The sequence below is a fragment of the Pleurodeles waltl genome, chromosome 4_2 (assembly GCF_031143425.1).
Source record: "Pleurodeles waltl isolate 20211129_DDA chromosome 4_2, aPleWal1.hap1.20221129, whole genome shotgun sequence".
NCBI classification, from domain to species: Eukaryota; Metazoa; Chordata; class Amphibia; order Caudata; family Salamandridae; genus Pleurodeles; species Pleurodeles waltl.
The window spans coordinates 343310173-343872610 of NC_090443.1; the positions used below are offsets into that span (position 1 = coordinate 343310173).

The following is a 562438-nucleotide window of genomic DNA, read 5'->3' on the forward strand; positions in this document are numbered from 1 at the left end:
GTGGCTACCCGTAGTTTGGCTGGAAATAGCACAGCTGTAGAAAGGTAGCCTCTTTCTAGCCTTGTTACCCCGACTTTTGGCCTGTTTGTGAGTATATGTCAGGGTGTTTTTACTGTCTCACTGGGATCCTGCTAGCCAGAACCCCAGTGCTAATAGTGAAAAACATATTTGTCAGTGTGTTTTATATGTCTCACTGGGACACTGCTAGCCAGGGCCCTAGTGCTCATAGGTGGTGGCCTGAATGTTTCCCTGCGTGGTGCCTAACTGTGTCACCGAGGCTCTGCTAACCAGAACCTCACTGCTCATGCTCTCTCTGTCTTTAGAAATTGTCACTGCAGCCTAGTGACCATTTTATCCAATTCTAATTGGCACACTGGAACACCCTTATAATTCCCTAGTATATGGTACCGAGGTACCCAGGGTATTGGGGTTACAGGAGATCCCTATGAGCTGCAGCATTTCTTTTGCCACCCATAGGGAGCTCAGACAATTCTTACACAGGACTGCCACTGCAGCCTGAGTGAAATAACGTCCACGTTATTTCACAGCCATTTTACACTGCACTTAAGTAACTTATAAGTCACCTATATGTCTAACCCTCACTTGATGAAGGTTAGGTGCAAAGTTACTAAGTGTGAGGGCACCCTGGCACTAGCCAAGCTGCCCACACATTGTTTCTGGTCCAGGGAGGACCTGGCCTGGCAGTTAGGGCTGGACTGTTCCCATGGGGAACAGGGTCAAGAATGATTTGCATATGACTGGGTAAAAACTGGAATGGCATGGCAAGCAAAACAACTGATGGATTAAACCCAGATCTGTGACTGGGGGGTGAATGTTTGATTTGCTCTGCATTCCGTCCATCATCTGTTGTTTTGCATTTGTTGCCCCGAGTGGGAAGGGTATGCCCAGACGTAGGTCCCGTGCTTGCTATCCCACCAGAATCAAGCTAGCCTGGCTGATGAAGGGTGATACTGTAAAACCGGTCCCAGGATGCTTGTTTCTGGTCCAGGGAGGACCTGGCCTGGCAGTTCGGGCTGGACTGTTCCCATGGGGAACAGGGTCAAGACTGATTTGCATATGGCTGGGTCCAAACTGGAATGACATGGCAAGCAAAAAAAAACTGATGGATTAAACCTAGATCTGTGACTGGGGTGAATGTTTGATTTGCTCTGCATTCTGTCCATCATCTGTTTTTACATTTGTTGCCCCACATGGTTCAGGGCAATTTCCCTGGACTTTGTGAGTGCGGGGCACCATTACACGTGTGCACTACATATAGGTCAATACCTATATGTAGCTTCACATTGGTAACTCCGAATATGGCCATGTAACATGTCTAAGATCATGGAATTACCCCCCATGCCCAATCTGGTATTGGGGTGCCAATCACATGCATCCCCCGGGCTCCAGTATGGACCCCAGGTACTGCCAAACTAGCTCTCTGGGGTTTTCACTGCAGCTACCGCTGCTGCCAACCCTCAGACAGGTTTCTGCCCTCCTGGGGTCTGGGCAGCCCAGTCCAAGGAAGGCAGAACAAAGAATTTCCTCTGAGAGGGGGTGTTACACCCTCTCCCTTTGGAAATAGGTGTTAAGGGCTGGGGAGGAGTAGCCTCCCCCAGCACCTGGAAATGCTTTGAAGGGCACAGATGGTTCCTTCCTTGCATAAGCCAGTCTACTCCGGTTCAGGAATCCCCCAGCCCCTGCTCTGGCGCGAAACTGGACAAACAAAATGGGAGTGACCACACTCCTGTCCATCACCACCCCAGAGGTGGTGCCCAGAGCTCCTCCAGTGTGTCCCAGACCTCTGCCATCTTGAATGCAGAGGTGTGAGGGCACAATGGAGGCCTCTGAGCAGCCAGTGCCAGCAGGTGACGTCAGAGACCCCTCCTGATAGGTGCTTACCTGGTTAGGTGGCCAATCCTCCTCTGAGGGCTATTTAGGGTCTCTCCTGTGGGTTTCTCATCAGATAACAAATGCAAGAGCTCACCAGAGTTCCTCTGCATCTCCCTCTTTGACTTCTGCCAAGGATCAACCGCTGACTGCTCCAGGACGCCTGCAAAACCGCAACAAAGTAGAAAGACTACTGCTAGCAACATTGAAGCACCTAATCCTGACGGCTTTCTCTGCTGTTTCCTGGTGGTGCATGCTCCGAGGGCTGTCTGGCTTGACCCTGCACTGGAAACCAAGAAGAAATCTCCTGTGGGTCGACGGAATCTTCCCCCTGCTAACGGAGGCACCAAACTTCTGCATCACCGGTCCACTGGGTACCCTCTCATCTTGATGGGCGTGGTCCCTGGAAAACAGGAGCTGGAATCAAATGACCCCGACCATCCAGATGTCCTTCTGTCCAAATTTGGTGGAGGTAAGTCCTTGCCTCACCACGCCAGACAGTAATCCTGTTTACTACGTGAACTGCAGCTGCTATTGCTTCTGTGCACTTTTGCAAGGAATCCTTCGTGCACAGCATAGCCCAGATCCCCAATACTCAGTCCTGCATTGCTCAACTCATGGAGTTGACCACCAACTTCGTGGGACCCTCCTTTGTAGTGTTGAGACGACTGCCATGCTCAGATTTCTTGAACACTTGTTCAAGTGCTTCTGCGGGTGCTGCCTGCTTCTGCGTGGGCTCTCTGTACTACTGTGCGCCCCCTCTGTCTCCTCCTCCAAGGGGCGACCTCCTGGTCCTTCCTGGGCCCGGGCAGCACCCATTTTCTTCAACCGCGACCTTTGCAGCTAGCAAGGCTTGTTTGCGGTCTTTCTGCATGGAAACTACTCTGCACCCTCCAGCACGCCGTGGAACATCTTCTGTGGAAATGAGAAGTTCCTGGCATCTTCCATTGTTGCAGAATCTTCAGCTTCTTCCACCCGGAGGCATCCATTTTGCACCTTCATCCGGGGTTTAGTGGGCTCCTGCCCCCCCCAGACACTTCCGTGACTCTTGGACTTGGTCCCCTTCCTTTGCAGGTCCTCGGGTCCAGGAATCCGTCTTCAGTGCTTTGCAGTCAGTTGTTGTCTTTGCAGAATAACCTACTGTTGTGTAGCCATTTTAGGTATCGCTTCATGCACGTTAGTTTAATACACTAGGCCGCTGTGCACCTTGACCTAGATATATTTTATTCAGCTTCACATTGTTATTTTTTTACAATAACCAGTTTTACGGTTTTGTTTTAATTTCTTCCAACTGTTTTGCTTAGTTCAGCACTGTGTTCTCAAACAATACATTCTTGATCACTTTGTGCTTCAGTCAAGGCTACAGTCTGGTACATTGCCAGTAAACGTGGTAGAAGTTTAGTCTCCAACATTCGTAGAAAATACACTTCCTTACGTAGGGAATTTTCTTAGAACATCAGTTGTGTTAATTATAAAAACACTTCCTAGTCCCATTACCCATCAAGAGGGCGATTCCAGCCAGGGAACCACAACTGTATGCTGAATGCCTCGCTGCTGATGCAGATCACAGGCCTTTGCTCAGGTATGAGGGTTGATGTCCTCCCAAGGGAACTTGAAAGACAGGATTAGAGCTTAACATGCTGTGCTGAAAATACGATTTAGATAGGAAATAGTCCATCAATTCTAGTGGCAATATGATAGCATTATTCTTATGCTTCACTCCCATCATCACCATTTTAATATTGCTGTGTTGTGTCGTTCTGGTTATTGCAGCTCACGCTTTGCTATCTAAAATGCAGTTGTTTTATTAAACCAATCTTTAAAACTTATACTGCATTCATTGTCATGTGTATATGAGACCGAATTGTGAATGAGAGAACCGGATGCGACCTGAGTGACCACGACTTCCCTGAGAAGTACGATATGTCATGCGGTTGGCTGCCCAATCATCTCTACCTTTCGGGAGAGATGAGACACTGCTAGTTAGCCGGAGTAAAACCCAGATTTGGAGCGACAAGTGTCACCCGCTGTGGGTCAGACTCAGTCCCCCACACTGTGGACGATCTTGCTGTTCAAAATCCAGTAGTCTCTTTAGAATAATGAGAGCCTACGCAACACTAACACGACTTTAGTGTGTTTCTGGGGAATTACGGTAACTCTACTACTACTTTTCAGGGTCTTGGGGTGTGATATCTTGGAAACCCTTAGTGTTTTCTTACACTCCCAGCGACCCTCTACACACTACACTAGGCCTGGGGTCCCTTAGTGGTTTGCATTCCACTTTTTTAGTATATGGTTTGTGTTGCCCCTAGGCCTATCGCATCCTATTGTATTCTACCGTGTTTGCACTACTTTTCTAACTGTTTACTTACCCGATTTTGGTTTGAGTGTATATTTTGTGTATTTTACTTACCTCCTAATGGAGTATATCCTCTGAGACATTTCTGACACATTGTCACTAAAATAAAGTACCTTTATTTTTAGTAACCCTGAGTATTGTGATTCTTATGATATAGTGCTATATGATATAAGTGGTATAGTAGGAGCTCTGCATGTCTCCTAGTTCAGCCTAAGCTGCTCTACTATAACAACCTCTATCAGCCTAAGATGCTAGAACACTACTAATTTACTAATAAGGGATAACTGGACCTGGCACAAGGTGGAAGTACCATCAGGTACCCACTATAAGCCAGGCCAGCCTCCTACAATAGCATATTGAATTCCTCGTTCCCAGAGCTGTTTCTTGGCATAAGCAAAAGTAGCCCTATGTCTCTGAGTGTCTCTGGTGAAGTCCGGGAAGATCATTATATGGTGGCCCCCTATTTTAATCTTTCCTCTCAGTCTCGCCTGGTTAAGGATGTGATCTCTGTCCTTGAAGTGGGGCAGCTTGGTGACTACTGGTTGTGGTCTTGCCCCTGGCGGCGGGGGCCTCACTGGCACTCTGTGGGCACGCTCAATCGCGAAATATGGAGACAATCGTTCGAGAGCCACTTCCTTGCATATCCAGTGTGCTAAAAACGTTGTCATATTTGTCGGCCCCTGTTCCATTTTTTCTGGAAGCCCCACTAATCTCAGATTACTTTTTCGTGCCCTGTTTTCCGCGTCTTCTGCTCGTGTCTCTGGGGTTTTAATACGTGACATTATTTCGGACATATTCTTTGTTAGCATTTGACAGTTCAGAGCGAGCTGTTTGAGAGATCTTTCGTTCGTGGAGACTCTGTCCGTCAGGCGGTGATGGTCATCCCTGAGAAGGGCCAGGTCCAAGGCCAACGTATCTATCTCCAGCTTCAGGGCTTCTAGGGACACCATTACAGCCTGAAGTATAGTGTTCAGTGGTCTCCTGGGTCAGGTCCCGACTCAGTTCAGCCCGGTCAATCTCACCCTTCTTTCCAGGCCATCCCGTTTTTTTTTTTCTTGCCCATTATGGATATCTCCGCACCTATGCCATTTGCAAGTGTACCTTACAGAGGTTAGGTCATGTTTTCTAAGGGTCGTCCTTGTATTTGTGCTTATGAGGGGAGGGCGGCTAGGGCCCCCCAGGTGCAAGCCAGACATTCTGATTGATTGTTCACCCCAGAGCTCCGCAGCACTGGACCTTGGTGCTCAAGTCCGCCATTCGCCCACAAACACTGTTTCTGCTCTCGTGGACCACGTGGGTCCTCAGGGGTCATCAGGATGGGCCCCTCAGTTTAATCTGCCGGCAGCGTTCTGAATTCTTCTTTGTTGAGTGTGGGCCCCTTTTTCCCCCTTACCTCTCGTCGATTTCAGCCTCTTTGTTCTCCCCTCTAGATCGGAGCCCCTTTGGAGCTAGTAGCAGGCCTTCAGCACAGCAGCCATCGATTCGCTTTCGCACTGTTCCCTCAGCACCACCACCCAGTCATCAGCAGCTGCTCACCTCGGTCACCATCTCCGGTACCGCTGATGAGAGAGAGACCCCAACGCCACAGCCGCATTGTTAGGTCTCAGAGGGCCACTCCGTACTCGGCCCTACGAGCGCACCGGGCAGCCCCAGCTCAGCTACCAGGTCCCAGCTCCGCATCCCTTCCTGTCTCAGGCGCCATTTTGTGCTGGGGATGTCCGTTACACATTGCCCGTTCAGGCTCACCAGGGGCCCACCAGCCCCTGAACTACTACATCATGGTGCCCACTGGACGCGCCCTGTGTTCCGGTCTGGGTTTCAGTCGGCCGGGGGTACAGGATAATCGTAGATATCTGGAGGCCACCGGGAGCTCCACTCGAAGCGTGCTATTGCATCGGCCTCAAGCCATGCCCCCCCCTTCCTTGGTGATTATGTAAGTCTACTTTCCACCAAATGTGAGGGGTGTGTTGCCTGAAAAACATAGGTCAAGGACAACACTTTTCTATTTATTGTACATAAAGTGATGGTCAAAGCAATTTTCATGACTGTTCGTAGACATACAAGTTGCCAGAATTTCCGTCCATTTTTTCTTTAAATTGCTCCGTTTAGATTGGCCCATGCTTGATCTAATTTTCTAAACTCAAGTAAGCTTTAGGGACCTCTTTATCTAGTGAAAAATAAACTGGCCTCAATTTTTTCCCTACAAATTGTCTTTCCTGTTTGGATAAGTGTCACAGTTTTGTACCTTTGATTGGTGCTAATGTCTATAGATCAGTAATCAAATATATTGTTGATGAGGCTCTGCCAGTTGCGAGTACAGCAACTGGATTGTTACCTGTTGTTCTTCCATTAAACATTGAATTCAAGGTTTATTTTCGCAGTCATTTAGGGCGCTGTTCCAACTTAATTTTCTTTTATAATCACTATACATTTTCCACACTGTAGCAGACAACTTATTCAATATGAAGTTCCAAAGTATACTAAAGTGCCGAGTGTGATGACCACTTTCAGGTCTTGTGATTATTCTGAATTCTGTACGGTTCCCAAATGCTATGGCGTGGAAAAGAGGATAATCAATGGTAGTTTTGAAACCATTGGCACAAAAACTATATTGAGCTGGACAATCGTTTTTCACTTTGCCCTTGAGATATCTTTATCTTAAATTGAATAGGGCATCACTTATAGACTTTCCAACAGACTTTAGTCCGAGCCTATCATACAAAGGTACCTGAACCGAAAACATGTAATCAACAGAGTCTTCTGCCAAGTCACCTTTCTCATTCTGCAGAAGGTTAACATTAACATCTTCAGCTGTTCCTATTATGGCATTGTTTACAGATTCAAGTAACAACTGTGGTTCATCTAAGAAGGGAGAAATAGTGAATTTGTCTCTAGTAGTCAGAGGAGGTAAATATTTGGATTATTACAACGTTTCTTCTTTTTTTTAATTTTTTTATATTAGTGACAATTGTAGAGAATATTTAGTTTTAAAGATAACTTCAATTTCCACTCTCTGGTCATTTATACTAGTAGGCCGCTGCTAGATCATCCCTTGTGTCTTTTTAGGTCGAGAACAAGTGCTTTCTGACCTTTGTAAGCATTGTGGACTTTTAACCATGCTCATCACTTTCACTCGTTTGTGGGCTTGCCTTTCAAAAATCCCTTGATGTCATTGGTAAATGCTTTGTTTGTCTCGCCTTGGGGTGGTTTTGTTACCGCCTTGCAGACTTACCCTGTTACATGGATTCTTGCAGGACTGCCAGTATAATTCAGAGTAGGCAAACTACTTTTTCCTTTTGTCTCTCTGCTTCACGCTCATAGCAGCCTTGGATCTCAAAGCGCAGAAAGCGTGCTGATCACATTGCTCCCACTTACCTAATTAGTCATTTCTTTTGGCTATCCCCTACGTATGTCCTCTCTCCAGTAAGAACATTAATCATCAGAGTTGTATTGACATTCTTACATTATATGCACTAAAATCTGCTTAGTACACATTCTTTGCAGCAGGAATATCAACCCTGTTCGCTACCTTATAACTCCAAGCTTCCACTAGGCCAGGGGTCTTCAAACTTGGGGGCCGAGCCCCCTTAGGAGGGCCTTAAGTGATTCCAGGATGGGGGCACCGGGCTCTGGCCAAAAGAAGCTTCATGCTGATAACAGGGCTTTGTTTTAAGCTGGAAGTATGTCAAAAGGGAAGGTCTCCAAATAATCATGAAAACCCCCACTTCTAATATTCACACTGTGGATATTTTGACACGTTAATAAGGCCTGTCTGACCAGAATAGTATGTTTGGTATCATATATTTGATGCATTTTTAAAACAGTATCAGAATTGCAATATTTAAATAAGTCTAGACATAAATAAGCATTGCCAATTTAATAGAATAATTGTGAACATTTAGAGGGGGGCCCGATTATTTTTTATTTCCATGGGGGGGGGGGGGGGGGGGGAGGAGTGGCATTAAAAACCTTGAAGACCACTGCTCTAGACTAAAGTACGTTCTCGCTCCAGAAAGAACATAAATCACCAATTATTTTGACATTTTAACTTTACATGAACTTTGTGATTTGCATAGTACACGCTCTTTGCAGCAGGTACAGTACCCCTCTGCACTACCTTACGAGTCCAAGCTTCCACTAGACAAAAGTATGTTGTCTCTCCAGAAAGAACATACATCGCCAGAGTTATTTTGACATTTTTACTTTAGATGCACTCTGTGATCCGCCTAATACACGTTCTTTGCACAAGGCACATTAACCCTCTGCTCTACCTTATAATGAGTCCAAGGATCGACTAGACAAAAGTACGCTCTTATTCCAGAAAGAACAAATTGCCAGAGTTATTTTGACATTTTTACATTAGATGCACTCTGATATGCCTAGAACATGTTCTTTGCACAAGGCACATTAAACCCAGCACTACCTTATGATGAGTCAAAGATTCCATTGGATAAGACTAAGTTCTCTCTCTAGAAAGAGCATGAATCCCCAGAGTTAGTTTGACATTTTTTTTTTTTTACATTAAATGCACTTTGTAATTTGCCTAGTACACCTTCTTCGAGCAGGCACATTAACACTCTGTGCTACCTTATAATGAGGCCAAACTTCCACTAGATAAAACTACACAACATTAATCACAAGTTATTTTTTACATTTTTAAATTATGTGCACTCTGTTGTCTGCCTAGTACACGTTCTTTGCAGCACGCACGTGAACCCTTTGTGCTGCCTTATCATATATCCCAGCTTCCACTAGACAAAAGTACGTTCCCTCTACACAAAGAGCATAAACCGCCAGAGTTAGTTTGACATTTTTACATTACATGCACTTTGATTTTCCTAGTACACATTCGTATCAGCAGGTATATTAACCCTCTGCGCTACCTTATTAGGAGTCCAAGCTGCCACTAGACAAAAGTAAGTTCTCTCCCCAGAAAGAAAATTAACACCCTGCACTACCTTATAAGTCCAAGCTTCCAGTAGACAAAACTACACATTAATCACAAGAGTTCAACAGAAAAATGTCAAAAAAGAAAAGAAAAAAAAAAAAACACCTGTAACAGTGAGCTGAAGGGGTCGGGAGCGGCTGAACATAGAATATGTAGGCCAATGTAGCTTTAAAACTACATTGCCTCAGAATTTAGTGCTTTAACATTTATATGCAGCAGCGGTGTTACTGCATAGCGCTTTAAAGCTATTTTCTACTTTGAAGATTTTTTTTTTGAGCCTCCAGGAATAATTACCATATTTTAACTTTACTGAACTCCTTAATAAATATCTTTGAAGTTTGTACACTGCGTTCCTTTCCAAACTCTGTGCAGGCAGCCAACCCCAGCTCATGAGCTGTAGGTGCAGCGTGATGAACAGTCAGTTAAGGTGCTGAAATCTTGGCTTTGCCATGTTTTTACTGTGATACACTACTTTTCAGGAGGGCATTTCAACTGAAATATTGTAAACGTGGACACCAGCCCTTGAAGTAGTATTCATAGAGTTGTCCAGCTCCCTAGCTCAAAATGTGATTTGTTCATTTAGTTTATGTATCTGCTCTGCATTCTGGGACTTGTAGTTTTATTTTTATAATGTGATACAAGCTGGAAACCAGCCCTTGGAGTAGTATTCAAGAGTTGTCCAGCTCCCTAGCTTAAAACTCGATTCACTCATTTAGTTTATGTTTCTGCTTTGATTGATTATCAATTTAGAAAGTGCATAGCTACCAAGCAGGTTTACCAGAGCTTGCTTAAAATTACAGTAGTCCTCAACCGAGACCCCCAGGAGAACTATAGACCTGTATGTTCAAACAGCCAAGTTTACAACAATTTGCAGAATCCCTGAAGGGAGTTACAGTCTTTCAAAAGATGACGGGAGGTTGATGATTTTGTGTCATGGGACCCAAACTTTGGAACAGACACCTTGGCAGACCCTTCGAGTTTTAGGGACCACAGCTAGATTCTGGTAGCCTGACCTGAGAGTATGCCTAGGCATGTAGCAGGTAACTTCAGAACTCAAATAAGGAGGTGCAGTATTGTGGACACATCTCTACATGAAACAAAATGCTTTAAAAATGCACAGTCTTGCCCGCAAGCAGACAGTGGAGAGATTTTAGCAAGTTGTCAAAACTAATAAGATGTGCGGGGTGAAGCAGGAAGTGCGCATCAGCATTCTGTACTGTTTGGATTACAGTGGGCTGGGAAAGGAATACAATAAAGGATTTTTTTTTTTAACCATTTCAAGATGCCAAAACAGGTGGCATCCACCTTAGTGAACTGTTGCCTCTGACAGCTCCTGATCCAACCACACTCCCAGACTTAACAGAGAAAGCCAGGAGCTGAGGAGCGCCCAAAGATACCTTCCACAGGTGCAGGCCCCATGGTATAGAAGAATTACCCACCAGTAGTACCTCAGCCTTTGCTACATTTAACTTTAATGAGTTCGCACACATCCAGTTTGCAACTTGCTGAAGACAATGAGGTGCAGCCACGGTTGAATGGTCCTTTGAAGACAGACCACAATTTGGGTGTCATATGCATAAGAAAAGAGAGTAAGGTTAATGTCCTTGACAATGTCAGCCAGTGGCCTCACAAAGATTAAAAAGTAAAGGGCTCTTAATGGAACCTTGAGGCACACAACACATGGCTAAGATCTACATTGATTGGAGTAAAACTGGATAAAAAAAGTTCTTCAGGAAGGATTCAATCCATACGAGTGCCTTACCCCATATGCCCAAGTTATCAAGTCTGAGTAAAATATCATGGTTAACCTGGTTTGTATTCTGGGATTTTTATTTTTATTATTAGAATGTGATACGAGCTGTGAATACGAAGCAGAAACCTGACTACATGAATTAGACACCCTTGAGTCTGAGATGCTTGAGCTGTGTGTGCGTGTATTTATAAAACCTCGAGGAGAGCTTACAGTTGAATATGCTGTACAATGGTCATTATTTTATAACTAATATTTCAGTTCAAGACTGACTGCGGATCATTAATATCATTTGAGATAGCTCTCCTCAAGCCCTAGGGCAAGGGCGCTGGGACATTCTGGGGTCAGGGTCCTACCAGCCACCAAAGCAGAGTGAGTTAGGTGGTGTGGAGATAATTACATTTTATGAGCCGAAGCCTTGAGGATATTGCCATTTCTCGAGGGGACAGTTGCACCCGGGCTCAGGCTGTGTTGTTGAGTCAGTCAGTCAAAATATCATTATTTGGCAATTGGCTTAAAATCCCATAAGTTAAACAATCAAAAATACATCAATTTTAAATTTTAAAATACTAAAACATTATTAAAAAAAAATCACAGTTAAATCATGTTTTAATGACACATACATCAATTTATACAGTTTCCTAATGGCTGAAGGTGATCCTACAAAATTTAATATAGAGTGGCAAATTTTAAACATAGAAAATATTTGAATTTATTCCAGTGCTTTCACAAAGTGTCTAACATTTGCAATACGCATCATGGACAATATGAAAGCAGATCTTGGAGCAGAATACAATGTGTAAAAACATAAAAAGTGACTTGTGCTCTACTTTGATATGGTGTCACAAAGACAAGCAGGTAAATCCTTCTTCCAAGTACATTGGATTAGAAGTGGCACTTTAAAATTAATTCAATTTAGCCTAACCAATGATAAGTAGGAACAATGCAATGAGTTTTCAAACCATAATAAGTAAGGCTCTATAAAATCTGTTGCTGAAATTTGAATAGAAGGCTGAACCGCTTTCCTTTTCTGGGCACCCAACAATCTATTTGAGAAAACAATCCCCCTGTGGAGTTGTTTCACAATCTCTTGAGTTTGCTGGAAGGTTTTGGGGATTTAAAAACATGTTACTTAGGCCCAAAATTTGTAAAGTCGTTTTTATATAAGTGAGCCCTGAAATCCTATTTAAATATGCCAAGTTTAAACAGTCAAACACTCTCTTACCAAGCTGGTCTCTGCATGTAGCTAAAAACAACAGATGATGGACAGAATTCAGAGCAAATCAAGCATTCACCCCCAGTCACAGATCTGGGTTTAATCCATCAGTTTTTTTGCTTGCCATGCCATTCCAGTTTGAACCCAGCCATATGCAAATCCGTCTTGACCCTGTTCCCCATGGGAACAGTCCAGCCCGAAAAGCCAGGCCAGGTCTTCGCTCGACCAGAGGCAAGCATCCTTTGACCGGTTTCAGAGTATCACCCTTCATCAGCCAGGCTATCTTGAATCCAGTGGCACAGTGAGTTAGACACCATGAGTGGGTTCGCACAGGAGATACAAAAAGAAGTTCGCTCGCAGTCAAACATATTGGCAAACATGCAGTATTCCATGCACAGGTTTGGTCCCCATGTCAGTAACAAAACCACCCCAAGGAGGGACAAACGTAAAGCATTTACCAACAGTAACAAAGGATTTTTGAAAGGCATGACCATGAATGAGCAATGACGAAGGGCGTGGTTAAAAGCCCAGAGAGAGCTACCAAGACGTCGGAAAAGCAGCGCTTGCGCGCTCTATGCTCCACCTAAAAACGGAGTACAGTTAGCTGGAACATGACCCTTCCTAGCAGTTGAGGTAAGTAAAATAATGTATTTACATTATATTGTGTGAATGCAGGCGAGTGCGTATGTGAAACTGTGTGTGTGAATGTGTGTACGCATGTGAGTGAATGTAAAGGTCAAATGGTGTGTAATGTCACTTCAACAACCCCTGGCCTTTCGGTGAATTAACCTTCATGGGTGACACGTAGGGAAGTTAGGTAAAATTTGAGTTGCAATCATCGGAATGGAGAGGAGCCACAATGTTTGAAAGATATTGCTTGAACGGATTTCACGCAAGTGCTGGCATGCGTCTATAGGAGGTGAGCGATGCTGTAGATTTTTTTTCAGGTCCACATCTTTGCTGTTTCTGGAATTACTCTAATCTTTCATTGCATTACTTTCTCAAAATTATACCTTAGAGTAATGTTTTCCAAACTGTGCCAGGTGAACCACTAGCGGGTCACCAGCCATTTTTAGTGGGTTGCGAACGTCCAAGCAATAAATAAAGATACTTTTGAATTCTGTATTGATCTGGTCAAGTTTGCTGCATTTCATAGATAAAGGTTAAATGTCAGTCTATATATAGTCAAATTGATGCATATTGGTTTAACATGAGGATTGATGTTTACAAACTCCTCTCACTTTGCACTGAGACAGAAGTAAAGTGAATCATGTGACAATTTTTCTGGGGTACAGGGAGCATGAAAAGAAAGGCTGTAGGATGTCATTTTTTTGTAACAAAATGTAAATACCTGTAAATGAACTGTACATATCCAGCAGTAAGGAAAGCAAAAATGGTAATTCTGAAGTGTGATAGAAAAACTCAAAACACAAATGACAAAAATTTGCTGAAGCCCTATTTCCACATGTTTGTTGTGCAGTATAGTTTTATCAGTAAAACTGTATGTCTGTGCACATTTAGTGGTCATCTCAATGGAAAACGCACAGTCTGTACATAGCAGTACGCTACCACAAAATGCTTAAGTTACAGCGGGGGGGGGGGGGGGGGAAGCCCACCTTTTATCCATTCAAGGTAGTTGAGTCGCAAAGGTTTGTTCTAAAAATTGCGTGGAGATTCTAAAACGTTTAGTAAGCGCTTCCATACAGTATAAATAAAATAAATAAAAAAAATTTACAAAAAAAATCGGTCCAGAGGGTTAGTATGTGTCTGAAATTGCAAGGCAAAAACCTGCCCTGAATGGGGTGAGCATTGCTCAGGTTCTGTTGCTAGATACATCAGACTTAGCAAGGTGTGTATTCCACATTGTTGCCACACTGCTACTTGGTCTTATAAGTACAGGTCATAGGTTCTGCTCCAATGATAGACTAAGCCACCAAGATCTTCACCCTGTCACAGGAACCTCCATTTTGTGTTGGTCGCCATATACTCCAAGAGAACGACATTCACACAGCATACCAGATTCAACATATACTGCACAGATCATATACACACAGCACAGTCAGGAGAGCAAAGAATTTAGGTTATAGGGGGAATGAAAGGATAAACAACAATGGTATCAGTAACCACCTCTCAGATGGGGCCTACGGCCCCACTATATCAAAATACAACCCACAAATATCAGATTCCCCATCTTCTGGTGACAGAGCAAAAACCTTCATCCTCAAATGAAGGGTAGACCGCTGTTACAGCAGACTATCTGCTTGGAGAGCAGGGTAAGCGGGAGGAGAACCTCCAGGGCATTTTAAAGATGAAAGGGTATTAGGACACAGTTGTGCCAACAGTGCAGGGCTCTTATTTAAATTCTCTACCCTTCCACGCCCATGCAGCTCTTTCTCTCCCACGTCATTCTTTCTGTAAACCTCGTTTCTCCTGCTTCTGTAGTTATTTCTTCAAACCATTTCTCTTGCACTGTTTGATTCCCAGTTCCTGAGAAGTTAGAGGGGCGTTTTTGATGCATGTGAGACATTCTGGTTCACTCTTAAGAACTTTGCTGCAGAATTCATCAAGCCAGCTCTCTGAGCACTCTCTGCGCAGACAACATGCCTGGGGCGAGTGGCTTCCCAATTACTGGTGTTATTGGCAAGGGTGTTGCTTATTCGAGCCCTATTATAAACATTAACTAACCTAATCTTTGGCTTTAATGAGTTCTCAGACCTGGTCTTTTTAAAAAGAAAAAAATATTTTGGGCAGTTTTATAGCAATTATACAGTTCAGAAGTCCAACAGTGATCTCAATTGTGTTCTTTCTACATGACCATTAGGTGATCCATCAGTACATGGCGATGATCCACAGTACTGACATTTCCCATTGCACTAGCAGTTAGTTAGCCAGCCCCCTTATCCACCTCCAGCACCCTCACATTTCAAACATACATATTGTGGGCCCGCACATTCAGTTCTCGCCCACCTGGTCTGCATCTACGTACCCCATATTGTGGCAGAGTAGGTAGGTTTTCAAAGGGTCCCAGATATTCCTGGGAATTTGAATTAGGGATATCATGGAATAAGGTTCTAACTGATTATTGCTAGATGTCATGTCCTGCAACAGTTTTAAACCCTAGGCCAGCGGTTACCGTAACACATACAGAAAATCAGTCTTTTAGTCAGCAGCAAAGCCATTGAAGAAAAGAGTCTGACTGTGCACGGCACCTCTCGTGTGGCCCTGAAGTACGATATTCAGGGTCAGTTCAAGTTCCTCTGTGATCATGCCTGACAGTACTCAGCCATGCCACCCCAGTATCTACCCACAGCCATGCAGGTTGCAATTGGAGTTCTCTCACAACCTATGTAAGATTAGTGTTAAGGGAGTGTGGTAGGCATGATGGGCATATTTGAAATGAATGAGCTGGAGCCACCCATTGGAGAACAGTTACACTATTTGGCCACATCAGTAGGACCATTCTTTGTCTGAGAGCCTATCCCCTAGATCTGTATTCCATTGTGTTCTAACGCTAGGGGGTGATGAGGTGGTCTCATTGTATAGAGGAACAGAGGTTGGTCACCAGGCGTCTAATCATGGGGGTTGCCAGGAAAGGCCTGAATGTGTTGGCCTCTGCGGGTGCCTGGGAGAAGGTCAGGTAATAGTGTTTGCATCTCCCTCAAAGGTGATTAGTGAATATGTCTTATGGGGAGGGCGTACCACCGTCCACCACAGATGGTCAAGTCAGGAAGCAATCTGAAGGGAATAGCTCCACAGGGCGTGTGGCCACTCATCCCCCACCACCTTTTGAAACAGTGTAGGAGAGTATAGTTCCAAGTGAGAGCTGCTAAGGGGAAAGGAGCCAGTGACTGTTTGGGGGAATAAGGTATTGGGCAGCCGAAACGATTATGGACCTTAGTCCAGCCCAGATGTGTGCTGGCTATTGTGCATCTCCATTCAGCTACAGAGTGAGGTTTGTCCCAGGAGCACTTCCATTGGGCTTGGGTATGCGTTGTGTGCCATCACCAGGAGTGCCATTTATATTGGGGGGGGGGGGGTCTATGCCAGAAGTATGAAAAATGTGCCTGTGTGAACAAATACTAAAGCTCAAAATAGGGGGCTGCTAGGCCTCCACGGCTATTTGGCAGTGCCAAAGTTTCCCACTGTACCAAAGGCTCCCTTCCTGCCCAGGACAGTGTGATCATGGTACCATTTAAATGTCTGGAAAAGGTGCTGGGTTAGAGGTATGGTAAATGTTAAAGGATATATAGAGCAGCTTGGGTAGAATAGCTATTTTGGTTAGTGCCATTCACCCCATTAGCAATAGAGGCAGTAATATCTAATGACAAATTTGCTCTTGTATTACGGTCATGGCAGTCTCATCAATTCTCAGATCACTGCCTCTTTGTTGCAGTTAATCCAGATCCCAATATATTTACTGGGTTCCGTGGTCCAGGACAGCAAAAATTCTGTCAGGGTTACTTCGCCTGTGTGAGTGGGAAAACAGTAAATGTATTAAAATTAATTGCAATACCTGAGAAGACCACACTAAATAGTGTAAACTTGCATATAACCAGACTCCGGTTCTGGGCCGGAACACAAAGGTACACTGTCACATCGTCTACACATCTAGAGATAGGGGCGAAGCTTCAAGGGGGGTATTTGGTGTTAAACACCCCCCACCCCCTTCTTAAAATAAATGCATTTCCTGAATAGTTGCGTACAGTCGCTTTCAACCGGGTAGGATAACGTGTCTGTCGGTTTCACATGGCATTTATCCACGCGCGCGCACGTTATGAAAGCCCTACATCATCCTGTTTGTCTCACTTACTACTCCTACCAATTCATCTCCCTTTCCACTGCCTCCTAATTCCCTCTCATACGCCCTGCTTGTCATGTAATCTATTTTAACATGTGTCAGAGTCATTGTCAGGAAATCTGAAGCGCACCCGTAACCCCTATCTTACTGACCAAGGTACGCCCCTGCATTGAGAGACTATCAAATTGCCTGGAGGGAACGTGAGCCCTCTGCAGTGAATTGCACACATCAGTGAATTGCACACCTCAGTGGTTCTGTGGTGAGGGTGCAGAGTACTGGGGACAAGGGGCATCTCTTTCTGGTGTCCTGGCCTATAGGGAATGACTGACATTAGACCTCCCATTCTTATCCGGGAGATGGTAGATGTATACAGAAATTGCACCGAACTGACAATGTTCTTTAAAATCCCCGAGCACATCAAGACCGCAAACCCACATCACCGGTCGATAGAATCAAAGGCTTTAGAAGCGTCTTGGAATTCCAGCGTTCGCCACTTGCTTGCGTTCCAGCAGTAGAGAAAAGCAAAAGGTCTCGGACCTGCTCTGTGACAAGTTATTCATATGTTCACTCTGAACCATACCAACGGGTTGATGTGGATTAGTCAGGACAAATGTGTTTGACGGAGCTGTGACTTGATCCCAACACCTAGAGAGAGGTGCTATAAATGAGAACTGAAGTCCACCAGACGGCATTTAGGTGAGGGGATTCGAATCTAATGACATTTATAGAAGTGTCTCAGAAACAGGCAAGCCTGGTGGTGTGGGTGAGAGCTATGTGATAATGGAAAATACCAAAATGAATAAATTGATTGAAGCATAGGTGGTGAAGAGCTCATTATGGCGAACATGAATTTTCCATAGCACTGAACAATTTGAAGGAACCATTGTGAAAAAAAAAGAAAAAAAAAAAAAACAGATGGAAGAAAATACCTAGCTATCCAAACCACTGCCCGAACCTCAGATTAACTAGAAGTTTATGTTTTGCCTCCCCTTTTTATAAACACCACCACAACCCTAAACTTAACATTTAATTATCAATTAAAATAAAAAAAAGTAACCAGAAAAAAAAATATTCAATTTTGACTTTTCCTAGGTGTACGTTGTTAAAGGTTTTTCTTTCTCCATATAATGCCAACCAGGATTGGTGTTCACTTGGAGAGCTGGGCATTGCTGCAGCATGTACGAATGCCGCTGCAACCCGATATGTACATAGTTTTCAGCACAGGAAACTAGGCTGTCAGTGTAGAAGTTTCTTCATTGGTAGTGCATAACAAGGAAATAAATTCTCACCAACATCTTTAATAACAGCTTTTTATTAATACTCTTTAATAAATACATCCTAACCAATTAAAACAACCGTTGTCCACTCTTGCTCTTTTCATTCCCCAATCCCATGCCCAAAAAACTCCTCATCAATCAGAAAATAAAATGATGTATCTGCACAAAATGTACTTAACGGCTGTGCCATTTAAATAAATAAGAGAATAAAATTGACACTTCCACCGCACAGTCCACTGCAGAAACTATTAAATGATCCACCTCATATATGACCATATGTCTTGCATCCAGGCTCACTGGATACCACCATCTGGCCACTATTCACCTCTACCACCTCCAAGCCAGCCCATGGCCTACCACCCTGAATGAACACTTACAACCGGCAAGCCCATCTCTACCCTACTGGTCACATATCACCATTAAAAGTGGTGGCGGGACAGAGGATAAGTGTCCTAACGGCCAGGGAGAGGAAATAAGGCTGGCAAAATCTGCTATTAAAAGGAAGGAATTGAAATATCAGTCCCTACAAGGGACGAGGCGCCAACATATGTCAACTGGAGAAGGGGAGTGACCTCACTAGCGAAGCAGAGGTTTTCTGTTTAGTGTTTATTAAGGAGAGCAGGGTTTAGTCTCCTCAGACAGGTAATCGCCTGTATTGGTCACGGCCATCTCTGAAAAAGGGAATTTTGAGAGGTGAGGAGCAGGCCGACAACTTCGGAGGAGAATTTGATACACACCACACTCCACCTTTTGCTGCAAGCTGAGCTATGTTCTCAACTCTGCTTTCTGGCATGCAGCCTATGTTGTCTCTCTGAAAACACCTCTCCTTGACTAGTCATTCCTCCGTGCAGACCCGAATGAATGTCAGGGAAAAGAAAAGAACGGCAAGACAGTAAACATTGTCACACATACATAGTGAAGTTCAAAACCTTCATGGGTGCAAGAAAGTCTTAAGTGCTAGGCTGAAGAGAACAGCAGTCTGGCGTTTTTTAAAGAAAAAAATGGTACTCATCCTGGTGTACCAAACAGTCCACTGTCCTACTCTCTTGTCTTATCTTAAATACCAGTACGGAGAACACCTGCCCACAAGAGTCAGCATTCCTCCATCAAGTGAAAAGAATGGAAAAATCCTCTGAGTGAAGGCTGCCCCGGTGAACGTGTAGAGATGATTGAAGCTCCAAAGATTGTAGAAAGACAGCTGACCACCCTCATAGTCCAGATATATTCCTATTTTCCAGGGGTAGTTCCTTAATGGCAGTCGCACTGGTTTATCTCCAAGAGCCCAGCACTCATTATCACCCCCCTTCACAGCCCAAACCCCCTCCTTAGGCGACCACGTGAACACCCCCTTCCGGTTCACGGATTCAGCTGCTACTCCCAAAACCCACTCCCTGGTATTCAGATCAATCCGCACCTCCCAGTAATGCTTCCCTGAAATGATCCCCGCACTTCCCATCACGCAGCGACTGGAAGTGAACCTCTTTGGATTGTCCGACAGGAGCTGTTTTTTATATGCTGCCATCACACCTCTCCGTTGATCAATCAGTGCAAGGTCAGGGTGCATTGTATCTATATCCAGGGACACTGCAAAGAGAAGAGACCAGAGTTAACACAGAACCCAACAACCTACTGGTGTAATGCACCAAGATCCAGTCACAAAGAGGAGACCACAGAGAGAGTTAAGAGTCCAAGAGTACAGAGAATTAGAAATCCAGAGCCATTGTCAATGCAGAGAGAGAAGACGACAGAGTGAACACAGTGCAAAAGGCCATAATGATGTAATGTGCGGCAACCAGTCACTAGCAGTGCAGGAAGAGGAAACCACAGATGTAACAGAGCTAGGGCCATAGGGATGATATATACAGAGATCCGGAGTGATCAATTACTGCAGAGAAAAGACCATAAATACTACACATGGAAATATTGCACATGAAAAACCATGACCAGAGACTGTCAACAAATGTTTCAGCTCCAACTTAGCTCCAGATGTAATTGTTACGTGTTGCTGCTTCCAGTATGCTAAAGATGTGGAACGTACCAGCACTTGGGTTTCTAAGGGCTCTAAAGTGGCCCCTCTTACTGTACACTAGTGTTTGGGCTAGCAGGCTCCGGCTTTTTGTCTTAAAGATCCAACACAGTCTGACTACCACAAAATGTGGTGCAATCAACTATTGCTTTGTGAACCTAGATGGCCCTATTCCATCTACTGCCTGAAGTTACACTGCAGTGAATCAGCAGAGGCAGATTTATTTGTGTACAAACCCTCTTGAAGAAAGCGGCACCACTTCTCACTGGGTTTACCTTCATCACTGTAAGTCTAACAGGCCTTTTGCAGATGTGGGGAAGCATTCACTAATTGGATAAATGGATAAAATACCCAAAAACCTAAATAAAATAAGACTGTTTACTGAGTTGGCAAGGAAGGAGGGGAATACTTGTGGCATGGTATTGCTACCCATTCAACTTCGGGGTTGGCACCAACCCACCTCACGCCCATCAAGTCTCATCTGTGATGAACGTCACCTAAAAGCTGGTTAAACATTTCTATCACTATTCCATGTGCTCCCTTTTACAGACTCCTGCAATTATCCAATCTTAAGCCTTTCAGTTCTATCTCAGCTCACTGTGACAATACAATTACATATTTCTGAACACACAGACCTAGTCAAAGCTGGGTCAACTATTCTGGTCAACCCTAACTCACATCTTTGATCAAACTGAGCTGTCCTGCCAGTCTGTTCCAACTTATGCAACACTGCATTTCAAAAATGGGCAATGCTCCTTAGGACCAGCTCACATGATAACAAGCATTTGCAATGCAATAGGTATCAATTTTGAGAGAGTTAGAGCTATTGGGGTTGTAAATGCCTTATTGAACTTTTCTTGCCACATCCATTGGTCACCCTGTCTTATAATTTGGTCTTTTCCTGCCACATAATTCCAGTGGCCCTGCATATAACTAAAGCACTTCCATTTACCTTCTTCCTCTATCTGCAGCAAAAAATGAAAATGTTGCCATTTAGCAACCTAATTTAAATCGGCCATGCTAATTACAATAGTATACGAATTTCACCACCACACCATCAGAGTTGCTAGCTGGCTAACATAATTCACCCCCCCACCCCAAAAAGGACACAAGACCGCCACAGAGGAGTAACGAGAGAAATAAACTAGAAGGGTCACCCAAACATATCAAAAGTGTTCACTCATAGTGCAATAAGGATGCGACACTGGCCTTAATCGTGGTCATAACTGCAATAAGGAGAGATTAATAAAACATAGGCAATCATCATGTAAGCCCATGCGTATAAAATGATACAAATTTATGTAATAGGGCAAATGAGCTATTGGAGAATTTTAGGTCTCTCAATACCACACCATAATGAAATGCAGGCTATTTGAACCACTAAAAAGTGAGGGAAAATAAAGAGTGAACAAAAATGATGTTCCTGTTGTATGAATAATGCCAGACAACTACAAATGTGGCTTCTTTCCTTTAAAATACCTGAAAATTGAGACCGAAGAAAAAGGAAAACTGAAGGCGGTATCTTGCAACAAGGAGAACTAAAAATTTGGAGAATCATGAGATGGAGCCTAATATCCTATTTTACAACTCATTTGCCCCTTTCAGGGAACCCCTTGAGCAAGGGAACCACTGAGAGAATACATACACATCTGAGGGAAATAAACGACTGACTGTTGCACGTTGTAAGGGATGACACAGATGTGGACAAACAAAATGTTTTAAACTCACTTGCAGGACTTATTGCATGTTATTACACAGCACTTTTTGGGCACCCGAGATCTTAAAGTATTACTTTAGGACATCAAACATTTTTAGTTTGTTAAAACCATATTTGTTTCAGAAAAACTGATATCCTTAGATACATTACCCCCTAGTCTCAGGTGACCAACCGATTTCTTATTTAATCATTTGCATTGCAATATTGTAACTGCTTTCTATTTTTTTTTAGGTTTGGGACAATCATTTACGATTACAATTTATAACCTAATTCTATCTCTGGATGCTTGGAAATAAGCCCAGTATTTTAGGTAAAAAATGTTGGACATTCCAATATTTGTTCCTTTTTATGTTTCGAAGGTCCTGCATTTGGTACTCAATGATTATTCCACCAGGTAACTTATACCACCAACTTCAATATTTTGTATCGTTATTGTAAATATCAGCAACATCACAAAACAAAATAAAATGGACGGACGGAGTGTTGAAACTTTTCAAACACTCACCCCCAGTCACAGATCTGGGTTTAATCCATCTTTAGTTTGAGAGCAGTCCAGCCCGAACTGCTAGGCCAGGCCCTCCATTGTAAATATCAGACCAAGAAAACAACGATTCAGAAATAAGATGCTAACTATTTGGCATTCGTCCTAGACACATGAATGGATTCACCTGTTTACGTTCTGAAAGTAACCCTTGGATGGGCCTGGAGGCTGAATGGCACTGCAGGAGAGACCGAAAAATACGTCAATATGCTCGTTTTGACAGTTCCAGCGTATTTCATCGGTCTGTGACATGCTGTAAGTTCCCTTGAAGCCAGTGCTTAATTTGTGCTTGTTTCCAGTGCTGAGCACCGGCACTTATTTTTGAGGGCCTCGACTTATTTTTCTGCCTCAAGCATTTGCTGTGAGCAAGAGACACATATGGGAAAGACAGTGTAGGAGGCTGGACTGGCTTGTAGTGAGTACCAAGGGGTACTTGCACCTTGCACCAGGCCCAGTTATCCCTTATTAGTGTATAGGGTGTCTAGCAGCATAGGCCGATAGATAATGGTAGCTTAGCAGAGCAGCTTAGGCTGAACTAGGAGACGAGTGAAGCTCCTACAGTACCACTAGTGTCACTTGCACAATATCATAAGAAAACAATACACTGTTATACTAAAAATAAAGGTACTTTATTTTTATGACAATATGCCAAAGTATCTTAGAGTGTACCCTCAGTGAGAGGATAGGAAATATACACAAGATATATGTACAGAATACCAAAAATATGCAGTATAGTCTTAGAAAACAGTGCAAACAATGTATAGTTACAATAGGATGCAATGGGGACACATAGGGATAGGGGCAACACAAACCATATACTCCAAAAGTGGAATGCGAACCACGAATGGACCCCAAACCTATGTGACCTTGTAGAGGGTCGCTGGGACTATTAGAAAATAGTGAGAGTTAGAAAAATAACCCTCCCCAAGACCCTGAAAAGTGAGTGCAAAGTGCACTAAAGTTCCCCAAAGGACAAAGAAGTCGTGATAGGGGAATAATGCAGGAAAGACACAAACCAACAATGCAACAACGATGGATTTCCAATCTAGGGTACCTGTGGAACAAGGGGACCAAGTCCAAAAGTCACAAGCAAGTCGGAGATGGGCATAAGCCCAGGAAATGCCAGCTGTGGGTGCAAAGAAGCTTCTACTGGACAGAAGAAGCTGAGGTTTCTGCAGGAACGAAAAGGGCTAGAGACTTCCCCTTTGGAGGACGGATCCCTCTCGCCGTGGAGAGTCGTGCAGAAGTGTTTTCCCGCCGAAAGACCGCCAACAAGCCTTGCTAGCTGCAAATCGTGCGGTAAGCGTTTTTGGATGCTGCTATGGCCCAGGAAGGACCAGGATGTCGCAAATTGCGTCAGGAGAGAGAGGGGACGTCGAGCAAGACAAAGAGCCCTCTCAGCAGCAGGTAGCACCCGGAGAAGTGCCAGAAACAGGCACTACGAGGATGCGTGAAACGGTGCTCACCCGAAGTTACACAAAGGAGTCCCACGTCGCCGGAGACCAACTTAGAAAGTCGTGCAATGCAGGTTAGAGTGCCGTGGACCCAGGCTTGGCTGTGCACAAAGGATTTCTGCCGGAAGTGCATGGGGGCCGGAGTAGCTGCAAAAGTCGCGGTTCCCAGCAATGCAGTCTAGCGAGGTGAGGCAAGGACTTACCTCCACCAAACTTGGACTGAAGAGTCACTGGACTGTGGAAGTCACTTGGACAGAGTTGCTGGATTCGAGGGACCTCGCTCGTCGTGCTGAGAGGAGACCCAAGGGACCGGTAATGCAGCTTTTTGGTGCCTGCGGTTGCAGGGAGAAGATTCCGTCGACCCACGGGAGATTTCGTCTGAGCTTCTAGTGCAGAGAGGAGGCAGACTACCCCCACAGCATGCACCACAAGGAAAACAGTCGAGAAGGCGGCAGGATCAGCGTTAGAGTTGCAGTAGTCTTAGCTACTTTGTTGCAGGTTTGCAGGCTTCCAGCGCGGTCAGCAGTCGATTCCTTGGCAGAAGGTGAAGAGAGATGCAGAGGAACTCTGATGAGCTCTTGCATTCGTTATCCAAAGTTTCCCCAGAGACAGAGACCCTAAATAGCCAGAAAAGAGGGTTTGGCTACTTAGGAGAGAGGATAGGCTAGCAACACCTGAAGGAGCCTATCAGAAGGAGTCTGACGTCACCTGGTGGCACTGGCCACTCAGAGCAGTCCAGTGTGCCAGCAGCACCTCTGTTTCCAAGATGGCAGAGGTCTGGAGCACACTGGAGGAGCTCTGGACACCTCCCAGGGGAGGTGCAGGTCAGGGGAGTGGTCACTCCCCTTTCCTTTGTCCAGTTTCACGCCAGAGCAGGGCTAAGGGGTCCCCTGAACCGGTGTAGACTGGCTTATGCAGAATTGGGCACATCTGTGCCCAAGAAAGCATTTCCAGAGGCTGGGAGAGGCTACTCCTCCCCTGCCTTCACACCATTTTCCAAAGGGAGAGGGTGTAACACCCTCTCTCGGAGGAAGTCCTTTGTTCTGCCATCCTGGGACAAGCCTGGCTTGACCCCAGGAGGGCAGAAACCTGTCTGAGGGGTTGGCAGCAGCAGCAGCTGCAGTGAAACCCCAGGAAAGGCAGTTTGGCAGTACCAGGGTCTGTGCTACAGACCACTGGGATCATGGGATTGTGCCAACTATGCCAGGATGGCATAGAGGGGGCAATTCCATGATCATAGACATGTTACATGGCCATATTCGGAGTTACCATTGTGAAGCTACATATAGGTAGTGACCTATATGTAGTGCACGCGTGTAATGGTGTCCCCGCACTCACAAAGTCCGGGGAATTGGCCCTGAACAATGTGGGGGCACCTTGGCTAATGCCAGGGTGCCCTCACACTAAGTAACTTTGCACCTAACCTTTACCAGGTAAAGGTTAGACATATAGGTGACTTATAAGTTACTTAAGTGCAGTGTAAAATGGCTGTGAAATAACGTGGACGTTATTTCACTCAGGCTGCAGTGGCAGGCCTGTGTAAGAATTGTCAGAGCTCCCTATGGGTGGCAAAAGAAATGCTGCAGCCCATAGGGATCTCCTGGAACCCCAATACCCTGGGTACCTCAGTACCATATACTAGGGAATTATAAGGGTGTTCCAGTAAGCCAATGTAAATTGGTAAAATTGGTCACTAGCCTGTTAGTGACAATTTCAAAGAAATGAGAGCATAACCACTGAGGTTCTGGTTAGCAGAGCCTCAGTGAGACAGTTAGGCACCACACAGGGAACACATACATATAGGCCACAACCTTATGAGCACTGGGGTCCTGACTAGCAGGGTCCCAGTGACGCATAACAAACATACTGAAAACATAGGGTTTTCACTATGAGCACTGGGCCCTGGCTAGCAGGATCCCATTGAGAGAGTGAAAACACCCTGACATACACTCACAAACAGGCCAAAAGTGGGGGTAACAAGGCTAGAAAGAGGCTACTTTCTCACAGACAGAGGAAGGGAAAAACGAAAAAGTCACAAAGGGAGAAAGTAGAAAGCTGCAAGAGTGAGCTGAAGGGGCCCAGAGTGGCTTTATATAAACTGAAGAGGCCCGAGATGGCTTCAGGATTACACCGCCTCAGTATTCGTGTTCCCACATTTAATTGCAGCAGCTGCGTGTTTAAGAGGAGGGCTTTGGGCACCGGCACCTTTTTATTTTCAAATTAAGCACTGCTTGAAGCCCGTTCTTCGTTAAGTAAACGCAGGATCATGTGCGTTAATAGCCACAGCTCTGAATAGACTGCTTAACTGGTGACCCCCCCCCCTGGGACACAGACATGGCTGGGTGAACGTCCACCCGTGAGTAGAGAAGGGGTCTTCAGCCTCCCAGATCCAGTGCCTTGGCTGGCAAGGGGCAGATAGTGCTAACTGGCTGCAAGTTCAGTGTCTGAACATCTCCATTTTATGCACAATCTCCAGGCCCCAAGGACATGGTAAGCACTGGTGGAAGGAAGATGATGATGCAGAGCTGTCAGCCTTGTGATTGTACGTAGAAGACAGGTGTTCAATCTCCAGGTAACAGCACCATGGTTGTCAACAGTGGCAGCCGTATGCCCGTGCCTAGACGCTGCGCTGCCTAATGCCGAGAAGCACTTTTTCGGAAGCGGTCTGTACTTTCAAGCAAGCGAGGCACAGTGCGCCCTCAATCCAAGTCTCCCCGGTAACATTTCTGTCCCCCTTTTTGTACTTCTACACTGGAGGATCACCCCACGAGACTCAATCGCCGTCTATGCAAGACGAAGAAAACTAAACTCAACAACGCTTGCTGCTTGAGCCGAAACATGCCAAATACATAGAGAAACATGCAGCAGTCAGGATGTCAGTCTGCTTGAAGTATGCACTGTAGGGCCGGTTGACAAACTATGCGTCCATGTTGAATGTAATGGAAGATAAATATATATTTTTTCAAAACATTCTCAAAAACGATACCGTTTACTAGTAGAGTATCATATTTTATTACTTAACAAGAAATAATGACCGATAATTATTCTCTTATGTTGTGAACTTTTTGTGCTTTGTTATGGTCATTAGCTCACACATTACAAAGTTGATTCAAACCGTCTAGTCCTAAACATGGACCAGGTCCTTTTGACTAACAGCACTACATTGGCTGCTAAGAGACGTCTAATTTCAAGATGGATGTTAAGGCTAACGAAATGAATGCAAAGAAAAGTGCAAATGTGTCCTGAACCATTTTCAAGAAAGTTACCACATGGCGGCCACATTGAATTGTGCACTTCTGATAAGGGATTATGGAGTCATACAGAGGATCAGCGTTGTCAAAAATGCTTTGGTGCCTCTTTTTTTTTTTTAGAGTAATAACTAAATATACTTTGTTTGGGGAAAATGTACTTTCTATATTAACATTCTAAATCGATTCACTTGCAGATTTGTGGCAGCTTCTAAGCATGAACGATGCCTAGTTGTGCCTACATTGATGCAGCATCTCCCAACAATGCATGATTTACTACTTCTTGCACAATAACCCCCAACCCTGAACCAATTTGTAGCTGGGTTGAATAACCAGATGTGAGCGCAAATACCATGTGTATTTATAAACAAAAACATGCCGTCATGAACTAAAAATGCCTACATCTGCGAAAAGCAGCAACACAGCGCAGGGAAGAGCGCGGTTTATCGGCAAGGGCTGCTGGCTGTGCATCTGAGAAACAGAATTCGAGTCTCCGCATCGACTGAACATCCTGTTATTGGCGAATCACTCCATTTACCAGGGGCGGCTGTGTTCAAGGGCTAAGAGGCTGCGCCCCTAGCCCTTTCTGGCCTCTCTAGTGAAGCATATATTACATGATGAAAGTAAAGCATTTTCTGCACATTTTCCGAGTGAAAGTTGTGCACTTTCAAAAGCCCCACTGCGCCTGCGTCAGTATGTGGCTGAAAGCTGCACAGTAGGGCTGACAGGGCTTGCCCACGCAAAGCAGAACGCAGTGACGTCCCTGGCTTATCTCCTCCTCCACCAGAAGCCCTGATAGTAAACAGCCTGGAGTGTTTTTTGTTCAGCCAGGGTTCTGAAAACTTCATGCCACTCCGATATTATTATCCACCCTTTCCTATATACTCAAATGGTGGGGTGTGATCAGAAGGTCTTACTGACCACACCCCACTCTAGCATGTTACGTACCTTCACTGCCTCCGTAGGTGATTTCGTCTCTCAAAGGCAGTAATGGTTCCAGTAATTTATCATGGCTAGTTATGCTCGTTTTATTTCTTCTGCAGACTAATGACATGATATGTCATATTAAACATGTAATCAAATAAACGTGTAGCTTTTGTCACTGAAACTGCTGGATACTGGATGGGTGAGGCACTGTGTTTGAATAAGTGTTTGCAGGGCTTGACTGAGTGGCTGAGAAAATGTGGGTGTCTGTGTATAAGAGTTTTGTGAATGGCAGTGAATGACAATGTGGATGAGTGAATGGGTAAGCGACCAAAGGCAGTGGGTGAGTAGGTGAATGGAAATAAGTGGTTAGTGAGGCTCACTCACAAGGTGCAATTCCGTCTTGTATTTGTGCCCCACCACTGCTTTCAGTCACCAGTCACCACTGCCATTTACCCGTTCCTAATGTAAATGAACAGTTTAAGTGGGCTCATGTAAAGTGCTGCAATAATTTCTAGTCCCTAGCTGTGAACTGCAAAAAAGTGGAAAGCAACAACAAAGTGAAACAAAATGTGTACTGCTGCACTCTGGACATAGTCAGTCGCAAAGTCAGTACGAAAGAAAGCCCCACCAGGCCTACACCCACACAATGATGAGGACAAAAGTAGTTTAAAAACACTGGCTATAACAAGAACCCAATGCTGCCTCTGCTGGTCACACTGTGGACTGTAAAATAAAACAAGCAAGACGACGGGAGTGGTGAGGAACGGGAGCACCAGGCACATGGGTGAGTGTGCGGGGCATGCAGCGACATAGGAGGAAGTGGGAGGCAGGAATACTATATTAAAATGCAAGCAGTAACAGGTGCCTAAGCTGAACACAGGCAAACAGTAAGAGGAAAAAAAATAGTCCACCAAAGAACAGATAAACCAAAGCGCAATCATACAGTCCTTGGTCCCTGCTCCCCGAGAGAAAGGAGGGACAAAGACGTAGTACTGGCCACCAGCAAGCAAGGATTTTTAAAAGACACTAAAACAAACAAATGAAATGGCTTTAAGCCCACGAGAAGTATATGAGAGGTTGTACGCTTACACTCGACCTAAAAATCAGCAAGTTCTTTCCTACATAGGGGGCACTCTACATTCTCACTCTGGGCTATCAGGCCTAATAAATAGTTGTCGATTCAAGTTTGCTCTATACAGGTAGAGTAACTGTTGGAGTCATTGTGGCATTCCTAGAAACCAGAGTTCGTTACTCCAGGACTTTGTTCTATTCAGTGTCAGTAAATTCCAGTCCTATCCAAGATCATGGGTTCACCTAGATCTTCAAGTTTTCCATCTAAGTTGGCGTGCAGTGTTCTGCATACCTGTGTGATGGTTTTATGGAGTCAAACCAATGTCAATGTGTTATTAAATTTACAACTTTATTCCGATTCCTTTATGATTGGAATAGTATCAGCTCACCAGATTCATACACGCCCCCTATGATATGGACTCCACATAATTACACATCTTCCTATTGGGTCACGGCTCAATGAGCAATGCCCTCAGTATATTAGGAGAGTACAGCTGTGCTGCATGGTGCACATGTAGGAAGTTCTTCTAACAGAAGGTCAATAAGGATACCAGTTGTGGAAAATCTCTAGGGGTAGAGATCTTTGAGGCTCGAAAATGGTGTAATATCTAGCTGGGATGCTTCTGGGGCCATTACCAAGTTGCTTTTCCCAGTGGGCTTTGTGTGCTATTCATTTTTCTAACCACTGGAACTGAGCCACCATATGTTAATAGTCAAAGCTGCAGGAACTCCCAACCCTCCTTTGTCCTGTGATAATCTCAGGGTGCTAAGTGACACTCTGCATCAAGGGTGGTGGGGGGGGGAGCAGGGGGAAAACAGGGAAAATAATAAAATACTTAGTTTTGTTACCGCTGCCAGCCATGTCCTGCCACCTCTCTTCTCTTCTGGTGTCCCAGCATTCACTGGGATACCAGCACAGGTTTCCCAGCAATTTGGGTGCTGCTTTCATGCTAAACTTACCCTGAAAGCAGCATCAGGATTTGTCCGAGTGGCAGTGACTGCCCTCAGACGAAGCCCTGGGATCTGCAGTTTCTCCGGGCCAGCTGTTAAACACAGCCAGGCTTAAGAAACCTAAGTGCACATATGTGTTTGGCTGACCAAATGCACACTTAGGTGCAATATCCCCCTCCTTCCATCTCCTGTGGCCCAGTCCCCGCCCCTCCCTGTACTGCTGGATGAGCCAGCAGTTAAAAATAAATAAAACTCTTGGCCGGGGGGGGGAGATACTCCTCCACCATTGCAGAGGAGCCGGCCCTGCATCTACTTTTGCTCTAAATCAGTGAAATCCCTTGTGTGTCCAGCTCTCTGCAGTGAGCCATGTGTGTTATGTGGGCCAGCAAATGGCTACACGGATAGTCAACATCCCAGTCTTGCACGCCTCAGAACCTGTATGGTTTCCTCTCTGTTTTCCCCATCTTGACCGTAGCTGTTGGCAAGTGTGTAGCTTCGGGGGATGGGTGTGTGTGGGTGTTACAGTTTCCCCCCCTCCCATCCCCCCCTACAAAATGCATTCTGTAGTAAATAGTTGGGCGCAAGTGCTTTCAGTCGGATATGGTGAGGAGTTTGTCAGATTACACAGAGGATTTTCTTTTTTTCTCTCGGTTTTGAAGGTTTTAAAAAATGTTGCTTGATGTTTAAAAAAAAAGAAAAGTTTCAAGTACTCCTAACAATACTCCCTGCACTGCCCCTTAAGACCTCCTCGCGTTCAGCTTCACTTGTAATGTATTTTCACAAGGATTGCCAGCATTATTGTCAAGAAATAACGAAGTTCACCCCCTTACACTCCTGCTGATCGTGTCAAATGCTTGAAGCAAATCTACTGAACGAATGAGAATGTGACCATCAAGATTTGTGCCTATATTATGCAACAATTGCCATATATGTCCAGTAAAACAGGGATGTACTAAGCCAGTCATTATTTCCAAAAGGCAAATTGCAAAAATGTAACTTATAGTCAGCATGTAACATTGGAAGAGGCCGAAGGTCCCAGTCATTTTAATCAACCAGGCTTAGAAGGGGTGCAATGTTTGCTTGCTTCATTGAATCAGTCAGTTGTCCCTGACCGTAAATAGTTTTATATACGTTTAGAAGCCAACTGTGCTCTACACTTTTTAGGCGTCAATGCCCAATGCCATGTGCATTATTGCTGCCCTCACTTGTATCATTTGGAGGGGAGAGGGGAGGTGGAGGGGAGAGGAGAGGGTGCGAGGGTGCGAGGGTGCGAGGGTGCGAGGGTGCGAGGGTGCGAGGGTGCGAGGGTGCGAGGGTGCGAGGGTGTGTGTGTGTGTGTGTGTGTGAGAGAGAGAGAGAGAGTGATGGTTGAGTCACATACAATGAGTACCGGCACTTCTCTGCTGCCAAGGAGAGTACCGGTACTCATGAAAGGTAGGCTTAATAGCTGCTGGTGAGCACTAGGCTGTCAGAGTTGAACCTGCCTCTGACAGCTAAGGTGCTGCTGTAGCTCTGAGCCGACCCCGCTGAGCTATTCAGCAGGGATTAAGTGGCTAATGTCTGGGTATTCGCAATCACCCTGTGTTTGACAGAACAGGGCACATTCAGGCCCTGTGCTGTCCATGACATTCACACTACTGTGTACATATGTGCAAATACAGGAATTGAGGCAGCCCCACTGACAGACAACCAAGAAAGCCATAGGAGGAAAGTTTAATATGGCTTTAATCCCTCCTGCTTCTTTTAGAACGAGGGTCTGTTTAGGTATGTGTTTGCCTTCTTGTCTGTGTGTGTGTTTTTCTGTGAGAGAAAGGCGAATGAAAGAGAGAGAGAGAGAATCAGGACACTTTAAGGAGGACAGTGTGCAATGCTTTGTGTCTGCTTGTTTCTGTCTGTATGCACGCTCAATAATATATAGTATTGTGCAAAACGACACCAAATAATACAGCATTAAGAAATTAAGAAGCTGCAAATATTACAAAATAAAAGAATTGTTAAAATAATTGTTTCGCTTTCATCTTGTGTAAACGAGTTAACCTGTTTTATTTAAACACACTTATGTGTTTTGGTATTGCTGCAACGGGTATTTAAGTCAAAGTATCCTCATGTCTTGCTCTTAGCCCCACCCCTAGCCCCACCCACCACTAGCTCATTTTAAGCAGTACCTGCACTTATTTTTTCCCTTTTAAAGCACTGGTCACAGATAACATCTTCTACATCCTCTAGGGAAGGAATTCCCTTCCTTTGGTAAAGTTACCCCATCAGCGTCCTAAATTTGAGTTGTCAGTTTGCATTCTTGGTCCCAATTGATAAGCTAGGACAACAGTTTTACGGCCCTGCCTCCATTAACATGCTCGGAAGTCCGATAGAAGCTCAGTTCATGTATCATGGGTGTGTTCTCCCAACTGGACATGGTTTTCCCTATCCGGGTCATTTGGTCTGGTTATTTTCTCATAGGGTTACTGGAGTTCTTCTGGGGAGGTAAGTTTAGAAGTGAGGGTGGAGCGATGCTTGTGAGGTTGCAATACATGTTCCCCCCCCCCCAAAAAAAAATCTTAAAGTCTTCCCATTCATTAAAGGCTGTGTTGCTGTTCCCTCATTTGTTTTGAAATAGTCATCTATTTCTCCATCGCCTTTTCTTCTAAAACCTCCGACGACACCCATGTGCGGTGCGCTTTAAGGGGGTTGTGAATGGCATATGTTCTGCCCAGGTACTTCATGTAAAGTATATGTGGGAGCAACTGCAGTAATATGTTTTATCCAACATGATGTGCATGTAATAAATAAATGTGAGCCACAGGATCATCTGTTAAGTCAGCATGTAATTGTTTCCAGGTGTCAGTCAAATCCCAATGTTGTCACAAGTTCAATTCCACTCCGCTTTATTTTGGTCTAAAATACCATAAAAGCACAATATACAAAACACTATTAATAATTATAAAAATTAAAAAAACAAGATTTAAAATATGCTTTACATAATAGTAGAATAAAACATCCAAGTTGGTAGTGTATATCATTAACAAGGTCCAAAAGTAAAAATAAAGGTTATAATGTATGTACACGATCACGAAGATGGTTAAAAACTAAATAGTAAAAAACAATCCCTCCGGGGGTAACAAATATCTCATCGTTACTACAATACCTCACATTCCAGAATTAACTTCTAATAAAAATAGGTAGTGGACTACAACTCGGGGGGTCAACACTCAAGTAAGACTACAGAAGTAAATATTCTGCATCGGTCCTCACAGTTTTTGCTCTAATACACCATATTGCCTCTAGGAATTTTGACAGAGCGCATGCCACATACCCTTGAGGGTTCGTTTTGTAGATCCTAATGGTCAAAAGAAGTTTCCTCAAGCCGAAGGATCGACATAATGGTAAAATTCAACAAGCCCTCTGCTTAGAGTAAGAGGGATAGTGAAATAAAACATGGTCAATGCACTCTGTTCTCACAACCCACTGGGCATAAATCTGTATGCCCTTCAGAATATTCAATTAGTAAGAAAATCACGTAAAGGTAAAGATCCTGTTCTAAATCTAATGTAAAGTGCACGTGCTAAGGGAGATGTAATCAAGTCCATATGGTGCTCAAATTCATAATGGCACTTTACTGATAAAAAAAAAAAAACTGTCATACTAAAAGAGAGGACCGCTGCTAACTTTTATACTTGCAAATTTAGCCAGTATGTGTCCTTTGTAATCTGAATAGCATTCTTGGAAAGACTGGTTGGGTGGCTATTGGTCAAATCCCTCCTGAGTTTAAAGAGTGTGCTTTTAACATAACTACACCACATATTTTTTTTTGATTGAGAGAGCATTTAACATGGCGCTCAACCATACTCTATATGGGATCAAGATATCCGTGGACCAAATCCTAATCCAGTACAACAATAGTTTTATAGCAGTTACGTTTGAGATTGAATATAAATTTAGGTCCATCCGAATAGGCAGTGTAGGGGAGCTAGCAGGTATTTTTTAATAACACTTTTATAAAATAATTCTCTAGACTTTTTAAATTGCCATGGCCCCATTATTCTGTGCTTGATACTAGTATTCCCCCCCTCTAACTTGACTTTTGTAAATTTCCATTGAGGAAGTGACGGGGAATCTAGGAGATCTGGCAGCAAATCTCAGGATGCCCCCTGACTTTTGTTTCAAAGTCAGGGAGCACTTCAGCAATTGGGCCGACCATTTATCTGCGTCCTCCAAACACCTAAATAATCAAAGTCTGGCACTCTTTCTAAAATTTTACCCTCCAACAATATCGGTTTCCTTACTTTATGTTTTATATCACCAAAAAACATATATTTGTTTTGATGGCATTTATTTGTAAACCATGCTCCCTGTAAAATTCCGTAAACTTATCAAGAAGTTTGGCAAGGCCAGATGCAGTTTGCGAAAACAATAAAGTGTCATACGCAAACAGTAAGCACGGGGTCTTAACCTCCTCTACTTTAGGTGCATCATTGACACAATCAAATAAGTAAGGAATACAAGCATTTATGAACAGTAAAAAAAAAAAAGTGGGAGCCAACACACATCCCTGTCTCACCCCCTTCAATATTGGAATCTCTTGTTAGTTCACCATTTATTCCTCACTAATTCTAGCATAGTTCTCTGTGTACAGTTCTTTGATCAAATTGCGCAGAGGTCCTGGAACTCCAGCTCTGTCCACGACCTCCCACAATTTGTGACGAAGGACCAAATCAAAGGCAGATTTAAGATCGACAAAGGCAACAAAAAGTTTCCCCAGATCCAGAGCCACCATCTTCCACTTGATCGTGAGGAGGCGGAAGGCCTGGTCGACTGGGCTTGTTTTCTGCCTGGAGCTTGCCAGCAAGTGGCTAAGGACTTCATTTTCCACTGTCCAGTCCTTTAGCCTACTCAAGACCTGAAATATGTTTTTGCAAATTGTCTAGCAGGCTAATTGGTCTATAGTTACCCGGAACTAGCCTATCCCCTTTTTTATAGAAGGGGACAATTATCGCTCCTTTTAAAGAGCGGGGATAGTTTCTACCCACCAGGACTGCATTCGACACGCTATTGACATAGGGACCCCAATAATTAAGATCAGATTTAAACAAATCAGACGGTATTCCATCTAAGCCAGGGGCCCTTCCCGATTTTTGGGCTTTAATAGTCAACTCAGTTTCCTTGAAATGGTGTAAGTCTATTTAGCACAGGCGAAGCACACATACTTTCTCTGCCATTTAGAAGGCCAGACTCCTGACCATATAGATCAGTAAAGTGTCCCATCCAATTTTCAGGAGGAATATGACAATCTGGTCTAGGATTCTCATTCCGCCCCTTTTGAGCCACAAATGACCAAAAGCTTTGGAATTGCTATCCTTTGCAGCTAGTAATAATTCCTGCCAAGTTTTCTCCTCCCAATGGATTTTGCTAGTCTACATTGCAGATGCATACTCTTGCCTAGCAGAAGTTATCATAGGTCTATCTTTTAGTTTTGCTTTTAAAAGAGTGTGCTTAGAATCTTTACACACTTTATTAAACCACCTGTGTTGCGTTCCTACTTTAAGTTGATTCTTCCCCTTGTTAAATCTAAAAAAAAAAAAAAAAAAAACTTTCAGGGAAGAAAAAAATACAAAAATATAAAGTGCATGGCTGCCCAGCACAGGGATTCCAAACACTAACCGAGCTTGCTCAAGTTAAATAGGTTGAAAATTTAAGGAAAGAGGTAAGTTTTTAGTTTCTTTCTAAAAAAAAAATCATGAAATAGTCTCATTTGCAGGCTAGAAGGCAAAGAATTCCAGCGCCTCAGGGCAGGAAATATAGAAGGGAGACTTCCAACTCTGGCTTTTTTGACTCTGGGAACAGCAAGGAGGTCGAGATTGGTGAACCTAAGAGCCCGGTTAGTGTGATATGCTGTAATCGGCTTCTGGAGAACATTTGGCCATCCTTTGTATATAGCCCATGGGTGATGCAGAGTGCTTTGAACTGTACTCTGCAAGTTATAGATAGGTAGCCATTAGAAGCTTTTCAGTGCTTTGCACGCCAATTGCATTTTGGGAATGCCTAACAGTATCCGGGCTGCGGAGTTCTGGATGACAGAGTTCTTTAATAACCGACAGAGGACTGCCTAGATGGTGAGTTGCTGTAGTCGAGGCAGGAAAGGTTTGTTGCTTGGATCACCATTCTTCTTGACTCCCTCGGGAGAAACTTCAACGCGAAGTGATCCATAGGCTCTTGACTTCCAGCTTAAAGGATGGATGTTCTCCCAGGGAGGGGGGGGCAGCTAATCTGTTCCCAGAGTATGGGGTTGTTGTCGACCACTATAACCTCCATTTTCCCCCTGTTCAAGTTTAAGCAGCCATCCAATTTGAGACCTTCTCCAAGCAGCTGTTAAGACTCTTTGATATTGAGTCTGAATCAGGCGATAGGGAGACAATCAGCTACGTAAGATACCACTGTGAAGCCAAATGAGCAAATATCAGATAACGGACAGACATACATTAAAAAGTGTGGGGCTCAGTGAAGAACCCCGAGGTACCCCACACTTCAGATGTCTCTGAAAGAAAAGATCCCTCACTAACTTGGAAGTTCTGCTTCTCCAAAAAATGACTGAAGCCATGTTAAGGTATTGCCCGTGATGCCTATTTTATCCAGCTGAAAGTAGGATTAGATGCGATATATCAATGCCGCACAGGTCAAGGAGAATAAGTACAGCTGAGTTACCCTGATCCAAGACCATTTTAAGATCTTCAGTGGCCCTTAGAAGCTCTGTTTCTGTACTACATACTGCAGGGAAGCCTGTTTGAGTAGGAAGAAGGATATTATTGACTTCCAAATATTTTGCTAGGTGTTTATTTTTTTTGTAATATTTTACTGATTCCAGGGAGTAATGATATAGGTCTGCAATTTGCTACTACCTCTGGATCCAAGGTGGGTTTTTTAAAGTAAGAAGTGGACAATGAAATGTTTCCTTTCATCCGGAACATAGCAGGTAGTCAAGGACAAGTTGCATACGTCTTATCCCTTTCAGTAGAGTGCCTATTGGGGCAAGATCAAATGGTGAGCCTGTTTTGATATATTTTGCTACAACAGCGACTTCCACATTGCCCAGTGGAGGAAATAAGTACAGTTTCACTGTCCGCTTATTCTTCATGGTCCTTTCATCTATGCTAGCCTGGTAATCTTCTGAGCCTGATAGAGCATCATAAATATTCTTAACTTTTACAGTTAAGTGGCTGTTTAATCGTTTGCAGTGTTCTGCTGAAGGAGGAGGGACCTGCTTCTGGTGTAACAGACTAAGTAGGAATCTACAATGTTTTAAGTCTCTTTAGAAGAGTTTGAGGATTGGGTGACTCCGTCTGCAAAGTTGTTAATCCAAGCTTTGCGGATGGAATGCTGATATTTTTTTCAGGGAAGTTTTATAAAGCTGTTTGCACATATAGCAGATTCTCTACTTTTTCACATTTTTTACTTTCCTTTGTTAGTTTTTAGTTCCCGAGGATAATGTTCCTGAATTCTATTCCTTTACTGGTTTTAATGGAATTAACTAAATCAACCTCTCTGTGGCATAAATAAGTATGCATATCATGCTGTTTATGTAACTATATGGGGCCTCTAACATTCCATGTTATAACTGCATATTTGGTTAGTCTGCTGGGGATTGGACGATTGTCAGCCATTATAAGTTATATAGATAAGCGTGTAGGAAGAGTATTCATTGTTCCCCTTTCGTCTGTGACGGTTCTCTAATCATCCCCAGTTTCCAGTGTACCGATATGGGTTTGAGTTGAGAAAAAAGCCCCTTTAACAGAACCAATGCAAATCCCCCAACCCCAGGACAATGCTATAACTTCCTCTTTCCAAAACAAATGAATCTGAACACAAAGATTTACGTAATGCATACATGCTCTTCCGGTAGTACAGGGGAGTGATGAGGGGGTGTTTAGCAGTGTAAATGGTATGATATTGCTATAGAAGTAACTGTTTGCATGTTGGCCTCCTTGTCAATGACGCCCCCTCAGATAGGGTTGATGATTAAGGCTGGTGCGTGGCCATCAGTCATATATTTGTCCATGGGGTGTTTAGTAGAAGGCAGGATTAAGGCGAGGTCAGTTGGGGGATTTCAAGGGCTGAAAGTCTTGTAAAACTCCACGTGAGGGGAACCTACCGTTTTATTTGATTTATTTATAATATTTACTGCCAGCTTGATGCATAGAGCACCCGACCCATGTTTGGTTGGGGGTATGAACCCCCAGTCATTTCGAGAATGCAAGCAAAATTACCATTCACTTCATGTTTCTACAATGCTTGAACATTCTGGTCATTAATGACTAGCTGCTTCTGCAAAAACGTCTTAAGTTTTAGTTTGTGTTTCCAAGCAAACTTCTTAAGCTTTAATTTGTGTTGCCAAGTCATCATGTTCAATTCAAGTGCACAGAAACTGGCAACAATCATGCATACAATTAGAACATTACATATATGTACAATAAAGTTAGCAAAACAATATACAACCCTTCTTAATAGTGCCCAACAAGAATCATCACAGTGAAAAGTCAGAGTGGGTGGCCAACACCAAAACCCTTGCCTACTGCAAAAATCTACGATTCCATGGAACAAAAAAAACATCTATAAATAGCAACCCAATGTGATAACTCGCTGTTAAAAGGCCTATTGGCTTTCAAAAAACTTTGTTCACAATAAATAAGCTAGGCCTACTGCCTTGTCATAACGTTTCATAATAAGTAGTTCAGACATATGCTTCGAATATAACTTTTCCTAGTGCACCATCCAGGCCTATTGCTCTTTGCCATAACCATATAAGGCAACAATTATTATACATTATAAAATTACAAAGGTATACAAAACTGCAGGCTTTCGCAAGGGGCAACAAAACCAAATCCCTTGCCTACTACTACTTGGTGAGAGTACATGCATCAAAGTCCTTCTCTGCAGGCTTTTATAAAGATTAACAACAATCCACCCTTAAAGGGATTGATGTTAGCATATGCTTCTCACAATAAATTTGTCAGGCCTAATGCCTTTATCGTAACATGAACAGATCAGGCCCATAGCCATGATTATTGGCATGCCACAATAAAAAAAAATCTCAGTCCTGCTGTACTGAGTAGAAGCTTTGCCACATGTACAATAAAACCCTTTTCTTCAGTGGAAGCACACAACTTTGCACAATCATATCCTGTGCACATGGAAATCAAGATGTGGGTGGAGAGTAAGCCCCAATCTAAATCAAAATGGTATTTAAGAACCTATCTTTTTCTGTTGATCACATAAGGTCTGGCACTGCTGCACTTTCAATCCAGACCTAACATCCCATACTAAAACACACAACTGCACTCAAGTCTAAAGTTAATGATGCAAATGGAAGAGGAACTATGCTTCTACCAAGCAAAACAAACACTAACCTAATTTGCTGTGTGTGCCCTTATAACACCAATATCATTCCATTGTAATCTTGATAAATTATGCCTGTTAATGAGCCTCAACGCAGCAGCCATTCTGCTGCATGTTCAGACAGGTGGATAAGCAAAATAGTCACAGCTGTCAGAAGAGGGAAAGCACTTTTATCTGTGAAAGCACCCAACTTCTGCTCGCACACAAAAGGTACTCTTGTGCATCTATATGGGGGTGAAGCCAAAACCCTTCTCTGTTCTACTCCTGAAAGTTCTTTTTTGGTTCATCACACTAAGTAAGGAGACAGCTTAATCCTTTGTAGGTCTAGCTTGACAGTGCAGATGAAAGTTTGTTTTGGTATCCATTTGGAAGAAGATTTACAAATACTACTTCCCTCCCTCTCAAAGCTCTTGAATGGTTTCTTTCGACCTACTAGTCTGTCCACTTTATTTTACAGGAACAACCTTCATCCTTCCTTCTCTGCAATTGAGAGCATTTTGCCAGTATGTATACTTTTCCTCTAATGATTTTTGCAAAGGATCACATAGTTAAACCACTAGACAGCTTATCCACAATACATCTCCCATCAAACAATGTACTTCGACCTTCTTTTGAGTAAGTATTGTTCAGGGCCAAGCAGTTACAGATCCTGCTACACCAACCTACACCGGATTCATTAAACTTCTCACCATAGGGGATAAAAACAAATGACATTTTCTCTTGCACCCTAACTATTGGAGAGGTCAGTAACAGAATCTTTGCCTAAAGAAGCTCCTCTTCTTTTGGCCTTCATATTGTCTCCTAAACTGTCAATCATGGTATACATAGTTTGTTGTTGGTTATCTCACCCTTCTTCAAACAAGTTATCAGTGTTGATCATTAAAACCCAAACAGCAGCACAGAGTCATAAATGGCACTGTATGTGCTCTGCTCCCCGCATATGTTGAGTGGGCAGAAGCACTAATGTACCGTATGGACTCAAAACCAGTATCATGTTCCCACAATACTGGAAGAGCAGAAAGCGGCTGTGCCACATGTATCTCTTAACAATTAACTTTTTGTAACGGCCCATCCTGCACAACCTTCAGCTGGAATCCATACAACAAATCTCTCTCAAAGCCAGCTTAAAACTTGATAACTCTACCAGTAACACTGTAAGCAAGCATATGTCATTAAACACACTCCATAATCCAAGGCAGTAGTTCTGGTAGGGCACTGGATCTCCCCAACAGCGCAGGGGGTCAACAACAACAGATGGAAGATTTTTTTAGTACATCCTTGACAAATATTAGGTATCTACCTGCATTGTCTAAGAAATCAAAGTTAACTCCCATACTGGTCAGTCATCCTTTGATGCGGGTGACATCAGTAGTGAGCTAACTAAAGGCTCAGTAATACAGCACCATTTCTGGCTCCATTTCTGCCTTAAGACCAGAGGCTCAGAGCAATAAATACATATTACTATTGAAGGGGAGGATATACCTTGTTGGTCCAGTGTGGTTGAGGAGCTGGAACATAAAGACTACAAAAAAGAACAGGGAGGTTCTTCAACCATGGCAGACTTGAACTAAACAATGCAGATTGCAAGACAGGCAGCAACAAAAACCTCCAGGGTATTAAAAGGCTCAATCACAGTATGCTTAATCAATCAGCAGTCACACGGGCAACACAAGTTCTATCAAGGCAGACATAAGGGCAAAAAAGCCTCAGAAGCCCTGCATATCTAAGTCTATGAAGAAACTTGAGCTTCACCAACCCCCCCCACCAGCCTTCTCCTGGCCAATCCAGAACAGGGGAGGCAGGGGTAAGGAGAGGCATTTGAGGCTCTTTCCAGAATGGCTGGAGGAATTACCCACAACAAAAGATGCAACAGGTTGTTACAGAAAGATGTATATGATTTATATTTAAAAAAAAAGCTACAGAACAAAGCAGATGATAGTAACAGAGGAGCATATACATAGGCACCTTCAGACTTAACACATGAGAACAAATGTCTGTTCAGCCAGTCAGACAGTCAAGATAGCGCTGCAATTTTCACTTTGGCAAAAAGGAAGTGATGAAGTACATACAAGTGTTAAAGATGGCTCTAGGGATAGGTACAGACCAATACAGAACATGTTTGTACTGATTACTACAATCCACTAGGGGAAAGAAGTGTCATTGACAACTCTGATAAAATAGTGTGGACTGGGTTAATGGAGTTCCCCTCCTGGATGAGTCCTGTCTGCTCAGAGGGTTCATTCTCAAATTGATTGACAAACCAAACCCCAAAATGTGACAACGTCGCTTCCAGGTACCATCATAAACTCGCATGGGAAACGCACAGATAGCTTGGTTATGAATTTCTGCATCTGAATTACACATTCTTTGGGTGGAGCATAGGACAGCAATACACGATTTATGGATAAGACTCACACTATGGTGCCACCAAAATTAACTATAGGGTTTTCACAGTATCTTGTAGCATTGTTGCTCAGCTAGGTTCTGAACCCTATCAGGAATATCTTTAGCTAAAATGATGAGCTCACAGCATCCATCACTCTTCGCAAACTTTTCTAGAGAGCACTTAATGTCTTTATGCACCACCGCATAAACATTAACCCGACATGGAATTTGAACACAGTCCTAATCAAATAAATGTCATCTTCGGTTGAGCTTAAGCTGAATGAATTTCGTGGTGGACATTTCATATGCAGGGCTAATGAAATTCAGGCACCAATGGCTAGACAAACCCATGATTGCAGGCCACCACATTGACTCAATGTACCTGTAAATATCTTGTTTTTTCCAAAATCCTAAATTTGCACCAGAAAGCTTTCCATACTTTGGATGTCCGATGGTCACTAGTGTATTACATTGACTAGACCGAACCCATAAGACATTTGTGTCACAAACGGCACACAAAGGAAGTCAGTGACAAAGAACAACTGATAAATGGACTATTTGCGCTATCCAGTTATGTTACTCATTAGCTAACAATGCTCTGCAGTCAAGGCAAGGTGAGACTCTACGAGGAAAAAAAAATGCTTCCCTGACATTTATGGAAATCTACTTAGTCGACGCATGAAATGCAGCTACATGGTGTTCTGTTCATAGTTGACTAAGCAGTACTCTGTAATTATTCAAATACCACATGGGCAGAACAGACCGTGTTTAAATATTTCTTTGTTACTCTTCATACTTCAAGACCACCTTCCTACCTGAAAGACTGCTTTAAAATCTAAGCACAGAAAATTAATTTCAAATGGAATCATGCCACATAAAGATACTGTTACTATATCAACAGTATTGAGGCTACTCCAGATTCACGTGAGCCTCCCTGTCTCCAGAGTGAAGAGTTGTGCATATGTGAATGTCTGTGATATAAATCATTCAAGTACACGCACTTTCACAGCAATCCTCTCAAGCAACCATTAGGGAAAATGGAATGTAAAGATGGAGTAAAATGTGGGTCAAACTGTCCTACCATTCGTAAGAAAACCTGGTACCGTTCAGATTGGTAAAGAATTGAGGGTACACACTGCCAATGCCCTAAAAAAGATTACCTTTTTACAGACAAATGCAATAATGAACGGAACTCTGCATGAAAGGTACAAATAGATTTGAGGATACCGCAGTAATGCTAAAAGCGACATGTCAGGTTATACTGCCACATAACTATATCCCAGAGCCCAGAACATACTCAAGTTGATCGATGGGGAGTACATAATCACAGCTAAAGTTGCCAGCGACACCAGGTTAGTCTTGGGTTCCTTTTGTAGATGATCGTTTACAGGTGGCCAAGTTTATTCTTTTGAAATGACAACCTACAAGTAACACAATACATGCATACTTTTAAGAAAAGCCCAGTACTGAAAAATGGTATACCTTATAACAGCCATGAGGTAAATTTAAAAGCAGCTTGCATTGGTCTACATCCATGTGGAGATTAGGTTAGCAACTGCAACAAATATTGATGCCAAATTTAAATGTATTCAATGTAGTGGGATGGAGAGGATATAGGGTTTGAGAGTTCAATAAGTAGCCTTGTGACATTTGAGACCTCACAGTCCTATGCCTTTTTATCTCCGCCAATCCCATTTTACTTCTTTGTATTCTTAGACCTGCATTTAAACAAGTATAAAATGCAAAGAACTAAAGGAGTACTTGAAATGCAGCTTATGCTGGACACTGAACTACTTGAGAGCTCCATGTCGAATTCAAAAAGTATTGCAGTTTGGTGGATTATAAAATTACTCAACAATTGAAATTCTAAGAATCCTTGATCTTTTTAAATCATTTATCTAGAAAGAGCTTCAGCAGGCATTCGTGTGATCAGTAGAGGGCTGCAACATTTCATTATAGAACCTAGAAAACCCCAGTCAGGACCGTGCACCCCCTAACTAGAGACAGCAATATAGACCGCATGTTGTGGGAAATGTCTTGTATTACAAGTAAGGGAAGCACACAAAATTACATTAACATTGTAAAAGGTCACTGCACTCTAGAGAAGATTATACAGCAAGCAATGAAGTACATATGTCAAACTGACAAACATGAATGAATCATTACAGGCCTAAGATCTAAGGGCAAGCATACAGTTTACATAAACAAGGCCTTCTCCCTGAATATTCCAACACCAGGGTCTTCCCCATTCCTTCATAACAATGGACCACACAGGTGGAACCACCTTTATCTGCAAGGTAAGGTTCCAACTCATTGTACCCCTATCCGCATCCCAGGGTCCGACTGCTCTACCAACAGGAAGCCTGAGGAGCTTCTATTAGTGTGACTAGGAACTACAGCCCCTTGCCCAACACAGGTAAAATGTTAACCCAAGGCCCTAAGCTGCTGTGTACATCGATCAAGACTAATCAGGATTGATGCACCCTACCCTCAGTGCTGTCCTATGAAGTATGAACTTCAGGACACCTCTGCTGATAAGTGAATTTTGATGAAGAGTTCTTGAAGTCAGTTTCCTTAGACCAAAACAAGGGGCAAGATGAAAAAGCCATTCAGCCCATTCACAGCCCACCTTAATCACTGCGATGCTCCAGTGAAAAGGCAGAGGCAGGTCAGCATATATACCCCTGGACATTGTGGTAGCAGAGGGCGGATATGACATGTAGGAAGCGTGACCATTCACTTCTTGTCGCTCCACCACCCCCATGCATCTCATGATGTAAGGTGACAAGAAGCCAAACCAGGTGAATGAGGGGCTATCCCTCCTGGTGCTTGGCCCAGTGCACTGAGAGAGCCAGAGGAGGCTCGGTCATGGTGGTCCTGGGTCCCAATTTAATGTCCCTCCTAGGGAGGAGCGCTCCGTTTACAGGACCTGAAAACCCCCAGTCTGGACCGTGCGGCCCCCAAACTCAGACACTGACCATACAGACCATATTTTGTGGGAAAAGTAATTTATTACATGTGAGTGGAGCACCGAAAATTACATTAACATCGTAAAGGGTAAAAGCACTCAAGAGATCATACAGCAAGCAATGAAGTACTTTTGTCAAATAAGGTGTAAAACGTGACAGGCATCACAGGGCTCAGATCTAAGGGCAAGAATACAGTTTGCATAAATGAGGCCTTCGTTCTGAACATTCCAACACCAGGGTCTTTGGCAATCCTCCATACCCATGGACCACACAGGTGGAACCATCTGCATCCGAGAGGGGCAGTAACCTATGCTGATTAGAAGTCAACTTTGGAGTAGGGTTCCTGCCACAAGGGTGACCAAGGAAATGAGGTCCTACACCCTCCCCACTACAGAACAGACAGTTAGGAAACACCCATACGTCATCTATAAACAGAACTGTTGCCACATCTGACAGATGCACATCATCTTGGTGAAACAGTCACCCCTCAGCAATTACTGCAAGATATTCCTTAGTTGGCCTGGGCACAGCTTGGACATTTGAGTTCAGTCACCTAACAGACATGTTAATTGTTCTCAACCTAATTCCTTACCCCAATTGTGACGCAGAGCCACGTAGGCGATGATTGCGTTAGGAAGACCCTACCAAGGTGCGCCAACACTTTTAGAATTGCTTCCTCAAGTGCCTTGTGGCCTGTTTGTACCAAGTCCAACCACCTTCAAGATGCATAATGACAAGCTCCCTCACGACCTCTGGTCTCTTCACCCAAATGTTGCAACTATGAAATCAGGAGATCCATTTTCCCCCACTCCTCTGACTTTCTGCCTCTCCTATAAAGGAGACTGCATCTATCCTAAAAGTGCGCAAAGAAAAAACAGTAGAACTGCCACCTTAAAGGTGCAAGACATGACTGCAATAAACTGGTGGTGTGAAAGGCAGTACCCGTTTTAAGATGGAAATAATGCTGGAGTCGTGAAATTAGGCCAGAGAGTGAGATAGGACTATGTGAAACAATGGACAAATAGGAGAGCTCATGGCTGATCTGAGTTCCACACGTCCCCTCTCCCTTCTTGATCTGACTTACCTCTCCTTATCCAGAAGCAGAGCCTATTGCGGTCCAAACAGACATCCGCCCACTGCAAGTCACCTGAATAATCCAACTTAGATGATTACACCAGTTTGCTAACTGCGACGGCATCGTAGAATGCCACGGTAAAAGAGGTACACAATGCCACCTAATAAAATGAATTATGCACTTTGTGCAAGTTGCCTAAAAGAATATGCACATTAAGGGCTCGTCTGCCATCTTTAACACTGCCATTCAGTCTAGCCCAACCGGACAATGCTTTAATAAAAAGCAACAACCCACATCCCTTCCACCTCTAAGTTTACTGAAGAAACCAATAGCTGTGAGGTGTGCCCTTATGTAAGAGACTGGCCTGCCCTGATCGCAGAGCACTGAGAAAGCGACAGATGGCATTAGCACTAAATGGGCCAGAAACAATAGGCTTGTGTAAAAGAGATCTATAATACGCAAAACATTTTTCATATGACAGCTGCATGCGCTTTGTTAGGGAGGCTGCGCTAGATCTGAAAGGGTGGGACTCTACTCTTCCACCAATGAGACGCAAACTAATCTTCTCTGCAGCCTGCGGGTAAAATGCACGAAATTCCTGTAAGTTGAAGCAAGACAAGACATCAGCAGTGTTATTATGGATCCCAGGCAAATGTTTAACTCTAAACAAAATGTTTAGACTTTAGACACATCAATAATTGATTCTTCAGTAATCTCAAAACCAACTTGCAAGAAGAACCCTCACTATTAATGGCTTCAACCACAGCTATGTTGAGGGACAAAAAGAGCACGCTTTTGATCTGAAAATCATCTGCCATTATGGGTACAGCTACCACAATGGGGAACAGTTCTGCTGACTCCGATATGCTAATTAAAAAGAATTTATAGGGAAGATTTGAGAAGGAGACAAAATACAGCTGAAACGGAACTGTGAAATGATGGGGAAAGAAAGGTGTGATGACAGTCAGAGGAGAGACTTGATGCAGATATGCTAATTAGAAAATATTAATAAATGTGTATATTATGATTTATAAAAGTTTATAGAGAAATATATTGTAGAGAAAAATTAATGCGCATGTTTGAAAATGTGCCCAAGGGGTATGTCAGCCACTTGTACGAACTTGCACTAAAAAGACAAAAAAATATGTGAAATAATGAAAGTGTATAATAATGTAGTAATATGTCATAATGAGATGTATTACCTATGTTTTGCATTATATCGTAGAAGCTAACTTAACCGAAGTCATGGCTTACTTGCCAGGCCTCATGCAGAAGCAGAATTAATAAACACACAATGTAGAAGTTGCTGATGCCTATGAATTGACCGTGAACTGTGTGCTTAGCTAGAATTTTCTGCAATGTACAGACAGGAGATGACTAAGTCAATTTGATACAATTATGTGTAGAGTAGGCTGAATGTACTTTCCCAGGACTTGAAAAATAGAGACACTGACTTAAGAGGAACCTCCAACATTTTCGATACCTGAAGAGCCGGATGATGAAGACATCGAACAGAGGACCAATCCATGAACTAAGAAAGACGAAAACTTAGAACTCTTAGATATGTAGAATAAAAAGTATTGGGTAATGTCACATATGGCGAACTGATTGACCAGTTAGGAATTAGGGGGGGGGAATGGACTGAAAAACTGATAAAAAGTCATGACAAGGGGCTAAAACTTGAGATGCGAGGGGTGAATTGATAAACCAGAAGACGCGATTCAAGACTGTCATTGGCCTCATGCTCTTGAGAGCCTGGTGCATTGCTGATCGATTGAGGGCCTGAAGATGAAGACTGACTGTTTCTGATCCATTTCGTGCATAGGTAGCTATGACAATGTGACTGATTAACGTTTATGCCTTTCTTTCTAGTTACCAACTGCGCGGTTTTTATTTTTTTTCCTCTTAGCTAGATGTTTTTCCAAATTTTAACTCTGCTATTAAAGCTGTTATATTCATCTTTATTGGCTTATGTGGAAGCATTCAAGCATTTGTTTTCTCAGGTTATGATTATATTATGTTATTGGTGGTCATTAATGAACTAATTCTGAGCCGACTGAATAAAAGTTTGATCTAATTTGCTGACCTAGTGATGTAACTAATAGGGAAATAAAATTTATAAAACATATAATTGAGTTGTGGTTATTCACGAATGTTGATTTATTGCCTCATGCATAATGATTCTTCTGTGGTTGTTGATTGACTACATTGATAATGTTCATTGATTAATACATAGCTAGGATACTTCATGCGATCCAAAAGGTTCATCGGCCTATACGCGTACCCTTGTAAATTTACTACAAAGGACCAGGAACGCTTGCAGTTTTTGGTAGCAGCTTGATGGTTAGTTTCCTTGGAGAACTAGTTATGTGGTGACCGATGGTTATGCTGGCAGTTTAAATTAGGGTTAGCTGTTCATTTTTATGAGGTTTGTTTTTCTGAAATGGCAATTGTAGCCAAGATGATGTCCAACTAAGCCCAGAAATTACTTTCCCAGATCCCGCTAGTAAAGATGGGTAGGTTCTCGGCGTATTTGTGTTAGTGTGAAAGTGGTAGGGTTGCGCTTGCAAAGGCTTATGAAAATCGCAGGTGAATTGTGAAGTATGTGAGGAAAGTAGGGAGCTTGTCTACTCCAGCTGAGGTTTAGTAGGAGTGTGCATACTCCACAGTTTGAGAGTAGGGAAGTCAAGCTTCATGTGTGTGGAGCTTTATGTTAAAAAAGTGCCCACATGGTTGTTGGTGATGTACAGACCCTGTGTGGTCTGAGACCCAGGAGTATATTGACAAGTGTAGGAGACACTTGGTTATATGTTGTAATCTGTCTGGTTTAGTAAGTTGATCGGGCATGGTCAACAAGTCGGTGTGTGAGTTAAGTGAGTAAGAAATTTGACTGAGATTTGGTGAGTCCTACGTGCACCAGGACAGACCCATTGATCAGTTGAGAGCAAAATGTGTGGGTTGAATTTTGCTTGCGAATGTGGGAGACTGAGAAAGGCATAGCTGCCTGAACGAAAGGACCATCAGTGAAAATCCATATGGTCTCCGAAGCGATTGTGTACCTTCCTGTAGTAAACCAGCAGGTTTGTTTTGGTTATTGGTTAGTGCTCGCAATATTTTGCATTAGTTCCGTGTGAGTTGAAGATTAGGAGGACAAGCCGCAAGACTTTGTCAGCCGCAGTGTGCCGCGCGGGGATAAGTTGGTTAGTGAGAAGAGTCGCAAGCGGATTGGCAGCCATCCGTAAGAGGCAATTGGTTGAGTAAGCGGGTGAAAGGAATCTTGGGAGTAAAAGTAATTTCCTTATTGAATCGAATACACGAGAGATAGCGAAAATGAAGTTTTTCAAAGCGTTCAAAAGTGCCATGAAGGGTGATTCTTACATTAAAGCAACAGTTGGGGAGCCGACCACACCAGAAAATTCTCCATCATTTATTGTGATGGAGGATTGAGGTGTCGCGCCATGTCTTTGGTTAAAACAGTGGTGCAAATTGACAAACAGGGAGCTTTAGAGTTTTCTGAGCATGGAACATTTAATTTGAGAATTTTGGATCAGTTGCGAATGACATTATAGGAGATTAAGTCACTTCCGAGACAAGCACAATTGGAGGCTTTAGCGGTTTGGGAACTCGTAGCCAGACAGCAGCAAGAGATAAAGTTACAAAGGAGAATAAGGAAGGTAGAAAAATCCTTGGCAGAAGAAAAGTAGGATTGGGAACAGAAGAAGTGCATAATGACAACGTTGCAGGGTGTTAGATTGTTTCCTGCTATTGCAGAGGAAGATGAGTCAGAAGAAAAAGAGGATGATGACTAGAGTGATAAGGGTTCAGGAGATAAAAAGAAAAAGACTTATGTACACAAAGAAGATTCAGATGTTGAGGATCTTTTCACTCAGACATTGAGGGATCGTCCTCTGCCATATGCAGCGCATGAAGGGGGTCCAAGTACCCGTTCTGTTCAGGCTGCTCCAGCACAAGTGACGGGAAGAGTGGGACCAGTGCATACAGATAATGGACAGATACAAGGGGTGGTGCAGAGTGCTCCTAATGCAGTGACTGCTTCGGTGGTCCAAGTGCAGATGCACCCACCCTTGATACAGAGGATTTATCCAGATGTACCAGTTCTTGAGACAACTTCAAACTTCGTGGTTCCATCGGAGCAAGTTATTCAGAGGCCAATGCTAGTTCAGACTGAGCCGACTCCAATGTTGTTGCCTCAGGCACAGACACAGGGTTTGCCGAAGTTCACACCAATGACCAGGACAGAGTCTGAAGTCCCACTAGTGATTAATCAGAACATGGGAGTAATCCTTCCTCAAAATGCAAGTGTCAGAGCAGCACCAGATACAATATCACTGCTGATTACTGTTGGTCCAGCGGTACCATTATTTTCACAAAAGAAGCCATTTGCAGGAGAACAGGGTGAAATGTCAGAGCCTCGTGAGGAGGGGAGTCAGTGATCATGTGCAGGTGGTGTCATCTATGAGACTTTTGATGGATCTAGACCATTAATGGATCTTAGTCCACTTGTTGCGCTTCCAGATGCCATAAATGGCCAGAGTGCAAATCAGAGCCTGAACCTTTTGAGACCAGACTCCAGGTGCAGCGGTACAACAGGTGCCATTGCCAAATGTGAGTAATCTCATTACAGGGATTGACAGCACAGCAACTGAATTAGTGGTTGGATAGTTTTAATACTCCGCGAAACACTAAGGGTGAAGAACAGATAAACAGGGTAAGGTTGGCTACAGAAATAACTGAGCTAGTTGAAGGGACGATGGAATTGAATAGGTTAGAATCCTATACAGAAGAGATGAGATACTTGCGCCCAAGAATTACGAGAGAAGTTGGCAAAATACATCAGAAATTGGCAGACCCAGCAGATAAGCATGACATAGAAATTGAGAAAACAAAGCATTTGAAACAAAGCTACAGGTTAGATTTTGAGACACAACATTTTGAGCACGAGGTCAGCAGGAATGAAGGCACATCTAAGAATTATTGCAGTGTTCTCAGATTTGGGGAGCATTAGAAAAGTGGGAAGGAAGATGGGCAAAGAAGAATAAACTGAAACGAGATTCACAAGAAGGGTCTGAAGGTGCTCAGAAAGAAAAGGACCCAGTAAAAATGTTACCAATGAGGGAAATTCCAGGAGGGCAGTTTGTTCATGTTCCATGGCACAGGAGTGATATTCTGTCATTCACAAATGATTATCCAAAACAGAGAGAAACCGGTTGAGTGGTATCAGCAGACAGATTTGTGAAGCTTTCTAAATGTCTGTGGGAAGACTTAAATGCCTTGTTGGAAATAGTGGTTCTAGCGGATTTGTGGGTTGAGTGCAAGAGAGCAGTGGACTGGCGGACGAGTGAACCGGCAAGGGATAGAGTTACAGGTGCATCATCACCTGAAGTGATGAAACATTACTATAAGGTGATTGAGTTCCTGAAGACGAGAATCTCGCCTAAAAATATTGACTGGCAGCAGATTGACAGGACAGTGCAGGAGGCGAAAGAGTCAATACAGACCTATTATGAGAGATTGTTGAAAGCGTTCAAGGAGTACAGTGGTAAAGAAGCAATTGAGCCGAAAGACATGTTGCACTTGTGTTCAGGTTCGTCGAAGGATTCAGACCTGAAATAGGGTAGATGATTAAAAATCATTTGATTTGCTGCCAAGCGAAGACGATTAATGAGGTATTGCAGTATGCAAAATACTGTAGTGATGAGACTGAGTTGAAGCAGAAAAAGCTGAAGAAGGCGATGACAGAAGTAATGACAGTGCACCAATTCCCATTACATAGTGAGAATGAAATAATCGATGAATGGATGAGTATTAGTTCGGATGAAGAGCCATGTATGCTTGCAACGTCCTTAGAGGTAGATCAGAAAGGACCTTTTGTGAAGGGAAACGTGAGGGGTCAGTCTCATTCTTAGTGGACACAGGAGCTACAAGCTCTACAGTGAGAAGTGCAGAAGTTCTTAACTTACCTCTTTCAGGCAGAACAGTTCAGGTTGTGGGAGTAGCAAACAGACAACTGACAAATTCGATCGCAGAGCCAGTACAGGTTGAGATTGGCAACTTCCAGGGACTGCATAAATTTGTAGTCTGTGACTCAAGTCCAGTATACCTAATGTTCAATTAGTTGTTCAAATTCAGGAATAGGAGGTCCAGGCTAATAGTGATGAGGAAGAACAGACATCTGAAACTGCAAATGATAATGTTAACGAAGAATACCTGTTGATTGAGTTTTTCCAGTAAGAATTACATGCAGACAACAGTACAGGAGATCTGACAGGTAAAGAAGTGGGCTTGATCAAGGGAGTGGAACAGATTAAGATTACTTTGAAGCTGAATGTAGTGTTTCCGCAGTTTCCACAGTATAACATGGCACAGGATGTTCCGATGAAGTGGCACAAATAATTGGAGATTTTCTAAAACAAGGGGTTTTAAAAGTGTTGAGCAGTCCATGTAATTCACCGATAATGGGCTTAAAGCATAAAAAAGCCTTGTGGGAAAGTGCGCATTGTGCAGGACTTGTGAAAAGTGAATGACATGGTGGTCAAGAGTGTCCTGTTGTGCAGAACCCACCAGTGATACTGTTTCAGATTCCTTGCAATGCTGAGTGGTTCACAGTGGTTGACTTGTCACAAGCTTTCTTTTCTGTGCCTCTTCATGAGGATAGTCTGTCTAGGAATTTGACACTAAAAAGAAACGGAGTCTATAGCTGGTGCAGGCTTCCACAAGGGTATACGGAGTCACTGTGTTTAATCAGATCCTGAAAAAGAATTTGGAGTCATTGCAACTACCGTACCAAAATGACTAGTGCAGTACATTGATAATTGCATTCAGGACGAGGGACAAGTGAAAGTATGACTCGATTGCTCTGTTAAATCATTTGGGAAAATCTGGACATAAGGTGTCACCTTTGAAATTGCAGTACTGTCAGAAGTCGAGGAAATACTTGGGACACCAGATTGAGAAAGGGTCAAGGAGAATCTCGACAGAGGGGATTACAATGATATTGCAGGGAAGTCCTTCGACTTCACAGAAAGATCTTAGGATGTTTCTGGGAATGGTAGGTTATTGTCATTAGTGGATTCCAAATTTTGCTGAGATTGCCATAACATTGCAGCAGCTGACACAAGGATGTTACAGATCCCATAACATTAGATGAGGATCAGATGAAAATGTTTACTGAGTTGAGAGAGAGTTTGTGCAGAGGACAAGCGTTGGGAATGCCTGATTACACAAAGCCTTTCACATTGTTTTGTCCTGAAAGTGATGCTTGTTTTTTGTTTTGACACAGGTCCATGGAGGTGCTTATCGCCCAGTTGCCTATTTTTTCAGCTACCATGGACCCATTCGCAGCAGCGTTACCAGGCTGTTTGCAGGCAGTTGCTCAAAGCCTTTCTCAATGTGAGGGAGTAGTGATGGGATACCCTTTGACGGTAATGGTTCCTCATTCTGTTGAGATTTTACTAAGAAGGACGAAAACGCAGTATTTGTCTTGTGCAAGACTGACAAGGCATGAGACAAGCATACTAGGTGCTCCAAATGTAACATTGAAAAGATGTACAGTGTTGAACCCGGCAACATTACTACCAAGTGATACTGTTGAAATTGAAAAAGAGGAAGATATTGAGCATGATTGTCTTGAGGTAACTGAACTGTGTACAAAGCCATGGCCTCAGAGATACTCAATTGGAAGAAAATGACCACATTGTCTTTGTTGCTGGCTCATGTCTCAGAGATGGTACAGGAACATTGTGCATACAGCATATCCTGTATTCACAATCACAGCTACATTAGAAGCTTCTTGGCTTCAAGGTGTATATACTGCACAAGTAGCAGAATTGGTGGCTCTTACTAGAGCATGCCATGTTTCTGCAAGACAGAGTCAATCTATACTGACAGCCAATATGGATATGGAATTGTTCACGATTTTGGTCAATTGTGGTCGCAAAGAGGTTTCCTGACCTCTAGTGGTACACCAGTAAGAAATGGCGACAAGATAAAGGAGCTGTTGTATGCGATACAGTTACCTGAAGAAATTGCTGTGGTAAAATACAGTGCCCATCAAAAGGCACAAGATTACATCTGACTGGGAAATGGATGTGCAGATCAAGTCACAAGGTTTTGCGCATTGAATTGTACATCGTTCAAAGACAAGTGGGAACCGATGTCAGAAGAAGACAGTACATGTAAAAGTTTTGCATTGAAAGTGATCGATACTCTGGAAGAGTTAAAACATTGCAAAGTAATGTTGACAAGGAAGAGAAGGGTCTTTGGGCGAAATTGAAATGTGTCCAACGACCTGATAAAATTTGGGTTGGAGTAGGGTCAGATGGTCCTGCCAAATACTTTATTGTCCCAAATGGCCAGGTATTATCACAGACAGGCACATATTGGGAGAGATGCCATGGTTAAACTGTTCAAGATTGACTGGTTTAACCCTAAGGTCAGATAGGCAGCAGAATGTCATCGCTGTATAATTTGTCAGCAGCTAAATGTGGGGAAAGGGACAGTGGTGAATTTGAGCCACATTGGAAGAGCAGGAGGTCCATTCAGCAGAATGCAAATGGATTTCATTGAGATGCCTGCGTGTGGAGGTTTGAAATACGTGTTGGTGATTGTGTGTGTTTTTGGTCACTGGATTGAAGCATATCCTACCAGAAGAAATGACAGTCTCACAGTAGCAAAGTTGTTACTTAGGGAATTGATACCATGTTTGAGGTTTCCGATCTCTTTACAATTAGATAGAACTCAATTTAATAACGAGGTGATTAAACTCTTATAAGCAGCACTAAACATCGAGCAAAAGTTGCATTGTAGTTACCGCCCTGAAGCATCAGGACTGGTGGAACAGATGAATGGTACTGTTAAATCAAGAATTGCAAAGATGTGTGCAGCTACGAAACTGAAATGGGCCGACGCATTGCCTTTGGTGTTGATGTCGATGAGAAACATACCTGACAGGAAGACAGGGCTGTCACCCCACAAAATCCTCATGGGCAGAGCAATGAGATTACCAGCAGTTCCAGCCAATGCACTTGTAAACATTACAGATGATATGGTGCTGGACTACTGCAAGGGTCTGGCTGATGTGGTTCTCTCTCTCAGCAGGTGCAGGCCTTCACCCTGCCACCCATCCATGATCCAGGGCACAACCTGAGAGCCGGTGACTGAGTCGTTGTCAGAAAGCATGTTTGCAAGACCTGTATGGAACCGCATTGGAGGGGTCCTTAACAGGTGGTGTTAACGACTATGACAGCTGTGAAGTGTGCAGGACTTCCAAACTGGATACACGCAAGCTGACCAAAGAGTGGTATGTCTACCAGATCATGAAGAAGCGTTGAAAGCACCAACAACAGTGAAACAGGTCGCTGCACCTGAGCCAGAAAAGGAGCCAATAGAGCCTGAAGTTGAACCAGAGCTCATGGAAGATGGTTCTATTACCCCTGTAAGAGACAAAGGTGAAGAATTACAGGAGGGTGTGCAAGAACCAATCTCAACGGATACAGGAGGAGAGCCTAGCTCAGCAGAGGTTCTCCCAGAAGCAGACAGCGCTGAAGAGCAAACGGAGCAAGTGCCAGACCAAGAGGGTGGAAGAGTTGAGACGGATCAAAGTCAATGGGATCTGACTCCTCTGGAACCCATTGCAGGTCCATCAAGAGAACACCATAGAAAAAGAGAAGAGCCCAATCCTAAGAAGAACATTAACAGAAGGAAAAAGAAAAGGAGATAATTGGCTTGAATCACAGATGGGGAAGAAAAAGGAACTGGTCATAAATGAAACAATAGAGGAGGAAGTGGGCACTACGAGAAATTAAGAATTGAGTGAAGGAGAATTAAGTGGTGATCGAAGGTTGAAAAGAAAGAATAGCAAGTCGACAATACGCAGGTCTTGAATGGGCATATGCAACTACCAACGAAGGGCAACACAAGCTTATGTCTTTTTGTTTTGATAGAGAAGTTCTGAGTCAGCACTGTGATGTAATCTGAAGGTGATCAAGAAAGCTGAATTGTTTAGCTAATTTGAAAAATACTAAAAGACTATTTGAAAAATAATACTGGAACAGACATTGATAACCTGATTTGACATAAAACAGGATGTGACAAGCTGCTAATTGATTTCAACAAAGGAAAAGGGTTCCTGGATGTGAAACTGAACTGAGAAGAATTTTTGATTTTTTAACTGCACTTTATAGGAGAGTTACTTCTGCTTTCTGATTCTTTACAGATCAGGGCTGAGCTAAATAATCAAGATAGAATTGCTAGGTGCTGTAGATAGGAGTATTGGATTGGTAGCTATGTGTGGAATAATGTTTATAATAATGATTGTGGGAATGTCTGTTCATGAAAAGAAAAGAGCTATTACTTCTGCTCCTGAAGCTACTACACTAACAGCTTTAGAGAGGTTTAAGAGAGATGAGAAATACTTGCATGACTATACTAATGCACAAGTTTTCTTTCGCTTATTGAATGAGTGTGTTGAAACGACGGATGCGAAGAATTGTCGTGTGCACGCAAATTCCTTCGTCAGTAGAGGAAGGAGTTACGTACCACAGTATACCTTTAACCTACGGAATAAGCTGTAGTTTGCTACTAACAAGGTTCTATAACCAAGAGTATATACAATATTTTTATTCTAACCATGATGTGCTGTTTGTTCCCATTATTAGATACCTGAGTAAAATAGCTAGAGCGCATGATATAGTACTAGTTAGAGGATTCTTTGAGCCTACATTAACATTCGGAACAGCTTATGTGCATCGCAATAACCTTACATGCTTGCTTACACCTTTGGAAAAGATTCATAGGGCATACTGATAGGAGAAAAACATTAAAAGAGAAATTAGAAAAATGTTTAGAGAAAAGGACTTAGAAAAATGATTATGCTTACACTGCTATTAAAATGCAAGGGAAATTAGCATTAGATGCACTACATGTAGGGAAGCTTTGTGTATATATAGGCCAAAATCATGCACTGACACTATTTGTGGGAAAAAGTGAGTGTAGGCATGTGTTTTTGTTCCAGAGTAAGTGGACATTTATGTTGAATGGTCAGGACCCTGCTATTTTCTGGGTTCTACTATATTTGTGGACTTAATGCTTATTACAGTCTCCCAAGAGGATGGTATGGGACGTGTTATTTGGGGATAGTTTTACCTAAAATTTACCAGATAGATGACTTAAAGACGTTGACTGAATTACATCGTAAGCAACAGAGGAGGGAAACCTCTTCTGCAATTGTGGGAGATCTTTGGTGCATTGATTCCTTCAGTGGGAGTCATTTTGAATTCGATCAAGATACAAAAGTTGTCTACTATTGTGGATAACATGCTGATTAATTTTACAGGGTAAATACTCCTGATAGATATGAATTAGCCACGGATAGAGCTATGATGCTTCAAAATAGGCTTGCTTTAGACATTCTTTTAGCGAAAGACGGCAGAGTCTGTAAGATGATTAACGCTAGGCACTGGTGCTTATTCATACCAAATAATGATAGGGAGATAGACTTAGTAATCTGACCAACTCAAGTAAGGATTTGAAGGAATTGAAGGAACCAGGTGTTTGGGAAAGGGTTGGAAAAGGATTTGCTTCAGTGGAAAATTGGCTTAATCAAATTTGGAATGGGGTATTAAAAATAATACAAGGGATATTAATAGTGATTGCATGCATATTAGGATAATGGGATTCATGTAAATTAACTCAAAAGATAAAATTGAAAAAAATCTAAAAATATTCAGAAGAGGGAAGAACAAAACAAAGAATTTATAGGGAAGATTTGAGAAGGAGACAAAATACAGCTGAAACGGAACTGTGAAATGATAGGGAAAGCAAGGTATGATACAGTCAGAGGAGGGACTTGACGCAGATATATGCATTAATTAATATTTTCTAATTCGCATATGTTATGATTTATAAAAAAGTTCATACAGAAATTAATTGTAGAGCAAAATTAATGCACATTTGAAAATGTGCCCATGGGATATGTCAGCCACTTATACGAACTTGTACTAAAAAGACAAAAAATATGTGAAATAATGAAAATGTATAATAATAATGTAGTAATATGTCATAATGAGATGTATAGCCTATGTCTTGCATTATATCGTAGAAGCTAACTTAGCCGAAGTCATGGCCTACTTGCCAGGCCCCATGCAGAAGCAGAATTAATAAACGCACGATTTAGAAGTTGCTGATGCCTATGAATTTACAGTGAACTGTGCTTAGCTAGAATTTTCTGCAGTGTACCGACACAGGAGATGAAGTCAATTTGATACAATTATGTGTAGAGTTGGCTGAATGTACTTTCCCAGGACCTGAACAATAGAGACACTGAAGAGGAGCATGCAACATTTTTGATACCTGAAGAGCCGGATGATGAAGACATCGAAAAGAGGACCAATCCATGAAGTGAGACAGACGAAATATTAGAACTCTTAGATATGTAGAATAAAAAGTATTGGGTAACGTCCCATATGGAGAACTGATTGACCAATTAGGAATTAGGGGGATGGACTGAAAAACTCTAATAAAAAGTCATGACAAGGGTTTAAAACTTCAGATGCGAGGGGTGAAGTGATGCCAGAAGACTCGATTCGAGACTGTCATTGGGCTCATGCCCCTGAGAGCCTGATGCACTGCTGACCGATTGATGACCTGAAGACGAAGACTGACTTTGTTTCTGATCCATTTCGTGGATAGGTAGCTATGACAATGTGACTGATTAACTTTTATGCCTTTCTTTCTAGGTACCAACTGCACTGTTTTTATAGTATTTCTCTTAGCTAGATGTTTTTCCAAATTTATGTTTTCTAAATTGTTTTGTATGAAGTCCCACATGTTTAATGCTAATCTGTGTTGGGAAAGGGCCCTTTTGATGACTTTGACAGTGACTAATGGTTGACGGACTAATTGCCGAACTCTGCTATTAATGCTGTTATAGTCCTCTTTATTGGCATATGCGGGAGCATTTGTTTTCTCAAGTTATGATTAGATTATCTTATTGGTGGTCATTAATGAACTAATTGAATAAAAGTTTGATCTAATTTGCTGACCTAGTTATGTAACTAATAGGGAAATAAAATGTATAAAACGTATAATTGAGTTGTGGTTATTTACGAATGTTGATTTATTGTCTCATGCATAATGATTCTCTTAGTGGTTGTTTGACTACATCGATAATTGATGTTCATCGATTACTACATAGCTAGGATACTTCATGCGGTCCAAAAGGTTCATCAACCTATACGCGTCCCCTTGTAAGTTTACTTACTAAGGACCAGGCATGCTTGCAGTTCCAAGATGTTTGGCACTTCCACAGCCCACATCGGCGATGGTCTGGTGAAAAGGCAGAGGATAGGGATAGGCCAGCATATATACCCCTGGCAATCGCAGCAGCGGAGGGGAGATATGACGCACAACCATTCACTTCCTGTTGTACCCCTCCTGGCGCTTGGCCAGCATGTCATGGGGAGGGGGAGACACTGTTTAAATGCCACAGCCCACTACTGATCACACAAACACATGGTAAAGCTTTTTAGACAGATAATTTATAAAGATCAAGGATTCTTAGAAATGCAATTGTTGAGTAATTTTATAACCCACCAAAGTGCAAGATATTTTAAACTACACATGGAGCTCTCAAGTAGTCCAGTGTCAAGCATAAGCCACATTTCAAATCCTCCTTTGATTCTTTTAATTTGATACTTGTTTAAATACAGGACTACAGGTCTAAGAATGCAAATAAGTAAAATGGGATTGGCAGAATTGCTCAGGCATAGGACTGTGAGCTCTCTAATGTAACGAGGCTATTCCCCATTGGACACAATACCTACATCCACTCCAGAGAACTACAAATAGATGTAAATTTGACATCAAAGTTTGTTGCCACACCTATACTCAACATGTAGGTATCCCAACACTTGTGCTGCGGTTAAGGTTACCTAATGGCTCAAAGTTATGATATATACCATTTTTTTTTTATACTGAGCTTTTCTTAAACATACATTTATTTGTTAATTGTAGGCTTAGTCAGTGATTACACTGTCACAGCAGCAGAAGCTTCTCCTTCTCTAGTCATGCCAAGGGCTTCACAACCGTTCCTTGCAGTACCACTAGCTGCATTTTTCAATCTTCCTTCCACTGAAAGCAGCTCAGAGCTCTTAACAGAGTGCATGCCAGATATATTGTTATTTTCAGTCTTTGTTAATTTTTGCCAGTAGTTAACAAATAAAGGTATAACAAATCCTGCTATCTGTAGTGTATAGATTTCATGCTGCATAACAGCTGTACATAAAAAAATCCATGCATTAGAGCCCTCTATCCGAGGTTAGAAAAGCAAAACCCACAGTGGATTTGCCATATTTAACAGGCACCCAGGATTGCTTTTTTCGCCAGGGTACCTGGAGAAATGCCCAAGTAAAAAAAAAAAAAAAAAAAAAAAAAAAAAAAGGTTTCAGACAAAACACTGTTCACTTCTATCCAATATAAACATGTGACATCTTCCTGTAGAGGGTAAATGACGTGCGACAAATTATACCAACAGTTATGATCCTGTATGAGAAGTATGAATGGAAAAACTTCCAGATGCAGAATGTGCCCCCACATGGTGAGTGACAGCTAAGGGTAAACTAGGATTCCAACTATATTTCAACACAACAAATGAGGAACACCGAACATTTTAATTCAATTTTTTTGCTTATTACTTTTGGAATTTTATTTCACAATCTAGTAGTATTTTTACATGATACACAAAATCATGCGATGTCACATTAAGTGTCCGCAATTTTTCTATAGCATTCAAATGCCAAAACCATTTACATAAAATGTCTCAAGAAAGTTAGTTACTTCTCTTAATAATGAGGCACATTTCTCAGAAGCATAAAAAGAGATGACGAAATGAAACAGTCCCTGATCTACTCTCATCAGCAGTCTTTCGATTAATGTTTTCACACTCATCAGTGCGCAACCCTGTTCCAGTGGCCTGCATAGATTGATTTGGTGGCAGGCTTCCCAGCCACCAAGCTGATTCTAACCTCACAAGGAAGCTATAAAAGGACTTTAAATAGACCCACTCAATCTCCATGCATGCATCAGAGTCACTAGGCTGGGGTGGAGGAACTGACCACCCTACTGCAAGAGCAGCTCAGTTCTCAGTGTGTTGGGAAGGGGCAACCAAGTACTGACTGCTAAAAGGGAAGCACAGAGATCCTCCTTGCTCAGTCTAGAGCGATCAGGAGCAACTGTACTGGGTCTTACCACTTCTTTCTAAAGCACTTGGTAAAGTTCAGTATCAGAGGGAACGCATTCAGCAAACCTAAAGCTACGCTAAAACCTGAAAGCATCCCATAGACACCATCTGGCAGGAAAACTATGGCACAAAAAAACAAAACACTTCTATTTCTAGGAGGTGGTGAAGAAATCCATGAATGGAAACCTCAATATGGAGAAGATTCCCACCACCTAGTGGGGTGGCTCCCACTCATTTTCTTCCAGCAAGAGCAAACTGAGGGAATCTGCTCTTACAATGAGGAAGTCTGTGAGATGGGTGTACTCAGTGACAGGAAGCCTTCCTAATAACAGCCTAAGGTTAAATAGCTATATTATATGTATTCACACACACACACACACACACACACACACATCTAGAAAACAGCCTTTCATGGGGTTTTAGAAATAGTAAATTTATATATAATGTTTTGATAAACATTATATAAAAGTACAAGATCGATAGTATTTTTTTTTTTTATTTGAAACTACTACATATGTAAACTAACCCCAAATACATGTGTTAAAATATATGTATTGCATTTAAATTAAAATGCGATTTATCATTTTAGTAAGATATGTTAGATTTCAATAATTTGTTGTTTCTGTTGGTGACACAGGGTTATACTTTTGTTGCCTACTTTATTGTGTATATCTATATCTATATATAGAAATGTCACTTACCCAGTGTACATCTGTTCGTAGCATGGGACGCTGCAGATTCACATGCTGTGCATTATCCTGCCATCTAGTGTTGGGCGCATGTGAATCTGCAGCGTCCCATGCCACGAACAGATGTACACTGGGTAAGTGACATTTTCCGTTCTATGGCATGTGTAGCTGCAGATACACATGCTTTGCATAGACTAGTAAGCAGTTATCTCCCCAAAAGCGGTGGTTTAGCCTGTAGGAGGTGAAGTTGTTTGAAATAATGTTCGTAATGCTGCCTGTCCTACTGTGGCTTGTGTTGTTAACACATCCACACAGTAATGTTTCGTAAATGTATAAGGCGTAGACCATGTGGCTGCCTTACAGATTTCTGTCATAGGTATATTTCCTCGAAAGGCCATTGTGGCGCCTTTTTTCCTAGTGGAGTGTGCCTTTGGTTTAATAGGCAGGTCTCTCTTTGCTTTAACATAGCAGGTTTGAATACATTTAACTATCCATCTGGCAATGCCTTGTTTGGATATAGGATTTCCTGCATGAGGTTTTTGGAAGGCTACAAACAATTGCTTTGTTTTACGAAATTGTTTTGTTCTATCAATGTAATACATTAGTGCCCTTTTGATGTCTAATGTATGTAACGCCCTTTCGGCTACAGAGTCTGGTTGTGGAAAAAAGACTGGGAGTTCCACAGTTTGATTTAGGTGGAACGGTGATATAACTTTTGGTAAAAATTTGGGATTTGTGCGGAGAACCACTTTATGTTTGTGTATTTGTATAAAGGGTTCTTGTATAATAAATGCTTGTATTTGACTTCCTCTTCTGAGAGATGTGATCGCTATTAGGAAGGCTACTTTCCAAGTTAAGTATTGTATCTCACAAGAGTGCATGGGTTCAAATGACTGGGATTCTAAAGAGTGATGTTGAATGTGTAATCTGCAGATAGGCAGATATTGCAGTAAGATGTATTTTAATGGACGAAAAAGCTAGTTTTGATTTTTGTAAGTGTAATAAGTAGCTTACAATGTTCTTTGTGGACTCATTTAGTGGTTGAATTTGATTAGTATGCAGTAATAAATAAATCTTTTCCATTTATTTGAGTAACAATGTCTTGTGGTAGGTTTTCTAGCTTGTTTAATGACCTCCATACACTCGTGTAAGGTGTAAATGTCCAAATTCTAAGACTTCAGGAGCCAAATCGCTAGATTGAGCGATGCTGGATTTGGGTGTCTGATCTGTTTGTGTTGAGTTAACAGATCTGGTCCGTTTGGTAGTTTGATATGTGGTACTACTGATAGATCTAGTAGTGTGTACCATGGTTGGCGAGCCCAAGTTGGTGCTATTAGTATCAGTTTGAGTTTGTTTTGACTTAATTTGTTTACTAGATATGGAAGGAGTGGGAGAGGGGGAAAGCGTAAGCAAATTTCCCTGACCAACTCATCCATAATGCATTGCCCTTGGTGTGAGGGTTTGGGTACCTGGATGCGCAGTTTTGGCATTTTGCGTTTTTTGTTGCGAATAGGTCTATTCGTGGTGTTCCCCAGATTTGAAAGTAAGTTTGTAGTATCTGTGGATGAATTTCCCATTCGTGGATTTGTTAGTGATCCCGACTGAGATTGTGGGCTAATTGGTTTTGAATTCCTGGGATGTACTGCGCTATTAGGCGAATGTGATTGTGAATCGCCCAATGCCAAATCTTTTGTGCTAAGAGACACAGCTGTGATGTGTGTCCCTCCCTGTTTGTTTATGTAATACATTGTTGTCATGTTGTCTGTTTTCACAAGAATGTGTTTGTGGGCTATTAACGGTTGAAATGCTTTCAATGCCAGAAACACTGCTAGTAGTTCTAGATGATTTATATGAAGCTGGCTTTGAGCATTCCATTGTCCCTGTATGCTGTGCTGGTTGAGGTGTGCTCCCCACCCTACCATGGAAGCATCTGTTGTGATCACGTATTGAGGCACAGGGTCTTAGAATGGCCGCCCTTGGTTTAAATTTATAGGATTCCACCATTGAAGCGAGGAGTGTGTTTGGCGGTCTATCAACACTAGATCTTGAAGTTGACCCTGTGCTTGTGTCCATTGTGTTGCTAGGCACTGTTGTAAGGGCCGCATGTGTAATCTTACGTTTGGGACTATGGCTATGCATGAAGACATCATGCCTAGTAGTTTCATCACGAACCTCACTTGATAGTGTTGGTTTGGGTGCATGTTTTGTATCACATTTTGGAATGCTTGTACCCTTTGTGGACTTGGAGTGGCAATCCCCTTTTGTGTGCTGATTGATGCTCCTAAGTGCTGTTGTATTTGGCACGGTTGTAAATGTGATTTTTGGTAGTTGATGGAGAACCCTAGTTTGTGAAGGGTTTCTATAATGTATTTTGTGTGTTGAAGACATTGTTGCGGAGTGCTGGTTTTTATTAACCAATCGTCTAGGTAAGGGAATACGTGTATGTGCTGTCTCCAGATATGTGCAGCTATTACCGCAAGGCATTTTGTGAATACTCTTGGTGCTGTTGTTATTCCAAAGGGTAACACTTTGATTTGGTAATGTACGCCTTGGATTACATACCTTAAGTATTTCCTGTGTGAAGGATGTATGGGTATGTGGAAGTAAGCATCCTTGAGATCTAATGTTGACATGTAGTCCTGTTTGAGCAAGGGAATCACGTCTTGGAGTGCCACCATGTGAAAGTGATCTGATGTAAAAATTTAGTGTTCCGAGGTCTAAGATGGGTCTCAGTGTTTTGTCCTTTTTTGGAATTAGGAAATACAGGGAGTAAACACCTGTTCCTTTCTGATGTTTGGGTACTAGCTCTATTGCTTCTTTCTGTAACAACGCTTGGACTTCTAGTTGTAACAGATCTAAGTGTTGTTTGGACATGTTGTGTGCTCTTGGAGGCACATCTGGTGGTAATTGTAGGAATTATATGCAATAACCATGTTGGATAATGGCTAGGACCCATGAGTCCGTAGTTATGTGTTTCGAATGTTGGTAATAATCTGAGAGTCTCCCCCCTCACTGGTGTTATGTTTTGGGGATCTGTGACGGAGTCACGGTTTAGTTTGTGGGGTTTTTGGGCTTTGGAATTTCCCTCTTGTTTTAGGGAACTGTCCACCCCTATATTGTCCCCGAAAACTTCCTCTTTGGTATTGGCCCTGGTATGTGGGTCTGGCCTGTGAGGTAGAAGGCTCTGTGCTTTGGGCCCGAAAACCCCCTCTAAAGTGTGGTTTCCTAAAGGTGCCTCTGCTGTGTGGGGAGTAGAGCGCGCCCATGACTTTGGCCGTGTCAGTGTCTTTCTTTAGCTTGTCTATAGCTGTATCCACTTCCGGCACAAACAATTGTTGTCCATTAAAAGGCATATTCAGCAAAGCCTGTTGTATCTCTGGCTTAAATCCAGGTGCATAGCCATGCGTGTCTCCGAATGGTGACCGTTGTGTTTACTGTTCTGGCGGCTGTGTCTGCTGAGTCCATAGCCGATCTCATCTGGTTGTTTGAGATACTTTGGCCCTCCTCTACAACCTGTTGGGCACGCTTCTGAAACTCTTTGGGAAGGTGTTCAATGAAATGCAGCATTGAATTTTCGACTTTGTCTGGTGGTGGTGCATCCCCAGAAGTTTGTGAATTTGCCCTTTTCCGGGCTGCTCCTACTACCACTGAGTCAGGAGTTAGCTGTTGTGTAATGTACACAGGGTCCGTAGGGGGAGGTTTGTACTTCTTCTCCACCCTAGGTGTGATGGCTCTGCCTTTGACTGGGTCTTGAAACACCTGTTTAACGTGTTTTAACATGCCTCGTAACATTGGCAAACTTTGGTACTGGCTATGTGTTGATGACAGGGTATTCAATAAAAAGTCATCCTCTATAGATTCTGAACGCAACGCTACGTTATGGAAGGTAGCTGCCCTGGAAACCTCCTGCATGTAAACAGTACTGTCTTCTGGTGGTGATGGTCTTGCTGTGTAGCAATCCGGACTATTATCAGATACTGGTGCATCGTACAGATCCCATGCATCTGGGTCATCTTGGCTCATCCCTTTGTGCGTTGGTGATTGCATCATTGGGGGTGTTGCAATTGGGGACAGTTGTGGTGAGTGCTGTGGTGAAAAATGTGGTGGTGTCTTTTCTTTAGCCACCTTTGCCTTTGGCTGCGTTTCGGTTTCATGGAAAGCGAGTTTCCGCTTCATTTTAATTGGGGGAAGAGTTTTTATTTTCCCAGTGTCTTTCTGTATATGGAGCCTCCTCTGTGTATGGTTTGGCTCTCCCATCTCTAATTCATGTCCAAACTTGTGGCCTTGTAGTTGTGTGGAAAAGCCTTGTTCTTCCGTATAGGAGCTTTGTTTCGGCTCCGAGGCTGGATGTTTCGGCACCGAAACCTTCTCAGCTGTTTTTTTCGGCTCCGATGAAACCTTTGTAGCTTTCGGAGTTCTGACCTCTCGGTGCCAAGTTTGTTCGGAGCTGGTATCTCGGTGCCGAGTATATTCTGTGCCAGTATCTCGACCGGAGTCTGATGTCTTCGGCTGCTGTGTGCCCTTTTTCGGTGCCGATGCTTGGTCACCGTGCTTACGGGTAAAGCCATGGCCTGTTGGCGGTGGCGTCCCCTGGGCTTTCAAAATTTTTGAGTGAGGTTTGGCCGGGGCAGGTTTACTCACGGTTTGCTGCCTCGCTGGCTGCTTACTCTCAGGCTCGTCCGAGTCAGGAATGGAGAAAGTCTCCTCTTCTTCGACGTCGGGGTGTCCAGCTGGCATCGACGCCATTTGAAGTCTTCAAGCTCTCTGGTCCCGTAGCGTCTTCTCGACCGAAATGCCCGACAAGCCTCGCAGGTATCCTCTGTGTTCGGGGGACAAACACAAATTACAGACCAAATGCTGGTCTGTATAGGGATACTTAGCGTGGCATTTGGGGCAGAAGCGGAATGGGGTCCGTTCCATGAGCTTTGAAGACGCAAGCAGTCGGGCTGACTAGGCCCTGCCGGGGAGTTGAAGCCCGAGGGGCTGCCGGAGCTTCGGTGTCGATGTGCTCTTACTAACCACCGAACGCAAACAATACAGTTGAATTTTCCTAATGTTATCTACTTTTCCGAACCGAAACACGGAGCGAAGAGGAACAAGTCCGAACCCGATGGCGGAAAGAAAACAATCTAAGATGGAGTCGACACCCATGCGCAATGGAGCCGAAAGGGGAGGAGTCCCTCGGTCTTGTGACTCGAAAAGACTTCATACATATACACACACACACAGTTTTAAACGTTAAGCTGTTTATAAGTTTATTTAGAAATGTGTGGGTTTTTTGGGGGGGCGGGGTTTGTTAGCCTTGATTGTTGTAAATCCAGAGTTTTTGCCAGTCCCGCAGTACTCGCTCAGTAATACCATGGTACATCGCAATTGCAAGAAAGCTTCTGATAGGCTCTAAACATTTCTTATTGAACCAATGAAAAGAAGCATTTGATTTTAGTTTGTTTTCATTGTGCTCCTCACTGTAGGAGAACCATACTAGTTTCATAAATGCTTTGACTGTTTTGGGTGTTCCTAAGAACAATGGCAGAAGTAGGGGTCTACTGGTGTTCCTGAGGTTACAATGGAGAGGAAGAGGAAGCCATTGTGCTGGAAGATCAAGAGCTGGAGCGAAGAAAGCAGCTAAAGGAGTTGGTGGCATGGCAGATTTTTTCATATTCTGCAGGGAGAAAACAGTAAAGTCACGCCGTGCATGTTATGTCAGAAAGGAATTTCCCCACGGAGTGGACAACAGTACTCATTAGGTACAACAGGAATGCGCAAACACCTTTGCGCTATACACTCCCCTGGATTGGCTTGGGCTGAATGGAAAAGGGGGTTACAGTTGGCTGAACTGGACGAGCCAACATCGACACCTGCTGCTGAAGGCACAACTGCAACATCGTCCGTGAACACTCCTGCAAGTACCACCATCTACTACCTCCGTGTCTCCCACAATTACACCACCTGGTTCAGGAGCCACAGTACACCACCTGAGGCATGACTGGCACATAATTTAATCTTATGCAAGTACAGCGACATACTGTTCATAGTGTCAAACAGTATTAGTGGCAGGAGACAGTGACTAATGTTCACAGGGAGCTAGTGATAACTCACTGCTGCCCTCCCTAATATCCTTAGGGGGATTTTATTTTTTTGGTTGCATGGTTTGTTGTGCGTTTTATGTTTTTGCTTATTCCTGTAATCCTTTCCAATACAGGTAGAGTAAATAATATATAAGAAAGAAAAGCAAAGGAGAAGGTAAGTCAGTGTTAAGTCAGTCATATTTAGGTACGTATATTAAAACAAGTTGTACTTTTTATTTTGCTAGTATTACATTTTTAGTTAAAACTAAGCTAGAGAAATATAACATTAACCTTTGTTCACGTACAAACTTAATAAATGCAACCTATTTTACTTAGTGTTGTTCAGATTGTAGTAACAATAAGGTTACTAATATCTGCTATCATGTAGTGTCTAACAAGGTGCAGATAAGCATCATATTGTGGTCAAACACTGGAGAAAAACCAAATTAAATGGATTGTGAAAAACCTGTGTGAATGCTGTGCTTGTTCAACTGCGAGTTCCACTAAAAGAATGGAAACATAGTAGGTAACTTAATTTCTTACCTAAAACATTAGATGTCTTCAAAAGTCATCAACCATGCTAGGCCATATAATGACACATCTACTATTTGCTATTATGTACTATATTCAGCCCTTATTTCCTAACTTTAGACAGCTGTACCCAAAATTAAAAATTTGAAGTTAGAATCAGGAGGTAAAAGTTGTTTAAATGGCTAGGCAATCTGTGTTTAAAGGTCAACTTGGTATCAATTACATTCAGTCGATCCTGTATTGTTTTTTAGATATATTGTAAAATGTCATGAAATCATGTTTTCTCCATAATGGAACATAATTGCAGGACAAGTAAAAGTGTGCCCAGAAATGGAAATTTGGCTAGCAGTGAATTCAGTAATTAAAGTATTAATGTTGACATTATCTCAAGCACTTCCTTCTATCATTAGCCATAATTATGGAGCATAGACAACCAAACTATCATCACAACCTTTGATCCACAGTTTGAACAAAAAACTTAGTGCGCACAGCTTGATACTTTTTTTAAATTTTTATAAATGATACCGATTTACAATCAGGAATAGGGAGCTATACACATCTTTCAAATTCTGTGACTGTTGAGAAACCAATGAAGCACTGGAAATGTGCATGTTCCCAATAGTACCTTAAAGCAAAAAGATCAGTATGTTGCAGAGTTTCATTAGCTACAATTTCAAGGATAGCCATACAACATTCTTGGGGATCTTGTTGCCGATATGTAGAGGAGTGAACTCTTCCTGTACAAACATCATTACCTCCAACACCACATAGAATGACAATTGTTTTTCTAATTGAAGTGGGGAATATAGATAAGTTAGTCTTAGAAAAAGGGTTTTGTATTTTCTAAAAGTAATTTTTACTTAACAAATACGGAATCAGGTTAACAATCATTACTATGGCAGTTAATACAGCTGGTAGTAATGAACCGAAAGCCTACAATTTTCAATGTGATTTTTTTTTTTTTTTTTTACACTGTTCTGTTTGTATTGTGTGTTCTTTTTCATATATATTTTAGGTTTATACACACAAGTGAATGTTCTCCAAGAGTATATACTTCTCAAAATTTATATTTGCATATACAAGAAGTTTTGTCATCAAAATGTATAACATTTAGTCCTTGTAGTGTTTTAACACATGATAAAACATGTGCCACACCCTCTTTAAAAACAGTAGAACCAATGGTAATGAATTCATTATTTAAGCTTAAACCTTGAGCGTCATGTATTGTCACGGAATAAGCTAAATATACAGAGAAGTGTTCTCTCCAAATTTGCAAGTCTTATTAGTAAAAATCTTGCAGTTGCTCTTGAAATTTATTTTGGTTCTTTTATATTTCAAATTGAAGTACAAAAAAATCAATATCATTACTTTTGTATTTAGCAAAATGTAGTGTATGTCCCATTGCTCCAATTATAAGTAAATGTTCCACATGGACATTTCAATGTAAAATGCAACTTTTTGGGCAAAGAAATAAATCTGTTTCTAATCCCGCAGTCGGTGACAGACTTTTCCATATTTTTTTCGATTTTGCAAATAATGATTTTGTTATAGGAATATTTAATTCAGGAATTTTAAAACAATCTTGTAAAGATACAATTCTTTAATTTTCCATGCATAACATTTCCATATTTAAATCACTGCATTATTTTAGCATTGCATCAAACAATGGTTAGGATCTCCAGAAGAAGATACTGCATACTGTCTGCAGCAATCTTCAAATGTGGGAATAAAAGATATATAGTTCTTCTCTGAAGCATATATTATGCTTTTTCGTTTTAATTCCTAGCCCAATATTTTGTAATATTTTGCCATATTCCATATTTGCTTGTCTCATTTCAACCATGATCACCATACAAGAAATGCAACCAAATATTATTACCTAGAATTCCTAAGGAGTTTTTAACTTTTTACTGTCACCATTTTAAAAATTGGCTCCCCTTTTATAGTAAGTTGAGGTCGATCAACATGTTTTCCACGGAACAGATCATAAGATGTCTTGAGTATTTCTGGTATATGCTGGTGAACAAAAGCCATCATTAGGTTGGAAATTATTACTAACCTGGTCGATCATCAACATTTTTTTTTTTATTTTTTTTTTAAGAACTCTACGAAGTACCTGAGAGGTATCACAATTACATTGTAGTATTCTAGTTTGTTGTGTTCCACTGGTTGTAGCAGAAGTCTGCATCATGTAGTTTCTTTAATATTATGTGCCGCTAATCCAGTTACAGCAGAAACACAATTTTGAATTAGTAACTTTTTGAAGGTGTGCAGTTATAACTTTTACCAGCCTGGTAGGTATATGTTCATGTGTGTGTGTGTATATATATATATATATATATATATATATATATATATATATATATATATATATATATATATACACACACATATACATACATATATATATACATATACATATATATACACACATACATACATATATATATATACACACATACATATACATACACATATACATACATATATATATACACACACATATATATATATATATACATATACATATACATACACACATATACATACATATATACATACATACACACACATACATATATATATATATATATATATATATATATATATCAAACCAAAACCCTTTCAAATCAAATCAAATCAAATCATTAACATTTATAAAGCGCGCTACTCACCCGTGCGGGTCTCAAGGCGCTAGGGGGGAAAGGGGGGGTTATCGCTGCTCGAACAGCCAAGTCTTTAGGAGTCTCCGGAAAGCGGAGTGGTCCTGGGTGGTCCTGAGGCTGGTGGGGAGGGAGTTCCAGGTCTTGGCCGCCAGGAAGGAGAAAGATCTCCCACCCGCCGTGGAGCGGCGGGTGCGAGGGACGGCAGCAAGTGCGAGGCCAGCGGAGCGGAGGGGGCGGGTGGGGACGTAGAAGCTGAGGCGTCTGTTGAGGTATTCCGGTCCCTTGTTGTGGAGGGCTTTGTGTGCGTGGGTGAGAAGACGGAAGGTGATCCTTTTGCTGACTGGGAGCCAATGCAGGTGTCTCAGGTGTGCGGAGATGTGGCTGTTGCGGGGTACGTCGAGGATGAGGCGGGCCGAGGCGTTTTGGATGCGTTGCAGGCGGTTTTGGAGTTTGGCGGTGGTCCCGGCGTAGAGGGTGTTGCCGTAGTCCAGGCGACTCGTGACAAGGGCGTGGGTCACGGTTTTTCTGGTGTCGGCGGGGATCCAGCGGAAGATCTTGCGGAGCATGCGGAGAGTGAGGAAGCAGGCGGAGGACACGGCGTTGACTTGCTTGGTCATGGTGAGAAGAGGGTCCAAGATGAAGCCAAGGTTGCGGGCGTGGTCTGCGGGGGTCGGTGCGGTGCCGAGGGCCGAAGGGATAGAGCGACGCATAAATTATGCAAAAAACAAAGGAGAACTCTGGGAAGTTCCCAATTTTAGGTGGAGAGCTGCTCTAGTAAGGAGCACCCTGCAACACCAGCGACAGGTTGCTTTACTCATTCCAGGTTGGCTTGGATGGTATTTGACCAGTCCAAAGCTGTAATATTGTGCCTGGAGTGGTAAATGGCTTTTGTCATTTTACAGCTCGGCAAGGATGACACTATGTCAATCCTATGCTTAAAGATTTTGCTGTACAAATGGCAAAAGACGTTGTCATTATCTAGCTCGGCGAGGATAGCACTGTGCTAATCCTATGCTTAAAGACTTTGCTAGATCAGCAGACATTTGAGGTGAGCAAATCTAGAGTGTCGCTGGTGTTGCAGGGTGCTCCTTACTAGAGCAGCTCTCCACCTAAAATTGGGAACTTCCCAGAGTTCTCCTTTGTTTTTTGCATATATATATATATATATATACATACACACACACACACACATATATATAGGCGGGAATATTGTAATTAAAGATAAAAACAGATATGTACAGGAGGCAATGCGACAACTATCAGATGCAACTTATTATCAACCCATAAATAGCAATCCTACGAAACATGTGGCAGTTCAGATTCAAACATATTTACAAAATTGGATAGAACATGGCCTCATTAATCAAGAGGAGGCTAAATACCTGACAGTTGAACATCCGGTCACTCCCACAATTTATTTTCTTCCCAAAATTCACAAAGATCTAAAAAAATCCACCTGGGAGGCCAATAGTTTCAGCGAATCAATCTCTATTGGAACCTATATCAAATTATATTGATTTCTTTTTAGCACCAGTGGCGTGTAACTTAAATTCATATTTGAAAGACACAGGGGATTTATTGAGACATTTGGATGGCATTCCGTGGCAGGACTCATATAAGTTGATAACAATGGATGTCATTTCACTATACACCAATATTGAACATCAGATTGGCATCCAGGCATGTAGGCACTTTCTGAGCCAAAGAAATATTCAATTTGCCCAACATAATGAAATGCTTTTAGAAATGATCCATCTCTGCCTTACCAATAATTTCTTTCAGTTTGACCAGCAGTTATTTTTACAGATAAAAGGAACAGCCATGGGCTTTTCCTTTTCTCCTAATTTTGCGAACTTAACAATGGGCTGGTTTGAACAGAGAATAGCATGGGCAGAAGAAAATGAAAGATTCCAGCAGAAAGTCATTAGCTGGTTAAGATTCATTGATGATTTATTTCTAATTTGGGATGGCACAAATTGAATTTAAAGAATATTTTAACGTTCTGAACAATACTGTTGCCAAACTGCAATTCACTTATGAAATCAGTGACACACGAGTGACGTTCCTGGACACAGAAATCTATATAAGAGAAGGAGAGATGCATACCACATTACACAGAAAATCTACTGCCACAAATTCAGTGTTACATGCCAATAGTTTTCACCCACCTAATACTAAATGGAACATACCATATGGTGAATTCTCACGGATAAAAAGAATTTGTTCAGAATCTGGAGAATTTGCTAAACACATAAAGGCCTCAGAAGAAAGATTTATCTCCAGACAATATCCCAGGAAATGTATTAATAAGTCAAAACAGCGAGTGGAAAAGATTTCGAGAACAGAATTAGTTCATAAAAAAACTTGTGTTGGAAGGTCAATCGGAGGATCCTATACGTTTCATCACAACATACTCCAATAATGTCTCCCAGTTACGGAAGATTCTAACCAAACACTGGTCTATTCTCCAATTGGATCCTACAGTAAAGGAGATTATGGGAGACTTTCCTCAAATGACTTTTAGAAGAGCACCAAATTTGCGGGACAGAATCACGAAAAGTCACTTTAGCTCTCAGAAAAGGGGCAACTGCCTCAAAAAAACAGGTTTTTGGAAATGTGGCAATTGCAAGGCTTGCAAAATTGCGAAAAACACCAAGGAATACACCATTGGTAATGGTGTTACAAAAAGCATTAAACATATCACTTGTAAGAGCAGGTTCACAGTATATGTTATTGAATGCCCCTGCGGTTTAAAGTATGTTGGGAGCACCATATGTGAAACAAAGAAAAGGATCCTTGAACATATTCGTGCCATCGTCAACACAGACAGAAGTTACGCCACGGCTAAGCATATGGAGTTGGCACATGATAGCCAATGGGAAACAATGACTTTCTATGCGATTGACCATGTCCCCATAAGTGAACGAGGAGGGGACAGAGAAAAGAGACTACGACAATTGGAGTCTAAACACATCTTGGAGATTCGAACCTTGACCCCTATGGGGATGAATCAGGATGAGGAGTTATTTGTACATTTGTAATTTTACATGGCAGCCATTGCAAATAATCATAAAACACTGTTTTTTCTATTTTCTATTCTGCAGCACTTGCAGCTAATATTCAGTTAGGTTAATATTTTAGTTTTTTTATTATGGGGGGAGACATGGACAGTAGGTCACATACGCACATTTATGAGGTGTATCAACAGATTGGTTAAATTGGTTTTGTTTTGCGGTAACTACAACTCCCAGAATGCAGCATTATAAGTTTATAGTGCACCAGTTAATAATTGGATTTATTTGGAAATTATGGGAGAGTTTTAGTTGTGTAGACCGCAGTTATTAAACTTAACAAGCAGAGAGAAGTATTTTCTAAGTGCATTTAGAAATATGTTGAGTCTTAATGAATTGTTATCTGTAGATATAAATGTGGAAACAGAAACCCCCTACCGGAAATGCCTGTGATCAAGGTCTCTCAGACCGAAACGCGTAGGGCAGGTGATTGTTGAGCTGTAGACGAAGTTAACTGAGCCTGAATAAATGAAATTTGTGAAACAAGAGATCCCGGAGTGCGGTCGTTCGTGAAGTATTTCATGAATGTTGTTGATAAATTACGGAGTGTCCTGCCGTCACCAGCACCACCGCTGAATTAAGTGCGCTAGTACATGCCAAAACAGGGACAATCTTTGAAATGCTTACATATATATATATATATATATATATATATATATATACATATATATATATATATACACACACACACACATATACATATATACACATACATATACACACACATATACATATATACACACACACACACAAAATATGAACATAAACCATGTTCATGCTTAACCCCTGTGGTGCCTTGGATGTAATGGTTACGCCCTGGGCAACACCGCTTGGGTCGAGGGAGGAATGGGAGTGTTTCTCTGCCGGCTTTTGGGGGGGGGGGGGGGGGTTGGAATTGCTACAAAAGAGGCATCAGAAGAAAGGAAAGGGTTTTCCTTTTCCCCCTCGATGCCTCTTTTAGCATTCCTGCTGCCCGATCACAATACGATTGGGCATCAACAATGCGCACTAGGCACCAGGGATTTTGTATGTGTTTTTTTTTTTGTGCAGGGGGTGGCCCCTTGGGCAAGGGCAGCTCCCCTAGGGGGGCATAATGTTTTAAGCCCTTGGGGGCAGATAGGCTTATTTTTAAGCCGTTTTGCCCCGGGGGGGTTGGTGGGGGGGCGTAGAAGCCACAACGGCACCAGGGATGTTGTGTGGGTTGTTTTTTTTTGTGGGGGTGGCCACTTGGGCAAGGGTCACCCCCCAAAGGGGGAGAAACTTTTGGGCAGTTCTGCCCCCCTTATGGGCCCCAGTGGATCGGCCTAGACCACTAAACACCAGGGAAAATTTCTAAATGTTTGGTGGCGGGGTGTCTGTCAACTGGCAAAGTATTTGCATTTGTGATTATAACAGTTTCTCTTTTTTGTTCTAGTTCAAAGCTTTTGCTTCCTTTGTTGGGGCTCGTTGCGGCTTTGTCACTGGTTGACCTGGGTTTGCATAGTTGCATGTTTTAGATAAGTAATTTACTCCAAAGGAGTATTGTTGCCATGCATGAATGACGTTTGTAGGTGGTGTACTAAATGCAGGATTGGGTGTGAAAATGTCCTTAGATTTGTGCACAATATTTGTGTTGTATTATGTCTAATTTGCTTTTCTTTTTAGTGGGACAGCATTGGTGATTGCTGTGTCTGTACAGAGTAGTTGCTTAAGAGTCTAGCTTTTTCCAGCAAGTGAGTGGTATAGTTTGAGTACACAACTTTGTGATAAAGCCACACTTTCTTTATTACTTATTTTAGAAAGTGCTGGTTGTTGTTGGGGCATTTGTCAAGTTACACTTCTTAGAAAGGATCATGGCTAGCCGCAGAGTAACAGCTCAGCGTGATGTTGGCATGCTTTTTGAGTCATCTTCAGACCATGATTATGAGACTGACTCTGCATCTAAGGCAGAGGAGGAGGAGAGATTCTGGCAGTGAGATTTCTGTCCGAGAGGAGTCTTCTGATGAAGCCACTCTCAGTGCAGATGAAGGGCCTGTTTTAGGGGATACTGATGTGCCAACGGGGCAGCAGCCAGCGGGCTTCCCATTGGAAGACCTGACACCTGGGTTGCACAAAACATGGAACAGCCACAGTTGCCTGCCTTTACTAGTCTCCCAGGGTGTAGAGTGAATACGGAAAACCTTTTGCCTGTCAATTTGGAAGAGATTGTTGAGGAGACTAATTTGTATGTGGAGCAGTATTTGAGGGACAATGCTGCCAGACTTAGGCCTCAGTCTAGAGCTACCCAGTGGATTCCGACAAATCTGGAAGAGATGAAAAAGTTCTTGGGTTTGACTTTTTCGATGGGGTTGATCAGGAAGCCGTCACTGGCTTCTTATTGGTCTACTAGTTCCTTGATGGCAACAGCTATATTTCCTGCAACCATGACTCGTAATCGGTATTTGCTTCTCCTTCGGATGCTGCATTTTGTTGATAATGCTTTAGCCTTACAATGAGATCACCCTGATTGTGACTAAGATTATGCCTGCCCTTGACCATTTTGTAGATTGGTTTTCAGAGGTCTATGTTCGAGGCAAAGAAATAAGTGTAAACAAGGCTTTGGCCCTGTTCAAGGGTCATTTGGTTTTTAGGCAGTACATTCCTAGCAAGAGGGCACTGGATGGAATTTAATTTTATATGCTCTCTGAAATTAAGTATTACAGGATATGTTTATAGTTTCCGGCTCTACACTGGTAGGGATTCCAGAATTGATCCCCCTCTGGTTGTCCGTCCACTTTTGGAGTTAGTGAGAAAATTGTGTGGGAACTTGGTAGACGACTGTTTAACAAAGGTCACCATTTGTATGTAGATAACTTCTACACTGGAGTTCAGTTGTTTAAGGAGTTGTTCAGAGTGGACAGTGTTGCTTGTGGCATAATCCACTGTAACCGGAAAGGCTATCCAAGGGAGCTCGTCTGTAAAAAAAAACAACAACAAAAAAACACACAACTTGAGGGGACAGTGCAGTGCCTTGCGGAATGATGTGCTGCTAGCTCTGAAATTTGTAGACAGGAGGGATGTGTACATGCTAACTACCATCCATGATGAGAGTACTTCACCTGTGGCTGGTTGGGGTCTGGTTGCTGAAGTGCACAAACCTGTGTGCATTTTAGATTACAATAAGCACATGGGAGTAGATCAGAGGTTTGAACCCTACACTGCTGTTCTCAAGTCTTACGTGTGGCATAAAAAGTTGGCTATTCTTTTTTTTAATCTAGCAACTTTTAATACTTGTGTTTAAGGATTGTTCCCTTGAGTCAAGGATGCATACATACATTTGTCAAGCCAAGTTTTGAATTTGGAAATAGGCATTAAGATGGATAATGTCTCCATTTTAATTTCCACTCCAACTAACTGTCCTATATCATTGCCACCACAGTGGATAACCATAAATCAGTCAGTCAGTATTTGTATAGTGTGGCTAATCATCCCGGGGGTATCCATGCACTGTGCTGCAGGTATCAGTTAAAGAGCCAGGTCTTGAGTCCCTTTCTGAAGTGGCTCAGTGAGGGTGAAATGCGGAGGGGGGGGTGGTGTTTCAGGCTTTGGCAACAAGGTAGGAGGAGTGTCCCCCAGAGCATCTGCGGCAGATATGAGGTGTCTGAGCGAAGGCCAGGTGTGTGGAGCAGAGGTTTCTGGTCAGCTAGTGGAAGATCAGGCAGTGGTTCAATTAGTCAGGTCATTGGCTGTGGAGGGCTTTGTAGGCTTGGGTAAAGAGCCTGGAAGGGCATCTCTTTTGGACAGTGAGCCAGTAGAGGTCTTTCAGGTGCTGGATGATTTGTGTCCTCGTGGGGAGGTTGAGGATCAGAAGATGTTCTGAGGGAAAGAAGTCTTTAGGGTTTTGACATGGCAAAGTCTGCATATGAGACTGGAGACTAGATCTACTCCTGGTGGTGAAGTCCTCTGTATCCACCCTAGTCTTGAAAGGGGGGAATTATACCAAAAGGAGCAATATAGTTGCTGTGACATTTGGATGGGCCATGATGGCTGATGCTGCTGGGACGGGACTGCGCTGCCCTCCGGTAACCACAAACCTTCTGCTCCTATTGATGAAGTTGCCATGCAGTGGAGGCCCGGGTCCGGAGCTAGTGTCATACCATGTTGTCCTCAATTTGTTCCAAGAAAGAATAGGCATTCTCTTCAAAAAGCCGCTCAAGAAGGTCCATAAGCATAGCATGCATATCTCTCAAAAATCAATTTGAACTGTTGTATCCACAGGCCACAAAACTGTCCATGTGTCATAACCACATTTCATAAAATGTTTCAATGCATGTAGGCCAACATTCACCAGGTGTGAAAATGGCTTCTTCATATAGGCCCGCAGGCTGACAAATATGAAGTTCACCATTTTCCATTAAGGATTGACATAACTGCCTAAAAGGCATGTAGCATTAGTCAGGCAAAAATCCAAACCATTTGTGAGCCAAGGCGTAAGATTTTTTGGAATTCTTATCCAGGTGAACCACATCAAATTCACTTTGAAGATTTGGGGCCTGATTTCGAGTTTCGAGGACAGATACTCCATAACATTGTCTGCTTTCCCATCCATCTTATTACAAATTCATTGGCATATTATGGACTTGCAATAAAAAGGGCAGGATACTCATGTTTATGATGGAGAAACCTGTGCACCAAAATATAAATAGGAACTAACTGCAGTAAATGACCAAAAAGGGGATCATTTACAGCAATAGTTGTGTAGATATATCTATAAATCATTTCATTATTCCAAAGACATGTAGAATTAATCTTAAGTAATCCAGGGAAAATTTAAAGCAATGGAACAAAACAAGGAAAGCAGGTGTACATGTATGCAAACATCTTTCAATTAATGCATGTTATATAGAGGACAATAGGTAAAAAAAAACCTCATTGGGGTACACAATCTGCAATAATCATGTGTTTATCTTATACACACAAGTCAATTGTAGAGAAACAGTATGTCAAATGCATGATTAATCAACTCTTAGTAAGGAGCTCTCCATAGACACACTTCGGGACTAGGTGTGTACCTGTAATGAAGCAACAAGTGGATTCTTCATCAGAATAATTTGAAACGCCTACTTAATTTCTAAATAAAATAAAATTAATTTTATATGTACCTCTACATAGAAATAAAATTGGTAAGGTTGTCACTGCAAACATGAGGCCACATGTTTATCACTCCACAGCAAGTGGGACTGTGTATAAAAATATACATTGTGAATTTTAACAATGCTGAACCGTCATGGATTAGGAAGGGAAACAGACGCCCTTCAGAGAGCTGGACAGGTGTCACACCAAGGGCCACTCTCACCTGAATTCCCAGGGGTTCTGTTGAAGCAAATATTCTCTACCACTTTTATTTGAGGTTAATCCTTAGTATTGGAAGAGATTATTTATACAGGTGACTAAACAGGGAAAGGGAATGTATTCTGGTATACCTGGAGCTCCCATGCAGAGGATGCAAAGGATGGCAGGGTATGTTAATCCATCTAAATTTGACCCTCCCCAAGAGCAACTGTATCCAAAGTACGAACATTGCTCATAAAATTGAAGTATCTATCAGATCAGACCTAACTGGGTGGGTGCATTTTGAAAAGTGATCAAACCGGAAGATAATTCAGAACCAACCACTGCCCTTATTAAATCAGGATGATCCTTACAAACCATGGGGGATACCAACACTTTTGGCTAGGGCGATACCAAAGACATTTCCAGCAGCACCTAAATGCAACATGTTTGAGGAGTGCTTTTTGCAACTGAGTGGAGATTAACAGTGTGACTATGACTGTAAAACACCAAGGAGTGCTAGAAAAGTTATTCTAAATATACTGCGAGATCCCCTGTCCCTAGGCACCTGAAAAGTGGATCTTGTTCCTCTCTGAATCTCTGTTTTCACCCTCCAGAAGGGGGCTATTGGCAATCACCAATACTTTACTGGAGAAAGCCCAGGGATTTTGCCCATGAATGCCCAGTCAAGCCCAAGAATCCTAGAAAAGGTAGAAGTTTCATTTTTGCCTTTTGTCACTCTTCTTTAGGCAGGAGGCCTGAGTTCCTCCACCTGCACTGTTTCTCCCACGTCAGATGACTTGACCTCAGCATTTTTTTTTGTACCCTATTGGTCTATCCTTGCTTTTGAATCAAACTTGGATTTTACCCCTTACACTCCCCATTTTAATGGTCCAACTTAACTACTAGGTCAATGAATGCGGCACAGTCCTCTAGGTAATCTCATTAACATTTGCAATAACATTTGAAGTCATCCTTCAGGCCCCTGTAGAACAAGGAAATTATTTTTTTCTTCTGGCTTGTTTGTTGGCAGTATTAAACTAGTTAGAATGTATTTTATAGGACAGTAAGCCTTCATTTCCCTGCTTAAGATTTAACAGCTCATTATTGATTACCTGCATGTACGTATGTTTGGCAATTAGCTTGTGTATTGCTTCTTTGAATGCAGCAATGCCGTATACATTGGATCTATAACTCAATAGAGACATGCTGTTACAGGAGAAAAGACTTTTACCAAATTGGATAGAAGTCTTCTTGGTCCCCTCTTTTCGCCTGGAACAGTACGTCTCTACTGAGTCACTGGTTTATAAAGGGAGACTGACACACTGGACTATATAATTCTCCCTGGATTTATATCCCGATTTAGTTTTGGGGGTATACATCAGATCATCATTTGCAACTAGGGGTACAGACCAATTTGCTGCGTTTTCCACTGAATAAGAGAAAATGAACGCCATTTTGGAAACATCAGGAAATACAGCAGATCTACAAAGGAACTCCAGTTGACAATGATTCATAAACATTTCAAACTGTCCCCATAGGAAGGTTCAGGAGGGGCTAGCGGTACAAGTAGTGGGATTGATTACAGTCACATTCACTGGGTGATGGTGTTCTTTGAAGTCCCTCCTTCATGATCTCCCTGCAGTATGGGACTTGTATTCATGAATGTGGCGGGTTTCAGAAAGGCAGGTATGACTTTAGTTATTGTTCCTGGATTCCCAGGGCAGAGGCTAATCCTAGGCTTGTGTCTTTGGAGTTCTGAATTCATGACCAGATTCTCCTTAAAGAAAAGTTTGCAATTCAGCTTGGACTCTAGCAAAGACTTAACCCATGTGGACGGTGGACGGGGTACCATCAGAAACTGCTTGGAACAAATCTCCACTGTCAATAGGGTCAAACTATCTTCGCTAGGGCAGTCTAATTTGGGGTGGGCTTGGCTTTCTGTCAAAGGCTACAAACCTGAATTCCCAGGGGTATTACAGAAGATGTTCTTTCATTACTTTCCCTGGAGGTTAATCCTTAGTATCAGAAGAGATAATCGATATGGGTGACTAACCCTGGGGGCGAAGGGATGCTGGTCAGAGACAGTGATGGTTCTAATATATCTGGATCAACTGTGAAAAGGATGGCAGATGAGTATATTAATCCTTCGGAGCCGGAAATCCTCAAGTTCAAGTGGCTAGGGTGCACCCTCTGTCAGGAGAAAGAAAACTCTCAAGAACACAATCACAACAGACAACCATACAGGAGTACTTCACAAACCGCCCGAGAAGCAAGTCCTTAATGAAACAACCCATATAACAATTACAGTAATAGTGCACAAGTCCCGTCACATGGACTATAATCTGATTCCCTCCCTCCCACCCCATGCTGAATCCTGAGCACATATTCTTTGCTCTCCGAGTGGAGGATTCTGAAATCTTTATCTGTCCCTAACATTGTGTTGCTTCACACAACTAGTCCTGTTCCTTTAGCCAAGGCTCTTTTACTGAAAATCTTATTGCTAGGTTGAGTCCCTGAGAAAAGAGTATATCAAAAACTAGAAGGTCACTGTTCCAGCACTAACCTGAGGTCCATGTAATGAGCCAGAATAGCTGCAGTGTGAATGGCAGCGACAGATTGATGGTCACAGTCAAGGTCATAAGGGCATGGTGGCTGAATGATCAGATTCCAGGGTGTAAGATAGTTTGGTGGGGTTAGAGTTCCAAGAGGGGTTGCTGATCCCCAGCTTCCAAGCAAAGGTATCCAGGTTACTCTAGTTGCATGTAGCAGGGCTTGAAACCAAACAACTGTGCTGACGGGAACATAGCTCTCTTCAGAGAAAACAACAAAACCAAGCATGGGGCTGTGTTTGAAAGCTAATTTTATTGCCTATCATTTGGTGGAGCCTTGTAGAGAATACTGAATGTTTCCTATCAATTGGAAGGCTGTCTCTGGCCAAGCAGAAGTGGAGGCTTTTAATCAGATGGCAGGACAGCTGAACAAATAAACAAGCAAGCATACCAGGCAGCCTTGAGGTCAGCAGGAAGCAAAAGCTTTCAACACCACTAAACACCACTACCTCTTAGGGCAGTTGAATAAATCGACAAGTTTATCAGCCAACCTTGAGGTCAGCAGGAAACAGAAGCCTTCATCTATTCAGCACCACCTGTTTGCATTACAACTTAGGTAAACAGGTCTTTCAACAGAGAATAGCAGAATAAACAACACCTACCTAACCGAAAAAAGGTGGTGATATAGGAGAACAAACAGCAGATGCAGATTGGGGTATGACATTGGGCTATGATAAGCTCTGTAAAAATGGAACATGAAAGCAATGGCAAGTTAAAAAAAAAAAAAAAAAAGCATTATGGATAAACTTAATCATAGTGTGGGCAAACCTCCTATGCTCACACAGATTGGCATGGACTACAAAGTCCCCCAATACCATTACAATTAATGCCAGACCATTACAAAATACATAAAACGTCAAGGAACTAGCCTAGTCATTGGGGAACTCATCTAGTATATGCTAATGGTGGTGGCAAACAGCTCACTGGGAGGGCAAAGCAGCATACAGCTTACTGGTGGAATATATCTGCGATGCTTACTGACCCCACTGAAACTTTTAAAGTTGCACAGCCTGGGCCACTATTGAAGGAGGAGGAGGAGGAATGGACTCAACTTCTGCAGCAGCCATTTTAGATATGTTGAAGTGGTGCGCCTTACGGTCTGACCAGAAAACAATTAAATAGTTATCAAAATAATGAGACATGTTGCATATTCACTCCAGTTAAATGCCTTGGAAGCATACATATTGCAATTACATTAATCCTCAATATTCGACTGAATCATACAAAGATTCTTCTTAAGGGAGCATCTCTCCTGTTATTGCTTTGAACAAAAAAAAAAAAACGCTTAAGTACCAGGTTTGAAGATGAAAATATAGCAGACATTTTGAAACATGCAATTTAAAGAAGTGGCACTTAATCTAAGATGCCAAACAAAGCACCTCAAGTTCAAGAAAGAGCTAGAAACCACCGTCTAAAGATGCTTTTGGTACAGCACTGCCCAAATCGGACTACCATCCGCCATCCATATCCAAAAACCAGACCACTGAAGGCCACAATTGCCCATCAAAACGTTCTACAAATTAACTTTCCTTAATGGAGGTACATGCTCTTGCTTGATCCGCATAAGCAAATATATTTTTCAGCATGCCATCAGCCCACCGGCCCCCAGTGAATAATTTGAGAGGACACTGCCTTCCATCATATGCTCTTAAGTAGCATCACAGTAAATTGTCTACTGACATACAAAATTACATAAAAAAATAAGGGGTCTAGTCTAGGGAACTGGTACATAAAGGGTTTACAACTCTTAAAAACAAGACTGAACCAACAGGTGGCCTCGATGAGAGCATATGAGTGAGACTAATGGGCATACACGTAATATTCATTCCAATCGATAAACAAACTATTTCACCTTCTGACCGATACAATTTTAAAAAGGCCTAGATTCATTAGTTAACTTAGTCACACCTAGATCCATTTTTACTAATTCAGTTGCTTCTTTAACAAATAGCATCACTGACAGGCAAAACGCAGGAGAAAGTGGATGGTGGCAATCTGGATGATTAGTTGTGCGATGCAGCATTTGAGTGATCCTTGATTTGACAAGCATTTTCCTCAATGTGAGAACCTCCTACCTACTTACGTCCTCAGACTGAGGAACGGGATATACTAAACCTTAAAGAAAAGGGTGATGTTGCAAGAGAACAACAAAAGTCGTAAGATTTTCATAGATACACTAGATAACAGCAAATTATGTGGTGTACCTTGACAATTCCTTACTGCAGGCCCAAGTTTCGGAAATGTATAATATCTTACACATTTCGCTTTTCCTTTGGGATTCTTCACTTCTTGTGCTGGTTTGTTCTTCACCTCTGGGTCTGGTTTCTGAAACCTCACCCCACTACACCTAGGACAATATACAATTCATGTTACCATAAATGTGGCATTCACAAAGTATACAAATCTCAGAAGGAATACATTAACAATCCTTATTGTCATTACTCTACACCTTGTAATTTCAGTAGTAAAGGCTCAAGAGTGAACACATGTCACCAAATAGTTTACAAAGCAACCACAATATCAAAAAAGGCAAACTGTGCTTAATACCAATTGGAGCACTCGGTTATCCCCACTTCCATTTCAATGTAAAAACAAATGCAAAATCCATGTTTACCATAGACATACTGCAATTACAAGTGAGATTCTACAAACTTTAGTTCGACAAACATGGTAATTCCCATCTACTACCTGTTACTATACTACACACAGTTATCACAGTGTATTGATAACTCCCAAAATAAATATATGAATATTTCCTACTACTATACAAGCACTCCTCCCAGGATCTCCACAGTAGAACAGCACGACCAACCCTTACTCATTGGTGGTCTAGTTAGGTTTTAGGATTGTGAAAAGGGGAGGGGCCTGTAGATATTCAAATTAATCTATGAAGTATTCTCTTGTTCCAAGTAATGGTACAAATCATATTTTGGCTCTTTAATACATGGCTATGACAGAAAACCCTCCCTCATCTTTCTGCATATATGTATCTCTCGAACACAAGGTTCACAATCACTGGCTACTATGAACAGTATAAGAAAAAATGACAGTCTGATACACCACTCATTTTGACTCCAGGATTCCTAGAACATGTACAGAGTAGCCAAACTCTGTAAGCAACCCTCAGTTTCAAAATCTTGAGTGACTATTTGGATCACTGAAAGCAACTTGTTTCTTTTGCATTGTGGTTCAGTAGTTCCACAGTTGTGTTAGTGCCAACTTAGGGCACAAATATTTGCAGTGCCTTGTAGTTATGGTATTCTGAAAGCAAGGTGAATTTCTAGTTTCTTAGGTGGGGGAACTTCTTCAGTTACTTATTATGAAAGTGCATTCTCTGCAGTGAAAGTTTCAGATGAGTGGCACTTTCAATTGTCAGTCAGCTGGTTCAGAAGATCTGTTAATGGATTAGAAAGTTTTGGCATAGAAATATTTGTCCAGTAATCAATATTTTAATACACAATGCTTTAAATGCCAGACTTTGGGCACTGGGTTCCTTTGAAGGCAAAAACTGGTGTGAGATGGATCCACAGTTTTAACTACAGATATATTTTGCCCAAATTTTAATTTCTTTAGAAATTATGTCCAGGCTCCCGGGTATAAACCTGGTTGTAAAACTGCAAAAGCATAGGTGTTGTTTAAATTGTGTTGTAAGCAGACCTTTGTGAAAACTGATCTTAATATTCTGATCATATTATTAGAGGATATCACCACAGTGTTTACAAATAAAGAGCAAGGTCTACATCTAGAATGACTCCTAGGCTTTTGTTGCGATTTGCTTGCTTGGATGCTTCTTCTCGGTCTGAAGGCCAGGATCCTTATTTAATGGTTTTGGTTAAAGTGATTAGTAGGGCTAACTGGATGATGTAGTGCAACTTTGTCTCCAATTTGTGGATGAAAGATATATCCCTAATCTAACTAATTGGACAGGCCGAATTATTACAGCTGCCCCAGCAAAAGACAGATGTTGAAAAGAAATGGAATAGTGGTTGAGTCCTGGGGAACACCAGCAACCAACTGGTAGGCATTGAAAGTAAATGGTGATAAGTGTGGGGATATTGAGCCTACTGGAAAGGAAGGCAATCCTGTCCAATGCTCTTCTAAAAGGGCCACAGTCTCCAGTCTGGCCAATTGTATTGTACAGTGTACAAAGTGGCAGAGAGGTGTATCAGGGTGGGGCTACATTACCATCCATCTGTGTATTGTGCTTAGTTCATCCACTGTAGGGACTAGGGAAGATTGTCCTTTTGGAAGGACAGAAGCTGGCCTGCACATTTGCATGCAAATTGCTATTCTGATTAGTTTTGCAAGTGAGTCTTTACTTTTGTTTTGCCTGAGAGTTATCAGTCTGTAGACCAGGTTTCTTTATAAGAGGTATGATAGATGAGCATTTGAGCTAGTTTGCAGTTTCTGCAATAAACTTGAAAGGATTTAGACAGCCCGCAGAGGGACACTAGACAGTTGGTAACCCAGCCTTTTTAATGTATGAAACCAGTTTAAAAGCAGAATCTGATGACGGAGGCGTGGGGCATTTGGAATGCTTTGAATGCAACAAGTAGTTGTGGCTGTATGCATCTGTTGGGTTTTCTGTGTTCTTCTTCTGTACATTTTCAGACGAAAGGTCGGAAATAAGGTTTGAAAGGCTTGTCAAACTAATGTACAAATGGAGTTTATTGGCACAATAGAATAGAGGTGTCAACAACATGTAATGCACTTTAGCACAGTCCAAAAAACAAAATATAACAATTGCCGTCCTCGTCCAGCCTCTTATTTGTCTTGTAAGGATGTAGGTTGTCTTTTGGGGTTCAGCTATTAATGTTTTTCTTTCTTCTTTCCTTATAGGTAAATGTAGGTGATGCCACCAACACCCATGGAAATAAAACTATACCCTTGTAGGTATCCATCTGAGAGACTAACTTCTCTGGGTTCTCTATTTTTGGAGCGACTCAGTCCGGAGTTGTGAGTTATCCTGATAAACTTACCTTTCCAAATAGTGAGCATGCCACAGTAAGTGCCATAATTGAAAGTGGGGAAAGAGGGGGGGAGAGGGGGAGAGGGGGGGGGGGGGAGAGAATGAGGTTCCTTGTATGGCTGCCCACTATGAGAGATCATGATATTTTTCACACCAGCTTGGACCTCTCCGTAGGAGTGCTTGGACCCTAAAACCTTTCTCCTACTTCTCTTTAAGTGCACCTTCTCAGTTTTAATACAATGGTGACCGCATACCCAAAGGCTCAAAGAAAATGTGAAGGGGAGATAACTAAAAATAAAAAAAATAAAAAAGCTAGTAATACTCTCACCACAATTGTTCACACCTACTCACCCAGGTAGCCACTACTCTAGTTGTGGTGGACTACTTCGCCTTGGCTGGTGGCAGAAACCAATCTTCAGTCCAGGTCTCTTCTCTATCCTCATGACTCTTTCATCTCCCTCACTCCTCTAGCTGTATGGGGTGTGCTTTTGTCCTACAAATCTCAATTTTTCTGGAGTCTGGCTCCTTAGGTTATGTCTTTCCCCTCCTCCTTGCACTCCCAATCAGCACCACTCGGCTCCACTCCGATTCCGTGTCCTTCCATCTTATTCCTTCCCTGTCTCTTCCTTGACGCCGCCCCCTTGCTTGGGTTTTTGTGGTCTTTTGAAAGGTTTACTCGGCCCTCCTCCTACGTGAGGGAATCAGACAGTAATAGGTCTTCCTCCTGTCTCCACACCTCTTCCTCCTCTATCCTTGTAACCTTCTATTTGGTCTATTTGGGATTGTAATTTCAGTTTTCAGGTGAGAACTATGTAGGTTTTTGGGTAGTTCTACAGAGTGAGCAGCTAGAGCATTACAAACCATTTGTGGGGCAGTCTATTCACTGGAGCAGGATGTAGGATATTTAAATTCACAGATGATTTTCAAGACTATCTGCAGTGTGCAATGCAACGGAGAGCCAAGGAGAATATTTTCTATTTTTAATGATGGCTCTGTAGATGTGGAGTTGACGATGTAATGGTTTCTGCAGGCTTGGGCTAGATTTTTTCTTTACATTCTTTATTACTGCAAACTCCTTGGTGAATCATTTCATTAATGAAGTTAACTATGACTTCAACCCTGTGAATGGACATATGAGAGGCTTATGACAGCCACTGAATGATTTTTGAACTTTTGATATCAAGAAAAAAGGTTTCAGAGAGTAGATTTGAAATTGTTACTAAGTTACCAAAGAGTCCAATTTCAGCTTTTTCCAGGCACACTCTAGTGTTCTTGGATGAAGTTGTCTTTTGTAATTAAATAATTCTGGAATTACCTTATTGAAGCGGGTGGCAAGATCTTTGCTACATTTTAGGGGTATTGGTTTAAAAGAGGCTAAATTGTCAGTGTCATGGAACATTCCATAACACGTGTGTAGAGCAGAGAACATTGGATTGATAATGAGCAGTGTTAGTTCCAAATCTTTATGGATTGATAGCAGTCCTGGTTAAAGCCATGTCCCGAATGATGACGTTTGGATAGAGTGGATTAAGAGTGGCAACAGAATCACAGAAGTTGGCTGCAATTAATGCATTTTGAGGGGAAGGTCATTAAATTATGGAGATAAATTAGCAGATGGGTGCTGTTCTACTAGGAGAGATTTACAATCTAGTGTAAAACAATTATGTATACGTATCTATTCCTGCTGCACAATTTCAACTCCAGTCTTTTTACTCTGGCATTTATTCATAATGATCTTATAAACTTGTCTTACCACCTCAAGCACTAAGGAGGCTGTGTCATCTGCTAACCATGTTGTGGTTATGAATACTCATCTACTTAGTAGTCTGTCATTAGATAATATGTGATGTTTATGCATTAATACAGATCTTGAATTGATGAGCATCCATCTGTGGACTTTTGCTCAATATGCCAGACTAGTTGGAATTGATTGAATGGTGGCGATCTGGTTAGTAAGAGCCGTCTGCGCACTTACAAATGTAACTATCTTTTCAAACACGGTTATCGTCTAGGGTAGCACTGGAAATGGGGGTCCAAAACCATGTTTCTTGTTGGGGCATCCAAATGGAGGACTTCAAATTCTCCCATGTTCTTCTGGTTTGGAGGGTGACATGACTACAGTGTTTAAGATAAGTCTGAGTGTTTCTATGAAATGATTGCCTAATAGTTTGCATGACTGACTGCGTTGGTAGATTAATTTTGATGTTTTGCAGTGCACGAATGGGGTGCTAGTTGACACAAGTGAGTTGTAGAATTGATCCTGGTAATTGTGGTGCTAGATAGTCAACAGGAACAAGCGATTTTCATTGATGAGTTTCAGCACTTTTTTTATATTGACATTGGATATCTGTTCAGTGACAAGATGCCAACTGGCATGTTTCAGTTAGTTGACCAATAGGGTTTATTGTGAGCATACCTTGATGACTAGCTTTTGATTAGTTCCCTGTCCCAGGCAGTCTGTTTGCATCTGTCTTGGAGAGTGGGTCTTTGGACATACAGATAAAGGAGTAGTAGATTGGAGGGGATATCTAGTATCCCTGTTTGGAGTGCAATTTGTAGATGACAGTCTGCTGTGTGTTAGGGTTGTGGGCCACACGAGGGAGCTTTTCTCGTGTTCTGGTGCACTGTGTGAGAGATATTCTGGGATATGGTATGCTGTGGTGTACTGGATAGATTCTTTCTCAGAGGCAGAGGTGAGCTAAATCTTAAGTAGTGGTGGTCTGGAACAAAGTAGGTAGGGAGGCTCTATTGGAGTGGCGGTTGATACAGGGTTGTAACAAGGACAATGTAAAAAGTACATCTGGATAAGTGAATATAGGGAGTAGCATGGAGATGTAGGAATCAAAGAGAGGAGGGTAGGAATGAAGGGTTGAGTGCGGATGGCCGTGAACGGACGGCTAGGTTGAAAAAACAAGAGGTTTGATTTGGTTGGAGGATTATGAAAATGTAGGAGCAATTTATTTGGTTAGTTGTACAGGCCGATAGGAAGGAAAGGAAGGGTGAGGAAGAGGGTTCAAATGTGGTTCTTTGGGTAGTTCTGTAGTCCTATATAAAACTCACCCAGAAGGTGGATAAGCTTGAACTATCTTTGGCGGAGTGGCAGAGGAGTGCTGGAAGAAGGGAGTGCGGCTGTCAAGGGCCAAGTGAGAGTTTACCTAATGATGTGGATAGTGGTCCAGAGGAATTTGATGTTGGAGTCTGAAAAGGGAAAATGCTGGTCATCCAGGTGCTCGGTGTGTATCTCTTTGCAAATTCTGTCTTTAGTGGTTGTGAAATCTTTTCTCTTTGTCATCTGCCATGGTTCACTGCAATTAACAAATGAGTCTTCAGTTTGTTGTAAATTATTCTCAGTCCTGGAGCCTAACCCCCTAAAAACACCTGAAAATACATTAGAGCAGGCAGGCTTCAATTTCTTTAGAATTATACATCCTCTCAACCGGTCTAAGAATGCTTCTAAGAACTTAAAACAAACATTTCTCAAATCCCACCCAGAAACTAATCTCTGACCCTTAGTTGAAAAAAAGAGCTATAATAAATGATCTTATAATCTACACCAAACAGAGCACAATGGAGGAAAGCCTTGCTCTCTAGGTTCCCAATCACTACTTCCAGCAAAATATCACATGGCCTCAGACTCTGTAGCTCCCTCACTCGCTTGCAGAGCAGATGCAACTATCTCATTATATAATAATGGGAATGTCTTCAACCAGTCCTCAGACTGCAACCTAGGTATTTTTGATGAAATCTTTTATATCATCAAAAACTCTTTAACCAGTGTTGAACATGCACCCCTGCAAGGCTACCTTGAGTCCCACAGAAGTGCCCTCTAATAACTTATCCTATAGTGCTTCACCACCACCCCCCCCATGCTTCCCAATGGCCCAATAGTACGCAATGCTCACTACACCAAGTCACCAACTTTTGAATTTGAGTTCATATTCTTACATACTAGATCATGTCCTTCCAACACCTCGAGAGAAAGGACAAGAGACAGCCACAGAAATAATCATATCACTCTAACGATCCCTTCAACTGATGAATACTCCCTTGGCGACACTTCGAATGGGCTCCGGGCCCTCCTGCACCCCAATTGAGGTCCCCCCTCTATGCTTGAAACCCCCAAACTGGACAGTACCATAAAACGTAAAACCTCAGTGCCCCTATCTAGACAGTTCAAAAGCTCTACATGTCCCACCCTCATGCCTCACTCTACCATTAGCTTGACTTCCACCCTGCTGACTCTCCTAGGCCAACCGCATGCTAAAACCAAAGTCCTGATCACCCTACTACCTCATGGTTCTCCAACGCAAAACACAACCACCTGTGCTCATTCTTCACTGGAATCCAAACTGGACTATTTCACACAACCTACACCTCCTCAAGACAGATCTAAAAAGCCTATTAAGCATCACCTCAGAATTGGCGAACAGATGGACCAAAAAACTTCTGTGAATAGACACATTATGTCCTAGATAATACCTATCGCTCTAAAGCACAGTCACACCCCCACAGCTGCGGCAACCTCATCTATCTCTACACCCTCCCAACTGAGATGGAAAATGATACCTTACCCAAACTGACACACTTGACCCTTCAGACTGAATGATCCTCTCTGATAGTGACATTCACTTCCTTCTACTTTCATACAATTCCAACGCCTCCGGTAACAGTCGATTTGGATCAAATTCAAACTATTCTTACCCATACAAAGAACCAAGATCCAATTAGAGCCGTAATCATATCTAACCTTCAACAAGTGCCCATCACTCAACATACCTTGTCTGACACTAAACCATTCTTGAAATACATGCTACTCCACTGCAGATCAGCAGTGAAACATGCGGCTGATATCGCGGACACCATCCTTTCACATGTGCTGGACCTTCTTATCTTGACTGAAACATGATAAATGACTCCTCCACACCTATCCTTCACTTACTAGTTTTACCTAACCATGACATCATAAGACTAGATAGAACCAGCAGACCAGGAAGTGGTATTGCTTGCATACATTGTAACAATTTCTCAGTGAAAGTCACATACCATTGCTCTATCCTCATGTAAATACTTATGCATTGATATTTTGAGGAACGATACATTATTGAAACTACACACGTTCTACCACCCACCAGGAGATAATACCACATTCACAGAACAAATCATGAAAACCATCTCAACAAATACTGGACATCACTGCATCCAGATCTTCCTTGGAGATTTCAACCTCCACTGGAACGACCCAGATGTTAACAGCCTTAAATCATTCATTGAGAACCTCAGAATGACTCAATTCTTTGATAGTCCTACCCACAAATTGGGTATGACTTTGGACCTTATCAACCATCCCTTGTGACTGGACAGATCATCACTGCATCACTGCATCACCTTCTGCACATCTCAAATCTAGGGAGGACAAAAAAAGCAGCAACTAAAGAAACCCAAACACTGGAAAAGGAGCATGTGTAACAAAACAGAATGATCCGTCAGCAATAACATTCTGCCACCGCCTGGATGACAGATGTCCATGCGCTCACTGATCATTACAATAATTCCATACAGCACCTTCTTGATTCAATAGCACCTCTGTAGCTAAAAACGATGTCCACCAGAGAATCCAAACCATGGCTCAATGATAACCTAAATTCAGAAAGACATAAGCTTAGACTAGCTTAACATTCATGGAGACTCTCTCAGTCCCTAGAACACCATAAGCATCTAAAATCTCAGAGGAACATCTACATCAAAAATACCAGATGTTGGAAAGCAAATTTCTTTAGAAACAAAGTAGATAATGCTAGAAAGCATCCAGAGAAATTGTTCGCACTTGCACAACCAAACTGCGAGGAGTTTGCCACCTTCTTCACTGAAGAAGTGAAGAAATATTGAATCTGATTTGTGGTCTGCTAGGGAGCACCTGCCTTTCACACCTCATAGCAGCACTTCTGACAACCCCCTTCCCCCGACTGGTCGCTCAGTGCACACCCACAAAACAATGAGTCATGGAACACATTCAAAACCTTTGATGACAGCACCATTCTCAAAATCCTTACAACACTAAAACCCTCAAACCAGTTTAGTAACCCTCTTCCAGCGAATATCTTCAGCAAGATCAAAGTGTCCTTACTCCCTCTTTGGACCAAGATTAATGGCTCACTACTTCATGGATTGATCCCTAACTGCTTTAAAAAAGGGCAGGTTACCACCATTCTGAAAAATCCCACGGCGGATCAATCAGACCAAAACAACTTCCACCCATCTCTAAGTCAAACACTGGCGAAGCTCCTCGAGAAACGTGTCCATGTGCAACTATGCAACCACATAACACATTTCAACATCCCAGACCAATTTTAATCTGGTTTCCATCAGGGACACAGTATTGAATCTGTACTCACACAGTTTATGATGCTCTAAAAAAATGGTGGATCATAATTAATCTTGCCTTCAAATTCTCCTTGGCCAGTCATCAGCCTTTGATATGATTAAACATGACAGGCTACTAGAACTACTTTATTCTAGGATGGATTTTTCTGGTGCCGTCCTCAACTGGTTTGCTTCTTCTCTCCACAACAGAACTCAATGATTCAGGGTAAATATTTCCTTATCTACCCACCGTGGTCACCTTAAGGGTCCCACAGGGGTCCACGCTCTCACCACTCTTTTCAATCTGTCCATGGAACCTCTAACCAAATTGTTGAATTTATCTAACATTCACTATCGTATGTATGCTTGTGACAACCCAATTGTGCCTGTAAAATGCCTTCCCTGAAAATTTTAGATCTCTCAACACACCCTTACAAAAACTCAGAACTGGCTTACCTATAACCAACTCAAACTTGGAATGGAATTCATCTTAACCGCCCCACCCAATCACTCCCTAGACTTTGCAGAATGAAAGAAACAACTAACAGCTCTTAAAATGTACCTCACATTATTGATTCAATGCGATCTCTGGGAATAAGATCAGACAAGAACTTAAACATGCAGGAGCACATCAGCCCTTCCAAACTTCCACATTAATATCTTAAGAAAAAATAAAACTCTTCCTACCACCTGATGACCTTATGCTGTTCAAGCCCTAGAGATCCCTAGGCTGGAGTACAGATGTGCAACCCTCAGTGGCCTTCCCAGGTCTTAGCTGGCTCCACCAAGGAACTCTTAACTCTGCCACTAGGCTCATCACAGGAACTAAAAGAAATAAATCACATCACACCTGATCTGAAATCTCTAAAATGGCTACCATATGAGGTGAGGATTCATTTAAAAATTGCCTGTATAACCCACAAAACTTTACACTTTGACACCTTGAGGTACCTTGCACAACCAATTGAGTTATCTGGTGGTTTGTGAGTATCCAGCGGCACTGGTACCTTACTGCTGAACCCACCTAAATTCCATAAAAAGACAAACCTACAACTATGCATTTTCAGGTATTGCTCCTAGAGTCTGGAACTCCCTAGTCCCTAAAATCAGAATTAACCCCTCAACGGCCTCTTTCAAGAAAGAAGTTAAAATGATACTGACTAACACATTTTTGCTGTAAATCGCATGTATTCTACTTGTCTGGACATGGAGGTGGTTTTATTTGTAGATTTGGTTTCACTTTTTCGCTCTTGATTATGCTTCTGTATGCTGAACATGTGTAAAGCTTTCCGATACTCGCAAGGGTCACGTTTGTGCTATATAAAACATTACAAATAAATAACTAAAATAACCTTCATCCTCAACTAGGACTGTCATTAAGTTACTTGATTGTTCCAGAAAAAGGAGATTATGGGCCAAGGAGATCAAGGAGGTCTTCCAGAGGTCAGTGAAATCTTGATGTGGGTTCCAGGAAGAGTAAACAGATCATACCATAATCAAACTATGGGTGTATTTTAGAGCAGTGGTGATGCTACCCAATAAGAAGATCAACGCTATGACTTGAACCTGATCTATGATCATCTCCCTAAGGAAAATGGGAGACAAAAAAGAAAAGCATGGAGTCTACCTAATTTGCACTTGTAGCATGTCTCGGGTTATTTTGTTTTTTAACCTTGGGGCACATCACAATCATGGCACACTAAGGGTCCACTCTGACATGGGATGCACCCGATAGTGGAGCTCAGTTGTTTTGAGGGGTACAATATGTGCATTCCTCATTTACTGAGCATAACTATAGGCCGCTCATAAGATGAACAGTGGTGGCATCAACTGAGTGTACCTGCTGGCCAAGACCTTTTGTATGCTGCTTACACAGGGAGAGCAGACTACTGGGTTTTCCTGTTCACAATGGTCTGCTAGTTCCCTAAAACCAGATCCTCCCCTTCATGTGATTAAACATGGAAGTCACACGTTTACTGTATGTAAGTGTAAAAGTATTGGCTTGGAGCATATGTTATGTGCCTTATTGGGGCAGCCCAGGAATCCATTCCTTAGTGTGAAGGATACATAAATCAGAGATTTAAAAAAGCTTTTATTATAGAAATGTAAATTGTAGGGACCTTCATTAGCATTTAGGTCCTATGAAGTATAGTAGAGACTAGTTTATGGAGGATAGGTGGTAGATAGTCTGTTTAAATTAGAGAAATCATCATCGTCCCCTTCGTGCTGTGTTCTTTACCAGATGTATAACACCTAACAATTTGTTAGGTAGCGGAGTGAGGAAGCATCTCCCTCTATTGTGCTTTAGTTTTGTTTCTCCTGGACGGAGTTCCAAACCCAAACGTCCTGCCTATCCATACTGTAAGACAGTGACCAAATTTATCTTCTTCTAAGAAAATGCATTTAACTGAAAGTGCAAAAAGTATATGAAAATAAACATATTTGAATGTGAATTTGTTATAGGTAATCATACATGGGCATCATAAGCATATAAAAGACATAATGCCTGGCTTGAGTTAGCTTAACTGTCTATGCGATATTAAGTGAAAATAATACATTAGCATTGAAAAGGTCTGTTCACGTTGAGTGAATATTTTGCACAAGAGGTTTTTTGTTTTGCTGAAAATGATGTAACTTTCAAGAAGCCCTGTGTCAAATAGTGAATAGGCACTTGTTTTGTGTTAGACAACTGATAGTGAGGTTCTCACCATAAGGAGGAATTAAAAGGAAGGATTATTCACAAGAACAAAACAGTCTGGACCCCAGAAGGTGGAAGATGTATCTGTTCAAGGACTAATGTCTAAAGACCATTGTACAGAAGTGAGAAGAAAGGGAGTTTACTATTCCCAGGAATATACTGCAATCCTACTGGATAATGTACAAGGAAAAAAAAAAAAAAAGGTTCCTTGTGCAGAGTTAGGCTTTCTCATTTGGCATTTTCCCTTGAACTTTCCTCTTAGAGAAGAGCTTCACTTATATTTGCTAGAGGTTCATCTTTCAGTTCTTCACATCTGTTTATGTGAGGCTGCTTAACCTATTTCTTTGATGTCTGCTGATTAGACAGTGGTGAATGCTTTCCAGCTTATTATTCAAAGGCTTCATGCATCGATTCTCTAATTAGTACTCTTTATTGGGTATCTAGCTGACACCTTATTCTATTTTATTTAGAGAAGGGAATTTCCTTTATGGAACACGCTTGCTGTATTACAATATACTGTAATTTTAACTATTATTCCATTTTATATTATATTTAAAAATCAGTTATTGGATTATGTTAATTTCTAAAGTTGGTGCTTAAAAGACTAATTGAATAACACACAAAATGATTGACTGTACTAAAAGTCATGAACAACCTGATGTACTATTGGATTGATGTAGATTGCTTCTTTTCACCTTTTCAAGACAAGGTCTATACAACCAGTGGCAAGGGTTATTTATTGATTACACCCAAGGTTTAAGGTGTAGAAAACCCCGCTCCATCATGAGTGGCCACTTCTTCCCTGAATATACACTTGTGTGCAGGCATTTGGAGCATCTCCCCCCAACTCTTCCACAAAGAACTGCTGAATGCACCTAGACAGTAAGATGGCCCTTGTGAACAAAAAGGGAAAGAGCAGACCATGAACCAACTTGGAAAGCTTGGGTCTGAGAATAATGGCAAAGGCTGATGATGGTTTTACAGAAGGGCAACAAAGCACAATGGCTTTGTACGATTAATGATCACAACCAGATTCAGCTAATACACTTCTACCTTCAACTTGACCACCACTGTGACAAAGGTTAGGCTCTGTTTTGGATGGGTGGCGGGCACGTGATTGGGCAAAAGTATGATTCTCAAAAGAAGTTCCCGTCTACCTGTGCCCATGCAGCCCTGGCTTCCCAGAGTTTGAGGCAGAATCAAGGCATGCTTTACGGAAGGACCATGCAGAGACATCTGTGTGAGCAAAGAAACCCTAGAGCTAAGCCGGTACTGGACTTACTAAAGGAAAAATAAATAACAGACAATGCAAGGACTACAGCAGGTGCTGGGTCAACTATATGTTCTACAAAAACATTTCACGTCCATCTTCTTGGGGTAGTTGGCTAACTTCAAGACCAACATGGTCATGAAATTACAACCTACAATTCCCCAACGGAAATTTGTCCTATTCTGAATCAACAGCATCAGCACAAACACCTCACCTTTAGGAGCCTGGAAATAACTTAACTTAATTCCAACTAGTTCAGAAAAGCAGGGATTACCATCCAAGTAGAACTGTGCACATTAGTATGTTGTCTATGTTATGTAGAGTATTTAGTTGTGTGTCACTATTAAAGTACATTTTATTTTCACGTAACAATATAGGTTGGACAATAGTTTATTTGTTGATTGATTTTTGATTCTTGATCTCATATCACCTCCCTGAGTAGGTATTTGACTGCTGCTCTGCCTAGTTACCCTGAGGGGAGCACTTGGTGATCAGTTTTGGGTCCAACAGAAAGGTAAGGTACAGGACACCAGAGGAAAAGGGTTCATTACAATTGGAGACCAGTAACTCAGACTGCCCAGGTACTCCCAAAAATGTTTCTGCACTGGACCTCCGAAATACAGTGAAGGAACACCTAAAGATTATTTCCATAGACCTCAGTAAAGTTGCTTTAGGATCTCCGATGTAGTGGGGCCACACAAGGGGGTTTCAGACAACTAAGAAGTTTGTTCAGTCCACCAGCTGTAGTCAAGTGGAATAGAAATGTAATCTCAAACAGCTTAGTAGAGGTCTATAGGTTTCACTTCGATGTGACTGGGGCGAAACGACTATTTTGAAGTTTCAGAAAAAAAGTTTGTCCAGGAAGGAAGTGTGGATGGGAGTGATTAGAAATGGCAGAGACTCTGGCCCAGGTCCAAACAGGAATGAGACTCAACTTTCCAACCTTTACCCTGATGGCCTAGAAGGGGTTTTTAAGTGGAAATGGTCAGAGGGCTGGGGACCGAACAGGGCAGCAGTAGAGAGGTGGCTGAATCACAGACAATTAAGCTCAGCTGGAATTCAGCCACAAAACCTGTGGGAAAGAAGCACTGGCACTGCCAACAGGTCTTGTATTTGTTACCTACTGGCTTAGTCAATGGTTTTTTTTTTAACAAAGATGTGCAGCATGGCTAATGAGTAAGCAAACAAAAAAGCGGTTATAAAGGTTTTTTTTTCCTTTTTTGGGGGGGCACAGATGGAGGAGACAAAGCAACACTTTGTAGCAGCAACCTGGAGGGGGGAGGCAGAAGCAATACTGAGGATGCAGGTGAGAAGCCATATGGAGGTCTATGGAGTGAAGCCTAACGGTGAAGAACATGGAGCTGTTGAGGGGAACAAATGAGTGAGAAAGCAATGCATGGGGAGAAGCACAAATCACACAGATGAAAGCGCAACAGAGTGGTGAGGGGGAAGCGCAGTACACAAGGGAGACAGCTGGAAAACACTTGTGCATTGCTTAAATAAAGAAAAATGAAGTGCTAAAAAAATGTATCATTGAAAGGACAAGTGCTGCATCCACGTTCTGGGTAGCTTACAGTGTCTGGTAGAGGAGACCTACAAATCGATAACGGCAGGGAAAGTTAAGAAATATCATGCGCAACAACAAAAATGTCAATGTAGAGACGAACTAAGGGGGAGATGGGGCAGGGAAGCATTTAAAATATAATATACTGAGTAGGCTGCACTGCTTTGCCCATTAATACAGAAGGCACTATGCACTTTCAAGTTTAAGAGTGTTCAGTCACACCTCAACTTTTTTTTTTTTTTATTAGACATTGACTACCTGTGAGAATGTGCAGGGCTGTGTGACAGTCACATACAATTCACTTTCCATTTGTCGCACTCTCTCCAGGTACATTTTGTAAACGTCACGTCAATAGTATTGTCACAGTTTAAAAAAAAAAAATCTCGAGATATAAAAATAGTCGTTTGCCAGTTATGGCACTATGACCGTGTTTTGTTTACAGGTACTTGACATTACTATTTCACGACATCAAATTTCACCCAAAGTTAATCCACGAGGTCACATCTTCCGGCTGATAGCACTGTTGAAGTAGTGTGATCATAAGCAGAAAAACGGTCAAACAAGCAGATTCAACTGAAAAACAATAGAGGTAAAAGCACCTGGCTTTGGACATTGACAATTATATCTGAGATCAGCCAACAGACTACTGCCTCCCTCACCTCTTGCTATTGGCTGTTTGGATAGTTCAGCCTCCTATGGAGTGCCTTGCTGTGCTTGATGGAAATTTTCCCCTCACCGGCAAACTTTATGGGTGAAAGCTTTAAGAATGCAATGAGTCCTAGCCGCTTTTCTAAAATATGTAATATTGGACTAGTAAATAAAAAATGCTAAAGATGCAGTTTGTGTCCCAATGCATGTAATGGATGATGGCCATCTTGGATTTACTCTTCAAGAAACAGAGGTCAGGGTGAAGGAGCCATCTTGACTAGATTATTTTACAAACACAATTCCTAATACTGGATGTTCTTTTATTGATCTGCGTTGGCTTCCTACTCCACTTCAGAACAAAGAAAAACTGCTTGTCCTCGACTTACGATGCTTTCAGTCCTATCTTGTATCTAATTTAGAAGTACAGGTTCTGGTAGGACAAGGTGGGGTGTAGGATCTAACGTGTACAGTGATGCTCTGCACACATTCTGGGCCAATATGCTCAACTGGCAAGACGTTCCTGCACAAGAATGAGTAGGTTTAGGTTTGCCATAAACAGCATTGTTCTGTGACCGCTTGTACATGCTTATGTTTGATAACTAACTACATATCAAAGTCCATTGCATGTTTAGCTTGTGTACATGCTCCTCTCAAGGCTGGTGCTGTGTTCACTAAAAGCAAACTGCCAACAATAATGTACTTCACACTACTAGTCTCTACAGAGCCATACCAACATGCTATATGATCCAGAAAAATGCACCAAAGCAGTCAAAGGACTGAGTGAGACTAGTAACACGTAGTTACTGAGACAAACCAACAAGCACAAAATACTCAGATGAGTAAGATTGAAAAATTAAACTGGAAAGGGAAGTAAGTAGGTGGTGGGGGGGTAAGCTTATTTAATAATGAAAAAAAAAAAAAACACAAAAAATATAGCAACAGGAAAATTCCCTGTGGCTTACTGTTAGACCTGACAGCCTTAGGGTGGTCACCCCTAACGTTTTGCCTGCCTCTCCACTTTTTAGATACTGTTTTTGCTGGTTTTAAGACTGCACACTTTACCACTGCTAACAAGTGCTAAAGTGCATATGCTCTCTCCCTTTAAAGACTTAACATTGGCTCATACCCAATTGGACTATTTAATTTACTTATAAGTCCCTAGTAAAGTGCACTGTATGCACCCAGGGCCTGTAGATTAAATGCTACTAGTGGGCCTGCAGCACTGATTGTGCCACCCGCTTCAGTAGCCCCTTAACCTTGTCTCAGGCCTGCCATTGCAAGGCCTGTGTGTGCAGTTTCACTGCCAATTCGACTCGGCATTTAAAAGTAATTGCCAAGCCTAAAATCCCCTTTTTCTACATATGCCACCCCTAAGGTATGCCCTAGGTAACTCATAGGGCAGGGTGCTGTGTAGGCAAAAGGTGGGACATGCTACCTATGTAGTCCTGGTGGTGTAAAACTCCTAAATTTGTTTTTACACTGCTGTGAAGCCTGCTCCCTTCATAGGCTAACATTGGGGCTGCCCTCATACATTGTTGAAGTGGTAGCTGCTGATCTGAAAGGAGTAGGAAGGTCATATTTAGTATGGCCAGAATGGTGATATAAAACCCTGCTGAATGGTGATGTTGGATTTAAAATTTCCATTTTAGAAATGCCACTTTTAGAAAGTGAGCATTTCTCTCCACTTACAAGCCACTTCTGGCTGGGTTTAGTTGAAAGCTCCTTGTGCATTCACTCAGACACACCCCAAACACAGGATACTCAGCCTCACTTGCATACATATCTGCATTTTGAATGGGGATTCCTGGGCTGGGAGGGTGGAGGGCCTGCCCTCACACAAAGGACTGCCACACCCCCTACTGGGACCCTGGCAGACAGGATTGAACTGAAAAGGGACCTGGTGCACTTCTAAGCCACTCTTTGAAGTCTCTCCCACTTCAAGGGCACATTTAGGTATATAAAAACAGGGCCTCTGCCCCTTCCAACTCACTTCCTGGAGACGAAACGTGTAACCAGAACCTGCATCCGGCCAAGATACTGCCTGGCTGCCCAAAGGACTCACATGACTGCTTTCTGTGAAGGACTGCTGCCTTGCTGTTGCCCTGCAGCCTTGCTGCTCTCTGGCTGAGGTGAAGAAGTGCTCTCCAAGGGCTTGGATACAGCTTGCCTCCTGGTCCCTGAAGTCTCAGGACCAAAAACACTTCATCTCTTCAAGAAGGACTCCGTGTGCTGTGAAATTCGACGCACAGCCTGCCAGAAACGACTCACAGCCTGCACCGTGCTGAAAATTTCACTGCACGCCGAACCAGAACGATGCCAGACAGACTTTGCAACGAGAAGATAGACGCAGCGTAGCAACCGGAAATTCAATGCATGGCCCACTGGATCGACACATAGCCAAACTATTCATTACGGAATCCTGGTTGGGAGACGACATGGCACCAGTGTTGCACGAAGCCCTTCCTCCAGGCTATCAAACCATCACACAAAACCGTATAGGCAAGAGAGGAGGTGGACTAGCTATTATATTCAAACAAGCAATAAACCTCAGTAAAACAGACAACATCTCCATGCAAGGTTGTTAAGCCCTCCTTACCGGATGCCACCCTACTCCAACTTCCTCCTGTAACTTTCTCCTCCTTTACAGACCTCCACCTAACAACTCCACTTTCCCTGATGCTTTTCTTGACACAGTCTCAAATCTTATTACACTATACTCCAATCTATGCATTCTTGGGGATCTAAACATTTGGTTTGACAAACCCAATATGCCCCATCCAAAAGCTATCACCACTGGCCTACTCGCATTGAACCTACATCAGATTGTACACAATCCCACACACATCACTGGTCACATCCTAGATGTCATTTTTGCTAAGCCTGAACTCGTTACTATTCATAGCATCACACCAACCACCTGGTCAGACCACCATATGACAACTTTCCGACAAACAACTCCACAAATCAACGCACCCCACAACTACTTACATACATACACCTATCGACCATGGAGCAAACTCAATTTGGATCACTTAGAAACACAACGAACAGCAAACACAGATCTAGATACAATTAATTCTGTACCAAAACTTTATGAGTGGCTACAGGAAGCTTTTGATGTCCTAATACCACTCAGAAAAACTAAACACGACAAAAGAAAACCAACACCTTGGAGAAACACAGAACTTAAAAAGATAAAGCAACAAATCAGAAAGTTGCAGCAGACCTGGCTCAAAACAGTCAAGACAAACCGCAGCTACACAAACTTAACAGAATATACAAATCAATCAAAAAAGCTAAAAAAAGATACTACTCCGACAGAATTCAAAATGCTCAATCTACAACCAAGGAATTTTATAAAATTCTCAATGAATTTCAAAAACCTACATGCATGGAAGGAAGTCATCCCACCACTCAAGATTTCACAAACAAATTGGCAACTCACTACACAACCAAGGCAGACACACTGGACTCCTATTTAAAACAGAACACCATCAGCACCAACCCCTTTACTAAAATACCCTCTAAGAATAAACCATCCTAACCTCTACAGTCCTTCAAACAAGTATCCCAGGATGAATTTATGGATTTGGTCAAAGCCAGCAGACCTTCTGGTTGCCCTTCTGACCCTTGCCCACCACAAATCTTCAAGAACATCCTGCTATCTACTTCTGCTGCCACACCTGTAAGAAGTATCATCAACAACTCTTTAAATTCAGGAACTTTTCCTGCAGACCTGAAAAAGGCATACATACGACCATTATTAAAGAAAACAAACCTAAACCCGCAAGAACCCAACAACTACAGACCAATCACAAATGGACCTTTCCTGGGCAAATTGATAGAAAGAGCAGCATTCACCCAGATGTCACAATTCATTGCAGAAAATTCTATACTTTCAGACGTCCAAACTGGATTCCGCCCAGGAAGAAGCACTCAATCAGCACTCATGGCCATCTGGGACGATCTTAAAAACACAGTCGACCGAAATGGAGTTGCTGCACTACTTCTCTTGGACCTCTCAGCTGCCTTTGATACGGTTGACCATGACACCCTAACTCAAAGACTCCACGAAGCCGGCATACAAGGGATTGCTCTCGACTGGATTACCTCGTATCTCCAAAAAAAAAAAAAGCGAATATCATCCACTCACCCCCCTTTTCGTCCGAACCCTACCTCACAAAAGCAGGGGTCCCCCAAGGATCAATCATCTCACCTTTGCTTTTCAACATCTACATGATATCTTTACCAGAACTGATCAATGATTTCCATCTCACATGCTACAACTATGCAGATGACACACAAATACTACTTAAATTAGAAGACCCCAAAAACATTGAAAACTCACAAATCTTCAGTTGCCTCAGAGCCGTTGATCAGTGGATGACCTGGAGCCATCTCAAACTAAATACCTCCAAAACAGAAATACTCATATGTGGTGACTGGAAACATTATGACCCTCTGTGCGTCTGGCCTGACGATCTCGGACCACCTCCTCAATTATCCAAGGAAGTGAAAAACCTACGAATCACCATGGATTCCAAGCTAACTATGAATGCCCAAGTAGACAAATTAGCACGCACAAGCTTCATCACCTTAAAGACTTTACGACGCATCTTCCCCCACCTCGGATTTCCACACAAGGTGCAAGCTACTATCTCCCTTGTACTATCCAAACTGGATTATGCCAATAGCCTCTACCATGGATCATCTCTATCTGTTATGAAAAAACTACAACGTATCCAGAATTCCGCAGCCAGACTACTACTACATATAAAGCTGCAAGCCCACATCTCCCCTGCCTTGAGAGCACTACACTGGTTACCCGTTGCCAGACGATGCACTTTCAAGCTGCTTTGTATCACCCAGAAAGCTATACATGGAAAAGGACCACTTTTTATCAGAAAGAAAATTACCAAATACATCCAAGAAAGAACCCTCCGCTCAAGACTGGCACCCCGCCTTAGAACACCTCCATACAAGAAAGACCATAGGTGGTACATCCTTCTCCGTCCAAGCAGCCAAACTATGGAATTCATTACCCCCAACTATAAGAGCCACAGATAACTATCTTGTCTTCAGAAAACTACTCAAGAGTTGGCTCTTTTCTTCATAACCACCTTTTTCAAACAACTATGAACTGCATATGTCTATGTGGATAAATATTTTTTCTGATTTGTATATTTCTATTTATTTATAGTTTCTTTGGAAAATATGTATTGCTACTGTCATAATAAAATACACACACACTCTTTAAACCTGTCTAAGTATTTTTTACCCATGATTCTAATTATGTATTGTATGTGCATATGTGTGTATATATATATATATATATATATATATATATATATGTGTGTGTGTGTATGTATGTATGTGTATATGTTTCTGTGCTTGGCATGTTCGTGGATCATTGCATGGCTCCTGGTTTTTTGGGTTGTTATACTAGATATCTATGAATTCCTGCTCTCATCTTATCACTCTTATCTACTCATCACTCTTATATCATGTCTCTATCAAACGATCCTCCATTCTCACTCTGACTCATCCCTTCTACCACTTTCATCTCCTAAATATCTCTGCCTAAGCTCTTCCCTCCACCTCCACATCTAACTCACCAAACCTCACTCTACCTCTGTGACCTCCCACACAACCCTACTAAATTCTCCTGCATTCATCTCACCCTGCTACTATGCTCTCCCTAACCCTTCCACATACTCTTCCCCCTCCATCCCCCTTTATTCATCCCAAGCCTTTGGGTTGAGTAAATGAAGGATATACTCCCAATTAACACTTCTAGATTTCTTTCCTCCTCCACCCCTCCATTACTCCAGTCAATCTAACTAACAAACTCTCATATCCGCGGCTCAAATTAACTCATAATACTAAAAATGTACTCATTATCAAACTATACTAATCCATCACTAATTCTTGTTGGGTTCCGGAGTAGCGTGCTACTCATCGAAAAGCGCTTTGACGCCTCGTCAGGGGTAGTAAGCGCTATATAAATACGATTACAATACAATAGCCAAGCCGGAACAACGCAGCCCGACTTCCAGAGAGGAATCGATGCAGCGCCTGCCGTGCAGTAGAAAATTCGACAAAACGCCCACTGGATCAACGCAGCTCTCCTGTGACTTTGTCCTGCCAGCACAGGAAGTCCGCGCACAGTCCGCGGGGCGTCTGAAAACCCCACAACCCAAAGAGGATCCATGACCGAGCGGCGGAAATCTACGCACAGCCGTCCCTGCGTGGAAACTAAACGCATCAGTGTGTGCAGATCGAGAAATCGACGCATACCCCTTTGTTTCCGTGCTTCTCCTCCTCTGCGACCCTTTGCGGAGATTTTTCATAGGAACCAGGCACTTTGTGCTTGAAAGAGACTTTGCTTTTAAAAGATTTAAGACACTTTATATCACTTTTCAGTGATCTCAATATTTACTTATTGCATCTTTGATCGTTTTGACCTGCATTTATCCAGATAAATATTATATATTTTTCTAAACAATTTGTGGTGTATTTTTGTGGTGCTATATGGTGATATTGTATGATTTATTGCACAAATACTTTACACATTGCCTTCTAAGTTAAGCCTGACTGATCAGTGCCAAGCTACCAGAGGGTGGGTACAGGATAATTTGGATTGTGTGTGAGTTACCCTGACTAGAGTGAGGGTCCTTACTTGGACAGGGGGTAACCTGACTGCCAACCAAAGACCCCACTTCTAACACTTACTAATGTTAATTCTTAGCAATAAAAATCCTGGCCCTACATCTTGGAAGATTGGTTCGATAGCACAGACGGTTGCACTACGTGGTGGCTAGGGATAATAGTGAAATATGCCATGACTGACCAAGGAAAGGTACTAAAAAATATTTAGTCATTAAAAAATGTATCAAATCATTCTCCCAAGTAAAATGGGATAAAGATACTTAAAACTGCTATGGTGGAGGGGAAACAGCCTTTATAATACTGTCTTTACCATGCAATGCCCAAACAAATGGTAAGAGATGTATATCTCTAGTAGCTAAACCCTTAACCCCTGTGGTTTTGTTAGTTTAAAATGTTATGTTTTAACTCATGCTTTGACCTTACTACAAAGTCCCTTTAACCTTTGGGCTTTTTTTAGTTCATTTCCATGTTTTGTTTTTCTTTTCAACTTATAATAAGATGTTCATCACCATGTGTGGTGTGAGGTCAAGCGCCCAACTCCCTGCTGCAGGCCGCACCCGAGGCCATTAAGGGTTGCTCCTTGCACAAATATCTTTTTAGCTCCTGGGAAGTGGGAGCACATTAGACTTCCCTGCCTGCAGTCTTGAGGGTGGTGAGACACAGAATTGCTCCTGCCTGGCAGGAACAGAAAGAAAAACTGCTTCCATCGGGTCAGAGCAATGCCAGCTCCTGCCACCCATGGGATGGGTTCTGGCAGAGAATCTGGTTGGCTGTGGGGCTCCAGCCCAGGTTGTAGCCCTGGTTTGCAAGGAGCCAACAGGGTCATGGGGACCCTGGGGCTCTCCTCACAGCCCCCCAACAAAAATGAAACACATGGGTGCCCTGAGGCACCCGACATCTTTCACATTGTGGTAAGCAGGGGGAGGCTCACGGACCCTGCAGCCCCACCTGCTCCCTTGCCTGCAACCAATTAGGTGCGCCTGCAGCACCTGGCAGAAGTAGCATTTCATACTGCTCCTGCCGGGCAGGAACAATTCTTTTTTCCTGCCCACAAGAATGCAGCCATGGAACTGTAATATGCTTCCACTTGACTAACAAATTTCTGCTCTTACCAGGTGGGAGCACTTTAGACTTCCTTTCCTACATTCTTGTAGTCAGGGAAACTCTGGTGTCCCAGGGAGTGGGGTCCCTGGGACACCGTTCAAGAGCCTGCCCTGGGTTCCCCGGGTCAATTCAATGGCATCAGGGATGGGGCAGGCCCACCACTTTCCCCTTTAAAGGGAAAGTGAGGCCCTGGGTGTTGGTGTTCCTGGGGCCTGAAAAGTCAGGGAAGGGGGGGGCCTTCATGCCCCCTCCCCTTTTACTAAAATACAGCCCTGGGGTTTGGGATTCCTGGGGCCAGAAGGCAGCTCAGAGACAGGAGTCACATGATGACCCCTCCCTGAAAAATTATGAAATTGGGGACTACCCTGCCCACATGTGTTTTCATAACCCTTTAAGGACATGGGAAAGTGCCTGTGCCCACCTACACCACACTCCAAGTCCTAAACTAAAACAGCTGCCGCCACATCTTTGCTGATCTGGTGGCAGCCAATCAGATTTTATCATAAGGGCGGTGCTGTGCGGTGAGAGCCTGGATTTCTTAAAAACTGCTGAACAGATCGACACCAAATGACAAGCACTGTTTCTGGACCAAGATCTAGCTTTCTGCCCAATTTTGTTTAATTCCATTCAGCTGTTTTTACTCTTCAATTTTCCTAGGGAAAAAGGAATGGGAAGGCAAGTTTTTGAACCAGCCGTTTTCTTGGATCACTCAAACTTTTCAGAAAATAGATTAATTGGATGAGACTTTTTTGGTAAGTTTTCTGAAGATTCAGCAAACCCAAAGTTACAAGCAAACCAAAAATGCTCTTCCTAGGCCTTATCTAGTATTTCCCCAATGGGTTTCACTTACCTTAAAATAATCACCATGTGTAATAAAAGCATCTACGTGTAATAAGAAAAAAGTGAAGCTGCATAATGAACGGACAGAAACATCTGTCCCTAACGGTTGTTAATGTAGAAATATTCTCAAATACTAACTCAAGCTTCTCATGAGACGGGAGTATAAACAAAAGAATGGTGCTTTTATTGGCACCTTCAGGTTCATATAGTGGGTTAAATAGTCAGAGAAAAGCCAGAGGTGAAGCCAAGCTGTGCAGACGTAAACAGGCCAGAAAGTTAACAAAGAAAGAGGAGGTATCAGAGAAAGGGGCAATATTGAGAATGAGAAACATGAGAGTGAGAAAGGACTTCAATAGATGGAAAACATAGATAAACCTGTGGGACCTGGGACACAGTTAGCTAAATATGAAGTGACTATTTAACAGTGAAATAAAATAGTTATCTCAGTCGGTGGCATGATAAAAGGTTCAATTATATTGGAACAAGTATTGTTTTTCATTAGGAATTTAAAACTTAAGCACGTGCTTTTAAGAATAAACCAACTAGACAGTTATAATCGAAAAGAATAAAGAGTTACAGGGAAGAGACCGACATCTTTATAGAATTTTCTAATTTGCATAGAGAGGTCATCTATTGAAGTCAATGAAATATTGGAAACAATGGATATAAATACAGGTGAGGCATGTGGAAGTGGATCTTAAACTAGGTCTTGGTTTATGTTCACTACTACTCCTAATGCTATAGATGTTTTCCAAGATTATGTAGTGAAAGATCTGAAAAAGATGCAGCCAAAGTCACAGTGACAGGCTTTTAATAGGTTTGCAGAATGACCATAACAATCAAATCCTCTGGTAAAGGTGGTAGTGTACAATTGTTTGGTACATTTGTCTACCGAGCGAAGCTTATGAACAGTTGAATGCTAGTGAATGTTAAATGGATTATTTTTTATGAATATAGAAATGTTATTGTGGTGGAGGGAGAAGAATTGCTAGATTGGTGGGTCAGAGGGCTCCTTGATGAAATTTAATATGTTTTTGAATGTATATTATCCAATAGTGCTGTATTTCTACATGCTCCTTATGTTTGGTTTTTAAATCCTAAAGATTTTTCGCTGATTGGGAGACAATTGGTTAAACATTCAGAATATGCAGCTTACTTTTGTTTTTCCTTTGTGGGAAATATATTCTCATACTAGGGACAGTTCAGACCGTATAGGTCAATTATATAATATACACTGAGACAAAAGAGATTCACTTAAAGGTCTTGTAGTTGCCGGTTTGAACATTGCAAGCTGACATTTCTTGAAGCCTAGACCACTTTCAGTTTATTTTTATTTGCATAATTACAAAAACAATGCAATAATAAAAACAATCAATATAACCATAAGTATAAACAGTAGATATAAAGTGGAAATTTGGTTCGTACAAAATAGTTTAAAGTCTGAGGGGCTCATTATGACTTTGGCGGTCTTTTTGTAAGACCGCCGAAGATGCTGCAGGCAACAGACCGGCAGGGGGCTTGGTTATGGGGTGCAGAGGGGGTGGGACGGAGTGGAATCTGGGTGTGAGTGCGTGCATGCGCGAGTTTGTGCATGCACGTGTGTTGTGTATGGGGTGTCTGAGTGCATGTGTGCGAGTGAGTGGGGGTGTGTCTGCATGTTTGCGAGTGAGGGTGTCTGTGTGGATGTATGCGTATGCCAAGGGGTGTGTATGTGAATGCATGTGTGCATGAAGGGGTGGGGAGGTATGTGTGCATGCATGTGTCACGGCGACAGGGGTGCATTTCCACCAGGGTTTTCGTGGCGGGTGACCGCCACAGAAAGCCCGGCGGTATGCAGCCTTTTAATCCGGCCAACAGGATTAAGCCTGCTGCCTGGTTGAAGGTGCTCACCGCCAGGCGCAGCAGTACGACTGCACCGGCGGGCCAGGCGGCGTTGTGGATGTTTGGCATCTGCCAAGCCCCACAGCTCGTGATGTGGCAGTTTTTACCACCAGTCCGCAGCGGTAGGACCGCCACAGTGAGGCAGTCTAATGACCGCCAGCCTCGCAATGAGGCCCTAAGCGGGAATTGAACAGCATTGCCAAAACCTCCACCCCTCACCGGATCTCAATGCTGAAATAAATTTTGGTTCCCTTGCTGACTAATAGGGCCAAGTTACCAATGGTGTTATTCAGCACCCCAGCCCCTTTTGTGGGACCAAGTACGATATTAGGTGCTATGGACAACACATAAAACTGCTTTGTACTGGATTACAAGCAGGGACCCTACACTAGTGGCCCATTTCTGGATCTCGGTACCAAAAATGCCAAATGCAGAGGTTTATAAAACCAAAGTGTTTTGTGTGTTACTTGGAGCTGCTCAACTTAATGGAAACCAAAGCTTCCCCCCTACCCTCTGAGTGCAGGAGTTCATAAAGGGATGACAACCCCATAGTCATTTCTTCAGTTTTAACACGAAATAAGACACATGACAATGCAGCTGGTTACCAGGAACGTCCTGATCAAGGAACTTGTGTCCACTTTCAGCATTTTCTTAAGCACCATGGCGAGGAATTTTACAAGTCGACAGTTCAATTGTGGGTCTTCAGGGGCAAAGCAAGGCCATCGCGGCCTGTCTCCGAGAACTGATCCCTCTTTAAAGTGAGTTTTTGGCAGCTGCCTTCTTTCCTTCAACAGTTCTATGCAGGTGCATAACAAATGCAACCAGTCTTCTGTATCTGTGCCACAGGCTGCAGACTTTCATTGTTGCTACTCTCTGCCAGAAATCGCTCTTTAGAGGATCTTGAAAAACCGAATCGAAGATATTTCTGGGGGTGCTGGTGTGGTACATGTGTACAGTATCTTGTGAGCTCTACCAGAGAAGGCTCCCTCGTCTTTCACTAGCGATTGAAATTATCGATTTCCGTAATGATTTTCTTCCTTTCTAGGGCATATTTTGTAGCTTCATCCGATGCCCTCTGCGCCAATCCAACAGCCCAGCTGCAACTGGAGGCCTGGTTTTATCAAAGGCTCCCAGAGCAAAATTTCAAGCCAGTTCCCTTGGCAATTAAGACATTACCTGCGGGCATCCTCCCATCTTGAAAGGTAATCCCTCGAGTAGAGCCGAGCATCGTAGCTCCATATTCAGCTCCTTTCTTCCACTCTGAATTCCTAGAGTATCTGCCCCCACTATAAACCCAGTAAAAGCTTTTCCAGCAGATGCTTTGATATCAGGATTGGTGTGAGCCAAAAGAAAATACCAGTTAGCTTTGCCACCATTGGTGATCCACATTTTCTGTCCATGAATGAAATATTCTTCTTCCTTCTTCTCTGCGCTTGTTTTTAAACTAGCGACAACAGATCCTGCCCCAGGCTCTGACAGCATGCACACAAGTTTTTTTCTTCTTTTATTCTCCTGAAATACTTTTCGCTGATTTTAGTTTCCAGCATAACTGTCATTTGCCTGAAAGAATCTGCTTAGATGGCAGTTTGAATATATCTAAATCCATAAGCTATTTTCATCAGTGATGAGGTAAGCATCAAAAGTACCAAGGCCACTGCAGCTTTCTGGAACGTGGCTATTCATCAGACTAAGCTCGTTTCATCAGAGGAACCGGATATTCTCCAGCTTTATCATATTGGGCTGCCACTGAAATGATCTCTACCCTTGCAAACTTTACAGGCAGTTGCTTGAAAGTCTTCCTGCTGCTTTGTTAACTCAAAACAAAAGCTGGTCCCAAAATGCTCTCTGAGAAGCTGCATCTAATTGTGCAGAAGTGGACTGCGCTCTCCAGCTACAAGGTGCAATGCCTTAAGAGCCCTGTCGCTCACTCCCAAAGCAATAGCAGCTGCACCCTCTCACTTTGCACCTTGAGATACTAGACCACTGAGAAATTGACAACACTCAGGGGGTGTTTTTGAAATGACCCACCTCTATCTTGAGATTAATATTTTATGTTCAATGAAGAACTGTTACTATAAAAGTGTAGATAGAGAGGAAGCAATTATTGCTTGCTTTGATCCAAGCTGTGAAAATTTAATTATGGACTCGTGAAAGGAGCAGGTACTCTGGAGAATAATGTATCACAGATACTACAACACTCTTTGGTTTCGATACATAGGTGACCTCTCAGAGATTGATGGGGTAAAGTATTTAGCAGTAGAATGTGTACAAGTTCAGAATGAGAAGGATCAGCACTTAAAGTTTACTTGCCAAGTAAGTGATGGCATGACTGAAAATAATGCAAGTGGTATACAGTGCCTTAGAGAATGCAGCAGGTAACATTCCACTACATACAAGGAGCAACCACCCTTTAAGTGGAGTGTCCAGTACGGCGAGCTCGAGTGTCTGCTGTAACTGCAGTACTTAAGATCTATTCTTGAATGGGAAAACAAAATGTATGCTACATGGATTTTGGAAGCACGAATCTCCTCACATGCAATCTGAAAGTCAAATGAACTATGAGTAGAGAGGTATTATCGGGTTCCAAAATGATAAAACCATGAAAAGTAAGAAGGTTACTGCATTTAATAATCAAGCAGGTCAGTTGACAGTAGGGAAAAAAAACAATAGTAATTTTTCTACACTCTGATGCAGTAGCAGGATAGATGACCGGAATCAAACCACTAATCACCTTTAGAAAGGCACCCTCTTTAATAGATAAACTAGCGGGACGACCTTTGAGAGAAAGACAAACGAAACATGGACATATCAGGAAGTAAGCTATAAGATGTACAAATTGCAAAGCATGTAAACAGAATGCTATGCAGGCAGCATGGCTGTCCCCACTTGGATCCAGAACATCTTTGATCAAAACAATGATGCAACCAAAAGAAAGGTTGGCATTACGTTTCATTGATTTTAATTTACTGTGAAGTAAAAACTGCCTGCCTATTGCAGTTATTATGAATTTACACGCGGCCTGCAAAGTATGAAGGACATAATTGAGTGTTTTCTATTGTAATCGAGGCCTCTAGTCGAAACACATTAACCTTTGCCATGGAAAAATAAGATTTCAATCATTCAGTCTAGGAAAGTGTGCACTGGGTTTTACTGGGACACAAGTAGTCTATCCATACACATTACACTATGGAAGTTACCACTGTGTAGTTACAGATAGGTCAGAGCTTACATAGGAAGAGCATCTTTTGCTTATAACTTTGGCGCTTTTTGACCAACCTGCACAAAATAGGTCATCCACCTCAGCTAATTCCTGGAAAGGAATACACCAACCCATCAAGCAGGGATCAAGATAAAGAGGGTCCCAAAACATTGATTTCCCATGTTAATTCCCAAAGGAAACTTTCAACTATGAAAAAACAAATGACAGAAGGGAACTGCACCAAGTTTGGCAAAAAGTAACAACTTTGCTCAGAAAGCATGCTTTTTGCGCTTTGGTGTAAATCTTTTCATCCTTTGGATAAGTTGCATTTAAAGGAGGTGCTCGGGTGGGCATGAAGTGGTTGAAAAAGTTAGATACATATGGATAAATAGTCCCATGGAACTGACAGCCAAATAAAAAAATAAAAAAAATAGGGTCCCCTGATTGGCTGAGGGAGCTTTTATTCTTCCTATTGGCCATTTTGGTACCCCTGTAAGGAGCAATCCAATTGGCTAGCTGCATTCTAGAAGAAAATGTTACAGCTACCAGTTCAGGGCTCACGGACTCGAACCCCTTGTCCTGAAGTACAAGTTACTTACCTTCGGTAACGATATATCTGGTAGAGATACTCTAGTTGCAGATTCCTTACTTTAGAATTTTCCCCAGACGTTAGATGGGATCCAGAGACTTTTCTTAGAGCAATACCCTTGCGTGTCGGTAGCTGACGTCGTAGTTGCATGATCACATCAGGAGTAGTACATAGACGCTGCTTCAGTGCAGTGGCAGTTTATATTCAATACTTTCCACACCAAGGCGCACGGATATTGGTGCACCACATTTAAGGCCCTGAATGGGGACGCTCTGTCCCTAGAAATCAGTTCAGAAGCGGGGAGGATGGGTGGGTCGGTAAGGAATCTGCAACTAGAATAGGTCTCTACCAGATATGTCTTTATCGAAGGTAAGTAACTTGTACATCTGATAGAGGCTTCTACTTGCAGACTCCTTACCTTAGAATAGATACTCAAACAATGCCATCCTCAGAGATGGGCTGCAAATCAAGATCATACTAGAAAGTCCTGCAGGACCAAACAACCAAAGTAGCCATCCTGATGGACCCTACTGTCCAGGCAGTAATGTTTAGTAAATGTGTGCAAGGATGCCCACTTAGCTGCCTGGCAGATATCCAGGACAGGAACTCGTGTTAACGCAGTGGAAGCAGCAGACGTTCTGGTGGAATGAGCGTGCAAGCCCTCAGGGGGTTGCTTCGTGGCCAAAGCGTAGCATATCTTGTTGCAAAAAAGTACCCATCGAGAGATGGTACGTTTTTGCACCGCCTTCCCTTTCTTCGCAACCACATATCCGACAAAGTTCATTGTCCACCCGGAAATCTTTAGCACGACTGAGATAGAACACCAACGCTCTTTTTGGGTCCAGACGGTGGAGTCTCTCCTCTTCATGAGAAGGATGTGGAGGTGCATACAAAAGTAGGCAAGGTGATGACTGGCCTACTTGAAAAGGTGTAACAGCCTTTGGAAGGAAGGAAGCCTTTGTGCGTAAGACCACTTTGTCAGGGCGCACAGACAAGTATGGGGGCTTTGAAGAAAGAGCCTGAAGCTCACTAACTCTGCGAGCAGAAGTGATGGTAACAAGAAAAACAGTCTTGAAATTAAGGCGCCGCAAGGGACAATTGTGCATCAGCTCAAAGGGAGTACACATTAAGAAAGTAAGCACAAGATTGAGGTCCCACTGAGGCATGATAAATGGAGTGGGAGTAAACAAATAGGTGAGACCCTTAAGCAATCTACAGACAATAGGAGAATTAAAGAGTTGAAGCTGATCAGGCAGCGTAAGAAAGTGCAAAATAGCTGATAAATAACCGATAAGGGTGCCCAAAGCAAAACCCTGCTGGGCTAAGGAAAGAATGAACAAAAGAACCTCCGAAAGAGGAGCGGGGGGGGGTCAACAGATGTGTTGGAACATCATGCACAAATATATGCCATCAACAGGCTTACACCGTTTTGGTGGAGGGACGCCTAGCTGCCAAGAGAACTTGACAGACTTTGGGGGGGAGAAGGTCAAAAGCCATCAATCAGCATACATGAAGGCAGATTGGACAGGTTCAGGTGGAGAACCGTCCCCCTGCTGCTGCCACAGAAGATCTTCCCAAAGAGGCAGCCTGAGTGGAGGCTCAGTGGCCATGCTTAATAGCTCTGGATACCATACTCCCCGTGCCCAGTACAGAGCCACCAAGATAACTTGGGGTCCGGTCGTTCCTGATCTTTGAGAACTCTGGGCAGAAGTGGTAACAGTGGAAAACCGTAAAGGAGGCCAGAGTACCAAGCATGCTAGAGCTACTGCTGGCTTGGAAACTCCAAGTAAAAAAGCTGACATTGCACGTTCTCTGCAGAGATGAACAGATCTAACCAAGGCTCTCCCCACTGCTGAAAGACCTTGCGCCACATCCGGATGGAGACACCATTTGTGATCGGCTATGCATCGACGGCCGAGTTAGTCTGCTCTGGCGTTCAGAGAGCCTGCCTGATGCTGAACCACCAGGGTATTGTGTTGATGTGCCAGCCATGTCCAGAGGCAGTGTCTTCTGACAAAGGGTCAAGGACCCTACTCCGCCCCGTTTGTTGCAGTACCATATGGTGGTAGTGATGTCCATGAACACTTGCACTACTTTCCTTTTGAGAGAGGAAAGAAATGCCTTCAGCGCAAGCCTCACTGTCCGGAGCTCCAGAAGATTGATGTGGAGCCCAGACTCCGCTTGAGACCAGTGGCCTCTGATCTCCAACTCTCTCATGTGGCCACCCCAGAAGTGACGCATCCGTCACTTTGGATAGATCTGGCTAAGGAATGGAGAGGGATCTACCATTGATCCAATGCAGATTTGAAAGCCACCTCTACAGGTCTTTCGCAGTCCCCTCTGAGATCTGGACCATGTCGGAGAGACTTCCCTGATGCTGCGGCAACTGGAACTTCAAGTCCCACTGCAGAGCCTGCATGTGTCATCTGGCATGTGTCATTGACAGGATGCAGGAGGCCATGAGGCCCAACAGCCTCAGTCAGTCTCACTAAAACCCAAGACAGATGCTGAAAGATCGGAATCCTAGCCTGAATATCTTGGACTCGCTTTTCCGGAGGATAGGCCCAAAACAGAACTGTGTCCAGACAGCACAGATGAAAGGGAGCATCTGAGAGGGAGTCAGGTGTGACTTCGGCATATTTATAGTAAATCCCAGCATGTACAGGAGGTTCACTGTAGTCTGAAGGTGGGAGATGACTTTCTGGGCTGTGTCCACCTTCAACAACCAGTCATCGAGGTGGGTTGGGGGCTGAAACTGAAGCCCCCATCCTCCGCAGATGAGCTGCAACCATCCATCACTTTCGCAAAAACACCCGAGGGGCACTGCTAAGACCGAAGGGGAGGACGGTAAATTGAAAGTGTGTGAATAGCACAAATCATAGGTAACGTCTGTGGGCAGTCAGGATGGGAATATGGAAATAAGCATCCTGCAAGTCCAACGCTACCATCTTGTCTCCTGGGTCCAAGGCAGACAGGACCTGAGCCAGGGTGAGCATTTTGTATTTCTCCTTCTTGAGGAAGAGATTGAGAGCCCGAAGGTCTACTATAGGATGTATGCTGTTCTCTTTGTTGGGCATCAGAAAGTAGCGTGAATAACCACCATGACCTACTTCTGGTGCAGGGACCTGCTCTATTGCTCCTTTGGCCTAGAGAGCCGCAACTTCCTGGCAGAGAATTGCCAAATGATCCTCTGGAATATGGCTGACTGATGGAGGCATGGCTGGAGGGGCAGATTCAACGGGGAGGAAGGAACCCCTTCAAACGACCTGCAAACCCCACCTGTCCGTAGTGATGGATTCCCAGTGGGGTAGGTGATGGTTAATCCTGCCTCCAACTGGACCGGAGTGAGGGGATGGACTAGGAGGATTTGGAGGCTGCTGCAGGGGTGGACTGGGCAGCACTCTGGTTCCCTGCCCCATGCCCACGCAGCAGCTGAACAGCATGGGTGGCACGGTGACTGGGACAGGACTCGACAGGGAGCCCCTTTCGTGGACTGTTGGGGGCGAGGGGCAGTGGAAAAGCATAGGGACAGAGCGGAGCCAGGGAGTCCTTGAACCTCTCCAAAGCAGAGTCTGGCTTGTCTCCAGAGAGACCGGAGCCATCGAAGGGCATGTCTAGAAGAGTCCCCCGAAAAAACAGATGTACGCAACCAGGCGTGGCACCTCTAGGCCACCATCGTCGCAACCGATCTACCTAGAGAGAAGGTAGTGCCCAGCCCACATTCGAATGTGAACTTTGTTGCATTTCTCCCATCAGTGACAGCATGGGAGACGATAGCACAGGCCTCCTCCGGCATCCGTGGGAGAAATTGAGCGACAGTATCCCACAGAGTGGGTACAATGGCCCAAACGTCATGCAGTGTTTGACTGCAGTGTGAGAATGAAGGAAGAAAACCTCTTGTTTCCAAATTGTTCCAGCCTTTCTGATTCCCTATCCGGCAGTGCGGAAGGGAATGCGCCAGAGGATGAGAATGTCTGGATGACAAGGCTCTCAGGCGTGGGGTGTTAGGGAAGGAATTTAGGGTCATTCAGGGCAGGCCAATGGCGGCGTGCGATAGTCCTGTTCATAGGAGCCCCCGTGTTGAGTCTGGATCAAGTAACCAAAAGGACATCGGTGAGGGCTTCATTGAACAGCAGAAGAGCCTCAGATGTGGAAGCACCTGGCTGAAGCACCTCCCTCAGGAGATTAGACCTGAAAGCTCATCGCAGAGGACCTCAGCAACCCTACTGATCACCATGGAATAAGTCGCCCTCGCCACCGTAGCCACGGTAGGAGGAGATAGCAAGTCAGCGTCTGGAGAGGTATACAGACCACTGGCCTTGCCCAGTTCCTGTGCAAGTTCAGGTCATCCTAGTATTCTTAAGAGTCCAGGGACCCAGCCAATCCTTCACCAAATTCGAACCCATAAGAAAGGGTCAGAATGCAACCTGGGATGAATAGGCCCCCCCAATCGCAGAAGGAGGCGGCGCCAGCTGACAGCAGTCCTACTCAGTCGTCAGGGATGAGGATTGGGTCAATGTCGATGGTGGGCACCACCGACGTCTGGAGCGTCGACAATCGGATCGGCGCCGGGGAAGGTCTCAATGGTACAACCAGCGAGGATCCGGAGAGGACCTCGGTGGCTGGAGCCGCCAGTGCGAAACCCCGAGGCCCTCCGACCAAACTCAAAAATGGCCTGGAGGGTCACCAGGAGGTACCTATACACATAGGACAGCCTGAGGAGATGTATACATTTGTAGTGATGCTCTTAGCCTTTAATGTTTTTGTCGACTACCTCTGGTGCTGCAGCTCCCCCTCACCACACCCCATTATGAGTGTGCTCCAAGACAAGGCTGTGTGAGGAGCAGAGCGCCAATGTGAAGATGCTCTGTTGCAAACATTTGGGACTGTGTAATACCCAGCTGACCCCTAGCGAGGGCACTTGTGGGTGATTTGGCATCCAGAGAGAGGCTGGAGCAGAGGCGCGTACATCAGCATGGGTTGGAATTTTACCTTCCCAGGGCTAATTGAGGATTCACCCCTAACTAGTAACCCAGGCTGGATAAAACTCGAAATACAGGTCCTCTGTAAGATAAATTTTTCTTTTTGAAAAAACAATATCTAAACAAATGAGTGCCACTGAAACAGACAATATAAACAATGTGGTGTATTCTGTGAATGATGAGCCTTTGTGTTACTAAGATGTGTACACCCCCTTGCCGTCAGATAATATGTAACCTCCACTTAACTTGTTTACAGCTTTCAGGTAAGCAGTCTAGCTGCTAATGTGTTTTTGTTTGGTGCAGTGTGGAAACATTTGTAACTTTGACAGTATTGGGTTTCAACAGCAGCTAGAACGGAGGTGTTGGCAGGAGGCTGGTGTTTGCAGGCAGAGCTTATCCTGGAGCTTATTTTTGGTGGCGCCATACATTCAGTTAGGCGCACACATAACAGATAAACATCAGATGTGAACCAAATCAATAACAAGAACTTACTTTACAATTTAGCTGCCAAAGGAGTATATTCTTAAATATGTTTAACTTCCTAGAGTGCTTGTGATCCAACCCAGCCAGGGATGAGCCTTTATCACTGGAGATATTTCAAGCTACAAATTCACATTACCTTCAACCAGCTCAACATGGTGCTTCTTCCAATGTCTCTTACTGTTTGCTCTAGATTCAGTGACTTGTTTTATTCTCCGCTGTGTCAGGCTATGTTTTGAGAGCCAATCAACCTATCAGTGTCAATACTGAATCTTGGAGATGGCAGAAAAAAACGAACTTAAAAGAGAAGGGTTAATTCCGCCAAGTGCAAGAGGAATTTATTGCTTTAATTCAATACCGGAGAAGGGCCAACAGGGTCAAGTGAGTGAGAGGGCACACAGAAATTAAAACTATTTCAGGTGGACTCTGTCCTAGTCTACCTAGAACACAGATATTCTAGATTCCGGCATGCCGCTCTGACTACGACTGGTATGGTTAAGCTAACCACAAACACCCTTCCCCTCAAGAGAAGATTAGAAGCGATGGAGCCTGTCCCTGATACACAAATTTAGATGAAAGGACTGGGTCATTAATTTTGACTAAGGCTTATCCGGAAAGGAACCTCACAGAGATAGCTGTCCAATCGCCTACAGATCACTTAATCCCCCACTTTAGACCTCCAAGTCATACAGGAGAAATCTGTAACCCCATAGTGAGAACCAAATCTCTGCAACCTCTAAGTCAATCACTAGCCTTGATGTAACCTACCCCACAGCTCCCAAACCATTTAGGCTATGCAGGCCCTATATGGCAGTAAACTGCTGATGAGTCACCTTCTGAGTATGACCATTTCAACCGAAGTCATTGCCACTGATTTACGAAAATCAGTCACAGTAGATCAGCTAGCACACTCACTATATGCTCAAAACTATGGATTATACTAAACATATCTGGGTACAAATACCATGATCAAACAGTTCAACACCATTATCAGAGTATACCGTGGTCAACAATCAAGATAAAATAACTCTTCAGCAGCCCAGGCCAGTATTGATTTAAAAAACTATGCTGAATCAGATAGCTTGCATGCTTCCTAACCATCCAGCTACTCAACCGAGCAAGTGTTCAAATGCATCTTGAAGTAAAGGCAGTTATAACAGACAAAAAAAAAAGTGGACCAAGCACCTAAAATTGAAGAGGTAGAGGCATTGGATGTAAATCTGATTAATTTTATGGTTGGCCAACAGGAGATGGATGCAGATTTCTTGTTTTGAGCTCAGGCCAAGTAAGATACTAGCTGAATTAAAAAATTTCTAGCTATCGCGTCAAGAATTTTATATTCTATTAAGGACACGGAGGCGAGGATTATGCTTCTCTTAACTTTACTGACAAACACAGCAGCCAATAGTATTGTAATAACTTGAAGAATTACAAGTCCCATGAGCCTTATACCACCAATCACGGCTCCGTAACCGTCCATAAATAGCACAAATGCTATAGTCCTTCCTCTTTCTTTGCGAAAAACAGTTCAAACATGCTTTAACTTGCAACGCTGGTAACAAACTCTCTCCGGTTCTCTGAACGATATCAAGCCGTTGGAGAAATAACTGTATCAGTGACCATCGGTTGGATCCCTTCACGAAGTCGTGTTGGATGTTCCTGAGTGAGAGAAAATTAAAACTAACATCGAGGTATACCAAGGGAGGGTACTTATTCACGCTTTATATCATAACAATTTAACGCTTGTAACATTTATAACTTTAAGCCATAAAGTGTGCATATTGGGTGGGATAATCCTCGCCTCCTTGTCCTTAATAGAATCTAAAATTCTTGACGCAATAGCTAGAAATTTTTTAATTCTATGTCAGGACCGGAGGCTTCGGATTATGCTAGTTCAAAGTCTATTTACCACTTCTGACACCACATCAACAATAGGCTTGTGATAGAACACCTTGAAAGTGGAATCATTTGACCAATCCGCTGCCGCCATGATGTCCTCTAGCCTAGCTCCAGTCGCAAAGGCTTTCGAGGCCATGGCTCCTCTGACCGAGTGTGCCCCAAAAACACTTATGTCAATACCAGCCTCGGCTAATAACCATTTGACCCAACGGGCCAAAGTTGCTGTAGCGACTGGGTTAAAAGGTTTTTGTAATGAAATCAATTGGCCAGAAACATTTTGTCTAAATTCTCTTGTGACGTCTTCATAACTTTTTAAACACTGAACAACACAGTTTTTTTATTGTGCGGAAAAGAGGGATATGAAATACATTTGGACGAAGTTTTTGTAAGTCTAGAAATGGAAAAGGATACTCCACTCGGAGTATATACTCTACCTGATAAATCCAGAGCTATAACATCTGAATCTCTTCTGCAGGAAAGCAGACATAGTAGCATTGTTAATTTTGCTAACAGTTGTTTGCGAGAAGCCCTCATTATCTGGCCAGTTTCTAAGGAAACGTAAAATGATATTAATGTCCCATAAGGAAGTATATTTCGGTAGAGGGGGTTTTACCATGCGAATACCTCTAAGCAGTTTGCAAACCAAAGGATGCTCCCCTACTGGTTTCCCCTGGATGTGAGGATGACCCGCAGACAGAGCTGATCGACAGTTATTAATTGTCCTATATGCCAAGCCCTGGGATGCCAAATCTGACAGAAAATTGGCTATGACATGAATCTCTGACCCCAGGGGATCCATACTTCTTGTACTGCACCAACATGCCCATTTCCTCCAGGCTTGTTCGTATCTTTTCTGAGTGGAGGGGGCCCAAGATTGGGATAAGAAAAACATTGCCGAGTCCGAAACTCCAGGCACTTGCCATCGTCGCCTGAAAGTCTCCAGGCCATCAGTGTTAGCAGTCCCTGCAGAATTAGAGGGTGAAAACTGTTAGACGGATCCACGAGAAGATCCACAGACCATGGAATCCTCACCGGAAAGTCGCATGATTGGTTCATTGCGGAGGGGAACCAGGGCTGAGCACTCCACAAGGGAGTCACTAGAATGATTCCCGAGCGTTGGCGTTGCACTTGTGCCAGGACGCGAGGAATCATCACAAAAGGGGGAAAGGCGTAAAGAAGTTCCTTCGGCCATATCTGTAGGAAGGCATCCGTCCCCCGAGCCTGAGGGTCCGGCCTCCAACTGAAGAAACAAGGAACTTGACTGTTCAATCGGGAGGCAAATAAATCCATCCGACATGTCCCCCAACGAAGTTGGAGAGCTTGAAAAATGTCTTGCTTGAGCTTCCAGTCGCTGCCATCCCGAAGGAATCGTGAGTTCCAATCCGCTGTTGTGTTGGTAATGCCCAGAATGTATTCCGCCACCACCGAAATCTTCTGACTGAGGCAGAAGTGCCAGAACTCTTTCGCTATCTCTGCTAGGAGACGAGACCTGGTCCCCCCCCAAGCGGTTGATGTACCCGACTGCAGAAATATTGTCCATTCGCAGTAGTATGCAACAGTGCGCCTGGCGGGGAGCCAGTGATTTGATGGCAAACGACCCTGCCAGGAGTTCCAGGCAATTGATGTGATGGGATAATTCCCCCTGGGACCAACGACCCCCGGTCTCCACATGGCCACACCGTGCCCCCCAGCCCCAGCGGCTGGCATCCGATTTCTATTACCACATCCGGATTGGAAGGAAAGATCGCTCTGCTGTTCCAAGCATCCATGTGGTCTAACCACCATGAGATCTCTGTCTTGGCTTCCTCCGATAGGGGGGATTAGTTCAGAGTATTGAAGACCTTTCTGAAGGTGAAGAATCTTCAATCTCTGAAGGGCCCTGTAATGAAGAGGCCCGGGGAAAATCGCTTGGATGGATGATGCTAGGAGACCGATGAGGCGTGCTAACGTCCTCAATGATATAGTCGGAGAGGCAAGCGCTCTCTTCAACTCTTTCTTTATCAAATTCCGTTTGCTGAAAGGAAGAACTAATAGAGATGTCACGGAATCTATCTGGAACCCCAGGAAATCTATCTTCTGTGACGGGGTTAGGCAGGACTTCTCGGCATTTATGATGAATCCGAGGTCTTGGAGTAACTGTATTGTCCAGTTCAGATGGGTCAGAACCAGATTTCTGTCTTGGGCCATGATAAGAATGTCGTCTAGGTAAATAATTAGACGCACTCCACGTTCCCTTAAAAACTGCACTACTGGGCGTAGGAGTTTGGAGAAACACCAGGGCGCTGAGGAGAGGCCGAAGGGAAGAACCTTGAATTCGAACCATTGGGACTCCCATTCGAATTGTAGGAAATGCCGGTGAGGCGCGAAAATTGGAACTGAGAGGTAAGCGTCCTTGAGGTCTAGACGTACCATCCAGTCCTGGTCTCTTAACAGATCTCTGAGGAGATGGATGCCCTCCATCTTGAAGTGGCGATACACCATCCAAGAATTGAAATGTTTGAGGTTTAGGACCAGTCTGGATCCGCCGCCTTTCTTTTGAACCAAAAAGATGGTGCTGGCGAAACCTCTGGGATGAGGAGAGGAGAGAATTACCGCTCCTTTTTGAATGAGGGAAAGAATCTCTTTTATGAATTTGTGATCTGCGAGGGAAAAAAGGAGAGGCATAGGAGGGTTTGTTTGCCTCAGGGTTGCGTAAAACTCTAATTGGAAGCCCTGGACCGATTGAAGAACCCAAGGATCCTGAGTAATTGATTTCCAGGCTGGGAGGAAATGCTGAATCCTGCCCCCCAATGTGACCTCTGAAGGGGAAATAATTCTCACCGGATTTTGCGTTGTCCTGATTGGAGTTACCTCCACGATATCCTCTGGAGGTTCGACCACGTCCCCTATAACGATTGGGGTAGAAATTACTTTGGTTCGAGTAATTCGCGCGGTTACCCTGAGAGTCATATCTGGGAGCCTGGTATCTTCGGCCTGGCGCTCGGCCCCTGAAACGTCCGGCCCGGATAAAAAGAGCGTTATTGAATACTTTCTTGATGTTGGATTGGGCCTGGTCAAGGGCAGTGAAAGTAGCAACGTATTTGTACAAGTTGGAAATAAACTTATCCCCAAAAAGCATGCCATTGGCCGATGACCCTGCTTCATTAGTGGCTAACTCAGCGAGTTTAGGGTCTAACCGAATGAGAAAGGATCGTCTGCGCTCCGTTGACATGGCGCAGTTCGCATTACCTAGGAGGCAGATTGCTCTCTGAGCCCATTGAAGTATCTCCTCCGTATCCAAAGGGGTCTCTGATTCTTTGGATTGTATGGCTAAGTCCAAAATTTTTGTTAGAGGACCGGAAACGTCTAATAACTTGTCCTGGCATCCCCTCCAGGCCCGGTCTAGACCCTTCTTGGGGTCTTTGGCGAATTTTCGGAGAAATTATGCCATGTTAGGGTCTAATTCAGGCGTATCTGCTACCTTGCCCAGGAGGGAGAGGCGAGGGCATTCTGATCTAAGAGTGTTTCGTACCTCTTTTTCAAAACTTTTGCGTAATCTGTCTTGGACATAATTAGCCACCTCTTGGTTAGGAACCCACACAGTAGAGCGGGGGTGGATAATATCCTCTGGTGAAAATAAGAGATTCTTGCCTTGAGAGGGGTTAGCTTCAGGCATTTGGTGTCGCGTCTTGCGTTGCTTTTTGCGCGGTTGGGGTTCACTCGAATCCTCTGAATCTGATTTTGATGAGGAAGGATCGTGGTAGCTGGAATGAGAGGATTGGATGATAAGTCTTGAGGAGGAGTGGGGGAACCTCCATATGCATGATCTCGCAACACAGAGGTTGCCATTTGTGACCATATTTCTGCGGAAGAGCTGCCAACTGAACGTTGTAGATTGAAACCCACCGTTTCGCCAGGATCCCCGGGCTGTAAGCGCGGTTGTTGGCTACTTTCGCCCAAAAATTCCCTTTTGGCGAAGTTGGATAGAGGTTGGGTAAAGGGTTTGAGGGCTTGAATCAGGGCCCAGTTCACGGAATCCTGCACATGGTACCCCAGTGCTTCCACCAATCTTTCCTCCATTTGATGATCTGAGGGTATTTCCTGCAGTTCGCCATACTGCTCATCATCATTGGCGTAGTACGCCATCATAAAGTAGTTTTAGAAGGAGGAGTTAGCAGGGTGGGGCAAAAACCCTGAGCAGGTGATTAAAGAGTTCAAATCAGTTGAATTATACCGGTAAGATTTATGTGGAGGGAGTCACCTGCTACTTAAATAGTTAGAACTTAAATTTGCAGAATTGGTATTAAAAAAAACAATAGTGCCCCCTGAGCCATGCTCTATTTAGTATTTTTGAGGGCCCCTACGGGCAATTTCAGGCCGTTTTAATAGAAGAAAATGCTCCTCCGTGTTCACGCGCTGAAAACTCGATCAGAAAGCTCCGAGCGGTTCTCTGCTCGTGCGCACGCATGGGCATGGAAAGAGGACTGAGTCCTCTTCGGACCGAGCGAAGCGCTCGTTCGGCGGCCTGCTCCCGCTCCACACCGGTCGCTAGGCAACAGTACACAAACGTTAGTAGCGGAGCCGAAACTCCGAAGCACATAGAAATTTAAACATTTGCTAATGCTGGGCGCGTTCGCTTAAAACAATCAAAAGACACAAGCATTCGCGCTTGACTTAACTGGCTGCTGGAGCAGCAAAGAAAGAGGAAGGACTATAGCGTTTGTGCTATTTATGGACGGTTACTGAGCCGTGATTGGTGGTATAAGGCTCATGGGACTTGTAGTTTTTCAAGTTATTACAATACTATTGGCTGCTATGTTTGTCAGTAAAGTTAAGAGAAGCATAATCCGAAGCCTCCGGTCCTGACATAGAATCAACCAGCAAATGAAATTGTATCCAAGTTAGAGGATCCTGATAATCTGTCCATATGTTTAACATAAGGATCATAGGAGTACTGGTGGGGGGGCTGGAGCAGGTCAAGCAGATATGATCATTTGGCTGCTACAAATGCTCTTGAACACAATGGGGGATGACAAAAAAAAAAAAAAGTTACTGTTCAACACTACTTAATTCCCTAGAGTCCTTAGAGTTCAAACAGACACCAACAATAGTGCTAAATCCTAAACAATGACTGCATGTTCAAGACTAATGTATACAAGAGACCAAACTATCTATTGCACAGTTACTACGGCACTTAACTTCCGACAAAGGATTTTCTGTTTTTTATCCTTCCTGGACTAGCATGGGAAGCTGCAAGGAAGGCAGAAAGAATTCAGAACTTTGATTCCTGATTTTAAAGAACTGTCCTTTTCCGCATCTCTTACAGGTTCAGATTTAAAAATTAATTGGTGGGCGCCTTTCAACATTTGTCCAATTTTGCAGATGCTCAGCACTTTATTACAGCATGTACAGCTTAAGGACCTGCAGTATGATGCTCAGAGATTAGGGACTTTGTTCATAGAGTGCTGGTGGGCCTTTTTTTTTATTTATTTATTTTTTTAAAAAAGGATGCACACTTTTGCATTGGCAAAGACAAGTGGAGGAAGCGCCTGTCAGACGACTGGCTAGGCTCGTGGGAGGAAAGGAACAATGTCAGGGAAAGTAATGAAAGATTATGGTCAGTTTAGGGATAATCTGTTGCAGAACAGTAGAAGTACACTCACAGTAAAATCTCTCATATGGCGAACACAAGAGTAGCCATCTAGGTTACCGATATTAATTACTTTATTAAGAATTATTTGAATGGTCAATCATATCAGGGTTATGTTATGGTTAAGGCCAAATGGCTTGAATCCAAAAGTAAGCAGGAAAGGGTTTGCCAGTGGCTAAACCAGTTAAAACCGGATATAGCTTGTTCATAGGAAATCTAAATATCAAGAAAGGATGAAAGTATACAAACAGGCTGCAGCTCAACTTCCATAAGATAGCTCTGTTAAGGCACCCATTTTTCATTTAAAATGCAGCTGCAGACATTGTGGTAAATAAATGATCAGGCCCAAAGATGCCTTTTAGTCTCCTTAAATACTGGAGAGTCTCTAATGTAAGGTCCATGTGTGAAGCCAAACAACCTAATCCCTCCCCTTTTAATGAAATACCCACAGCTTTGCCAAACAAGGTAGCAGACTTTATAATACATGGGGAGTTTAATTGCATACAATCCCCAGTACCGAACACTATACATATTAACACATGTCTATGAATAGGCAAGATGAAGAAAGCTATTTTGCTACTAAGGGCTAAATATGATCTAATAGATTCATAGAGGTGGCAGAACCCTAACCAGTGTGGGTCATTAGGGCTACCATAATCACCTCACCTGGTAGAGGGAGGAAGCTGCATTGGCAGGATGCAACAGACAGGCGTTTAAAAATCAAGAACAACTTCCACAGCGCAGGACATAACCAGCTTCCCTGGCAGCAGGGAAGGAAACCACATTTGCAGAATGTGACAGGTTGGCACTTGAAAAGTAGAGCACACCTCCCTCCTCCTTTCACTTAGGGCCCCCTTGTTAGACCTGGCATCCTTGGCACGGTTTCCCTGGTTTTGCCTCTGCTTCCTGTATTTGACTGTGTGCTGGATTTTGTTTTTTGCTAGTTTTTGGTACTCTGAGCACTTTACTACTGCTGGCCAGTGCTAAAGTGCAAGTGCTGCCTAAGTAAATCGTGAACATAATTGGTTGTCCATGATTGGCATATCTGTTGTATTAGTAAGTCCCTAGTATAGAGCACCACGTGTGTCCAAGGTCTGTAAATCAAAAGCTACTAGTGGGACTGTAGCACTGATTGTGCCAACCACATGAGTCGCCCTGTAAACATATCTTAGACCTGCCACTGCCGTGTCTGTGTACAACTTTAAACTGCCATGTCGACCTGGCAAGAGCACCCACTTGCCAGACCCAAACTTCCCCTTTCAGTACTGGTAAGGCACCCCCCCCTAAGGTAGGCCCGAGGTAGCCCCATAGGCAGGGTACAGTGTATTTAAAAGGCAGGGTATGTACTGTGTGTTTTACATGTACTGATAGTGAAATACTGCCAAATTAAGTTTTCTATATTGCAAGGCCGATCTCTCCCATAGGTTAACATGAGGATTGCCTTTAAATACCTTTTAAAGTATAGTTTCCCCCTTGGGAGCAGATAGAGATATGATGTTTTGGGTCTCTGAACTCACAATTTAAAAATACATCTTTTGGTAAAGTTGGTTTTTAGACTGTCTGTTTGAAAATGCATTTTCTTGCTTAACCATTCTGTGCCTCTGCTTGGCTGCTGAATCCACGTATGGGTCAGAATGACAGTCGGGCTGCTTGTGAACTCACTCTAGACAGTAACGCAAAGGGAGCTGAGGTATGCCCTGGATATCCTGATGGGTCTTCTTTGGCTAGAGTGGGAGAGAGGAGAAGACACCTGCACTTGAAGAGGGCTGTGACCTCACAGGCACAGTCTCAGACCCTCAAGAATGTAGCTGGGGCAGGGCAAGGAAGAGGTAGGGTCGTGTGCACTACAAAGACTTCCCTTTGAGGTTTTGCCCACCTAAAAAGGCAGAGATGAGTAAGTATTGGACTGTTGACCCCACAATTTTAGAATACTTCTGGATCAAGAGGAACCTCTGCCAAGGAGAAAAGACGAGGAGCTGTGAGAATGAGCACTGCCCCTTTGCTGTGTGTGCTTTGCTGGGTGGTCTACAGTTGCTGCTTCTACCTTAGAGAGGACAAAGACTGGACTTTGCTGTGTATCCTGCTTGTGAAGTTTTTCCAAGGGTTTGTACTGAGGTTGCTGCCTGTTAAGTCTCAGGGATATCAAAGACTTCACGGGCCAGCACCTGGGCTCTCTTGCTGTGACTCCCTGACTTGCCAAGTGGTGCCACATCCAAACCCTGTGCCCATGGAAGGAGACACTGGTTAAACCAGAGTGAATATCCCACACTGGAGCAGAGTGGCAGAAAAATCTATGCAGCACCAGACTCGCAGTGGTAAGTAAAAAAAAAAAAAAAAAAAAAAAAAATTATGATATATATAGATATAGATATATATATATATATATATATATATATATATATATATAAATTGATGCAGCACCTGCCTCCAACTGCAGAAATGTACATCACCAGTTCAGCACAACTTCATTATTACAGTGCATCTGGATTTCCCACGCATCTACCCTGTGTGTCAAAACTCCAACATCACCGCACAGACCAGAGGCTACCTGTCCTAAAATAGACGCAGTCCCTCCCTACGAGGAAAGAATCAACGCATTGCTTACCCTGTGGGGAAAAATACTCCCCACACGGCCTCAGTTGCGAGTAAGGATTCAACTCATCGCTTGCTTTTCTGATGCATCCTCGGCCCTGCGGCTTTATTTTTGATGCATACCAGGTACTATTGGCTAAGAACACATCCATTAATTCTTAAGGATTAAGACTAACTTTAGAAAGTACTCTTTTCCTGTGTATGTTGGACTTTTGTCATTTTGGTCTTATACGATTTTGATAAAAATTGGTTAAGTTTCTAAACTGGTGTGGCGCCCTTTTGTGGTGGTGTCACTGTTACTGCAAATACTTTACACATTGCCTCTGGGATACGCCTGACGGCTTGAGCCAAGCTTCCAAGGGGATGAGCAGAAGTTATCTGAACTGTGTATTTCCCTCACCCAGACTAGAGTGAGGGTTCCTACTTGGACAGGGTGTAAACTGACAGCTAACTAGAGACCCCATTTCCAGCACCCCTCCTTCTGTCTTTTTTGCTAACGCACTTCATTGCTCTTAACTTTATGAGGATAGGGGGGAACAGAAAATGTCTCAGGGAGATAAGACAAATGCACCTCATTTTCGCATGCAGGCACCCCACTTGACTCCTTTTTAGCAAGAGCTGCAGTAGTCATTGCCAAATAAATTGACCTGTCAGAGACTAATTTCCTTGGAACAAGGCGTTTCTCCCGCCAGTGGCTTAACTAAAGTGCCTGCTTTACCTATTGGGCAGAAGAATAAAGGCAGTACTGAAGCTAGCTAAGATTCACATAAGCATGGCCAGGATCCTAAGCTCTCATGTGAAGGAAGGCCACCTGCAAAAAGGAAACGTCAAGTTAAGGATACTGGATGCATTAAGGCTGGGACTATCGATAAGAAGGCAAAACTAAGGTAGCTGGAAGAGTCGCTGGCAACAGCAATTTATCTAGGCCTGTTTCTTGCATTTGCTCGGATAAACCCAGTGACTCTGTGCGCAGTCTGCTGTTAAGTCAAACTAGTATTGTTCCCTTAGTTGAAAAAAATAGACTAGAATTTGCAGTCTTAAACTTCCTGCATTAACAATCCAACGTGTAACTATACACTGGAGTCAGTCATACAAAGTGTAGCTATTACCTTTGAAAAGGAAGGTCACAGTAGGTGACACCCCCCCTGACCTGTGGGAGCCAAAGAGGATCCTCAATTGCGTTTATGTGGCAGGAGCCCCTGGTCTATTTGGTCCACTGACAACAGCGATTACTGACAGAGGAATGAGAACATGGAATCAAGAGAACCAGGTCACACAGATTATGCACCACAGCTGTAAACACCACTCGCCTGAATCTCCCACCTGAACGCAGCCCTTACATTGTGGCTTGATTCCAACTCTACCCACTTAACAGATCTAGCACTTTATTCAGCCTGGAGGATCTGGACTGACTAGGAAGTGGCAATGTGGACTAGTGTGGGGATGATGCAAATAATGACTTGCCTGTTTCAAAGGAGCAGCCTGATAATATGGGTCCAATTTCTGCTCCTCAGATGATTTAGTATGCTGTAATATTTCTGGGCTGAGCTCCAAACAGGAAGATCTGAAGTGGCTCAACTTTGTTAATAAATAAGACATTGCGATGTTGCATGAAACTTGGTTAATGGGGGAGCTTACTTGGGATGGGTATGAATGTTTTACTATTCCTGCAAGTAGTCCTACAGGAGAGAGACTCTGGGATGGCTGGTGACTTTGGTACAGATGTCTTAAGTTATTCATGATCCTTCCTATAATATGTAGCCACCTGGTGATCCAGATTGTGGATTGTTCAATCAAGGTGATCCAGATTGTGGACAGTTCAATCAAGCGCATTTAATTTGTCAAATCAAGGATTTAATGTTATTGAGACTCTGAAATACAGAGCTGAATGTAAATTAGGTGGATTCTCAGTGAGTGTAGGCGAGAACTTTAATGCCAGGCTTGACTCATACTTTATCTGACCCCTTTGTTGTGGAAACTGTCGATGTCTGGCCGATCATAGCGAGCTATTACTTTTAAAACATCTGTTGGTAATGAACGGTTGCAATTTGGCCAAAACTGGGGAAGTCCAGAACCACAAATCCCATTTTATAGGCTGTGGCAAGGAATTATCATTGACTTTTTATCTAGAGATTTGGTCAACTGTGTAGCCGCTGGGGGAATTATCACCAGTGGGTACAGTGAGTCACTAATTTGTGCACCAAGGATACTGGTTTTAGACTTCGATGGTAGTGGATAGATAATTATTCTGTTTCAGCCAATGTTGTTAAAGCAAATCTGGGTTTGATCTTAGATCATTTGTTAAGGGAAGATCACCATTTCTGCAGGTAATCACCTCTTTTGACATTCTAAATAACTATATTAAATCCCTTCTTATAATCACAATCAAACACACTGCTAACAATAGCCCAGGCTGGCTTGGCAAGGAATGCTGAGTGGCTAATCAAAAGCTAAGTGATGCTTTAAATTCTAGGACAGAGTTCAGAACAATATCTAAAGCACAACACTTTTATAAGCTCACTATTAAAAAGCGTAAGATAGTCCTTAAGGAGGAAGCTTGAAATGGACTCATTAGCTCTAGTAAAGAAAAAAAAAAAAGGGCTCCAAAACATTCTGGCGACCAATTGCCCTTCCTCAGACGAGCCTTAACCCTTCAACAGCTATTGGGTTTGACCTCAAACAGATCATAAAAGCCATCTCTTGTAATCCCTCAAACAAAACCCCTGGACCAGAAGGGGCTCCCATGGACCTGTACAAAGACAATTTTGACTTGTGCTACCCTCTACCTGCCCCAGTCATTACTAACACTGAATGCTGCAGCATCTTGTAAGATTCCAGCTTCCTGGCAGCAGGCCATTATTGTTCCTTTTTTTTTTTTTTTTTTTTAAAGGGACTTCGGCCTGTATCCGCAGGGATCCTGTCTATTTCACTCTTGGACTTTGATTAAGGTGGCAGACAGAGTGATTTTGCATAGGATGGAGGACTGGGTTAAGCAGAATGGGACACAAGCAGGGCTCAGTATGGATTTAGGGAAAGCCTGGAGACTCAGTAACAGTGCATCAACCTTAGCCTAACAGTTGCCAAATATACAATTGCCAAGAAAGTCTCACTTTATCTAGCCTTTATGGACCAGAGCAGTGCATTTGACAAGGGTCAACTGATCTAAATTGTGGCTTATTCTTCATCAGATTGTTATGTTTTAGGATCTGGTGGACTGCCTATGTGCACTGCGAGGTCTCAGCAAAGGTGAGGTTTGATATAGATGGAGAAGGTTCACCTCCGTTTCCTTTGGTTGGAGGTGTCCAACTAGGGTGTGTCTTGGCACAGATTTAGTTTCTCCAGTACATAAATGATCTAATCTCTTTTCTTATTGGAAACTGAATACCTACCCAGGATAAAGTCTAATCTAGTGCAGGCATTATTGTAGCCAAACAATGTGGTTCGGCTCTCACACACGCCCAATGGGCTACAGGCCCTAGCTGATAATTTTGTACATTTTCTGGACAATGTAGAGTAAGATACCAACATTGCCAAGTCCTATTATATAGTGTGCAGGTCACAGCGCAGTAAGGTCAGACCTATATCCATCAAGGAAAGTAATGTCACAAAGGTTAGAGAATTCTCTCATTTGGGAGTGCTTTTTGATTCCAATAATAGTTTGTTGCCCGTGCAGTTGGGGCATATTTGATGGATCCATCAGAGTTGGCAATAAACCCATAATGTTCTTATTGGAAAAATATCAATTAAAATGTCTAACTGTTCTCACAAATAGGGCTTTAGAGATTGTAGCAGCCTCCAAAGGGAAGCAAATAGTTTTTGCAGGTGGCTGCTAGCACTTGGTTCAGCAGCTCTCAGTATTTCATGCATAAAGAACTGGGTCTGGCCTACATGAGCGAGTTGGTGGGGCTTGCTCAACTCTTCAGGCCTCCATTTGGGATAACCTAGAGGCTTCTTTTAACCAAGAAGGCATTATGGATGATCTGTCTTGCGACCACTGGTTAAGAGTTATGTGGCTGAATTTTATATAGTAACAATAGAAGCCATGGGAAGGTCAGATTCATTTTTAAACTGTATGTTCTCTAGGGGGAATTTAAGTAATTTCAAAGATTTGCTCCTAAGTAGGGAAGGACTTAACATGGAAGGTAGAGAGGTTATGAAATACAACTCAAGGGAACTGATCTGTGTGCAAACGGTTAAAGCTGTTGAGCGATATCTCCTGTATGTTAACCCCACAAGGGAAAGAACATAGCTGACAAAATATAGTTTGGGCGACATAAGATCCTACCCAAGTTTTCCAGTTTCTCCGTTTGAACCTAAGTCTATTCTGTTCTGCCCTGTGACAAATCTTCCCACAAACCTTGGACAATGTTAATGTTTTGGCATATTTTATAAAGTATTTAGGTGAAAATTGTAATTACCCATCCTTAAAAACAGGGTTCTTAATGCACTACATCTTCGCATGCTCCCTAATCATGTTGTATGTCATTCTGTGGAAACCTTCCTGAAAAATGCACTGTATTGGGGGGAGTCTATTGCTTTTTAGTAACCGTGTATAAATAACTTGTTTTATTCTTCCCCTTCTGAATGTACTCTCACAGCATTTATCTGTTTATTATACTGCGATTTTGAGTGCTGTCTATTGAAGTGGGAATGTTCTTATGGAGTGCCATGTTTTTATTATAGATTTATCTATTCTTTTATGAAATATGTGTATATATAGTCAGTCAAGTGGGCTTATTCCTTCTACTCCCGTCCACCAACATTACAGGATTATTTTCTAGTTAGTAAAAGATTAACAAATCAATGCAGATTATCTAACCCTTTGATGGGTATTAGATCATTCCCTTATTTTGATGGAGCTACAATTATTTAATGGGCTAGCTCCAAACCAGATGTGGCCTTTCCTGAAATATGTAGTGTAAGAACAGCAGTATATTAATGAACTACAGGCACAACTACATGAATTTATAGATTTCAACCGAGTGTCAGGCAAAATTTATAGTCTGGGGTGCAATGAAGGCATCATTAAGAAGGTTCACCAAAGAATATGTCAAACATTCTAAGCGTTTAAAGATATCTGAGGAGAACCACCTTCGATCCAAACTAGCCGATTGAGAAGAATGTGTTCAACTAATATAGACATCATCAAATCCCCTTCTAAAGAAATATGGGAGGACATTAGAAATTGTCACTCATGAAGATATTATCCAATACTACAAACACACACCAAGTTAGGAAGTATAAACAGCTACAAATTGAACACGGTAATGAGATTGGCACCTTATTAGCAGCACAAACACAAATATCAACTTCCACAGGATATTTGCTCATTTAAGAAATGGAGACATCTCAGAGCAGCTTGGATACTTAAATCAACAGGTTTTTACAACCAACTTCAGACCTTGGAACACCTAGACCCTGGAGAAGGCTGGGAGATAAGAGGCAGGTATAAAAACATTACCTGATAGTAGGAATATGCCTACCCTTTGAGAGGCAGATCAAGCTGAATTAAATAGGGGAATCTCCTGATAGAAGATAATTTAAACTATTAAATCAACACCAGCAGGTAAGACTAGTGAAATGGATGCAACTTAGTCTAAAGTTTGCTAACTTTTAATACCAATAGTAACACCTCTATTTTTCAGCTATGCACTGCACTTTAAAGGGCAATGATCTCAATCGTCAAAAAAATGCTCACATAATAGCATTTTACAAACCTAATAAAATACCGGCTCTGATAAGATCATATTGCCCCATTTCACTATTTTGTTGAGACTGAAATACATGCCAGAATTATAGCTGGCAGGCTTTATAACAAAATTGTACCACTGGTTACCTCCTCACATCATGATTTTCCTCAGGAAAAGGCAACAGACATACAATATTAGCTGCAATCCTAAGTGACTGGGCTGAAAAACTGCAAAAGCCATTGGCCTTAATGGCCTAGGTGTGGAGTAGGCTTTTGATTGTCACTCTACCCAATTTCCACTTTCAAAAGTAGAGTTCATATAATCAAAACAATCATACTTCAAGATTCTGTTCCTATTTAGGTCAGTGCTAAGCTATCTTCCCTACAATTTCTTAAACAAAACTAGAAAAGCCCTGTGCAAGAATGTATATGGCCAATAGAGATCAGAGAAGAGCAATGCGTTTCCTAAAGTTACTGCAATATGAGGGGGCCGGGGGGGTGGGGGGGGGGGGGGAATCAGAGACTGGTCTACCATCGAATTCAGATTTTATCGCTGGGGCTGAACCAGTTAAAAAAAAATAAACAAATAAGGAAATTAAAAAACAAAAAAAACTATTAGTGATTCTCAACATTTTTACGCCTAAGGAAATATAAACAAAGTACACATCAAGCAAATATTCAAATTACTAAAGATATAATTATTTTATATTGAAAATTATGTAAAAATCGAAAAATGTCAATGTTTGGTTTTATTTAGGAAAGTTGAATCCTCAGGTCAGGTTCTACATTTCCAAAGCAATTGGCTGTTTTTATTTCCATAAGATCAGAGAAAGCTTTTTCACATAGACATGTGGTGGGGAAAGGAAATAAAACCATACAAGTCTTGCCTCTCAATAGCCTCTCTTTCCCATGTAATTCATCGGTTTTATAGCACCTCTCATACCAGTGTAGGGTGTTGGAGCACTTTACAGGGGGCTACAAGGTGTAATGTTTACATCATCCGCACTGGTAGGCATTGTCTATGAGTGCTTGGTCTGTAGAAACAAAGGATTCAGAACACAACACAGTGTCTAGCTTTGACTTTACTAAAAAGAATGTATTTCTACACAAGCAAACCTTTTTTAGCAGCATAAGGAAAAAAAAAAAAAAAAAAAGACTGGGAAAAAACGTTCTAATTAGTGCCTTGCAGTTTGGAAGCAGCTCTATAATGACAGTTTATAGCTCACTGTGCTAGATTACGATTGTAACTAATGAACTGCACACAAGAATGTGACAAAAACAGTAACCCACTGTGCTATGCACAAAACATACTGTTCTTTGCTGGATGCACATTCTTTGCGGCAGGCATATTAATTATCTGCGCTACCTTTGAGTAAAAACTGCCACTAGACAAAACTCCCATCTCTCTCTCTCTAGCAGGTACATTAATCACTAGAGTTCTCTCTTTTTTATTTGGCCGCAAGCTACTGGATGTACAAGGAACTTTGCAGTGCTTTTAAAACTTCTGCACAAAGGAAGTAATAAATATAAAAAACTGGCACATGTCAGAGACCACAGCTGGGTAAGTGCCTTCATAATATTTGATCTCCTTACCAATTTACTTCCCTCCCCCCAATATGCTAACCCCGAGCATCACCTAAAAAAGTGCAATACAAGAACCTTCAAGATCTATGCAAAAAAATGGCAAAACATCTGGATTGTTAGAAATGGGATCTTTAGCACTCAGGTTGCCCCCTGTCCTAGCAAGGACCCTCACTCTAGTTAGGATAAAGGAGAAACACACCCATTTATCCCCTACTCACCCACTTGGTAGCTTGGCACAAGCAGAAAGGCTTAACCCAGAGGCAATGTGTACAGTATTTGTACCAATACACACAGGAATACAGTGAAACACTACAAAATGGACAACGTGCAGGTTTAGAAAAATTGTAAATATTTATCTAAATAAAACAAGACCAAATACGATAAAAATCCACAATCAAAACTATGACTTTAGCAATTACAAATACAGAAATAGTGCCTAGAAGGAACGATTGCTGCAATCTGATGTTAAAGCGGTGCTGTGACAGTCGTTTCCCACAATGCAACGCCACTGGCGCAGTTTACGGAGTCATACGGACCCCCAGGTACAGTACCCTAGCGAAACGTGTGGAAAACAGGCCGGAGCACAGAGTCGGGGAGCGAGGCGTCGCTGGATCTGATGCGGCATCTGTTCCGGTGCTGCAGGCGAAGGAGCAGAGGCATCACAAAGAGGCGTCTGGTATTTGCTGCGGCGTGAGGTTGCGTGGAGTCAGTCCCTTGGTACCTCTGGCGAAGTTACGATGCTATGGGGCGTGCCTTACGGGGTTGTGACCACATCACAGGTGCTGCAACGGAGTTGGGTGTCATGAACTTCAGGCATGCAACACTCCAACTTACGACTTCATATGGACATCAGCGGCTGCAGTGACGTTGGGCCTACATTGATGGTGGGGTCATTGCGGCTCAGTAAGGTCCCCGGATCCAGTTGTAGGCATTGCAGGCTTTGTGCAGTGGCTTCCTTAGCGAAGTTGTCCCAGGATTTTCACCAGAAATTTACTTCCAGGGGTCCAGGAACTGGAATGGCACCCTCTGGCAAGAGTCTACAGCATGCAGACTCAGGGCATGGTTGGTTAAGTTGATGAAGTCCTTGCTGCTCCTGAGGCTTCAAAAAACCAGGAGGCAAGCTCAGCCCTTGGAGATACCTCTCAAGCTTGAATGCACAATAAAGTCTTGGCTTTGCCCCCTTTTCACAGGCAGAAGCAGCAACTGCAGGATAGCCCAACAAAGCACAGTCACAGGCAGAGGCAGCTCTTCTCCTGGCAGAGGTTCCCCTTGAATCAATCTAAAGTCTGGGGTTTTGGGTCCAATTATACCCCTTTTTGCCTTTAAAGTTGCCCAACTTCAAAGAAAAGTCTGTTTACATGAGCTTGCCTTGCCCAGGCCTGGCTCAAGACACAGCAGGGGGTTGGATACTAGTTTGTGTGAGAGCAGGCCCAGTCCTTTCAGGTGTAAGTGACCACTCCTCCCTCCAGCCTAGCACAGATGGCCCATCAGGATACGCATATTATATCCCAAAACCCTATGTGTCACTGTCTAGTGGAGATGAACAAACAGCCCAGCTATCAGTCTGACACAGACAAGGAAACCACAAACAGACAGTCACAGAATAGTTTAAGCAAGAAAATGCCCATTTGCTAAAAGTGGCATTTTTAAACTAACAATCTAAAATTCACCTTCACTAAAAGATGTATTTTTAAATTCTGATTTCAGAGACCCCAACCTCTATATTTCTATCTGCTCTCAAAGGGAAACTGCACTTTAAGGACAGTTAAAGGCAGCCCCGTGTTAACCTATGAGAGAGATGGGCCTTGCAGCAGTGAAAACCCAATTTGGCAGTATTTCACTGTCAGGCCATGTAAAACACATCAATACATGTCCTACCTCCAACATATACTGCACCTTGCCCATGGGATGCCTTAGGGGTGCCTTCCATGCAAAGAAAGGGAATGTTTAGCAAATGAGTGCACTTGTCAAGTCAAATTGGCAGTTTAAAAACTGAGCGCGCACACACACACTCTGCAGTGGCAGGTCTGAGCCATGTTTACAGGGCTACTCATGTGGGTGGCACAATCAGTGCTGCAGGCCCACGAATAGCATTTGACTCACAGAGCCCAGGCACCTCTAATGCACTTTATTGGGGACTTCCTAGTAAATCAAATATGCCAATTATGGAAAAACCAATTACACATACAACTTCAAATTGGGAGCACTTTAACACTGGTCACCAGTGATAAAGTGCCCAGAGTAACAAAAACAGTCCAAACACACAGCAACAACCAACCTGGGAAGTAGAGGCAAAAGGTTAGGGAAAACCACATCAAGGATGCCAGGTCTAACAGATATATGCTGATATCAAACGTTATACCACTTCCAATTCATTTTTGCAAGGACAATTAGAGGTACCCCAAACCTATTTGGGAGAACTTCCAGTTCATTTATCAATTTTATGATAAAGGTACTATAAAATAATTTACAACCATCTGGAAATAATTTATTATGCCACACAGGGAATTCTATCTAAACCTTCAAATCAGAGCATGATTACAGACTATAAAATCACAACATACAATCCAATATTCTCCCTAAACTAGACATTGCGATGTTAAATGAGAACCTCTTAAGTAGATCAAAATATTAATAGATATTTTAGAAGTCGCTCTGGATAAAAACTTTGGGCACTGAAATAGTTAGAATGGTTATTTACTGAGATCACAAAAAAGACATTCAATTAATGTGCAGGCCAATTCAACTAAAACTAATTGCAAAACTATGGTTAAAGCCCTACTGGAATCCATTTGATTTCTAAACTACGACAACAAAACTTTGTAAGTGGTATTTCCTACAAAATACCAGATACCCTACAAGTAAGTCAGAGGAAGTTGACAGACTGCACATACTTGTGACTTGCCTGGTTAATAAATAATATTGGGATAAAATAGTAACATAGCTACGGCTGTAGGAATACATGAGATATGACATGCTGTTGATCACACTGGGATCTGATAAGGTATCCAATCCTTTTGTTTTCTTAGCATTAATAATTGTACAGCTTCACATTGCAGAAGTAATATACCACCTAACTTTGCTGTTTGGAGTCATGGACATATATTATTTTGAATATTTAGATATGGGTGCATACCATCATTTATCTTGGTTTGGGATCATACTGAGATTGATGCAATCATGTAATGACAGCAGCTCTTTGTGGATCAGTTTACATCTGATATGTAATATATATTGATATATTAATTTGTGCATTCAGGTAATTATGTGAACTAATGGTAACCATATATAATCCCAGTTATAAGATTCTTTGTTGGAATATGTAAAAGTGTATTTATATGAAATGTACATTTAAGCTTGCTCCAGAAGATCATATCAAATAAATAAAAATAATTGGCAGAATAATGCGGGCAATGGTAGAACAAGCAACCGAATGCAATTAAAGACTTGGGTGCAAAATTTAATTTAAACTTTGCACCCCATAAATTTGCCACAGCTAGGGAATCCTGGAATTGCATGGATTGTTTCTGCACTACCTTTTGAAGCGGTCATGAGCTGCATTATGTAATTATCAGTAGGGCTTTGTGAAATGTGTTTATGTTCCATGAAGCCCTCAGCAGTCTTGCTATGTATAAATTTATGTGGTTAGTGTTGTTTATTCTTTTATGCCCTAGGATAGACATGCTTACTTGAAAGGTTGGCTACCACTGGTTGAGAGTATCCCGGTGCGGTTAGAAGATCGTAGTGTATTTTTCTCTTTCTGTCCAAAGTTTGATTTTCTGTCCCACCTACCAGTAGGCAGACATAGGCTTAGTTGTTTTAGTTTTCCATACTGTTTCAAGTATTTTTTAAATCAAATTTTGATTATTAGTATAGTATGTATTGTGAGCTAGGTTGAAATTACAAAGGGTGCACTTTTGAGTAAGTCTTTGATTCCTGCTAAAGGATGAGATGCTCTGCTCCAATTGGAACCCTACCTGCAAAATGCCTTTGGAAGATGGATTACATAATTTGTGGCCTAGAGTGGAATGGAATGGAATCACTGCTGACAAGAAAAAAGTTACAATTTTTCCGTTCATAGAAGATGCATTTGTAGTGGAGAAAGATTGAGGATTTGAAGCATGCTATGTTTGAGATGAAGCTGCAGCTTAGACATGCGGTTTGAAGCTTTCAATGAGTGGGGCTACATGGCAAATGAGAGCACATAAGAAAATGCTGAAAGGGCTAATTGGTACAGCTAGCATTAGAAGGATGCAAGAATGTCTTAACAGAAGGAGTCACTGAGACAGGAAATGCTAGAAACCACAGGTCTTGTCCTTGTGATAACTGATTAGTCGGACAAAAAGAACCAAGGATGAAAAAAATGATGAAAAAAGGAGAATGATTTTGAGGTAAAGGATGAGTTAAGGAACAGATTGGCTGAAGTGAGACCATCTCCCTAAAATGAGGATCAAGTGCAGGTGACGGAGATTGGAAGAGCTAGTTCACTTTCATGTATTGAGACCAAACTGGTGAAGATTAATACTTTTAAACTCAAGAGATTTTAGAAATGATGGCAGAAAGATGAACTTAAAGTAAAAATGTCAATGTATAATATAAATGAATTATTTTTGGGCGCAGAAGCAGGAAGACAATCTCATGGTGCATTTGAGAACCTTCAAGTATTGGCTAGAGAATTAAAAGTGGATTTAAAACAAGAGAACTGGTGAGTCCTAAGATAGGACTCACTGAAAATAAAGAAATAACCACCGGATATGCCCAGGGCATCAAAAAAAGAGCAGGAAAAAGAACAAATGTGAAAGTGATTCTGAATGCGAGGTGCTTGTTGAGTTTCCATTGACAGAAGTGCACGGAGCATGTGTGTGTATCTTGGTAAAGTAGTGATCTTTACACATTTACAAAGAATTTGCCAAAGGTCAGAGGACACTAAGGAGAGGTATACAGCTGTTGAAAGCATTCTCACCATTTTTAAAGTACTAAAGAAAGAATTAGGTGCTTTATTTTCAATTGCTGTGCTTCAAGATTTGCGGACTGAGTTTAAGGCCTTAGCACAGGGGCCAGTAGAACCAGAGAGATGCCCCTCATACTAAGCCTTCTCCAATTCCTAAGGAGTAATATAACTAGGTTATCAAGCACTGGAAAACAAAGATTCCTCAGAAACAAGTTAGTCACAGACTAAGAGAATGATGCCGAAATCAGGTGAATCAGTGCAGGCATGAGATTGATGAAAATATTAATAAAGCACAGATTAATAATGACTCATGCCACAAATGTGGGAAAAGTGGACACTGGAAACAGGAGTATAAGCTTAATCCAAATCAATTTAAAAATGAGTCACAAATTATTTCCTAAATGCAGCAGAATATAAATAAGGTGGCACAGAATGGGATGATAGTCAATTGTCCTAGCCCTATCAGCATCTATGCAAAACAAGGAAAATCCAAAGCTGTTCGTTGATAATATGCCTTCAGCTCCGCTCATACAACAGCCTATGCAAACTAATATGCAACGCTAATGTGCAGACTTTCAGATTTCCATAAAGTCTTCAGTAATTAATGATTATGATTTTCCACAATTCACAAGTACAAACCGAGGTTCCTACAGGACAGTGTTGGGAACAGTGATGGTGTTGGGGGGGTTATTACCTACTTACGGCAGTCCTAGTGGTCAACTAGAATTGTCCTTTTGTGGAGGGAGAATACAATGGCCATCTAGTATAATTTCTGATTGCTATAAGTGCTACCCCCTCCACAGGTAGACTAGTAGATGTTCCCAATCCACCACTCTGGAAAAGTAATTCAAGTTGCAAGCATCTCAAATAAACAAGTGTTTAATAAGTTGTCTGCTAATGCCTGGCTAAAAACTGGGTTACTCAAAAATGACCATGAATTCATAATCAGTAAGACCAGTTCATTTGTTGGGATGAGCTCTCCTGTGTAAATTTAATTGTGTAAATTACAGAACATCTGATGTTATTTTAAAATCTGAATTCTCATCCTTTGACTGAATACCAAGAACCGAAAATTAAAACGCTCCCAGTTCTCACTGGCAGACTACAGATTTAAGACCTACTATAAACAAAGAGGTCTAATTTTTCAGGAAAAGATATTGAATTGATCAGAGGTTCAGAGCCAGTGCAGATCACTTTAAAAACTTTACTCGTGAAGCAGGAGGTGATTTCACCTTAAATGACTGAACACGTTATCCTAAAATAACTAATGAGGAGCTCATGTTACTCAAAAGGAAAATGGAGAACAGTACAGGGCCTGCCCAAAATTAATGACAGTGATCCCTTGTTGGTCAGTGGTACTAAATTCTGCAATATTGTTTCAGACTCCTGCACAATCAAAGTGGTTTACTGTCATACATTTGTGTGAAGCATTTTTCTTTATTCCTCTTCACAAAGACAGCCCTTTTTGTGTTCAGATCTGAAATAGAATCCCACAAGTGTATGGCGAAAGTTCTTCTCAAAACCCCGAAAACTATACGAAAAATGTCAATTCGCCCTGGGACTCAGTGATAGCTCAATGTATTGATGACCAGTTAGTCACAGCCAAAACAAGAGGCGGAAGAATTGGCATTTGCTTAGCTGAATCAATAGACTGAAAATGGACAAAGTATCTTGTGTAAAATTACAGTACTGTCAGGAGGAAGTGTTCTGGGACACCAAATTGAGAAGGAAGAAAGAAATGATTCCAAAAAAATGCATATCTGATTCTGAAAACGAATCCAGCAAGAACTAGGAAAGAAGTGAGGATGTTTCTTGGAATGGTTGACTGCTTTTGTCAATGGATTCTACACTTTTCCATGACAGCAAAACCTTTACAGAGGCTGACTCAGTAATGTGAGCAGCCCCGTACCTTGGGACAATAAATGCATGTAAGCCTTCCTGGAGCTCAGTCTGTGTAGCGACCCTTCTCTAGGAAGGGCACATTACAAGAAAAGTTTATTTATTTATTGTCACGAAAGAGGAAGGTGCACACCTCCAGTCCTCACACAGACAAATGGGGGGGGGGGGGAGAGGGAGCAGGTAGGAGTGTCTGTGCAAAGCGACCCACTGCATACTTTCTGCCACACTATGCAGTGGCTGCCGCCCTGCTTCCAGGGTGTATGAAGAGCACTGCAACAAATTATTTCGCAATTTTTCTAAGTGACATGATTGTGCTGGATCCACTTTCAGTTGAGATACTGCTGACACACACTAAGAATCTTACAGATGCTCAACTAGGAGTAGTTTGTTCTGGTGGTAAAGAACGTTTCACTGAAATGCTGCAAAACCCTCAATCCTGCAACATCACTACTACAGCCCAAGAAGAACTTGATAACCAAATAGAAGTATGTAACCATGACAGCACTGGTGTGACTGGGTTGTGCACCAACCCAAGACTGGTTAGTCAAGCACCATCTACAAACTGAAGCCACATCAGAGAGTTTGAGTGAAACACCTAATCTGAGAAACCATTATGGAACTCCTCAAGCAGCATATTCAGTTTATGCAATGGCATAGGTTGTGGAAATACTGTTCTTGTGTAAAATAACTTCAGCACAACTAGCAGAACTAATGGCAATTACAAGGGCATACTGCACAGCCAATAGATTATTGAAATCTATACTGATAGTAAATACGATTTTGGGGTGGTCCATGTCAATTGTGGTCACAAGGGTGACATCCATTAGCACCCCTATTTGAAACGGACAACAAATTCTGGATTTTTTCAAAGTCCTACAGTACCTAAAGAAGATTGTTAATTGTGCTGCACATAAGAGTGGAGGTGCCTTAACTTCATTAGGCAATATGTTTGAAGTTGAGGGTGACACTCTTACCTCAGGTACATTGGGAAAAAAAATCAAAGTGAAATGGAGAAGGTCAATAGTTTGTCAATGTCAACTTTTTTTAAAAATTTAAAATCTGTTTATTAAACATAACTCACAAACAGCAGTACCTTTACCATGGATTAGTGAGAAAGTGAACATTCTCTTTTTGCGTACTTCTTCGCATATTTGTAATTACAATACAGTGTGATTATGTTTCAGTGTGCTAACATAAATCTTAAAGTAATACAATTTATAACAAAAAAAAGGGGGAAAGCATATCTTTATTTTGCTTAGGTACATATAAAGGCGACTTAGGTGATGACGTTAATATGCGGCTGTATAGCCATGTGGAGCATACACGTTTTGCTTGTGTATTATATGATAATTGGTAAGGTCGGGGCAGGGCCAGCGAGGTAACAGCATACTCCCTCGGGTCCCATGTTCACGCTTGGGGTGGGGGTCTTCATTTATTGTCAGCTTTTATATTTTAATCTGGTATAATGGGGACGACGGGGATGTTACGACAGGTTTAGTGAATGTCAAGAAGGCCCCAGGTTGCATAACTCCAGTATAAATAAGTTCTGCAAAGGTGTTTGCTTTAGAGCCCGAGAACAGGTCCCCCCGTGTTCAGTGTTCTGGTACCTCGGATATCGTGATGATGGGAAAAGGGCTTGGACGCCCAGCACCTGAATCAGCGGTATTACCGGCGAATAAGGCGGGTTAGGGGTTCTGCCCTGAATGTATCTCCGCCAGCAGTATCCGGCTGTATCCAGTAGTGGGGTTTTGTTAGGTGAGTAGGGGGGTCCAGCCATAAGAGCTGCCAGTATCGTTTGTGGTGATGTATAAGTTGATATCGCTATACGCTCTGGGGTGGACGATTCATTGAGCCACTTGGCTACCCATTGAAGCTGGGCTGCTGCATAGTATAATTCGAAGTTTGGCGTGCCGAGCCCACCCGCTTCTTGTGGGTATTGTGTGATGGTTAGTGCAACTCTGCGTCTGTCCCATAGCAGATCAGTTAGTGAGGAGTGCAGTTTGTCAAAGAACGAGCGTGGCAGGGATAGTGGGAGCGCAGTGAAATAATATAAAAATCCTGGCAGTATTAACATTTTGGCTATGGCAGTACGGCCCATAGGCGATAATGGAAGCGAGCTCCAGAATGACAAGGACCCGCGAGTTGAGCGTAGTAGCCTATCAAGGTTGCTCTCCCCTAAGTCTGTCATGGAGTGATACACATGTACCCCAAGATATTTAAAAGTCTGGTAAGCCGATGGCAACTGGTGTGTTGATAATGTCATTTGCTGTGCGCTAGGTATACATGTGCGAGGGAAAATACATGATTTTGCCCAGTTGACACGTAAGCCAGAAGAGAGGGCAAAGTTATCCAGTATTTGCATTACCCCTGTGAGGGCGAAGGTGTAGTTGCGCCAGTATGTTAGGGCATCATCTGCATATAAAGATATGATATATGTTTAATTCTTGGATGCCCCATTTGTGTGCGCAGCTGTAGAGCTTAATTGCCAATGGTTCCATAGCTATTGCAAATAATAAAGGAGAGAGGACAACCTTGTCTAGTGCCCCTGCCTATGGGGAAAGCCTCCGATATCACTTGTCCCGTTTTAACGCGGGCTGTTTGGTTGGAGTATAGTGTAACAATCCAGCCAATGAAGCCGTTCTGAAAGCCAAACGCTTTGAGTGTGCAGAAGAGATAGTCCCATCAGAGTGTATCAAATGCCTTCTCATGTCTAAGGAGACGGCCACTGACTCTGCTTCTGTGGTGTTATGAATTATGTGGATTAGGCGCCTTATATTTAGGAAAGTATTTCTCCCCGGGGTAAATCCCAACTGGTCAGGGTGAATCAGGTTTGGTAAATGAGGTAGCAATCTGTTTGCTAGAATCTTCCCTAGAAGTTTACAGTCGGAGTTTAGTAGGGAAAGTGGTCTGGAAGATTTAACACCCAGAGGGTCACGTCCTGGTTTTGGCAGTACCACTATCAATGCTTCACGCATGGAGTCTGGTAGCCATTTACTGTTGCGTGCTTCATTAAATACCTCGAGCAGGGGCTGCAGAAGGTGGGTGGATTGTGAGTTGTAATATTCCATTGGTAGTCCGTCTGCACCAGGGGTTTTGCCTCGTGCCATTTGAGAAAGGGCTAATCGTAGCACTTCAATAGTGATGGGGCCATCTAGTGTGTCTGCATTGCCAATAATATTTAGGTTTTGGGGGATCGGTGATAGGTCAGTCAGTTGTTGCTCATTTGGAGGGGAGGAAGATTGATATAAGGTGCTGTAATACGTGTGAAAAGTCTTATTAATTTCAGCTTGAGTGTTAACCACATCTCCTGATCGCGCCAATGGGCGAGGATTGTGGTGGCTGTCGTACTAGCCATGCTAACAGTTTGCACGCCCCGTCTCCTTCTGCATGCTGTCGCGCTCTAAAATGTCTGTAGTCGTGTCTGCAGAGTCTATTGTCAGCTTCTCTATATTTGGACTTCAGCGAATTTAGTGTTTGAAGCGAGACCGCATTTGTGGTGGACTCAGTCTCTGCCTTACGCATTTTAGTTTCTAACTCCAATAATTCCTTATTAAGACTTCTTCTGATCCCTACTGAGGCTCCTAGACAGTGGCCACGTATTACTACTTTGTGAGCGTCCCATTCCGTGGCACGCGCTGTTGTATTTTTAATTATGGCAAAATAGTCCGATAAACATTTAGCCATTTCAGTATGGAAAGGAGGGTCTATTAGGGCATCTGGTTGTAGGCGCCATATTGGGATACAGGTGTGTGTGCGGCCCCACATCAAGGTGACTTGAAGCGGGTTGTGGTCTGAGATGGTGCAGGCCAGATAGCTTGACGTGGAGATTTTTGGGATTATGTCATTTGATGCAAATAACATATCTATTCTGGTGTGTAGTTTGTGCACTGGGGAGTAGAAAGAGTATTTGCGGAGTGTGGGGTGGCCAGTTCTCCAGATTTCAGTTAGTCTATTGTTGGAGGCCCATTCTACGAGTTCGAGTGAGGCACGTTTAGCTGAAGTGTTATCTAGTGGGGGGGTTGAACGATCTGTTTGGGTGTCTAATACGCAATTGAAGTCGCCTCCCCATATGGCATTTATCTCCGAGTCACTGAGTTTGCTATTGTTGATTGACCATAGGAAATCCCATTGGTACGAGTTGGGGGTGTATATCGCTACCAATGCAAGGGGGTTGCCATCTAGGGCGCCCTCTAGAAGCATGTAAAGTCCATTTGGGTCGCACTGCCCACGAGACATAGCGTAGGCAACCCCTGGGGCTATCCATATTGCTGCTCCTCGAGCGTATGTTGAGAAGGTGGTCCCATATAATTGTCCATTCCATTTTGCTTTTGTGTTCTCCAGAGAGGACTTAACTAGATGTGTCTCTTGTAGCATGGTGAAATGCATTTGATGTCTCCTGAGGTATGTATAGATCTGTTATCGTTTGCGTGATGATGCCATGTCTCTTATGTTCCATTTGAATATTTTGTATTGTGGGTTATGTTGTTGTCTTTGAGAAGCCATGGGATGTTTGTGATTGTGTGATTTTGCATTGTAGGTTTGCGGGTCTGCCCCTGATTGTGCGTATAATACTCTCCATGGCTATCGCGCCTAGCCAGTTTGTATTGTGATTGCCTAGTATGTACCCACTACTAACATGACATTTACTATGAATATTGTAAGCTAAGATATGCATCGAAATTGTAACACTTTAAATAAAAGAATAATGTTAACTTATGTATAACAGTAACTGTGGTTGCGGCAGGGGCTGTGTTGATATAGTACTTGCCAACCAGGTGGAACGGTCCGTATGGTTCGGGGGGTATTTCAAATTAGTGAGTTCAAGCCAATAATGATCGCGGCCCATTGGACTTTTGTTGATGTTGCTACTAAATGGGGGCAGCCACAAATTAGCTGACGTGGTCAGCGGCGACGATAAGTCCAAGGTTAAGCCAGCAGCTTGCAGAGAGAGTTGCATTGAGCGTTACATGGTCCATTTTATAGGGCGAGACACCATGTGCTGTTGTCGCCGGGGCTAGTAATCGCTAGCAGATGTCACCAGCCGATCGTGGGGTAAGAACGGGGCCGCAGGCAGAGTCCACGAAGTCAAAGTTCGCCCCCAGGTCTAGTTCTATTTCCGATTGTGTTGACGTAGTTGCTGGGGATGTGCTGGCAAAGGGGGATGTGGTCTGTAGCAGTGAAGAACGTTTCTCACTGGATTGTTCCGGGGTAGGTTTGGTGTCTTGTTTCCTCCGGGATCTACGTTGGTCTCTGAGGGGATGACCTTTATACATGGTGTTTTTTGTATTTGCCGGTTCGGCGAGTCCCTTTGCATGTAGCCAGGTCCATGCATCTTCTGGTGAGGCAAAGAAAAGTGTGCGGGTGTCGTCCTCTATACGGAGTTTGGCGGGGAACAATAGGGCGTATTTGATGTTGTGCTCTCTCAGTCGCTCTTTGATAAAAAAAAGAAAAAAAAAAATAGAAGAGTTGCGTTGTTTCTGTACTTCCGCTGTGAAGTCTGGGTAGGCCGATATTTCTGTCCCTTCAAAGCGAATGGGGCCTGCCTTACGAAACAGGTGTCCCTGTTGCGGTAATTGAGGAGTCTTGCTAATAGGGGGTGAGGCTGGGCCCCGGGTGGCAAGGGTCTTCCGGGGACCCTATGGGCTCGTTCTACTGAGAAAAACTTCGGGATATTGTCCTTTAATACAGTTTCTGTTAACCATTGCTCAATAAACAGTTCCGCACTAGGGCCTTCAACACGTTCAGGGAATCCCATGAAGCGGATATTGTTACGGCGGGATCTGCCTTCAGCGTCCTCAGCCCTATCCCTCAATGCCTCTACCTCTGCAGTTATGGCCCCCATTTGTGACTGGAGTTTGGTTACCGCTGGTGGAAGGTGTGACGTATCTTTTTCCAATTCAGCGACCTTTTCAGCCAGGGCGTGTTGATCTGTATGCAGTAGATTAACGTCTTCAGTTACGGAGCCTATTTTCGCCTCCAGAGTTGTTTTAGTGTCAAGTATAGCTTGTAGAATCTTTTCAAACTGCGTTGTGTGAGTTTGAAGCGTTATTTCCATCTTCTGTAGTGCTTGGTGTGTGATCGAGGTTTTCGCGGCAGGGGGTGGGGTACCAGGGTCCATGTTCCCTGGAGGTGCTCGTGGGGTCTTCGGTTTGCCCATTGATTGCTTTTGTAATGGTATTGTTGCTAGCAATTGTGTTTTGCACGGTTACAGATGATGGGCCCTGCAGGGGTATGCACCTTTTATGCAGGTATCTTGCTGTGTGTTCGGTGAGGAAACTGTCAAGTTTTAAGGCGTGGTACCCAGTTGGATTAAGTACTGTGGCGGGGACACTTGATTCATAAGTACAAAGTCATAGATTCTATTTGGAGCGGGAGAAATTAAATGTGTGGGTGCGCTCCGGTTGCGTAATTTGCACTTTATCCAGAGTATATGCTGAGTATCCAAGTTCTCAGGCTGCTTCAGTAGAATTGGTAGGTTAAATGGAACAGTTCTGTTTGTGAGCAGCTTTTTGACTGTTGTCTATTTGCGCACTTGTTGGTGGAGCCCCCTCTGGCTTGTGAGCGTGCTGCGACTCGATTAATGTTGCCGAATGGGCGCTGAGGGAGGACTTAGAATTGCGCCTTGCTGCTTGGAGGGCATTTTTCCCTAACATAGTTTTGCCGGGACGTTAGGATTAGTGTACACCTTGTGCGCAGACTCCTGGTGTTTGAGTCACTGTACTTTAACCTTGCTTGCAGATGCTTCTGCAATAGCTCACTTTGTGGCCAACATTTCTCCCCCCCCCCCCCTTTTTTTTTCCTTCTTGCTCTTTACTTCCCTTCTCTCTACCTTCTTCTTTTCTGCTTCCTTTATTGCCCTGCTTTCTCATCTTCCTTACTTCTTTTATTGTTCAAATAATGCTCCTTTCAGGCGATTCTCTGCAATGGTGTGCTTCGGTCAGTGCATGACCAGTGGGCGCCTACGCACGAGGCGTCCTGGATTATGTGGAGCTCCCGAGTCGGGGTGTAGAGAGGCGCACGCAGGTAATTCAGGGGCTGGGGCAGAAAACCGGGGCACCAAGAGGAAGCCTCACCTGCTCTGGCGCCAACCCGGTCTGCCTCCTGGACGGCAGGACGAACTCCGGGGCACGGGTGATCACAGCTCCGGCGCGGACACGGCAAGGGAGGGCAGCTCCCGACTCCAGCGGCGTAGGCCGCGCCCCCGGCACGCGCAGACAACTCAGGGGCCGGGTCCCGGAGCGGGGGCACCAAGAGAAAGCCTCGCCGCTCCGGCGCCAGCTACTTCTGCCTCCTGGGCAGAGGGTCGAGCCCGGGAGCGCAAGACTCACAGCTCCAGCACCAGAGCAGCCACGGCAGTGAAGGGTGGTCCCAGGCTCCAGCGACGCAGGCAGGCGGGCCGTGCTCTCTCCTGGTCAGGTCGGTCGCGCCAAGTCAAAGCCTTCTTTCAGGTGTGTAGGGCACCTTTTTTGGAAATGTTGGACAGCTGTTATGGTGTCCCCCACTTGAGCATGCGGCGCCTTGCACTTTTAACGAGTGTGGGCGTCTAGAACAGGATATTTGTCACGGTGCGAGATCGGAGCTGCAGGTTATGCGGCCATCTTGGTCACCATGTTGGCCACGCCCCCCCTTGTCAATGTCAACTTAATCACTTAATGAAAACAGGGAATTGAGAAATTAAGTGCCAGAGGATGAAAAGAAAAAAGTGGAAGAAAATATGATGTTCAAAAGAAAATCAGGGGATTTAATGGTCAGCTGAAAAGATTTGTACTGATTTCATGTTGTTGCTGAAGTCAAAATACATTCATGGGCCTGCATATGTTAGACATGATTGTATATGGTCAATCTTTACAAATACTGGTTTAATACACATTTCAGGAAAATTTCCGAAACAATGTCAGAATTTGTCAGCAGGTAAACATGGAGGGGGGGGGGGGGGAAATATGACTGGACCACAAAGGAAAATCAGAGGGACCTTTCACGGGTTTACAAACTGATTTTGTGGAAATACCCCGGTGCAGAGGCTTAAAGTATATTGTAGCGGGTGTTTGCTTGTTTAGTAAGTGGGTTGAGACTTATCCAACCCACAGGTGTGACTCACTAGCTGTAGCAAAGTCTTTATTAATGGAGGTAATCCCTAGATTCGGTTTACCACCTTCTGGAGAATCAGAGAAGAACTCAATTTAAAAATGAAGTTATGAGAGCCCTGAATGTGAAGCAGAAGTTCCATTGTGGATATCATCCAGTAGCATCAGAAATTGTAGAGAAGACCACTGGTACCCTAAAAGCAAAGTTGGCCAAAGTGTGCGCATCAACAATATTGAAGTGGCCAAATGCCCTTCTCTTAGCTCTGCAGAGTATGAGGAGCACCCAACAAGACCGCAGGGCTGTTTTCCAATGAAGTCTTAATGGGGATGAGCAATGACTATCCTTGATAGTCTTTCAGCTATGAATATTACTGATGATCTGATTCTGGATTATTGCAAGTGTTTGTAGCCAAATCCATCAGGTGAGAGATGGAGTATACCAAATTAGCCAAAGCCAATACGTGAAAAAGCATGACACTACCTAGACACTGGTACCTGGGTTGTGGGGAAGAAAAATGCTCATAAGTGTTACTTGGAGCCTTGATGGTAAGGACCTTACCAAGTGATCTTGGTGATTAATATGGCTGCGAAGTGTTGAGGTTTGCCACATTGGATCCATGCAATTCTCACAGAGCGAAGACTGCAGATGAAGTAGTGACAAGCCACAAATGTAGAGATGGAAGCTCGAGTTTGCTACATGAGTTCGGAGAGATGAGAACAAAGTTAAAGAATGGGAAAAACAAAAGTAACAAGAAAATCAAACTTCAAAAATGTAAACTCTGAAAACCCCAAGAGAAACTCAAGCTGCTCCAGTTGCAAGTTGTGCAAATGGGAATATTTGTCAAAGATGGAACCAGAAAAAAAGACGCTGGTCTAAGAGGCTATCAATTTCTGTTGGCTGAATCTTCATGATTAAACATGAATGAGGAATGAGAAAATGAGCAACACTGAATGATTTTTCTATGGAAAACAAACTGATTTTTTGAGAAGAAAGGCTTGATTTTCCATACTGTGCCTGAAAAAGTATATTAGAACCTTAGTCACTAATGCCCGCTTTGAAGATTAATCTGTACCTTAGGTATTCAAAATAAAGATAGTTTTGTGCCTGCATTGAACTTTCAACACTGAGCTCTTAATTTTGTGAATTTATCTTGATTAGAGATTTAGGGCCACATGTAGAAAGGTATGTGTTTAGCGATTACCAAATAGCACATTTTTGCAATCCGCTATTTGGTAATCCAAAATCCCATGTACAAATGTGTGTATTACACTTTGAGAGTCCCAGTGGGTTACAAATAGACCTATCTCATGAAGATTAATGAGGTAGGCCTCAGTTTGGGACCCATTAGGAATCGCAAACATCTTAAGGATGGTGGCCTGCTAGGGTCAGCAGACCACCATGTCTGATTGCTTTTCATGAAAGCAATCCTGTTTTTGGAAATGTGGCCCGTTTTCCTTAATGGAAAATGGGAGGAGTTTCAAAAAGAAAAAAGACCAGATTTATTTTCATTCTTAAGAGTAGGCAGTGCTCCATGGGACCACTTCCTGTTCTTGAAAAATGCTTTAACAAACATTCACAAACGGGAAGGGGTCTCTTAGGAACCCATTCGTGAATGGGTTACCACCTACTTGAAGTAGGTGGTAAAAGGCTCGCATTTCGATTGCAACCCATTCTTATATATCACTGTGAATCAATATTAGGAAGGGCCACCCAAAACACACCCCTTCCTAATAAGGGATTGCACATAGGGCTTTGTATATTTCAAAAAAGCCTTTTTGCATTTGCAAACAGGCTAGTTTGATTAACACAAAAACACACTGTCCATGTGGCCCTTAGTTTTTTTTAAGCTTTGATAAAAAGGACAGCTGCTTGCAACAAAAATATTCTACTTGGCATTAACAATAGTTTTTACTATTTTTATATTAATAGTTGTTCGATATACCAGTGAGTCTGTTCTACCCAGCGGGCCATGCCTCTGAAGATAAAAATGATATGCATCATAGTAGATATACTATAGATAGTAGACTAGATCATAGAGCAGTTTGTTTGGAATTTTAGGGAAAGTACTTATGTGAACTGAATTACAGAATATCAAAAGATAATGAATGTTCCAAATTGTTACATACTTACCTGCCTACTTTTGTTTCAAAAGAAACAGCATTACTGGACAGAATCTACTGGAGGAGTATGACGTGGATTAGGAGTTACCTTTTGATAAATTACCTGAAATTAAGAATTTGGCTTCTGCTAACAAACAATACAGCTATTGTAATGCCTAACCAAAGTTTTAATAAAACTAATGATAAACTTTATAGGAGAATTTAAGAAAAGGATAGTGACATTAGTAGACATGCAACAGAAGTAAAAGATTAACTTACAGGAAGATGCAGAGATTTAGAAATTTAAAGATACATTCCAGACATAGAATTACTCAGGAGAAAAGGAGTTATATGTATGATGCACAATCTACGCGATGAATGGGACACTCCCAAGAAAGGGATGAGTGAGTGCAGGTATGATTATATTGTTGGCCGAGATACGCTGAGTTACGACCCTATATTTGTAGGCTTTTTCACAAGCCTGTTAAAACTGCTTATTTTAACATTCCAAGTAAAAGGGAAGCCTGTTGCTATCTTGTGCTATCTCACCTACATGATGCACTTCTGGAAAGAATAAGTGTAAAAAGTCTTAAAAGAATCAAAAGTGGGTGTGGTCAGGAACTTATGGATATATTTGGTGTGTTGAATCCTCCTACTGGTGTGGCTTTAAATGATGTGACAATTAGGAAGCTGTCTACTTGAGTCAATCATTTGGCAAGTAACACTGCAGGTGCATACACAAAATTTATTAAGAGGGGAAATGGTTATACATGAAAGGCTTGTTTTGGATATTTTACTTGCAAACGAAGGTGGTGTCAGATAATACATCCTCGACATATCCTGATGTGTCAAATCTCCTATAGTTATACCCCAGTCCTACATATAATCACGTAGGTGGAGGCTCCACTGCTATGACAAACAATAGGGATGACGGTGGGCATTTCTGCCTGGTAGCTGTACCCACCATCTAGCTATCAGACAACCTGATTTCATCCTTGGAGTAGGCCTGGTGTACAATAATTTGACCCAGCCCCTGAATTTTGGTCCAAATTCCAGGCCCTCTGGGACCGCCCTCATAATCCCATCTGAGCGTATCAAACACTTTTTCCATATCCAGGGCCACCAAGGCACCATCTAGAGTCTACTCTGCTGTCATATTTAACACATAATTCAAGCAACTTAGATTCATGAGCTCATTACGACCTGGAATAAAATTGTCTTGATGAACAAGTTACTTTCCTTCAGTAATGCCTTATCTGGTAGGGACAGGATCTAGCTGCAGGTTCCTTACCTTAGATTTTTCCCCAGGTGCCAGACTGGATCTGGATTTTTTTTTCCCCAGTAGTACCTCTGCGCCTCGAAAGAGGGCATCATGCAACTCCGTAGCGAATTATTCCAGTGGATGTGACGTCGACAGAGTCCACATAACCCCCTGTCAGACGCACTGACGTCAGTTTCTTCTGTGAATGTTTTCCTGACAAAAACACGAAGCCACTTACGGAAACTGCCTATGGAAACAGTGTGCCAAAAATAGAACATCTGTCTCAGTTATGAACTCCCAATGAAGGTATCTTAATGCCAAGAACGGGATCTTTGAGAGAGAAAAAAAAATTTAAAAAAAAAAAACAGTTTGCAGAGCTTCCCTTCTAAGGGGAGTCCCAGTCCTTAGAAATCTGTTCACAGAGCGGGGGATGGGTGGGTCAGTAAGGAATCTGCAGCTAAATCCTGTCTCTACCAGCGAAGGTGTTACCAAAGGTAAGTATCTCATTCCTCGGATAGAGGCATCTAGCAGCAGATTCCTTACCTTAGAATTAGATACCAAATCAATATCAACCCCGGAGGTGGGCCTGCAGACCAATTTAACATCAGGAAGTCCTGCAGGACTGAATGGGCAAAATGCCTGTCACAACTGACCTGACTATCCAAAAGTAAAAATTTGGAAAATGTGCAGGGAAGTCCACGTTGCTGCCTGGCAGATATCCGGGACTGGAACTCCACATTTGAATGCAATGGTCACGGATATGGCTCTGGTAGAATAAGCGTCCAAGCCCTCAGGGGGTTGCTTCTTGGCCAATGCATAGCAGATTTCGATTCAAATCAAGACTGATCCTACTAAAAGTCACTGACTAGAACAAGCCAGTCTAGAAAGAGAGAAGAGAGAAGAGAGATCGAACACTTAGGAATTTAGGGGAGTAAGAACATGCGCCATACCATAAGAACTGTGGGAAGGAACACAGCCAAGTAAAGCCATAAAGGCACTGAAATTCATGGGAATCGTGTTGCCATGGCAGTGGGACAAATGTGTGTTGCAAGACAACAGACAATATGAACATAAAAACTACTTGCGCCCAAGGTGAGATTGAACCCAAGTTTGGCCAGTACAAGGGGGCCCAGAGGCAACAGTTAATCCCATCGAGCTATAGGTCTTTGCCATACAAAATAATTATTTTAGCCAAACCTCCACTGTAAAGTACAGATAAAAGAAGGGAACCCAAAAACCCATGTGATGGAGAAAGCATTGAACAATTCTTTAATAGAAATATGGCAAAGACAACAACAGCAACTATTGGTAGAGAAACAACACTTGTATGAAAAACTGCCAGATATAATGTTAACACCTCTGGGACCATCTGGAAGGTAGAACGCACACGGTGAGAAAAAAATAAAATAATTGACTATGTAATGACAAAAGGAAATGCATATACACACCCACACATCATTAACAAATGGTGTTACTACGAAGATGTAATTTATATCTATATCTATATATAGACCTAGCTGAGTAATAAGCAAGATGGCACTAACAGAAGAGGATGGAAAGTGTGGAGGACATCACACACCCCAGTAAAGTAAAGGCTACCATGCATTTAAACCAATGTCAAATGACTGAGTAGCCCACAATCAGGTCACTGATATCAAAAGCTTACAAAATAGACAGGTGTGAAAAACCTGGCTGAAGACGGAACAAAAAGGTCAAATACATAGGGGGTCATTACAACCCTGGCGGAGAACCGGCGGTAAGACCGCCAACAGGCTGGCGGTCTTACCTTGGTGTATTATGACCATGGCGGTTACCGCCATGGTCAACCACCGGTTCTCCGTCCCACCCGCCAGGGCGGAGATGACCACCGGGCTGGAGACCTGGGTCTCCAGCCCTGCGGCAGTCAGTATACCGCCAGCGGTATTTGGACCCGGCTTACCGGCGTGGATTTCCAGCAGTTTCAACCGCCATGAAATCCATGGCGGTAAGCACTATCAGTGCCAGGGAATTCCTTCCCTGGCACTGATAGGGGTCTCCCCCGACTCCCTCCCCTACACTCCCCACCACTCCTGCCACCCACCAAAGGTGGCAGGGCCCCCTTCCCCACCCTGACCCCCAACATAACATTACTCACACACACCCGACACGCATGCAGGCACCACCAACACACACACACGCACACACCCCGACATACATGCCTACATCCACACACACAGACACACACCCACATTCACACATACACGCACACATCCATACAGACATACCCACAGCCATACACGCACTCTTTCCCATACACACAACACCCCCACAAGCAAACACGCACTCACACACCCCCTCTACATACACACACACACCCCCATGCACGCACACAACACACAACACCCCCTAACCCCCCCTCCCCTCACGGACGATCGACTTACCTGGTCCGACGATCCTCCGGGAGGGGACGGGAGCCATGGGGGCAGCTCCGCCGCCACCACACCGCCAACAGAACACCGCCATGGCGAATCACAGGATGTGATTCGCTGGGCGGTGTTCTGTTGGTGTGGCGGTGGAGCAACCTCCACTTCCACGCCGCCCGCAAGTATGGCTGTTGGCGGCTCTCCGTCGGAATAACGACGGAGAGCAGCCAACAGTCATAATACGCCGAGCGGCAAACCGCCTGCACAGGCGGTCTTCCGCACGGCAGTCCCTCGGCGGTCTTGCAAAAAGACCGCCGAGGTCATAATGACCCCCATAGTCTCGAAGGACAAAAACTCACTAAGTGGAAGTCTTCAAACTGAAAACAATGTAGTAAAAGCTGCATCAATGTAAGGAGTTTCAACCTATGGAAGAGCAACAACTGTTGATTATAAGAAATAATGAGCCTACAGGGAATAGGAGCCATTAAAATCACCAGAAGGTATAAGACAAAGCACGCCTGTTGCCTTCATTATACTAATGTATATGGGCATCTTCCAAAGGAATATTCCCATATTAGGTAAGGAACCCTAACTCAGAAGTGCTAAACTACCCCCGGTGAGGGGGGGGACTAGAGAGTCCACGGCAAGATGGTCTCACCTTAGTGCAACTCTGCCAGCCGTGAGCCATTAATCCAACACTGTCCTCTCAGCCGGCGCTGGAGAAATTTGCCAGGGAACTGTCTGAAAAACCGGCTGCTGAATGCTCTGTAGAGCTAATTAATGCTTGGGAGAAGGGGTCAGGGGCCCATGCTCATGGAAGCAGATATATAGAATTGCAGCGACCGGGACAGTAACTCTGCGAAGACCCCCGAGCCAGCTGTGTAAAAAGGAGGCCTTATGACTGGACCATGCGGAATGCCTTTGGAGCTGGCGGTGTGATTCGTCTCTGGTCACACATGGGCTAGGAAGGTAAGAGCAGAGAAGGGAGGTGCCCGGGAGCAATAGATGAGCTCCAATCAAGACTGTAGTACGTCCCACCGAGCCGTAGTCTGGCCGCTTTTCCCGAGGTGTACCCTGCAGCTGACGAGCATCTTAATGAAGAAGTGGACCCCCTGATGCACTGACTTACCAGAGATAAGAGGCAACACTTTACAGCTGGTACAGTTGACCTGTGGGAATCGCATGGGGCCGGGACTAGTGAACCGTGGTTACTACAAGCCTCTATCTGCCTCTCCGAGATGCACAGTATGGCACCCTGATTGCTCTGACCCCTGCTGGGGCCACGGGGGATGGCTCTGCTTCTACTGGGGTCTGGTAGAATTAAATGATGCGTGCAAATATGGAAAGCCAACTGCTATAATTGTCCCAAACAGAGGGCACAGTCAATACAGTGCTGCACTTGATGAAGGGCTGCAAAGATAAACCCCTAATGTTGCATGGCGACATCATTAGAGGAATTGGCAAGATTTTCCCAGGGTGTATCGTAAACTGAGGCCTGGGCAGTGAACGAAAGGTACACAGAAGGGAATGCAAGCACTCAAGGCGGCCCTTGAATGCACAGTGGTGTGATATTGAAGTGCTTGAGCAACTATATGGCATTGTTGTGAGACAATGACACTGCGTTCTTCCCTGATCCTGAAACACTGGCTGGCCCTAGCTGGCACAGACAATTCGGGCTACAGTGCACTTACCTGCTTAGACTGCTCTGTGGGCTTCAGATCTGCACTGCTGATCCCCACTCTGCTTGGGTACAACTGCAGGACTTACTGGACCGAGAAGACACTCACATCATCATTTTGGACGACTCATTGGTGTGCAACAATCAGTGGGTAAAGCCAAGAAGTCACAAGCCTGGCTCACCTTGGAGTCAAAAAAAAGAAAATAAAAAAAAGCTCTTGGGGCCTGACTCAAGCTGGAGACGAGACAGACAAAATGGAGATCTTCAATTCACCACAGGCTGCAATGAAGAGGGTCAGCAAACTACTTCGGAAGCACAAAGAACGTTGTAAATCTGATAATGAGACTGCAAGTGACTCACCATAATTTGTAAATGCGACCACACAGCCTATTCTGACTGAGGCTCTGCTTCTACCAGGGTGTTTAGTACAAACTTTGCTGGAGCCAGCGCGAAGACCCTGTGTTGCGATGCTCGTGCACAGCGTATGCGGAATTGTGCTGTCACTGGGCTCGAGCATCACTAAGGGAACGGGATTCGAATGCGCAGAGTACAGGAGACAGTTGACTGAGGTGAAGACGCTTACCTGGGTCTGTCCTGTTTGTCGAGGTCGTATTATTTATGAATAAATGCATTCTAACTATACTTGTACGTTTATTCACAACACCCTAAGAGCCGCTTAACAGCTGCAGTAAGACTGATCTGGGAGTATATTGCAGCGTGTGACTGAGCAAGGGGTGGGAAGTCTAACTTAACATTTGCTGTATGGTACCCAGCCCCCTCGTGACCAATGCCTCTCTCAAGATGATTGTAGAACTGTGCACAAAATATTCTGAAAATCCAATTTTCATACTTCAGTTCATCTACTTGTTGAGCACACTGCAGAATGTTATCCTACCTCTGTAAATCAGTACTTTGGCAATGAAAGCTCTAGGGGGGCGTCCCCAGCTGGAAAAGGAGACGCCAAAACCCTGTAAGGTCTCTCAATGATAAGGACCATTGACAAGCCTGCGGGTTTTAAGTTGTCCCTGATCCTATGTTCCTGAATTTGTTCAGGGATGCTGCCCTTAGCTCATCCAGGAAACCCTACAAATCGAAGATTATTGCAGGACTAACCCTCTGAATCATCGAATCAGTCATTAAGGATTTGAGTTAGTTTGGCCAAAAATCCATCCTTCAGGCTCAGATCAGAGAGCTCGATATTTAGGACTTCGACCAATTGCTCAGTATCCAATGGCCTCTCAGATCTAGTCTGAGGAGATTCATCTCCAGCGAGTTTGTCAATTCTTTCCTGGAATACGTGCCCGGTCTGGTTTACGGTTGCTAATAGTTATGCGCTAGCATGGTCAGAAGGCATTATCAGAACACGAGGGCCCTCTCCTTGCCTGCCAGGCACTCTAGGGCCATAGCATTCTGATCTATTTGTTTGTGAGGTTAATGGTTTTCTCCATATTTGCACACATGCAGGCGGATTCAAGTGCTCACAATTCTCATCTTCCAGTGCAAATTGTCAATTGTGTGACTTTCCCCAGATCTTAAGTCAGCAATATGGCTCACAGATGGGACATACCCTATAAAGACCACAAGGGTACCTTAGGTCTCCAAGGTAATGGGGAGCTGGGCAGCCTGACTCCATCTGAAGCTCACTGGAACCAATCTTATTAAGTATGAATGCAGCTCTTTTGTACAGTATTCGGATTTAGCATTCAGATCAAGATGTGCCTAGGGAACCCAGTTTGCACACTACCTGGACTGGCCACCCTTTGCAGCTACTGCATAGCGTGTCATTTATGTCCTTCAACTTATGTCTGCCACAAAATCATTCTTTGGGGTCATCATGACTCACAGTTGAAGATCCACCAGGCCACATGATCAATAACAGCAACACTGGAATTCATCATCCACTGCACACAGGGCCCCAAGCACAACTGCAGGCCAAAAATTCAGGCTATGGCACCTCAGAATGTACCCCCGCCACCCCAGTCAATCCTGCACATCCACTTCAAAGAGCCCACCTCATGTCTGCACACTCCTCCTGCAGTCCAGCATTGCCTATCAGATGGAGGCTGCTGCTTCTCCATAGCCTGACCACTGCTCAGCCAGGGCCTATCAAGTCTCCCCAATAAGAACCCCATGTGGGGGCAGGAAAACCCAATCTCACCTTGCTTTGTCGTCGAGTTGGGTGGAGTGTCTCTCACTTCTTCGAGTGCCATCAGTGGTGCTATTGCGGGTATCTCAATTAGTATATCTTGAAGTCACGTGCATCACATCTTGGCAGCCACAGCAGCATAAAGCAGGATATTTCCTACACTGTACTTGCCCAGTGTACCCAAATGTGCGTAACCGGGTACTCAGACATTGGCTTCTGGCTGACAGAGGTATGCACCCTGATCAAACGGGAACCACAACCCTAGTCAGGCCAAGTCTCAAACACATCCTAAATTAACCTGTGCTCACCCTCTGGTAGCCTGACACAAAGAAGTCAGGCTTAACTTAAGAGGCAATGTGTAAAGTATTTGTGCAACACTTCAGTAAAAACATCACAAAAAGATGCCACACCTGGTTAGAAAAAAATAATTTAATAAATAAAACAAGACCAAAACAATAAAAACCCAATAAGTAGAACTTGAAATAAGATTTTTTTAAAGAATAAACTGGAGAGAAGTATTTAGAAGCAAAGGGCGCCATACAGAGCTACCTGGTTAAGCTGGACTAGGACAAAGTCAAAAGTTCAGGCTGACCGCAATGGAGCACGGAATGGCTACAGGGATCCAGTTTGGGCCGACTGAACAAAAGTACCTTGAAATCCTAGTGCAGATGCATTGCAGTGGTTCCGCCATAGAGATGTGTTGATTCTCTCCACGCAGTCTAGGCAATGCACCGAAGTTCCCCATGCACCAGTGGGAATGTGTCACAGCCGAGATGCGATGGACTACGGGTGCAGGAGTAGCTGCATCGATGTCAAAGGGATGCACTGATTCTGATGAGTGCAATGGCTGCGATGCGGAGTTTGGCAACATAGTCTAGGCTGTTGTCAACGGGTAAGGAGATGCCTTACACCAAAGGAAGTGTGTCAAAGCTGGTTTTAGCCACGCAACGGTTGAGATGCGCCGGTTGTGTTCACACAGTAGCAGGGATGCAGTGGTTCTGCTGGAGCAGCACCTGAACAGTTGCCTCCAAGGGTCCAGCTGGCAGAGTTCAAATGGTTGCTTGGAAGTCTTTTATGTCCCTGAATTTTCAGAACACAGGAGGAGACCAGTTTGCTGGCCCTGGGAGTCAATCTGGGTGTTTGGTTCAAGTGTTTTGGGTCCAGTTCTTTTCACACAGGCAAGGAGTACAGCAGGTCAGCACAGCAGCAAAGCTGTTTTTCTAGAGCAGCAGCCCAGCTGCCCCTCCTGGCAGAGTATCCACAGGTCCAGAAGTATACTTGGTTGGTAGGCTGAGGTCCAGTTCTTCCTGTGGTGCCCTTGAAGTGGGGAAGACTTCAAAGACAGAAATTTAAAGTGCATAGAGGTCCTGCCCTGGCTCCAGACTCACTACAGGAGATCATGCAGCGCTTTCTGCGAGTTCAGGACATAGCCTATTTAGGAGCAAGTGTAAGGCTGTACCCAGCATCTCCCTCCTATTTTGCCCAGGAGGGTCTATCAAGACACAGATGGCCCATCAAGTATCACCTAAGCTCCCCTTGGGTTTGGCTGTCTAGGAGGAATACACAACCCAGCTGACACCAAATCAGACAGGCACCAAAAGGTTGAAGTAAGAAAATGCCAACTTCCTAAAAGTGACAATTTCAGAATTGCAATTTAAAATTCGACTTTACCATAAACTGGGATTTTGAATTGGGATTCAAGAGACACCAAACTCAAAGGTTTTGCTCCCAGATTGTGTATTACACTTACAAAATGTAATAAGGTAATCCCAATGTTATCCTGTGGGAGAAAGACACCTTGCAGTAGTGAAAAACGACTGAGAATGTTTTTGCTACCAGGACATGTAAAACTTAAAAGTATATATCTTATCTTTTACACGTACTGCATCCTGCCCTCTGGGCTCTACCTCTAGGGTTGCACATATGAAAAGGGAAGGTTTAGGCCTGGCACAAGGTATATTTTGCCAAGTCGACATGGCTGAGTAAAACTCCACATACAGGCTCTGCAATGACAAGTGTAAGCCATGGTTAGAGGGCTACATAAGTGGGTGCCATAATCAGTACTAGGGAGACTCCGTAGTAGCATTTAACTTACAGATCCTGGGTACATGTAGTACACTTTACGAGGGACTTCTAAGTAATTTAAATATGTCAACTGGGGATAAGCTAATGTTAGCATGTTTTATGGAGACAGCACAAACTGCAGCACTGGTTAGCAGAGGTAAGGTGCACAAAGTCTAAGGCAAAAAAAAACAAATTCATCAAAAAGTGGAGGGGATAAAAAGGCGAACTAGTCGGTGGTGACCCTTCAGAGAGGGCCATTTCCAACAAGTACAGTAACAATTAGCTTCATTTCTATGATTAAGGATTGTTGATGAAGGCCCAGGAACTAAAGATCAGTGTATCCTGTTGGCCATTTTGCCAGTCCATTTTCCCATCAACTGAGGTAGATTAAAAGCTAAGAGAGCCTGTCCGTGATGAGGCAGGCACTATTATCTCTATGCGCATTAAGCTTGCCAAGAATAGTGAAATTGGAATATTGAACTCAAAGGGGCTAAAACAAAGCGCCATGGTATTTGAGAAAACAGCCAAATACTCTCGGGTGGTTAATAAGAGCTCCTGAAAAGGAGCATTTAGCAGAGATTTTGAGTAAAAACAAGTCCTTCAGCTTTGATTAACTCAACCCAACTTAACAGTTCAATAATCGAATTAAGAGCAAAAAATAACAGCCACTCTACCAGCTATATGGGTTTGGGGGTCTAAATGCACAATTGCAATTGAAAACCCGTAGGCATTTCTACTGCAGTATCAGGTACATAAGTGGCATTAATGTACGTTTCTGCAAGAAATACCAAATTCCAAGTATCCGATGTTATCTAACTGTAAATCGCTAATGCATGTTTAGGGAGCAACCTTGTATTAATAAGGCAGGCTGATAGACCTTAAAGACATCTTACCATTCACCCTGGAAGGCCTGATGTGCCCTATTCTCATGTTCCTATCAGAAGTAATATTTGCTAGTATATTAAGGGATGTGTGGCAATTAATGCAGGCAACCAGACCTATCACGTTACTGGCATCGATACGGTGTCAGGAACCGGCTTCCTAAGTACTTGTACGTTTTTGGAGTTATAGCTAATCTTACTGAGTTGGGTTGCTAAGCCGTCTGGCAGCAAGGCATGCGCTGGACAAGACTTGGCAAGCACAGATGAGCCTGTCTTTGGCACGTAAGAGGGGTACCCACTCCGTGCATCCACAAAGTATCACTTAAATTGGGTGGGGGCGGTGTGGTAATGCCTATTCTGAAACAACTGGAACATGAATGTCTAAGATGGCGTCTCTGGCTTGGAACTAGACAGAGTAAAATGGTTGCCGGGACTCCCTCTGGTAAAAGGCGATAGGGGAGCAAGGCCAAGTGCAGCAAGTCAGGTAAGAAAGTTTAAAATACAAACAATACAAGAAAAAACTATCATTGTGCAAAATAACTTCAGCTTTGTGGAAGATTTCATGTGCACATTCCTGCAGTCGGACGTGAAAACGGAACTACCTGCTGATCAACTAAACAAGCTTTGGTCTGAACAGATACAAATGATGTTCATGAAAACAGAACTTTGTGTAATGTCCCCCATATTTCCCAAGTAATCATATGTATTTGAAGTACTGGGGTCAAATTGCACTAACACAAAAGAACATTCCAGAAAATTAAATATTAGCAATTTTCCTTAAAACTCTTCTCTATTTAATACGTTACTAACAGAAAGTTATACAGTCGCATAAAAATAGTGTAAATAATTTAGAGTGTTTACTTAAAGAAAATAAATGGAATATGTCAAAGGATTTCCAAACTTATCTACCATCCCAGGAAAAGAAAACCCTCTAATTTAAACTGGAATTTCCTAAAAGCTGGTACGTATTTCGATGAACCTTTAGATTTAAAAAAAAAATGAAATTCACCTACTTTGGGTTTGGCATAGCAAGTGTGGTGCAGATCCATCAAGCAGAGGCCAAAAAAGCGGTAAATTTTTACAGCAGCCTGAGAAATTAGGTTTCTTTAAAAAAAAAAAAAATTAGATGTGGGTGGGCATGAAAGGATTAAATTACAGAACCATCTAAACTATGAATCCGCAGCCCTCCCTGGACCCAAAATTAAAAGAGGTACTCAAATCTGACTGGATGAGGGAGCTTGGTGTCTCATCTGCCATTTAGAGACCGCGAATAGAGAACAGGGTTAATGGACACCAGCGATTGGCTGGCTGCCGCTTCAGGAAAATGTTTGTGGCAGCCAACTGAGGATGTGGTAAAGATTCCTGAAAAAATAAAAATAAATACATTAAAAAAAAGATGAAAGGGGCCATAAGGTGGCAGAGGGAGCACCTCGAGCCCTTGGGCTCAATAACAGAGGATGGAGAAAGAGTTGTAGGCTTAGTCCAAGACAGGCCCATTAAACCGGTCATGGATTTGAGTTCCATGAGCACAAATATTGCTGCAGATTTGCAATCCCATTCAGTAAGGCCCACGACCCATACAAAAAACATTTTTAAAAAAACAAAACAAAAAAAAAAAAACAGGACCTGGCTGTAAGAAGTTGGCTATCCAAGGTTTATTGGGATCAGGTGAGCTCCCAACTCCTGCAGCACATGGGGCTTGGGTGTAAGGCTTGGGCTGAAGGCATGGGCCTCTGGCTAAGCCCTGCTTTGCACAGCAGAATTAATATGCGTTGTGGTTGGCTGCTTGAGGGAAGTTAGGTATACAGCCATTCCCAGGGGACAATGCCCACTGCGCACAATTAAACCAGTAAATAATAAAGCATTCGCCTGTTTCGTGGTGTTGAGGATAATATGGTATGTATTCCCATCTGTAAGATTATTTACATCATTTGTAATTACATTGGTCACATCAAGGTGCTTGAGCATTACATTTTCTGCTCGCATTAAGGTTTGCATGGCTGGTATGCGAGTTATGAATTGTGGTCCTAACCATAACTCGCACATTTCAATTTGTAATCACACCTGCACTTTAACTGTGTTTCAGTAACTTTTTTACATAACCACAACTTCACTTTAAATATATATATTTTTTATTGTATAAGCGATATTTTAATGGGAAAAAGACCACAGAGAGCAGCGCTTTGTATAAAGCCTGCTTTTATAGTAGTTCGTTCTTCCCGACTCACATGCACATCTCATTGGGTACCCTGCTGGAAAGCGGAGGGAGCGATATAAACTGAGGGTTCAATGGCAGCAAGTGGGAGGAGTACTAGTTAAGCCTCAGAGTTTAGGAATGCCCATGCCAAACTGATACTGACACAAATACTTCCCAGGATCTAACAATGTCCCTGTTGCACATTGCGGGAGGCTGATCTATGCCATATGCACGGAGGTGAGGGGACACGGGGGATAAATGTTGGGGGGGAATATGGGGACAAACAACCTTGATGCCGTCCCTGTTTAAACTTCACTCGTTTTTCAGTGCATTAAAAGCATGAGCGCTGAAAACGAATGAAGTTTAAACTGGGTTGCTGATTTTTTCCTGAATCAAAGCTGGCAATCCCTGTTGCTGGGGTTGCTGCAGCTTCCCTGACACTAAGGATTTTTATCTGATCTGTGAGCTGGAATCCAGTACTTCACAGGTCATTCAAAGGCCTTTCAAACTAGAGAGGAGGCTTTGTTTTTTTAAATTGCTTGTGCCCCCTACGGTATGATCCTCTCTTCAGCCCACTTTCAAGGTGTCATTTAAGGTCTTGGTGGGGATGGATAAACCGGGATGAATGGCTCCATTAGCATATCTCGCCCCATTGACACATACACTGCAGTAGTACCTTGTCACACTTGAAACTACAACAAAGAAGAGGTTATGCAAGTTTTTTTAAATATCAATGAACAATACAGTTACATTTTACTATTATATTGGTATTGCTATAGAGCTTTCTCATTCCTTGTGAGTCCCAAGGTGCTGTAACAAATATTTGACAGACTATAAATGTTAATCTTTTTATTTGTATTTTCTTAGCACCTTGAAACCATTAATAACGTAAGAGACTAATCAGAATCTTTAATTAAAAAGTTATATTCTGTCATCAGGTTCAATAACCTATTATTTAATGGCCCAGCCCTCCATGTCCATCCACTCTTCTCCTTCCAGTTAAGTGTTGCATTTATCAAAGTATATTATGAGTGCTATAGGCCGTGTTGCACTGTTAAGTGCATGTCGTATTTTCCTTTTCTAGAAGATGCTTTGAGAGGGATTGGATGAATTTATGGGCCTTTTAACTGCATGAAACACTGGTTTTGCACCTCTGAAGGTTGGTACCCTTTACCTCAATCTAAAATAGTCCAAACAAAGGCCACAAGGCACTCACACATCCATCCATCCATATATTACAATTACTCGAAACCAACCTATCCTTTTCACCTCAAATTCATGCAAAAGAGCAGCAAAACCACATGGTAGGACCACAACTCTGTTCACCACATACAACATATATGCAATCTTTGGGCGTTAAGCCTGTACTAATGAGGTGAAACCTTTGCCCATACAGTATTAGGATTGTATAAATGGCAATATAATGTAGTAATACAATTACAAAAAGTGTCACATTATGCAGTACAATTTGATTTTTATTGCTGCGTAATTTAGTCAATGCTGTAACATAATTTGATCCGCTCTGATCTGTGGGCAATCCATTGTTCAGAGAGTAAACCTCAGTTGGTTAATATGGAGGTGGGCGAGCCAACAAATTGACAGGGAGAGCCAAGCCAAGGGTCTGGCTTGCATCTTATAACGTGGGCCTGAGCCAAGCCCTGAAATTATTTGCTCTGTAAATTATACAACAAACATCACATAAAATATGTGAATGTCTCTTCAAAATTGTTTATTTCCTCAAGATGAAGCCTTCACAATAATAAAGAGCATTTTAGCACTCCACGGGGAAGTACTTGTTAAAAGTGAGTTTTCTATCACTGGTAGTCTCAACTCAAATGTTTGAATGTGCTCTCATTGGCGATAATGAAGGAAAAACAGTGTTGGTGAAATAAAATATTTGCCTAAGATACCACAATTTAACTGGGCAAGCTGTGATGAATTCAACTTTTCTGGTTTCACTTTGTACAAATCAGCCACTTAAAGGGTATTTATTTGCTCATCCTTTTGTTCAAGTTTTATTTTGACCTCTTAGTGCATTTTTCTCCAGGTTTTGAAACATAGTGCAAACTCAACCCGAAGATATATTTGAGTGCTTTATATGAGCACCATTTACATCATAGAAGATCAGGTGAATTGTTTACTGGCATTGGGAGTTTAAGTGATGAGCCCAGAATCACAGGATGTTGAGCAAATGCAAGACTTGAACCTAGTTCCACATTCAGCAGATCTGACTGTAACGCCACATCCTGGGTAGAGAGAGGGGGTCAGGCAGAAGCCAATGCTCAGCTAGTTATGGGTTCAAGGCCCCAACAGGACCCGAACCAAGCCTAAGCCAGGCTTCTAGCTCAAGACTGACTTGAGCCTTCAGTGGCTCGCCCACCTCTGACTTCCAGACAACCATCCATGGTTCAAAGCCTTATTTACTTCAAATACATTTTTAAAAAAGTAGTTAGGACTTTGTGCCAAACAGTTACACCTCCTCGAGGCAGGCATAAAAAATGAGTAAAGTTTTATTTTCCCTAAACTTTAGAAACTTTATATGTATCGCGTTTTACACAATACATAGTGGTCAAAATATTAAACTTCGTTAAAGCATAGTATTTGCACAGAAGGGTACCCTTCCACTACAAAAACCTATGCTTGACATCAAACACACACTCCTGTACACTAAAGTGCATAGCTGTGTGCACTGGCGCAAGGTAGACAAATGTATATCAGCGCAGGGAGAGAGAATACAGGCACCATACCTCTCTGACACCATGAAGCTTCAAATGATTCTATGAACTGAAGCCTGTACTGGCTGCAAAGGAGACCTTAGATTTGCTTATTAACCAAACATCACCCACCCTCATCTTGTTTGGTATATTTTACTAGACTGAATTTCTGTTAGCATCTCACAAGCCAGTGCCACTTTTCTCATTGCTTCAAGCATGTCTCGACATATGGTACACTGAGTCTCATACAGCAAGTATTATGTGCTTGTATGACCAGTCACACAAACACAGCATCTCGTTTTTGCGAACATATTACACACAAACATGCATACATGCCATCGGTTTTTGATGGCATCTCAAATACTAGGCTTTATGTATCTCTTTCACATCAGGTTTTTCACATTTGTAAAGCATCTATCTCCAATTCACACACACTGAGTGTCTCATTATGCGAGTATCTCATACATAAAGCATATTTCATGTCACGTTTTTCTGCATCTTCAGCTTGTGACAACTCTGCACCGCGACATCCATTTGCACTAATTGTTCCAGCAGATTTGACAGCACAAGTTTAACGTTTTTCTGTTGTGTTTTATCGTTTGTGCTGCATCAAGTGCATACAGTCCCTCGATTCCCCCCCCCCCCCCCCCCTTTACGGCCACAAGATAGCAAGCAATATACTTCAGCTGGCTGTGGTTGGATCGTAGCCTCACTCACCCTCCTGTGCAATGATAAAGCAAATGGCAGCAGAGTTACATGTTGAAAATTTAATTAGCCATGAACATCCCATTGTTTAGTGGGGAGGCAAGGAATAATAACCAATTTTCCTGGTCCCACATTCCTCACAGCACTGAAGTTATGGTGAGATGGGTCCGGAGGAAAATTCCCAGAGTGTGTCCTTGTGGACAATGCCTCTGTTGGGAGTCTTATGCCGATTTTAATGCAGTGCTTATTACATAATACTTTTATTAAAAAGGAGACGCTGGGATTAGAAATCTTATAGTTCTTTGGCTGTCTTGGTCAGGGTGAACCTCAGAAGTCACTAAATTAACCTGTGCTTAACCATCTGGTAGCTTGGCACAAAAGCAGTCAGGCCTAACTCAGACTCTGAGTGATGCATAAATACTTAGCACAAACTGTATTAAAGTGAAAACTTTAACACAAGGCAAACCCCAAACCAATGTAGAAAACAAAGTAAAATGCAATAAATAAAATGAGACAAAAATTACAAAATCCTATCAGTAGAACTGGAGATATGAAATTATAAAGGTTTAGGTAAAAATAGCCACAGAGCTTTCTGCTTCTTGGTGCCATCTGGTTGGTAGACCGGGACAAATTCATACATTCAGACGGATTAAGGTGGAGTGTGGGACGGATACAGGCTCACGGTTAGTCCCGCTGAAAAGGTTACCCCCCTCAAAGTCATGTGCGCAGAGTTCAAAGAATCAGGATTTCACAGGAGGATCTCTTGGGGATCAGGAACTCATTCCACCAGAGACAAGCAGGGCTCAGGCAGGTCTAGGAAGGGTCAGTTGCTGCAGGTCAGTTTGGCAGGTGTAGTGAGGCCATTGGAGCTTGTTGTGACCATGTAACCCATAAAAAGGAGGACAGCCACCTGACCATTAGAGTCACTCTGGTAGTCCTGGGTTCAAAGTGATGGTCCTCTCTCGTTCAAGTAAGAAGGCAGGCCTCAAGAAGCAGGGCAGTCCTCTGAGAAACAAGGCTGGCCTCAAGCAGCAAGGCAGTAAACTGGAGTACGAGGCAGTCCTCCTGTAGTTTTCCACAGTACCAGGAGTGTATTGAAGAGGTGATCTGAGGGTCCAGTATCTATAGTTGGTGCCAGAATCTGAAGTGGGAGAACCTTCTAGGCTTCCCCTACATCTGATTCTGGAATTTCCTTCCTTCGCCTCCCAGACTCCAAGGGAGCTGGAATGACAATAGACTGGTGTCAAGGTAATTGTGAGCGTGCCAATTGGATTTAATCCAGTTTTACCCTGTGCAAAGAAGAAAACACAAACACTTTACCACTGGCTATTAATGGTAAAGTGCACAGAGTCCTAATAGCCAACAAAAACAGGTTTGGAAAACAGGACGGGCAAAGGCAAAAAGTTTCGAAGTGACCCTGCATTGAGTGCAAAGTACAACAGATGTTTATGGTGTCCCATTGCCTATGGTGCTCCTAAATTCCACTTCACTAAGCCTTTATACATCTCACTCTTAAAGAGTAGCAACTGTGGGCAGTTAAGGTTTTGTTGTGGTAATAAAGGGATAGTGACCTCCTTACAGCATGATACATTAATCATACACTTAAAAATTCAATGAGTGATTGCAGCTTTGTCTCTCAAATGACTGAGGGCTTATTGTAGAGAATGATGGCATGGATTGGAACCTCAAAAATTGGCAGAGATACATACAAAAAACACCATTGCTCGCTATCAAGAAATTGACCATTTGCTACCCTCACCTCAGTTAACTGTATTATCAGGTATGTATAAGTACTCTTCAAGGCCAGAACTTGCAGTCATACTTTGAAAAAATGCTTCCTAGAGAGCTTTGTAAACATAGATGGCCTATTGAAGGCCCTAAACCTTTGTTATTGCACTATCTTCTTTGAGGCTGAGAGAAACTTCATTGGACTCCACCAATGAAAAACGTTGTTTAGGTCAATTATGTCACAGAAAAGACCGGATAAATGCCATATGTATGTATGTATATATATATATATATATATATATATATATATATATATATATATATATATATATATACATATATATACATACACATACATATATATATATACATACATACATATACATACATACATACATATACATACATACATACATATATATATATACATACATACGATTGAATCATTTGACACAGATAATAGCAAAATAATTTGTTCTTCAAACTGAAAGGCACAAGAAAATATTTGGTTTTTCAAACATAAGTTCAGTATTTTATTAGCAGCACAAAGAATGGTTTCTGATTAATCCAGTTGCATTTTGAGGTTTATGAACGTCGCTAAGAAAATGTTGGTTATTCTTACTTTCTTTTCTCTCCCACTCTTGTTGCTGGGTGCATAAAGAAGCAAAGATCATGTTTTTTTTCACATATTTTCTAATTGCTTCCCAGAATGCAATTAACAATAAAGCATACCTATAGACTGTGATGACATGCCCTCTTTCTTGCTACTGCATTTTTACGTGCCTGTATAAATTTATCAAAGCCTCCTGCTCTTAGACAACAGGCACCTTCTATAGGGTCAATCAAATGTCCCCAAGGCTATCCATGTGCCCCCCACAAATTCTGTGTCTCCCACACCCCTGGCCATATACTCTAGGGATATCCATGAATCTCCTAGTTCTGGTCAGTCAAGAACGCAACCTTTAACTCTCAGGACTACACAATTTACATACCTGTGTGCTCAGATTATTCAAGATACTTAAAAAGTAAAGCCAAAGCGCTGCTTCCTAGACCTGGTCCACCTGCTGGACAAACTGACCAGAACGACTGGCCTGGCATACCCTCTTCCGCGCTGGGATGGCAATGGATGGTAAGCAAATGGGGCCAGGTCAGAAAGCGCATCCCTCCAAGAGACGTCATCGAAAGTATCCATTGTCTTTGGACTGGGATGAGAGGACAGCACTCTTTCAATAGCACATTAAGGATGACGAACGTCCACCGTAGCTCTACACTTGTGTAATGCCGCACGACCTACGCTGGCACCCATAAACTTATCCCTGCAACCAGAGACCGACACGCTGGTTCTCTCCCATCGGACCTGCTCTCCAATGGCTTCCTTTATCCCGTGCGCCCCGTCTGACCGCAGAATAATCAGTGCTGATCTCCACACGCCATGGTACGTTACATGCAACTATGTTTACTACCTGCCCACTGGCACCCTGAATGGCATCCGATTCTAATATGTATGCCCCCTAGCGCTTGCATCAGCACCAACATTCTCCCGACGTTTGCGCCCCCACCTCCTAGTTTCCGGCTTTTTTTTTGTTGTACTTGTAATTTACTCTTCCCTCAAATAATCCTCTTTATGTCTAGGTGCGGTATTACGTACTAAGTGAGCTAGTAACGAAGCATAAAATATACATGCTTGCCGTGCTGCTATTTGCTCATGGATAATAGTACATTTCGCTCATTAGCTGTACTACTTACAAGTCATCCACGATCTCATTGCTCTTGGTGACCACTGTATTGTAGTGCACCAGCGAAATATTACGCATAAACAAAAAGTTCCACAGAAAAAAAAAAAAAAAAAAATAGTAATTGGTTCAGCGATCAAACATTAATTTCCCAATTAACACCTAGTCCCCAGCGCTGGCATACCAATACCTCAGCCGGCCTACGCATCTATTTACAAATATTTTCTGTCTAGAGAGGAACTATCCAGGTCTGGCAGCGGCCATCCGTGTGATTATGTGAGCTCATCACTCATACGTGAGTCACACGGATACTGCTCTTGGTCACAACCGCAAATCATAAGAGTAGTTCACATGCATTAATGATGTGATCAGGATTGCTATATTTCTAAGAGAAGAATACCGGATATTTCCTCATATTTTAGGGTTATGAAGATGCTGGGCACTGGCACAAGAGTTTCTGTAAATTCAACTATACTCTATTTTAATATGGCAATTCTGCCTCTATTCGTTATAAAATCATTTAAGAACAGTTTGCAGTTTTTAAATACTTGAAGCGCTTTTTACCTTTATTCGCCGTTTTGTGTGCACTTAAAAAGGGAAAATACTGGCTTTTGCCGAATTTACCCAATTTCTTTCCAACCGTCTTAACAAGAAAATACTGGTCATGTGGCTAAAACACTAGATGTCTAGCTGCGGTATCAACTCAACGTCCGTCTCGAGGCATAACATCCCAGTGGGAATAAGGGTGGCCTCGCTCCTGCCTTTGAGAACACCCCTTCAAAAGGATTAAAGCAGGGACGTATTTAACCTGGGAGGCTACACCGTAATGGTTTCACAGGACATGAGAAGGGTGGCATGATGGGTACAATCCACTGGAGTGAGGTTTCTAAAAACAGGAAACAAAGGTTTCTTAAAGAATAGGTAGTATATTTAGGAGTGCACGAGTCTCTCTGACAAGGGAGAGTCAGATGAAGGACTGTGGAGGCTTTACTGACAATGGATTCAAGTGGGCTACAAATACGTTTCTGAAAAAAATTAAATCAGACCTCAGCAACTTGAGTGGAGTCTTAGAGCCACACTGAAGATTTTGGACATCCACATGAGGTTTGTCAGCAACGTAGTGAGGTCTGGAAGGTTTGTAATATTTTACTGTGTGCTCCACCATCTGCATGAATACATGTGGGACCTGCGATGTAATGCTTATAATCATAGAATTAAGCAGCCCACGGCGTTTCTTTTGCAGAGTGCATTACATTCAAGCTCACCAGTGATCTTCAGTACTGCAACCTGGTCATTAAAGATCAAACTTACCTGCTCAGGGTGCTTCCAACATCCTGCAAAGCAGAGAAACAAAAACATTAGTTCCCAAAGCACAAACCTCTTGCAGGTGTACAGGCATGAAACAAATTTTCAAACACAAGATTCATAAAAAAAACCTCAACCAACAGGTAAACCCGGCATAACTTCCCACAGCAGAGGATAGAGATGTAAAGGTTCAGAGCCTTAGGTCTTCTGTAGCATACCATCTGCACTTGATATGCACTTCTCATTCTTTTACAGCTGGGGACAAGTTTGATACCCATGTGGTTGATCCCAGAACGAAATAGCACTGTGGTCAAGTAGAGTGGTCTGGAAGGAGGTGGCAAGTCATTTCCCGTGGTTAAGATTAATTCGAGAATTTCTATCCTAACCTACTTTTCACTGTGCTATATTATCGACATCAGGGTCATTAATCTCCAAAGTAGAGCAAAAACTGAGCTTTTCCTCTTACCATGAGGGCACACATACCTTAATATCCACAGAACCGAATAAGGGTATCAATATCTCAACGTGCTCGCTATTAACGTATCTACTAGACAGACATCCAGTCCTAGAATGGGAGACACCCTCACTGATGAACTGGGATGAAAAAAAATGAATCTCAAAATTAATAAAACTATGTTGGTTTGTGGCTATCAATTTATTTTAATTATTCTGTTTCTTGCTTTCATTCAAAAAGGAATGCATAGATTCCAGGCAAAGACTTAAAATAATATTTCTACAGGATTAACAGCACATACCAGTGACAAAGGCCTACAGAACACTCAAATCAAGCAAGCCATGTTATAGCCCAGGCTCATGTAAAACTAATAGCTGCAAGAAACAAGCATTTGCAATGCAACGGGTCTCACATTTCTCAGAGTTAGAGCTATTAGCAGTTGTACACTCCCAACCAGACTGGTCTTGCCACATTAAATCGCAAAAAAGGGTACGATTGCGCTGCTACAGTTCACTCGTAGTCAAACCTATCGGCAAAAGTGCAATTATCTACAAAACCGGCAAAAGTGCAATTAACTATGCAACAGGGTTGATGTCATGCAAAGCGCTCGACTTCTGCCAAGCGAGATTGCGCTGCAAAAAAAGTAATGAGTAGTCCACAAACCAGACGGAAAACAGCAAGCCTCGCATGTTTTCAATACTTGGTCGCTGCGCTCGAGGAGGGCTAACCACCGGAAAAGGCATGACCTATGCATGCCTTCCACTAAAGCAAGTAGATTTTAAAAGGCAAGCCCACGAACCAATGAAAGACACTGACGTGACATGGACGGGGCGCAGAGCCCTTTTCTAACTACTAAAGTGTCTCGCAAGTGATGCGCAAGCGTTGCAGGCTCGATCCTAAAAACGGGGATCCCAGAACCCGCCCTACCACCAGCCTAGCCTCTCCAGCCACCACATCCCCTCATCCCACACAAGTCCCCACTACCATTTACCAACTGCTCGAAGCAGGTGGTAAATGGGAGCAAACTATAATAGTCGAATTTAGGTGTTTGATGCCCTGCCAGAAACTTTACTTCTAACTACACGGTATCACCACACTCTTAATGGGAGCCATTGCAGGGATACAGGTGCTGGGTTATGAGTGTGCTGAGCCTCTGTCGTCCATTATCTGTCCTTCAGCTATCCTTTTCACATGATCCTGGATTTGGTCAAGTTGTTCGTCTCTTTTCAGAGCTCTGTTGCTACCAGAGTATAAACTTGCCATCCTTAGTCTTTGCGAATCACGATGGTATAGGTGGCTCTCATGGGTAGGAGAGGGGTGATTTGGATTACAAGACATGCTGTCATCCTACTGTGCTCAGATCGAATCTTTGAGAGAAAAAACTCCAACCCCACTCTGGCACCTATACCTCATTAGAAAAACCATCGGCATTAGGTTAAAAGGCTTCTCCTTTCAGGAGCAATACTGGTGGTCTTGTGGTCTGCAAGGGGCCAGCAAATGCACATTTTGTTGTAAGGATTTAAACCGGAGTAGCACCAAGGGAAGACGTGCTCCATGTCGAATCTCAGACATCAACCACCTCCTGAAGAGGCCCACTTCCTACCTTCTATACAGAAGGATGACGGTGTTCTGTGGTACTTTTAGACCATGGTTCTTTCCAGTTATCAACTAGTGAGGCTCCTGCCACCAAGTGCCAAGAACAGATGCTGCTTCTAAGTCGGTTACTTGATACCTTTGCATGGTAAAACCTCACAGACTCATTCCTTGTCACACACTGCAGACCCATGCTTTCTGAGCGATCATTGGTAGAAAGTACGTATAGAATCTTTGATCTTTCATGCAGCATATGATTTGCTAACACTACAGGAAACCTTGGATTTCAGCATCAAGAACAAGAGTTAGAAGGAAAGTACAGGGTCTTTGCCACTGAGTACTAGGTGATGTCTGGAATGCTCTTTTGCCAGTGAAGCATTTCCCTCACAGGCCTTTGCAAGTGGTGCAAAAATAGATGGTTGGTAGATCATTATCCAACTGATTATTCTTCCAGTAGCACCAGTTGGTCATTGTGTGTGTGTGTATGTGTAAGTTCTGAGTTTACAGACACATCCACATGATGTCATTACCAACAATGATCAATGAATTTCAACTCACATGCTTCAACTATGTAGCTGACACACAAATACTCACACTCGAATGCGTCAGACATCGCAAACTCACAAATCTTTAGTTGCCTCAGAGCAGTTAATCAGAGGATGACATGGAGTCATCTCAAATTCAATGCTTCCAAAATGTAAATACTCCCATGTGACAACTAGAAAAACTATGACCCACTCTGCTCCTGACCAGGCAATCTGGGGCCACCTCCTAAACTATCTCAGAAAGTAAGTAACCTTGGAATTACTTTGGACTCCAAGTTAACAATGAATGCTCAAGTGGACAAATTAGCAAGATCAAGCTTCATTACCATGAAAACTCTGCAACGCATCTTCCCTCACCTTGGATTGCCACACAAGGTGCAGGTTACTCTCTCTTGTACTATCTAAACTGGATTACGCCAATAGCCTCTACCATGGATCTCCTCTATGACAAAACTAAAACACATTCAGAACTCAGCTGCCAGACTACTCCATGTAGTGCCACTAGCCCACATCTCCCCAGCCTTGAGGGCCCCTCATAGGTTGCCAAAGATCCACCTTCAAGCTGCTTTGTATCGCCCACAAAGCAATACATGTAACAGAACCACTTTTTAATCAGGAATAAAATCACCAAATACATTCACAAAGGAGCCTCTGCTCAAGCTTGGCACTTCACTTCGAAACAGCACCATACAAGAAAAAGGCAATAGGTGGTATATCTTTCTCTGTTCAAGTGGTCAAATTATGGTGTTCATTATCCCCAAATATAAGATCCATGGACAACTATCTTATCTTCAGAAGATTACTCAAGAGTTGGCCATTTCCTACATAACCACTGTACTCAAACAGCAATGCAATGAACTGTATATTCTGTGTACATAACATGTTACAATTTGATGTGTATATATGTATATGTGTATCTTTGTACACATATGCATAATAACTTATCTTAAAATATATACATATTCTTTAGGCCTGTTTAACAAATGTATAGTTTACTTCAAAAGTATATATGTATGTAGGGGTGTGTGTGTGTGTATATATATATATATATATATATATATATATATATATATATATATATATTCCACACTTGACATGTTCATAGGCCATTTCATAGTTTCTATATATGTTACTTGATTAGATGCTTATGAGTGTTTATTTTATCTATCACAATTATCTTAACTATTTATCTACAAGTATTTCATTATTGAAATATTGAGGAAAGAAAATACAGAAATTAACTTCAAATACTGAAAATCTTGAGTCTGATTTTATACAATACAGCTTTAAATCTCAATATAGTATATTCCTTACACATTTATTCCCTAGATTATGTAATCATGTATCTATATTAACTACTCTAATCCTACTGTAAGGGGGGGGGTGGGGGGGGGGGAAGACTCTGGAAAGCTTTACTCTGACTTTCACCCTATACCTCTATCTGTCCTATATCTGCACTCTGACTCATCCCAAACCCATTCTACTACTATAATTTCCAAAATAACCCTTCTCAGACTATTCCCTCCTCTAATCCTCCTGGCTCATTCCAAACCTCAGCTTATGACTAGGATCACCCAAACAACCCTAGTAAATGGTCCCTCATTTATCTCTCCATTGACTCCTCCAAAACCCCATTTATCTACTATAATCTCCTCAATTTTTTTGTTTGTGTTTACAGACTTACATCCTCCACCTCTCCTTTACTCATCCCAAACCTCTACTATGATCTCCCAATTAACACTTCTGGATTCTTCACTCCTATATTCCTCCATTATTCTAGTCAAATCAACTAACAGACTCCCATGTTCTCTGCTCAAATTAACTCGTGCCTCCCTGTACTAATAATACCGTAATCATATTTCCTTATGCTAATCTACCACTAATCCTTTTAGGTACCAGAGTGGTGAGCTATTCCCGAAAAGCACTTCGATGCCTCATCAGGAGTAGTAAGAGCTATATAGCTACAATTCCAATACAGGAGTTGGCACAAGTCTCCAAATAAGAAACACAGGGTTCTCAGGTTTATTTTTGGTTACAGCAGTATGTATCATCTTTTTTCTACTTTTAATCCTCCCCTGGCTGGTCCTCTTTGTGGAGTGTGAACTCCAGAGTGAACAGATCAGATCACATCAGAAGCAGCTGGACCAGGAGGGGTCATCTCCCTCCGATCAAAGCGCAGGTTTACAGTGCGGTCCTGAACCATCAGCTCCAACCCTTTCTCTGATTTTGTGAATAAAATTAAAAGTAGAGTCTGTCCTAATACTTCAGCCTCCAGTGACCGCAACCACAAAGCCTAGCACTAAGGAGTACGAAGACATGCATTGAAGCTCGTACCACCAGGCTGTCAAAGTCCAAGTGTTGGAAGCAATGTTCATTTAGGTTTCAGTACCCATGCCGATGAAGGACGGTATTCTTGCAAAGTTTGGATCAACAAATCATCTACTGTAGCCACTGAGCCCAAGATTTCAAAGCAGGATCAGGAAAACAAGAGGAAGGGGATTTTTTCTGAGCTGGTAAATTCGTGCCTTTAAACAACAAGTCAGACAGTCCAGTGTTTGCTGCCAGGATCACCTTTGCATAATAGGTTATGACGATGGCCTCTTTCATTAAGAGCAATGAGTTATCATCCCACCTCAATAGGGAAGCCAGGTGTCTCAAGACATGAGAAAATGTACTGCCTCTCCCTTTTAGGGCCAGCTTGGTCATGGCAAACTAGCTGTTTATTCTGTGGCACTAACTTGATAGAATCAGTACACATTTGTGATAAATGTGGGAAAAACTGCAGATCAGAAACTGGTGGTGAGACAGGATATCATTATTATAACTATCAGTGCCATACAATATAGTTTGTTGAAAGTGCCTTTGGAAAGGTTCTGCAAAGACTACTTCCCACCGATGTTAAGCCCCTCTATATTCTTGTGAGAAGAAAGGGCTGAGGTTTCTGCATCATTTCATATCTCTATAACTTAAATCTGGTCCTCCAATATTAAGTTCACAGTGCAGACTTTGGCTCAGGTTATGGAAACTACCTCAACCAAAGGGCTAAATTCATTGGTCCTACAGGAGGCCTTATTCCATATACACGTACAGGATTAACAATTTTTTTTAAATATATATATATATATATATACACACACATACATATACACACACACACACACAAATCCCTTCCAGTGTTAGTGACACGCATAAATTATGCAAAAAAGAGAGAACTCTGGTTAGGTCCCAAGTTTAGGTGGAGAGCAGCTCTAGTAAGGAGCACTCTGCAACACTCTAGATTTGCTCACCTCAAAAATATAATATATATCTATCTCACTAGTTCACAGTGCGACACCAATACCACTTAGAGGACACAGTTATTTGGCTTTAATGCCAGACTCTGGCTCTATACAAAGACAGTGGTCATGCTGGTTGCATTCTGCACAACATACCAATCCATTCCTAGAAAATTGGCTTGTCACTGGTGTCTCAACTAGCCATAATCCTCAGGAACCTACACAATATTTTGTTCCAAGTAAACTATCACCAACCTTTTTTTTTTTTGTTTGCACCGAAGAGGATCCAGTTCATAAGACAAGCCCTGGATATCAGCTTGGGTAAGGCCTTTCCTCCACCATGGAGGCAGAGCTGCTATCGGTCCGAGTGCCACACCTCTTGAGTAACATCAAAGTATAACCCTGGTGGGTCAAAAGGTTGAGACTACAGGTATCTTGGGTAGGAGTGGATTCACATGCCAATGACCAACTGCTGTATGATCAGTTTAAGACCACCATGGGCCAGCCAACACTTGTGTAACCTTGTGATGGTGGTCCCATATTCCTAAACACTTGAAGGGAGGCAGTACCAAAATGCCCATCTGCAACTTGTGGTTACAGGTAACACTAAGTATATGCAGGGACACTTCAGGCAACTCTCCAACAATGTCCTAGGGGAAAGGCAGATTATTTCGGTTTGTATAAAGGTCTTGGAGACGGAAAGCAATTTTGGTGAAATTCAGCAGGGTGGTGATACATATAAAAATCCTATAATCTCTGTGGGAGGAAGCACCTGGGTTTTCCATTCCTACTTCTTTGCTGGATAGCAGTGGCACCATAAAAAATGAGCCTTGCAGCATGGCATATTACAAATAGCCTTCTATATTATAGGGATGAACACCAGCACAGTGGAGAGCACAAGCAGGTGTCTCCACTCACCTTCGAGGGGATACATTTCTGGGGTCCTTAACCTTTTCTTCAAGATCTTGTATTTCCCTACCTTAGAGACCTCTGCCATTCGTAAACACCTGACATTAAATTTAACTCCTGGATGGGCTGGTGCCCACTCCTTAGGAGACAGTCTGAAATTACACTGAACAGGTGCTGCTTTTTCATATGCTTTTCCTTTAATTTCACATATCTTTTAAAAGATTAGATAAGCTAATCTACTGGCCCCTCTTGGACTTGTGGTTGGTCACATGACGGATCAGCGTAAGAAAAGCCACAACCACCTCCACCAGAGGAAAAGCCTCCAAACCAGAGACCGGGGAAGCATCCCTTCCTACCACTAATCAGCCTTGGTCCACTGTTTTGGAGAAACAAACCTTTGCATACTTGGTCTTTCCTCAGAAAACATAGGCCTGTATGGCAGTAAATCGTATACCAAGACTTGGTAAGTGAGCAAGCAACTCACCTGCTTAGTGGATGAGGTTAGTCTTTCACCACACCTGAAAAAATCTTTCTTGCAGGCCACTGAGGCCATGAACATGTCTCAAGGGCCTAAAGCATTTGTTGTTACTAAATCTGGTTCTCCACAGGATGATACATAAACCTTTTAAGTGGCTGGCAATGTGTGACTTAAGGCTTTAGTACATAAAAGACTTCTATCTTGGTGGTCTTCACATTAGCAGAACACAGTGAGCAACATGCTTTAGTGTCCTGCATTGTTTAGAACAATCATTCTGGCTCCCTGGAGACTCTGCATCTGTGTGACGTACTCGCTAAAATAGAATGTACTGAAAGATTGGTCTAGAATGGGGGGGGGGGGGGGGGGGGGGATTCACAGGTACATGCAGAGGGATAACGATATGTTGTTTACAGCTCTGTGTGAGGCCTAGTCATTGGTGGGTACCTAGGCTGGGGAAGAAGCTACAACTAGTGATGAGATAGGGGATAAGTAACCCAAAGAAGACAGTTCTCCCTTGAAGAGTTTGCCATGGTGCAAGCAAACTGCTTGTGCATGCCACGTGTCTTCGAAGTGCTGAGCTGACTGGCGTATGTGAAGTCAAACGCAACTCCAGCTGAATGGAAAAAGAGCTTCAATATGAAGTCTAAGCATCATTGGTCAAGAAGCTACAACCAAGATCACACAAATAGGTACCGCGCTGCCACGCAAAATAAAATTATACATTGTACAGAGCGTTAAAGTTGAAGGCAGATAGAACCAGTCCTATAAAGCGCAGTTAGACACTCATAATTTGCTATGTACTATTACGAATAAAAGCACTGGCTGATAGAACAAGCACAAAGGAAGCATCTTCTAATTACTCTTACCCGAGTCTTTTTTTAAGTTGAGCATTAGGGCCTCAGCCGGGATACAGAAGTAATCTGGGGTTCTGTTTATGGAGCTGTCCAATACCTGAAGCGGCACACCATCAAAGCTACAGGTGGCGGCTCAGAACAACTCCAGGTGGTCTCCATGAGTGACAGGGCTCTGATAGAGACCAAGAAAGTCAAAACTTTAAAGACTGTCTGGGATGAGCAAGAGTCTTGACAATCGTTGGGCCTGAGTAATGATGCATTCTCAGGGACAGCATCTGATAAGAGTTCCAACCTCAACATCAGCCACTTCCATGAACAGTTACAATGCTGCCTTCTTCTTAAAACCAACACTTTGATACCACCAAAAATAGATACATTTGAATATTTCATTGATGCACTTTGAGACTGATAACCGAAAGATGAACAAGTATCTCAAAAATCTTGCTGGTGATGGTATGAAAGGAATCAAACAAAATGAAGAGAAATAACAAAGTCACATACCGTCAGATTAAGAATGAGCTGAATGTCAAATTCAATCCAGTACTAAAAGTCGATTATGAACAATACGTTTTCAGTCAAGAACATCAAAGAATTGGTGAAACAACTGATGGATTTATGGAAAGACTGGACACACTCAGACAATAAGTTCAATTAATTTAATGAAGATGCTATGAGTCAGTTAACAATGGCAGTTGTCAGATTAATTCAGACAAACTTAGCCTGGAGTGAATGTTGATGACTGCCAGAGCTGAGGAAGATGCTGAGACAAGCTGCTACCATGGGGGCCAGAGGTTACCACAGCGATTCAGTCATGAATATGAAAAGTAATTTGAAACATAACAACAACAACAAAATTTGGACACAAAGCGATGTCTACATGTAAAAAGAAGTTATGTTTCAAATGTGGATTTTCGTTTCCACATGAAGAAAAATGTCCATCATTTTGTGACGATGTATAGAGTGAGGGATAAGTGCATTCATCATGTCGCAAAGACAAATAGGTTGCCAGAATGTTCTAGAAGCAACGTTCGATGCATGCCCACAAGGCCAAGCGGCAAATTCAGTTGAGGCAAATAGATACTAAATGAAGTAGGTTGTCACCAAAATCAGTTATTTCGCCTCAATAATATTCGACAGTGAAGAAAGTGATTGTGCTATGTCAACAATCTCAGAGACATGTGCATGTAGATCTACTCGCATGTGAAGAAAAGTGTCAGAACAGTCGATATGCCAATGCAAAAAAATCATACTGTCCAAAGTTTACATTGAAAATAAATGGATGTTCAATACCTTTCATTATCAACAGTAGTGCATCAATAAATGTAATGCCTGAAGAGAAATATAATGAACTGTCTCCATTACCCCGGCTTATGCCGTCAAAGATGAAAGTATATACTTGGGCTGCATTGACGCCCATGAAGAGTAAAGGTTCATTTATAGCTACAATGAAGCATGAGAAAATAAAGGTCTAAGAACTCTTCAGTGTGCTTCAAGGTACAGTGCCAAGCACCCATTTGCTCAGTTTCAACAAGGCTGGTGATTTCTGTGAATTACAACATGAATACTTATCACAAAATAGCAAGTTGATTCCCTTTTTTTAATGTTTTAGGAAAGTTAAAGACTATGAAAGTAAAGCTACATATTAAAGAGGATGTCCATCCTGTGCTGAGAGACAGATGAGTTTCTTTGAATTTACAAGACGCTGCTGAAATACCTTGATTCATTACTTAAGCATGATATTATTGAACGTTCCACTGTTCCAATACTATGGGTTTCTCCCACAGTAGTAGTGCCAAAAAAGGGCAGTGAAAGCTGTGTGCATATAAAATGATGTGCTAGGCAAAACAACTGAATTAGAAAGACACCCAATGTTGCACATTGCTCATATAACAATTGAATTGTTGCAAGGTCTTTTCTGGACATGATTTGAATAAAGACCATCATCAGTTGTAACTTGAAGAAACCTGCAGCTACATTACAACCTTTTCTACACATTTCTTTTTTGGATATAAAAGAATTTGTCTTGGTGTGTCATTGGCTGCTAAATTTTTCAAAGACATCATCAGACGCATCATATAGCCTGTTGTGAATGTATTTAATTACAACAGCGACAGTTCAGAGCTACACAGAAGTAGGACAGTTGTCACACAAGTATGTCAATTACTCAGTGATGTAGGTTTAACTTTGAATGCAGACAAGTGTGAGTTCAACAAGACAAAACTGAAATTCTTTGGCCATATCTTTTGATGGTGGTATGACGCCTGATCCTGCCAAAGTACAAGCTTTGTCAAATGCTGAAACCCCACAAGATGTTTCAATGGTACGCTCTTTTCTCGGCGTGGCCATTTACTGTTTAAGATATGTAGAAGACTTAGCTACTGTTAGTACTTCATTACAAGAGCTGACAAAAAAAAAAAAACAAAGGGAAAAAATAGGATTCGTTTCAATGGTCACAAGAATGTGTGAAATGCTTCAAAAGACCTAAATATGCCACTGAAAATGCTATGGAAATGGTGTACTTTAATGCTTCATACAGAGATTGCGGTTGATGCTTGTGCAGTCTGGTTAGGTGCTACTCTTGCACAGCATAGTGAACGCCCAAATGATAATATATTGTGGCCTATGCTAGTAGAATATTGTCTCAAACAGAACATGCTTACTTACAGCCTGAGAAATTAAGTTTAGCTGTGGTATGGGCTTGTGAACATTTTCATGTATTCCTGTATGGAAAGCCATGTATGCTGGTGACTGATCATCAAGCTTTGCTGACCATCTTTGACGATATAAAAGCAAAGATGCCTCCTCGCATTGAACGTTGGGGATTAAGATTGCAAGAGTACGACTATACAAATGTGCATCATCTAGGAAAGGATCAGAATCCTGCTGACTACATTTCGAAAATACCCATACAAGATCACGGTTCTCCATCCAAGGCAGCTGAGGCCTATATTAACTTCTTTGTCAAGTCAAGCACACCAGCTGAAGTATCGGTTGCCCAGATGGTCATAGTCACAAGTCACGATAGCGACCTGCTGAAGTAAGAAGACATTAAACATCATCACTGCTGAGGTCGAATATATTTGTTCCACAACTGGAGAGTACTTTAAAAAAATATATATATATATTAATTGTCCATAACTCAGGAAGGAGTAATTTTGTGATCATAGAGGATCCTGATTCCGCAGAGTCAGGGACAAAAAGTGACTGAAGTGGCTCACGAAGGACATTGTTGTTTTGTTGCAACAAAGAGCTCTCGGAGACCAAGTTGTGTTTCCATACTTAGATGAGAGTTAAGAGAACTCAAAGCCGGTCACATATGCAATTGCCTGTCAAACAGGGATACTCAACATACTCTGAACATGCCGGAACTCCCTAAGCATGCCTGGGACTTGATACTGGACAGCATTCAATGGTGACTGCAGATGAATATTAATGTTTTCCTTTGGTTGAAGATATCTCATCCACAACTCATGAATGAGTAATCGCAAAACTTGATGGCATCTTTGCGTCACGGGCATACTAGCCACTGTAAATTCAGACAATGGTTCACCCTTCAACAGTAAAGAATTTAAAGAATTCCGAAAGAATCTGAACATAAAGCATGAAAAGATCACCTTTATGGTCACAGGCTAACGGAAAAGCATTTTTGGAGCACACTAAAGAAAGCAATGCAGTGTGCAGCTCGAGAAGCTCAATTTAAACACAGTATTAAATTCTACCTCAGAAGCTTATCATTCAGCACCCTACTTGCCCACAGGTGAAAGACCTGCAACTCTGATTTTCAGGAGAGCAATGACAACCAAGTTACCTCAATGGACCACTGAAAGATCAGAATGAAAACATGATTCTGACTAGAGACTTGGTTAACAAACCGAATGAAAGTCTCTGCAGATAAGAGGACACGCAAAAGGCATTGCATTTAGAAAAGATGTGGTGATCGCTCAGATGCGCAAAAGAATATCTGATGCTTCTTATGTTGCTGAACCTTTCAAAGTGCTGTCTACCTAAGGACAGAGTGACTGCCCAGTGCCCTGGAAAGTCTATTATAAGAGACTTCTCACTTTAGGCCAGTGTTTCATCGGTCTTCAACTTGAAATGGTGAAAGAAAGACTGATTTTGAAAAATCAGTGACTGTTGATGCCTTACCATCTTTAGCAATTTCAGAAACTGAAGATGACAGTTGACAGCTTCTAGAAACCAGATCGGGTCAGACCATATAAATATATATGTGATTTTATAATTTAAAAAAAAACAAAAACACACCTGTAAAAAAATCTCATTAGACAGAGGGGGAGATGTAGTGTCGTGCATGATTTTGAACAGAACCTTTCTGGCTCCCAGTGGACTCTGTATCAGTGCGATGTAATTGCTAGAATATAATTTACTTAAAGCATGGTTCAGAATGTGGGAGAACACAGGTAGACGCAGAGGAATAAAGATGTGCGAGGAACACGCCACACAAGCTGTTTTCTATAGGTGGTTCGGACTACTCCAGCCACCAGTGTTCTAAATGTCCTGCTGGAGTTCCATTTGGATAAGGACATCATTCCTCAGAATTAGTTTACTTCTTTTTTTATTCCTCTGTTTAGGCAGATTTACACATTTCTGAGTTAGGCACAGCTTGTGCTTTTATCTTCAAAGAATAAGGGTCTTACATATTATTGTCCAACTAACTTGGAAGCAATGACAGGCAGAAAGGTTGCAAAATCCACTACTGCTATATGGATAAGGTGAAGCATTATCCATTGCAACATCCTACACAGAGAGCAGTCTGTCTGAACACGCTTCACTAGGGCTTAGGTCACACCACTGGCATTCCTAATCCATCTATGGACCACAAATACATGCGTGCAGAGACACTAGCTAAGGCACAGAGTAATGCAGGACGGCTCTATGCCTAAACTGCCCGATAATGCCTTCTCTCGAACTCTCTTATTTGTTCGCTGTGTAACCTACCAACAAGTTTTGAATGGGTAAGGGCCAGGACATAAGAGAAAGATAAAGTTACTATAATGGTAGCATTTAGACTAGATACTATCCTCCTTGCTAAAAGCAATGTATGACTATTGGTTACATTTAGCTACTTACATAACACCACCATCCTTGAGAAGAACCATAGCAGGAAGAAATGCCGTGACTTTTAAAAATTCTGAAAAGATGTAGACACGCTCCCACTGGCTTATTTAACGGATCCTTCTATTAGAGCAGGCTGCTCAGTGGAAGCCTTAATAGGAGAACAACGTATGATTGGCATCACCCACTAGGGAAGAAAATGGTATAAACAACAAAGAGACTGCACTGAAACACCTCTCAGCCAATTAAGCTTACACAGACAGGCTAGCCACTGTAATAAAAACAAAAAAGTAAGCTCTTTTCCTGGACACTACAGCACTGGCGTCCTATTGATAAGATTATAGAACTATAGCAGCAGAGGAGAGTAGATGAGGTGAACCTAGATTCAGGGATATGAAAGCTGTTGGCAACACCACTTCATCATATGAGGTGAGTTAGCAGTAGCCATGGGGCACCACAGATTGGTGGCACCAGATTTTACCTAAAGGCATGAAATGGTCTTATCAGTGCATGGGGATGGTACTTGACCTGGGAGACTGAAATTCCCAACGACCCTGAATACTGCTTAACAACATGCTGCAGTTTAAGCCAGTGACTTTCAGTGCGTTTTGCATGACTAGGATTGGTTACTACAAGATTAAGACATTCATTAGAATGGCACTTTCTATACTTTCCATTGGGAAGGGTGGGACAGGGCAATGTTTTGCATGAAAACGTTTCTGATTTCTTGTTTCTGCACTGAAAAATAGCTCCACCTCCACACTTGGAGGAAGCCCAGAGTTATAATGGCTTTGAAAACTGAAGTTATCAAAGAAACCCCATCAACTCAGTTGTGGCCTCCGTGCTTCTATAGATCTCCCATTGGGTCAAATATAACTGGCTGTTTTACAAGCAGTGACTTAAATGTCCAACTTCTCAGTGACCTTATCAACAATAAATGGATATGGACTATGAGACGCCCAAGTGCAGATCAAGTAATGGCTTCTAATTGGGAGATGCTCCAAGTGTGTCAAGAATAACCAAGTCAATCAGCTATTATCCAACATCCTTGTAGGATAACTGCAATTGTCATCCAACAGAGTAACCCAAAAACAGGCAAACTATTGTTCAGAATCGGAGGTGTCCAATTTTGAGCCATGTGAAGCCCGTGGAGTGATCGATTACTAGAAATGTGTTTCATTAACATACGTTTTCTACTCAGAGCAAAATGTGTTCAATTTCTTGGGGTTTATTAAGCAATTAATGCTAGTTTTAATTGCCACCATGCCCTCCAATTAAACTGTATTCATCAGATCATGGAAAGGGGGGAATCTTTCTGCAGGGTTTGGTGCCAAAGGCCGTGTGGAGGATGTACAAAGACTTCCCAGGGCAGAGGGACTAGAACAGAGTTTAGAAAAATGACTGGGAAGGTTTCTGAGAAAAGCACTTTGGGTGTGGATTGTCTTATCAAAGCACAAAGAGCCTTAGATTCTGGCAGAATGGAAACCTGAACTGTGATGTTGTGGATTTTCATTAGCACTGGAGCAATGAGACTCCATGGAAGTGCCGATCCATGCTGTGACCACCGATCACTCAGGCCAAGACCTTCTGAGAAGAGTCTCAGTTGGGGGGAAGCTGAAAAATAAGAATTTGTTGACTCATACACAAATGTAAACAAGCATTTGCAATGCAATGGGTCTCTCGTTTACTCGAGTTACAGCTATTAGTGTTGTAAACTCCTAACTGGATTTTTCTTGCCACAAACTGAAAAGTAAAACAGTTTCACATAAGCAATCCGGTGGCTGCCATGAGTGCAAAGCAAACACAAAAGGAAACAGAAGTTTGCTTGCAGTGAAACCTATCAGCAAAAGTGCAATTATCGATGTAACCGGCAAAAGTACGATTATCCATGTAACAGGGTGGATGTCATGCAAAGTGCTCTAATACTGCCCAGCGAGACCGCGCCGCCTACGAAATAGAGGGAAAAAATAGTGCAGAAACCGTAGGAAAACATGGAGCCTCGTATGTTTTCAATACTTGGCCGCTGAGCTAGAGGCGGGCTAAACACCAGAAAACGCATGACGTATGCATGCCTTTCACTAATTAAAATCAAGCTAATTTTAAAAGTCAAGCCCACGAACCAACCAAACTGATGGGCTTGACATGGATGTTGTTAAAAGCCCACAGATTACACAAGGAACTGCGTGTTTTGCGCTCGACCCTAAAAAGAAGAAACTGAAGACAAATTAGTCTTTCCATACAAACGCCCATGCTACTGCCAGGATTAAAGGCTGTAATACAGAGCTAACGCACCAGAAACTTGGAAGTGCATGTACCCACTGAGAAGCACTTGCCCTATAGTCTAAAAGTGAAAACCCCTCAACGAGTAAGATTCTTTAAAAAGCACTTTAGGCCCAATGTTTACCTAGCTGAATGGCTGGGGGCTATTTGTTATTTGTAATGAGTACAAATATATAACTAGCATTTCACTGCAATCTTAAAACTGCATATTATTTCCCCAAAGTGTTCTTGCCATTCAGATGTTACCCGATTCTGTTGCACCATATTGAGAACTATGCCAGAGTTTTGGAGAAATGCACCTAATCAGTAGTCTACAAGAATTATACACACGAAATGCAATCTCTGAAGTGAGTATGTTTATGTAGTTTGAGGCAAATGTAGAATTTGTTTACATATACAAGTAAAATTAGTTTAAGGTTTCACAATATCGTGTCTTCATCGTTCTTTCACAAACATGCCATTTATGGATTTTGTTGGATACTTGTATCTCTGACTTCTCAGTTAGACCAAATCACACAGTTAGCTTTGCAAGGCAAAGTACACCAGAATGAATTTACTACGCCCCCACCGGTGTAACCACTAAGAAAAAAAAAAATAAAAAAAAAAATAATACATTCTCCTTCAAGGTTTCAGAAGGATCATGTGGAGCCGTGCCAAGGGTCCAAGAGCCTTGTGTTAAGGTCTATTGCCCGTCTGATTTGGAGGATGACTGACTACTCCTGTATAAACTATAGATGTCCAGAGCAATATTAAGTCCAAATGGCTCTTTGAAGCCTATATAAAACAGTTATATAGGAATGACAGACTTAAGTCACATTTTCAGGACTTCAGGATATCTATTACGTTAATGGCTCCCATTTAGAGTAATTAGATTTACCCTTCATAGATTTCCCTGAAATCTGGTATTGCGTCAACCCTCATAGAAAGCGACTGGATATCCTTGTGTTAGTATAGTTAGTGTCTTGCAATTAAGGCAGAACCAGTCCGTATATGCTGTTAAGAAGTCTGAATGCACAGGCGCAATGTAAATAGTACTCATTTGAAAAATTCCACATCTTTTCCTCTTGTGCGTAAAGATATGCAGGCACACGTACTGGTTACACAGAGGGCTACAAGTATCATGCAGTATTTCACCTTCAGGAGTTCAGATGCTGGTTCTTTACACTTCTGTTCGATCTCTACTACCAGGGATTCGAGGGAGGCTATTTGACTTGAGAGGGTTGCTTTATCAGCTTTTTCTGCCATAGTCATTTTGTGATCCATCTCCAACTTGCTCTGTTCTTTTTCTCTCAGGAGGCTGCGTAGCTGTTCAATCTCGGCCACAATTTTTTGCATCTCAGTTCCCAATTTTACCTGTCAGAGAAAAAGCTGGTTAGATATGAATGTTTGCACAAATAACTCCAGTACAAGACAGAAAGGGCTAAAAGAGCTGTAAAAACAGCAGAACATTGGGAAAGTGATATGTAATTTCTCCCTTTCCTTTGCCAAGTACCAATTTTCCTCAACATAAAAACACCTAAAATCAATAGTCTTGATAAGCCTGGTGCAACTGCTAGCAGTGCCGGATGGTAAGATGTTGGACGAAAGCACCGACTGCAGAGCTAGATGTGTGTGTAACCTGCAAGTTACAGATGTAAATCGTAGCTTGTCCATTCGACCTTGCATGCTTTCAAGGGCACGATTATTAGATTTTAGTCTGATAATTGTAACTCCTTTTTATCAGCGCATGGAGACAGTGTGTGCTATTAGAGTCTACTATTTTTAGTGTGAAGTAGGAATGTACTCAAACAAATTGCAAGTCTATCAAATAATGTTATTTTACTTACCTGTGACCTGCAGGAACTAAAACCAACATTTTATCAAATGGCACTTTATTTCAACAAGTGCCTGTAGAAGAATTCTAGGTTTTGTAAATGTCAGTTAAGAACGTTGTTGAACAAGAATGTAGTGTCGGAGTTCTATAATAGCTGCATGGAACATTTTGGTACTTTAGAATGCAAGGCGAAGAAAGGAACACCGTCCAATCGAATAAAACAAAGTGATGGGGGGGCGGTGGGGGGGGGAATGGGTGGATGTCCATAATTAATCTTATGCTCTCACTGCAATAGCTCCCCAACGATCCTATAGTTTGACAGTGCCACAATGGCCCAACTAGTGTGTTTATTCAAAATAGCTGCATGCGTTACGTTAATAAATCTGCCCAATAACTTTAAAAAAAAAAAAAAAAAACCCTTTTTTCCTTTAACTATTATCGGAAATTCATATTAATCTGATAATCACCATTTACATTTTAGTTTTATCAAGTAGCTGACTTGCATACTGAGACCCCATTCAGTTTCAGTGCATCCTTCCGTTTGATGATCTTCAGCATTTCCACAATCTGCAAATTCCCATTTGTCTATGGCAACTGAGTTTTACATCAGCGTTTTTAAACGTGCCGTTATTAAAAGGATCATATCAGTCCTCCACTTCACTCTCGACAAGCTTCCCATCTCAAGCAAGGTTTGAATGCTTCCATACAAACGTGAGCAGACCCAAAAGCAGGGGTGTAGGAGACACTAAATTTCTGGGGGGACAGGGAAATCCCTGGGGATGTTTCATTGACCCTAAAGAAGGTGTTTTTTCTAAGAGCTGCAGACTTCAATAAATGTATACTGTTGCGTAGTTCTGAAGTGCAATGCAATCATTCTCCACAATAAGCCCTCAGTCTTTTGAAAGACAAAGCTGTAATCACTGATTGAATTTTAATGTGTCAGATTAAATATATCACGCTGTAAGGAAGTCACCATCTCTCTCTATCACCTTTGATTAAACCTTGACTCTCCACAGTTGCTACTCTTTAATAATTGTAAAAAAAGTCTTAGTAAATTAGAATTTAAGAATATCTTAGGCTACGGGACACCAGTAAGTATCTGTTGGACATGGTCCTCTATGCAGGGTCACTTCCAAACTTTTTCCCTTCATCCCTCCTGTTTTCTGAACCTATTTTTGCTGGCTTTTAGGATTGTGCACTTTACCACTGCTAACCAGTGGTAAAGTGCTAGTGCTCTTCTTTACACATGGTAAAATTGATTTACATCCAATCTGCACATTTCATTTACTTATATGTCCCTAATAAAGCGGTACTACGTGTCCCCAGGGACTGTAAATTAAATGCCACTAATGGGCCTGCAGCAGTTATTGTGCCACCCACTTGGGTAGCCCTTTCAAACATCTCATGCCAGCTACTGTAGCCTATAGAGAAGTTTTGAACTGACATTTTCAACCTAGCACAATAAGACTTTTGCCAAGCCTAATCCTTAATTTTTTAGGGTTGAGCCTGAGAGTACATGCACTTGTGCATTAGTCTCACACGCTATACTTTTTTCAGTAAAGGGTTTGGAGCCTGCCTGTCACTCACCATTTAATGGTTTGCATGTCTGGCATCATTTCCATTCCTCTGAGTGGAGCAGGGATCAAGCACTAATTGATTTCAACTTAATTAGTGCCCAGCCGCTGCTCCCATGATCCAGGTACTATTTTTTTCTAACTCCCAGTGCCCCGCAAACAGAAGGCTTGTGACTGGATAAAACATGCTGAGCAGGCAAAGAAACTTCCAACGTTTTTTTTTTTTCTTCTCAAAGCTAACTTTATTTTAAGTCCCCTTTTCTCGGTTTCCACTTGTTTTTCTTTTGTATTTGCTCATGGACACTTGTCAAAAAATGACCATTAACTTGTTTGAAATGTGCGAGACCTATTGCATTGCAAATGCTTGTAATGCATATGTCACCCTTAGGGTAAGCCCTAAACAGCCAATAGGGCTGGGTGGAGCATACTTAAAATGTTGGCCATGTGGTTTTAAGTTTTACACGTCCTGACAGTCAAATGCTCTTAAATTCCTATTTCACTACTGCAAGATCTGCCTGCCTCACAGGAGACCATTGGCTTACCTTAATACATTTAATAAGTGATAACTTCAATTGGTAACAGGTAGGAGGACCGGGTTGGTGTCTAAAAAAATAAAATAAAAAATAAAAATAATTTAAAGAGGGGTTTAAATTACAAAATTGGATTTTAAGCCACACTTCTGAAAATACCACTTCTAGAAAGTTGGCATTTTCTTGTTCTAACCATTTGGTGCCTGTGTCCTGGTTCACATGACTGGATGTAGTTAACAGTTTGCCTTTGTGTATTCCTCCCAGACAGTAAGTCAAAGGGGGATTAGGTTTTGGCAGGAAGGGAGGGACGGAGCAGTTCATTGCAGCAATTACATTTCAAAGAGTTTGTCTCAGCACACTCACAAAGAACTTGACACCAGTCTATTGTCACCCCAGAGCCCTTAGAGACTGGCAGGGGAAGTAAGGACATTCCAGAACCAGCTATCAATACTGGACCCTCAGATTAACTCTTCAATACACTCCTGGAATTCTGGAAGAGTACAGAAGGACTACCTTGTACTCTAGGGTAGTGCCCTGCTGTTTGAGGCCTTTCTTGTTCTCTGGAGGATTGCCCAGTTGTTTGGGGCCTGTCTTGTTCATGAGAAGACTGGCCTGCTTCTTGAGGCCTGCCTTGTTGCTTGAGAGAGAGGACCATCTTGAACCCAGGACTACCAGAGTGATTCTAATGGCCAGGTGACTGACCTCCTTTTATGGGCTACAGGGACACACCAAGCTCCAGGGGCCTCATTGCACCTGTCTAGCTGACCTGCTGCACCTGGCACTTCCTGGACCTGGAACAAGACCTGCTGGAATTAGTTCCTGATCCCAAAGAGGTGCCCCCCTCCCCCCTCTCAGCCCAGGTCTTAGACCCTTGTCTGGCAATATTTGAGCTCCTCCTGTGAAATCCTGATTCTTTGAACTCTATGCGTATAAAACTTTGAGGAGGTCACCTTTTTCAGAAGGACTAACTTGGTCCACGTATCCAGCCAACACTCCATCATGTGGAGTTTGAATGTATGACTTTATCCCGGTTTACCGACCAGATAGCCACAATTCGAGATTTCTGCTACTTGGTGGCATTTTTACTTAAACCTTTATAATTGCATATCTTCAGTGATACTGATTGATTTTTGCTAATTTGGTCTCATTTTATTTATTAATTTTACTCCGTTTTCTAAATTGAGTGGGGTTTTCCTTGTATTGTGTTTTCACTTTACTACAGTTTGAGTGCTGCATAAATACTTAACACAGTGCCTCAGAGTTAAGCCTGACTGCTTTTGTGTCAAGCTACCAGATTGTTAAGCACAGGTTAATTTAGTGACTTCTGTGGTTCACCCTGACCAAGATTGTGGTTGTTGCTCGAGAAGTATTTTCACCCCCATTTAATCAAAAAACCCGATTTCTTTCAGTATCCATCATTCAATAAGCACCTACTATCCCAGTCCTCTAGAAGAGGCGTATCAAAGAATAAAAGCACTTTGAAACAATGCTAGTAAAAAAATCCTTGACCAGACCTCCCGTTGGCAATTCATTAGCAGACAGCAGCAGTCCATTAAATGTGGTCTCGTGTGTATGTTTAACCAAAGACCTTTAAGATTTCTAATCCCAGCTTCTTTAATAAAAGTATGATCTAATAAGCACGGCAATAAAATCTGCACAAGGCTCCCAACAGCAGCATTTGTACAGAAGGGCTATCTGGGCATTTTCATCAGAACCTACCATAACTACAATTGCGTGGGGGAATGTGGAACAAGGAAAAACGATCATTACTCCCAGCCTCCCTACTAAAAAAAAAAAAAATGTGTGCTCATGGTCAATCATATTTTCAACATATAACTTTGCTACCATTTGCTTTATCATTTCACAGGAGGGGACGAGGTTACTACCAAAGATAGCTGAACTGGAGTGCATGCTCTTGTGGCCTCAAGGTGGAGATCAAGGCACTGTATGTTCTTAACTCAGCACAAAATCTAAAACACAAACAAACTTTACACTTTTGCTGTCTAATCTGCTGTAAGAATTAGTGCAGATGGATGCCATCAGTGTAGAGCTGAAGATGCAGACAAATGTGACAATATATGCTTTCTGTATGAGATGCACGCAAAATGAGATGCAGTGTGTGTATTGGAAATAGATGCTTTACAAATGTTAAAAGCCTGAAGATAAAAAAATAAATAAAAAAAAACTTACATAAAACCTAGTATGTGAGATGCCTTCAAAAGCAAACAGATAACACTTGCAGTCTGAGACAGTGTACCATACTTCGTGAGATGTTTGAAAGCATTGAGAAATGTGGCACTGGCTTGTGAGAAGCTCACTGAAAAACAATATAGTTAAATATGCCAAACGGGATGAGTGTGGGTGGTGCTTGGGTCAATCAAATCGGAGGTCTCCTTTGGAGCCAGTACAGGCTTTAATTCATAGACTTATTTGCAGCTTCATGGTGTCAGAAAGTTACTCTTTTTGGAAAGGCACTAAGTTATTACCAGTTCAGGAAACGTGTGCACTAGGTACAATTCGAATGTGTTGTGCTAAAATAATATTTTTGAAAGCACTGTAAGCAATTGAACATTGAGGTGCAAATGAGTAACTTTTGATACAACATAGCTCAGTAAAAAAAAAAGTTACTTTCCTGCATCAATAGGAGAGAGTAGAACAGCACCATCTCTACTAAGATAGGACGCCAGTTTTGTTTCTCCCTGTGCTGGCACACATTTGTCTGCCTTGCGCCAATGCACACAGCCATGCACTTTAGTGCACAGGAGTTTGTTTGATGACGACCTTCGGTTTCTGTAGTGGAAGGGTACCCTTCTGTACAAAAACTATGTTTTAACTGTTTAGTATTTTGACCACTGTATGTATGCTGTAAAGTGCTGTACATTTATAAAGATTGAAAAAAGTCTACGGAAAATAACTCTTTACTCCTTCATTATGCCTGCCTCGAGGAGGTGCACATTTTTGGCACAAAGACCTATCTAGCTTTTTTTTTTTTTTTTTTTTTTTTTTTAAATAGCAAATAAGGCTTTGCATCAAAAACTTTGGATGCTTGTATGGAAATTAGAGGTGGTCGACCCACTGAAAGATCAAGTCAGGCTCAAACTGGAAGCCTGGTTCTGGCTCAGGTCGAGGCCCTGCTGGGACCTCAAGCCCATAATGAGCTGACAATTGGCTTCTGCCAGGATGAGGTGTTACAGTCAGAGCTGCTGACTGTAGAACTAGGGAACTAGGGGCCAGATGTACAGTTTTTCAGGTTTGTGGTTTTCTAATAGCAAATTTTAGCGATTCGCTCATAGGAAATCCTAAAATGCATTGTACATCAGTGTGTTTAACACTGTTAGTGATTTGCACTGGGTCGTAATTAGACCAGCTGCATCAATATTCATGAGACAGGCTGCAATTTTCGACCTACTGTGAATGGCTACAATCACAGGGATGGTGGCCTGCTGTGCATCGGCAGACCACCATGTCTGGGATTCCTTTTTAAATAAAGCATTTTTTGTAATGCAGCCCATTTTCCTTAAAGGGGAAATGGGCTGCATTACAAAAACAAAAACTGAAAAAGCTTTATTTTCATTTTTTAGGAGTAGACAGTAGTCCGTGGGACCACTGCCTGCTCTTGAATAATGTTTGCACCCCCATTCACAAAGGGGAAGAGGTACCTTGGGGTGCCCTTCCTGCTTGTGTATGGATTACCACCAATTTGAAGTTGGTGGTAACTGCTAATGTTTTGCAACCGCAATCCTGGTCGCAAAACATTCTTAGATCTCCCTGCAACTCGCTTTTAGGTAGGGACATCCTTGAGCTGCCCCTTCCTTATACCTGCTTGCAAACCTATTGTGCTACTCAATAATAGATTACTGAATCACAAATTAGCCTTTATCCATCCTAAAGTGCTTGTTTCTGTTTGCAAACGGCACGATTCTGTGAATCGGGCCATTTGCTCACAGAAAAAAAATTGGTTCAAGTGTCACATCAGCTCAACATCCTGTGATTCTGGGCCAATCACTAAGTCTCCCCATGACAGTAAACAATGCATGTGATCTTCTATAATGTAGCTGGTGCTCCTATAAAGCGCTCCAATACCTTTGGGTCGAATTTACACTATACTTCAAAAATTGCAGAAAAATGCATTGAGAACTCAAAATACAGCCTCAACCTAAGGATGAACAAATAGATACCCACTTACTAACTTGAATTAATCATGACTTCCCTGCTTAAATTGTGTGATCTTAGGCAAATAATTTCACCAAAACGTTTTCCTTCATTATGCCAATGAGAGCACATTCAAATATGAGAGTTCAGATTAGAAGGAAACTTAAATTACCTCGCCCTTGTAGAAAATTAGAGTGTGACAAGTTAGTACTGCAGTATATTTATCTCTGTCCAGCGCAAAGGGTGGGCTAGCGTGGGGGGGGGGGGGGGGGGGGGGGGGGAGAAACACGTTAGCCTAGCCGGGTGGAGGTGGCAGTATGGGAGAAGGGGGTTTTGCACCAAAAAATGACTTTAGGCTGGTTAGAGGCAAAAAAACAATGCCTCTAATCAGCCTAGCGTCATTTTCTGATGCAAAACCATCCATACCACATGACTCCTGTCTTAGAAAAGACAGGAGTCATGCCCACTGTTGGACTTTTTTGCTTATACAGGGTCATCCCCAATCTTTTTGCTGACCTGTTGCTGTTGGCTTTTGAACTCTGAGCACTTTACCACTGCTAACCAGTGCTAAAGTGCATATGCTCTCTGTGTAAAATTGTATGTAATTGGTTTATCCATGATTGCCATATGATTTACTAGTAAGTCCCTAGTAAAGTGCACTAGAGGTGCCAGGGCCTGAAAATCAAATGCTACTAGTGAGCCTGCAGCACTGGTTGTGCCACCCACATAAGTAGCTCTGTAATCATGTCTCAGACCTGCCACTGCAGTGTCTGTGTGTGCAGTTTTAACTGTAAATTCGACTTGGCAAGTGTACCCAGTTGCCAGGCCTAAACCTTCCCTTTACTTACGTGTAAGGCACCCCTAAGGTAGGCCCTAGGTAGCCCCAAGGGCAGGGTGCAGTGTATGGATAAGGTAGGACATATAGTAATGTGGTTTATATGTCCTGACAGTGAAATACTGCCAACTTAGTTTTTCACTGTTGCAAGGCCTGTCTCTCTCATAGGATAATATGGGGGCTACCTTTAAATATGATTAAAGTGTAGATTCCCCTAGAGAGTAGATGGACATGTGGAGTTTGGGGTCCCTGAACTCACAATTTAAAAATGCATCTTTTAGTAAAGTTGATTTTAAGATTGTGCGTTTGAAAATGCCACTTTTAGAAAGTGAGCATTTTCTTGCTTAAACCATTCTGTGACTCTGCTTTGTTTGTGGATTCCCTGTCTGGGTCAGTTTGACAGTTGGGTTGTTTTTCACCTTGCACTAGACAGTGACCCAAAGGGAGCTGAGGTGTAACCTGCATTTCCTGATTAGCCATCTCTGCTAGGAGGGAGGGGTGGAGTGGTCACTCATCTGAAAGGACTGTGCCTGCCTCTGACAATGCAGACTCCAACCCCCTGGTGTGTGTCTGGAGGCCTTGCCTGGGCAAGGCAGGATTTCACAAGTAGGTGTGAGTCCCCTTCGAAGAAAGGTGACTTCAAAGACTAAAATGGGTTTAAGAAGGGCACCCAAATCTACAGACTTTAGAAACACTTCTGGAACCTCTGCCTGGAGAAGAGCCGATAGCTGAGGAAGAAGTGCTGCCCTGCCTGTGACTGTGCTTTGTGGAGCTCTCCTGCAGTGCTGCTTCTGCCAGAGTAAGAGGGCAAAGACTGGACTTTGTGTGCCTTCCATCATGTGAAGAAATCTCCAAGGGCTGGAGTTAGAGCTTGCCTCCTGTTTGAAGTCTCAGGGACAGCAAAGACTTCTCACTGCCAGCACCTGGAGTCTCTGGAGAGACTCCTGCTCTGACAAGTGGTGCCCTATCCAGTCCCTGGGCCCTTTAAAAGGAAAGCTGGTGGAAATCCAAGGAAATCTAGTTTGGACGACTCCGGACCGACGCCGACTGCACCAGACACCGTGATCTTCGCTGGAACGCGACGCTCTTCGCAGGCCCGATGCTGCTGCAGCCCTGCTGAAGTCCGCGACTCCGTGGAAGTCTCCGCACCACGTCGTGACCGACGCCGCTCGAAGTGCACGGATTCAACGTTTCGCACAGATGCTGTGATTCCCGACTTTGCGCATCAGCTTGTTTTCACTCTTCACCAAAGGTACTGTACTTGGGGGTCTACACGACTCAGTGTCCGGCACCGCTGGTGTCGTCTTGTTGGGAACGACTCCGTCACGACACCGTGTTAGCATCTCATCGAAGAATTTTGGTTCTAAGCGCTATTTTTTAGTTTAATCTTTAAAAATTCATAACTTGACTTGTGTATGTCGGATTTTTGTCGTTTTGGTCTTGTTTTGTTTAGATATTTGCTATTTTTCTAAACTGGTGTTGTGTCATTTTGTAGTGTTTTTCATTGAGTTACTGTGTGTTGGTACAAATACTTTACACCTAGCACTCTGAAGTTAAGCCTTCTGCTCTGCCAAGCTACCAAGGGGGTAAGCAGGGGTTAGCTGAGGGTGATTCTCTTTTACCCTGACTAGAGTGAGGGTCCTTGCTTGAACAGGGGGTAACCTGACTGTCAACCAAAGACCCCATTTCTAACACCCACCACCCCAATGGCCGGCACAGGGGACCAGTGTCCCCTCGGCATGGCCATGGCACCCTGTGCCATGCAGGACCCCCCACCCCCCAAGTTGGGTCACTGATGGCACTTTAATGAAAAAAAAAGAAAAATGAAAAAAAAATTACCTATACTTGCCTGGGATGGGGTCCCCCATCCTCTGGGGTCCCTCTAGTGTGGATGGGGGTGTTCCTGGGGTTTGGGGTGGGCACCAGTGGGCCCATTCCATGAATTCCAAAGCTTTGCTTTGCACCATTACTTAGCCCCTCCTCCCACCTGTGCATCATTTTAGCACGGGGGATAAATATGGGGCTATGGGGTTTGCATCATTTTTTTTATGGGAACGCCTACCTTGCATCTCATTAACGCAAGGTAGGTTCATGCATCTAAAAACTGGTGTAATCTTCAATATTTTGACCTTAGACAGGGCTAACATCAAAATCTAAATATGGAGTTAGTTTTGCACAGATTTATTGACGCAAATTCACTACAAATGGAGTATAAATGCGCCTTCAGGTCTTTAAATGACACCTTTGCAAGTGGGCTAAAGAAAGGAGATACTGCAGGGGGCACAAAAAGCAATTAAAAAAACAAAACCTCCTCTATATTTGAAAGGCATTTGAATGACCTGTTCGGTACTAGCCTGGAGCAAACAGATCAGATAATCCTCTCTCATGGAAGCTGCAGCAGCCTGGACCGCCCTTTGGGAGCTTGGATTCCGCAAAACAGCCCTGTTTCAACTTAATTCGCTTTTAGTTAATGCACTGAAAAAAACAAATTATGTTTAAACAGGGACTGCATCACTGTCTCTTTTTAAACTTCAGAGTTGTTTATCCCTCTATTCCCCTCCCCCCACCATAGTCCCCTATGTCCCCTCACACCCAAAATCTTGGGGGAATAAATCCCCTGCATCCCCCCACAGTTCCTACACCCATGCCCAACAGCTCCAAATAAAGCCTGCTTAGAGAAAAAACTAGAAGAATAAAATAAAAGCACAGTACTTAGGATACAGGTCTAGATCAATTTTTACGTTACCACGAGAGGTAACGTATAGGAACCACAGACGTCATACAGCAGCTCTTGTGTTTTTAGATAACCAGCAAGCTCAGTTTTAGCCAGTTTGGTTGGGGTGGGGGGTGGGGGGGGGGGGGGGGGGGGAGGTGTATTCAGGGGACGGAATCAGTGATGGGATTTGTGCCGATGATTAGACAAGGACGGGCAGATGTACCATCGACCAGATTCTGTGGTGGGGTCTACGTTTGACGGGACCCACAGCAGCTATCCGATTACTCAGATTTATTGTTGGGCTGCTTTCAACACTGCAAACCCATTGCTCTATATTATCAGCTTACAGGTGCTAGTGGCAAGACACGCTTTGTTTTGGTTCTTCTTAGATCACTTTGTGTGGCCCTGTGCCCTTTTCCTTCTTAATACTTGCCTCGGCCTTTAGGCAAAATACCTATGCTCTTTCTGTAAGATGCAAACTGAGGAAATGCGATTTATTGTGTAGCTGTGCGATTGCATGGTGTAATAATCTTACAAACCTCTCTTGGGTCCACTCAGGCACGTTTGTAAAACCTTGGCTCAACCACGGGTAGCTGTGGCTTCAAGCAGTCGGGCTTTAACAAAGGAACTGGTGCAAAGCATTTAGAAGTGCCAAAACAATCTAATTAGAAAGAAATGCAAAACAAAGGGAATCCAACACCAATTTTGTAAAACTAGATCTTATGCTTATGAATTTTTAAACATTAAAACAATCCACTGCAAGGTTCTGGACATATTATGTATTAAGCAAATCATAGCTTTTTAGTCCTTTCAAAAAAAGAAGCATCAGCAACTAACACAGCTAGTGGTTACTTTGAAAACTTTTGTAAAAGTTGTGTTTGGTTTCTCGGACACCTTTTGGGTGACCAACTCCACGTGGAAGCAAGTCACTGGGGCCAGTAAGTCTTCACAGGACAGTTATCTTGCAGTTAAAGCAGTCTCCAGTCCAATTCCAGGCTTTATGGATAAACCGCTATAAACATCATTAGAGTGATCTTGATGCAAGAAATACAGGATGCCAACTTAGTCTTCTTGGGGCCATTTCTTGGTCATTGAAACCAATTTTGGGGGGGAGGTGCACCTTTGGCCACAGAAGTCTAAGTCCAAATGAAGTGCAGCTAAAAACTAGTTGCTAATGGTTTACCGGTCTCCATTCACAGAAAAACCAGCAGTTCCCAATAATGGAGGGTAGTGTCCATCTTGGGTGGCCGAACTGCACTTTAGTGACTCTCAGGTGCAACATTTGAGTGTCAGGTCTTAGTCAGGCTGTGCTTCAGCAGTCACTGGCGATCAAGAGATTGTGGCTACCAACTTGCCAAGGCGGCTCCTTGAGATTTTATGGGCTTGGAAAACTAACAGAAATCAGTCAACTGACTCTTAAAGTTCACCTCTTGTCTGGGCCTCTGGGATGATTTTATTAGAGAAAAATGGCACCACATGTACAGTCCTCTCTTTGCTAATCCAAGGATCAGCAGGTGCAGATCAGTCTTTAGTGTTGCCTCCTTATTGGGTCCAGGCAACAAAAGACCATCCTTTGGTCCTTTCTCCAGCGTAGATGTGCTTTGAAATCTGGGTGCCAGTGGTGCCTTTCATGCCCACAACTTGCCCTCTGTGAATGCAGCGACTACTAGCCAATGGACTACGAGGTCCCCCCTCTTGCCTGATGACGTCCTGCAATGTGTGATATATAGCTATCCCAAAGTGCAATATTAAGCCCACTCCCAATACGGCAGAACCCTTCTCATTGCGTGGCACTTGGTAGCCGACTCTAGAGGTGTGGCTATCTGAGGGCAACATGCCCATGGGGAAAACTGGTGTGCAACTGTTCCCCGCTCTCTGTTCACAATGCCAACCTGTCTACCAGAAGAATAGCAGCCCTCTTGTATGGGTCTACTGCCTTCCCCTTTAAAGCGCTCTTTTTTGGTTCACACCTTGTTGGGCTTTCTGTCAGGGAAAAGTAACACCTTTCACCATGACGGCAGAAGGCAGTCTTGTGGCCTCTAACAGTACACAACTACTGGAAAACTTGGGCAACAGAGTGGAAGAACAAGTTAGTTACTTACCTAAGGGAATGATTTATCTGGTAGAGACATTCTAGATTTAGAATTTCTCCCAGGCGTCAGACTGGATCCGGAGATTTTTCTTCGAGCAGTACCCTAGGGCTTTGCCAGGTGGCGCCGGTCGACTCGGTGGGCGTCGTTGGGATCGTGGTCGCCGTGATGACTTCAGGAGTCATGTATAGACGCCATCTATACGTGGTGACATCAGTTTCTTTTCACGACTTTTCACACCAAAGCGCAGAGCCATGAAGAACACTGAAAATGGTGTGCCAGAGCCAAGGTCCTGAATGGGGAATTCTTGTCCCTAGAAATCAGTACACAAGCGGGGAAGATGGGTGGATCGTTAAGGAATCTGTAACTAGAATATGTCTCTACCAGATAAATCGTTACCGAAGGCAAGTAACTTGTTCATCTGATAGAGACTTCTTACCTTATAATAGATACCCAGTCAATGCCATCCTCAGTGGTGGGCTGCGAACCAAGATCATACTAAAAAGTCCTCTAGGACTTAACGACAAAAGTAGCCATCTCTGCGGACCAGACTGTCCGGGCATGTAAACATCTGCAGTAATGGCCATGTTGCTGCCTGGCAGATATGCAGGACATGAACTCTGCGTGCCAACGTTGTGGTAGCAGCAGTTGCTCTGGTGGAATGAAAATGCAAGCCCTCAGGGGGTTGCTTTTGTGCCAAAGCACAGCACATTTTGATGCTAAGTGGTACCCATCGTGAGATGGTATGTTTTTGCCCCGCCTTCCCTTTCTTCGCAGCCACATATCCAACAAAGAGTTGATCATCCACCGGGAAGTCTTTAGTGTGACTGAGGTAAAACAACAACACTTTTTGGATCTAGGCGGTTTAGTCTCTCCTCTTCATCAGAAGGATTTGGAGGTGTATAAAAAGTAGGCAAAGTGATGGACTGGCCTACATGAAAAGGCGTAACTACTTTGGAAAGGAATGAGGCCCTCTTGCGCAAAACCAGTTTGTCAAGGTGCACACACAAAAATGGGGGCTTTGAAGAAACAGCCTGAAGCTCACTCCGTGAGCAGAGGTGATGGCAACAAGAAAAACTGTTTTGAAAGTAAGGAGCCATAAGGGACGATTGTGTAATGGCTCAAAACACACATCAAGTAAGGACAAGATTGAGGTCCCACTGAGACATGATAAACGGAGTGGGAGGAAACAAATGGGTGAGCCCCTTACGGAATCTACCAACAATATGAGACTTAAAAAGGGAAGGTTGATCAGGCAATCTTAAAAAAAGCTGAGCTTGCCGATAAGTAACATTTAAGGGTGCCCAAAGCAGAGCCCTGCTGGGCTAAAGAAAGGATGAACAAGAGAACCTCAGAGAGAGATCAGATCAGACTTGTTGGTACACCATGTCACAAATTTATGCCAACAGGAGTATACCATTTTGGTGGACGGACATCTGGCTCCCAAGATATCAGATTTCGGGAGGAAGTTAAAAAACCAACTGTCGCCGCTCAACCTCCACGCATGAAGGTAAAGCTTGGACAGGTTCGGGTGGAGAACCGTCCCCTGTTGCTGCGACAGAAGTTCTTCCTGAAGGGGCAGTCTGACTGAAGGATCTGTGGCCATGCTTGATAGCTTTGGATACCGTACTCTCCGTGCCCAGTAGGAGCCACCAGGATTACTTGGGCCCGATCAGAAGTGGTATAGGCGGAAAGGAGGCTGGAGTTCTACTTGAGACGAAAAGCATTGCCAAGCGAGTGGCGCCTTGGAAACCCCAACGTGCAAGACCTCTGACATTGCACGTTCTCTGCAGAGGCAAAAAGATCTAACCAAGGGTCTCCCCACTGCTAAGAGACCTTGTGCCACCTCAAGATGGAGAATCCATTTGTGATCGGCTATGGATAAATGGCTGAGTTAGTCTGCTCTGACGTTCAGAGAGCCCGCCAGATGTTGAATCATCAGGGTAATGCCCTGATGTGCCAGCCATGTTCAGAGGCAAAGAGCCTCCTGACAAAGGGTCCAGGACCCTAGTTCACCCTGTTTTATTTGCAGTACCACATGGTGGTAGTGTTGTCCATGAACACCTGCACCACTTTCTCTTTGAGAGAGGGGAAAGAATGTTTTTAATGAAAGCTTGATCACCCAGAGCTCCAAAAAGATTGAAATGTAGTTGAGCCTCTGCCGGAGACCAGAGACCTCCGATCTCCACCTCTCCCATGTGGCTGTTGACCCAATCCTAATTTGAAAGCCACCATTGCAGATCTTTCGCAGTCCCCCCCTCTGAGATCTGGACCATGTCGGAGAGATTCCCCCGATGCTGAGCCTACTGGAACTTCAATTATCACTGCAGAGCCTGCTTATGCCATCTGGCATGTGCTTCTAGCAGGATGCAGGAGGCCATTCTCACTGAAACCCAGGTTAGAGGCCGAAATATTAGAATCATAGCCTGAATATCCTGAACTCGCTTTTCGGGAGGATAGGCCCAAAACTGCACTGTGTCCAGAACAGCTCCGGGTCTGAATGCAACCTGGGGTGAATAGACCCCATCGAAGATGAGGGTGGCGCTGGCTGACGCCACTTCAACAGAGTCGTAGGGGATTAGGATTGGGTCGACACTGATTGTGGGGACAACCAACGTTGGGTGCATCAACAACAGAGCTGGGGAAGGCCTCAATGGTATGACCGGCATCGGTACAGATATGGAGGAGCCCTCGCAGGCCAGGGCCGGAGGGCCCCCACGGTCTGAAGGGGCCAGAATGGCTCCTAGAAAGTTGGGGAGACGCAGCGAGGGCCCAGAAGTAGGCTCCAAGGATGGAGGCCTGGAGCATCAACACTCCTCCCACGTCGCATCAGCCAAGCAATGGGATGAAGCATTCTTTGACTTCTTAACTGAGTGAGCCGAAGACTTGGAGGGCGACGAGTGGTGGTGACACCACGAGCGGTCTCAAGACCTTCCTCTCAAGCAAGACCAGGAGCAATGCAGAGTAGAGTGCCAGGCCACCATAAGCTTGTGGGACCGCTCCCAGAGGACCTTCGGGTGCATGGCCTGGCACTCTGAGCACAACTTCGAGCTGTAGTCGCGCTCCAGGCACCACAAACAGACCCGGTGCGGATCAGTCACCGACATCATGCCATTTAATTATTTGAAACCAATTCTTAAACGTCCTACCACAGAGTGAACATGAAGCACCCTTAAGAATGCATCAAGACACATGGGCCAGATTATAAGTTTGGTGATCGCACTTCCAGCCTGCAGCGGTGGCGGTCAAGAGAACCTGGCCAAGCCAGCAGCATCCTGACCGCCACATTATGAGACTACCATGGGGCTAGTGTGTCAGCGGCATGCCTTGGCTCTAGGAGAGAGCCTGAAGCCAGTGCCATATACACTACTTCACATCAAGCAAGACGGCACACTGTTAGCAATGCACGACATGGTGCATGAAAACAGAGCATGCACCGTCTTTGAAAGGGGGGGGGGGGATGGGGTGCATGTGTGTAAAATATATATACACATATATATACATATATATATATATACACATATATATACATACACACACATATATATATATATATATACACATACACACACACACACACACACAGTGTCTCCACCACCGGCAGAAAGACAGGTCATAATACACATGATTGTGCCAATGCTGGCATCACCACCGTGGTCTCCATCGCCACAGCAGCTCAAATGTCAGTGTGGTGACGGCGGTTTTATGGCAGTCCAACTACACTAATCTGAATACGGCAGTCAGACCACCACAGACACGCCGGTCCCTGGCCCACCAATTTCATAATCAAGCCATAACCTGAAGCACAGTTTCATATGACCAATGAGACCCAAGAATAGAGAGAAAAAGCATGCACAAAGCAGGTGGACTACATTGGTATGGGGGCAGGTCATACAAATATCTATGCACTATACAAATCATGACAACAAATCACAATATACTAGTGCTACTCCAAGTATCACAATTACTAATAACCATTAATCTACATCTCCCTTTCAAGAGGCTGGTACTCCCTCTGCCCCTCCTGATCTTTACTTTCTGTATTTTCCCAAGGCTTCCCTACAAAGAATATGAAAAGGATTTGTATAATAAGCAAACCGTTGGATGATTGATGGAATTAGCTTAATGTAAAAGGCAAATCGAAGAAACTTGAAATCAAGGAGTTGACCAAATACCTGAAGTGCAATGCGGAGGGTAATCCTGCAAGTAGTAAATGCCTCAATCATTCAAGCAGTGATTAAGAGGAAGGGTCAAGTGATCTTTTACAGCAGGTGAAGATTCTGAAAGAATCCCTAGACATGTCATACTGATTGAGGTCTGGGCAAAGATGCACTTGATCTCTGAAAAGTTGCTGCCAAACAACTGCTCAATTACAATCACATCCATTACTCACCATTGTGGTTTTATGTTGCTCTTCTTCTTTGATTTTAGACTCCATCTTTTTCTTCAGAGGACTAAGTAATTCCAGGAGTTTTGTCTTAAGAAAAGACAGACAATGGGTTACATGGGTAAATCTAGATGTTAAGAGTTCAATACAATCAAGTATATGAATTTTTTGTTGATCATCACCAATTATGCTCCTGCACCAAAATTATTACCTCAAGCTATACGGAAGTACTCCAACACTGAGAAGGTCACACAAGAGGAGGATTTTGGGCAAATAGTTTCCAAAATATAAAAGGTTCCTTAAAAAATATTTAGTGGGAGTGGTTAGGAGACCAAATTAACACAATTTACTGTTACCTTAAAAGGTGCCTTGTAACCAAAGTACTGGGTTATAAATAAAGATGTGCATGGTTTTGGTTGGGTCCATCAAAGTTTTCAAGTGGAGCCAAAACCTTGACTGACTGGGAGGCCTGAAATCCACTGCCATAACTTTTTGGCATATACCCTAGTTTTAACCCAGTTTAGCACTGTGCACAAGCACAGATACAGACTGTATATCAGCGGTTCTTAATCTTATGACTTCTGTGAGCCATCAGTGAATCACTACTATTAGCCGGTGAACCTACTTTAACTAATTTCAATGATGTAAACCTTAAAGAAATAGACAAAAAAACAGAAGCAAGTAGACATCAAACTAATATGAAATAATTTCTTAAATCCAGAACACCACCAAAAAAATTCACATTTTAAAAATGAATATTGGAGCTTTCAGAGTTTGGCTTCATTTCTAAAAGACAAATCAAGGTGTTAGGCTCCACCAAATGTCTTCATCTTTTTTGCTACCAGTGCATGCTCTTCTTGTCAGAGAATGCTAATGCTTCAGTTGAGGCCACCAATTGCCAGTCTACTGTTTGCTGTACTTGTGCTGTTCCCACAAGTCAAGTTGTCGTAGCTTTTTCATCATGGAGAAGAAACTGCTCGATTCGGGTGCCAGCACCACAGCTTGTGGGTGACCGAGCCAATCCCACCATTTGGTAGCGGTCAGCCTTATCCTTTCAGCTAGTTAGCAGCACCTCAACCAAACCTAGAAAGTAAAGGTGATTTGTGGCAGCTTGACGCATGACAACTCCTTAGGGGAGTCGTGTTTGGCAGATCTTACCCCCTTTCTCGCGTTAGCAAAAAGTAATACACTGACATGTAGGCAAACAAAAGATGCAGTTCGGTTTTCAATATATTTATTGAAAGGTCTGCAACATATGATAAACATATGGGTGGCAATCATTAGGAAGATGGCAGACCATAATTAGGATTGTTACCTTAAGCGGAAATAAAATGAACAACCCCAGCATATTGGAATAAACATGTGCATAGAAATCCTACTCAATAGTCTAGCTACTAAGCGAGAGCGTAACGGTGATATCCCAAATCTGCTTATACCTAGTCCATGGAAGGAACACCCACCCCATTACCAGAAAACAGGGGTCTGTCTGCCATCTTTATGGTTGGTTACAGAGGCAGGACAAAGGTCTGTAATGTCGCAGTTAAATGGCATGCAGCATGGTTGGATCTCCTGGCTGGAATGACCTCTCCAACCTTCTTTGGCCTCTGTGATGTTTTTGTAATAAAACATGTTTGTGTTCTGAGAAATAGGCCCGACATGATCATGTGTTTAAGGGTTGGGCTGTCTGCGCATCCTTGGACAGAGGTACACTGTGAAATGTCGTGCACTGAAAATAATAGCAATGCTTTCACAGATTAAAAACTGATTAGGGAAAATAAAAAATCCCTGCTAAAAGCAGGCTGTGCAAAAATTAATAAATGAAAATAGACCCTGTATAGGGTTAAAGGGCATAAGCTTAAGCTAAAATAATATTTACCAAGCAAGGCTCTAAAATGAACCCACAACAAAGTTACACTAACTTAATTTTAGTCTTCCCTTTTAAATTCCTTCACATTACAGACTGTTTTAACAATCAGTTTTACACTCTTGTGTAAGGTGTACGTATTTTATTAATCTCCTAATATTTAAACTTTCTAAACTGACCCAGACCCCTTAAGTAGGTATGGTGGACCTTCAAGGGTCAGTGGACCACAGGTTAAAAATCACTGCTGTATATGGTTCAGGATTGGATATTTTGTCTTGCAAAAGTAAGAGCCTCCTGGACAGCAGAAAGGCTGCTGTGAGCCAAGAACAAGGGAGTAGACAGACCGTAGGCAGTGCCCCGATGTACAAACAGAAGTACTGAGGTTTTTCTGATTGAGATGAAGATCCTGCCCAAGCCATAGCGCTTGCTATGGTTTCCTAATTTGCCAAAGCTGCATCACATGAAGACATAATTTGACGTGCCTGATCATTTTCTCCTTACTACAGATTAAAGGCATTGTACCAATGCAGTTAAGGGAGCGGTCAAGAGGCTCCAATGCAAACAGCCTCCTCCCCCAACGTAGAAGGCTTTTTCACAAACATCCCTACACACCCTTCCCATGCTGCAGTGTTTGCAAGCATGCTTTTCTGTTGCGGTTACTCTGTAGCATGACCATGGAGGTCATATTGCTGCTTCAAACACTGAAATCCGAGACTACTCCCCTTTTCCTGAATAGAATAGTATGTGCACCCCACCCAGACTCCTTCTGAGGGTTCCAGCGGTTCGAGTCTTCCAAACATTATCTGCAACTGTTGCAAATATGCTCACTGGACTCCAACTCCTGGGTGAGTACAGGAACCAATTAGCATATTTACAGGATTGCAGAAAAAGTCACCATTGCCATGTGAGTGAAGACTCAATATTCCAAGCTCTCCAAGATGGAAATAGATCCGCTTGTCAAGACAGTCTTAGATGTCTGTGATCCTTTTTTGAAATATTTTGGTTTTGCAAAAAAAGAGGCAAAAAAAAAAAAAAAACAGAGCCCAAGCTGACCCAAAGGTTAACAGGTTAGGGTGTTTAGGTAATGTAAATTGGATACTGCCAGCTGAAAGATGCAAGAAGTTTCAGATCGACCACAACTTATATGTAGAAGAGTCAGGTGGTGTGGGGCATGGGCTGCTGAAAAAAAAAAAAAGAACCACGCATTACAAAATACTTTCATAAAATAGATTTGCAATTGACCACAATTCTCCAAGATTGCAAGGAGATAATTTATTTACAAAGCACATGACTGCTCCAAAAGAGCGTCCCAGCGCTACTGCAGCAAAATACAAAAGATCAGGCGCCAATAATTAAAAGAGCCTCGTTTTCAAATTCTTCTTACACTTCTCAAATGAAGGGCAAAATCGTAGCTTAAAAATCTGATCATTCCAAAGTTTAGGTCCTAGAAAGGTAAAAGAACTGTCTTGTATTGACTGCTTGGACAAGGGGATCACGGACAGGTTATGGCTTGCCGAGTGCAAGGATTTTTCTGGACAATAGGGGTGGACCAACTTGCAAAGAAATTGAGACCAGAATTTGTCATAGTTTTATACATGTAACAAAGCCTTAAAACTTGATTCGCTTATCAACCAGGAGTCAGTGAAGCTGCCAGAGATGCAGCGAGACCGATTCAGAATTTGGAACATGGCAGAGCAGATGAGCCGCCGCATTCTGTACAATCTGGAGCCTTTTCACAGCAGAATTGGTAGCTTCTAAATATAAGACTTTGCCATAGCAAAGGTGTGAAATAATGAAGGCCTGCACAATGGCCCTCTGAAAAGCAGTTTGCAACAACCAAAGCATCTTAAAACAACTTAGTAGACCAGAGCAACCATTGGCAACTTTTTAAATGTGATATTCCATGGCCAGTTTGTTGTCGAGCCAGAAGCCTAGATCTTTAACTTAGAGATGAAGAGGGGAAAAGCCTCAAGATTTGATGACCACCTCTGCAGACCCCAAAGGTTGGACAGATTGCCCACAACGATTCTGTATATTTGCCATTAAGCTTAAGGCAATTTCTTCCCATCCATTGTACAACCTCAGTGAAACACATGTTCAAGTTGGTGTGGTAGAGTCCAATGAATAAAGGGAGACACCAATTTGAGTATCATCTGCATAGGAGTGAAGATTAAAGCCATACCCTTTAACTATGTTAAAGAGCAGACAGACATTAAACAATGTTCTCTACAAGGAGCCTTGAGGAATCTCATAGTAGTGAGCTAATGGAGGACATTGAAAAGAAGCACCTTCTATGAAAGAGCTAAACCACATCAAAGTAGTGCCCTGAATGTCAATCTGCCAATCTTCAAGAGTACTGGATTTTCCAAAGTATCAAAAGTTGCACTCATGTCCAGAATAACCCAAGCTGCAAGTATGACTTTATACTAATACTTCCAGCACCAGATAATGCAGATGCAAGGGGCTCAGTTGATTCAGCAAAAAGTGAGGTCACTATCCTTACTGGTAAGGAAAGCAGATTTTCATTAAACGGTGCAAAATTAGTGTAGTACACACAAAAAGTGAGAAGGAATGCATGCAAATGTTTAAAAAACTGGCAATCGTTTGGGGCAGCCCATCAATTTTCGCCCACTGTACCAGTCTAGACAAAGGCCCACCTTATGCAAATCATTAATGACCCTGCTCCTCATGGACAGGCTGGTCAGAGAGGTGTAGTTTGGATATTATGGCACAGTAAGCAAGGATTCAAGCTATACCTCATTGATTAGGCCTACCAAGGCTGGAGCTGCTCTGGGGTTTCTTGTGTTCCCTCCTGGAGAGGCCCTCATCTGGCACTTCATGACTGTTCTCAAGAGGAGGGTCAGGACTGATTTACGCAAGGCAGGCCATGGTCTAGGGTGGAACAGTGTGTCAAAAACATTAGTTTGGAATGCTACTCTGCGTGATCAAAAGTGGTTGTACTTTTTTTTCCCACAACTATTCCGCCCATCACCTTTGGTGTGACTTGTGCACATAGCAGGTGAATACCTCAAAATGGCTTCTGACTTGTTAGGATGCGAGAAAGAAATTGGAGATCTAAGACTGCCAGTTGAATCGCCACCTGGCGCTAGGACACCGAACTGATATTTATCCTGACAGTGGAAGATCTTAACATGGCTGCTAGACCTGCCAGCCTTACAGTGGTCTTTCCCCGAAATCTTTTTACTTTATCTGCCACTTTTTGCTGTAATTGGTTTCTGTTGGATCTAGGACTCTGCACATTTCCACGGCTACACCCTATTGGCATATTTAATTTAGCTATAAATCCCTTGTAGAGTAATATACCATACACCCAGGGACTATAAATTAAATTCGACTAGGGTGGCTGCAGCATTTTGTGCCACCCACTTAAGTAGTCCCTTAAAACATGACCATGGCCTGACACTGCAGCCTGAATGCAGTTTTAAAGTGCAGGGAGGGATGGGGGGGGGGGGGGGGGGGGGCGGGCGAAGGGGGCTGGCCACAGCCCCACTTGCAACTAAATAGGCTGTGCACTGCCTTCGCACTAAGGACTTGTCACCCCTGCACTGTTCATGCAGCCAGCTTGGATCCAGGGTGGGGAAGGCAGAAAACCTCAAGAACCTCATGGGGAAATCTCTAAAAAGGTCTACTTCAAAGAAGGCACCAGATATAAAACAGGACCCTCAGACCCACTCTTTAGTTCACTTTCTGGGTCTGCAGAAAGACTTTCAGAGGACTGCCTTCTGCTGTGGCATGCTGTGTACACCACAAAACATTTGCTGCACCTGGAAGGACTGATTTGGTGCTTGGAGCCGGCCTTCAACCCTCCGAGGCTGTCCCTGCTGTTTGCACTCTTCTACTGCAGAACCCAGGTCTACCAGAGTATCTCCAAGGACTAGTTGGCTAACCTCCTGTTCAGAGCCTCAGGGACAGAAAAGCCTCCAACCATCTTGGACCCACATCTGGATCCAACCTGACTGAGTTCTATTCGCCCCCCCCCACGCACAGATGGTACCCTTCTTGTCCTGGATTCTTGGTGGTGGTGCTAAGGGGGCTCATATAGCCCAAATCCAAAACTTGAGGCTTATAACCTTTTTTGCTAAAAACTGCTGAGCCCAAGGAGAGACCGGGGCCAACCTACCCATCTACTCACCCTACATGCATCGCACATCGGCCTGTCTCTGTAGCAGCAAATCCTGTTTAGAGGTCCTTCATCAAAGGGGTATCCGACCTCATGGAATTCTAGTATCAGAGATTTTCTAATTCCAAAAAACAGACTAAGTCCAAATGTAGAAATCTTCACTGTGACGTTGTCCAGCGGCTCCCAGACACAACACTTTGTCCCAGGTGGCTCCTCTGACAACACCTGCAGCTTTGCCCAACTGAACTTTCTTTTCGGAACATTTTTTGTCAAACTTTAGATAAGTCTAAGGTAAGCACTGACGGGGCCCAATCCACTTTTTGTATCCAACTCTGACTCCACCACCGTCTGGCATATATTTTTTATTTGATTTTTAAACTTTTACCCAGTCCTCTGTGACTGAATGTCCGCAGTCAGCCCTTTAATCATTTAGGTGCAATTTTTGTTTTTTTTACCTTTAATTTTAAAAACTCATAGCTCCCATTCTACTAGTTTGATTTTTGTGGCTTCGCTGTCAATTAAAATGTACTCTTTCTAAATTGTTGTGAGAATTTTGCTTGTATTGTGTTTGAGGATTAAGCATGGTTAATTTATTAACTTTGGTGGTTCACTCCGACAGGAATTGTGACTGAGTGGAATGTTAACCCTGCTAAAGCAACAAACAAAAACCCAATTTCTCACAAGGGTGTCATACAAAGTGCTGAGAAAATATAAGGATTCTGAAATAACACTTTAGAAATCAAAGTGAAGATTAAGGGCATGATTTAGATCTTGGCAGTGTTATCGCCAAACCACCACAACAGTGGCCCCGAAAAGACCATCAAGATGGCGTCCTGTCCACTCTATTTAGGTGTATTGCAGCTGAGCCGCAGACCGCCTCGAGAGAGTGCTGTTCCTAGCAGTCAGGCAAACAAGTTCCCACTGGCCATATTTAGATGTCACAGTTGTACAGGTGGTGTAATGCTGGCAGTTTACCAATAGAGGGAGGACATCTCTGAACCCAATTGACATCATACAATAGCAGTGGCCGTGGAATGGAGGTAAGTCACACACACTCCCTTGACAGGTGTCCCCTTGCATCACACACCACAACACCATTATTCCTGGTCATTCCACCACAACACATACATGCCACAAAAACAAACTGCCGTACATCCATGACAACACACACTACTGACATTGTACCCACACAAGACAACTACACACATCTATACAAACATGCACACACAAGCACAACTACACACATCACGACAATGACTGCCAGACAACATACCCTTGAATGTTGCACGCAACACAGACATCATATGCAAGTGCCACGCATACCGACAACCACATCACCCACTAAATCTTCCTCCACCTCATTCAGTCATTAGCATTGCGCACACATATACATGTACTGACACATACACAACTCTATGCACAACATGACAAGTACAGATCACCTTGCAATGTCCAGACAAGGACACAGTTGACAAGTGAAACTGTTTTGTTGTGGTGCCAGCATTCATTTAGCAATGAATACTGGTACCATGACAGTTGTGTACCAGTGTCCCAATCCATGCCTGAACCACTCGTGTCCCTCACATATGCATGTCACATTAATTTAAGTAAACTACTGTGATATGAATCCATGTATAGGTCTGCAGTGTTCCCATGCTCATCTGCAGTGCCCCCACCCCCTAACGTACACAGCCAATAAGCATGCCCTACCTTTATGTCCAGTGACAGGAGAGGAATTTTGGGGGGGTGGGGGAGGAAGGTCATGCTTTCTCCACAGTGATGTGGGAGAGGGTCATATCCAGCCAGAAACCGAAGTTAAATCGGGTGAAAAGGTGGTGAGTTTTCACCCCTTTCCCCCTCCAAATCCTCCAACTCAGATGTGGAGGTTGGACTGACCCTTTTTGCCTCGGGTAAGGCACATCCAAATCTGCTCAGAATCAGGTGTCTCTGGTGTCCCGCCGTCAGTCACTTTCCTATCACACAGTCACTGCGGATGACAATTCTTTCTGGAGTTGGCGGGTCTCGGACCGGTTAAAGTCTATGGGAACACCAGCATCTAAATTGGGCAGACTGCCATGGCAGCGGAGGGATTTTCAGTCAGAAAACAGATGGCAGGACTGTTACGGCCAACATCTAAATCAGGTCCTAAGTGTTTTCAAGGCAGAGAATCCTTATCATGTAATTGTTGGGGAGTGGGTCAGTTTCAAAGCATTTTTGTGTCAGCTACTGTGAATCATCATCACCAAAGACCCAAAAGGAGCTTGGATTGGTTGAGGTTTATCCGAAATATAAAAAAAAAACACATGATAATCTTTGAGGAAACTGGGTAAAAAGGTGTTGACTGTTTAGTAACCTGAATGAGGCAGTATCATGCAGAGCCTAGAGAACAAATTCCATGCAGCACATATCCTGACTACCCACCAGCTCACTGCCAAACACACACCTCTTGTTCTTTTGCTTGGACTTCCTTTTCCTGTTTAATTCACCTCATTGTTGCATTTCAAGTCAGTGTGCCATTACAGTGCACGTGGGAAGTTAATTATTGGGCATGGCAGTAAGCACGGGTTTTCACTGTTAACGGCACAATAGTTGTGGTGCTCAGGGAAATAAAAACACTTTCAGCTATGCTCACTTCTGTGACGTGCTGCTTACTGCAGGGGCCCTCCAAAGCCACAATGTACTACTTGATTCCATTTTATTTAAATATCAACGAAATTCACTAAAAATCCAGAAGGTTGAAGTGAGGTTCGCTCAACACTATAATGTATTTGTTACAAGTCACTGGAAACAAAAACACAGTTAAACAGCAGTTATGGTTACAAACAGTCATAAACAGTGCACGATGGGGATGCAGGTACTGATTAGTACAGGGAGCATATCAGTAGTTTAGGTTTTATTTATTTACTGAAATTCACTCAAAATACAAGTGAAGTAAAGAGGGCTTTTTTTTTTTTTTTTTTTTACACAAATTATGGTGTTATGAGCAAACCTACCCATGACATTACTTTCATGTTTATTTTATTAGTGAATTTGTCATTTTTAACCAAATTCTAAATGGAAGTGTTCTTGCACCAAGTTAAAATTCTAGTCACTACTGGGCACACTTTTTGGCTCCGACTAGTAAGGAATAGTGCAAATCTCTGTAGAAAACTTTTTTAGACAACAATCTTTACAGGAAATGGACTGCAGCCATATGAAGTAGAGGCTGACTGCATGCCATGTTTAAGGTGAAACACGTTTTGCTATCACGTGAAGTACATTCATATGTGATTTACACATGCCTTAATCCAGTGTTGTCCAACCTTTTTATCGCCGCGGACCGGTAAATGTCTGATCATTTTTCCATGGCCCGCTTGGGAGGGCGCAATGCTCTGCGCCTCGGCCGCCCGCCACAGTGAAATGAAGTTGAAGTTCCTCAGGCGGCCCGGTGCCGATTGATCCACGGACCGGGACCGGCACCGGTCCGCGGCCCAGGGGTTGGGGAACACTGCCTTAATCGGCCCGACATCGCACATCTTGGCGATTAGGTTTTGAAAGTAATAAGCGAATTGTGTGTGATAAGGCCTATGTGAACTATTACATAGCAGGTTTACGATCTACAAACTTAGTCAGCTAAGAGAACATGCTGCCCTTACTTTTCCAAGGCTGTGTGACTGTAAGCTGGGTGGTGTTACCTGTGCACCGACTCTAAATATTCAAGTACATGCTCCCAAGAGGAAGGGCCCAACTGGCTTAGTCAATCCAATTTAGCATTTTGCTTGATTTGGTCTCATTCCAAATGTTTCATTGTTTGTGGATTGACTTTAGACATATAAATGTGCAGCCTGTAGAAAGAGAATGAACGTATCAGTTCGCATCTCTGCCAGCCAGTCAGGATGATGTTTGAACCAGGGGTAAAGCAGTTTATCACTTAGTTAAGCCGACATAAGTGAGTGAGAGAATCTGCAATATTGACTAAATGCCTTTGTGGCAGTGAGCGAGCTAGCAACTGATTGTGAGTGATTACGTTCTTTATACCGCGTAGTTCATTAACTTTGTCAGTAACGGACTGAGTCACTCAGTAATGCAGTTAGTCACACCAATTGCCTGTCAGAAAAGTTTTGGATTGAACTCCATGAAGAGAGCATGCCTGGGTAGCAGCCAGTGAGAATCGGATTCAGCTAGTTATGGTCCGCAAGTAACCTACTCAATTTGTGTCTTCATGAACGACAATATGTCCGCTAATCTAGCTGATGTTGGCCCAGCAGAAATGCTTAGCACGAGTATTCAGAGCAGGACTGTGTAATGCTTTTTTTTTTTACAGGGGAGGGAGTTTGAAAATGGGACCCACATCTCTGCCGTGGAATGCTTTATAAGACTGCTTCGATGTCAATGGACCCAGCATCTTACAGTGTAATGCACAATGCAGGGCCAACTCGGTCTGCGTTATTTACCCTGTATAGGTGATACTAGGTGTGCCACGTTACAGGAAGTGTAACCTGGAGCTACATACGGAATGAAGAATTGAAACCTGAGAGTGATCGCATGGTGAAGGAGCTAGCGTGGAACCGGTGGAGGTGGTCAGCAGTGCTGTATACAACTCTGAGGCCTTCGATCTCATCCTCACTGCAGACAAAGAAAGGCTTTCCACTATGGATGTTACACGCCCACAAAGGGAGGTTGATGGACTGGCTAGAGATCACACCAAACACCCTACCATCCGCTGTGCGCAGCCAAAGGCCACCTGTTGACACTGGTGCTCAGTGCCTGCCCTATGAGGCCCTTCAGTCAACCCCATACCATGTGCAGCCGAAAGAAGTACACTGTGCAGGTTAGCTGTGGTACAAGATCATGAACAGAATTGCCAATTCATTCCTTTGGTTAGTAGGGATATAGTGACTCAGCCTTAGCGTACATTCACGATACTGCATGCAGCAGTGTACTGCAACCACACAGAGGGAAGACCAAAAAAAGATTACAATTTAAGTAGAAAGAAATACGCCTAAAAAAGGAGAAGAAAAAAAAAAAAAAAAAACTGATAAAACTAATGCATGCACAACACACAAGTCTTTGGCCCTACCAAAGTGCCATACTACCTACGAGCGCAAAGTGAGTGTACAGTTTCAAAAGTGTTGCTTACTCTCAGAGTATTAGAAACGTTTGGTACTACCAGAGAGTACGAACCCAGCAAACACTGGCCACATGTACTATATATAACCCTGAGCAGCCAAAAAGTGCAGGGTATTGGGTTAAAATAGACAGCCAATAATAGTGTGTGAAAAGAAAATGGCTGACTTTTTTTCCAATGTGTTTCCACACCAGAGATGTGCCTTGCAATCTTCTGCAGTCTCTTGTGTTGGACACATGAGCCCAAGAACATACCTTGTAATTTTGGGCAGCCTCCTCTATTGGACTCACACAGTGGATTTTATGTTCCACGGATTCCCGACATACCAAACAAATCAATTCCTGATCCTTCTCACAGAACAACTGCAGTGGCAGCTTATGTTTAACACACATATTCTCCTCCTGTTGTTGTAACACTTCAACAATGCTTCGGAGTTGCCAGTTGGAGCGAAGCTCTTTGCCTTGAGATACACGTCTGCACTGGGGGCAAGGTAAATTTTCATCTCTTCCTTCCCAGCACTGAGTGATGCAGGTGCGGCAGAAGTTGTGTCCACAATCTATTGTCACCGGGTCCCTGATATATTCCAAACATATCGAACAGGTGGCAGCTTCCTTGAGATCCTCAAACCCATTTGCTGTCGCCATGGTCCCAGAGATGGATGAAGGTAAAAGTTGTTCCCTTTGATACTGTTTTTGTGGGTTTTCAGACTCCAGAGGCTCTTTTGAGAAAGGAAAAAAAAAAGAGGCTAGTCAATAAGTCTATATATGCAGTGCTTCACAGTTTAAATGAAAGCAATAAACTATCACCAAGCTGAATTATGGTGGCCTATGTATTGAGTTGTCTTGAAAGAATTATACAAAATATGTTACACAAAACATTTTGCGGCAGTCGGTTATCTTTGGCAATTTTAGAGAAGGCTAGTCAAGGGATGCAAGAGGCGGGGAGAGCAGCATGGGTGAAAGTGGAGGTCCAAAAAGACTGGTTTGATAGCTTACCAAATACATTTACAGCGCATGACAAAAATCTCACACTAATAATTACTGCAAAAAGGTAATTCACCTAATTTGGCAGTCCCTTAGAACTTGCATCGACCTTGCTCTTCCATTGCAATTGGGACATTTATTGCAGATGAGATTCATTGCTCTTTCCCAACCTAAACAGATTTCTCTACTGAGCATGTGCAAGTTTACAGATAACGTATCAGTTTGTTTTTAAACCCAAATGAGCATCTGAATGGTTGAAAACTGCAGAACATTTTGCTGAACTGCATAAACCTTGAATTTAATATTTCACCAGAAAACATAGCTCCAACCAGGTCTGACTGAACTTTAGGTGTTACAACACAAGCCATTAAAGTGATTTTTCAACTACACTATTATACTAAAGGCTTGAACTAGATATTAGTGAAAATTAAGCTGCTTGGATGTGAACAGGTAAAGCTCAGGTATATCCCTCACAAATGCAGTCAGTAAGGTATAACTAAACCACTGATATCTTTTCGGAAACGTTTAGTATTTTATTAATTAAATATTAATAGTGTTTATGTAACACAGACCTAGCCACTTGGGTGGGTGCTTTACTTAGAAGTAGGAAAGGATACATAAAACGTAGATTGCCGAGAGGGATGGAAAAGCGGCAAAGCTATTAGAGATGTATACATTTATGAAGAGGTGGGTTTCTGGATCGCTGCCGAAGGGCAGAAGGTTCCGATTTAGCCTTCTGATTAGGAACATATTTCCAAAGCCTGGGGCATATGCAGGAAAGAGCCTGTTCGGATTTTTTTTTTTTATATTCCAAAACATGGATTCACAGGATTAGTCTGCCATTGTACCTAGTGTTGGAGGCTTCTGGCGAGGTGGCATTTCTCAGGGCCAGACTCTGGCCAAAAGAAGCATTATACAGATAACAGGCCTTTGTTTTAAGCAGAAGCATATTATTGTATTTCTAAAAAGGTAACAACACTTAACTGCAATGTTTAAATAGGTCTAGACGTATTTAAACATTGCCATCTTCATAAAATAATTGTGAAAAATTCTGAGGGGGGCCCAATGATTTAAATTTTTCAACTGGAGGTGCACGGCATTAAAAGGTTTGGAGACCACTGCTCTAGAGGGTGTTAAGTTTCTAGCCACCTAATTAAAGAGGCAGAGTTGGGAGGGGAGAGTGGGGGGTGGGGGGGGGGGAAACTATAGGAATAGATTAGTAACTGAATGAGGGGATTTTGGCATTTTGATGGAGTTGGCACGTTTTTCTGCTGGTTTCTTAACTGGGATACTTTTTACTACTCTTATCTAGATTTTTGGGACTACCTTTGTACCTTTTCTAGGGTTTATACTTGCATAATTATATAGGGAATTGCCAGGCAATCTCACCAATCTTATTCTAGTGAGTAATTAGGTAAAGTGGAGTACAGTGTCAAAATTAGATACAGAGGGAGTTTCCTTGCTTGTGCATGGGTAGAGAAGAGTTTGGTCCTGAAAAACGCAGATTCCCCTTAACGTACGAGTAAAAGGTTTTCTGATGATGTTCCATGGGCCATTCAAGTTCCCTAGTAACTGTTAAAGTACTGTGCACCAAGTAGTGTGACAAGCTTTTCAGTGTGTCGAGGGAATTGGTTGTTGTGGGCGGGAGGATATGATGTTAGCATAGCACAACAGCGGTGTTGACAGTATACTGTGTTTTAGTAATTATCAGTAGTGTGAACCATGTTGGAAGCCCAGGGTTTTGAGGAAGGCAGGAGGAGACTTAGAGACTGATTTGTGGATAGCTACATTCCGGAGTGCTGGGTGAGACTCACAGCAGAGGGTAGGGGACTGAGGCTTTTATGTGCTCTTTATAACTTTGATATCTTTGATTTTGGAAAGGTCAAAGATCAGTAGGACCTGGGAACATCTAAGGAAGGAGATGAGGCTGATAAGGGAAGGGGGCATTTGTGACCTTTTGATGGGAATATGTCAGTGAGGCTAACATCCAGGTGTAATCCTCTAGCATTCCAATGGGGAAAAAAACACTTACAAAGCGGTCATTACTACACATTCCCTATACCACACAGTGCCTTTACAATGAAAAAAAATATATATATATATATATATATATATATATATATATATATATATATATATATATATAAGAGAGAGGGAGAGAGGCTCGCAGGTAGGCATTTGTAGGGTGGTTAGGGTTTTTTGGGGGTGGGTGAGTTTAGGTGTCAATAAAGGGATGCAGATCTATATATTTTTTCACAGAAGAAGAAAAAAAAAACGCTACAAGGACGTTATAGTTAGGTTCACTTTTTACATACACAAAACCTTAGAGAATTCTGCAGTTAGTTATTTCAATTAACTCTAACTTGTGCCCTACGGTAACTATAACACGCGCCCTTGCCATGCACTATTACCCACATATTACATCATTCCAGGGGAGGCAATTTATTTTTAGGCCATTTCTGCCACCCCCTGGGGGTAGATCGGCCTATTATAATTAGACCGATCTGCTCCCATGGCAGGCAGAAACCTCTAGACACTAGGGTATATTTCTTTTTTTAATTTATTGTTCCTGAAAGCTGAGAAGCTGGTTATTTTAGTACCCCAAATCATTTGTTGATGCCATTTTCAAGGAGAAAAAAATAAAATAATCACAAGCCTTCTTCTGCAGCCATTTTTTCCCCATTTTTTCCCCATTTTTTTTTTTAAACACAAAAACAAAATTTTCGCTGTATTTTGGCTAATTTCTTGGTCTCCTTCAGGGGAACCCACAAACTCTGGGTACCTCTAGAATCCCTAGGATGTTGCGGAAAAAAAAAGGATGTAAATTTGGGGTAGGTAGCTTATGGGGACAAAAAGGTATGAGGACCTAAGCGTGAACAGCCTCAAATACCCAAAAAAAGGCCTGGCACCTGAGGGGGAAGAGGCCTTGCAGCGAAGGGGTTAAAGGGAATTGAGAGAAGTTTGAAAAAACAAAATAAAGGAAGGGAGCAAAAAAAAAAAAAAAAATAATAATAATAATAAGAAGGAAGAAGGAGCAGTCACTTTGCTATAGATGATGGTATACCTACACCATTTTTGATGATTCCCTTCTCCTTTGCCAAATGGGTCCTCCATCATGCAGAAGATTTGTGATGTTGGGGTAAACCAAGTATCTGAAGGGGGTGGGGGGGGAGGGACGTGTAGGTCGCAGTTAGCAAGGATGTTGGAAATTTCATCAGTGGGGGTTTGGACTGCCGTAGCATTGATAACAGTGCATTTCAGGTTGGATATCATATTGCTGGTTGAAAGGAGGTGTGCCTGTTTATAATAATTAATTAGATATTAAAATTCGCACCTAAACAAGTTTTCTATTGTGTAAAGGTAAGTTCAGAGTTGTATTTCAGTGTAGAAACAGGGAAGTCTTGTACTCTGAAGAAAAACATGCCGCAGGAATAGTATACAGTATCTTGGAGCAAATGGATGAACAAATGGAGTAATTTAATGAACTGGCAGAGGAAAGACGATAGGGGAGAAATAACATGCGAGTAGGGGGAGAGTGAATAATGATTTCAGCACAGAGAAGAGAAAAAGAAGAATATTCATGGTGTAGGAAGTTGTAGGGAGATAGTAGCAGAATGTACCAGAGTACCAATGAGAGGGCGAGGAATAGGCAGACAAGGAAACTATTGGTGGTTAAGATTGAGTGAGCAATAGAGCAGGAGAGAGTATTTGTATTCCTAAATCTTTATTCAGTTAGTAACCATAAAAGATCATAAAAACAACATTAATGCATTAACTTAGTAAAATGTTTACTATTCATCTATTTTGAAGACTTAACCTCTTCCTAGTATTTTCAGACAATTTAAAAAAACAAGATTACAGTAGAACATCTCCATAGAATTTAACTGCTGTAAAAATAAAGCAGGTCGGCAATGTCTGAAAGTAAATTCGTTCATAGAGGCTTCAGCGTTCGAGCTCTACCATTCTGACACATTTCACATACTAAAACATGGAGTAAAGTGTTTGGAGTGAGGTTCCGTCACATGGGCATACAAGAAGGTCTCTGGACTAAGCCCCAATCTTAGGAACTGCGACTTGAACATGCTCTGTGCAAGTCGGTATAAATCTTTATTGAACATCTAAGATTAAAGATAAATACAATTGTAGATCATCACTAATTAAAAGAGCAGAATGGGCGATAAGTCTATGCACTCTTATTCACATAAATCATAAAGAACATTTAAACATGTATTTAGATAGAGCACAAAGTGACTCAAGCATGGTTAAAAATCTCCAGTTTGCCTAGGCTTCCACTTTTTTTAAAACATTTTTATTCCATAACCATGGGATATTGAACGTTCTCCAGAAATAAACATTTCCTTAAAATCGGTCTATTAAATGTAGTTTCTGGTTTTGTCCATACAAAAATGCAATAGGTGGGGAAAAAACTAATAAAACCCTCCAGGGAGCTTATACTGATTTCCATGTGACATACGAAGTTGGAACAATTTGATGAAACCACCAAGTGTCTCTTCAGAAATGCATTTTCAATGTTGGAGATTCTTACAAAGAATCCCCACAAACCTGCTTCCAACCTAGCCACCAAGACATTTTGATTTGTAAACTAGGGACATCTTGGCTAAGGGTTTCTGTCCTCACTTACTTGTAAATAGATATTCAACTACTGTATTAAAATTGTTGTTTCCTAACATTTCTCTTCATATCCCAGTTCCCATCCACATCAAATAAAATTCCTAAATAAGCAAAAGAGCATATTTTGCCAATTCTATTGCATGATGTGGTGTGTAGAAGAACTTTGACTGAGAGCGAATAAAATAGCTACAGAGTAGTTGAAGCCATAGTAATATGTAGCGGCGGGGTGTTGGAGGTGCAGTTGTAGGAATATTTCATTAAAGATGAGGAAAGAGTTATTTAATGAGTTGGTATACGGTGTCCATTATGTGGCAGCAGTCTTTTAGAGATTTCAGAAGAAATTTCCAATCCTGCAGCAAAATGTTTCTTAATTTCACGAGAAGAATTAAAAAGATTGAAATAGCTTTAACTAGGAGGCATCTTTTAATTCTTTTTTTGTAAAACGTACCACTTTAGCTGTCCTATTCCATCCCAAAACAGAAGCAATAGTAGCTACGCAAAGATGGTGTATTTTAAATTGATTAGACAGCAATTAAATCCAGCTTTTAGTCTTTAATTTTAGTTTTCTGACTTGTTTACTGGGGTGTTGCAACATGCCCCTGTAATTTATATTGTTTCTGTAATCTTCTACCCCGAGCTTGAAAGGCATAGAGTAGGGGCTTGTTGGAGACTCAAAGTGGCTGCCGTTTCATTTTCCTTGAAAATTTAGACCTAATCATAGCTTAAGTCATATTTGATTGTCAAACTGTCATTAATCATGTGCGTGTAGTCCCTGAGTGGGGGTCTGGTAGACACAACATTGATACCGCTTTCTCTTTGCTTTAATATAACAGGGGGAGAGATGGGGCCCTGGCTAATGTACTTACACACAGGGAATTCCAGGGATCTCAAAGTTCATTGCAATGATTTTGAGGTTACCATCTGGATGTTGTGGCATTATACAAAGGTAGAGCGTGAACCACTGTGGCAACAGATGCCCATGTGCATTTCCAGAGATTAGATAACGTTTTGCTATTACAGAGCTGAAGGCTGCAGAAAGATCTAGAAGGAACCAGGAATCATGCTTGATCAAGATCAGGGTGGTGTAGTCGACAAAATGCAAAGTCTAAAGGCAGATTGTTAGGAATGTTGGCGGTTATTCATGTGCACCTGGGTATTTTGAACTTTCAGATAAAAAGGGTGGTGATAGAGCAGTATTTTTTTTTTTTGTCAGGTTGTTTTTCCCCTAAGGGGATAGTATCTGTCTATCTGTATGTCATCAAGTAGATACTTCAAGGGGGTATGGATATGAGACAAGAGTTAATAACTAGGAGGGAAGCTAGCAGACTAACATGGAAGATGCGTAACAACCAGCAAAGATTAAAAGGTGCAAGACTTCTATGAAGGGAGTGAACAGTGAACGTATATTGTGCCAGGCCACAAGTGAGTGGATTCTCTGTGCATTCACTGTTGCTGTACAACACTGCCCAATGGCAGCGGAATAAGGAGACAGCCCCGGTGTTCAATGAGACAAATATGAATGAGTGACTAAAAACAGCTGGAGTGGTTGTCAGAGGTTTTTCTAGGGCACAAATCTGTGTCAGAGCAGAAAAAAAAAAAAAAAAGGGAACCTTGTTCCACAGGTTCCTTCATGCCACATGTCTCTAATCCAGAAGGTGCCCACCATTTGGTTTAGTGCAAATTCGTTTCAGAAGACATTAAGGTCTGTTCATAAGTGCTGAGGAGTAAGATTCCCATTTGGATTACATGCAGACATCAGACAGCAATGAATGAGCAATTAAAAGTCTTTAGGATCTTGGCTGTCAGGAGAGACTCTGGCAAATCATCATTCAGACTGTGGCCTTCACGGAAGCAACCGAAAGCAGTGGAAGCTATAGATTTTTAATTAATATCAGGCTAGCAGGCTCAGATTATAGTTACAGACATCAAAGCCTGGGTTAGCTGAACCAGACACTCGGAACTGCTGAAGCACATGAAGTTTATTTATCCTGGAGTGTATGGGAGGGTGAGGCAATATGGTTCAAGTAAATCTTCTTCCAGGTACAGTTTTTAAGTAACAGGCATCCCATAATGCTCAGCACCTCAGATTCCATGAGGACAGCAACATCCTAATTAACATAAGATTCTCACAGACAGCCCACCACATGATTAGGAGCTGCTGCTGTGCTTCAGCTCTTCTCTGCAGTAGCAGACTGCAAAAGTTACAAATTGACAGGCAGCACCACCCTTTGTTCTCTGCATAGCAGCGACTATACACATAACCACCATCACTGTCAAGGTAATTCTTCTGCAGACCACAGGCTGGCCCAGCCAAACTAGCTTGAGCTGGTCAGGTGAGGAAAGCAGTCCTTCCTTGTTCTGTTGAAGGCTTATTGATTCAAGAAGAGGCACAAAAATCTGGCTTTAACAGCTTCCACAGGGGTTTAGTGGACAGACACGAATGATTGAGCAATCAATGAATGCAAAAGAGCAGTGCTTAATTTGAGCAGGTGGTTACCAGTACTAAGCACCGGCACTTAATTGTGAACACCAGCACTAATGGCATCCTGCCACATGGTGGCACTGTTTGTGTAGTCTGGAGATAAGTCCAACACATATGTACAGAAAAACAACTAATGCAGGTCACCAAAACCGTTATTACAGCATTGGGGCTTGGAATAGTTTGAACTGTCACACTTGTAGGAACGTGATAGTTAATAGTTGTGTTGTTACTGACATCGGTTGCACTGGCAGGGTCAGCGAGTGAGACAAGCTGCAGTAGCCTCCTGACAAGGGCTATAGCACATATTCTTTTACAAATAGAGTACTGCAGGGGAGACTGCCATCTCAAGGCCTCTACGATCTACTCCCCATCTTGCAGTTATTTATACCTTGGGGGACTCCATGCACACAACACACAGCACTTGGGACTCTCTAATTGGTGAGGGACCCACTTACCACAGATGACAGATATTTTCTAGAAAAGGGCAATAAGTGAACCCCCCCCAACCTACGACAAAAGTAAACAAGCATTTGCAATACAATGGGTCTCACGTTTGCTTGAGTTAGAGCTATTAGCGTTGTAAATTCCTAGCTGGACTTTTCTTGCCACATAAATTGAAAATTAAAAGTAAAACAGTTGACATAAGCAAGCCAATTCAAAGCTCCACGGCCGCAGTGAGCACGAAGGATAGACACAAAAGGAAAAAGTCGCTGTCAAACATATCACCAAACGTGCAATTATCCATTTAACTGGGTCAATGGCCAAGGTGGTAACAAAACTGCCCCAAGGAGGGACAAACCAAGCATTTACCAATCATAAATGATTTTTGAAAGATAAGCCTATGAACGTGTGATAGTGATGGACGTGGTTAAAAGCCCAAGATAGAGTTCAACACATCAGAGCGCTTGACGCTCAACCTAAAAAGACTTGTACCTTAAAACGATTAGTCCATCTGCCCCAATCGTTAGCTATGGCACAGCAAATATATGGGGATGATAGTCACTGTCACATCTTAAAGGAGATACTCCATGGTCAAAAGCATCAAGCTTTCTACTGATAAGCAACCCCTTCCATCACACACACACACACACACACACACACACACACACACACACACCCCCCCACCATTCCAGAGGAATCGGATAGGAGCATCCTGTGCTTGAAAACATAACAAGCCATTTCATTCTGAAAAGGAAAGGGTAGCCATTGTGGACAAAATAGTTGTTTCTCGTGTTTCATATTTCTTTGTGATGGACTGGTAGATAGCTTCACAGGCTTAACACCATTGTTTCACTGGAGTTGGACACAAAGCGCAGAGCTGCTCTACCTAAGCTTTGACTAGGAATGCTAGGCCTGGTTTTCCCATCTTGAAACAGTTGCAGTGGGTAGCTAGGTGGCTTGCACACATTATCCTCATCACAGGTAGCGCAGCTGTAAGACATGCTGTAGTAAGGACAAGAGATGTTTAAGGTAAGAACACATATATCATGCGACTATTTCAGCTTTACGTACGATACACATTACATCCTTTAACTCTGCATCCCCATTTACCAATAGTCTTTCTCAAAAATCTGAATCACGAGCATTTTTCACAACTTGATCACAAACTCATCCATAAAGCCTCCAAATCTGCAATCTAATGATAATGTCCTCAATGCCATAACATACTCAGCTATATATTCCTCCTCCTGTTTCCAGTGGAAGAATTTATACCCAGTAATGCCAATGCACACTTTAGGAGACAAATACATAATAAACAGTGTAATTGGCTCATTATAAACATTACCATTCCCCACCAAAACATCTTTTGATAACTGACTGTACAGCCTTAGGCCTTCTGGCCCCCCCAACAACAATCCTTTCTTTCTGGTGAAAACATGCTGTTAAAGTTAAAAGTTGCAATGTAATTTTAAAAATAGTCCTTCCATTGTAATCAATGCACAAGAGTGTCTCCAGGACTACACAAAAACCCCTTTGGTGAATTACCTGTAACAATAAACATGATGAAAGTGGACTAGTTCTTAGGCCAATACCCTTAGTCCACTTTTCATCACAAAATTCCTTGGATAGCTTGTTGTAAACACTACAAGTCATCCAGTCAAAGCATGTGCAAAACAACTATATACCACCAGGTCAAATGTGGGAAAGTGCTCCCGGGATGCGCTTAAGATGGAGATGGATTCCAATGTACAGTCTAGTTGATACCAAAATGGAAACAGGGTCACATAGGCATCATAAGCATACATGTCTTCTCACAGACAGCATATCATATCAGGCTTTCAAATGAGTTCAACGTACATGGTCAAAGTATCTTGCGCACTTATTGCACGGCAGCTACAACAGCCAAATCCACACACACCCTAGAAAACAGCCAGGAGAACCTCCATAAGGTTCATAGATTGTAGCCTGGCCACAGCTCATTGCCAGTTATGTGTGGTAAGGACACTACATGTTTAAGGTAAGAACACCTTTATTGTGGGACCAGGGAGCTCCGTTTCTCCCCAAACTCTCCTTGCAACCGCCAATACATTCCACATTCCCCCTCTGCAGCCTCTTCCCTCAAAATTCTACATGACATCAACAATACAGATGTCTCTGGAGAAGGACTAGTGACCCTATTGCTTAAGAAACATCATACAGGAAGACCAAACAGACCAGTAGTGCCCGTCAAACCCTGCTGTTATAGATGTTTAAGAACACTGGGTGAGAAGATGTATGCCTGAAATATTTTAACTGAGGCTATTCCACGGACAATGACATTCGAAAAAAGAAAGACTGCGCCAACCTATCAGCCCTGGCTCATATATTAAAAGGGTAGGAGCCCACGCATTACCTGTTTCACGTTTGTGGCCCATTGGGAGCAGGAGTTGCCTCTGGGAGCCCCCTTACAAGGCCTAAGCATCTCAGCGCTGACGTTTTTTTTTTTTTTTTTTTAGGACAGGGCCCGACTCCCGAAGTCATAAAACAGCCGCCTCTACATCTGTTTATGTGGAGGCAGCCAATCAGATTTTATCCTTATAGGATTCATAGCAAGGCATGAAATATACATACATTTTGAACCCTAATTTCTCAAAAACAACAGAATTAATTTACAAAAGCAGGCTTCCTGGATCAGGATCTAGCTTTCTGCCAAGTTTGGTGTAATTCTGTTCAGCCGATTCAGCTGTGTGTGTGTGTATATATATAACAAAAAAAGCACAACTAAGTTATAGTTAGGGGTTATTAGAATAGTACTGTACTACGCAACACATTTTAAACTACACAAACATTAGAAATACTATACTTATAGTTGATTTTTGTACTCTTATTAAAACATTATTTGCCAAAGTTACACATCACTGGCATCTAAAATCTAAATGTCACTCGTACACTAAAGCAACTATAATGCGCCATATTTATATTACATAAAGAAAATATTTTCCAAATTATATCATAATGTACTCAAACAAAATTCACATTTATACATTGTTTTGAAACGTTATATATCAGCCACACATACATACAAACTTACCATACGTAAAGCCAACCTCCCGCTGTGCTGTGCATGGCCTTTGGCCATGCGCAGCATGAGATTGGCTGCAGGGACTGGCCTGGCCCTACAGCCACCCCTTTGAGGCAGCTATACCCATGCTACTATTTTTGTCCATGGGCAGTGGAGGTTTTGGCTGCCTGCGTAGTCAAGGGTCTGGGCTACCCAGGCAGCTTGAGATCTGTTGGCTTCTCGTTGACTCCATGTCCTTAGATAAGCTGAGATGCAGCAGAAGACAACACCAGATTTTAGAATCCTCAACTCACAAAGGCTGCCACCTTTAGAGTGCTAAAGGGTCAATATTAAAGAGTGAATTTAACTGAGACTCCACTAGTCAGTGACTAGAGAACGCCCACACAGCTCAGGTGTAAAGGAAAAAGTGAGGGGGGGGGGGGGGCTAACAGAGGAAAACAGTTACAGCTCTTACTGGTCACAAAGCTCTGTGTTCCTACAGGGTGGACATCACACCTGAAGTGTCAATCAATAGGGACACAGGTCTCAAGCCAATGACCCACCAGTCCTGGGACTCAGACTGGAACTATAGGGTCCAATTAGCAAGAGGGAATAATCGCTAGGTACCCAGTAGACTGTTGGGCCTCCAAACCTGGATGTGCTCCAGTAAAGAACTCTTAAACCAATCATCTGCCTTTGCAGGGACTAATGTAAGTTGTAACCCCCATAAGAATATTTTACAGATACCAATGCTTGTTTACAAAGACCAATGATTTTTGGAACCAATGCTTGTTTAGGAAATGTGTTTGTCAAGCCACCAGCATCCCTACTACTCAGACTGGGTGTGACTCCTTATGACTCAGACTGGGTGTGGCTGGATGCAGTAGGTATTTAAACCACACCCAGCTAGAGTGAATTGCTTGCTGTAAAGGTCACCTGCTGCACAGAAGGAGTCTTTGCTTCTCTACGTTTGATCTTTGTGTTCAGTCCTGTATCCTAGATGCTGCTTCTGGGGAACTGAAGAGATCGAGAGAATGGGCTACTGAAATAGCGGTAACGAGCTGCATAAGCTCGAAAAAAATGTATTTGTGAAATCTTGACACTTGCTGACTTGATATTCAAAAGTCAGATCTTTCGGAGTACAACGTGCCCAAGAAGGTACATCAGAGGCATTTAAGTTCACTGGAATGCTCGCTGCGTAAAAAAAACACTTAACATTGCTGCTGGCTATATATTGCAGAAAGGAAATTTGTTTGTGCAATTATCTTAAAAACTATGTATTGTGAATATGTTGGTTACCACCAAGTGTAATATAACAGTTGTGTAATTGGTGCTGGTGATACTGAACATTCTGTGAATGGCCTGAAAGTTTCATTGCTAGGCTCAACTTACGCTGGGATGCAACAGTGATAAAACTGAGCGCTTGTATTATTGTTATTAACCCTATGTTCCCAGAGTGTTACAAACATTGCACTGTGATCTTTTGATATTAACCCTATGTTCCCAGAGTGGCGCAAACATTGCACTATGATCTTTTGGTATTAACCCTATGTTTCCAAAGTGAAGCAAACTTTGGACCATATTCTTTTATATTAACCCTTTGTTAATAGTGTGACCAAAAGACACCGAATGTGTGTTTCTTGGAATTCCAAGTAGTGCGTAAATTAGCCCATGAATGTCTGCAAACCTAATTACCTGGGAACTTGTTGTTTTCGTTTGTTACCAATTAAAATTTTTATATGAGTCGAGTGAGTCAGATCTTAGGAAATCTCAGCAAGATATCCATAGAACTTTAAGTATATTTAGTTAGGCGTTAATCAGTGTGGTGTGGGATCAATCTGGGGTCACAGTAGGAGTAGTCAGAAATTATAGTAGGTTCAAGGTTCTTATTTAATTACAGATAATCCACATTGTTCCCCGAAAATTCCTAGAGAAAGGAAAAGCCATCTAAAGCTAAAAAAGGGAATCTAACAGGTACACTTAGCTTGCACATAGTAGTCAGAGACTTGTATATACATGGTTATGAGTTATGATCTGTTTGACTGATATGTAATCTATCATAGGAAATCGCGGCTCTTCAAGGACCATCATCAGTTGTTCAGATCTAGACTTGTAGCTCCAGTGTCTGTCTCTCTCTTTCTTCTATGCTCTTTGCCCCCAGGGCGATCAGATGCCGATCATGCATATTTAAGTAGGAGGCACATAACGTGTAGGAGGAATTTGGAGTAAGCAACTTGGTCAACATTGTGCCTCCATGGGACAAACAGGTTGGTGCTTGACACAGACCTTTAAAATTGTCTAACAGTAGGATATACAGCAATGGCTCAAAATGTTCCAGAATCAGAGTGACTAGCCTATCACTGCGTTACATCCAACAAGTTAAAGGAAACTTTCAGAATTCATAGCTTTGTGGCTTTGGCATCATTTTCCACCATTTCTATTTTGGATTCCAGGTGGAGCAGTCAAACTTTAGAATTCCGCTGCACTTTTGAGTTTTGGGTGCTCACTGATATTTCTACTAATGCAGCAGGCTGATCATCACCCTTACAAGGATCGCTCACCTGAGGTCACCACCCTTCAATAGGACTATTACTGTTCTGTAAGTTCTGCCAAAGTCATAATTAGGAATTCCCCTTATGAGAGGCCTGCTCCAATGCCTTTAAATTGTGCAGTGTCTTTATCAATGTAAACCTCTGAAGCTTGCGCACTCAGGAAAGAAAAACTCATTAGATTTAAGGAGCTTATGTTCACTCATAGCTGATGTAGGGGTGGGATGTGCTCGAAAAAAAAAGAAAAAAAAGCTGCTGGCTCACGCAACCCACAGCAGCTGGTCAACAGCCCTTGTCTGGGCTCAACCCCAGCTTGTTGCCATTTGGCTTACTATGCTGTTGTCACATCAGTTACCCTTCGCAGTTCTCACAATGGTGGTCCACATGCTCCAGGTGTCTTCACACAAGTCTGTTGTACTGGTGACCCAAGACCTTCAGCCAGCCTGTCTTCGACATCACCAACATGTCAGCGACGGTCCAAGTTACAGCAGACCAAATTCTTGTTGGATATTTGGCAACCCCAAAGTGAGCACTATCTTCTCTAAATACCCTATCCTGCCAGAGAGAAGACCCACCAACAGCTACAGACAGTAATGTGTAGCCCCGAGGCAGGGCTTGGAATTCATGGAACCATCCGGAAGCATTCATATTCCTTTTCCTATTTTCCTCAACTCTTTTCTCCTGTTATCTTAGCCATGCTCCTGAACACTTCTCTTTTCTCTAACAATACAATTTGACTAATTCACTCACCTCCAATTTCTTTCATCTGCTCCCATCCTGCCATTTCTTTCTCCATCCCAATCCCAAGTTTTATCTATCTTCCCTTATTCCCCTTTCCTTTCTATTGTTCTCCACACTTCCCGTCTTAGCTTCATACTTGCTCCACCTCTTTCTTTTCTCCCCTTTTTCGTCACTTCATTCCTTTACATCTATTTCCTCCTTCCCATTACTACATCATCATCCAGTTTCCTCTCTCCCCCCTACCGCCTATCTCAGATTACCTCTCTCTCCTGTTACTCCTAAAGGAACACACAGGTGACAAGAGTTCTAACGTACTGGAGTCAGTGCTTAACTTGTAAATAAAAATCTGCTGGTACCCAGAGCTCTCCTTTGAAACACATGGCTGCTGCATTTAAATGTGCAAGCACAGAATATCGAGGCTGCATAATCCTGTAGCCATCTCAGGCCTCTTTAATCCATTTACAGCCACTTCCTGTCCTTCAGCTCACTCTGCAGCTTTCTGCTTTCTCCCTTTTTGACGCTTTCTCGTTTTTATCTTCCTCTGTCTTTTCCATGTGCATCTTTTGCTCGCAGTAAATGCTTGAGGCAGAAAAATAAGTGCCGGCCCCCAAAAATAAGTGCTAGTGCCCCGCACCAAAAACCAAAGGGTCAAATTAAGCCCTGACTGGAGTGAGGAATTGTTTAGCTGGAGACCTTGTAAGGGCAAGGTGAACCTGGAAACAGGGGTACTGAGAGTCAAGATAATGCTGTGGAGCGCATACTGGCAGCCATAAGGCACGCAGGAAGAACTGTACTCGAAAAAGGCAAGGGCAAACCTAAGCCCACATATAGTGGTGGACAAAGAAAGTGTGATAAACTACTAGAATGGAGAGCAATAGAAGTCCTTACCTGCTGTGATGTTTCTATGCATTAAAATAATCTATCAATTTAGTTCAGTCGTACCACCTGCGGAAATGTCCTCTATAGCAAAAGCCACGTGGTCTTCTGTCATTTAGTCTCTGCCATGTGAAATTACTTTCTTATATGTTTGTTTTCAGATAAAGGTCTGTGGTACTATTTTCTATGATGATATTTTGTAAATGAATATGGTTGACACCCGAAGAATTCAACCCTTTGAGAAAAGAATGTTGGCAAGTTTGATAATTAGCTGTCACCGAAAAAGCAGCATAAATCACAGTGAAGTTATGCTGTGTTCAGCCCTATTACACCTATTTGCCTTAGGGTGGTTTTCCCTCAAACTATTTGCCTTACTCATTCTTTTTTTTCAGATCACGTTTTTTGTGGGCTTAAGACATTTTTTTGTGCACTTTTTCATTGCTAACCAGTGCTAAATTGCATGTGCTCCCTCCTTAAACATGGAAGCAAAGTATCCCCAACGGGCATGTCTAATTTACCTTTACGTTCCTAGTAAAGTCCTACTACATGTACCTAGGGCCTGTAAATTAAACACTACTGGTGGGCCTGTAGCACTTTGTGCCACCCATTTAAAGTATCCTTGTAAACTTGTCTCAGGCCTGCCATTGCAGAGTGTGCAGTTTTAAACAGCCATTTTGACCTAGCAAAACCAACCTTTTTCCAGGCCTAAACCTTCCTTTTTAATACATCTAAATCACTGAGTGTATGACCTAAATAGCTAAATGTGCAATTATTTCAGAAGTAGGGCATGTACTTTTAAGTTTTACATGTCCTCATGGTGAAAAACTGCTAAAGTATTTTTAGGCTACTGCAAGGCCTACCTCTTCCTTAGTCTAACATTGGGGTTACCTTATTGCATTTAATAAGGATAACTTCCAAACGGGAACAGGTAAATAGTTCATGTTTGATGTCTTTGGAATTGGAATGAAAAATCCTCTTTCATGGACTGATTTTTAATTACAAATTTGAAACCCCCACTTTTAGAAAATTGACATTTTCTTGCCTTAGCCATTTAGTGCCTGCACCCGGTCTCTGGGTCACATGACTGGATGTACCCAACAGGCTTTGTGTATTCCTCCCAGACAGCCAGACAATAGAGGCATTAGGTGTGCTTGGATGAGCCATCACTGGCATGGTGTTGGGGGGGCAGGGGGGGGGGGGGGCGCACAGTTGCACTTACACCTGAATATATTGGATCCTGCCTTCACACAAAAGACTGCATACTCCCTGTTGTTAGTCTGAAGCCAGGGCAGAGAAGGCCGGAAATCGGCACACTTCAAAGGAAATCTTCTAGAAGCTTCTCCCACTTCAAGGGAGGCACCAGGTATAAATAATGGACCTCAGACTCCAACTCTTGTGCAGCTGAACTGACTGCTAATCTGTTGGACTGATGTCCTGAAGGACTGCTGCCCGGCTGGCTGGGTGAGGATTGTACCTGCAACCTGTATCCATGCTAGACGAGTGGCACCAAGGGATGGTCTCTTGTAAACAGCACCAGGACTCTGCCATTTGTGAGTCTACCCTGCCAAGTGGTACTATCTCGGTCCTGGCTCCTTGGAAGTGGGACTGAAGGTGCTGTGCCATCACTTCTTTGGACCAACCAGAACCGTTGCATCTCCTCTACTGTGCGGCACAACCCCAAGCATCACCTCTGTTGCATGGAATTACCCGACACCAGAACTTCACATTGCATACATAGTCTGCAACTGCATCCCGATGCAGGCCCTTGGATCGCAAGCCTCTTGTCAACGGCATTGTCAATGACAAAGGACTCTGACATTGCAAGCTCTACAGCTTCTTCAGAACCAGCTGGTGTGGGACACATCCTCAAGGAAGGACGTCACATTGCTTCAGCACTAACACGCATCCTTGATGTAGGACCACGCAACACCTTAGCTGCGCGATGCAACCTGGACACTCAGCAACCAGGACTCTTTTTTTTTTTTTATGATTTTTATTGGCTTTTAAAATAGAACGGTACAGGAAAAAGCAGTAGAACCGAGGTTTACTTGTTGGTTGCGGGAGTTGGGACATGTAAGGTTAGTAGGGGGGTGGGGCGGTGGGGAATACACTTTCACAAAACATCTGATATAAAGACATTGATAAAACATCAGCTTCAGGGTGCCTAGAGTGGATTCATCAGCAAATATGTGCAACCCCAAGCTAGTAATAAAATGAAACATTCTGTGCGGTGGGCAACAGCGACAGTGGGGTGGGTGCATGTATCTGTATCCAAGGGCATAAACCATCTGGTGGTCCCTCCACTGGCAATTATGAAGGCAAGTGCGGTCAAGCAGGCATAGGGTTGCCTCCGGGGTCAATCCCATCTGAGGAGGACATGGAGTCACCACTGGCACATGAAAGATAAGAAGGGTCCCCAAATGTCCTTGGGACGGGAACGCACCAGCATCTGTTCCCAAAATGCAAATAACTGTTCCTGGCAGTTATTGACATCTTGCAGTCAGCTGACAACGGTGGGAGTGGGTTGCCGGCCCCAGTGTATGCCCCGTCTGGTTTTGGCCGGATAGAGGAGCATGGGTGTGAGTCGACGGTCAGGCACCAGTCTATCTTTAGCGTGGCCCAATAAGCTCACCAGGGAAGTTCACGATAGTGCATGCACGATTATTGTATGTATGGTGGAGAATACACCATCCATAAATCGTGCCACCACAGGCCACACTCACGCAAGATGGAAGAATGTGGCCTGTAGAGAGCTGTACCTCAGGTAGCGGGCCTCGTCTACAGATCCCATCTTAAAGAGCTGTTGCCGTGTGAGATACAGGCAATGTAGATATTTGAAATGTGTTAGCCTGTCTGTAGTTTGGGAACAGGAGTGTCATTTGGCCACAGCAATAAGACCAGTGGGCGTCTGTGGTTTTTAGGGGGCAGACGGTTGTAGGTCGACATCTAAATCCCAGGTTGCACAAGTTGTTCGGCAATCATGATTTAAAGTACTCTACGGTGGCTTAACTGGGTCTCTGTAGCTGGCCTGTTTGAAATTACAGATTGTCCCAGTATAGCGTGACCAGATAAACACAGTTGGGGCTTTCTGCTTTTTGGTAACATATTTACTGAAATGTTTAAGTGTGCATAGCTCTGGTTCTACCGATTGGAGGTTGGTCATTCTGGTCTTGTTTTAGTTAATTTTATTAACTAAATTTTTCTAAATTGGTGTGGGAATCTTATGTTGTGCTTTGAACTTACCACTGTTTTAAGTGCTGCATAATTACTTCACACACTGCCAGTAAGTTAAGCCTGGCTGCCCTGTGCCGAGCTACCAGAGGGCTGAATACAAGTTAATTTGAGGTTTGTTTGTGATTTCACTCCGACAAGCCTTGTAGTTCCTGCCTGAGTAGAGTTTCACCTCCCTAAACCAGTAACCTAATTTCTTATGGGCCATCACCAAAAATCCCCAACTTATCAACTCTGTGGCTACAGTGTTTTTATTTTAAAATTTCAAACTTCACAAAATTTAAATTCAAAATCAGGTTAATCTCAGATGAGCAGGAGAATTTGGAGCTGGAAGCTTAAAGAGAAGTTGTTCAGCTTGCAAACCAATATTAGGACATGCAGGCTCTGGGTCGGAGATGTACAGTTGTAGGATGGATGTTGGATACTCTAAAATACTTGGGGTAGCAGGGACAGACTTGACAAGATAGTACGGAGGCAACCCATAATTATTGCCCTCACTATTGTGGCCGTCAAATTCAGAGAAGCAAGCATAAACAAGACTGGTTGGAGTAGATTTAAAGTAGAAAAGTGAAAAAAAATAAAGCTGAAGTGTTTAAATTCAAGCTGTCTGGCACAGAGGAAGCACTATTGGTGGAAGCCGACACTAAATGGGATCCTAAAGATATCACACGGAAGAGCAGGAAGAGTCCCCTACAGAGTCCTACAGCACTTACAAGATGCTCTGGGTAAAGCTAAGCTCCTAAGGCAACACTTAGAGGGAATCACTGCTTAATTGTCACTCTGTGGGGCTGAGAAGGCACAGTATGGCTTATCCATTACTATGGGGGATCCTGAACAATAAGAAGGAAGGAACAAGTTGACACTCCTAGACAAGATGAGTGGTTTAGTACATTACCGTCAACCTGGGATGGCCTGGCTCCGAACCCACTTGAACTCAGGTGGATCTAGAGGCTAAACAGCTGTCTCCGAGTTTCTGCTTGAATACAACTGATCACCGCGATGTGTCAAAGACTGAAGACTAGTGCCTCTCCGTTACTATGAGTAGGGATGTGTGAAGAAAATACAGCAATTCCTAAAACCCAAGTAAGTACATTTCTCTGACGTTATTTGCATATTTCAATAGTAAATGCTATCGCAATACAAGATCTTTCTTTATGTTTCTTCTAAGGTCTGGTTAATTTGTCATTGATTAAAGGCGTTCCCTTAGAGACAACACAATGTGAGCTTCCAAGGGGGTTTTACAAAAAACTTGTTTTTACGCTTGGGTCTTCTGTACTACGGGATACGCAAAGTATTACTTTGTTTCATGGATATTATCTTTCTACAACTTTTCCAGCATTGTTTACAGTGCATAGGTTAATAAGAAATTTTACAAGAATTAAAACTATTTTGTAAAATTATCAAAACTGAAAGTTGCCTAGTCTGTTGATTCTTAAACAGTGAAAAATAATACCCTTGATGCGCAACAACCATTCCATTGGTGCAGTGCCCCTTTAATGCCATTTACGACACCTAACGGTTTTCATCGCTATCCAAGCGGTGTAAACCAGTCAAGAGATCATGAAACATTTAGTCTTCCTACATGTTGGGCACTTCTGAGCAACGTGGGGCTTCACTGTGCTCTGCACAGCTTAGACATTTATTTTGGTTTATTTACCATACACCCAATTAACACACTCTTGCAACCTGGTGCGACACGGTTGGTGGGTGGGGTGGGGAAGCTGTGCTCATTATTTCACCCCTTAAAATTCTGGTAAAATGAACGTTCCGTGCCCTTACCCATTCCCGTGTCCATACAGTATAGCCGTAACATGACGGGCCTACTCTCTACACAGCAGGCCTTCGCATCGCCACCTCCACCCCAACCTACAGGGGAGAAGGCGGCCTTGGCAGCACCACCGCCCTCACAACACAGTATGTAAAGAACAAATCGTCACCAAGCTCCTGCAGCACAGAAGGTTTGGACAACAGCACCCCTAACACTACAACACTGCACGGAAGGCTAACACCGCTCCTTACAGCATAGCTGACCTAGATGGAACCTGAATATTGTCTTTCCAGCTGTCTGGTAGATTATTAGCCAGGTCTCTATCTTTATGCAACTGCGAATACAAAAAATACATTCATGAACTAGTAAAATTCTGTATTTCCGTTCTTTTGAAACACAAAACTAAAACCGCAAACTCCAGAAAAAAAAAAAAAAAAAAACACAATTATTTTAAATCTGACTAAATTGTTTCGAAGTCCTTAGCACAGCAAAGAGTATTAACTGCCATTTTATGAACGAGTACTAATAACCCCCCCCACCCCCACCCCCCCCATCTAAATACGGCACAAAAGCCATGCTGCCCCCCTCGCTGCTCTAGCTTTTTGGTTGACACATGGGCAAGTTCATTAGCGCCCAAGTTTATTTACTTTGCGTTCAAAGCAACAATCTACAGGGGGTGAAGGAATCTCTAAATTGCAGCCGGGTTTAAATGCCTCACTCAGTGGGCCATCAGCATCCTTCTATTAAGAGTATCATCCTGATGGGGAGCCAGAGGCGTAACTTGGTCAGTCTGATTGGGGGAGGGGGAGGAAAGTGTGTGAGCTCAGATTTCCCAACAATCACTCTGGGACAGCTTAAAAAAAAAACATATGAAAACACATATGAGACGCAGGACACGAGGGGAGAAGGGGTAGTGCAAATAGCGATTGCAAGGAGTGCTTAAAACGCAATATTTTTCAAGCGAATCAACATTTTAAGACCTTCAAAACAGACGAAAAAGATTACGTCTGTCAGTGTGGACGTGTAAAAATCACGGGTGCAATCCGACAGAAACTTCACATTACCCAACTGAAAGCACTTGTACCCAACTATTTATTACATAATGTTTTTTTTTTAATGGAGGTGTAACATCAGCCCCCATCTGAATTATCACATTTATAACCCTTATAGCACTTAAGAGTCTTTATTCCTACCGATTACATGTTATTTAGCAACCTTGGAACGAGTAAAGATTGAGAAGAAAAACACGTCTCTAACCGTATTGCCTGATGTTCGAAGGCACTAAATAGTAGTTCACACAATAAAAGCAATTACCCACTGAACTAGCTATATGGAATGCAAATATATGACCTGCATGTTGTGCTTCGCAGCAGATACATTAACTCTATTTTAAAATGCGTCATAACTAATGATCATTAGAGTTAAATTACTGTTATAATAACCTGGAAATTGACGTATACACAACGGTCTCTGCAGCAGGTGGTATAACCCTATATCCCTTGAACGATGTCCCCTTCTCCACTTTACTTAGTTTCCAGAGTGGTGGAACGATGCTAAGACTTACAAAACTATGAATATGACAACCTTGGTCTGTTTTTGGCATTGTTAAGAAATAAATACAAACCTCTTTCACTTCAGCCACTTCTGTGGCTAAAAAAGTTCAAGAGCATGAGACGCGTGAAAAGACGACCGCCGACTGCCTACCACCGGCGATAAATAGCAAAATGATACGCGCCACCTGTGCACAGTCTAGGTGTATTGTAGTCTGCTGAGAAATAAGGGGAACCACTTCTTAAAAACAACCGAACAACAACTTAGCCCACGTACATAACGGCAATAACCGGTAACACAAACATTCCAGGTTACAAAAAGAGAATATAACTTCTTGCATGTAATTATAAAGCGCTTACTACCCCTAACGTCACATTCAGTATGCTAACACTCAAAGCAAGGAATACAAGTGAGGCGAGCGGGTCTGATTTCAGTTTTGGCTTTTCAGCTGACCGTACTAGGCACCATGGGATCTGTAGTTCTGCATTTCCGTTGTACGTGCAGCAAGCAAAAAATAGCGCAATCTGTTTGAAATAGAGAAACCACATCATGTCAAATGCGTTCACGCAAGTGAAGGGAAATGTGGCTACAAACCCCAATGTGCAGTTATTAGATGATTGAAAGCCCACTAATAGAAACCTAGTATTCCCATTAACATGAGCCACTGCTGATGACCGAAACACTGTGCAGCCATAGATGTTGATACGTAATCTCTGTTAGCACAGACCCCAATTCTAGTCCAGTGCATTCTTCTTACACAGCTGTTGAATTGCGTAAACAAAAGTATGTGAACTATGATCTTTGTAGCATGGCGTGCCAACTATGGCACCATGCTGGAGATCTGATGTAAAGGCTAACACAATGGGGCCTCGGGGGGAGGAAGACGAGGAACGAGGAGTTCCCCCCCCCCCCCGGGGTTTTTGGGACGGGTGGCACGACCAGAGGGACATGGTTGGTCTCCCGGGTTGTCAGTTCTGGGTGGGTGGGCCAGTTATTTAAATCGGCCATTTTATGAATCCAGGCACCATTTTGGGAAGGTGACCTGGTGGCCGGGCGTTAGTCAGGCAGGCTCTGGTTTGGCTTTTCTTTTCACGTGGCGGTTAGTGTTGGGTTTAAAAAATAATAATAATAATAATAATAGATCTGTTGGTAATATCGCGCGTTAACTAAGTGGTTTACCTTAGAGAAGCATTAAGTGTTAGGTGGCGGAGTCAGGCGTCTCGTGGTCACGATGGAGCAGGATCCCAAAATCCTTGAGGCCGTGGCGCTGTTACGCCAGGCGGGCCGGCTTGACTTGCTGGTGGAAGGAGCCCTGGCGCCGGAGCGCCCGGCGAGCAGGGCCTCCGCGGGAGTCGCAGCGGCGGTTGCCGCATGCTCCCCGCCGCGTTCCTCCGGCGTTAAGGTGAGTGGGGCGGCCCGGGGGGCGGGTTCGACGGGAGTGTTGGGGGCGGAGAGTGGGAGGCCCCGAGGGAGGGTGATGGGCCGGGGTTCCCCGAGGCTTTCCCAGGGGGCGGGGCAGGGCTCACACGGCGCGAGCCGGATTCCGGCATCAAGGGCAAAGGCGGGGCCCTTGGTGCCAGTGCGGCGGGAAAATAAAAGGAGAGGGTGTCGCACAGAGAGGGGGAAACCCCTCTGGTAACGTAGGCCGGGGGAAGGCCGGCTCGCGGCCGCAGCGCGCGCCCGCCCCCAGGCCAGTTCAAGGTTCGTCGGGCAGAAGGGGGCCCCCTGGGACAGGAAAAAGGGCTATAGTGAGGCAGAAGAAGGGGCAGGGCCCGAGTGAGAAGGGAGGGGATCTCATGGGGACGGTGGGCAGGTCCTCGGAGGCATTTTCAGGTCCACAGGGTGCGCATGTTGAGCCTTTGGCAGAAAGAGATCCCAAGGTACCGGTGTCAAAGAAATGGCATACAATGCTCCAGAGCAGCAAGGAGGAAGGGGGGGGGGGGGGGGGGGAGTTCCCCAGGGGGCAGGTGGTACGAGGATGGCGCCCCGGAAGATAGTTCCCAGGGGGCTCACTGCAAAGCAGGCAGGGAGGTGTCGCAAGACTGGGGGGTCCTGGGCTTGGGAGAGGGGTCTGGTGAGGAGGGGGGGCCAGAGGATTACAGTCAGTGGGATATTGGTTTGGCCCCCGGCACACCAGACCTTGTTTGGCAGGGGCCACTGGATTACGAGGATGACGACCCAGGCGAGCAGGACGCGGCTCGAGTGCGCTGGGAGGAAGGGAAGGCTGGCCCTTGGGCGGCTAGCCGGATGGCATCACCAGGACGGAGCAGGCGGTGTTGGGGAGCTGCGGACGCTTACGCTGGGCGGTCTGGAGGAGAGGGTCGGGCACCCCCCGCCACCCGGCGAGAGCGACGTCCAGGTTCATCAAGAAGGCGGACAACAGACAGAGGGAAGTATTCTGGTTGCGCGAGGTGCGGTGTTTCGGGTGTGAGTGCTGTGGGGCGAGAAGAGGGGTCGGATGAGAGCCTAGAGGAGGGTGAATTGATTAACAGTGGCAGTGAGGATGAGTGGTGGAAAAGAGGCGGGCGGGGAACGTCTAACCCTGTCCGTCAGTCATTGCAGGTTCAGCGGTCGGGTACACGGCAAGGAGGCAGAGAGCGTAAGGGTGGAGAAGCGCAGACGGTACAGGAGCGGCCCCGCTGCTGTCTCCAGGTAAGCTTTCGTCATGCTCGATGATATCGGTGGCGTCGGAGGCGCGAGAGGAGTCGGTGCGCTTAGTGAAGGGAGTGCATATGCAGGACGCGGGAGTATCGACAGAGGGCGACGGGAAGGTATCAGGGGAAGGACAGGGCCTGAGGGCAACAAAAGAAGGGGAAGGTGCGGCGGATCCCGGGAAGAAGGGAGCGAAGGAAGAAAAGGAGGGTGAGCCGTCGTCCAAAAAGGTGAGGTTGCCCTATATGGGCACGGCAAAACCTCTGGGGGCGCATTTAATGCCGGCAACAAAAGAGAAGATTTGGAAGGGAGAGTATGTGGACATATTAAAATTGTTACATAGAGAGATCAGGGCCAAGGAGGGCTCCAAGGAGGAAGAATGGGAGCTTTCTAAGCGGCCGAAGGTACCGGTCACGATAGATAATTGGACAGCGGGGTTTCTGATATTCGCTAGCGTATATTGCGAGCGATTCCCGGAGAGGTCCGTATCGTTATTTAAATATATGGACATCATAAGAAAAGCTCAGCTTAATTATGGTGGTTATGCTTGGCGTCAATACGAGGAAGAGTTTCGGGCGCGCATGGCCGCGGAGGTCCAGTGGGGGGAGATTGACACAGACTTGTGGCAGCACTCTATGGGGCCAGCCAAATTTGGGAAACGGTTTTCACAGCCAGTGGGTTGCCTATAATATATCGGCCCTTTCGAGAGCGCCCCACCCAGGGGGTGAGGGCCCGGGGGGGTCCAGCCCCAATCCGTATAACAGTACAGGGTCCGGAAGGTCGGGAGCGTGCTGGGACTATAATAAAGGAATATGTTCCAGAGAGTACTGCAAGTTTCGGCATGAATGTACCAAGTGCGCGGGTAGACATCCGGTCACAGCATGCAGTGGCCAACAGAATTCCACCAGTTCGGGGGGAGCAGCGAGCGGGAGTCAAGGGGGTACTGGCGGAGGAAAGGAGGGGCAACAACAGCGGCCAGGGGTGGTAGGAAAAGGCTACTACGCCGGTTAAATTGGATCGATTACGGGCATGGCTGGTGGGCTATGACAGACAGGGGGAAGCTGAGCTATTGGTTCGGGGTTTTCGGGAGGGGTTTAGGCTGGGGTACCAAGGTCCGCAGGAGCGTCGGTGGGCTGAAAACCTGCGATCGGTGCGCGAAGGGAGGTGTTGGTTCAGGAAAAACTAATGAAAGAAGTAAGAGAGGGTCGCATGGCGGGCCCCTTTTCTCATTGGCCGTTGGAGAAGCTTATTGTGTCACCAATTGGTGTAGTCCCGAAAAAGGAGGAGGGACAATTCCGGTTAATCCATCATTTGTCATGGCCGGAAGGGGCATCGGTGAATGTAAATTCCTCTGGGATAAAATCAAAGGTGTCCTATGCGTCGGTGGACATTGCGGTTCAGATGGTGGACCAGCTGGGGCCGGGGACTTTGATGGCGAAGACGGACATTAAGTCTGCTTTTCGGTTACTTCCGGTGCATCCGGAGGACTTTGAACTTTTGGGCATCCAGTTTCAGGGAAACTGGTATGTGGACAAGGCACTGCCTATGGGGTGTTCCAGCTCGTGCGCGCTATTTGAGCGATTTAGCACGGCCCTGCAGTGGATATTCGTGAGGGCTACGGGTCACCAAGAGGTAACGCATTACTTGGATGACTTCTTTTTTGCGGCGCCTGCGGGCAGCCTGCGCTGTGCGGCGGTGCTGAGCTGGTTTATGGACATTATGGGAGACCTGGGCGTGCCCCTGGCTCCGGAAAAGACAGTGGGGCCAGCAACAGCGCTGTCGTTTTTGGGGATTGAGCTGGATACGGTGGCAGGAGTAGCCAAGTTACCGGCCGATAAAAAGAGGGACATGATTGGCAGGATACATGACATGCTACGGAGGCGCAAAGTCACGGTGCGCGAGGTGCAGGTGTTGTTGGGACATCTGAATTTTTCGTGTAGGGTGGTGCTAGCGGGGAGAACGTTTTGCAGGAGACTATCCCTAGCGTTGGCAGGGCATAGACTTCCTCACCACCATGTGCGGTTGAAGGTGGGAGTGCGGGCGGACTTGTCCATGTGGGTAAAATTTTTGGAGTCATTCAATGGGATCCCATTAAAGGTATGGCGGGAGTGGGAATGGGATGCGCAGCTGTTTTCGGATGCGGCGGGATCGGCAGGCTTTGGCCTGTACTGGGAAGGGCGCTGTTGCGCGGAGGAATTGCCGCAGGAGTGGAAACATAGCGGCCGTAGCATCGCGTTTTTGGAATTCTTTCCGCTGATCGTAGCGGTGTGTTTGTGGGGCGGGGAATTGGAGCATTCGCGGGTGTTGTTTCGGGTGGATAATTCGGCGGTTGTGCAGATGGTCAACCGGCAGTCGGCGCGGGAGGCAGGCTTGTTGCAGCTGTTACGGGTTTTTGTCCTTCTATGTTTGCGAAATTACATACATTTCAGCGCGAAGCATGTACCGGGCGTGAATAATGACATTGCGGATGCTTTGTCTCGTTCACAGTGGGAGCGTTTCCATGGATTAACCACGGGCGCAGCATTAAGAATTAGCATGCCGGTGGCATTGTGGAAAGTAGGCGATCCAGGATGCTTCGATTGGTTATGAACTCACTGGCGCCGTCTACGCGGAGGGCTTATGCGAAAGCATGGGCGGAGTTTCTGGGATCTGGGGCTCGGCGGCGGGAACGTCAGGAAGAGGTGGTGGAGGATGTGATACAGTTCATTATGGATTTGATCGGTAAGGGTCAGGCGCGAGTCACGATTTCCGGTAAGTTGTCGGCGATCGGGTTCATGGGTAAGTTGGTCTGGGGTTACCAGCCATCGGCAGGGGAATTGGGTTTGAGAATTTTGCAGGGTTGGGAAAAATCGTTGGGGCAGAAAGTTCGAGAGCGGCAGCCGATATCGCTGTCATTGCTAAAACGTTTGATAAGGACGCTGGGAAACTTGTGCTATAACGATCAGGAGGCCATTATCTTCCGAGCTCTGATGTCGTGGATGTTTTTTGGCGCGTTTCGGGTATCGGAGCTACTGGGTCTCGCCGGGAAAGCGGGCATCTTATGGAGGGAGGTGCGGGCGGTAAAGGAGGGGTTGGCACTGTGGGTTCGGCGATCAAAGACGGATCAGAAAGGTGCCGGGGTTACGGTTGTGCTGCAGCGGTACCCCTTTAAGGACATTTGCCCGGTTACGTTGGGGGTGCAACTTCGGGCGAAGTCATCGGATTTGGAAGGTGTGGTTTTTTGTCATGCGGATGGGAGTAGGGTGACGGCGGCACAGCTTCTGGCGGTGTTGAGAAAATGTTTGGACGTCATAGGTTGTGATGCAGAAGGATTTGGGACGCATTCGTTTCGGATAGGGGTGGCTACAGAGGCAGGAGCCAAAGGTTGGGACAAGGAAGAGATGATGGCGTTGGGTAGATGGCGGCGGACTGCTTTAGGCGATATGTGCGCGGTGATTGTTAAGGGCCGGGGTGAAGTTGTATGCTTTCACATTTATTTTTCTTTTACAGGTGTGGTCCTGGGGCCAGAAGCTGCACATTTGGAGATATGGGTGATTGGGCACTCCTTCATAAAATGGGCCCAACGACAAGCACGGAGGACTGCGGCTGGGGGCAATTTGGGTTTGGATGAGGAGCGTTACAGGGTGACGTGGAGCGGTAAAGGGGGAATGAGGGGGAATGAGGTGGGAAGAGCTAGTACCTTGGCTTGAGAACATGAGGGGGAGGGGGCATTGCCCGGATCTCCTTTGTGTGCACTTAGGGGAGAATGATTTGGTAAGATCAACAGGTTTGAGCTTGCTGAAAGTTATGAAAAGGGATTTGCAGTTGGTCAGTGAGCAGTGGAAGGGGTGTCACATTGTTTTCACGGCGTTTATACCGCGGCGGGTATGGAGAGGGGCCAGAAAACCGGGGGCCATTGAGAGGGCCAGACGTAAGATTAATAAAGAGATGAAGGGTTTTTGCGCGGGTCAAGGGATATCATTCATGGAGCACGGAGACATAAGTTTCGAGGATGTGGAGTTCTTTAGGGATGATGGGGTTCACTTATCTTTCATGGGAATGGAGTTATACCTTTTGCAGCTGAGAAAGCAGGTCAAGAGTCTTCTACAGGAGCCCTAGTGGGGGGGGGCAGAAAAAGGGGGGCCTTTTTCTGGTGGCGGAGACAGCTGCAGGGCAGCTATTGAAAGCTCGGGGGGAGGACGGAGCTGGCAGGGAAAGTCAGGTATTAGGACGGGGGGGAACAATAATTAGACAAGGAAAGGCAGGTGACTGCTCAGTAGCAGACAGGTTCAAACAAGGGGAGAAGTAAAGGAGACGAGAGGAAGGAAAAGACAGGTCGAGAAAAGGGGGGGGAGGGACCGGGGTGGCGGAGGGGCGGGGGCAGGTGATTCGATGTCTAGTGAGGTTTTAGTTTTGTAAGGCAAAGGCCCAGGGGGTAGGCCTAGGGGCACCTGTTCCAATAAAGCGGCCTTTTACACACACAAACAGGTCTCGGTGTGTCACTCTGTCCCAATGGGGCCTCGGGGGGGGAAAGACGAGGAACGAGGAGTTCCCCCCCCCCCCCCCGGGGGTTTTGGGACGGGTGGCACGACCCGAGGGACATGGTTGGTCTCCCGGGGTGTCAGTTCTGGGTGGGTGGGCCAGTTATTTAATCGGCCATTTTATGAATCCAGGCACCATTTTGGGAAGGTGACCTGGTGGCCGGGCGTTAGTCAGGCAGGCTCTGGTTTGGCTTTTCCCTCCCACCCTCCCTCAGAATAGGCGGGTTTGTTGGGGGTTTTTCTTGGAGCAGGTGTCAGAGGGCGGTAGGTAGGAGTCGCTTGGACAGGTGCGTGCCAGGGCGGGGACAGCTGCAGGGCAGCTATTGAAAGCTCGGGGGGAGGACGGAGCTGGCAGGGAAAGTCAGGTATTAGGACGGGGGGAACAATAATTAGACAAGGACAGGCAGGTGACTGCTCAGTAGCGGACAGGTTCAAACAAGGGGAGAAGTAAAGGAGACGAGAGGAAGGAAAAGACAGGTCGAGAAAAGGGGGGGGGAGGGACCGGGGTAGGGGTGGGGGAGGGGCGGGGGCAGGTGATTCGATGTCTAGTGAGGTTTTAGTTTTGTAAGGCAAAGGCCCAGGGGGTAGGCCTAGGGGCACCTGTTCCAATAAAGTGGCCTTTTACACACACAAACAGGTCTCGGTGTGTCACTCTATCCCAAAATAGACAAGTGCAGCAAATAGTATAATTCGGCTATTTTTGTTTCTCTCCTTCAGTCAGTGCATCCATTGTTAGCTCTTAGGAACATCGCTTTCTCGCACACATAACTTTACAATTTATCAATAACTAATATAGCATATTCTAACATCAGTTCTCATGGGAAAAGAAACCACCTACTAGCGTTTAGTCAACCCAGTGAAACAATACAAGTATTCATTTCTCTAATCAGCCATTTTATGTGAATTATTTAAACAGTGCAACTTAACATGAGGCTGTGCAACTAGGCACAAGACCTCGCCAACTTAAGGACTACAATTTAATAAAACAAATACATAAGAAGTAATCATTACCACAACATACTACTACATTAATGTAAACATGAGCATATCTTTTCACTTTAATAAACAATTATTAAGGACACTTCATGATTTCTGGCAGCCACTCAAGTAGGCACCTTTTCCAAGTTGCACATTATTTTCTATATTAATTCATTTTCTATGCAGATTCAACATTCAGACTACATGAATATTTATTAGAAAGAATTCAGCGTTCACAATCCCTCTTCGGATGACTAAATATGTCATCACACTTATGTCTTCCCACATACATTTTTGCTCTGCTAAAATTTGTCCTCCATACGTTTTCTTTCTCTTTTCTAATTTTCCCTAAATAATTTTTCCATTTCAATTTCTTCCCTCTACTGATCATTATTCCTTTTTTTTAATTTGATCACATGATACAATTTACATATCCCCCATGCTCCAATTATGCAGATCACAATAATCAATACCCCCTCAATTGTTTTCAATATTATCCCTTTTCCTAGATTGCCAAGCCAATTTCCCACGGAAGAAAATCCTTTGCCAACCTTTTCCCAAACTCCTGTTTTTTTTTTAGCTCTTTCAAATCAGCACTATCATTAGTCAGATTGTTAATCAAGCTTCTAATTTCTTTACTATTATTAGTGAATATATCAGCAATAATGCTTCGAGTTCAGCATTTTGCAAAGTCCGCCACCCTTTGCTAAAAGAATGTCCAATGCAAGGCAGTTCTGAAGAGTCATAGATCTTACCGCAGCCATTTCTGTATCCATTAGGATCATGGTTCCTGAAAGAATTTGTCAACATGTTATCCACGATAAGAGGCAACTTTCGAATTTTCTATTAATTTAAAATAACTCCTACTGAATAAATTATTGCTACAAATATGTCTCAAACTATGCCAGAATAGGACTCTTGTTTTTGTCTAACAAGTTGTTAACTTACTCAAGTTCTCTATCTGAAATATCTTTGGGAAAACTATCCCCAAGTAACATGTGCCACATCATTATCGTGGAAGACAGTAATACGCATTTGGTTCACAGATTTAATAAACGCCTGGAATTGCTGGATCCTCTCCATTCAACATGAACGTCCATAAAGTCTGAAACAAAAATAATTCACTTGTTCCCACAAACAATGTATCAGTCCTAGATTTAGGCCTATATACACAAAGCTTTCCTACATGTTGCATGTCGAAAGCTAACCTTCCTTTTGTCTTTTTCTCACTTTCTAAATGTCCTTTTCTGCAAGCCCTTTTATAATTTCTGCTGTAATGCCTTTCTCCTGTCACCTCTCTGATCTAAGAAGCTCTTTCTATGGGTGTAAACAAGCATGTTAAATTGCTGCGGTGTGCGTAAACTGTGCCAAAGGTCAACGTAGGCTCAAATAATCCTCTCACTAATTCTATAGTGTTCTCCTTAGCTATGCTACTCAGGTACTTAATTATAGGGACAAACTAAAATACAACGTTGTAGTTGGAATAAAAATACTGAATGCACTCCTGGTTATAGAATCTTGTTAGTAATAGACTACAACTTATCCGTAAGTAAGGGGCAAACTATTATAAGTAACTCCTTCCTCGACTGATTAAGGAATCTGCGTGCAAACAAAACAATCTCTCGCATCCATTGTCTCAACATACTCACTTAATAAGCAATAGAAAACGTTTGAAGAAAGTTCTCCTTGTGTGCCATCTACGTGCAGATATTTCTCATCTAGCCTAAACTTATCTATTGCTGTGAGTGTAGTAGTTGTGTCTAAAGCTAAGGTATGGTTGGCTTTACTCTTGTCAAGAATAGTCATGCCCACAATCAATACCAGACACAATAATATACATACAATCGCCAAACCAATACTCATATTTACAGCACCTATTCTTCCTACCTGCTGATTAATGTTACTCATGATCTGTAAAGAATCAGAAAGTAGAAGAGAAGAATTTTAACTATGCAGCAAAAATCAAAAACAAATCTTCAATCTTCTTTAGAGGTTATTTACAACTTTCAGTCTTTCTTCCAGGACCCTTTTTGTCAAAAATATCAGTAAGTTCTCAAAATCGGTTTAGCAGCTTGTCAAATCAGGTTATCAAAAAGGTCTCTTATGGTTAATTTCAACAGTCTCTTTTTCTCTTTTCTCAGAATTATAGTTCTCAACAGTTCAGTCATTGATTTCCTTCAAGTGCCAAAATATTGACCTGGAATGTCTTGATCAAAACAAAAAGACAAAAATTCACTCTGCCATTCACTTGTTGTTGCATACGCCCATTCAGGACCAGCGTACCTTTGACTTGCAATTCTCTTTCTTTTCAATCTTCGATCTCCATTTAACTCTCGTTCACTCAAATCTTCTTTTCTTGTCGTGTCTACTTCTTCCTCAATTGTTGTCACTGTAATTGCTTCTTTTCTCTTTGCTTGTGAATTTGGCCACTCATCTCCCTTCAGTGGACCTTTCATTAATGCTCTTTTCAGTGTCGGACTTGTAGTTACCCTTTGTTCTGCAGGATTTTCTCTTGATGAACCTGCAACTGGTTCAGGAGGAGTCAGACAACATTGGCTTTGATCCGCCTCAACTCCTTCCCCCTAGGGGTCTGTCGATTACTCTCTTTGTCTCTCAAGACCGTCTGCTTCTGGAAGAGCCCTCCTCTGACTAGACTCTCCTGCTACCTTAGTTGAGGTTGGTTCACTTTCACTTTCCTGTGGGTCTTCTCCTTAGTCTCTCACAGGAATGCCTGAGCCGCTTTCAGTTTGCTAAGATTTATTCTCGGTTTCTCCTTCTCCCCTCTCCAGTTCTGGGGTTGGTCTGGACGTTGTCGGTACTCTCAACAACTCCTCTTCATTGTCCAACAGACATGCCACTTTCCTCGTATGGCTTGCGTGGATCCAGTTTGGAACTCCAGTGCACTTCACAGCGGTAGTAGTGATCAACACTACTTGGTAAGGACTCTTCCACCGAGGCTCCAAACACGTCTTCCTCACATGCTTTCTGATCAGAACCTAATCACATGCTCTCAGGTTGTGTCCTTGATCTCGAGACAGTTGCAGTGTGGTAGCTTCCACCTTATGAGAGAAAGAGCGAACCACATCAGCCAGACCTTTGGAGTAGTCCAACACCATATCATCTGTTATATTCACAAGAGCATTTGTAGGAAACGCTGGCAACCTCATTGCTCTGCCCATGAGGATCTCATGAGGTGACAGTCCTATCTTCCTGTCGGGTGTGTTCCTCAGAACTAGCAGTGCGTTGGGCCATTTCAGATTCGTGGATGAACACATTTTCGCCATTCTTGATTTCAAAGTACCATTCATCTGTTCCACAAGTCCTAATGCTTCAGGGCAGTAGCTACAATGCAACTTCTGCTCAATGTTTAAAGCTGAACATAGTAATTTAATTACTTCATTGTTGAAGTGAATTCCTCTATCTGATTCTTAAGAGACCGGAAACCCAAAACGTGGTATCAGTTTCCTAAGCAGTAACTTCCCTACTGTAAGGCTGTCATTTCTTTGTGTAGGGTAAGCTTTAATCCAATGGCTAAAGATGTAGACAATCACCAACGCATATCTCAACCCTCCACACACAGGGATCTCAATGAAATCCATCTGCATTCTGCTGAATAGACCTACTGCACTCCCAAGGTGTCTCAAATTGACCACTGTCCCTTTACCCAAGTTCGTTTGTTGTAAATGGCACGATGATGGCAAACTTCTTCAGCAACCTGACTAAACTTTGGATTAAACCAATAATGTTTGAACACTCAAATCATAGCATCCCTCCCAATATGTGCTTGACCATGGTAAAACCTCACCATTTGAGTCAACAAACTATTTGGCAACACCAACTGTCCCTCTTCTGAAACCCACAGTTCACCTTCACGTTGGACACATTTCAATTTAATCCATGTCTTTTTTTCATCCCGTTCAACATTATCCTGCAATGTTTTCAATTCTTCTAAGGTATCTATAACATGTAATGCATAACTTGGGCACATCTCATCTTCATCCGATAACAGTTCCCATTTATCTTTGAACAATATACAGTTCAATGTGTAAAACCTTGAGACTTGATCCTCATATCCATTTCCCATTGACACAAAATCTTGTGATTCAGGTGTGCCCTGCAATTCACCACGGCATTTGAATAGCTTGTAGCAATTCATTGATTCTTTAACCATTTCTATCTGGTGTACCAGAAGGGGTCAGGAAACCTCTCTGTGACCACAACTGGCCAAAATCATGGACGATTCCAAATCCTTACTGGCTGTCGGTATAGAGGGTATCTTTAAGCTGTGCAGAAACATGGCACGCTCTAGTAAGAGCTACCAGCTCTGCCATCTGTGCCGAATATACTCCTCAAAGCCGAGATGCTTCAAATATACCAGAAATTGTGCACACAGCATATCCTGCTCTCAGTGTTCCAGTGTTATCTCTTAAACAGGAACCATCAACAAAAATAATTTGGTAATTTTCCTCCAATCGGGTATCTCTGATATCAGGTCTCGGTTTTGTGCACAGATCAGTTACTTCAAGACAATTATGTTCAACTTCTTCCAATTTGTCAAATTCACCATTCTCTTTCGGGAATAAGGTTGCTGGGTTAAGCACTGTACACCTGTTCAATGACACATTTGGGGACCCCCGAGTGCTCGTTTCATAGCGAGTCAGCATGGCACCTGTAAGGTACTGCGTTTTGGTTTGTGTAAGTAAAACTTTAATGGCGTGAGGGACCATAACAGTCAGAGGGTGTCCCATCACAATGCTCTCACTCTGGGTGACTAAGCGGTTTACCTCAGAGAAGCATTAAGTGTTGTTAGGTGGCGGAGTCAGGCGTCTCGTGGTCACGATGGAGCAGGATCCCCACACAAAGGGAGCAATAACCAGAACTTGACTCAGCAGAGGAGGAGGGGGGGGGGGGGGGGTAAGGGGGGATTTAGGGCCATGTGTACGAAAGCTTTTTCCCATAGACACAGAATGGGTAAAATCCTTTGGTACATCTGGCCCCAAGTATCTAAAATCAGTTAATCAGCTGTTACACTGTACAAGGGATAGGTCTGCCCAAGCCCACTAATCAAATGAGGAAGCCTAGACCTTTGGAGTTAACACAAAAGGGGGCTGCCTTTGAAGATTTGGTGGGTAAGTACCTGGCAGTGATGCCATGCAGGGGAGGAGCTGAGGCCCCAAGAGCAGATGTGACTAGGGACACCTGGGTGGCGCCATTTTAAAATATCCCACCATGCTGTGCAGGAAGGTTCGGACATGGGTTGAGAGGTGATGTGGCACCCCAGAAGTGCCCCTCTTCTGGAACCTTCAGCCTACACTTACAAGGTCTCGTCTAAGCTCTCTCTCTTGGTTGTGATTTTTTGCTGGGCACAGGGACTGGAGGCAGCAGCCATGGAAAACAGGAAGGAAGAACCCCCAATGCCAGCTTGACTAACGACTAACTTCAATTGACCCCAAGGACCCAAGAAAAGATGGTTCCCTTACACCCCTTGAGTACTAGTTGGGGGAAAAGACTAGGCTTCTGCGCTAAGGAGAAGAGAGGCCCAGAGGAAACAAAGTAGAAAGGTTGGCACAGGGAGCTACTGAAACCAGCTGCCTGCAAGGTTTGCAGTTTAGAGGCAAGGAGGTCCAAGGAAATTGCTCCAAGTAGCTAGGGCTCACCATCAGGAGCAAAATAAGGCCTAAAACGGCTGAACATGGCCAGTGACATGAACAAAGAATCTGAACTTTGAACCCCTTAAGCAAGGCTCAGAGCATGCAGAGTTTTGCTGCCTGTGCATTTTCAAACCACCGGTGGGCCAGGGTCCAGGAGTCGCTGCAAGGAGATGTCCTAATTTTTTTATATGCTGGAAGGCGGCATGAGGGGGGGGGCCCCTTCCAACGGCCTGGGGACCGTCATCCCCCAGGCTGGGGTATTGATTAGGTGGGGGGGGGGGGGGCAGGAACCTGTGGTCAGGACCCCCGCCACCAGGAGAAAACAGAAAGCACCGTCGCATACCTCAGGACCATGGAGGGCAAGGCCCAGGACCCAATCCCTGGGTCCCAGAATTATTGTGATGCCACAGGAGCACTGCCATGAACTCCCAGCTGTAGACTTAAAGCTTCAGCCTGGGAAGTACTTAAAAACCTCAGTGTGGTCATCTTCTCTTTGGCTCTTAACTTGGGGTTACCTTTTAGGAAAAGTTCTAGGGGCTCCTGGGTGTGTGTGTGTGTGTGTGTGTGTGTGTGTGTGTGCGGGGGGGGGGGTGTTCTGGCACGGTTGCAGCTTCACTACACTCTTTCCCTTGGAGGTGGTAATGCTGTTCTGGGGCCACCACAAGCAGCAGAAATTGTTTTCTGATATCAAGCACCAGAAGGCATTATGGGGTGCTCCTACAGGAGTGTGAATGCTTACTCAGCGGCTCTGGCAGAGTTCTTCTAATACACCACACAACTTCCCTTTCTTTTATTTCTGTCCTGGGGTGCCAGGTACCCCACCAGACACCTCAAGTGACTTTGTTGGGGCAGTACAAGGAGCTAAACCACCCTTCGTCACACAACCCCTCCCCTCCAAGCCCCTCTCCTTCTGCAAATACACAACCCCAAGCTGCCCCTCGCAGGCGGCACTTCCATGTACTGCTTCTGGTGGTTGCTGCATTCTTTACCCCTCCCCCACCCCAGACACTGGCACGGGGCAGTTCTACTACAGTAGGGAAGTGGTGAGGGAAACAGGCACCCAACTTCCTTTGATCCTTTTCTTGGGCAAAACTTTCTTGGAGACATAAGGGGCCCAGGCCCCTCCCTTCACGGAGCTGCAATTTCTCCTTGTGGTGATCCCCAGTCCTGGGCCCACCCTAGGGGTATGAAATCTTCCAGCAGTAGAGCGCCACTCACTATGACTGTGCTGGTGGGGGAGGGGGTTAAAGGTCAAATCCTTCTCCTGATCATAACTCAGGCCCAGTTGAGCTGTTGTGCTCCATCTTGGGATCATTTAGCTTCTGGTGGCAAATCCAAACCACACACCTGGGACACTTTCCTTAGGCCTCTAAGGTGGAGAACTTTTCAGGGTACTGGCTCCCTGCACCAGCTTTTCTTCTCTTTGGTGCAGAAGCACAGTCCTTCCCCCAACTAGCCCTTAGAGTGTGAGGGAGCCAGCCCAGCACTTAGTCCAGATGGATATCATGGCATTCCTCCTATCCTGGGGTGCCACACCTCCTTTTCTCCCCTATCCCAACCCTCCAGCACAGCATGCTGGAACAATTCAAAATGGCATCACCCAGGAGGTCACTGGTAACACCTCTAGGGGTCTCAGCTCTGCCCCCTCACCGACATCAATGCAAGGGCCTTGCCCAACAAAACTTCATGGCAGAGCCCCCTCCTTTGTTCAGTGCACCTGGGCTGGCCTATCCCTGGGATAGTGTGATGGCTGACTGAAGCAGATACTTCAGCCCCACCTCTTTCCTCCTCAGGAGCTGAGTGAAGCACTGTTAATTCCTCCCTTTGTGTACCGTGGCTTTTGCTCCTGCAGAAAAATGCAATTCACTTGGCACAGCAGGTTGACAAAAAGGCCTGGCCTGAGCTAGAGAAATAGGACAATCTTGGATGACCCATAAACTGTACAGATCTCTTCTTGGAACTCTCAAATTTGGGGGTTGCATACAGGTTCACTACATTTTGGTAATCACTGGTCTCTGTAGGTCAAAGGGAAGCGAAAGTGAACTCTAAGGCAGTCTTCCCATTGGTGTATAATGGAGTGTCACTGCAGACAAGACAGTAAACCTCACCGACTTTCCCTCTGAGTGTATCCTAACATTTCAAGGACTAACCCAGGTCAATATCTAATTCTGCAGAGTCCCCACTGCACCAGGCTACCTCTGCGCAGTTACCGGGTTGCACACAACAGGAGTCTCTCGCTCACAGTCCAAATGCGTGTACGTGCGTAACCACCCATGTGCCCTTACCCTTGCTGCATCTCAGCAGCCTTATCTTACAAGGTGGAAACAGGTGGTAAACATGCGCAGTCTATAGACTGTATTTACAGCGGGTTAAATTGCCAATTGTGAAGCTCACCCATATTAACAAGGTCAAAAACTAGGTGATCAAAAAGCGAAAAATCGAAGTGGATTTGATAAGCAGAATTTATTGCCTTACACTGGTTAAACATTTTAGACAGATGACTGCAATGTAATATACCTATGTAGGAAATCCGACTGGCATGCTTAGCACTACTTCTTCAGTACAAACAAATCTAAAGATCATGTCAAGGAAGAGGAACACTTAAATGCTCAACTTTGCATACTGCTACTTTATTTAATAAAAGATCAGACCTGTACCTTACAAAAGATTGACTCGACCCCTTGGAACTTATTGGAAAAGCCACAGTGGTACTTTCACTGACTGCTACGGTGACTGAAGGGCACCCACATACTTTAAACTGTCCAGGGTGGCGAGAAGTAGGATTAGTTGAAAAAAAAAAAAAAAAAAAAGATGTTTTGTGCTTAAGGAGTTAAGCTTTAAATATGGAAATTGCAGTGTTCACTCTGGCTCCACAGTGGAGAGAAGGTGAACATCCTGTCCTCCTATGGAGTACAGGGAAACCTCTGATGTTCACACTAAAGGCTTCTCCCTTTTATGCCCCACACAGTAAGCAGACGCTGAAGTGCTTCTGCATCAGTCCTCTGCATGAAAATCTCGGTGGGCTGATCTGGCCCCTTCCTGATCGGCCCCCACAAATGGGAAAGGGAACTAAACACCAGGGTTGTCTGGAGGGCATCATTTGTTCCCTCAGGCTTAATGCCACTATCCCTGCAGGGAAGCAGAAAGGACTTGTGCCACTGATTAGGGGAGCTTATCCAGTTTTCACCACTGCTCCTCCAGAATGGATTCCTGCTCGGGAATGGAAGCAGCACTCTTCCCAATTTACATTTTTTAGACTCAAAGCCACAACCCCCAAAGAAAAACAATCAAAAGGCTGTAACAACATTAAAGTACAAACATGTTCTCTTTCTAAGACTAGAATTGTCGGTCAGTAAAAACTAGATACAAACGTCAACTACAAATTTGTAGGCTGCAAAAACACAGGGTGAATAATTTGTGTAGGTTGGAAATGGGGTCTCTAGTTGGCAGAGGTATTCACCTTTGTCCAAATAGGAACCACAATCCTAGTCAGAGTAAGTCACACACATTCCAAATGATCCTTTGCCCACCCTCTGGTAGGTTGGCACTGAGCAGTCAGGCTTAAATTAGAAGGTATTGTGTAAAGTATTTGCGCAATAAATACTACAGTAACAGTGAAAACACCACAAATAAACCACCACACAGGTTTGGAAAAATATAATATATCTTGTTAAATTAAGGTAAAAAACGATAACAATTCAATAAGCACAAGTCGAGAGATCACTTTTGCAGGATTAAAAAGAGTCTTAAATCTTAGAAATCAACAGTTCTCTCTTGTCTACACAAAGTACCTGGTTTGCATAAAAAAATAACATGCACTGAGAACGCAGGAGGAGGAGATGCGTGGAAAAATAGGGTGTGTGTTAAATTTTTGGCAGGGCACAGACAATACGTCTATTCTTTCCACGCTGCAAAGGGCCTTGTGTTGCTTTCTGGCACAAAGGCTTGGTTCCTCACTGTGATGCAGGGATCTTTTTGATGCCCAAGGATGATGCGTGGAAATCCTGGGTGTGGGGGACGAAGTCACAGGCGTTACGTCGATCCAGTGTGGCAATGCGTCAACTTTTCTGTTGCACGGCAGGCACTGCGTCGATTCTTCACTCAGGAAGTCGGGCTGTGTGTCGATCCAGTAGGGCTGTGTGTCGAATTTCCGGTGGAACGGCAGGCGCAGTGTCGAATCTTCACTTGGTAAGTCGGGCTGTGCCGTTCCGGTTCGGCTGTGCGCCTTTTTCTTGTCACAAGGCAAGCTATGTGTCGATTTTCAGCGCCCAAGGAGTTTCCTGGAGAAGAAGTCTTTTTTGGCCCCAAGACTTCAGAAAACAGGAGGCAAGCTTGATCCAGCCCTTGGCGAGCACTTCTCAGCAAAGTTAGAGGGCAGAACAGCAGTTCAGCAGTCCTTCTCAGCAAAGCAGTTCAGATGAGTCCTTTAGGCAGCCAGGCAGATCTTCGACAGGTTGCAGGTTTAGGTCCAGAAGTGTCTGATCTGGTGGGGTCAGAGACCCAGTTTATAGACCTAAAAATGTCTTTGAAGTGGGGGAGACTTCAAAGAGTGGTTTTGAAGTGCACAATTTCAGTACAGGTCTGTCTGCCAGGGTCCCACTATGGAGTTTGGCACTCCATTGTGTGAGGGCACACCACTAGCCATTGAAATTTAAGTGTCAGGCCCTCCACCCTCCCAGCCCAGGAAGACCCATTCAGTATGCACGTGTGCGGGTGTGACTGAGTATCCTGTGTTTGTGGTTGTCTGGGTGAAAATGCACAAGGAAGCTGTCGCCCAGCCCAGCCGGGCCATGGATTGGGGACAAGCTGTAAGGCACAGATGGATTTTAAGTGCAGAGAAACGCTCACTTTCTAGAAGTGTCATTTCTAAAATAGTAATATAAAATCCAACCTCACCAATAAGCAGGATTTTCTATTACAATTCTGGCCATACTAAATATGATCTGGTTACCCCTTTCTGATCAGAAAACAGTATAAGAGGGTAGTCCTAATGTTATCCTACGTAAAGAGCAGGCCTCACGGGAAGTGAATTTTCCACTACCAGGACACATAAATGACAAATGTACATGTCCTGCCTTTTATCTACATAGCACCCTGCCCTACAGGTTACCTGGGGCCTACCTTAGGGGTGACCTATGTAGAAAAAGGGGAGTTTAAGGCTTGGCAAGTACTTTTAAATGCTAAGTCGAAGTGGCAGTAAAACTGCACACACATGCCTTGCAATGGCAGGCCTGAGACATGGTTAAGGGGCTACTTATGTGGTTGGCACAACCAGTGCTGCAGGCCCAAAAGTATCATTCATTCTACAGACCCTGGGTACATGTAGTGCACTTTACTACGGACAAGTAAATTAAATAGTCCAATTGGGTATCAACGAATGTTACCATGTTGAAGGGAGAGAGCATATGTACTTTAGCACTGGTTAGCGGTGGTAAAGTGTGCAGAGTCCTAAAACCAGCATAAGCAGTGTCAGAAAAGTGGAGGGATGCAGGCAAGAAGATGGGGGATGACCACCCCAAGGCTGTCAGGTCTAATAGTGTACAGTTACAGTTTGTCTCCCCAAAACAGGATATTTGCAATTTGCACACTATGTGCCTATTGAAAGGTGTACAAAACAACATTTTGCACTCTCCACTCCCAAATTTGCTGCAACTCGTGGACGCAAGCTTCTGTGTTGGGGCACCCTTTATGCACAAATTGTAGTCTTGTTTTTAAAGCACACAGGAATTTGTCCCCAAAACAGGATCTGGGGTCCAATCAATTAACTATAGTCTTATTTATGTAAATGTAATTGCATTTAAGTTTCTCTTTTTGGTGTGTTTGTTGCAAGTTCTTTATTCCTGGACAGATAGTGCAGTCTGCTTTCTTGGTTATTACCAGAGATTTTGTGACTATTTTGATTTTGGCCTTTGGCAGTTTATACACATGTCTATAAATACCTCTACACACTACCCAGCACACAGAATTTGAGAACAACTTTTTAGGTTAAAAACAAAACAAGGTTTATAAAAAAAAAACAAAAAAACCCACACACACACACAACACACAAACAAGAAACTTGGACTCTCCCTGGCAGACTGCTTCCATGCCCTTAATTGTAATGGTATCTGCTATACCCAAAATAGCTACAATGGATGAGAGCCTCGGCAAATAAGTTAGGTGTGAATACAGCATGTTAATAGAGAACCTCAAAGATGTCAGGAGGTTTGCCACAGTCATGAGCTAGTCTACAACTCACTGAGGAGAGCCAGCCTTTAGCAACCAGTCATCAATGTATAAGAAGATTGTACTCCCAAATGGCTAGAAAGCAGACAATTACAGGTCAAGGAGGCTTGTGCACCTCGGTAAGCAGGAGTATATGCTTAATAAACCCTGTCCACTAATTGCATACCCACTTGGACTGAATCATGGATGCTTGAGGGGGAGGGGCTGGATACGCAACACAATGTCTGAGGCAAACTTTATCGGGCCTCAATCCTCTCAAGACAATAACCAAATGGGGTATTGTTCATACACAAATCAATACATGATGACTGCAGTGAGGCACTTTTGATGTGTCATAGTACCACCATTATATAAAATATCACACATACTGCTTCACTGAAAATGAAGGGCCTGGTTTATATACTGGATATATGTATACTCTGTCACTGTTGCAACGGAGTGTACATAGTCAATATGAAGGTCTGCCCACACAATTTTAATGCGGGTGGACCTTTGGTTAGGCCATAGCGAAGACTACTTTGTCTCCACCGTGGCCAAAAGGCAGACTCTCAGTAGCCACATGGTGGTCAGACGACTGCCAGGCCACATAGTGAGCTCCCGTGATGCTGCACGGCTGAATCGCTGACTAACGAGGGCATTTGTGCAGGCGCACGCTGCAGTAAGCAGCATTTTTGTCTCTCTCCCTGCCAAAGGAGACAGTCATCCCCTCACCGCAATGCAGAACCTACCTGAACAGTATGGAGCTCAGAGTCAGCCTTTAACACCGGTGGGCTCTAGCTGACTCGAATGGATTTAGGGCAACATCAAGTAGACTTTCCCCTCCTCCCTCTCACTCCCACATGCAAGGCGCCACACCAGCAGTGCCAATGGCAGGCTACCGTAGGCCACTGCAGGCATTTATAGCCAGTGCCCAGATCATCCAGATTTGAGCGCAGGACAAGGCGAGTGACTCCAGAAGCTGTGTGAGTGGAAACATCCCCCCCAATCTATACTATTTTAATGTGGATACTGGTCACTCTAAGGAATGGAGGGTGATGGAGGATATGCTCCCTGAATTCTCTAATGCTTTAAGGGGGGCAGACTGTTTAAGACTTTAGACACACGGGGGAGAGAAAGGGAGAGTAGGGGGATTGAGGGAGCAAAGGAGGGCACAGATTTGGATATACACTGCTGGTGTAGTAAGGATTGTCAGCAGACTCTTTGGAGCGATAAGCAATAGGCGTCTCGCTGGGTGGGGGTGTGACACTTGGGTCATCATGGAAGCGGCTTGTGTAGTCACAGGTGCAGCTTGTGACCCTCAAAGAGTCACTGGTTAGGATATTCAACCACGATTAAGTGTATTTGCGTTATTTCCAGTTTAAGGTGTGCACTTCCACTAAATCAGCATGTAACTTGAAACAAAAACGTATTTCTAATGACAATGAGTCAAGGTCTTGTTCTGCAGGGCCTGGAGTTCATATTATCAACATTGAAAGATTAACAGGCCCTCCCACCAGCCTGGAGAAGGAATGTGAGCTGGAAGTATTTAATGACTGTAACCTTGATGGCGCAGAAGGAACTGCAAAATGTGGAGGAAAACACCCCCTCCAACTAAAGTGGGGGGCACTGCAATCTAAATCATATACCTGTGCTTACTGACAACTGCAGAATAGACGAAATGGGGAGAAGGGGGGGGGGGGGGGGGGGAGGAGGAGGTAGGTCTTAATAGCTCTCTCAGAGCAATGCGCTGCCAAACATACCCCTTGTTCATGCTCACTGGCTTTAAGGACTCTATAAGGGGCTCCACTCATGCTAAGATTAGACTAGATTCAACTCTGTACGGAATTCGATGTTAGATCCTTGCCCCAAGGTGAATATTCACGGTCCTTCAATGGGTGACCAATTTAGCTATTACCTTCACTGCGAGAAGGCCAACAGACAATGCACATGGTTTTGGAATTTGTACCCCCAGATCGCACGGCTCCCTCTCCTGACTCACAAGCGTATCGGGCATATCATAGGTGCACTTCTGCAATTGCATACCACACACCTTGCCGAGACTGAAGAGAGCATCTCGGACTTGGACGACAGCAGCACCCACATGGACACCAGTGGTTAAGCTCCAAGTGGAATTCACTGACTTACAGATAAGGATTAACAATGCTGAAAACAGATAGCGCCGCTCAAATCTCAGGTTCAAAGGGGTACCTGAAGGGTGTGACAATGGGCAGACACCTGCTGACTTACTCGAGTATGAGGTCTGAAATTAAGTCTAAGGAAACAGCAGCTCAAAAACTGGACCTCACTATCATGCGGGAGCACAGAATTCCCCCGACTCTGTCACCTACTGCCAAAAATCCACATATGATACTGGTAAATGTTGGAGAATATCCTATTAAAAATAACAGATCCTCTCTAGAGCTATGAAAACCAAAACAAACTTTTTCAAATTCTTGGGGATTTCTCCTTTAAAGTAGTCTTTTCTGACAAGTCTGCTCTTTCAGCCCAATGGGAATTCAAGGATCTGATTAAAGATTTTTAAAACACAGGCACCCTGACAGCCATCATGCAACAAGCAAAACTTAAAGTTCTCTTTAAAAGACAGTGCCTATTTTCCATTCTATGCAGCAAGAGAGACTTTCTGTACTAAATCCAGCAGGGGAGGGGAAGCAAGATGGGCAGCAGAGGGGAGGGGCATAATCTCTCATAAATCAGAGCCGAATACACTTTCTTTCAGCAGGATGCCCTTGGTGGCCTTAAGTAGTATTCAGACCCATAACAAGGCAATATATCAGGGAAAGGTTTAAATAAGAGATGCCATCCTTCTAATACATAATGGCAAACAAACAGAAGGCAGATCACCAAATACCTAGAACAGCTCTTAGACAATGGAGAATGATTTCATGTAATGTCAACAGTCTCAGTTGGGTAAAGGCAAAGGTGATGCTTGCCTGGCTCAAGTCTTTGGGGACAAATATAATATTTCTACAAGAGCTGCTTTTAAAAGGTAAGGCCCCTGCATTTTTAGCCCCAGTGTTTGTACAATACAGTTATTTAGTATCTTATGGATCCCAGCTCTAGGTAGCTTTGATTAAAAGTTAGGATCAACAGTATAGTCTATTATTTGGTCAGTTTCTACAGCCCTACTGAAGGTTAGCCCCATGCCCTTGAAGAGTAATATAATGTTGCAAAGCAAGAATATGGTTCCTTGATTAGTGGTGGGGGAGTTGGGGGTCCAAACCTGGTGACAGCAGCACATCTAAAGTCCCCAATAAAGACAAAACTAAGGGCAGAGTTGGTTTTAGCCTACCAAAATCTTAGAGCATTTCTTTTCGAAGGTAATTTTAAATCACAATGCAATGACGCAAAAAAAGATATGAGGAAAGTGAACACATAGGAAGATACTTAGCATGGTCAGCTAAATGCAGAAGTAGTATCAATACGATAAAACAGATGTTAAAAACAGAGGTACAGTATTTGGTGACCCAGACGCAGGCAAATCCTTTTTTAAGCACTATACAAGACTATTCTAATCCTCAGAATAGGACAATGGAAAGAACTCCAGGGTGGCTAGTGGGGATTAATAGTCTGGTATCGGTTGAGCAAGGAGAGGATATATTAAAACCTATTACACTGGCTGGGTTATCTATGGCGATTAAGGCTTCCCCCAATGCAAAGGCTTGTGATGCGGTCCTGGATGGGCTCCGAGAGGCCCTAATAAATCTTCCAACACTCCTTCCAATAACAGGAGACCCAGGACACCTCCAAGGTGCAAATTAATTTATTTCAGCACACAAATCCAACATCTTAAAAAATATTTATATCTTATATTTTTTATAATGCAATGAATTATTCTATTTACATTGTTTGTATTTTGCAAATTGAATTTTACTCCATGTATTGTGTTAAATATAATATCACATTAATTTAAAGATTTTGATGGATCTGAACAATAATTAGAGCTGCAATTTTGAAAAACCATGGTACAAATTACTGTAAAACTTGCTTATAGATGCACTTTAAGATGGCCGCCACATTATGTGCCTGGTGGTGGGGTTTTTGAGGTTTTGTCCGTCTTTTATGTTTAGTAATATATGGTTTTTAGCTTGGAACACTGTAATGTTGATGTATCCATGAGTAAGGCTGTTGCCGAAACGCGTTGGATTTGTGTGCTGAAATAAATTAATTTGCACCTTGGAGGTGTCCTGGGTCTCCTGTTATTGGAAGGAGTGTTGGAAGAGAGATATATATATATATATATATTTTTTTTTTTTTTTAACACCGAATTGGTGGTAGTCAGCTTCTTAATAAAGGGTAACACAACAACCAGCATGAACTCTTACTGATCTATTTGTTTGCTTAAAAGTGACTACAAGCAGTTTATGAATATTTTGGCAAACCGCCTGACAGTCATAGTCCCTTCAGCAATTCGGGAGGATGTGAACTGATTCTTGGTAGGGAGATCCATGACTATTAACACTTACCAGACACCAGCAATTTATTTTCATTCTTCTGGGAAAACTAAGACAGGAATTATATTGCTTGACACTAAAAAGGCATTTAACCAGGTACAACAATGGGAGGTGTTATTCTTAGTTTAATAAAGTTTGGCTTTCCACCCCGATTTACTGAAGTTATAAAGAACCTTTATACTAATCCAAAAGCAGAAAGTGTTATAAATGGCGAGCTAGCAGGCAAGATTATGGTAAGCCGTGGAACACGTCAGGGCTGGCCCCTCTGACTATTTGCTTTATTTACTGAACCATTAGCATGTGATATAACACCAGAACAATCTATCCTGCCACCCCTATTAGGGGCATCAGAGTTGAAACTATTTGCTAACGATATGGCGTATTTGGCAGCAGACATGGCTAATATTTCTGCAGCCCTGGTGAAAATTGAGTATATGAGGATTGGGGGATATAAGGAACTATGGGAAATCTGAAGTTATTCTGCTCAATTGTTCTCCGGAGGTATTGCCAAACTCACTCATGGCGCACTATTCGGAGGTCACTCAAGTAAGATTTAGGGATTCATGTATCCTCCAATTTAGAGGATACATTTATGCTCAACTTTAAGCCTACGTTAAAGAAGATATCTGGTTTATAGTTAAAATTAGTATTCTTGATTTACTTTTGTTTGCAAAAATCATGATCAAATTTCCTAGTCCTATTTTGTGTAGTGAACTCTGACATCAATTAATTTATCTGGCAAAGAAAGAAGCCTAAATTGAAGATCCAGGCACTGCCGTTTGGGAAAGGAGGGCTGGCGTTCCTTAGTATTAAGACCCATTTATCAAGCAGTTTTTTTTGTTTTGTTAACCAGGTCCTCCCCTCCGAGTTAAAGAACAGGAATTTTATCTTAACCTTATGTCAAAAGATTTCAAAATTTACCTCTTCCCCTTTATAGAAATTCCAAGACTGCCTAAAAAAGACAAGACATAAGACCCTGAGAATTATAATGGAGCATTTTAATAGAATTTGGGAGGAATATGAGATTCCCAGGCTCCACTTCCAGTTGAAACTTGGGGTCTGAATCAAACTAGGGATTCACTATCAATCTCGACATCTTAAATTGTCCCAGTTGGGCTTCAAGACAGTACAGGACTCCTCTTTTAAAGGTGTATTTATTAGGTGGAATAATCTGGTGGCGGTCAATCCTAGTATAAGTGGTTCCCTTTCTTTTAGCCTCATTCAAATTAAACATTTTTGCTTGAGATATAAGCCAAGCGAGGGAGATATGCTTTTCCTATTTTTTTACTAAACTACAGGGTATAGGCATTTGGTATAGACAACTACAGCCAAAGTTCAGCAAGACATTGAATAGGGATTGGCTCTAGTCTACAGAAGATTGAACACTGTGTCAACTGGACAGTAATCAATGACAGGTCTACAACCATAGGAGCCAGAAAGCATTGTGACCTGAAAATTTAAAGAGGATGGATTTTTTTTTAGCTAATGGATGTTTTATTGTAGGTCTGCTAAAATAAAAATAAATCATATGGCAGAGTCCGGTTGTTTCATTTGCAAGCAGGTGACTGGAGATTGGCTGCACACAATATTCACATGTAGGTGCCACAAGGATTTTTGGCTTGGCATCTTTGCCGAACTAAGCATAAGATATGGATATAACATTATTCCTAACATGTATGAGGCACTGTTTGGCATCATGGTCACTCATTTCGAGATTGATACCACAGCGTCAATTGATGTTTATTGCAGCATTAGTGGGCAGATTGTTAATTCTGGCTAAATGGAAATCAAATCCCTTTGGTTTCTTAATGGGTTTTGAAAATGGAAACAATTTGAGCCAGAGAAAACGTATATGCCAAGAGAATGGGTTTAATGGAATTTGAGAGGTGGGAGAGCAAGAAATGAACTGAAAATAGTTTGTAAATTAATTATTAGGTGTCATCCAAAGAGGAATTAATTGATTATATAGTGTGTTATGGTGGTAATGGTTATGTGATTAATTATGAGAGAGAGAGAGAGAGAGAGAGAGAGAGAGAGAGAGAGAGAGAGAGAGAGAGAGAGAGAGAGAGAGAGAGAGAGAGAGAGAGAGAGAGAGAGAGAGAGAGAGAGAGAGAGAGAGAGAGAGAGAGAGAGAGAGAGAGAGAGAGAGAGAAAGCAAAAGAGAGAGAGAGAGAAAGCAAAAGAGAGAGAGAGAAAGCAAAAGAGAGAGAGAGAAAGCAAAAGAGAGAGAGAGAAAGCAAAAGAGAGAGAGAAAGCAAGAGAGAGAAAGCAAAAGAGAGAGAGAAAGCAAAAGAGAGAGAGAAAGCAAAAGAGAGAGAGAAAGCAAAAGAGAGAGAGAAAGCAAAAGAGAGAGAGAAAGCAAAAGAGAGAGAAAGCAAAAGAGAGAGAGAAAGCAAAAGAGAGAGAAAGCAAAAGAGAGAGAGAAAGCAAAAGAGAGAGACACACAGACACAGAGACAGACAGAGACATAGTGTAAGGGTCATCAATAGTGAGGAAGCACTACTGAAAATAAAAATGTTTTGTGATTTTCTTTTTGAAAAGAAAAGAAGAATACTTTTTGCTACCAGGCTGTGTCCTTCCAACACAGCCCTCTCTAACAGAGAAACGCATTGACAGAATGTCTTAATAAAAAGCCAGCCTGCTTGGTGGTCATTTATAAAATAGATAGTTGATGGGAGGAATTTACTCAATCTGCATGGCGGACCTACGGTCTGTCCACCTAAAAATAAGTCCGCCCCCAGGTTATACGGATTGACAATATTGTGGAATGAGAGGCATTTAAGACTGTTTTAAGAGGGTTATGAATAAAACACTACTTCTAACCCTCACCCTGGCAAAGTAACTCAATGAAGCAGAATAGTGAATCTGGAAGTTGGAAAATTTGTCTCCAGCAAGTAGGCTGCGACTCAATAGCTAAGAGAAACGAGAACAAAAACACCACCCCCGTAGACAGCTAGGAAATGTAGATTTTAGGAAATATGTGGCTCAATTGAGTTCAAGTTTATTAATGTTTAGACAAAAGTCTTTAAAACAAATACATACTTACACATGAAATAATCCTCCTCCCCCTTCCCTCTTTACCCTGCCCATTTCAAAAAACCCAAATGGCCACACAATCCTACCAAGTCTGCTCCACACAACCAAGCTGAAATACACAAAACACTACATATGTCTACCATCCAATACATTATATGTGGTTTCAAGACACAAAAAATTGTAATCACCATGTTTCTAATCCAAGCTTGTTTTAAAAAATTTGCAAGAGCACATGCAATGTCCAAAACTTCCATGCTGGTCAAAAGTGCAAGTGCTTCATTACGATGAGAAACATATTTTATATAAAGCGGTTTAAAAAAAAAAAAAAAAAAAAAAAAAAAAAAAAAAAAAAAAAAAAAAACCACCCCACAACATATCCTATAAAAAAAAGGAAACAATCTAATAAAAATGAACATTACCATTTTGAAATACTAGTTCACGTGTACAGTTATTCTCAACATTCAAAAGTACATTAAACTTCAGGCCTTAAAAATGAAGAACATTCAGAGCGATCCGGAATTTTAAAAGTAATAGGCGTAACTGGGCACTAGGCAAGGCAGATATACAGGAACACAATCTGATTATCCCAGGATCCCAAGATATAATTTGTTGAGGGTGAGAGAGCGTAGTTTAAATATTACATGTTATAGAGGTGAAATGCTTATGTTTAACAATGCTGCATTAATAATTGAAATGTATTCATAAACGTGGAGAATTGTTCACCTGTGTAAACTAATGTCAACTAGAAGAAATAATCATTTACAACTGAGCACATTAACACGTATAAAACCGCATTCATTAGAAATCGTATATCTTAAGTTAGCGTGAGTCGAGAATTAGCTGTTTAACTCTCATATTAAAGCGTATTTTTGTGTTTCTCCAGTGTGCTGACTTGCAAAAGACCATGACCCAGCGATTGTTCTTTCTTATTTATTTGCAACAATGCCCAACTCTCTCATCCGCATGCTAGTAGCTTTATTATAAAATTTATAGGCTTTGCAACAATTATGGACACTTTCAAGGACAATAAAGCTAGGAGAAGAGAACTCTTGACCCGAAGTGTGTGCCAAGGAAATGAAGTAACCTCGGATATGCCACCTACGAAAAACGTCAATTATGAAGACCAATTAGGATTTAGAGAAATATCGTGAAATGACAAATGCATTACTTAATGTATACTTTGATTGGTTACCAATAGTGGGGTGTAGTGACTGACCAATAGAATTGTGGGGGAATGTATTTTGGAAAAAGGGATAAAAACCCATGACACGAGAGACTTAGGTAGGGAATGATATCAATTGCATCCAGAAACTGTCACTCTATTTGGTGACTTGAGACTTAGACAATAATCTTTGCCCATAGACTGCCCATTACACTTTCCTCCTTAAGGGGAGAGTGTCCCTTGCCTTTACTTAGATAAACTGATGGTGATCTAACTGATGTCCTGAAGATGAAGACTGATCCTGTATGCTGACCTAGGCCGAGGAGGGTAATTATATTAATAATGAAATCTATTTTGCCTTTTCTTCCTAGGTATCAACTGCTGTATGTTTGGATTAGAAATCTTAGTTAGAAGTTTTCCAAATTGATGTTCTAAATTGTTTTGCATGAAGCCCCACATGCGAATGCTAATTCGAGGTTAGTTGAGGTATTATTAGACTGACGGACTGACGTGACTGACGTGGTGCTAGGCTGAACTAAGACCTATAAGAGATATCATGTATCGCGATCTGTTCTTATTCACATAATTATCTTATGTTCCTAATCTTTGCATTATTGAAAGCTCATCGTAGTTGTCACCTTGTGATTATGTACATATGCTTCTTGGTTTTGGGACTAATGTATTTGCTATTAGATTGTAATCAATAGGGAATAAAATTCACTAAATCTCCATTAAGGTGTGGTTATTCGTGACTGTAAGGTCATGATTGCGCCGAAGGTTTATTAATGACTAAAGTGAAATATATTGTGGTGATATATGTTGACAATGTTATCAATGTATTGCTTGATATATTAATCAGTTATCTCGTCTTATGGTGTCTCACCACTGGGTCCAAAGATTCATCGGCCTAAAACGAGTCCTGATGTGTACTAATTAACATAGACGGACACGTTAACAGTTCTCGTAGCAGAGGGACGGTTTGGCCCTTGGGGGCCCTAGGACTGAGTTTTTATTGTTTAATTTGTCTTCAGTGATAATACAATTTGGAGAGGTGATGAGTGGCTAGGTTTGCCATGGCTTTCCTGGGATCTCGGAGCCTGCCTGAATGAGTTGGGAATGTTCTTGGCGCCAAGTATGTGTGGTTAGGGTCTTTGCGCTTGCTTAAAGCTTATGCATCCGGCAGGAGATTGTGAAAAATGTGTGTGTATTAGGCCAAATTAAATGTTGTTTAGTAGGTGTGGGCGTACTCCACAGTATGAGAGTAGGGAAGTCGGCGTACTTCATGTGATTGTAGCGCTTATTGCTCAAAATTATCCACGTGGTTGGTTGTTGTATATGGACCTATTGAGGTCTAAGACTCCGGAGTAGGATAGTAAATATTAAACCGCACAGATTACAACATAAACCATAAGTCAATCGGGCGTGGTTGACAAGTAAAGTTTGAGTTATAATGCATGTGTGAAACCTTCTATGTAGATTTGAGGAGTTCGAAAGTGCACTAGAAGGAGTCATTGACAAGTCGAGAGTAGGATTTGCAGGTCGAATTCTGCTTGCGTATGTGGGAACTGAGAAGGAGAAAGTAGCGGCCGAGGCTTCAAGTGAAATCTCTGTAAAGTTCTGAAGCGAATGTGTTACCCTTCCTGTAGTAAACCGGCAGATTTGTGTTGTCATTTTAAGGTGCTTGCAATAATTCGCATTAGTTTGTATGATTTGTAAGGAGTTAGTGAGGTGTGGACAAGCCGCAAGACTTTGTCAGCCGCAGTGCGTGCGAGTGTGACGTCAGTGGTGCCGCGCTCAGATGCCGAGAGGGGTTGTGCACGGATTGGCTGCCGTCCGTGAAAGGCAATAGGTTGAGAAAAGGGTAGGTGAAGAGTGTCCTGGGAATTAAGCCATTTTCTGATTAAATACGAAATAAAAGAATTGCAAAAATGAATTTTGTTAAAGCATTCAAAAGTGCTTCGAAAGGAGATGTATATATTGTTGCAACCGATGGGGAACCTACACCACCTGAGGGTACTCCAGCTTATACAGTTATGGAGGAGAAGGGTGTTGCACCTTGTTTATGGATGAAACAATGGCGCAAATTAACAGAGAAAGAGGGGTGTCTAGCGTTTCCAGAACATGGGACATTCAATTCAAAGGTATTAGAAAATTTGAGGTGGATGTTAAGTACGCAGAAACCACCTCCGAGACCGGCACAATACGAGGCTTTGGCAACTTGGGACCTGATGGCTCTTAAACATAGGCAAGAAAGGTTTCACAGAAGATTGACAAGAGCAGAAAAATCCTATGCAGAAGCTAGATGGGACAATGAAAATAAAACGTGGAGACAAGGAATAGTAGATGGATTAAAGCTGTTTCCAGCAATAACACAGGGAGAAGAGACACAGGGAAAGAAAGCTTCTTGTAAAACCGACAAAAAATCAGGTAAAATTAAAGAGAACAAAAGGTCCTGGGAAGAAGAGGATGATTCAGATGAGGCGTTTATGGATAGATTGCTACATGATCGTCCACCACCGTATGCGGTGAGCGACAGTGTTCCGAGTACTAGCTTGGATCCTGGGAACCAGACGCAACAGACGGGAGTTACTGATATGGTACAGACTAGTGATACAGACTCAATACAGAGTGGTGACAGTGTACCCACTGCACCAGACTTACCGATACAGTTGCAGCCTCCACCGCAGATAAAAATAATTTATCCTGATGTTCCAGTGCTGGAGACTACTACAAACTTGGTGGTGCCGCCAGACCCGATATACACAAAGCCAAGGTTAATACAAATTGAATCGACTCCGAAACTGGTGTCTCAACCACCACAGCTGATACCGGGGTATAACCCTGTAGCAGGACCACCGTTCGTACCTGTTCCGGGTACGCTGGAGTAGACCTATGGTGTTGCTGCCCCAAGAAGTCTGGGTCCAGGCCAGACACCTGCTGCTGTATCGCTACCTATTACTGTCGGTCCCCCAGTACCGTTATATGCGCAAGGTAAAGCAGGGGTGTGCGAGCAAGGAGTGATGACACAGGAAGCGATAAGAGGAGGGTCTATGGGAACTCCACAGATAATGGCTCCTGGAGAACAAGTAAATGAGCTGCCGAGACCCCTGATGGACCTTAGTCCAGTCGGGGCACTTCTTGAAGCGATGCGTCAGGCAGGTTTGGGAGTCTTAACTCCCCAAACTATGAGTACGAATACCTCACACTCTCCAATGATACATGCAGGAAATATTTCACTGCAGGGTTTTACTGTACAACAGTTAAATGAATGGTTAGAAAAAACATACACTTCACAAAAGACTGCAGTTACCACAGGTGAACCTGACAAAGAAAAACAAGATGAATGCTTGAATTTTGTACGATTGGGAGCAGAAGCTGCCGAGTTAGTAGAAGGAACGATGGGAGTAAACAGGTTGGAATCCTACACTGAGGCAGAATTGAGATACCTATGTCCCAAGATCACCAAAGAGGTGGGAAAAATACATCAGAGATTAGAAAACCTGGCAGACAAATATAACATCGACATCGGAAACACTAAACATCTAAAGGGAAGTTACAGATTAGACTTTGACTCAAAAGATTTTGAACATATGAGGTCTGCAGGCATGAAAGCACACTTAAGAGAATTGTTGCAGAATGCTCAGGTTTGGGGCGCATTGGAAAAAATGGGAAGGCCGATGGGCAAAGAAAAGAGATAAGGGAAAGGGAGATAGTCCAGGATCTAATAAAGGTGGGGCTACACCTAATCTAGATTCGGTAAAGATCCTACCTATGAGAGAAACAGCTGGTGGTGTTTTGGTGCATGTGCCTTGGTCTAGAGGGGCCATTTTATCCTTTACAAATGATTATCCTAGGCTGAGAGAGAAGCCGATCGAGTGGTATCAACAAATGGGTAGGTTTGTGAAACTTGCCAAGTGTCTTTGGGAAGACTTGAATACCTTATTTGAGATTATTGTTCCGCCAGATTTGTGGCTCGAGTGCAAGAGGGGGATAGATTGGCCCACAAAGGAACCCGCAAGAGATAAGGTGACTGGGGCACCTTCATAAGAGGTGATGAAATACTATCATAAAGTGATTGAGTTTTTAAAACAAAAAGGTGTCGCCGAAGGTGACTGATTGGCAGAAAATTGACCGGACCTCTCAAGAGGTTAAGGAGTCAATACACGCATATTATGAGAGATTACTAAAAGCGTTCAAACATTACAGTGGTACTGAGACTATCGAACCGAAGGACATGAATCATCTTGTGTATAGGTTCGAAGGGCTGAGACCGGAGGTCAGCCAGATGATTAAAAATCATTTAATTTGTTGGCAAGCTAAACCGATTGATGAAGTGTTACAGTATGCGAAATACTGTAGTGATGAAATAGAGTTGAAGCAGAAAAAGTTGAAGGAGAAAGTGATGGTGATGCAGATAAGGGCTGCTCAAGCTGGAATTCAGGGAAGTGGTGTTCAGCAGATGATACAACAACAACCGCAAATGAATGGTGTGTTTCAGGCACAGCCGAGAGGTAGAGGTCGAGGTTTTGTGAGCCGTAATTCGGATATGAATAATGTTGTTCAAAATAACGGTCAGGTAATGAAAAGGATGTCGCCATGTCACGCGTGCGGGGGCATGGGGCATTGGAAACGGGATTGCCCGAATGTGGTGCAGGATGGTACAGTTCAGCAGAGCATTAATGCAGGTGCACTACAAAATTCTCAAGGTCCAATAATGAGACCTCAGAACCCGAATTTTCAGAATAATTTGGTGCAAATGCCAGGGGTACAACCCATGCAGCAAATGCAAATGCCGCGTTTCCAAACAGTGTCAGTACAACCAATGCAACAGCAGATCCCTATGGTGCCTAGGCAGCAAATGCAGTTACCCCTAGCTCCGATGGGACAGCAACAGGTGACACTTCCTCAGCAGGTCACAGGCCAGGTAACAAATCAAAACAACACTGTACAACAATTCCCATTACGAGGTGAAAGTGACATGAATGAAGAATGGTCAGACGACAGCTCAGACAGTGAAGAATGTAGGCTTGCAGCCTCTTTAGAGGTAGATCAGAGAGGCCCATATGTAGAGGGAAAAGTAATGGGCTATAGGGTTTCATTCTTAGTTGACACAGGAGCTACACGCTCTACAGTTCGCAGTGTAGAAGTACTGAGATTACCTCTTTCAGGGCGCACCATACGAGTGGTTGGTGTAGCAAACCAGTACCTAACAAATCCAATTACTGACCCAGTGCAGGTTGAAATTGGAAATTTCCAAGGCCTGCATAGAATTGTTGTATGCGATTCAAGTCCAGTGTCCTTACTAGGAAGGGACTTACTATGTAAGACCAAATGTTCAATTACCTCTTCCAACGATGGAATAGAAGTTCAGACAAATAGTGATGATGAAGGAGATGAGGGTCAATTCATAGAAGGAGGAGAGACGAATGAAGATTACCCTCTAATTACTCTATTCCCAGTGTTTACTTTGATCGATCTACAAGGGTCTGTAACAGAGAAAGTGTGGGATTTGACTGGAAAAGAGGTTGGATTAATCAAGGGAGTAGGGCCAGTCAAGGTGCAAATAAAGCCAAACGCAGTGTTCCCACAAGTGCCACAATACCACATGACTCAGGATGTCCTTATCGAAGTGACGCAGATAATTGCAGATTTTCTCAGACAGGGAGTTTTGAAAGAAGTTCTGAGCAGTCCATGTAACTCACCTATTATGGGTTTAAAGAAGCCCTGTGGAAAGGTTCGAATTGTGCAGGATTTGAGAAAAATAAACGAAATTGTGATAAAATGCTGCCCTGTGGTACCTAACCCAGCGGTAATAATGTTCCAGGTTCCTTGTGATGCTGAATGGTTTACTGTAGTAGACCTATCACAAGCATTTTTCTCAATACCTCTGCACGAAGATAGCCAATTTTTGTTTAGTTTCAAATTCCTGGATAAGGTGTACAGCTGGTGCAGAATTCCTCAGGGGTTTTCTGAGTCACCATCCATCTTCAATCAGATATTGAAGAAGGATTTGGAACCTCTTGTGCTGCCTTTTAATTCGACTCTTGTGCAGTACATTGATGATTTGTTGATGGCATCCAAAACCAGAGACAGCTGTAAATACGATACCATTGCATTGTTGAATCATTTGGGAAAGAATGGATATAAGGTGTCACCTAAGAAGTTGCAATACTGTCAAAAAGAAGTGAAATATTTGGGGCATTTGATTGAGAAAGGGTCCCGAAGAATATCAAAAGAAAGAATAACAGCTGTTTTACAAATGAATCCCCCAACAACAAAGAGAGATGTCAGGATGTTTTTTGGGAATGGTGGGTTACTGTCGCCAGTGGATACCCAATTTCTCGATCATCTCAAAACCCTTAATAAAATTGACAGGAAAAGAGGTGAAGGATGAACCATACACAATCACTTAGACAAAAGAAGAGCTTGAGTCATTCTTAGAGCTGAAGGAGTGCATGGGCAGGGCTCCAGCACTAGGAATGCCTGATTATGAGAAACCTTTTCTGTTGTTCTGTCATGAACGTGATGCTTGTTCTTTGTCTGTTTTAACACAGGTCCACGGAGATGCAAATCGCCCTGTAGCATATTTTTCAGCTACTTTGGACCCTGTCGCAGCAGCCCTGCCGGGTTGTTTGCGAGCAGTTACAGCAGTTGGTCAAAGCCTTTCACAATGTGAGGGCATAGTCATGGGATACCCTTTGACAGTATTGGTTCCACATTCTGTCGAAATTCTGTTGACCCAAACTAAGACGCAACACATGACAAATGCACGACTTACCAAATATGAGACGATTATTCTGGGGTCACCAAATGTTACATTAAAAAGATGCACTGTGCTGAACCCGGCAACTCTGCTTCCCAATGAGAATACAGAAATCAAAGATGGGGAAGAATTTGAGCATGACTGTGTTGAGGTGACTGAGCTCTGTACCAAACCTCGCCCAGACATACAGGACACCCAATTAAAAGAAAACGACTGCATTATGTTCGTTGATGGGTCCTGTTTAAGAGATTCAACAGGAACATTGAGAGCTGGTTACGCAGTATGTACCATATCTGGCATAGTCGAGGCCTCTTGGCTCGAGAGTGTTTTCTGCACAGGTGGCAGAATAAATAGCTCTTACAAAAGCCTGCCACGCTGCTGTGAATTTGAAAGTCACGATTTATACTGACAGCAGATATGGATTTGGAATTGTACATGATTTTGGCCAACTCTGGTCACAGAGGGGTTTCATGACATCCTCTGGTTCACCAGTAAAAAATGGAGAACAAATAAGAGATTTGTTACATGCGATTCAGTTACCTCTTGAAATTGCCGTGGTGAAGTGCAGTGCTCACACCAGATCACAAGACTTTGTGTCAATGGGGAATGGTTACGCAGATCAAGTTGCAAGATTTTGTGCATTAAACTGTATATCATTTAAGGAGCAGTGGGAATTCTTACCACAACCTGAGAACGACACAACCTTAAGCCTAGCATTACAAGTGGTTGATACCCTAGACGAATTAAAGACATTACAAAGCCGTGCTAGCAAAGAAGAAAAACGTTCCTGGCAGAAAATGCAGTGTGTACAAAGAGCAGATGATATGTGGGTTTCAGAGGAAGGAAAATTGGTTCTGCCAAATAGTCTTCTGTCACAATTTGCTCGATTATATCATGGGCAGGCACATTTGGGAAGAGATGCCATGATCAGATCTTTCAAAATTGATTGGTTCAATCTAAAATTCAGACATGCCGCAGAGATCACTTGTCACAGGTGCATCATCTGTCAATAGATGAATGCGGGTAAAGGGACTGTGGTAACATTGAGCCACATTGGGAGAGCTGGAGGTCCATTCAACAAAATGCAAATGGATTTCATAGAAATGCCTGTGTGTGGAGGATTGAAGTACGTGTTGGTGATTGTGTGTGTTTTCAGTCATTGGATTGAGGCATACCCCACACGTAGGAATGACAGTCTTACAGTTGCAAAACTACTACTAAGAGAGTTAATACCAAGGTTCGGGTTTCCGGTTTCTATAGAATCAGATAGGGGAAGACACTTCGACAATGAGGTGATCAAACTTCTGTGTGCCGCACTCAACATTGAGCAGAAGTTGCACTGTAGCTATCGCCCTGAAGCATCAGGACTAGTTGAACAGATGAATGGTACCTTAAAATCAAGGATAGCAAAAATGTGCGCAGCAACAAACATGAAGTGGCCAGATGCATTACCTCTAGTACTGATGTCTATGAGAAACACGCCAGATAAGAAAACGGGACTGCCCCCCCATGAAATCCTAATGGGCAGAGCAATGAGGTTACCAGCGGTACCTGCAAATGCACTAGTGAATATTACAGATGATATGGTGTTGGATTACTGCAAAGGTTTGGCTGACGTGATTCGCTCTCTCTCTCTCTCTCACCAGGTGGAAGCTAACACATTGCCGCCAATCGGCGAACCAGGACATTCTTTGCAAGCTGGAGATTGGGTGGTTGTCAAGAAGCAGGTGAGGAAATCGTGTCTTGAGCCACGTTGGAAGGGGCCATATCAAGTAATATTGACAACCACTACTGCTGTGAAGTGTGCCGGGGTTCCCAACTGGATACATGCCAGTCACACAAAGAAGGTAACGTGTCCTGTTGAAGAGGAACTTGAAGATTCCGGTACAGCAACTTCAGGAGGAGAAGTCTCAGAGTCAGAGATCAGTCAAGAAAGATCTGAGACTGCAGGAGAGCCCACTGAGAACAGCCTTGTCCCTCAAGCTGACAGTGAGTTCGAGAGAGGTGACAGAGAGCCTATCTCAGTTGAGGCAGCAGGAGAACTAAGACAAGGAGAGGTTCTCCCAGAAGTAGACGAATACAATTCAGAGCCTGAGTACAGTGTAGAACCGGAAGACGACAGAGAAGGAGAAGTTGAACCGGTTGCAAGTCTGTCAAGAGAAAACACCATATCACAAGAGGAGGGTGCTGTTCAACGTCCTGAAGGAAAACACCGAAACAAAAACACACAGAGGTGATAATTGGCCAGACAAGCCACATCTCAGAATAAGGGAAATAGCAAACGAGACAATAATAGAAGAAAGCGATACTTCACAGGCAGATGATCTGAGTGAAGGAGAACAACACGGTGAACGAAAATTAAAAAGAAAGAGAATAGCAAACAGAAGATACACAGGTCCTGAATGGGCATATGCTACAACCTCTGAATGGCAACAAGAATTCTTAGCATTCTGCTTTGATCGAGAAGTGCCAGGCCAATACTACGGTACCTGAAGGTATTCTACAAGAAAACTTGGACAAAATTGAAATCTTAAAAGCTGAAAAGAAAAAGACTTTAGAAACTACTGGAAAGTGACACTAAACCGGATTTGACTTTAAGAAACCTGGATTACGACAAAGCTGCTAACCTGAATTGACGAAAAGGGTCCTGGAGTGAGTGAAGACGCTGTAAAATACGCAGAAAGAGTTTGCCTTCTTGAGTTGATTGTTGACCTACTATTCTGATTCTATACAAACATGGCTTATGGTAGCAAAGGAAGTAAAGTGTGCGGTTGGTTAGGTCTTATAATAGGTGTTTTATGTGCAATAATGATTGTGGGAGTGATTGTAGGAATGCCATGGAGGGAGAAAAACTATTAACGCAACTTCAAAACCTGAAACTACCACTTCTAAACTATCACCATGGGAGAGGTTTGAGCAAGACGTAAGACACTTGCATGAGGGAACTAACGCAAAAGGGGAACTTTCTACTAATGTCTTCTATCGCTTATTAAATGAGTATGTGGAAACTATGGATGCGAAAGATTGTTATGTGTGTACTAAAATTCCTTCATCTGTGCAGGAGGGAGTTACTTGTCATAGCCTCCCTCTTACTTATGGGATTAGCTGCAGCTTGCTATTAACAAGATTTTATAATCAAGAGCATGTGCAATATTTTTACTCAAATTTGGATTTTGTGTTTTCTTTTGTGCCTGTGATTGAATTCTTAAATAAAGTTAGCTAAAGAGCATGATATTAAAATAGTTAGAGGATTCTCTGAGCCAACACTTACATTTGGAACTACTTATGCACATCGCAATAATTTGACTTGCTTACTGTCTCCTGTAGAGAAAAGCTTTTTAGATCACACAGATGATAGACGTAAAGCATTGAAAGAAAGGTTAGAAAAACTTACTTATGCAAATGATTATGCTTACACAGCAATTAAAACACAAGGCAAATTAGCTATAGATGCATTACACGTAGGTAGACTGTGTATATATAGGCCAAAATCTGATCAAGACAATTTATTTGTAGGTACGAGTGAATGTAGACATGTATTTCTGTTTCAGAGTTAATGGACCTTTATGTTGAATGGACAAGACCCAGCGATTCCTGGAATCTATTACATCTGTGGGTTAAATGCATATTACCGTCTCCCTAAGGGATGGTATGGGACATGTTATTTGGGAATAGTATTCCCAAAGGTATACCAGATTGATGATTTAAAACAAATACCTAAAAACATCTGAAATACAACATACTAGACAAAAGCGAGAATCAGTGGCGGCTGTCATTGGTGACATATTTGGAGCAATAATCCCATCAATGGGGGTTATCTTAAATTCTATGAAAATTCAAAAGTTGTCTGCTATTGTGGATAACATGCTGACAAATTTTACAGGCGCTATACTTCTGATGGATACTGAACTTGCTGCAGAAAGAGCTATGACTCTGCTAAAAGAATGTCTAAAGCAAGCCGATTTTGAAAAGAGTGGAGGTGTTTGCAAAATGCTTAATGAGCGACATTGTTGTTCATATATACCAGATAACAGTAAGAAAATTAGAAGCATGCTTACTAACCTTACTAGAGATAGCACAGATTTAAAGGATCTGAAAGGACCTGGTGTTTGGGAGAAATTTGGAAAAGAAATTGCCCGAGTGGGAAGCTGGTTTACCAACATTTGGAATGGAGTACTTGCAAAAATTATGTTGGGTCTATTAATTGTTTTAGTTTGTTTATTAGGATTATGGGGGGCATGCAAAATTAATGACAAAATAAAAAGAAATTGGACTAAAAGAACCAGAAGAAATGAAGAAAGTGAAAGAGAGAAAATGTTCAATGAAATATGGGAAAGCTCTCATAAAGGGCAAGATGTTGAAATGCGTATTATGCGCAAGGTGAAAAATTAAGATCAAAAGATTGTGTGATGACGAGCGTCATCAGAGGAGGGACAGAGAGCGTAGTTTAAATATTACATGTTATAGAGGTGAAATGCTTATGTTTAACAATGCTGCATTAATAATTGAAATGTATTCATAAACGTGGAGAATTGTTCACCTGTGTAAACTAATGTCAACTAGAAGAAATAATCATTTACAACTGAGCACATTAACACGTATAAAACCGCATTCATTAGAAATCGTATATCTTAAGTTAGCGTGAGTCGAGAATTAGCTGTGTAACTCTCATATTAAAGCGTATTTTTGTGTTTCTCCAGTGTGCTGACTTGCAAAAGACCATGACCCAGCGATTGTTCTTTCTTCTTATTTATTTGCAACAATGCCCAACTCTCTCATCCGCATGCTAGTAGCTTTATTATAAAATTTATAGGCTTTGCAACAATTATGGACACTTTCAAGGACAATAAAGCGAGGAGCTGAGAACTCTTGACCCGAAGCGTGTGCCAAGGAAATGAAGTAACCTCGGATATGCCACCTACGAAAAACGTCAATTATGAAGACCAATTAGGATTTAGAGAAATATCGTGAAATGACAAATGCATTACTTAATGTATAATTTGATTGGTTACCAATAGTGGGGTGTAGTGACTGACCAACAGAATTGTGGGGGAATGTATTTTGGAAAAAGGGATAAAAACCCATGACACGAGAGACTTAGGTAGGGAATGATATCTATTGCATCCAGAAACTCTGTCACTATTTGGTGACTTGAGACTTAGACAATAATCTTTGCCCATAGACTGTCCATTACACTTTCCTCCTTAAGGGGAGAGTGTCCCTTGCCTTTACTTAGATAAACTGACGGTGATCTAACTGATGTCCTGAAGACGAAGACTGATCCTGTATGCTGACCTATCCTGAGGAGGGTAATTATATTAATAATGAAATCTATTTTGCCTTTTCTTCCTAGGTATCAACTGCTGTATGTTTGGATTAGAAATCTTAGTTAGAAGTTTTCCAAACTGATGTTCTTAATTGTTTTGCATGAAGCCCCACATGCTAATGCTAATTCGAGGTTAGTTGAGGTATTATTAGACTGACGGACTGACGTGGTGCTAGGCTGAACTAAGACCTATAAGAGATATCATGTATCGCGATCTGTTCTTATTCACATAATTATCTTATGTTCCTAATCTTTGCATTATTGAAAGCTCATCGTAGTTGTCACCTTGTGATTATGTTCATATGCTTCTTGGTTTTGGGACTAATGCATTTACTATTAGATTGTAATCAATAGGGAATAAAATTCACTAAATCTCCATTAAGGTGTGGTTATTCGTGACTGAAAGGTCATGATTGCGCCGAAGGTTTATTAAGGACTAAAGTGAAATATATTGTGGTGATATATGTTGACAATGTTATCAATGTATTGCTTGATATATTAATCAGTTATCTCGTCTTACGGTGTCTCACCACTGGGTCCAAAGATTCATCGGCCTAAAGCGAGTCCTGATGTGTACCAATTAACATAGACGGACGCGTTAACAAGGGTTTACTTTTCACATACCCCAAATCAGACAACCTGGACTCTTCTGCATGCCTCTCAGTTCAAATTTGGAGAGGTGGTAGGCCTTTATCAGATTGAAATGTTCCATTTATAAAGAAACAGCCATTTTTCCTAATCTATTCCGGCCTGTAACGCTCATCTTAGCTCGCAATTTCCTTTGCACAGAGGAACAATACCATTTGGACCTCCGAGGACCAAAGTTTATACCAAAATGTCAGGGTTGATTTGTAGGCCAGGAAATTCCAAGCCTGCAGTTTCCCTTCCAATCTTATCGCCGAGCCCATTGCACTTTTAGGCAGACCAAACAATTTTTTCCACGCATTTGCCATCACACATCTCCCAACTTAAGACAGTAACTCAGTCCCATGAAGGGCCACCGAAAGCTTTCTTAAGATGCACCAGTCCTCCTATAGACGAAGCTGCCCATATCTCCAGTTTCTTTACGTAAAGCCCAGTTCAGTTTTATTTAGTAAATATCATTCCTAAATATTTATAAGAGGTTACCACCTTCACCAACCTATTACCCAATAACTACTTAAATGATTTAATTATTTTTGTTTTTCCAGGTTAACCTTGTATTTAAAGTCCTCACAATAGATAATACATCTATGCAATTTCCTCTCTAGGCCTACTTGGGTAAAGCCTAAAATGGACAAATCATCTGCATAAAGGAGTCATGGAATGTGGGATTCCCCAATTTTTCTACAAGAAGGAATTCGAGGTAGCAAAGGCACTATGGAGGTCTGCAAGAAACATAGAAAGCAAGTAGGTGCCAGGACACAGCCCTGCCTCCCCCCATTACCTAAGGGAATTCTTTTCGAAAGGCACGATTTAGGTCAAGCTCTACTTGGGCCCAATTCTGACTGTAGTACCTGAAGTATTGCCAATAAGCTAGAGGGAATCAACAGTTGACAGTTTCTCCCACCGGATACTATGATCCACTACATCAAAGGCTGTGCTAAAAATCAACAAAAATTCCCTTTCATTTCCATCTTTTTTTGCTCCAGAGCCCACAAGCTGAAACAGTGATCAACCGTTGAATGCCATTGCTCAAAGCCTCCTTGTTCCACAGGGCAATATCATTACCCTTGATCCAGTTCTTAACAGAGATAAGTATTGCCTTTGAGTACAATTTTGCACTGAAGTCAGGCAGGCTTATCAAACAGAAATTTCCCAGGTCATTTATCTCATCGGTCTCCCTTTTTTATGTAAGGTTTGATAAGTGCACCTTTCCAGCTTGGTGAAAATATACTTGTCCTTGGTATAGACTTGAAAACTTCTGAGACAAAAAAAAATAAAAAACACAAAAAAAAAAAAGTCACCCACTAGATAGGATTACACTTTCTATTACTATTGCCAGAAGACTATCTGGTTCTCAGCTGCCTTGGTTAAATTTAGGAAGCCTATCAGTTTGACTAAAATTGTACTGAGAAGGTCTCCAAGGACTTCTCTCCTAGCTTGGGCCATGCTCCTCAGTTACCTTTCTAGCTCTGTAAATATTGCTTAGGTACGTGACCCCAGTATTTTCTGAAACAGTGCACCTCACCAGGGAATCCAACATTGTGCACCCTCTCTGAACTAACTTCCAAAATGTTTTCATGTCCTTAGCCTGGAGTGTGCAAATCATAAGGCCCCAATTAGGCTAACTGTAAGCCTACTTCCTAACGCTGATAAGTGCATCAAACTCCTTTCTTATGCAGTTGTAACCATCTTTCCCAATAAACGCACCTGAGAAGCGCTTCACCCTTCCTGCTTTCCTCAACTTCTTCCTAGCCTTTAGGCACCCATTATCAACCAGGGCCGTTTTAACCCACTGGGCTTTTCCTTTTTGACCTCAATCACACAATCTAACTAGGGGTGGGCCAATCATTTGACTATCTCTGTGATGGTTTCAGAGTATCAATCCAGTGTTTTAAGACCCAGTTCCCCAACGAGCCCCCTATCATTGGTAACTTGGTATTGCATTAGGAGGGACATGCATCTTTCATCAATTCTTGTTGTCAAGCATTTAGGGTAAGACACTTCCATCTGGATCACCCACACTGAGTGAGGCTGCAAATAGGGTCATTTTAGGACACAATGGTCACTGCCCTTATTCTTAGCACCTCAAAGCTTGTACAGATTTTAACAAACCATGCCTGTAAGAACATAGTCAATCGGACAGCTCTAACTGCCATACACAAGCATTTGCACTGCCGGCAGCCTGTCCATATCCCCCAAAGCCGTCCATTTAGGCTAACAACACCTAACTCAGAGAGAAATTTAATTAGTTACAAATCATACTTTGTTTGATTGCACTCTTGGACAATTGTTTTGAGAATTCTTTAACTCTCTAGCATGTTGCTGCCACTGACCTGAACCTGAATTGGGGCTAACCAATGATTAAAATCCCCTAATAAGAGGATCGGAGGGCCCCCTTTGAGCTCTGTCAGAGAAGTCAAATCCCTCTGGAAAACCTCCCACATTTCATTCTGGGACTCTGATTTACAGACCTTGCCCATTAACAGACTAATGAAACAGTGGCGCCCATCGTACCAGTACAGGAGAGAAGCCAGGAGCCAGTCACTGCTTGTTGGTATCACTCTTGCTCCTTTGCTACAACTGTAGATACCAAAGTCATTACCCACCTTTTAAGCACCCTGGCCCCACTTTTGTTTATCTTTTTACAAATTGCATAAACCCTCTCAGGTGGGTTTCTTCACCCACCAACCAAGTCTCCTGAAAACCAATTACTTCATTCTCCTCCCAGATCTTTGTAATATCTTTAGTTCTATTTAGGTTTACCAGCCCATGTACATTCCACAAAAGACTCCCTAAGTTAGCGGGTGCAGCAACTGCCTAATCCCCCCCGGCCCCCAATTAATGACCAAATTGGCTATTTGTTATTATATCTTGAGACTTCCCAATCTCAATGCTCTTACCTATCTGCGGGGTGGCGTTTCTCCAAGATCCCTCAAGCATATTCCCTGATCCTGTGCTAGCCTTACTTCCCTTCTTGTTAAGTGGGTTACTAATGCCTCTACTTAGGGTCCTGTGATCAGATTGTGGAATAGCGGGGTCCTCCTTTACCAAAAGGTTAGACTTTTCCCTCACACCATTCTCCCCTTGAATTACTCTATTTTCCCTTTGGTTCGGCGTAGTTTATCTAAGCTTCCAGTTAACCTAGATTTCTGAGGGGGGGTAACTTAGGTTTTTAACTTCTCCTGATACCTTTCCTACCATTACACCACCACAAGTGCCAGTTTCCGGCCCACCCATTGCCCTTCTTCATAAATACAGTTCCCTGAACCCCTCCCCCCACCTCATGTGTGCCGGAGACCCCTCATTGGATTCCAGGGGGCTGGGAGGCTATTGGCCTTACATGTCATGTGTAGGCTATTCCCTTAGGCAGTCGGTTTTAGGGTATTTTCCAACTGCTTTTATTCCCCTCTATTCTTCAGACTCTTCTTCTGAGCTTGCAAAGCTACGTTCGGCAGGTCTACCTAATGGGAATGCGACCTGCCCCGCCTTTATGGAATTATGTACCGCTATGTAACGGAAGTGTTTCCCTACAAAGTCCTTAACTGACGCTGCCAGGGATTCAGGAGCAAAAGTAATTTTGACTTCAGAAGTACCAGCAGTCACGCTGCCAATTGTTTTGCTTTTTTGATTTGGCATGGGTTTGATGTTTTTTCCCCCCTTTTGTGGAGAGTAACCAGAAAAAAAGAAGATAATACACTTTCACAAGGAATTCGCTTAACTCCTCCTCCTGCACGCAATGGCTATAGCTGTGCTACAGTGCTGCCACCATCACCACCACCCTTTATGGCTGTTTTCGTACTGGCCAAAGCGCAAGGAGTATGCCCTGTTAAGCACTCCCTCTTATATCAAATATATAAACTTGTAGCCTTGAAACCTGGTAGCCGCTCAGTTAATCAAACCCAGCCCCTTACTGGGATTGAGCTGTGAGCCACAATCTAATAGCTTGCCACTACGGCAGGGGCTCCTGCTGGCAGGCCACTTCGGCATTCCAGCAGCTGGCATCCAATCCAGCTGGTCGCGCAAAGGGCAGAGATGGCTTGAGCAGCACCAAGAACCAGAGCTGCAACACGTAGGGCCAGAGAGGGCACCGGCTGTTCACAGAAACAGGAGCAGGATGCAGCTAATGGGCGGACACTGACATTTACGGTGCAGCACCATAGGCATTAGGAGGAGCACATAAACATGCTGGAAGAGACAGGGCAAGTTGGATGCTTGCCTGTCTCCTGAAGAGTGAGAATACTAGAATGCCAACAGAAGAAACTCAAACAATTATCAATGACACCTTTGCAGAACACTGTATTATTTAAAAAAAAAAAAAAAAAAAAAAAAAAAAAAAAAAAAAAACACACACCCCACAACACAAACACCTTACAAAACCCTACCAGTAGCTCAATTGCGCTCATACTTAGAGTCCACACTCATGTCTAATATCGTCCTGCTACAAATCCTACGCCTGGAGAAAGCCATAAAAGCAGACAAGGTCAATCTGGGCATAAACCAAACAGCTAGCCAGAAAACTCCAGGGACAGGTGGGTTCCCAGTTGAGCTTTATATGAAAGTGCACAAGACAGGGAAGTTACCCAGATCAATAAGGGAGGTGCTGATAACCATCTCACCCAAACAGGAGTGCAACTCAATAGATGAGCACACAACATATCCCTCCTCTCTTGCTCTCTCTCGAACCTGGATTCAAAAATATTTGGAAAGATATGGCCAATAGATTATTGCCAATAGTAATTGACACAAATAGACCACACTTGATTAATACCAGGCAGAAACACATTTCTCAATATGAGATCAACATTTTGCATTGTAGACATAACACCAACAGAGGGCCTCATGCCGATAGTTGCCACTCGTGACATTCAAAAGGTCTTGAGCTGCCCTTATCTTATGGGAGTATCCAAGAAGATAGGCATAGGCCCAGAATTTTGAAAATGGTGCAGTTGCTCCACAAGGGTCCCAGAAGAAAGTGTACACAGGCCAAGTGTAGTAATAATAATAATAATAATAATAATAATAATAGGTAATAAATAATAATAGGTTAATAATATGAGAATAGAATAATGAGAATAGAATAATGAGAATAGAATAATAATAATAGAATAATAAAATAATAATAATAAATAGGTTGTCTATTTTCACCCATTATTTTTTGCAATTGCTTATGGAAATATTTGACTGCCTATTGTTACAGCAAGGAGTGAAATGAGGAATGTGTGAGAACAGATGGCCTATGGTATTAGGTGCAGATTAGAGCTCCTATACCTGCGAGAGGGATATACTACAGAATAAATTCAGTTCAGAATGAGTTCAGTTAAATCGAGCATAAAAGTTAACTGGGCCAAATCATGCCTTTTCACTTTTACATTGTTACTGGTGTGTCATCTGTCAGGTGTCTAACTCTAGACTGGTATGGAATTTTAGCACGTGGAAATATCTGGGGTGTAAGTATGCATCACAATGATGCCAATCTTGTTGAGGACAATTAGGGAAGAGTTAACACCACAATCCTCTGCATTTTGGATTACACTGCCCCCTCTCTAACATTGGTGTGGTGGGAATGCCAAAATGATAATTTTGGCTAGGCTGCTGAACTGGTTTGATAGGAGTAAGTTGCTTTTAAAAGATTTGCAGAGTATTCACCTATATGGGAACCAGGTAGAAAGAGAGTAGCTCTTTACAAAATCTATGATTCCTTAACACATTGAGGTACCAAATTTTGAAATGGATCATGTGGCAGGTCAGCCAAATTGGCCAATGCGGTGGCTAGGGAATAGCCATAATTCAGAGAGTGAAAATGTCCTTACTGAATGGCTAACAGATACAGTTCTGAATAAAGAGCAAGACGGACGCTCAACCTGCACTGACTAAGTTACTGAAGGTTGAAAAGCATCACTGATGGAGATACAAGTAGGGGGGTGCAACAACGGTCCTTCTATTGCTTAGACTTATCACCTTGAGCTGAGGGGGAGATCGCAGTGGCAACTAACTTACATGACACCTTGGACAGAGGCCCAATTATAGAGGAAGTGTTTGAACATGGCATATTGAGTATGTTTGATAATGGGTGGGAAATGCATTCAATAGGATAAGAGTTTCTGAAATGCAGTGCAATCTTGGGAGCACGGATGCAGTCTGAGGTCCATGTCCAGAACAAACCACACAAGTCAACAAATTCTTTTGAATCATGGTCAAAACAGAAAAGCAACAACATTACTATATAGCATGTACTGTCACTCACAAAAAAGACCCTGTCTGCCGAGCTAGCATCAGGGGACTTCACCCCAATCACTGTGTGTAAGGAAATGCCTCCTTGGCATGGTTGCCCCCTGACTTTTTGCCTTTGCTGATGCTATGTTTACAATTGAACATGTGCTGAGGCCTGCTAACCAGGCCCCAGCACCAGTGTTCTTTCCCTAACCTGTACTTTTGTATCCACAATTGGCAGACCCTGGCTTCCAGATAAGTCCCTTGTAACTGGTACTTCTAGTACCAAGGGCCCTGATGCCAAGGAAGGTCCCTAAGGGCTGCAGCATGTCTTATGCCACCCTGGAGACCTCTCACTCAGCACAGACACACTGCTTGCCAGCTTGTGTGTGCTAGTGAGGACAAAACGAGTAAGTCGACATGGCACTCCCCTCAGGGTGCCATGCCAGCCTCCCACTGCCTATGCAGTATAGGTAAGACACCCCTCTAGCAGGCCTTACAGCCCTAAGGCAGGGTGCACTATACCATAGGTGAGGGTACCAGTGCATGAGCACTGTACCCCTACAGTGTCTAAGCAAAACCTTAGACATTGTAAGTGCAGGGTAGCCATAAGAGTATATGGTCTGGGAGTCTGTTTTACACGAACTCCACAGCACCATAATGGCTACACTGAAAACTGGGAAGTTTGGTATCAAACTTCTCAGCACAATAAATGCACACTGATGCCAGTGTACATTTTATTGCAAAATACACCCCAGAGGGCACCTTAGAGGTGCCCCCTGAAACTTAACCGACTATCTGTGTAGGCTGACTAGTTCCAGCAGCCTGCCACACTAGAGACATGTTGCTGGCCCCATGGGGAGAGTGCCTTTGTCACTCTGAGGCCAGTAACAAAGCCTGCACTGGGTGGAGATGCTAACACCTCCCCCAGGCAGGAGCTGTAACACCTGGCGGTGAGCCTCAAAGGCTCACCCCTTTGTCACAGCACCGCAGGACACTCCAGCTAGTGGAGTTGCCCGCCCCCTCCGGCCCCGGCCCCCACTTTTGGCGGCAAGGCCGGAGAAAATAATGAGAATAACAAGGAGGAGTCACTGGCCAGTCAGGACAGCCCCTAAGGTGTCCTGAGCTGAGGTGACTAACTTTTAGAAATCCTCCATCTTGCAGATGGAGGATTCCCCCAATAGGGTTAGGATTGTGACCCCCTCCCCTTGGGAGGAGGCACAAAGAGGGTGTACCCTCCCTCAGGGCTAGTAGCCATTGGCTACTAACCCCCCAGACCTAAACACGCCCTTAAATTTAGTATTTAAGGGCTTCCCTGAACCTAAAGATTCAGATTCCTGCAACAACAAGAAGGACTGCCCAGCTGAAAACCCCTGCAGAGGAAGACCAGAAGACAACAACTGCCTTGGCTCCAGAAACTCACCGGCCTGTCTCCTGCCTTCCAAAGAACTCTGCTCCAGCGACGCCTTCCAAAGGGACCAGCGACCTCTGAATCCTCTGAGGACTGCCCTGCTTCGACGACAAGAAACTCCCAAGGACAGCGGACCTGCTCCAAAAAGACTGCAACTTTGTTTCAAGAAGCAGCTTTAAAGAACCCTGCAACTCCCCGCAAGAAGCGTGAGACTTGCAACACTGCACCCGGCGACCCCGACTCGGCTGGTGGAGAACCAACACCTCAGGGAGGACCCCCGGACTACTCTACGACTGAGTACCAAAACCTGTCCCCCCTGAGCCCCCACAGCGCCGCCTGCAGAGGGAATCCCGAGGCTTCCCCTGACTGCGACTCTCTGAAACCTAAGTCCCGACGCCTGGAAAAGACCCTGCACCCGCAGCCCCCAGGACCTGAAGGACCGGACTTTCACTGCAGAAGTGACCCCCAGGAGTCCCTCTCCCTTGCCCAAGTGGAGGTTTCCCCGAGGAAGCCCCCCCTTGCCTGCCTGCAGCGCTGAAGAGATCCCTTGATCTCTCATTGACTAACATTGCGAACCCGACGCTTGTTCTAACACTGCACCCGGCTGCCCCCGCGCCGCTGAGGGTGAAATTTCTGTGTGGGCTTGTGTCCCCCCCCGGTGCCCTACAAAACCCCCCTGGTCTGCCCTCCGAAGACGCGGGTACTTACCTGCAAGCAGACCGGAACCAGGGCACCCCCTTCTCTCCATTATAGCCTATGCGTTTTGGGCACCACTTTGAACTCTGCACCTGACCGGCCCTGAGCTGCTGGTGTGGTAACTTTGGGGTTGCTCTGAACCCCCAACGGTGGGCTACCTTGGACCAAGAACTGAACCCTGTAAGTGTCTTACTTACCTGGTAAAACTAACAAAAACTTACCTCCCCCAGGAACTGTGAAAATTGCACTAAGTGTCCACTTTTGAAATAGCTATTTGTGAATAACTTGAAAAGTATACATGCAATTGAAATGATTCAAAGTTCCTAATGTACTTACCTGCAATACCTTTCAAACAAGATATTACATGTTAAATTTGAACCTGTGGTTCGTAAAATAAACTAAGAAAAGATATTTTTCTAACACAAAACCTATTGGCTGGATTTGTCTCGGAGTGTGTGTACCTCATTTATTGTCTATGTGTATGTACAACAAATGCTTAACACTACTCCTTGGATAAGCCTACTGCTCGACCACACTACCACAAAATAGAGCATTAGTATTATCTCTTTTTACCACTATTTTACCTCTAAGGGGAACCCTTGGACTCTGTGCATGCTATTCCTTACTTTGAAATAGCACATACAGAGCCAACTTCCTACACTGTGCACCAGGAGGCGCTTTTCTGACTCTGCCAAGGAAGGAGCGGGCATACTATGGACAACCTCAAAATCACACAGCGCACTTCTGCAGCACAGGACTCACTGAAGGAAACTGAATGGGTGTTTGGCTCCAACTGACCCAGCTAGCATCAGGGAACTTCACCCCCCTCCCCCACTGCTCCATGCAGACACAGCCAAGGAGGCGGTGGGGCCTTCTGACGTACTCAAAAGTGCACACAGCACACCACACGCATGGGCCCATCTCCATCTGTCCACTGCCGGCTGAGACTGGACCGGGCCAACCCACTGGCATCTGGCCTTGTTGATATCTGGTTGGCCTTGTTGATATCTGGTTGCCCTTGTTGCAAGTATGGGAAAACAGAAAGCCAGACCCAGCAAGGAGGCCCCCTCAGCTAAGAAAAGAATGGCTTCTAGGACAACACGGTTAAGTCCTCTATTCTAACTTACTTTTCATCTGCTGTGGAGGCCTCACAGAGGAGATTGTAAAGACTGAGGTAGAATTGGCCTCCCATGCTCTTGCTCGGGGGAATAATTGCCTCATTACCCCAAATGATGCTATCACCCCTGACTCTGGTTCAAATGCATTAGTATCTCATGTGGATCAGGATGTATTCTCTGGGACTTGAGAACAGTTCTAGTCTTACTACTGCAATTCATCAAACACCTTCCTCTCCTGATCCTATCTTGCAGGCACCAAAGAGAAAGACCAGCCCTAAACAACATAATTCACCTTTAAACTAACATATGTAGTCAGCTGAGTGATGGGTTGGACCAGGCTGGGGTATCGCGCAATCTACAAAGTGCACCGGATGGGTTTCTTTACAAAGTAAAAAGTCTGATAACTCCTGGAGCCTGTTTTTTCACACCTGGAGCAGACTGAGCAGTTGATCAACGATCAAGCTGGAACTGCCTGGCCCAAACCCCTAACCCTGCTGACGCAACTGTGTGTGGAGCACCTTAGGTCTGGCAGAAATGCCCTACCCAGGGATTGTGTACCTACCCAAGCAGTTGTACAAGTACTATAAGATAAAATTAGTTGTGATCAGCTGTTGGAATTTTGCCCTTTTTCAGGGTCATCCCCAATCTTTTTGCCTCCTGCCTCCTATTTTTTCTGACATGTTTCTGTTGGCTTTTGAACTCTGAGCACTTTACCACTGCTAACCAGTGCTAAAGTGCATATGCGCTCTGTGTAAATTGTAAGGTTGATTGGTTTATTCATGATTGGCATATTTGTTTTACTAGTAAGTCCCTAGTAAAGTGCACTAGAGGTGCCCAGGGCCTGTAGATCAAATGCTATTAGTGGGCCTGCAGCACTGGTTGTGCCACCCACGTAAGTAGCTCTGTAATCATGTCTCAGACCTGCCACTGCAGTGTGTGTACAGGTTTAACTGTAAATTCGACTTGGCAAGTGTACCCACTTGCCAGGCCTAAACGTTCCCATTTCTTACATGTCAGACACCCCTAAGATTGGCCCTAGGTAGCCCCAAGGGCAGAGTGCAGTGTATGGTTAAGGTAGGACATATAGTAATGAGTTTTATACGTCCTGACAGTGGAATATTGCTAAATTCGTTTTTCACTGCTGCAAGGCCTGTCCCTCTCATAGGTTAACATGGGGGCTACCTTTAAAGATGATTAAAGTGTAGATTCCCTTTGGGAGCAGATGGACATGTGGCGTTTGGGGTCTCTGAGCTCACAATTTAAAAATACATCTTTTAGTAAAGTTGATTTTAAGATTGTGTGTTTGAAAATGCCACTTTTAGAAAGTGAGCATTTTCTTGCTTATACCATTTCTGTGACTCTGCCTGTTTGTGAATTCCCTGTCTGGGTCAGTTTGACAGTTGGGCTGGTTGCACCCCACAATAGACTGACACAATGGGAGCTGGGGTGTAGTCTGCATTTCCTGATGAGCCATCTGTGCTAGGAGGGAGAGGAGGAGTGGTCACTCACACCTGAAAGGGCTGTGCCTGCCCTCGCACAATACAGTCTCAACCCCCTGGTGTGAGTGTCTGGGGCCTGGCCAAGGCAGGATTTCACAATCAAGAGAGACTTTGCTTTGAAGTAGGCCTACTTCAAAAGGAGAAAATGGGTATAAGAAGGGCACCCAAAACCACAGACTTTAGAACACTTCTGGAAACCAAGAGTAACCTCTGCCTGGAGAAGAGCGGAGTAAGAAGAGCTGCCCTGTCTGTGCTTTGTGGAGCTATCCTGCAGTTGCTGCTTCTGCCAGAGTAAGAGTGCACAGACTGGACTTTGTGTGCCTTCCATATTGTGAAGATCTCCAAGGGCTTGATTTAGAGCTTGCCTCCTGTTGTTTGAAGTCTCAGGGACAGCAAAGACTTCTCTCTGCCAGCACCTGGAGTCTCTGGAGAGATTCTTACTCTGCCCTGTGGTGCCCATCCATTTCCTGGGACCCTGAAAGGAGGCAGCCTAAGAGGGAGAAATCCACGCACAGAACACCGTGCGGGGAAAAGATTAGCACAACTCCGATCTGCAGCAGGGAAATTGACGCGCTGCCGGCTTCGCAGCTGAAAAATAGACGCTCGTCTGCAACGCAACCAAGGAATCGAAGCTGGAGAAACGATGCGCAGCATCGCTGACGGAGGCTGGTGGGATCGTAACCCGCACTGCGTGGTTTTCAGATCATTGTGCGGCTGGATTTCCGACGGGAAAAAAAAAGTTGTTTTCCTTCATACCCATTTTCTATTAGTTAGGTTTAACACTAAGAATTGGTGCTTGTTGGATACACGTACAAATATAATCATAATTCACAGCTTCATAATTCACAGCTCATTAGAGGGCTCTGTGTATTGCGTTTTTAAGCAAACTAACAAAATATTGTTGTGACCAGAAAAGTCGAGAGGACAACAGTTTATTACTTTTGCTAATCAGCCATCAGGGAAAACAATTATTGAAAATACTGTTACCTATTTCTGTTTTTTCATACTTTCATTATTTATTGAAACAATCAACTGATTTATACAAATGACTCACTCCTTGCAGAGTTCAGAACCATGTTTACTTTTCAGAAATGTATAGTTTTCTGGGATCGCCCAAGAATTTACACTTCTGTCCCCCAAAAAAAAACTGTCAGTCGACAAACTGGAAAAATATGAATTAGGGACCACCACTTAAAAAAAATGCAAAAAAAAGTTGGTTAAAATATGTTATTACATTGTAGTTCTTCCTATTTCTGAAAGCTGGGAAAGGCTGCTCCTAGGAGCAAGGTTATCATTGATGCATTTACAGGCTAAAATAATTATTAAATAGATATAAATAAATAACACTTTTAAAAAAGCAAGGCACGTTTGGCCTTGGTGATATTTGTGGTAAAACAGTTATGAATGTTATTGTACAAATTGATCCAAATTCCACAAGAAGGGTTCAACACTGGGAGATAAAAATATTTCAGACGGGTTGTAATAATTAATCTCATCCTCGTTCTTGGTACAGTTAATATTCTTGTTCACCGTTTCAGCACATTCCTCAAACTGTTACAATTCAATGTCACGACCGGAGAACAGAATTATACATTTCTTTGTTCATTTATTTATTTACCTCACCAGCAGCCACTTAACATCAAAGCAACTAGAGGACTACATAACCACAATATTGATTGAGCATAAGCTACCATGTTATTCACTAACGGCATACAATCAGTAATAACAGTCCTCAAGAAACAGCACTCATATATGCCAATAGACCCGACTCATGTCTAGGGCAGTTTGCGCACAAACCTGGAACCTAACTAAATATTTCTCTGATTTCAAGGAACGGACCCTACCAAACCTTACTATCCCCTTTGACTCGCTCCTTGACTAAGTTGGTCACTCACAGCGAGCCAGAGTACCAGACTATAAAATTATAAAAGTTTTCGAATTAACTGAAGTAGTTGCCATCGTTCGTTTGTGATTTGAGTAAAGAGAAGTGATTTCCTATTTGCTTCATAATTTAAATCTCCTGAACCCTCAGGAGACTTTGTTGGTTTTGGTGTCAAACATTTCATAAAAATAAGATCTATTTTTTATAAATTGGTGTCGGATCTCCTTTGTGTCAAGTTTTTCTTATTCATCTGTTTTGGAACTGCTAAATGCTTTGCAGTTGTTTCTTTGTAAAAGCCTTACTGTTCGAAGCCACAGTTGCCCTGGGTTGAGCTAAGGTTTTTCAAACAAAACTGACTGAATACCATACAGGTAGTGAGTTTATTACATGGAGAGATCTCACTACCACACAATATAATAAACTGTTTTTTGCAGTGCTTCAGTGGTCGAAGACCACTTCTAAACTCCTTCTGAAAGTGATGATACTTTCTTTTCCACCAGAACCCAGATATTTCAATCTGTGGAACGTGCAACTCAGCCTCAGGTTCCTTTCCAGTTGTCCATACTAATGATTTTCTATAGGGAAAGCGTATGTCTCCAAAGCAGGCCGTGTTGCTGTGCCTAATATCCTGCAAAAGCGTCGGACGTTAGAACTCTGGCTATAGCTTAAAGTTTACTCCAGATGAAGTTACCTTCATGATAATTTGAAAAAACAAATTTAAACACAAGGCGGGTATCTTAGGCGGCTTTCTGGATAACTAAGCTCTGCATGGCCAATGGGCTAAAAAATAATAATAATAATAATAATAATAATAATAATAATACGAGGAAATCACAGAAGAAATCAGATCTCCAAGGACACACCAACTTTTGATCTTCATCAAGGTACCATTGGGACTAGTCTAAAGCCCAATACTTACCAGTAGGATCAGATGAATTATGACGAAGTGACATATTCTACATGGGGTTCTATAGCAACCAAGGTTTTTGCTCTATGGAGCAGGTAAGAGGATATCATGAATGCAGCAGATTGATTCATAGAAACAACTTTTAAAATGTTCCACTTTAATCCAAAAATGGGAGTAGGATCAGTGGTGGTCAGTAAGTGCGTAACGCTCGCCACCAGACCAGACATAGAATAAAACATTTCCTAAGTAACTTGATTTTCTATTAAGGACATAGAAAGGTTTACCTCTCCCCCTTGTCACAGTTCACATATTGTTGTAGCCGGTCTGCAGGAATGCCTTGAAGGTAATACTATTCACCTCCACAGAGAGACCATGACTTCCAAATATAAAGTAATCACAGCAGCTCATACAGAGGGGAAACTGTGAAGAGGGAACACAATGATTAAGGAGTACTTATGGAAGTCTTCAATGAAAAAAATAACCCAGCTTTCTGCCTAGTATGTGAAGCAATTCTGACTGAAAGTGCACTAGGTTTCCATTATCCAGGTCCCTATTGCCAGATTGCTTTCCTTTAAACAGTACAATTGTTCCCAAATTGGCCATACCTTTGGCACCCTGTAAGTCCCTAGTAAACGGTACACCAGGTACCTAGGGAATGAGTACCAGGGTCCCCAAGGGTTGCAGCATTAATTGTGCCACCCTCGGGGCCCCTCATCTAGCTCAGGCAGACTGCCAATACAGGCTGCGCAAAAGCAAGAACTGAAAACCAGTGGCTGACTCTGCGCCAACCTTGCCAGCTGGCCAACAACTGCGACAAATATGCCTCGTCCTGCAGCTGCTTATGCCTCCAAAATCCCGGGAGGACTGCCAGTCTTCACCCCAGAATCAGGACCTCTTGTGGAGTAGCAAACGGCTTCCTTGTATCTTGCAGGCACCTCACAGAACACCAAGAGGAGACCCGACTGCCAAAACCAGACACTGACAGCACCACTGCACCCATGCCCCCTAGTCAGAGGTAAAGTGAGCCAACAGTGACAGTGTGGTGTTCCGTCCCTCCACAGACACAAATTCCATCATGATTGTCCCTACTGTGACCTTCATGCTGATGCCTGCAGCTTGTTTGTGCAGGTCCTCCTCCATCACAACTGCCTCCAGTGACAGAAACCTGACTGTCCACTGCGCCTCTGGACCTGGCCAACCTGGACCGAGGAGAATAGGATCAAAGGCATCGCTATGCCCCTTGGTTTGGTCAGACTGGACCCCAAGTCCACCCCTGAAACCTCTTTCTACAGGCACCCTCCAGCACTTCCGGCAACAGAAACCTGACAGCCCAGTGCACTTCTGCACCCAACTGCCCAGACTGAGAAGAGGGCCACAGGTGTCCCTACAACCCTGAGCATCACCGGAACTGAACTCCCTAATTGGTTCACCCAGACTGGTCCCCCAGTCGCTACATGCAGCATCTTTTGACTGGACCCACCCCCACTGACTTCAGAGGGGCACCCGATGTTGACTGCACCCGGCGGCCCCAGTGCCGTCCGAGGTGACCTGCTGGTGTGGCCTAATACTACGCCCTATACTCAACTCAATGTTTGCAAAGGTGTACGATAACTTATGACCTTAGAGGGAGGCCGCAATATACAGATTTAGAAGGGGTTCCTTTGTTGCTGTTTGTCCACAAGGTCAACGCTGACATTATATGCCAGTTCTTTTGTCAAGATTTGGAAGATGTGATGATCAGGACTTCTGAAATCTGATTTGGCCAATTGTGAATACTCCGATATATTAGTAGTGCATATACTTTATAAGTCTTTGATTTTTGAACCGATGACAATATTTGTGAATAAGCCTTGAAAAAGTCTGTGTTAGAACAAAACACGTGTCGGCTGATGCCCCAGCATATGGGCTGAAGTGTACATCTTATGGCCCATTCTTCTCTAAGTTGGATCATCTGAGAATATTGTAATAGACAGTGCTTTGTTGGTTTATGTAATTTGAATGCAGTCTTTTTGTATAGAAGAAAAAAAAAGAAGGAAAGAAAGAAGGGAAGAAAGAAGGAAGAAAGAAAGAAGGAAGAAAGAAAGAAGGAAGAAAGAAAGAAGGAAGAAAGAAAGAAGGAAGAAAGAAAGAAGGAAGAAAGAAAGAAGAAAGAAGGAAAGAAGGAAGAAAGAAAGAAGAAAGAAGGAAAGAAGGAAGAAAGAAAGAAGGAAGAAAGAAAGAAGAAAGAAAGAAAGAAGGAAGAAAGAAAGAAGGAAGAAAGAAAGAAGAAAGAAAGAAAGAAGGAAGAAAGAAAGAAGAAAGAAGGAAAGAAGGAAGAAAGAAAGAAGAAAGAAAGAAAGAAGAAAGAAAGAAAGAAGAAAGAAGGAAAGAAGAAAGAAAGAAAGAAGAAAGAAAGAAGGAAGAAAGAAAGAAGAAAGAAGGAAAGAAGGAAGAAAGAAAGAAGAAAGAAGGAAAGAAGGAAGAAAGAAAGAAGAAAGAAAGAAAGAAGAAAGAAAGAAAGAAGAAAGAAAGAAAGAAGAAAGAAGGAAAGAAGAAAGAAGGAAGGAAGAAAGAAGGAAGAAAGAAAGAAGAAAGAAAGAAAGAAGGAAGAAAGAAGGAAGGAAGAAAGAAAGAAGGAAGAAAGAAAGAAGGAAGAAAGAAAGAAGAAAGAAAGAAGAAAGAGAAGAAAGAGAAGAAAGAGAAGAAAGAGAAGAAAGAGAAGAAAGAGAAGAAAGAGAAGAAAGAGAAGAAAGAGAAGAAAGAGAAGAAAGAGAAGAAAGAGAAGAAAGAGAAGAAATCTTTGATTCTCTATACTCAACTTAAGTTTGGAAGATTGGTCCTGTAAGTTGCTGTGGAGTACCTGTTTGCCATATAGGTTTCTCTCTTACAGTGCAATTTTCTCATTGTCAGCTTTCCAAACCTGTGATAATTTCCATTACATAAACTACTTCTTACCTGATCCTATTAATTCTGGTGCCTAAAGATACCTTTTATTTCTGTAAGTTGGTGTGGATCTCCTTATGGAGTTCTCATTTATTGACCGTGTGAGTATAGCAAATGTCTAACACTCCTCTCTGATAAGCCTACGGCTGCTTGTCCACACTGCCCCTTAAGAGAGCACCTTGGGATTGCAGAAGCAAGCCCCTGGCCACTTGTAAGGGAACCCCTGGACTCTGCACAGTATGCCTCCTTTTGGTATCTTGTATAAAGAACCAGCTCTTTTTTTCTGTTAAAAAAAAAAAAAAGTGATTGAAAATTGTGCGAGCCCACAAAAGGTACAATCATACGAAGCCCTAAAAATGGAAATTGTGAAAATCTGTACAGGCAAGGTAGTGCAAAAAGTAGGAAGTCAAACTTCCAATTCGGCACTCCTACCACAGGACACTGACTTCACAATTGCCAAAAACAAATTGCTTAGGAAAGCGATGAGACTGACTTCACTCCATTTGGACTTGTTATTTCCTGTAACTCAAGAATTATTAACACCGCTATATTGCAAAATAATGACTGCTTCTATCAGATCCCTTACACTCCCCCCTTAAAAAGGCATGAACACTTGGACAAGTACTGTTTATTAACAGAAGACATTGCATGATGTTCAGTTCCACTCAGATGCAGGATGATTATCTTAAGAGTTTTCACTACATTCAATATTTCGACAATCCAATTTCTTTTGAATTCACAGAAAAAAAAAACGTTTTTCTTTTGACACTAAGGGGGTCATTACAACCCTGGCGGACGGTGTTAAAGCGGCGGTAAGACCGCCAACAGGCTGGCGGTCTTTTTTTTAGTATTATGTACTTTATGTTTTTAGTATTATGACCATGGCGGTTACCGCCATGGTCATCCACCGCTTCCCCGTTCCGCCCGCCAGGGCGGAGACGACCACTGGCCTGGAGACCTGGGTCTCCAGCCCAGCGGGCGTGACAATACTGCCGCCGGTATTGTGACCCGGCTTACCGCCGTGGATTTCCAGCAGTAGGACCGCCATGAAATCCATGGCGGTAAGCACTATCAGTGCCAGGGAATTCCTTCCCTGGCACTGATAGGGGTCTACCCCAACCCCCACCCCCACACCCCCCACCCCCCACCACCCTTGCCACCCCCAAAGGTGGCAGGGCCCCCCTCCTCACCCCTCCCCCTAACATAACATTACTGACACACACCCAACACGCAAGCACCACCAACACACATACACACCGACATACATGCCAACATCCACACACACACTCAGACACGTACACCCATTCACGCACACATCCATACAGACACGCACACATTTCCGAAACACGCAACACCCCCGCAAGCATACACGCACTCACACACCCCCCCTACATACACAGACGCACACCCCCATGCTCCCACACAACACCCCCCACCCCTAACGGACGATCGACTTACCTGTTCCGTCGATCCTCCGGGAGCGGAAGGGAGCCATGGGGGCAGCTCCGCCAACACCACACCGCCAACAGAACACCGCTGCGCAGAATCACAGGACGTGATTAGCTCGGCGGTGTTCTGTTGGCGTGGCGTTGGAGCAACCTCCACTTCCCCGCCGCCCGCAAGTATGGCTGTTGGCGGCTCTACGTCGGCAAAAACGACGGAGGGCAGCCAACGGTCATAATACGCCGAGCGGCAAACCGCCACTACTGGCGGTCTTCTTAAAAGACCGCTGAGGTTGTAATGACCACCTAAGTTTTTAATATGAGTCAGCCTCCGTTCTCTGCAATATGAACAGGGACAGAAAGTAGTAGTATTCACGCAAATACATCATCTGCCTCACATGAAGAAAGAGGAAGTGCTGTTTCTTGAGGATTTTTATATTACGGTTAGTGTGACTGCGACTCAAATTTAGACTCATGGTTAACAAAGCAATGTAGTTACTTTGAAGTTATTAAGTGGCTGCTGAGTTCAATGAATGTAGAAATAAATGCATTATCCTGGTCTTTACGTCCTTAATAGAACTGAAAGTTTCATCCGCATTAACTAGGAAATTTTCCTATTCTCAAGCAAGGACTGCAGGGGATGGGGTGGTGGGCAGACGCAACAAAAGAAAGATCAGGAGGGAACAAATGTGCGGAGAATATTTGTGGCCTGCGGTGGCCACAAGGAGTAGTGGATAGCACAGATACATCTGGACAGGATGTTGGGGGGGGGGGGGGGTGCAGGAGTTAGTTGAGTGTGCTGTAAGGGTCTCTGACTGCAACACTGCGCCAATAGGGAGCCTATTTTCAGCAGTACAAAATAGGCTCCCTATCATGTCCAATAGGGAATCAAATCTAGGCAGTCTGAGGACACCCGGGGGAGACTGATGGCACCAGAAGTTCAAGTGGGTTAGACCGTCAACAGAAGATGATCAGCAATAGAAGGCCATCCACCTGCGTCCTGGGAACAAGCACAGCAGCAGTTCCCAGGAAAGAAGAGCATCTCATTCAACCGCACAAATAGCATGATTTCACACGAGAGGTTCTTCCCTCTTATTATACAGAGAGCTCCACCTAGATGGGTTCTCTCTTACAGACACCACAGCTATAAATGCATTGATGAGGTGTATTTTGAAGTGGAGGCAGATGCATTACTACACTGGTCTCTAACAGGGTCTTCTTTTTGTGGGCACCAATTGCCACATCAACCCTCAATACAGTTCAGCCTCCATAACTTGAGGTAAATTTGATGGGTTCTCAGCTCACATGGCAATTAGTTTCTTCCTTCTCAGATTCAGGTAAGAATACGTTTGTGTGCCTCAGTCTTGGAATATGTCGCCACCCCTTCAGAGGAGACAGCCAAGAGTCATGCTTCTGGTTCAGTTCTTGCTTCTGCACAAATCTCGTTACAGTCCAAAGCAGAATGTATGACTTACAGCACAGGGTCCACTTCCATACACAAACAGCAGTAGGTAATGCCAAAATGAAATGTCTACTAATATTCAAACCTACCACTGACATTTTGAAGAAGAGACAATTAATGGCAAGTAAATCTTCCTAGATGTAGAATTCAGTTCCATGGAAATCAGTATCCCATGAAGGCAGTGATCCCACATGATCCATTCAGATTGAGTATGGGTACCAGACACTCCAGCAGCCAACCACTTACTATACCTGTCTCTGCTATGCTTTACAGAGCTTGTCCCACGATAGCGTTGGGGGGGGGGGGGGTGTTGGTAGGGGCTCAGATAGGTCACCATTTCCCTCGTGGAGAGGTTTGATAGTTGCATTGCCCATATTTTTCAATTCAGGGGTACCGTCTCTCAGACCACAGGCTGACCAGCTGGGCCCAGCATGATCACTGAAGATGAACACAGATCTACCTGCTGCCCTGAGGCTTGTGTGAATTTAGAACCAAACACATGGTATTTGGAATACAATGGTTTCTGCTGTGGTGAAGGGAGGAGAGAACAACAATAGGGAGCACCCAAGAAGACGAAATAGGTGTTGTTACGGTCTACAGATGCCCACATTCAGCACCTTGAAACCTGGTGCTAAACACATACAGTAGGACTCCCACAATTAAGAACTTGGCCCCTAATGTACACTAGCACTAAACATGCACATACCAATTGTGCCCGGGGAACAATGAGGGCACCCAGTCATGGCCAGCCTGGAGGCAGTAGGAAATGTCCCAGCTTGGTGTGTACATAATAGACCTTTACACTATGACAAACTGCCACCACAAATCGATTGTCACAACCACGATCATATTAAAATAGGCACTCATGTCAGGAGTTTCACTTTGGGGGTGGGGGAAGCCCTAGGTTGCAGCAGGCATTCTAATACTCAGATTTTTTCAGTACACCATAAGCAATGGCACCAATATTTAGCTAATTTTATTTTACCCGAGGTGTTTGCAGTGCAATGCTTCTAAAAGCTTGGAGTGACCTAAATACCCAGAAATTGGATCACATGACAATGACAGGGTGTGCATTTTATCAGAATAAGTTCTGAAGATGAAATAGACGGTTACCAAGTCATGATCACAATAACGTTATTCCTTGTTTTTCAGCGTAATACCGGATTTGTAGCAATCTTTGAAAGTTATTTTCGATTCCATATCTACCATCACTCTTTGTTCTGCGTTTTATAAATACCAGCTCAAATTCTTTTGACACTATATACTACCTTAATGTAACTTCAAAGGCATATTTAATGCGCGTGAGTATGTAGTAATTTAACAGTAGAAACCCAACTTAAAATGACTCAGCACAAGTTTACAGCTTAAATGCCCAAGCCTCATGCGGTCTGGGAAGCACCATTAAAACTTCTCTCAGCCCGCATAAGATTTTGACAAGGATCACTATTACCTCTTCGTCTCCTTCCCTATAACTCTCATTACGAAATGAAGCACTCACGCCTCATTTCGTAATAATCTATGCATTAAGCCTTATACCTATGTATCCTATCTTACAAGTCTGGTTCTATTTTGCCTTGAGAAAGTCCATGCTGTAGGAGCAAAAAACGTGTTTAAATGCTAAAGGGACAACAATGTACTCTTCTGAAACAATTTATATTTCTACTTTAAAATTTACCTAAGGTTTTTTTGGGAAGCAAAAAAAAAAACATGGTGAAATAATGGTCAGTTGCCATCCAGCCAACATCCCCAGTTCATCAGCTTTATGGCTACTGTGGTTTTTTGCCTTCGCTAGTTCCCAAAAAAATCGAAATCTAGACTCCGGTTATTTCTCGCAGGAGCTGGGATTAGGAAACAACACGGGCGGAAGAGGAGTTCAGCTTGTGTTATAGTCAAAGGAGAGATGGGGAAGCCTGATCTTCAAAATCCCATTAATCCTCTCATCCCTGCGAGCCAAGGAACCCTTTCTCCAGTGCACGACTGGGGGCTGCCAACTCTCCCATCACAGCATCACCTTTGGGGCGCAACCATGCGTGGACACCACCCCAACCATTCCTATCCTACAAGTCAGCGATTAGAGACACCCCTCAACTTCTAATAATAGCACAACAGCCACGAGGCCTTCTCATGTGACGTGCAAGCCACTCGTTCCGCTTTGTATTTACCAGTAGTTAAAAGATAGGAATTTTAAAACCTTCGTTTATTAAATGTAGAGAAACTCCACTCTCAGGATATAAATCAACAGAAGTCAGGAAGGAATACAGGTACCCGGCATGACACTCAGACCCCTTAGACAGCTATTCGCCGTATTCCTCTCACAAACCAGCGTTTCCTCGTGCATTTGGTTTAATGCTTCGTGAAACGATGCAACATGCTAAAAAACGCTAAACATAAACATGCTCTTTTTCTTCTACGTTTTTGAATACACACCTCTCTTATGTTTCGACCAATTCTGTAGCTGTAGCTGTAGCTCCAACACCAAGGTTCAAGCATCAAACGCGAGGAGAAAAGCAACTGGCACCGACCGGCCCAGCACAAATATAAGCACCACCTGCGCGGAGCCTAAGTAGATAGTTTACTTTTTAAAGAAACAAGCGCAACCCCCTGTTTAAAAATCCGAATAGTACGAAAGTAGCCCACCTTCATAACGACAATGACTGTCTTCTAACACGTCAACATAAACAAGCATTGGCAAACCAATAGGTCTCAGGTTGGCTGGCAGCTTTTTTCTTTTGTTAATAAATGCTTGTTTTGCTTTGCCATGGTTTTTGGAAACCTTTTTTCTGCCGAGGAAGCGTCCGAACGTCAATCAAAAAAAAAAAAACAATGTCTATCAAGAAAAATACGGTTTGGCTAAAAATCACACATTGCCACTTAGTCCATTATACTGACTTTGAAATACTTGATGTGCGAATATGCTCCTAGTATAACAGGACATGCCGTAATTCATAGTAAAGCTAGCCAATGGCTAAAGTGGGCTAACCCAGTGCCCCATGCGGTATATTGAAGAGAATAGAAAAAACGTGAATGGCAGAGTAGCAGGCCAAACGATAGAGGGGGCTGGTTGAAGACTCTATAAGTACTTGTGATTTTTAGTGGAATGAAAATGACTTGGCTAATGCCAGACCTTAAAATCCGCAACAAGAAGCAATATAACAATGATAAACTGTTCTAACACTTCCAGTCCCAGCTGTTTAGCTGACAACACTTTGCTACTGAGATTTGTAGTTCTCATGTTTCCATTGTAAGTGATCGCTTCAGGTAAAAAAAATAGCTTAGCCTGTTTGAACGAGATACCACTTTTCTTTTTAAGGGCTTTACCTCTTGTACAACAATAATATTAACACGTGTCAGCTCAACTGAAACAAAATATGTTTGCTAATCCCGTAGGTGCTGGTTTTCGAATAGAAAGCAAATTACCTGGTATTCCTGCTAACAGGAAAATGCAGAGCTTCTGATTATTGATTTGACACTTTATAACCCTACTTGTCACAAGGCTCGTTGTCACCAGAGACCACACATATACGTGTAGGGCTTTGTTTTTAGAAACATTAAGTTTAGGCATACTAGATCAAATGCAGAGAGCTAAGAGTACAACTCCTAGAATGCATCAGAGTGTTAAAAAGAGTCCTGAATGGACAATGTGGTCCCTGGTTACTTCAAGCAAGGAGCAACACTACGACCTTGCTAATAGCAAAGAAAACATTCTATATTGCACAACATGGGAGTGTGTTTGTGATGCCATCTTGTGGCTATCAGCAGTGCTGATGTAGGCCAGGTGATTAGTAGTGCTCTCATGTTTCCCAGTTCCATGTGTGAGTAGCTCATCCAGTCCAAGTATATTTTACAATCTGGGATTTGTAGTCCTTTATATCCCACTACAAAATAAGGAGATGTCCCAAACTGCAAACAAAAATCCTTACTCACACATAGACCTTGGAAGTCCAAGAGCCCTGGGCTGAGGCCCGCAGTGATGTAACTCACTGGATTACTTTGTTTTGTGATAGTGTTTAGGGAGAGGTTCAGTGGGCAACTTGCCACCATTTGCCAGCCAATTCACTAGGGTCACTGCAAAATCACTGCTCACCCTCAGAGAATTATTCATTCACAGATTTCTTTAAGATTTTATCAGAGCACTCAAGTTGCCCTCTTCAGCCGTAATTCGCCCAGGCCAGGTTTCACCTTGCATTCTGGTCTCTGTGTGTTATTGTAATGTTACAACTGTAAGAAAACAATTATCAAATTGCAAATTCGAAAAACTACTAGCAAATTCACGCCTGACATGGGAAACCTGAGTATTCTGGCTTCTGAAGCTTTAAAAAGTCAAAGGAAGCATAACTGCAAAAAACATAAGGTGCCGACCAAAAGTCTCCAGATGCCACACGTGAGTACCGCATCTTGTTTCAGTTTTCTGTGCATACAGGATCATGAATACCTGAATTTGGAGTGGGCAAATTAAAATTATAAGTACGAGAATGCAAAGAGATTTAAAAAGTTAAAAAAAAAATTCTTTAAATCATAAAGGTTCAATGGTGCAGCACAATGTAATTTATGCAGAAGTGCAGTAACTTTCAACACGTATCATGAGGCCATTCTGATGCCTCCTACAGAGGCATGTGAGTGGCGACTTGGCGACTCATCAAGAGGGGCAAAAGGATTGTGCCCTGCCAAATGTGAGCCGCAACATATTGCCTGAGCCTTCTGGCCCATGTTAATTAGCAGTGTTCATAAAAAACACGATGTTTTTATGAACACTGCAGTGCACGTCAGTCCTGCAGGCTTCACTCCAAGATGAGGGGGCTTAAGGGTGGTGAACCACAAACCATCTGTGGAGCAATTAAGAACATGGCAATATGCAGATGGATGTCTGAATTCCACATTTGCCACGGCGGGAATCAGTTACATCCCCTCACGCAGACACAGTCCATATTATTTAGCAGTGCACTGTGCCTTCTTCAGGTAGCACCTCATATTTATGTGTTCGTCTGACTTATTACAATCTACCCAGAGTCAAAGGGAGGGGGGTTAAAGCTCTGTCTGAGCTTCTTCTAGAGTTGTCCTTTCAGAAGCTGGCACAGAGCTTAAGGTGAATCTTTCTATCATTAACGTGCCCCTAATGCCATATCTGGCCCCCCATTTACATGCATGGGAGTGTGAAAAGAATAGGGGTGTAGGAGGAAATTAGTGTGTGTGTGAAAGACTTTCAGAGTGTGACAGTATGAAAGGAGTGTATAAGTGTGCGACATGATGTGTTTGTGAGGTGTTGGAGTGTGTGACAATGAGTGTTCGACAATGTATGTATATGAGAATGCTGATTGAATTTGGTAAATATGAAAGGAAATTGTACAATTGCATTGTGTTTCTTTTAGGTAACCAACTGCTGATTTTTGATAAGAGCCCTAGTTAGGAGTTTTTTCCAAATCTATGTTGCTAAATTGTTTTCGCATGAAGTCCCACATGCAGATGCTAATTTGAGGTTAGATGAGGATTCATTTGTTGCACGATGCAATTTGAGACCTTGTTATGCTGACTAATGTATGCAATTAGCTCATTACAGATTATAGTTTTAGTGGTTTGCGTTGCTATTATCGAATGCATTGTTATTCAAATGCTGCATAGATTGCATCTTTTCCGCCGTTATGGACAGCTATTAATGTTCATTTACATATATCATTTGGTGTTGAGACACATTTATATTGTGCTAGCTTTGTTAATATAGGGAAATAAATTCATTAACTTTGAATAAACTGGTGTGGTTATTCATGGCCGAAAGGTCATGATTCGCCGAAATGTTTTCTGGATTAATTGTGAAGTGTTATGTTGATCAGTGCATTGCTTATGTTCGTTATTGATTATTGATTAGACTAAATTGATTAATCTCGGGTGAAGAGAGCCCCACTTGGTCAAAAGATTCATCGACCTAAGAGCGTCCAAATACAGGTAATTTATTAGGAAGGAACGCTCTATCAGTAGATGGTAGCAGAGGAGGGTTCCGACTTTTGGGACCCCACTCGAGAGGTATATGGTGTTGAATTAGATTTTTCTTGGGTAAAACAGATTGAGAGAATGATGATGCCCTAAGTCCCCCGCGACTTTCCCGGGATCTCGGAGCTTGCGAATGGAGAGAATGGAGGTGTGAAATCGGCGTTGGCGGTACTAGTGACGGTATGAGTGAAGTCAGGGTTTTGCGCTTGCACAGCTTATTGCCGCAGATTGTTTGAAAAGGTTGCGAGGATTTTAGAGAATAGCGGAGGTGCGACTCCGAGTGTGAGAGTAGGGAAGTCGTCGAACTTCATGTGCATGTGGCGCTTTGTGCAGAAAAAGGTCCACGTGGTTGTTGTTGTTGAGACGGGCCCTGCGAGGTCAAGAGACTCGGGAGTATGTTGAAAAGTGTATGAGACACTTGTTTTATGTTGTGGTCTGGTCGGTTTAGTAGGTTGACCGGGCGTGGTCAACGAGTCGGTACGTGTGTTAAGGGAGTGAAAGAAAACTTCGACTTCGGGCTTTGACAAATTCTAAGTGCACTAGAATAGATCATTGACAAGTTGAGAGCAGAGTCTGCGGGTCAGGATTTGCTTGCGAAAGTGGGGACCGAGAAAGATGGAATAACTGCCGAGGCTAGTGAAAAATCCCTAAGGTCCTGAAGCGATTGTGTTACCCTTCCTGTAGTAAACCGACAGATCTGTTTTATTATTATTTGGTTGCTCGCGATACATGCCAGAAGTTGTTACGAGAGGAGCAGAGTGAAGGAGGACAAGCCGCGAGGCTTTGTCAGCCGCAGTGTGTGTGAGTGTGACATCACTAGGAGCCGCGCTGGGATAGGTTGGTTGCAAAGAAGGGCCGCGCACGGATTGGACGCAGTCCGTGGGGCTCGATTGGAAGGGGAAAGGCAAGCGAAGAGTATTCCGGGAATTAAAGTCACTTATTGATTACAAACTTTGTGAAATAAAAGACGAGAAAATGAAATTTTTTAAAGCATTAAAGAGTGCGATGAAGGGGGAGTCTTACATTAAAGCGAGCGTAGGAGAGGAGACGCCACCCGAAGGTACACCAGCTTACATTGTAATGGAGGAAAAAGGGGTAGCTCCGTGCCTTTGGCTAAAGCAATGGCACAAGCTGACAGAGAAACATGGGAGCGTAGCGTTCCCGATCCATGGGACATTCAATATAAGGATCCTAGAGAATTTGAGATTCGCGATGTACGACATGAAGGTACCTCCAAGGCCAGCACAGTTTGAGGCTCTAGCGATTTGGGAACTAATGGCTAGACAGCAACAGCAAAAGAAGTTCGAGACCAGGATAAGAAAGGTAGAAAAGACACTAGCGGACGCTAGGTGGGATAATGCACAGAAGGTGTGGAGGTCAGATACATTGCAGGGGATAAAATTGTTTCCCGCAATTGCTAAGGAAGAAGAGGCGACAGGCAAGAAAGCTACCTGTAAGACAAACAGGAGGTGTTCCAAAGATAGAGAGGACGAGGAAAAGTTAAGGAGAGAAGAAGAGTTAGAGGATGAGGAGTTGATCATGCAATTGCTGAACGACCGTCCACCACCTTATGCAGAGAGTGGACAAGGTCCAAGTACCAGTTCTGCCCCTCCGGCACCGGTACAGAATAATGAAACTCCGAGTTCAGAAACGCCATCGGGATCTAAGGACCCGAGTTTACTGTTCACCCCGCAGATACCGCAGGTTAGGAGAATATATCCAGATGTGCCTATATTGAAAACAGCAGAAAATTATCAGCCGCAGGTCCCAAGGTACTACAGCAGTGACAACAGTACGGGAATGATTCTAGATCCAACCGTAATGGGAGTACAGAATGGTCGCAACCCAATATTGGCACAAGCTGAATCAACCCAGTTTTTGATGCCTCAAAAGCAGATGCAGGGGGGAACCGCACATGCTCAGATGACGGGGAGTCAGACGGGCATGCCGGCAATGATGACCCATAGTGTGGGAATGAACATGCCTCAGAACATGGGGAATGGACAGAACGCAGATGCGATATCCCTACCCATTACTGTAGGTCCACCGGTACCTTTGTACATTCAGCCTAACTCAGGTATGAGCGGTCAAGGATCAATGGTGCAGAGTGGGACGGAAAGGAGGTGCATACAAAACACTCCAGAGACAACTCCGATAGCGGCTCTGCCAACTGGATCTGGGTCCTTGATGGAGTTTAGTCCCATATGTGCTCAGTCAACAGTGGTGAGGTCGAGTCCCCCACTGATGATACCGCTATCATCGAACACTGAAAAGTTGCCGCAACCATCAATGGCAGTCGATGTGAATGCTACACTGATGGGGTTGAATGCGCAACAGCTGACACAGTGGTTCAACAGTCTGAATTCCACACAAAGCTCAGCCAGTGGGAAGGGAGAAGACTATTTGAATAGGGTCAGGTTGAACATGGAAGCAGAAGAATTGGTGGAAGGGACTATGGGTTTGAATAGGTTAGAGTCCTACTCGGAAGAAGAGCTGAGGTATCTATGTCCTAGGATTACGAGAGAAGTGAACAAGGTACATAGAAGGTTGCAAGAAATAGCTGACAAAAACGGGGTTGAGATAGACAAGACAAAACACTTGAGCAGGAGCTATAGATTGGATTTCGGGACCACAGACTTTGAACACATGAGGTCAGCAGGCATGAAAACGCACCTTAGAGAATTGCTGCAGAGTGCACAAGTGTGGAGGTGCTTAGACAAATGGGAAAGCAGATGGGCAAAGAAAAGGGAAAAGAGGAAAGACAGTGTCCCAGAGCACAACGAGAAAAGACCGCAGAGTAGTGATGCAATAACCATGTTACCAATGAGGGAGACAGCAGGGGGAAAATTAATACATGTACCGTGGCAAAGAAGCGACATTCAGTCTTTTACGGATGATTTTCCCAAACTGAGAGAGAAACCGATTGAATGGTATCAACAGACTGATAGGTTTGTGAAGCTTGCAAAATGTCTTTGGGAAGACCTGAACACCCTCTTTGAGATTGTGGTTCCGGCAGATTTGTGGGAGGATTGCAAAAGGGCTGTAGGTTGGCCGACAAGTGAACCAGAGAGAGACAGGGATACGGGTGCACCATCACCTATGGTGATGAGCTTGTACTATAAGGTGATTGAGCATTTGAAGACGAAGGTTGCCGCGAAAAATGTGGATTGGCAGAAGATTGATCGAACTGCCCAAGAGGCTAAAGAGTCGATTCATGGTTACTATGAGAGGTTGTTTAAGGCGTTCAAGAATTACAGTGGCACGGAAACAATAGAGGCGAAGGACATGCTTCATTTTGTGTTTAGATTTGTGGAAGGGCTGAGACCAGAGATAAGTCAGATGATAAAGACGCATTTGATTTGTTGGCAGTCGAAACCTATTGATGAGGTGTTGAATTATGCGAAATACTGTAGCGACGAAATTGAAGTGAAACAGAAAAGGTTGAAAGAGAAAGTGATGATGATGCAACTTAAAGCAGCTCAGACAGGTCTGCAAGGGTTGCAAGGGTTCCAACAGCAGATACCGCAGCCGCAGCCGCAGGGAAATATGGTGTTTCAGCCACAGGCGAGAGGCAGAGGCAGAGGAGGCTTTGGGAGTAATGGTCCGGATTTGAACACTGTGGTAATTCCGAATGGTGTGTAGGCAATGAAAAGGGTGATGCTGTGTCACGTGTGCGGAATCGTCGGTCATTGGAAACGCGAGTGCCCAATGGTGGTGCAGGAAGGTGCAGGTGTTGGTCAGCAAAACAATGATGTCAATGCATTCCAAACAATGAGGGGACCGAAAATGAGAGGTCCAAACCCAAATTTTCAGACCATAAATCAGCTGCAGGGATTACAGCCCATGCAGCCGCAGCAGATGCAGATGCCCCGTATGCAGATGACGCAAATACAGCCAGTGCAACAGCAGTTTCCGATGGTACCTAATCAGCAAATGCAAATACCTTTGGCACCAGTGAGTCAGCAGCAAGTGATGGTTCCTCCACAGGTCTCGGGTCAGGTGATGAATACAAATGGCACCGTACAACAGTTCCCATTACACAGTGAGAATGGAATAAACAATGTATGGGAGAGTGAAAGTTCAGATGAGGAGGGAAATTGTGTGCTTGCAGCATCCTTGGAAGTTGATCAAAAGGGTCCATATGTGGAGGGAAGAGTTATGGGTCATAGTGTTTCATTCTTGGTTGACACAGGAGCCACACGTTCAACTGTTAGGAGCATTGAAGTACCAAATTTGCCACTCTCAGGGAGAACAGTTCAAGTAGTGGGAGTAGCAAACAGGCACCTGACGAACCCAATCACAGATCCAGTATCAGTCAGAATTGGTAACTATCAAGGGTCCCATAAATTTGTGGTATGTGACTCAAGCCCGATAGCACTGTTAGGGAGAGACCTATTGTGCAAATTGGGATGTTCGATTATGTGTTCGAACGATGGAATTAGAATTCAGACGAGCAGTGATGGGGAAGAAGAGGACAGTGTAGAAGGGGAGGAGATGGAAACTGTCGATGAAGAATATCCTCTGATTAACCTTTTTCCGATGATAACTGAAGAAGATATTCCAGCTGAATTACGGGAAACAGTCGGAAAGGAAGTGTGGGATATGACAGGAAAAGAGGTGGGATTGATGAAAGGAGTGGAACCAGTGAAAGTGACCGTAAAACCCAATGTAACTTTTCCCCAGACCCCACAATACCACATGGCACAAGACACCCTCATGAAAGTCGCCCAACTCATTGACGAGTTTGTAAAACAGGGAGTACTGAAAGAAGTGTTAAGCAGTCCATGTAATTCACCAATCATGGGACTAATAAAGCCAAGTGGAAAGGTCCGAATAGTGCAGGACTTGAGGAAAATAAATGACATCATAATTAAATGCTGCCCTGTAGTACCGAATCCAGCTGTGATAATGTTTCAAGTCCCTTGCGATGCCGAGTGGTTCTCAGTCATTGACTTGTCACAAGCATTCTTTTCGGTGCCTCTTCATGAGGACAGCCAATTTCTCTTTTGTTTCAAATTCTTAGACAGAGTTTACAGTTGGTGTCGAATTCCTCAAGGGTTTTCGGAGTCACCGTCAATTTTCAATCAGATTCTAAAGAAAGACTTGGAAGCGTTAGAATTGCCATTCGAGTCAACCCTAGTACAGTACATCAATGACTTACTGATTGCATCTAAGACAGAAAGTGGCTGCACAGCCGACACCATTGCTCTACTGAACCATTTGGGAAGGAATGGACACAAGGTGTCTCCTTCAAAGTTGCTGTTCTGTCAGAAGAAAGTAAAATACTTGGGTCATCAAATAGAGAAAGGGTCACGGAGAATAATGAAGGAAAGAATAACAAGTGTACTTCAAATGAGTCCACCAAAGACGAGGAGGGAGGTGAGGAAGTTTTTGGGGATGGTGAGCTACTGTCGTCAGTGGATTCCCAACTTTTCAACTCTAGCAAAGCCTTTACTGAAACTGACCCAGAAGGATGCCTTGGATGAAATTGAGCTGAAAGGAGATGAGATGGATGCTTTTATTGAATTGAAAGAATGCATGTGCAGGGCTCCAGCTTTAGGTATGACTGATTACACAAAGCCTTTCACATTGTTTTGTCATGAACGTGATGCATGTTCTTTGTCTGTCTTGACCCAAGCCCATGGTGGCATAAACAGACCAGTAGCGTATTTTTCAGCTACTTTGGATCCGGTTGCAGCAGCACTGCCAGGGTGTTTGCGCGCCGTAGCAGCAGTTAGTATCAGCCTCACTCAGAGTGAAGGAATAGTGATGGGACACCCATTAACAGTCATGGTCCCTCACTCAGTTGAGATACTTTTGACCCGCTCCCGAACGCAACACATGACTGGAGCAAGACTCACAAGGTATGAAACAATAATTCTGGGCTCACCGAATGTGCAGCTGAAAAGGTGCACTACGTTGAATCCAGCAACCTTGCTTCCCGGTGAAAATGCTGAAATTGAGAACGCTGAGGACGTCGAGCACGACTGTCTTCAGGTGACTGAATTTTGCACAAAACCCCGACCTGACATTAAGGATACTAAGCTTGATGAAAATGACCAAATTGTTTTTGTTGATGGGTCATGTTTGAGAGATGCATTGGGAATATTGAAAGCAGGATATGCTGTATGTACTGTAACAGGTGTCTTAGAAGCATCCTGGCTTCAAGGAGTCTATTCCGCACAAGTAGCAGAGCTTGTAGCCCTTACAAGAGCATGCCAACTGTCTACATTGATGAAGGTTACCATTTACACTGATAGTCAGTACGGGTTTGGAATTGTGCACGACTTTGGGCAACTATGGTCACAGAGAGGTTTCCTGACCTCTTCAGGGTCCCCAGTGAAAAACGGGGAGAGAATAAGGGAATTGTTACACGCCATTCAGATGCCAGCCGAAATTGCAGTGGTAAAGTGTAGTGCTCATACAAAAGGACAGGACTATGTTTCCCTGGGAAATACATATGCGGATCAAGTCGCAAGATTTTTTGCCTTGAACTGTATATTGCTCAGGGATGAATGGAATTTGATAAGTGAACCAGAACTCGAACCAGCTGAAGCATTTGCCTTGAAGGTCGTAGATACAATGGATGAACTAAAAGCATTACAGAATAGCGTCAGGGAGGATGAAAGAGTTTCCTGGATTAAGTCACAATGTACAAAGAGACCAGATGAGTTATGGGTTTCAAATGAGGGAAAATTTGTTTTACCAAATAGTCTCTTATCGCAGCTAGCGCGGTTCTATCATGGGCAGGCCCACCTAGGGAGAGATGCCATGATAAGATTGTTCAAAACTGATTGGTTTAATCCCAGATTCCGTCAAGTTGCAGAAGCAATTTGCCATCGATGTGTCATTTGTCAGCAGATGAACCCAGGAAAGGGAACGGTTGTGAACGTGAGCCACATTGGCAGGGCGGGTGGCCCGTTCAGCAGAATGCAGATGGACTTTATTGAGATGCCTGTGCATGGAGGTCTAAAGTATGTGTTGGTGATTGTGTGCATTTTTAGTCACTGGATTGAAGCATACCCCACACGTAGAAATGACAGCCTTACAGTTGCAAAACTATTGTTGAGGGAGTTGATACCACGTTTCGGATTCCCGATCTCTTTAGAATCAGATAGAGGAAGTCACTTCAATAACGAGGTGATAAAGTTACTTTGCGCAGCGCTGAACATTGAGCAAAAACTGCACTGTAGCTATCGCCCTGAAGCTTCAGGACTGGTGGAGCAGATGAATGGTACACTGAAATCAAGAATGGCGAAAATATGTGCATCGACAAGTTTGAAATGGCCTGACGCATTGCCTTTGGTGTTAATGTCAATGAGAAACACCCCTGACAGAAAGACTGGATTGTCCCCGCACAAAATTCTCATGGGCAGGGCCATGAGACTTCCTGCAGTTCCCGCAAACGCGCTTTTGAATATTACAGATGATATGGTGTTAGACTACTGCAAAGGTCTGGCTGACGTGGTTCGCTCTTTCTCTCACCAGGTGGAAGCAACCACCTTGCCACCGATCCAAGGTCCAGGACACACACTGAAAGCAGGTGACTGGGTCGTGATAAAGAAGCACGTGAGGAAGTCGTGTCTAGAACCCCGTTGGAAAGGCCCTTTCCAAGTGATCCTGACGACCACTACCGCTGTGAAGTGTGCGGGAGTTCCCAACTGGATTCACGCCAGTCACACAAAGAAGGTGTTGTGTCCCACAGATGAGGAAGTTGAAGCGCTGAAACTGCCAGTACCTGATAACAAAGTGCCGAGCGCTGAGACAGAGCAAAACAGAACTAAACGCGAACAGGCAGAAATAGAAGAGAGAGAAATATTCTCTGAGGACGAAACAACCGATTCACTTGGGGAAGACCAAGGAGAAACCTCAGACAGCGACGAAGCAGCTGAAAGTAACAAAGAGCCTGAAGCAGCTGAAGGTAGCAAAGAGCCTGAAGCAGCTGAAGGTAGCAAAGAGCCTGAAGCAGCTGAAGGTAGCAAAGAGCCTGAAGCAGCTGAAGGTAGCAAAGAGCCTGAAGCAGCTGAAGGTAACAAAGAGCCTGGAGAAAGTAACGGTGACAAAGGGCTCGAAAGAGGTGAAGAAGCAGGAGAGCCTGATCAGAGGAGGGCTTTCCCAGAAGCAGACGGTACAGAAAAAGAAAAGAAAAATCAGATTGACTCCCCAGAAGGAGGGGACAAGGCGGAACAGAACGAAACTGTTCAAAGTTCCTCAGAAGAGATCGCAGGTCCATCAAGTGGACACAGTGCAAAGAGGAGACCAAGTATATCACCAGTAAAATTAAGAACTAGAGAAAAGTTGAACGACAGTGAAAGGCCAAGAGTGAAAGAGAAAAGAAAGGAAGTGTCTGTCGTGGTACCAACATCAAGTGAAGAAAAAGACTTGGCCAAAGAGGAAAGTACCAGTGAGGCAGAATCGAAGAGAGATGCAAAATTGAAAAGGAAAAGGATACCAAACAGGAGATATTCCGGTCCAGAATGGGCATATGTAGTCAATGACGATTGGACCGACGAATTTGTATCTCTTAGCCTCGAGAACGAAGAAGAAGAGATACCAATAGAAAAGAAAAGTTTTATGGACACTATTGATTGAAAGGGTGATAAATGACATTGCTTGCTATAATCTAACGTGATACAACCAGCTGAGACATTGCTAAACCGGATGAGACATTTGCTAACTTGATAAGACTTTGATAACCTGATTGACTCTTAAACCCGATTTGAGACAACGTTGCTAACTGGAAAAAAAAACAAAAAAAAAACTGAGTTATTGCCGAATTGAGACAAATGCTGCTAACCGATAAGTGACTGGGCTGCTGAAGAAAACTGTGTGAACATTGCGCTCGTTCAGCTTTGTAACTAATTGCTAAATCGTTTCTTTATAGGTGCTTCTAGCTCTCTGATTCTATACAGATCATGGCTACACAAAACAGTAGAGTGAAATATTGTAAATATGCGTGTATAGGCTTGATAACTGCATGTGTACTAATAATAATGGCAATAGTGCTTGCTACACGTGGAAAGGATGAGAATGAGAAAATTGATGCTTCTACTTCTGCTCCTGTTACTGTCACTGAACTAACCGCATTGAAAAGACTAGAATTAGATGAGAGACACTTGCATGATAAGAAGGAACTTTCGTATAATGTTTTCTATCGCCTACTAACAGAATATGTTGAGACTATGGATGCGAAAGATTGTTATGTGTGTACACAGATACCGACATCGGTAACGGAAGGGGTGACTTATCACCACATGCCTCTTACATATGGGATTACATGTAGTATAGTAACTTCTAGATTTTATGGTCAAACTAACATACAGTATTTTTATTCAAATTATGATGTTACCTTTGCATATGTTCCTATAATAACGCAACTAAGCCAGATTGCTAAAGATTGGGATGCTAAAATAATGAGGGAATTTTTCGAGCCAATGCAACCTTTTGAAACAGCTCACGCTCATAGGGAAAACCTTACATGCTCGCTCTCTGCAGTAGAAATAAGCTTTTTAGATCGCACAGATGATAGAAGGGCACAAATGAATGCGAAATTAGAAAAAGAGCTAAGTAAGAGGACTTCAGTAGATAATTATGCTTTTGCCGCAATAAAAACACAAGGGAGAATAGCTTTAGACGCTTGGCATGTAGGGAAATTTTGTATATATCGTGGTGAATCTTATTATGATAACATTTTCGTGGGAGCGAGTGAATGTAAACATACGTTTATCTTTAAGGCCAAATGGACATTCATCCTGAACGGACTTGACCCTGTCATACCTGGTGTATATTACATTTGTGGGCATAATGCCTATTATCGTCTTCCAAAGGGATGGTGGGGGAGATGTTATTTGGGTATAGTGTTCCCAAAGGTTTATCAACTGGATGACCTATCGGTGATTCCAAAGACGTCTGGATCTCATCGTATCCAGAAAAGAGAGACCGCAGCTGCTGTGGTAGGAGATATATTTGGAGCCATGATTCCTTCATTGGGAGTTGTGTTGAATTCCATCAAAATAAGAAAGTTGTCTACTATAGTGGATAACATGTTGACAAAGTTTTCAGGTGCTATAATCCTGATGGATGCTGAACTTGCAGCAGAAAGAGCTATGACTCTTCAAAACAGGCTTGCCCTAGACATTCTTTTAGCAAAGGATGGCGGCGTTTGCAAAATGCTTGGTGCGCGTCACTGTTGCACGTATATACCAGACAACAGTGTGAAGATTAAAACAATGCTTGCAAATCTAACAAAAGAGAGTGCAGACTTGAAGGAATTGAAAGAACCAGGAGTTTGGGAGAAGGTTGGAAAGGGAATTGCTTCAGTGGGAAATTGGCTTGGTGGCATTTGGAATGGAATATTACTTAAAATAATACAGGGAATACTAATAGTACTAATTTGCATCTTAGGGATTTGGGGAATAAAGAGGGGAATAATAATGATAATGGCAAGAATTAAGAGAAGGAAGGAAGAGAAAATGATGAAAAGAATGGCAGAAGAATACAAGGCAAGAACAAGGGGAACTAAAAGGCAAAGAGAACTGACAGAATTTTAATGGAATAAAATTTGTGGGAATAGTTTTGTGTGATGACAAGTAGTCATCAGAGGAGGGATTGATGACGCAGAAATGAAGGTTTTTAATTTATTAGCGCATAAACGTAGTGCCGCAATAATCAAGTGTGACTTTAACCGAACTAATAAAGATTGTACGGGGACAAATGTGCCCTCAGAGTAGTTTGCCAACATTTATAAGCGTGCTTTATATAACGTGATGTATTAGAATTGTACTAATCTGACATAACCGTAAACGTGTGCCATGATTTGCTTGTTTGAAATGTTTTAACTTAGCATAACTTTAGTGGAGGCTTCGGCCTAGTTGCCTTGTCTCACGGGTTAGATGCTCGTGTTTTTCTAATGTGCTAATAAAACGTGTATTCTTGCTTGAAGCTGTACTTTTCCAGTGAGATCGGTTCACATGCTTATCTTTAAGGTTTCGTGCCAGCCTGGCATCTTCTTCTTTGCTCCAAGGTCAATCTGCAGGTGCAGACAATGGAAGCTCTGAAAGTGAGTTAATTGGTAAAATATGTTGCAACTTACGTTCCCGACTCCAAGGATAATGTATGCCTAGGTAGAAGCTTGTGAATTGTTGTTTTTGATTGGACAATTTGAAGCCAACCTATGAACCCTCCAATGGAAGACCCTACTGGATTTGAACTGTTGATTATTTAAACCCGGTGCACAAGAAGAAAGCAGCCATTTTAGCCATTTTTAGCCATTACCTATTAGCCATCAGACATTAGACATTGGACATTAGCCATTTGCAGGACATTGCAGCCATTATGGCCCATCTTGCCGACTTCGTCATTTTGCCATCTTCTACGATGCCAATTGATGTTCGACGCCATTTTGAATGAGACTTTGATGCTTTCTCTAATCGAGAGAAAGAGACTTTAAGTAATTTCTCGCCCTAGAGACTTTAACTTTGATCTGCCCCTTTGCATGAAGTAGTAGTTTTGTCCTTTTATCTTGCCGCTGTGAGGCAATTGCCCCGTCCACCCTGCCCCTTTGCCCCGTCCCATGCTGATCGGAAACCGGTACCTGTGAGACGAAGACTTCCTTGAATGCTGATTGAATTTGGTAAATATGAAAGGAAATTGTACAATTGCATTGTGTTTCTTTTAGGTAACCAACTGCTGATTTTTGATAAGAGCCCTAGTTAGGAGTTTTTTCCAAATCTATGTTGCTAAATTGTTTTCGCATGAAGTCCCACATGCAGATGCTAATTTGAGGTTAGATGAGGATTCATTTGTTGCACGATGCAATTTGAGACCTTGTTATGCTGACTAATGTATGCAATTAGCTCATTACAGATTATAGTTTTAGTTGCTATTATCGAATGCATTGTTATTCAAATGCTGCATAGATTGCATCTTTTCCGCCGTTATGGACAGCTATTAATGTTCATTTACATATATCATTTGGTGTTGAGACACATTTATATTGTGCTAGCTTTGTTAATATAGGGAAATAAATTCATTAACTTTGAATAAACTGGTGTGGTTATTCATGGCCGAAAGGTCATGGTTCGCCGAAATGTTTTCTGGATTAATTGTGAAGTGTTATGTTGATCAGGGCATTGCTTATGTTCGTTATTGATTATTGATTAGACTAAATTGATTAATCTCGGGTGAAGAGAGCCCCACTTGGTCAAAAGATTCATCGACCTAAGAGCGTCCAAATACAGGTAATTTATTAGGAAGGAACGCTCTATCACTGGATTACTTTGTTTTGTGATAGTGTTTAGGGAGAGGTTCAGTGGGCCAGCCAATTCACTAGGGTCACTGCAAAATCACTGCTCACCCTCAGAGAATTATTCATTCACAGATTTCTTTAAGATTTTATCAGAGCACTCAAGTTGCCCTCTTCAGCCGTAATTCGCCCAGGCCAGGTTTCACCTTGCATTCTGGTCTCTGTGTGTTATTGTAATGTTACAACTGTAAGAAAACAATTATCAAATTGCAAATTCGAAAAACTACTAGCAAATTCACGCCTGACATGGGAAACCTGAGTATTCTGGCTTCTGAAGCTTTAAAAAGTCAAAGGAAGCATAACTGCAAAAAACATAAGGTGCCGACCAAAAGCCTCCAGATGCCACACGTGAGTACCGCATCTTGTTTCAGTTTTCTGTGCATACAGGATCATGAATACCTGAATTTGGAGTGGGCAAATTAAAATTATAAGTACGAGAATGCAAAGAGATTTAAAAAGTAAAATTTTTTTTTCTTTAAATCATAAAGGTTCAATGGTGCAGCACAATGTAATTTATGCAGAAGTGCAGTAACTTTCAACACGTATCATGAGGCCATTCTGATGCCTCCTACAGAGGCATGTGAGTGGCGACTTGGCGACTCATCAAGAGGGGCAAAAGGATTGTGCCCTGCCAAATGTGAGCCGCAACATATTGCCTGAGCCTTCTGGCCCATGTTAATTAGCAGTGTTCATAAAAAACACGATGTTTTTATGAACACTGCAGTGCACGTCAGTCCTGCAGGCTTCACTCCAAGATGAGGGGGCTTAAGGGTGCTGAACCACAAACCATCTGTGGAGCAATTAAGAACATGGCAATATGCAGATGGATGTCTGAATTCCACATTTGCCACGGCGGGAATCATTTACATCCCCTCACGCAGACACAGTCCATATTATTTAGCAGTGCACTGTGCCTTCTTCAGGTAGCACCTCATATTTATGTGTTCGTCTGACTTATTACAATCTACCCAGAGTCAAAGGGAAGGGGGTTAAAGCTCTGTCTGAGCTTCTTCTAGAGTTGTCCTTTCAGAAGCTGGCACAGAGCTTAAGGTGAATCTTTCTATCATTAACGTGCCCCTAATGCCATATCTGGCCCCCCATTTACATGCATGGGAGTGTGAAAAGAATAGGGGTGTAGGAGGAAATTAGTGTGTGTGTGAAAGACTTTCAGAGTGTGACAGTATGAGAGGAGTGTATAAGTGTGCGACATGATGTGTTTGTGAGGTGTTGGAGTGTGTGACAATGAGTGTTCGACAATGTATGTATATGAGAGTGAGTGTAAGAGTTAGAACAGGAATATGTGAAAGTGTTTGTGTGAGACAGGTTACAAGACTGTGTATGAGAAAGTGTGTGCGAAAGTGAGCCTGAGAAAGTGAGCGTGCTAATATGTTTTACAGTGTGTAAGAGTTTGAGAATGCAAAAGTGTTAGTGTGTAAAAGCAAGAGTGAAGGTCTGAGAGTGACGTCTGAGTTGGGCTGTGAGTATCTGAAAGTGAGTGTGTGTGACTGACAGATTCTGTGAGAAATTATGATTGTGTGACAGTGTGAGTGCTTTAGGGTGAGGGAGTGTAAGTGTATGGGCATGACATTGTATGAGTATAAAGTGTGTGAGAGATTGTGCAACAGTGTGAGAGTTTAACATTGAGGGTAAGTTTTATTTATCACACCTAACTATAGCGTTACTTTGGCTGTTTCAGTGAATTTCTAGTTTTTTTTTAACATAATGTAATATATTATTAACATACGTAAAGGCAAGCCTCCCACCAAAGGTCATGTGAGGTGGGGGGTTGTCCACAAGCCCTGCGGCAAATCCCCCACAGGCAGCCAATCTCACACTGCACACAATCTTTGGCCGTGCACAGCAGGGTGTTAGCAACAGGGCCTGGCCGCCACACGGAGCCAGCGTTGTTACTTACTACTAACATGGAAGGGGCAGGGCCAAATTGGCAGAGTTTGTATGTGATTTGGCACCTTTGCATACTCAGCAGCAATTAAAAGGGAGAACCGTGGACCCTGCTCCCAGATCAGGAGATCTCACTAAAGAACCCACTCGTCTTGGACAGTCACTACAGAAGACAGTGCGCTCCAATAAATCAATGATGCATTCACCTCCTTCAAGGATTTCAGATAATTTTTCAGTGTGCACTTGTAAAGAAAAACACTATCAATTAGCCTGGATAATGATGGGAACACTGTTGCGTACTAGTAACGTGGAAGGGGAGAGGCAGAGCTTGCAGGGGATTTTGGTGCCTTTGCAAACTGAGCAGCGATTAAAAGAGAAAACCGCAGACTATGTTTAGGACAAGGGGGGCTGAGCCTCTTTAGGCCCTGGGTATCCCATCCCCCAGGGCCTTAAGGATTTTAAAGTGGAAAGAAGGGGAGCTGTGTGGCCCCACCCCTAAGCCTTATTAGTGTTAGTGGGCCCTGGGGACGTGTTAGACCTGTCATTCTTAGGGTGGTCTTCCCCCAAACATTTTTCCTACTTGCTCATATTTTTGCTGATTTTTGTTGTTGGCTTTAGGACTCTGAGCACTTTACCACTGCTGACCAGTACTAAAGTGCATGTGCTTCTACCCAAAACATGGTAACATTGGTGTATACACAATTGGCATATTTAGTTGACTTTTAAGTCAATTGAAACTGATGTAACATATATCGAAGGCCTGTAAATCAAATGCTGCCTCGTCAGGGTTAGTAAGCGCTATATAAATACTATTACAATACAATACAATGCAATACAATACAATACAATACTAGTGGGCCCGCAGCACTGATTGTGCCACCCACATGACTAGCCCTGTGAGCATGTCTCAGACCTGCCACTGCAGTGTCTGTGTGTGCAGACTTGCACTGCCAATTCGACCTGGCAAGTGTACCTACTTACTGGCCCAAACCTTCCCTTTTTATACATGTAAGGCACCCCTTAAGGTAGGCCCTAGGTAGCCCCATGGGCAGAGCGCAGTGTATGTTAAAGGTGGGACATGTACTGATGTGTTTCACATGTCCTGACAGTGAAATACTGCCAAATTATTTTTTCACTGTTGCAAGGTCTATCTCTCTCATAGGTTAATATGGGGGCTGCCTTTAAATAACTTTTAAGTGCAGTTTCCCCTTTAGAGCAGATATAAATATGGAGTTTGGGATCTCTGAACTCACAATTTAAAAATACATCTTTTAGTGAAGTTGTTTTTTAGCTTGTTAGTTTGAAAATGCCTCTTTTAGAAAGCGGGCGTTTTCTTGCTTACACCATTCTGTGCCTCTGCCTGCTTGTGTATTCCAAGACTGGGTCATACTGATAGTTGGGTTTTTGTGAATTCCCTTTGGACAATGACAGAAAGGGAGATGGAGTGCAGCCTGCATATCCTGATGTACCTTCTGGGCTAGAGTGGAGGGAAGAGTGGTCACTTACACCTGAAAGGACTGTGCCAGGCCTCACACAATGCAGTCTCCGACCCCCTGGAGTGTGTCTGGGGCCAGGCCTGGGCAAGGCAGAATCTTGTCAAGATCATAGATTTTCCTTTGAAGTTTGCTTACTTAAAAGGCAGAACTGGGTATAAGTAGTGGACCCAAAACTCCAGGCTTTTAGATTACTTCTGGATCAAGAGGAACCTCTGCCAAGGAGAAGAGCTGAAGAGCTGGAGGAGGAGTACTGCCCCATTTGGCTGTGAGTGTGCTTTGCTTGTTGGGCCTGCAGTCGCTGCTTCTGCCTTTGGGATGACAAAGAATATACTTTGCTATATTTTTCTGCTTGTGAAGTGTCTCCAAGGGCTTGCACTGAGCTTGCCCCCTGTTTTGAAGTCTCAGTCCCATCACAGACTTATTCTGCCAGCACTTGGACTCTCTTGCTGAGACTTCTACCATGCCAAGTGGTGCTCAATCTGGTCCCTGGGACCTTGAAAGGAGAGGCTGGTGGAACCAAGACTGAAATCCATACACAGGAGCAGTGGAGGATGAAAAATCGACGCAGCACCTGCTTTGCGGATGAAAAATCGATGCACTACCTGCATAGTGGCTGGGAAATCGGCACAAAACCTGTGCGCAGCTGCAAAAATTGACCCATCACCCACGCAGCGCGCCTCTTCATCACCATGCACCGGAATTTCGCACGAGCCACTGGGCATCAAAACCACAGTGAACCTGTGCGGATCCGAGGTTGCCCGTCCAGAAATCGACGCATCGGTCTTCAGCAGTAGAGAAAAACGATGCATCGCCTACCTGACCAGAGAATAAACGGCGCACAGCCTCACTTGCGAGTCAGGAATCCACGCATCGCTTACTTTTCCGACGCACATTCGCCCGTGCAGCTTTATTTTTGATGCAAATCAGGTACTGTATGTAAAAACAACACATCCATTGACTTTTATGGATTAAGACTCTTTTTACTTTAAAAATTCATACGTTTGCGTGCGTATGTTGGACTTTTGTCATTTTGGTCTTGTTTGATTTAGATAAATATTGGCTATTTTTCTAAACTGGGTTATGTCATTTTTGTGGTGTTTTCACCATATTACTGTATGTGCTGGTACACATACTTTACACATTGCATCTGACTGCTTGTGCCAATCTACCAAGGGGGTGAGCAGGAGTTGTCTGAGCTGTGTACCTCCCTTACCCTTTCTAGAGTGAGGCTCCCTGCTTGGACAGAGTGCAAACTGATTGCCAACCAGAGACCCCATTTCTAACAGAAAGTCATCCTCATTTGGCAATATCTGACAGTATCACATGCAGGTGGAATTTGCAGACTGACATGGGAAGTGAAAATGGAGTGAACCAGGTACTATCAGGCATGTGATTTGTGGTGTGTGAGTTCTATGCCCAGACTGTCAGAACAGTGGGATAGTAGTGTCCTATTCCACACTATAGACCTGTTTGCCATAGTAGGTGGCTCTAATAGTGCCATATGTTTGGTCTTGTGTCTCGAATACATGTCATCCTGTGCCATCCATACCCTCACCCTTCTTAATGGCTTGATTCTGGTAATACCATATTTGTATGTAGCTGTCACTGTATTTCCTCATTTCAGGCCACCGTGCATATGTATCAAGACTGACATAGGTGAGTAGCATGTCTACTGAGACCTGTCCATGGTAAGTGGAAGGTTCCATGACTGGGGGCATTTGTACAGACCTCTGTTGGTATCATGTGGTATGGTAATTGGGAAGGTATGGTATGGGTATTTGCTAAGACTTTAGCCGATGATACAGAGACTCAATCTGTTTGCCCATTAGAATAGTGAAAAACTGACATGTCTGTAACTTCTGTGGTCTGTGGCGTGCTAGTTATTCGCACCTATGTTGAGTCCTTAAAGTGAGCAGCAGTACTTTTACTGTGTGAACATTTGCATTTTCCCAACCCATAAGTAGAAAAGTGCAGTTAAAGTGATGATAAGTTTGTCCATCAGTATCATCAAATGCAAATTGTACCCTGAATAAACAGTACACGTAAGATGGGACTTTAAAACAAAGGTACATTTCTGCATATCTTTCATGTGCAAGAGGTATTACAGTTAACAGTTACATGTAGCTGAAAAATGACTCATACACATGATCTGTGGTTTAGTAGTGTTTAATAAGGAGTGCACACTCATATGTGTGAATTGGATCAAATCAAATGCTATCAAATAGTGTAGAGTTCAGTCGTGGTGGATGAAATCATCAGCGTAGCTGCAACAACATTTGGAGTCTCAAGTCCAGTGTCCTTGTACCAGAGGAAAATGGAGACTGGTTGTAGGACAGTCAACAGGGTCTATCAGTGATGTATAAGGGGAAGCATTCAGTAGAGGTTCACTTTCTGGCAGTAGTGGAAGTCTTGGCACCTGCTCCTCCTAGATGTTTAGGTGGACCTCCACGTTTGCAGGGGGGGGGGGGGGTCATCAGCTACAGAGGCAGGAGTGTCTGAGGCATGTCATTCCCCTGGCAGGGCCTCCATTCCACTGGCTGCCACAGATGTAAATGGGACCGATGTAACATTGCTAGTGGAAGGGGCCGGCTGTGGATGTAACCTACTCAGGGTGGTATTCATGTCTCTCAGCACCCCTGCAATGGCAGTCAAATGGGCATTTTTGGCCTCCCACTGCTGCATCACTTCCTGGTGGTTGTCCCTCTGCCGCTGCTTGCTCTCTCCTATCATTGTAAGTACCTGGCTCATCATGTTTTGTAATTGTTGGTAATCTCCCAAGACTTGGGAGATGGTGTCCTGGACAGTTGTATCCCTTGCAGCCTCCATCCTCGGGCCCACACCATCCCTCCCACATGCCTGTGCCCCGGTACTGTTTGTCCACTTTCACTGGTGCCAGGTGCATCATTGTCTGGGTTTACGACTTGTGACTCAGGTACCTGTACTGGGGAGTACATGAGGGTTGACAGTCCTTGGAACACAGGGTTGGGGACAAATGGTTGCCTGAGATGTTGTAGCAACAGTACTGGGAGGAGTTGATGTAGGCAGGGTGAGGCTGACAGTTGTAGACTGACCAGGTGTCCCAGATTGGCCAGAGTCATCCTCAATGTCCACACATCCCAGGGTGATTTTCTCACTGAGAGCTTCATCCAGAGGGGAAGTCGCTGTTTGTGGTGTCCTTTCCATTGTCACAATGGGTAGGCTACCTGTAGGAGAAGTGGAACACAGAGTTACTGAAAGTTATGCAACAAGTAACATCAGACTGTGACCAGTAGACATGCTATGTGACATGCACACAAAGCCTTTACTTGATCCCCTGATATAACATTGACACCTGCTTCCAAATCTGGGTTAGAGCTATATGGGACCCAGAGGTTTCCTATATCATACACCTTGCTACAAGATGTTGGAGTTTCATGATGGACTCATATCTAGTCTGCTAAATGACTTTACATTTTATAGTTATCTCCAAGTTAGGTGTATGGCATTCTGGAGTCAACTAATACCTGCACAATGTATAATATAAACAGAGCTGGCCAACAGTATGGGAGAAAGCATTATACCTGGGCCTCTGTATGGGTGTACTCCAGGTACATCTAGCGTCCTATATGTGTGTACCCCCAGGTGAGTACATTACATTGTTTGAATTGAGATTGAAATACCAGTTTAACAGGTAACATAGCTGTAGCTGTGTGTTACATGGTATTGTACTGGCAGATGCCCATAGCATTGCTGTCATTGCCATGGACTATACAATTGTTGAGCATTAAGGTGTGTTGAAGTGTTTGTTAGGTTTAACATGCAGCTCAATTTTATTTTTAGTACACTGTTCCGGTTTTCTTAATGGTGGAGCAGTGCCTTTTGGGAGTTGTAGTGCTATCAAGGCCTGTACTACCCAGGCCATATACAAACAATGGGGCCCCAGGTGAGTTTAGTTTCATGTGGGATAGCTGAGAGGGGTATTTGGACAGTTGGACACAGGGGTGGTAAGTGGTTTGGTAGTTGAGATGTCAAAAGGTGATCATGCAAGACACAGGTTTTAGGTTACATCATAGGTGTTGTGACTTACCCGACTCCACTCCCCCCAGGTATCCCTGTCAAGCCCCCAGGATGCAGGATTTCCAAGACCTTTTCTTCCCATGATGGGAACTGTGGGGGAGGAGGAGGGGGCCCACCACCAGTCTTGCTGACTGCCAGCTCGTGCCTGATGGCCATGGAATGCACCTTCCCCCTGCAGTTGTTCCACCTACTGAATTGACCCTGTCGACTATTCTTTGTCACATCTTTGTCAAAATCTAAATTTTTCTGGCGATAGATGTTTGCTGGACTTGTGCTCCAAATAGTTGTGGCTCTATTCTGATGATTTCGTCCACTATGACCCTCAGTTCATCATCTGTGAAACGGGGATGTTTTTGTGGGGACATGGTAGTGGTGGACGAGATGGTAAGGATGTAAAAAAAAATAGGGAAATCGAATTGGTGATGAAGTGTGGGTGTTGTGATGTGAGTGATGACAGGTGGTGTCTAATGTGTGGGGGACTTATTGTTGTGTTGTGTGTGTTGTGCAGGTGTGTGATGTGTACAATGTGAAGTGTGTTGGGGTGCCTAATCTATGGATTTTGATATTTTAGTGCAGCGTTTTTTGAGCTGTGTATGGCGTTCTGGTTGCAAAGGATTGTGGGGTATGAAAGGCACCACCATTGGTGTTGCACCATGGAAGAAGCACCATTGTTATTTGTAGGTTTTAATAGGTTCTATTTTTTTTGGTGGACTGGCAGTGCTGGTGGTAAGACTGCCTTTTTCCCGCCCTCCAGAGTCCTGTCGGTGTCGGGATTCTGACTGTCTTTTGGTGGGCTTGGCTATGTACTTCGTGAGACGGCAGTCTGTATGACCACCAACATGGTGGTCTTTTGGCGGCCGCCACCACAGTGGTCTTACCGTCAGACTGCCAAACTCATAATGAGGCCCATGGTGTTAGAGTAGTGTATGTGATGCACCTACCTACTCTAAGTTTCTAAACTTTTCAAAGGCTTGGAGAAAGGACTATGCTAGAACCCTGACTCCCCAGGCAAAAGTTTAGGATTTGTTGCAGTTACTAGTGTAGTATGTAACCAATAGTCAGTACTGATCTTTCTTATGGAAAGTCACTGATGACCAAGTGGTAAATCAATGCAAGTGTCTTATCCCACTGCTGCACCACCAATGTAGGAGGCTGGCTCAGTTTATGGTGTGGCACCCTTTGCTGAGTCCAGGCAACCGTTAGTGATAGTGAGTAGGTGTCCAGATCGCAAAAGCTCTCTAGGAGCAGCCGAGGCAAGCAGTTGAAGCTTATCAAGGAGGAATGTAAAGCAATTGCAATACCACATTAGTCAGACAGTAACTCACTCACAAGAAAGAACCACACAAGTGTTGCAAAAATGAAGGATATTTTATTACAGCACTACTACTAGACTAGCATTGGTATATCTTCCTTTGGAGATATTTACACACAATATGTACAAAAAATAACCATCAGGAATAGCATAAAAATATACAGGGCCCTACGGGAGGACCAAACAATATACTAAAAAAGTGGAATGTGAAATGGTGACCCCAACCAAAGTAAGTGTGGCACTTAGATAGGGGCTAGGGGCAGATAGGAAAACCAGGTTTAAGGTAATTACCAACCCAGTTGTCCCATAGGATAACACAGAAAGTAGTGGTGGAGTTTGTGGAATTCAGGACATTTCCCAGTGGACCGTGAGAAAACCAACAAGCGAGAGGATGGATGGAGAGTGCCCCTACCCCAGGATACCCAGAAGACAAGGAGTACCTACACCTGGGACCCGGATACAGAGGGGAGAAGGGACTCTCTCCTAAGTCATTGCTTGCCTCAGATTGTCCAGCTGCTGTCACAACCTGTGGAAAAGGTCGGTGGAACCTAGGGACAGAACTGGGTGTAGAAGACCTGCAAAGGAAGGGGATAGAGTCCAGCACCCTTGGAGATGCCCAGGTGGTGCAGGTGGCAATACCCACCCTCCTGAAGGTGAAGTTCCTGCAAGTCAGTTGAAGAAGTCCAGCTGTGGGGTCCAGGAGCTGCAGAAGATTCCAGGAGTCACCTACGAGCTGTCCATTGATGGCCACTAATTGCAGGAGGGTCAGTGACCAGCCAGGTCACCAATAAGCACTGGCAAATGCAAACAGGAGCTGACGAAGAGTTTGCAAAGTTTTGGGGACCAGAAAGGTCAAAGAGACTCTACCCAGGAGTGGGAGTCAAGGCATGCCCTCAGCACACAGGAAGGTCAGAAGAAGTTGATGGAGCCCCCAAGAGTGACTTACAGGTGATGGACACAGGGAGTCACACCACCACAAAAAACAGAAGTCCCACGTCTAAGGGGCTGCAGGACAAGGCCTTATCTTCCTGTTGCAGGGTGTCGGAGGCCAGGGCTTCTTGGTGCCTAAAGATCTTGTGGTGAAAGAGTCAAGAAGCCTTGGCAAATGCAACAGTCGCTGTGCACAGGAGGTCCAGGGGAACAGAAGCAGGGGCCCATAGTACCCCAGGTTGGGTAGAAGAGAAGCAGGACCCAGGGGACAGTACAGACTGACCACCTGTGTTGCAGGATCTTCAGATATCTGTAGATAGCAGACCCCACCAGTCGGTTGACTTTCGGTTCCAACAATGACCAGCAGCGGTTCCAGAGGCCAGGAGCAGAAGATGTTTTGCAGAGAGTTGATGAATCTGAGGACCCACCCACAGGGGAGCCCTTCAGTAACCCTAAAATGGGGTTGGTCACTCTCTGAAGTGACACATCTATCAGAGGGGATAAGGGACATCATCTACCTGGCCTAACCAGTCAGATGCTCCAATGGGCCTCTGCACATCTTATTTCCAAGATGGCAGAATCAAGTGGCCACCTTGCAGAGCTTTGACACCTCCCTAGGGGAGGAGCTAGACAGGGGGTGGTCACTTCCCTGTATCTTGTGTATTTTCATGCCAGAGCGGAAACTGAATGGGCGCAAACCAGGTTATGCAAGGAGTGCACCAAATGTGCCCTTCAAAGCATTCTGATGGCGCTCAGAGGCCCCCCCACCCCAGCCCTTAGACACCTAATACTCAGGGGGAGGTGGTCACATCTCTCTCTTGCAGGACATCCTTTGTTCTGCCTCTCTGGCCTAAGCCTGGCTCACCAGCAGGAGGGCAGGTCAGTGTCTGGGGTCAGCAACAGCGTGGGCTGGCAGCTGGACCCCGTAAGGCCGCACAGGCAGAACTAGGGGATCCTCTAAGGAACCCCCAGAGTACATGATATTGTGCAACTAACACTGGATTGGAATCAGTGTAGTTGCATGATTACGACATGTTCTATACCAAACATGCCTAGGTTAGTAGAAGCCATTATGTAGTTGGACCACTCGTGTTGACCAGTGTCCACCACATACCTTAAGATGGCTTCCCTGCACTTACAGAGTCCAGGAATGGGCTTGGGTTCTGTAGGGGCACCCTGCTCATGCAGGTGTACCCTCACACTTAGAGACATGCATCCTGCCCTTGGGAAGAACGGTCTACCAAAGGGGTGACTTATAATGTCTAAGTGCAGTGACCAGGTTTGGTGGTGAAAGTGTGCATGCACCATTTGAAGCAGGCTGCAATGGCGGGACTGCAGACACTGCAGACACAGTTTGCCTTGGCTCCCATGGGTGGCACAATACATGTTGCAGCCCATGTGGGAGCCCTGGTCTACCAATGCCCTGGGTACCTAAGTACCATATACTAGGGACTTACATGGGTGCACCAGTAGGCCAATTGTGGGTGTAAAAAGTTTACTAGCAACCAAATTTAGGGGATAGAGCACTGGCAATGGGGTCCTGGTTAGCAGGATGGAAGTGCACTAAAGTTCAAAACATACTTACACCAGGCAAACAAAAGTGGGGGGGGGGGGTACTACAACCACAACCCAGCTTACTGCAATAGCTCTTCAATAAAAAGAAGTAATATTAATGACAGAAAGAGAACACCTTCTACACAAAACATGACTTGGAAACTGCTGGCTAAAATGCTTCCAATTGTTATTATTAGACTACAGCATAAACCTACCCCATAGAAGAATCCATGCTTGAAGACTGGGAAGTGGCTATTTGGGTGGCACTAAACAGTTCTGATCTCCTGTGTGCACTCAACAGACTAGCAGAAGCACTGGAGGTTAGTGTAGAGGGAGCCTGGTATTTATGCAGGCAATCAGGTGGGAGGGGCACCTCTTCCAGTGATTCTATTACCTGCACCTTTCTGCAGTGTAGGAGATAGGGGATAGTTGTTTAAGGGGGTAGGTTCACACTAAATGCAGACTCCAGCAGACAGAGCAGTTTCATATATTTAAGTTTTTTTCTCTAAAGTAAATATTCTACTGCAATAAAGGATTCTATTAATGCTGCTTACATGTAAGTGGGAGTAAGTAAGACATTTTAATTTGTAATTCATAATAAAGAACAGTACATTTTACGACATAACTAAGAAAAAGTAATGGATAAGAAGAAAACTTGAAATGCACAATATTGGATATGTCAATCCACTCTTATGTGCTAATTTTCATGTCCCTGGCTTACTTTTAAGTAGCCCTAATTAATTTTTTGAATTTATAGATTGTTTGAGTTTTACTGCCAGAAAAATAAAATACATTGCACCTTCTACCCTATAACTTGAGAACCGTGATAGACAGTCACAATTCAAAATGCACAATATTGCTGAGATAATTGTGCTTCAATATACTAACTAGCTTATTGATAATTGCACGGAAGTTATTTTTTAAGTTATAATTCATTTAGCTTTTTAGCTAGTTGATGATCAAAATATATTGGTCAAGAACCATTATAGATAGTGTCACAAGTCAAAATACACTGTATTGCTGAGTTTTTATCACTTTAATGTGTTAATATTCACACTTCTGCCTAGTTGATTAGTACTTCAAATTACTTTTAAAATGTATAGCTCATTTTGACTTTTACTGCCAGCCAATCATAATACATTACACCTTCTGCCCTGTAGATCAAGAACTGTTATAGAGTCACAATTCAAAATGCATAGCATTGCAGAGCTTATTCTGCCCCTATGTGCCAATTGTCAAGCTTTTGGCTGATTGATTAGTACCCCAAATTCATTTAGAAAATGATAATTTGTTTTGAGTTTTACTGCCAGCCAATCAAAATACCTTGCACCTTTCACCCTTTGTATCTATAATGGTTCCCGACTTAGGGCCAGATGTAGGAACCGGTTTGCATGTCGCAAACTGCGAAAAACGCAGTTTTGGACATGCAAAACGGCCATCGCAATGCTGATTCACATTTTGCGAGTTGGTACCGACTCGCAAAATGTGAATCCGACTTGCAAATAGGACAGGGTGTTCCCTGGGTGTTCCCTTCCTATTTGCGACTCGCACTGCGATGCAGAATTGCTTTGTGACCGCAAAAGCGGTCGCAAAGCAATTCGCAGTTAACACCCACTTGAAGTGGGTGGTAACTCATTCGCAAACAGTTTCATTATTTTTTTGAATTGCAACTCGTTTTCCTTTAAGGAAAACGGCTGCAATAAAAAATAAAAATAAACTGCTTTATTAAAAAAGCAGTCACAGACATGGAGGTCTGCTGTCTCCAGCAGGCCACCATCCCTGTGAGTGCAGGGACTCGCTATTTGCGACCCACCTCATAGCGAGTCGCAGAAGGTGTCTGAGACACCTTTCTGCATACAATTTTGCGAGTTGCAAATTGCGAGTCGGTATGACTCGCAATTTGCAACTCACAAAATCTTCTGTTGCTACATCTGGCCCTAAATTACAATTTAAACTGCACCATATTGCTGAGATTATTCCACTTTTATGTGCCATGTTTAATGCTTCTGGCTAATTGATTAGTGCCCCAAATTAATTGCTAAATGTATAGTTTATTTAGATTTTTACTGCCAGCCAATCAGAATACATCACACTTTTTACCATATAAGTCGGACACAATTTAAAATTCACTATATTGCTGGGATGATTCCACTTTCATGTGCCAATTGTGATGCTTCTGGCTCATTGATTAGTACCCCAAATCAATATTTACATTTATAGTTCATTTTGACTCTAACTGCCAATCAAAATACCTCACACCTTTTGCCCTATAAGTCAGGAACTGTGATGAATAGACAAAATTGAGAATGCACCTTGTAGCAGGGATCTTGCCACCCCTATGTCCAAATGATCATGCTTCTGGCTCATTGATAAGTGCCCCAAATTATGTTATGAATATTCTGCTTTCCTATGCCAAGTTTCACACTTCGGGCTTATCGTTAGTGACCCAAACACATTTTAACCCCCTGGGTGCCTGGGACGAGCTGGTGTCGCCTTCGGCCACGGTTCCCGTGTGCCGGGGACGATACCAGCTTGACCTGCACCCGGCCCACCCATACCCCCTCGTCAGGGATGGAAGAGGCCCACCACCACTAGGCACTGGGGATGTTTTCTTTGTGTATTTTGGGGAGCGACCCCTTGGGCAAGGGTTGCTCCCTTGGGGGCAATAATGTATCCATGTATCGGCCCCCCGAGGGCTAGATCGGCCGTTTTTTCAGCCGATCTGCCCCTCAGGGGAGGGGGGGTAGGTCGAAACCCACTAGGAACCAGAGATCATCATTATTTATAATGTTTTAGGGCAGCGACCCCTTGGTCAAGTATCAGTGTTTCGGCCCCACTGGGGGCTAGATCAGCTGTTTTTTCGGCTGATCTGCCCCCGGGTTGATTGAAACTCACTAAGAACCAGGGATTATCTTTATTTATAATGTTTTAGGGCAGTGGCCCTTTAGGCAAGGGTCACTGCCTTGGGGGCAATGCAGTAACTGTGTTTCGGCCCCCCTCGGGGCTAGTTCGGCTGTTTTTTCAGTCGATCTGCCTCCTGGGGGGATCAAAACCCACTAAGAACCAGGGATTATCTTCGTTATAATGTTTCAGGGCAGCGACCCCAAGGGTTGCTGCCCTGGGGGCAAGATTTTCTTTTATATGTTTTGCTCCCCCCCCCCCCGGGGCTAGATCGGCCATGTTATCGTCCGATCTCGCCCCTGGGAGGGGGGGTCAAAACCCACTTGGCCCCACGGATTGTGCTTTGTGTGGTTTTTGTGTCTTGGGGGGGCACCCCTGATCAAGGATCACCCCCCCCTAAAAGGGGCACATTAGTGATGGCCATTTCTGCCCCCCTTGGGGCCCGATCGGCCTATCCAAGGGGGCAGAAGCCACCACGATGCCAGAGATTTTGTTTTCCTTAGTTTTTTTGTGTTGGGGGCACTCCCTTTGGCAAGGGTGGCCCCCCAAAAGGGGCACAGAACTGTTGGCTATTTCTGCCCCCCTTGGGAGCAGATTGGCCTATTTTTTTAGGCCCATCTGCCCCAAGGGGGGCAGAATCCGCGTAGGCACCAGTGATCTTGTGTCTGTGTCTGTTTTGTGTGGGGGTGCCGCCCCTTTGGTAAGGGTCACCCCCCCAAAGGGGGCACATTACTGATGGCCATTTCTTCCCCCTTTGGGGGCAGATCAGCCTAAAGCCATCAGGACACCAGGGATTTTTTTTTCCCTTTGTTTTTTTTTGTTGGGGGGGTGCCCCCTTTGGCAAGGGTCACCCCCCCAAAAGGGGGCACGGAACTGTTGGCCATTTCTTCCCCCCTTGGGGGCAGATCGGCTTATTTTTTTAGGCCCATCTGCCCCCACGGGGGGTAGAATCCAGTTAGGCACCAGGGATCTTGTTTGTATGTGTGTGTGTTTGGTGTGGGGGGCACAGAACTTTTGGCCATTTCTGTCCCCCTTGGGGTGTTTGTCAACTGGCCAAGGTTTACCATTTGTGATTATAACCGTTTATTTCTTGTTTTTGTTCTAGTTCAAAGCTTTTGCTTCCTTTTCTGTGGCTCTTTGTGGTTTTGGCAGTGGCTGACCTGCGGTATGAGTAGTTGCATGTCTCAGGTAAGTAAAAACAATTTACTCCAAAGGAGTATTGTTGCCATGCATGAATGACATGTTTGTACATGGTTTACTAAATGCAGGATTGTGTGTGAAATTGTCCTTAGATTTGTGCACAATTATATTTGTCTTGTATTATGTCTAATTTGCTTTTCTTTTTAGTAGGATAGCATTGGTGATTGCTGTGTCTGTGCAGAGTAGTTGCTTACGAGTCTAGCTTTTTCCAGCAAGTGAGTGGTATCGTTTTTGAGTACATAACTCTTTGTGATAAAGCCACACTTTGTTTATTACTTATTCTAGACAGTGCTGGTTGTTGTTGGCGCATTTGTCAAGTTACACTTCTTAAAAAGGATCATGGCTAGCCGCAGTGACCGTTCAGCAGGTTATTGGCATACTTTTTGAGTCACCTCCTGACCATGATTATGGGACTGATTCTGCATCTGAGGCAGAGGAGGAAGTGAGAGATTCTGGCAGTGAGTTTTCTGTCCGAGAGGAATCTTCTGATGAGGAAGCCACTCTCAGTGCAGATGAAGGGCCTGTTTTAGAGTAGGACACTGATGTGCCAATAGTGTAGCAGCCTGGGGCTGAAAGGTTTCCCATTAGAAGACCTGAACTCTTGGTTGCCCCAAACATGGAGCAGCCACAGATGACTGCCTTTACTGGTCTCCCAGGGTGTAGAGTGAATTCAGAAAACGTTTTTCCTATCAATTTCTTTCAGTTGTTTATGGACGATGTATTTTTGGAAGAGATTGTTGACCAGACTAATTTATATGCTGAGCAGTATTTGAGGGACAATGCTGCCAGAGTTAGGTCTCAGTCTAGAGCTACCAAGTGGATTCCCACAAATCTGAAAGAGATGAAAAAGTTCTTGGGTGTGACTTTTTTGATGGGGTTGATAAGGAAGCTGTCACTGGCTTCTTATTGGTATACTAGTCCCTTGATAGCAACGGCTATATTTCCTGCAACCATGACTCGTAATCTGTATTTGCTTATTTTTCGGATGCTGCATTTTGTTGACAATGCTTTAGCCTTGCCACAAGGTCACCCTGATTTTGACCATCTTTTTAAGATTAAGCCTGTCCTTGATCATTTTGTAGATCGGTTTTCAGAGGTGTATGTTCCAGGCAAAGAAATATGTGTGGACAAGTCTTTGGTCTTGTTCAAGGGGCATTTGGTTTTTAAGCAGTAGCTTCTTAGCAAGAGGGCACGGTATGGAATTAAGATGTCAATGCTGTCTGAAAGTAGTACAGGATATGTGTATAATTTCTGTGTCTACACTGGTATGGATTCCAGTATTGTGGTTGTCCGCCCACTTTTAGAGTTAGTGAGAAAATTGTGTGGGTACTTGGTAGACGACTGTTTAACAAAGGTCACCATTTGTACGTAGATAACTTCTACACTGGAGTGCAGTTGTTCAAGGAATTGTTCAAAGTGGACACTGTTGCTTGTGGCACAATCCGTTCTAACTGGAAAGGCTATCCAAGGAAGCTTGTCTGTCAAAAAACTTGAGAGGGGACAGTGCAGTGCCTTGCATAATAATAAGGTGCTAGCTCTGAAATTTGCAGACAGGAGGGATGTGTACATGCTAACTACCATCCATGATGACAGTACTCCCCCTGTGACTGGGGTCAGGTTGCGGAAGTGCGCAAACCTCCGTGCATTTTGGACTACAATAAGCACATGGGTGGTGTTGATAGAGTAGATCAGAGGTTGGAACCTTACACTGCTCTTCGTAAGTCTTACATGTGGTATAAAAAATTGCCCATCCATTTGTTTCATTTGGCAACTTTTTATGCTTTTATTATGTTTAAGGATTGTTCCCCTGAGTCAAGGATGAAATTTGTTAAATTTCAGGAGTCAGTGATAGAGAGCCTTTTTGTGGTGGAACAGGCAAGAGTTCCAAGAGTAGCAATGGTGGAGGATGTGGCTAGATTAAAAGATCGCCACCTTCCTGATCACATTCCTCGCACTCCCAAAAAAGGCTTGCCCACTAAGAAATGTAGAGTCTGTGCCCAAAGAGGTATCTGGAGGGAGAGCTGGATGTACTGCCCAGACTGTCCTTCAAAGCCTGGGCTGTTTGTGGCTGGCTGTTTCAGGAGTTACCACATACAGAATAATTACTGGGAAATACCATGAGCGTAAACTGTCATTTTATATTTTCATATGTTCAGTTTCACGGTTGGCATTACTGTCATGTATTCAGTTAGAGCTTTTGTATTTGTAGTTTGTACTTATTTAAATTAGTTAGTGGTTTCTTTGTTGTTTAAAAACAAAAAAAAATTGATGGTGGTGTGCATCGAGTGGCGATGGCTGAAGGTGTGTGTGGAGTGGCGCTTGGCTGGCGGTGTGCGTGGGGTGGCGCTTGGCTGGTGGTGTGTGTGGAGTGACACTTGGCTGGTGGTACCAGACAAGCGTCAGTCCACACACTCCCATCAGCTGGTGGGATTGCTGTATCAGGCATGTGGGCGTATGAAAGTGATGGGCCCTTGAATGGTGCTATCTGTTGATGCAAGTGTTGTAATGTGCTGGGTCCGTAGCTGGCGGCATGAATGGTCTTGTGCATATCATGTATGAAAGGTGTGTGAATGGACTGTAAAGCAGTTGGTGCCTTGACGCGGCTTTACAGCTCACAAGCTGGGAGTCATTGGTTTAGGTTTTTGGCCTTTCAATTATTAACAGTGAATTTCATTGTTGGGAACTCTCTTGTTAATAGAATTTGATCTACTGAACCATCACTCACCCTCATGCCAAATCCAACCAGCATGTGTGGTAAAAATGACAAAACCTGCTCCACTGTGATCAGGCATCGCACCATACCCGTGACATGCTTGGTGTCTCGGGTGGGACCTTGATGATGAAGCATGCTCCCAACTTGGTTGGTGGTGAGGGGTCTTTTTAACACAACCTAAGTGCGTTTCTTTTCACAATTTTAGTGTTTGGAACATCACAGATGTACGGGGACACATCAAAACGGTCTATTACAAAACTACTAGTGTTGGGGGGGGGGGGGCTATGTTTTTGGCCCAGATGCCTGCAACAGAAAAAGGCCAAAACCTGCAGAGATTGAGGGGATAGCACAGCAAGTTGATAAGCACATATTTTTCTTTTATACATCTTTAAACTGACTCTGCTTTGGGGACCCACGCAAGTGAGGTATCATTTTACTTGGGAGACTGAGGGGAACGCTGAGTGGTAGGAAATTTGTGCCAGAGCAGTGATACTACAAAGAAAAGTGAGGAAAATATGCTTTTTTGAGCAAATGTTGAGGTTTGCAGAGGAGTCTGGGCAACAGAACCTGGTGAGAGCCCCAAAAGTCACCCCATTCTGAATTCCCCTAGGTGTCTAGTTTTTAGAAATGTCCAAATTTGGAAGGTTTTCCTAGGTGCCGGCTGAGCTAGAGGCCAAAATCCACAACAAGGCACTTTGCAAAAAACAGGTCCGTTTTCTTTTAGGAAAATGTGATGTGTCCATGTTGTGTTTTGGGGCATTTCCTGTTGCCGGCACTAGGCCTACCCACACAAGTGAGGTACCGTTTTAATGGGGAGACGTGGGGGAGCGCTGGGTGGAAAGAAATTTGTGGCTCCCCTTAGATTCCAGAACTTTCCATCACAGAAATGTGAGGGAAAGGTGCTTTCTTTGCCAAATTTTGAGGTTTGCAAATGATTCTGGGTAACAGAACCTTGTGAGAGCCCCACAAGTCACCCCATTCTGAATTCCCCTCAGTGTCTGGTTTTTAGAAATGACCAGGTTTGGTAGGCTTTCCTAGCTGCCTGCTGTGCTAGAGGCCAAAATCCACAGTCCACAGATAGGCACTTTGCAAAAAACAGGTCAGTTTTCTTTAGGAAAATGTGATGTGTTTTGGGGCATTTCTTGTCGCAGGCATTAGGCCTACTCACACAAGTGAGGTACCATTTTTATCGGGAGATTTGGGGGAATGCTGGGTGGAAGGAAATGTGTAGCTCCTCTTAGATTCCAGAACTTTCCATCATCAAAATGTGAGGAAAAGGTGTTTCTTTTGCCAAATTTTGAGGTTTGCAAAGGAGTTTGGGAAATAGAACCTGGTGAGAGCCCCACAAGTCACCCCATTCTGAATTCCCCTAGGAGTCTAGTTTTTAGAAATGTCCAGGTTTGGTAGGTTTCCTATGTGCCAGCTGAGCTAAAGGCCAAAATCCACAGCTAGGCACCTTTGCAAAAAACAGGTCAGTTTTCTTTAGGAAAATGTGATGTGCCCATGTTGTGTTTTGCGACATTTCCTGTCGCAAGCACTAGGCCTTCCACACAAGTGAGGTACCAATTTAATCGGTAGACTTGGGGGAATGATGGGTGGAAGGAAATTCGTGGGTCCTCTTAGATTCCAGAACTTTCCATCACGAAATGTGAGGAAAAAGTGATTTTTTGCCAAATGTTGAGGTTTGCAAAGGATTCTGGGTAACAGGACCTGTGAGAGCCCCACAAGTCACCCCATTCTGAATTCCCCAAGGTGTCTTGTTTTAAAAATGCACAGGTTTGGTAGGTTTCCCTAGGTGCCGGCTGAGCTAGAGGCCAAAATCCACAGCTATGCACTCTGCAAAAAACAGGTCAGTTTTCTTTAGGAAAATGTGATGTGTCCACTTTGTGTTTTGGGGCATTTCCTGTCACAGGCACTAGGCCTACTCACACAAGTGAGGTACCGTTTTTATTGGGAGACTTGGGGGAATGATTGGTGGAAGGAAACTTCTCAGAATCCAGAACTTTCCATCAGCGAAATGTGCAGAAAAAGTGTTTTTTTTTTGTTGCCAAATTTTGAGGTTTGCAATTTGCAAAGGATTCTGGATAGCAGAACCTGGTGAGAGCCCCAAAAGCCACCCCAATCTGAATTCCCCTAGGTGTCTAGTTTTTAGAAATGTCCAGGATTGCTAGATTTTCCTAGGTGTCGGATGAGCTAGAGGCCAAAATCCAGAGCTAGGCACTTTGCAAAAAACAGGTCAGCTTTCTTTAGGATAATGTGATGTGTCCACGTTGTGTTTTGGGGTATTTCCTGTTGCGGGTACTAGGCCTACCCACACAAGTGAGGTACCATTTTTACTGAGAGACTTGGGGGAACGCTGGGTGGAAGGAAATTTGTGGCTTCTCTGACATTCCAGAGCTTTCTATCACCAAAATGTGAGGAAAATGTGTTTATTGTGCCAAATTTTGAGGTTTGCAAAGGGTTCTGAGTAACAGAACCTGGTGACAGCCCCACAAGTCACTCTATCCTGTATTCCCCTAGGTGTCTTGTTTTAAAAAAATGCACAGGTTTGGTAGGTTTCCCTAGGTGCCGGCTGAGCTAGAGGCCAAAATCCACAGCTAGGCACTTACCAAAAAACACGTCAGATTTCAATGTAAAAATGTGATGTGTCCATGTTGCGTTGCCTGTCAAGGGCACTAGGCCTACCCACACAAGTGAGGTACCATTTTTATCAGGGGATCTGGGGGAACACAGAATAGAAGAACAAGTGTTATTGACCCTTGTCTTTCTCTATATTTGTTCCTTCCAAATGTAAGACAGCGTGTAAAAATAACATGTTTGAGAAATGCCCTGTAATTCACATGCTAGTATGGGGACCCTGGAATTCAGATATGTGCAAAAAACCACTGCTTCTCAGCAGCTTATCTAGTACCCATTTTGGAAATACAAAGGTTTTCTTAATACGTATTTTTGACTCTTAATATTTTACCAAATCAATTGCTGGATACCCGGTATACAATGAAAACCCATTGCAAGGTGCACCTTGTATTTTGGCTTTAGGTACCTAGGGTTCTTGATGAACCTACAAGCCCTATATAATCCCGCAACCAGAAGAGTCCAGCAGACATAAAGGTGTTTTGCTTTGGAAAATCGTACATGGCAGGAAAAAGTTACATAGTAAAACGTGGAGAGAAATGCCTTTTTCATATCAATTTCAATATTTTTGTATCTAAGCTGCTATTTTCTGTGGGAAAACATTGTAGGATCTACATAAATGACCCCTTTTTGAATTCAGAATGTTGTCTACTTTTCAGAAATGTTTAGCTTTTTTGGGATCCAGCATTGGTTTCACACCCATTTCTGTCACTAACTGGAAGGAGGCTAAAAGCACAAAAATAGTAAAAATGGGGTATGTCCCAGTAAAATGCCAAAATTGTGTTGAAAAATGTGTTTTTCTGATTCAAGTTTGCCTGTTCCTGACAGCTGGGAAGATGATGATTTTAGCAATGCAAACCCTTTGTTGTTGCCATTTTCAGGGGGAAAAAAACTCACAAGCCTTCTTCTGCTGCCCTTTTTCCCATAAAAAAAAAGAAAAGAAAAATCTTTTAGCTATATTTTGGCTAATTTATTTGTCTCCTTCAGGGGAACCCAAAAACTCTGAGTACCTCTAGAATCTCTAGGATGTCAGAAAAAAGGACGCAAATTTGGCGTGGGTGAACAAAAAGTTATGAGGGCTTAAGCGCAAACTGCCCCAAATAGCCAAAAAAAAGGCCTAGCACCTGAGGGGGAAAGGGCCTGGCAGTGAAGGGGTTAAAGTTACAGTTTAAAAACAAATTCTGCCAGTCAATCAAACTACCTTGTACCTTTTACCCTATAAGTCAGGAACCGTGATAGCTAGAGACACAATCCACAATGCACCATATTGCTAAGATTATTCCACTCTCAGGTACCATTGTTGTGCTTCTGGCTAATTGATTTAGTACCTCAAATTAATTTCTAAAGTTACGGTTTGTTTTGAGTTTTACTGCCAGCCAATCAAAATACATCACACCATTTTCCCATGTAATGCGGGAACCATGATAGATAAATGCACAATTTAAAATGTACCATACTGCTGTTATTATTCCACTTTGAGGCGCCAATTGTCACACTTCTGGCTAATTGATTAGTGCCCCAAATACATTTTTAAATTTATAGTTTGCTTTGATTTTTACTGCCAGCTAATCAAACTACCTTGCACCTCTTGCCTGATATGTCCGGAATTGTTATGGATAGAGACACAATGTACAGTGCACCATGTTGCTTAGATTATTCCACTTTTGTGCGCCAATCTTCATGCATCTGTCTAATTGATTTGTATCCCAAATTAATGTTTAAATTATAGTTAATTTTGAGTTTTACTGCCCGCCAATCAAAATACCTTTTACCCTATCGGTTGGGAACCAAGTTAGATACAGACAAAACTTACAATGCACCATATTGCTAAGATTATTCAATTTTCAGGTACCAATTGTTGTGCTTCTGGCTAATTGATTAGTACCCCAAAATAATTTTTTAAATGATAGTTTGTTTTTAGTTTTACTGCCAGCCAATCAAAATACATCGCACCTTTCCCCATATAATTCGGGAACCATGATAGATAAAGGCACAATTTAAAATGCATCATAATGATGTGATTTTTACTGCCAGCTAATCAAACTACCTTGCACCTCTTGCCCGATATGTCTATGTACAGTGCACCATGTTGCTGAGATTATTCCACTTTTGTGCGCCAATTTTCATGCATCTGTCTAATTGATTTGTACCCCAAATTAATGTTTAAATTATAGTTAATTTTGTGTTTTACTGCCCGGCAATCAAAATACATCGCACCTTTCACCCTATCAGTCGGGAACCATGATAGAGTTACGGTTTAAAATGCACCATATTGCTGAGATTATTACACTTTTATGTGCCATGTTTCATGCTTCTGGCTAATTGATTAGTACCCCAAATTAATTGCTAAATGTATAGTTCATTTTGATTTTTACTGCCAGAGAATAAGAATATATCACATCTTTTGCCATATAAGTCGGAAGCCAAACCATGATGGATAGAGACAAAATTGAAAATGCACTATATTGCTGGGATGATTACACTTTCATGTGCCAATTATGACGCTTCTGGCTCATTGATTAGTGCCCCAAATATTTTTTTTTACTTATAGTTCATTTTGACTCAAACCAGCCAATCAAAATACCACACACCTTTTGCTCATTTAAGTCAGGAACTGTGATGAATAGAGACAAAATTGAAAATGCACCTTGTAGCAGGGATCATGCTGCCCCTACGTGCCAATAGTCATGCTTCTGGCTCATTGATAAGTGCCCCAAAGTATGTTTTGAATGTATAGTTTGTTTTGCTTTTCAGCAGCTATCACTTCAAAGTCATACATCAGCAACAGTGATAGATAGAGAAATAATTCAAAGTGCATAATATTGGTGATATCAGCCTGCCACACTGTGCCAATTTCCACACCTCTGGCACATTTTGTGGCCTTGCTACAACTTTTAGCTTGTTTACTACAATATTGTTTCAAAAGTTTAAGGGGTGTGTCTGCAGGTGGCTGCTGCTGCCCTTCCTTCAGCCAGGTGTTATCTGCTGACCATTTCAGCTCTTGAGGACCCTGAGTGAGACATCAGGACATTTCAGACTTGATGCTTCCATCAGCATTACCATCAGAGAGGCTGAGCACTTTCCAAAGATCAACCTGGCTTTCAAAATGTTAATGTTTTGCAGCCATGTAGGTTTTAGTAATGTTTATATCTATTTAGTTATTTCTATGGCTTTATACCTAGACTTTGGGCCTCATTACGTGTTTGACGGTACTAGGACTGCCATGTTGGTGGTGGTGATCATACCGCCAACAGGCTGGTGGAAAAGACTGCCATATTATGACATTGGCGGTATTCCCATCAAAATACAGCCAAAGCACCTCCAGCAGCGCCAGTGCGATCCAGCCGCCATGGACGACGGCAGTCAACTGCAGGCCGGCAGGGACCATGTTTCCACCAGACAGATTACGAGGTTGCACACTGCCAAGGTTTCCGCCACAGTTGCCTCACCACGGAAACCCAGGCGGAAACCAACTGTATAAAAGGAGACACTCACCTTCAGGAAGCCATGCTCATCCAGAGCCGACGTGGAACCAGAACTACACGTCTTCCTGCTGCTCCTGCTCACCCAACAACTACGGAATCTGCGATGATGATGATGACAGCAACCATAAGTACACACTCTTACCTGTTATAGTTGTATATCAACAATTTACGTGCACAGACACAACATACATTCGGTAAGGGGGTGCGAGGGAGACACTCACTCGTAAAAACACAACAACACGCACTCACAGACAGCCACACACACACTTGCATATACACAAAAAACACGCCACTACACGTCACTAACACACACAGGTACGCACGGAAACACCGTACAGGCCCACACTACCACACAACACCACAACACTTTACAAAAACAACACATCCTCACCAACTACAATCACTTGGCAGGGGACACTACCCAGGGACACATCACACAGACTTCACAACATAACACCAACACACAAAACACGGATACAAATACACAATCAAACTACTTACCGAAAGACCTACAAAGAACTCTGTGTCCAACATTTAATGTACATAACACACACAATGTATACAAATCCACACAACACACCAACAAATACATCAGAATACCAACAACACACAATACCAACACAACTAATCTCGTTAACACACAAATGTCGATGACCCAACACATACCTGACCACTTTCGGACAAAAACACTGGACACAACCAAGCATACTGCACAAACAAGACATGTTGTCCAAGCAGAACACACACAGACACACAATTAGTGTCAGCCAGGAACAACTCCATACTAGGGAAAGAAATGCATGACAAAAATGTAACCATTAAACCAACCACTGGTTGGCTCAAGTATAACAAAGGCCATAGGCCGGTCCACAATGCAGACATGCTGCATGCACACAGTGCACAGATGTGTGCCCCAAACATGACTCCTGACTGCCATGTAACCTCCCCAGGAAGGGGCATCAATGGGGCAAGCAGGCACCTCAGGGGTTATCTGGGGAGAGGGGAAGGGCGGGGGTGGGTTTGGCTTTTGGAGTGGAGCCTTTGGGATCAGACTTGTAAGAGGGGATTTGGGCCTGGACTTAGGTTTAAAGGCGGTCTGGCTTCAAGGTGGTGGGGTAGACTTCTTGGCAGGGGGAGGGGCATTGGAACTTGCAGGGGGGCAGGGGAGGGCTTGGAGGTGGAAGGGCCGGACTTGGAGAGGGACACTGAATGTTTAGAGGTATCACACGGTGGGATAGGAGTAGGGAAAAGGGCAGTCTCTGAAAGGAAAGCTTTCTTTGACACATGGGGACAAAAAGGGCAGTCTCAGAAAGGAAAGCTTTCTTTGGCACATGGGGACAGTCATAGCAAAAGGGTTTGGGTGTGGAGGTAGAGGGAGTGGTTGTAAGAGGTGTGTTGGTGTGCATGTATTGGGTGCATGTTTGTGCGAGGTATGCTTGTGGGTGGTGGGTGTCTGTTAGGTGGATGAGTATGAGCATTTATGTGTCTTGGGGGGGGGGAGGTGTTGGGAGATGCCGTGGTGGGTGGGGGAGTGTCTGTTGGGGTGGTAACCGCAGGTATGGTGGATGTGCAGCATGTAGGTGTGTTTGTGGTCGTGGTGTCTACGGATGTGGTGAATGGGGTGGATTTCGAGAGTCTGTTGTCGTGCTGTCTGTGGGTAAGATATGTGTAGTGGCTGGATCTGTGAATGTTGGTGTGGTGTCTGCAGGTGTGTCAAGTGTTGCGTCTGTGATGCTGTGGGTGGTGGGGGTGTCAGGGCAGGTGTGACTGTTGATGTGTGTGCTGGTGTATGTTGCTTGTGTGCATGCCAGTGGTGTGTCTTGTGGTGCTTGTGTTTCTCTCAGCTACCCTTGGATGTTGAGGTGGATGCACACTTGTCTATCTGTGTGCTTTGGCTGGGTCGGGGAAGAGAGGTTTGGGACTGGGAAGACGAAGATGGAGGAGGGATAGAAGACAAAGGGTGACTGGCTGCCGTCAGTGTGGAGTCCAGACCCTGAAGGGATCTCTGTAGACCAACCAGTCCACTGTGAATGCTCTCCAGGAACACATTGCTCTGTTGTATCTGAGTTGCCATGCCCTGGATGGCATTCACAATGGTCGACTGACCCACAGAGATCGACCTCAGGAGGTCAATAGCTTCCTCACTGAGGGCAGCAGGGCTAACAGGGGCTGGGGCAGAGGTGCCTGGGGCAAGGGAGACACCCACCCTCTTGGGTGAGCAGGCATGGCCAACTTGGTGGGGAGCTACAGGGAGGGCAGTGATAGATCGGGCGGACAGAGATGGTACTAGGGGGTCCCCGATGGGTCTGACACCACTAGAGAGTGGCCACTGGAGGAGGAATCTGAAAATGAAGTGGAAGATCCGGTCTCCCCGTGGTACTCCCCTATGGGCCACTGGGTCCCTCGCTGTCTGTGGTGTCTTGACTGGAGGTCCCGTGGCCAGAAACTTCCCCACTCGGCTGTGCCCTGTCTCCTTCGCCTGCTGGTGCTGATGCTGAAAACAGATAGTGAAGAAGGGTCAGGACATACACATAAGAACACTACCATCATAATGCAGATGTACAAAACAAATCCTAAGAACAACTGATCCCCGTAGGAAGTGCCAGAAAAATGTCAACATCATGTAACAACACAAAACAACGCATGTGTATCACATTCATTAGGGAAACACACCATCGGAGTTACCCACTTGAAAACCACATTACCACAGATTACCTAGAGCAACCACACTAACTAAACCAAACCTAGATGGCCTATCTACCAATAATGGAAGTCATATAAAAAGAACCAGTAGACATGCAATGGATTCCCATTGCCAAGGTAGCAAAAGATTGACACAGATCCAATGCCATCCTCACTAAGACGTTGTCCTGAAATAATTTATCAAACCATTACATAGTTTCCCAAGTAAAGGCAGACAACCCTGGTATAAGCAAGCCATACCTACAACAAGTGACACTGGATAATCTAAAACACCATGGGCACATACCATCATATGACATATCACCATGTAACACCTGCCCAATGCAATAAGAGAAAAGTATCCTTGGCCTATGTATCACACTGTCAACAGCATTGTGCAGGAGGAGGGAGACAGAGCCTGCTATCACTGTATGGAATACACCTAATGTCAATAGAAGGAAAAGCAACATCAATACACACAAATCAGACATGGTAAGCATGGCATTCTTTAGTGGGGTTAACTCAGACTCGCTACATCAATAAGATAAACATTGTTGGAACACAATCCATGATGGGAAGCCTCACTCACTGTACACATCCCAAACTATACACAGGTGTATTAGAACCAGCACAACAGCCCTAATGATGTCAAAATTCAAACATAACATGGCCCAAATCCCTGGCCTCATGGGTTGGATCATTCATAACTATAGCAGGGACATATTACAAAATGGAGTGAGGTATGATCATTGAAGGCAGTATGCACATGATGTTGACACATGGATGCCTGGTCCATTGCGGTGATTGGACATCCATTGTCTGTGTACCATTCCTATTAATTTTGTCAGAAGGACACCATTGTTAGAAGTCACAAGTCTTATGCATGAGGACATCATTGTGGCTGTAACATGCTTACTTCTCATACACAATACTGTGTCACAGTGAAAAAGTAGCTCAAGCACACAGGCATTCGACATGCATTAGGGCAATTGTGGTGTAACACTACACATGGCTATGTACATAACTCACTTACCAAGGGAAATAACCCTGCAACAGTGACAAGAGTTCATCTCTGCAAATTGTGTAACATGTATGATGGACACAAATGAATCACATAAATCTGTGACACATCAGTGAGCAACATTCAATCGAGATGCCTTGCCCTTTCTGCATCACACACTCACGTAGACATAGCTTATGATACATAATAGTGGACTGTGTGCTAGAACCTCCCCACCTCCTTCCTACTGTAACATTAGGGATGATATACCTGTTTGTGTGAAGTTACACCCACCTGGGGAGTTACAGCTGATCATACTAAGACAGTACGAATTCAAATGTTAGCTATGCTGTAGTATAGGACTGAGGGAAAGTCATGGTATGTACCAGGTCCAGAGCCCAAATGAATGTGCACACATGTTGGCAATACATGACCCAAGTACACTAATGTGAGCACAGAACTGTGACACATGACACTTCCACGTACTCAGATGTAGCATTCAGTCCTTCACTCATTCACCTGGTAAGTGGTCAAACATGAGTTAGGACTGCACTTACCCACTTGTAGCTGTTGTGCTGCCTTCAAACACCCATCTAACTCAGGGTAGACCACTGCCAATATTCTGGCCATTAGGGGAGTCATGGTCCAACGGGCACCCTGTCCTCGTTGGAGGACAGCCCCAGCTGGGCCTCTGCGATCTTCGAGGCCCAGTGTCTCAGGTCTCCCACCTCTTCCGACAGAGGGCGCTCCACCGGCTGTGGACCCCCAGGGTCCACACCTTCTTGGCGATGACACACCAAATTCCCTTCTTCTGATGGGTGTTAACATGCAGGGATGCAGAAGACAGGAAAGAAAATCATGTTTGCAAGTTCCACACAAGAACAGCCAGTATCATATTCTACTAATGGCAACAAGTCAATGAGAACCTGTCCACCTGTGGCACAGCTTTATCGTATAGAGGGAAATCACAGCACACACTCCCCATAAGGGTGCCCATCACACCTTAGCTACACATGTGTATCATTTTCATGGTGGGATCAGAGGACACTCATTAAACACTTTACATGTTGTCTCTGGACCCCAAACCTGTCACCTCATGTAGTTACATGCACAGTAACTCTACCATGTATGCACACTAATAGCACCTACAGGGATTAAATGACACAATCTAATTTATAACCCATACGCCGGGGCAGGACTAACTAATGTTCGAGGTGAACACCTGAAACAGACCTGCTCCTATGGTGCACCATAGAGCTGTCCATACAGGGGAAGGGTCTCCTCCACAAACTTCTCCAGCTGTACTTTTGAGAAGGCAGGTTCCCTTTCACCTTTTGGACGTGGCATGATGGCTCCCAGAGGCAGCTCAGGTTGTGGAGGTCTTGCTGGCAGCAGCATCAAGTGAGAGATTCCGCAGAAGATGGCGGTCACGTCCACCAAGTACGACGTGCACTGCCATTGGCCCAGGACCACCATAGGCAGCAATGTTATCCAATGATAATGTCTGCCGCAGCAGCAGCCACCTACCACCATGACGACTTCCGCCGGCAGTTGTTTCCCATTGTCTAGTGGAGTAGGTAAGGCAGTCACCATTTTAATGCCTTTTTATGGTAGGAAAATTGATTTTTTGATGCGTCACAATGTTGAAAACAGTGCTACATCCGACATATTTGTGTTGCCCTTGACTACAAATGTGTATTTATAGATTGATGGGTCACGTTGTTATGTTGCCATGCCAATCTCAAAGAAATCGAGGGGGAACTGTCACCACCCTCTCAGCCAGGGACAGATGTGTGTTTTGGGCAACTGACCACAGCCAATGTCTGATGTCAATATCACATACTGTCACTATGGTATGATGTCAGGGATATATCTATTTATTTGACCAATGTGAAGAAATGTCGGTATGGTGCCACTGATTCCATAGGTATGTATGAGTGACATGTTTTCACTGTTTCAATTGCCATATCAACGTTTTTATGTGACACACGTATTGTCATGTACAAATGACACAATGATTTATGGAAATACATTCTTATTTCCTCTCACATAGTTTTCCTGGAATAAGAAGAGTCAGACAACCTCCTGTGTACCATTTCCTGGCAGATTTACAGACGATGGAGAATCGTCATGTAATACAAACTTACTGCCTGGATAGGCAGACAATCAAGGATCTCTGTCATCAGTTGGAGCCAGACCTAATGCCTGCCATCAGTCATCCAAATAGCATACCACCCATTGTGCAAGTCATGTCTGTGCTGCATTTCCTGGCTACAGGTTCTTTCCAAAATACAGTGGCAGTAACTGCTGGGGTGTCCCAGCCTATGCTCAGTCTTGTCTTGAAGCATGTACTATCTGCATTGTTAAAACACTTGGATGGATCCAGCAGTTTTCCTAAACATTAGGATTTTGCCCTTGTGAATGCAGAGTTCTATGGTTTGGCACAAACCCACATGTAATGGGATCCATAGATGGTACCCATGTAGCGTTGGGTCCTCCAAATGACAATGAACAGGTCTATCGGAACAGGAAATGCTTCCATTGCATAAATGTCCAGGTAGTTTGTTTGGCAGACATATACATCTCCCTAGTGTGTGCCCGGTATCCTGGGTCAGTCCATGATGCCCTCATCATGCGGAAGAGTGCTATTCCCCAGCTGATGACACGACTGTACCTAAAGAGGGCCTGGCTGGTTGGTGAGTCACATATGTCATGTGTGTCAGTATGCTATGTCTGCTGCCACATGTGATGATGCCCTGAAGTTTTGTTTCTACCCATGTTGCATTCAGTTGCAGGGGACTCTGCATATCCAAATCATCCCTGGTTGTTGACACCAGTGAGGAACCCAACCACACCAGGGGAAGTCCCCTTCTACGAGGCTCATGGAAGGACAAGGCGTGACGTGGAGTGGGCTTTTAGGCTCCTGAAGGCCAGATTTCGCTGCATCAATAAGTCTGGGGGAGACCTCCTCTACTCACCTGCTAAAATGTGTCAAATCATTGTGGCCTGCTGCATGCTCCACAACCTTGCCCTGAGGCGACAGATACCATACATCCCAGATGAGGGGGAGCTAGCAGTGCCACAGGGTGAGAATGCAGAAATGCCAAGTGAGGATGACAGTGATGTGGATGAAGGTGGAGACATGCGGGCTGATCTTATCAATCAGTACTTCACCTGAGTGTTAAGTATGTAATGATCTGTGATTTCACTGATTCCTAGAGGTACAATGGGATTCATGGTTGTATGTGAAGGGTCTCTGTGTGAACATATGACATGGCAGTTGATGCCATGCAGTATGCAGCAGATGTTTTCTAGGTTTTACTGACTTGCACGTCTGACTTTCGTGAGAAACACCTTAGTTTGGGGCATTGCAAAGCACAGTCTGAGTTAACTAACAAATTGTAATGGAACCTGTAGGCCATGTAAACCTTCACCTGGCTAACAATCTTGTGTTACACTTTTATCCTTCCAGGTCTTTTCACTATGCCATCCTCATGTGGACATATCTGAGTTGTGTCACTGGAAGTTGGTTGGAGCCGGTCTGACATGTGAAGGGGTCATGGATTGATGCAGGTACTGTGTTAAAACTAAGTTGGATTTATGAGTCTCATGTGCAGGCTGCCAGGACAGTGGTAGGGCAGGGACCTGTGCTACACAAAGGACTTGTTTGCCATGGTAAGTGGGTACAACAGAGTCCTTTTTGTGATTTTGTGTCCCTGTCACATGTAATCCAGTGCAAACCATTCCCTCCACCGTCACATTGTATTGACAATTATCCTATGTGACTAGTATGTAGCTATCATTGTGTTCCCTCATTGCAGGCCACAGCGCCTGTGCCACAACACTGACATGGGTGTGTCATATGCCTACAGATGTATGGACATTGTCAGTTGAACAACCTCTAACTAGGGACTGCAGTACTCTTCTCTGTCTGCATAATGGAGTTTGTAGTTTTTCTAGGCATGGTGTAGGTATGTGATAAGGGTGAAGCTGATGACAATTTCAACCATTCTGTTAGCCTGTTCAGTCGGATACAGCCTGACATGCCCATGACTTCAGTGACCAGTAGGATGGTACTTACAGATACCTGAGCAAAAGTATATATTTTTTGGACAGACTTGACTATGACATGCCTGACAAGTGTGCTGCCTGTGTGCTGCACAGTGTAATGAAAATGGGTAATGGAAACTTTTGACTTGGGTATTTGTCTTGTTAGGGGTCCTCAGCATGGCATTGCCTGTGACATGTCCCTCCTGACATCACCTTCTTATGTTTGAATCAGGAGCATGTAACACATGTCACAAACATGCACTCACATTGGTAATAAATGCTCAAAATACATAGATGGTATTTTAGTACTGTTTATTTTCTTGTGCAAATGATATTGGGCTGAATGTGTGTGAAAAAAGGTAAAAAGTGAAGGGATCAGTCATGGTGGGTGTGATCATCAGAGTAGCAGCCACAACATTTGCAGTTCCAAGTCCAGTATCCCACTATCATGAAACATGCAGAGGGTGCATCTGTGGCAGACAAAGGGGTTCCATCAGGCAGAGGTTATTTCCTAGCAGTGGTTGGTGTCCTGGCATCTGCACCCCCTGGATGTCTTGGTGGAGGTCCACGATTGCAGGGGGGCGTTCTCCAGGTACAGAGGCAGGGGCATCTAAGGCAGATCTTTCCCCTGGCAGGGCCTCCTTTCCACTGGTTACTACAGAGGTAGCAGAGGCTGGTGTAACTTTGGAAATGGAAGGGTGTGGTGTTGTTGTCTATCTCTACTCAGGGTATTGTTCATGTCTCTCAGCACCCCTGTGATCCCTCACAGGGTCATGTGGCCATTGAGGGCTGACCACTGTTGCATGACCTCCTGGTGGTTGTCTCTCTGCATCTGTTTGATCTCCTCCAGCATGGCAAGTACCTGGCCCATCATGTCTTGGGATTTTTGGTAAACTCCCAAGAATTGGGAGATGGTGCCCTGGCCAGAACTGCCCCTAGTAACCTCATACTGCTGACCCACACCAACTACCCCCATTAGCCTATGCCCTTTGCACACTTTGGCCACTGCCACTAGGCCCAGGTCCACCATTGTCAGGGATTTGGAGTTGCTGCTCTGGTACCTGGACTGGGGGGCACAAGGGGTAACTTTCCTCGGGCCACAGGTTTGAGGGCGCCTGGTTGCTTGTGATGTTGATGCCACAGGGTTAGGAGGAATCGATAAGGGCATAGTGAGGCTGAGAGTTGTAGTCTGGCCAGGCTCCCCAGATTCGTACTAAATGTCCACACAGCCAGGAGTGGTGTCCTCACTGGGGGGGATGGGGGAGTGTCAGTCTCAGGAGTGGTTGGAATGGTCCCAGTGGCATCTAGACATGTTGAAGATGCGAAACAGACTGTTACTGGTTGTACTGCGACACGTGCCATCCTTGTCTAACAGTTAGTTGTGCTTTATGCCATGTACAGGTTGGCCTTGCTTGATGCCATAATGTGACAGGGACCTCAACTTTCAATATCATGGTACTGCCCTTTGTGGTTTCTGAGGATTTTATTTCAGGTCACCTTGCTACAGGATGTCTGGGTATCTTGGCACTTGTATGTCTGTTCATTGACCCATATCTTGGCAGCAGTGGAGCATCATCAGTTTCATGCTACATCCCAGTTAGGTAAACAACATGTTCGAGTTAACAAACAGCTGCACATTGTCATGTTGACACTGATGTGGACATCAGATTTGGATTGACCATTCTACCTGACTATATGGGACAGGTTACACCAAGAACAACACACTACATGAACATGAGATTCCCCCAGGTGAGTACAGTTCTATGGATGATGGGAGTTAGAAGGGTCAGAGTATCACTGGACACAGCTGTAGCAGTGTGTAAGTGGTTTTGTATTGGCAGCTGTCCATTGGATTGTTGTCATTGCCTGTCCTATACCCACAGTGTATAATGATATGATCCATTCATTTGAGTATTCTCCATGGTTAAGGTTCTGAGCATGGTTATTACAAAGTGGTACACAGGTGCAGTTTTGGGGAAACAGTGCCTGCTGGCAGTTATAGTGCTATCAGTCCTTGCAATACTCACACCACACACAGATACTGGGCCCCCAAGTGAGTTCTCTCCACATGTGAGATGACAGATAGGGGTCTTTGGACAGTTGTACACAGGGGTGGTGAGAGGTGTGACAGTGAAGTTGGCAAAAGGTGATATGTGAGCATGCATACATGCATATACATTTAGGGGATATTGTTGGTGTAAGGATTACCTGGCTCCACTCTCCCAGGTATTCCTGTCAGTCCCTCAGGATGCAGGATATCCAAGATCTTCTCCTTCCATGATGTGAACTGTGGGGGAAGAGGTGGGGCACCACCCCCAGTCTTGTGTACCACAAGCTAGTGCCTGGATGCCATGGAATGGACCTTCCCCCCTGAGGTCGTTCCACCTCTTCCTGATGTCGTCCCTTGTGCATGGGTAGCTGCCTACAGAATTGACTCTGTAGACTATCCTTTGCCACATTTCCATTATCCTAGCGATAGTGGTCTGCTGGATTTGTGCTCCAAATAGTTGTGGCTCTACTCTGATAATTTCATCCACCATGACTCTTAACTCGTCATCTGTAAAACGTGGATGTTTTAGTGGCGACATGGTGGTAGGATACAAGACAAATGTTAAGCGATGGGGTATAGGTGCTGTGGGGTGAGGGGCTAATGGCTATAACATGGGGTGTAGAAGTGCTATAGTGTGTGGGGGAGTATTGTGCATATGTGGGATATGTGGTTGAGAAAGTTGGAGGGGTGCCTATTCTTTGTTTAGGGTATTGTTTCTGACTGTGTGTGCGGCACAGTATTTGCAAAGGATTGTGGTTAGTGAAGGGGTGTGTTTTATAGTGTGGTTTGTAGGTGTGGAGTGTGTCTATGTGTGTCAGCTGTGTTGTTTTCAAATCGCTCCAATGTGGTGTTGTGTTGTATGGGAATGACCACGGACCACCATTGAAGGCCCGTCATTCAAGAACCACCATTGTGATACGTGCCTAGTAATAGGTTCAGTTGTAGGTTGTGTAACTCGTGATACGGCAGTCTGTGTGACTGCCAACATAGCGGTCTTTTGGCGGCTGCCACCATGGCGGTCAGACCGACAAACTCGTAATAAGGTCCTCAATGCTTCCATCAGCATAACCATCAGAGAGGCAGAGCACTCTTCAAAGCTCAACCTAGCTTTCAAAATGTAAATGTTTTGCAGCCATGTAGGCTTCAATAATGTTTATATTTATTTAGTTCTTTCTGTTGCTTTATACCTAAACTTTGACTGTTTCTATAGTTTGTTTTGCTTTTTAGCTGGTTGCAGATCAAAATACACAATTCAAAATGCACTGTATTGCTGAGATTATTCCCCTTTCATGTATCAATTTTCATGAGACTGGCTAAATGACTAGTGCCCCAAATACATTTTTAAAGTTATAGGTGGTTTTGAATTTTACTGCCAGTCAATCAAAATACCTCACGCCCTTTGCCCTTTAAGTTGGGAATTGTGATAGACAGCGACACATTCAAAATGCACCATATTGCTGAGATTATCCCGCTTCTATTTGCCAATTGCTTCTGGCTATTTGATTGGTGCCTCAAATACATTTTTAAAATTATAGTTCATTTTGATTTTTACTGCCAGGAAATCAAAATACATAACACCTTCTGCCCAATAAGTCAATAACTGTTATAGAGTCACAATTCAAAATGTGCAGTATTGCTGGGCTTATTCTTGGTTCATGTGCCAATTTTCACACTTCTGGCTAATTGATTAGTATCCAAAATACATTTTTAAAGTTATAGTTTGTTTTGATTTTTACTGCCAGCCAATCAAAATACTTCTCATCTTTTGCTCTACAGGCTGGGAACCATGATGGACAAAGACATAACTTGAAATGCACTGTACGGCTGAGATAATTTCCCTTTTATGTGCCAATTTTCATGCTTCTGGCTAATTGATTAGTGCCCCAAATTAATTGCTAAATTTCTAGTTTGTTTTGATTTTTATTGCCAGCCAATCAAATTACTTCACACCTTTTACCATATAATTCCAGGACCGTGATAGACACATAATTTTAAATGTACCACTTAGCTAGGATCACGCCGCCCCTATATGCCAATTTTCTTGCTTCTGGTTCATTGATTTATGCCCAAAATACATTTTAAAATGTATAGTTTGTTTTGAGTTTCACTGCCAGCTAATCAAAATACATCGCACCTTTCCTTGTATAAGTCAAGAACCGTGATAAATAGAGTCACAGGCCCCCATTACTAATAAACTTGTACCGCCAGCAGGCCACCTGTGGGGCCTGAACACTGCCGGCCCTATTAGGAGTTCACCGCAGGGCCTCAACATTGACACCAGCTCATAATTGAGCCGGCCGCAACGTGGCGGTGCGGTGGGTGCAGCAGCACCCGTCGAGCTTTCCACAGCTTGTAATTTCAGCAGTGTAAAGTGCAACGGGGCTCTCCAGGGGGTCCCTACACTGCCCATGCCAAGTGCATGGGCAGTGCAGGGCCCCCCCATGCAGAGGCTGGCGGAAAGGGGACTTGTAATCCTCAGGGCAGAACTGCCAAGACTGCCAGGCTGGCAGGAACCTGGCAGTGCCAGCAGTTGGACTGTGGCGCTTTGGCGGCGGTCCGACCATGACCCTGGTAGTCAAGTGACCCACAATGTGAAATGCACCATATTGTTGACATTATTCCGCTTTTATGTATCAGTTTTCATGCTTATGGCTAACTGATTAGTGCCCCAAATTAATTGCTAAATGTTTAGTTTGTTTAGATTTTTACCTCTAGCCAATCAAACTAAATCACATTTTTTGCCATATAAGTTGAGAACTGTGATAGCTAGATACACAAATTAAAGTGCACCACGTGGCTCTGATGATGCCGCCCCTATGTGCCAATTTTCATTCTTCTGGCTGATTGATAAGAGCCCCCACATGTTTTGAATGTATAGTTCATTTTGCTTTTCAACAGTTATGACTTCAAAGTCATGAGTTAGGAACCGTGAAAGAAAGAGAAATAATTCAAAATGCGTAATATTGGTGAGATCTGCCTGCCAATATCCACGCCTCTGGCATATTTTGTGGCCTTTCTAGAACTTTTACCTTGTTTACTACAATATTGTTTCAAAAGTTTAAGGGGTTGTCTGTAGGTTGTTGCTGCTGCTGCTGCTGCTGCTCTTCATTCAGCCAGGTATTAACTGCTGGCCATCTCAGCTCCTGAGCATCCTTAAGGAGACATCAGGACATTCCAGACTTGATGCTTCCATCAGCATAACCATCCGAGAGGCATATCACTCTCCAAAGCTCAACCTGGCTTTCAAAATGTAAATGACTTGCAGCCATGTAGGTTTCAGTAATGTTTATATCTATCCAGTTATTTTTGTGGCTTTATACCTAGACTTTGTGCCTGATTACGAGCCAGACCCGTGGTGAGGAGACCACTGTTGAGGCAGCGGTCTCCACACCGGCCCTACTACCACTTTTCCACTGAGCGGACACCAGTCAGCCCAGTGGGAAAGGTGCAGCAGCATTGTTCCCAGCTCTTAATAAAGCTAGTGGCAATGCTGGCGCATGCGAGGGGCAAAAAATGAGCACTGTCTGCACAGCAGACAGTGCACATTTTGAGGGTGGTGGGTGGAGGGGAGGCTGCACTTGTACTCTGCCAGCCTTTACTTGTTGTCCACCAGCCTTTTCGTGACAATGTTACCACCAGCGTTTTTATGGCAATGTTGCCACCATGATAAGGCTGGTGGAGAACAAGGCTGTAATCAGGAGGGCGGCGCTGACTTTAGTGCCGCCCTAGCTGATTACAACAAGCACTGCCCCAGGATCGGTGATCTTGGAGGGGGCAGCAGTAGGTTTGGTGGGTCTGTCCTCCAGGCTCTTAATGTGGTGGTCGGACCACCACAACCACAGCAGTCCGACTGCCACCGGATGTCTGGCAGTCTGATAGACTGTTTCTATCATTTATTTAGCTTTTTAGCTGGCTGCAAATCAAAATAATATGCGTCTCTTGCCTTATAAGTGAAGAACCTTTACAGATAGAGTCACAATGCAAAATGCAGCATATTGCTAAGATTATTCCGCTTTCATGTGCCAATTTTCATGCTTCTGGCTAATTGATTAGTGGCCCCAAATAAATCTTTTAATGTATACTTTGCAACTTTCACCCTATAAGTCGGGAACCGTGATAGAGACACAATGTAAAATGCACCATATTGCTTAGATTATTCCCTTTTTATATGCTAATTGTCACACTTCTGGCTCATTGATTAGTACCCCAATTTAATTTTTAAATGTATAGTTTGTTTTGAGTTTTACTGCCAGCCAATCAGAATACCTTGCACCTTTTGTGATAAATAGAGACACAATTTGAAATGCTGCATGTAGCTGGGATCACCCCCCTCCTCCTACCAATGTGCCAATTGTCAAACTTCTGGCTCATTCATAGGTGCCCCAAATTATGTTTTGAATGTATAGTTAATTTTGCTTTTCAGCAACTACGACTTCAAAGTCAGGAATGGTGATAGATAGATAAATAATTTGAAGTGCATAATATTGGCAACATCATTCTGCCCTGCTGTGCCAATTCCAATGCCTCCAGCATATTTTGTAGCCTTGCTACAATGCTTAGCTTGAGTACAAAATTATAATTTTCAAACCTCAAGGGGTGTGTCTGTAGTATGACCATCTCAGTTCAGACATGGGAGGAGTTCACATTAGGGAGGAGTTAAATCAACTTTGCATCATCAGTGTAAGGCAATGAACTCTTTCCAGGGAATTTTCTTCCCACCTGAATGTGTGTATTAATAGCAGGCTTATCTCCTAATAAAAATTAGTACTTGAACAGCTTTGCTGAGTAATGATCTATACAGAAGCTCAGAACTGTTTTGTGCTTCCCTTCAAACCTTTAAAATGGATTCAGATGTGAGGTAAGTTTATGTCTTTGTGTCTTTGCAAATTTTGACATTTTAATGCTTTCAATTAGTGTTGTGTTGCAAAGACTTCACCACAGGGTTAAAGAAATACATAAGTTGTTCTTCCTCTGTTCCTCTCCTTGTTTCCTTATCCCTCACCCTCCTTCCATATTAATTAAATGTTCCTTACAGTTGAGGTAAATGTATATGGCTGTGTTGTCTTTACAATGTTTAATAGTTTAATACATTAAATTAGTGTTTTCTTTTGATTATAGCATATAACATACATGTTGAAATACTCTGAAAAAGTTTAGCATTTTCCAGCATTTGGCAGGAAAGTCGTCAGAGTATACCATACAAATCACTTTATATTTCCCAAACCACAAATGATAGAAACCTAATTTAAACAAGACTCAATCTAGCACCTACTTCTGGAGTTTAGCATTCGTTCTCTTGTTCCTGGCCTTTCCGCTATAATATTATCACAGCTAAGCGCTGTTTTTTTTTATAAACTGTTATTCTCATTTTTGTACTCACATGTAACTCTATATATAGCTGCAATCCTCATTGGTTGGTTTACCAAACTTTTGTATGTTTAAAAAATGTGTATTTTAATACTTTTGATTATGTTAATTCTATAGTATTTTTTAATATTATTATAATCAATTACATTTGGTCTTACATTCTAAGTCCATGCTCTTTTTATTTGCTTTCCAGTGAAGTGAATCACGTTCCTTTGGTTTGCACAAAATGTTGTAAAAATTGTGAGCAGTTGTCAGTTCACTTGCAGTCCGGAACAGATTGCAGCACTGGTAAAGGAGGCAAGAGAATCAATGATTGCTCATCTACTAAAGGGAAGAAAATACAAATATGATAATCCCAAAAAGCTTTTCAATGAAGAGACCAGAAAAACTGTCATCCATAGCTGGAATTTTTTTTTTTTTATTGGAAAGTCTGTTGATCAAGTTGTTACTTAAGTACAAGTTGTTTTTTTCTGTTATTATTGTTAGTTTGCTACCATCAGACTCACCAAATTCTAATTTCATATTGACTGCATTATCAGAAGTCAGACACACTCTAAAACCCTTTAAACCTTTATAATTAATACTTCCCCTCTATTTCAGTAGCACATGATTTAGCCTTTGTGAGGATTGGCATTCCATCCTTGTATGGTGTGCCTCCATCTGAGGAAACCTGTATTTTATTAACTGTTGCAGCTGCCCAATTCATGCTTTAAGGATCAAATATATGCCATAATTTCAGAATTCCTACAACACCAGATGAAGACACGGAGACTGAACATTTGAGAGAAGAGGAAGAAGAGATTGTTGGGTTATACCAAATATATGTTCAAATTACCAAAATCTATTCACAGCACATGTATCTCAGATAATCATGTTTATGATCCATTTGTTTTATAAAACATTTCGTTTAGTCTCCGACATTCGTAGAAAACACACATCCTTATGTATGGACATTTTCTAAGAACATCAGCTGTTTTATTATAAAAACTCTTCTTTGTCCCTTAACACATTAGAGGGAGATTCCAGCCAGAGAACCACGACTGTATGCTGATTGACGAATGCTTTGCTACAGATGCTAACGCAGACAGCAGGCCTTTGCTCAGGTATGGGGGATGATGTCTTCCCAGGGGAACCTGAAGGGCAGAAATAGAGCTTAATACTCTGTGCTCTATTGTAGCTTAGGTAGGAATTAGTCTATCAACTATAGCGACAATATGATAGCATTATTTCTATGCTTCATGTTCTTCGTTACCATTTTAATATTGTCATGCTGTATCGTCCTGGTATTTGCAGCTCATGCTTTGCTATCTAAGATGCAGTCATTTTATTAGAATCATTATTAATACATATACTGCCTCTGTTTGTCAGTTATACATGAGACTAAGGTAACTGAGAGAAACGGATGAGACCTGAGTGACAGCGGCTTCCCTGAGAAACCAAATATGTCATGCGCTCGGCTGCCCAGTCATCCCTGCCCTTGGGTGGAGATGAGGCACTGCTAGTTGGCTGGAGCAAACTCCGGGTTGGAACGACAGGTGTCACCTGCAGTGGGTTAGACTCAGTTTCCCACACCATGGGCGATTCTGCCGCTCAAAATCCAGTAGACTAATTAGAACAATGAGAGCCTACGCAACACTTCTATCCAATAGACCAAAAGAAAGAAAGTGGCTGATTGATATAAGGAAGAAGGTGACTGATGCTGGACTTTATCGGAAGCATTCAATGGACTGCAAACTATTAGTTGATTTCCAAAACTATTTGAAAAATGATTTCTCGGTCTCCAACTGTAAGCAAGAGGTAATGCAAAAAGTGCTTACTACTATTACTACTACTAACACTCATTATATTCAGTAAAGTATATACTAACTTTTATCTGTACTTATTTAATTGAAGCTGGAAAATGTTGCAAGATTACACTTCTTCTACAACCCTGAATCACCAACATAAAATTTCATAAAGGACATCCCACGCACCAGGGAGCTCTTCAACCTCCTGAAATCAACTGGGTTGGCTCAGCGGACCATCATCAATTACATGACGAATATAAAGCACTTTGTGCATTATCACATAGTGGCTACAGATATGAGAGAACAAGATAACGATCTCTCTACATCAACTCAACATTATCAGTGTGTAATGAAGGATATGCAAAAGAAAATAAGCAGAGGCATTTCAAAGGAAATTACTCACAGAAGGTAATGTTTTAGTAATTGCAGCATATAATACCCATCAGAAGATTGTAAACAATAAGATTCCCTATCATTGCTTGTTCCACTTCAAAAATTGTGAATTTATTATTATATTTCTTTTTTACTGAATGTACAAATTATCTGTTGTTTATTGTTTCTTTCCTAATATTTTTAGATATCAGGGGTTTACAGCACAAAAAAGACCCCTGTGCACTGTTTACTGGTTTGGGATAAAGGAAGACTTCCTTAAAGTCACTGAAAAGCTGAATTCTCATTTGCAGATACACTGCTGGTATTGTATTAGAGGCACTATAGCTCCTAAAGCATGTGCAAAGAACTTGTGTAGTGAAGAATTTTCAGGTACGTAAACAAAAAGACACTAATAGGATTCAAACAATGCATCTACATTTCTCGCTCTTCATGGACCACATGGAATTTTATTGTTTATCATTCTTTAAAAAGGACATTTAAATAACTATAAACTATATCTAATTATTATACATAGGTCTCAAGTTTGCAGGCTAAGGTATGGATTGAAAGAAGGCCACAACATGATGAGGAGGGGGCCTACTTTGTGATTGATGCTGTGAAAGAGCACAAAACTGCAGCTAGCATCCTTTTAAGTTGCGGAGAACAGGTATTTTGTTAGGATAGATATGTTTTTTTTTTTTTTGCACAGCCTCAAAAATGTCCGAATATTTACACACCCAATACTACCATGTTAGATAACATAGTCACATCCCAATATTGTTTTTAAGTCTGATTGTTTGAGTACCGTTCCTCTTGTACAAATACTACAGAATGTGATCACTGATGCATCTTCATGCCTTCTATGTGAACACATTTGTTTTTCTCTTTCCTGCATTGGTTTGAGCAATATTTTACAACTATGAGGCCTGTGATGTTCGTGAAAAAAGAGGACAGCATCCAAAAATGATACATTTCTTGTATTATCAAATTGGGATCCAATTTACAACCCCTCAAATGATCTCAATCGATTTCAGGAAAGGTAATATTGCAATGCTGGCTGTGCCTTTTTTGAGTTTGCAAATTACTGCTGTTCAGTGTAATGTATAAGTTTGCAATTGATGGGGGTTATTGGCAGTGAAAGAAATCGTTCTTACTTTCTTTAGTACGAATATTACTTTATTGGGAATAGTATAGTCTCATGATCCATATAATACCTTTCTAAAATACATGAACATTCATAGTTTCACATATTAATAATTTTTACAGGTGCAATGTCCCTTCAGTTACAAGTCAGCAGGCTAGGCACGTCTACGAGACAGCAACTAAAAGACTGCACTGATGCAAAAAACAGCCTGATTGCTGATTACATGGCTTATTATACTCACACTGCGGAAAAGCATTATCGTTTGATGAGAGCAGAAAACATCTGTGCTGCAACACAATGGCTGGATAATCATTGTTATTGATCTCTCTGACTTTAACTAAACATAGTTACTACTATATACCCATGATCATAACGCTTTAATGCAAATATTTATTGTATTTAGACTATTTTTTCAAACAATCATTAACCACTATTATTATCTTTGTTTGTTTGCAAATGCTTGAAACAAAAGAACACTATGCATTTTGAAGCACCACCTAATGAAAGACAGCAAAAGGTATGCTATGTAATATGTCCACTTACACCTTTCAAATACATTAATCTCTTTCATAAATTATTAACACCTTGTAGATCTTACGTGTTTTGCATGCTCTAATTTACATATACATTTTGTATTCTACTGTTTCAGCATTAGGCTACTGACATTTATAGGCTTTATGCACTTAGCATATCTAAAATAACCAAACCTGTAATCATCTCTTTAAACATTATTCACTTTGAATCACACAGCATTATGGTAATATACTAATGATATAACTTGTCCTTTTGTGGACAAAACATAACAGGAAGTTTATATTAAAAGTGTGTGGCAAAAATATTCATGATGTACTCATAAATTTTGAAAATTAATTTCCTGTTACTCTAAATGGGAATTCACCAAGCGAAGCAGAAAGAAGTGTATTGGTTGGTGATCATGAGCACAAGCATATGACAAGTGGAGACTCAAGCAGTAAATTTTGAGAAAGGAGGAAATAACGAGTAAGTAAACATATAGATATGTTTAAATATATTGAAAAGCTTGAATTTTCGAAACAAATATAAAATGTTATTTATTTCACTTCTTTAAATCACAGTACATTTCCCACGGAGGCAATCAACAGTAAAGCTTGTACTAAAGTTTTGTAATTAAATGCAATGGATAAAAAATGTCACAGAAGTTAAAGAACTAATACACAGTTGGAAGCCCATAACAGAATGCACATTACGAACTGCAGAAAAACAAATAATTAATGTCTGCTTCGCCAACAGTGGAATGGAGCCTCTGTAAGTGATGAAGACAGAACAAAAAAGGTTATTGCAAACTGCATATAAAAGAAAGGAGAGGTGGTGTGCGATTTTCATGGCGAGCTAAAATCCTCAGATGATGGAATAAAGAGGATAAATGAATTGGCAAGAATGAAAGTAACAAATTATAATTTTTTACAGATTGTTGGAAGGTACCATTTTGCAGGGATGCCACAAACAGTTCATGTTACCCTTTAAGCGAAACTCCTGGAAGACTAATGCAGACATCAAAAAATAAATTTAATGTGAAACCAGTTCCTGAGACTTTTGATGTAGATGCAAAGTTGAGCTATGTTATTTTATTTGTTACATGGCAAACTATTATGAAGGGATATGGTCTTACCTATGACTACAGTCTATCAACCAGAGTACTATGGATTGATTTAGAACAATACTCACAGAAGCCTTAGGGTCTTTTTTTTTCTAAAACAATTTTGAGGATGGTTTACTTAACAAATATTGTTGATGTTCTGTTCCCTATATTTCAAAGGTATTTTAGGCTATGACACTTATGATTCAGAGGACGGGCTAGTGACCACGTTTTGATGTAGTGTCTCATCTGTAAAATTCTGAATAAGGTCCTGAACCATAGAAGTCTGTGCTCCTTTGTTGTTGAACAGAAGTTCTCTTATCAAATATGTATATATTATGAATTTTATGGATAGTAAATAGTGACTTCTGTTTACCCATATTAATGTTGATTCATTTTCAGTAACACACAAAAAATCTGTGATCGTGGCTGGCCCTCCGAACGAATTAAAAGTAATTCTTTCCCTCTTCCGATATTGAGTCTTTATTGATTTTTTTGACTGTCGAAAAGCTTTGACTCTGACTTGTACCCTAGCGGCTTGTGGGTAATGATTTCCTGTTATTTTTTATGTGTATATTTCTGGAATTATTACATTTGAATATCTAATTTTAAAACTAACTTTCTTTGAATCATAGAGTCTTGATTGATCTCCTTTAAAAAAAATCGCAAATCTGTGAGCAGAGCTATTATCCTAAAGATGATTCTTAATTTTAGTTCAAGCACTCTTCTGTACCCAAGTGATGGTTGCAGAAGCCAGCTAGTCCACAGCTTCTATGCAGCACCCCATGCCTATCTGGGGTGCAGTGATCCCGGTTGGAAATCCCTCATTGGAAAAGTACCCCTGAGGGTGATCTACAGACATGGGGAGGTCTGTCTTTCACTGGTGGGATGAAAAGTTGTGACCTGACATTTGTCTGAGCTTGTAGGGCTGTCCACTAAACCTGTGCCTAATATGCCAACTTGTGGTGCCCCAGAGTGCACAAGTAGGTGTACCATAAACATTGAATGGTCATCTCAGACCTTGTAAGCTAAAAACAAATATCCAGGCCTCAGTCAGAGGTCTAGCAAGCCCTGAATGCAGAGCATACTATTGGGCTCCATTTGCTGGCCCACAGTGTTGTAAAGTAACCAGGATGGATACTATGATCAAACAATTGGCTTCACAGTTCAAACCATATAAAAAGCTCTAAAAGTGTCCCCGTCAAAGCTGTGGCAATCCTGAGGTATTTGTCTCTGAATCTTAGGCTCTTTTTGTTAGCTTGTTTTGTCCCCCCAATATGTAGGACATGGTTCAGCAGGCATGGTGATCTGCCCATGCTCAGCCAGGGTAAAAAGCTCTAACCGACTTGAAGCTCCATGGACTCAGGTAGAAAAAGTGACTTTGGGGCTGATTAGGAGTTCTGTGGTTTGACTGCTGGACCGCCAATATGATGGTGGGGAAGCCACAGCAAAGCCGGCGGCCTCCCCACTGCCGTGTTACGAACTCTCTGCAGGGCGGGCAATCAGAAATAGTGCAGCAGAATTGGCCTTGGCTCTTAAGACCGCCGTACTCAAACCTGAAACACTCAAAATGCCACCATTATTTCTAAAAGAGATACCTCTGAGATGCTACTGCTAGGCTATCTGAGGTATAATGTGAAGTTTCCCATGTCCACAGCCACCCAAAACTACTGTGATGGTTCTTAGTGTTATCTAAAGTAAATCAACCAAATGAAAATGAAAAAAGTCCTCTAGTTGGTTCACATGCTTGGCAAGTGTATGACAAATGGTGTATCAGATAGCAACTCATATAAAAAGGTGTAAACCATGAATAAGTGAATATGATTTTCAGCTGAAATGTCTTATTCATAAATGTCAATTGTACAAGTCAATATGTTTTTCCCTTAAATCTTGGAATGTTTCCCATGAAGGCACCAACATTATTTAAATTGAATGGATGAAGAATTTCCTAAAAGTTGATTATATGATCCAGAATGGGATCCCCACGATAAAAATAACGTCACCAACAGATGGTAGACAAATTAAATCATATGTGAAGAAGAAAGGAGGAATTACATTTCAAATTATCTCAGAAAGGAGGTGTGGAATTTTAATGGACAGATAATATTAACTGTGGAAGAAACAAAGACACTAAATGAACTGTGAAAAGAAAAAGTTGAACACCCTTGTATTCTTTACAGATTGGTGTCCATGTTCATATGACCCTTTAATGGAAATTCAAGGAAGATTAATTCATATATCAAATTAGGAATTTATCCTCAACTCGATTCTAGAGACAATTGACATACATTTGGTTAACTAAAACATGTTATTTTTTCTGTTATATTATAAACCATTCTGAAGGAATGTCATCTATATATTAATACTTCCTATCAACCAGATCACACAAAGAGCAGTTGCCACTTCAGATTGATCAAGAACAATTTGTACACAAGAAGCAATTATTACAAAATGCTGCACACTGGTTAATATACAAAAGTATGTACACTAGATTTTTATGTTAATTTGTTTATACATATTGATTCTCAATTGATTTCCTTTGACAGTGTAATAGCATACTAGATATGTATAACTAATTTGAAAAACAACATATTTCTTTAGAGCCAATTTCTTGTATGTAACATGTTGAGAAGTACCATAAAAATTGCTTGACTATATGTTTGCTTCCCAATTTTGCATGTTGCTCAGGAAAAACTATGCTGAATATTTTGACTTATAATACTTTAAGCATAATAGATAGATGTATTATGTAAAGTGCAGCTAGTTGGAAATATTGCTCCACTTTCATATGCCTATTTTTATACATGTAACATGTTAAGAAGTAAAATAAACAATAGCTTGCCTGTAAATTTGTTTCCCAATTTCACCCTGAGCTTGGAAAAAGTATACTGAATATTTTTGTGTGTAATTCTTGGCCCATAATACATAAAGGCATAAGGTAAGTTGCAGCTTGTTGACAAAAAAAACCAACCTGCTTTCACATGCCAAGTTTCATGTATGCATCATACTGGTAAGTACCAAAAATGTAACTATATCTTTGCTTAACAATTTTGTCTGTTGCTTGGAAGAAGTGTGCTGTATATTTTGTGACATCATCCATGAAAGACAGAACCTTAATGTAAATTGCAAAGTATTGTACAGATCTTCCCACTTCACTGTGCTAACTGACATAGTGGTGGATTGTACTGACAATCTAAAATTCAAATTAAGTGCATACATCGCACAATTCAATTTCTGGTCACCTGGTTGTGCCATGGAAATAAATAGTGACATTAGGTGATCAAATCAATATTGCTTTTAATTCTTCTACTGTATAAACTAAAGACAAATTTTAAATTACTCCATATTTGTAGAATCCTGCCACTTACCTATGGTAATTTTCATGCCAGTGGCATGTTTGAAAGTAGGTAAAATGTTACGTTAATTATATGGTTATTTTCCAATTTTGCCCAGTGACAGGAAGGAGTGTGCTACATATATTGGCTTGTCTTCTTGAACCATAACAGTAGAGAGGGGCATAATTTAAAAGGCAGCTTGTTGGGAATAGCAGTCCACTTTAATATGCTTATTATCATGTATTTACCAAGTTGGGAAGTACCATAAAAAAAGCTTGATTATATGTTAGCTTCCCAGTTTCGCCCAGGGCTTGGAAAAAGTATGCCAAATATTTTGACTTAGCTTAGCTTATAATGCCTCATATGTTTGCTTGTACTTCTTGAACCATAATAGATAGAGACATAAGTTAGAAGCACCATATGGGGAACATCAATCCACTTCAATATGATAATTATTTTGTATGTAGCGTGGTTGGAAGCACCATAAACAGTTGCTTGAGTATATATTAGCTTCCCAATTTCACCCAGAGCTTGGAAAAAGTATGCAGAATATTGTGACTTGTACCCTCTTACACAATACTAGTTAGATGCATAATTAAAAGTGAGGTGTATTGGGAATATCAATGTGCTTTCATAAGGTTCATGCATGTGGCTTGTTGGGAAGTATCATAAACAATAGCTTAACTAAATGCTTACATTCCTATTTTGCGCTGTGCTTGGAAAAAGTGTGGCAATTATTATGACTTTTAAGACTTGAACTAAAAAAGGTAGAGGACAATTCTAAAGCACAGCTTGTTGGGGACATCAATATTCTTTTATATGCAAATTTGCCTGTATGTAGCATGTTGGGAAGTATCAAAAATGGTAGTTTGACTATATTGTTGCTTCTCAATTTTGTCCATTGCTCAGGAGAAGTAGGCTGTATATTTTGTTTTCATAATTCATGAGTCGTTGAAGATAGAACCTTAATTTAAAGTATTGTACAGATCTTCCCACTTTACTGTACCAACTGAAATGGTAGTGGATTATAGTTAACTAATTTAAAATTGCAATTGACTGCATATGATGGAAAATTACATTTCTGGTCATTTAGTTGCCCTTTAGAAATAAATAGTGACATTAGATGATCAAATCGATATTGCTTATAATTCTTGAACCATATAAAATAAAGACATTTTAAAATACTACATATTTTCAGTACTGTTTCACTTATCTTTGGCAATTTTCATGTCTCTGGCATGTTGGGAAGTATTTAAAATGTTAGGTTTACTACATTGTTGTTTTCCAATTTTTTCGGTTTTTGGTAGAAGCATGCCATATATTGTGCTTTATACTTTTTAACCATAAAAGTTAAAGACTAACTTGCAAGTGCAACTTATTGGTAATATAAAAATGCTTATTTACGGGATTGTTCATGTGTCTGCCATGTTGCTAAGTAGTGCAAACTTTAGATTGATGACATGGAGTGTTTTTCCATCGCGTAGCATTTTTAATTATGCTGTATATTCTAGGGTATACTTCATGAACCATACATGATAGAGACCTAATTTAAATGTCAGAATATTGGAAAGTCCAATTTACGTGCCTAGGACTGGTAGAAAAGGAAAATGCACACATGGGCAAATTACATTTTCAGACATCTGGTTGCACCATTGAAAATGAATAATGCGATCACTTTTCCCAACAAACATTGCTTATAAATCAGCGAATACTGATGCTATTTAGCTAATTCGTGGATCAAAATGTTCATTAACATGTGTATAATAAACTACAAAAGACATAGGGCCTGATTACAACTTTGGAGGCGGTGTTAATCCGTCCCAAATGTGACGGATATACCACCAGCTGTATTACGAGTTCCATAGGATGTAATGGACTCGTAATACAGCTGGTGGTATATCCGTCACTTTACCGTCACTTTTGGGACGGATTAACACCTCCTCCAAAGTTGTAATCAGGCCCATAGTCCCTCATTATGACTTTGGCGGTAACAGCCGCCTACCGACACAGCGACGGCCGCCAACATACCGTCGCCTTGGCTACCAGCCGCCCACCCGCATTATGCGCGTACACGGAATTCTGCCTGAAGGCTGTCGGAATACCGTCGACGGTCATGGCGGGGGATGGCGGTAAGGTAGCTCTGCTGCCAGCAGCAAAGTCACGCCAGCAAAACACCGCCGACCGTATCATAAGCCATGATACGGCCTTGTGCTATTTTGCTGGCAGACGCTGCTGCCTGCAGCCGCGCCCCGTCTCCTGCGGAAGGACCCCCTGCAAGCAGGTAAGTCGGGTTCTCCGACAAGAGAGGGGGTGGGGGGGTTGTGTGCGTGTGTGGGGGTGTTGTGTTTGTGTGTCTTTGTGTATGTGTCCATGTGTGGGTGGATGTGGGTATGCGTGTGTGCGATTGTGTATGTGTGTGCGTGTGGGTGTGTAAATGTGCGGAGGGGGAGGGGAGGGGAGGACTGTGGGAAGGGGGTGGGGGAGACCCTTATCAGTGCCAGGAGAGGAATTCCCTAGCACTGATGGTGCCTACCGCCATGGTTTTCGTGGCGGTACGCTTGCCACGAAAACCATGGCGGTAGCCGGGATCATAATCCTGAGGGTGGGATTGTGATGACTGCCTGGCTGGAGACCGAAGTCTCCAGCCCAACAGCTGTCACCACCCTGGCGGACGGAGTGGAACATTGGCAGTTTGGCTTGAGCCAAACCGCCAATGTCATAATTTGGGAAAAGGTAACACCTGCCTGTTGGCAGTACCTTTCCCCCAAATTACCACCATCCCCAGGGTTGTAATGAGGGCCATAATGATGAGAATGTATTTGTAAAACACCGTTTTGGTGTACTTTAACAATCCTTTTTAAAAGATGCAATCATCACCTATGCCGCTTTTCGCTTAGGCCTAAAAGGAGAATGTGTTCTAAAAAGGTGAAATTGACAGAGATGTTTTTATTTAGTTTATGAAGCCTAATGTGAAGACAAGTCAAACCAAAGTTTCACTTTGTGAATTTTTAAAAAAAATATTTCAGTTTTACCATGTTATAATTGTGAAAATTGCTTGTAAAAAAGTGAGTTTAAATGCTATTTTGTTTTATTTTCAGCTTAAGGTTCAGTCTAATGGGAGTCTTAAATTGATGTATCACTTGCCCTAATAAACAATCCCTAAAATTTGCCTTTTTCCGAAGCCCAATTATTTAACCATGCATCACTTTTGCTGCAGAAGGTCAAGTCTGAAAATTTAAAATATTATAAAAAAAGGGAGGGAAACAGAATTAAAAAAAATATATATTTTGTTTCTGCGGCCTAATGTCCAAAGGCTTCAAACAAGACTCTTTTTTTTTAAATCCATCAATTTAAGCTTTTTCGCAAACTTTTATTTCTGTGAAAAAAGTAAGTTTTAGTGTAAAAAAGTGACCATACAAAATGTTTTCACCAAAGTATTTGTGCTCAGAATACACTAGGCTTCAGGTCCATGTGTATTGGTTTGGGGAAGGGGTCTAGGAAAGAAAATAAATAAATACATTTTTTTTAAAAATCACCTTTAGGGGGTGGCGCATCACTGGCGATGCTTGCTGGAAAAAAATGGCACCCCAATTTCTTTTTCTGAAAAAGGGGGGGGGGTTTCATATGAAGGAGGGCATTGAAAACCATAGATTAAGTACATCTTTTCTTTCGACTTGATGGAAGGTCAGGCTGTTGAGACTGTCTCCCATTTGATGAAACGTGATAATCTGATTATCTGTTAATCAGTCAGTTAAGTGAGTTAAAGACATTCCCCTCTTCATCTAGGAGCGCTATTAAATGGAAGCTGCTTGGCTCACTTCTTGTTCTATGTTTAAATGTAGGTTGAAGGGTAGATTCTTAGCAGGATGAATGTATTTGACATCAGTTGAAAACGTTGTTAAAACAGAGGCGTCAGTATTGAACTCCATTTAGTAGTATATATTTTTGTTAATGATATTGGTTACGGTCAGGCGCTGAGATGGCCTTCAGTTGTTTATTAACTTAACTAGCATTTCCTTGGTGATTAATTTTTTATTTTCAAATATTTTATTGGCTTTTTGTTTGAAAACAAATACAGACACAAGCAACATCTTGATTGAACTATCCCCCCTTGTTTCCCCTCTCCCCTTAACTGCTCCACCTCCTGTGTTTTCCGCTCTGGCTCTTTCGGGATCTCCTGTATTGACTGGCAGAGTTCAGAGGCAAGGTCTTTCATTACTATTCTGGTCGTGATCCTCATCGCTGTCGGGCTCACCGGAGGAGGTGGGCAGGTCCCCTGCCTCAGCGTCTGGTTCCTTTAAATTATCAGTGCCGGGTCAATATATTTATTTGTAATTTTTTTGTCGCTAGGGCGGGGGAATGCTCTTAGTAGGGCAGTCATCGGGGAGGCCAGAAGCCTTCATTCTGTTACTTCAGTAATGCTCTGGAACACTCCCTCCCAATAGTGCCCAATCGTGGCGCTTCCTCATAGCATATGTTTGTGGTCTGCTTCCTGTACAGCGCAGCGGGGGACATCTACTATCCATATTTTCAAACATCTTGGCTAGCTTATGGAGGGTGAGGTATGCCCTATGGAATATGTAGAAATTAATGAGTTTGAAGCGGGCATTTCTAGATACCATGTGTACATGTGCTGTGATTCTGGTACACTGTTGTTGATCTATGGGTGCCCCTATGTCCTCCTGCCATGCCATTCGTATCTTACCCAACAGGAGTAGCGTGTCTTTCCTAAATGCTTTGTATAGTGTAGATACAGCTTTCTCCTCCCCGCCTACCGTGCAGACGGCCTGACATCCTGTGTGTGTGGGCGGTTCATGCAGCCCTTGTTTCCAATGACGTTGTATGATGGCTACCAGTGATCTGTGCATAAGAAACAGCCCTGTGGGGACCTCAAATTATTCTATTAGGTCCTTAAAGGTCAGTAACTCCCCGTTGCTGAATAGATCCCCCATTTTAGTAATGTTGTGCTCTGTTAGTCTTGATATTCCCGTTATGGCCTGATTACCCGGGAGCGCAGTTAGCCCGCTTAGTGGCATATCTGGTGTACATGGTGAAGTGGTTCTTGTGCGTTGTAAACTGCGCAGCCAGCAGCTGCGCAGTGTGAGTAAACTTGGCTGATTTAATGTACGTTGTCCTCTGGGGTTCAACAGGACCCCAAAGAGGTCTTTTACAGAGTGTTCTGTTCGATGTTCCGTGTTCGAGCCTGACATTGCTGTATGGATTACCTTTGCAAGCCATTGTAACTGGCATGCCAGAGAATAGAGTTCCACATTAGGTGCTGCCATCCCCCCTTCATCTGTGGGTCTTTGGCACTTATTCAGTGCTATCCTGTGTCTGCCCGTCCCCCAAATGAAACCGATCATAATGGAGTTGATTTCCAGGAATAAGGAGCGAGGAATGATTAGTGGTAGGGTCGAGAAATAGTACATTAATCTAGGTATTGCCACCATTTTCATTAGCGAGATTCGCCCTGCCACTGATAATGGAAGTGTTTTCCAAAACAGGACATCCTCCCTCAACCTCCGGATCGCCCGGCTCACATTACCCTCAAGTAGGTCCTCAGGTGTGTGGTATATATGTACTCCCCGATATCGAAAGGTAGAAGCTATCCACCCAAGACCTTGTGTATTTCCCACCTGTGAAGCACCCCTCTTCAGGGGGAAAATGTGGGATTTCTGCCAGTTAATCCGGAGCCCTGACAAGTCCAGTTCCCGTTGAACTACCTCCCCCAGTCTAGGGAGCTGAAGTTCTTCCAGGCTCTGCAATTGTGTGGGGAATATAGCCTCATTCGGGGAGGCGCACAGTAAGGAATAATAGTAAATCTTTCATTGATTTCCGCATGCCTAAACAGCCGGATCCCTCTGTCGTCCTTCATTTCCATATCCAGAGAATACTGTCGGGCAGAGCCGAGAGCCAAGCTAATAAAGCCCCAGCTGTGTCCCCCTCCGCATGTTGTCGGGTCACAGAGCTTTTATAATCGAAGCACAGTAATCTTTCTATCGCTACTGCAACTTTTTCCCCTAGCCTCAGTAATCAATGGGGACAGTTCCGGAGCACCAGGTCTCCTCCGTACCAGGTCTCTGAGTTTTCCCTCATTCTTTCTGACCTCCTTCTCCAGTGTCGTCCTGACCCCATTGTCCCCGCCATACACTGGGCTTCCACTCTATCGCACGGGATGACACAGTTCCCCGATTATGTTCAAAGTAAGTTCAGATTGTGTCGCTAATAGATTGTCGGAAGGCGCCATCTTCAAGTGATTCCACTTTGAGTCGCCAGTCCGGTATTCGGGGACGTTCCCTCTGCCAGGCTAGCATAAGTAATATAAGGTTATGGTCCGAGACCGTGCGTCATAAGTACTCCACTGCCAATGCTGTACTTTTGACTTCTGCCAAAAAGACATCTAGTCGGAAATGCAGGTCATGCAAGTGTGAATAAAAGGAGTAGTCTCGCTCTTCAGGGTGGAGGTGTCTCCAAGAATCGGTGAAACCCAAGTGCTGTTGCCAGTTTGTGAATGTCTTAGCTGACCTATGTGTGGGGGAGCTTTGTAGCGGGGTTGTGATCTATGAAGCGCCGTATCGGCAATACAATTAAAATCGCAGCTGATGATCGTTGCCTGTGTGAGATGCGGCCCCAGTGTATGTGATAGTGATGTCAGGAAGGCGCCCTGTTTTTGATTAGGTGCATAGATCCCCCTAGTGTAATATCTGTACCCTCTAGTCTCCCAGGTACCAGAACATAGCGGCCTTCTTTGTCTATAATTTCATTCGTTTTATGGAAAGGGACTCCTGGTCGAATCCACACTAGGACCTCTCTGGCATACGCCGAATAGGTTGTGGTGTATATCTGACCGCGCCATCTTTTGATTATAGCCTTAACCTCTGGGCCTGTAAGATGTGTTTCATGGATGACAGCTATGTGTACCCCTCGTCTTTTAAGTTGACAATAGACCTTCTATCTCTTGTTTATGCTATTCAATCCCCTGACATTCCAAGTTGGGAACTTATAGGTTAGGGGGGGCTCCATACGTTGGTCTTAATGGAGTAATACTTGTCCTCCCTCCCCCGTGTCCCGCCTCTGCGAACCAGCAATGATCTGCTCTTGTGTGTCCATGGATGTGGCGGAGCAGATACTTCTCTAGAGGTCAAATCAATAGTGAACGAAACAAATTTCCCCAATACCCAAACTCCCTCTCCCCAGGACCGGCATCACAACTATCCCCGTCCAAACTTTCAATAACTTTTTTAACATTATAAGTGTGGGTGAAGTGCAAAAGACCAAGAGCAGGCTCAACCTAGCATGCCCCCCACCATCTATTAATTCAGGTTAAGTCTATGTCTCCCGGCCGTAGTGCAGGAGGTTCCTGTGCAGATCTCGCGCATCACGTATTATCGTGTAGTGTTGGTGATTGGGCCTTCCTTTCTGATTTCTGCAAAAGTCTGTATGATTTCTGTCGGTTGAGGAGTGTTAGCTCAAGGCTCTTTCAATGTCATCCTTAGTGATCGGTTATGCTTACCCACTCCCTTGGTGTGGGAAGATAGTGGTCTGGTGCCTGATATATTATTTCATCCGAGGTCCCCGGAGTTACTTTCGGTAGAATGTCCGAGGCATTTTGAGATGAGAAAGATGCACTACCAGATGTAGATTCATGGTCAGAAAGGACCTTGGAGGGGAGCGACGACCCCGGGCCCCGTCCATGCAGGGATGCTGCGACGTCCACTGTCTCTTGCATTTCCTGTAGTGCTTGCGTACGCGGCTGTGCTGCATTTGTCGTCAGTCGCCCGGTTCTCCGCCGCACCCCGGCGTACAATCAACTTGGATTTCCAGTGGTCTTTGCCGTGGCTGGGTCCATCGAGTTTAACCAGTCACACACTTGCTGCGGCGTGGTGAAAAAAAGAACTTCATTGTTCGTGGCTACCCGTAGTTTGGCTGGAAATAGCACAGCTGTAGGGAGGTAGCCTCTTTCTAGCCTTGTTACCCTCACTTTTGGCCTGTTTGTGAGTATATGTCAGGGTGTTTTTACTGTCTCACTGGGATCCTGCTAACCAGAACCCCAGTGCTCATAGTGAAAACCATGTTTGTCAGTGTGTTTTATGTCTCACTGGGACACTGCTAGCCAGGGCCCCAGTGCTCATAGGTGGTGGCCTGAATGTTTCCCTGCGTGGTGCCTAACTGTGTCACTGAGGCTCTGCTAACCAGAACCTCAGTGCTTATGCTCTCTCTGACTTTAAAAATTGTCACTGCAGGCTAGTGACCATTTTCACCAATTCTAATTGGCACACTGGAACACCCTTATAATTCCCTAGAGTATGGTACCTAGGTACCCAGGGTATTGGGGTTCCAGGAGATCCCTATAAGCTGCAGCATTTATTTTGCCACCCATAGGGAGCTCAGACAATTCTTACACAGGACTGCCACTGCAGCCTGAGTGAAATAACATCCACGTTATTTCACAGCCATTTTACACTGCACTTAAGTAACTTATAAGTCACCTATATGTCTAACCCTCACTTGATGAAGGTTAGGTGCAAAGTTACTAAGTGTGAGGGCACCCTGGCACTAGCCAAGCTGCCCCCACATAGTTTCTGGTCCAGGGAGGACCTGGCCAGGCAGTTAGGGCTGGACTGTTCCCATGGGGAACAGGGTCAAGACTGATTTGTATATGACTGGGTAAAAACTGGAATGGCATGGCAAGCAAAAAAACTGATGGATTAAACCCAGATCTGTGACTGGGGGGTGAATGTTTGATTTGCTCTGCATTCCGTCCATCATCTGTTGTTTTTGCATTTGTTGCTTGAGTGGGAAGGGTATGCCCAGACGTGGGTCCCGTGCTTGCTATGCCACCAGAATCAAGCTAGCCTGGCTGATGAAGGGTGATATCCTGAAACCGGTCCCAGGATGCTTGTTTCTGGCCAAGGAGGACCTGGCCTGGCAGTTCAGGCTGGACTGTTCCCATGGGGAACAGGGTCAAGACTGATTTGCATATGGCTAGGTCCAAACTGGAATGGCATGGCAAGCAAAAAAAACTGATGGATTAAACCCAGATCTATGACTGAGGGTGAATGTTTGATTTGCTCTGCATTTCATCCATCATCTATTGTTTTTGCATTTGTTGCCCTGAGTGGGAAGTTTATGCCCAGACGTGGGTCCCGTGCTTGCTATGCCACCAGAATCAAGCTAGCCTGGCTGATAAAGGGTGATACTGTAAAACCGGTCCCAGGATGCTTGTTTCTGGTCCAGGGAGGACCTGGCCTGGCAGTTCGGGCTGGACTGTTCTCAAAATAAAGATGGATTCAACCCAGAACGGTGACTGGGTCAAAACTGGAATGGCATGGCAAGCAAAAAAAATGATGGATTAAACCTAGATCTGTGACTGGGGGTGAATGTTTGATTTGCTCTGCATTCTGTCCATCATCTGTTTTTACATTTGTTGTCCCACATGGTTCAGGGCAATTTCCCTGGACTTTGTGAGTGCGGGGACACCATTACACGTGTGCACTACATATAGGTCAATACCTATATGTAGCTTCACATTGGTAACTCCGAATATGGCCATGTAACATGTCTAAGATCATGGAATTGCCCCCCCATGGCCAATCTGGAATTGGGGTGCGAATCACATGCATCCCCGGGGCTCCAGTATGGACCCCAGGTACTGCCAAACTAGCTCTCTGGGGTTTTCACTGCAGCTACCGCTGCTGCCAACCCTCAGACAGGTTTCTGCCCTCCTGGGATCTGGGCAGCCCAGTCCAAGGAAGGCAGAACAAAGAATTTCCTCTGAGAGAGGGTGTTACACATACCATTTGGAAATAGGTGCTAAGGACTGGGGAGGAGTAGCCTCCCCCAGCACCTGGAAATGCTTTGAAGGGCACAGATGGTTCCTTCCTTGCATAAGCCAGTCTACTCCGGTTCAGGAATCCCCCAGCCCCTGCTCTGGCGCGAAACTGGACAGACGAAAGGGGAGTGACCACACCCCGTCCATCACCACCCCAGAGGTGGTGCCCAGAGCTCCTCCAGTGTGTCCCAGACCTCTGCCATCTTGAATGCAGAGGTGTGAGGGCACAATGGAGGCCTCTGAGCGGCCAGTGCCAGCATGTGAAGTCAGAGACCCCTCCTGATAGGTGCTTACCTAGTTAGGTGGCCAATCCTCCTCTGAGGCCTATTTAGGGTCTCTCCTGTGGGTTTCTCGTCAGATAACGAATGCAAGAGCTCACCAGAGTTCCTCTGCATCTCCCTCTTTGACTTCTGCCAAGGATCGACCGCTGACTGCTCCAGGACGCCTGCAAAACCGCAACAAAGTAGCAAGACGACTACCAGCAACATTGTAGCACCTAATCCTGCCGGCTTTCTCTGCTGTTTCCTGGTGGTGCATACTCTAAGGGCTGTCTGCCTTCACCCTGCACTGGAAGCCAAGAAGAAATCTCCTGTGGGTCGACGGAATCTTCCCCATGCTAATGGAGGCACCAAACTTCTGCATCACCGGTCCTCTGGGTCCCCTCTCATCTTGACGAGCGTGGTCCCTGGAAAACAGGAGCTGGAAGTGACCCTGACAGTCCAGAGGTCCTTCTGTCCAAATTTGGTGGAGGTAAGTCCTTGCCTCACCACGCCAGACAGTAATCCTGTGTACTACGTGAACTGCAGCTGCTATTGCTTCTGTGCACTTTTGCAAGGAATTCTTCATGCACAGCATAGCCCAGGTCCCCAACACTCGGTCCTGCATTGCTCAACTCACTGAGTTGACCACCGACTTCGTGGGACCCTCCTTTGTAGTGTTGAGACGACTGCCAGGCTCAGATTTCTTGAACACCTGTTCAAGTGCTTCTGCAGGTGCTGCCTGCTTCTGCGTGGGCTCTCTGTACTGCTGAGCGCCCCCTCTGTCTCCTCCTCCAAGGGGCGACCTCCTGGTCCTTCCTGGGCGCGGGTAGTACCCATTTCCTTCAACCGCGACCTTTGCAGCTAGCAAGGCTTGTTTGAGGTCTTTCTGCATGGAAACAACTCTGCATCCTCCAGCACGCCGTGGAACACCTTCTGTGGAAAGAAGTTCCTGGCATCTTCCATTGTTGCAGAATCTTCAGCTTCTTCCACCCGGAGGCAGCCATTTTGCACCTTCATCCGGGGTTTAGTGGGCTCCTGCCCCCCTGGACACTTCCGCGACTCTTGGACTTGGTCCCCTTCCTTTGCAGGTCCTCGGGTCCAGGAATCCGTCTTCAGTGCTTTGCAGTCAGTTGTTGTCTTTGCTGAATAACCTACTGTTGTGTAGCCATTTTAGTTATCGCTTCATGCACGTTAGTTTAATACACTAGGCCGCTGTGCACCTTGACCTAGATATATTTTATTCAGCTTCACATTGTTATTTTTTACAATAACCAGTTTTACGGTTTTGTTTTTATTTCTTCTAACTGTTTTGCTTAGTTCAGCACTGTGTTCTCAAACAATACATTCTTGATCACTTAGTGCTTCAGTCAAGGCTGCAGTCTGGTACATTGCCAGTAAACGTGGTAGAAAGTTTAGTATACAACATTCGTAGGAAATACACATCCTTACGTAGGGAATTTTCTTAGAACATCAGTTGTGTTAATTATAAAAACACTTCCTAGTCCCATTACACATCAAGAGGGAGATTCCAGCCAGGGAACCACAACTGTATGCTGAATGCCTCGCTGCTGATGCAGATCACAGGCCTTTGCTCAGGTATGAGGGTTGATGTCCTCCCAAAGGAACCTGAAAGGCAGGATTAGAGCTTAACATGCTCTGCTGAAAATACGATTTAGATAGGAAATAGTCCATCAATTCTAGTGGCAATATGTTAGCATTATTCTTATGCTTCACTCCCATCGTTGTGTCGTTCTGGTTATTGCAGCTCACGCTTTGCTATTTAAAATGCAGTTGTTTAATTAAACCAATCTTTAAAACTTATACTGCCTTCATTGTCATGTACATATGAGACCAAATTGTGAATGAGAGAACCGGATGCGACCTCAGTGACCACGACTTCCCTGAGAAGTACGATATGTCATGCGCTCGGCTGCCCAATCATTTCTACCTTTTGGGAGAGATGAGGCACTGCTAGTTAGCCGGAGCAAAACCTGGATTTGGAGCGACAAGTGTCACCCGCTGTGGGTCAGACTCAGTCCCCCACACTGTGGACGATCTTGCTGTTCAAAATCCAGTAGTCTCATTAGAATAATGAGAGGCTACTCAACACTATCATGACTTTAGTGTGTTTCTGGGGAATTACGGTAACTCTACTACTACTTTTCAGGGTCTTGGGGTGGGATATCTTGGACACCCTTAGTGTTTTCTTACACTCCCAGCGACCCTCTACACACTACACTAGGCCTGGGGTCCCTTAGTGGTTTGCATTCCACTTTTTTAGTATATGGTTTGTGTTGCCCCCAGGCCTATCGCATCCTATTGTATTCTACCATGTTTGCACTACTTTTCTAACTGTTTACTTACCTGATTTTGGTTTGTGTGTATATTTTTTGTATTTTACTTACCTCCTAAAGGAGTATATCCTCTGAGACATTTCTGACACATTGTCACTAAAATAAAGTACCTTTATTTTTTAATAACCCTGAGTATTGTGATTCTTATGATATAGTGCTATATGATATAAGTGGTATAGTAGGAGCTCTGCATGTCTCCTAGTTCAGCCTAAGCTGATCTGCTATAGCTACCTCTATCAGCCTAAGGTGCTAGAACACTACTAATTTACTAATAAGGGATAACTGGACCTGGCACAAGGTGGAAGTACCATCAGGTACCCACTATAAGCCAGACCAGCCTCCTACAATAGCATATTGAATTCCTCGTTCCCAGAGCTGTTTCTTGGCATCAGCAAAAGTAGCCCTTTGTCTCTGAGTGTCTCTGGTGAAGTCCAGGAAGATCATTATGTGGTGGCCCCCTATTTTAATCTTTCCTCTCAGTCTCGCCTGGTTAAGGATGTGATCTCTGTCCTTGAAGTGGAGCAGCTTGGCGACTACTGGTTGTGGTCTTGCCCCTGGCGGCGGGGGCCTCGCTGGCACTCTGTGGGCACGCTCAATCGCGAAATATGGAGAAAATCGTTCGGGAGCCACTTCCTTGCATATCCAGTGTTCCTCAAAACGTTGTCATATTTGTCGCCCCCTGTTCCACTTTTTCTGGAAGGCCCACTAGTCTCAGATTACTTCTTTGTGCCCTGTTTTCCGCGTCTTCTGCTCGTGTCTCTGGGGTTTTAATACGTGACATTATTTCAGACATATTCTTTGTTAGCATTTGAAAGTTCAGAGCAAGCTGTTTGAGAGATCTTTCGTTCGTGGAGACTCTGCCCGTCAGGCGGTGATGGTCATCCCTGAGAAGGGCCAGGTCCACGGCCAACGTATCTATCTCCAGCTTCAGGGCTTCTAGGGACACCATTACAGCCTGAAGTATAGTGTTGAGAGTGGTCTCCTGGGTCAGGTCCGGACTCAGTTCAGCCCGGTCAATCTCACCCTTCTTTCCAGGCCATCCCGTTTTTTTTTTTCTTGCCCATTATGGTGATCTCCGCACCTATGCCATTTGCAAGTGTACCTTACGGGGGTTAGTTCATGTTTTCCAAGGGTAGTCCTTGTATTTGTGCTTATGAGGGGAGGGTGGCTAGGGCCCCCCAGGTGCAAGCCAGACATTCTGATTGTTCGTTTGTTCGCCCCAGAGCTCCGCAGCACTGGACCTTGGCGCTCAAGTCCGCCATTCACCCCCAAACACTGTTTCTGCTCTCGTGGACCACGTGGGTCCTCAGGGGGTTATCAGAGTGGGCTCCTCAGTTCAATCTGGGGCAGCGTTCTGAATTCTTCTTTGTGGAGTGTGGGCCCCTTTTTCCCCTTACCTCTTGTCGATTTCAACCTCTTTGTTCTCCCCTCTAGATCGGAGCCCCTTTGGAGCTAGTAGCAGGCCTTCAGTGCGGCAGCCATCGATTGGCTCTCCCACTGTTCCCTCAGCTCCATCACCCAGTCATAAGCAGCTGCTCACCCCGGTCGCCGTCTCCGATACCGCTGATGGGAGAGAGACCCCAACACCACAGCTGTTTTGTTAGGTCTCAGAGGGCCACTCCGTACTCGGCCCTATGCGCACACCGGGCAGCCCCAGCTCCGCTACCAGGTCCCGGCTCCGTCACAAAAGCTCCGAATCCCTTCCCGTCTCAGGCGCCATTTTGGGCTGGGGACTTCCGCCGTACATTGCCCGTTCAGGCTCACCAGGGCCCCACCAGTCCCTGAACTACTTCGTCATGGTGCCCACTGGACGCGCCCTGTGTACTAGTCTTGGTTTCAGTTGGCCGGGGGTACAGGATAATCGTAGATATCTGGAGGCCACCGGGAGCACCGCTCTAGCGCGCTATTGCATCGGCCTCAAGCCACGCACCCCTTCCTTGGTGATTATGTAAGTCTGAAGTCTACTTTCCATCAAATGTGAGGGGTGTGTTGCCTGAAAAATATAGGTCAATTACAACATTTTTCTATTTATTGTACATAAAGTGATGGTCAAAGCAATTTTCATGACTGTTCGTAGACATACAAGTTGCCAGAATTTCCGTCCATTTTTTTCATTAAATTGCTCCGTTTAGATTGGCCCATGCTTGATCTAATTTTCTAAACTCAAGTAAGAAAATATTTCTTTAACAAAGTGTTTACTTTTATGGACCTCTTTATCTATTGAAATATAACCTGGCCTCAATTTGTTCCCTACAAATTGTCTTTTCTGTTTGGATAAGTGTCACAGTGTTGTACCTTTGACTGGTGCTAATGTCCATAGATAAGTAATTAAATATATTCTTGATGAGGCTCTGCCAGTTGCGAGTACAGCCATTGGATTGTTACCTGTTGTTCTTCCATAAAACATTGAATTCAAGGTTTATTTTCGCAGTCATTTAGGGCGCTGTTCCAACTTAATTTAATTTTATAATTACTATACCTTTTCCACACTGTAGCAGACAACTTATTCAACATGAAGTTCCAAAGTATACTGAAAGTGCCGAGTGTGATGACCACTTTCAGGTCTTGTGATTATTCTGAATTCTGTACGGTTCCCAAATGCTATGGCGTGGAAAAGAGGATAATCAATGGTAGTTTTTAAACCATTGGCACAAAAACTATATTGAGCTGGACAATCGTTTTCCACTTTGCCCTTGAGATATCTTTATCTTAAATTGAATAGGGTATCACTTATAGACTTTCCAACAGACTTTAGTCCGAGCCTATCATACAAAGGTACCTGAACCGAATACAGGTAATCAACAGAGTCTTCTGCCAAGTCACCTTTCTCATTCTGCAGAAGGTTAACATTAAAATCTTCAGCTGTTCCTATTATGGCATTGTTTACAGATTCAAGTAACAATTGTGGTTCATCTAAGAAGGGAGAAATAGTGAATTTGTCTCTAGTAGTCAGAGGAGGTAAATATATTTGGATTATTATGTTTCTTCTTTTTTTAATACTAGTGACAATTGTAGAGAATATTTTGTTTTAAAGATAACTTCAATTTCCACTCTCCAGTCATTTATACTAGTAGGCCGCCGCTAGATCATCCCATGTGTCTTTTTAGGTCGAGAACAAGTGCTTTCTGACCTTTGTAAGCATTGCGGACTTTTAACCACGCTCATCACTTTCACTTGTTTGTGGGCTTGCCTTTCAAAAATCCCTTGATGTCATTGGTAAATGCTTTGTTTGTCTCGCCTTGGGGTGGTTTTGTTACCGCCTTGCAGACTGACCCTGTTACATGGATTCTTGCATGACTGCCAATATAATTCAGAGTAGGCAAACTACTTTTTCATTTTGTCTCTCTGCTTCACGCTCATAGCAGCCTTGGATCTCAAAGTGCAGAAAGCGTGCTGATCACATTGCTCCTAATTAGTCATTTCTTTTGGCTAGCCCCTAAGCATGTTCTCTCTCCAGTAAGAACATTAATCATCAGAGTTGTATTGACATTCTTACATTATATGCACTAAAATCTGCTTAGTACACATTCTTTGCAGCAGGAATATCAACCCTGTGCGCTACCTTATGTTAACTCCAAGCTTCCTCTAGGCCAGGGGTCTTCAAACTTGGGGGCCGAGCCCCCTTAGGAGGGCCTCAAGTGATTCCAGGATGGGGGCACCGGGCTCTGGCCAAAAAAAGCTTCATGCTGACAACAGGGCTTTGTTTTAAGCTGAAGTATGTCAAAAGGTAAGGTCTCCAAATATTCATGAAAACCCCCACTTCTAATATTCACACTGTGGATATTTTGACACTTTAATAAGGCCTGCCTCACCAGAATAGTATGTTTGGTATCATATATTCGATGCATTTTTAAAACAGTATCAGAATTGCAATAGTTAAATAAGTCTAGACATAAATAAGCATTGCCAATTTAATAGAATAATTGTGAAAATTTAGAGGGGGGCCCGATTATTTTTTCTTTCCATGGGGGGGTGGCATTAAAAACCTTGAAGACCACTACTCTAGACTAAAGTACGTTCTCTCTCCATAAAAAACATAAATCACCAATTATTTTGGCATTTTAACTTTACATGAACTTTGTGATTTGCATAGTACACGTTCTTTGCAGCAGGCACATTACCCCTCCACACTACCTTATGAGTCCAAGCTTCCACAAGACAAAAGTATGTTCTCTCTCCAGAAAGAACATACATTGCCAGAGTTATTTTGACATTTTTACATTAGATGCACTCTGTGATCCGCCTAGTACACGTTCTTTGCACAAGGTACATTAACCCTCTGCTCTACCTTATAATGAGTCCAAGGATCGACTAGACAAAAGTACACTCTTATTCCAGAAAGAACAAATTGCCAGAGTTATTTTGACATTTTTACATTAGATGCACTCTGATCTGCCTAGTACACGTTCTTTGCACAAGGCACATTAAACCCCAAACTACCTTATGATGAGTCAAAGATTCCATTGGATAAAACTAAGTTCTCTCTCTAGAAAGAGCATGAATCCCCAGGGTTAATTTGACATTTTTACATTAAATGCACTTTGTAATTTGCCTAGTACACCTTATTCAAGCAGTCACATTAACACTCTGTGCTACCTTATAAAGAGGCCAAACTTCCACTAGATAAGACTACACAACATTAATCACAAGTTATTTTTACATTTTTAAATTATATGCACTCTGTGGTCTGCCTAGTACACGTTCTTTGCAGCACGCAGGTGAACCCTTTGCGCTGCCTTATCATATATCCCAGCTTCCACTAGACAAAAGTATGTTCCCTCTACACAAAGAACAAATTGCCAGAGTTAGTTTGACATTTTTACATTACATGCACTTTGATTTTCCTAGTACACATTCATATCAGCAGGTATATTAACCCTCTGCGCTACCTTATTAGGAGTCCAAGCTGCCACTAGACAAAAGTAAGTTCTCTCCCCAGAAAGAACATTAACGCCCTTCACTACCTTATAATAAGTCCAAGCTTCCAGTAGACAAAACTACACATTAATCACAAGTGTTCAACAGAAAAATTTCAAAAATGAAAAAAATAAAACACCTGTAACAGTGAGCTGAAAGGGTCGGGAGTGGCTGAACATAGAATATATAGGCCAATGTAGCTTTAAAACTACATTGCCTCAGAATGTAGTGCTTTAACATTTATATGCAGCAGCTGTGTTACTGCATAGCGCTTTAAAGCTATTTTCTACTTTGAAGATTATTATATTTTTTTAGCCTCCAGGAATAATTACCATATTTTAACTTTAATGAACTCCTTAATAAATATCTTTGAAATGTGTACACTGTGTTCCTTTCCAAACTCTGTGCAGGCAGCCATGAGCTGTAGCTGCAGTGTAATGAAAACAGTCAGTTAAGGTGCTGAAATCTTGGCTTTGCCATGTTTTTACTGTGATACACTACTTTTCAGGAGGGCATTTCAACTGAAATATTGTAAACCTGGACACCAGCCCTTGAAGTAGTATTCATTGAGTTGCCCAGCTCCCTAGCTCAAAATGTGATTTGTTCATTTAGTTTACGTATCTGCTCTGCATTCTGGGACTTGTAGTTTTATTTTAATGTGATACAAGCTGGAAACCAGCCCTTGGAATAGTATTCGAGAGTTGTCCAGCTCCCTAGCTTAAAACTCGATTCACTCATTTAGTTTGTTTCTGCTTTGATTGATTATCAATTTAGAAAGTGAATAGCCACCAAGCAGGTTTACCAGCGCTTGCTTAAAATTACAGTAGTCATCAACCGAGACCCCCCAGGAAAACTATAGACCTGTATGTTCAAACAGCCAAGTTTACAACAATTTGCAGAATCCCTGAAGGGAGTTACAGTCTTCCAAAGATGACGGGAGGTTGTTCCAAAGTTTGGGTCCCATGACACAAAAGGATCAGACACCTTGGCAGACCCTTCGAGTTTTAGGGACAACAGCTAGATTCTGGTAGCTTGACCTGAGAGTATGCCTAGGCATGTAGCAGGTAACTTCAGAACTCAAATAAGGAGGTGCAGTATTGTGGACCCATCTCTACATGGAACAAAATGCTTTAAAAATGCACAGTCTTGCCCGCAAGCAGACAGTGGAGAGATTTTAGCAAGTTGGCAGAACTAATAAGATGTGCAGGGTGAAGCAGGAAGTGCGCAGCAGCATTCTGTACCATTGAATTACAGTGGGCTGGGCTGTAAAAGGAATACAATAAAGGATTTTTTTTTTAACCATTTCAATATGCCAAAAGAGGTGGCAGCCGCCTTCGTTAACTGTTGCCTCTTTGACTGCTCCTGATCCAACCACACTCCCAGACTTTACAGAGAAAGCAGGGAGCTGAGTAGCGCCCAAAGATACCTTCCACAGGTGCAGGCCCCATGGTATAGAAGAATTACCCACCAGTAGTACCTCAGCCTTTGCTACATTTAACTTTAATGAGTTCGCGCACATCCAGTTTGCAACTTGCTGAGGACAATGAGGAAGTGCAGCCACGGTTGAATGGTCCTTTGAAGACAGACCACAATTTGTGTGTCATATGCATAAGAAAAGAGAGTAAGGTTAATGTCCTCGACAATGTCAGCCAGTGGCCTCACAAAGATTAAAAAGTAAAGGGCTCTTAATGGAACCTTGAGGCACACAACACATGAGAGCACATGGCTAAGATCTACATTGATTGGAGTAAAACTGGAAAAAAGTTCTTCAGGAAGGATCCAATCCATACGAGTGCCATACCCCATATGCCCAAATTATCAAGTCTGAGTAAAATATCATGGTTAACCTGGTTTGTATTCTGGGATATGTATTTTATTATTATAATGTGATACGAGCTGTGAATACAAAGCAGAAACCTGACTACATGAATTAGACACCCTTGAGTCTGTGATGCTTGAGCTGTGTGTGCCTGTATTTATAAAATCTTGAGGAGAGCTTACAGTTGAATATGCTGTACAATGGTCATTATTTTATAACGAATATTTCAGTTCAAGACTGACTGCGGATCATTAATATCATTTGAGATAGCTCTCCTCAAGCCCTAGGGCAAGGGCGCTGGGACATTCTGGGGTCAGGGTCCTACCAGCCACCAAAGCAGAGTGAGTTAGGTGGTGTGGAGATAATTACATTTTATGAGCCGAAGCCTCTAGGATATTGCCATTTCTCGAGGGGACAGTTGCACCCAGGCTCAGGCTGTGTTGTTGAGTCAGTCAGTCAAAATATCATTATTTGCCAATTGGCTTAAAATCACATAAGTTAAACAATCAAAAATACATCAATTTAAAATTTAAAAAAATCATACAGTTAAAATCATGTTTAAATGACACATATACCAATTTATACAGTTTCCTAACGGCTGAAGGTGATCCTACAAAATTTAATATAGAGTGGCAAATTTTAAACATAGAAAATATTTGCATCTATTCCAGTGCTTTCACAAAGTGTCTAACATTTGCACTACGCATCATGGACAATATGAAAGCAGATGTTGGAGCAGAATACAATGTGTAAAAACATAAAAAGTGACTTGTGCTCTGCTTTGATATGGTGTCACAAAGACAAGCAGGTAAATCCTTCTGCCAATTACATTGGATTAGAAGTGGCACTTTAAAATAAATTCAAATTAGCCTAACCAATGATAAGTAGGAACAATGCAATGAGTTTTCAAACCATAATAAGCATTCACCCCCAGTCACAGATCTGGGTTTAATCCATCAGATGTTTTTGCTTGCCATGCCATTCCAGTTTGAACCCAGCCATATGCAAATCAGTCTTGACCCTGTTCCCCATGGGAACAGTCCAGCCCGAACTGCCAGGCCAGGTCTTCGCTGGACCAGAGGCAAGCATCCTTTGACCGGTTTCAGAGTATCACCCTTCATCAGCCAGGCTATCTTGAATCCAGTGGCACAGTGAGTTAGACACCATGAGTGTTCGCAAAGGAGATACAAAAGGAAAAAGAAGTTCGCTCGCAGTCAAACATATTGACAAACATGCAGTCTTCCATGCACAGGGTCGGTCCCCATGTCAGTAACAAAACCACCCCAAGGAGGGACAAACAAAGCATTTACCAACAGTAACAAAGGATCTTTGAAAGGCATGCCCATGAACAAGCAATAGTAAAGGGCGTGGTTAGAAGCCCACAGAGATACCAAGACGTTGGAAAAGCAGCACTATGCTCCACCTAAAAATGGAGTACAGTTAGCTGGAACATGACCGTTCCTAGCAGTTGAGATAAGTAAAAAATGTTTTTACATTATATTGTGTGCATGCAGACGAGTGTGTATGTGAAACTGTGTGTGTGTGTATGAATGTGTGTACGCATGTGAGTGAATGTAAAGGTCAAATGGTGTGAAATGTCACTTCAACAACCCCTGGCCTTTCGGTGAATTAACCTTCATGGGTGACACGTAGGGAAGTTAGGTAAAATTTGAATTGCAATCATCGGAATGAAGAGGAGCCACAATGTTTGAAAGATATTGCTTGAAGGGATTTCATGCAAGTGCTGGCATGCATCTCGAGGAGGTGAGCGATGCTGTAGATTTTCTTCAGGTCCACATCTTTGCGGTTTCTGGAATTACTCTAATCTTGCAGAGCATTACTTTCTCAAAATTATACCGTAGAGCAATGTTTTCCAAACTGTGCCAGGTGAACCACTGGTGGGTCACCAGCCATTTTTAGTGGGTTGCGAAAGTCCAAGCAATAAATAAAGATACTTTTGAATTCTGTATTGATCTGGTCAAGTTTGCTGCATTTCATAGATAAAGGTTAAATGTCAGTCTATATATAGTCAAATTGATGCATATTGGTTTAACATGAGGATTGATGTTTGCAAACTCCTCTCACTTTGCACTGAGAGAGAAGTATGTGAATTATGTGACAATTTTTCGGAGGTCAGGGAGCATGAAAAGAAAGGCTGTAGGATGTCATTTGTTTTTTAAACAAAAATGTAAATACCTGTAAAGGAACTGTACATATCCAGCAGTTAGGAAAGCAAAAACGGTAATTCTGAAGTGTGACAGAAACAAAGATTTTGATAGGATCAAAACTCCTCAAAACACAAATGACAAAAATTTGCTTTAGCCCTATTTCCACATGTTTGTTGTGCAGTATAGTTTTATCAGTAAAACTGTATGTCTGTGCACATTTAGTGGTCATTTCAATGGAAAACGCACAGTCTGTACATAGCAGTACGCTACCACAAGATGCTTAAGTTACAGCGGAAAAGAGAAGGGAAGAAAAAAAAAAAAAAAAAACGCCCACCTTTTATCCATTCAAGGTAGTTGAGTCGCAAAGGTTTGTTCTAAAAATTGCGTGGGGATTCTAAAACGTTTAGTAAGCGCTGCCATACAGTATAAATAAAATAAATAAAAAAAATAGGTCCAGAGGGTTAGTATGTGTCTGAAATTGCAAGGCAAAAAACTCTGTGTCCAATCCCAAAGTGCACTACCTTTAAAGTTGCCAAACAATCAGAGCCTAGAGCATTTTCACTTCTTTTTCAGGCTGAGAATAAGAAGGTGGACACCATTAGCTCGAGCATCTTCCAGGGAAGCGCTGCTGGAAAAGTCATCCTTTGGCACTGCCCTGGGCATTGCTCAGGTTCTGTTGCTAGACACATCAGACTTAGCAAGTTGTGTATTCCACATTGTTGCCACACTGCTACTTGGTCTTAGAAGTACAGGTCATAGGTTCTGTTCCAATGATAGACTAAGCCATCAAGATCTTCACCCTGTCACAAGAATCTCTATTTTGTGCTGGTCGCCATATACTCCAAGAGAACGACATTCACACAGCATACCAGATTCAACATATACTGCACAGATCATATACACACAGCACAGTCAGGAGAGCAAAGAATTTAGGTTATAGGGGGAATGAAAGGATAATCAACAATGGTATCAGTAACCACCTCTCAGACGGGGGCCTATGGCCCCACTATATCAAAATACAACCCACAAATATCAGATTCCCCATCTTCTGGTGACAGAGCAAAACCTTCCATCCTCAAATGAAGGGTAGACCGCTGTTACAGCAGACTTTATCTGCTTGGAGAGCAGGGTAAGCGGGAGGAGAACCTCCAGGGCATTTTAACGATGAAAGGGTATTAGGACACAGTTGTGCCCGCAGTGCAGGGCTCTTATTTAATATCTCTACCCTTCCTCGCTCATGCAGCGCTTTCTCTCCCACGTCATTCTTTCTGTAAACCTAGTTTCTCCTGCTTCAGTAGTTATTTCTTCAAACCATTTCTCTTGCACTGTTTGATTCCCAGTTCCTGAGAAGTTAGAGGGGCGTTTTTGATGCATGTGAGACATTCTGGTTCACTCTTAAGAACTTTGCTGCAGAATTCATCAAGCCAGCTCTCTGAGCACTCTCTGCGCAGACAACCTGCCTGGGGCGAGTGGCTTCCCAATTACTGGTGTTATTGGCAAGGGTGTTGCTTATTCGAGCCCTATTATAAACATTAACTAACCTAATCTTTGGCTTTAATGAGTTCTCAGACCTGGTCTTTTAAAAAAATAATAATAATAATGTGGGCAGTTTTATAGCAGTTATACAGTTCAGAAGTCCAACAGTGATCTCAACTGTGTTCTTTCTACATGACCATTAGGTGATCCATCAGTACATGGCGATGATCCACACTACTGACATTTCCCATTGCACTAGCAGTTAGTTAGCCGGCCCCCTTATCCACCTCCAGCACCCTCACATTTCAAACATACATATTGTGGGCCCGCACATTCAGTTCTCGCCCACCTGGTCTGCATCTACGTACTCCATATTGTGGCAGAGTAGGTAGGTTTTCAAAGGGTCCCAGATATTCCTGGGAATTTGAATTAGGGATATCATGGAATAAGGTTCTAACTGATTATTGCTAGATGTCATGTCCTGCAACAGTTTTAAACCCTAAGCCAGCGGTTACCGTACCACATACAGAAAATCAGTCTTTTAGTCAGCAGCAAAGCCATTGAAGTAAAGAGTCTGACTGTGCACGGCACCTCTCGTGTGGCCCTGAAGTATGATATTCAGGGTCAGTTCAAGTTCCTCTGTGATCATGCCTGACCGTACTCAGCCATGCCACCCCAGTATCTACCCACAGCCATGCAGGTTGCAATTGGAGTTCTCCCACAACCTATGTAAGATTAGTGTTAAGGGAGTGTGGTAGGCATGATGGGCATATTTGAAATTAATGAGCTGGAGCCACCCATTGGAGAACAGTTACACTATTTGTCCACATCAGTAGGACCATTCTTTGTCTGAGAGCCTATCCCCTAGATCTGTATTCCATTGTGTTCTAACGCTAGGGGGTGATGAGGTGGTCTCATATTGTATACAGGAACAGAGGTTGGTCACCAGGCGTCTAATCATGGGGGTTGCCAGGAAAGGCCTGAATGTGTTGGCCTCTGCGGGTGCCTGGGAGAAGGTCAGGTAATAGTGTTTGCATCTCCCTCAAAGGTGATTAGTGAATATGTCTAATGGGGAGGGCGTACCACCGTCCACCACAGATGGTCAAGTCAGGAAGCAGTCTGAAGGGAATAGCTCCACAGGGCGTGTGGCCATTCCCCCCCCCCCCCCCCATCACCTTTTGAAACAGTGTAGGAGAGTATAGTTCCAAGTGAGAGCTGCTAAGGAGAAATGAGCCAGTGACTGTTTGGGGGAATAAGGTATTGGGCAGCCGAAACGTTAATGGACCTTAGTCCAGCCCAGATGTGTGCTGGCTATTGTGCATCTCCATTCAGCTACAGAGTGAGGTTTGCCCCAGGAGCACTTCCATTGGGCTTGGGTGTGCGTTGTGTGCCATCGGCAGGAGTGCCATTTATATTGGGGGGGGGGGGGGGTGTCTATGCCAGAAGTATGAAAAATGTGCCTGTGTGAACAAATAAAGCTCAAAATAGGGGGCTGCTAGGCCTCCACGGCTATTTGGCAGTGCCAAAGTTTTCCACTGTACCAAAGGCTCCCTTCCTGCCCAGGACAGTGTGATCATGGTGCCATTTAAATGTCTGGAAAAGGTGATGGTTAGAGGTATGGTAAATGTTAAAGGATATATAGAGCAGCTTGGGTAGAATAGCTATTTTGGTTAGTGCCATTCACCCCATTAGCAATAGAGGCAGTAATATCTAATGACAAATTTGCTCTTGTATTACGGCCATGGCAGTCTCAGTTCTCATATCACTGCCTCTTTGTTGCAGTTAATCCAGATCCCAATATATTTACTGGATTCCGTGGTCCAGGACAGCAAAAATTCTGTCAGGGTTACTTCGCCTGTGTGAGTGGGAAAACAGTAAATGTATTAAAATTAATTGCAATACCTGAGAAGACCACACTAAATAGTGTAAACTTGCATATAACCAGACTCAGGTTCTGGGCCGGAACACAAAAGTACACGGTCACATCGTCTACACATCTAGAGATAGGGGCGAAGCTTCAAGGGGGGTATTTGGTGTTAAACACCCCCCACCCCCTTCTTAAAATAAATGCATTTCCTGAATAGTTGCGTACAGTCGCTTTCAACCGGGTATGATAACGTGTCTGTCGGTTTCACATGGCATTTATCCACGCGCGCGCGCACGTTTTGAAAGCCCTACAATATCCTGTTTGTCTCACTTACTACTCCTACCAATTTATCTCCCTTTCCACTGCCTCCTAATTCCCTCTCATGCGCCCTGCTTGTCATGTAATCTATTTTAACATGTGTCAGAGTCATTGTCAGGAAATCTGAAGCGCACCCGTAACCCCTATCTTACTGACCAAGGTACGCCCCTGCATTGAGAGACTATCAAATTGCCTGGAGGGAACGTGAGCCCTCTGCAGTGAATTGCACACATCAGTGAATTGCACACCTCAGTGGTTCTGTGGTGAGGGTGCAGAGTACTGGGGACAAGGGGCATCTCTTTCTGGTGTCCTGGCCTATAGGGAATGACTGACATTAGACCTCCCATTCTTATCCGGGAGATGGTAGATGTATACAGAAATTGCACCGAACTGACAATGTTCTTTAAAATCCCCGAGCACATCAAGACCGCAAACCCACATCACCGGTCGATAGAATCAAAGGCTTTAGAAGCGTCTTGGAATTCCAGCGTTCGCCACTTGCTTGCGTTCCAGCAGTAGAGAAAAGCAAAATGTCTCGGACCTGCTCTGTGACAAGTTATTCATATGTTCACTCTGAACCATACCAACGGGTTGATGTGGATTAGTCAGGACAAATGTGTTTGACGGAGCTGTGACTTGATCCCAACACCTAGAGAGAGGTGCTATAAATGAGAACTGAAGTCCACCAGACGGCATTTAGGTGAGGGGATTCGGATCTATTGACATTTATAGAAGTGTCTCAGAAACAGGCAAGCCTGGTGGTGTGGGGGAGAGCTATGTGATAATGGAAAATACCAAAATGAATAAATTGATTGAAGCATAGGTGGTGAAGAGCTCATTATGGCGAACATGAATTTTCCATAGCACTGAACAATTTGAAGGAACCATTGTGAAAAAAAAAGAAAAAAAAAAAGAAAAAAAACCACAGATGGAAGAAAATACCTAGCTATCCAAACCAAACCACTGCCCGAACCTCAGATTAACTAGAAGTTTATGTTTTGCCTCCCCTTTTTATAAACACCACCACAACCCTAAACTTAACATTTAATTATCAATGAAAATAAAAAAAGTAACCAGAAAAAAAAAATTCTATTTTGACTTTTCCTAGGTGTACGTTGTTAATAAAGGTTTTTCTTTCTCCACATAATGCCAACCAGGATTGGTGTTCACTTGGAGAGCTGGGCATTGCTGCAGCATGTACGGATGCCGCTGCAACCCGATATGTACATAGTTTTCAGCACAGGAAACTAGGCTGTCAGTGTAGAAGTTTCTTCATTGGTAGTGCATAACCAGGAAATAAATTCGCACCAACATCTTTAATAACAGCTTTTTATTAATACTCTTTAATAAATACATCCTAACCAGTTAAAACAACCGTTGTCCACTCTTGCTCTTTTCATTCCCCAATCCCATGCCCAACAAACTCCTCATCAATCAGAAAATAAAATGATGTATCTGCACAAAATGTACTTAACGGCTGTGCCATTTAAATAAATAAGAGAATAAAATGGACACTTCCACCGCACAGTCCACTGCAGAAACTATTAAATTATCCACCTCATATGACCATATGTCTTGCATCCAGGCTCACTAGATACCACCATCTGGCCACTATTCACCTCTACCACCTCCAAGCCAGCCATGGCCTACCACCCTGAATGAACACTTACAACCGGCAAGCCCATCTCTACCCTACTGGTCACATATCACCCTTAAAAGTGGTGGCGGGACGGAGGATAAGTGTCCTAACGGCCAGGGAGAGGAAATAAGGCTGGCAAAATCTGCTAGTAAAAGGAAGGAATTGAAATATCAGTCCCTACAAGGGACGAGGCGCCAACATATGTCAACTGGAGAAGGGGAGTGACCTCACTAGCGAAGCAGAGGTTTTCTGTTTAGTGTTTATTAAGGAGAGCAGGGTTTAGTCTCCTCAGACAGGTAATCGCCCGTATGAGTCACGGCCATCTCTGAAAAAGGGAATTTTGAGAGGTGAGGAGCAGGCTGACCACTTCGGAGGAGAATTTGATACACACCACACTCCACCTTTTGGTGCAAGCTGAGCTATGTTCTCAACTCTTCTTTCTGGCATGCAGCCTATGTTGTCTCTCTGAAAACACCTCTCCTTGACTAGTCATTCCTCTGTGCAGACCCGAATGAATGGCAGGGAAAAGAAAAGAACGGTAAGACAGTAAACATTGTCACACATACATGGTGAAGTTCAAAACCTTCATGGGTGCAAGAAAGTCTTAAGTGCTAGGCTTAAGACGCCAGTCTGGCGTTTTTTAAAGAAAAAAATGGTAATCATCCTGGTGTACCAAACAGTCCACTGTCCTACTCTCTTGTCTTATCTTAAATACCAGTACGGAGAACACCTGCCCACAAGAGTCAGCATTCCTCCATCAAGTGAAAAGAATGGAAAAATCCTCGGAGTGAAGGCTGCACCGGTGAACGTGTAGAGATGATTGAAGCTCCAAAGATTGTAGAAAGACAGCTGACCACCCTCATAGTCCAGATATATTCCTATTTTCCAGGGGTAGTTCCTTAATGGCAGTCACACTGGCTTATCTCCAAGAGCCCAGCACTCATTATCACCCCCCTTCACAGCCCAAACCCCCTCCTTAGGCGACCACGTGAACACCCCCTTCCGGTTCACTGATTCAGCTGCTACTCCCAAAACCCACTCCCTGGTATTCAGATCAATCCGCACTTCCCAGTAATGCTTCCCTGAAATGATCCCCGCACTTCCCATCACGCAGCGACTGGAAGTGAACCTCTTTGGATTGTCCGACAGGAGCTGTTTTTTATATGCTGCCATCACACCTCTCCGTTGATCAATCAGTGCAAGGTCAGGGTGCATTGTATCTATATCCAGGGACACTGCAAAGAGAAGAGACCAGAGTTAACACAGAACCCAACAACCTACTGGTGTAATGCACCAAGATCCAGTCACAAAGAGGAGACCACAGAGAGAGTTAAGAGTCCAAGAGTACAGAGAATTAGAAATCCAGAGCCATTGTCAATGCAGAGAGAGAAGACGACAGAGTGAACACAGTGCAAAAGGCCATAATGATGTAATGTGCGGCAACCAGTCACTAGCAGTGCAGGAAGAGGAAACCACAGATGTAACAGAGCTAGGGCCATAGGGATGATATATACAGAGATCCGGAGTGATCAATTACTGCAGAGAAAAGACCATAAATACTACACATGGAAATATTGCACATGAAAAACCATGACCAGAGACTGTCAACAAATGTTTCAGCTCCAACTTAGCTCCAGATGTAATTGTTACGTGTTGCTGCTTCCAGTATGCTAAAGATGTGGAACGTACCAGCACTTGGGTTTCTAAGGGCTCTAAAGTGGCCCCTCTTACTGTACACTAGTGGTTGGGATAGCAGGCTCCGGCTTTTTGTCCTAAAGATCCAACACAATCTGACTACCACAAAATGCGGTGCAATAAACTATTGCTTTGTGGACCTAGATGGCCCTATTCCATCTACTGCCTGAAGTTACACTGCAGTGAATCAGCAGAGGCAGATTATTTCTTTGTGTACAAACCCTCTTGAAGAAAGCAGCACCACTTCTCACTGGGTTTACCTTCATCACTGTAAGTCTAACAGGCCTTGTGCAGATGTGGGGAAGCATTCACTAATTGGATACATGGATAAAATACCCAAAAATCTAAATTAAATAAGACTGTTTACTGAGTTGGCAAGGAAGGAGGGGAATACTTGTGGCATGGTATTGCTACCCATTCAACTTCAAGGTTGGCACCAACCCACCTCACGCCCATCAAGTCTCATCTGTGATGAGCGTCACCTGAAAGCTGGTTAAGCATTTCTACCATTATTCCCTTTTACCCAGACTCCTGCAATTATCCAATCTTAAGCCTTTCAGTTCTATCTCAGCTCACTGTGACAATACAATTATATATTTCTGAACACACAGACCTTTAGGGGATTTCCAAGGGTTGGTAGTGCACCTTTTGGTCAGAGTCAAAGCTGGGTCAACTATTCTGGTCAACCTTAACTCACATCTTTGATCAAACTGAGCTGTCCTGCCAGTCTGTTCCAACTTATGCAACACTGCATTTCAAAAATGGGCAATGCTCCTTAGGACCAGCTCATATGATAACAAGCATTTGCAATGCAATAGGTATCAATTGAGAGAGTTAGAGCTATTGGGGTTGTAAATGCCTTATTGAACTTTTCTTGCCACATCAATTGGTCACCCTGTCTTATAATTTGGTCTTTTCCTGCCACATAATTCCAGTGGCCCTGCATATGACTAAAGCACTTCCATTTACCTTCTTCCTCTATCTGCAGCAAAAAATGAAAATGATGCCATTTAGTAACCTAATTTAAATCTGCCATGCTAATTACAATAGTATACCAATTTCACCACCCCGCCATCAGAGTTGCTACCTGGCTAACATAATTCACCCCCCACCCCCAAAAAAACCCCAAAAAGGACACAAGACCGCCACAGAGGAGTAACGAGAGAAATAAACTAGAAGGGTCACCCAAACATATCAAGAGTGTTCAGTCATAGTGCAATAAGGATGTTACATTGGCCTTAATCGTGGTCATAACTGCAATAAGGAGAGATTAATAAAACATAGGCAATCATCATGTAAGCCCATGCGTATAAAATGATACAAATTTATGTAATAGGGCAAATGAGCTATTGGAGAATTTTAGGTCTCTTAATACCACACCAAAATGAAATGCAGGCTATTTGAACCACTAAAAAGTGAGGGAAAATAAAGAGTGAACAAAAATGATGTTCCTGTTGTATGAATAATGCCAGACAACTACAAATGTGGCTTCTTTCCTTTAAAATACCTGAAAATTTAGACCGAAGAAAAAGGAAAACTGAAGGCGGTATCTTGCAACAAGGAGAACTAAAAATTTGGAGAATCATGAGATGGAGCCTAATATCCTATTTTACAACTCATTTGCCCCTTTCAGAGAACCCCTTGAGCAAGGGAACCACTGAGAGAATACATACACATCTGAGGGAAATAAACGACTGACTGTTGCACGTTGTAAGGGATGAGACAGATGTGGACAAACAAAATGTATTAAACTCACTTGCAGGACTTATTGCATGTTATTACACAGCACTTTTAGTATTACTTTAGGACATCAAACATTTTTAGTTTGTTAAAACCATATTTGTTTCAGAAAAACTGATATCCTTAGATACATTACCCCCTAGTCTCAGGTGACCAACCAATTTCTTATTTAATCATTTACATTGCAATATTGTAACTGCTTTCGATTTTTTTTTTTTTTTTTTTTTAAGTTTGGGACAATCATTTACGATTACAATTTATAATATAATTCTATCTCTGGATGCTTGGAAATAAGCCCAGTATTTTAGGTAAAAAATGTTGGACATTCCAATATTATTTGTTCCTTTTTATGTTTCGAAGGTCCTGCATATGGTACTAGCTGATTATTCCACCAGGTAGCCTATTCCACCAACTTCAATATTTTGTACAGTTATTGTAAATATCAGCAACATCACAAAACAAAATAAAATGGACGGACGGAGTGTTGAAACTTTTCAAACACCCACCCCCAGTCACAGATCTGGGTTTAATCCATCTTTAGTTTGAGAACAGTCCAGCCCGAACTGCTAGGCCAGGTCCTCCCTGGTAAATATCAGACCAAGAAAACTACGATTCAGAAATAAAATACGAACTATTTGGCATTCGTCCTAGACACATGAATGGATTCACCTGTTTATGGTCTGAAAGTAACCCTTGGATGGGCCTGGAGGCTGAATGGCACTGCAGTAGAGACCGAAAAATACGTCCATATGTACGTTTTGACAGTTCCAGCGTATTTCTTCTGTCTGTGACATGCTGTAAGTTCCCTTGAAGCCAGTGCTTAATTTGTGCTTGTTGTTTCCAGTGCTGAGCACCGGCACTTATTTTTGAGGGCCTCAACTTATTTTTCTGCCTCAAGCATTTGCTGTGAGCAAGAAACACATATGGGAAAGACAGAGGAAGGGAAAAACGAAAAAGCGTCACAAAGGGAGAAAGTAGAAAGCTGCAAGAGTGAGCTGAAGGGGCCCGGAGTGGCTTTATATAAACTGAAGAGGCCCGAGATGGCTTCAGGATTACGCCGCCTCAGTATTCGTGTTCCCACATTTAATTGCATCAGCCGCATGTTTAAGAGGAGGGCTTTGGGCACCGGCACCTTTTTATTTACAAATTAAGCACTGCTTGAAGCCTGTTCTTGACATAACGCATGTAGCTATAAGTAAACGCAGGATCATGTGCGTTAATAGTCACAGCTCTGAATCGACGGATGAACTGGTGACCCCCCTGGGACACAAACATGGCTGGGTGAACGTCCACCCGTGGTAAGAGAAGGGGTCTTCAGCCTCCCAGATCCAGTGCCTTGGCTGGCAAGGGGCAGATAGTACTAATTGGCTGCAAGTTCAGTGTCTGAACATCTCCATTTTATGCACAATCTCCAGGCCCCAAGGGCATGGTAAGCACTGGTGGAAGGAAGATGATGATGATGATGATGCAGAGCTGTCAGCCTTGTGATTGTACGTAGAAGACAGGTGTTCAATCTCCAGGTAACAGCACCATGGTTGTCAACAGTGGCAGCCGTATGCCAGTGCCTAGACGCTGCGCTGCCTAATGCAGAGAAGCACTTTTTCGGAAGTGGTCTGTACTTTCAAGCAAGCGAGGCACAGTGCGCCCTCAATCCAAGTCTCCCCGGTAACATTTCTGTCCACCTTTTTAGGGTCGAGACTGCGTTGCATGCGCTCGCGCATGCGTATCGCAGCAAGACGCTTTAGTATTTAGAAAAGGGCTCTGAGCCCTGTCAACTTCAGGTCAGTGTTTATTGGTTCGTGGTCTTGCCTAATAAAATCTGCTTGCTTTCATTAGTCGAAAGGCACGCATAGGTCATGCCTTTTCCGGTGGCTAGCCCACATCGAACGCAGCGACCAAGTACAGAAAACATGCAAGGTTCGCTGTTTTCTGTCTGACCCGTGGACTTTTTTCTCTAATTTACAAGCGCGATCTCGCTTGGCAGAAGTCGAGCGCTTTACATAGTTAATTTCACTTTTTCGGGTTATGTACATAAATGTACTTTTGCCCGATAGGTGAAAAGTCGGGTTAGGAGATTACAACGCGATCAGCTCTGACATGAGCAAACGCGAGACCCGTTGCATTGTAAATGCTTGTTGTACTCCTACACTGGAGGATCACCCCTACATGACTCAATCGCCGTCTATGAAAGGTGAAGGAAACTAAACTCAACAACGCTTGCTGCTTGAGCCGAAACATGCCAAATACAAAGAGAAACATGCAGCAGTCAAGATGTCAGTCTGCTTGGAGTATGCACTGTAGGGCCGGTTGACAAACTATGCTTCCATGTTGAATGTGATGGAAGATAAATATATATTTTTTCAAAACATTCTCAAAAACGATACCGTTTACTAGTAGAGTATCATATTTTATTACTTAACAAGAAATAATGACCGATAATTATTCTCTTATGCTGTGAACTATTTGTGCTTTGTTATGGTCATAAGCTCACACATTACAAAGTTGATTCAAACCGTCTAGTCCTAAACATGGACCAGGTCCTCTTAAACTAACAACCCTACATTGGCTGCTATAAGAGACGTCTAATTTCAAGATGGATGTTAAGGCTAACGAAATGAATGCAAAGAAAAGTGCAAATGTGTCTTGCAACCATTTTCAAGAAAGTTACCACATGGCGGCCACATTGAATTGTGCACTTCTGATAAGGGATTAGGGAGTCATACAGAGGATCAGTGTTGTCAAAAATGCTTTGGTGCCTTTTTTTTTTTTTTAAGAGTAATATCTAAATATACTTTGTTTGGGAAAAATGTACTTTCTGTATTAACATTCTAAATCGATTCACTTGCAGATTTGTGGCAGCTTCTAAGCATGAACGATGCCTAGTTGTGCCTACATTGATGCAGCATCTCCCAACAAAGCATGATTTACTACTTCTTGCACAATAACCCCCCACCCGGAAACAATTTGTAGCTGGGTTGAATAACCATATGTGAGCGCAAAAACCATGTGTATTTATAAACAAAAACATGCCGTCATGAACTTAAAATGCCTACATCTGCGAAAAGCAGCAACACAGCGCAGGGAAGAGTGTGGCTTAACAGCAAGGGCTGCTGGCTGTGCATCTGAGAAACAGAATTCGAGTCTCGGCATCGACTGAACATCCTGTTATTGGTCAATCACTCCATTTACCATGGGCGGCTGGTGTTCAAGGGCTAAGAGGCTGCGCCCCTAGCCCTTTCTGGCCTCTCTAGAGAAGCATATATTACATGATAAAAGTAAAACATTTTCTGCACAACATTTTCCGAGTGAAAGTTGTGCACTTTCAAAAGCCCCACTGCGCCTGCGTCAGTATGTGGCTGAAAGCTGCCCAGTAGGGCTGACAGGGCTTGCCCACTCAGGGATGTCCCTGGCTTATCTCCTCCTCCACCAGAAACCCTGATAGTAAACAGCCTGGAGCGTTTTTTGTTCAGCCAGGGTTCTGAATACTTCATGCCACTCTGATATTATCCACACTTTCCTATATACTCAAATGGTGGGGTGTGATCAGAAGGCCTTACTGACCACACCGCCACTCTAGCATGTTACGTACCTTCACTGCCTCTGTAGGTGATTTCGTCTCTCAAAGGCAGTAATGGTTCCAGTAATTTATCATGGCTAGTTATGTTCGTTTTATTTCTTCTGCAGACTAATGACGTGATATGTCATGTTAAACATGTAATCTGCAGCTCAAATAAACGTGTAGCTTTTATCACTGAAACTGCTGGATACTGGATGGGTGAGGCAATGTGTGTTTGAATAAGTCTTTGCAGGGCTTGACTGAGTGGCTGAGAAAATGTGGGTGTCTGTTTATAAGAGTTTTGTGAATGGCAGTGGATGACAATGTGGATGAGTGAATGGGTAGGTGACCAAAGGCAGTGGGTGAGTAGGTGAATGGAAATAAGTGGGTAGTGAGGCTCACTCAAGGTGCAAATCCGTCTTGTATTTGTGCCCCACCACTGCTTTCAATCACTAGCCACCACTGCCATTTACCCGTTCCTAATGTAAATGAACAGTTTAAGGTGGCTCATGTAAAGTGCTGCAATAATTTCTAGTCCCAAGCTGTGAACTGCAAAAAAGTGGAAAGCAACAAAGTGAAACAAAATGTGTACTGCTGCACTCTGGATGTAATCAGTCAGTCACAAAGTCAGCACGAAAGAAAGCCCCAACAGGCCTACACCCACACAATGATGAGGACAGAAGTAGTTTAAAAACACTGGCTATAACAAGAACCCAATGCTGCCTCTGCTGGTCACACTGTGGACTGTAAAATAAAACAAGCAAGACGGCGGGAGTGGTGAGGAACGGGAGCACCAGGCACATGGGCGAGTGTGCTGGGCATGCAGCGACATAGGAGGAAGTGGGAGGCAGGAATACTATATTAAAATGCAAGCAGTCACAGGTGCCTAAGCTGAACACAGGCAAACAGTAAGAGGAAAAAAATAGTCCACCAAAGAACAGATAAACCAAAGCACAATCATACAGTTCTTGGTCCCTGCTCCCCGAGAGAAAAGAGGGACAAAGTAGTAGTACTGGCCACCAGCAAGCAAGGATTTTTAAAAGACACTAAAACAAACAAATTAAATTGCTTTAAGCCCACAAGAAGTATATGAGAGGTTGTACGCTTACACTCGACCTAAAAATCAGCAAGTTCTTTCCTACATTCTCACTCTGGGCTATCAGGCCTAATAAATAGTTGTCGATTCAAGTTTGCTCTATACAGGTAGTGGAACTGTTGGAGTCATTGTGGCATTCCTAGAAACCAGAGTTCGTTACTCCAGGACTTTGTTCTATTCAGTGTCAGTAAATTCCAGTCCTATCCAAGATCATGGGTTCACCTAGATCTTCAAGTTTTCCATCTAAGTTGGCGTGCAGTGCTCTGCATACCTGTGTGATGGTTTTATGGAGTCAAACCAATGTCAATGTGTTATTAAATGTACAACTTTATTCCGATTCCTTTATGATTGGAATAGTATCAGCTCACCAGATTCATACACGCCCCCTATGATATGGACTCCACATAATTACACATCTTACTATTATATATATATATATATATATATATATATATATACACACACTATATATTAGGAGAGTACAGCTGTGCTGCATGGTGCACATGTAGGAAGTCCTTCTAACAGAAGGTCAGTAAGGGTACCAGTTGTGGAAATTCTCTAGTGGTAGATGTCTTTGAGGCTAGAAAATGGTGTAATATCTTGCTGGGATGCTTCTGGGGCCATTCCCAAGTTGCTTTTCCCAGTGGGCTTTGTGGGCTATTCATTTTTTTAACCACTGGAACTGAGCCACCATATGTTAATAGTCAAAGCTGCAGGAACTCCCAACCCTCCTTTGTCCTGTGATAATCTCAGGGTGCTAAGTGACACTGCATCAAGGGTGGTTGGGGGGGGGGGAGCAGGGGGAAAACAGGGAAAATAATAAAATACTTAGTTTTGTTACCGCTGCCCGCCATGTCCTGCCACCTCGCTTCTCTTCTGGTGTCCCAGCATTCACTGGGATACCAGCACAGGATTCCCAGCAATTCGGGTGCTGCTTTCATGCTAAACTTAGCCTGAAAGCAGCATCAGGATTTTTCCGAGTGGCAGTGACTGCCCTCAGACGAAGCCCTGGGATCTGCAGTTTCTCCGGGTAAGCTGTCAAACACAGCCAGGCTTAATAAACCTAAGTGCACATGTGTGTTTGGCTGACCAAATACACATACACACTTAGGTGAAATATCCCCCTCCTCCAATCTCCTGTGGCCCAGTCCCCGCCCCTCTCTGTACTGCTGGCTGAGCCAGCAGTTAAAAAATAAAACTCTTGGCCAGGGGGAGATACTCCTCCACCATTGCAGAGGAGCCGGCCCTGCATCTACTGTTGCTCTAAATCAGTGAAATCCTTTGTGTGTCCAACTCTCTGCAATGAGCCATGTGTGTTATGTGGGCCAGCAAACAGCTACACGGATAGTCAACATCCCAGTCTTGCCCGCCTCAGAACCTGTATGGTTTCCTCTCTGTTTTTCCCATCTTGACTGTAGCTGTTGGCAAGTGTGTAGCTTCGGGGGATGGGTGTGTGTGTGTGTGTGGGGGTGTGTGTGGGGGGGGGAGGTGGGTGTGTGTGTGTGTGTTACAGCTCCCCCCTCCCTCCCCCCCACAAAATGCATTCTGTAGTAAATAGTTGGGCACAAGTACTTTCAGTCGGATATGGTGAGGAGTTTGTCAGATTTCACAGAGGATTTTCTTTTTTTCTCTCTGTTTTCAAGGTTTTAAAAAAATGGTGCTTGATGTTTAAAAAAAAAAAAAAAATTGTTTCAAGTACTCCTAACAATACTCACTGCACTGCCCCTTAAGACCTCCTCGTGTTCAGCTTCGCTTGTAATGTATTTTCACAAGGTTTGCCAGCATTATTGTCAAGATTTAACGAAGTTCACCCCCCCCCCCCCTTACACTCCTGCTGATCGTGTCAAATGCTTGAAGCAAATCTACTGAACGAATGAGAATGTCAGGTTGTGTGACCATCAAGATTTGTGCCTATATTATGCAACAATTGCCATATATGTCCAGTAAAACAGGGATGTACTAAGCCAGTCATTATTTCCAAAAGGCAAATTGCAAAAATGTAACTTATAGTCAGCATGTAACATTGGAAGAGGCCGAAGGTCCCAGTCATTTTAATCAACCAGGCTTAGAAGGGTTGCAATGTTTGCTTGCTTCATTGAATCAGTCAATTGTCATTGACCGTAAATAGTTTTATATAAGTTTAGAAGCCAACTGTGCTCTACGTTTTTTAGGCGTCAATGCCGTCAGCGTCCTAAATTTGAGTTGTCAGTTTGCATTTTTGGTCCCAATTGATAAGCTAGGACAATAGTTTTACGGCCCTGCCTCCATTAACATGCTCGGAAGTCCGATAGAAGCTCAGTTCATGTATCATGGGTGTGTTCTCCCAACTGGACATGGTTTTCCCTATCCAGGTCATTTGGTCTGGTTATTTTCTCTTAGGGTTACTGGAGTTCTTCTGGGGAGGTAAGTTTAGAAGTGAGGGTGGAGCGATGCTCGTGAGGTTGCAGTATATGTGTTCCCCCACACCCCCAAAATCTTAAAGTCTTCCCATTCATTAAAGGCTGTGTTGCTGTTCCCTCATTTGTTTTGAAATAATCATCTATTTCTCCATCGCCTTTTCTTCTAAAACCTCTGACAACCCCCATGTGCGGTGCGCTTTAAGAGGGTTGTGAATGGCATATGTTCTGCCCAGGTACTTCATGTAAAGTATATGTGGGAGCAACTGCAGTAATATGTTTTATCCAACATGACGTGCATGTCATAAATAAATGTGAGCCACAGGAGTATTCTGTTAAATTAGCATGTAATTGTTTCCAGGTGTCAGTCAAATCCCAATGTTGTCACAAGTTCAATTCAACTCCGCTTTATTTCGGTCTAAAATACCATAAAAGCACAATATACAAAACACTATTAATTATAGAAATTAAAAAAACAATATTTAAAATATGCTTTACATAATAGTAGAATAAAACATCCAAGTTGGTAGTGTATATCATTAACAAGGTCCAAAATTAAAATTAAGGTTATAATGTAGGTACACGATCACGAAGATTGTTAAAAACTAAATAGTAAAAAACAATCCCTCCGGGGGTAACAAATCTCTCATCGTTACTACAATACCTCACATTCCAGAATTAATTTCTAATAAAAATAGGTAGCGGACTACAACTCGGAGTGTCAACACTCAAGTTAGACTACAGAAGTAAATATTCTGCATTGGTCCTCACAGTTTTTGCTCTAATACACCATATTGCCTCTAGGAATTTTGACAGAGCGCATGCCACATACCCTTGAGGGTTCGTTTTGTAGATCCTAATGGAACAATAATAACCGAGAACCAGGTCCTACCTCAGAATCAAGGGGGGTGTCCCGGCCCGGTCTCTGACTGGGACAGACTGGCCCATGCATGTCCCATGGGGAAACTGGAGCGCTAAAGTAGCGTGTTTGGTGCTCAAGGCGCCGCCCCCTACGTCCGTAGGGCAGCGCGGCAGCTGGCAGGCTTCCACAAGTTGATTAGAACCCTAGCAACCCAAACTGCAACTGTTGAGGGCCATTGGGAGGAGGGAGTGAGGGGTGGTTGGGGTGAGAGGGGGGGCTGTCTACAAATATTTTCCAACCTTTTAAAGTCCCCTCTTGGTATTACAGTGAGCCAGCAAATCTTGCCATTCCCACGGATAGGATACTGTAAAAGTCTCCCTGGCTAACATTCGGTGTCTATATGCTAGTCAAAAGCAGCAGTTCACCATCCAGTCTACCCAACAGGAAGACAATGTCCCTCCGAGTCCGCTAGGGGCTTCATAGGTTCAAAAGAGAGGCCTGCCTGAACCCAAATCAATGTCTCTGGTGAAGGCCGAGTGAATGGAATGAAATAATTGTTCCCTCCATATTTTCCTAAGTCAAACTGCTTCAGTCACTGTTGATGCATTTCCTGGAGCAGCTCAATGTTAACCAATTCAATTCACCAGACTTATAAAGTGCATGGCTGCCCAGCACCGGGATTCCAAACACTAACTGAGCTTGCTCAAGTTAAATAGGTTGAAAATTTAAGGAAAGAGGTAAGTTTTTAGTTTCTTTCTAAAAAAATCATGAAATAGTCTCATTTGCAGGCTAGAAGGCAAAGAATTCCAGCGCCTCAGAGCAGGAAATATAGAAGGGAGACTTCCAACTCTGGCTTTTTTGACTCTGGGAACAGGAAGGAGGTCGAGATTGGTGGACCTAAGAGCCCGGTTAGTGTGATATGCTGTAATCGGCTTCTGGAGAACATTTGGGCGACCTTTGTAGATAGCCCATGGGTGATGCAGAGTGCTTTGAACTGTACTCTGCAAGTTATAGGTAGCCAGTAGAAGCTTTTCAGTGCTTTGCACACCAATTGCATTTTGGGAATGCCTAACAGTATCTGGGCTGCGGCGTTCTGGATGACCGAGTTCTTTAATAACCGACAGAGGACTGCCTAGATAGTGAGTTGCTGTAGTCGAGGCAGGAAAGGTTTATTGCTTGGATCACCATTCTTCTTGACTCCCTCGGGAGAAACTTCAACGCAAAGTGATCCCTAGGCTCTTGACTTCCAGCTTAAAGGATGGATGTTCTCCCAGGAAGGGGGGGCAGCTAATCTGTTCCCAGAGTATGGGGTTGTTGTCGACCACTATAACCTCCATTTTCCCCCACGTTCAATTTTAAGCAGCCATCCAATTTGAGACCTTCTCCAAGCAGCTGTTAAGACTCTTTGATATTGAGTCTGAATAAGGCTATAGGGAGACAATCAGCTACGTAAGATACCACTGTGAAGCCAAATGAGCAAATATCAGATAACGGACAGACGTACATTAAAAAGTGTGGGGCTCAGTGAAGAACCCCGAGGTACCCCACACTTCAGATGTCTCTGAAAGAAAAGACCCCTCACTAACTTGGAAGCTCTGCTTCTCCAAAAAAATGACTGAAGCCATGTTAAGGTATTGCCCGTGATGCCTATTTTATCCAGATGAGAGTAGGATTAGATGCAATATATCAATGCCGCACAGGTCAAGGAGAATAAGTACAGCTGAGTTACCCTGATCCAAGACCATTTTAAGATCTTCAGTGGCCCTTAGAAGCTCTGTTTCTGTACTACATACTGCACTGAAGCCTGTTTGAGTAGGAAGAAGGATATTATCGACTTCCAAATATTTTGCTAGGTGTTTATTTTTTTTGTGATATTTTACTGATTCCAGGGAGTAATTATATAGGTCTGCAATTTGCTACTACCTCTGGATCCAAGGTGGGTTTTTTAAAGTAAGAAGTGGACAATGGAATGTTTCCTTTCATCCGGAACATAGCAGGTAGTCAAGGACAAGTAGCATACGTCTTATCCCTTTCAGTAGAGTGCCTATTGGGGCAAGATCAAATGGTGAGCCTGTCTTGATATATTTTGCTACAACAGCGACTTCCACATTGCCCAGTGGCGGAAATAAGTACAGTTTCACTGTCGCCTTATTCTTCATGGTCCTTTCATCTATGCTAGCCTGGTAATCTTCTGAGCCTGATAGAGCATCATAAATATTCTTCACTTTTACAGTTAAGTGTCTGTTTAATCGTTTGCAGTGTTCTGCTGAAGGAGGAGGGACCTGCTTCTGGTGTAACAGACTAAGTAGGAATCTACAATGTTGTAAGTCTCTTTAGAAGCATTTGAGGATTGGGTGATTCCGTCTGCAAAGTGGTTAATCCAAGCTTTGCGAATGGAATGCTGATTTTTTTTTTCAGGGAAGTTTTATAAAGCTGTTTGCACATATCATAGCAGATTCTCTACTTTTTCACATTTTTTACTTTCTTTTTTTAGTTCTTTTAGTTCCTGAGGATAATGTTCCTGAATTCTATCCCTTTACTGGTTTTAATGGAATTAACTAAATCAACCTCTCTGTGGCATAAGTATGCATATCATGCTGTTTATGTAACTATATGGGCCCTCTAACATTCCATGTTATAACTGCATATTTGGTTAGTCTGCTGGGGATTGGACGATTGTCAGCCATTATAAGTTATATAGATAAGCGTGTAGGAAGAGAGTATTCATTGTTCCCCTTTCGTCTGTGACGGTTCTCTGTAATCATCCCCAGTTTCCAGTGTACCGATATGGGTTTGAGTTGAGAAAAAAGCCCCTTTAACAGAACCACTGCAAATCCCCCAACCCCAGAACAATACTATAACTTCCTCTTTCCAAAACAAATGAATCTGAACACAAAGATAGCCATTTACGTAATGCATACATGCTCTTCGGGGTAGTACAGGGGAGTGATGAGGGGGTGTTTAGCAGTGTAAATGGTATGATATTGCTATAGAAGTAACTGTTTGCATGTTGGCCTCCTTGTCAATGATGCCCCCTCAGATAGGGTTGATGATTAAGGCTGGTGCGTGGCCATCAGTCATACATGTGTCCATGTGGTCTTTAGTATAAGGCAGGATTAAGGCGAGGTCAGTTGGGGGATTTCAAGGGCTGAAAGTCTTGTAAAACTCCACGTGAGGGGCAACCTACAGTTTTATTTTATTTATTTATAATATTTATTGCCAGCTTGGTGCATAGAGCACCCGACCCTTGTTTGGTTGGGATATGAACCCCCAGTCATTTCGAGAATGCAAGCAAAATTACCATCCACTTCATGTTTCTACAAGGCTTGAACATTCTTGTCATTAATGACTAGCTGCTTCTGCAAAAACGTCTTAAGTTTTAGTTTGTGTTTCCAAGCAAACTTCTTAAGCTTTAATTTGTGTTGCCAAGTCATCATGTTCAATTCAAGTGAACAGAAACTGGCAACAATCATGCATACAATTAGAACATTACGTATATGTACAATAAAGTTAGCAAAACAATATACAACCCTTCTTAATAGTGCCCAACAAGAATCATCACAGTCGAAAGTCAGAGTGGGTGGCCAACACCAAAACCCTTGCCTACTGCAAAAATCTACGATTCCATGGAACAAAAAACCCATCTATAAATAGCAACCCAATGTGATAACTCACTGTTAAAAGGTCTACTGGCTTTCAAAAAACGTTGTTCACAATAAATAAGCTAGGCCTACTGCCTTGTCATAACGTTTCATAATAAGTAGTTCAGACGTATGCTTCGAATATAACTTTTCATAGTGCACCATCCAGGCCTATTGCTCTTTGCGATAACCATATAAGGCAACAATTATTATACATTATAAAATTACAAAGGTATACAAAACTGCAGGCTTTCGCAAGGGGCAACAAAACCGAAACCCTTGCCTACTACTACTTCTTGATCAGAGTACATGCATCATAGTCCTTCTCTGCAGGCTTTTATAAAGATTAACAACAATCCACCCTTAAAGGGATTGATGTTAGCATATGCTTCTCACAATAAATTTGTCAGGCCTAATGCCTTTATCGTAACATGAACAGATCAGGCCCATAGCCATGATTATTGGCATGCCACAATAAAAAAAACTCAGTCCTGCTGTACTGAGTAGAAGCTTTGCCACATGTACAATAAAACCCTTTTCTTCAGTGGAAGCACACAACTTTGCACAATCATATCCTGTGCACATGGAAATCAAGATGTGGGTGGAGGGTAAGCCCCAATCTAAATCAAAATGGTATTTAAGAACCTCTCTTTTTCTGTTGATCACATAAGGTCTGGCACTGCTGCACTTTCAATCCAGACCTAACATCCCATACTACTCAAACACACAACTGCACTCAAGAGGAACTATGCTTCTACCAAGCAAAACAAACACTAAACTACTTTGCTGCGTGCGCCCTTATAAGGCCAATATCATTCCATTGTAATCTTGATAAATTATGCCTGTTAGTGAGCCTTAACGCAGCAGCCATTCTGCTGCATGTTCAGACAGGTGGATAAACAAAATAGTCACAGCTGTCAGGAGAGGGAAAGCACTTGTATCTGTGGAAGCACGCAACTTCTGCTCGCACACAAAAGGTACTGTTGTGCATCTATATGGGGGTGAAGCCAAAACCCTTCTCTGTTCTACTCCTGAAAGTTCTTTTTTGGTTCATCACACTAAGTAAGGAGACAGCTCAATCCTTTGTAGGTGTAGCTTGACAGTGCAGCTGAGAGTTTGTTTTGGTATCCATTTGGAAGAAGATTTACAAGTACTACTTCCCTCCCTCTCTTAAAGATCTTGAATGGTTTCTTTCGACCTACTAGTCTGTCCACTTTATTTTACAGGAACAACCTTCATCCTTCCTTCTCTGCAATTGAGAGCATTTTGCCAGTATCTACACTTTTCCTCTAATGATTTTTGCAAAGGATCACATAGTTAAACCACTAGACAGCTTATCCACAATACATCTCCCATCAAACAATGTACTTCGACCTTCTTTTGAGTAAGTATTGTTCATGGCAAAGCAGTTACAGATCCTGCTACACCAACCTACACCGGATTAATTAAACTTCTCACCATAGGGGATAAAAACAAAACAAATAACATTTTCTCTTGCACCCTCACTGTTGGAGCAGTCAGTGACAGAATCTTTGCCTAAAGAAGCTCCTCTTCTTTTGGCCTTCATATTGTCTCCGAAACTGTCAATCATGGTATAAATAGTTTGTTGTTGGTTATCTCACCCTTCTTCAAACAAGTTATCAGCATTGATCATTAAAACCCAAACAGCAGCACAGAGTCATAAATGGCACTGTATGTGCTCTGCTCCCCGCATATGTTGAGTGGGCAGAAGCACTAATGTACCGCATGGACTCAAAACCAGTAGCATGTTCCCACAATACTGGAAGAGCAGAAAGCAAAAGCGGCTGTGCCCCATGTATCTCTTAACAATTAACTTTTTGTAACGGGCCATCCTGCACAACTTTCAGCTGGAATCCACACAACAAATCTCTCTCAAAGCCAGCTTAAAACTTGATAACTCTACCAGTAACACTGTAAACAAGCAGATGTCATTAACCACACTCCATAATCCAAGGCAGTAGTTCCTTGTAGGGCACTGGATCTCCCCAACAGCGCAGGGGGTCAACAACAACAGATGGAAGATCTTTTAGTACATCCTTGACAAATATTAGGTATCTACCTGCATTGTCTAAGAAATCAAAGTTAACTCCCATACTGGTCAGTCATCCTTTGATGCGGGTGACATCAGTAGTGAGCTAACTAAAGGCTCAGTAATACAGCACCATTTTTGGCTCTATTTCTGCCTGCCTTAAGACCAGAGGCTCAGGGCAATAAATACATATTACTATTGAAGGGGAGGATATACCTTGTTGGTCCAGTGTGGTTGAGGAGCTGGAACATAAAGACTACAAAAAAGAACAGGGAGGTTCTTCAACCATGGCAGACTTGAACTAAACAATGCAGATTGCAAGACCGGCAGCAACAAAAACCTCCAGGGTATTAAAAGGCTCAATCACAGTATGCTTAATCAATCAGCAGTCACATGGGCAACACAAGTTCTATCAAGGCAGACATAAGGGCAAAAAAGCCTCAGAAGCCCTGCATATCTAAGTCTATGAAGAAACTTGAGCTTCACCAACCCCCCCACCAGCCTTCTCCTGGCCAATCCAGAACAGGGGAGGCAGGGGTAAGGAGAGGCATTTGAGGCTTTTTCCAGAATGGCTGGAGGATTTACCCACAACAAAAGATGCAACAGGTTGTTACAGAAAGATGTATATGATTTCTATTTTTTTAAAAAAAGCTACAGAACATAGCAGATGATAGTAACAGAGGAGCATATACATAGGCACCTTCAGACTTAACACATGAGAACAAATGTCTGTTCAGCCAGTCAGACAGTCAGGATAGCGCTGCAATTTTCACTTTGGCAAAAAGGAAGTGATGAAGTACATACAAGTGTTAAAGATGGCTCTAGGGATAGGTACAGACCAATACAGAACATGTTTGTACTGATTACTACAATCCACTAGGGGAAAGAAGTGTCATGGACAACTCTGAGCAGACAGGACTCATCCAGGAGGGGAACTCCATTAACCCAGTCCACACTATTTTATCAGAGGGATCATTCTCAAATTGATTGACAAACCAAACCCCAAAATGTGACAACGTCGCTTCCAGGTACCATCATAAACTCACATGGGAAACGCACAGATAGCTTGGTTATGAATTTCTGCAACTGAATTACACATTCTTTGGGTGGAGCATAGGACAGCAATACACGATTTATGGATAAGACTCACACTATGGTGCCACCAAAATTAACTATAGGGTTTTCACAGTATCTTATAGCATTTGTTGCTCAGCTAGGTTCTGAACCCTATCAGGAATATCTTTAGCTAAAATGATGAGCTCACAGCATCCATCACTCTTCGCAAACGTTTCTAGAGAGCACTTAATGTCTTTATGCACCATCGCATAAACATTAACCCGACATGGAATTTGAACACAGTCCTAATCAAATAAATGTCATCTTCTGTTGAGCTTAAGGTGAATGAATTTCGTGGTGGACATTTCATATGCAGGACTAATGAAATTCAGGCACCAATGGCTAGACAAACCCATGATTGCAGGCCACCACATTGACTCAATGTACCTGTAAATATCTTGTTTTTTCCAAAATCCTAAATTTGCACCAGAAAGCTTTCCATACTTTGGATGTCCGATGGTCACTAGTGTATTACATTGACTAGACCGAACCCATAAGACATTTGTGTCACAAACGCCACACAAAGGAAGTCAGTGACAAAGAACAACTGATAAATGGACTATTTGCGCTATCCAGTTATGTTACTCATTAGCTAACAATGCTCTGCAGTCAAACAAAGGTGAGACTCTACGAGGAAAAAAATGCTTCCCTGACATTTATGGAAATCTACTTAGTCGACGCATGAAATGCAGCTACATGGTGTTCTGTTCATAGTTGACTAAGCAGTACTCTGTAATTATTCAAATAGCACATGGGCAGAACAGACCGTGTTTAAATATTTCTTTGTTACTCTTCATACTTCAAGACCACCTTCCTACCTGAAAGACTGCTTTAAAATCTAAGCACAGAAAATGAATTTCAAATGGAATCATGCCACATAAAGATACTGTTACTATATCAACAGTATTGAGGCTACTCCAGATTCACGTGAGCCTCCCTGTCTCCAGAGTGAAGAGTTGTGCATACGTGAATGTCTGTGATATAAATCATTCAAGTACACGCACTTTCACAGCAATCCTCTCAAGCAACCATTAGGGAAAATGGAATGTAAAGATGGAGTAAAATGTGGGTCAAACTGTCCTACCATTCGTAAGAAAACATGGTACCGTTCAGATTGGTAAAGAAATGAGGGTACACACTGTCAATGCCCTAAAAAAGATTACCTTTTTACAGACAAATGCAATAATGAACGGAACTCTGCATGAAAGGTACAAATAGATTTGAGGATACTGCAGTAATGCTAAAAGCGACATGTCAGGTTATACTGTCACATAACTATATCCCAGAGCCCAGAACATACTCAAGTTGATCGATGGGGAGTACATAATCACAGCTAAAGTTGCCAGCGACACCAGGTTAGTATTGGGTTCCTTTTGTAAATGATCGTTTACAGGTGGCCAAGTTTATTCTTTTGAAATGACAACCTACAAGTAACACAATAAATGCATACTTTTAAGAAAAGCCCAGTACTGAAAAATAGTATACCTTATAACAGCCATGAGGTAAATTTAAAAGCAGCTTGCATTGGTCTACATCCATGTGGCGATTAGGTTAGCAACTGCAACAAATATTGATGCCAAATTTAAATTTATTCAATGTAGTTGGATGGAGAGGATATAGGGTTTGAGAGTTCAAATAAGTAGCCTTGTGACATTTGAGACCTCACAGTCCTATGCCTTTTTATCTCCGCCAATCCCATTTTACTTCTTTGTATTCTTAGACCTGCATTTAAACAAGTATAAAATGCAAAGAACTAAAGGAGTACTTGAAATGCAGCTTATGCTGGACACTGAACTACTTGAGAGCTCCATGTCTAATTCAAAAAGTATTGCAGTTTGGTGGATTATAAAATTACTCAACAATTGAAATTCTAAGAATCCTTGATCTTTTTAAATCATTTATCTAGAAAGAGCTTCAGCAGGCATTCGTGTGATCAGTAGGGGGCTGCAACATTTCATTATAGAACCTAGAAAACCCCAGTCAGGACAGTGCACCCCCTAACTAGAGACAGCAATATAGACCGCATGTTGTGGGAAATGTCTTGTATTACAAGCGAGGGAAGCACACAAAATTACATTAACATTGTAAAAGGTCACTGCACTCTAGAGATAAGATTATACAGCAAGCAATGAAGTACATCTGTCAAAGTGACAAACATGAATGAATCATTACAGGCCTAAGATCTAAGGGCAAGCATACAGTTGACATAAACAAGGCCTTCTCCCTGAATATTCCAACACCAGGGTCTTCCCCATTCCTTCATAACAATGGACCACACAGGTGGAACCACCTTTATCTGCAAGGTAAGGTTCCAACTCATTGTACCCCTATCCGCATCCCAGGGTCCGACTGCTCTACCAACAGGAAGCCTGAGGAGCTTCTATTAGTGTGACTAGGAACTACAGCCCCTTGCCCAACACAGGTAAAATGTTAACCCAAGGCCCTAAGCTGCTGTGTACATCGATCAAGACGAATCAGGATTGATGCACCCTACCCTCAGTGCTGTCCTATGAAGTATGAACTTGAGGACACCTCTGCTGATAAGTGAATTTTGATGAAGAGTTCTTGAAGTCAGTTTCCTTAGACCAAAACAAGGGGCAAGATGAAAAAGCCATTCAGCCCATTCACAGCCCACCTTAATCACTGCGATGCTCCAGTGAAAAGGCAGAGGCAGGTCAGCATATTATACCCCTGGACATTGTGGTAGCAGAGGGCGAATATGACATGTAGGAAGCGTGACCATTCACTTCTTGTCGCTCCACCACCCCCATGCATCTCACGAAGTAAGGTGACAAGAAGCCAAACCAGGTGAATGAGGGGCTATCCCTCCTGGTGCTTGGCCCAGTGCACTGAGAGAGCCAGAGGAGGCTCGGTCATGGTGGTCCTGGGTCCCAATTTAATGTCCCTCCTAGGGAGGAGCGCTCTGTTTACAGGACCTGAAAACTCCCAGTCTGGACCGTGCGGCCCCCAAACTCAGAGACACTGACCATACAGACCATATTTTGTGGGAAAAGTAATTTATTACATGTGAATGGAGCACCGAAAATTACATTAACATCGTAAAGGGTAAAAGCACTAAAGAGATCATACAGCAAGCAATGAAGTACTTTTGTCAAATAAGGTGTAAAACGTGACTGAGGAATCACAGGGCTCAGATCTAAGGGCAAGAATATAGTTTGCATAAATGAGGCCTTGGTTCTGAACATTCCAACACCAGGGTCTTTGGCAATCCTCCATACCCATGGACCAAACAGGTGGAACCATCTGCATCCGAGAGGGGCAGTAACCTATGCTGATTAGAAGTCAACTTTGGAGTAGGGTTCCTGCCACAAGGGTGACCAAGGCAATGAGGTCCTACACCCTCCCCACTACAGAACAGACAGTTAGGAAACACCCATACGTCATCTATAAACAGAACTGTTGCCACATCTGACAGATGCACACCATCTTGGTGAAACAGTCACCCCTCAGCAATTACTGCAAGATATTCCATAGTTGACCTGGGCACAGCTTGGACATTTGAGTTCAGTCACCTAACAGACATGTTAATTGTTCTCAACCTAATTCCTTACCCCAATTGTGACGCAGAGCCACGTAGGCGATGATCGTGTTAGGAAGACCCTACCAAGGTGCGCCAACACTTTTAGAATTGCTTCCTCAAGTGCCTTGTGGCCTGTTTGTACTAAGTCCAACCACCTTCAAGATGCATAATGACAAGCTCCCTCACGACCTCTGGTCTCTTCACCCAAATGTTGCAACTATGAAATCAGGAGATCCATTTCCCCCCACTCCCCTCTGACTTTCTGCCTCTCCTATAAAGGAGACTGCATCTATCCTAAAAGTGCGCAAAGAAAAACCAGTAGAACTGCCACCTTAAAGGTGCAAGACATGACTGCAATAAACTGGTGGTGTGAAAGGCAGTACCCGTTTTAAGATGGAAATAATGCTAGAGTCGTGAAATTAGGCCAGAGAGTGAGATAGGACTATGTGAAACAATGGACAAATAGGAGAGCTCATGGCTGATCTGAGTTCCACACGTCCCCCCTCCCTTCCTGATCTGTCTTACCTCTCCTTATCCAGAAGCAGAGCCTATTGCAGTCCAAACAGACATCCGCTCACTGCAAGTCACCTGAATAATCCAACTTAGATGATCCCACCAGTTTGCTAACTGCGACGGCATCGTAGAATGCCACGGTAAAAGAGGTACACAATGCCACCTAATAAAATGAATTGTGCACTTTGTGCAAGTTGCCTAAAAGAATATGCACATTAAGGGCTCGTCTGCCATCTTTAACACTGCCATTCAGTCTAGCCCAACCGGACAATGCTTTAATAAAAAGCAACAACCCACATCCCTTACACCTCTAAGTTTACTGAGGAAACCAATAGCTGTGAGGTGTGCCCTTATGTAAGAGACTGGCCTGCCCTGATCGCAGAGCACTGAGAAAGCGACAGACAGCATTAGCACTAAATGGGTCAGAAACAATATGCTTGTGTAAAAGGGATCTATAATACGCAAAACATTTTTCATAAGACAGCTGCATGCGCTTTGTTAGGGAGGCTGCACTAGATCTGAAAGGGTGGGACTCTCCTCTTCCACAAATGAGACGGGAACTCATCTTCTCTGCAGCCTGCAGGTAAAATGTACGACATTCCTGTAAGTTGAAGCAAGACAAGACATCAGCAGTGTTATTATGGATCCCAGGCAAATGTCTAACTCTAAACAAAATGTTTAGACTTTAGACACATCAATAATTGATTCTTCAGTAATCTCAATACCAACTTGCAAGAAGACCCCTCACTATTAATGGCTTCAACCACAGCTATGTTGAGGGACAAAAAGAGCACGCTTTTGATCTGAAAATCATCTGCCATTATGGGTACAGCTACCACAATGGGGAACAGTTCTGCTGACTCCGATATGCTAATTAAAAATAATTTATAGGGAAGATTTGAGAAGGAGACAAAATACAGCTGAAACGGAACTGTGAAATGATGGGGAAAGAAAGGTGTGATGACAGTCAGAGGAGAGACTTGATGCAGATATGCTAATTAGAAAATATTAATAAATGTGTATATTATGATTTATAAAAGTTTATAGAGAAATAAATTGTAGAGAAAAATTAATGCGCATGTTTGAAAATGTGCCCACGGGGTATGTCAGCCACTTGTACGAACTTGCACTGAAAAGACAAAAAAATATGTGAAATAATGAAAGTGTATAATAATGTAGTAATATGTCATAATGAGATGTATTACCTATGTTTTGCATTATATCGTAGAAGCTAACTTAACCGAAGTCATGGCTTACTTGCCAGGCCTCATGCAGAAGCAGAATTAATAAACGCACAATGTAGAAGTTGCTGATGCCTATGAATTGACCGTGAACTGTGTGCTTAGCTAGAATTTTCTGCAATGTACAGACAGGAGATGATTAAGTCAATTTGATACAATTATGTGTAGAGTAGGCTGAATGTACTTTCCCAGGACTTGAAAAATAGAGACACTGACTGAAGAGGAACGTGCAACATTTTCGATACCTAAAGAGCCGGATGATGAAGAAATCGAACAGAGGACCAATCCATGAACTAAGAAAGACGAAAACTTAGAACTCTTAGATATGTAGAATAAAAAGTATTCGGTAATGTCACATATGGAGAACTGATTGACCAGTTAGGAATTAGGGGGGGATGGACTGAAAAACTGATAAGTCATGACAAGGGGCTAAAACTTGAGATGCGAGGGGTGAATTGATAAACCAGAAGACGCGATTCAAGATGGTCATTGGCCTCATGCTCTTGAGAGCCTGGTGCATTGCTGATCGATTGAGGGCCTGAAGATGAAGACTGACTTTGTTTCTGATCCATTTCGTGGATAGGTAGCTATGACAATGTGACTGATTAACGTTTATGCCTTTCTTTCTAGTTACCAACTGCGCTGTTTTTATATTTTTTCCTCTTAGCTAGATTTTTTTTCTCCAAATTTTAACTCTGCTATTAATGCTGTTATATTCATCTTTATTGGCTTATGTGGAAGCATTCAAGCACTTGTTTTCTCAGGTTATGTTTAGATTATGTTATTGGTGGCCATTAATGAACTAATTCTGAGCCGACTGAATAAAAGTTTGATCTAATTTGCTGACCTAGTGATGTAACTAATAGGGAAATAAAATTTATAAAACATATAATTGAGTTGTGGTTATTCACAAATGTTGATTTATTGCCTCATGCATAATGATTCTTCAGTGGTTGTTGATTGACTACATTGATAATGTTCATTGATTACTACATAGCTAGGATACTTCATGCGATCCAAAAGGTTCATCGGCCTATACGCGTACCCTTGTAAATTTACTTACAAAGGACCAGGAACGCTTGCAGTTTTTGGTAGCAGCTTGATGGTTAGTTTCCTTGAAGAACTAGTTATGTGGTGACCGATGGTTATGGTGGCAGCTTAAATTAGGGTTAGCTGTTCATTTTTATGAGGTTTGTTTTTCTGAAATGGCAATTGTAGCCAAGATGATGTCCAACTAAGCCCAGAAATGACTTTCCCAGATCCCGCTAGTAAAGATGGGTAGGTTCTCGGCATATTTGTGTTAGTGTGAAAGTGGTATGGTTGCGCTTGCAAAGGCTTATGAAAATCGCAGGTGAATTGTGAAGTATGTGAGGAAAGTAGGGAGCTTGTGTACTCCAGCTGAGGTTTAGTAGGAGTGTGCATACTCCGCAGTTTGAGAGTAGGGAAGTCAAGCTTCATGTGTGTGGAGCTTTATGCTAAAATATTGCCCACATGGTTGTTGGTGATGTACTGCTGTGTGGTCTAAGACCCAGGAGTATATTGACAAGTGGAGGACACACTTGGTTATATGTTGTAATCTGTCTGGTTTAGTAGGCTGATCGGGCATGGTCAACAAGTCGGTGTGTGAGTTAAGTGAGTAAGAAATTTGACTGAGATTTGGTGAGTCCTACGTGCACCAGGACAGACTCATTGATCAGTTGAGAGCAAAATGTGTGGGTTGAATTTTGCTTGCGAATGTGGGAGACTGAGAAAGGAATAGCAGCCTGAACAAAAGGACCATCAGTGAAAATCCATAAGGTCTCCGAAGCGATTGTGTACCTTCCTGTAGTAAACCAGCAGGTTTATTTCGGTTATTGGTTAGAGCTCGCAATATTTTGCATTAGTTCCGTGTGAGTTGAAGATTAGGAGGACAAGCCGCAAGACTTTGTCAGCCGCAGTGTGCGAGCGTGATGTCAGAGCTGCGCGGGGATAAGTTGGATAGTGAGAAGAGTCGCAAGCGGATTGGCAGCCATCCGTAAGAGGCAATTGGTTGAGTAAGCGGGTGAAAGGAATCTTGGGAGTAAAAGTAATTTCCTTATTGAATCGAATACACAAGAGATAGCGAAAATTAAGTTTTTCAAAGCGTTCAAAAGTGCCATGAAGGGTGATTCTTACATTAAAGCAACAGTTGGGGAGCCGACCACACCAGAAAATTCTCCATCATTTATTGTGATGGAGGATTGAGGTGTCGCGCCATGTCTTTGGTTAAAACAGTGTTGCAATTTGACAGAAACAGGGAGCTTTAGAGTTTCCTGAGCATGGAACATTTAATTTGAGAATTTTGGATCAGTTGCGAATGACATTATAGGAGATGAAGTCACTTCCGAGACAAGCACATTTGGAGGCTTTAGCGGTTTGGGAACTCGTAGCCAGACAGCAGCAAGAGATGACGTTCCAAAGGAGAATAAGGAAGGTAGAAAAATCCTTGGCAGAAGAAAGGTGGGATTGGGAACAGAAGAAGTGCATAATGACAACGTTGCAGGGTGTTAGATTGTTTCCTGCTATTGCAGAGGAAGATGAGTCAGAAGAAAAAGAGGATGACTAGAGTGATAAGGGTTCAGGAGATAAAAAGAAAAAGACTTATGTACACAAAGAAGATTCAGATGTTGAGGATCTTTTCACTCAGACATTGAGGGATCGTCCTCTGCCATATGCAGCGAATGAAGGGGGTCCAAGTACCCGTTCTGTTCAGGCTGCTCCAGCACAAGTGAAGGGAAGAGTGGGACCAGTGCATACAGATAATGGACAGATACAAGGGGTGGTGCAGAGTGCTCCTAATGCAGTGACTGCTTCGGTGGTCCAAGTGCAGATGCACCCACCCTTGATAGAGGATTTATCCAGATGTACCAGTTCTTGAGACAACTTCAAACTTCGTGGTTCCATCGGAGCAAGTTATTCCGAGGCCAATGCTAGTTCAGACTGAGCCGACTCCAATGTTGTTGCCTCAGGCACAGACACAGGGTTTGCCGAAGTTCACACCAATGACCAGGACAGAGTCTGAAGTCCCACTAGTGATTAATCAGAACATGGGAGTAATCCTTCCTCAAAATACAAGTGTCAGAGCAGCACCAGATACAATATCACTGCTGATTACTGTTGGTCCAGCGGTACCATTATTTGCACAAAAGAAGCCGATTGCAGGAGAACAGGGTGAAATGTCACAGAGCCTCGTGAGGAGGGGAGTCAGTGATCATGTGCAGGTGGTGTTGTCTATGAGTCAGACTTTTGATGGATCTAAACCATTAATGGATCTTAGTCCACTTGTTGCGCTTCCAGATGCCATAAATGGCCAGAGTGCAAATCAGAGCCTGAACCTTTTGAGACCAAACTCCAGGTGCAGCGGTACAACAGGTGCCATTGCCAAATGTGAGTAATATCTCATTACAGGGATTGACAGCACAGCAACTGAATTAGTGGTTGGATAGTTTGAATACTCCGCGAAACACTAAGGGTGAAGAACAGATAAACAGGGTAAGGTTGACTACAGAAATAACCGAGCTAGTTGAAGGGACGATGGAATTGAATAGGTTAGAATCCTATACAGAAGAATAGATGATACTTGCGCCCAAGAATTACGAGAGAAGTGGGCAAAATACATCAGAAATTGGCAGACCTAGCAGATAAGCATGACATAGAAATTGAGAAAACAAACCATTTGAAACAAAGCTACAGGTTAGATTTTGAGGCAAAACATTTTGAGCACGAGGTCAGCAGGGATGAAGGCACATCTAAGAATTATTGCAGAGTGCTCAGATTTGGGGAGCATTAGAAAAGTGGGAAGGCAGATGGGCAAAGAAGAATAAACGGAAATGAGATTCACAAGAAGGGTCTGAAGGTGATCAGAAAGAAAAGGACCCAGTAAAAATGTTACCAATGAGGGAAATTGCAGGAGGGCAGTTTGTTCATGTTCCATGGCACAGGAGTGATATTCTGTCATTCACAAATGATTATCCAAAACAGAGAGAAACCGGTTGAGTGGTATCAGCAGACAGATTTGTGAAGCTTTCTAAATGTCTGTGGGAAGACTTAAATGCCTTGTTGGAAATAGTGGTTCTAGCGGATTTGTGGGTTGAGTGCAAGAGAGCAGTGAACTGGCGGACGAGTGAACCGGCAAGGGATAGAGTTACAGGTGCATCATCACCTGAAGTGATGAAACATTACTATAAGGTGATTGAGTTCCTGAAGACGAGAATCTCGCCTAAAAATATTGACTGGCAGCAGATTGACAGGACAGTGCAGGAGGCAAAAGAGTCAATACAGACCTATTATGAGAGATTGTTGAAAGCGTTCACAGAGTACAGTGGTAAAGAAGCAATTGAGCCGAAAGACATGTTGCACTTGTGTTCAGGTTCGTCGAAGGATTGAGACCTGAAATAGGGTAGATGATTAAAAGTCATTTGATTTGCTGCCAAGCGAAGCCGATTAATGAGGTATTGCAGTATGCAAAATACTGTAGTGATGAGACTGAGTTGAAGCAGAAAAAGCTGAAGGAGAAGGCGATGGTGATGCAAATCAAGGCAGCTCAGATAAGAGTGCAGGGAGCTTTAGTGCAACAGATACCGCAGCAGCAGGGAACGGTCATGTTCCAACCTCAGAAGAAAGGTAGGGGTTGTGGAGTCAACATGACTCATGTTCCGGATTTGAGTACTGTAGTGGTTCAAAATGACGTGCAAGGGATGAAAAAGATGTTACTGCGTCATCTGTGCGAAAACGTGGGACACTGGAAGCAGTAGTGTCCATTGATGGTGCAGGATGGTGTTGTTCAGCAAGATGATGGTGTCAATACATTTCAAACTGTGAAAGTCCCTAGAATGAGAGGACTTAATCCGAATGTTCAGAATCAGGTGCAGAATGTTCAACCCATTCAGCAGGTGCAAATGCTGCGTGCACAACTGACAGTTACAACCAATGCAGCAGGTTCCTATAGTACCTAGACAGCAAATGCAGATACCTCCAGCCCCATTGGAACAGCAACATATGATGCTTACTCAGCAGGTCAAAGGTCAGAGGTCAGAGACAAGACAGAAGTAATGACAGTGCACCAATTCCCATTACATAGTGAGAATGAAATAATCGATGAATGGATGAGTATTAGTTCGGATGAAGAGCCATATATGCTTGCAGCATCCTTAGAGGTAGATCAGAAAGGACCTTTTGTGAAGGGAAATGTGATGGGTCAGTCTCATTCTTAGTGGCCACAGGAGCTACACGCTCTACAGTGAGAAGTGCAGAAGTTCTGAACTTACCTCTTTCAGGCAGAACAGTTCAGGTTGTGGGAGTAGCAAACAGACAACTGACAAATTCGATCGCAGAGCCATTACAGGTTGAGATTGGCAACTTCCAGGGACTGCATAAATTTGTAGTCTGTGACTCAAGTCCAGTATACCTAATGTTCAATTAGTTGTTCAAATTCAGGAATAGGAGGTCCAGGCTAATAGTGATGATGAGGAAGAACAAACATCTGAAACTGCAAATGATAATGTTAACGAAGAATACCCGTTGATTGAGTTTTTCCAGTAAGAATTACATGCAGACTTGCAGGAAACAGTACAGGAGAATGTGTGGGATCTGACAGGTAAAGAAGTGGGCTTGATCAAGGGAGTGGAACAGATTAAGATTACTTTGAAGCTGAATGTAGTGTTTCCGCAGTTTCCACAGTATAACATGGCACAGGATGTTCCGATAAAGTGGCACAAATAATTGGAGATTTTCTAAAACAAGGGGTTTTAAAAGTGTTGAGCAGTCCATGTAATTCACCGATAATGGGCTTAAAGCATAAAAAAGCTTTGTGGGAAAGTGCGCATTGTGCAGGACTTGTGAAAAGTGAATGACATGGTGGTCAAGAGTGTCCTGTTGTGCAGAACCCACCAGTGATACTGTTTCAGATTCCTTGCAATGCTGAGTGGTTCACAGTGGTTGACTTGTCACAAGCTTTCTTTTCTGTGCCTCTTCATGAGGATAGTCTGTCTAGGAATTTGACACTAAAAAGAAACGGAGTCTATAGCTGGTGCAGGCTTCCACAAGGGTATACGGAGTCACTGTCTGTTTAATCAGATCCTGAAAAAGAATTTGGAGTCATTGCAACTACCGTACCAAAATGACTCTAGTGCAGTACATTGATGATTGCATCCAGGACGAGAGACAAGTGAAAGTATGACTCGATTGCTCTGTTAAATCATTTGGGAAAATCTGGACATAAGGTGTCACCTTTGAAATTGCAGTACTGTCAGAAGTCGGTGAAATACTTGGGACACCAGATTGAGAAAGGGTCAAGGAGAATCTCGGCAGAGGGGATTACAATGATATTGCAGGGAAGTCCTTCGACTTCACAGAAAGATCTTAGGATGTTTCTGGGAATGGTAGGTTATTGTCATTAGTGGATTAGATAAGGATCAGATGAAAATGTTTGCTGAGTTGAGGGAGAGTTTGTGCAGAGGACAAGCGTTGGGAATGCCTGATTACACAAAGCCTTTCACATTGTTTTGTCCTGAAAGTGATGCTTGTTCTTTGTTTTGACACAGGTCCATGGAGGTGCTTATCGCCCAGTAGCCTATTTTTCAGCTACCATGGACCCATTCGCAGCAGCTTTACCAGTCTGTTTGCAGGCAGTTGCCGCAGTTGTTCAAAGCCTTTCTCAATGTGAGGGAGTAGTGATGGGATACCCTTTGACGGTAATGGTTCCTCATTCTGTTGAGATTTTACTAACAAGGACGAAAACACAGTATTTGTCTTGTGCAAGACTGGCAAGGTATGAGACGAGCATACTAGGTGCTCCAAATGTAACATTGAAAAGATGTACAGTGTTGAACCCGGCAACATTACTTCCAAGTGATACTGTTGAAATTGAAAAAGAGGAAGATATTGAGCATGATTGTCTTGAGGTAACTGAACTGTGTACAAAGCCATGGCCTCAGAGATACTCAATTGGAAGAAAATGACCACATTGTCTTTGTTGCTGGCTCATGTCTCAGAGATGGTACAGGAACATTGTGCATACAGCATATCCTGTATTCACAATCACAGCTACATTAGAAGCTTCCTGGCTTCAAGGTGTATATACTGCACAAGTAGCAGAATTGGTGGCTCTTACTAGATCATGCCATGTTTCTGCAAGACAGAGTCAATCTATACTGACAGCCAATATGGATATGGAATTGTTCACGATTTTGGTCAATTGTGGTCGCAAAGAGGTTTCCTGACCTCTAGTGGTACACCAGTAAGAAATGGCGACAGGATAAAGGAGCTGTTGTATGCGATACAGTTACCTGAAGAAATTGCTGTGGTAAAATACAGTGCCCATCAAAAGGCACAAGATTACATCTGACTTGGAAATGGATGTGCAGATCAAGTCGCAAGGTTTTGCGCATTGAATTGTACATCGTTCAAAGACAAGTAGGAACCGATGTCTGAAGAAGACAGTACATGTAAAAGTTTTGCATTGAAAGTGATCGATACTCTGGAAGAGTTAAAACATTGCAAAGTAATGTTGACAAGGAAGAGAAGGGTCTTTGGGCTAAATTAAAATGTGTCCAACGACCTGATGAAATTTGGGTTTGAGTAGGGTCAGATGGTCCTGCCAAATACTTTATTGTCCCAAATGGCCAGGTATTATCACGGACAGGCACATATTGGGAGAGATGCCATGGTTAAACTGTTTAAGATTGACTGGTTTAACCCTAAGGTCAGATAGGCAGCAGAATGTCATCGCTGTATAATTTGTCAGCAGCTAAATGTGGGGAAAGGGACAGTGGTGAATTTGAGCCACATTGGAAGAGCAGGAGGTCCATTCAGCAGAATGCAAATGGATTTCATTGAGATGCCTGCGTGTGGAGGTTTGAAATACGTGTTGGTGATTGTGTGTGTTTATGGTCACTGGATTGAAGCATATCCTACCAGAAGAAATGACAGTCTCACAGTAGCAAAGTTGTTACTTAGGGAATTGATACCACGTTTGAGGTTTCCGATCTCTTTACAATTAGATAGGGGAACTCAATTTAATAATGAGGTGTTTAAACTCTTATGTGCAGCACTAAACATCGAGCAAAAGTTGCATTGTAGTTACCGCCCTGAAGCATCAGGACTGGTGGAACAGATGAATGGTACAGTGAAATCAAGAATTGCAAAGATGTGTGCAGCTACGAAACTGAAATGGGCCGACGCATTGCCTTTGGTGTTGATGTTGATGAGAAACATACCTGACAGGAAGACAGGGCTGTCACCCCACGAAATCCTCATGGGCAGAGCAATGAGATTACCAGCAGTTCCAGCCAATGCACTTGTAAACATTACAGATGATATGGTGCTGGACTACTGCAAGGGTCTGGCTGATGTGGTTTTCTCTCTCTCAGCAGGTGCAGGCCTTCACCCTGCCACCCATCCATGATCCAGGGCACAACCTGAGAGCCGGTGAATGAGTCGTTGTCAGAAAGCATGTTTGCAAGACCTGTATGGAACCGCATTGGAGGGGTCCTTAACAGGTTGTGTTAACGACTACGACAGCTGTGAAGTGTGCAGGACTTCCAAACTGGATACACGCAAGCTGACCAAAGAGTGGTATGTCCACCAGATCATGAAGAAGCGTTGAAAGCACCAACAACAGTGAAACAGGTCGCTGCACCTGAGCCAGAAAAGGAGCCAATAGAGCCTGAAGTTGAACCAGAGCTCGTGGAAGATGGTTCTATTACCCCTGTAAGAGACAAGGGTGAAGAATTACAGGAGGGTGTGCAAGAACCAATCTCAACGGATACAGCAGGAGAGCCTAGCTCAGCAGAGGTTCTCCCAGAAGCAGACAATGCTGAAGAGCAAACGGAGCAAGTGCCAGACCAAGAGGGTGGAAGAGTTGAGACGGATCAAAGTCAAGGGGATCTGACTTCTCTGGAACCCACTGCAGGTCCATCAAGAGAGAACACCATAGAAAAAGAGAACAGCCCAATCCTAAGAAGAACATTAACAGAAGGAAAAAGAAAAGGAGATAATTGGCTTGAATCACAGATGGGGAAGAAAAAGGAACTGGTCATAAATGAAACAATAGAGGAGGAAGTGGGCACTACGAGAAATTAAGAATTGAGTGAAGGAGAATTAAGTAGTGATCGAAGGTTGAAAAGAAAGAATAGCAAGTCGACAATACGCAGGTCTTGAATGGCCATATGCAACTACCAACGAAGGGCAACACAAGCTTATGTCTTTTTGTTTTGATAGAGAAGTTCTGAGTCAGCACTGTGATGTAATCTGAAGGTTATCATGAAAGCTGAATTGTTGAGCTAATTTGAAAAATACTAAAGGACTATTTGAAAAATAATACTGGAAGAGACATTGATAACCTGATTTGACATAAAACAGGATGTGACAAGCTGCTAATTGATTTCAACAAAGGAAAAGGGTTCCTGGATGTGAAACTGAACTGAGAAGAATTTTTGATTTTTTACTGCACTTTATAGGAGAGTTACTTCTGCTTTCTGATTCTTTACAGATCAGGGCTGTGCTAAATAATCAAGATAGAATTGCTAGGCACTGTAGATATGAGTATTGGATTGGTAGCTATGTGAGGAATAATGTTTATAATAATGATTGTGGGAATGTCTGTTCATGAAAAGAAAAGAGCTATTACTTCTGCTCCTGAAGCTACTACACTAACAGCTTTAGAGAGGTTTAAGAGAGATGAGAAATACTTGCATGACTATACTAAAGCACAGGTTTTCTTTTGCTTATTGAGTGAGTATGTTGAAACGACGGATGCAAAGAATTGTTGTGTGCACACAAATTCCTTCGTCAGTAGAGGAAGGAGTTACGTGCCACAGTATACCTTTAACCTACGGAATAAGCTGTAGCTTGCTACTAACAAGGTTCTATAACCAAGAGTATATACAATATTTTTATTCTAACCATGATGTGTTGTTTGTTCCCATTATTAGATACCTGAGTAAAATAGCTAGAGCGCATGATATAATACTAGTTAGAGGATTCTTTGAGCCTACATTAACATTCGGAACAGCTTATGTGCATCGCAATAACCTTACATGCTTGCTTACACCTTTGGAAAAGAGATTCATAGGGCATACTGATCGGAGAAAAACATTAAAAGAGAAATTAGAAAAATGTTTAGAGAAAAGGACTTAGAAAAATGATTATGCTTACACTGCTATTAAAATGCAAGGGAAATTAGCATTAGATGCACTACATGTAGGGAAGCTTTGCATATATAGGCCAAAATCATGCACTGACACTATTTGTGGGAAAAAGTGAGTGTAGGCATGTGTTTTTGTTCCAGAGTAAGTGGACATTTATGTTGAATGGTCAGGACCCTGCTATTTTCTGGGTTCTACTATATTTGTGGACTTAATGCTTATTACCGTCTCCCAAGAGGATGGTATGGGACGTGTTATTTGGGGATAGTTTTACCTAAAATTTACCAGATAGATGACTTAAAGAAGTTGACTGAATTACATCATAAGCAACAGAGGAGGGAAACCTCTTCTGCAATTGTGGGAGATCTTTGGTGCAGTGATTCCTTCAGTGGGAGTCATTTTGAATTCGATCAAGATACAAAAGTTGTCCACTATTGTGGATAACATGCTGATTAATTTTACAGGGTAAATACTCCTGATAGATATGAATTAGCCACGGATAGAGCTATGATGCTTCAAAATAGGCTTGCTTTAGACATTCTTTTAGCGAAAGACAGCAGAGTCTGTAAGATGATTAATGCTAGGCACTGGTGCTTATTCATACCAAATAATGATAGGGAGATAAGAGACTTACTAATCTGACCAACTCAAGTAAGGATTTGAAGGAATTGAAGGAACCAGGTGTTTGGGAAAAGGATTTGCTTCAGTGGAAAATTGGCTTAATCAAATTTGGAATGGGGTATTAAAAATAATACAAGGGATATTAATAGTGATTGCATGCATATTAGGATTATGGGATTCATGTAAATTAACTGAAAAGATAAAATTGAAAAAAATCTAAAAATATTCAGAAGAGGGAAGAACGAAACGGGGAAAGAATTTATAGGGAAGATTTGAGAAGGAGACAAAATACAGCTGAAACGGAACTGTGAAATGATAGGGAAAGCAAGGTATGATACAGTCAGAGGAGGGACTTGACGCAGATATGCTAATTAGAAAATATTAATTAATGCATATATGTTATGATTTATAAAAAAGTTCATACAGAAATTAATTGTAGAGCAAAATTAATGCACGTTTGAAAATGTGCCCATGGGATATGTCAGCCACTTATACGAACTTGTACTAAAAAGACAAAAAATATGTGAAATAATGAAAATGTATAATAATAATGTAGCAATATGTCATAATGAGATTTATAGCCTATGTCTTGCATTATATCGTAGAAGCTAACTTAGCAGAAGTCATGGCCTACTTGCCAGGCCTCATGCAGAAGCAGAATTAATAAACGCACGATGTAGAAGTTGCTGATGCCTATGAATTTACAGTGAACTGTGTGCTTAGCTAGAATTTTCTGCAGTGTACCGACACAGGAGATGAAGTCAATTTGATACAATTATGTGTAGAGTTGGCTGAATGTACTTTCCCAGGACTTGAACAATAGAGACACTGACTGAAGAGGAGCATGCAACATTTTTGATACCTGAAGAGCCGGATGATAAAGACATCGAAAAGAGGACCAATCCATGAAGTGAGACAGACGAAATATTAGAACTCTTAGATATGTAGAATAAAAAGTATTGGGTAACGTCCCATATGGAGAACTGATTGACCAATTAGGAATTAGGGGGATGGACTGAAAAACTCTAATAAAAAGTCATGACAAGGGGTTAAAACTTCAGATGCGAGGGGTGAAGTGATGCCAGAAGACTCGATTCGAGTCTGTCATTGGGCTCATGCCCCTGAGAGCCTGATGCACTGCTGACCGATTGATGACCTGAAGACGAAGACTGCCTTTGTTTCTGATCCATTTCGTGGATAGGTAGCTATGACAATGTGACTGATTAACTTTTATGCCTTTCTTTCTAGGTAACAACTGTGCTGTTTTTATAGTATTTCTCTCAGCTAGATGTTTTTCCAAATTTATGTTTTCTAAATTGTTTTGTATGAAGTCCCACATGTTTAATGCTAATCTGTGTTGGGAAAGGGCCCTTTTGGTGACTTTGACAGTGACAAATGGTTGTCGGACTAATTGCCGAACTCTGCTATTAATGCTGTTATAGTCCTCTTTATTGGCATATGCGGGAGCATTTGTTTTCTCAAGTTATGATTAGATTATCTTATTGGTGGTCATTAATGAACTAATTGAGCTGATTGAATAAAAGTTTGATCTAATTTGCTGACCTAGTTATGTAACTAATAGGGAAATAAAATTTATAAAACGTATAATTGAGTTGTGGTTATTTACGAATGTTGATTTATTGTCTCATGCATAATGATTCTCTTAGTGGTTGTTTGACTACATCGATAATTGATGTTCATCGATTACTACATAGCTAGGATACTTCATGCGGTCCAAAAGGTTCATCAACCTATACGCGTCCCCTTGTAAGTTTACTTACTAAGGACCAGGCATGCTTGCAGTTCCAAGATGTTTGGCACTTCCACAGCCCACCTCGGCGATGGTCTGGTGAAAAGGCAGAGGATAGGGATAGGCCAGCATATATACCCCTGGCAATCGCAACAGCGGAGGGGAGATATGACGCACAACCATTCACTTCCTGTTGTACCCCTCCTGGCGCTTGGGCAGCATGTCATGAGAGTCGGAGGGGACTCACCACTTGGTGGTCCTGTGTCCCAACAATGCCCCTCCGAGGGTGTGACACACTGTTTAAATGCCACAGCCCACTACTGATCACACAAACACATGGTAAAGCTTTTTAGACAGATAATTTATAAAGATCAAGGATTCTTAGAAATGCAATTGTTGAGTAATTTTATAACCCACCAAAGTGCAAGATATTTTAAAGTACACATGGAGCTCTCAAGTAGTCCAGTGTCAAGCATAAGCCACATTTCAAATCCTCCTTTGATTCTTTTAATTTGATACTTGTTTAAATACAGGACTACAGGTCTAAGAATGCAAATAAGTAAAATGGGATTGGCAGAATTGCTCAGGCATAGGACTGTGAGCTCTCTAATGTAACAAGGCTATTCCCCATTGGACACAATACCTACATCCACTCCAGAGAACTACAAATAATAGATGTAAATTTGACATAAAAGTTTGTTGCCACACCTATACTCAACATGTAGGTATCCCAACACTTGTGCTGCGGTTAAGGTTACCTGATGGCTCAAAGTTGTGATATGTACAATTTTTTTTAATAGTGAGCTTTTCTTAAACATACATTTATTTGTTAATTGTAGGCTTAGTCAGTGATTACACTGTCACAGTAGCAGAAGCTTCTCCTTCTCTAGTCATGCCAAGGGCTTCACATAAGTTGCTTGCAGTGCCACTAGCTGCATTTTTCAATCCCCCTTCCACTGAAAGCAGCTCATAGAGCTCTTAACAGAGTGCATGGCAGATATATTGTTATTTTCAGTCTTTGTTAATTTTTGCCAGTAGTTAACAAATAAAGGTATAACAAATCCTGCTATCTGTAGTGTATGGATTTCATGCTGCATAACAGCTGTACATAAGAAATCCATGCATTAGAGCCCTCTATCCGAGGTTAGAAAAGCAAAACCCACAGTGGATTTGCCATATTTAACAGCATCCCAGGATTGTTTTTTTCGCCAGGGTACCTAGAGAAATGCCCAAGTAAAAAAAAAAAAAAACACAGTTTCAGACAAAACACTGTTCACTTCTATCCAATATAAACATGTGACATCTTCCTGTAGAGGGTAAATGACGTGCGACAAATTATACCAACAGTTATGATCCTGTATGAGAAGTATGAATGGAAAAACTTCCAGATGCAGAATGTGCCCCCACATGGTGAGTGACAGCTATGGGTAAACTAGGATTCCAACTATATTTCAACAACACAACAAATGAGGAACACCGAACATTTTAATTCAATTTTTTTGCTTATTACTTTTGGAATTTTATTTCACAATCTAGTAGTATTTTTACATGATACACAAAATCATGCGATGTCACATTAAATAAGTGTCCGCAATTTTTCTATAGCATTCAAATGCCAAAACCATTTACATAAAATGTCGCAAGAAAGTTAGTTACTTTCTTCTCTTAATAATGAGGCACATTTCTCAGAAGCATAAAAAGAGATGACGAAATTAAACAATCCCTGATCTACTCTCATCAGCAGTCTTTGGATTAATGTTTTCACACTCATCAGTGCGCAACCCTGTTCCAGTGGCCTGCATAGATTGATTTGGTGGCAGGCTTCCCAGCCACCAAGCTGATTCTAACCTCACAAGGAAGCTATAAAAGGACTTTAAATAGACCCACTCAATCTCCATGCATGCATCAGAGTCACTAGGCTGGGGTGGAGGAACTGACCACCCTACTGCAAGAGCAGCTCAGTTCTCAGTGTGTTGGGAAAGTTCTGACTGCTAACAGGGGAGCACAGAGATCCTCCTTGCTCAGTCTAGAGCGATCAGGAGCAACTGTACTGGGTCTTACCACTTCTTTCTAAAGCACTTGGTAAAGTGCAGTATCAGAGGGAACGCATTCAGCAAACCTAAAGCTACGCTAAAACCTGAAAGCATCCCATAGACATCATCTGGCAGGAAAACTAATGGCACAAAAAAACAAAACACTTCTATTTCTAGGAGGTGGTGAAGAAATCCATGAATGGAAACCTCAATATGGAGAAGATTCCCACCACCGAGTGGGGTGGCTCCCACTCATTTTCTTCCAGCAAGAGCAAACTGAGGGAATCTGAGGGAATCTGCTCTTACAATGAGGAAGTCTGTGAGATGGGTGTACTCAGTGAAAGGAAGCCTTCCTAATAACAGCCTAAGGTTAAATAGCTATATTATATGTATTCACGCACACATCTAGAAAACAGCCTTTCATGGGGTTTTAGAAATAGTAAATTTATATATAATGTTTTGATAAACATTATATAAAAGTACAAGATGGATAGTATTTTTTTATTTGAAACTACTACATATGTAAACTAAACCCAAATACATGTGTTAAAATATATGTAATGCATTTAAATTAAAATGCAATTTATCATTTTAGTAAGATATGTTAGATTTCAATAATTTGTGGTTTCTGTTGGTAACACAGGGTTATACTTTTGTTGCCTACTTTATTGTGTATATCTATATCTATACTTAGAAATGTCCCTTACCCAGTGTACATCTGTTCGTAGCATGGGACGCTGCAGATTCACATGCTGTGCATTATCCTGCCATCTAGTGTTGGGCTCGGAGTGTTTTTCTTCAAAGAAGTCTTTTCAAGTCACGAGACCGAGGGACTCCTCCCCTTTCGGCTCCATTGCGCATGGGCATCGACTCCATCTTAGATTGTTTTTCCCCACAGAGGGTGAGGTAGGAGTTGTGTATATAGTAAAGGTGCCCATGCAATGGAGTAAGTATGTATGTACATAATGTGTGTATATTTACAAATGTACAAGTTTAGTGAAAATATAAAATATATATATATATATAATTATCATCAACTTAAACAGCTACAGGTTCCCGGGGAGGTGGGAGGGCACATGTGAATCTGCAGCGTCCCATGCCACGAACAGATGTACACTGGGTAAGTGACATTTTCCGTTCTAGGGCATGTGTAGCTGCAGATACACATGCTTTGCATAGACTAGTAAGCAGTTATCTCCCCAAAAGCGGTGGTTTAGCCTGTAGGAGGTGAAGTTGTTTGAAATAATGTTCGTAATACTGCCTGTCCTACTGTGGCTTGTGTTGTTAACACATCCACACAGTAATGTTTCGTAAATGTATAAGGTGTAGACCATGTGGCTGCCTTACAGATTTCTGTCATAGGTATATTTCCTCGAAAGGCCATTGTGGTGCCTTTTTTTTCTAGTGGAGTGTGCCTTTGGTTTAATAGGCAGGTCTCTCTTTGCTTTAACATAGCAGGTTTGAATACATTTAACTATCCATCTGGCAATGCCTTGTTTGGATATAGGATTTCCTGCATGAGGTTTTTGGAAGGCTACAAACAATTGCTTTGTTTTACGAAATTGTTTCGTTCTATCAATGTAATACATTAGTGCCCTTTTGATGTCTAATGTATGTAACGCCCTTTCGGCTACCGAGTCTGGTTGTGGAAAAAAGACTGGGAGTTCCACAGTTTGATTTAGGTGGAACAGTGATATAACTTTTGGTAAAAATTTGGGATTTGTGCGGAGAACCACTTTATGTTTGTGTATTTGTATAAAGGGTTCTTGTATAATAAATGCTTGTATTTGACTTACTCTTCTAAGAGATGTGATAGCTATTAGGAAGGCTACTTTCCAAGTTAAGTATTGTATCTCACAAGAGTGCATGGGTTCAAATGACTGGGATTCTAAAGAGTGGTGTTGAATGTGTAATCTGCAGATAGGCAGATATTGCAGTAAGATGTATTTTAATGGACGAAAAAGCTAGTTTTGATTTTTTTAAGTGGAATAAGTAGCTTACAATGTTCTTTGTGGACGCATTTAGTGGTTGAATTTGATTATTATGGCAGTAATAAACAAATCTTTTCCATTTATTTGCGTAACAATTTCTTGTGGTAGGTTTTCTAGCTTGTTTAATGACCTCCATACACTCTTGTGTAAGGTGTAAATGTCCAAATTCTAAGACTTCAGGAGCCAAATCGCTAGATTGAGCGATGCTGGATTCGGGTGTCTGATCTGTTGTTTGTGTTGAGTTAACAGATCTGGTCCGTTTGGTAGTTTGATATGTGGTACTACTGATAGATCTAGTAGTGTGTACCATGGTTGGCGAGGCCAAGTTGGTGCTATTAGTATCAGTTTGAGTTTGTTTTGACTTAATTTGTTTACTAGATATGGAAGGAGTGGGAGAGGGGGAAAGCCTAAGCAAATATCCCTGACCAACTCATCCATAGTGCATTGCCCTTGGTGTGAGGGTGTGGGTACCTGGACGCGAAGTTTTGACATTTTGCATTTTTTGTTGCGAATAGGTCTATTCGTGGTTTTCCCCAGATTTGAAAGTAAGTTTGTAGTATCTGTGGATGAATTTCCCATTCATGGATTTGTTAGTGATCCCGACTGAGATTGTGGGCTAATTGGTTTTGAATTCCTGGGATGTACTGCGCTATTAGGCGAATGTGATTGTGAATCGCCCAATGCCAGATCTTTTGTGCTAAGAGACACAGCTGTGATGAGTGTGTCCCTCCCTGTTTGTTTATGTAATACATTGTTGTCATGTTGTCTGTTTTCACAAGAATGTGTTTGTGGGCTATTAACGGTTGAAATGCTTTCAATGCTAGAAACACTGCTAGTAGTTCTAGATGATTTATATGAAGCTGGCTTTGAGCGTTCCATTGTCCCTGTATGCTGTGCTGGTTGAGGTGTGCTCCCCACCCTACCATGGAAGCATCTGTTGTGATCACGTATTGAGGCACAGGGTCTTAGAATGGCCGCCCTTGGTTTAAATTTATAGGATTCCACCATTGAAGCGAGGAGTGTGTTTGGCGGTCTATCAACACTAGATCTTGAAGTTGACCCTATGCTTGTGTCGCTAGGCACTGTTGTAAGGGCCGCATGTGTAATCTTGCGTTTGGGACTATGGCTATGCATGAAGACATCATGCCTAGTAGTTTTATCACGAATCTCACTTGATAGTGTTGGTTTGGGTGCACGTTTTGTATCACATTTTGGAATGCTTGTACCCTTTGTGGACTTGGAGTGGCAATCCCCTTTTGTGTGTTGATTGATGCTCCTAAGTGTTGTTGTATTTGGCACGGTTGTAAATGTGATTTTTGGTAGTTGATTGAGAACCCTAGTTTGTGAAGGGTTTCTATAACGTATTTTGTGTGTTGAAGACATTGTTGCGGAGTGCTGGTTTTTATTAACCAATCGTCTAGGTAAGGGAATACGTGTATGTGCTGTCTCCCGATATGTGCAGCTACTACCGCAAGGCATTTTGTGAATAATCTTGGTGCTGTCGTTATTCCAAAGGGTAACACTTTGAATTGGTAATGTACGCCTTGGATTACATACCTTAAGTATTTCCTGTGTGAAGGATGTATGGGTATGTGGAAATAAGCATCCTTGAGATCTAATGTTGACATGTAGTCCTGTTTGAGCAAGGGAATCACGTCTCGGAGTATCACCATGTGAAAGTGATCTGATTTGATGTAAAAATTTAGTGTTCTGAGGTCTAAGATGGGTCTCAGTGTTTTGTCCTTTTTTGGAATTAGGAAATACAGGGAGTAAACACCTGTTCCTTTCTGATGTTTGGGTACTAGCTCTATTGCTTCTTTTTGTAACAACGCTTGGACTTCTAGTTGTAACAGATCTAAGTGTTGTTTGGACATGTTGTGTGCTCTTGGAGGCACATCTGGTGGTAATTGTAGGAATTCTATGCAATAACCATGTTGGATAATGGCTAGGACCCATGAGTCCGTAGTTATGTGTTTCAAATGTTGGTAATAATCTATGAGTCTCCCCCCCACTGGTGTTATGTTTTGGGGATCTGTGACATTGGAGTCACTGTTTAGTTTGTGGGGTTTTTGGGCTTTGGAATTTCCCTCTTGTTTTAGGGAACTGTCCACCCCTATATTGTCCCCGAAAACTTCCTCTTTGGTATTGGCCCTGGTATGTGGGTCTGGCCTGTGAGGTAGAAGGCTCTGTGCTTTGGGCCCGAAAACCCCCTCTAAAGTGTGGTTTCCTAAAGGTGCCTCTGCTGTGTGGGGAGTAGAGCGCGCCCATGGCTTTGGCCGTGTCAGTGTCTTTCTTTAGCTTGTCTATAGCTGTATCCACTTCCGGCCCAAACAATTGTTGTCCATTAAAAGGCATATTCAGCACAGCCTGTTGTATCTCTGGCTTAAATCCAGGTGTCTCCGAATGGTGACCGTTGTGTTTACTGTTCTGGCGGCTGTGTCTCCTGATCTCATCTGGTTGTTTGAGATACTTTGGCCCTCCTCTACAACCTGTTGGGCACGCTTCTGAAACTCTTTGGGAAGGTGTTCAATGAAATGCAGCATCGAATTTTCGACTTTGTCTGGTGGTGGTGCATCCCCAGAAGTTTGTGAATTTGCCCTTTTCCGGGCTGCTCCTACTGCCACTGAGTCAGGAGTTAGCTGTTGTGTAATGTACACAGGGTCCGTAGGGGGAGGTTTGTACTTCTTCTCCACCCTAGTTGTGATGCTCTGCCTTTGACTGGGTCTTGAAACACCTGTTTAGCGTGTTTTAACATGCCTGGTAACATTGGCAAACTTTGGTACTGGCTATGTGTTGATGACAGAGTATTCCATAAAAAGTCATCCTCTATAGATTCTGAATGCAACGCTACGTTATGGAAGGTAGCTACCCTGGAAACCTCCTGCATGTAAACAGTACTGTCTTCTGGTGGTGATGGTCTTGCCGGGTAGCAATCCGGACTATTATCAGATACTGGTGCATCGTACAGATCCCATGCATCTGGGTCATCTTGGCTCATCCCTTTGTGCGTTGGTGATTGCATCATTGGGGGTGTTGCAATTGGGGACAGTTGTGGTGATGGCTGTGGTGAAAAATGTGGTGGTGTCTTTTCTTTAGCCACCTTTGCCTTTGGCTGTGTTTCTGTTTCATGGAAAGCGAGTTTCCGCTTCATTTTAATTGGGGGGAAGAGTTTTTATTTTCCCAGTGTCTTTCTGTATATGGTTTGGCTCTCCCATCTCTAATTCTTGTCCAAACTTGTGGCCTTGTAGTTGTGTGGAAAAGCCTTGTTCTTCCCTATAGGAGCTTTGTTTCGGCTCCGAGGCTGGATGTTTCGGCACCGAAACCTTCTCAGCTGTTTTTTTGGGCTCCGATGAAACCTTTTTAGCTTTTGGAGTTCTGACCTCTCGGTGCCGAGTTTGTTCGGAGCTGGTATCTCGGTGCCGAGTATATTCTGTGCCGGTATCTCGACCGGAGTCTGATGTCTTCGGCTGCTGTGTGCCCTTTTTCGGTGCCAATGCTTGGTCACCGTGCTTACGGGTAAAGCCATGGCCTGTTGGCGTCCCCTGGGCTTTAAAAATTTTTGAGTGAGGTTTGGCTGGGGTAGGTTTACTCACGGTTTGCTGCCTCGCTGGCTGCTTACTCTCAGGCTCGTCCGAGTCAGGAATGGAGAAAGTCTCCTCTTCTTCGACGTCGGGGTGTCCAGCTGGTGTCGACGCCATTTGAAGTCTTTGAGCTCTCCGGTCCCGTAGCGTCTTCTCGACCGAAATGCCCAACAAGCCTTGCAGGGATCCTATTTGTGTTCGGGGGACAAACACAAATTATAGACCAAATGCTGGTCTGTATAGGGATACTTAGCGTGGCATTTGGGGCAGAAGCGGAATGGGGTCCGTTCCATGACCTTTGAAGACGCACGCAGTCGGGCTGACAAGGCCCTGCCGGGGAGTTGAAGCCCGAGGGGCTGCCAGAGCTTCGGTGTCGATGTGCTCTTACTAACCAGATACCGAACGCAAACAATACAGTTGAATTTTCCGAATGTTATCTACTTTTCCGAACCGAAACACGGAGCGAAGAGGAACACGTCCGAACCAGATGGCGGAAAGAAAACAATCTAAGATGGAGTCGACGCCCATGCGCAATGGAGCCGAAAGGGGAGGAGTCCCTCGGTCTCGTGACTCGAAAAGACTTCTTCGAAGAAAAACAACTTGTAACACTCCGAGCCCAACACTAGATGGCAGGATAATGCACAGCATGTGAATCTGCAGCTTCACATGCCATCGAACATATATATATATATATATATATATATATATATATATATATATATATATATATATACACATATATATATATATATATATATATATACACATATATATATATATATATATATATATTTATACACACACACACACACACACACACACACACACATATATATATATATACATATACATACACACACACAGTTTTAAACGTTAAGCTGTTTATAAGTTTATTTAGAAATGTGTGGGTTTTTTTTTGGGGGGGGCAGGGTTTGTTAGCCTGGATTGTTGTAAATCCAGAGTGTTTGCCAGTCCCGCAGTACTCTCTCAGTAATACCATGGTACATTGCAATTGCAAGAAAGCTTCTGATAGGCTCTAAACATTTCTTATTGAACCAATGATAAGAAGCATTTGATTTTAGTTTGTTTTCATTGTGCTCCTCACTGTAGGAGAACCATACTAGTTTCAGAAATGCTTTGACTGTTTTGGGTGTTCCTAAGAACAATGGCAGAAGCAGGGGTCTACTGGTGTTCCTGAGGTTACAATGGAGAGGAAGAGGAAGCCATTGTGCTGGAAGATCAAGAGCTGGAGCGAAGAAAGCAGCTAAAGGAGTTGGTGGCATGACAGATTTTTTCATATTCCGCAGGGAGAAAACAGTAAAGTCACGCCGTGCATGTTATGTCAGAAAGGAATTTCCCCACGGAGTGGACAACAGTACTCATTAGGTACAACAGGAATGCGCAAACACCTTTGCGCTATACACTCCCCCAGATTGGCTTGGGCTGAATGGAAAAGGGGGTTACAGTTGGCTGAACTGGCGAGCCAACATCGACACCTGCTGCTGAAGGCACAACTGCAACATCGTCCGTGAACACTCCTGCAAGTACCACCATCTACTACCTCTGCGTCTCCCACAATTACACCACCTGGTTCAGGAGCCACAGTACACCACCTGAGGCATGACTGGCACATAATTTAATCTTATGCAAGTACAGCGACATACTGTTCATAGTGTCAAACAGTATTAGTGGCAGGAGACAGTGACTAATGTTCACAGGGAGCTAGTGATAACTCACTGCTGCCCTCCCTAATATCGTTAGAGGGATTTTATTTTTTTGGTTGCATGGTTTGTTGTGCGTTTTATTTTTTTGCTTTGTTCAGGTGACCTGTAGTCAAAAATAAAGAAAAAAAGAAATCAGAAAGAAAGTACAAAGGGATAAACAAAATTATTTTCAGAACCATTTTAATTTTCATTATAATAAAGAGCTGGTTATTCCTGTAATCCTTTCCAATACAGGTAGAGTAAATAATATATAAGAAAGAAAAGCAAAGGAGAAGGTAAGTCAGTGTTAAGTCATATTTAGGTACATATATTAAAAAAGTAGTACTTTTTATTTTGCTAGTATTACATTTTTAGTTAAATAAAACTAAGCTAGAGAAATATAACATTAACCTTTGTTCACGCACAAACTTAATAAATGCAACCTATTTTACTTAGTGTTGTTCAGATTGTAGTAACAATAAGGTTACTAATATCTGCTATCATGTAGTGTCTAATAAGGTGCAGATAAGCATCATATTGTGGTCAAACACTGGAGAAAAAACTAATTAAATGGATTGTGAAAAACCTGTGTGAATGCTGTGCTTGTTCAACTGCGAGTTCCACTAAAAGAATGGAAACATAGTAGGTAACTTAATTTCTTACCTAAAACATTAGATGTCTTCAAAAGTCATCAACCATGCTAGGCCATATAATGACACATCTACTATTTGCTATGATGTACTATATTCAGCCCTTATTTCCTAACTTTAGACAGCTGTACCCAAAATTAAAAATTTGAAGTTAGAATCAGGAGGTAAAAGTTGTTTAAATGGCTAGGCAATCTGTGCTTAAAGGTCAACTTGGTATCATTACATTCAGTCGATCCTGTATTGTTTTTTAGATATATTGTAAAATGTCATGAAATCATGTTTTCTCCATAATGGAACATAATTGCAGGACAAGTAAAAGTGTGCCCAGAAAAGGAAATTTGGCTAGCAGTGAATTCAGTAATTAAAGTATTAATGTTGACATTATCTCAAGCACTTCCTTCTATCATTAGCCATAATTATGGAGCATAGATAACCAAACTATCATCACAACCTTTGATCCACAGTTTGAACAAAACTTAGTGCGCACAGCTTGATACATTTTTTTGTTATTTTTATAAATGATACAGATTTACAATCAGGAATAGGGAGCTATACACATCTTTCAAATTCTGTGACTGTTGAGAAACCAATGAAGCACTGGAAATGTGCATGTTCCCAATAGTGCCTTAAAGCAAAAAGATCAGTATGTTGCAGAGTTTCATTAGCTACAATTTCAAGGATAGCCATACAAAATTCTTGGGGATCTTGTTGCCGATATGTAGAGGAGTGAACTCTTCCTGTACAAACATCATTACCTCCAACACCACATAGAATGGCACAATTGTTTTTCTAATTGAAGTGGGGAATATAGATAAGTTAGTCTTAGAAAAAGGGTTGTGTATTTTCCAAAAGTAATTTTTACTTAACAAATACGGAATCAGGTTAACAATAATTACTATGGCAGTTAATACAGCTGGTAGTAATGAACCGAAAGCCTACAATTTTCAATGTTATTTTTTTTTTATTTTTTTTTACACTGTTCTGTTTGTATTGTGTGTTCTTTTTCATATATATTTTAGGTTTATACACACAAGTGAATGTTCTCCAAGACTATATACTTCTCAAACATTTATATTTGCATACACAAGAAGTTTTGTCATCAAAATCTATAACATTTAGTCCTTGTAGTGTTTTAACACATGATAAAACATGTGCCACACCCTCTTTAAATACAGTAGAGCCAATGTTAATGAATTCATTATTTAAGCTTAAACCTTTAGCGTTATGTATTGTCACAGAATAAGCTAAATATACAGAGAAGTGTTCTCTCCGAATTTGCAAGTCTTATTAGTAAAAATCTTGCAGTTGCTCTTGAAATTTATTTTGGTTCTTTTATATTTCAAATTTAAGTACAAAAAAATCAATATAATTACTTTTGTATTTAGCAAAATGTAGTGTATGTCCCATTGCTCCAATTATAAGTCCATGTTCGACATGGAAATTTCAATGTAAAATGCAACTTTTTTGGCAAAGAAATAAATCTGTTTCTAATCCCGCAGTCGGTGACAGACTTTTCCATATTTTTTTCGATTTTGCAAATAATGATTTTGTTATAGGAATATTTAATTCAGGAATTTTAAAACAATCTTGTAAAGATACAATTCTTTAATTTTCCATGCTTAACATTTCCATATTTAAATCACTGCATTATTTTAGCATTGCATCAAACAATGGTTAGTATCTCCAGAAGAAGATACTGCATACTGTCTGCAGCAATCTTCAAATGTGGGAATAAAAGATATATAGTTCTTCTCTGAAGCATATAGTATGCTTTTTCGTTTTAATTCCTAGCCCAATATTTTGTAATATTTTGCCATATTCCTTATTTGCTTGTCTCATTTCAACCACGATCACCATACAAGAAATGCAACCAAATATTAATATTACCTAGAATTCCTAAGGAGTTTTTAACTTCTTTTACTGTCACCATTTTAAAAATTGGCTCCCCTTTTATAGTAAGTTGAGGTCGATCAACATGTTTTCCACAGAACAGATCATAAGATGTCTTGAGTATTTCTGGTATATGCGGGTGAACAAAAGCCACCATTAGGTTGGAAATTATTACTAACCTGGTCTATCATCAAAATGTTTCGTTTTTTTCTTTTAGAACTCTACGAAGTACCTGAGAGGTATCACAATTACATTTTAGTATTCTAGTTTGTTGTGTTCCACTGGTAGTAGCAGAAGTCTGCATCATGTAGTTTATTTAATATTATGTGCCGCTAATCCAGTTACAGCAGAAACACAATTTTGAATTAGTAACTTTTTGAAGGTGTGCTGTTATAACTTTTACCAGCCTGGTAGGTATATGTTTATATATATATATATATATATATATATATATATACACATATATACATACATATATACATACATACACATACATATATACACACACACACACACACACACACATATATATATATATACACACACAGAAAATATGAACATAAACCATGTTCATGTTTAACCCCTGTGGTGCCTTGGATGTAATGGTTACGCCCTGGGCAACACCGCTTGGGTCGAGGGAGAGTTTCTCTGCCGGCTTGGGGTGGGGGGGGTGGCATTACTACAAAAGAGGCATCAGAAGAAAGGAAAGGGTTTTCCTTTTCCCCCTCGTTGCCTCTTTTAGCATTCCTGCTGCCCGATCACAATGCAATTGGGCATCAACAATGCGCACTAAGCACCAGGGATTTTGTTTGTGTATATTTTTTGTGCAGGGGGTGGCCCCTTGGGCAAGGGCAGCTCCCCTAGGGGGGCATAATGTTTTAAGCCCTTGGGGGCAGATAGGCTTATTTTTAAGCCGTTTTGCCCCGGGGGGGGGGGGGGGCGTAGAAGCCACAACGGCACCAGGGATGTTGTGTGGGTTGTTTTTTGTGTGTGGGGGGTGGCCACTTGGGCAAGGGTCACCCCCCAAAGGGGGAGAAACTTTTGGGCAGTTCTGCCCCCCTTATGGGCCCCAGTGGATCGGCCTAGACCACTAAACACCAGGGAAAATTTCTAAATGTTTGGTGGCGGGGTGTCTGTCAACTGGCAAAGTATTTGCATTTGTTATTATAACAGTTTTTCTCTTTTTTGTTCTAGTTCAAAGCTTTTGCTTCCTTTGTTGGGGCTCGTTGCGGCTTTGTCAGTGGTTGACCTGGGTTTGCATAGTTGCATGTTTTAGGTAAGTAAATTTACTCCAAAGGAGTATTGTTGCCATGCATGAATGACGTTTGTAGGTGGTGTACTAAATGCAGGATTGGATGTGAAAATGTCCTTCGATTTGTGCACAATATTTGTGTTGTATTATGTCTAATTTACTTTTCTTTTTAGTGGGACAGCATTGGTGATTGCTGTGTCTGTACAGAGTAGTTGCTTACGAGTCTAGCTTTTTCCAGCAAGTGAGTGGTATAGTTTGAGTAAATAACTTTGTGATAAAGCCACACTTTCTTTATTACTTCTTTTAGACATTGCTGGTTGTTGTTGGGGCATTTGTCAAGTTACACTTCTTAAAAAGGATCATGGCTAGCCGCAGAGTAACAGCTCAGCGTGTTGTTGGCATGCTTTTTGAGTCATCTTCAGACCATGATTATGAGACTGACTCTGCATCTAAGGCAGAGGAGGAGGAGAGATTCTGGCAGTGAGATTTCTGTCCAAGAGGAGTCTTCTGATGAAGCCACTCTCAGTGCAGATGAAGGGCCTGTTTTAGGGGATACTGACGTGCCAACGGGGCAGCAGCCAGCGGCTGAAAGGCTTCCCATTGGAAGACCTGACACCTGGGTTGCCCCAAACATGGAACAGCCACAGTTGCCAGCCTTTACTAGTCTCCCAGGGTGTAGAGTGAATACGGAAAACCTTTTGCCTGTCAATTTGGAAGAGATTGTTGAGGAGACTAATTTGTATGTGGAGCAGTATTTGAGCGACAATGCTGCCAGACTTAGGCCTCAGTCTAGAGGTACCCAGTGGATTCCGACAAATCTGGAAGAGATGAAAAAGTTCTTGGGTTTGACTTTTTCGATGGGGTTGATAAGGAAGCCGTCACTGGCTTCTTATTGGTCTACTAGTTCCTTGATGGCAACAGCTATATTTCCTGCAACCATGACTCGTAATCGGTATTTGCTTCTCCTTTGGATGCTGCATTTTGTTGATAATGCTTTAGCCTTACAATGAGATCACCCTGATTGTGACTAAGATTATGCCTGCCCTTGACCATTTTGTAGATTGGTTTTCAGAGGTCTATGTTCGAGGCAAAGAAATAAGTGTAAACAAGGCTTTGGCCCTGTTCAAGGGTCATTTGGTTTTTAGGCAGTACATTCCTAGCAAGAGGGCACTGGATGGAATTTAATTTTATGTGCTCTCTGAAATTAAGTATTACAGGATATGTTTATAGTTTCCGGCTCTACACTGGTAGGGATTCCAGCATTGATCCCCCCCTGGTTGTCCGTCCACTTTTGGAGCTAGTGAGAAATTGTGTGGGAACTTGGTAGACGACTGTTTAACAAAGGTCACCATTTGTATGTAGATAACTTCTACACTGGAGTTCAGTTGTTTAAGGAGTTGTTCAGAGTGGACAGTGTTGCTTGTGGCATAATCCACTGTAACTGGAGAGGCTATCCAAGGGAGCTTGTCTGTAAAAAACTAAAAAAAAAAAAACTAAAAAAAAAAAAAAAAAAAAAAAAACTTGAGGCGACAGTGCAGTGCCTTGTGGAATGATGTGCTGCTAGCTCTGAAATTTGTAGACAGGAGGGATGTGTACATGCTAACTACCATCCATGATGAGAGTACTTCACCTGTGGCTGGTTGGGGTCTGGTTGCTGAAGTGCGCAAACCTGTGTGCATTTTAGATTACAATAAGCACATGGGAGTAGATCAGAGGTTTGAACCCTACACTGCTGTTCTCAAGTCTTACGTGTGGCATAAAAAGTTGGCTATTCTTTTTTTTAATCTAGCAACTTTTAATACTTTTGTGTTTAAGGATTGTTCCCTTGAGTCAAGGATGCATACATACATTTGTAAAGCCAAGTTTTGAATTTGGAAATAGGCATTAAGATGGATAATGTCTCCATTTTAATTTCCATCCAAACTCACTGTCCTATATCATTGCCACCACAGTGGTTAACCATAAATCAGTCAGTCAGTCAGTATTTGTATAGTGTGGCTAATCATCCCGGGGGTACCCAGGCACTGTGCTGCAGGTATCAGTTAAAGAGCCAGGTCTTGAGTCCCTTTCTGAAGTGGCTCAGTGAGGGTGAAATGCGGAGGGGGGGTGGTGTTCCAGGCTTTGGCAACAAGGTAGGAGGAGTGTCCCCCGGAGCAGCTGCGGCAGATATGAGGTGTCTGAGCGAAGGCCAGGTGTGTGGAGCAGAGGTTTCTGGTCAGCTAGTGGAAGATCAGGCAGTGGTTCAATTAATCAGGTCATTGGCTGTGGAGGGCTTTGTAGGCTTGGGTAAAGAGCCTGGAAGGGCATCTCTTTTGGACAGTGAGCCAGTAGAGGTCTTTCAGGTGCTGGATGATTTGTGTCCTTGTGGGGAGGTTGAGGATCAGAAGATGTTCTGAGGGAAAGAAGTCTTTAGGGTTTTGACATGGCAAAGTCTGCATATGAGACTGGAGACTAGATCTACTCCTGGTGGTGAAGTCCTCTGTATCCACCCTAGTCTTGAAAGGGGGAATTATACCAAAAGGAGCAATATAGTTGCTGTGACATTTGGATGGGCCATGATGGCTGATGCTGCTGAGAATGCGCTGCCCTCAGGTAACCACAAACCTTCTGCTCCTATTGATGAAGTTGCCATGCAGTGGAGGCCAGGGTCTGGAGCTAGTGTCATACCATGTTGTCCTCAATTTGTTCCAAGAAAGAATAGGCATTCTCTTCAAAAAGCCGCTCAAGAAGGTCCATAAGCATAGCATGCATATCTCTCAAAAATCAATTTGAACTGTTGTATCCACAGGCCACAAAACTGTCCACGTGTCATAACCACATTTCATAAAATGTTTCAATGCATGTAGGCCAACATTCACCAGGTGTGAAAATGTCTTCTTCATATAGGCCCGCAGGCTGACAAATATGAAGTTCACCATTTTCGATTGACATAACTGCCTAAAAGGCATGTAGCATTAGTCAGGCAAAAATCCAAACCCCTGGAAGAAAAACATTTGTGAGCCAAGGCGTAAGATTTTTTGGAATTCTTATCCAGGTGAACCACATCAAATTCACTTTGAAGATTTGGGGCCTGATTTCGAGTTTCGAGGTCAGATACTCCATCACAACATTGACTGCTTTCCCATCCATTTTATTACAAATTCATTGGCATATTATGGACTTGCAATAAAAAGGACAGGATACTCATGTTTATGATGGAGAAACCTGTGCACCAAAATATAAATAGGAACTAACTGCAGTAAATGGCCAAAAAGGGGATCATTTACATCAATAGTTTTGTAGATATATCTATAAATCATTTCATTATTCCAAAGACATGTAGAATTAATCTTTTAAGTAATCCAGGGAAAATTTAAAGCAATGGAACAAAACAAGGAAAGCAGGTGTACATGTATGCAAACATCTTTCAATTAATGCATGTTATATAGAGGACAATAGGTAAAAAAACCTCATTGGGGTATACAATCTGCAATAATCATGTGTTTATCTTATACACACAGAAGTCAATTTTAGAGAAACAGTATGTCAAATGCATGATTAATCAACTCTTAGTAAGGAGCTCTCCATAGAGAGACACTTCGGGACTAGGTGTGTGCCTGTAATGAAGCAACAAGTGGATTCTTCATCAGAATAATTTGAGACGCCTACTTAATTTCTAAATAAAATAAAATTAATGTTATATGTACCTCTTCATAGAAATAAAATTGGTAAGGTTGTCACTGCAAACATGAGGCCGCATGTTTATCACTCCACAGCAAGTGTGACTGTGTATAAAAATATACATTGTGAATTTTAACAATACTGAACCGTCATGGATTAGGAAGGGAAACAGATGCCATTCAGAGAGCTGGACAGGTGTCACACCAAAGGCCACTCTCACCTGAATTCCCAGGGGTTCTGTGGAAGCAAATATTCTCTACTACTTTTATTTGAGGTTAATCCTTAGTATTGGAAGAGATTATTTATACAGGTGACTAAACAGGGAGAGGGAATGTATTCTGGTATACCTGGAGCTCCCATGCAGAGGATGCAAAGGATGGCAGGGTATGTTAATCCATCTAAGTTTGACCCTCCCCAAGAGGAACTGTATCCAAAGTACGAACATTGCTCATTAAATTGAAGTATCTATCAGATCAGACCTAACTGGGTGGGTGCATTTTGAAAAGTGATCAAACCGGAAGATAATTCAGAACCAACCACTGCCCTTATTAGATCGGGATGATCCTCACAAACCATGGGGGATACCAACACTTTTGGCTAGGGCGATACCAAAGACATTTCCAGCAGCACCTAAATGCAACATGTTTGAGGAGTGCTTTTTGCAACTGAGTGGAGATTAACAGTGTGACTATGACTGTAAAACACCAAGGAGTGCTAGAAAAGTTATTCTAAATATACTGCGAGATCCCCTTTCCCTAGGCACCTGCAAAGTGGATCTTGTTCCTCTCTGAATCTTTGTTTCACCCTCCAGAAGGGGGCTATTGGCAATCACTAATACTTTACTGGAGAAAGCCCAGGGATTTTGCCCATGAATGCCCAGTCAAGCCCAAGAATCCTAGAAAGGTAGAAGTTTCATTTTTGCCTTTTGTCGCTCTTCTTTAGACAGGAGGCCTGAGTTCCTCCACCTGCACTGTTTCTCCCACGTCAGATGACTTGACCTCAGCATTTTTTTTTGTACCCTATTGGTCTATCCTTGGTTTTGAATCAAACTTTGATTTTACCCCTTACACTCCCCATTTTATTGGTCCAACTTAACTACTAGGTCAATGAATGCGGCACAGTCCTCTAGGTAATCTCATTAACATTTGCAATAACATTTGAAGTCATCCTTCAGGCCCCTGTAGAACAAGGAAATTATTTTTTTCTTCTGGCTTGTTTGTTGGCAGTATTAAACTAGTTAGAATGTATTTTATAGGACAGTAAGCCTTCATTTCCCTGCTTAAGATTTAACAGCTCATTATTGATTACCTGCATGTACGTATGTTTGGCAATTAGCTTGTGTATTGCTTCTTTGAATGCAGCAATGCCGTATACATTGGATCTATAACTCAATAGAGACATGCTGTTACAGGAGAAAAGACCGTTTTACCAAATTGGATAGAAGTCTTCTTGGTCCCCTCTTTTCGCCTGGAACAGTACGTCTCTACTGAGTCACTGGTTTATAAAGGGAGACTGACACACTGGACTATGGGGGTCATTCTGACCCTGGCGGTAATTACCGCCATGGCGGAGGTTGGCGGTAGCACCGCCAACAGGCTGGCGGTGCTCCGCCGGGCATTCTGACCGCGGCGGTACAGCCGCGGCCAGAAGCGGAAAGCCGGCGGTGTACCGCCGACTTTCCGCTGCCCATGGGAATCCGCCATGGCGGCGCAGCTTGCTGCGCCGCCATGGGGATTCTGACAGCCCATACCGCCATCCTGTTCCTGGCGGTTCACCCGCCATGAACAGGATGGCGGTATGGGGTGTCGTGGGGCCCCTGGGGGCCCCTGCAGTGCCCATGCCAATGACATGGGCACTGCAGGGGCCCCCGTAACAGGGCCCCACAAAGAATTTCAGTGTCTACTTTGCAGACACTGAAATTCGCGACGGGTGCAACTGCACCCGTCGCACCTTCCCACTCCGCCGGCTCCATTCTGAGCCGGCTTCCTCGTGGAAAGGGTGTTTCCCGCTGGGCTGGCGGGCGGACTTTCGGCGGTCGCCCGCCAGCCCAGTGGGAAAGCCAGAATGACTGCCGTGGTCTTTTGACCGCGGAGCGGTCTTTCGGCGGGAACCGCTTGGAGGGCGGCGACCGCCGTCCGCCGCGGTCAGAATCACCCCCTATATAATTCTCCCTGGATTTATATCCCGATTTAGTTTTGGGAGTATACATCAGATCATCATTTGCAACTAGGGGTACAGACCAATTTGCTGCGTTTTCCACTGAATAAGAGAAAATGAACGCCATTTTGGAAACATCAGGAAATACAGCAGATCTACAAAGGAACTCCAGTTGACAATGATTCATAAACATTTCAAACTGTCCCCATAGGAAGGTTCAGGAGGGGCTGGCGGTACAAGGAGTGGGATTGATTACAGTCACATTCACTGGGTGATGGTGTTCTTTGAAGTCCCTCCTTCATGATCTCCCTGCAGTATGGGACTTGTATTAATGAATGTGGCGGGTTTCAGAAAGGCAGGTATGACTTTAGTTATTGTTCCTGGATTCCCAGGGCAGAGGCTAATCCTAGGCTTGTGTCTTTGGAGTTCTGAATTCATGACCAGATTCTCCTGAAAGAAAAGTTTGCAGTTCAGCTTGGACTCTAGCAAAGACTTAACCCATGTGGACGGTGTATCATCAGAAACTGCTTGGAACAAATCTCCACTGTCAATAGGGTCAAACTATCTTCCCTAGGGCAGTCTAATTTGGGGAGGGCTTGGCTTTCTGTCAAAGGCTACAAACCTGAATTCCCAGGGGTATTACAGAAGATGATCTTTCATTACTTTCCCTTGAGGTTAATCCTTAGTATCAGAAGAGATAATCGATATGGGTGACTAACCCTGGGGGCGAAGGGATGCTGGTCAGAGACAGTGATGGTTCTGATATATCTGGATCAACTGTGAAAAGGATGGCAGATGAGTATATTAATCCTTCTGAGCCAGAAATCCTCAAGTTCAAGTGGCTAGGGTGCACCCTCTGTCAGGAGAAAGAAAACTCTCTCAAGAACACAATCACAACAGACAACCATACATGAGTACTTCACAAACCGCCCGAGAAGCAAGTCCTTAATGAAACAACCCATATAACAATTACAGTAATAGTGCACATGTCCCGTCACATGGACTATAATCTGATTCCCTCCCCCCCACCCCATGCTGAATCCTGAGCACATATTCTTTGCTCTCTGAGAGGAGGATTCTGAAATCTTTATCTGTCCCTAACGTGTTGCTTCACACAACTAGTCCTGTTCCTTTAGCCAAGGCTCTTTTACTGAAAATCTTATTGCTAGGTTGAGTCCCTGAGAAAAGGGTGTATCAAAAACTAGAAGGTCACTGTTCCAGCACTAACCGGAGGTCCATGTAATGAGCCAGAATAGCTGCAGTGTGAATGGCAGCGAAAGATTGATGGTCACAGTCAAGGTCATAAGGGCATGGCGGCTGAATGATCAGATTCCAGGGTGTAAGATAGTTTGGTGGGGTTAGAGTTCCAAGAGAGGTTGCTGATCCCCAGCTTCCAAGCAAAGGTATCCAGGTTACTCTAGTTGCATGTAGCAGGGCTTGAAAACAAATGACTGTGCTGACGGGAACATAGCTCTCTTCAGAGAAAACGACAAAACCAAGCATGGGGCTGTGTTTGAAAGCTAATTTTATTGCCTATTGATAGAGCGTTCCGTACTAATAATTTACCTGTATTCGGACGCTCTTTAGGCCGAGGAATCTTTTGACTAAGTGGGACTCTCCATACTCTATATCGGTTAATTTTAATCAAATCAATAATCAATAACGAACATAAGCAATACCTTGATCAACATAACACTTAACAATTAATCCAGAATAAATTTTGGCGAACCCTGACCTTTCAGCCAGGAATAACCACACCAGTTTATTCAAAGTTAGTGAATTTTATTTCCCTATATTAACAAAGCTAGCACAATATAGATGTGTCTCAACACCAAATGATAAACATATATGAACATTAATAGCTGTCCATAACGGCGAAACAAGTGCAATCTATGTAGCATTTGAATAACAAGGCATTCGATAATAGCAATGCAAATCACTAAAACTATAATCTGTAATGAGCTAATTACATACATTTAGTCAGCATAACAAGATCTCAAATTGCATCGTGCGACATAAGGAATCCTCGTCTAACCTCAAATTAGCATCGGCATGTGGGACTTCATGCAAAAACAATTTAGCAACATTAATTTAGAAAACTCCTAACTAGGGCTCTTATCAAAATCAGCAGTTGGTTACCTAAAGGAAACACAATGCAATTGTACAATTTCCTTTCATATTTACCAATTACGATCAGCATTCAAGGAAGTCTTCGTCTCACAGGTACCGTTTCTCGATCAGCATGGGACGGGGCAAAGGGGCAGGGGTGGACGGGGCAATTGCCTCACGGCGGCAAGATAAAACTACTACTTCATGCAAAGGGACAAATCAAAGTTAAAGTCTCTAGGGTAAGAATCATTTAAGTCTCTTTCTCTCGATTAGAGAAAGCATCAAAATCTCTTTCAAAATGGCGTCGCAGCAAAGTGGGCCATAATAGCTGCAATGTCCTGCAAAATGGCGGGTATGGGCGATGTCCAATAATGGCTGTAATGTTCGTAATGGCTACCTTCTTCTCGTGCACCTGGTTTAAATAGACAACAGTTCAAATCCAGTAGGGTCTTCCATTGGAGGGTTCATAGGTTAGCTTCAAATTATCCAATCAAAAACAACAGTTCTCAAGCTTTCACTTAAGCATACATTATCCTTGGAGACGGGTACGTAAGCTGCAACATTTTATACCAATTAACTCACTTTCAGAGCTTCCATTGTCCGCACCTGCAGATCGACCTTGGAGTAAAGAGAAAATATGCCAGGCTGGCACGAAACCTTAAGATAAGCATGTGAACGATCTCAGTGGAAAAGTACAGCTTCAAGCAGAAATACACGTTTAATAGCACATTGGAAAAATACGAACATCTAAACCGTGAGACCAGGCAACTAGGCCGAAGCCTGCACTAAAGTAATGCTAAGCTAAAACATTTCAAACAAGCAAATCATAGCACTCGTTTACGATTATGTCGGATTAGTGCAATTCTAATACACCACGTTATATAAAGCACGCTTATAAATGTTGGCAAACTACTCTGAGGGCACATTTTGTCCCCTTACAATCTTTATTAGTTCGGTTAAAGTCACACATGATTATTTTCACACTACGTTTAAGCGCTAATAAATGTAAAACCTTCATTTCAGCTTCATCAATCCCTCCTCTGATGACTACTTGTCATCACACTAAATCATGCCCACAAATTTTATTCCATTAAAATTCTGTCAGTTCTCTTTTCCTTTTAATTCCCCTAGTTTTCGCTTTGTATTCTTCTGCCATTCTCTTCATTATTTTCTCTTCCTTCCTTCTTCTAATTCTTTCCATAATCATTATTATTCCCCTTTTTATTCCCCAAATTCCAAATATGCAAATTAGTATTATTAATATTCCTTGTATTATTTTCTGTAATATTCCATTCCAAATTCCCCCAATCCAATGTCCCACTGAAGCAAGTCCTTTTCCAACCTTCTCCCACACTCCTGGTTCTTTCAGTTCCTTCAAATCTGCACTCTCTTTTGTTAGATTAGCAACCATAGTTTTAATTTTCACACTATTGTCTGGAATATACGTACAACAGTGTCGTGCACCAAGCATTTTGCAAACGCCGCCATCCTTTGCTAAAAGAATGTCTAAAGCAAGCCTGTTTTGAAGAGTCATAGCTCTTTCCGCTGCAAGTTCAGCATCTATCAGGATTATAGCACCTGAAAACTTTGTCAACATGTTATCCACTATAGTAGACAACTTTCTTATTTTGATGGAATTCAACACGACTCCCAACGGAGGAATCATGGCTCCAAATATATCTCCTACCACAGCAGCTGCGGTCTCTCTTTTCTGGATACGATGGGATCCAGATGTCTTTGAAATCATCGATAGGTCATCCAGTTGATAAACCTTTGGGAACACTATACCCAAATAACATCTCCCCCACCATCCCTTTGGAAGACGATAATAGGCATTATACCCACAAATGTAATATACCCCTGAAATGACAGGGTCAAGTCCGTTCATCATGAATGTCGATTTGGCCTTAAAAATAAACGTATGTTTACACTCACTCGCTCCTACAAAAATATTGTCATAATAGGATTCACCCCGATATATACAAAATTTCCCTACATGCCAAGCATCTAAAGCAATTCTCCCTTGTGTCTTTATTGCGGCAAAATCATAATTATCTACTGAAGTCCTCTTATGTAGCTCTTTTTCTAATTTCGCATTCATTTGTGCTCTTCTATCATCTGTGCGATCTAAAAAGCTTATTTCTATTGCAGAGAGCGAGCAGGTAAGGTTTTCCCTATGAGCGTGAGCCGTTTCAAAAGGTTGCATTGGCTCGAAAAATTCCCTCATTATTTTAGCATCCCAATCTTTAGCAATCTGGCTTAGCTGCGCTATTATAGGAACATATGCAAAGGTAACATCATAATTTGAGTAAAAATACTGTATGTTAGTCTGACCATAAAACCTAGACATTACTATACTACATGTAATCCCGTATGTAAGAGGCATGTGGTGATAAGTCACCCCTTCCTTTACTGATGTCGGTATCTGTGTACACACATAACAATCCTTCGCATCCATAGTCTCAACATATTCTGTTAGCAAGCGATAGAAAACATTATACGAAAGTTCTTTCTTATCATGCAAGAGCCTCTCATCTAATTCTAATCTTTTTAATGCGGTTAGTTCAGTGACAGTAACAGGAGCAAAGGTAGAAGCATCAATTTTCTCATTCTCACCCTTTCCATGCATTGTAAGCACTATTGCCATTATTATTAGTACACATGCAGTTACCAAGCCTATACACACATATTTACAATATTTCTTTCTACTGTTTTGTGTAGCGTACCCAGTCATGATCTGTATAGAATCAGAGAGCTGGAAGCACCTGTAAAAGAAACTATTTAGCAATTCAGTTACAAAGCTGAGCGAGCGCAATGTTCACACCGTCTTCTTCAAGAGGCCAGTCACTTATCGGTTAGCAGCATTTGTCTCAATTCGGCAATAACTCAGTCTTTTATCGGTTCAGCAAGTGTCTCATCCGGTTTAGCAGTGTCTCAGCTGGTTGTTTGTATCACGTTAGATTGTAACGAGCAATGTCATTTATCACCCTTTCAATCGACAGAGTCCATAAAACTTTTCTTTTCTATTGGTATCTCTTCTTTGTTCTCGAGGCTAAGAGATACAAATTCGTCAGTCCAATCGTCATTGACTACATATGCCCATTCTGGACCGGAATATCTCCTGTTTGGTATCCTTTTCCTTTTCAATTTTGCTTCTCTTTTCGATTCTGCCTCGCTGGTACTTTCCTCTTTGGCCAAGTCTTTTCCTTCACTTGAGGATGGTTCCACAACAGTCACTTCCTTTCTTTTCTCTTTCACTTTTGGCCTTTCTCCGTCGTTCAAACTTTCTTTAGTCCTTTCTTTTATTGGTGATATACTTAGTCTCCTCTTTGCACCGTGTCCATTTGATGGACCTGCGATCTTTTCTGTGGAAGCTTGAACTTTTTCGTTCTGTTCTGCCTTGTCCCCTCCTTCTGGGGAATCAATCACGTTCTCTTTTTCTTTTTCTGTATCGTCTGCTTCTGGGAAAGCCCTCCTCTGATCAGGCTCTCCTTCTTTTTCGCCTTTTTCGAGCCCTTCGTCACTGTTACTTTCGTCAGGCTCTTTATCACTTTCAGCTGCTTCAGGTTCTTTGTCACCTTCAGCTGCTTCAGGCTCTTTGCTACCCTCAGCTGCTTCAGGCTCTTTGTCACCTTCAGCTGCTTCGTCGCTGTCTGAACTTTCTTCTTGGTCTTCCCCAAGTGAGTTGATCTCTTCGTCCTCAGAGAATATCTCTCTCTCTTCCGTTCCTGCCTGTTCGCTTTCAGTTCGGTTTTGCTCTGTCTCAGCACTCAGCACTGTTTTATCAGGCACTGGCAGTTTCAGCGCTTCAACTTCCTCATCTGTGGGACACAACACTTTCTTTGTGTGACTGGCGTGAATCCAGTTGGGAACTCCCGCACACTTCACAGCGGTAGTTGTCGTCAGGATCACTTGGAAAGGGCCTTTCCAACGGGGTTCCAGACACGACTTCCTCACGTGTTTCTTTACCACGACCCAGTCACCTGCTTTCAGTGCGTGTCCTGGACCTTGGATCGGTGGCAAGGTGGTTGCTTCCACCTGGTGAGAGAAAGAGCGAACCACGTCAGCTAGACCCTTGCAGTAGTCTAACACCATATCATCTGTAATATTCAAAAGCGCGTTTGCGGGAACTGCAGGAAGTCTCATAGCCCTGCCCATGAGAATTTCGTGCGGAGACAATCCAGTCTTTCTATCAGGGGTGTTTCTCATTGACATTAACACCAAAGGCAATGCGTCAGGCCATTTCAAATTTGTCGATGCACATATTTTCGCCATTCTCGATTTCAGTGTACCATTCATTTGTTCCACCAGTCCTGAGGCTTCAGGGCGATAGCTACAATGCAGTTTTTGCTCAATGTTCAGCGCTTCGCAAAGTAACTTTATCACCTCGTTATTGAAGTGACTTCCCCTATCTGATTCTAAAGAGATCGGGAATCCGAAACGTGGTATCAACTCTCTCAACAATAGCTTTGCAACTGTAAGGCTGTCATTTCTACGTGTGGGGTATGCTTCAATCCAGTGACTAAAAATGCACACAATCACCAACACATACTTCAAACCCCCATGTACAGGCATCTCAATGAAGTCCATCTGCATTCGACTAAATGGGCCACTGGCTCTGCCAATGTGGCTCGCGTACACAACTGTTCCCTTTCCTGGGTTCATCTGCTGGCAAGTGACACATCGATGGCAAACTGCTTCTGCAGCTTGACGAAATCTGGGGTTAAACCAATCAGTTTTGAACAATCTTATCATGGCATCTCTCCCTAGGTGAGCTTGCCCATGATAGAACCGCGCAAGCTGTGATAAGAGACTATTTGGCAAAACAAATTTTCCCTCAATTGAAACCCATAACTCATCTGGTCTCTTTATACATTGTGACTTAATCCAGGAATCTCTTTCATCCTCCCTGACGTTATTCTGTAATGCTTTTAATTCATCTATTGTATCTACGACCTTCAAGGCAAATGCTTCAGCTGGTTTGAGTTCTGGTTCACTTATCGAATTCCATTCATCTCTGAGTAATATACAGTTCAAGGCACAAAATCTTGCGACTTGATCTGCATATGCATTTCCCAGAGAAACATAGTCTTGTCCTTTCGTATGAGCACTACACTTTACCACTGCAACTTCGGCTGGCATTTGAATGGCGTGTAACAACTCCCTTATTCTCTCCCCGTTTTTCACTGGGGATCCTGAAGAAGTCAGGAAACCTCTCTGTGACCATAGTTGTCCAAAGTCATGTACAATCCCAAACCCGTACTGACTATCAGTGTAAATGGTGACTTTCATCAATGCAGACAGTTGACATGCTCTTGTGAGGGCTACAAGTTCTGCTACTTGTGCAGAATAGACTCCTTGAAGCCAGCCCGCTTCCAAGACACCTGTTACAGTACATACAGAATATCCTGCTTTCAAAATTCCCATCCCATCTCTTAGACATGAACCATCAACAAAAACAATTTGGTCATTTTCATCAAGCTTAGTATCCTTAATGTCAGGTCGAGGTTTTGTGCAAAATTCAGTCACCTGGAGGCAGTTATGCTCGACGTCTTCAGCGTTCTCAATTTCAGCATTTTCTCCAGGAAGCAAGGTTGCTGGATTCAACGTAGTGCACCTTTTCAGCTGCACGTTCGGTGAGCCCAGAATTATCGTTTCATACCTTGTGAGTCTTGCTCCAGTCATGTGCTGCGTTCGGGAGCGGGTCAAAAGTATCTCAACTGAGTGAGGGACCATGACTGTTACTGGGTGTCCCATCACTATTCCTTCACTCTGAGTGAGGCTGATACCAACTGCTGCTACGGCGCGCAAACACCCTGGAAGTGCTGCTGCGACCGGATCCAAAGTAGCTGAAAAATATGCTACTGGTCTGTTTACGCCCCCATGGGCTTGGGTCAAGACAGACAAAGAACATGCATCACGTTCATGACAAAACAATGTGAAAGGCTTTGTGTAATCAGGCATACCTAAAGCTGGAGCCCTGCACATGCATTCCTTCAATTCAACAAAAGCATCCATCTCGTCTCCTTTCAGCTCAATTTGATCCAAGGCATCCTTCTGGGTCAACTTCAGTAAAGGCTTTGCTAGAGTCGAGAAGTTGGGAATCCACTGGCGACAATAACCCACCATTCCCAAAAACTTCCTCACCTCCCTCCTTGTCTTTGGTGGACTCATTTGAAGTACACTCGTTATTCTTTCCTTCATTATTCTCCGTGACCCTTTCTCTATCTGGTGACCCAAGTATTTCACTTTCTTCTGACAGAACTGTAATTTGGAAGGAGACACCTTATGTCCATTCCTTCCCAAATGGTTCAACAGAGCAATGGTATCGGCTGTGCAGCCACTTTCTGTCTTTGATGCAATCAATAAGTCATCAATGTACTGTACTAGAGTTGACTCGAATGGCAATTCTAATGCTTCCAAGTCTTTCTTTAGAATCTGATTGAAGATTGACGGTGACTCAGAAAACCCTTGAGGAATTCGACAACAATTGTACACTCTGTCTAAGAATTTGAAACAAAAGAGAAATTGGCTGTCCTCATGAAGAGGCACCGAGAAGAATGCTTGTGACAAGTCGATGACTGAGAACCACTCGGCATCGCAAGGGACCTGGAACATTATCACAGCTGGATTTGGTACGACAGGGCAGCATTTGACTATGATGTTGTTTATTTTCCTTAAGTCCTGCACGAGTCGGACCTTTCCACTCGGCTTTATTAGTCCCATGATTGGTGAATTACATGGACTGCTCAACACCTCCTTCAGCACTCCCTGCTTTACAAATTCGTCAATGAGTTGGGCAACTTTCATGAGGGTGTCTTGTGCCATGTGGTATTGTGGGGTCTGGGGAAAGATTGCATTGGGCTTTACAGTCACTTTCACTGGTTCCACTCCTTTCATCAATCCCACCTCTTTCCCTGTCATATCCCACACTTCCCTTCCGACTGTTTCCCGTAATTCAGCTGGGATATCTTCTTCAGTTATCATTGGGAACAGACAAATCAGAGGGTAATCTTCATCGACAGTTTCCATCTCATCCCCCTCTACACTGTCCTCTTCTTCCCCATCACTGCTCGTCTGAATTTTTATTCCCTCGTTCGAACACATAATCGAACAACCCAATTTACACAATAGATCTCTCCCTAACAGTGCTATCGGGCTTGAGTCACATACCACAAATTTGTGTAACCCTTGATAGTTACCAATGCTGACTGGTACCGGATCTGTAATCGGGTTTGTCAGGTGCCTGTTTGCTACTCCCACCACTTGAACTGTACTCCCTGAGAGTGGCAAATTTGGTACTTCACTGCTCTTAACAGTTGAACATGTGGCTCCCGTGTCAACCAAGAATGAGACACGATGACCCATTACTCTTCCCTCCACGTACGGACCCTTTTGATCAACTTCCAAGGATGCTGCAAGCACACAATCTCCTTCTTCTTCTGAACTTTCACTCTCCCATACATTGTTTATTCCACTCTCACTGTGTAATGGGAACTGTTGTACGGTGCCATTTGTACTCATTACCTGACCCGAGACCTGTGGAGGAACCATCACTTGCTGCTGACTCATTGGTGCCAAAGGTATTTGCATTTGCTGATTAGGTACCATGGGTAACTGCTGTTGCATTGGCTGCATTTGCGTCATCTGCATACGAGGCATCTGCATCTGCTGCGGCTGCATAGGTTGTAATCCCTGCAACTGATTTACGGTCTGAAAATTTGGGGTTGGACCTCTCATTTTCGGTCCCCTCATTGTCTGAAATGCATTGACATCATTGTTTTGCTGACCAACACCTGCACCTGCACCTTCCTGCACCACTATCGGGCACTCGCGTTTCCAATGACCGACAATTCCGCACACGTGACACGGCATCACCTTCTTCATTGCCTGCACACCATTCACAACAGTGTTCAAATCCGGACCATTATTCACAAAACCTCCTCTGCCTCTGCCTCTCGCCTGTGGCTGAAACGCCATGTTTCCCTGCAACTGCGGCTGCGGTTGCGGTACCTGTTGTTGGAACCCTTGCAACCCTTGCAGACCTTGCAAACCTGTCTGAGCTGCCTTAAGCTGCATCATCATCACCTTCTCTTTCAACCTTTTCTGTTTCACCTCAATTTCGTCGCTACAGTATTTCGCATAATTCAATACTTCGTCAATCGGTTTCGACTGCCAGCAAATCAAATGCGACTTTATCATCTGACTTATCTCTGGCCTCAGCCCTTCCACAAATCTAAACACAAAATGAAGCATGTCCTTCGCCTCTATTGTTTCCGTGCCACTGTAGTTCTTGAACGCCTTCAACAACCTCTCATAGTAACTATGAATCGATTCTTTAGCCTCTTGGGCAGTTCGATCAATCTTCTGCCAATCCACATTTTTTGCGGCAACCTTCGTCTTCAAATGCTCAATCACCTTATAGTACAAGCTCATCACCATAGGTGATGGTGCACCCGTATCCCTGTCTCTCTCCGGTTCACTTGTCGGCCAACCTACCGCTCTTTTGCAATCCTCCCACAAATCTGCCGGAACCACAATCTCAAATAGAGTGTTCAGGTCTTCCCAGAGACATTTTGCAAGCTTCACAAACCTATCAGTCTGTTGATACCATTCAATCGGCTTCTCTCTCAGTTTGGGAAAATCATCCGTAAAAGACTGAATATCGCTTCTGTGCCATGGTACATGTATTAATTTTCCCCCTGCTGTTTCCCTCATTGGTAACATGGTTACTGCCTCGCTGCTCTGTGGTCTTTTCTCATTGTGCTCTGTAGCACTGTCCCTCTTCTTTTCCTTTCTCTTTACCCACCTGCTTTCCCACTTGTCTAAGCACCTCCACACTTGTGCACTCTGTAGCAGTTCTCTAAGGTGCGCCTTCATGCCTGCTGACCTCATATGTTCAAAATCTGTGGTCCCAAAATCCAACCTGTAGCTTCTGCTCAGGTGTTTTGTCTTGTCTATGTCAACCCCGTTTTTGTCGGCTATTTCCTGCATGCTTTTATGTACCTTGTTCACTTCCTTCGTAATCCTGGGACATAGATACCTCAGCTCTTCTTCCGAGTAGGACTCTAACCTATTCACACCCATAGTCCCTTCCACCAATTCTTGTGCTTCCATGTTCAGCCTCATCCTATTCATATAATCTTCTCCCTTCCCACTGGCTGAGCTTTGTGTGGAATTCAGACTGTTGAACCACTGTGTCAGCTGTTGCGCATTCAACCCTGTTGGACTTTTGCTTATGCAGGGTCATCCCCAGACTTTTTTGCCTCCTGCCTCCTATTTTTTTCTGACATGTTGCTGTTGGCTTTTCAACTCTGAGCACTTTACCACTGCTAACCAGTGCTAAAGTGCATATGCTCTCCTGTTTAAATTGTATGTAAGTGGTTCATCCATGATTGGCATATTTGAATTACTAGTAAGTCCCTAGTAATGTGCACTAGAGGTGCCAGGGCCTGTAAATCAAATGCTACTAGTGGGCCTGCAGCACTGGTTGTGCCACCCACATAAGTAGCTCTGTAATCATGTCTCAGACCTGCCCCTGCAGTGTCTGTATGTGTATTTTTACACTGTAAATTCGACTTGGCAAGTGTACCCACTTGCCAGGCCTAAAACCTTCCCTTTCCTTACATGTAAGGCACCCCTAAGGTAGGCCCTAGGTAGCCCCAAGGGCAGGGTGCAGTGTATGGATAAGGTAGGACATATAGTAATGTGGTTTATATGTCCTGACAGTGAAATACTGCCAATTTCGTTTTCACTGTTGCAAGGTCTGTCTCTCTCTCATAGGATAATATGGGGGCTACCTTTAAATATGATTAAAGTGTAGATTCCCCTAGAGAGTAGATGGACATGTGGAGTTTGGGATCCCTGAACTCACAATTTAAAAATACATCTTTTAGTAAAGTTGATTTTAAGATTGTGCGTTTGGAAATGCCACTTTTAGAAAGTGAGCATTTTCTTGCTTAAACCATTCTGTGACTCTGCCTGGGTTGTGGATTCCCTGTCTGGGTCAGTTTGACAGTTGGGTTGTTTTTCACCTCACACCAGACAGTGACACAAAGGGAGCTGGGGTGTGATCTGCATTTCCTGATTAGCCATCTCTGCTAGGAGGGAGGGGTGGAGTGGTCACTCTCATCTGAAAGGACTGTGCCTGCCTCTGACAATGCTGTCTCCAACCCCCTGGTGTGTGTCTGAAGCCTTGCCTGGGCAAGGCAGGATTTCACAAGAAGGTGTGAGTCCCCTTTGAAGGAAGGTGACTTCAAAGACTAAAATGGGTATAAGAAGGGCACCCAAACTTACAAACTTTAGAAACACTTCTGGAATCAAGGGGAACCTCTGCCTGGAGAAGAGCTGATCGCTGAGGAACAAGTGCTGCCCTGCCTGTGACTGTGCTTTGTGGAGCTTTCCTGCAGTGCTGCTTCTGCCAGAGTAAGAGGGCAAAGACTGGACTTTGTGTGCCTTCCATCTTGAAGAAGAAATCTCCAAGGGCTTGATGTAGAGCTTGCCTCCTGTTATTGAAGTCTCAGGGATAGCAAAGACTTCTTCCTGCCAGCACCTGGAGTCTCTGGAGAGACCCCTACTCTGCTCTGTGGTGCCCTTCCAGTTCCTGGGACCCTGAAAGGAGAGGCTGGCAGCCTAAGGACAAAAATACACGCACCGAGCGCCGTGCGGAGAAAAGATCGACGCGAATCCGATCGCGGCTGAGAAAACGACGCGACGCCGGCTCCGCAGCTGAGAAACGACGCCGCAGGAAACGCGACCGGAGAATCGACGCCCGGAGCAGGAGAAACGACGCGCAGCATCGCTGACGAAGGCTGAGAGATCGCAACCTGCGCCGCGGGACTTTCGGGCCGTCGCGTGGCTGGCTGTTTCGACGCGCATCGCCGTGCCGAGTTGTTTTCGACGCATATAACCGTGCAGGGTTATTTTCGACGCGCACAGCCCGTGCGGGGTTATTTTTTACGCAAACCAGGTACATTTACACGCTAGCAGCGCTAGTGTGTTGTTACAACTACCTAAAGACTCTTTTTATTTTAAACCTTTAAAAAATCATAACTTGACTTGTGTATGTTGGATTTTTGTCGTTTTGGTCTTGTTTTGTCTAGATAAATATTTCCTATTTTTCTAAACTGGTGTTGTGTCATTTTGTAGTGTTTTCATTAAGTTACTGTGTGTGTTGGTACAAATACTTTACGCCCAGCACTCTGAGGTTAAGCCTACTGCTCTGCCAAGCTACCAAGGGGGTAAGCAGGGGTTAGCTGAGGGTGATTCTCTTTTATCCTAACTAGAGTGAGGGTCCTTGCTTGAACAGGGGGTAACCTGACTGTCAACCAAAGACCCCATTTCTAACATTGGTGACCAGCGGTCGGGATTGGACTTGTATTTGTACTTGACATACAGTAATTGAGTGTACACTACTGTTTTTGATCTCAGACCACTACGTGACCACATACTACTTGTCTTGTGATTCTGCTTTTTGTTCTCTGATGTCCTCCTGGAAGTATTGCTAATATTTTTGGACTTTGGTTTTTGGTTGTGAAGCCTTTGCAGAAATGGAAGTCAATTTCTGGCACCTATCTATGTATAAAAAGTGGCAGCTTAAAGCATTCTGCATGGAAAGGGGACTGGCTGTGAACAAGGAATCCAGAAGGGAGGATCTTGAGTCAGCCCTGTTTCAGGATGAATTGAAACGTTGTCAGGCAACACCACCAAATGAGTCTGAGGAGGATAACTACTCTGAGGAGGAGGACTACTCCAAAGAGGAGGGCAGTGGCCCTGAGGAGGGAACAGAAAGAGATGATAGGCTCCTAGCTCGAATCCGGAGTCTGGAAGAGCTTAAGAGGGCCGAGGAGAAGAGAGCCTTAGTCCTGGCAGAAAGGAGGAGGGACTTAGAGATTAAAAAAATGATTTATGCTTACGAGCTTAAATTGAAAGAGCTGGAAGTCATGAGGGCTGAGTCCAGCTGGAATGGTGGCAGCAACAATTGTATATCCAGTGATGCTGCAGAAGTGCACATGCCCAGAGAGGTGGTGCCCTACTTGAAGGAGGGAGTTAACACACGCCAGGAGGTTCAGGGGTATGAGGTAGCTCCAGTGATGCACAGGGTCCCTGAGGTGGATTGGGGAACTGGCATGGGGAGTCATATTCCTACTGGTGGGAGGGACACTCTACTGACTCTAGGTGAGAGTGACAGGGAGAGGGGTTCCCCCCAGGTAGAAGTCCTGGTTATGGAGTGTGAAGACATCCCAGAAGAGTGTGGGTTGAGTGTCAGGGACAGTCAGGTACTGTCTCACCAGTCTCAGGAGGGTGATGTGGGGTGCTTTTTCAAGGCAGAGTCACTGGATGGTTGGGTGAAGGGTACTTTGGTTAATTCATGTGAGGGGCTGAGTGATGTAATTGCTGGAGAGCATATGTCTAGTCCTTATTTTCCAGAGCTATGCCAACACCAGGTGGAGTGTGAGTTCTCTGACCCCAGGGAGCTTACAATGGAGGCAGACTTCTGGGTGAGTACCAGAGAGTCTGAAGAGGCATTTGGGGGTGCTCCTGAGAGGAGTGGTCTAGGTAGTTCCCAACCAGGTGAGGTAGGGAAGGATTGTAGTGTCCCAGGTAGGTCCCAGTGTAGTGGGATGGGTGAGGGACCCCATGTCCAGTCTCAGAGGAGAGGGAATGGGGATGGGTTGAGGCCCAAGGTGCCCGAGATCCGGTCCCAGGTCCTGGAGGGTTCCCTGCGGGAACCCCAGGAGGGGAGCCTAGCCTGTACCATAGGGCCATCTGTTGAGGGAGACCCCACAGTGTCAGGAGAACTTGGGGGGGCGGCTGTAGCCAGCGTCCCACCAGTTCTGGTGTCTGGCAGTACCACTCCTAGTGAGGGGTTGCAGAAGTCCAGACAGAGGGCTGAGAGGGGGTTGCGGACCCCAGTGGAGAACCTGGAGGGTCAGGGGTCAGCTCTGAGTGCAGAGCCCCCCAGGAATGACCTTGGTGAGACCATTTCTGGGCTGGGGGGAATCCAGACTCTGTCAGATGGGCAGAGGTCAGGAGACCTGCGCCAGCCAGACTCTTGTATGGCCCTTGGGGAAAGTGTTTCCCTTGTGGGGGGTAGGTGTGCCCCCCAGGAAGTCCTGGTGCGCCAGGCAATGATTCAACCGCAGGATGGTGACTCTGGGTTGGATGATCAGGTTCAGGGGGTAAACTCTGACCTGATGGGGAGTACGTGTGCTCCCAAGGAAGTCCTGGTGCGCCAGGCAATGGTTCAACCGCAGGGTGGTGACTCTGGGTTGAATGATCAGGTTCAGGGGGTAAACTCTGACCTGATGGGGGGTAAATGTGCTCCCCAGGAAGTCCTGGTGTGCCAGGCAGTGGTTCAACCGCAGGGTGGTGACCCTGGGTTGGATGACCAGGTTCAGAGGGTAAACTCTGACCTGGTAGGGGGTAGGTATGCCCCCCAGGAAGTCCTGGGTTGCCAGGCAGTGATCCAGTCTGTGGGTACAGACCCTGGATTGGGAGGCCAGGTTAAGGGTGTCCCCCCTGACCTGGAGGAAGGGGCTACTGCTAACAGTGCCCCTACCATGTTGTCTTCTGGGGGGGCCGCTCCTAGTTGGGTGGTTCAGGACCCCAGAAGAGAGGGCAGGGGGAGGGAAGCCTCACCCCTGGCCCTGGTCCAACCTGAAGGTACAGACCCCAGGTTGGAGGATAAGTTGCAGGTTAACATCCCTGCACTGATGGAAGAATTGTGCAGGACTGCTTCTACAAGCACCCTGACAGTTTTGGACTCTGGGGGTGCCGCTTCTGCAGGGAGCGTACAGAGCCCCAGAGGGGAGGACCAGGGTCAGGTTAACATCCCTGACCTGGTGGAAGAGAGAGTGGTCAAAGGGTGCCAGGCACCTGGGGCTACCACCCCCCACTCTCCACAGTCACAGTGGTTAGAGAGGCCTGAGGTCGGGCTCTCATCCCTGACAGTTGTCTGGGGCCACTGTGGCTTGCTGTCCTGGTGGACAGAGTTGCCCCTGGGGGGGGGAGGACGAGAGTCACACCCCGGGGGTGGAGTGGGCAACACCACTGTGTTGGCCCTGGTGGTACTATCTGCCCATTGCAATACATCTGTGAGCCAAGTAAAGTTAGGTGTTGCACAGATGGTGTCTGTAGATGTGGAGAAGGGTTCCCCATGGGTTAGCTTAGTGGGCCCTGAGAGTATGGACAGAGGGATCCAACTGGAGTCAGGAAGGCGTAGAACTGGAACATGCCCCTGCTGTTGTGGGCCTGGGTCCCTGTTCTATCGCCCCAATCAGGGAAGTACATCAAGGTATTGATTGTTCTCCCCTGGCTTTAGGCTGGTAGGGGGTCGTGTTGGACTTTTGCTTATGCAGGGTCATCCCCAGACTTTTTTGCCTCCTGCCTCCTATTTTTTTCTGACATGTTGCTGTTGGCTTTTCAACTCTGAGCACTTTACCACTGCTAACCAGTGCTAAAGTGCATATGCTCTCCTGTTTAAATTGTATGTAAGTGGTTCATCCATGATTGGCATATTTGAATTACTAGTAAGTCCCTAGTAATGTGCACTAGAGGTGCCAGGGCCTGTAAATCAAATGCTACTAGTGGGCCTGCAGCACTGGTTGTGCCACCCACATAAGTAGCTCTGTAATCATGTCTCAGACCTGCCCCTGCAGTGTCTGTATGTGTATTTTTACACTGTAAATTCGACTTGGCAAGTGTACCCACTTGCCAGGCCTAAAACCTTCCCTTTCCTTACATGTAAGGCACCCCTAAGGTAGGCCCTAGGTAGCCCCAAGGGCAGGGTGCAGTGTATGGATAAGGTAGGACATATAGTAATGTGGTTTATATGTCCTGACAGTGAAATACTGCCAATTTCGTTTTCACTGTTGCAAGGTCTGTCTCTCTCTCATAGGATAATATGGGGGCTACCTTTAAATATGATTAAAGTGTAGATTCCCCTAGAGAGTAGATGGACATGTGGAGTTTGGGATCCCTGAACTCACAATTTAAAAATACATCTTTTAGTAAAGTTGATTTTAAGATTGTGCGTTTGGAAATGCCACTTTTAGAAAGTGAGCATTTTCTTGCTTAAACCATTCTGTGACTCTGCCTGGGTTGTGGATTCCCTGTCTGGGTCAGTTTGACAGTTGGGTTGTTTTTCACCTCACACCAGACAGTGACACAAAGGGAGCTGGGGTGTGATCTGCATTTCCTGATTAGCCATCTCTGCTAGGAGGGAGGGGTGGAGTGGTCACTCTCATCTGAAAGGACTGTGCCTGCCTCTGACAATGCTGTCTCCAACCCCCTGGTGTGTGTCTGAAGCCTTGCCTGGGCAAGGCAGGATTTCACAAGAAGGTGTGAGTCCCCTTTGAAGGAAGGTGACTTCAAAGACTAAAATGGGTATAAGAAGGGCACCCAAACTTACAAACTTTAGAAACACTTCTGGAATCAAGGGGAACCTCTGCCTGGAGAAGAGCTGATCGCTGAGGAACAAGTGCTGCCCTGCCTGTGACTGTGCTTTGTGGAGCTTTCCTGCAGTGCTGCTTCTGCCAGAGTAAGAGGGCAAAGACTGGACTTTGTGTGCCTTCCATCTTGAAGAAGAAATCTCCAAGGGCTTGATGTAGAGCTTGCCTCCTGTTATTGAAGTCTCAGGGATAGCAAAGACTTCTTCCTGCCAGCACCTGGAGTCTCTGGAGAGACCCCTACTCTGCTCTGTGGTGCCCTTCCAGTTCCTGGGACCCTGAAAGGAGAGGCTGGCAGCCTAAGGACAAAAATACACGCACCGAGCGCCGTGCGGAGAAAAGATCGACGCGAATCCGATCGCGGCTGAGAAAACGACGCGACGCCGGCTCCGCAGCTGAGAAACGACGCCGCAGGAAACGCGACCGGAGAATCGACGCCCGGAGCAGGAGAAACGACGCGCAGCATCGCTGACGAAGGCTGAGAGATCGCAACCTGCGCCGCGGGACTTTCGGGCCGTCGCGTGGCTGGCTGTTTCGACGCGCATCGCCGTGCCGAGTTGTTTTCGACGCATATAACCGTGCAGGGTTATTTTCGACGCGCACAGCCCGTGCGGGGTTATTTTTTACGCAAACCAGGTACATTTACACGCTAGCAGCGCTAGTGTGTTGTTACAACTACCTAAAGACTCTTTTTATTTTAAACCTTTAAAAAATCATAACTTGACTTGTGTATGTTGGATTTTTGTCGTTTTGGTCTTGTTTTGTCTAGATAAATATTTCCTATTTTTCTAAACTGGTGTTGTGTCATTTTGTAGTGTTTTCATTAAGTTACTGTGTGTGTTGGTACAAATACTTTACGCCCAGCACTCTGAGGTTAAGCCTACTGCTCTGCCAAGCTACCAAGGGGGTAAGCAGGGGTTAGCTGAGGGTGATTCTCTTTTATCCTAACTAGAGTGAGGGTCCTTGCTTGAACAGGGGGTAACCTGACTGTCAACCAAAGACCCCATTTCTAACAAACCCCATAAGTGTAGCATTTACATCGACTGCCATTGATGGTTGCGGCAACTTTTCAGTGTTCGATGTTAGAGGTATTATCAGTGGGGGGCTCGACCTCACCAGTGTTGACTGAGCACATATGGGACTAAACTCCATCAAGGATCCGGATCCAGTTGGCTGAGCCGCTATCGGAGTTATCCCTGGAGTGTTTTCTATGCACCTCCTTTCTGTCCCATTCTGCAGCATTGATCCTTGACTGCTCATACCTAAGTTAGGCTGACTATACAAAGGTACTGGTGGACCTACAGTAATGGGTAGTGATATCGCGTCTGGGTTCTGTCCATTTCCCATGTTCTGAGACATGTTCATTCCCACACTATGGGTCATCATTGCCGGCACGCCCATCTGACTCCCCGTCATCTGAGCATGTGCGTTTCCCCCCTGCATCTGCTTTTGAGGCATCAAAAACTGGGTTGATTCAGCTTGTGCCATTGTTGGGTTGTGACCATTCTGTCCTCCCATTGCGGCTGGATCTAGAATCATTCCCGTACTATTGTCGCTGCTGTAATACCTTGGGACCTGCGGCTGATAATTTTCTGCTGGTTTCAACATGGGCACATCTGGATATATTCTCCTAACCTGCGGTATCTGCGGGGTGAACGGTAGACTCGGGTCCTTAGATCCCGATGATGCTCCTGAACTCTGAGTTTCACTGTTCTGTACCTGTGCCGGAGGGGCAGAACTGGTACTTGGACCTTGTCCACTCTCCGCATAAGGTGGTGGACGGTCGTTCAGCAATTGCATTATTAACTCCTCATCCTCTAACTCCTCTTCTCTTCTCTTCTCAACTTTTCCTCGTCCTCTCCATCCTTGGAACACTTCCTGTCTGTCTTACAGGTAGCTTTCTTACCTGCCTCCCCTTCTTCCTTAGTAATTGCGGGAAACAATTTTATCCCCTGCAATACATCTGACCTCCACACCTTCTGTGCATTATCCCACCTAGCGTCCGCTAGTGTCTTGTCTACCTTCCTTATCCTGGTCTCGAACTTATTTTGCTGCTGCTGTCTAGCCATTAGTTCCCAAATTGCTAGAGCCTCAAACTGTGCTGGCCTTGGAGGTACCTTCATGTCGTACATCGTGAACCTCAAATTCTCTAGGATCCTTATATTGAATGTCCCATGTATCGGGAACGCTACGCTCCCATGTTTCTCTGTCAGTTTGTGCCATTGCTTTAGCCAAAGACACGGAGCTACCCCCTTCTCTTCCATTGCAATGTAAGCTGGTGTGCCTTCGGGCGGCGTTTCCTCTCCTACGCTCGCTTTAATGTATGTCTCCCCCTTCATCGCACTCCTTAATGCTTTAAAAAATTTCATTTTCTCGTCTTTTATTTCACAAGGTTTGTAATCAATGGGTGACTTTAATTCCCGGAATACTCTTCGCTTGCCTTTCCCCTTCCAATCGAGCCCCACGGACTGCGTCCAATCCGTGCGCGACCCTTCTCTGCAACCAACCTATCCCAGCGCGGCTCCTAGTGACGTCACACTCACACACACTGCGGCTGACAAAGCCTCGCGGCTAGTCCTCCTTCACTCAGCTCCTCTCGTAACAACTTCTGGCATGTATCGCGAGCTACCAAAAAATAAAACAGATCTGTCGGTTTACTACAGGAAGGGTAACACAATCGCTTCAGGACCTTAGGGATTTTTCACTAGCCTCGGCAGTTATTCCATCTTTCTCGGTCCCCACGTTCGCAAGCAAATCTGACCCGCAGACCTACTCTCAACTTGCCAATGATCTATTCTAGTGCACTTAGAATTTTGTCAAAGCCCGAAGTCGAAGTTTCTTTCACTCCCTAACACAGGTACCAACTCGTTGACCACGCCCGATCAACCTACTAAACCGCCCAGACCACAACATAAAACAACATGCTCCGGAGTCTCTTGACCTCGCAGGGCCCTTCTCAACAACAACAACCACGTGGACCTTTTTATGCACGAAGCGCCACATGCACATGAAGTTCGACGACTTCCCTACTCTCACCCTCGGAGTCGCACCTCCGCTATTTCTATGAAGTTCGACGACTTCCCTACTTCTACACTCGGAGTCGCACCTCCGCTATTCTCTAAAAAGAAAATCCTCGCAACCTTTTCACACAATCTGCAGCAATAAGCTGTGCAAGCGCAAAACCCTAACTTCTCTCATCCCGTCACTAGTACCACCAACGCTGATTCCACACCTCCATTCTCTTCATTCGCAAGCTCCGAGATCCCGGGAAAGTCGCGGTGGACTTAGCCCATCATCATTCTCTCAATCTGTTTCATCCAAGAAAAATCTAATCCAACTTTTCGAGTGGGGTCTCAAAAGGCGTAACCGTTAATTCAACACCATGTACTTTAAGAATACAGGGTCCCAAAAGGCGTAACCGTCCTCTGCTACCATCTACTGATAGAGCGTTCCGTACTAATAATTTACCTGTATTCGGACGCTCTTTAGGCCGATGAATCTTTTGACTAAGTGGGACTCTCCGTACTCTATATCGGTTAATTTTAATCAAATCAATAATCAATAACGAACATAAGCAATACCTTGATCAACATAACACTTAACAATTAATCCAGAATACATTTCGGCGAACCCTGACCTTTCAGCCAGGAATAACCACACCAGTTTATTCAAAGTTAGTGAATTTTATTTCCCTATATTAACAAAGCTAGCACAATATAGATGTGTCTCAACACCAAATGATAAACATATATGAACATTAATAGCTGTCCATAACGGCGAAACAAGTGCAATCTATGTAGCATTTGAATAACAAGGCATTCGATAATAGCAATGCAAATCACTAAAACTATAATCTGTAATGAGCTAATTACATACATTTAGTCAGCATAACAAGATCTCAAATTGCATCGTGCGACATAAGGAATCCTCGTCTAACCTCAAATTAGCATCGGCATGTGGGACTTCATGCAAAAACAATTTAGCAACATTAATTTAGAAAACTCCTAACTAGGGCTCTTATCAAAATCAGCAGTTGGTTACCTAAAGGAAACACAATGCAATTGTACAATTTCCTTTCATATTTACCAATTACGATCAGCATTCAAGGAAATCTTTGTCTCACAGGTACCGTTTCTCGATCAGCATGGGACGGGGCAAAGGGGCAGGGGTGGACGGGGCAATTGCCTCACGGCGGCAAGATAAAACTACTACTTCATGCAAAGCGACAAATCAAAGTTAAAGTCTCTAGGGTAAGAATCATTTAAGTCTCTTTCTCTCGATTAGAGAAAGCATCAAAATCTCTTTCAAAATGGCGTCGCAGCAAAGTGGGCCATAATAGCTGCAATGTCCTGCAAAATGGCGGGTATGGGCGATGTCCAATAATGGCTGTAATGTTCGTAATGGCTACCTTCTTCTCGTGCACCTGGTTTAAATAGACAACAGTTCAAATCCAGTAGGGTCTTCCATTGGAGGGTTCATAGGTTAGCTTCAAATTATCCAATCAAAAACAACAGTTCTCAAGCTTTCACCTAAGCATACATTATGCTTGGAGACGGGTACGTAAGCTGCAACATTTTATGCCAATTAACTCACTTTCAGAGCTTCCATTGTCCGCACCTGCAGATCGACCTTGGAGTAAAGAGAAAATATGCCAGGCTGGCACGAAACCTTAAGATAAGCATGTGAACGATCTCAGTGGAAAAGTACAGCTTCAAGCAGAAATACACGTTTAATAGCACATTGGAAAAATACGAACATCTAAACCGTGAGACCAGGCAACTAGGCCGAAGCCTGCACTAAAGTAATGCTAAGCTAAAACATTTCAAAAAAGCAAATCATAGCACTCGTTTACGATTATGTCGGATTAGTGCAATTCTAATACACCACGTTATATAAAGCACGCTTATAAATGTTGGCAAACTACTCTGAGGGCACATTTTGTCCCCTTACAATCTTTATTAGTTCGGTTAAAGTCACACATGATTATTTTCACACTACGTTTAAGCGCTAATAAATGTAAAACCTTCATTTCAGCTTCATCACTATCATTTGGTGGAGCCTTGTAGAGAATACTGAATGTTTCCTATCAATTGGAAGGCTGTCTCTGGCCAAGCAGAAGTGGAGGCCTTTAATCAGATGGCAGGACAGCTGAACAAATAAACAAGCAAGCATACCAGGCAGCCTTGAGGTCAGCAGGAAGCAAAAGCTTTCAACACCACTAAACACCACTACCTCTTAGGGCAGTTGAATAAATCGACAAGTTTATCAGCCAATCTGGAGGTCAGCAGGAAACAGAATACTTCAACTATTCCGCACCACCTGTTTGCATTACAACGTAGGTAAACAGGTCTTTAAACAGAGCATAGCAGAATAAACAACACCTACCTAACTGAAAAAAGGTGGTGATATAGGAGAACAAACAGCAGATGCAGATTGGGGTATGACATTGGGCTATGATAAGTTCTGTAAAAATGGAACCTGAAAGCAATGGCATGGTTAAAAAAAAAAAAAAATAGCATTATGGATAAACTTAATCATAGTGTGGGCAAACCTCCTATGCTCACACAGATTGGCATGGACTACAAAGTCCCCCCAATAGCATTACAATTAACGCCAGACAATTACAAAATATATAAAACGTCAAGGAACTAGCCTCGTCATTGGGGAACTCATCTAGTATATGCTAATGGTGGTGGCAAACAGCTCACTGGGAGGGCAAAGCAGCATACAGCTTACTGGTGGAATATATCTGCGATGCTTACTGACCCCACTGAAACTTTTAAAGTTGCACAGCCTGGGCTACCATTGAAGGAGGAGGAGGAGGAATGGACTCAACTGCTGCAGCAGCCATTTTAGATATGTTGAAGTGGTGCGCCTTACGGTCTGACCAGAAAACAATTAAATAGTTATCAAAATAATGAGACATGTTGCATATTCACTCCAGTTAAATGCCTTGGAAGCATACATATTGCAATTACATTAATCCTCAATATTCGACTGAATCATACAAAGATTCTTAAGGGAGCATCTCTCCTGTTATTGCTTTGAACAAAAAAAAAAAAACGCTTAAGTACCATGTTTGAAGATGAAAATATAGCAGACATTTTGAAACATGCAATTTAAAGAAGTGGCACTTAATCAAAGATGCCAAACAAAGCACCTCAAGTTCAAGAAAGAGCTAGAAACCACCCTCTAAAGATGCTTTTGGTACAGCACTGCCCAAATCGGACTACCATCCGCCATCCATATCCCAAAACCAGACCACTGAAGGCCACAATTGCCCATCCAAAACTTTCTACAAATTAACTTTTCTTAATGGAGGTACATGCTCTTGCTTGATCCGCATAAGCAAATATATTTTTCAGCATGCCATCAGCCTACCGGCCCCCAGTGAATAATTTGAGAGGGCACTGCCTTCCATCATATGCTCTTAAGTAGCATCACAGTAAATTGTCTACTGACATACAAAATTACATAAAAAATTAAGGGGTCTAGTCTAGGGAACTGGTACATAAAGGGTTTACAACTCTTAAAAATAAGACTGAACCAACAGGTGGCCTCGATGAGAGCATATGAGTGAGACTAATGGGCATACAGGTAATATTCATTCCAATCGATAAACAAACTATTTCACCTTCTGACCGATACAATTTTAAAAAGGCCTAGATTCATTACAGTTAACTTAGTCACACCTAGATCCATTTTTACTAATTCAGTTGCTTCTTTAACAAATAGCATCACTGACAGGCAAAACGCAGGAGAAAGTGGATGGTGGAAATCTGGATAAATAGTTGTGCGATGCAGCATTTGAGTGATCCTTGATTTGACAAGCATTTTCCTCAATGTGAGAACCTCCTACCTACTTACGTCCTCTGACTGAGGAACGGGATATACTAAACCTTAAAGAAAAGGGTGATGTTGCAAGAGAACAACAAAAAAGTCGTAAGATTTTCATAGATACACTAGATAACAGCAAATTATGTGGTGTACCTTGACAATTCCTTACTGCAGGCCCAAGTTTCGGAAATGTATAATATCTTACACATTTCGCTTTTCCTTTGGGATTCTTCACTTCTTGTGCTGGTTTGTTCTTCACCTCTGGTTCTGGTTTCTGAAACCTCACCCCACTACACCTAGGACAATATACAATTCATGTTACCATAAATGTGGCATTTACAGAGTATACAAATCTCAGAAGGAATACATTAACAATCCTTATTGTCATTACTCTACACCTTGTAATTTCAGTAGTAAAGGCTCAAGAGTGAACACATGTCACAAAATAGTTTACAAAGCAACCACAATATAAAAAAGGCAAACTGTGCTTAATACCAATTGGAGCACTCGGTTATCCCCACTTCCATTTCAATGTAAAAACAAATGCAAAATCCATGTTTACCATAGACATACTGCAATTACAAGTGAGATTCTACAAACTTTAGTTCGTCAAACATGGTAACTCCCATCTACTACCTGTTACTATACTACACACAGTTATCACAGTGTATTGATAACTCCCAAAATAAATATATGAATATTTCCTACTACTATACAAGCACTCCTCCCAGGATCTCCACAGTAGAACAGCACGACAAACCCTTACTCATTGGTAGTCTAGTTATGTTTTGTTTTAGGATTGTGAAAAGGGGAGGGGCCTGTAGATATTCAAATTAATCTATGAAGTATTCTCTTGTTCCAAGTAAGGGTACAAATCATATTTTGGCTCTTTAATACATGGCTATGACAGAAAACCCTCCCTCATCTTTCTGCATATATGTATCTCTCGAACACAAGGTTCACAATCACTGGCTACTATGAACAGTATAAGAAAAAATGACAGTCTGATACACCACTCATTTTGACTCCAGGATTCCTAGAACATGTACAGAGTAGCCAAACTCTGTAAGCAACCCTCAGTTTCAAAATCTTGAGTGACTATTTGGATCACTGAAAGCAACTTGTTTCTTTTGCATTGTGGTTCAGTAGTTCCACAGTTGTGTTAGTGCCAACTTAGGGCACAAATATTTGCAGTGCCTTGTAGTTATGTTATTCTGAAAGCAAGGTGAATTTCTAGTTTCTTAGGTGGGGGAACTTCTTCAGTTACTTATTATGAAAGTGCATTCTCTGCAGTGAAATTTTCAGATGAGTGGCACTTTCAATTGTCAGTCAGCTGTTCAGAAGATCTGTTAATGGATTAGAAAGTTTTGGCATAAAATATTGATTACTGGACAAATATTTCTAATACACAATGCTTTAAATGCCAGACTTTGGGCACTGGGTTCCTTTGAAGGCAAAAACTGGTGTGAGATGGTTCCACAGTTTTAACTACAGATATATTTTGCCCAAATTGTAATTTCTTTATAAATTATGTCCAGGCTCCCGGGTATAAACCTTGTTGTAAAACTGCAAAAGCATAGGTGTTGTTTAAATTATGTTGGAAGCAGACCTTTGTGAAAACTGATCTTATTATTCTGATCATATTATTAGAGGATATCACCACAGTGTTTACAAATAAAGAGCGAGGTCTACATCTAGAATGACTCCTAGGCTTTTGTTGCGATTTGCTTGCTTGGATGCTTCTTCTCGGTCTGAAGGCCAGGATCCTTTAATGGTTTTGGTTAAAGTGATTAGTAGGGCTAACTGGATGATGTGGTGCAACTTTGTCTCCAATTTGTGGATGAAAGATATATCCCTAATCTAACTAATTGGACAGGCCGAATTATTACAGCTGCCCCAGCAAAAGACTGAGATGTTGAAAAGAAATGGAATAGTGGTTGAGTTCTGGGGAACACCAGCAACCAACTGGTAGGCACTGAACTGATAGTAAATGGTGATAAGTGTGGTGATATTGAGCCTACTGGAAAGGAAGGCAATCCTGTCCAATGCTCTTCTAAAAGGGCCACAGTCTCCAGTCTGGCCAATTGTATTGTACAGTGTGCAAAGTGGCAGAGAGGTGTATCAGGGTGGGGCTGCATTACCATCCATCTGTGTATTGTGCTTAGTTCATCCACTGTAGGGACTAGGGAAGATTGTCCTTTTGGAAGGACAGAAGCTGGCCTGCACATTTGCATGCAAATTGCTATTCTGATTAGTTTTGCAAGTGAGTCTTTACTTTTGTTTTGCCTGAGAGTTATCGGCCTGCAGACCAGGTTTCTTTATAAGAGGTGTGATAGATGAGCATTTGAGCTAGTTTGCAGTTTCTGCAATAAACTTGAAAGGATTTAGACAGCCCACAGAGGGACACTAGACAGTTGGTAACCCAGCCTTTTTAAAGTATGAAACCAGTTTAAAAGCAAAATCTGATGACGGAGGCGTGGGGCATTTGGAATGCTTTGAATGCAACAAGTAGTTGTGGCTGAATGCATCTGTTGGGTTTTCTGTGTTCTTCTTCGGTACATTTACAGACGAAAGGTCGGAAATAAGGTTTGAAAGGCTTGTCAAACTAACGTACAAATGGAGTTTATTGGCACAATAGAATAGAGGTGTCAACAACATGTAATGCACTTTAGCACAGTCCAAAAAACAAAATATAACAATTGCCGTCCTCGTCCAGCCTCTTATTTTTCTTGTAAGGATGTAGGTTGTCTTTTGGGGTTCAGCTATTAATGTTTTTCTTTCTTCTTTCCTTATAGGTAAATATAGGTGATGCCACCAACACCCATGGAAATAAAACTATACCCTTGTAGGTATCCATCTGAGAGACTAACTTCTCTGGGTTCTCTATTTTTGGAGCGACTCAGTCCGGAGTTGTGAGTTATCCTGATAAACTTCCCTTTCCAAATAGTGAGCATGCCACAGTAAGTGCCATAATTGAAAGTGGGGAAAGGGGGGGGGGGGGGGGGGAGGAATGAGGTTCCTTGTATGGCTGCCCACTATGAGAGATCATGATATTTTTCACACCAGCTTGGACCTCTCCGTAGGAGTGCTTGGACCCTAAAACCTTTCTCCTACTTCTCTTTAAGTGCACCTTCTCAGTTTTAATACAATGGTGACCGCATACCAAAAGGCTCAAAGAAAATGTGAAGGGGAGATAACTAAAAATAATTTTTTTTTAAAAAAAGCTAGTAATACTCTCACCACAATTGTTCACACCTACTCACCCAGGTAGCCACTACTCTAGTTGTGGTGGACTACTTCGCCTTGGCTGGTGGCAGAAACCAATCTTCAGTCCAGGTCTCTTCTCTATCCTCATGACTCTTTCGTCTCCCTCACTCCTCTAGCTGTATGGGGTGTGCTTTTGTCCTGCAAATCTCAATTTTTCTGGAGACTGGCTCCTTAGGTTATGTCTTTCCCCTCCTCCTTGCACTCCCAATCAGCACCACTCAGCTCCACTCCGATTCCGTGTCCTTCCATCTTATTCCTTCCCTGTCTCTTCCTTGACGCCGCCCCCTTGCTTGGGTTTTTGTGGTCTTTTGAAAGGTTTACTCGGCCCTCCTCCTACGTGAGGGAATCAGACAGTAATAGATCTTCCTCCTGTCTCCATACCTCTTCCTCCTCTATCCTTGTAACCTTCTATTTGGTCTATTTGGGATTGTAATTTCAGTTTTCAGGTGAGAACTATGTAGGTTTTTGGGTAGTTCTACAGAGTGAGCAGCTAGAGCATTACAAACCATTTGTGGGGCAGTCTATTCACTGGAGCAGGATGTAGGATATTTAAATTCACAGATGATTTTCAAGACTATCTGCAGTGTACAATGCAACGGAGAGCCAAGGAGAATATTTTCAATTTTTAATGATGGCTCTGTAGATGTGGAGTTGACGATGTAATGGTTTCTGCAGGCTTGGGCTAGATTTTTTCTTTACATTCTTTATTATTACTGCAAACTCCTTGGTGAATCATTTCATTAATGAAGTTAACTATGACTTCAACCCTGTGAATGGACATATGAGAGGCTTATGACAGCCACTGATTGATATTGGAACTGTTGATATCATCAAGAAAAAAGGTTTCAGAGAGTAGATTTGAAATTGTTACTAAGTTACCAAAGAGTCCAATTTCAGGCACACTCTAGTGTTCTTGGATGAAGTTGTCTTTTGTAATGAAATAATTCTGGAATTACCTTATTGAAACGGGTGGATTGATAATGAGCAGTGTTAGTTCCAAATCTTTATGGATTGATAGCAGTCCTGGTTAAAGCCATGTCCTGAAATGATGACGTTTGGATAGAGTGGATTAAGAGTGGCAACAGAATCTCAGAAGTTGGTTGCAATGAATGCATTTTGAGGGGAAGGTCATTAAATTATGGAGATAAATTAGCAGATGGGTGCTGTTCGACTAGGAGAGATTTACAATCTAGTGTAAAACAATTATGTATACGTATCTATTCCTGCTGCACAATTTCAACTCCAGTCTTTTTACTCTGGCATTTATTCATAATGATCTTATAAACTTGTCTTACCACCTCAAGCACTAAGGAGGCTGTGTCATCTGCTAACCATGTTGTGGTTATGAATACTCATCTACTTAGTAGTCTGTCATTAGATAATATGTGATGTTTATGCATTAATACAGATCTTGAATTGATGAGCATCCATCTGTGGACTTTTGCTCAATATGCCAGACTAGTTGGAATTGATTGAATAGTGGTGATCTGGTTAGTAAGAGCCGTCTGAGCACTTACAAATGTAACTATCTTTTCAAACACTGTTATCGTCTAGGGTAGCACTGGAAATGGGGGTCCAAAACCATGTATGTTGTTGGGGCATCCAAATGGAGGACTTCAAATTCTCCCATGTTCTTCTGGTTTGGAGGGTGACATGACTACAGTGTTTAAGATAAGTCTGAGTGTTTCTATGAAACGATTGCCTAATAGTTTGCATGACTGACTGTGTTGGTAGATTAATTTTGATGTTTTGCAGGGCATGAATGGGGTGCTAGTTGACACAAGTGAGTTGTAGAATTGATCCTGGTAATTGTGGTGCTAGATAGTCAACAGGAACAAGCGATTTTCATTGATGAGTTTCAGCACTTTTTTATATTGACATTGGATATCTGTTCAGTGACAAGATGCCAACTGGCCTGTTTGTTAGTTGACCAATAGGGTTTATTGTGAGCATACCTTGATGACTAGCTTTTGATTAGTTCCCTGTCCCAGGCAGTCTGTTTGCATCTGTCTTGGAGAGTGGGTCTTTGGACAGACAGATAAAAGAGGAGTAGATTGGAGGGGATATCTAGTATCCCTGTTTGGAGTGCAATTTGTAGATGACAGTCTGCTGTGTGTTAGGGTTGTGGGCCACACGAGGGAGCTTTTCTCGTGTTCTGGTGCACTGTGTGAGAGATATTCTGGGATATGGTATGCTGTGGTGTACTGGATAGATTCTTTCTCAGAGGCAGAGGTGAGCTAAATCTTAAGTAGTGGTGGTCTGGAACAAAGTAGGTAGGGAGGCTCTATTGGAGTGGAGGTTGATACAGGGTTGTAAAAAGGACAATGTAAAAAGTACATCTAGATAAGTGAATATAGGGAGTAGCATGGAGATGTAGGAATCAAAGAGAGGAGGGTAGGAATGAAGGGTTGAGTGTGGATGGCCGTGAACTGACGGCTAGGTTGAAAAAACAAGAGGTTTGATTTGGTTGGAGGATTATGAAAATGTAGGAGCAATTTACTTGGTTAGTTGTACAGGCCGATAGGAAGGAAAGGAAGGGTGAGGAAGAGGGTTCAAATGTGGTTCTTTGGGTAGTTCTGTAGTCCTATATAAAACTCACCCAGAAGGTGGATAAGCTTGAACTATCTTTGGCGGAGTGGCAGAGGAGTGCTGGAAGAAGGGAGTGCGCCTGTCAAGGGCCAAGTGAGAGTTTACCTAATGATGTGGATAGTGGTCCAGAGGAATTTGATGTTGGAGTCTGAAAAGGGAAAATGCTGGTCATCCAGGTGCTTGGTGTGTATCTTTGCAAATTCTGTCTTTAGTGGTTGTGAAATCTTTTCTCTTTGTCATCTGCCATGGTTCACTGCAATTAACAAATGAGTCTTCAGTTTGTTGTAAATTATTCTCAGTCCTGGAGCCTAACCCCCTAAAAACACCTGAAAATACATTAGAGCAGGCAGGCTTCAATTTCTTTAGAATTATACATCCTCTCAACCGGTCTAAGAATGCTTCTAAGAACTTAAAACAAACATTTCTCAAATCCCACCCAGAAACTAATCTCTGACCCTTACTTGAAAAAAAGAGCTATAATAAATGATTTTATAATCTACACCAAACAGAGCACAATGGAGGAAAGCCTTGTTCTCTAGGTTCCTAATCACTACTTCCAGCAAAATACCACATGGCCTCAGACTCTGTAGCTCCCTCACTCGCTTGCAGAGCAGATGCAACTATCTCATTATATAATAATGGGATTATCTTCATCCAGTCCTCAGACTGCAACCTAGGTATTTTTGATGAAATCTTTTATATCATCAAAAACTCTTTAACCAGTGTTGAACATGCACCCCTGCAAGGCTACCTTGAGTCCCACAGAAGTGCCCTCTAATAACTTATCCTATAGTGCTTCACCACCACCCCCCATGCTTCCCAATGGCCCAATAGTACGCAATGCTCACTACACCAAATCACCAACTTTTGAATTTGAGTTCATATTCTTACATACTAGATCATGTCCTTCCAACACCTCGAGAGAAAGGACAAGAGACAGCCACAGAAATAATCATATCACTCCAACAATCCCTTCAACTGATGAATACTCCCTTGGCGACACTTCGAATGGGCTCCGGGCCCTCCTGCACCCCAATTGAGGTCTCCCCTCTATGCTTGAAACCCCAAAACTGGACAGTACCATAAAACGTAAAACCTCAGTGCCCCTATCTAGACAGTTCAAAAGCTCTACATGTCCCACCCTCATGCCTCACTCTACCATTAGCTTGACTTCCACCCTGCTGACTCTCCTAGGCCAACAGCATGCTAAAACCAAAGTCCTGATCACCCTACTACCTCATGGTTCTCCAACGCAAAACACAACCACCTGTGCTCATTCTTCACTGGAATCCAAACTGGACTATTTCACACAACCTACACCTCCTCAAGACAGATCTAAAAAGCCTATTAAGCATCACCTCAGAATTGGCGAACAGATGGACCAAAAAACTTCTGTGAAGAATAGACACATTATGTCCTAGATAATACCTATCGCTCTAAAGGACAGTCATACCCCCACAGCTGAGGCAACCTCATCTATCTCTACACCCTCCCAACTGAGATGGAAAATGATACCTTAGCCAAACTGACACACTTGACCCTTCAGACTGAATGATCCTCTCTGATAGTGACATTCACTTCCTCCTACTTTCATACAATTCCAACGCCTCCGGTAACAGTCGATTTGGATCAAATTCAAACTATTCTTACCCATACAAAGAACCAAGATCCAATCAGAGCCGTAATCATATCTAACCTTCAACAAGTGCCCATCACTCAACATACCTTGTCTGACACTAAACCATTCTTGAAATACATGCTACTCCACTGCAGATCAGCAGTGAAACATGCGGCTGATATCGCGGACACCATCCTTGCACATGTGCTTTACCTTCTTATCTTGACTGAAACATGATAAATGACTCCTCCACACCTATCCTTGACTTACTAGTTTTACCTAACCATGACATCATAAGACTAGATAGAACCAGCAGACCAGGAAGTGGTATTGCTTGCATACATCATAACAATTTCTCAGTGAAACAATCACATACCATTGCTCTATCCTCATGTAAATACTTATGCATTGATATTTTGAGGAACAATATATTATTGAAACTACACACGTTCTACCACCCACCAGGAGATAATACCACATTCACAGAACCAATCATGAAAAACATCTCAACAAATACTGGACATCACTGCATCCAGATCTTCCTTGGAGATTTCAACCTCCACTGGAACGACCCAGATGTTAACAGCCTTAAATCATTCATTGAGAACCTCAGAATGACTCAATTCTGTGATAGTCCTACCCACAAATTGGGTATGACTTTGGACCTTCATCCCTTGTGAATGGACAGATCATCACTGCATCACCTTCTGCACATCTCAAATCTAGGGAGGACAAAAAAAGCAGCAACTAAAGAAACCCAAACACTGGAAAAGGAGCATGTGTAACATAAAACAGAATGATCTGGCACCCGTCAGCAATAACATTCTGCCACCGCCTGGATGACAGATGTCCATGCGCTCACTGATCATTACAATAATTCCATACAGCACCTTCTTGATTCAATAGCACCTCTGTAGCTAAAAACGATGTCCACCAGAGAATCCAAACCATGGTTCAATGATAACCTAAATTCAGAAAGACGTAAGCTTAGACTAGCTGAACATTCATGGAGACACTCTCAGTCCATAGAACACCATAAGCATCTAAAATCTCAGAGGAACATCTACAACAAAAATACCAGATGTTGGAAAGCAAATTTCTTTAGAAACAAAGTAGATAATGCTAGAAATCATCCAGAGAAATTGTTCGCACTTGCACAACCAAACTGCAAGGAGTTTGCCACCTTCTTCACTGAACAGACAAGAAATATTGAATCTGATTTGTGGTCTGCTAGGGAGCACCTGCCTTTCACACCTCATAGCAGCACTTCTGACACCCCCCTTCCCCCGACTGGTCGCTCAGTGCACACACACAAAACAATGAGTCATGGAACACATTCAAAACCTTTGATGACAGCACCATTCTCAAAATCCTTACAACACTGAAACCCTCAAACCAGTTTAGTAACCCTCTTCCAGCAAATATCTTCAGCAATATCAAAGTGTCCTTACTCCCTCTTTGGACCAAGATTACCGGCTCCCTACTTCATGGATTGATCCGTAACTGCTTTAAAAAGGGGCAGGTTACCACCATTCTGAAAAATCCCACGGCGGATCAATCAGACCAAAACAACTTCCACCCATCTCGAAGTCAAACACTGGCGAAGCTCCTCTAGAAACGTGTCCATGTGCAACTATGCAACCACATAACACATTTCAACATCCCAGACCAATTTTAATCTGGTTTCCATCAGGGACACAGTATTGAATCTGTACTCACACAGTTGATGATGCTCTAAAAAAATGTTGGATCATAATTAATCTTGCCTTCTAATTCTCCTTGGCCCGTCAGCCTTTGATACGATTAAACATGACAGGCTACTAGAACTACTTTAATCTAGGATGGGTTTTTCTGGTGCCGTCCTCAACTGGTTTGCTTCTTCTTTCCACAACAGAACTCAATGATTCAGGGTAAATATTTCCTTATCTACCCACCGTGGTCACATTAAGGGTCCCACAGGGGTCCACGCTCTCACCACTCTTTTCAATCTGTCCATGGAACCTCTAACCAAATTGTTGAATTTATCTAACATTCACTATCGTATGTATGCTTGTGACAACCCAGTTGTGCCTGTAAAATGCCTTCCCTGAAAATGTTAGATCTCTCAACACACCCTTACAAAAACTCAGAACTGGCTTACTTATAACCAACTCAAACTTGGAATGGAATTAATCTTAACCGCCCCACCCAATCACTCCCTAGACTTTGCAGAATGAAAGAAACAACTAACAGCTCTTAAAACGTACCTCACATTATTGATTCAATGCGATCTCTGGGAATAAGATCAGACAAGAACTTAAACATGCAGGAGCACATCAGCCCTGCCCCCAATGGAGCAAACTTCCACATTAATATCTTAAGAAAAATAAAACTCTTCCTACCACCTGATGACCTTATGCTGTTCAAGCCCTAGAGATCCCTAGGCTGGAGTACAGATGTGCAACCCTCAGCGGCCTTCCCAGGTCTTAGCTGGCTCCACCAAGGAACTCTTAACTCTGCCACTAGGCTCATCACAGGAACTAAAAGAAACAAATCACATCACACCTGATCTGAAATCTCTAAAATGGCTACCATATGAGGTGAGGATTCATTTAAAAATTGCCTGTATAACCCACAAAACTTTACACTTTGACACCTTGAGGTACCTTGCACAACCAATTGAGTTATCTGGTGGTTTGTGAGTATCCAGCGGCACTGGTACCTTACTGCTGAACCCATCTAAATTCCATAAAAAGACAAACCTACAACTATGCATTTTCAGGTATTGCTCCTAGAGTCTGGAACTCCCTAGTCCCTAAAATCAGAATTAACCCCTCAACGGCCTCTTTCAAGAAAGAAGTTAAAATGATACTGACTAACACATTTTTGCTATAAATCTCATGTATTCTACTTATCTGGACATGGAGGTGGTTTTATTTGTAGACTTGGTTTCACTTTTTCACTCTTGATTATGCTTCTGTATGCTGAACATGTGTACAGCTTTCCGATACTCGCAAGGGTCACGTTTGTGCTATATAAAACATTACAAATAAATAACTAAAATAACCTTCATCCTCAACTAGGACTGTCATTAAGTTACTTGATTGTTCCAGAAAAAGGAGATTATGGGCCAAGGAGATCAAGGAGGTCTTCCAGAGGTCAGTGGAATCTTGATGTGGGTTCCAGGAAGAGTAAACAGATCATACCATAATCAAACTATGGGTGTATTTTAGAGCAGTGGTGATGCTACCCAATAAGCAGATCAACGCTATGACTTGAACTTGATCTATGATCATCTCACTAAGGAAAATGGGAGACAAAAAAGAAAAGCATGGAGTCTACCTAATTTGCACCTGTAGCATGTCTCGGGTTATTTTGTTTTTTAACCTTGGGGCACACCACAATCATGGCACACTAAGGGTCCACTCTGACATGGGATGCACCCCAGAGTGGAGCTCAGTTGTTTTAAGGGGTACAATATGTGCATTCCTCATTTACTGAGCATAACTATAGGCCGCTCATAAGATGAACAGTGGTGGCATCAACTGAGTGTACCTGCTGGCCAAGACCTTTTGTATGCTGCTTACACAGGGAGAGCAGACTACTGGATTTCCTGTTCACAATGGTCTGCTAGTTCACTAAAACCAGATCCTCCCCTTCATGTGATTAAACATGGAAGTCACACACGTTTACTGTATGTAAGTGTAAAAGTATTGGCTTGGAGCATATGTTATGTGCCTCATTGGGGCAGCCCAGGAATCCATTCCTTAGTGTGAAGGATACATAAATCAGAGATTTAAAAAAGCTTTTATTATAGAAATGTAAATTGTAGGGACCTTCATTAGCATTTAGGTGCTATGAAGTATAGTAGAGACCAGTTTATGGAGGATAGGCGGTAGATAGTCTGTTTAAATTAGAGAAATCATCATCGTCCCCTTCGTGCTGTGTTCTTTACCAGATGTATAACACCTAACAATTTGTTAGGTAGCGGAGTGAGGAAGCATCTCCCTCTATTGTGCTTTAGTTTTGTATCTCCTGGACGGAGTTCCAAACCCAAACATCCTGCCTATCCATACTGTAAGACAGTGACCTGTCACAGGAAAAATATGCCGAAGTCTAACTGCCTGAAACCAGTTTCAGAGCTGGACCTGGGAAATACCCATTGTCGGCTAGCAAACAGACTATAGGTACAGGGCCGAAATTCTAACTGATGTGCTGGGATTGCTCATCAACCAGTACAATTCCCCTTCCCACACAAGGAAATTATTAAAGACTATGAGCACCTCCAGGGTTGAAGAATGAGGAAGGAGTTCTGGCAGATGGTTCTGGTTGTCACTTATATGGCCTACTCCCCTTGCCAGGTTTGGAACCAGAAACCTTAAAGTTAAGCAGCCTGGAAGGAAGGGCTTTCTTGAAAACACCTTAGAAGGCTGAGTCCAATGAATGTTGAGGTGGGGTGCTGGCAGGGCCCTTGCAAAAAACAAAGCTGCCTAGAAGAGGAGGGCCGTGAGGAGCTTTTCAGGAAGAACTGAAGTGGGTCTGATATAGCCCAGTGAAGGGATCCCAACGCCAGGGTATTTGGTGAGGCACAGTGACTCCAATACCTATGGGAGTGTTTTGTTGTGTGGGCGCAAATTTATCTTCTTCTAAGAAAATGCATTTAACTGAAAGTGCAAAAAGTATATGAAAATAAACATATTTGAATGTGAATTTGTTATAGGTAATCATACATGGGCATCATAAGCATATAAAAGACGTAATGCCTGGCTTGAGTTAGCTTCACTGTCTATGCCATATTAAGTGAAAATAATACATTAGCATTGAAAAGGTCTGTTCACGTTGAGTGAATATTTTGCACAAGAGGTTTTTTGTTTTGCTGAAAATGATGTAACTTTCAAGAAGCCCTGTGTCAAATAGTGAATAGGCACTTGTTTTGTGTTAGACAACTGATAGTGAGGTTCTCACCATAAGGAGGAATTAAAAGGAAGTATTATTCACAAGAACAACAGTCTGGACCCCAGAAGGTGGACGATTTATCTGTTCAAGGACTAATGTTTAAAGACCATTGTACAGAAGTGAGAAGAAAGGGAGTTTACTAATCCCAGGAATATACTGCAATCCTACAGGATAATGTACAAGAAAAAAAAGAAAAAAAACACGTTGCTATTTCGATTCTGTGCTTATATTAGTGTATGTTCCTTTTGAAGAGTTAGGCTTTCCCATTTGGCATTTTCCCTTGAACTTTCCTCTTAGAGAAGAGCTTCACTTATATTTGCTGGAGGTTCATCTTTCAGTTCTTCACATCTGTTTATGTGAGGCTGCTTAACCTATTTCTTTGATGTCTGCTGATTTCACAGTGGTGAATGCTTTCCAGCTTATTATTCAAAGGCTTCATGCATCGATTCTCTAATTAGTACTCTTTATTGGGTATCTAGCTGACACCTTATTCTATTTTATTTAGAGAAGGGAATTTCCTTTATGGAACACGCTTGCTGTATTACAATATACTGTAATTTTAACTATTATTCCATTTTATATTATATTTAAAAATCAGTTATTGGATTATGTTAATTTCTAAAGTTGGTGCTTAAAAGACTAATTGAATAACACAAAATTATTGACTGTACTAAAAGTCATGAATAACTTGATGTACTATTGGATTGATGTAGATTGCTTCTTTTCACCTTTTCAAGACAAGGTCTATACAACCAGTGGCAAGGGTTATTTATTGATTACACCCAAGGTTTAAGGTGTAGAAAACCCCGCTCCATCATGAGTGGCCACTTCTTCCCTGAATATACACTTGTGTGCAGGCATTTGGAGCATCTCCCCCAACTCTTCCACAAAGAACTGCTGAATGCACCTAGACAGTAAGATGGCCCTTGTGAACAAAAAGGGAAAGAGCAGACCATGAACCAACTTGGAAAGCTTGGGTCTGAGAATAATGGCAAAGGCTGATGATGGTTTTACAGAAGGGCAACAAAGCACAATGGCTTTGTACGATGAATGATCACAACCAGATTCAGCTAATACAGTGCTACCTTCAACTTGACCACCACTGTGACAAAGGTTAGGCTCTGTTTTGGATGGGGGGCGGGCACATGATTGGGCAAAAGTATGATTCTCAAAAGAAGTTCCCGTCTACCTGTGCCCATGCAGCCCTGGCTTCCCAGAGTTTGAGGCAGAATCAAGGCATGCTTTACGGAAGGACCATGCAGAGACATCTGTGTGAGCAAAGAAACCCTAGAGCTAAGCCGGTACTGGACTTCCTAAAGGAAAAATAAATAACAGACAATGCAAGGACTACAGCAGGTGCTGGGTCAACTATATGTTCTACAAAAACATTTCACATCCATCTTCTTGGGGTAGTTGGCTAACTTCAAGACCAACATTGTCATGAAATTACAACCTACAATTCCCCAACGGAAATTTGTCCTATTCTGAATCAACAGCATCAGCACAAACACCTCACCTTTAGGAGCCTGGAAATAACTTAACTTAATTCCAACTAGTTCAGAAAAGCAGGGATTACCATCCAAGTAGAACTGTGCACATTAGTATGTTGTCTATGTTATGTAGAGTATTTAGTTGTGTGTCACTATTAAAGTACATTTTATTTTCACGTAACAATATCGGTTGGACAATAGTTTATTTGTTGATTGATTTTTGATTCTTGATCCCATATCACCTCCCTGAGTAGGTATTTGACTGCTGCTCTGCCTAGTTACCCTGAGGGGAGCACTTGGTGATCAGTTTTGGGTCCAACAGAAAGGTAAGGTACAGAACACCAGAGGAAAAGGGTTCATTACAATTGGAGACCAGTAACTCAGACTGCCCAGGTACTCCCAAAAATGTTTCTGCACTGGACCTCCGAAATACAGTGAAGGAACACCAAAAGATTATTTCCATAGACCTCAGTAAAGTTGCTTTAGGATCTCCGATGTAGTGGGGCCACACAAGGGGGTTTCAGACAACTAAGAAGTTTGTTCAGTCCACCAGCTGTAGTCAAGTGGAATAGAAATGTAATCTCAAACAGCTTAGTAGAGGTCTATAGGTTTCACTTCGATGTGACGGGGGCGAAACGACTATTTTGAAGTTTCAGAAAAAAGTTTGTCAAGGAAGGAAATGTGGATGGGAGTGATTAGAAATGGCAGAGACTCTGTCCCAGGTCCAAACAGGAATGAGACTCAACTTTCCAACCTTTACCCTGATGGCCTAGAAGGGTTTTTTAAGTGGAAATGGTCAGAGGGCTGGGGACCGAACAGGGCAGCAGTAGAGAGGTGGCTGAATCACAGACAATTAAGCTCAGCTGGAATTCAGCCACAGAACCTGTGGGAAAGAAGCACTGGCACTGCCAACAGGTCTTGTATTTGTTACCTACTGGTTTAGTCAATGGTTTTTTTTAGCAAAGATGTGCATCATGGCTAATGAGTAAGCAAACAAAAAAGCTGTTATAAAGGTTTTTTTTCCTTTTTTTGGGGGGCACAGATGGAGGAGACAAAGCAACACTTTGTAGCAGCAACCTGGAGGGTGGAGGCAGAAGCAATACTGAGGATGCAGGTGAGAATCTATGGAGTGAAGCCTAACGGTGAAGAACATGGAGCTGTTGAGGGGAACAAATGAGTGAGAAAGCAATGCATGGGGAGAAGCACAAATCACACAGATGAAAGAGCAACAGAGTGGTGAGCGGGAAGCGCAGTACACAAGGGAGACAGCTGGAAAACACTTGTGCATTGCTTAAATAAAGAAAAATGAAGTGCTAAAAAAAATTATCATTGAAAGGACAAGTGCTGCATCCACGTTCTGGGGAGGGGGGGTGGGGTTGCAAGCCCGCATAAGCCAACTGAAGTAAAAAAGCGGACTCTAAACTGGCAATATGTCTTTTCTCTAACAAGTAGCTTACAGTATCTGGTAGAGGAGACCTACAAATCTATAACGGCAGGGAAAGTTAGGAAATATCATGCGCAACAACAAAAATGTCAATGTAGAGACGAACTAAGGGGGAGATAGGGCAGGGAAGCATTTAAAATATAATATACTGAGTAGGCTGCACTGCTCTGCCCATTAATACAGAAGGCACTATGCACTTTCAAGTTTGAGTGTTCAGTCACACCTCAACTTGTTTTTTTTATTAGACATTGACTACCTGTGAGAATGTGCAGGGCTGTGTGACAGTCACATACAGTTTACTTTCCATTTGTCGCACTCTCTCCAGGTACATTTTGTAAACGTCACGTCAATAGTATTGTCACAGTTTAAAAAAAAAAAATCTCGAGATATAAAAATAGTCGTTTGCCAGTTATGGCAGTATGACAGTGTTTTGTTTACAGGTACTTGACAGTACTATTTCACGACATCAAATTTCACCCAAAGTTAATCCACGAGGTCACATCTTCCGGCTGATAGCACTGTTGAAGTAGTGTGATCATAAGCAGAAAACGGTCAAACAAGCAGATTCAACTGAAAAACAATAGAGGTAAAAGCACCTGGCTTTGGACATTGACAATTATATCTGAGATCAGCCAACAGACTACTGCCTCCCTCACCTCTTTCTATTGGCTGTTTGGATAGTTCAGCCTCCTATGGAGTGCCTTGCTGTGCTTGATGGAAATTTTCCCCTCACCGGCAAACTTTATGGGTGAAAGCTTTAAGAATGCAATGAGTCCTAGACGCTTTTCTAAAATATGTAATATTGAACTATTAAATAAAAAATGCTAAAGATGCAGTTTGTGTCCCAATGCATGTAATGGATGATGGCCATCTTGGATTTATTCTTCAAGAAACAGAGGTCAGGGTGAAGGAGCCATCTTGACTAGATTATTTTACAAACACAATTCCTAATACTGGATGTTCTTTTATTGATCTGCGTTGGCTTCCTACTCCACTTCAGAACAAAGAAAAACTACTTGTCCTCGACTTACGATGCTTTCAGTCCTATCTTGTATCTAATTTAGAAGTACAGGTTCTGGTAGGACAAGGTGGGGTATAGGATCTGCTAACGTGTACAGTGATGCTCTGCACACATTCTGGGCCAATATGCTCAACTGGCAAGACGTTCCTGCACAAGAATGAGTAGGTTTATGTTTGCCATAAACAGCATTGTTCTGTGACCGCTTGTACATGCTTATATTTGATAACTAACTACATATCAAAGTCCATTGCATGTTTAGCTTGTGTACATGCTCCTCTCAAGGCTGGTGCTGTGTTCACTAAAAGCAAACTGCCCACAATAATGTACTTCACACTACTAGTCTCTACAGAGCCATACCAACATGCCATATGATCCAGAAAAATGCACCAAAGCAGTCAAAGGACTGAGTGAGACTAGTAACACGTAGTTACTGAGACAAACCAACAAGCACAAAATACTCAGATGAGTAAGATTGAAAAATTAAACTGGAAAGGGAAGTAAGTAGGTGGTGGGGGGTAAGCTTATTCAATAATGAAGAAAAAAAAAAAAAAAAAAAAAACACACACACAAAAAATATAGCAACAGGAAAATTCCCTGTGGCTTACTGTTAGACCTGACAGCCTTAGGGTGGTCACCCATAACGTTTTGCCTGCCTCTCCACTTTTTAGATACTGTTTTTGCTGGTTTTAAGACTGCACACTTTACCACTGCTAACCAGTGCTAAAGTGCATATTCTCTCTCCCTTTAAAGACTTAACATTGGCTCATACCCAATTGGACTATTTAATTTACTTATAAGTCCCTAGTAAAGTGCACTGTATGCACCCAGGGCCTGTAGATTAAATGCTACTAGTGGGCCTGCAGCACTGATTGTGCCACCCGCTTCAGTAGCCCCTTAACCTTGTCTCAGGCCTGCCATTGCAAGGCCTGTGTGTGCAGTTTCACTGCCAATTCGACTTGGCATTTAAAAGTAATTGCCAAGCCTAAAATCCCCTTTTTCTACATATGCCACCCCTAAGGTATGCCCTAGGTAACTCATAGGGCAGGGTGCTGTGTAGGCAAAAGGTGGGACATGTACCTATGTAGTCCTGGTAGTGTAAAACTCCTAAATTTGTTTTTACACTGCTGTGAAGCCTGCTCCCTTCATAGGCTAACATTGGGGCTGCCCTCATACATTGTTGAAGTGGTAGCTGCTGATCTGAAAGGAGTAGGAAGGTCATATTTAGTATGGCCAGAATGGTGATATAAAACCCTGCTGAATGGTGAAGTTGGATTTAAAATTTCCATTTTAGAAATGCCACTTTTAGAAAGTGAGCATTTCTCTCCACTTACAAGCCACTTCTGGCTGGGTTTAGTTGAAAGCTCATTGTGCATTCACTCAGACACACCCCAAACACAGGATACTCAGCCTCACTTGCATACATATCTGCATTTTGAATGGGTATTCCTAGGCTGGGAGGGTGGAGGGCCTGCCCTCACACAAAGGACTGCCATACCCCCTACTGGGACCCTGGCAGACAGGATTGAATTGAAAAGGGACCTGGTGCACTTCTAAGCCACTCTTTGAAGTCTCTCCCACTTCAAGGGCACATTTAGGTATATAAAACAGGGCCTCTGCCCCTTCCAACTCACTTCCTGGAGAAGAAACGTGTAACCAGAACCTGCATCCGGCCAAGAAACTGCCTGGCTGCCCAAAGGACTCACATGACTGCTTTCTGTGAAGGACTGCTGCCTTGCTGTTGCCCTGCAGCCTTGCTGCTCTCTGGCTGAGGTGAAGAAGTGCTCTCCAAGGGCTTGGATACAACTTGCCTCCTGGTCCCTGAAGTCTCAGGACCAAAAACACTTCATCTCTTCAAGAAGGACTCCTTGTGCTGTGAAATTCGACGCACAGCCTGCCAGAAACGACGCACAGCCTGCACCGTGCTGAAAATTTCACTGCACGCCGAACCAGAACGATGCCAGCCAGACTTTGCAACGAGAAGATAGACGCAGCGTAGCAACCAGAAATTCAATGCATGGCCCACTGGATCGACACATAGCCTTACTGGTCATTACGGAATCCTGGTTGGGAGACGACATGGCACCAGTGTTGCACGAAGCCCTTCCTCCGGGCTATCAAACCATCACACAAAACCGTATAGGCAAGAGAGGAGGTGGACTAGCTATTATATTCAAACAAGCAATAAACCTCAGTAAAACAGACAACATCTCCATGCAAGGTTGTTAAGCCCTCCTTACCGGATGCCACCCTACTCCAACTTCCTCCTGTAACTTTCTCCTCCTTTACAGACCTCCACCTAACAACTCCACTTTCCCTGATGCTTTTCTTGACACTCTCAAACCTTATTACACTATACTCCAATCTATGCATTCTTGGGGATCTAAACATTTGGTTTGACAAACCCAATATGCCCCATCCAAAAGCTATCACCACTGGCCTACTCGCATTGAACCTACATCAGATTGTACACAATCCCACACACATCGCTGGTCACATCCTAGATGTCATTTTTGCTAAGCCTGAACTCATTACTATTCATAACATCACACCAACCACCTGGCCAGACCCCCATATGATAACTTTCCGACATATAACTCCACAAATCAACGCACCCCACAACTACTTACATACATACACCTATCGACCATGGAGCAAACTCAATTTGGATCACTTAGAAACACAACTAACAGCAAACACAGATCTAGAAACAATTAATTCTGTACCAAAACTTTGAGTGGCTACAGGAAGCTTTTGATGTCCTAATACCACTCAGAAAAACTAAACACGACAAAAGAAAAACAACACCTTGGAGAAACACAGAACTTAAAAAGATAAAGCAACAAGTCAGAAAGTTGCAACGGACCTGGCTCAAAACAAACAACAGTCAAGACAAACTGCAGCTACACAAACTTAACAGAATATACAAATCATCAATCAAAAAAGCTAAAAAAAGATACTACTCAGACAGAATTCAAAATGCTCAATCTACAACCAAGGAATTTTATAAAATTCTCAATGAATTTCAAAAACCTACATGCATGGAAGGAAGTCATCCCACCACTCAAGATTTCACTAACAAATTGGCAACTCACTACACAACCAAGGCAGACACACTGGACTCATATTTAAAACAGAAGAAAACCATCAGCACCAACCCCTTTACTAAAATACCCTCTAAGAATAAACCATTCTAACCTCTACAGTCCTTCAAACAAATATCCCAGGATGAATTTATGGATTTGGTCAAAGCAAGCAGACCTTCTGGTTGCCCTTCTGACCCTTGCCCACCACAAATCTTCAAGAACATCCTGCTATCTACTTCTGCTGCCACACCTGTAAGAAGAATCATCAACAACTCTTTAACTTCAGGAACTTTTCCTGCAGACCTGAAAAAGGCATACATACGACCATTATTAAAGAAAACAAACCTAGACCCGCAAGACCCCAACAACTACAGACGAATCACAAATGGACCTTTCCTGGGAAAATTGATAGAAAGAGCAGCATTCACCCAGATGTCACAATTCATTGCAGAAAATTCTATACTTTAAGACTTCCAAACTGGATTCCGCCCAGGAAGAAGCACTGAATCAGCACTCATGGCCATCTGGGACGATCTTAAAAACAGTCGACCGAAATGGAGTTGCTGCACTACTTCTCTTGGACCTCTCAGCTGCCTTTGATACGGTTGACCATGACACCCTAACTCAAAGACTCCACGAAGCCGGCATACAAGGGATTGCTCTCGACTGGATTACTTCCTATCTCCAAAAAAGAGCGAATATCATCCACTCGCCCCCCTTCTCGTCCGAACCCTACCTCACAAAAGCAGGGGTCCCCCAAGGGTCAATCATCTCACCTTTGCTTTTCAACATCTACATTATATCTTTACCAGAACTGATCAATGATTTCCATCTCACATGCTACAACTATGCAGATGACACACAAATACTACTTAAATTAGAAGACCCCAAAAACATTGAAAACTCACAAATCTTCAGTTGCCTCAGAGCAGTTGATCAGTGGATGACCTGGAGCCATCTCAAACTAAAAACCTCCAAAACAGAAATACTCATATGTGGTGACTGGAAACATTATGACCCTCTGTGCGTCTGGCCTGACGATCTCGGACCACCTCCTCAATTATCCAAGGAAGTGAAAAACCTAAGAATCACTATGGATTCCAAGCTAACTATGAATGCCCAAGTAGACAAATTAGCACGCACAAGCTTCATCACCTTAAAGACTTTACGACGCATCTTCCCCCACCTCGGATTTCCATACAAGGTGCAAGCTACTATCTCGCTTGTACTATCCAAACTGGATTATGCCAATAGCCTCTACCATGGATCATCTCTATCTGTTATGAAAAAACTACAACGTATCCAGAATTCCGCAGCCAGACTACTACATATAAAGCCGCAAGCCCACATCTCCCCTGCCTTGAGAGCACTACACTGGTTACCCGTTGCCAGACGATGCACTTTCAAGCTGCTTTGTATCACCCACAAAGCTATACATGGAAAAGAACCGCTTTTTATCAGAAAGAAAATTACCAAATAGATCCAACAAAGAACCCTCCGCTCAAGACTGGCACCCCGCCTTAGAACACCACCATACAAGAAAAAGACTATAGGTGGTACATCCTTCTCCGTCCAAGCAGCCAAACTATGGAATTCATTACCCCCAACTACAGTATAAGAGCCACAGATAACTTTGTCTTCAGAAAACTACTCAAGAGTTGGCTCTTTCCTTCATAACCACCTTTTTCAAACAACTATGAACTGCATATGTCTATGTGGATAAATATTTTTCAGATTATTTGTATATTTCTATTTATTTATAGTTTCTTCGGAAAATATGTATTGCTACTGTCATAACAATAAAATACACACACACTCTTTAAACCTGTCTAACTAAGTATTTTTTACCCATGATTCTAATTATGTATTGTATGTGCATATGTGTGTGTATATATATATATATATATATATATATATATATATATATATATATATGTATGTGTATATGTTTGTGCTTGGCATGTTCGTGGATCATTGCATGGCTCCTGTTTTTTTGGGTTGTTATACTAGATATCTTTGAATTCCTGCTCTCATCTTATCACACTCATCTACTCATCACTCTTATATCATGTCTCTATCAAACTATCCTCCATTCTCACTCTGACTCATCCCTTCTACCACTTTCATCTCCTAAATATCTCTGCCTAAGCTCTTCCCTCCACCTCCACATTTAACTCACCAAATCTCACTCTACCTGTGACCTCCCACACAACCCTACTAAATTCTCCTGCATTCATCTCACCCTGCTACTATGCTCTCCCTAACCCTTCCACATGCTCTTCCCCCTCCGTCCCTCTTTATTCATCCCAAGCCTTTGGGTTGAGTAAATGAAGGATATACTCCCAATTAACACTTCTGGATTTCTTTCCTCCTCCACTCCTCCATTACTCCAGTCAATCTAACTAACAAACTCTCATATCCGCGGCTCAAATTAACTCATAATAATACTAAAAATGTACTCATTATCAAACTATACTAATCCATCACTAATTCTTGTTGGGTTCCGGAGTAGCGTGCTACTCATCGAAAAGCGCTTCGACGCCTTGTCGGGGGTAGTAAGCGCTATATAAATACAATTACAATACAACAGCCAAGCCGGAACAACGCAGCCCGACTTCCAGAGAGGAATAGACGCAGCGCCTGCCGTGCAGTAGAAAATTCGTCGAAATGCCCACCGGATCAACGCAGCTCTCCTGTGACTTTGTCCTGCCAGCACAGGAAGTCCGCGCACAGTCCGCGGGGTGTCTGAAAACCCCACAACCCAAAGAGGATCCGTGACCGAGCGGTGGAAATCTACGCACAGCCGTCCCTGCGTGGAAACTAAACGCATCACTGTGTGCAGATCGAGAAATCAATGCATACCCCTTTGTTTGCGTGCTTCTCCTCCTCTGCGACCCTTTGCGGAGATTTTTCATGGGAACCAGGCACTTTGTGCTTGAAAGAGACTTTGCTTTTAAAAGATTTAAGACACTTTATATCACTTTTCAGTGATATCTCAATATTTACTTATTGCATCTTTGATCGTTTTGACCTGCATTTATTCAGATAAATATCATATATTTTTCTAAACAATGTGTGGCGTATTTTTGTGGTGCTATATGGTGATATTGTATGATTTATTGCACAAATACTTTACACATTGCCTTCTAAGTTAAGCCTGACTGATCAGTGCCAAGCTACCAGAGGGTGGGTACAGGATAATTTGGATTGTGTGTGACTTACCCTGACTAGAGTGAGGGTCCTTGCTTGGACAGGGGTAACCTGACTGCCAAAGACCCCACTTCTAACACTTACTAATGTTAATTTTTAGCAATAAAAATCCTGGCCCTACATCTTAGAAGATTGGTTCGATAGCACAGACTGTTGCACTACGTGGTGGCTAGGGATAATAGTGAAATATGCCATGACTGACCAAGGAAAGGTACTAAAAAAGATTTAGTCATTAAAAAATGTATCAAATCATTCTCCCGAGTAAAATGGGATAAAGATACTTAAAACTGCTATGGTGGAGGGGAAACAGCCTTTATAATACTGTCTTTACCATGCAATGCCTTAACACGCAGGTATGTTGTGCCTTTAGAATGAATGGTAAGAGATGTATATCTCTAGTAGCTAAACCCTTAACCCCTGTGGTTTTGTTAGTTTAAAATGTTATGTTTTAACTCATGCTTTGACCTTACTACAACGTCCCTTTAACCTTTGGGCTTTTTTAGTTCATTTCCATGTTTTGTTTTTCTTTTCAACTTATAATAAGATGTTCATCACCATGTGTGGTGTGAGGTCAAGCGCCCAACTCCCTGCTGCAGGCCGCACCTGAGGCCATTAAGGGTTGCTCCTTGCACAAATATCTTTTTAGCTCCTGGGAAGTGGGAGCACATTAGACTTCCCTGCCTGCGGTCTTGAGGGTGGTGAGACACAGAATTGCTCCTGCCTGGCAGGAACAGAAAGAAAAACTGCTTCTATCGGGTCAGAGCAATGCCAGCTCCTGCCACCCATGGGATGGGTTCTGGCAGAGAATCTGGTTGGCTGTGGGGCTCCTGCCCAGGTTGTAGCCCTGGTTTGCAAGGAGCCAACAGGGTCCTGGGGACCCTGGGGCTCTCCTCACAGCCCCCCAACAAAAATGAAACACATGGGTGCCCAGAGGCACCCGACATCTTTCACATTGTGGTAAGCAGGGGGAGGCTCACGGACCCTGCAGCCCCACCTGCTCCCTTGCCTGCAACCAATTAGGTGCACCTGCAGCACCTGGCAGAAGTAGCATTTCATACTGCTCCTGCCGGGCAGGAACAATTCTTTTTTCCTGCCCACAAGAATGCAGCCATGGAACTGTAATATGCTTCCACTTGACTAACACATTTCTGCTCTCACCAGGTGGGAGCACTTTAGACTTCCTTTCCTACATTCTTGTAGTTAGGGAAACTATGGTGTCCCAGGGAGTGGGGTCCCTGGGACACCGTTCAAGAGCCTGCCCTGGGTTCCCCGGGTCAATTTAATGGCATTAGGGATGGGGCAGGCCCACCACTTTCCCCTTTAAAGGGAAAGTGAGGCCCTGGGTGTTGGTGTTCCTGGGCCCTGAAAAGTCAGGGAAGGGGGGGGCCTTCATGCCCCCTCCCCTTTTACTAAAATGCAGCCCTGGGGTTTGGGATCCCTGGGGCCAGAAGGCAGCTCAGAGACAGGAGTCACATGATGACCCCTCCCTGAAAAATTATGAAATTGGTGACTACCCTGCCCCCTTATTTGTTTTCATAACCCTTTTTTCAGGACATGGGAAAGTGCCTGTGCCCACCTACACCACACTCCAAGTCCTAAACTAAAACAGCTGCCGCCACATCTTTGCTGATCTGGTGGCAGCCAATCAGATTTTATCATAAGGGCGGTGCCGTGCGGTGAGAGCCTTGATTTCTTAAAAACTGCTGAACAGATTGACACCAAATGACAAGCACTGTTTCTGGACCAAGATCTAGCTTTCTGCCCAATTTTGTTTAATTCCATTCAGCTGTTTTTACTCTTCAATTTTCCTAGGGAAAAAGGAATGGGAAGGCAAGTTTTTGAACCAGCCGTTTTCTTGGATCACTCTGAAACTTTTCAGAAAATAGATTAATTGGATGAGACTTTTTTGGTAAGTTTTCTGAAGATTCAGCAAACCCAAAGTTACAAGCAAACCAAAAATGCTCTTCCTAGGCCTTATCTAGTATTTCCCAATGGGTTTCACTTACCTTAAAATAATCACCATGTGTAGTAAAAGCATCTACGTGGCAAATGCATGTGTTGCACTAACATACATCCCAGTGCGGAAGCTTAAAGACTATCAGGAGGAAGTCAAAGCTAGAAAACGTGGAACGTTATAAGTGGTAAACCTGGATTATAAATACTGGCAGTTATTTTGCTTTGCTAAATGCTTTGATGTAATAAGAAAAAAGTGAAGCTGCATAATGAACGGGCAGAAACATCTGTCCCTAACGGTTGTTAATGTAGAAATATTCTCAAATACTAACTCAAGCTGCTCATGATACGGGAGTATAAACAAAAGAATGGTGCTTTTATTGGCACCTTCAGGTTCATATAGTGGGTTAAATAGTCAGAGAAAAGCAAGAGGTGAAGCCAAGCTGTGCAGACGTAAACAGGCCAGAAAGTTAACAAAGAAAGAGGAGGTATCAGAGAAAGGGGCAATATTGAGAATGAGAAACATGAGAGTGAGAAAGGACATCAATAGATGGAAAACATAGATAAACCTGTGGGACCTGGGACACAGTTAGCTAAATATGAAGTGACTATTTAACAGTGAAATAAAATAGTTATCTCCGTCGGTGGCATGATAAAAGGTTCAATTATATTGGAACAAGTAATGTTTTTCATTAGGAATTTAAAACGTAAGCACGTGCTTTTAAGAATAAACCAACTAGACAGTTATCATAATCGAAAAAAATAAAGAGTTACAGGGAAGAGACCGACAACATCTTTATAGAATTTTCTAATTTGCATATAGATGTCATCTATTGAAGTCAATGAAATATTGGAAACAATGGATATAAATACAGGTGAGGCATGTGGAAGTGGATCTTAAACTAGGTCTTGGTTTATGTTCACTACTACTCCTAATGCTATAGATGTTTTCCAAGATTATGTAGTGAAAGATCTGAAAAAGATGCAGCCAAAGTCACAGTGACAGGCTTTTAATAGGTTTGCGGAATGACCATAACAATCAAATCCTCTGGTAAAGGTAGTAGTGTACAATTGTTTGGTACATTTGGCTACCGAGCGAAGCTTATGAACAGTTGAATGCTAGTGAATGTTAAATGGATTATTATTTATGAATGTAGAAATGTTATTGTTGTGGAGGGAGAAGAATTGCTAGATTGGTGGGCCAGAGGGCTCCTTGATGAAATTTAATATGTTTTTGAATGTATATTATCCAATAGTGCTGTATTTCTACATGCTCCTTATGTTTGGTTTTTAAATCCTAAAGATTTTTCGCTGATTGGGAGACAATTGGTTAAACATTCAGAATATGCAGCTTACTTTTGTTTTTCCTTTGTGGGAAATATATTCTCATACTAGGGACAGTTCAGACCTTATAGGTCAATTATATAATATACATTGAGACAAAAGATTCACTTAAAGGTCTTGCAGTTGCCGGTTTGAACATTGCAAGCTGACATTTCTTGAAGCCTAGACCACTTTGTTTATTTTTATTTGCATAATTACAAAAACAATGCAATAATAAAAACAATCAATATAACCATAAGTATAAACAGTAGATATAAAGTGGAAATTTGGTTCGTACGAAATTGTTAAAAGTCTGAGGGGCTCATTATGACTTTGGCGGTCTTTTTGTAAGACCGCCGAAGATGCTGCAGGCAACAGACCGCCAGGGGGGTGCTTATGGGGTGCAGAGGGGGTGGGACGGAGTGGAATCTGGGTGTGAGTGCGTGCATGCGCGAGTTTGTGCATGCACGTGTGTTGTGTATGGGGTGTCTGAGTGCATGTGTGCGAGTGAGTGGGGGTGTGTCTGTATGTTTGCGAGTGAGGGTGTCTGTGTGGATGTATGCGTATGCCAAGGGGTGTGTATGTGAATGCATGTGTGCATGCGTGTGTCACGGCGACAGGGGTGCATTTCCACCTGGGTTTTTGTGGCGGGTGACCGCCACAGAAAGCCCGGCGGTATGCAGCCTTTTAATCCGGCCAGCAGGATTAGGCCGGCTGCCTGGTTGAAGGTGCTCACCGCCAGGCACGGCAGTACGACTGCACCGGCGGGCCAGGCGGCGTTGTGGATGTTTGGCATCTGCCAAGCCCCACAGCTCGTGATGTGGCAGTTTTTACCACCAGACCGCAGCGGTAGGACCGCCACAGTGAGGCGGGCAGTCTAATGACCGCCAGCCTCGCGATGAGGCCCTAAGCGGGAATTGAACAGCATTGCCAAAACCTCCACCCCTCACCGGATCTCAATGCTGAAATACATTTTGGTTCTCTTGCTGACTAATAGGGCCAAGTTACCAATGGTGTTATTCACCACCCCAGCCCCTTTTGTGGGACCAAGTACGATATTAGGTGCTATGGACAACACATAAAACTGCTTTGTACTGGATTACAAGCAGGGATCCCTACACTAGTGGCCCATTTCTGGATCTCGGTGCCAAAAATGCCAAATGCAGAGGTTTATAAAACCAAAGTGTTGTGTGTGTTACTTGGAGCTGCTCAACTTAATGGAAACCAAAGCTCCCCCCCACCCTCTGAGTGCAGGAGTTCATAAAGGGATGACAACCCCATAGTCATTTCTTCAGTTTTAACATTGAAATAAGACACATGACAATGCAGCTGGTTACCAGGAACGTCCTGATCAAGGAACTTGTGTCCACTTTCAGCATTTTCTTAAGCACCATGGCGAGGAATTTTACAAGTCGACAGTTCAATTGTGGGTCTTCAGGGGCAAAGCAAGGCCATCGCGGCCTGTCTCTGAGAACTGATCCCTCTTTAAAGGGAGTTTTTGGCAGCTGCCTTCTTTCCTTCAACAGTTCTATGCAGGTGCATAACAAATGCAACCAGTCTTCTGTATCTGTGCCACAGGCTGCAGACTTTCATTGTAGCTACTCTCTGCCAGTGGGGAAGAAGCAGAGCAGCATACCCAGAAGGTGTTTCAGAAATCGCTCTTTAGAGGATCTTGAAAAAACGAATATTTCTGGGGTGCTGGTGTGGTACAGGTGTACAGTATCTTCCAGGCATGAGCTCTACCAGAGAAGGCTCCCTCGTCTTTCACTAGCGATTGAAATTATCGATTTCCGTAATGATTTTCTTCCTTTCTAGGGCATATTTTGTAGCTTCATCCGATGCCCTCTGCGCCAATCCAACAGCCCAGCTGCAACTGGAGGCCTGGTTTTATCAAAGGCTCCCAGAGCAAAATTTCAAGCCAGTTCCCTTGGCAATTAAGACATTACCTGCGGGCATCCTCCCATCTTGAAAGGTAATCCCTCGAGTAGAGCCGAGCATCGTAGCTCCATATTCAGCTCCTTTCTTCCACTCTGAATTCCTAGAGTATCTGCCCCCACTATAAACCCAGTAAAAGCTTTTCCAGCAGATGCTTTGATATCAGGATTGGTGTGAGCCAAAAGAAAATACCAGTTAGATTTGCCACCACTGGTGATCCACATTTTCTGTCCATGAATGAAATATTCTTCTTCCTTCTTCTCTGCGCTTGTTTTTAAACTAGCGACAACAGATCCTGCCCCAGGCTCTGACAGCATGCACACAAGCTTTTTTCTTCTTTTATTCTCCTGAAATACTTTTCGCTGATTTTAGTTTCCAGCATAACTGTCATTTGCCTGAGAGAATCTGCTTGGATGGCAGTTTGAATATATCTAAATCCATAAGCTATTTTCATCAGTGATGAGGTAAGCATCAAAAGTACCAAGGTCACTGCAGCTTTCTGGAACGTGGCTATTCATCAGACTAAGCTCCTAAGCTAGTTTCATCAGAGGAACCGGATATTCTCCAGCTTTATCATATTGGGCTGCCACTGAAATGATCTCTACCCTTGCAAACTTTACAGGCAGTTGCTTGAAAGTCTTCCTGCTGTTTTGTTAACTCAAAACAAAAGCTGGTCCCAGAATGCTCTCTTTGAGAAGCTGCATCTAATTATACAGAAGTGGACTGCGCTCTCCAGCTACAAGGTGCAATGCCTTAAGAGCCCTGTCGCTCACTCCCAAAGCAATAGCAGCTGCACCCTCTCACTTTGCACCTTGAGATACTAGACCACTGAGAAATTGACAACACTCAGGGGGTGTTTTTGAAATGACCCACCTCTATCTTGAGATTAATATTTTATGTTCAATGAAGAACTGTTACTATAAAAATATAGATAGAGAGGAAGCAATTATTGCTTGCTTTGATCCAAGCTGTGCAAATTTACTTATGGACTCGTGAAAGGAGCAGGTACTCTGGAGAATAATGTATCACAGATACTACAACACTCTTTGGTTTCGATACATAGGTGACCTCTCAGAGATTGATGGGGTAAAGTATTTAGCAGTAGAATGTGTACAAGTTCAGAATGAGAAGGATCAGCACTTAGTTTACTTGTCAAGTAAGTGATGGCATGACTGAAAATAACGCAAGTGGTATACAGTGCCTTAGAGAATGCAGCAGGTAACATTCCACTACATGCAAGGAGCAACCTCCCTTCACATGGAGTGTCCAGTATGGTGAGCTCGAGTGTCTGCTGTAACTGCAGTACTAAAGATCTTTTCTTGAATGGGAAAACAAAATGTATGCTACATGGATTTTGGAAGCATGAATCTCCTCACATGCAATCTGAAAGTCAAATGAACTATGAGTAGAGAGGTATTATCTGGTTCCAAAATGATAAAACCATAAAAAGTAAGAAGGTTACTGCATTTAATAATCAAGCAGGTCAGTTGACAGTAGGGAAAAAAAAACAATAGTAATTTTTCTACACTCTGATGCAGTAACAGGACAGATGACAGGAATAAAACCACTAATCACCTTTAGAAAGGCACCCTCTTTAATAGATAAACTAGCGGGACGACCTTTTTTGAGAAATGCAAACGAAACACGGACATATCAGGAAGTAAGCTATAAGATGTACAAATTGCAAAGCATGTAAACAGAATGCTATGCAGGCAGCATGGTTGTCCCCACTTGGATCCAGAACATCTTTGATCAAAACAATGATGCAACCAAAAGAAAGGTTGGCATTACGTTTCATTGATTTTAATTCGAAGTTTAATTTACTGTGAAGTAAAAACTGCCTGCCTATTGCAGTTATTATGAATTTACACGCGGCCTACAAAGTATAAAGGTCATATAATTGAATGTTTTCTATTGTAATCGAGGCCTCTAGTCGAAACACATTAACCTTTGCCATGGAAAAATAAGATTTCAATCATTCAGTCTAGGAAAGTGTGCACTGGGTTTTACTGGGACACAAGTAGTCTATCCATACACATTACACTATGGAAGTTACCACTGTGTAGTTACAGATAGGTCAGAGCTTACATAGGAAGAGCATCTTTTGCTTATAACTTTGGCGCTTTTTGACGAACCTGCACAAAATAGGTCATCCACCTCAGCTAATTCCTGGAAAGGAATACACCAACCCATCAAGCAGGGATCAAGATAAAGAGGGGTCCCAAAACATTGATTTCCCATGTTAATTCCCAAAGGAAACTTTCAACTATGAAAAAACAAATGACAGAAGGGAATTGCACCAAGTTTGGCAAAAAGTAACAACTTTGCTCAGAAAGCATGCTTTTTGCGCTTTGGTGTAAATCTTTTCATCCTTTGGATAAGTTGCATTTAAAGGAGGTGCTCGGGTGGGCATGAAGTGGTTGAAAAAGTTAGATGCATATGGATAAATAGTCCCATGGAACTGACAACCAAATTAAAAATTAAAAAAAACTAAAATTAAAAAAATAGGGTCCCCTGATTGGCTGAGGGAGCTTTTCATCCTATTGGCCATTTTGGTACCCCTGTAAGGAGCAATCCAATTGGCTAGCTGCATTCTAGAAGAAAATGTTACAGCTACCAGTTCAGGGCTCACGGACTCGAACCCCTTGTCCTGAAGTACAAGTTACTTACCTTCGGTAACAATATATCTGGTAGAGATACTCTAGTTGCAGATTCCTTACCTTAGAATTTTCCCCAGACGTTAGATGGGATCCAGAGACTTTTTTCTTAGAGCAATACCCTTGCGTGTCGGTAGTTGACGTCGTAGTTGCATGATCACATCAGGAGTAGTACATAGACGCTGCCTCAGCGCAGTGGCAGTTTATATTCAATACTTTCCACACCAAGGCGCACTGATAGTGGTGCACCACATTTAAGGCCCTGAATGGGGGCGCCCTGTCCCTAGAAATCAGTTCAGAAGCGGGGAGGATGGGTGGGTCGGTAAGGAATCTGTAACTAGAATATGTCTCTACCAGATATGTCTTTATCGAAGGTAAGTAACTTGTACATCTGATAGAGGCTTCTACTTGCAGACTCCTTACCTTAGAATAGATACTCAAACAATGCCATCCTCCGAGATGGGCTACAAATCAAGATCATACTAGAAAGTCCTGCAGGACCAAACAACCAAAGTAGCCATCCTGATGGACCCTACTGTCCAGGCAGTAATGTTTAGTAAATGTGTGCAAGGATGCCCACGTAGCTGCCTGGCAGATATCCAGGACAGGAACTTGTGTTAACGCAGTGGAAGCAGCAGTCGTTCTGGTGGAATGAGCGTGCAAGCCCTCAGGGGGTTGCTTCGTGGCCAAAGCGTAGCATATCTTGTTGCAAAAAAGTACCCATCGAGAGATGGTACGTTTTTGCACCGCCTTCCCTTTCTTCGCAACCACATATCCAACAAAGTTCATTGTCCACCCGGAAATCTTTAACACGACTGAGATAGAACACCAACGCTCTTTTTGGGTCCAGACGGTGGAGTCTCTCCTCCTCATGAGAAGGATGTGGAGGTGCATACAAAAGTAGGCAAGGTGATGACTGGCCTACTTGAAAAGGTGTAACAGCCTTTGGAAGGAAGGAAGCCTTTGTGCGTAAGACCCCTTTGTCAGGGCGCACAGACAAGTATGGGGGCTTTCAAGAAAGAGCCTGAAGCTCACGAACTCTGCAAGCAGAAGTGATGGTAACAAGAAAAACTGTCCTGAAATTAAGGAGCCGCAAGGGACAATTGTGCATCAGCTCAAAGGGAGTACACATTGAGAAAGTAAGCACAAGATTGAGGTCCCACTGAGGCATAAATGGAGTGGGAGGAAGCAAATGGGTGAGACCCTAAAGGAATCTACAGACAATAGGAGAATTAAAGAGTTGAAGCTGATCAGGCAGCGTAAGAAAGGGCAAAATAGCTGATAAATAACCGATAATGGTGCCCAAAGCAAAACCCTGCTGGGCTAAGGAAAGAATGAACAAAAGAGCCTCCGAAAGAGGAGCAGAGAGGGGGGTCAACAGATGTGTTGGAACATCATGCACAAATATATGCCATCAACACGCTTACACCGTTTTGGTGGATGGACACCTGGCTGCCAAGACAACGTGACAGACTTTGGGGGGGGGGGGGTCAAAAGCCATCAACTGCCACCACTCAATCAGCATACATGAAGGCAGATTGGACAGGTTCAGATGGAGAACTGTCCCCCTGCTGCTGCCACAGAAGATCTTCCCAAAGAGGCAGCCTGAGTGGAGGGACAGTAGCTCTGGATACCATACTCTCCGTGCCCAGTCCAGAGCCACCAAGATAACTTGGGGTCCGGTCGTTCCTGATCTTTGAGAACTCTGGGCAGAAGTGGTATCGGTGGAAAAGCGTAAAGGAGGCCAGAGTACCACTTGAGACAAAAAGCATCCTAGAGCTACTGCTGGCTTGGAAACTCCAAGCAAAAAAGCTGACATCGCTCGTTCTCTGCAGAGATGAACAGATCTAACCAAGGCTCTCCCCACTGCTGAAAGACCTTGCGCCACCTCCGGATGGAGACACCATTTGTGATCGGCTAGGCATCGACGGCTGAGTTAGTCTGCTCTGGCGTTCAGAGAACCTGCCTGATGCTGAACCACCAGGGTATTGTGTTGATGTGCCAGCCATGTCCAGAGGCAGTGTCTTCTGACAAAGGGTCAAGGACCCCAACTCCGCCCCATTTGTTGCAGTACCATATGGTGGTAGTGATGTTCAGGAACACTTGCACTACTTTCCTTTTGAGAGAGGAAAGAAATGCCTTCAACGCAAGCCTCACGGCCCAGAGCTCCAGAAGATTGATGTGGAGCCCAGACTTCGCTGGAGACCAGTGGCCTCTGATCTCCAACTCTCTCATGTGGCCACCCCAGAAGTGACACATCCGTCACTTTGGATAGATCTGGCTAAGGAATGGAGAGGGATCTACCGTTGACCCAATGCAGATTTGAAAGCCACCTCTACAGGTCTTTCGCAGTCCCCTCTGAGATCTGGACCATGTCGGAGAGACTTCCCTGATGCTGCGGCAACTGGAACCTTCAAGTCCCACTGTAGAGCCCGCATTTGTCATCTGGCATGTGTCATTGGCAGGATGCAGGAGGCCATGAGGCCATGAGGCCCAGCAGCCTCAGTCAGTTTCACTAAAACCCAAGACAGATGCTGAAAGATCGGAATCATAGCCTGAATATCTTGGACTCACTTTTCCGGAGGATAGGCCCGAAACAGCACTGTGTCCAGAACAGCTCAGATGAAAGGGAGCATCTGAGAGGGAGTCAGGTGTGACTTCGGCATATTTATAGTAAATCCCAGCATGTACAGGAGGTTCACTGTAGTCTGAAGGTGGGAGACGACTTTCTGGGCTGTGTCCACCTTCAACAACCAGTCATCGAGGTGGGGGGGGTGAAACTGAAGCCCCCATCCTCCGCAGATGAGCTGCAACCACCCATCACTTTCGCAAACACCCGAGGGGCACTGCTAAGACCGAAGGGGAGCAAGGTAAATTGAAAGTGTGTGACTAGCACGAATCATAGGTAACGTCTGTGGGCAGTCAGGATGGGAATATGGAAATAAGCATCCTGCAAGTCCAACGCTACCATCCAGTCTCCTGGGTCCAAGGCAGACAGGACCTGAGCCAGGGTGAGCATTTTGTATTTCTCCTTCTTGAGGAAGAGATTGAGAGCCTGAAGGTCTACTATACGATGTATGCTGTTTTCTTTGTTGGGCACCAGAAAGTAGCGTGAATAACAACCATGACCTACCTCTGGTGCAGGGACCTGCTCTATTGCTCCTTTGGCCTAGAGAGCCGCAACTTCCTGGCAGAGAATTGCCAAATGATCCTCCGGAATATGGCTGACTGATGGAGGGGCAGATTCGAAGGGGAGGAAGGAACCCCTTCAAACGACCTGCAAATCCCACCTGTCCGTATTGATGGATTCCCAGTGGAGTAGGTGATGGTTAATCCTGCCTCCAACTGGACCGGAGTGAGGGGATGGACTAGGAGGATTTGAAGGCTGCTGCAGGGGTGGACTGGGCAGCACTCTGGTTCCCTGTCCCATGTCCACGCAGCAGCTGAACAGCATGGGTGGCACGGTGACTGGGACAGGACTCGACAGGGAGCCCCTTTCATGGCTGCGAAAGGCAGACTGTTGGGGGGCGAGGGGCAGTGGAAAAGCATAGGGACAGAGCGGAGCCAGGGAGTCCTTGAACCTCTCCAAAGCAGAGTCTGGCTTGTCTCCAGAGAGACAGGAGCCATCGAAGGGCATGTCTAGAAGAGTCCCCCGAAAAAACAGATGTACGCAACAAGGGGCGTGGCACCTCAAGGCCACCATTGTCGCAACCGATCTACCTAGAGAGAAGGTAGTGCCCAGCCCACATTCGAATGTGAACTTTGTTGCATTTCTCCCATTAGTGACAGCATGGGAGACGATAGCACGGGCCTCCTCCGGCATCCGTAGGAGAAATTGAGCGACAGTATCCCACGGAGAGGGGGTACAATGGCCCAAACGTCATGCGGTGTTTGACTGCAGTGTGAGAATGGAGAAAGAACACCTCTTGTTTCCAAATTGTTCCAGCCTTTCTGATTCCCAATCCGGCAGTGCGGAAGGGAATGCGCCAGCTGATGAGAATGTCTGGATGACAAGGCTCTCAGGCGTGGGGTGTTAGGGAAGGAATTTAGGGTCATTCAGGGCAGGCCAATGGCGGCGTGCGATTGTCCTGTTCATAGGAGCCCCTGTGTTGAGTCTGGATCAAGTAACCAAAAGGACTTCGGTGAGGGCTTCATTGAACAGCAGAAGAGACTCTGGTGCTGCAGCTCCTCCCCCCTCACCACACCCCATTATGAGTGTGCTCCAAGACAAGGCTGTGTGAGGAGCAGAGCGCCAATGTGAAGATGCTCTGTTGCAAACATTTGGGACTGTGTAATACCCGGCTGACCCCTAGCGAGGGCACTTGTGGGTGATTTGACATCCAGAGAGAGGCTGGAGCAGAGGCGCGTACATCAGCATGGGTTGGAATTTTACCTTCCCACGGCTAATTGAGGATTCACCCCTAACTAGTAACCCAGGCTGGATAAAACTCGAAATACAGGTCCTCTGTAAGATAACTTTTTCTTTTTGAAAAAACAATATCTAAACAAACGAGTGCCACTGAAACAGACAGTATAAACAATGTGGTGTATTCTGTGAATGATGAACCTTTGTGTTACTAAGATGTGTACACCCCCTTGCCGTCAGATAATATGTAACCTCCACTTAACTTGTTTACAGCTTTCAGGTAAGCAGTCTAGCTGCTAATGTGTTTTTGTTTGGTGCAGTGTGGAAACATTTGTAACTTTGACAGTATTGGGTTTCAACAGCAGCTAGAACGGAGGTGTTGGCAGGAGGCTGATGTTTGCAGGCAGAGCTTATCCTGGAGCTTATTTTTGGTGGAGCCATACATTCAGTTAGGCGCACACATAACAGATAAACATCAGATGTGAACCAAATCAATAACAGCTTACTTTACAATCTAACTGCCAAAGGAGTATATTCTTAAATTTGTTTAACTTCCTAGAGTGCTTGTGATCCAGCCCAGCCAGGGATGAGCCTTTATCATTGGAGATATTTCAAGCTACAAATTCACATTAGTACCTTCAACCAGCTCAACATGGTGCTTCTTCCAATGCCTCTTACTGTTTGCTCTAGATTCAGTGACTTGTTTTATTCTACGCTGTGCCAGGCTATGTTTTGAGAGCCAGTCAACCTATCAGTGTCAATACTGAATCTTGGAGATGGCAAAAAAAAAAAAAACGAACTTAAAAGAGAAGGGTTAATTCAGCCAAGTGCAAGTGGAATTAATTGCTTTAATTCAATACTGGAGAAGGGCCAACAGGGTCAAGTGAGTGAGAGGGAACACAGAAATTAAAACTATTTCAGGTGGACTCTGTCCTAGTCTACCTAGAACACAGATACTCTAGATGCCGGCATGCCGCTCTGACTACGACTGGTATGGTTAAGCTAACCACACACACCCTTCCCCTCAAGAGAAGATTAGAAGCGATGGAGCCTGTCCCTGATACACAAATTTAGATGAAAGGACTGGGTCATTAATTTTGACTAAGGCTTATCCGGAAAGAAACCTCACAGAGATAGCTGTCCAATTGCCTACAGATCACTTAATCCCCCACTTTAGACCTCCAAGTCATACAGGAGAAATCTGTAACCCCATAGTGAGAACCAAATCTCTGCAACCTCTAAGTCAATCACTAGCCTTGATGTAACCTACCCCACAGCTCCCAAACCATTTAGGCTATGCAGGCCCTATAGGGCAGTAAACTGCTGATGAGTCACCTGAGTAGGACCATTTCAACCGAAGTCATTGCCACTGATTTACGAAAATCAGTCACAGGAGATCAATCAATCAATCAATCAATCATAGTATTTATAAAGCGCGCTATGTACCCGTTAGGGTTTCGAGGCGCTGAGGTGGGGGGGGGGGGGGTGGAGAGGCTGTTTAGCGGTCGAAGAGCCAGGTCTTGAGGAGCCTTCTGAATGTGAGGAGGTCCTGGGTCTGGCGTAGCGGAGTGGGGAGAGAGTTCCAGGTTTTGGCGGCGAGGAAAGAGAAGGATCTGCCGCCGGAGGTCTTGCGCTGGATTCGGGGTACGATGGCTAGGGCGAGGTTGGCGGATCGGAGTTGGCGTGTTGGGGTGTAGAAGTTGAGTCTGGTGTTGAGGTAGGAGGGTCCGGTGTTGTGAAGCGCCTTGTGAGCGTGGGTAAGGAGTTTAAAAGTGATCCTCTTGTCTACTGGGAGCCAGTGGAGTTCCCTCAGGTGTGGGGAGATGTGGCATCGGCGGGGTATGTCGAGGATCAGTCGGGCGGAGGAATTTTGGATCCGTTGGAGTCGTTTGATGTCTTTGGTAGGGATGCCTGTGTAGAGTGCGTTGCCGTAGTCAAGTCTGCTGCTGACGAGGGCCTGGGTCACCGTCTTTCTGGTTTCTGTTGGAATCCACTTGAAGATTCTGCGGAGCATACGAAGGGTGTTGAAGCAGGTGGAGGAGACGGCGCTGACCTGTTTGGACATGGTGAGGGCGGAGTCCAGGATGAAGCCGAGGTTTCTTGCGTGGTTGGCAGGGGTGGGCGGGGGACCAAGGGCGGAGGGCCACCAAGAGTCGTTCCAAGCCGAGGGAGTGCGCCCGAGGATGAGGACTTCCGTCTTGTCGGAGTTGAGCTTCAGGCGGCTGATGTTCATCCAGTTGGCGATGGATTTAAGTCCCTCGTGGAGGTTGGTTTTGGCGGTGAGCGGGTCATTGGTCAGGGAGAGGACTAGCACACTCACTATATGCTCAAAACTATGGATAGGCCAGTATTGATTTCAAAAACTATGCTGAATCAGATAGCTTGCATGCTTCCTAACCATCCAGCTACTCAACCGAGCAAGTGTTCAAATGCATCTTGAAGTAAAGGCAGTTATAACAGACAAAAAAAAGTGGACCAAGCACCTAAAGTTGAAGAGGTAGAGGCATTGGATGTAAATCTGATTACTTTTATGGTTGGCCAACAGGAGATGGATGCACATTTCTTGTTTTGAGCCCAGGCCAAGTAAGATACTAGCTGAATCAACCAGCAAATGAAATTGTATCCAAGTTAGAGGATCCTGATAATCTGTCCATATTTTTTAACATATGGATCATAGGAGTACTGGTGGGGGGGCTGGAGCAGGTTAAGCAGATATGATCATTTGGCTGATACAAATGCTCTTGAACACAATGGGGGATGACCAAAAAAAACACAAAGTTACTGTTCAAAACTACTTAATTCGCTAGAGTCCTTAGAGTTCAAACAGACACCAACAATAGTGCTAAATCCTAAACAATGACTGCATGTTCAAGACTAATGTATACAAGAGACCAAACTATCTATTGCACAGTTACTAAGGCACTTAACTTCCGAGAAAGGATTTTCTGTTTGTTATCCTTCCTGGACTAGCATGGGAAGCTGCAAGGAAGGCAGAAAGAATTCAGAACTTTGATTCCTGAATTTAAAGAACTGGCCTTTTCCGTATCTCTTACAGGTTCGGATTTAAAAATTAATTGGTGGGCGCCTTTCAACATTTGTACAATTTATCAGATGCTCATGCACTTTATTACAGCATGTACAGTTTAAGGATCTGCAGTATGCTGCTCAGAGATTAGGGACTTTGTTCATAGAGTGCTGGTGGGCCATTTTTTTTTTTTTTTTTTTTTTTTTTTTTTTTTTAAGAGGATGCACACTTTTGCATTGGCAAAGACAAGTGGAGGAAGGGCCTGTCAGACGACTGGCTAGGCTCGTGGGAGGAAAGGAACAATGTCAGGGAAAGTAATGAAAGATTATGGTCAGTTTAGGGATAATCTGTTGCAGAACAGTAGAAGTACACTCACAGTAAAATCTCTCATATGGATAACACAAGAGTAGCCATCTAGGTTACCGATATTAATTACTTTATTAAGAATTATTTGAATGGTCAATTATATCAGGGTTATGTTATGTTTAAGGCCAAATGGCTTAAATCCAAAAGTAAGCAGGAAAGGGTTTGCCAGTGGCTAAACCAGTTAAAACCGGATTTAGCTTGTTCTTAGGAAATCCAAATATCAAGAAAGAATGAAAGTATACAGACAGGCTGCAGCTCAACTTCCTTAAGATAGCTCTGTTAAGGCACCCATTTTTCATTTAAAATGCAGCTGCAGACATTGTGGCAAATAAACGATCAGGCCCAAAGATGCCTTTTAGTCACCTTAAATACTGGAGACAGTCTCTAATGTAAGGTCAATGTGTGGAGCCAAACAACATAATCCCTCCCCTTTTAATGAAATACCCACAGCTTTGCCCAACAAGGTAGCAGACTTTATAATACATGGGGATTTTAATTGCATACAATCCCCAGTACCGAACACTATACATATTAACACATGTCTATGAATAGCCAAGATGAAGAAAGCTATTTTGCTACTAAGGGCTAAATATGATCTAATAGATTCATAGAGGTGGCAGAACCCTAACAAGTGTGGGTCATCAGGCTACCATAATCTCCTCCCCTGGTAGAGGGAGGAAGCTGCATTGGCAGGATGCAACAGACAGGCGTTTAAAAATCAGGAACAACTTCCAAAGCACAGGACATAACCAGCTTCCCTGGCAGCAGGGAAGGAAACCACATTTGCAGAATATGACAGGTTGGCACTTGAAAAGTAGAGCACACTTCACTCCTCCTTTCACTTTGGGCCCCCTTGTTTGACCTGGCATCCTTGGCATGGTTTCCCCGGTTTTGCCTCTGCTTCCTGTATTTCTGACTGTGTGCTGGATTTAGTTTTTTGCTAGTTTTTGGTACTCTGAGCACTTTACCACTGCTGGCCAGTGCTAAAGTGCAAGTGCTCCCTAAGTAAATTGTGAACATAATTGGTTACCCATGATTGGCATTTCTGATGTATTAGTAAGTCCCTAGTATAGAGCACCACATGTGTCCAAGGCCTGTAAATCAAATGCTACTAGTGGGACTGTAGCACTGATTGTGCCACCCACATGAGTCGCCCTGTAAACATATCTTAGACCTGCCACTGCCGTGTCTGTGTACAACTTTAAACTGCCATGTCGACCTGGCAAGAGCACCCACTTGCCAGACCCAAACTTCCCCTTTCAGTACTGGTAAGGCACCCCCCTAAGGTAGGCCCGAGGTAGCCCCATAGGCAGGGTACAGTGTATTTAAAAGGCAGGGTATGTACTGTGTGTTTTACATGTACTGATAGTGAAATACTGCCAAATTAAGTTCTCTATTGCAAGGCCGATCTCTCCCATAGGTTAACATGAGGAGTGCCTTTAAATACCTTTTAAAGTATAGTTTCCCTCTTGGGAGCAGATAGAGATATGATGTTTTGGGTCTCTAAACTCACAATTTAAAAATACATCTTTTGGTAAAGTTGTTTTTTAGATTGTCTGTTTGAAAATGCATTTTCTTGCTTAACCATTCTGTGCCTCTGCTTGGCTGCGGAATCCACGTCTGGGTCAGACTGACGGTCGGGCTGCTTGTGAACTCACTCTAGACATTAACGCAAAGGGAGTTGAGGTGTGCTCTGCATATCCTGATGGGTCTTCTTGGGCTAGAGTGGGAGAGAGGAGCTGACACCTGCACTTGAAGAGGGCTGTGACCTCACAGGCACAGTCTCAAACCCTCAAGAATGTGGCTGGGGCAGGGCAAGGAAGAGGTAGGGTCGTGTGCACTACAAAGACTTCCCTTTGAGGTTTTGCCCACCTAAAAAGGCGGAGATGAGTATAAGTATTGGACTGTTGACCCCACAATTTTAGAACACTTCTGGATCAAGAGGAACCTCTGCCAAGGAGAAGAGACGAGGAGCTGTGAGAATGAGCGCTGCCCCTTTGCTGTGTGTGCTTTGCTGGGTGGTCTACAGTTGCTGCTTCTGCCTTAGAGAGGACAAAGACTGGACTTTGCTGTGTATCCTGCCTGTGAAGTTTCTCCAAGGGCTTGTACTGAGGTTGCCGCCTGTTAAGTCTCAGGGATATCAAAGACTTCACGGGCCAGCACCTGGGCTCTATTGCTGTGACTCCCTGACTTGCCAAGTGGTGCCACATCCAGTCCCTGTGCCCATGGAAGGAGACACTGGTGAAACCAGAGTGAATATCCACACACTGGAGCAGAGTGGCAGAAAAATCTATGCAGCACCAGACTCGCAGTGGTTAAAAAAAAAAAAAAAAAAAAAAAAAAAAAAAAAGAATTGATGCAGCACCTGCCTCCAGCTGCAGATATGTACATCACCAGTTCAGCACAACTTCATTATTACAGTGCATCTGGAGTTCCCACACATCTACCCTGGGTGTCAAAACTCCAACATCACCGCACGGACCAGAGGCTGCCTGTCCTAAAATAGACTCAGTCCCTCCCTAAGAGGAAAGAATCAACGCATTGCTTACCCAGTGGGGAAAAATACTCAGCACACGGCCTCACTTGCGAATAAGGATTCAACTCATCGCTTGCTTTTCTGATGCATCCTCGGCCCTGCAGCTTTATTTTTGATGCATACCAGGTACTTTTTGCTAAGAACACATCCATTAATTCTTATAGATTAAGACTAACTTTAGAAAGTACTCTTTTCCTGTGTATGTTGGATTTTTGTCATTTTGGTCTTATACGATTTTGATAAAAATTGGTTGTTTCTAAACTGGTGTGGCGCCCTTTTGTGGTGGTGTCACGGTTACTGCAAATAGTTTACACATTGCCTCTGGGATAAGCCTGATGGCTTGAGACAAGCTTCCAAGGGGATGAGCAGAAGTTATCTGAACTGTGTATTTCCCTTACCCAGACTAGAGTGAGGGTTCCTAATTGGACAGGGTGTAAACTGACAGCTAACTAGAGACCCCATTTCCAGCACCCCTCCTTCTGTCTTTTTTGCTAACAAACTTCATTGCTCTTAACTTTATGAGGATAAAGGGGGGGGGGAGGGGGTGACAGAAAATGTTTCAGGGAGATAAGACAAATGCACCTCATCTTCGCATGCAGACACCCCACTTGACTCCTTTTTAGCAAGAGCTGCATTAGTCATTGCCAAATAAATTGACATGTCAGACTAATTTCCTTGGAACAAGGCGTTTCTCCCGCCAGTGGCTTAACTAAAGTGCCTGCTTTACCTATTGGGCAGAAGAATAAAGGCAGTACTGAAGCTAGCTAAGATTCACATAAGCCTGGCCAGGATCCTAAGCTCTCATGTGAAGGAAGGCCACCTGCAAAAAGGAAACGTAAGGTTAAGGATACTGGATGCATTAAGGCTGGGACTATCGATAATAAGGCAAAACTAAGGTAGCTGGAAGAGTCGCTGGCAACAGCAATTTATCTAGGCCTGTTTCTTGCATTTGCTCGGATAAACCCGGGGACTCTGTGCGCAGTCTGCTGTTAATTCAAACTAGTATTGTTCCCTTAGTTTAAAAAAAGAGAGACTAGAATTTGTCGTCTTAAACTTCCTGCATTAACAATCCAACGCGTAACTAGACACTGGAGTCAGTCCTACAAAGTGTAGCTATTACCTTTGAAAAGAAGGTCACAGTAGGTGACAGCCCCCCTGACCTGTGGGTGCCAAAGAGAATCCTCAATTGTGTTTATGTGGCAGGAGCCCCTGGTCTATTTGGTCCACTGACAACAGCGATTACTGACAGAGGAATGAGAACATGGAATCAAGAGAACCAGGTCACACAGATTATGCACCACAGCTGTAAACACCACTCGCCTGAATATCCCACCTGAACGCAGCCCTTACATTGTGGCTTGACTCCAACTCTACCCACTTAAGATCTAGCACTTTATTCAGCCTGGAGGATCTGGACTGACTAGGAAGTGGCAATGTGGACTAGTGTGGGGATGATGCAAATATCGACTTGCCTGTTTCAAAGGAGCAGCCTGATAATATGGGTCCAATTTCTGCTCCTCAGATGGATTTAGTATGCTGTAATATTTCTGGACTGAGCTCCAAACAGGAAGATCTGAAGTGGCTCAGCTTTGTTAATAAGACAGTGTGATGTTGCATGAAACTTGGTTAATGGGGGAGCTTACTTGGGATGGGTATGAATGTTTTACTATTCCTGCAAGTAGTCCTACAGGAGAGAGACTCTGGGATGGCTGGTGACTTTGGTACAGAGGTGTTAAGTTATTCTTGATCCTCCCTATAATATGTAGCCACGTGGTGATCCAGATTGTGGATTGTTCAATCAAGGTGATCCAGATTGTGGACAGTTCAATCAAGCGCATTTAATTTCTGTCAAATCAAGGATTTCATGTTATTGAGACTCGGAAATACAGAGCTGAATGTAAATTAGGTGGATTCTCAGTGATTGTAGGCGAGAACTTTAATGCCAGGCTTGACTCATACTTTATCTGACCCCTTTGCTGTGGAAACTGTCTGGATGCCTGGCCGATCATAGCGAGCTATTACTTTTAAAACATCTGTTGGTAATGAACGGTTGCAATTTGGCCAAAACTGGGGAAGTCCAGAACCACAAATCCCATTTTATAGGCTGTGGCAAGGAATTATCATTGACTTTTTATCTAGAGATTTGGTCAACTGTGTAGCCGCTGGGGGAATTATCACCAGTGGGTGCAGTGAGTCACTAATTTGTGCACCAAGGATACTGGTTTTAGACTTCAATGGTAGGGGATAGATAATTATTCTGTTTCAGCCAATGTTGTTAAAGCAAATCTGGGTTTGATCTTAGATCATCTGTTAAGTGAAGATCACCATCTCTACAGGTAATCACCTCTTTTGACATTCTAAATAACTGCATTAAATCCCTTCTTACAATCACAATCAAACACACTGCTAACAATAGCCCAGGCTGGCTTGGCAAGGAATGCTGAGTGGCTAATCAAAAGCTAAGTGATGCCTTAAATTCTAGGCCAGAGTTCAGAACAATATCTAAAGCACAACACTTTTATAAGCTCACTATTAAAAAGCGTAAGATAGTCCTTAAGGAGGAAGCTTGAAATGGACTCATTAGCTCTAGTAAAGAAGAAAAAAAAAAGGGCTACAAAACATTCTGGCAACCAATTGCCCTTCCTCTGACGAGCCTTACCCCTCCAACAGCTATGAAGTTTGACCTCAAACAGATCATTAAAGCCGTCTCTTGTAGTCCCTCAAACAAAATCCCTGGACCAGAAGGGGCTCCCATGGACCTGTACAAAGACAATTTTGACTTGTGCCACCCTCTACCTGCCCCAGTCATTACTAACACACTGAATGCTGCAGCATCTTGTAAGATTCCAGCTTCCTGGCAGCAGGCCATTACTGTTCCTTTTTTTTTTTTTTTTAAAGGGACTTCGGCCTGTATCAGCAGGGATCCTGTCTATTTCACTCTTGGACTTTGAATAAGGTGGCAGACAGAGTGATTTTGCATAGGATGGAGGACTGGGTTAAGCAGAATGGGACACAAGCAGGGCTCAGTATGGATTTAGGGACAGCCTGGAGACTCAGTAACAGTGCATCAACCTTAGCCTAACAGTTGCCAAATATACAATTGCCAAGAAAGTCTCACCTTATCTAGCCTTTATGGACCAGAGCAGTGCATTTGACAAGGATCAACTGATCTAAACTGTGGCTTATTCTTCATCAGATTGTTATGTTTTAGGATCTGGTGGACTGCCTATGTGCACTGCGAGGTCTCAGCAAAGGTGAGGTTTGATATAGATGGAGAAGGTTCACCTCTGTTTCCTTTGATTGGAGGTGTCCAACTAGGGGGTGTCTTGGCACAGATTTAGTTTCTCCAGTACATAAATGATCTAATCTCTTTTCTTATTGGAAACTGAATACCTACCCAGGATAAAGTCTGATCTAGTGCAGGCATTATTGTAGCCGAACAATGTGGTTCGGGACTTACGCACACCCAATGGGCTACGGGCCCTAGTTGATAATTTCATATATTTTCTGGACAATGTAGAGTAAGATACCAACATTGCCAAGTCATATTATATAGTGTGCAGGTACAGCGCAGTAAGGTCAGACCTATATCCATCAAGGAAAGTAACGTCACAAAGGTTAGAGAATTCTCTCATTTGGGAGTGATTTTTGATTCCAATAATAGTTTGTTGCCCGTTCAGTTGGGGCATATTTGATGGATCCATCAAAGTTGGCAATAAACCCATAATGTTCTTATTGGAAAAATATCAATTAAAATTGATAACTGTTCTCACAAATGGGGCTTTAGAGATTGTAGCAGCCTCCACAGGGAAGCAAATAGTTTTTGCAGGTGGCTGCTAGCACTTGGTCCAGCAGCTCTCAGTATTTCATGCATAAAGTACTGGGTCTGGCCTACATGAGCGAGTTGGTGGGGCTTGCTCCACTCTCTTTGGGCCTCCATTTGGGATAACCTAGAGGCTTCCTTTAACCAAGAAGGCATTATGGATGATCTGTCTTGCGACCACTGGTTAAGAGTTCTGTGGCTGAATTTTATATAGTAACAATAGTAGCCATGGGAAGGCCAGATTCATTTTTAAACTGTATGTTCTCTATGGGGAATTTAAGTAATTTCAAAGATTTGCTCCTAAGTAGGGAAGAACTCAACATGGAAGGTAGAGAGGTTATGAAATACAACTCAAGGGAACTGATCTGTGTGCAAACGGTTAAAGGTGTTGAGCGATATCTCCTGTATGTTAACCCCACAAGGGAAAGAACATTGCTGACAAAATATAGTTTGGGCGACATAAGATCCTACCCACGTTTTCCAGTTTCTCAGTTTGAACCTAAGTCTATTCTGCTCTGCCCTGTGACAAATCTTCCCACAAACCTTGGCCAATGTTAATGTTTTGGCATATTTTATAAAGTATTTAGGTGAAAATTACAGTTATTACCCATCCTTAAAAACAGGGTTCTTAATCAATAGAGGCCTGCACTTCATCTTCGCATGCTCCCTAATCATGTTGTATGTCATTCTGTGGAAGCCTTCCTGAAAAATGCTCTGTATTGGGAGGAGTCTATTGCTTTTTTAGTAACCGTGTATAAATAACTTGTTTTATTCTTGCCTTTCTGAATGTACTCTCACAGCATTTATCTGTTTATTATACTGCGATTTTGAGTGCCGTCTATTGAAGTGGGAATGTTCTTATGGAGTGCCATGTTTTTATTATAGATTTATTTATTCTTTTAGGAGATATGTATATATAGTTAGTCAAGTGGGCTTATTCCTTCTACTCCCCAGTCCACCAACATTACAGGATTATTTTCTAGTTAGTAAAAGATTAACAAATCAATGCAGATTATTTAACCCTTTGATGGGTATTGGATCATTCCCTTATTTTGATGGAGCTACAATTATTTAATGGGCTAGCTCCAAACCAGATGTGGCCCTTCCTGAAATATCTAGAGTAAGAACAGCAGTATATTAATGAACTACAGGCACAACTACGTGAATTTATAGATTTCAACCAAGTGTCAGGTAAAAGTTAGTCTGGGGTGCAATGAAAGCATCATTAAGAAGGTTCACCAAAGAATATGTCAAACATTCTAAGCGTTTAAAGATATCTGAGGAGAACCACCTTCGATCCAAACTAGCCGATTGAGAAGAATGTGTTCAACTAATATAGACATCAGTCAAATCCCCTTCTAAAGAAATATGGGAGGACATTAGAAATTGTCACTCATGAAGATATTATCCATTACTACAAAACACACACCAAGTTAGGAAGTATAAACAGCTAAAAATTGAACACGGTAATGAGATTGGCACCTTATTAGCAGCACAAACACAATTATGAACTTCCACAGGATATGTGCTAATTTAAGAAATGGAGACATCTCAGAGCAGCTTGGATACTTAAAATCAACAGGTTTTTACAACCAACTTCAGACCTTGGAACACCTAGACCCTGGAGAAGGCTGGGAGATAAGAGGCAGGTATAAAAACATTACCTGATAGTAGGAATATGCCTACCCTTTGAGAGGCAGATCAAGCTGAATTAAATAGGGGAATCTCCTGATAGAAATAATTTAAACTATTAAACCAACACCAGCAGGTAAGACTATTGAAATGGATGCAACTTAGTCTAAAAAGTTTGCTAACTTTTAATACCAATAGTAACACCCCTATTTTTCAGCTATGCACTGCACTTTAAAGGGCAATGATATCTCAATCGTCAAAAAAATGCTCACATAATAGCATTTTACAAACCTAATAAAACACTGGAGCTGATAAGATCATATTGCCCCATTTCACTATTGTGTTGAGACTGAAATATATACCAGAATTATAGCTGGCAGGCTTTATAGCAAAATTGTACCACTGGTTACCTCCTCACATGTTTTTCCTCAGGAAAAGGCAACAGACATACAATATTAGCTGCAATCTTAAGTGAATGGGCTGAAAAACTGCAAAAGCCATTGGCCTTAATGGCCTAGGTGTGGAGTAGGCTTTTGATTGGGAAAAGTGACAATTTCCACTTTCAAAAGTAGAGTTAATATAATCAAAACAATCATACTTCAAGATTCTGTACCTATTTAGGTCAGTGCTAAGCTATCTTCCCTACAATTTCTTAAACAAAACTAGAAAAGCCCTGTGCAAGAATGTATATGGCCCATAGAGATCAGAGAAGAGCAATGTGTTTCCTAAAGTTAAAAAAAAAAAAAAACTATTAGTGATTCTCAACATTTTGATGCTTAAGGAAATATAAAAGTACACATCAAGCAAATATTCAAATTACTAAAGATATAATTATTTTATATTGAAAATTACATAAAAATCGAAAAATTTCAATGTTTGGTTTTATTTAGGAAAGTTGAATCCTCAGGTCAGATTCTACATTTCCAAAGCAATTGGCTGTTTTTATTTCCATAAGATCCGAGAAAGCTTTTTTACATAGACATGTGGTGGAGAAAGGAAATAAAACCAAACAAGTCTAGCCTCTCAATAGCCCCTCTTTCCCATGTAATTCATCTCTTTTATAGCACTGGGAAAAAACGTTCTAATTAGTGCCATGCAGTTTGGAAGCAGCTCTATGACAGTTTATAGCTCACTGTGCTAGATTACGATTGTAACTAATGAACTGCACACAAGAGTGTGACAAAAACAGTAACCCACTGTGCTATGCACAAAACATACTGTTCTTTGCATGATGCACATTCTTTGCGGCAGGCATATTAAATCATCTGCGCTACCTTTGAGTAAAAACTGCCACTAGACAAAACTCCCATCTCTCTCTAGCAGGTACATTAATCACTATAATCACTAGAGTTCTCTTATTTGGCCGCAAGCTACTGGATGTACAAGGAACTTTGCAGTGCTTTTAAAACTTCTGCACAAAGGAAGTAATAAATATAAAAAACTGGCACGTCAGAGGCACCAGCTGGGTAAGTGCCTTCGTAATATTTGATCTCCTTACCAATTTACTTCCCTCCACCCCCAATATGCTAACCCCGAGCATCACCTAAAAAAGTGCAATACAAGAACCTTCAAGATCTATGCAAACTAAATGGCAAAACATATCTGGATTGTTAGAAATGGGATCTTCGCACTCAGGTTGCCCCCTGTCCTAGCAAGGACCCTCACTCTAGTCAGGATAAAGGAGAAACACACCCATTATCCCCTACTCGCCCACTTGGTAGCTTGGCACAAGCGAAAGCCTTAACCCAGAGGCAATGTGTACAGTATTTGTACCAATACACACAGGAATACAGTGAAACACTACAAAATGGACAACGTGCAGGTTTAGAAAAATAGTAAATATTTATCTAAATAAAACAAGACCAAATACGATAAAAATCCACAATCAAAACTATGACTTTAGCAATTACAAATACAGAAATAGTACCTAGAAGGAACGATTGCTGGAATCTTATGTTAAAGCGGTGTTGTGACTGTCGTTTCCCACAAAGCAACGCCACTGGCGCAGTTTACGGAGTCATACTGACCCCCAGGTACAGTACCCTAGCGAAACATGTGGAAAACAGGCCGGAGCACGGAGTCGGGGAGCGAGGCGTCACTGGATCCGATGCAGCATCTGTTCCGGTGCTGCGGCGTGAGGTTGCGTGGAGTCGGTCCCTTGGCACCTCTGGCAAAGTTACAATGCTATGGGGCGCACCTTACGGGGTTGCGACCACATCACAGGTGCTGCAACGGAGTTGGGTGTCATGAACTTCAGGCATGCAACACTCCAACTTACGACTTCATATGGACATCAGCGGCTGCAGTGACGTTGGGCCTACATTGATGGTGGGGTCATTGCGCGTCAGTAAGGTCCATGGATCCAGTTGTAGGCATTGCAGGCTTTGTGCAGTGGCTTCCTTAGCGAAGTGATCACAGGATTTTCACCAGAAATTTACTTCCAGGGGTCCAGGAACTGGAATGGCACCCTCTGGCAAGAGAGTCTACAGCATGCAGACTCAGAGCATGGTTGCTTAAGTTGATGAAGTCCTTGCTGCTCCTGATGCTTCAAAAAACAGGAGGCAAGCTCAGCCCTTGGAGATACCTCTCAAGCATGAATGCACAATAAAGTCCTGGCTTTGCCCCCTTTTCACAGGCAGAAGCAGCAACTGCAGGATAGCCCAACAAAGCACAGCCACAGGCAGCTCTTCCCCTTGAATCAATCTAAAGTCTGGGGTTTTGGGTCCAATACTTATACCCCTTTTTGCCTTTGAAGTTGCCCAACTTCAAAGAAAAGTCTATTTACAGGAGCTTGCCTTGCCCAGGCCTGGCTCAAGACACACCAGGGGGTTGGAGACTGGTTTGTGTGAGAGCAGGCCCAGTCCTTTCAAGTGTAAGTGACCACTCCTCCCTCCAGCCTAGCACAGGTGGCCCATCAGGATACGCAGGTTATACCCCAAAACCCTATGTGTCACTGTCTAGTGGAGATGAACAAACAGCCCAGCTGTCAGTCTGACACAGACAAGGAAACCACAAACAGACAGTCACAGAATAGTTTAAGCAAGAAAATGCCCATTTGCTAAAAGTGGCATTTTTAAACTAAATCTAAAAATCACCTTCACTAAAAGATGTATTTTTAAATTGTGATTTCAGAGACCCCAACCTCTACATTTCTATCTGCTCCCAAAGGGAAACTGCACTTTAAGGACAGTTAAAGGCAGCCCTGTGTTAACCTATGAGAGAGATAGGCCTTGCAGCAGTGAAAACCCAATTTGGAAGTATTTCACGGTCAGGCCATGTAAAACACATCAATGCATGTCCCACCTCCAACATATACTGCACCTTGCCCATGGGATACCTTAGGGGTGCCTTACATGCAAAGAAAGGGAAGGTTTAGGCTTGGCAAATGAGTGCACTTGTCAAGTCAAATTGGCAGTTTAAAAACTGAGCACACACACACATACACACACACACACACACACTGCAGTGGCAGATCTGAGCCGTGTTTACAGGGCTACTCATGTGGGTGGCACAATCAGTACTGCAGGCCCACGAATAGCATTTGATTCACAGAGCCTAGGCACCTCTAATGCACTTTATTGGGGACTTCCTAGTAAATCAAATATGCCAATTATGGAAAAACCAATTACACATACAACTTCACATTGGGAGCACTTGCACTTTAACACTGGTCACCAGTGATAAAGTGCCCAGAGTAACAAAAACAGTCCAAACACACAGCAACAACCAACCTGGGAAGTAGAGGCAAAAGGTTAGGGAAAACCACATCAAGGATGCCAGGTCTAACAGATATATGCTGATATCAAACTTTATACCACTTCCAATTGTCCTTGCAAAAATAAATTGGAGGTACCCCAAACCTATTTGGGAGAACATCCAGTTCATTTATAAATTTTATGATAAAGGTACTATAAAATAATTTACAACCATCTGGAAATAATTTATTATGCCACACAGGGAATTCTATCTAGACCTTCAAATCAGAGCATGATTACGGACTATAAAAATCACAACATACAATCCGATATTCTCCCTAAACTAGACATTGCGATGTTAAATGAGAACCTGTTAAGTACATCAAAATATTAAGAGATATTTATAGAAGTTGCTCTGGATAAAAACTTTGGGCACTGAAATAGTTAGAATGGTTATTTATTGAGATCACCAAAAAGACATTCAATGAATGTGCAGGCCAATTCAACTAAAACTAATTGCAAAACTATGGTTAAAGCCCTACTGGAATCCATTTGATTTCTAAACTACGACAACAAAACTTTGTAAGTGGTATTTCCTACAAAATACCAGATACCCTACAAGTAAGTCAGAGGAAGTTGACAGACTGCACATACTTGTGACTTGCCTGGTTAATAAATAATATTGGGATAAAATAGTAACATAGCTACGGCTGTAAGCATACATATGAGATGATCCTGCTGTTGATCACACTGGGATCTGATAAGGTATCCAATCCTTTTGTTTTCTTAGCATTAATAATTGTACGGCTTCACATTGCAGAAGTAATATACCAACTAACTTTGCTGTTTGGAGTCATGGACATATAATATTTTGAATATTTAGATATGGGTGCATACCATCATTTATGTTGGTTTGGGATCATACTGAGATTGATGCAATCATGTAATGACAGTAGCTCTTTGTGGATCAGTTTACATCTGATATGTAATATATATGGATATATTAATTTGTGCATTCAGGTAATTATGTGAACTAATGGTAACTATATATAATCCCAGTTATAAGATTCTATGTTGGAATATGTAAAAGTGTATTTATATGAAGTGTACATTTAAGCTTACTCCAGAAGACCATTTCAAATAAATAAAAATAATTGGCAGAATAATGCGGGCAATGGTAGAACAAGCAACAGAATGCAATTAAAGACTTGGGTGCAAAATTTAATTTAAACTTTGCACCCCATAAATTTGCCGCAGCTATGGAATCCTGGAATTGCATGGATTGTTTCTGCACTACCTTTTGAAGCGGTCATGAGCTGCATTATGTAATTATCAGTGGGGCTTTGTGAAATGTGTTTATGTTCCATGAAGCCCTCAGCAGTCTTGCTATGTATAAATTAATGTGGGTAGTGTTGTTTATTCTTTTATGCCCTAGGATAAACATGCTTACTTGAAAGGTTGACTACCACTGGTTGAGAGTATCTTGGTGCGGTTGGAAGATCTTAGTGTATTTTTCTCTTTCTGTCCAAAGTTTGATTTTCTGTCCCACCTACCAGTAGGCAGACAAAGGCTTAGTTGTTTTAGTTTTCCATACTGTTTCAAGTATTTTTGAAATCATATTTTGATTGTTAGTATGGCATGTATTGTGAGCTAGGTTGAAATTACAAAGGGTGCACTTTTGAGTAAGTCTTTGATTCCTGCTAAAGGATGAGATGCTCTGCTCCAAATGGCACCCTACCTGTGAAATGGCTTTGGAAGATGGATTACATAATTTGTGGCTTAGAGTGGAATGGAATCACTGCTGACAAGAAAAAGGTTACAATTCTTCCGTTCATAGAAGATACATTTGTAGTGGAGAAAGATTGATGATTTGAAGCATGCTATGTTTGAGATGAAGCTGCAGCCTAGACATGCGGTTTGAAGCTTTCAATGAGTGGGGCTACATGGCAAATGAGAGCACATAAGAAAATGCTGAAAGGGCTAATTGGTAAAGCTAGCATTAGAAGGATGCAAGAATGACTTCACAGAAGGAGTCACTGAGACAGGAAATGCTAGAAACCACAGGTCTTGTCCTTGTGATAACTTATCAGTCAGACATAAAGAAGCAAAGATGGAAAAAATTATGAAAAATGAGAATGATTTTGAGGTAAAGGATGAGTTAAGGAACAGATTGACTGAAGTGAGACCATCTCCCTAAAATGAGGATCAAGTGCAGGTGACGGAGATTGGAAGAGCAGCAGAGGAGCATATCAGGAAAGAGGAGATGGTATCTAGTTCGCCTTCATGTATTAAGACCAAAGTGGTGAAGATTAATACTTTTAAACTCAAGAGATTTTAGAAAATATGGCAGAAAGATGAACATAAAGTAAAAATGTCAATGTATAATAAAAATGAATTATCATTTGTGGGCGCAGAAGCAGGAAGACAATCTCATGGTGCATTTGAGAACCTTCAAGTATTGGCTAGAGAATTAAAAGAGGATTTAAAACAAGAGAACTGGTGAGTCATAAGATAGGACTCACTGAAAATAAAGAAATAACCACAGGATATGCCCAGGGCATCAAAAAAAGATCAGGAAAAAGAAAGAATGTGAAAGTGATTCTGAATGAGAGGTGCTTGTTGAGTTTCCATTGACAGAAGTGCACGGAGCATGTGTGTGTATCTTGGTAAAGTAGTGATCTTTACACATTTACAAAGAATTTCCCAAAGCTCATAGAGGACACTAAGGAGAGGTATACAGCTGTTGAAAGCATTGTCACCATTTTTAAAGTACTAAAGAAAGAATTAGGTGCTTTATTTTCAATTGCTGTGCTTCAAGATTTGCGGACTGAGTTTAAGGCCTTAGCACAGGGGCCAGAAGAACCAGAGAGATGCCCCTCATACTAAGCCTTCTCCAATTCCTATGTAGTAATATAACTAGGTTATCAAGCACTGGAAAACAAAGATTCCTCAGAAACAAGTTGGTCACAGACTAAGAGAATGATGCCGAAATCAGGTGAATCCGTGCAGGCATGAGATTGATGAAAATATTAATAAAGCACAGATGAGAAATGACTCATGCCACAAATGTGGGAAAAATGGACACTGGAAACAGGAGTATAAGCTTAATCCAAATCAATTTCAAAATGAGTCACAAATGATTTCCTAAATGCAGCAGAATATAAATAAGGTGGCACAGAATGAGATGATAGTCAATTGTCCTAGCCCTATCAGCATCTATGCAAAACATGGAAAATCCAAAGCTGTTCGTTGATAATATGCCTTCAGCTCCGCTCATACAACAGCCTATGCAAACTAATATGCAACGCTAATGTGCAGACTTTCAGATTTCCATAAAGTCTTCAGTAATTAATGATGATTTTCCACAACTCACAAGTACAAACCGAGGTTCCTACAGGACAGTGTTGGGAACAGTGATGGTGTCTGAAGGGGGGTGGGGGGGCATTACCTACTTAGGGCAGTCCTAGTGGTCAACTAGAATTGTCCTTTTGTGGAGGGAGAATACAATGGCCATCTAGTATAATTTCTGATTGCTATAAGTGCTAACCCCTCCACAGGTAGACTAGTAGATGTTCCCAATCCACCACTCTGGAAAAGTAATTCAAGTTGCAAGCATTTCAAAGAAACACGTGACCAATAAGTTGTCTGCTAATGCCTGGCTAAAAATTGAGTTACTAAAAAATGACCATGAATTCATAATCAGTAAGACCAGTTGATTTGTTGGGATGAGCTCTCCTGTGTAAATTTAATTGTGTAAATTACAGAACATCTGATGTGATTTTAAAATCTGAATTCTCATCCTTTGACTGAATACCAAGAACCGAGATTTAAAATGCTCCCAGTTCTCACTGGCACACTACAGATTTAAGACCTACTATAGACAAAGAGGTCTAATTTTTCAGGAAAAGATATTGAATTGATCAGAGGTACAGAGCCAGTGCAGATCACTTTAAACTTTACTCGTGAAGCAGGAGGTGATTTCACCTAAAATGACTGATCATGTTATCCTAAAATAACTATTAAAGAGCTCATGTTACTCAAAAGGAAAATAGAGAACAGTACAGGGCCTGACCAAAATTAATGAGTGATCCCTTGTTGGTCAGTGGTACTGAATTCTGCAATATTGTTTCAGACTCCTGCACAATCCAAGTGGTTTACTGTCATACATTTGTGTGAAGCATTTTTCTTCATTCCTCTTCACAAAGACAGTACATTTTTGTGTTCAGATCTGAAATAGAATCCCACAAGTGTATGGCGAAAGTTCTTAAATCCTTTCCCAAAACCCCGAAAACGATACGAAAAGTGTCAATTTGCCCTGGGACTCAGTGATAGCTCAATGTATTGATGACCTGTTAGTCGCAGCCAAAACAAGAGCACGGAAGAGTTGGCATTTGCTTAGCTGAATCAATAGACTGAAAATGGACAAAGTATCTTGTGTAAAATTACAGTACTGTCAGGAGGAAGTGTTTTGGGACACCAAATTGAGAAGGAAGAAAGAAAGGATTCCAAAAAATGCATATCTGATTCTGAAAACGAATCCAGCAAGAACTAGGAAAGCAGTGAGGATGTTTCTTGGAATGGTTGACTGCTTTTGTCAATGGATTTCAAACTTTTCCATGACAGCAAAACCTTTACAGAGGCTGACTCAGTGATGTGAGCAGCCCCGTACCTTGGGACAATGAATGCATGTAAGCCTTCCTGGAGCTCAGTCTGTGTAGCGACCCTTCTCTAGGAAAGGCACATTACAAGAAAGGTTTATTTATTTATTGTCACGAAAGAGTAAGGTGCACACAGACAAATTGGGGAGGGGGGGAGGGGAGAGGGAGCAGGTAGGAGTGTCTGCACAAAGCGACCCACTGCATACTTTCTGCCACACTATGCAGTGGCTGCCCTGCTTCCAGGGTGTATGAAGAGCACTGCAACAAATTATTTCGCAATTTTTCTAAGTGAGATGATTGTGCTGGTTCCACTTTGTTGAGATACTGCTGACACACACACACTAAGAATCTTACAGATGCTCAACTACAAGTAGATTGTTCTGGAGGTAAAGAATGTTTCACTGAAATGCTGCAAAACCCTCAATCCTGCAACATCACTACTACAGCCCAAGAAGAACTTGATAACCAAATAGAAGTATGTAACCATGACAGCACTGGTGTGACTGGGTTGTGCACCAACCCAAGACTGGTTAGTCAAGCACCATCTACAAAATGAAGCCACATCAGAGAGAGTGAGTGAAACACCGAATCTGAGAGACCATTATGGAACTCCTCAAGCAGCATATTCAGTTTATACAATGGCTATGGTTGTGGAAATACTGTTCTTGTGTAAAATAACTTCAGCACAACTAGCAGAACTAATGGCAATTACAAGGGCATATTGCACAGCCAATAGATTATTGAAATCTATACTGATAGTAAATACGATTTTGGAGTGGTCCATGTCAATTGTGGTCACAAGGGTGACATCCATTAGCACCCCTATTTGAAACGGACAACAAATTCTGGATTTTTTCAAAGTCCTACAGTACCTAAAGAAGATTGCTGTTAATTGTGCTGCACATAAGAGTGGAGGTGCCTTAACTTCATTAGGCAATATGTTTGAAGTTGAGGGTGAGAAGTATTACACTCTTACCTCAAGTAAATTGGGAAAAAAAAATCAAAGTGAAATGGAAAAGGTCAATAGTTTGTCAACGTCAACTTAATCACTTAATGAGCACAGGGAATTGAGAAATGAAGTGCCAGAGGATGAAAAGAAAAAAGTGGAAGAAAATATGATGTTCAAAAGAAAATCAGGGGATTTAATTGCCCGCTGAAAAGAGATTTGTACTGATTTCATGTTGTTGCTGAAGTCAAAATACATTCATGGGCCTGCATATGTTAGACATGATGGTATATGGTCAATCTTTACAAATATTGGTTTAATACACATTTCAGGAAAATTGCTGAAACACTGTCAGAATTTGTCAGCAGGTAAACATGGAGGGGGGGGGAAATAGGACTGGACCACAAAGGAAAATCAGAGGGTCCTTTCACGGGTTTACAAACTGATTTTGTGGAAATACCCCTGTGCAGAGGCTTAAAGTATATTGTAGCTGTTGTTTGCTTGTTTAGTAGGTGGGTTGAGACTTTTCCAACCCACAGGTGTGACTCAGTAACTGTAGCAAAGTCTTTTTTAATGGAGGTAATCCCTAGATTTGGTTTACCACCTTCTGGAGAATCAGAGAAGAACTCAATTTAAAAATGAAGTTATGAGAGCCCTGAATGTGGAGCAGCAGTTCCATTGTGGATATCATCCAGTAGCATCAGAAATTGTAGAGAAGACCACTGGTACCCTGAAAGCAAAGTTGGCCAAAGTGTGCGCATCAACAATATTGAAGTGGCCAAATGCCCTTCTCTTAGCTCTGCAGAGTATGAGGAGCACCCAACAAGACCGCAGGGCTGTTTGCCAATGAAGTCTTAATGGGGATGAGCAATGACTATCCTTGATACACTTTCAGCTATGAATATTACTGATGATCTGATTCTGGATTATTGCAAGTGTTTGTAGCCAAATTCATCAGGTGAGAGATGGAGTATACCAAATCAGCCAAAGCCAATACGTGAAAAAGCATGACACTACCTAGAGACTGGTACCTGGGTTGTGGGATGAAAAATGCTCATAAGTGTTACTTGGAGCCTTGATGGTAAGGACCTTACCAAGTGATCTCGGTGATTAATATGGCTGCGAAGTGTTGAGGTTTGCCACATTGGATCCACGCAATTCTCACAGTGAAGACTGCAGATGAAGTAGTGACAAGCCACAAATGCAGAGATGGAAGCTCGAGTTTGCTACATGAGTTCGGAGAGATGATAACAAAGTTAAAGAATGGGAAAAACAAAAATAACAAGAAAATCAAACTTCCAAAATGTAAACTCTGAAAACCCCAAGAGAAACTCAAGCTGCTCCAGTTGCAAGTTGTGCAAATGGGAATATATGTCAAAGATGGAACCAGAAAAAAGACGCTGGTCTAAGAGGCTATCAATTTCTGTTGGCTGAATCTTCATGATTAAACATGAATGAGGAATGAAAATAAGCAACACTGAATGATTTTTCGATGGAAAACAACCTGATTTTTTTTTTTAGAAGAAAGGCTTGATTTTCCATAGCGTGCCTGAAAAATTTATATTAGAACCTTAGTCATTAATGCCCGCTTTTGAAGATTAATTTGTACCTTAGGTATTCAAAATAAAGATATAGTTTTGTGCCTGCATTGAACTTTCCACACTGAGCTCTTGATTTTATGAATTTATCTTGATTAGAGATTTAGGGCCACATGTAGAAAGGTATGTGTTTACGATTACCAAATAGCACATTTTTGCAATCCGCGATTTGGTAATCCAAAGTCCCATGTACAAATGTGTGTTTTACACTTTGAGAGTCCCAGTGGGTTACAAATAGACCTACCTCATGAAGATTAATGAGGTAGGCCTCAGTTTGGGACCCATTAGGAATCGCAAACATCTTAAGGATGGTGGCCTGCTAGGGTCAGCAGACCACCATGTCTGATTGCTTTTCAAGAAAGCAATCTTGTTTTTGGAAATGCGGCCCATTTTCCTTAATGGAAAATGGGAGGAGTTTCAAAAAGAAAAATTAAACGATTTATTTTCATTCTTAAGAGTAGGCAGTGCTCCATGGGACCACTTCCTGTTCTTGAAAAATGCTTTAACAAACATTCACAAAGGGGAAGGGGTCTCTTAGGAACCCATTCGTGAATGGGTTACCACCTACTTGAAGTAGGTGGTAAAAGGCCAGCATTTCGGTTGCAACCCATTCTTATATAATCACTGTGAATCAATATTAGGAAGGGCCACCCAAAACACACCCCTTCCTAATAACGAATTGCACTTAGGGCTTTCTATATTTCAAAAAAGCCTTTTTGCATTCGCCAACGGGCTGGTTCGATTAACACAAAAAGACACTGTCCATGTGGCCCTTAGTTTTTTTTAAGCTTGGATAAAAAGGACAGCTGCTTGCAACAAAAATATTCTACTTGGTATTAACAATAGTTTTTACTATTTTTATATTAACATTGTTCGATATACCAGTGAGTCTGTACTACCCAGCGGGCCATGCCTCTGAAGATAAAAATGATATGCATCATAGTAGATATACTATAAAGAGTAGACTAGATCATAGAGCAGTTTCTTTGGAATTTTAGGGAAAGTACTTATGTGAACTGAATTACAGAATATCAGAAGATAATGAATGTTCCAAATTGTTACATATTTACCTGCCTACTTTTGTTTCAAAAGAAACAACAACATTACTGGACAGAATCTACTGGAGGAGTATGACGTGGATTATGAGTTACCTTTTGATAAATTACCTGAAATTAAGAATTTGGCTTCTGATAACAAACACAATACAGCTATTGTAATACCTAACCAAAGTTTTATTAAACTAATGATAAACTTTATAGGAAAATTTAAGAAAAGGATAGTGACATTAGTAGACGGGCAAAAGAAGTAAAAGATGAACTTACAAGAAGATGCAGAGAAGAGATTTAGAAATTTAAAGATACATTCTAGACATAGAATTACTCAGGAAAAAAGGAGTTATATGTATGATGCACAATCTACGCGATGAATGGGACACTCCCAAGAAAGGGATGAGTGGTATGATTATATAGTTGGCCGAGATATGCTGAGTTACGACCCTATATTTGTAGGCTTTTTCACAAGCCTGTTAAAACTGCTTATTTTAACATTCCAAGTAAAAGGGAAGCCTGTTGCTATCTTGTGTTAGTCTTTCCAGAAGTGCATCATGTAGGTGAGATAAGTGTAATAAGTCTTAAAAGGGTCAAAAGTGGGTGTGGTCAGGAACTCATGGATATATTTGGTGTGTTGAATCCTCCTACTGATGTGGCTTTAAATGATGTGACAATTAGGAAGCTGTCTACTTGAGTCAATCATTTGGCAAGTAACACTGCAGGTGCATACACTAAATTTATTCAGAGGGGAAATGGTTATACAAGAAAGGCTTGTTTTGGATATTTTACTTGCAAAGGAAGGTGGTGTCAGATAATATATCCTCGACATATCCTGATGTGTCAAATCTCCTATGGTTATACCCCAGTCCTACATATAATCACGTAGGTGGAGGCTCCACTGCTACGGCAAATAATAGGGATGACAGTGGGCATTTCCGCCTGGTAGCTGTACCCACCATCTAGCTATCAGACAACCTGATTTCATCCTTGGAGTAGGCCTTGTGTACAATAATTTGACCCAGCCCCTGAATTTTGGTCCAAATCCCAGGCCCTCTGGGACCGCCATCATAATCCCATCTGAGCGTATCAAACACTTTTTCCATATCCAGGGCCACCAAGGCACCATCTAGAGTCGACTCTGCGGTCATATTTAACACATAATTCAAGCAACTTAGATTCATGAGCTCATTATGACCTGGAATAAAATTGCCTTGATGAACAAGTTACTTTCCTTCAGTAATGCCTTATCTGGTAGGGACAGGATCTAGCTGCAGGTTCCTTACCTTAGATTTTTCCCCAGGTGCCAGACTGGATCTGGATTTTTTTTTTCCCAGTAGTACCTCTGCGCCTTGAAAGAGGGCATCATGCAACTCCGTAGCGGTGCAGTGGATGCGACGTCGACAGAGTCCACATAACCCCCTCTCAGACGCACTGACGTCAGTTTCTTCTGTGAATGTTTTCCTGCCAAAAACACGAAGCCACTTATGGAAACTGCCTATGGAAACAGTGTGCCAAAAAAAAAAAAAAAAACACGAACATCTGCCTCAGTTACGAACTCCCAATGAAGGTATCTTAATGCCAAGAACGGCATCTTTGAGAGAGAAAAAAAAACAGTTTGCAGAGCTTCCCTTCTAAGGGGAGTCCCAGTCCTTAGAAATCTGTTCGCAGAGTAGGGGGGATGGGTGGGTCAGTAAGGAATCTGCTGCTAAATCCTGTCTGTACCAGCGAAGGTGTTACCAAAGGTAAGCATCTCATTCCGCTGATAGAGGCATCTAGCAGCAGATTCCTTACCTTAGAATTAGATACCAAATCAATATCAACCCCGGAGGTGGGCCTGCAGACCAATTTAACATCAGGAAGTCCTGCAGGACTGAATGGGCAAAGTGCCTATCACAACTGACCTGACTATCCAAAAGTCAAAATGTTGAAAATGTGCAGGGAAGTCCACGTTGCTGCCTGGCAGATATCCGGGACCTGAACTCCACATTTGAATGCAATGGTCACGGATATGGCTCTGGCAGAATAAGCGTGCAAGCCCTCAGGGGGTTGCTTCTTGGCCAATGCATAGCAGATTTCAATACAGATCAAGACTGATCCTACTAAAAGTCACTGACTAGAACAAGCCAGTCTAGAAAGAGAGAAGAGAGATCGAACACTTAGGAATTTAGGGGAGTAAGAACATGCGCCATACCATAAGAACTGTGGGAAGGACCACAGCCAAGTAAAGCCCTAAAGGCACTAAAAAGCATGGGAATAGTGTTGCCATGGCAGTGGGACAAAAGTCTGTTGCAAGACAGACAATATGAACATAAAAGCTACTTGCGCCCAAGGTGAGATTGAACCCATGTTTGGCCAGTACGTGGGGGCCCAGAGTCAACAGTTAATCCCATCGAGCTATAGGTCTTTGCCATACAAAATAATTATTTTAGCCAAACCTCCACTGTAAAGTACAGATAAAAGAAGGGAACGCAAAAACCCATGTGATGGAGAAAGCATTGAACAATTCGTTAATAGAAATATGGCGAAGACAACAACAGCAACTATTGGTAGAGAAACAACACTTGTATGAAAAACTGTCAGATATAATGTTAACACCTCTGGGACCATCTGTAAGGTAGAACGCACACGGTGAGAAAAGAAAAATAATTGACTATGTAAAGACAAAAGGAAATGCATATACACACACACAATTAACAAATGGCGTTACTACGAAGATGTAATTTATATTTATATCTATATATAGACCTAGCTGAGTAATAAGCAAGATGGCACTAACAGAAGAGGATGGAAAGTGTGGAGGACATCACACACCCCAGTAAAGTAAAGGCTACCGATGCATTTAAACCAATGTCAACTGAGTAGCCCACAATCAGGTCACTGATATCAAAAGCTTACAAAATTAACAGGTGCGAAAAACCTGGCTGAAGACGGAACAAAAAGGTCAAATACATAGTCTCTAAGGACAAAAACTCACTAAGTTGAAGTCTGCAAACTGAAAACAATGTAGTAAAAGCTGTATCAATGTAAGGAGTTTCAACCTATGGAAGAGCAACAACTGTTGATTATAAGAAATAATGAGCCTACAGGGAATAGGAGCCATTAAAATCACCAGAAGGTATAAGACAAAGCACGCCTGTTGCCTTCATTATACTAATGTATATGGGCATCTTCCAAAGGAATATTCCCATATCAAGTAAGGAACCCTAACACAGAAGTGTTAAACTACCCCCCGGTGAGGGGGCACTAGAGAGCCCACGGCAAGATGGTCGCACCTTAGTGCAACTCTGCCAGCCGTGAGCCATTAATCCAACACTGTCCTCTCAGCCGGCGCTGGAGAAATTTGCCAGGGAACTGTCTGAAAAACCGGCTGCTGAATGCTCTGTAGAGCTAATTAATGCTTGGGAGAAGGGGTCGGGGCCCTTACTCATGGAAGCAGATATATGGAATTGCAGCGATCGGGACAGTAACTCTGCGAAGACCCGAGCCAGCTGTGTAAAAAGGAGGCCTTATGACTGGACCATGCGGAATGCCTTTGGAGCTGAAGGTGTGATCTGTCTCTGGCCACACATGGGCTAGGAAGGTAAGAGCAGAGCAGGGATGTGCCCGGGAGCAATAGATGAGCTCCTTTCAAGACTGTAGTGCGTCCCACCAAGCCGTAGTCTGGCCGCTTTTCCCGAGGTGTATCCTGCAGCTGACGAGCTTCTTAATGAAGAAGTAGACCCCCTGATGCACTGACTTACCAGAGATAAGAGGCAACACTTTACGGCTGGTACAGTTGACCTGTGGGAATCGCATGGGGCCGGGACTAGTGAACTGTGGTTACTACAAGCCTCTATCTGCCTCTCAGAGATGCACAGTATGGCACCCAGATTGCTCTGACCCCTGCTGGGGCCACAGGGGATGGCTCTGCTTCTACTGGGGTCTGGTGCAATTAAATGATGCGTGCAAATATGGCAAGCCAACTGCTATAATTGTCCCAAACAGAGGGTCAATACAGTGCTGCACTTGATGAAGGGCTGCAAAGATAAACCCCTAATGTTGCATGGCGACATCATTAGAGGAATTGGCAAGAGTTTCCCTGGGTGTATCGTAAATTGAGGCCTGTGCAGTGAACGAAAGATACACAGAAGGGAATGCAAGCACTCAAGGCGGCCCTTAAATGCGCAGTGGTGTGATACTGAAGTGCTTGAGCCACTATATGCCATTGTTGTGAGAATGACACTGCGTTCTTCCCTGATCCTGAAACACTGGATGGCCCTAGCTGGCAGACAATTCGGGCTACAGTGCACCTACCTGCTTACACTGCCCTGTGGGCTTCAGACCTGCACTGCTGATCCCCACTCTGCTTGGGTACAACTGCAGGACTTACTGGGCCGAGAAGACACCCACATCATTTTGGACGACTCATTGGTGTGCAACAATCACAGTGGGTAAACCCAAGAAGTCACAAGTCTGGCTCACCTTTGAGTCTTTAAAAAAAAAAAAAAAAGAGCTCTTGGGGCCTGACTGAAGCTGGAGAAGAGACAGACAAAATGGAGATCTTCAATTCACCACAGGCTGCAATGAAAAGGGTCAGCAAACTACTTCGGAAGCACAAAGAACGTTGTAAGTCTGATAAAGAGACTGCAAGTGACTCACCATAATTTGTAAATGCGACTACACAGCCTATTCTGTCTGAGGCTCTGCTGCTACCAGGGTGTTTAGTACAAACTTTGCTGGAGCCAGCGCGAATACCCTGAGAGCCGCTTAACAGCTGCAGTAAGACTGCTCCGGGAGTATATTGCAGCGTGTGACTGAGCAAGGGGAGGGAAGTCTAACTTAACATTTGCTGTAAAGTACCCAAGCCCCCTCGTGACCAATGCCTCTCTCAAGATGATTGTAGAACTGTGCACAAAATATCCTGAAAATCCAATTTTCATACTTCAGTTCATCTACTTGTTGATCACACTGCAGAATCAGAATTTTATCCTGCCTCTGTAAATCAGTACTTTGGCAATGAAAGCTCTAGGGGGGGTCCCCAGCTGGAAGCGGAGGCACCAAAACCCTATAAGGTCTCTCAATGATTAGGACCGTTGACAAGCCTGCGGGTTTTAAGTTGTCCCTGATCCTATGTTCCCGAATTTGTTCAGGGATGCTGCCCTTAGCTCATCCAGGAAACCCTACAAATCGAAGATTATTGCAGGACTAACCCTCTGAATCATCAAATCAGTCATTAAGGATTTGAGTTAGTTTGGCCAAAAATCCATCCTTCAGGCTCAGATCAGAGTGCTCGGTATTTAGGACTTCGAACAATTGCTCAGTATCCAATGGTCTCTCAGATCTAGTCTGAGGAGATTCATCTCCAGCAAGTTTGTCAATTCTTTCCTGGAATACTTGCCTGGTCTACGGTTGCTAATATTTATGTGCTAGCATGGTCAGAAGGCATCATCAGAACACGAGGGCCCTCTCCTTGCCTGCCACACACTCTAGGGTCATCGCATTCGGATCTATTTGTTTGTGAGATTAATGTTTTTCTCCATATTTGCACACATGCAGGTGATTCAAGTGCTCACAATTCTCATCTTCCAGTGCAAGTTGTCAATTGTGTGACTTTCCCCAGATCTTAAGTCAGCAAAATGGCTCACAGATGGGACATACCCTATAAGGACCACAAGGGTACCTTAGGTCTCCAAGGTAACGGGGAGCTGGGCAGCCTGACTCCATCTGAAGCTCACTGGAACCAATCTTATTAAGTATGAATGCAGCTCTTTAGTACAGTATTTGGATTTAGCATTCAGATCAAGATGTGCCTAAGGAACCCAGTTTGCACACTACCTTGACTGGCCACCCTTTGCAGCTACTGCATAGAGTCATTTATGTCCTTCAACTTATGTCTGCCACAAAATCATCCTTTGGGGTCGTCATGACTCACAGTTGAAGATCCACCAGGCCACATGATCAATAACAGCAACACTGGAATTCATCGTCCACTGCACACAGGGCCAACAAGACCCCAAGCACAACTGCAGGCCAAAACTTCAGGCTATGGCACCTCAGAATGTACCCCCGCCGCCCCAGTCAATCCTGCACATCCACTTCAAAGAGCCCACCTCATGTCTGCACACTCCTCCTGCAGTCCAGCATTGCCTATCAGATGGGGGCTGCTGCTTCTCCATAGCCTGACCACTGCTCAGTCAGGGCCCATCAAGTCTCCCGACTGAGAACCCCGTGTGCCGGGCAGGAAACCCCAATCTCACCTTGCTCTATCGTCGAGTTGGGTGGAGTGTCTCTCACTTCTTAGAGTGCCATCAGCGGTGCTATTGCGGGTATCTCAATTAGTACATCTTGAAGTAACATGCATCACATCTTGGCAGCTACAGCAGCAGAAAGCAGGATATTTGCTACACTGTACTTGCCCAGTGTACCCAAATGTGCGTAACAGGGTACTCAGACATTGGGTTTCTGGCTGACAGAGGTATGCACCCTGATCAAACGGGAACACTTCAGTGAAAACCATCACAAAAAGATACCACACCTGGTTAGAAAAAAATAACTTAATTTAATAAATAAAACAAGACCAAAACAACAAAAACCCAATAAGTAGAACTTGAAATAAGATTTTTTTTTAAAGAATGAACTGGAGAGAAGTATTTAGAAGCAAAGGGTGCCATACAGAGCTACCTGGTTAAGCCAGACTAGGACAAAGTCAAAAGTTCAGGCTGACCGCAATGGAGCACGGAATGGCTACAGGGATCCAGTTTGGGCAGACTGAACCAAAGTACCTTGAAATCCTAGTGCAGGTGCGTTGCAGTGGTTCCGCCATAGAGATGTGTTGATTCTCTCCAAGCAGTCTGGGCAATGCACCGAAGTTCCCCATGCACCAGTGGGAATGTGTCACAGCCGAGATGCGATGGACTACGGGTGCAGGAGCCAGCTGCATCGATGTCAAAGGGATGCACTGATTCTGATGAGTGCAATGGCTGCAATGCGGAGTTTGGCAACATAGTCTAGGCTGTTGTCAACGGGTAAGGAGACGCCTTACACCAAAGGAAGTGTGTCAGAGCTGGTTTTAGCCACGCAACGGTTGATATGCGCCGGTTGTGTTCACACAGCAGCAGGGATGCAGTGGTTCTGCTGGAGCAGCACCTGAAGAGTTGCCTCCAAGGGTCCAGCTGGCAGAGTTCAAATGGTTGCTTGGAAGTCTTTTATGCCCCTGAATTTTCAGAGCACAGGAGAACAGTTTGCTGGCCCTGGGAGTCAATCTGGGTGTTTGGTTCAAGTGTTTTGGGTCCAGTTCTTTTCACACAGGCAAGGAGTACAGCAGGTCAGCACAGCAACAAAGCAGTTTTTCTAGAGCAGCAGTCAAGCAGCGTAGCAGGCTTCAGCAGCCCAGCTGCCCCTCCTGGCAGAGTATCCACAGGTTCAGAAGTGTACTTGGTTGGAAGGCTCTGAGGTCCCGTTTTTCCTGTGGTGCCCTTGAAGTGGGAGAGACTTCAAAGACAGAAATTTAAAGTGCATAGAGGTCCTGCCCTGGCTCCAGACTCACTACAGGAGATCATGCAGCGCTTTCTGTGGGTTCAGGACATGGCCTATTTAGGTGCAAGTTTAAGGCTGTACCCAGCATCTCCCTCCTATTTTGCCCAGGAAGGTCTATCAAGACACAGATGGCCCATCAAGTCTCACCTAAGCTCCCCTTGGGTTTGGCTGTCTAGGAGGAATACACAAAGCCCAGCTGACACCAAATCAGACAAGTGATCAGACAGGCACAAAATGGTTCAAGTAAGAAAATGCCAACTTCCTAAAAGTGACAATTTCAGAATTGCAATTTAAAATCCGACTTTACCATAAACTGGGATTTTAAATTGGAATTCGAGAGACACCAAACTCAAACGTTTTTCTCCCAGATTGAGAATTACACTTACAAAATGTAATAAGGTAATGCCAATGTTATCCTGTGGGAGAAAGACACCTTGCAGTAGTGAAAAACGACTTTGGGATTTTTTTTGCTACCAAGACATGTAAAACTTAAAAGTATATGTCTTATCTTTTACATGTACTGCATCCTGCCCTCTGGGCTCTACCTCTAGAGTTGCCCATATGAAAAGGGAAGGTTTAGGCCTGGCACAAGGTATATTTTGCCAAGTCGACATGGCTGAGTAAAACTCCACATACAGGCTCTGCAATGACAAGTGTAAGCCATGGTTAGAGCGCTACATAATTGAGTGCCATAATCAGTGCTAGAGAGACTCAGTAGTAGCATTTAACTTACAGATCCTGGGTACATGTACTACACTTTACGAGGGACTTCTAAGTAATTTAAATATGTCAACTGGGGATAAGCTAATGTTAGCATGTTTTATGGAGACAGCACAAACTGCAGCACCGGTTAGCAGAGGTAAGGTGCACAAAGGCCAACAAAAACAAATTCATCAAAAAGTGGAGGGGAAAAAAAGGCAAAATATTCGGTGGTGACCCTGCAGAGAAGGCCATTTCCAACAATTACAGTAACAATTAGCTTCATTTCTATGATTCTTAAGGATTGTTGATGAGGGCACAGGAACTAAAGATCAGTGTATCCTGTCGGCCATTTTGCCAGTCCATGTTCCCATCAACTGAGGTAGATTAAAAGCTAAGAGAGCCTGTCAGTAATGAGGCAGGCACTATTAGCTCTATGCGCATTAAGATAGCCAAGAATAGTGAAATTGGAATATTGAACTCAAAGGGGCCAAAACAAACCGCCATGGTATTTGAGGAAACAGCCAAATACTCGCGGGGTGGTTAATAAGAGCTCCTGAAAAGTAGCACTTAGCAAAGATTTTGAGTGAAAACAAGTCCTTCCGCTTTGATTAACTCAACCCAACTTAACAGTTCAATAATCAAAATAAGAGCAAACAATAATAGCCACTCTACCAGCTATATGGGTTTGGCGGTCTAAACGCACAATTGAAAACCCGTAGGCATTTCTACTGCAGTATCAGGTACATAAGTGGCATTAATGTACGTTTCTGCAAGAAATACCAAATTCCAAGTTTCCGATGTTATCTAACTGTAAATAGCTAATTCATGTTTAGAGAGCAACCTTGTATTAATAAAGCAGGCTGATAGACCTTAAAGACATCTTACCATTCACCCTAGAAGGCCTGATGTGCCCTATTCTCATGTTCCTATCAAAAGTCATATTTGCTAGTATATTAAGTGCTGTGTGGCAATTAATGCAGGCAACCAGACCTATCACGTTACTGGCATCGATACTGTGTCAGGAACCGGCTTCCTAAGCACTTGTACGTTTTTGGAGCTATAGCTAATCTTACTGCGTTGAGTTGCTAAGCCGTCTGGCAGCAAGGCATGCACTGGACCAGACTGGGCAAGCGCAGATGAGCCTGTCTTTGGCACGTAAGAAGGGTACCCACTCTGTGCATCCACAAAGTAGCACTTAAATAGGGTGGGGGAGGTGTGGTAATGCCTATTCTGAAACAACTTGAACATGAATGACTAAAATGGCGCCTCTGGCTTTGAACTAGACAGAGGAAAATGGTTGCTGGGACTCCCTCTGGTAAAAGGCGATAGGGGAGCAAGGCCAAGTACAGCAAATCAGTTAAGAACGTTTAAAATACAAACACATGAAAAAACTATCATTGTGCAAAATAACTTCAGCTTTCTGTGGAAGATTTCATGTGCACATTCCTGCAGTCTGACGTGAAAACGGAACTAACTGCTGATCAAATAAACAAGCTTAGGTCTGAACAGATACAAATGATGTTCATGAAAACAGAACTTTGTGTAATGTCCCCCATATTTCCCAAGTAATCATATGTATATGAAGTACTGGGGTCAAATTGCACTAACACAAAAGAACATTCCAGAAAATTAAATATTTGCAATTTTCCTTAAAACTCTTCTCTATTTAATACGTTACTAACAGAAAGGTACACAGTCGCATAAAAACAGTGTAAATAATTTAGTGTGTTTACTGAAAGAAAATAAATGGAATATGTCAAAGGATTCACAAACGTATCTACCATCTCAGGAAAAGAAAACCCTCTAATTTAAACTGTAATTTCCTAAAAGCTGGTACGTATTTCGATGAACCTTTAGATTTGAAAAAATGAAAGTCACCCACTTTGGGTTTTGCATAATAAGTGTGGTGCAGATCCATCAAGCAGAGGCCAAAAAAAGGGGTAAATTTGTACAGCAGCCTGATGCCGTCCCTGTTTAAACTTCACTCCTTTTTTAACGCATTAAAAGCATGAGCGCTGAAAACGAATGAAGTTTAAACTGGATTGCTGATTTTTTCCTGAATCAAAGCTGGCAATCCCTGTTGCTGGGGTTGCTGCAGCTTCCCTGACACTAAGGATTTTTTATCTGATCTGTGAGCTTGAATCCAGTACTTCACAGGTCATTCAAAGGCCTTTCAAACTAGAGAGGAGGCTTTTTTTTTTTTCTTTTTTTTTATTGCTTCTTGTGCCCCCTGCGGTATAATCCTCTCTTCAGCCCACTTTCAAGGTGTCACTTAAGGTCTTGGTGGGGATGGATTAACAGGGATGAATGGCTCCAGTAGCATATCTTGCCCCATTGACACATACACTGCAGTAGTGCCTTGTCACACTTGAAACTACTACAAAGGAGAGGTTATGCAAGTTTCCTTTTAAATATCAATGAACAACACAGTTACATTTTACTATTATATTGGTATTGCTATAGAGCTCTCATTCCTTGTGAGTCCCAAGGTGCTGTAACAAATATTTGACAGACTGTAAATGTTAATCTTATTTTTATTTTTTTAGCACCTTGAAACCATTAATAACGTAAGACACTATTTAATCAGAATCCTTAATGAAAAGGTTATATTCTGTCATCAGGTTCAATAACTTATATTATTTAATGGCCCAGCCCTCCATGCCCATCCACTCTTCTCCCCCCCCAGGTAAGTGTTGCATTTATCAAAGTATATTATGAGTGCTATAGGCCGTGTTGCACTGTTAAGTGCATGTCGTATTTTCCTTCTCTAGAAGATGCTTTGAGAGGGATTGGATGAATTTATGGGCCTTTTAACTGCATGAAACACTGGTTTTTCACCTCTGAAGGTTGGTACCCTTACCTCATTCCAAAATAGTCCAAACATAGGCCACAAGGCACTCACACACATCCATCCATATATTAGAATTAGTCGAAACCAACCTATCCTTTTCACCTCAAATGCATGCAAAAGAGCAGCGAAACCACATGGTAGGACCACAACTCTGTTCACCACATACAACATATATGCAACCTTTGGGAGTTAAGCCTGTACTAATAAGGTGAAATCTTTGCCCATACAGTATTAGGACAAATGGCAATATAATGTAGTAATACAATCACAAAAAGTGTCACATTATGCAGTACAATTTGCTTTTTATTGCTGTGTAATTTAGTCAATGCGGTAACATAATTTGATCCTCTCTGATCTGTGGGCAATCCATTGTTCCGAGAGTAAACCTCAGTTGGTTAATATGGAGGTGGGCGAGCCAACAAATTGACAGGGAGAGCCAAGCCAAGGGTCAGGCCCACGCTCTAAGATGCAAGCCAGAGCCAAGCCCTGAAAATATTTGCTATGTAAATCATACAACAAACATCACAAAATGTGAATGTCTCTTCAAAATTGCTTATTTCCTCAAGATGAAGCCTTCACAATAACAAAGAGCATTTTAGCACTCCACCGGGAAGTACTTGTTAAAAGTGAGTTTTCTATCACTGGTAGTCTCAACTCAAATGTTTGAATGTGCTCTCATTGGCGACAATGAAGGAAAAACAGTATTGGTGAAATAAAATATTTGCCTAAGATACCACAATTTAACTGGGCAAGCTGTGATTAATTCAACTTTTCTGGTTTCACTTTGTACAAATCAGCCACTAAAAGGGTATTTATTTGCTCATCCTTATCTTAAAGTTTTATTTTGACCTTAGTGCATTTTTCTCCAGGTTTTGAAACATAGTGCAAACTCAACCTGGAGATATATTTGAGTGCTTTATATGAACACCATTTACATCATAGAAGATAATGTGCATTGTTTACTGGCATTGGGAGTTTAAGTGATTAGCCCAGAATCACAGGATGTTGAGCAAATGCGAGACTTAAACCTAGTTCCCCCTGTTCCACATTCAGCAGCTCTGGCTGTAACGCCACATCCTGGGTAGAGCGAGGGGGTCAGGCAGAAGCCAATGATCAGCTTGTTATGGGTTCAAGACCCCAACAGGACCCGAACCAAGCCTAAGCCAGGCTTCTAGCTCAAGACTGACGAGCTTTCAGTGGCTCGCCCACCTCTGACTTCCAGGAAACCATCCATGGTTTAATGGTTCAAAGCCTTATTTCCTTAAAATAAAATTTTAAAAGAGTAGTTAGGACTTTGTGCCAAACAGTTACACCTCCTCGAGGCAGGCATAAAAAATGAGTAAAGTTTTATTTTCCCTAAACTTTTGAAACTTTATATGTACCGCACTTTACACAATACATAGAGTGGTCAAAATATTAAACTATGTTAAATCATAGTATTTGTACAGAAGCGTACCCTTACACTACAAAAACCTATGCTTGACATCAAACACACACTCCTGTACACTAAAGTGCATAGCTGTGTGCACTGGCGTAAGGCAGACAAATGTATATCAGCGAAGGGAGAGAGAATACAGGCACCATACCTCTCTGACACCATGAAGCTACAAATGATTCTATGAACTAAAGCCTGTACTGGCTCCAAAGGAGACCTTAGATTTGCTTATTAACCAAACATCACCCACCCTCATCTTTTTTGGCATATTTTACTAGTGAATTTTTGTTAGCATCTCACCAGCCAGTGCCACATTTCTCATTGCTTCAAGCATGTCTCGACATATGGTACACTGCGTCTCATACAGCAAGTATTATGTGCTTGTATGACCCGTCTCACACACACAGCATCTCATTTTTGCGAACATATTACACACAAACATACATGCCATCGGTTTTTGATGGCATCTCAAGTACTAGGCTTTATGTATCTCTTTCTTTCACATCAGGTTTTTCACATTTGTAAAGCATCTATCTCCAATTCTCACACACTGAGCGTCTCATTTTGCGAGTATCTCATACATAAGGCATATTTCTTGTCACGTTTTTCTGCATCTTCAGCTTTTCAGTTTGTGACAACTCTGCAACCGCGACATCCATTTGCACTAATTGTTCCAGCAGATTTGACAGCACAAGTTTAACGTTTTTTGTTGTGTTTTATCGTTTGTGCTGCATCAAGTGCATACAGTTCCTCGATCTCCCCTTTACGGCCACAAGATAGCAAGCAATATTCTTCAGCTGGCTGTGGTTGTATCGTAGCCTCACTCACCCTCCTGTGCAATGATAAAGCAAATGGCAGCAGAGTTATATGTTGAAAATGTAATTAGCCATGAACACCCCATTGTTTAGTGGGGAGGCTAGGAATAATAACCAATTTTCCTGGTTCCACATTCCTCACAGCACTGAAGTTATGGTGAGATGGGTCCGGAGGAAAATTCCCAGAGTGTGTCCTTGCGGACAAATGCCGTTGTTGGGAGTCTTATGCAGATTTTAATGCAGTGCTTATTACATAATACTTTTATTAAAAAGGAGACGCTGGGCTTAGAAATCTTATAGTTCTTTGGCTGTCTTGGTCAGGGTGAACCTCAGAAGTCACTAAATTAACCTGTGCTTAACCATCTGGTAGCTTTGCACAAAAGCAGTCAGGCCTAACTCAGACTCTGAGTGCTGCATAAATACTTAGCGCAAACTGTATTAAAGTGAAAACACAACACAAGGCAAACCCCATACCAATGTAGAAAACAAAGTAAAATGCAATAAATAAAATGATACAAAAATTACAAAATCCTATCAGTAGAACTGGAGATATGAAATTATAACGGTTTAGGTAAAAATAGCACCAAGAAGCAGAAAGCTCTGTGACTATCTGGTTGGTAGACCGGGACAAATTCATACATTCAGCCGGATTAAGGTGGAGTGTGGGACGGATACAGGGACAAGGTTAGTCCCGCTGAAAAAGTTACCCCCCTCAACGTCATGCGCGCAGAGTTCAAAGAATCAGGATTTCACAGGAGGATCTCTTGGAGATCAGGAACTCATTCCACCAGAGACAAGCAGGGCTCAGGCAGGTCTAGGAAGGGTCAGTTTCAGCAGGTCAGTTTGGCAGGTGTAGTGAGGCCCTTGGAGCTTGTTGTGACCCTGTAACCCATAAAAGAGGACAGCCACCTGACTGTTAGAGTCACTCTGGTAGTCCAGGGTTCAAAGTGATGGTCCTCTCTTGTTCAAGTAAGAAGGCAGGCCTCAAGCAGCAGGGCAGTCTTCTGAGAAACAAGGCATGCCTCAAGCAGCAAGGCAGTACACTGGAGTACAAAGCCTTCCTCCTGTAGTTTTCCACAGTACCAGGAGTGTATTGAAGAGGTGATCTGAGGGTCCAGTATCTATAGTTGGTGCCAGAATCTGAAGTGGGAGAACCTTCTAAGCTTCCCCTACATCTGATTCTGGAATTTCCTTCCTTCCCCTGCCAGACTCCAAGGGAGCTGGACTGACAATAGACTGGTGTCAAGGTATTTGTGAGTGTGCTGAGGCAGTCCCTTCGAAAAGTAATTGGGCCAGAGAACCGCTCCGTCCCTCTCATCGTGCCAACACCTAGGCCCCCCCCCCTTTGTCTTACTGTCTGGGAGGAATACAAAAACACCAACTGCCAACTACATCCAGTCATGTGACATAGGACACCAAATGGCTAGGATGAGAAAATGCCAACTTTCTAAAAGTGGTATTTTCAGAATTAAGGCTTAAAATCCAGCTTTAACATTACAAATGGGTTTAAATTACAATTCTTTAGACCCAAAACGTGACCTTCCTACCTGGTCCCAATTGAAGTTATCACTTACTGAAAGTAATAAGGTAACCCAATGTTCTCCTGTTGGAGAGGCAAGCCTTGCAAGCCTCGCAGTGGTGAAAAATGAATTTAAGAGTTTTTCACTACCAGGACATGTAAAACTTAAAACCACATGGCAACATTTTAAATGCATTCTACCCACCCTATGGGCTGTTTAGGGCCTACTCTAGGTGCGACATATGAATTAAAAATGAAGGGTTAGGCCTGGCAAAAGGTTTATTTTGCCAGGTTGAAATGTCAGCTTAAAACTACACATGTTGGAAAGGGCTACTTATGTGGGTGGCACAATACATGCTGCAGGCCCACTAGTGGTATTTAATTTACAACATGGGACATGTAGAATCACTTTACAAGGGACATGCAAGTTAAAAAAAGAATTAAAAAAAGAAAAAGTGCCAATTGGATGTAATCCAGTTTTACCCTGTGCAAAGAAGAAAACACAAACACTTTACCACTGGCTATTAATGGTAAAGTGCAACGAGTCCTAATAGCCAACAAAAACAGGTTTGGAAAACAGGACGGGCAAAGGCAAAAAGTTTCGCAGTGACCCTGCATTGAGTGCAAAGTACAACAGATGCTTATTGGTGTCCCATTGCCTAAGGTGCTCCTAAATTCCAATTCACTAAGCCTTTATACATCTCACTCTTAAAGAGTAGCAACTGTGGGCAGTCAAGGTTTTGTTGTGGTAATAAAGGGATAGTGACTTCCTTACAGCATGATACATTAATCATACACTTTAAAATGCAATGAGTGATTGCAGCTTTGTCTTTCAAAAGACTGAGGGCTTATTGTAGAGAATGATGGCATGGATTGGAACCTCAAAAGTTGGCAGAGATACATACAAAAAACACCATTGCTCGCTATCAAGAGATTGACCATTTGCTACCCTCACCTCAGTTAACTGTATTATCAGGTATGTATAAGTACTCTTCAAGGCCAGAACTTGCAGTCATACTTTGAAAAAATGCTTCCAAGAGAGCTTTAACATAGGTTTAAGGCCTTCAATAGGCCATCTTTGTTATTGCACTATCTTCTTTGAGGCTGAGAGAAACTTCATTGGACTCCACCAATGAAAAACTTTGTTTAGGTCAATTATGTCACAGAAAAGACTGGATAATTCCATATGCAATAATTATATTTATTTATATATATATATATATATATATATATATATATATATATATATATAAATAATGGAATCATTTGACACACAGACAATAGCAAAATAATTTGTTCTTCAAACTGAAAGGCACAAGAAAATATTTGGTTTTTCAAACATAAGTTCAGTATTTTATTAGCAGCACAAAGAATGGTTTCTGATTAATCCAGTTGCATTTTGAGGTTTATGAATGTCGCTAAGAAAATTTTATTTATTCTTACTTTCTTTTCTCTCCCACTCTTGTTGCTTGGTGCATAAAGAAGCAAAGATCATGTTTTTTTTCCACATATTTTCTAATTGCTTCCCAGAATGCAATTAACAAAGCATACCTATAGACTGTGATGACATGCCCTCTTTCTTGCTACTGCATTTTTACGTGCCTGTATACATTTATCAAAGCCTCCTGCTCTTAGACAACAGGCACCTTCTATAGGGTCAATCAAAAGTCCCCAAGGCTATCCCTGTGCCCCCCCCCCCCACAAATGTTGTGTCTCCTACACCCCTGGGCATATACTCTAGGGATGTCCATGAACCTCCTAGTTCTGGTCAGTCAAGAACGCAACCTTTAACTCGGGTAAAGCGCCCCCGCCAAAGTGGGGGGGCGCGGCCCGTTAGGAGCCGGGGGCTACGTGGCCCCTGCACTCCTTTCTGGTGCGCACCTAGGGTGCGCAGATCGCTGGGCGGAAGTCTTCCCCCAAAAGGAACGTTGGGTCCACGTTGGGCCCCGACCGGTTCCGGCCGCCGCGAACTGGTGGGGGGGCTATTTAACGGCCCCCCCCCCAAGAAGGCAAGTCCTTCTTCTTTATTTCGCGGCGGCCGGACGGGAGCGGGGTCCCGCGATTGATGTCTGCTGGCTGTTCCTGGTTCTTCGCGCCTTCCAGGATACTTGGGAGAGGTCGTCCTCGGGCTGCCAGGATTTCTTTGGCGTCGCGTCCCGCGATCGCCGTTCTTACTGGTTGCGGTGTTTCCTGGTCCTTCGCTCCTTCCTGGAGCCATCGGTGAGGTCGTCCTTGGTCGTTCTCGGGCTCCCAGGATTTCCTGACGTTGCGTCCAGGGCCGCGTGTGGAGGTTTCATCGGCGTAGGGGTTCGGTAAGTATTTTTGCCGCGTGGGGCTAGCCGGTGGGGCTTTAATTCAGTAGATTTGGCACAGTGTGTGGCGCGTTGACAGGGCAATTTTTTGCTGCTTTTAATTAACGTTGCTGCGCGTAACAGGCGCGATATTCGGTCCTTTTGGAGTGCAGAAGCGCCGCGCTTGGGCTCGAGAAGGAGAGCACTGCTGTCCCTGGAACAGTGCCAGGGTATTTCTGATCAAATAACCCAGCAGCGCGTAGGAGGCGCATTTTTTGAGTGGGAGCAGGCTTTCCCCGGCTTCAGGGCGGCATTGTGGTGGGGGGACCACGTGGGGGCGAAGAAGTTTATTCAAGCACCAGATACTCCGGATACTCTTTGGTTTGCTTAGCTAATTGTATACTTTTCGCATTTGGGATATGTTACACATGTTTGGAACCATTTGTTGTACATTTCAAGTTTACCTTTGCCGCATTGTTTATTGCCCTTCTGTTTAAGCACTCATAATATCCTGTTTTGCAGGAGCATCACTGTCTGCCTTACAGAATTAGTCTCGTGCTTGGGATATCTCACTCTTGAGATATTACTGTGTTTCGCTGCTTCGCTGGGGAATATTTTTGCTACTGTTGCATTATGTCAATGAAAACCCCACAAGCCCGTAGTTGTTGGTCAAAGAAGGTAATGTTGATTTAAAACTGGGGTGACAACTGGGGGTTATACAGTGTCCTCTTTATTGCCTGGCTGGTCTTAGCTGGGTTGAGCTGTCTTACTTGCGCTACTTGATCTACTAGTTAACTGTGTCTGTATTCATTTGTTGCAGGATCATCAAATAAAAAAAATAAAAAAAAAAAATAAAAAAAAAATTATATAAATATGTATATATATATATATATATATATATATATATATATATATAGGTTTTTCTAGACATTGTCAGATTAGGGGGGATCCTTGCATCTTAGATCATGGCTCCTAAGAAGGCGTGCGCCCCAAAAAGAAGTGGGAATGATCCGGAACTATCACAGTTGTTGAGATTGGTTCTAGAAAAATTAGGCAGAGAGGAAGCAGGCGAGGTCATGGGGGCACCCGTTCGTGATGCTGGTGGGGATAGGAGCAGCCGCCCTAAGCGGTCCCATGTAGCTCCAAGCGCGGCTTTTCCTCCAGTCAAGCGTGCGAGGAGGGGTGGAACGCAGCCTCCAGTCTCTCCCTCTCTGCCCCTCACTATAGCTGCCCCTACTGCTGTAGCCAGTCCACCGGTGCATATTGACCTACCAGAACCTCCCGCACCAGTTGCTGCACCTTCCCCCGTGACCCAGGGCACAACACCAGTACTAGGGTTAGAAGGGGTCTTGGCGGATATCCGCAAATCCTTAGCCTCTTTGGCACCCGCGGCGCAGGCAGGGGCTCCTCCCGCCCCCTTAACAGGGGTAGCCTTGCCCGCAGCAGTACCTACAGCACTGCCTGTACCCCCCCCTGCTTCTAAGGCTCCTGAGCTTCTTGCACCGGTACAGGACCCATCCAGGCAAACATTGCTTGAAGTATCCAGGTTGTTAGCCAGTATCAGTACACCACCTGTTAACTCGCCCCCTCCTACAATGCCGTGGGTGGCGGAGGATTCTTTACAGAACAACTAAATGAGCTAAAGCGGCAAGTGGATGCGCTATCGGCTGCACATACAACGAACCTACAGGCATCGGTGCTCAGCCAGAGTGTCACCCTGACACCTGGCGCTGTTGTCGCATCACCTCCCATAGTTCAAAATGTCCAGCCTGGGCCCAGCAAGGTTCCGGTTCAGGATAACTCTACAAAGGAAGGGACATCAGATGCGGTGCTATCCAGACCAGGTAAGCTGACAGCACACGTTGCTGAAGAGGTTAAGGAGAAGATCTGGAAAGGGGAATTTGTGGATATCTTTTCATTAATAAGGGCAAAAAGGAGGGAGGCCGAGCCTAAAGATAAAGAACCCAAGTCTTCATTCTTTGGGGAGAGGAAACCCCGAGTGGAAGAGAGCATTACTAATTGGTTATTGGGTTTTAATGTATTCATGTCAGTCTGGTTGGAGAAGAAACCGGAGTTGGCCTCCTCTTTGATATACTATGCAAATAAAATATTGAAGGCCCAGCACACTTATGGGGGGGTATGCTTGTTTAGAATACGACAGGGACTTCCGCTGGGCTAGGGTGGAGGATCCATCCATCGGTTGGGATCAAACTGAGGTTGAAGTCTGGCTGGAATGCGTTAACAACAAGGTTTCTGGGAGGCAGCCCTTTCGGACTCAGGCCCATAGCGAGAGGAAGGGCTCTTGCTGGGCATTCAACCGAAACGGGTGTTCACGTCCCGCAGGGTCTTGCAAGTTCAGGCATAACTGTTCCTTCTGCGGGCACCCCTCCCACCCGGAATCTAAGTGTATCAAGAAGTCTAAAGAGAGGGGCAGGGATTCAAGTAAGCCAGCAAATTGACCACCCTCTGCCTTCTCCTATTAGACGAAACACATTGCTCCCATGGTTACAGGCTTACCCTGCATTAGATGCCGCAAAGTTACTTTTTCACGGGTTTTCCTACGGGTTCAGGATCCCCGCCTCAAATGTCACACCAGTAAATCACTGTAAAAACGTAGTATCAGCGTCACAGAACTCTTGCGTGGTGGCCAGGAAGCTGGCAAAGGAGCGGGCCCTGGGAGGCTGGCGGGCCCCTTTGCAAGACCACCTTTATCCGGCTTTGTCTGCTCCCCTTTGGGAGTGGTGCCCAAGAGGGAACCAGGGCAGTTCAGGCTGATTCACAATTTGTCTGCCCCACAGGGGTCATCGGTTAACGATGCCATTGATCCCCAGCTTTGCTCTGTCCGTTATGCATCAGTCGACAACGCATTGGTAAAGTTAAGGTCACTGGGCCAAGGGGCCCTGTTAGCAAAGACTGACATTGAGTCAGCTTTCCGTCTTCTCCCAGTCCACCCTGATGATTATCATCTCTTGGGTTTTCAGTTCCAAGGGGAATACTTCTATGATAAATGCATGCCCATGGGTTGTAGTATATCATGTAGCTATTTTGAACAATTCAGCACCTTTCTCCAATGGGCTTTCTCACTTCGCACTGGTCACCGCGATGTCATTCATTATTTGGATGATTTCCTAATCTTGGGTCCCCCTGGGTCTAACAAATGCTGGTGGGCACTCCAGGCGTTGATCGCAATGTTTGAGGAATTCGGGGTTCCTTTGGCCCCCGAGAAGACAGCCGGTCCCACTACGTGCATCATTTCCTGGGAATTGAAATTGATTCAGTGGCCGGGGAGTGTCGCTTGCCTCAGGAGAAGTTGTTAGCTTTCAAGGAATCCATTCATGTAATGTTGTCTCAGGAGAGAGTTACCCTACACCAGCTTCAGGTGCTGGTAGGCCAACTAAATTTCGCATTGAGAATCATCCCCATGGCCCGCCCCTTTTCCAGATCTATCGCTCGTTCAATGTCCGGGCTGGTTGAAAAACATCACCACACCCGGCTATCTGGGGAGGTTAGGGGAGACCTAAGGTTGTGGGAGTTTTTTCTGAAAAATTTCAATGGTGCGATCATTTGGCCCAAAAAGGCAATCTCCAGCCCAACACTGGGTTTGTATACTGATTCGGCTGGTAGCGTAGGTTTTGGAGCAATTTTGGGCCCCCGGTGGTGCAGAGCTGACTGGCCCGCAGATTGGGTTGGCAAAGGATGGACCAAGAACATAGCCTTCTTGGAGTTATTCCCTATCGTGGTAGCAGTAAATATCTGGGTGGAGATATTGAAGAACAGGGTGGTAATCTTTTGGTCTGACAACATGGCAGTAGTAGAAGTCATTAACCGCCAAGGGACTTCATGCCCGCTGGTCCTACGCCTATTGAAGCACCTGATCTTAACATGCTTGCAGCACAACATTACTTTCAGAGCTAAACATGTGCCGGGGGTTCATAACAACGCTGCTGACGCTCTGTCTCGCTCATTAATGCAGGAATTTCTGCGGTATCACCCCCAGGCGATGGAGAAGATGTCGGAGTTCCCAGAGTCTCTGTGGAGAATTGGTGCCCCGCCCTCCCCGATTTAGTAGCAACATCTCTAGCACCACGTACTAAGAAAGCTTACGAGAATGATTTTTATAATTACAGGCGATTCTTACAGTCCCGGCAGATCTCTGAACTATTCACTGAGTTCGCGGTTTGTGCTTTCCTGACGCATCTAAAAACCCAAGGGCGCCCAGTATCGTGCGCAAAGGCTTATTTGTCGGCAATACGTTTCTTCGCAAAGATCAGACAACTCGAGGCACCCTTGAATACATTTATTATAAATAGGGCCTTAACAGGTTGGGCCAGGGTGGCTCGTGTTCAAGCAGATTCTAGGCGCCCCATTACCGCACCCCTGCTCGGGAACATACTGGGCGCACTTCCAGGCATCTGCTTGTCCCCCGCAGAGGCTGCTTTATACTCTGCGGCTTTCGCGGTGGCCTTTTACGGGGCCTTCCGAATCAGCAAATTGGTGGGCGCAGCCAAGGGCGACCATGGGGGGGGGGGCTACAATGGGGCGACATTACGTCCGGCGCTGGGTTCCTTTCGATAGTCTTGCGCAAATCAAAAACGGACCAACTTCAGAGGAGGGCGCGTATCTCACTCAGGGCCGCACCCGGTTCACCATTATGCCCAGTACTGCTTACAAATAATTACCTCCAGGTCCGCCCCCGGGCTGGCTCGTCCGCTTTGTTCTTACACCTCAACGGGGATTGCTTTTCGCGTTACCAATTCTTGATGATCTTCAAGTTGGCCTTGAGGTCTTTAGGCGTGGAACAATCAGGTTACTCCTCCCATTCTTTTAGAATAGGGGCAGCCACACTAGCGGCAGGTGCTGGATTGGGGGCCACCACAGTGAAAGGCATCGGCCGGTGGTCGTCGGAGTGTTACAAACGGTATATTAGGCCGGAATTGGTCTAAAGGTAGCACTGTGTTTGTATATGAATGCCTCACACTCTTTTCTTTTCATTTCAGTCCAATGTCTCAATGTGTAGTTTGGGTTCTGGGGCATTCATTTGTTCGTCGGGCGGCGTACCGGGTGCAACAGCTCCGTGGGTCAAATCCGGCGATGGTTCAAGGTGTGGCGTGTGGAATTGGCGGTGCGGGCATCACTCAGCTACAACATTTGGTCAATGTGGCGAAGGGATGCGCGGGGCTTCAGTCCCCGGATCTTGTCATTATTCACATAGGAGGCAATGACTTGGTGCGATTGGGCCGCAAGACTAAGAGAAACAGTATTTTTAGAGATTACTAAATTGGCAAAGCAATTTCCAAATGCTGCGATTGCATGGTCCCACATGGTGCCACGTCGTAAATGTTGTGCTGGGATCAAGTCAAGGACTATCAACGTTTCGGTACGACGGCTGAACGCCGAGATGGCAAAACTTTGCCCGGGCCCAGGGCGGCTATGGAACATCCCCCACAAACTATTAAAGGGCTCACACATGTTCCACCAGGACCAAGTGCACCTATCTGATACAGGGACCGATTAATTCATTTACGACATGTGGGCTTTTGCGCGTGGTTTGTTTTATGGTGGGGAGGGCGATGGACCTTTTGGGCCCTGGTCGCCCTCGTGGCGGAAATTGAGATGTGACTAGAAGCAACAGGGGGGGGGGTCCCCAAGGTGGGGCCCCCGGGAGGACACCTGGGATAGGATCCTGAAGTTCTGAGCCAACCAACGGATGTACACACCAGATCAAGGGGTAAGGGAGCTCAGATCGCTGGGGGGAACATGGGGCTCCAGCCCTTGGCAGCCCCATTACACCCCGAGTCTGATTGGTGTTTGGAGGAGGGGGCGGAACCCGAAGCATGAGGACAAGGTACAGTGTTGTAGGCAGGGTAACCGCCCCTCCTAGGGATACAGGTGATAGATGGGTCACCTGTGTGGTCCAATGGTGGTTCAGGACAGGAAGGGATCCTGTCAGAATTGATTTATGGTCACAAAGATGCTCATGACGTATAGATGAAGATGTGAAAAATTGATATGCTTGAAAAGTTATGAGATGTTTGAATAAAACACTTCCAACGTTTGATAGTTGTCGAATTGTATATTTCTGGGGGGGAGTGGGGGTCACATGGAGGCCTCCGGGTCCTATCAGGAATACACAATTTACATACCTGTGTCTGTGTGCCCAGATTATTCAAGATACTTAAAAAGTAACGCCAAAGCGCTGCTTCCTAGACCTGGACAAACTGCTGGACAAACTGACCAGAACGCCTGGCCTGGCATACCCTCTTCCGCGCTGGGATGGCAATGGATGGTAAGCAAGTGGGGCCAGGTCAGAAAGCGCATCCCTCCAAGAGACGTCATCGAAAGTATCCATTGTCTTTGGACTGGGATGAGAGGACAGCACTCTTTCAATAGCACATTAAGGACGACGAACGTCCACCGTAGCTCTACACTTGTGTAATGCCGCACTGTCTACGCTGGCACCTATAAACTTATCCCTGCAACCAGAGACAGGCACGCTGGTTCTCTTCCATCGGACCTGCTCTCCAATGGCTTCCTTTATCCCGTGCATCCCGTCTGGCCGCAGAATAATCAGTGCTGATCTCCACACGCCAGGGTACGTTACATGCAACTATGTTTACTACCTGCCCGCTGGCACCCTGAATGGTATCCGATTCTAATACGTATGCCCCCTAGCGCTTGCATCACCACCAACATTCTCCTGACGTTTGCAACCACCCCCCTCCCTAGTTTCCAGCTTTTTTTTTTGTTGTACTTGTAATTTACTCTTCCCTCAAATAATCCTCTTTATGTCTTGGTGCAACATTACATACTAAGTGAGCTAGTAACAAAGCATAAAATATACATGCTTGCCGTGCTGCTCTTTTCTCATAGATAATAGTAAATTTCACTCATTACTTGTACTACTTGCAAGTCATCCACAATCTCATTGCTCTTGGTAACCACCGTATTGCAGTGCACCCGCGAAATATTACGCATAAACAAAAAGTTCCACAGAAACATTTGAAGAAAAAAAAAATTGTAATTGATCGCTGAACCAAACATTAATTTCCCAATTAACACCTAGTCCCCAGCGCTGGCATACCAATACCTCAGCTGACTACGCATCTATTTACAAATGTTCTCTGTCTAGAGAGGAACTATCCAGGTCTGGCAGCGGCCATCCGTGTGATTATGTGAGCTCATCACTCCTACATGAGTCACATGGATGCTGCTCCTCGTCACAACCGCAAATCATAAGAGTAGTTCACATGCATTAATGATATGATCAGGATTGCTATATTTCTAAGAGAAGAATACCGGCTATTTTCTCATATTTTAGGGTTATGAAGAGGCTGGGCACTGGCACAAGAGTTTCTGTAAATTCAACGGTACTCTATTTTAACATGGCAATTCTGCCTCTATTCGTTATAAAATCATTTAAGAACAGTTTGCAGTTTTTCAATACTTGAAGCGCTTTTTACCTTTATTCGCCGTTTTGTGTGCACTTAAAAAGGGAAAATACTGGCTTTTGCCGTATTTACCCATTTTTTTCCAACCATCTTAACAAGAAAATACTGGTCATGTGGTTAAAACACTAGGGGGGTGATTCTAATTCTGGCGGGCGGCGGAGGCCGCCCGCCAGAATTCCGCCCCCATTATACCGCTCCGCGGTCAGAAGACCGCGGAGGGTATTATGAGTTTTTCCCTGGGCTGGCGGGCGGTCTCCATAACACCACCCGCCAGCCCAGGGAAAAACTCCCTTCCCACGAGGATGCCGGCTCGTAATCGAGCCGGCGGAGTGGGAAGGTGCGACGGGTGAAAGGCACCCGTCGCGTATTTCAGTGTCTGCAAGGCAGACACTGAAATACCTTGCGGGGCCCTCTTACGGGGGCCCCTGCCGTGCCCATGCCATTGGCATGGGCACGGCAGGGGCCCCCAGGGGCCCCGCGACCCCCCCTACCGCCATCCTGTTCATGGCGGCTTTCCCGCCATGAACAGGATGGCGGTAGGGGGGGTCAGAATCCTCATGGCTGCGGAGCGCGCTCCGCAGCCATGGAGGATTCAAACGAGCAGCGGAAAGTCAGCGGGAGACCGCTGACTTTCCGCTTCTGAACGCAGCTGAACCGCCGCGGTCAGAATGCTCGTTGGAGCACCGCCAGCCTGTTGGCGGTGCTCCCGTGGTCGGTGGCCCTGGTGGCCACCGGCCGCCAGGGTCAGAATGACCCCCTAGATGTCTAGCTGCGGTATCAACGTCCGTCTCGAGGCACAACATCCCAGTGGGAATAAGGGTCGCCTCGCTCCTGCCTTTGAGAACACCCCTTCAAAAGGATTAAAGCAGGGACGTATTTAACCTGGAGGGAGGCTACACCGTAATGGTTTCACAGGACGTGAGAAGGGTGGCATGATGGGTACAATCCACTGGAGTCAGGTTTCTAAAAACAGGAAACAAAGGTTTCTTAAAGAATAGGTAGTATATTTAGGAGTGCACGAGTCTCTGACAAGGGAGTCCGATGAATGACTGGAGGCTTTACTGACAATGGATTCCAGTGGGCTACAAATAAGTTTCTGAAAAAAATTAAATCAGACCTCAGCAACTTGACTGGAGTCTCTTAGAGCCACACTGGAGATTTTGGACATCCACATGAGGTTTGTCAGCAACGTAGTGAGGTATGGAAGGTTTGTACTATTTTATTATGTGCTCCACCATCTGCATGAATACATGTGGGACCTGCGATGTAATGCTTATAATCAGAGAATTAAGCAGCCCACGGCGTTTCTTTTGCAGAGTGCATTACATTCAAGCTCACCAGTGATCTTCAGTACTGCAACCTGGTCATTAAAGATCAAACTTACCTGCTCAGGGTGCTTCCAACATCCTGCAAAGCAGAGAAACAAAAACATTAGTTCCCAAAGCACAAACCTCTTGCAGGAGTACAGGCATGAAACAAATTTTCAAACACAAGATTCATAAAAAAAACCTCAACCAACAGGTAAACCCGGCATAACTTCCCACAGCAGAGGATAGAGATGTAAAGGTTCAGAGCCTTAGGTCTTCTGTAGCATACCATCTGCACTTGATATGCACTTCCCATTCTTTTACAGCTGGGGACAAGTTTGATACCCATGTGGTTGACCCCAGAACGAAACAGCACTGTGGTCAAGTAAAGAGTGGTCTGGAAGGAGGTGGCAAGTCATTACCCGTGGTTAAGATTAATTCGAGAATTTCTATCCTAACCTACTTTTCACTGCGCTATATTATCGACATCAGGGTCATTAATCTCCAAAGTAGAGCAAAAACTGAGCTTTTCCTCTTACCATGAGGGCACACACACCTTAATATCCACAGAACCGAATAAGGGTTTCAATATCTCAACGTGCTCGCTATTAACGTATCTACTAGACAGACATCCAGTCCTAGAATGGGAGACACCCTCACTGATGAACTGGGATGAACAAAAATGAATCTCAAAATTAATAAAACTATGTTGGTTTGTGGCTATCTTAATTTATTTTAATTATTCTGTTTCTTGCTTTCATTCAAAAAGGAACGCATAGATTCCAGGCAAAGACTTAAAATAATATTTCTACAAGATTAACAGCACATACCAGTGACAAAGGCCTACAGAACACTCAAATCAAGCAAGCCATGTTATAGCCCAGGCTCATGTAAAACTAATAGCTGCAAGAAACAAGCATTTGCAATGCAACGGGTCTCGCATTTCTCCGAGTTAGAGCTACTAGCAGTTGTACACTCCCAACCAGACTGGTCTTGCCACATTAAATCGCAAAAAAGGGTACGATTGCGCTGCTACAGTTCACTCGTAGTCAAACCTATCGGCAAAAGTGCAATTATCTACAAAACCGGCAAAAGTGCAATTAACTATGCAACAGGGTTGATGTCATGCAAAGCGCTCGACTTCTGGCAAGCGAGATTGCGCTGCAAAAAAAGTAATGAGTAGTCCACAAACCAGACGGAAAACAGCAAGCCTCGCATGTTTTCAATACTTGGTCGCTGCGCTCGAGGAGGGCTAACCACCGAAAAAGGCATGACCTATGCATGCCTTCCACTAATTAAAGCAAGCAGATTTTAAAAGGCAAGCCCACGAACCAATGAAAGACACTGACGTGACATGGATGGGGCGCAGAGCCGTTATCTAACTACTAAAGTGTCTCGCAAGTGATACGCATGCGCAAGCGTTGCAGGCTCGATCCTAAAAACGGGGATCACAGAACCCGCCCTACCACCAGCCTAGCCTCTCCAGCCACCACATCCCCTCATCCCACACAAGTCCCCACTACCATTTACCAACTGCTCGAAGCAGGTGGTAAATGGGAGCAAACTATAATAGTCGAATTTAGGTTTTGGGTGCCCTGCCAGAAACTTTACTTCTAACTCCACGGTATCACCACACTCTTAATGGGAGCCATTGCAGGGATATAGGTGCTGGGTTATGAGTGTACTGAGCCTCTGTCGTCCATTATCTGTCCTTCAGCTATCCTTTTCACATGATCCTGGATTTGGTCAAGTTGTTCCAGTCTCTTTTCAGAGCTCTGTTGCTACCAGAGTATAAACTTGCCATCCTTAGTCTTTGCGAATCATGATGGTATAGGTGGCTCTCATGTGTAGGAGGGGGGTGATTTGGATTACAAGACATGCTGTCATCCTACTGTGCTCAGATCGAATCTTTGAGAGAATAAACTCCACCCCCACTCTGGCGCCTATTCCTCATTAGAAAAACCATCGGCATTAGGTTAAAAGGCGTCTCCTTTCAGGAGCAATACTGGTGGTCTTGTGTTCTGCAAGGGGCCAGAAAATACACATTTTGTTGTAAGGATTTAACCCGGAGTAGCAACAAGGGAAGACGTGCTCCATGCCGAATCTCAGACATCGACCACCTCCTGAAGAGGCGCACTTCCTGCCTTCTATACAGAAGGATGACTGACTGTGTTCTGTGGTACTTTTACACCATGGTTCTTTCCAGTTATCAACTAGTGAGGCTCCTGCCACCAAGTGCCAAGAACAGATGCTGCTTCTAAGTCGGTTACTTGATACCTTTGCATGGTAAAACCTCACAGACTCATTCCTTGTCACACACTGCAGACCCATGGTCTCTGAGCTATCATTGGTAGAAGGTACGTATAGAATCTTTGATCTTTCATGCAGCATAAGATTTGCTAACACTACAGGAGACCTTGGATTTCAGCATCAAGAACAAGAGTTAGAAGGAAAGTACATGGTCTTTGCCACTGAGCACTAGGTGATGTCTGGAATGCTCTTTTGCCAGTGAAGCATTTCCCTCACAGGCCTTTGCAAGTGGTGCAAAAATAGATGGTTGGTAGATCATTATCCAACTGATTATTCTTCCAGTAGCACCAGTTGGTGTGTGTGTGTAAGTTCTGAGTTTACAGACACATCCACATGATGTCATTACCAACAATGATCAATGAATTTCAACTCACATGCTTCAACTATGTAGCTGACACACAAATACTCACACTCGAATGCCTCAGACATCGCAAATTCACAAATCTTTAGTTGCCTCAGAGCAGTTAATCAGAGGATGACATGGAGTCATCTCAAATTCAATGCTTCCAAAATGTAAATACTCCCATGTGACGACTAGAAAAACTATGACCCACTCTGCTCCTGACCAGGCAATCTGGGGCCACCTCCTAAACTATCTAAGAAAGTAAGTAACCTTGGAATTACTTTGGACTCCAAGTTAACAATGAATGCTCAAGTGGACAAATTAGCAAGATCAAGCTTCATTACCACGAAAACTCTGCGACGCATCTTCCCTCACCTTGGATTGTCACACAAGGTGCAGGTTACTCTCTCTTGTACTATCTAAACTGGATTACGCCAATAGCCTCTACCATGGATCATCTCTATGACAAAACTAAAACACATTCAGTACTCAGCTGCCAGACTACTCCATGTAGTGCCACTAGCGCACATCTCCCCAGCCTTGAGGGCCCTACATAGGTTGCCAAAGATCCACCTTCAAGCTGCTTTGTATCGCCCACAAAGCAATACATGTAACAGAACCACTTTTTAATCAGAAATAAAATCACCAAATACATTCACAAAGGAGCCTCTGCTCAAGCTTGGCACTTCACTTCGAAACAGCACCATACAAGAAAAAGGCAATAGGTGGTATATCTTTCTCTGTTCAAGTGGTCAAATTATGGTGTTCATTATCCCCAAATATAAGATCCATGGATAACTATCTTATCTTCAGAAGATTACTCAAGAGTTGGCCATTTCCTACATAAACACTGTACTCAAACAGCAATGCAATGAACTGTATATTCTGTGTTTATAACATGTTACAATTTGATTATGTGTATATATGTAGATGTGTATATATGTAGATGTGTATCTTTGTACACATATGCATAATAACTTATCTTAAAATATATACATACTCTTTAGGCCTGTTTAACAAATGTATAGTTTACTTCAAAAGTATATATGTATGTAGATATATATATATATATATATATATATATATATATATATTCCACACTTGACGTGTTCATAGGCCATTTCATAGTTTCTATATATGTTACTTGATTAGATGCTTATGAGTGTTTATTTTATCTATCACAATAATTATCTTAACTATTTATCTACAAGTATTTCATTATTGAAATATTGAGGAAAGAAAATACAGAAATTAACTTCAAATACTGAAAATCTTGAAAGTCTGA

General features: G+C 43.2%; 1 protein-coding gene and 2 pseudogenes across 1 annotated transcript; all 3 read right to left on the minus strand.

The window, feature by feature from the left end:
- Positions 1-18273: 18273 nt before the first annotated feature.
- LOC138294140 (E3 ubiquitin-protein ligase TRIM39-like) lies at positions 18274-305144 on the minus strand. The gene is made up of 7 exons (XM_069233337.1): positions 305012-305144; positions 219587-220050; positions 208227-208310; positions 191258-191476; positions 174669-174691; positions 84373-84515; positions 18274-19822 (listed from the first exon to the last, which is right to left on the minus strand). Exons 2-7 carry the CDS (start codon positions 219974-219976, stop codon positions 19290-19292), a joined length of 1392 nt encoding a protein of 463 aa, XP_069089438.1. The 5' UTR covers positions 219977-220050; positions 305012-305144; the 3' UTR covers positions 18274-19289.
- On the minus strand, positions 111169-112030 carry LOC138293793 (medium-chain specific acyl-CoA dehydrogenase, mitochondrial pseudogene; annotated as a pseudogene).
- A 196954-nt stretch (positions 305145-502098) lies between the features above and the next one.
- On the minus strand, positions 502099-549751 carry LOC138293794 (medium-chain specific acyl-CoA dehydrogenase, mitochondrial pseudogene; annotated as a pseudogene).
- Positions 549752-562438: the final 12687 nt, after the last annotated feature.

Coding starts and splice junctions, on each gene's coding strand:
- LOC138294140 (XM_069233337.1), bottom strand. CDS start 219,976: ATGGCGACAGCAAATGGGTTTGAGGATCTCAAGGAAGCTGCCACCTGT. Junction 174,692..191,257: donor CAGCATCTGAACTCCTGAAG/GTGAAATACTGC, acceptor TCTGCTTTGCAG/GATGTTGGAAGCACCCTGAG. Junction 19,823..84,372: donor TGCAGTAAGGAATTGTCAAG/GTACACCACATA, acceptor TTCTCTTTGCAG/TGTCCCTGGATATAGATACA.